Source organism: Ceratotherium simum, chromosome 10, assembly GCF_057802395.1.
Source record: "Ceratotherium simum simum isolate JZ-2026a chromosome 10, ASM5780239v1, whole genome shotgun sequence".
NCBI lineage: Eukaryota > Metazoa > Chordata > Mammalia > Perissodactyla > Rhinocerotidae > Ceratotherium > Ceratotherium simum.
Genome location: NC_141909.1, coordinates 72,344,163 through 72,920,878, shown reverse-complemented (window position 1 = coordinate 72,920,878; position 576,716 = coordinate 72,344,163). Strand labels below are relative to the sequence as shown.

Sequence of the window (576,716 nt, the reverse complement as noted above, 5' to 3'; positions counted from 1 at the left end):
TCCTTGCTACTAGAGGACCGCTATGCGCTATGTGAGGTAGGTCCCAGTAGGTGGATGGGCTGCTGAAAAATCTTTTGGGCAATTGAGTTATGTGGGGGAGGAGACAGTGCATGGGGGTCCCCACATGCATGGGGGACAATGCATTTGGCTTGAGAGATCATTATGGAGGAAGGGTCATTTGAGGGCTGGCAGCTGAGACAGTGGCTTCTTGATGTAGCAGCTTCCTGATGGTGGTAGAGGCCACACAGCTCCCTGACCACCCATTCCTGTGGTATGATCTGGGGTTGTTCTTGGAATCTCAGCCTGGAGTCTCTTTATGCAGACTTTCCAGTAATTCTGTGAGCTATCTATATGTCTTAAGAAATGCACTCTGTGCTTAAACTGGCCGGAGTGGATTGTGTTATCTCCAACTAAAAACCTTGACCCAGTCCTGAGACCGCTGGGCAAGGGTGCCCTGCTCCCAGCCTGTACCAAGCATGCCTAGGAGGATCTGCACATTTTCCCTGCTCCATTCTTGGAAGGGTTGAGGTGGAAGGGGAGGGGAGACGAGAAGAGAGAGTCTTCATTCCCTTCTCACCCTCTGCTGGTTTGCCTGGCTTTGCTCTCTGTAGGAGTGACGAGGATGTGTTCTATCTCAGCAGGCCAGGGTCATGTTTATTCTCAAGTTGATTAAGCTTGGATTTGCTGCAGCCTGAAGACAAGGAGTTCCCAGGACACTCTTTTCCAGCTGTGTCCAGCAGCCTGAGTTTGGGGCCGGCTCAGCTACCTTTGTTTAGCCTGGTCTCTAGAGATGCTGTAAGCGGCATGTCCCAGGCTGAGGCACTGTTCCTTGTCCCTTCAGGATTCTTCCTGCCTCCTGCAGCAGCAGCAGCCTTCCTCTAGTTCATCCTTACTCTCTTTGCTTCATAGCATGGAATTATTTGGGCTGGCTTCTCTGCAGAGGTCCTGGGTGGCTGTGGTTTCCCTGACTTGGGATAAACTCTTCATAAGTCTATTTCTCTACCATTCCTTGGAGAACCAGCTAAGTCCCTTGAGAGACAAGTACAGCTATAACCTGTCCTGTGACGTACGCTGAGTACAGGCAGTGCCTTCTTTCCCCCGGGCTAACGAGGAAACCAACAGACCTACAAAGACCCTATACAGCAAGCCTCGGGATATAACGATTTCTCTGAAGCCAGTGTAACCTTCTTTCTCCATCCCTCCCCTCTGATCCAGGAGGCCTCTCATCCTAGAGGCAGATCCTGGTCATCCAAAGAGTTTCACCTTCCTCCATCCCATCCCAGTTTCCTTGTCCAGCAAGGACCTTCTTGGAGACTTCTTGATGCTGAATGCAATTACCCTTTTATTGAGTTAGGTGTAAGAAGTAACTGTTAATTCTTACTTCTCTTCTGACTTATTTTTTAAACCACGTGGATGGAAGTGATCTGTCTTGAACACGCCTTTGACTCCTAGTATCCTTTTATAGGACAGTTTAGTCCAACTCTTATTGCTTGGTATGCTGGCATTAAAGCATAATCTGTTCTATAAAACCTCCTGGGTCTATGAATTCCACCTTCTGGCCTCACTGCTCATACATTGTAGAGGAACCGAAGTCCTGGCAGGTTCTACTGGCTCTGGCTTATGCTCATCTTATAATTAACTCATTCTCGCCATGTGACTAACTGCCAGGGGCTTGTGAACTGGGGCTGTAGTTGTGCAGATATTAGTCAAGATATTAGCCTTGTTAAGGGGAGACTTTATGTTTTGCGTTACCTGGCATTCTGTAGAAGTAGTCCCACAGACACGTGATTCTCTTCCTTATTGTGTTTATGAGGTCACTGAGAACATCTATTGACAAGTGCCAGCTTACTCCATTTCTGGTCAAGCTTAACAATATTTTCTATTGAGATATGAGAGAGAACTGAGGGCCTCATGTCACTGCAGTAAGGTGTGTAGGGAACTATGGCTAAGGGAATTGGGCCCAAAAGACTAATCTTTTGCATAAGTTCAGAAAATTTCCAGTGCTTCCCCCATAACTCTGACATGAGAGAGGAGTGAGGCATCACTTAACCTTCTGCATTCAGTGTCATCTGCTTTCCCAACATTGAGCCATTACCAACAAACTGTAGAATGTTTGTAGTTAATTAATATCCGTGGTCTTCTCCCAGCCTCCCCTCCTTTTCCCCTGCCAGCAAAAACAAAACAAAATAAAAATGTAGGCTCTACCCTAGCACCAAATTCAAAATTCTAGTTATCTTAGACTGTATTTCCTTTTTCTTGTGATACAGACAAGTAATCAAACAAACAAAATGATATAACCCATCTAGCATAGCAACTGTCTTGTGGCCAGGATACATTTTAAAATGGCTTTCTAATAGGAGATTCTTAATTTATTCTTTAAGAAATCGGTATTATACTTAAAACTTAAGGAGGCATAAAAGTATCAGTTAGCCCCATCAATTGCAAAATTGGATCTTCCCAGTTGGTTTTTCCCGGTTTCAAAGCTAATGTGCTGACTTTATTTCCTTCTGTTATTCGGAACTGTATCAGTTAGCGTGCTGGATTAAGGAAATATTATGACTGTAATTGGAAGGTGAGGTCTGTGGTTGGTTGATGCAGGAGTCAACAGTGTTATTGAGGACGCTGCTTCTGTCTCTCCTGCTTGGTATACAGCATCAGTTCATCCTAAATCTGGTTCCCTTTATGGTTTCAAGGCAATAAGGGCTACATTTTCTTATTTATGTCTGTCAACAGAGAACCTCTCTAATCATGGAATGTAAGTGCTTATCCTCAGTCTCTAGTTGGGTCTTGTCCCATTGAAGTTGATTGAGTCAGCTTCAGGCACGTGCCAACCCCTGGACCATTCACAGTTGCCAGGAAATTTTAGTGCTTTGGTTGGGATCAAACTAATTCTGACTCTGGAGCCTATTTATTGGGCTCAATAATGAATCAAAATCAGAATTCTCGTAGGAAGAATGAAGGGGAAGCTCTGTATTGTGTAGTCAATCAACAGTGCCCACTATAGGAATGTCAATTCCCTTTGTCTCATTGTGTTATTACAGGTATTATTACAGAACGCTGTTACTGGTTTTTTCTGTTGTTTTTCCACCAGCAAACCTTATCTAGATTTCCTTCAATATCTTGCTCTGTTGACTGGCTCCCAAGTGGGACTCGAGAAGTCAGCTAGGAGGTTTTCCTGTTATGGAGTTGAAGGGGCTCTATGTCTGTCGCAAGTTTCCGGTCTAGCTGGTCTTGTCATTAGAACTGTTATTGGGACATGACTTAACACCTTCTAAATATAGGAAAACTGAATATCAAATGTCGTATTTGCCAGGAACTGAATATTTAATGAGGAAATATTCTTTCTAGGTAATTGGAATTTCTGACCTTAATTGTTTTTTTGGCACGGTTGGTTACTGAAATTAGCATTTGAAAAACCCTTGTGCTGTCTTGCTTGGTGTATAGAAAAATGAAATCTAGTTCTCACTACTGGGACTTGCCTTTTCAGTGAGATGAACTCCCTGCACACTTTTAGAACTTGAACACGTTTGCAGGGTGACTGACTTAGGCTTGGGCTGTCACATAAGGCTGACTCATCACAGGAAGTTCGTGATGTTGAGGTGACCCTCACTTGGTTATGGTAGACTCCACAGGCGGCTAGACACAGCCCCTGAAAAATGTCAGTGCACATATTTTTCTGTCCTCAAATCAGTCATTTTCCATCTTAAAGAAGCTCTGTCAGTAGTCTTCACTTTTTCCCCCTTCGAGGTTTCCCCCCAAGAAAAATTTTCAGGAATCGAATGAGAAAGAAACTTAAAAAGTCACAAAAAATTAGAGAGCATATTTAGGGCAACAATTCAGAGGTGTTTATTGTTGATTAAAAAGAGGCCCGTGAAGCATTGCCATCTAACAAGGGGTGTCACATGCCACTGGATTCTGATCACCACTTTGTGTTCCTTGCCTGTGGCAGTCAGCCCAGGTATGACTTTTTCTGTCTTTGGAGTCTGAATGTGGTCTGATCAGATTTTGAAGGCACTTGGTATGAGTCCAAATTCCAAAGTTACCTTGATGTAGTTTATTTATAAAAACTGGCTCCAACTGAGCAGAATTCAAAGTGGACAAGATTCCATGTCAGGGCAGATATTTTCTCTTCATATAAATCGAGAATGTATCTGAGGACACAGGCTCTTTATGTGTCCTCACATACTCCTGCTCTCACATCCGCAGGCAGGTGTTGAGAGGAATGTGACAGAGATTATATGAGGCTTCTTTTGAAGCTATCTGCCACCAGGCTACGTTAATATCAACCGTGAGACCAATGCTTTATATCTAAACATAGATTATAACCTGCGTCCTCCGTCTTTATCTTTCCTCTAGTTAGAAATAAATTTTTAAAGAAACCTTTGTGGCTCAACCAGGCTAAAAAGTCATTAAAGATTTTTGAAATTTATTACTACTTTTCCTTTTTAAATCATTATTATTTCTTTGTAGTTAAAATATGTATTAGGAGGTTTATATTTGAAATTGATGGTCTAGTCTCCAACCGTGTAACAATATAGAACCATGTGGTATTTCAGTGGTCTTGGTAAGTATGTAATTCTACCTCACTCAGCTTGGAATCCAGGACTATATTGCCCTCATCCTGGAAGGCCGCTCACTGAGTGCTCCCTTTGGCCAGGCACGGTGGGCAATGCTGGTGATACAAAGAAGGTGTAGTGCAGAGGGACACAATGGATTATAATGCATGTGATAAAGCTAGTGGGGCTGTGTTTCCTGCTCTAGGAGCAAAGGAGTTTCCATTTGTTCTGGTGGGCAAGTCTGGAACAGTTTGACAGAGAAGCTGCCCGGGAGTTTAGTCTTGAAGAAAAATTTCCAAGTACAGGTTGGGTGCAGGTGTACCAGGCAGATGAGCAGCAGGAGAGAACAGTGGGCGGGAGTGTGGAGGGATGGTGGAGGGAGTGGTGGGACTCTCAAGGCTGGGCCCAGGGGATTGGAGCTTTATTCTGCATTGAAAGGAGCCATCGAAGATTTTTTTTTTTTTTTTTTTTTTGGTGAGGGAGATCAGCCCTGAGTTAACATCCATGCTAATCTTCCTCTTTTTGCTGAGGAAGACCGGCTCTGAGCTAACATCTATTGCCGATCCTCCTCCTTTTTTTCTTCCCCAAAGCCCCAGTAGATAGTTGTATGTCATAGTTGCATATCCTTCTAGTTGCTGTATGTGGGACGCGGCCTCAGCATGGCCGGAGAAGCGGTGCGTCGGTGCGCGCCCGGGATCCGAACCCGGGCCCCCAGTAGCAGAGCACGCGCTCTTAACCGCTAAGCCACGGGGCTGGCCCATCGAAAATTTTTTAAGCAAGAAAATGACTTGAAATCAAACTGTTATTCTTCCCCGAAACAACACACTCCCTCCCCCTAGAAACTCCACAAGCTATAATTCATTTGGGTTATTAAAAGTAGGAAACTGAAAAGTAGCAACTTTTGTTTCTCTGTCATGCAAGCTCCTTTTCTTATCTTTTTCTTTCTCTGTCATTATTTAGTGTAAGGATTACCAGGAGTCAACAAACTTTGTGGCTTTTTTTTTAAGGCATTTAATTTATTGTGTTGTGTCGTATTGTATTTTACGAGACGCTGAAATAATGAATGCTGCATTTGCAACATTTCCTGGTCAACGTATAATTGCCTTTGCACAGTGCTTTGCCTCAAGAAAATTAAACTCTCATTTTTTTATCTTAACATTTGTACTTTCATCTGTTTTCAAACATTAGAATGTCTCAAGAATGTGTTATTCTTGTTTGACACTTCTTCTGGTTTTAAAAACAACCCTCAAATTATCTCTGTTTTCTAGGCTTACCAAGAGATTAAAGAGTGAATCCCTGAAATCTGACTTTACAATAGATTTAAAACATGAGGTATGTCATAGTTTGTTTGGTTAAAAGTCTTAGTAATCAAGAATTCATGTTTTTTGGTATAAAAGGTGTTTTGTGTTCCCTCACAGTGCAACCCCTCCCACCAACATGCATCTTGTCCTCACCAAGGTAATTCCGCTCCGGTGAATTAGGCCCTTCTCTTTTAGGCTCATTTTAGTCATGTAGGTGGAGAAGGAGCAGTGAAAAAGATGGCATCTTGTGATTCTCAATTCTTTTTTTAAAGCTAGGTGGATGGGTCCAGGGGTAGATTGCTAAAAAACATGCAAAAATGTCATTAAAAGTAGCTCTGGTCTTATTTGGTGCTTTGGTTGTACATACACCTTCGTCATGTCTTTGTGCTTCGCCCTCTGGAGCAGAGTTGAGCCAGTTGGTCCCAAGCAGGCGCCGTGGCATGCCATCCTGAACCCCCAGAACCCTTGGCATTTAGTGCACATCTGTGACCAATCATCCTGGAGGCAGGTGGAGGGTGTCCCATCATGAATCATTCCTAAATCATCATGAAGGTCTCTTTGTGCATTTCATTCATGGGCACATCTGACTGCCTAAGAGAGACCTGCCTTTCACTCCGCAGCAATCAGTATCTTAGGACGTTGGGGTCCATCTTGACATGTAACTCAGTCCAGCAGTGCCGGCAGCCTGCCAGAGCAAAAAGGGCACACTTTTAGAGACTTGAACTTCTCGGTTGTTTTTAAATGATGAAATAACTTATTTGAAGAGAAATATACATGTAAAATATCATTCTCCTCCTCCACAAAAAGGAAAGCATGACTAGTTGAAAGCTGGGGTCTGCCTAGATATTTTTAATTGAAAGTCAGCTGGTATGGATACCCAGGTTTGGGAATCTATTAAACATTGGATACATACAGAAGAATATTTCTAACATATGTGAAAGGTATAAAGAACAAAGTATCTATGTAGTCACCACTTGGCTTAAGAGAGAGAACATTACCAGTCACTTTGAGGCCACCTGTATGTGTGTCCCCTTCCTTTCATCAGAGTAAACACTTTCTTGAATTATCTCTCCTTTTTCTTCATATTTTACAACATATGAATGTGTCTCTGAATATTATGTAGTTTTGCATCCTCTGGACTTTATATAAACAGAATTGTACCATGAGTGTTGTTCCAATTTGGAACTCATCCATGTTGATGCATGCAGCTCCGATGAACTGATTTTCACTTTCTGTAGCAGTCTGTCCTATGACTCTACCACAGTTTATTTATCCATTCTCCTGGTAGTGGGCTTCTGGGTTGCTTCTGGTTTTATGCTATTACAATCATTGCTTCTATGAGTATTTTTGATGTGTGTCATGATGATCATCTGCAAGTGTTTCTCTAGGGCAGAGGCTTTTTGACTGTGACCCACTTTAATAAATACATTTTTCGTTGTGACCCACTATATTGGTGTGTACTGTTACTGTGTTTTGTTACTGATGTCTAACTTAGTATTATTGTGGTCTATATAACAGTGTTTTGAAATGTTTTTTTAGGCTCTATGGCCTAGTTCATGTTCACTTGTCATAAATGGAGAAAAGGATGCGTATGCTCTAATTTGGGGGGTATAATATTCTCGTTATATTTATTAGATTAAAGAAGAAATAGATTTAACCCAATAGGTTAATCTATTAAAGCACAATTAATAGTGTGCTTTTTTGATATCTTCCCTCCTTCCTTCCTTCCTCCCTCCCTCCCTCCCTCCCTCTCTCTCTCTCTCTCTGCCTCCCTCCCTCCCTCCTTTCCTTCCTCTTTTGTTTTGTCTGCTTGATCTATCATTTACTGAGGGAGGAATGTGAAAACCTTCTCTAATAATGGTGGATTTGACAATGTCTCCTTGTGGACTACCAACTCTTACTTTTTATACTCTGAGACTATGTTAATTAGATGCATTCAAATTTAGAATCGTTACATCTTCTTAGTGAGTTTATCTCTGGTCATGCTCTTTGCCTTAATGTTTAATTTGGTGATATGAATATTTCTGTACTAGCTTTTTTTGATGTTCGCTTCATAATTGTTTTTCATCTTTTTCTTTCAACCCTTTTCTGTCCTCATATTTTAGATGTATCTCTCTTTAAAGAGGATGTATCTTTTTTTCCTCCCAGTTTGACAGTCCTTATCTTTAAAGTAGATGGCGAATTTACATTTATGTTGATCATGGTTACTAATATATTTGAATTGATTTCTAACACTTTGTTTTATCCTTTCTCCCCCATTTTTTTCTCTTTAAAACTTCCTTGTTTTCCCTTAGTTTTTCTTCTTTTTTATTCCTTTTTTTTTTTTCCTCCTCTGCTATTTTGGAAGTTCAGTCTCTATGTCTGTGCCTTATTGGTTATTTTAAATACTTTAACATGTATTCTTAACCTAACAATGGCTAATTAACCAATATCCTGAAAGTTCAGGGGCCGTAGAATAAGTTAACTCTGCTTATCCAACTACCAATTCATATGCTCTTGTTGTTCAGTATTTTCATTGTTTTGTTGTTGTTGTTGAGGAAGATTAGCTCTGAGCTAACATCTGTTGCCAATTGTCCTCTTTTGCTGAGGAAGATTGGCCCTGGGCTAACATCCATGGCCATCTTCCTCTACTTTACATGTGGGACGCCTGCCACACCACGGCTTGATAAGCGGTGCATAGGTCCGTGCCCAGGATCTGAACCCGCGAACCCTGGGCTGCCAAAGTGGAGTGTGCAAACTTAACCACTATGCCACTGGGCCGGCCCCTATCCTGTCTTATTTTTAACCCTGCAACTTAAATATTATCATTACTTTAAGCAGTTTACATTTGTATTAGCTTAACCGTGTATTTGCCAGTGTCTTTGCTCACTATTACATCTTCCTTCTAAGACTTAACAGCTGGGATCATTTTTATTCTTCCTGAGCTACATCCTTTAGAATTTCTTTTAGCCACGGGGTATGTTCTCCTCTCTCTCTTTAAAAATATTTATTTCAACTTTGTTCTTGAAACATAGTTACATTGTATATACAATTCTGGATTGTTGGTCATTTTCTCATCAGAATGGTGTTAGTCCACTGTGTTCTGGCTTGTGTTGAAGCTGCAGCGTTGGGAAATCAACCATCAGTCTAATGTGGTTCCTTTGTAGGTCATCTGTCATTTCTCTCTGCCTGCTTTTAAGATTATTTCTTTGTCTTTGGTTTCACTAGGAAATGTCTGGATGTAGACTCTTTTTTTCTAATCCTGCTTAGGATTCACTGGCCCTTTCTATAATAGGATTGTTATGCAATTTTTGGAAATTCTCAGCCATTATCCTTTCAATTATTTTCTCATCGGCATTGTCTCTGTTATTTCCTTCTGGAGCTTGAGATGTAGGCCGGGGTCTGAACTTTTGCATTTTCCATCTGTATTTCTTGCTCTGCTGCTCTTCAGATAATTTTGGGGGCGTCATCTTTTAGTTCTCTAACTTTTTATTAGCTGTGTTTAATATGCTGTTTATCCTAAACATTAAATTTTTCACTTTAATTACTTTTTTCATTTCTAGAAGTTGTAGTCATTTCTTTTTCAAATTTGCCTTGTTGTTTTGTATTGTCTTTTTTATGAAAATTTTGCTCATGTTTTAAGGTTTTTCTTTTCTTTATCAAAATATATTAAACATAGTAATTTTATAATCTGTTTGATAATTCCACTCCCTGAAGTCTTGTATGTCTGATTAAGCCGTGTCTGCTGGCTCTTGCTCATCAACTCATTTCTTTGTGATTTTTCTCTGAGTATTCTTGCTCCTTTGAAACTTGATCGGTGGCAGTCCTCGGGGCCCTCTGTTAAGGTTGTGGGTTCCTCCGTAAGGATTTGCATTTCTTTTGCCTGCTGCTATAGGGTTATCCTGACTTGGGGCCACTTTAAATTACTCTGTTAGAGGTGTTTTGGACCATATAGATGACAAATTAGGGAGGCCTGGCTTTTGGCTACAAAATCTCAAAGATTGGAGATGATTTTTCCCCTCCATCTTGCCTCGGGTCCCAGCTTTGTGTGGGGGTTTGCTGTTCGACACTCCACACCTTGGGTGGGTCAGAGGCTTTATTCTCTTAACTCGTATCAGAAACAGCATAACCAGAGTTCATCTGGTACCTACTGGGGAAAACCACCCTCGCAGCCCTTTTCTCCAGGTTCTCACTTTGGTATTTTTGTCCTCATAAGTTCCACACTTTTGTGCCAATTTAGCAATATATTTAAAATGATTTTAAAGATATTTTATCCAATATTTTTGAATGTTTTTAGCAAGTTAGTTAGTTAGGGTATGCACTTATCATACTACAGGAAACCAGAGTCATGATAATATTTTCTTTCATCTTTCTCTGTGATGTTTCAGAATCCCTAAAATAGCTTCCCTAAAATTGCTTATGCCAACTTTGAAATATCTTGGAGGTTAGAATATTGATTCTTAGTTAATTGTTTATTGTTAATAAACGATTAGATTGCTCTACACGGAATTACTATTTTTGTAAGTAAAATAAAACTATTGAATATTGACAAATTGATATGGTTCAGTCTAATACTCTAGAGAAGGTGTGGCCTGCTTTCCCTTGAGATATTTCATGCCTCCGTTTACTTGTGGTGGTGTTGAGTTTTTCACTCATTGCCAGTTTCCTGCCGTGTGACAGATTGCCCTGTACGTCTGGGACAAAGGCGATGGACCTCCCCTTACTCCCGTGCCTGAGTTTTGTACAGATGGTGTGGACTCCTCCTGTGCTACCACTTTCCATTCTTTTCTACCACTTTGTGTAAGTCACAGAAGGAAAACTTCCTTGCATATCAAAGGAAAGTGTACATGCTGTGCATAATGTTGTCCTAGCATTTACATACTGAAAAAAGTCAACATGTGCTATGTGCCAAGGAAGAACCATATACCGTGTTTCTACTGATAACAGCCCTGTAAGGTAAGCACTGTTGTTACCCATTGTACACATGAGAAGAGAGGCACTGAGAGGTGCTTGCTCAGGGTTCCACGGCACGTAGGGCGGGCAGTGAGGATTGTGACAGCACGTCTCACTCCAGAGCCTTTGTGCAGCACTGCCAGCCCCAGCTCTTTAGAGCCAGTGTGCCTGGGGTCATTTCTTCTCTTGATGTTAGAACACGTGTCTGTTGGAATATCTATTCCATTTCCTAGAAAGGCAATTTCAGACATTTCCCATTATACCTAAGCCTTCTCCTCAAGCCCCCACCCCTTTTACCCTCTCAGCCGGTGACCCTGCTTTGATCTCACCTGAAAGTCCAGAACTTGCAGAACAAACTTACTTCATATGGCAGACCCTTGGTCCAGTCCCCCCGATGAGCCTGAAGACCCCTGAAACTCACCGGGTCATTAACAGTTCTTCCTCAGGAGGAAAAATATATTTATTTTTCAAATGCTGTCTGTTATTTTCAAGTCAGTCACACAGAAGTCTGTGTTGCATTTTCAAAGATGAATATATGTACACATACACACACACACACTCACACTCACATTGCAACAATGGGAGAGACTCTATAATGTTTGCACAGTTCCTGAGGGGGAAAACCTGTCTTTCTAGACATTTTGCTTGCTGTTCTTTGATGCTCTTTTAGGGAATCTGGAGGGGTTGACCTCTTAGTGCCTTGAGTGACATGACAAAGCTGTGGTTAGATGTCACTGTAAACTGGCCCTAAATGATGTAGGAGTCATGATTGATCTATTATTACAGGCCTAAGACAGGTGATAAAGGGCTCAGAACACCGCCCTACCCCATGAAACAATCCATGGCCTGGGGTTGTCCACAAATACCTCTATGTGCCCCCTTTAGTAGGGGTGATCAGCTTGGGCTGGAGCCAGCTCAGGGCTCCAGGACCCCGCAGGTGTTTGAAGTCATCCTACCTTTGGCAGAGGACAGACATCGCTGTAGCCTAGACTTAGGTAGACAATAAAGGGGCCGTAAAAATACGTTAAACATCAAAAGGGAGTCTTCTCTTATTTTGCACTAAAACATGCCCCTACTTCTCTCCCTTTGTCAAAATCTTCACCAGCTGGAAAAAGGAACAGGAAGAAAACTAACATTTATTGGGTATCTACGATGTGCTTCCTAAATAGTAGTAATAAATCAGCCTTACTGGTGGTTACTATTCCCATTTTCTAAATGAGCAGCCTGAAGTTCAGAGAGCTGAGGAAACTGGTCCAGATGACACACCGAGTGTAAATGGCAGAGCTGAGATTCACGCACAGGTCTGGCTGATGTGAGTCCTTGTTGTCAGCTGAACTACAGTTCCTTTGTTCCCCTAAAATTTAATCCTGAAAATAGGTGTGATATTCATGACACTGGTAAATTTGAACTCCAGAGCATGCAATGAGATATAATGTGGGTGTGAAGTTAAGATAACATTGACTCATATATGCATATATTTTTTCATGTCTTTTTAGGGAAATCCAGTGAAGAAGGAGGATATTTTTGTTGCAGTAAAAACATGCAGGAAATTTCATGGTGATAGAAGTATGTTTTGGGTTATTCATTTTTATTGAACTTGTAAAATCTAAACTGCCTTTTTAAAAACGTACAAGCCAGATGTACACTCAAGAAAGGGATAATGACACGTTATTGAAGTGAAAGCAATTATTTAATGAGTATTCCTCATCGCACCACTTCAATCACCAACGTCAATTAGAAAAGACAATTTTGTATTGAAACATAAGTGGTCATAGCCCTTCTAAGTACTATTTAGAGCAGTATTTTAAATTGGAAATGGAAAACTCAGCTGTGGCATCTTGGAGACAATATCTGAATAACAATCCATTTTGCAAAACAATGTCCTGTTATATTCATGCACAGTCTCTGAACTGTATGAAGAATACTAGAGGAGATTTCAAGGTAACAGAATGCCAAAAAAGAATGTTTTCTTGAAGGCTGTTCCTTCTTTTTACACTTATTTCAAATGCACACATTAGACTTTTAAATAAAGATAGAATTTTCTCAGAGTAAATATATTGGAGAAAAGGAAAAAGTTACTTTACAAGCAGTGGTCCCTTCTTAAAGAAATCCTGGCATGCAGATGAATGTTGTTTTTATTCAAATTTTTGGTGTCATTACAGAATCTACTAAGTTATGGTGATAATGTTTTAAAAAAAGCCCGTTCTAAATATAAACAGCCATAATTTCTCTCTTTTTTTCACCTTATTTCAAGCAGTACTTTTCTGAAATTGCAAATTAGACTTTTGCATTTTCTAATTTTAGCACATATTTTAATTTTTTTTCATGAAAAGACTGTCGATTTCACCAAGAATGTGATGTTTATATAGGAGAGATTTCTGAACCAGCTGTCATTTTTGTGGGATTGGAGCTATGGGGGTAGTTCATTTATATGATTTATGTGATAATATGATACTTATGTTCCCTTTAAGGGGAACATAGTTTCCAAATAAAAGAATATTATAATTTGTGATAAAAACTTTGTCTAAGACATTGACATCAATTAAAATCTGGTTATAATCAACAGTATCTTACAAGTACATTAACTATAAATCTTCATGGTTACCTAAAATAGTCATGTTAAATTCCAAGTCCTATTAAATCAGCCTAAATAAATATATGCATTCTTTATATAAGGAGTCCTAAAATACTATTAAGAATCAAATCAGTGTAGAATTTAAAGTAAAATTTTCGTTTATCACAGATTTAACCTAAATTTAATTTACTCTTGCTTTTTTCATAACCTGGAAGGGCTTTGTGGGACAATTTTTGACAAATATCTTTTATGAAGAAGCATCACAGGAAATGAACAAGGCTGCTTTTTTTTTTTTTTTTAACTGCAAGCAGAAGTGTTTGCATTGATTTATTTGATCTTGGAGCTGCACTAGGAGTAGAAATTGTTTTTATAATATGGATGTTAATGGTGGTGGTGGTGGTATATTCTCTTTTGAAACACATTTTTCAAGTGACAGTAAAGCAGTAAAATTAGGGACTGTCCCTGTTGTATTTTTTATATTCTACAGAAATGAAAAAAAGTTTGCTGATTTTAGTTGAGTAATTTTGAATGATCTAGTTTATTGTTTTCTTATTTCCATAAGTTTGAGATAATCTCTTCAGATATCCATCAAATGCCTTTATATTTGAATTTTGAGCCAAAGGTCTTTAAAAATTACAGAATCTTTAAAGCCTGTCAAGAGCATTAAAACCAAACCACCCATGGGGCCAGGCCGGTGGCACAAGCGGTTAGGTGCTCGTGCTCTGCTGCGGGGGCCCGGGGTTCGCCGGTTCGGGTCCTGGGTGCGCACTGACACACTGCTTGGCAAGCCATGCTGTGGCGGCGTCCCATATAAAGTGGAGGAAGATGGGCACGGATGTTAGCACAGGGCCAAGTCTTCCTCAGCAAAAAAAAGAGGAGGATTGGCAGATGTTAGCACAGGGCTGATCTTCCTCACAAAAAAAAAAAAAAACCCAAACCACCCAAAGCTAGATGCATCCATTTGCTGCTGTTAATTTGGAGGTGGGGTCACTGAATCCTGAGACCTAAAAGATATTAGGAGGCTTTCACAGTTGGGTTTCTGTGGCAAGGCATTGTAAAACTTGGACGTGTTTGTTTGAAGAGATAGTCTAAGGCAGCAGGATTTTAGGGACTTTGTGTCCATTATGTTTGATGAAAGTGATGCCTGCCAGGCACTGGGTTCTGCCCCTCCTTTTGGAAGTCTAGTTTAGCCACCAGTTGGCTCAAAGAATTATCCAGTAATCATATTAATTACAATGACAACACCACAGTAACTGCTTCTAACTGCTAATTTTTTTTACATTTCCTGGTGTTTTTCACATACGTTCTATCATCTGATTTCATGTTGGCAGTTCCTTTTGATAATTAATGTATTCACTTGATATTGTGGAGAAAGCTGAGTATGGGACGAGACGCAGCGGGCCCAAGTTCTTGTAGACAGTTGAGTAGGGGAGCTGGGACTAGGGTTTTCTGTCTCCGAGTCCCAAATTCTTTCTGCCACAGCACAGCTCTACTGTAGTCTTGGAGGTATTACAAACCTAACACTTGATAAATAGAGTTTGATATTCATGTTGATGCTCTGCTGTGCTCCAGGTCAGTTTTGACTTGGCCAGAAGCTGTGAAAGCAGGCTTTTTATTTTCAGCAGCAATGGAGATAGCCAGGAATTGAAATCTACAGATGATATACATCGAGCTGGAACTTTAGACTGCCACCCCGTCCAAGCATATTACTGCTATAGTCAAGCAGAATACGTGGGCTGGGGTGGTTTTTTTTTTTTTTCCCCTCTTTTTTCTTTCCCTGTGCACTCTGTGGTAGAAACACTTGATGTTACAAAGGCCAAATGACAATGAAGGAAAAAAAAAACATAGATAAGATTGTATTTCTCTTTGAAAAATTGAGAGTCAGCTATACTGTTAGTGACTTATCTGGTAGCAGGGTCTCACTTGTGGGTGCACTGCCCTCCGGGTACTGAGCAGAAATGGACACTAGTGATGGCCCCCCACTCCTCGCTGCTTATAATGTTGACCACCTCCAGGATGAGAGTGAGGGATGGAATATTCTGTTCAGTGCTGTAGTCAAGGCAAAGGAAAATATACATTGAACTCATTTTTTGTACTCTCCTGGAAGAATTGATAATAAAGCCAAGTTCCCAAATTAAAAGAAATTATTTTACATCTTGTACTTTTGCCTAACAGTGAAACAAACGTTTATGTAACAGCTGTGTCTGGATTCTGATTTAAATGAAATAGTGCATTCTTAGGACACAGTTAGCAAAAATATATTCTATATTTTGGTTTAAGAAAGAAATACATACTGACACCATTGAAGCAGGAACACTCTCTGAGAAGCAAGCAGTTAGTACGGTTTTATTTTATTTTATTTATTTATTTTTTTTGTGAGGAAGGTCAGCCCTGAGCTAACATCCGTGCTAATCCTCTTTTTGCTGAGGAAGACCAGCTCTGAGCTAACATCTATTGCCAATCCTCCTCCTTTTGTTTCCCCAAAGCCCCAGTAGATAGTTGTATGTCATAGCTGCCCATCCTTCTAGTTGCTGTATGTGGGACGCGGCCTCAGCATGGCCGGAGAAGCGGTGCGTCGGTGCGCACCCGGGATCCGAACCTGGGCCGCCAGTAGCGGAGCGCGCGCACTTGACTGCTAAGCCACGGGGCCGGCCTAGTTAGTACGGTTTTAAAGAAACTTTAAAAGTGTTATATAAAGTGATGAATTGGGCAAAGCATGTAAAATTATATTTAAGCAAGGAAAAGATCTCTGGAGTTTTAATATTCAGTTTGATCACTTCCTCTCTTGGGTTATGTGTTTTTCATTGTGTGACATGAGCTGTCAGAAAATGTTCAGAATTTTCTCTGCATCGTTCTGCCATGCAGTTCCTGTACATGTCTCAACTATCTCGTGGCAGCCACTGTTTCTGTTCATCAAATGGTAGGTTGTAAGATGCTCTCCTCCTGCAGTCTCCCTCTAATTCAAGAGGTTAAATTGCTATTTGCTCAGCCTTTAGTTCCTTTTCACAGCTTCCTGAGCTCCTAAAAATAAATACTTTATTCCTTTCAGATTAAAAAAAAACCTGTTTGATATTTTTACTGCAGTGATCTTGTCTAGAGGAGGCAAATCTGAACAAATTTATTAAAAGGAGTGTGTGGTAGCTGTGTTCTCTTTGATTAGAGAGGCTTATAGGTACTGGGTACAGTCTGCTGATTTAAAACAAGGGGCTTGAATTAAAATGCTGCCAGATGGAAGGCTACCCACTGTGTTAAGTGAAGTGATTAGATGAATTATTAAAGAGAGGAAGGGCGTCAGGTGTTGCCTAGTTCAGTTCTCCCCCTGGCTTTTGAACAGCTGAAGATGTTCCAGATTGCCCTGAAATGTTTTAGATCAGCCGTGAGGGATGCTTTTCAGGCTTATGTGCGTCTCATCTTCAAAGGCAGGCATGATAGCAGACTCTCGGTGTGTGTGTCTCTAACCTTCTCCTGGGAAGAGAAGAGCAACCAGGGATTTATGTTGTGGACATTGACTTGCATACTGAGACAGATGGTCCATTAGTAGAAAATAGCGGATTCCTTAAAATCAAAAGAGTCGTTCACATTTGATTGTGTGGTAGTTTTTATACAGTGTTCAGGTGTCAAGTTCATTCTCATTTGCAATCAGAGTTTTGCAAGTAAATTCACTGGGGGTAAAAATGCGTGTTCTGTGCCTCATAGCGAGACACATCTGCTTTGAGTCTGTAAAGCCAGAAGATTTGTGCCATCTGTGCAGTGGAGTTTTTTAATTGTACAATTTTTACTTTGCTCCAATTTTAAGTTATCTTGTGGCAAACCTTCTTGAAAGAGGCATTCATTATTGTTTTATTATGTGGTAGAAAGTATGCTTCTCTTGACTGAAAATGAGATAATAGATCATGTAACATATTGAAATATTTTCTCAAAGTTTATATCTTCAGTAATACAGTGCCTGAAAACCATATAAAATATTTTATAAATAATAGAATGCATTCAATTCAGAATTCAAACAATGCTAATGAAATAGACCAATATTTTAAAAGTTTTAAGTAGTTTAGAATCAACCCTGGTTGAAATAAAGCCTTCACCTGCTGTTGTAGAAGACTTAGCCTTAGCTTTGAAATCTTTACAGCCGGTGGATGTGACAGAGGCACAGGAGTTATAGTGATGAGGGGACGGATGATACAAACTGTTGAATGCTTTTGGTGCTGCAGAATCATAACACTTGACTATATTAAACTGCTGGTCTATTTTTAATTGATTGGTAATGGTGGTACCAGTCTTGTACCAAAGGATGAATTGCTGTTATTAATAAAACCTTCCTTTAAACTAGTTCCACAAATAGCCCTGGGTCTTTTGTTGGAATTCCTACAAAATCCAGTCCTCATTCAACCATTTACGCAGCACCTACTGCATCCCAGGCACTGTGCTAGGGGCTGGGGAATGAGTCATACAGTAATTCTTACCTTTATTCAGTGAAATTTCCATTTCATCTGTTCCAAACGAAAACTGACAGCCAGTGATTAGGTAGAGCAAAGAGCTAACTCACACTTGATTTTGATTTTAATGTCATTTAAATCAGCTAACTGAGAAGAAACCCGTATGCTGTTTCATAAAGCTATTAGAGCAAACAGGAACTGAAGGCTAAAGGCTGAGGCAAGTGAAGGCAGACTCTGCACAGCCTGCAGGACCGAGTGCTGGGAACTGAGGGGAATTCTGACCTTTCCTCACAGCTTCTTCCAGCCTTATGCAATGGAGGACACTTTACCCAAGAGAGGCAACAGTTAGTGGCCGCAAGCTGCAGGGAGCCCTTCCTGGGGTAAGTCCTCCTGCTTATTATGTGCAAAGCAAACCGCCACTGCAGTGCCAAGGTGAAGATTTTTGTTGTGCTGGAATTTGGAAGTAGGACGGAGTGAGGATTTTTTTTTTATTTATTTTCTCCCCAGCAACCATATCTATTGCTACATCTTTGTCTGTTTTAACGTAGAGAAATCTTTATATCTGCCTTTTTATGATGGCAGAAAAATTATATCTTAATGTATAAAAATAATATTTAGTGGGTTAAAATAGGTAATTTGGAGATTATTATAGCAAATTTCCAGAATTCATAAATCTTTTTATTTCTTAAAAGCTGATGAATAATAGACCATAAAATGGTACATTTTTGTATTTTGTATACATGGGCTGTCTGAGTTTGACTCTGAATTTGTTGACTAGAATAGCTAAACACTTAAATTTGGCATTGCATTGGCAGTTTTTGCATTTTTTGGGGGGGGGGAGGATGTCGGGAAAAAGGGAAAGATAAATGATCTGATGAAGTCTCAAAATATTGACCTGAAGATTTGGTTCATCAGAGTTGAGATTCTTAAATTAACAGGGTATGAAATCTGGATATGATGTTCTTGTCTATTAAAACAATAATAGAAACCCTTTCTTCTCTTTAAAATTTAGAGATGCACAGACAGTCACTAATTACTTGGATAGTTGGTCAAATGAATTAATATCAACTAGTGATCAGGCAGAATTCTATGTCAAATGGAGACAGAGCTACTTTTGAGCATTCCACCCTAAAATGCAGAAAACGAGGAAAGTTTTCTGTTGTTTGTGTTTATTGTATTAAAGCAATGTATCTGTTAATGATAGAGTTTTAAAATCTACAGTCGTTCTCAATCTTATTTCTTCCACATTTTTCAAAAGTGCAACACAATAATATCAGTCATCATATACAGTGATTCTCAATGGTAAGGTCATACCCTCTGTAGGGTTGGGTGGTCCTGTTAGACTCTTTGGGTGGGGATGTGTGTGTAGTTTGAAAAAGTCCCTCCGCCCACCATTGTCAGGGAGACAAATTTGCATCTCAGCGAGAACAACAAAAATATTCCAATCTTTAGAAGTAATTATATTCCCCACCCCCCTAAAAAGCATTTTAAAAAATCTAGTTGTGAATTTTAAGTGAAATAGCCTATTGGGAAAAGAGAAAAACTAGTTAAAATTAATTTAAACACAGTATAATTAGACTAGAAAATTTATCATCATATGGAAGTGAGTGTATTTATGACCAGGGATGAGAAGTGCTTAGCTCTAGAGTATATTGAAATGTCTCAAGAAGAGGGTTTTATTCATGTGCTGCCATCAACAACCAACCTCTGCATTTCTCAGGGTAGAAAAGCAAGCTCTAAGTCTTGGGTCACCTGAAGAAGAACATGTACTGGGTCTCTTCCTTTATAGGTGATTATGCTGCCCCTTTGAGATTCCAAGCTTCGTTACATAACTGTGCCTCTCTCCTTTTTTCAGTACCCATTGTAAAGCAGACTTGGGCGGGTCAGGCAAGTCTCATTGAATACTACAGTGATTACGCAGAAACTTCCATTCCTACGGTAGATCTGGGAATTCCTAATACAGAAAGAGGTGAGTCCTTAATTCTTACTACTACTCTTATTCACAGTGTCCATTCTGTAAATATAGTAAATTAAGGTAAAAATGAAATATTGTATAAATACTATAATTTTTGCCTTAGTAAGGTTTTTTCCTTCCTCCCCTCCCAACTTCTTTACCCACGGATATGGACCAATTGCTTCAGAGTAAGAGCTGCTTTATAAGTGCTAAGAAAGGTAGTAAGTTTTTAGTAGGTCATATTGATATAACTGAGCATATGACAATCATAATAGAGTTTAACAATCAATTTTTCATACCTTCATAATTCATCGTGGCCGTAATGGAGTGTCTAAAGGTAATTTATCATCTTCCAACACAAAGCCTCTCCTTGTTTAATGCTAGCAGTTTAACCAGCCAGGATTGTTATTTGACGCTGTGTGCCAGCCATTGTTAGACACTGGGGCTACAGAAATGAAGCCGACAGCTTCTATCCTCATGAAGCTTGTGGTCTAGCTCACATTTTGTATGTACCTCTGAGTACCACCACTTAACCACATTCTGCACTGGTTGTATGTAGTATAAGCTCCATGATGTATATGTATATTTAGCCACATATGTTAGTATTTTAATTAGTAAATTGTTGAAAGTACAGCTGCTTTTCTCTTCAGATTGTAGGCTTTCTAATTCAAAACATTTTTTTTTTCAAAAAATGGAAGTAGAAATTTGACCACCTCACCTTCAGCTGCTCTTTGTTCATCTTAATTTTTATCCAGTGTTCCTGCCACATTTTTTCTTTATTTTCTGGTTCCCCAAGCCCTTGCATGAATTTAAAAAAAAGTAGTAAGTTGATTGTCTTGTTCTATAGAGTAATTTATCTTGATTATCTTGTGGAAATGTCACTCATGATGCCTTGATTGGTTAAGTACAAGTAGACTCAGATATGCCATCCTGTAGTGCTGAGTTCTTCTGACGAGGTTAAATTATTACTGAGTCTGGCTGTTGCTGTCTGTTTTGGACAAATGATTTTGGATTGAATTTTCTTTTTTTTTGGTTAATCTTGCTTTTTAGGCTTCAATTTAGGTTGGCTTTAATAATCATTTATTTATTCATGCATTCCTTATTTGATTTCTTAATTTATTTTTAGTCTGACCTTGTTATTGCTTATGTTTATACTCTACTTTATTCCACAAGGAATTTGAGATGGCTTTCAAAAATACAGACCATAATGGCTAAATATACATGAAGAGATCAAGAATAATGGAAATAAAGGTCAAATTGAGTAATTTAATATTAGTTAATATTAGTTTCTTCTCTATTTTGGCACCAAATACTTTGTTGAAATGAGGGGCATTTTCCTATTTATCGAGTTGAGTTCTCTTTCCAAGCATTCTTTATTCTAATCCTGGCCCCAGCATTTTCCATTAAAACATTGACATTTGTCAGTTGGCATCTGAAGGACTGTGACTCTGTCTCAGTCAGCGCTGTATCTTTAGTGCATATCCTAGAACCTGCCACAGCATCTGGCTTATTAGAAACTTAATAGCAAATATTTACAAAATCAGTGAATGAAGGTGTAATATTCCATTTTTGCACTGTTGTTTCCCTATGGTTGTGATGCTTGGGGTTCTAACAGTTCCTAAGGACAGATACTAGGCTGTAATTTCTATGAGACATACAACTTTCTTGTTTGTCTAGAATGAAGATACTAGTCGTATCTCTGCCTCAAAGTGATGTTGTGTAATTCCCCTCATGTCTCTAGGTCTCCATTTCCTCACGTGTGAAACGAATGGCTTAGACTTCATAGTCTCTAAAGTTCCCACTGGTTCACTATGACTATGAAAATTAGAAAAGCCTAATTTTTAAAATTTCAAATTATTAAGGTGCATGTCACCATTTAAGCTTTTACTTTTAAAACTAAAAAAAAAAATTTGCTTTAAAATGAATTATATGTATTTTAAAGAAGATAATGCATTATAGGTTTTCTTCTTGCCTTTCCTAGGTCACTGTGGAAAGACATATGCCATTTTGGAAAGATTTTTGAATCACAGCCATGACAAAATAACATGGTTAGTCATTGTGGATGATGATACATTAATAAGGTAAGGAGTCCTTCTCATGCTAGGGTGGCTTTAAATTCTACATGTAGTCATATTCAGAAACTATGATGTGTACTTCTGCTTCTGGCCAAGATGGAGTAACAGAGACTGGATTTATCCTCACATCTGAAACAACCCCCCAAAAGGACAAAATATATGAAAGGAGGGTTTTTAAGACACTAGAAATTGAGCAATAAAGGGCAATGATTCGTGAGTCACATGAAGCAAATGAGGTGAGTTCTATGACTGCCCCAGCTAACTGCCTTGAGAGAGTGTCCCAGTCACTGCTCAGGAAGAGGAACCCAGGTGGAACCTGGCTAACTCCTTGAGTTAAGGAGATGAAGTTGAGAGTCTGGGGAGACCCAGGCCATTAGAGGTTGCAGGACAGAGCACTGGAGAGGAGAGAGCTGCACAGAAAGAGAACACTGGAGATCTGTGGAAGCTCCCCTTAAGTATTCAGTAGAGTATTGATTGGTGCGTATTTGTGAGGAAATGAGTGGAGGCTGCGGAAAGAACCAATCAAAATGATTTGAAGGAATGGTCCCCAGCACTCACACAGAGCTGAGTATAGTACCTGTTACCACCAGCCAGACTGGAAAACCCTTGATTCACAGGGTATTGGGTAGAATATGTAGAAGGGTCTTGCTTTAATAGTGGGAAATAGCTAACCCTGGACTAAGCACTGTCCAGTCCTGCCTAACAAATCTTAAAAGCAAGACCCCAAAGGATCAAACTGTTTCCAAATAATTAGCCTGCATCTGAGAACAAAGCTCAAGAAGATGGATAGAAATACCAAAATATCCAGCACCCAACAGGGTAAAGTTCACAATGCCTGGCGTCCATTCAAAAGTTACCAGGCATGCAGGAGCAGGAAATTTCACCTATAATGAGGAGAAAAATCAGTTGATTGAAATTGTTCCTGAAATGATACAGTGTTAGAATTAGCACTTATTAAGTTGTTACTAATAAATAGTTATTATAACTCTATTCCATATATTCAAAAAAGAGACATGGAAGGTATAAATAAGACTGATCCAACTTCTAGGGATGAAAACTACATTGAGGTGAAAAATCCACTGAATGGGATTAACAGCAAATTAGACATTGCACAAGAAACTATCAGTGAGCTTGAGGACCTTGTGATAGTAACTATCCAATTGAAACACAAAGGTAAAAATTAATTTTAAAAAAATGAGCAGAGCGTCACTGAGCTGTGGAACTATTTCAGGTGGCCTTGTATATGCAGTTGGAGTTCCCAAAAGAGAAGGGACACATGACAAATATTTAAAGAAATATTTTCCAAATTTGATAAAAACTATAAACCCACAGATCCAAGAAGCTTCATGAACCCCAAGCACAAGTGTGAGCATCAAAGCAGAGCACAGCCACCTCCAAGTATGATGTCCTCTTCAGCAACAGTCATGCAGCATTTACTGCATCTGTAACTGCATCACTTGTGCCATCAATCTTCAGTACACTCTGCCTGAAAGTTTTGCCAGATGTTCGTTCAGTTTTTCCTTTTTTCATATTTACTTTTTTCATAATTACATTTATTTACATATTTTCATATTTAACAATATGTAACTGCTCAATGATGTCTTAAATGTGTTTTTCAATTTGAGCCTTGCCACGTTTTCCTTTCAAGATTCTGACATTATCCTTGATCACAATGAACTCTCTAACTTTTTAGCCATGAGGCTGAATAATTGCAAGATTTAGGGTCAATCTCTCTTCTCCATAAATAGCCACATCTTTACGTTGGTCTTTGTATTATCACCAAATCTTGGAGCTTTGGCTCCAACGCAAACAAGATCAACAGACATTTGGGGACAAGGAAAAATACCTTGAATCTAAAATTCAAAAACTGAAGAAGGAAGTGGACAAAAAAGGGAAGAAATGAAACTAGAATTTATTAGGCTCAAGAAAGAAATAGAAGAAAAAGACAAATTCATGTCTGAAGTTATGACTAAATTATGAAACAACCAAAAATAAACAAATTTAAATGAAAATTTAATAAGGGACATGGGTGAAAATTAGGAAAGCAACCAAGAAAATGAAAATGGGATAAAGAAGTTTAAAAGATTAGAAAAAAAGTAGTTGAAATGGAGGAGGCAACAAAGGCCAACACGTCTATAATTGGAGTCCCTGATTGAAGAAAATCAAAAGAACAGAAATAATATTTAAATTACCAGAAATAAAAAAAGACCTTTATGTATATATTAAAAGGGCCTACCTAATAGGTACCAGTGAAAATTGACCTGGGATCATCAACTTCTTCACATACCCTAGGGAAATGATTAGATTTTGATGATAAAGTCCTCTGAATCTCTAGGCATAATGATGAAATAACTTAAAGAGCAAGAAAATAAGGCTAGCATCAGACTTTTCAAAATAACATAAAAAGTATGGAAATAATAGAGGAACATTTTCAACAAACTTGAAGAAATTGTGAATCATGGATTTTGTATGTAGCTAAGATGTTCTTCAGTATCAAGGCTGTAGGAAAAGTTCTTAATGTACATGAACTCAGGAAATAGTGTACACGTGTCCTTCCTGAAGAATATATTAGAGAAAGAACTTCGTGCAACCCAGAGAGATGAAATTTTGGCAAATGACTGATGGTGAGCATTTCATATACAGTCACGCATTGCTTAACGATGGGGATACGTCTGAGAAATGTGTTGTTAGGCGATTTCGTCTTTATGTGAACCTCATAGTATACTCACACAAACCTAGATGGTATAGCCTACTACACACCTAGGCTATGTGGCACTAACCTTACGAGATCACTGTCGTATATGTGGTCCATCGTTGACTGAAACATCATTATGCAGCGCATGAGTGTATTTAACTATAGAACTAAAAGTAAAATGGGTGGAGACATGGGTAGGAGAATAGTTTGTAAATGTTATGTGTTCTGACAAAGTAGAAAGTATGCAACTTTAAAGAAATGGGAGGAAAAGGGAAAGTAGGATAAGATCATGGCTTGTTGTATTGGTAATAGGTGGGATTCAGAGGACACCAGGTACAACTGAGAAATTGAATAATAAAATGTTCAATAAGAAAAAAGGCATAGTAAAGCACAAAAAGTTAAATACAAGGTAAACATGAAGGAAAAAAACCTTTCTAAATATCAAAAATATTTTTTTAAAAAGCAAAAAGTAAAGAAACACAGTAAATATAATATATATAATAATTCAAACCTAAAATAATTTTAGCATTGATACCAAACATTATCAGTCATATCACTAAATGTCTGTGGGTTTAACTCACCTAATAAAAGAACAAAATTTTCACATTGGCTCAAAAAGCAAACCCCAACTCTCTGCTTTATGTGAGACACACATAAATGTAGTCATTCAAAAAGTCTAAAAATAAAGGGATGGATAAAGATTGCCAAACCAATGGGATCAATAAAAACAAAAAATTCAATTCCCAACTAAGAAAGCTAGAAAAAGAATCACAAAGTCAACCCAAAAAAGCACAAGGAAGGAAATAATAATAAAGATACATGCAGAAATACTGAGGTAGAGAACAAAAAAAGGAGAATCAAATTAATCAAAATTTTGGTTCCTTGGGGGAAAAAAACCCCAACAAATTGTATTGAATGATTTCCAGGATTGTTAAATGAAAAAAGCCAAGTGCACAAGAGTATATTTAGTATGCTACCCTGTGTGTAAGAATGAAGCGAAATAAAACATACCCACGTCTACTTATCTTTACAAAAACAAACGGAGGACAGATAAACCAGAAACCTGTGCAGCTGTTTTCTAGAAGGGCTCGGATGGGCCAAGAGGGTAGATGGAGTAAGGAGGCTCTGATACTTTTCTGAGTGTATCTCTTAATTTAGTTTGACTTTGGGAAGCATGCTAATATTTTACATTTTTAAAAATAGAACAGGAGAAAAATCAACAAGGATGGAGGCAAAACTGAGACAAATGAACCCAACTATATTTTGAATGAAAACATAATCACACTGAAGGAAAAATATAACTAATGCAAGTAACTGTTGAAGACGCTGTTTAGATATATGCTTTCAGTCAGGTGTGGGGAGAGGGGAGGAATGTCAGACAAATCCTGAATTTTTGGTCAGTCTGATTTTTGTAGTGGTGTGGTTGAGGCAATTCTGAAATGATTTTAGGTACATCGTAGGATTGAGTGAATGGTAATATTGTTGGGAGCCAGGGTTCTCACTGTGGATGAAGGGAAATACGGATGTGGAATGAGGCAGGTCAAGGAAATGGCCTATGGGGGTAGATTGGAAGTGGAGAAATCTGTAAGAACTCATAATTTCTGTCAGACTCATGATTTCTAATATATGTGTGTGTACAGTGTACATATACATTTCCTAGTTCTTTCTTTTATTTATTCATTTATTTATTTATTTATTTATTTATTTATTTATTTTTCCCCCAAAGCCCCAGTAGGTAGTTGTCTGTCATAGCTGCACATCCTTCTAGTTGCTGCATGTGGGACGCAGCCTCAGCATGGCTGCAGAAGTGGTGCGTCAGTCCGCGCCCGGGATCCGAACCAGGGCCATCAGCAGTGGAGCGCGCACACTTAACCGCTAAGCCACGGGGCCGGCCCTCCTAGTTCTTTCTAATAAGAAGACTAGAAGCAAAGATATCCTAGTAGCGGTGAGCAACTAGTGACCAGAACTAGTATTGCTGCTTTCCCCACTAAAAGGAACTAGGCTTTCTCAGAGAAATAGCTGATTCTAAGGCTAAGGCAAGGAAGAGACAAGAAGACATTTGGAACATTCTTTTTTTATACTAGAAAGTAAGGAAGTCTTAAAAAGAAGATAGGAAAGAAAAGTGCATGTCAAGAGGACACAGAAGCGAGCTTGAATAGGTTCCCATTAGCCAAATCTGGGACTAATTAAGTGTCAGTATAATTAAGGACAATAATGAATTATGAACCATTAAAATTAGGAATCAGTGAGTTCATGCTTATAATAAATAAATAGATGAGTAAGTAAATAAATGGGGCAGAAGGGTGATGTATTAGTCAGATTGGGCACTGTAACAAAATACCACAGACTGGGGGACTTAAACAGAAATTTGTTGCTCACAGTTGTGGAGGCTGGGAAGTCCAAGATCAAGGTGCTGGCTAAGTAGGTTTCTGAGGCCGCTATATTGGCTTGAAGATGGCCACCATCTCCCTGTGTCCTCACATGACCTCTTCTCTGTGCTCTATGGAGGGAGAGCTCTCTGGTGTCTCTTTTATAAAGACACTAATTCTATCAGATCAGGGTCCTACCCTTATGACCTTTTGACCTAACTTAATTACCTCCTGATAGGCCCCATCTCCAGACACAATCACACTGGGGGTTAGGGCTTCAACATAATGAATTTTGGAGTGGGGGATGCAATTCAGTCCATAGCAGCTGGGCTCTTGCAGGATAATGAGGAGTTCTGAATGATAAATGTGGAGGGAGTGATGGAGTTGGAAAAGTCATCACTTTGTAACTATCATAGTGAAGATTGATTAAGGCAGAAATCATTAATGGCTGCTAAACTGGGGGTAAATTTTGATGAGACCAGGGTATTTGCTGGTGTTAAAGTATCTGCCCAGAGACTCTTAGAAATAGCAAGCGAAAAATAGTAACTGCCCAGTGGAGAACCCAGACAACACTTTGGGCGATCAAAATGAATATTACAAATGAAGGACAGATGGACATCGTGTGCCAGACACAGCATCGCTTATATAATACTGCCACTGGGAATGGGTCACCTGGACTTTATCACGAGGAGACATCAGACAAACTCAACATGAGGAGCATTCACAGGGAGGGCATTTATTATTAAAAAATACCAATGTCATGAAAGACAGAGAGAAACTGGGGAACTATTCCAGGTTAAAGGAGAATAAAGTGATGATAAATAAATGCAATGAGGGATCCTGGGCTGCATCCTGTACTGGAGGGAGAAAAATGCTGCAAAGGACATTATTGGGTCAATTGATAAAATTGGAATATGGTGGTAGCTTAGATATAAGCACTGTGTTTCCAGTTTTGGGTTATTATAATTAAGCTGCTCTGAAACTTCGTGTACATGTCTTTGTATAGACATCTGCTTTCATTTATCTTGGCTAAATACCTAGGAGTGGAATGGCTGGGACATACTGTAGGTATATGTTTAAGTTTTTAAGAAACTTATCAATGTTAAAGTTCCTGAAGTTGCTAACTATTTCTCTGCTTAGGAAACACACATTGATGTATTTAGGGGGAAAGGGGCGTAATGTATGCAACTTATTCTCAAATATTTCAGAAAAGAGAACAAAAGTGTATATAGATCTATAGATATATATATAGATCTATATTATCTACATAAGTACAGACACATACATATATATGTATATGTATGTATACAAACATATGTATGTATCCATATATCTCTATCTGTCTAGAGAGAAGAAGAGAGATTGAGAGAGAATGATAAAACAAATGGGGTCAAAGTTAACAATTGGTGAATCTGGATAAAGGGTATATGAGAGTTCTTCATACTACTCTAGCAACTTCTCTATAATCTTAAAATTATTTCCAAATAAAAAGTTAAAAAATAAAAGCTATAATAGGTTAGATTGGAACTTCATCTGGATTTTAAAAATCAGTATTATGCTGTTAAAATCTGTATGCAACACTAAGATGTATTAATATAATTTTGATAGCACTTAATCTAAAGTGTTGCTATACTGTTTTTCTTCATTTCTGTGCCTCAAAATTGCCTGAAATGGTACCAGATTGTTAAATGAAGTTCTTTTCCTGAGTCAGTAGCCAGTGTACTTGGATAGAATTGTAGATCTGTCTGCTTCAGCTGCATTTCCAGTTTTTAGCAAATATGAAGTGTGTGATAGTTGTCAGACTCAGTTTATGATTCTTCAGCTTCAAAATGATATTTTGAATATGGAAACGGTTAATGTTATAAGGAAAAGAAATCTAGAGAAGGTGTTAAATCCTACTTATTTTAACCTCAGAAATTGAAGGTTGAGGGTTGAATTGATAATTTTACGATATGCAGAAGGAAGAGAAATACTTTTCATTTCTTCTGTGGTCAAGAGGTAGACATAAATTTGCCCCAGAGGGCTTTGAGTTTTTACAGAGCCTTTTACCAAGCAAAGGCTGCGATTGCCTTAGAGATCTTTAAGAGTGTATTCTCCGTAACTGAATGATGTTTTACTAGGTATCTGCACACTCACTGGCCCTCCCCTGCAGGGTTATTTATTAGACGATTTCCTCAAGACTGATTCCGAACTAGATGCCTAGACTGTTTAACTTGTGTGCCTGAAACAGGATAGTTTCCAAAGATAACATTTGCTAGCCACCCGGAAACTGTCAACATTATGAGAGGCCTTGACCTTCAGACAGATACAAACCTGGTCAGCAAACTTGTAGACACTTTTAGCACCCACTTGTAAGCGATTGTTGTCATCCATTGTTTTCTTCACTTTCAGCTTTAGCTTTATTAGCTAGGGTATTTTTGTAAGATGCCTGAACTTGGGTGGAAAATGTGATCTCTTCTTGTATGTTTCTACCTTGTTTTCTTATGACGCCACCCCTCCCCCCAAAAAGAGAGCAAAATGAGACTCCAGAACACTGGTGTTCTAGGTGTTAATGTTGCTTTGTGAGAAAAGAATTTGTGATTAATAATTTAGAAAAATGCTTCATATTATATCTACCTCTTGGAGGTGTGTCATGCTTGTGAATCACAGGCTTGAGAGACGTTGAAGTTGATTTAGCCCATTAAAAATATTCAATCCACAGTTATTGATCTTGGAAAAACTTTTTTCAAGGAACGCTGAGTAATATCAGGAGGGAACCTAGGATTTGGTGCTGTGTGACCTGGAAAGCTCTGATTTACAAGAAACAGTGGAAGGATTTTATAAGGCATTTGTACATGGTATAAGTTTTTAAAATATGGAAAAACTAGGCTTTCTTAACATCAACCTTTGTCTCCACTTTAAAAAGTTATTTCTGGATTTTATTCTCCTATGAAATCTTTTTTTTTCATCCTTACAGCAGCCACAGTTGCAGGCATTTTTCTGACCAACTCGTGGATGTTCTCACTGCCCTTTGTAAGCTGTCATTGTTGACACTTGACAAAGAAGGCTAGGGGCCAGAAGGTGTAAACAAATAGACGTGAGAAGACCACAGTCTAGGGTGGCCTTACTTGAGGAAAGCTGAAGCGTATTTGCGCATCGTAATTGGAAAGTTTCCCTGAGCGCCTCACTGCCCACCTGCCAGCCACATGCCTGACACGGACCTCATTGGTAGCCCCAAACCTCCTTTGTTGGCCACCAGGAATTTAAAAAGATACCAAGTACATCTGAAAAGATGTGAGGATTAGTTCACACTCACTGGGGCGCAGGACTGTAGAAGTGAACTAGTACACCAACCACCTTTACTTCATTAACCTGCTGTCCTACCCACCCAAACTTGGCAGCCACTTCTGGCAGGGGCTTAATTAAAACTGGGGAGTCTCTTTTTTCTCAATTTCTCTCCTGTTTCTAGCAATGTACAGTGTTCATTAATTTTTTTTTTTTTTTGTCTTTTAAAAAAAATCCAGTTCTGGGGGCCAACCTGGTGGCACAGCAGTTAAGTGCTCGAGCTCCACTGTGGTGGTCCGAGGGTTCTCTGGTTAGGATCCCGGGGGCACACTGACGCACCGCTTGTGAAGCCATGCTGTGGTGGCGTCCTGTATAAAGTGGAGGAACATGGGCACGGATCTTAGCTCAGGGCCAGTCTTCGGCAAAAAGAGGAGGATTGGCATCAGACGTTAGCTCAGGGCTGATCTTCCTCTCACACACACACACAAACACAAATCCAGTTCTATAAGTCGCTTGAATTCCCTCTGTAAGTGATTTCAGTATAGTATTGCATAATATAACCAGTGGGACGTAAGAACCATAAAATATTTACTCTGGAAACATATTAGAGTTAAATAACTATTGCTTATGCTTCCTTTGGAATCTCAGCATCTCCAGGCTCCAGCACTTGCTCAGCTGTTACGACTCCAGTGAACCTGTGTTTCTGGGAGAGCGCTATGGCTACGGCTTGGGCACTGGCGGCTACAGCTACGTCACGGGTGGAGGAGGGTAACTATGAGCATGGCTTTCTGCAAATATTCCCAACATTAACTTTCTGTTCCCATGATGCAGAGGTGGGTCTGGGGCAGTGGGATCTATGCTGATACTAAGTGCTCTGTAAATGGTAACTATGACCGTAATAGGAAAGTGAACATTAAGTTTGCTAAATGTGAAGAGAACCCACAGTAGAGAATATTTTACGCCTCGAAGAGACAATATAAAAATGTATGTCAAAGTCCTTGGTAGAAATGTCCATATTGTAATGATTGCTTCTAGGCAGCCAGTTAGTTGTGATTGTCTGTTTGAATGAAAATGAAATTGGATAGAGATTTTAATTTCAGAAAATAAGTCATGAGACTTTTAAATTATCCAGTGCTTATAAATCACATTTGGGAAAAGAGTGGTAAAGAAGGTTAGACTTAAACAATTAAGTGTTATTTGTGTAGGATTTATAGGTTTTAAATAACAGTTAAAAATCAATGTTTTTAAATGAAGCATCTGCCCAATCTCTTATGGACAAAGATTTTAATTTCGTTCATATAGAGCAGTTAGTCTTTTCTGTTATTTCTATAGTCTCTGCTATTGGGGTATTTAGGGAGAATATTAACTTGTTATCAACTATAATAATTTAAATTCATTCAACAAGGGTTTGTTTAATGTCTACTCTTTGCTGGGCAACCTTCTAGGTGCTGGATGATAAATTTCTGAAGGGCTAGGACTTTATATTCTTAGTTTGCAATCCCCTAGGTTAGAGCAGTTCCTACTGCAGGACCTCAAGAATCATATTCCAGGTGTTCTGGTTTGTTCTAGCCGATTCAGTGGTGAATGTAACATGGTTATGAAAGTGGCTCTCTCATAGTGATAACCAGACCTCAGCAGGAGTACTCATCTTTGTTGAGCAGTGGCATGTATCCACCTGAAGTTGTTAGCAACAGGAGATGCGAGTCCAGGTAGGCCTTTGAAAAGACACTAAAGCGCAAGGCCAAGGGGTATTGACCTCTTCATTAAAAAAAGGTTCAAGCTATTTGCAGCCTTATGGTAATACAGTTGGTTTTCTGGGTGAGGTGTTGCCACCAATTAAGGATCAAAGCATGGCAGAACTTTCTACTTTTGAAAGGGGCCCTGTCATTTGTATATGGGTTTGTAGATTTTGTATTACAAGTGTTCATATACTTTTAACACAGAAGTGACTGTTTGTGTGCTTTCTGCAAGAAAACTATTTTGTTCTCTTCCTTGCCTATAGGATTTAGCTGTTATTTCTGAGACTGGCACTTAAGTCCTTCTGAAACCTCAGTTTACCTTACCTAAAGGTAAGCTAGGCCTTGCCTTTCATTGTTTCAGTTGGTCATTCATTCATTCAACAAGCCTAGTGTATGCCTGGCACTGGTCTAGCACTGGAAATGCAAATGAAAGCCACAGTTCCTTCCCTGCAGGAGCTCACGGGCTGGTGCTGGATTGGCAGACACATTGCATAAGTGTCACTGCTCCCCCTTCCCAGGCCTGGCAGGCACAGCTAAACCACCAAGGTGGCTCCTTTAACCTCTTATCTGTTCACCCTCTACCTTGCTACTGGATATTTCCCACCATCTCCAGTTTTCCCATCTTAAAACTTTTTCCTGCCACCGTACCATCTCTTCTCCCCTTAAAGACATCTTAAGAATTCACTGTTCACTACTCTCACTATCTCCGCTTCTCAGCTCCCACTTCCGTCTGACCTCTGTGCTTGGCCTCCTACTGAACTACTTTGCTGAGGTCTCCAGTGATCTCCATGTAGCCACATCAGATGGATCGCTTCCAATCATGGCAGCCTTTGACAACGTTGACTGTTTACTCCTTGAAACACTCTTTTCTCTTGCTTTCCAGAACACCATCCTATCCTTGTTTATGCCTATCTTTCTGATCATACCTTCTCAGTTCCTTTTTCTATCCCTTAAATATCTGTGTCTTCCAGGCATCTTTTCTGGTCTCTCTTCTCTTCTCACTCTGTCTTTTCCATGGGAGACCTTATCCACCCCCCTGGCTTTGTGCTGAGTGCACCTAAATCTCTATCCCCAGCCTAGAACTCTCTCCTGACCTCCTGATTCATGTATCTCCCTACCAAGGGACGTCTCCACTGCGATGATTCACAGGCACATCAAACTCAGCACCTCCCATGCTGACCTCCTCCTTTCTGACTTGAGCCCCTGTTTTGGTCAGTCCTCTCTCAGGGAAACATCAGCATAGGTGCATTCCTACCACAGAAATCTGAGAGTCAGCTCTCACCCTTTTCCTTCCTCATTCCCTGCTCTCCTGCAGTCGACTCAATCACTAAGTCATGTCAGTTTTGTCTCCTAAATATCTCTTCCATCAGTACTTCTCTCCGTGTCCACCTCCACAATTCTAGTCTAGCTCACCATCATCTCTCGTCTGTGTTCCTGCCCCAGCCTTCTGGTCTCCTTGCTTCTCGTCTTGCTCCACTCCATGCTGTATCCATGCTGTATCAGTGGTCAGAGAGGCCTTTCTTTTTTTTTTTTTTTTTTAATTTTTATTTATTTATTTATTTATTTTCCCCCAAAGCCCCAGTAGATAGTTGTATGTCATAGCTGCACATCCTTCTAGTTGCTGTATGTGGGACGCGGCCTCAGCATGGCCGGAGAAGCGGTGCGTCGGTACGCGCCCGGGATCCGAACCCGGGCCGCCAGCAGCGGAGCATGCACACTTAACTGCTAAGCCACGGGGCCAGACCCAGAGAGGCCTTTCTAAAAGTATGTCTGATCCTGTCACTCCTCTGCTTACAGGCCTTCAGTAGCTTCCTGTTGCTTTTATTTTCCCCAGAGACTGTGAACCCTTTCGTACTTTTGGCACCTAAGACTAAGAGATAATCCATTCAGATTTCAACAGGAGTCAGGTTGATCAGGGATTAGACCTCGATTTTAATCACCTCAGTTTGTGTGATCCACAACTGCCCTGGGAGCTCCTGAGGCCACTGCCTTGGAGCCAAAGTCTCTAGCAGATCTTTTCTTCCACCTTCCTGCCTTGAAAGCTGCCACAGCTGCTACTCACCCACAAAGGATTCCTCTCTCTAAAAATTAGTTCATCTAGGCTTCATTACATCCACCTCTCCATAGCAATTCCATAGATTAATATGATTTTTATTTTATTTGAATTTTTCTTTGTATTACCACAGGAGTAGAAGTCTTTTGCATCCTCTTATAACCTCTCATTGCCTTTAGGATAAAATCTCAGTTCCTCATCAAGGCTTACCAGGCCTCCATGATCTTGGCAGATGCTGTTTTATCTTTCTAGCCTCGTTCATCTGCACCCTCATCTTCAAGAATTCATGGCGAACTTATTTCAGTTCCTCAGAGGCACTGTTCTTTTTTTTCTCTTCTCCCAAGGTATTGGCGTCTGCTGGTCTCTGCATAGCATCATTTTTCTACCCCAACTGTCTGCCTCTGTCATTTGGCTAATCCTCCTCATTCTTTTGGACTCGGTATAGCCATCATTTATGTATTCCTGGAAGCCATCAGCCTAGTCTAGCGTCTCCAATCTGGATTTGATGCCTTTCTAATGTACTTTCATAGCATATTATGCAAACCGTTATCATTTAATTGACTATTTACTATTCTGCTTTCCACCTAAATTATGAATTTTTTGAAGGCAGCACCTGAGTCTCATTTTCATTATGTCCTCACTTCCTAGCGTAGGGACTCATTTTTTACAAGATACAATGAGTAAATGGATAAACAAATGCATGAACACTAAGCATTGATCTTTGCATAATTAACATTAACCAGTGTAATATTCTGTTTTTAATAGCACTTTTACAAAGACGCAGAAACATTCTTCATGTGATTATCTCTTATTTCAACCTTTGATAAAAGCTGCAGACCTAATGTTAAAGTTTCTCTAGTATTACAGTAGACTTTTCTGATGATCCAGCTTAAGAATCAGCATGCTTTTTAAAACAGCAAGTCGGATTGAATTAATGGCTTGTAAAACCAATTAATGGATCATAACCATCATTTTAAAATAATAAAATATAGAATAAAATAGAAATATTATAACGCATCATCACATGTAGTAAGGGTACGTACTGTTATGTGATATTTTTGTTTCAATTTTATACACACATACACACACACACAACACGTAATGGTTACAATATGAAGTGTGTTTTTGTTTTCTCACTGTGGTTTACAATCAATAAGTTTTTGAAAACCATTGCCTTAAACCACTCTCTTAAGCCCTACTTATCAGAGCTAAATCAGGGGTGTGGCTTCCGTGATTGTTGGGTCGGTGTTCTGTATTTGGAAAATGAGACCTTGGCACTATTCCAATCCAAGTGTCTGTTTTTCACTTTGTTGCTTACTCCTTGAGAGTTTGGGTATTTGGAGACAATTAGTTCAATAACTGTTTTCTTTTTTGAAAATACTTATTTATATATGCTTGGGTAGGAAGCTGTGATCATGATGTCATTAGTCTCAGTGGCAGCCTCCTTGGAGGAGGCAGCAGGGAATGTTACCCAAAGAGATAGCCATGACCTGTTTGTTTGCTGGAAGACTAGGAGGGGGTGGGCGTGTTTCCGATGCACTTTATCTTCTGAATGTGTTCTCGATTTGCAGGTATGCCCTTCGGCAAGTCCCTGCCTCCCATTTCACTTTTTCTTATTTTTAAAATTTGTATATTGTATATTAAAAGAAATCACAGTTTTATTCTTATAGCCTCTCAACATCTTTTTAATATTTAAAAGTTGGCAGACATACCATGATATGACTGGTAATTTTCCATTTTTGGAAGCAACTTCATTTTGAAAGAAGCCATCAGCATACTAATAAATGAGTGTTATTAAAGGCCCATGTGTACTTAGTTTATGTGAATAATTAATGTAAGACTGTTCTGTTTGAGTAGGCAAAAAAAGAAAAAAATTACTAATAACAATTTCATGCTTAAATTTTATCTTCCTGTAAAGTAAATTTTTAAAGCACAGGCCAAAATAGAGGGCCTTCCTTTTCTTTTTTGTTCTACTAGATGCTAGTAAAAGAGAAAAAGAAAGCATGTTTATTTAAATAAGGTTTAAGAGAACAAGACAGCTCTGATTGGGTACAATTAGTATACTTATGAAATCTTCCTTGATGTGGTATCAGATGGACATCTTTAAGAGAGATGTCTATTTATAATTGACATGTGTCCCCTCACATAGGCCCTTTTCCTGGTGTCAGTCACTTGAGCAGGAGTTTGACTCAGCCATGTAGATGTGAGGCCCAGACTGACTGGTGGACACTAGACTTTCTCAGAGAAGGCAGGTAGTGTGTGTTTTCAAACTGGCAGTTTTCCTTTTTGTATAGTTTGCAAGAAATTTTTTTTTTTGCAATTTTCTTGATTATTAGATATATCCCAAAGGGATGCAGTTTTAAAGGCACTTGAATTAATTCCTTTTTCTATGATTATGCCACTAACTCAATACAAAATTGGGTTTATTTGTTTTCTTTTGTTTTCAGTTTTTTTTTCTAATGCATGTAGGTTTTTTTTGTTGATGTTGTAATAGTATATAACATTGTGCAGTTTCAGTTGTACATTATTATTTGTCAGTCATCATATAAATGTGCCCCTTCACCCCTGTGCCCACGCTGCAACTCTCTTCCCCCTGGTAACCACCAAACTGTTCTCTCTGTCCATGTGTTAGTTTATCTTCCGCATATGAGTGAAATTATACGGCGTTTGTCTTGCTCTGTCTGGCTTGTTTCACTTAACGTAATACCCTCAAAGTCCATCTGTCTTGTTGCAAATGGGATGATTTTGTCTTTTTTTATGGCTAAGTAGTATTCCATTGTATATATATACCACATCTTTATCCAGTCATCTGTCAATGGACACTTGGGTTGCTTCCACTTCTTGGCTATAGTGAATAATGCTGCAATGAACATAGGGATGCATAAGCTTCTTGGATTGTTGATTTCAAGTTCTTTGGATAAATACCCAGAGTGGGATAGCTGCATCGTAAGGTATTTCTGTTTTTAGTTTTTTGAGGAATCTCCATACTGTTTTCAATAGAGGCTGCACCAGTTTGCCTTCCTACCAGCAGAGAATGAGGGTTCCCTTTTCTCCACAACCTCTCCAACATCTGTTATTTTTTGTCTTGGTGATTATTGCCATTCTAACAGGTGTAAGGTGATATCTTAGTGTGGTTTTGATTTGCATTTCCCTGATGATTAGTGATGTTGAACATCTTTTCATGTGCCTATTGGCCATCTGTATATCTCCCTTCAAAAAATGTTCATATCTTCTGCCCATTTTTTGATCAGGTTGTTAGTTTTTTTGTTGTTCAGTTGTGTGAGTTCTTTATATATTATGGAGATTAACCCCTTGTTGGATATATGATTTGCAAATATTTTCTCCCAGCTGGTGGGTTGTCTTTTCATTTTGATCCTGGTTTCTTTTGCCTTGCAGAAGCTCTTTAGTCTGATGAAGTCCCACATGTTTATTTTTTCTTTTGTTTCCCTTGTCCGAGTAGATGTGGAACTCGAAAAGATCCCTCTAAGAACGATGTCAAAGAGTGTACTGCCTATATTTTCTTCTAGGAGTTTTATAGTTTCAGGTCTTACCTTTAGGTCTTTGATCCATTTTGAGTTAATTTTTGTGTACGGCGAAAGATAATGGTCTACTTTTATTCTTTTGCATATGGCTGTCCAGTTTTCCCAGCACCATTTATTGAAGAGACTTTCCTTTCTCCATTGTACGTTCATACCTCCTTTGTCAAAGATTAGCTGTCTGTAGATGTGTGGTTTTATTTCTGGGCTTTCAGTTCTGTTCCATTAATCTGTGTGTCTGTTTTTGTACCAGTACCATGCTGTTTTGATTCTTATAGCTAGGTAATATATTTTGAAGTCAGGGATTGTGATGCCTCTAGCTTTGTTTTTTTTTTCCTCAGGATTGCTTTAGCTATTCAGGGTCTTTTATTTGTCCCATATGAATTTTAGGATTCTTTGTTCTATTTCTTTGAAGAATGTCCTTGGGATTCTGATTGGGATTGCATTGAATCTTTAGATTGCTTTAGGTAGTATGGGCATTTTAACTATGTTTATTCTTCCAATCCGTGTGCATGGGCTGTCTTTCCATTTCTTTATATCATCATCGATTTCTTTCAATAATGTCGTATAGTTTTCATTGTATAGGTCTTTCACCTCTTTGTTTAAATTTATTCCTAGATATTTTGTTCTTTTCGTTGCAATTGTAAATGAGATTATGTAGTCTTAAGTTCTTTTTCTTAGTTTGTTATTAGGGTATAGAAATGCAACTGATTTTTGTAAGTTGATTTTGTACCCTGCAACTTTGCTGTAGTTGCTATTTCTAATAGTTTTCCGATGGATTCTTTAGGGTTTTCTATATATAAAATCATGTTGTCTGCAAACAGCAAGAGTTTCACGTCTTCATTGCTTATTTGGATTCCTTTTATTCCTTTTTCTTGCCTAATTGCTCTGACTACAACCTTCAGTACTATGTTGAATGAAAGTGGTGAGAGTAGGCACCCTTGTCTTGTTCCTGTTCTCAGACAGATGGCTTTCAGTTTTTCCTCATTGAGTATGTTGTTGGCTGTGAGTTTGTCATATATTGTCTTTTATTATGTTGAGGTACTTTCCTTCTATACCCATTTTGTTGAGAGTTTTTATCATAAATGGATGTTGGATCTTGTCAAATGCTTTCTCTGCCTCTATTGAGATGATCATGTGGGTTTTTCCCTCATTTTGTTAACGTGGTGTATTACATTGATTAATTTGCGGATGTTGAACCATCCTCGTGTCCCTGGTATAAATCCCACATGTTCATAGTGTATAGTCCTTTTAAGGTGTTGCTGTATTTGGTTTGCCAATATTTTGTTGAGGATTTTTGCATCTATGTTCATCAGTGATATTGGCCTGTAATTTTCCTTCTTTGTATTGTCCTTGTGTGGCTTTGGTATCAGGGTGATGTTGGCCTTGTAGAATGTGTTAGGAAGTGTTCCATCTTCCTCTATTTTTTGGAATAGTTTGAGAAGGATAGGTATTAAATTTTCTTTGAATATTTGGTAAAATTCTCCAGGGAAGCCATCTGTTCCTGGACTTTTATTTTTTGGGAAGGTTTTGATTACTGTTTCAATCTCTACTTGTGATTGGTCTATTCAGGTTGTCTATTTCTTCTTGATTCGGTTTTGAGAGGTTGTATGAATCTCAGGATTTACTCATTTCTTCTAGATTGTTCAATTTGTTGGCATATAGTTTTTCATAGTATTCTTTTATAATCCTTTGTATTTCTGTGGTATCCGTTGTAATTTCTCCTCTTTCATTTCTAATTTTATTTATTTGAGCTCTCTCTCTTTTTTTCTTTGTGAGTCTAGCTAAGGGTTTGTCAATTTTGTTTATCTTCTCAAAGAACCAGCTGTTTGTTTCATTGATCCTTTCTACTGTTTTTTTGGTTTCAATTTCATTTATTTCTGCTCTAATTTTTATTCTTTCCCTCCTTCTGCTGACTTTGGACTTTGTTTGTTCTTCTTTTTCTAATTCTGTTAGGTGTAGTTTAAGATTGCTTATTTGGGCTTTTTCTTGTTTGTTAAGGTGTGTCTGTACTGCTATGAATTTCCCTGTCAGGACCGCCCTTGCTGCATCCCACGTGAGTTGGTATGGTGTGTTTTCATTTTCATTTGTGGCCAGATATTCTTTGATTTCTCCTTTAATTTCTTCAGTGATCCATTGGTTGTTCAGTAACATGGTGTTTAGTCTCCACATCTTTGTCACTTTCCCAAGTTTTCCCTTGTTGTTGATTTCTAGTTTCATAGCATTATGGTCAGAAAAGATGCTTGTTATGATTTCAGTCTTCTTAAATTTATACAGTCTTGCCTTGTTTCCCAACATATGGTCTATCCTTGAGAATGTTCCATGCGTGCTTGAGAAGATTGTGTATTCTGTGTTTGGATAGAGTGCTCTCTATGTATTTAAGTCCATCTGGTCTAGTTTTTCGTTGAAGTCTACTATTTCCTTATTGACTTTCTCTCTGGATGATCTATCCATTGTTGTTAGTATCTCCTTTTAGGTTTGTTAATAGTTACTTTATGTACTTGGTGCTCCTGTGTTGGGTGCATATATATTTATAAGTGATATGTCTTCTTGGTGGAGTCTCCCTTGTATCATTATATATTGCCCCTCTTTGTCTCTCATTACCTGTTTTATCTTGAGGTCTACTCTGTCAGATATAAGTACAGCAACACCTGCTTTCTTTTATTTGCCGTTAGCTTGGAGTATCATCTTCCATCACTTCACTCTAAGCCTGTTTTTGTCTTTAGAGCTGAGATGTGTTTCCTGGAGGCAGCAAATGTTGGGTCTTGTTTTTTAATCCATCCAGCCACTCTTTTGATTGGGGAATTCAATCCATTTTCATTTAGAGTGATTATTGATATATGAGGGCTTAATGCTGCCATTTTATCACTTATTTTTCACTTATGTATTTCCCTTGTTTCTCATGTGTATTTTGGACTGCCAGTTCAGTTTGGTGACTCTCTATGATGGTTTTCTCAATTTTCTCTTCATTTATTATTAGTGTCCTTGTTCTGATTTTTTGTTTAGTGGTTACTGTGAGGTTTCTATAAAAGATCTCGTAGATGAGATAGTCCATTCCCTGATAGCCTCTTGTTCCCCTAGTCTAAGCAAGTTTCATCCCTTTCCTCTTCTCCTTCTAAGTTGTTGTTGTCACAACTTAGTCTGTTACGTGTTGCAGATTTGTGGTTAAAATGAAGTGATAATATTTATTTTCGATGTTTTCCTTCCCTTTATCTTTAGAGTTATAATTAAGTATTTGCTAATCTGTTCTGATAGAGAGTTGCAATTTTCTGATTTTGTCTGCCTATTTAACTCCTTGCTCAAGGCTTTGTAAACCCTTTCTTATTTTTTTTCAGCTATGAGAGCCTTCTTGATCAAATCCTGTAGGGGGTCTTGTGGCAATGAAGTCCCTCAGCTTTTGTTTATCTGGGAAAGTTTTTATTTCTCTATCATATCTGAAGGATATTTTCACTGGATGTAGTATTCTTGGCTGATAGTTTTTTGTCTTTCTAAATTTAGAATATATCATTCCACTCTCTCCTAGCCTTTAGATTTTCTGCTAAGAAATCCGCTGAAAGCCTGATAGAGATTCCTTTGTAGGTTATTTTATTTTGTCTTGCTGCCCTTAATATGTTTTCTTTGTCATTGACTTTTGTCAGCTTTACTAATATATGCCTTAGAGAAGATCTTTTTACACTGATGTAATTAGGAGTTCTCTTGGCTTCTTTTACATGTAATTCCAGTCCTCCTCCAGTTTTGGGAAGTTCTCAGTTATTATTTCTTTGAACAAGCTCTCGGTTCCTTTTTCCCTCACTTCTCCCTCTGGAATAACTGTAATCCTTATGTTGCATTTCCTAATTGAGTCAGATATTTCTCAGAGAATTTCTTCCTTTCTTTTTAGTCTAAGTTCTCTCTCCTCCTCCATCTGCAGTATTTCTGTTTTCCTATCCTCTAGGTTGCTAATTATTTCCTCCATATTGTCAGCTCTGTTGTTTAAGGACTCCAGATTTTTCTTTATTTCACCCATTGTGTTTTTCATCTCCAGCATTTATGATTGGTTTTTCTTTATAGTTTCTATCTCTTTTGTGAAGAATTCCCTCTGTGCAGTAATTTGATTCCTGATTTCAGAATTCTCTTGTAACTCATTGAGTTTTCTTATGATGGCTATTTTGAATTCTCTGTCATTTAGATTGTAGATTTCCATTCCTTCAGGATTGATTTCTGGGTGTTTGTCTTTTTCCTTCTGGTCTGGAGTATTAATATATTTCTTTATACCATTTGATGGAGTGGACTTGTGCTGGCACATAGTGATAGTTTCTGGATGCAGTTCCACCTCCTGCCACTTGGGCAGGTGGGTGGGGGCTGTGTAATTTGAGCCTGCTGCCGCGATCTTTGTCAGCTGTGCCTATCCAAGCCTGGACCACTCCCTGGGCTCGCAGCGGCCCTGTGGGGTCTCCCACCAAATGCGAAAGTAGTCACATGGGGGGCTCAGGTCTGCTGCCACCTGCTCCCACAGTCCTGTGGAATTATGCTCCCCCCTTTGGGGCCACAGTGGTACTATGGGCATTCACGGCAGTCAGGAGCTCATTCCGTTTGTGCCACACTCTGCTCCTAGGTCACACCAGCCTTTGTGCTTGGTGGGTGGGGCTTCCTCCCTGAGTCCAAGCCTGTGCCGCTCTCTGTGGCCACATGGCCCTGAGGACTCTCACACTAGATGGGGAAGCGATCACATGGGCTGAGGGCTGCCATCACCTGTTTTCAGTGTTGTGCTGAGGCAGGCTCTCCCTCTGGGCCACAGCGGTGCTATGTTCGCTCCAGCCAGGAAAGCAGTTGCACGTGTGCGCTGGGCTGCCTGGGGGCCAGAGGGTGCTCACCTATCTCTACCACCTCCTTGGGGGGTAGTCCATCCCCCTTCAGATGTATAGCTGCTTGGGTCTCTCAGGTGTCCTGGTGTGCTGTGTGGGTATCCTCTGCAGATCAATAAATGTCCTTTTAGTTGTAGTTCGAAGGGGGAGAGACACAGGGAACATCTCACTCTGCCATGTTGCTGATGTCACCTCCAAAAGAACTTTCTTTCTTCATGTCGTACAGTCATATTTCCTTGTATCATCTTACATAGGAGCTTCTTCTTCCTCTTGTTGTATTTCATCATGTCCTCTGACATCTTAGCAGGGTCCAGAAGTCTGTCTTCCACGTTGTTGTGTTGCCAGCGCTTGGTGACTAGTGTTGTTAAGCTACACTGTACTGAGCCCAGCTGAGCTGCAGTCAACATCTTTGAATCAGGTTATGTTCAAGCAATTTGTCCTTTTTCCCTTCCTACGCGAGTGATTCATAGAACTCTTCCTCCCCTGTGAAGAAGATCTTTGCAAAGGCAGCTTCATTTTCACTTGTTTGATGCATCCAGCTTTTACTGAGTGCATACTGTGTGCGAGGTCCTGTGTTTGGCTATGGGAATATACGGGTACATTTTAGATAGTTTTGCCTTCAAAAAGGTCTTTGCTGGTTGAGAATGTGCTTGTAAACCATATTCCTTCCTTCAGCCCAACCAGATATTGAGTTATTCCTTATGTGAGAAGATTCATTACTAACTACCCTAGGACCAGAATGGAAACTACCCTAGGACCAGAAACCAATCTATATTTTAAAAAGAGGAGAATTTATTGCAGGAACTTGGTACAAAAGTGTTGGAAAGGACCAGAGGAATAAAAGGGAGCAAATGGTCTTACCTAGAGCTCAGTAACTATAGAAAGCTGCTCTTACCCCTAAGGCTGGAGGAGCAACGCATGTGCTGTTCACTGGAGTCCATTCATGCAGGTTGTTGTTGGTTCACAACACTGCATCTGAGCCAGACCCAGGACTGGCTCCCCACTGCTGCTGTGGGGCCTCCACTGATGCTCTGCTGCCCCATGCCAGCTCTCCTGGAGCCTATGATTGCCCACTGTCACCTGCCTCTGCCACAGAGACTGCCAGAGCCAGAAGCAGACGGCCTCCCCCAGTATTGCACCCTTCTTTGTCAAAACGAAGCCAAGACTTAGCTGGCAAGAAAGTCTGGAAAATATTGTTTTAAAGTTTCTAGCCTCCTGCAATGCTAAGGAGAGCACAGAAAGGCAGGAATGGACGTGAGTCCCACCAGAAAGTACCCAACATATCAGGCCAAGTAGCGTCACAGCACTATTTGAAGCAAATCAGCCTCTCTTTCTCCCTCTCTTTTTCTGTTCTTTCTCTTTCCCAAAATCACCCTACAGAAGCTTCTGTAGGCTGCAATCCCTTAAACGATGCATGGTTTCTTCAGTTAGATGTGATCTCATGTCAGTCATCACCTGTATGAGTGAGGTGCCTCTTATTTCTGGGCCCATCCACCTGCTGGGAATGCAGCAGATTTTGTTATTGATCTCACTGAGAGTGTTGAAACTAAAGAATTGTTTTAATTTTCCAATGACATGTTATAAAAAGAACATCGCATAGTGTTAGTTTGCAAGAGAAATGTAAAGAAATAAAATTTCCTATGATTTAGGTAATTATCTCTTAAAAATGATTTTCCTTTCGTAGAAAGCACAAAAACATTTTCCCCAGAATAACTTTTAACTATAAAACACTGCTGATGTCAGTGTCTTTTATCTTTATCAGAAAGTTGGCCTCTGAGCTGTATTTCTTTATTCTGATTAATGCTCTCGAGGAGCTGTTCTAACCCCTTTCTCTGTTTTCTCTGGCTTCCCTACTAGGATGGTCTTTAGCAGAGAGGCCATCAGGAGACTTCTTGCCAGTAAGTGTCGCTGCTACAGCAATGATGCTCCCGACGATATGGTCCTGGGAATGTGCTTCAGTGGGTTGGGAGTCCCTGTGACGCACAGCCCTCTCTTCCATCAGGTGAGAAAAATGTGTTTATTCCTGCCTCAGGAAGAGAGGGGGATTCTCCTCTCAGTTAAGGATCTGACTTCTTTCCCTTCACATTTTCTTCTGGAAACAATCTTAAGAACTATGTGGACGGGCTCTGGTGGGCCAATCCTTTATAGACTTCTTTGTCCAGAGGGTCGATGCTGTACCATGTACAGCATGAAGGTGGAAAGCAGAGACATTTAGAAAACAAAATGGTGTTTGACCAGTATCCTTGCATGTAGGGATGCACAGGGAAAAGCTGTTCTTTTTCTTTCTTTCTTTTGAGTTAAAAAAGTGATGGTATTTAAAAATTATTAGATGCTATAGAATTATACAGGACTGACCCAGTGCTGTCCTGCTGGCCACTACGTGTATCTGATTCTGCACTGTCCTCAGTTTCTCTGTCCTTGGCTGCCTTTTTATTGGACTTTCTCCCCTTAGGTTGCTATTAAATTGAATGGCTAAACTTCATTAAATTTCAGTATAGTATCTCAATAAGCATATATTCTGGGGATTATAGAAAAGAAAATATGATGTTCACTGAGGGTGGTTGGTGCTAATAGCTTCACCACACTCTAGTTAGGGATTGGACAAGGGAATCCTGCATTATTTTTAGCAGTTTTTTAAGAATCAGGTCAGTGAATGTTCTGATATTGTAAGAATAATAGCAGATATGCTTGCACTAAAAATAACCTTAGCCCACACCCATTTAATACTCTCCTTCAAGAAATGCAAAACATTTTGAAATTTGAAGTCTATGAATGTATGTGTATTTTAAGTGCTCTCCCTTATACTGAAAATATAGTCTTCATGCTTTATTTAGTAAACAGTAGCAAATACTATCATAGCAATATAAAAAATTGAGCATGACAGAAATAACACTGTAGAAAATAACTTGAACAAGGCAAAGAAATTGTCTGCATTATCAAGAAAGGCAGAACCCATTTCTACATTCTCGAGGACCACAAGGGAGGATAAAAATAGAACTTTAATAATAAGAAATGTATGACAGACCTCCTTCCTGGTACCAGTCAGAAGGTACTTAAAACCATCTTTTAAAACTTTGAGAGGGCTTATCCACGTTGAGCCTATGTGTTGTGTTATGGTGACTTACAAAAGCAAGTTATTCTTTGTCTCTCTCTCTCTTGCTCTATTTCACGTTTCACTCGTAGAAAAGGAAGGGTAGTTAAAACTGTTGGTATATAAGGGAAATAATTTATCATTGTTAATATGATAGTCTTAGATTTTTATAGCAGCCTTTTTTACTTAGGGAAGAATATGTTAGTAAATAAAATGTTAAGGAGAAAAGAAAGAAGGAAAATAATCTTGAAACATAAGTCCTTGAAGATAATTTTAAAAAAAATTTGTTGTTACCCACACTTTAAAACTCTTGGTTTCTCTAATTCACATAATAAATTTTAAACCTTTCCAAAATCATAAAATATGCTTAAAACTTATCCTCCCCAACAGATGCTGCTGTATCTTCCAATTTGTAAGCTTCGTTTAGAGAGTTTTTATGATTTGGACACTATTTTCCATTTGTAATGTTTGAACACCAATCCAAACAGTATATTTGTTCATGTTGAGAAAGAGATATGAGGCAAAGAGATAAAATCTAAGGTTCCTGATGAGTTAGAGATAGAGTGGGCATTTGGAAACTGTCTCAGATACAGAGTTGCCTGGGCCACTTTCCTTCTCTTTCAAGTCAGAGAAGGTTATTGTGAGATCATAAGTTTAGAGGAGGGCTTCAAGGAATGTCTAGTATATCCCTTTGTTAAAAAAAACTGTCTAGGGTATGTGGCTTTCTGTTCTTCCAAACTTATATGCCACTAATGGGTATGGCATTATGCAATGGCTAGTGAATCTTCTGCACAAAATTGTCAGAATAACCATTTCAGGACTCTAGAAATCAACCAAAAGCACTAAGAAACATTTATTCCTGAAAAACTGTTATAATTTCGGGTGACAACCACAGAGTGTGAGGCCCTCTGAGGCCTTTCTGCCTGAAGCTCCAGCTTGGTTGGAGAGAGCAGCAGCAGTTTCACCAGTATGGACCTGGCTGGAAAAAACAACTTTGCTGTGTGAGGGGGTGGACTTGATATAGGGAGGGAGACATAAAAACCCACAGATTTGTCAGCTAAAATTGTCAAACTTGGTAGGAAATAAACAAGAAAAACCTGTACCTTTACTGGCCTGAGATTGCAGTCTCAGATACAGTGAAGGGTAACTTAGGCAGAAATTTAATACCTGATACCTGGACATAAGAGAGCAGTAGTAGGGCTAGGAAAGCTCTCCACTGGGAAACTATGTGCATGCACATAGGACAGTGGATGAGCCTAGCAGAAAGTAAAAGCTAAGGCATATTTGAAAACCCACTGAAACTTTGAATGTATTTTCCAACCTACACAAGAGTGGAAGCCTCATTGGTGTGAGGTGTTTGAGCACGACCTCTGCCTATATCATAAGTTGACCACTAAGCTGTTTAGGCACAGGGGTGATTTCTAGCAAGCCAAGCTAAAAAATAAAAATAAGAACTAAAACTTGAGTGGAGATATCAGCAGCCACACACTGTAGGGAGAAAGATTCCACAATGTAAGTCCAGGTAAGTTACTTTAAAAAAAAAAAGTAATAAAGATAAACAGATTTGTGAATTGCTATAATACATTATCTAAAATAACCAGTTTCCAACAAATTATTGTGAGACAAGCAAAGAGACGTACTCAGGGAAAAGTGTAGTCAATAGAAACTGACTCTGAGTGGGACCAGATGTTGGAGTTGATAAAGACTTCAAAGCAGCTAATAAAACTATAGTCACAGGATTAAAGGAAACTGTGTTCATAGAATTGAAGGAAAATATGATGACAATGACTCAACAAATAGTAAATCTTAATAGAAAAATAGAATCTATAGTTGTAAAACGCAATAACCGAAATGAGAAATTATCTAGATACATTAAACAGTAGATTTGAGATGACAGAAGAAAAAATCAGTGAATTTGAAATCAGATCAATAGAAATTACCCAGTCCAAACAACAGAGAGAAAGAAGACTGAAGAAAAATGAATAGAGTCTCCTCAGAGATATGGAGTAAAACATAAAGTGTACCAACATACATTTAATGGGAGTCCTAGAAAGAGAAGGGAGAGAGAATTAGACAAAAAAAAATGTATTTTGAATAAGGGTTGATACTTCCCAAATGTGATGAAAAACAATCTATAGATCCAAGAAGCTCAACAAAGCTCCAGTAGGATAATCATTAAAAGAATCACATGTAGACATGTTATAATCAAATCACGGAAAGACAATGAAGAAGTGAAAAATCTTAAAAACAACAAAAACCTAATGAAAAGGGAAACAAAAAATGGTTATTGGCTGATTTCCTATTGGAAATAATAGAAGCCTGAAGGCAGAAAGAAAAAACAGAAACTAATCAACCAATGATTCTTTATCCAGCAAAACTACCCTTCCAAAATAGAGGTGGAATAAAGACATTCCCAGATAAACAAAAAGTGAGAGAATTATTTGCTAATAGACGTTTCCTACAAGAAAAGCTAAAGGAAATCCTTCAGATTGAAAGGAAATAACACCACATGGTAACTGGAATATATAGGAAGGAATGAAGAATACTGGAAAGGGTTAATATGAGGGAAAATATAAAAGACTATGTATATGTTTGTGTGTATATATACATATATGTATATATGTGTATATATATATAAATTTAAGAAAAATAAATGGGTGTATGTAAACACACATAAACACATACGTATTTTTTTTCTCTTAATTTCTTTAGCAAATATGAGATTGTGTAAAACAATAATTATAACCCTATATTGTTGGGTTTATGACATAGTTAAATGCAGTATATATGATGACAGTAGCACAAAGGCAGGGGAAAGAAGTGGAACTATATTATAGCAAAGTTGATTTTGTTGGAATTAAGTCAATATTAATCTAAGTTAAAGATGCATATTGTTATTCCTAGAGCAATCTCTAAGAAAATAACTTTAAAAATATAGCTTAAAATATCAATAAAGGGATTTAAATGTACACTAAAAGATTTTGTTTAACAAGAAAAATGTCAATAAAGGAGGAACAGAGGGACAAAAACCATATGAGACATATAGAAAAACAAATGGCAAAATGGCTGATGAAAATACAACTATATCAATTATTACATTAAATATGAGTGGACTAAACACTCTAGTCAAAAGGCAGAGACTGCCAGACTGTCTAAAAAGCAAGATTTGACTATATGGTCTCTATCAGAGTCACGTACACTTTAGATTTATAGATGAAAATAGGTTGAATGTAAAAGGATGGGAAAAGATATACCAGACAAACAGTTAATCATAAGAGAGCTTGAGTGGCTGTATTTATATTAAACACAGTAGACTTTTAAGAACAGAAATATTACTAGAGAAGAAAGAGGAACATTTCATGATGAAAGATCAATATATCAAGAAGATATGAAAATTATAAATGTATGTATATACCTAACAGCAGATCTTCAAAGTACATGAAACATAAATATATAGAATTGAAAAGAGAACTAGACAGACATTAACTACTTGACCTAACTGACATATATAGAACATTTCACCTCACAACAGCAGAATGCACATTTGTTTCAAGTGTACATGGAATATTCTACAGGATAGACCATATGCTAGGTCATAAAACAAGTCTCAATAAATTTAAAAGGATTGAAAATATGCAAAATTTATCTTTCCAGCAACGGAATGAAATTAGAAATCAACAGAAGAAAAATTGAAGGAATCCCCAAATATTCAGAAACTAAACAACGCAGTTTTAAATAACCCATAGGTCAAAAAGGAAATCCTAAGGAAAATTAGAAAACATCTTGAATGGAATGAAAATGAAAATACAACATCAGAATTTTTGAGTGTAGCTATGTAGTGATTAGAGGGAAATTTATAGTTTTAAACACTTACTAGAAAGTAATAAACATGTCATTAATCTAAACATATACATTGAGAAGCAAAAGAATAATATCAAATCAAACCTGAACTTAGTGGAATAAAAGAAATATTAAAGGTTAGAGAACAAATCAACGTAGAAAAGCGACAAACAGTGGAGAAAAATCAGTTAAGCCAAAAATTAGTTCTTTTAGACAGATCAACCAATTTGGTAAACCTCTAGCTAGGTTGACCAAGAGAAAAAGAGAGAAGACACAAATTGCAAAATTAGGAATTAAAAAGGGGACATCATTACAAACCCTACCAAAATCATGCTAACAAGTTAAATGATTTAAATGAAATGAAGAAATTCCTAGAATCACACTCATTAGCAAAACGGTCTCAGAAAGCAATAGAAAATGTATTTAAACCTATATACATTGATGAAATTGGATTGGAGGAGTGAGAATGCTTCCCAATTCGTTTTATGAGGCCAGTATTAACCTAATGTGTCATAGATGCATATTGTTATCCCTAGAGCAAGCACTAAGAAGATCACTCGAAAAATATAGCTAAAAAATTAACAAAGAGATTAAAATGGTACATCACAAAAGTAAACTACAGGCCGGTATTACTCTTGAACATAGATGCAAAAATCCTTAACAAAATATTAGAAACCTGAATCCAGCACTATCTAAAAAGGATTATATGCAATGACCAAGTGGGATTTATCACAGGAATGCAAAGTTAGTTTAATATCCAAAATCAATTATTGTTATATACCATATGAGTAGAATAATGAATAAAAAACCACATGATCCTCTCAATAGACACAGGAAAATTATTTGATAAAATCTGACACTCCTTCATGATAAGAAACAAACAAATAGAAAAACAGGAAACAACTCTCAACGAAATAGAAGAGAACTTCCTCAACCTGGTAAAGTGAATCTACAAAATAGCAAGATTGGGAACAAGGCATGCATGTCCAGTCTCACCACTTTTATTCCACATTGTATTCAGAGATTCTAACCTGTGTAATAAGGCAAAAAAAGAAATATAAGGATATAGCTCGTAAAGGAGGAAATAAAATGGTCTTCATCCACAGACAACATGATCTTGTATGTAGAAAATCCTAAGAATCTACCAAAGGAAAAAAAAACTACCAAAACTAATAGGCAGGATTGCAGGCTACAAGGTCATGTATAAAAGCAATTTGTATTTTTTAGCAACAAGAAATCTGAAAATGAAATGAAGAAAATTTCATTCAAAGTAGCATCAGAATGAATAAAATACTTAGGAATAAATCTCAAAAAGAGATTACACTACACTTAAAGTATAAAATGTTGCTAAGAGAAATTAAGATCTAAATAAATGAAGAGATGTATACCATATTTATGGATTGGAAGACTCAATATTGCTATGATGGCAGTTTTCTCTGTTGATTTTTTTTATATTCGTGTTAAATGAATTTTATTAATTCTTTTTATTCATTTAAAATTAACTTTATTAATTTTATTCTGAATGTCCACATGAAGTGTTCTGGGTCAGAGAGAGATTTTTAAATTAAATACTTCAGTAAATAATAAGCACATCTTGCCCCCACCCCCTACTCCCACTGCCCCTTTGACCTAGTTTTCACCTCCAGGGCACTATGATGAGAGCCAGGTCAATTGGCCTACACACGTGGCCAGATACACTCTAGGCAAGGGACAAGGAAAAATTGTTTTCTCTGCTTATAAAGGTGAAGGAGGCAGCCGTCTCTTTCCCCTTTTTACTCCAGCCCTTTGGTATGCCAATCAAATCTCTCCAGGGACCTCATTTGTCCTTGAAATGTAATTGTAACCTTAGAGTGATAGTGTTCAGGTCTTCTGGCAACTTGGAACTTAACCTAGGGGCCTAGTTCAGGGATGTAACCACTGATCTTCTCCAAGAGATAAGGGAAGTTTTACTCGCATTTTGGATCAGAGCAATTAACTGGACAAATGGCTACAGATCTAATTCTCATGGAATGTGAGATGTTTCTAGTAGGTTAAGGCTCAGGAACACAAAAATTCAGGGAACTTTTATTTCCCCACACTCCCCAAATTGATCTATAGATTTAGTGCAATCTATATGAAAATCATAACAGGCTTCTTTATAAAAATTGACAAGCTGATCCTAAAATTTATATGGAAGTACGAAACAATTTTTTAAACAGAGATCAAAATTGGAGGATTTACGCTTTCATGATTTCAAAACTCACTATAAAGCTATGATAATCAAGACAATGTGAAATTACTATAAAGATAAACATATATATCAATGGAACAGAATAGAGATCCTAGAAATAAACCCTTCTATTTATGGTAAACTGATTTTTGACAGAGTTGCCAAGGCAATTCTGTGGGGAAATAGAACAGATGGTGCTGGAACAATTATATCTATATTCACATGCAAAAAGTGAACTTAGAACCTTACCTCACACCATACACAAAAATTCACATTAAACAGATCATAGTGTAAAAATAAGAGCTAAAGCTATAAACTTCTGGAAGAAAACAGGGATAATTTTTTTTTTGTGAGGAAGATCAGCCCTGAGCTAACATCCATGCTAATCCTCCTCTTTTTGCTGAGAAAGACCAGCTCCGAGCTAACATCTATTGCCAATCCTCCTCCTTTTTTTCCCCAAAGCCCCAGTAGATAGTTGTATGTCATAGTTGCACATCCTTCTAGTTGCTGTATGTGGGACACGGCCTCAGCATGGCCGGAGAAGCGGTGCGTCGGTGCACGCCCGGGATCCGAACCCGGGCCGCCAGTAGCGGAGCGCGCGCACTTAACCACTAAGCCATGGGGCTGGCCCGGGGATAATTTTTTGTGACCTTAATTTAGGCAAAGATTTCTTATGGCATCAAAAGCATGATCCATAAAAGGAAAAATTAATATATTAAACTTCATAACAATTTAAAAACCTTTGCTCCTCAAAAGATATAGGGGCTGGCCCCGTGGCATAGCGGTTAAGTGCGTGCGCTCCACGGCTGGCAGCCCAGGTTCGGATCCCGGGCGTGCACCGACACACCACTTGTCAGGCCATGCTGTGGCAGCGTCTCACATAAAGTGGAGGAAGATGGGCACAGATGTTAGCCCAGGGCCAGTCTTCCTCAGCAAAAAGAGGAGGATTAGCATAGATGTTAGCTCAGGGCTGATCTTCCTCACAAAAAAAAAAAAAAGATATCATTAGTAAAATGAAACAAAACAAGTCATAGACCGGGTGAAATATTTGCAAATCATGTATCTGATAGAGGGCTTGTGTCCAGAATATTTAACAATCTTTTACAGCTTAATAAGAAAATAAACTGCTCAGTTTAAAAAGGGCAAAAGACTTGAGTAGACATTGCATTAAAGAAGATATATGAAAGTATATCTAATAAGTAAGCTAATAAGCACATGAAAAGATGCTCCACGTTATTAGTCATTAAGAGAATGTAAAATAACTATGAGGTGCCACTGTACATCAACTAGAATGGCTGTAAGCCAAAGGGCAGACCATACCAAGTGTTGATGAGGATGTGGAAAAACTGGATCTCTCATACATTGCTAGTGGAAATATAAAATACAGTCACTTTGGAAACATTTTGGCAGTTTTTAAAAAGCTAAACATAACATGTGGTAGGCAGTTTATGACATGGATCTCAGCGGTCCCTCCTGATGGTATTCGTACCTTGTGTAAGCCTCTCCTCTTGAGTGTGGGTCAGCAGAATATGGCAGAGGTGATGGGATGTCTCCTCTGGAATTAGGTTACAAAGGATGTGACTTCCATCTCCCTCACTGCCTCTCCCTGTTGCCTCCTCGGCTTGCTCCTTTTGATGATGCAAGCTGCCACGGCGGTGGGGGGTGGGGGAGGGCAGGGAGTGAGGCCCTCAGTCCAGTAGCCTACAAGGACCTGAATGCTACCAGCAACCACCAAGTGCGCTGAGAAGTGAATCTTTTCCTAGTTGAGCCTTCAGATGAGACCACAGAGCCTGGGCTGACATCTTGATTGCAACTTTGTGAGCGACTGTGAAGCAGAGGTCCCAGTTCAGCTGTGCCCAGACTCCTGACCCGTGCAGGCTGTGCGATAATAAATGTGTGTTGTTTATATGGTATATCCATACAACGCAGTATTGCTCAGCAATAAAAGGAGTGAACTACTGATATATGCAACGGTGCTAAGTGAAGGAAGCCAGGCACGAAATACTCATATGATTCCACTGATAAGAAATTTCTGGAAAAGGCAGTACTATAGAGAAAAAGCAGATCAGTGGTTTCCTGGGTCTGCCAGTGAGGGTGGGGATTGACCTCAAACGCATGCAAGGGAACTTTAGGGAATTATTCTAAATAGTATTCTAATATTATAAACTGGTAGTTTTCTAATACTAGTATTAGTATTAGAAAACTGGGTTTGTGGTTGCCAACTCTGGAAATTTACTAAAAATTTTTAAACTACCATTACGGTGCATGAATTGTAGGTAAATGATACTTCAATCCAGGTGTAAAAAAAGTATGTCTAAGGAAATACAATTTTAATCTCCGTTTGTTGCACTGTTCAATGTGCTCTAATCTTGACAGATAAGGTTTTATTTGGCCCACTTTATGTGTTTCTCACAGTTTAAGCCATCTCTCTTCCTGTGCACAGCTTCCCACCGTGTTCCACATCTGGTCCTACATCCTCCTTCCTCGCCCCTGACCTGCCTGTTTGGGATTTCCTTTTGGCATTTTGGGCACAGAGATGTGATTATTAGAGGCGATGTAGGCTTCCTGGTGGTACAGCTGCCTCTTTGGATGCAGTTCACTTTTCTAGTTTTGTCAGAAATGATTAGCATATCCTAATCCTTAATAAGCCAGCTCTTCACTTGCACACACAGCTCCCGACATGCAGTGAATCACTTCTGGAATCTGCATTAACAGAGGGAAGCCGTTACGGATTTCTTGTTTTCCCATGAGGTGCATTTGTATCTCCAGCAGTTCATTTTCAAATGTGAGCAGCAAGCAAAGATTTATTTCCACTGCTTTCATTTCTTTCTTCTGGGACCATCGTGGAATTATCCGAGAACTGAATTGAGAGTATGTTTCTCCTAGGTTTTCTTCCCTGCCAGTAAACTCTCCGAGGGCCTTGCAAATAAACACCATATAATATATGCATCCCCTCAGCTAATACTCAAAACTTTCCCAACTCAATTATACTTTATTCCAGTATGTATTTTTGGTCTCTGTCTCACTGTCTTTCCCTTAAAAATTCCCTTCTTAGATTTTTAATTCCATCAGCAGTTAGAATTTTTAAAGGGCCATAAAATGTCCGTTATGAAAGCTCTCTCTACATTATTTTGAAGTCTTCCGCACAGATATTGTTGTTTGAGCACTCATCTGAGCAGGATATTTGTGCCACCACTGGATAGAGCCTCCCAGGGCGGCCAGGGTGGTCACAGCACAGTTGACGTGTGAGCCCGTGGGCTGAGGACCAGCTGCAGGTGTGCTGGCAGGACACGGTGCTGGGAACTGGGCACCTGCTCGTGCACTCCTGTTCCGACATTTGCTAGTCATGTTACCCCCGGCGAGTGATAACTTCTGTGAGCTCTGCTCTCCTCATCTATAGATTAGGATGAGTCATGGTACTCTGACCATCTTGCAAGGTTGTTTCTAGGACAGGATGAGATAAAATTTAATATAGGTATTCTGTAAACCATTTAAGAGAGTTTATTTTAGTATTCGTATCAAAAATTTAAGCAGAATGTAATAAAATATTAGCCTAGAGAAGACTTGTTTTTAAAATGTATCATATCTAGTTTTAATAAAGTTAAGACTGTTTTAGTATTGATAACCCAGTGAGTTACTTTGTAACACAGGAGGGCTATGTAAATTTATAAACAAGATAAGCAATGAGAGAAGATGGATGCTTTGTTTAGAGTGAATATAATAGTATCTGGTTTCAGTTTCCTTCCACACCCTAGAGGTTACTTCTTCAATCTTGTCATTCTAGGCTATATCTGATTCTGCTCAAATTTAATTTTTTTTTTTTATTGCAGTAACATTGGTTTATAACATTGTATAAATTTCAGGTGTACATCATTATACTTCTATTTCTGCATAGATTACATCATGTTCACCACCCAAATACTAATTACAACCCATCACCACACACATGTGCCGAATTATCCCTTTCGCCCTCCTCCCTCCCCCCTTCCCCTCTGGTAACCACCAATCCAATCTCTGTCTCTATGTGTTTGTTTATTGTTGTTATTATCTACTACTTAATGAAGGAAATCATATGGTATGCTCAAATTTAATTTTAAGTTCTAGAAAATTTTAAATGATGATGATGCAAAAACTTTTTAGGTCCTCTTGCAGACTGTTTTGGGTTACTCAAAATTTCCATTCACAGTTGTGGAACCAGACTAGATATTTGGGTCACAAGAGAGTGTGAGTGACTTTACCCCTCTCCCTGATGAACTCCATGTTCCCTGCTCTGAAAGACATACACCGAGTTGCACGTTAGAGCAGTGGGCAGGCAAAGGGAACCCCAAGAACACCTTGCCGCAATGCCCCCCTCCCCACACAACCCACGTATGGCCACAGTTTCTTTAGAGGACCTGGGAAATAACAATTTTTCTGCCTTTTTGTAGAAGTCATAGTAGTAACTTAAATGACTTACCAAGCAAAGCTTTTTATATTTATTACCATGATTGAGGCATTTCCCAGAGACATGACTATGGAACATAGAAGCAAAAGGCCATGCATTTGGAATGGTGCATTGGGATATTAAGGTAATTGGAGACGCAAAAGCAAAAAGCCTACAGTTAGAGGGAATATTTTAGTGGAAAAGATTTTCCTTCTTGTTTTTAGATTCCCATAACTAGTATGAAATATTGAAGGAAAGCAGTTGCTTCATGAATTCAAATGCTATTCTGAAGCAAAAGTGTTTTCCATGAATGAGAAAGCGTAATTCTCTTTTCTTCTTCCTGCAGGCTCGGCCCGTGGATTACCCTCAGGACTACCTTTCTCACCAGGTTCCCATATCATTCCACAAACACTGGAACATTGATCCAGTAAAGGTATATTTCACATGGTTGGAACCCCGTGAGGAAGACAAAGCCAGACAGGAGACACAGAAGGGCTTTAAAGACGAGCTGTAAAGCATGGTGGCCTATGAGCACAGTTCAGGTAGGAAACAGAAGCAGAGACTGGCGTCGTCCTGCTGTATTGCCATCGTACTACTTATGTGTGCCACGTAGCATTGAAGCTTCCTGACTTTAGGGGGAAATGATGTATATAGTATTTTTTGAGGGGGGTAGAAATGGAGTCATAGGGGAAACATTTTTTTTGTGGGAAAAATCACTTGCTTTTGCGTTATGCAGTTATTGTAATACACAGTGATTACTGTGTATTTTTCAAGCCGTGATACAGCAGCTTTATTTCCATCACAGAAAAATAAATGGTACCAGAGGTCTCCTTCCTGTCTCTCTCTTCATTATAATGAAAGGTTCAGTTGGGCATGAGACTGGAGAGACGTGACTATCATTCTATGTATATATAAAGAAAAGGGAAAGTCTGTTGACATGGATATTACAGTGGTGTAAACTTTTTAACCATATTATTGATGATGAAAATTATTTCCTGGTAACTTGGTAGGAATAATGCTATATTCAGGATCATTCATAAAACATCATAAAACTCAAGCAATGAAATCCCCTGTAATCTATAACCAGGGTTATGTTTTATCTGTTTTTCTCTTTGTGCCTCATAAAAAGAATAAGAAATCTTCTGCTAGAGCTTTCTCTTTCTTTAGAGGTTCATCTGTGTTCTGTTTCTCCCTGAAGCCCTATCTTTGTGACCTGCTTGTAACACGGAAGTGTACTGGCTGCTGCCAGAAAGTAGTGTCCTCAGTATTTAAAAACAATGTTGTGTTTTATTCAAGTCAGTGAGCTCTGTGTAAGTCTCAGGAAGTGAATTAAATTAATTTGTCCCTGATGTTTTACTCTTATTTTTCTTGAGTGTTACTTAATGACTCTCTCCTGATGCAGAATAGACTCCACAGTGTGTATCATGAAACCCTAATGGAAGGACAGCATGGTGATTTGACAATTTCCCTGGGGTTTTTTTTCTGTGTGTGTGAGGAAGAACAGCCCTGAGCTAACATCTGCCAATCCTCCTCTTTTTGCTGAGGAAGACTGGCCCCGGGCTAACATCTGTGCCCGTCTTCCTCCACTTTATAGGGGACACTGCCACAGCATGGCCTGACAAGTGGGCCTCTGTGCGCACCCGGGATCCGAACCTGGGCCGCCAGCAGCAGAGCTCAAGCACTTAACCACTACGCCACGGGGCCAGCCCCCCCTGGGTTCTTAAAGAATGAAATTTGAACATAGTATTCTGAAAGAGCTCTAATTTTCAAATAGTATCTTTAATATATGGTAATTTAACACAGTATTAATTTGTACAGAGGTCTCTGTATTTTAATGTTTTAATTATATAATTCAGTTTTCTAAAGGTATTAGTGTAAAATTTGACTTTGATATGTCTTAAACTAATTTTGGTATAGTCAAATACTTTCTTCTTTTCTTTTTAAATAAAAATTGTTATTCATTAATTTTACTTGTAATGCTTTTATAGCCAAGCACAGAGTTTTAAAGCCATACCATCAAAAGTACCCACATGTATGTTTTTTAACAATATATTTTTCTTGTAGCTTAGATTTGACTCATTTCTAAAATGATGCAATAGTATTTACCATTTTTCCAAATCAGCAATACCAGGACTTGTGTGTTTCAATGCTAAGTGAATGCGTTGGATTCATTTGTGTCAAAGTGGATTTTGTGGCCCCTCCGAGGAATGGATCAGGGACCATCAGCTGGGTGAGAAGCACCCTAAGGATTTATAGATCCCATCAAGCTGTTGGTGATGACATCAGCATTGTTGTCATAACTGGGATTATTGTCATTGCTACCATCATAGTCACCCTCATGTCGTCTGTAATGATACTCCTGAAGGGCCTGGCTGCCTAACCCACCTGGTGGAGAAGAGTCTTCTGTTCTTCCTACTCCTGCCTACCAATTGTCACACTCAGAAAATAGCATATTCGTGTGACAGGATTGAGCCGGCCTCTGTACATGATGACCCACATCAAGCTTTCTCTGTGTTATGATCAGTGCCTTCTACTGACCCCGGAGCACCTCCTCTGGTACTTTTGGGTGTTTTGTTAATTATGTTTACTTTTTGGAACTATGTAAGCCTAACCATAAATAAAAGATCTTTGCCTATGTTTCTGATTTCCCAAAGTATTTATTAGTCCAACCTACAGTGGGAGGGGGAGGGTCGTGGGGAAAAGGAATTAATCAGAGAAAAAAGCTGGCAGCTCAGTAAATACAATTTTCAGAGAGAAAAATTAATAAAAAGCTATCCTTTTAAGAGAAAACCATCAGATGTTGATGCCTTTGTACAAGGCCTATAAAACCATTATCAATTTTATTAAATAATGAATTGGAGCTGTTATTTTGGAACCGACTCCCATACAGTTCACATCTTAAAAACTAAGTTTTGAATCTGAACTTTCCAGGACAGATACAGTCCTAGTCATATTTCCTTTGCCTTCTTAATAGGAGTTTACTTCCAAATGGGTATTTTTATCGTAGGGATGTCAACATCAAGGAGTTGTGTGTGGAATAACTGGAATGCCATTTTTGCTTTTAAGCCACTTTTGCTGATTTAAAAAAGCCAAAGCAAGTTGTCTGAATGTATAGGTTTTTACATCTTACAGCTAAATCAGAGATGCAGACACAAACACAGCCTTTATCAAATGCTTGGGAACATGAAACATGAAACACCTGCTAGGCTGCAAGTGATGCTGTGCACAGGAGTGTAAATATCATTATTCTCTGAATTTCCTGATTTGCTGAATACCTTTAGTGCTTCCATATCCATATCCGTTGTAGTTGTTTATATATTTTTCCTCAAAAGTTAATAGTCGAGCAGACGTTTGTAAGAATGTTTCTGTTGTCTTCTGTTCATAATCAGAGATGTAATTTCTGTGGACTGAAATGAATCAATCAATAGATTCATTTAGCAATTGTTTATTAAGCCCTGACTGTGTGCCTGAAATTCCAGGATGCCCCTCGTCTGTCCTATTCACCACTCTACCCTTGGCATCTTTGAATGCCTGGCGCATAGTAGGTGCTATTGTTCCATGTTCCCATGCATTCTATAAACATGTCACCTGCAAAATGTGTTTTCCTCCTGTCTATAGAAACTGAAGGCTTTGTTTCTGACACTAAGTCTTTTAGCATGTTTTCCCTTTAAAGGCACTTAAATTCCTGGAGGGAGGAGGGCTCGGTGCAAGAAGAAGGGACATAAAATAAACCTGTAAACAGTAAACAATGAACAAGATGGTTTCTAATAATGGTAAATGCTATAAAGACACTCAGAACAGGGCACTGTGATAGAACTGGGTGGGCGTTGGGGACTATGGAGTGGTCGGAGAGGGCCTCTCTGAGGAGGTAATGACGAGCGAAGACCCAAATGAATAGGAAGAGTCAGGAACGCAAAAATATCTGCGCAGGGTGTTCTAGGCAGAGGGAACAGCAAATGTGAGGGCTCTAAGGTGGGAACACATTTGGCATGTCCGGGAAAAGAAAGCAAGCCTGTGTGACTATTGCTTAGCTATCATCATTGCTATTACTCGACATCCAGGTGCTGTCAACTCAGCAGTCGATATGGAAGTCTGGAGCTCAGTGGAGAAATCAGGGACTCATAGAATTGTGGGACTCATCAGCATTTTAAAGGTTTTTGAAAGCCACAAGCCTGGACAAGATTGTGTAGGGACAGAAGAAAACAGAGTCAGCCTTAGCAAGAGGACAGTCAGTGAGGTGAGAGGACAACGGGGGTAGTGTGTGAGGGAAGCCAAGGAGAGTGTTTCAAGAAGCAAATGATCTTGTGTCGCATGTTGCCAAGCAGTCCATTAAGAGAGGGCGGAGAAGTGACTGTGTGGTTCAGCAGCATGGCAGTCACCTTGACAAGACTGCTCCCAGTAAGTGGAGCAGAAGGGAAGAAGAATGGGAGTTGAGATTGCAGAGAGCAATTATAAACATTTTGTTGTTGTTGTTAATTCTTTTTAATGGTTAGTTTAACGACAAGGGAAGGTAGCTTGAGAGGAAACATGGGGTCGAGGGAGTTTGTATTTTAAGATGGAAGATTCTAGGGAATGTCTCTATGTGGTGAGAATGATCAAGTAGCGAGGGAGGATGATGGATCGTTGCAGTGGCAGTCTTGGTGAAATGGGATGGAATCCAGAGCTCAGTGGAGGAATCTACTTTGATAGGAGGATCCACTGTCAAATGGGGGGAGAGTATACGCACGGAAAGATTTTTAGATTTGCAGACATGAAGATGTGGGTATTTGCTTCTGATCACTTCTGTTAAGTGCCAGACAATGTTATCTGCTGAGAGTGTTTGGCTTTATACATGTGCTTGTTCTTATGGAGAACTGCAACCTTATTAATAATGACGACGACAACCGACAACTGCTTGTATGATGCTTACTGTGCTTGGTCCTGTTATAATTTATTTAATCCTCACAATAACCCTTTGAAGTGAGTACTATTGTTTTCCCCAGTTTACATTGAGGGTAACTGAGGCACAGAGAGATTAAGTAACCAGCTCAAGGTCACACAGCTGGGAAGTCACAGAGCTGGGTTTTGAACCCAGACATTTTGGCTCCAGAGTTTATTCATTTATCCCTGTGCTCTTTCACCTCTCACAAGAAGAACATATAGTCGCTTCCCAGACTGAATGTGTGTCTAGTTCTAAAATGCTAGCATAGGTAAAGATAACCAAGAATCCAAGAGTTAATCATGAAGTAACTCTATATTAGAGAGATTAAAGGCAAATAGGATTATACATCAAATAAATTATAGAGGCAGTATATGCTAGGAGGTTAAAAAAGGGAGAAACTGGCTATTTGAATTTAAGCTTTTGTATTAGCACTTTGGAAAACAATACGTCTAGAAAGGGTGAAGATCCTCATACACTATGACCCAGCCGTTCCACTCGGAGGCATATTCTAGTGAAACTCTTCCATCCAAGCACCAAGAGGCGTATGCAGGAGTGTTCACAGCAGCATACATGCTTCAGGAGAGCCGAAAGCTGGAGGCGACCTTCATGTCCATTGCTTGAAGAACTGATAAATAAGTTGTGGTATATCTTTACAATATCATATTATGCAGCAGTTAGTATGAATGAATGATAGCTGCATGAGACATCTCAATGTTAAGCAAATAAGAAAAGTCACATAACAGGGGCCAGCCCCGTGGCCTAGTGGTTAAGTTCGGCGTGCTTTGCTTCTGTGGCCCAGGTTTGCAGGTTCAGATCCCGGGTGTGGACCTACAACATTTGTCAGCCATGCTGTGGCGGCATCCCACATATAAAATAGAGGAAGATTGGCACAGATGTTAGCTCAAGGCGAATCTTCCTCAAGCAAAAAAAGAGGGAAGACTGGCAACAGATGTTAGCTCAGGGCAAATCTTCCTCAGCAAAAAAAAAAAAAGTCACAGAACAGAACTTACAGTAGGCTTTCCTTTATATAATTTAAAGCCATGCAAAAGAAAAAAATAAACACAAGGAAGTACTTGCATATCTAAAAAAAGAAACATAAGAGAATGATAAATGTAAAATTCAAGATAGTAGTTCCCTCTAGGGGACTGTGCTCTCAGAGAGACACATGGGGACTCAAAGGTAATGATAAATTCTGTTTCTTAGACAGGTTGGTGGGCATGTGGATGATCGTTTTGTAAGTACTCTTTATACCTGATGTGTATCATGTTATGAAGAGTATTCCCTGTTCAACATTTAACTTTGATGTAATTAATGTTAGTTGTGACTTGATTTAATTTAAAAACAAAAATGTCTTGTTCAGCACTGAATGTGTGAGTGGCTGCTGCAACAATCTATCACAAACTGGGTGGCTTTCAAAAAAGAAATTATCATCCTGTGTCCTGCCCATAGAATTTTGGGAGTCTATGAGCCTTCTTGCATTTTGTCCTGTTTCTGTGCCTTTTGGTCCAAACTGGCAGTATTTCAGCTTATATAATAATCTCAAAAACCTCGTGAGTCGTGTGTGTGTGTCAAGGGTCTTCATGCCATTAGACAAAGGGCTCCTCCACAGGCCTTTCCTGATATCTCATCTCCATTCCTGGCCTCTGCTGAGAGGATCGAGGGGCTCCGGTAGTCATCTCTTCAAGGAACCTTTGTGGGAAGGAATACTCCAACCTTGCGATCCTCTCAAGGCACTCGCCAATGAATGTCCGCCTACAGCCTTGGGTTTCTCTTCGGACTGTGCTTTCCTAGTAGTGAATCTCCTAATTTTAGCATCTTTTACAATGTAGATTGGCTGAGAATTTCCCAAATCATCAAGTCCAGGTTCCTTTTTGCTTAACAGTTCTCTCAATTTATCTGTTTCCTCTCAAATTTTTCTGTAACCTACAAGAAGAAACCAGGTTGCACATTCAATACTTGGCTTGGAAATCTCAGCAAAATATCTAGGTTCACTGCTTACGTGTTCTGATTTCCATGGAGCTATAGGACATAATTCAGCTAGACTTTCTGCCACTATATAACAAGGATCCCCTTCCCTCCAGTTTCCAAAAGCCCTCACCAGCAGGGCCGTAAGATTCAAATTCCTGTCAGCGTTCTGTTTATAATATGTATTCTCTAAGATGATGTAGACTTTCTCTCCCATGCTGCTTACTTCCTCCTGAGTCCTCACCAGCAGCACCTTTAACATCCATTTTTACCAACAGTCTGTTTAAAGCAAAGTAGCCTTTTTCTAGTATGCATGTCAAAAATTCCTCCAGCTTCTACCCATTATCCAATTCCAAAGCCACTTCCACACTTCTAGGCATTTGTGACAGCAGCGCCTCACTTCCCAGGACCAAAATTTGTACCTGTGGTTGCTGTAACAAATTGCCACAAAGTTGGTGGCTTGAAACAACCAGAACTCTTACAGTTCTGGAGGTCAGAAATCTGAAATCAGTATCATTGGGCCGAATCAGGTGTTGGAGGGCAGTGCTCCCTCCAGAAGCTCTAGGGGAGAATCCGTGCTTTGCCTCTTCCAGCTTTTAGTGGCAGCTGCATTCCTGGGTTTGTGGCCATATCACTCCGGTGTCTGCCCCTGGAGTCACATTGACTTCTCATCTTCTGGCTGTGTCAAATATCCCCCTACCTCCCTCTCATAAGGATACATAGGATAATCCAGGACAATCTCCCCATCTCTAGAACCTTTACTAATCACATCTGCAAAATCCTTTTTTGCCACATAGGGTAACGTTCACAGGTTCCAGGGATTAGGACATGGATATCTTTTTGGCAGAGGGAAGCATCATTCAGTCTGCCACAGTGTGCTACCCTTGATGAGCTATTTTCAGACATTGGTAAGCAAGTGGGTGAATTGGGGAAGTCCAAGGATGACATGCCCACTCTTTCATTCATTAACTCATTCATTCATTTGACAAATATATTCTGAGCGGCTACATTGTACCAGGCACTGTGCTAGACACTGGGTACTCCAGTGGTGCCATCTAGACCATCCCACATCAGGAAACACACACACACAAATTTCTATTTTTAAAAAGTTGTTCTTTAGGCAGAGATGAAGTTAAGCTAGAGACCTGCCCTGTAGCATTCTGGGCTTCTTTGCACACCAGTCTACTGGATATTTTCAGACATTCCTAAACCTAGAGTTTCTATTCACTATTTTACCTTCCTTTTTTATTCCTTCTCCAAGTCTCTCCTGATTCCACAGCAGGAATTGGGAGTCATTCTGCTCCTTCACGTTAAGGTGAAACGAGCGCTAGATCAAAGGTCCTAGTGCTGGCTTCACCATGCAACCTCGCGCGATTCACTTTGTTTCTCTGGGCTTCAGTTTTGTAATGAAATGAAGCAGTTTGAACTTTGAAATGTTATGATTCTACTATCTAAATCCAGGACCTTCATGACTAACTATTCCCTTACTAAATGTTTCCTAGAGGTACGATTTCCACATCTGTGCTCCATTATGAAAAGACCTTCATTTCAAGACTTCAGGGTTCTCTAATTACAGTGAATTATCTACTCTATCAATCTGGAAAATTTTGTCATATTGAGTTTAATCAATTTGAAATATATTTGACTTTAATTCATGGATTCAGAAGCATAGGAAAACTCTGTAATAAGACAGTTTTAAGATAATATTTTTTTCTTTGGCTCATTAACTTTGGCTCATTCAATAAATATTTAGTTTCTATTATGTTCTAGGTTCTGGAAATGCATGGGTGAGCAAATTCTCTGTCCTTGTAGACTTTGTAAACTAGGGCACAGATAGTAATTAAAAACTACTGCTATTAAAACATAATTAGAAACCTTAGTAAATGCTGAGGGAGTTGGGCTTTGATTTCAGATATAAAAATAAAAAGCAGTTAACCAGGTGAAGGGGTCAGAAGGAGAACATTTGAGGAAGTAGAAACAGCATATGTAAAGGCTCTGTGGTGGAGGGATTGTGCCTTCTTTAAGAACCTGAAACAAGCCAGTGCGGCTGGAATGCTCCAGGATCACATTTTACCCATTTGTGACTTGCTTTCTTCACTTAATTATCACAGACATCTTACATGCTGTTAAATATTCTATAACAAAATCCACACATAGTACTGACTGTATGTTTATACCATAATTTATCTAAAGAATTCTCTATTATCGGTTATTTTGGTTATTTGCTACTTTCACACTTTTGATTAATTTTTATGAGATTAAATTGAAGCAAGAGAAGCAGGATGACTTAGCTAAGATTAGACCTGAAAGCACTGATATTGAGTTAGGTTGGTTATGTTGGCTGTGTCAGGTAGGTGGGTGGTAGAACTTCAACTTTTTTTATTATAAAGGTGTTATTTTGAAGAAGGTGAAAGGAAAATAATAAAAACCGTCTCTAATGCAACTCCCAACTCTCTCTCTCCCTATCTGTCCCTATCAAAGAAGTCTTCTCTCCCTCCCTTCCTTCTGCCTTCATTCTCCTTTCTGTTTCCGTAGCATCTTATAAACAGTGCTGTGGTGCACATCCTAATAGCTGAAACTTTGTACATATTCAAGAGCTCAAGATTCCTTCTTTATGCTAAATTCCTACTTGTGAAACATTAGCTACAACAATAGAAATATTTGAATGCATTTACTTTGTCATATCAAGGAGCACTCCAGCAATGTGCCAAGTCACACTTCCACCAGTCCCATAGAACTTTCATATTTCATAATACTTTAATTCTTTATGGAAGCCTTCTATTTTCTCGTATGTTTCATTTTCAATTTGATTTAAATCTACTCTTTATTACAAGAGGATTCCCAAATGAAAGGACTCTAGTTTACTCATTCTTGTGTCCTTTACAGGGCCCAGCATAGATCTCATGCTCGATAAATACTTGTTGGACAGCATTAACCTGTAAGGCAGTCAAGAATGGTTAATACAGGATTGACCATCCCGGTCCTTCTGCTCAGAAGGTGCTCTCCCAACTCTGTGCTTTAACTTTGTTTTTTAATTGAGGTATAGTTGACATAATATTATAGTAGTTTCAGGTGTACTATGTAATAATTCGATATTTGTATACTTTCCAAAATGATAACCACTGTAAGTCCAGTTAACATCCATCACCATATATACTTACAAATCTTTTTTTCTTGTGATGAAAACTTTCAAGATGCACTCTCCTAGCTACTTGCAAATATGTAATATAGTGTTGTTAACTGTAGTCACCATGCTGTGCCTTACATCCCCAAGACTTATTCATTTTATAAGTGGAAATTTGTACCTTTTGACCCCCACCCAACTCCCCATCCCCAACCTCAGGCAACCACCAATCTGTTCTCTATGTCTATAGCTTGTTTTTTTGTTTTATTTTGTTTTGCTTTTTATATTCCACATATAAGTGAAATCATACAGTATTTATCTTTTTCTGTCTGACTTATTTCACTTAGCATAATGCCCTCAAAGTCCATCTATATTGTTGCAAATGGCAAGATTTCATTCTTTTTTTATGGCCGAATAATATTCATTTTCTTTATCCATTCATCCATCAATGAACACTTAGGTTGTTTCCATGTCTCGGCTGCTGTAAATAATGCTGCAGTGAACGTGGGAGTGCAGATATGTTTTTGAATTAGTCTTTTTGTTTTCTTCTGATAAATACCCATAAGTAGAATTTCTGGATCATGTGGTAGTTCTATTTTTAATTTTTTGAGGAACCTCCATAGTGTTTTACACAGCAGCTGCACCAATTTCCATTCCCACCAACAGTGCACAAGGGTTCCCTTTACCCCACATCCTCACCAACACTTGTTATCTCTTGTCTTTTTGGTGATAGCCATTCTAACAAGTGTGCTTTAACTTTTAAGGTGATGTAAGTCTTATTTCACATATTCTTGCAATATATGATCTAAGGACTTTCTGATTTCCACATCCTAAAGGCATTATGAATATACTGAATTTAAAAGGGCAGTTTATGACCTACTTTCCAAAAGTAAGTGGAGAAAAATTTGCTTTTTTATTGTTCTTTGGAACAAAGGGAGCTTGACCTGGCGTATTGTGGGCGTAATTCACCGGCCATGGCCCAGCAGGGAAGATGGGCACGGGAGGATCCAGCTCTCTAATGTCTGCTGTCATTACCTACCCTGGGCAGACCAGCTGCTCCGTCTTTTGTCAACTATTAGGCTCCTTTCAGGTTTTATTACTTGTGGTGTGCAGAAATAAGCAAATAGGGCAGAGGAGATGGTTTGCTGCCCATTGATCACCTTCAAAGCTGCTGCCCATTGTGACAGCTTTGGTCTCCCTTTGCAGGTGGGCCCTGGCCTCCCTCTCTCTGCAGCTCTTCACAGAGCCTGTGGCACCTGGCACCTGAACACACTGCAGGCTTGCCTGGTACTTTTACATATAGCTTTTTCCCTTTGGTCCTTACTCACTCTGGATGCCTTAGTTTTCAGGAGGTGAATTATCTGTTTTAATCTAGAAAGAGTCCTGCCTTTAATCTCCTGGCAACATTATTTTGCCTTAGATTAGATAAGATTTGTGCATGTTCATTATCACCATTGTTTGTCGTGATATCCCAGCCCACAGAACAGGGCCTGTCCCTAATCCAGGCTCAGTAAATACTTTTGAAGAGGGGATATGAGGACTGAGTCTCTGGGGCTCTTACTTCACATTTCAGCTCAGCAAAAAGGGAGACAAAGAGAGTCTTGAGTCCTCTACTGTCAAAGTCAAACGCCCATTTGACTTTCCCAGACCAAAGCAGTGTGGGTGCAGCAGCAAGTGGAGGGAACGTATCATCGCCATACAAAACAGACACAGAAGGAGCTCCTTGGGAAGCTGGCTCCCTTTCTATCTTCTCAAGCCCATGTTCCTGGTGTCTTTAAGGTACAAATGTCCATAGTGGTCAGGAACCTACCACCAGATTCCTTAACCTAGTTTACAGATCCCTGGACATATTCTTGGGATTTTGAGAGTTCTCTATGATTTTAATTCTGAGCTTTCTTTTAGATTATATGATGAAAATTAATCTGAGCATGTAGATGACCAGTTATAACTATAATCTTTGTGTCTACGATTGCATTACCACCAAGCAGTCACCAATGTCAAAATGACAACCATCATCACATTCTCTTACTGACTCTGAAGTAAAACTCTCCTTTTTCGGAGATAGTTAACTAATGAAAGTCATTTTCACAAAAAGTTATTCAATAGAGTAACAGTTTGATATGATGTGAAAACAACAGTTTGGGGCGAATAATGTGCTACTTTGTCATTGTTTAGTCAGAAAAGGATGGGGACAGACCTGGTTCACAAATGGTGCTGTTGTGTATAACAAATGCCAAATGATGTCATGGCACCCTATGAAAATAGACTTTGCGTGTGTTTATATAATCTGCATTGAAGGCAAAGTGGAAGCAATAACAATCAACCTAGATTTATTATTCAAAATGGGGTGAATAAGCCATTTCCCTTATTACTGTTTTCCTTTCAGAGTCTGAATTTTTTTCATTATCTGCAAGATTGCAAATGAGCTTCAGATATTCTTCAGATCCTAATTCCAGCAATAATTGGATTAGATATCCATTTAAAGTAGGTTTCAATAATGCCACAATACTAATCTTGTTTTCAAAAGACCAACTTGATGCAAGAGTGTTGCTGTATTATACTATTAGCAGTGTTTTGGTTACCTATTTGATTTAATTATCATGAACCAGCAAACAGTTTGTGGAAAGACAAATGGGATTGTCAGCAAAATGACCCCAGTGCTTTCTTCAGGTTGCTGGATACACTGGGTATTCTCTGTCTGCCCCGCTGGTCTATTCTTCACCCTTCTTTGTGTCCTGGGAGGCTCACTGGCCCTCTGGCTTCCAGTTTGGTTTAGCCAATGGGAGATACCTGCAGGAGATTGGGAAATGGTGGAGAGAGAGGTATTTTACCTCTGGCTCCCACCTTGCTGGGCCACCAAGGTTGGCGAAGCCCCTCTAACAAAGCCTTCTGCTCCTATTGGAGAGCCTTTCCCAGGCAGCTCCTCTGTATGTGGTCCCAGGCACAGCTCCCTCCCTTGCCCCCATAGGCATGGGAGTGGTAATAGCTCCTCACAGTTGCTAGTGTTGAGGTACTGCAGGATTTCTGTTGATTTCCCTAACATCTGCCCACTCCTTTGCAGGTAGTCCTTTTCTCAAACTCTTCTCAGTTACCCAACTCGAGTGTGAGATCTGTTTCCTGTCAGGGCTCTGACACCCCTGGCAGAGTTGGCAGTAAGTTAGCTGGGATCAGGTGCTCCCTCCCCTCAGCAGGAGGGGCTGTATATATTTTTGTCCACACAAATAATCCATAATCAATCTATAAATCAAAATTGCGGTGAGTTTATTATGAGCCAACTTTTGAGGACCATATAGCCTAGGGCCTTCCTTCCCCAAGGAAGGAAGGGCACCAAAGACGTGGGGTGTACAGAGTGGTTATATAGGGTCAAAGAGCATGTATCACATGATTGCAATGTCACAATGACAATAGTCACAAGATTGCCCTGTCAGATTGCCCTGCCAGCATAGCTATTGATGGACACAGCAGATAGCAGGTCTGCTGTCTCGATGGGCATGGCAGGTAACAGGTCTGTTGTTTCAAGCTGGGTGGTCACAGGATGAGCACAGCAATCTAATCCTAGCCTAGGGAGAAATGCTTATCCTTAACGAAATGCCAGTGTGGGGGAAGTTGCATCCTTATCTTAAGGGCATTTACTCTTCTCTTTGGGATGTGGTAAAGCAGATACACAATGCATGTTCAAAGGTGACAGGCCCTTTTGGAAAAACAAACTCAGGCCAGGCCGAATTAGTTTTACACCAGATGGCTTCCTCATATGCTCCAATATATCCTATTGCTTGCCATTTATCATTCTCAAGCTTTAACAAGATGCTCTTGGTGTTTTTCCCAGCATGCAACTCCCTTGAGCAGCAGGCACCCAAGTGCAGGCTGCCCCTGCTGACAAGGCAGCTCTCATGAATGCCTAAAAGGGAGAGCAACTGTGGGCAGGGCTGCCTCCCTCTCGTGCAGCACAGCCTCACGGTGCTAAAGCACCCAGCTGTGTCTCGCCTGAGCACATGACCCGTGTGTGCCAAGAGAGCAAGGAAAGACTTATGGATCTGTGACGCTGCCTGTGATTTCCAGCTAGCACCATGGAACAGCCATTGGTGTCTGCCTGAGCCCCTTTGATCAAAGTCTTGAGGTTATTAATAACATTTGTACTATACACTTTAGTGAACCTGAGTCTTAGGCAGTAGGGTTATTGAAGTCAGAATGCAGATAAAGTCAAAATAGAACCAGATCTGAGGGTCCATTTTTCTACTTTTAAACCTAATAACAGCAATTTAGTTTTAGGGGGAAAAAAAAGTCCATCACACTAAATTAATGTAATTAGTTTTATTGGATTGGGCATGTTGTTTGTATTTACTTGGTAATTAGTTTTGCTTTTATAGCTGTATAAGAGCTATAAGATGAGAAATTGTTATGGACTGAATTGTGTCCCCAACAAATTCATATGTTGAAGCCCTAAACCCTATGTGACTGTATTTGGAGATGGGGTCTTTAGGGAGGTAATTAAAGTTAAATGAGGTCCTAAGGGTGGGACCCTGATCCAATAAGACTGATGTATCATAAGAAGAGGAAGGGACTCTAGAGATCTTCACTCTGCACACACACATGAAAGGCCCTGTGGGGACGCGCTGAGAAGACAGCTGTTTACAAGCCAGGAGAGGCCTCACCAGAAACAGAATTTGCTGGCACCTTGATCATGAACTTCTAGCCTCCAGAACTGTGATAAAATAAATTTCTGTTGTTTAAGCCATTCAGTCTGTGGTATTTTGTTATGGCAGTACAAGCAGACTAATGCAGAAATGTACAATCAGCCTTATGTACATGCTTAAGTAATATTGCAATGAAAATGATTTAAGCTGATGGCCAGACTCCATGAGAACCGTTACCTGGAAAAGGGCCTAACATTATTCAAATTTGGCAAACAGGGCTTTGTAGTTAAAATATGAGAGTGCTGGAGTCATAATACCTGGATTTTAATCCTGACTCTACAATTTACTATATGATGCTGGACAAGTTAATTAACCTCTCTCTACCTCAGTGTTCTCCTCTGTAAAGTAGATATAATAATAGTACCTAACTTTTAGGGTTGTTGTGAGGAATGAATGAGTTAGATCACATAATGAATCAAAATACCTAGCATCGTATATACAAATCTACATTAAAGCTATGTCTTGTGTTTAAAAATTATTCATGCCATATATACAATGGAATACTACTCAGCCATAAGAAGAGACAAAACCATCCCATTTGCAACAACATGGATGGACCTGGAGGGTATTATGTTAAGTGAAATAAGCCAGAGAAAGAAAGACAAACACCACGTGATCTCACGCGTGTGGAATATAAACCAACACATGGACAGAGAAAACTGTGTGGTTACCAGGGACAAGGGTTGGGGGGTGGGCACAAGGGGTGAAGGGAGACGTGTATATGGTGATTGGCAAACAATAATGTGCAACCAAAATTTCACAATGTTAAACTATTAAGATATCAAAAAAATTATTCATAACATTTTGCTCCTAATCTTCATAATTCTGATAAATTTCCCCAAACAAAAAATTATTAATAGAGCCACATATCTAAACTTATAATCTTTGTGTGCTATTAGTAAACAGCTCTTATTATTGAAAAAATTTTAGACAGAAATAAAGGATAGAGGACATTCTAAAATTCCCAAAGGGGATTTAGTAAAGTTACCGATAAGAAATCCTGAAAAAAAGGGAGCATGAGATACCCTGGGCAAGATTTAGTTTGGGCTGCTGGTTCTAAAAAAGGTGCAAATTATTTGCTTATAAAGTTTCATGCTCCTTTGGTTTAGAAGAGGTGTACTGGACATTGCTTAACTGATGACTTTTCCAAGGATCCAAAGGATTAATTTAAAAATTAAATTTTTCACATTAAGCAATGGAATCATAAATCTCTGAAAACACAGCATTATAAAAGGTATATACGCAAAGTTGCAACTTCCAATTGGGAAGAACATGAGACAGAACATGGAAACTTTTAAGGCAGCCAGGGATTTCCATATGCCATCTGTATTAATTTCCTATTGCTGCTGTAACAAATTACCACGACTTAGTGCTGTAATACAACATAAATTTATTATCTTATAGTTCCGGAGATCAGAAGTCTGAAATAGGTCACACCAGGCTAATAATCAAAGTGTTGGCAGGGCTGCTTTCCTTCTGGAGTCTTTAGGGGAGAATCTGTTTCCTTTCCTTTAAGCAAGAAATCTGTTTCCTTGCAACTTCTGGAGGCCACTTGCATTTCTTGGCTCCTGTTTCTTTCCATCTTCAAAGACAGTATCCTGTCATCTTCAAACCTTTATCTACCTCTAACTCTCCTGCCTCCCTCTTATAAGGACCCTTGTGATTACATTGGACCAACCTGAATGATCCAGGATAATCTCCCAATCTCAAAATATTTAACTTAATTATATCTGCATACCTTTTGCCATGTAAGGTAACATATTCACAGGTTCTAAGGATTAAGACATGGACATCTCTAGTGGCCATTATTCTGCCTAACACATCCTAGGCTCTGTTTTACATGACTGCAAGTCAAATTTACCTGGTGTGCTTCTGTTAAGTGCTACTTTGGGTTAGATGTGTGATTATGCTAAATGTGTGACTACTATTTTCTCTGCCAGGTCAATTCCTCATGCATTTATGTACAACTTGAACGCATTGTCCTGTCCACTAAAACTCTGTTTTTAGTGACAGCTATGAACATTTCTCCCTGTCATCACACAGAAGATTTAGAACCTACGGACTGGAGGCCCACTGACATTTCTGTAACAGCTTATCAACATGTCTATTTACACATGATTATCACTTCTTGGTGTTCTCACACTTTATCATGGAAGGCAGAGCAACTCAGAGAAATGTGCAACAATTCAAGGTAAGGATCAGTTGATGATGGAGTTGAAAGCCAGCCTCTTTCATCCCGTGAGTGCTTCTTATTACTTTCAAATGATAAGATCTTTGGATTGATACTTAAGGTGCTCTGCATCTGCTAATTTAGAAAATTTCTGCAGTAGCTCTTTAGGAACCAAAGGTAAGGGAAAATAACCTTAGAGATGAAGTCATAGCTAAATTTAAACAAAGTTCCAACAAACAATTTTAGAAGCCTTTACAAAAACTGAGTTTATTGCTGCTTTCAAGGGGGATTCTATTCCAAGAGATGAATCCAACTGCAAATCTCCCAGATAGTGAAAAATGGATTATGATTTAAACAGGAATGTTCTGCAAAGCACAAATTAATATAGTTCTGCTTTTGTATTGTGTGCCATGAATCACACATGCCCTCACTATAAGACTGATGAATGCGTTTCCCTGGGAGGAAAATGTGGAGTTCAGAAGAGGAAGATAATGTAACTGTTTTCAAATGATCCCATGTTAAGTTCTGTTATTTGCACTTTGAGGCAGCAGAGAACCAAATACATCACTGAAGAAACTGACAAGCCTATGTGGGCCATATGGTATCTAACATCAGATAAAATAGGACTACAGAGATGTGGGAAGGTCAGATCCATTGCAATGGACAGATCAGAAAAACACTGTAACAACTCAGAACGATTCCCCGGAGGTACCACTTCTTTATAAAATTGAGGAGCTGGAATCTTACAAGGACTGTGCGGAAAGAAGGGAGTGGATCGAGGTGGCTAGTTGTGGTTGAACACAAAAAAAACCACCCTTGAAAGACAGAATCCCATACCAAGTGGGGAAATACTAAGAACAGTCCTGATGCCTGCTATATCAAAGTGCTGACTACTGAGGAATCAAAAAAATTGTTGGTATTTTTCCTGGGATCATATCAAATGTTTTCCACTTCTACCCTATGCCAAGGTATGAGACAGGCAGTTTTCCTTATAGTCCCTGGGGTGGGATGGACGAGTGTCTACTTCACACTTACGCTGAGGGTATAGCCCTTTGTGGCCCCAGCTTTATTAGAGGGTCTCTTATTAGATCTCCCAAGCTAGGCCCTGGGATTTGTCTTCTGTGCCCTTCACCCAGGATACATGACAACTAACTTCAAGTTTATTCCGTTTGGCCAATACCCTCAACAATGAAAGCAGCCCCAGGCCGGCCCAGTGGCACAAGCGGTTAAATGCGCACGCTCTGCTTTGGCAGCCCGGGGTTCACAGGTTCGGATCCCCAGTGCACACTGACACCCTGCTTGTCAAGCCATGCTGTGGCGGCGTCTCGTGTAAAGTAGAGGAAGATGGGCACGGATGTTAGCTCACGGCTGATCTTCCTCAGCAAAAAGAGGAGGATTGGCAACGGATGTTAGCTCAGGGCTGATCTTCCTCACACACACACACAAAAAGGCGGCCTCTACCTACTTTTTTGGTACTATCTTAATTTAGTTTTTGCCTTGTGTATTCTTTACTCATTTCTAGTTCAGCTTTTTTTTTTTTTCTTTTTCGCTGAGGAAGAGTTGCCCTGAGCTAACAGCTGGTGCCAATCTTCCTCTATTTTGTATGTGAGCCGCTGCCACAGCATGGCCACTGATAGATGAGTGGTGTAGGTCTGCGCCCTGGAACCGAACCTGGGCCGCTGAAGTGGAGCATGCCGCACTTAACCACTAGGCTGCAGGGGCTGGCCCCAGTTCAGCTTTTTTGTTTGTTTTGTTTTTTGATTTTTGGGGGTTTTTTTTGGTGAGGAAGATTTGCCGTGAGCTAACATCTCTGCCAATCTTCCTCTGTTTTGTATGTGGGTCACTGCCTTTGCATGGCTGATGAGTGGTGTAGGTCTGCGCCCAGGATCCGAACCTGTGAACCCCGGCCACTGAAGCAGAATGCACTGAACTTAACCACTATGCCATGGGGCCAGCATCCCCAGTTCAGCTTTCTGTTTAAGGATATTTAAAAAAGATTTTATCCATTCTTTTGTTGTTTTTTGTTGTTTTCAGCAGTAGGGTTGATACCAGTCTACCATACTTCTGGGAGCAGAAGGCCTGATTTTCTTAAATATTTTAAAGACCTTAAATAATAAACACAAATAGATTTACATAATGATTCTAAAATATAAAACCAAAGTATTCACATTATGGCTTTCATTTGCTTTGTATTTTTGTAATTATTAGTATACCTTCTGGGTGTGACAGTACCATTTTACAGAACCAAAGGGAGCAGATTGCCATCATGGGCTGGCTGAACTTACTGTATTAGAGGTTTAGGACTGAGAGCTGATACTTATCTGTCACAAATTCAAGATTGAGACACAAGAATTCTGTGAGCCACAGGTGAATATTCTGAGTACCTGGTCAGTTATGTCTTCTGTGTCAATGGTGAACCGAAAATAGACACATGTCTTTCTGCTTGGTTAAGTTCCGGCCCCAGTGATTAAGCTTTTGTGAGTTTCAGCCTCATTCAGTTTTACCTTAACCTCTTTCAACTTTTTTTTACCTCCTGATTTGGGTAGATAAAATTCTGTAGTCTGCACCTAGATTTTACCTCCTCTCTTTGATATGTAGTTAGAAGAAATTGACTTCTGTATATCCTATTAAGTATTATCCCTCTTCATATTTTATTTCATTATTTTTCCAAGACAAATGGAGAGAAAATATTTGTAATACATGTATCTGACAAATGACTTATATCCAGAATATATTAAAATTCCTACAAATCAATAAGAACACAATTCAATTTATGAATGAACAAAAGATGTGAACAGACCCTTCCCAAAGAATACATCTGAATAGCCAATAAGCACATAAAAAGATGTTCAACATAACTAGGCATCAGTGTTAACCTCTCAAGTCAGGGACTGTGAAAGCTCTGAGATTTTATTCTCTTTGCAAGCTAACAGGTTAGCCAGTCACAGTTGAATGGATACTGGCAGAAAAACATGAGGCATCGGAGTCAGACCAATAAGTAATTTATTACTCTTAGCAATAGTAGCAGCCAGAGTAACATTTTGTCTCCATTCCCTGAGCCTCAACTCTCACAGGAATATGTGCTGAAGGACAGGTGTTTCTGGCACGTAGCGTGGGAGGCATTCCTGGAGAAGAACGAGGGAACAGGAAACCCTGATCTTATGTAGGTGCTCCTGGCAACCTGCTCATCCTCTCCTCCAGAGAGAAACATTAGCATGATCGTGGTACCCTGGATTGTAAGCAGATCTGCTTGGGGAGAAGAGGGAGACATCTCTGTCTTTACTGTACTGTACCAGTAATATAATGTATGTAAGGAATGTAAATAAATCTGCTCTAGAAGGAGTCACTATCTCTGGTTTTCCAAGGCCCTTTGCTCATACAAATATTCTTGCAAAATTTGTTCAAAGCAAATTGGCTGTTAATGCCTAGATGTTTAGAAATGTAAAATTTGAGAATTGTCTCACAAGAATCATTTTGGGTCACTCATTAAAGAGGTTGGAGTAGTACATCCAAATGTGCCTCTTTTTTGTTGGTAGGAGGAGCCAGATGCAATAATTAATCTTCACCTTAGAAGGTATATCTTGACATGCCCCACACTGCTGGACCCCTGGAAACTTCACTGAGGTGGAAGGCTCCTGAAAATGGATTTTCCACCCTCTGACACGAAAATGTCTTACTGATATATCTAGTATAGTCGCTACTTCCTGATCACCAGGCCCGTCTGCATAACATCATCAGTGTAATGGGCCAGCACAATATCTTGTGGAAGGGAAAGGTGATCAAGGCCCCTGGGGTACCACTTTATGACACAGAGATGGAGAGTTAATATATCCCTGAGGTAGGACAGAGAAAGTGTGTTGCTCGCCTTGCCAGCTGAAAGCAAACCGCTTCTGAGAGTCTTTACTAACAGGTATGGAGAGAAAGCATTTGCCAGAGCAGTAGTTGCCTACTAGTTACCAGGGTATGTGTTAATTAGCTCAAGCAATATGATCACATCTGGAACAGCAGTTATAATTGGAGTCATCATTGTCATCCTCCAAGATCCATCTGTCTTCTACATGGGCCAAATAGGCAAGTTGAATGGGGATGTGGTGGGAATCACCACCCCTGCATCTTTCCAGTGTGATGGCATTAATGTTTATAATCCCTCCAGAAATGTAGTATTGTTTTTGGTTTACTCTTTTCATAGGTAGAGGCAGTTCTGGTTACTTCCATTTGGTCTTTCCTACCTTAATATCCCTCACTCTGTGGGTCAGGCAATAAGCGCGTAGATTTTGTCAGTTACTGAGTAGGTCTACCCCAATTATGCCTTCTTGAACGAGATGGGTTTGGGCACACAGTGGGTCCACCATCAGACTCATCTGAACTAAATCTACATTGATCACCTGACCTCCAGAAGCTGCTGTGCTGATTGCTGGGCCACAGTGACATTTTTTTTTTTCGTGAGGAAGATCAGCCCTGAGCTAACATCCATGCTAATCCTCCTCTTTTTGCTGAGGAAGACCGGCTCTGAGCTAACATCTATTGCCAATCCTCCTCCTTTTTTTCCCCAAAGCCCCAGTAGATAGTTGTATGTCATAGTTGCACATCCTTCTGGTTGCTGTATGTGGGACGCGGCCTCAGCATGGCCGGAGAAGTGGTGCGTCGGTGCGGCCCGGGATCCGAACCCAGGCCGCCAGTAGCGGAGCACGTGCACTTAACCGCTAAGCCACGTGGCCGGCCCCCACAGTGACATTTTGAGTCCCCCAGAATTAGCGTCAGTCCAGAGCTAGTGTTGATTAATCTCTGAAAAGTCTAGTTACTTCCATTTCCCCAGTTCACAGTCACAGTAGGTCCCTTTGGAGAAGGCTGAGAAAAAGATAAAGTGTAAATTTTTGGCAGTTTAGTGTGTAGTTTCCTCAAGGAGAGTCATTTGCCTACCCTCGTCCAAGGTTCTGGGTCTGAACACACTGGGAATTAAATGAGGGGCTCTGACTGTTTTGGTGATTCAAGTCAGACTTCTACTTACTAGACCTAGAGCTCTTTCACTTATACAGATCAAGAAAGAATTTAGTAGGCTGCCTGTAGATTTCTTTTCTAGAGACATCGAGATCAACTGGCCAATGCCATAGGTCTTGGCCAGTTGGACTGTTTTGATTACTGCTTTGGTCCCACTGCCCATTACAGTAACCATGCCCACATTGTCTTTGGCAATTAAGTGTCACCTCTTGGCCCCTGCCATCCTGGGATCCCATAATCCACATTGCATTTAAACATCTAGGTTTGGTGGGAGCAGTTTCCACTGTGATTTCTGACCACAGAGAAGAGCAACCACAGAGCTCTTCAAGGACGTTGGGGCTCCCCTCTCAAATCAGTTTCTCACCATCATGGTAACAAGTATGTTCTCTGGTCCCTCCCAAGGTGGATGAGCAGGATTTATATGATAAATCCACTTTAACATTCCAATATCCCTAACCTTTGAATTCTTTCCTCTGCAGTACAGCACGGCAGTTCTGGCATTTGGCCACCTGTGGTCCATACGGAGCTCTTCCTAACCCCTCAAGCTAAAACAGTGAATCCAGAGTTTTGCTCAGTGAGCCCGTCTTAATTTCAGCCTGATCCAACTTTACATTCCTTCCACCTTTATCCCAAACTCTTAGATCCATTTCCACATATATTCCCCAGTTTTCTGTCTATGTAAATCGAAAAGATCACACGGTTCTTTTGGTATGTATCACACCTCCTTACGTATTGGACCCCAGATAGGAGGAAAATAGCTATAAAGGACTTCATTGGAATAATTGATGAATTTTGAATTTGAACCATGGATTAGCAAAGAGAATTCAATCTACGTTCAATTTTCTAAGTTTGACCTTTAGTCCTGCACTTATTTATATTCCTGTTCTTAGAAAATACATACAAATATGGGCAAAAATAGCCTACTAATCCTTTCAGAAATAACTAAAAGTGAATTTCATACTTACACTTCAATCATAGCATTACTGTTCCTGTAGCCCCTAAAAGAATTTTGAAAAACTGTGTTTCTCTTCTTACCTTTTTAAGTTGACATTTAAAATGTTTCATCATAAGTTTTACTGAGAAGAATTATCCAAAACTTGTAAATAAGATAAGAAGATGATTATGTGAAATTATAATGTCTTGCTAAGAGCATTTTCTAACAAGCTGGTTTTAGGATAATCTGACTCTTTCAGGGAATGTAAATTTGTCTTAGTTTTGTAGGGCCCAGTCATTTTACAATTCTGTAAAGTTAGAGGTTAGTTTGTAGAAAAATGGTAGGGTGTGTTGACTTCTCTTCTCTGTCTGCCTTGGCAGATAACCTTGAGGGTTATGATTTTGTTGCCCCATGATGCATTAACCAGTTTTGTATCCAATTCAGCAATCTTGTTTTAACATTCCTTCTTTCACTGACTACATACAGTCCCAGTTTCCCATATCCTTTTTAAAACAGCTTTATTTCATGCTGATTCCTTCTTTAATGGGTTAACTAAAACTTTGACTCATCTATTTGTATAATATTTAACTTCTATTTGTCTGATAATTATGTTTTTTAACATTTTGTGAGTTATGCTTTGAGAGTTCAAATAGTCATAGAACATATAATTATAGTATATTGTAAAAAATTTAAAATAAAACTGCTAAATCACTCTTTTGATCTATCTGGATGAATCCAAATACCATGGTGACTTAATACCTACCATCATTCATTTAAATAATACAGAGATGAGCTTTTCTTTAACAATCAGAAGCTTTAAATCACTGCTTTTTCTCCTTAAACTCATGCCCAGAATTCTCAAAAGTCATTTATTAATAATCCATCATACTTCTTGGCCTAAAGTGTATATATAAGTACATGTGTATATATGTGTGTGTATATATATATATAAATTATTGTTTAAAAAAATTTCCCCTGACACTGAGGCTTTAAATGTTAAAAAATTCTGGGTTAATTTATCATTATAATCATTATGAAGACACAGTTGATCCAAACAACGGTTATATATTAGATATTCTGATAATTGTTAAATATAAGAAAGTATTTTATTAGAAATGTAGCTCTTAATGAGATTAATGAAGTTTTATATAATTTTTATATATTCATGGATGAATAGTATTTATTACTATTTTAATTTTTATTGATGTAAGCACATAGATAAGTAGATGGAAATGGAAACAATACTACTATACTATTGTCATTTAATTCTTTGAAATCCTCTGAGTTATATGCCAAAAATGACATAGTAATTTATTTATCCAAATGATGTTTAGTGCTCTAATAGCTAGTAACTCCATTATGTTATCCTTCAATTTGGTTGACAGTGAAGGATTGGAAACCGCCTGACTTATGTAAGGATTTTTACTTAGTCGTTTCCTGTTGCTGATGGGAAGATTTTAAATGGATCCTGTGTTTTGCACCCAGAGGTTTGTCTACCCAGAGCAATATATCATAGTGAGATGAGGAATGGGAGAGTGACAGGCCTTTCTTTTATGGCGTGAGAAGGGAGACTGTGAAAGGGGAGATGGGGAGGAGAGCCTGTACCTGCAGTAGAAAGCTCAGACTACGTATGCAGGTGCAGGTCTGGAAACTGATCCTGTCAAATATCCATAACTACTCAGCTAGCTGGGAGGCGGCTTCTCTAGAGAATTTGGCTCATGACTTTGTGATGCTGCGAAGTAGGATTCCTTTAGCTGCCAGTGCAACCTTTCAATGGGTTTAAATGACTTCCCAGTACAGGTGCCCTAAACCCACCATATCAGCTGTATAATTAACCCAAACATATCTGCCAAGATAATTCCAAAGAGAAATTCACAAAATGAAGAAAATACAACCTAGAAATTTAAATCAGCATTGACAGACATTTTTTGAGGTTAAAGCACTTTAAGAAAGATGAAAAATATTCCCATATCATCAGAAGCTAAAGATAATATTTTGTTCTCACATATCAATGCAGAAAGTTGCACTGACTCGCTTGGAATTAAGATGCAGAAACATCATATCGTGTCCCTAATGATATGAAGAAAGGCAGTCAACCAAAGGAAGTTAGCAGAACACACCAATGTTTAAATAGTCTAATCAGAGACATCATCAATTACTGGATAATCAGTTCAAATAACACAAAAGGGGAAAAATATGCTTTCTCCTGCCTCTCCTTCTTCTTCTCCCAATAAGCTTTCAAGGAGTTTATACTTAAATTTCAGTAAGTGATCAATTTATAATCCCTTCTTCAAAAATGTAGAAGAAATAGAGTTTTATATGCTCTTGTCACAATTCATTTCCAAATAATTTCATTCTATAACCTCACTTGGAAATCAGGGCTAATTTAATTAATTGGAAAAAAGCAAATACATATAAAGAACATATAAAGCTCCCTAAACTCATCCTAAGGCATACTATGTTAACTTGTAGACTAGTCCTTGCTAATGAGGTAATGTATATATTCCAGTATTTCAGATTATAAGATTTATCTGCCCACTGATTTTATGAAGTTGATTTTTTTTTTTTTTTCTGTCTCAGCTTTTTTTTTTTTTTTTTTAAAGATTTTATTTATTTATTTTTTCCCCCCAAAGCCCAGTAGATAGTTGTATGTCATAGCTGCACATTCTTCTAGTTGCTGTATGTGGGACGCGGCCTCAGCATGACCAGAGAAGCGGTGTGTCGGTGCGCAGCCGGGATCCGAACCCGGGCCGCCAGCAGCAGAGCGCACGCACCCAACCACTAAGCCACGGGGCCGGCCCCTATGAAGGTGATTTTAATGCAAAAAGATTAAGAGGTTTCCCCAGCATGGAATAGGGTTCCCTGCCACTTACATAGAGCAGGCTCCATCTCTGAGGGATTAGTGGTCAATATACTCTCACTCATTTCCTTCTCCTATTGTGACTCCCTGGTCATCACATCAGCCCAGCTGAGAAAGAAAGGAGGCGATAATCCCCCGCTGTCTCTGTGATGGGAACTTGTGAGTGGCGAAGATGCAGGGGGCCTAGGGATGGCTTTGTGTGTCCTGTGGCAGAGTTGAGGAGAGCCATCATCATGGCTGGGAGTCCATAGCAAAATACCTCACTCATCCACACCTCTGACCTAGGGAGCAAGGGAGGGAGGCAAGTGTTTAACTTCTCAAGTGTGTAGAAGTGGTTTCAGAGGGAGAGGAGAACTTGTTCTCATAGTTCTTGTCTTTCACCACTTTCAGCTGGACTGTTAAGGCAAATGATCCTTTATACCCAACCTTTCATTCCCCCAACTAAGCAAATGGCTTGGCCTGGGAAGAGGGTGGAAGATAAAAAAAGGAAAACCATAACCAAACAATTCACCCCAAAATATTTTCCCAAATGCTTTGGAAATTCAAAGTCAATGTTTAAGAGAAGAGTTCAAGTGAGGAAAGGGAAGGTTTCTCTCTTTTTTTTTTTGTTTCATCTAGCACTCTGACTCAGACACCTCAGAAGAGGTGATATGAGAAGAGCAGAAGCAGTTGGCCAAGTATAGTTTCAGCTTGAAGAATACCTTCCCCTATTTAGTTAGATTCTTTTTTCATGCTTCTTCAGTTTACAACTTCATGTCCTCAACTCTCAATGATTGTAAGGGTTTCCTTAGTGGCTTTGAAAAAATATAGATGCCCAGGCTCCATCCTTGGAGAATCTAAGACAGTAGGAGTGGGATGGGTTCTGGGCCACTGTTGCAAGGGGGATTCTCTCTAGCACAGCTAAGACTGAATTCTACAGATATATTAAGTCCTTTTGGTACTTTCCCAGATATGACTTGGATGGCAAGTGGGGGTACCTGCTGTCTGGTCCTGGAAAGTTGGGTCCCTGGCCTGATATCATATCAGGTGTCCAATTTGTTTTGGGGATTTTTGTCAAACTTAGTAGTAAGAACACCTTTCTCCTTCTCTTCTGGAGTAGCTCCCAGTTATGCTGGCAATAGCAATTATTTCTCCTAAGGTCATAACTTAGGAAATACTTTGCTTTCTGTTTTTCATAAATAAGAAATATCTTGTATTTTTTTCTGATTATACAAGTACATGTTCATTATTAAAAATTCAGAGAACACAGAATATATAAAGAAGGAAAAAAATGTATGAAAAAGATAAAAATCATGTCATACTTCTACCTGGAGAAACTATAGTTCATATGTGTTGCGCAAGACATTGTGTCTGATGAAAAATCAGGATCATATGGTACACAGTACAACACTGGTTATTACTTGATTGCTTCACCTAATAAAATATCCGGGGTATGTTTAAGGTCAGCAAATGCATACATACACACGTGTGTGTGTGTGTGTGTGTGTTTGCTTTAGTGATGGCATAATATTCCACTATATGCATAACTATAATTTATTCAACCCACATCCTGTTGGACGTTTTGATTATTTCCAGTGATTAACATCCTTGCACAAATAGTTTTGCACAGCTTTCTGATTATTTTCCCAGGGTAAATTTATAGTTGTTAGGGAGGCTTGTGATATATATGGCTAAATTGACCTCAAGAAAATATACCAATTGGGACCTCTAGTAGCATTTTATAAGTGAACTCATTTCCCCAGAGATCACCTGATTTGAGTATTGATTGGTGAAATTGGTGATTCTGTTTATTCACTGATTATTTATATTTCTTGTTTGGAAATTGCCTATGCATGTCCTTTGCCATTTTTCAATTGGAGTATATATTCTTATTAATTTGTGATTAATAACATCTCTTAGTATGTTCTGGATATGAATTCAGTGTGATATATGTTGTAAGTATTTTTAGCAATTTATTGTTTAACTTTAGTTATGGGATTCCAATTTTATAACAAAATTTTCTATCTTTTCACCTATCTTCTGGATCATCTGTTTTTGTTGCTTGTTTTATCTTTTGGCAATCAGTTATTTTTCTTGTTTCCTACCATGCCTGATATTTTTTGATTAAATGCTAGACATTTGTATGAAATATTATATAGTCTGTGGGTGATTTTGTTTTTCCCAGAGATGATTTAACTTCCTTTAGACAGTAGTTAGACTAGGGGCAAAAAATTTGGTCCAGTCAGGGTTTAAGATGATTCAGGGGGGACTTGAGGCTTTCCGAGGGCTGGTCTTTCCACTCTGTTTGTGCATCTAGGACTTGGCACTTCAGGGTTTTATGCTAAAAACCTGAAATATTTACCAGGGTCCCTCGTCTCATCCTGAACTGTAATTTTACTTCCCCTAGCTCTGTTGGATTGTGTAAACTCTGTTCCATCATATAGCCACATAGTAACTATTTGTGCTTAATTTCTTGGCCTCTTTACCCAGAGTAGTTTATGATGTGGCGAATTCCTTGAGGACAAACGGAATACAGGGTACTGCAGAATGTTGGGTTCGCTTCTCTGTGGTTTCCTTTACTTTAGGATCTTGGTACCTCAAGTCCTGGCTGCCTTATTAGCCCTGTGTTCATTTTTGCCTTCCAACTGGAAAGATCTCTAGGCAGCTATTTTGTGCTCAGCCTCAATCTTTTGCACTGAAAATGAGCAATTTCCTGAGGGAAAGGGGGACAAAGGTGGCCCAGCTCACCCCATTGCATTGTCCTTCACTCTGGGCTCTTGGTGTTTTGTATTAGTTATCCATTGCTGTGTAACAAATTATCATAAACTTAGAGGCTTAAAACAACACACATTTATTATTTCACAGGTTCCTGGGGTCAGGAATCCAGACAAGGCCTAGCTGGGTCCCCTGCTTCCAGCTCTCTCGTGAGACTACATTCAAGGAGTCGGCTAGAGCTGGGGTCTCGTGTCAAGGTTAGACCAGGGAAGGCTCCCCCAAGCTTGCTCAGTGGTTGTTGGCAGGATTAAGTTCCTTTGGGCTGTTGGACTGAGGGCCTCACTTTCTAGCCAGCTTTTGGCCATAGGCTGTCCTCAGTTCCTCGCCACATGGGCTACTCCAACATGGCTGCTTGCTTCATCAAAAGCATACAAACTGAGAAGGCAAGAGAGAGAGTCTGCTAGCAAGATGGAAGTTACAATCTTACATAATGGAATCAAAGAGGGACAGCCCATCACCTTTGTGATATGTTGGTTAGAAGCAAGTCACAGGTCACACCTACACTCAGGATGAGGGGATTACACAAAGGCCTGAATACCACGGGAGAAGGACTGGAGACCATGTGAAAGTCCGATTATCACACCCTTCATGTCCTGCTTCCTTGGCCAATTTTTGATGATCATATTCGAAAGCTTTTCTTTTTTTCTAAATTTTATTCTGTTTTTATAGTTTCTCTTGGTGGAAAATTTGATCTAATACAAGCTACACCAACAGTGCTGCAAGGGGAAAAACAGTATGCATGTACTGTTTTTTTATTATGGTAAAAATATACATAACATAAAATTTACCATTTTAACTATTTTAAAGTGTACAATTCAGTGGCATTTAGTACATTCACAGTATTGTGCAACCATCACCACTATCCGATTCCAGAACATTTTCATCACCCCACACAGAAACCCCATACCCATTAATCAGTCACTACCATTCTCTTCTCCCCTAGGCCCTGGAAACCACAAATCTGCTTTCTGTCTTTATGAATTTCCCTGTTCTGAATATTACACATAAATTGAATCATACAATATGTGGCCCTTTGCATCTGGCTTCTTTCACTGAGCATAACTGAAAACAAGGCTAATCCACGTTGTAGCATGTGTCAGTATTTCTTTCCTATTTATGGCTGAATAATAATCAATTGTATGGATATGCTGCAATTACTTATAATTTACACAAATATATTCTACTATAGATCTCATTATGCTTCTTACTGTTTTGATTCAGCTCTTTTTTAAAGTTATTTTCCTTGAGGTATAATGTACATCCAATAAAATTTTCCAATATTAAGTGTACAATTGGATGAGCTTTGACAAACGTATGCATTTATGAAACTACCACCGTGATAATACAGAATATTTTTGCCTCTCAAAATGTTCCCTCATGTCCCCTTATAGTCAACCCCATCTGCCCACCAGAAGCCCTCCATAGCCACTGATGTGCTTTCTGTCCTGACAGTTTTGCTTTTCCTAGAATTTCATATAAATGAAATCATCGAGTACAACATCCAATGAATGGGGTTTTCCACGGATAGTATAGAAATTGGAGAGGAGAAATGATCAAAGAAATAATTTTTAAAAATTTCCCTGGGCTAAAAAGAGACTCGAATCTTCCAATTAAAATGTCCTATTCTATGCCATCCTTGGTGGCCTAGTGGTTAAGGTTTGGTGCTCTCACCACCGTGGCCTGGGTTTGTTTCTCAGTTAGGGAACCACACTACCCATCTGTTGGTTGTCATACTGTGGCGGCTGCGTGTTGCTGTGATGCGGAAAGCAATGCCACCCGTATTTCATATATCAGCAGGTCACCCAGGGTGGACAGGTTCCAGCAGAGCTTCCAGACTACACAGACTAGGAAGAGGGACCTGACCACTTCTGAAAAAATTGGCCATGAAAACTCTATGAATAGTGTCAGAGCATTTCCTGTATAGCTAGGGAAGATGAAAGGATGGAGCAAAAAAGACTGGGCAGGGTTCTGCTCTGCTGTACACAGGGACTAGAAGTCAGAATTGACTTGACAGCACTAACAACAAATTCTATGTCTAGCACAATAAATAATAAACAAAACATAACAAAGCAAAACATAAAAACGTCCCACACTTAGACACACCAAAGATAAAGGAAAGATCGAAAAGATCCAAGAGGAAAATCACAGGATTCTTATGTTGAAGAGAGTGTCAACTTAGAAAAAAGAGGCAACTGCAAACAAAAGGAGAGTGTTTATTTTGGGTCTTAGAATCACAATTCAGGGAACACAGTTTCTGGCAGCAGCCAGAAAAGTGTCCCCATGAGAAGTAAAAGTCAGGAATTTTTATTAGCAAAAAGGAGATCCCAGAATAATTACCTCAGTTGTTAGGGAAGATAAATTTATGTTATAGTTCATCAGCTTACTCAAGGACATCTTGTTGCTGCTAGAAAAAGTATATTTTTGCACAGTCCTTCGAAAGTCCTTTCTCAGAAAATAACTCTCTTTTGGCAAGTCAGCAAGGTCAGCACAGTTTCATATTTTTTTAACAAGATGGAATTCAGGGCACAAAATGGAGTCACTGTTGTCAACTTGTTTCACATTTTCCCCTTTTGCTCATGATTTTTCTGGAAGAAAACATCAAGAGAGCAACATTAGTTTCTTGAGGTCAGATAGCTTGATTACCTGCTCTGGTTCCACCCAGCCCTTTGGTGGCAGTCTTGTGAAAGAATCAACAGCAATTTCCTCTAAGCCTTCTGATCCATAAAATCCATCTCAATGAAGAGCATCTAATGTGGTCATCTGGGCAAACATAAGCTGATAAACAGTCACCCAAATACTTCAATCCAACAATCCTCCATGTCCAGCTTCCCAAAGGATCTGCGGGATGCTTTCTAGGGTAAGATGCCAAGCATAAACCCACTGTTGGAGTTCTCCACTTTGTGTAAAGGGGTCCACAAGAGGGAGTACAAAGATGCAAATTACAAATGGACACCATGTGCTTTCAGTATGTAGAAGAATAGACAACAGAGCTCTCCCAATAGGATGAGTAAGATTAAAGAATGAAAAGAATAACAAATTGTTGGTGAGAAAGAACACAAAAAATATACAGGCCTGGTCCAGATTCTTGGGAAAGCTGCCTGCTCAGCTTTCGTCTGCTTCGATTCCTAGAAATCTTACTTTCAGGTCATCAGTTGGTGTGCAGGTTCAGTCAGGGTTTGGTGCTTTTTTTAGATGTAACATGTGAATCTGAGTCTATTTTTTGGAGTTTAGCAACGCAAGGGTTGGTTAACAGTACCTGGTAAGGTCTCCTCCAGTGAGGTTGGAGGGAGTCTTTCTAAAGGTGTCTTTTCTAATAGATGAAAGCTCTGGGCTGCAGATTATGATGTCTGGTGTTTTTGTCTCCCGAGTGCACACTGTGGAAGGATTGTTCTGCTAAAGTGTGATTATTCTCTATGGATTTGATTATGCCTCTGCAAAATTGAAGTGTATCCTCTTTTATCAGCTGTGGATCAAAGGAAGCAGGGGCTAGGTGCTTTGGGAATCCCATTATAAGGAGAACAGATTCTCATTGAATTTATGCAAATACATATATTGTCATAAAAATAAGAATATTTAATAAGAGTTGCATAATTCTGGAAGGATCAGATAGGGAAAAAAAGATAAATGCGTCAACATTTGCTGCAAAGGTACAATTTACAACATTGCTGTAAGCTATAGATAGCTTAAAGGAGAGGAGCAAAAGAGGTCCTTTAAATGTGGAAAACAAAATGTTAAAGCAATCAGTTTCCCATAGGGATTTTAGAGATTCCCACCCAGTTCAGTGTTATGATCCTAAACCTGTGTTGTCAAAAACCTGTGTTCTAAAGTACTTGTCAAAGTCTTCTCTGTGAATGTCCTTGGAGGTGAAGCACTTTTATAGGCACAATTTTTGCCAAAGCATCAGAGTAAAACAATAACTGTCTACAAATGACAAAAGACTTAAAAATGCCCCTTATTCAAGATCTGATGAAAGTTTATTATAATACAACTGACAAGGGAATTTGGTTATTTTTGTGATGTACAACATTTTAAGATAATAATTGGAGTTATGATGGGTAACAATATATTAGGACATATCAGATTTACAGGAATTTTTTCATAATTTCTGAAACACATAACATATGCTATACAGATGCAATGTAAAGAAGGCTTGGTGTTACTTCTTGTTTGACAATGCTTCCCATGTAATTTAATGTATCAAATAAGCCTAATTAGTTTAATATCTTTCAGGTCAAAAAAACTTTATTTAGAATTTGATTTTGGGGAAATTTGTCAAAAATATCAAAAAGGTTTTAAAACATTTGATCAAAAAGGATCACAGATTTTTATGAAACAATACTTAGTTATCCATTTAACCAAAGTGACAAAAAGATTTTAAAGGCAAATACAGATGGTTGCATAGTTCTAAGTTAAATCCAGCTATTTTAATATATTTAATATTGAAAAAACTCAGCTTTTCTAAGTAATCAAAGACCTGATAAAGACAAAACACAGAATCTTTGTTTCCTAGGCAGATTACATTAAAGGTAAAAAAACTTTATTTATAATTTCTTAAGAGCAGAACAATAATCTGAGAAGACTTTGTCGTTTTACTAGAGAGAAAAACCAAATTCTAATTTTGCAGCAGTGTACTTTTGATATTAAAATTGGTTTTTAAATAAATTCATTGTAATCTTAGCCAGCTTGACCACTCATTAAAATTTCTTTTTAAAGATCCCTTTTTCACAAACCTTCTACAACTTTCTATGTCTATTTAGGTTTTGTCCTATCTTTTTCTTTCTTATTTTGGAACAATCATTTTGTTGTAGGACAAAATTACTTTCTTGTTTTCCTTTAACAAAAATGCATCTTCATTCTTCATTCCTTCTCTTACTGAAAACACATATCCTACTTTCCTTGTCTATTTTTCATATACAGTCGTTTTCTCAGTTTCAAAAACTTACAAAGTTTATCTAGAAAGGAAATGATGGAAGGCAGTTGTAGCCGAATAATTACACATTTACTCTTAGAGGATAGCATAATTGCCTATGCATTACATTAAATGAATATAACCTCCTTCTATATAACGTAGTTAAAACAAACCATATGCTTTTTGTAAATTGCAGTATGAAATTCATCCTGCCATTGCTCTGCCAAACCAGGGATGATAGAACAGACAGAGGCAAAAAGATCCCCATGTTATTGCTGAAGAGGTGGCTCTAAGTTGAGTAGGCAGAATAAAGATTGGAAAGATGGAACAACAACTTCTGAACTGATGGCAGAGCTATAAATATCTGGGAAGCCATCACAAGAATTCTCAGCCTTGCAGGTAGTTATAAGAAATGGGGGAAGTTTTTTTAAACAAAAACTGCTGCCTGGCTGTAAACCTGAAAAGAAAAGGCAATAAAATACAAGCCTATCAGAGAGTGATTACAGCCTGGCCTTGAGGAGTTATCATTGTGTGTGTACAGTTCTTATAGTGGCCTCTCCATCTGGCTGCATAGACCCTTCTGTTGCTCAGTTTACTGTGGCATAAGAGCAGTGGCTTTCAAAGCATTTTGGACCATTCCACAGCAAGATTTATAGTGTATATTATGGTCTAGCATATTCCTACATATATAAAACTGCATAAGTAACTGAAATAAAAATTTAATAAACTGATACATATTTTTTATTTTTAGTATATGCCAAACATGCATTCCATTTTGCATTTTATAAAATTATTTTCTTTTATTTGTATGTAATAAGTTTATCTATGAAGTATAGATAAAATTGAAGATATATATTATCCATTTATCTATATTGATAAGTATAGATACCACATACATTTTCTATTTAAATAAATGTTAATTATAATTTATCAATAGTCTGTGACCATAGTTTGAAAACTGAGACGTTACAGTAAGTCCTTCCATAGGAGGAGGAGGCTCTCATGAGAGCTCCATTGCTTCTCTTCTTTCAAAGGGGCACCTGCTGTTTGCCTGCATTCTCAGCATCACACACACAGTTTGAATAGAGTTAATTTACGTTTATTACTCTAAGTGTTCTAACATTTTCTCTTGGTTCATTTTGTGTTCTCAGCTCTTCTTTGAACTTTTTGAACTATTTGTAATCTTTGCTTTCCAATGAAAACTAGGAAGCAGGCAATTTTGAATTACCGTATATTAGCATCCTGTAGTAGATTAGCAAACCTATAAACACATTTTATCATTTCTAAAAGCATATTCATCTTTACAGTAAACTTTTCAATGTGGCACAAAACATGTCAAAGATTTTTTTTCATTTATTTGCCTGCTGTAAAAATCCTTTTTAGAGCTGTTTTTGAATCATTTTGTCTTTCAGAAGCTTCTGCATACCAATCAAAGAATGCATTCTGTTGTCCCTGAGAGGTTTGGAATCTCTCTTTTAAGGGTGCCCCTTAAGGTGGACTTATCTGAAACAGTTTTCTCAGAATAGCCATTACAATTCCAAATTATTCAAAAGTTCACCCATTCCACTTGTTTAGTTTTAGATCTATTTTCTAATCATGCTTGCAAATAAATTAATTTAGGTATTTCAAATGAGCCCCCTTGGAGCCAAGCAAGTTTTAAATCATCCTTGGTATACTAGTGCCATTTATCTAAAAATATACATCCAGAGAGCCCATAATTTTTAAGCACAATTCCAGCAGGAGCCCCAAATGGGGGGTTGAATTCCTGTAGCAGTCCTAGACCACGTACTTCCCACTACAAGTATGTACTCACCCAAAAATGAAGTAAATTCTCTTAAACTGGTTCCAAAAGACACCCAGAATAAAAGCCAGAACCTCAGCCAAGGTGGGAGGTTTGGAACCAAGAGGACTCACCACCGGGGCGCCGGGCTATTGGGGAGACGATAGAGCACAAGAGACTCACACAGATACACTGCTTAACACCAACAGTGGCACCGGAAATAGGCAGAAAGTTACTTTGAATCTCATGTCTCTGACACCAAATATGTCAACTTAGAAAAAAGAGGCGACTGCAAACAAAAGGAGAGTGTTTATCTGAGGTCTTAGAATTGCAATTCAGGGAACACGAGTTCCAGCAGCAGCCAGAAAAGTATCCCCCTCAGGAGCAAAAGTCAGGTGTTTTTATTAGCAAAAAAGAGAGCCCAGAACAACCACCTCAGTTGTTTGTTAGGGAGGGTAAACTTATTGTAACCACGGGCCCTTGAGCACCACTTCAAATGACCCCATCTTATCACCAGAAGGTTTTTCAGGGGCAACCGAAAAATTTGCAAGTCATGTAGCTAGAGCATGCACAGAGGATGTTACCGAAACAAGTGGGTTCACCTCCTGGCAAGTTAAATAACACTATACACCAGTGGAAGTTATCTCGCAAAGTAAAGTGTATTTGCAGCAAATAGGAGACCATGAGGAATCATTTCCAAAGTCATGGCATCCCCAAACAAAGGGAAGCAAGGACCTTTATTTTGGTTGGGGAATGAATATTCAAACAGGAGAGGCGGGTATATGGTTGTGCAGGCTCAGTAGGAAAACATGTTTCCATATACACTGCAGCTTATGGTGATAAGGCCTAAGCTCCTCCTGGAGAGATCTTAGCCTTAAAAATAAGGCAAACATCATGGGCGTAGCTCTTGTGGTGAGGCTTGGTCTGGTTCAGGCTGGTTGGTGGTTGCATCTCCTTAACATAACAAAAGGGGAAGAAAACAATTTGGAAAAACAGTTAAATGCTTCAAAGCCCACCCCTGAGTTCCTCGGGGCACCTAGTCGGTGACAGGAGAAAATCTTGACCTGAAGTGATCCCAAAACCAAAGATTCTCCCCACATGGAACCAAAGGACCGGGACACGACTGGAACTTGAAAGTTGGACTCTTACCAGGAGCGAGGGGTTCATTGTCTAAGAAGATCCGGGGTTAAAGCCCCTTCCACATCTCACCGTAAATGTTTAAAGCCCTCCAACTGAAACGTACCCCGGAGCATGTCTGTGTAGCAGCCTATCCACCCTAACCTCTTAAATTTTGCCCCAAACCCTGAATCGGGGAGACAGATCTGAGAACTTATGCCTCCTGTCTCCTTGCAGGTCCATCTTGCAATAAAGCCTTTTTTTTTTTTTCTCAAAAGCTGATGCTGTAATAATTGGCTCTATATGTGCATCGGGCAAGAGAAACCCCAATTTTGTGCAATAACATTATGTTACAATTCGTTAGCTTACTTAAGGATGTCTTGTTGCTACCAGAAAAAGTATATTTTTGCACAGTCCTTCAGAAAGTCCTTTCTTAGGAAACAACTCCCTTTTGACAAGTCAGCAAGGTCAGCACAGATTCATATGTTTTTAACAAGGGAGTTCATGGTACAAAATGGAGGCACTGTTGTCTACTCATTTCATAGGAGAATAAGATGGGCATTAAGCAATACTAGATGTTGGACTCAAATAGATCAATGCCTTTAATGTGCTGAGAGTAAGTGATTTAGAACTTGGAATGCCCTGCAAGCCAAGTTATCAATCAAGTGTGAAGAGCCAATAACTATACTATTAAATATGCCAAGATGCAGAACTTTTATTTCTCATGCACTATTCACTACTTCTTAGGAAGTTACTCATGTTCCAGCCAAAAGAGACAGTAAACAAAGAAAAGGATCCAGAAAACAATGCCTCCTGCTGAGGGGAGCAGTAAGAGTCCCAGAGTGACAGAATGCAGCAGGCCTAGAGAACAATCAGGCCAGCTTGCAGCAGGAAGATGGACAACGCCGGGGGAGCTCTCCTGGAGGAAAAGAGGATTCATAGACCTTATAGTGCCATTGAGATGCTGGATGGACTTAAGTATATGATAAAGGGACAGAATGCTAGAAAGAGGAAGGGCAATTAGACATTTCAGAAAACAAAAGCTGTAAAGGAAAGAAACATCAGCACAACATAAACTAGCTCTGCAGTGAATGATATTTACATAGGCATAATAATGTAAGTATGTTACTGATATTTAAAATTTCAAGAATCCACCTACTCACAAAGAACAGAAAAATTTATTGCTACAGAGTAGCTTATAAAGATTGTAAAAGTACAAGTGCATATGACAAAAGTTAGGAAGGGGAGTGAGTGGAGTGGGGAGGAGAGGTGAAGGAAAGGGTAGGAAGGCTATTATCCTCGTGTTACAATCTGAAGGGTTGAAAGATAATATCTAGAGTTGATGCAACAAGAAATGGAAATTTGACTATATTATTTGAAGTTAAAAATGGTAGCTAGTAGGAAGATAAATAGGTGATATAACTATATTGAGAGGAGGTGGAGAATGCAGGTAAGGGGATCTCTGTAGTTGTTAAGTAAAAAGTGATAATAAAAGCATATTATCTAGAAATACACTGGTAAACACCAGAAGAATTAGAAATGTGTGATGAAAAATGCTTTCCCTGGGGATCTGGACTGGAGGAAGAGGACTAGGAAAAAAAACTTTTGCTTTTAGTTATAGGTCCTCTATATTACTTGATTCTTAAAACTATATATATATATTATTTTGATAAAATATGAAAACACAAATATGTCAAAACTGATGAAATTAAGAAGATGGTACTGATTTGAGAACTAAAATCCAGATTTATAAAGAACTTGGTGGATTGTAAAAAGTAGTTAGATTTTGTCCTGGGTGATGGTAAGATCTTGAAGAATTTTTATCAAAGGAAGGGCTTATGTAATTTACATATTAGAAAAAGATTTTGAGGGATTGACTGATGTGGTTTAAGACCAGAGAGAGGTAACAGTAAGGATGTTATTGCCCTAGATCCAGTAAGAGGTGATGAGGGCCTAAGCCAGAGCAGTGGGAATAGGAGCTAAGGAAGAGGGTTGGCTTGGGCTATGGGAGTGTGGCGGACCATCCCCAGAGGTAACGAATAAAGGAAGGCAAGCTTATTTAGGGAGGAGGAAGATAAAGAGTTTAGTCATGTTGCATTTGAAGTCCTGAAGCACTTCAAGTGGAGACCTCTGGAACACCATTGGGCCACTTGGAAATATGGGTGTAGAGCTCTGGAGAGATGTTTGGGGCAAAAACACAAATCCACCTCATGTCTGTTGAAGCCATGACTGTGAGTTAAATCACCCAGAAAAAGACTACAGAAGGAGGAGCCATGGGCCAGGAGAGCAACCTCCTAAAATCAAAGTTAATGTGGTGGGCAGGGGAGCATCCTGAGAACATGGTGCCCTCAGAAGACACCTCGCCCGCCCTGATTCAGGCATACCTCTCCTCACCACTTTCAAGATTAAGGTTTGCTCTTTATTTCAGAACTGTTGGCTCAGACACTGTTTGAAACTCACTTTATTTTCACGTTCTCTGTCACAATTGTCTTGTTAAGTGGCACGAAATTACAATTATTTAGTGAGAAACAGAATATGCAGGCTGTGGAAAATAACAACCAGAAAAACAAATGAATTTTTCATCCTTCATTTAGTTGTTGTGTCGTGTGGAATTCTAGCTGGATAAGAGTCGTTGGCTCTCAGTCAGTACATTTGCTGGTGCTTGTTCTCCATGCAGTGCTTGCCCGTGTTGTCTTGGTTGTCTATCTCAATACAGGCAAGGTATCTCCTTCCTTCTTACATGATAACTTCAAAAGCAACTAGACATTTGGAAAAAGTAACAGCAGTCTAGTCATAAAATCCACCTGGTAAGTTTATTGATACCTTTATTGAACAATTTATTGATACATTTAAACATGAAAACAAGTAGAATTGAAGTGTTCATCCACACTACAACATGTGAAGAGTGATAGTATCTCCATGGAAAGCAATTGCCGCTTCACTTTCTTGTCCCACCGAGATTGGAAGACCTGGGAACATAAAAACCAAAGCAAACTTTGAGTTGACAGATGGGTCATAAATATCAAGTGTGTTCTTTCAGTGGAGGCATGAAGTCTCCTGAAAGGCAATCTATATCACAAACGCGTGGGCGCATGGCTTCCGTGTGTCAAATATGTTACAAGATGGCTCTACTCCTCTTAACCCAGACTCAGCGTCCAGCCTGATTACTGCAGACTAACAGTTTGATGAATGATGTTTCCTTCATTATTTCATAGCACTTGATTCATGTGTTTTTATATGTTTTCATCTTAAATGGGCCCACAGAGATAGTGGTTTAAATCATTTTATTGAGCTGAGGTTGAACGATATGTCATTCAAATCAAAACACACACACACATACACACGAACATAAACTGATAAACAGTAACATGAACATCAAAATCCATCCATAGCTAGCACAGCCATCAACAAAGAACCCTAGCAGAAGTTCATTTGGCATTAAATAAGCTAAATTTTCCTAGACAGGAACAACCATTTTCCAAATCGATACATATTGAAAAAAAAAACATTCTGACTTTGCGGTTTTGAGTGGCAAAACTAAATGAGAAGGCCCATCTAAGAGACAATGGAGGTACAATCTTGCTATAGAATTTTGGCCTTTTTCAGTGCTGATTCAGGAGTCTCTCTTGGGCTGACTGGGTTGCCAATAAATTTTTAAGACTGTAGAATATGTAGCATGAGGATGCTTTTAAGACTGAATTTTAAACACTGTAATTTCACAATTATAAGGGGACATTGGTCTGTGTCATGGTCTGGGATAATCAGTCACAACTTTGTTTAGACAGCAGAACAACTAGAAACCAAAGAACTCATTTTAGAAGTCCACAAATATCGAGTTTATTTCCTCATGAAACCAGGAACCATTTCAGACATGTGAAACAATGTGTTTGGAAAAAAAGATGCAATCAGATTCAGCAAGATCACTGGATTCTGAATTTTCTGTTAATATCGGTTTGCTATCGATTCATTAGATTTGATCACCTGGCTTTTGTTACCAGGTAAGTAGCGGCAGCTTCCACATGCATGAACACTATTAATGGGAGAACAACCTTAAAGTTAAGAAAATATTTCAGTTCATCTATTTCTTTCCAGGTAATTGGGAAAAGACTATTGTTAAAATATGAGCACTTGTACACATTAGCCCATCTCACTGGGAAACTATTCTGTAGGAGTACCTTTTTGGGAGTCACTGTTTTAGCCAACACAGAAAGCAATGCAAGGCATCAGAAGTGTGTAACTCACATTTGCCCTTCTTTACTGAAGTAAACATTTGCTTAACTCACTTCAAAAAAATTAGTGAGTCCTCAATTTGTCATGTTGACTCAAAAGCCAGCAAATTCTTTTGACCGTGTTAAATGGTTGAATTATTAGAACAGTACGCGACCTTACTCTAAAAACTCAAAACCTTTTGAACTATTGCTGCAACTTAAAGTAAATAAGTAAAAATTGCCATCGTTCTCCCCAAGCCTATTTGCAGTATCTAAAATTCAGGTAAGAAAAGAGATTGCAAATGTCAGCATATACAGAGTAATGCAGTGGATTTCAGGTGAAATCCCAAAGAGAGCTGTCAATGTGAGAGCAGAAGGAGAAGAAGATGAGAACAGGACTAACAGGGCAGGAGAGAGCAAAAATAAACAGGAGACCCCAAGTTTTAGAAAGAGATAATGGGAAATTAGAAAAATACGTATTTTCACATAGAGATGACCCTTTTTGTCTCCTCTCCAAATCTGGCAGGGCAAGGAAAGGTAGGTGCGTGATTTTGGATCTAAAAATTTTAGGAGTCACTGGATTGGAAATCAAATTTACAGAAAGTGCAGACTGAGAGAAGCTTGCAAAATCCATGGTAAGAGAGAGATGCAAATTAAAGATAAACTGTGTGCCCTGTCCTCCCCACCCCTCACCCCTGTGAAGCAGCGATACCCAGGCTTTCTCCTTGGTCTGTCAGGGTTGGCTTTGCAGTGCAAGGTGAGTGGCTCCAGCAAACTCAGCTTGGTCAGCCAAGATCTGTACCCATATCTGTCCATTCAGGGGGAAACCTTTAGCTCTCTTCAGGAGTGCAGTTTGGCATGGGAATAGGTCCAGTGTTCTTGTTCCTGATGGGAGAAAGATCTCTAAGTCTGGGTTGGCTCTCATTGGCTAACCTTTCCTGAAGGCTTAGCCATCCCTTTGGTCAACCCCTCTGAGTGCACTTGAACTCTGGAGCTGGACAGAAGTACTCAGACCAGCTGGGGGTTGGGAACACCCTCGTTTATTTTTTTCTTCCTCTCTTCCTTCAACGTAGCTATTTTGAGTGCCTGATATGTACCAGACCACTGTTCTTGGTACTGAAGATGGTGATGGGAGCTTTCAAGGAACTTACATTCAAGAGGAGGGAAATGGAAAATTAAGATAATTCATTTTTCAGATTTTTATAATTTCTGTGAAGGAAATAAGATGATGTGGTAGAGAATTACTTGTAGGGAAGTGGGTCAAGAAAGACCTTTCTGATGAAGTGACAAGAGTGAAAGTGGCCCCACTGTTATATAAGCCCCATGAGAGTGGGAACCTTCTTTGCCTCGAGACTTAGCCTGCTACAGTTTCATGGATGCTGGCAAAAGACACAAGATGCTAGGTCAGAGACAAAGGACTTTATTTCTCATGGCACAGAAAATATTCATGTCAGTTCCCCTTACCCCCAAATCTGACAGGGGTGATATGTGCATTTTGCATACACAGTGGGTTCGCATCACAGATGAGGAACTCGGAGGTTAGGGAACCCCAATCTTTTTAATGGGCTCCAAGCAAACTGGCCCATCTGTTACCTCAGAAAGACATTATCTCTGTTATATTGGACAGTAAACAAACCTGTCCCATGCTCCAGAATGGACCCTAGTTTCTATCTTCCAAGGCTCTTTGCTATACAGACGTCCTCGAAAAGATGGTCTGGAAATGAAAGCTGTCGGTGTATCTGCTTGTAAGACATGTGGAAATGGGAGAGACCTGTGGAGAGCTTCTCCCAACAACATGATTCTGAGTAGTGGCGTTCATCAGTGGAACTAAACTTCCTGGCTCCCCCAAGGTTGGATGGACTCTGTGACTACTTCCACCAATGAGTTGTGAGCAACCATTGCTGATATGGAACATTCCAGAGCTCTCTTTTCACTCTGGCACAGTTACTGTCATGTTTGAAATGGTGGTTGTTCAATAGGCCTGAGTCTTGTGTCACTACTATGAGTAGAACCCTCACCTAACCCGTGATTAACACACGTTAACAAGTATGTGTTAAACCTCTATTGTTTAAGCCGGGGATTGGCAACCTACAGCCCACAGGTCAAGTCTGGCCTGGAGTCTGTTTTTGTGTGGCCCATGAGCTAAGCATGGTTTTTTACATTTTTCAAGTGTTGTTAAAAAACAAAACATAGAAGAACAAGGGACAGAGTCCTATGTGGCCTGCAAAGCCTAAAAATATTTACTATTTGGCAGTTAACAGAAATGTTCCCCAATTCACAGTTTCCCTAGCCAATCTGCCTGATATAGAGAAAAACCAAGAAACCCAAGGTTATCAGGGAACCAAAGTACAAAAAGTGTCTGAAAAGGAAGTCAATATCAAAGGCCACCAAATTAATCAAATGAGGTAAGTTTCTGAGAAAAAGCCATTGGATTTGAAAACATGGAATTTACTGGGCACTTTCTAAGTCCAGTTTCATTTGGAGAGTCAGGGACAAAGGCCAACTCGTGCAGATGAGGAAGTTGAGTCACAAAATGAATACAACCATTTGAAGAAGAGTTGCTGTGGATGAGATCAGAGAAACGAGGAGATAGCTAGAATAGGCTGTGGGATCAAAGGGAGTCTCTTTTAAGATGGGAGATACTAGAGCCTATGAATATACTCATGGGATCAGTGAAGTGGAGAAAGAGCACTGATACAGAAGGGCAGCAAAGAGAGGAGATAACTGAAGGAGTGAACTCTTGGAAGAGCAGAGTGGAAGTGATCGAACTACAGTGGAAAGACTCGCCACTGTTAGATGGAAGGGCCTTTCTCCCATTGCAGCAGGAAAAAAATATGTCTGCAAATGCAGGAAGACCTGTGCATTCGATTGCAGGAAGATGAAAAAGTTCTTGTCTGATGACTTCTGTTTTCCAGTAAAATATAAGGCAAGTAAGGGAGGGAAAGGGCTGTCGAGAAGAGGTCATGGAAGGTTTGAGGGGAGAAGAGAAAATTGAAATGCCTGAGAGTGAGGCGAGTGAGCTTATGATGAGGGGAACTGTAGAGTCATTGGGGAAGGTTGAGCGTCCCTTTGAGATTAATGATCATGAGTTTAAACTCAGTATGACAGTCTGGCTTTGTGACATCTCTAGCAACTTTCAGTGTTTAGATGCCAAGTGGAGAGAGTGAATCTTTGGGTTCAAGCAGTTTTGGAGTGTAGCCATTTGAGTGTGATGGGAAACAGAGTGGCTGAGCTACTGTGGGAGTTTTTTTTTTTTTTTAAAGATTTTATTTATTCATTTTTTCCCCCCAAAGCCCCAGCAGATAGTTGTATGTCATAGGTTCACATCCTTCTAGTTGCTGTACGTGGGACTCGGCCTCGCGCTGGACGGAGAAGTGGTGCCTCGGGGCGCGCCCGGGATCCAAACCCGGGCCGCCAGCATCAGAGCGCGCGCACTTAACCGCTAAGCCACGGAGCCAGCCCATACTGTGGGAGTTTTTAAGCGCTGCCTTGAGGAATCCCTCCAAAGACACTCTAAGCTTGACCACCATATACTTGACTTTAGCACAGCAGTTAAGAGTGTGTATTCTGGAGCCAGAATACCAGGTTGAAATCCAAGCTCTGCCACTTGTAGAACTCAACCAAGTTATTTAACCTCATTTAGAACAAGGCTAATAGTTGGACTGACCTCTTATGGTGGTGGTGAGAATTAAATGAGCTTTATTCTAGTAAAGTCTTTAGAACAGTGCCTGATACATGGAAAGTGTTCCCAAATGGTCTTGTCATCTAGATGTATGCCAGAAGTTTCAGGTAACCTAAGAGCCAGACTAATATTTAATTTGCCAAGAACTGCCTAGGAGCATGTGCCACGCTGCTTTAATTTCTCCCAGCCTTTCTTCCTCTGGGGAATAAGAATAGTGCAAACGTGTTGAGAAATGTAGGTGTTCCCCTAGGCTCATCTCTGTTTATAAATTCTTAAACCATTTGCAGAATCTGTTGCAGGATGAAAATGTTCACAGTGAGTGCTGTAAGTTAGAAAATGAGTATTTGCTAGCATTTTATTGGAAAGCAGACTCTGAAGGTTTTAAGGGGAGTGAACTGGGGGAAGCCACCAGAGGCATTCTGCTGCACAGCTTCCTGAGGTGAGTGGGGGGGGAAGATGCCCACTGGAAGGTGCCACATGTTGCTGGCCCATCAGGCACAGCGGGAAAGACCATGTGCATGTAGCTGTCTAATGAGATGAACATATTGGAACCAGGAGGAAAAGGCCCTTCCTCCTACAATGTCCCTCCACAGCACTTTACTGCCAAAGCTTAACATCATGCTTGCTGCAAAGGGGAAATGCTTAAATGGTCCAGCTCCAGTATGGCAGAGCAGGTAATGAAGGGTGGATTGGAGCTGAAGGACAATCAGTTGATAACTGGCACTGTTGCCAAAGGTTTTTGGACACCAGAAAACACTGAGAACACCAGTACAGTTAAGGCCTAGAAATGACCCTTTAAGAACTATCTAGCTGCTTTTTCTGTTATATCTGCCCTGTAAGAGGAGAGATAGGAAATCAAACCTAAACAGCCTACTCTACAGTCCAACCATTAAGATCAGGGTGAAGGGCTGTTTGCAAGCAATAAGAAAGCACTGAGACAGCAGACAGGTGATCAGTGCTGAAGGGCTCAACATTCAGTCGTGAATGTTAGGCCTTGATATTCAATTTCATTTATTGTTCTAAGTGTTATCTAAAAGAAAGATATATAAAGGTTCAAAATTGGTCTTCTTTCCTCCTAAGATTGAGCAATATTCTAGCTGCCAGGATTTCCCCTTCTGGCAACCTGCCCACCATTAATTCTTGTCTGCTTTGACTCCTAATCTTTTTGCCAGATGTGGCTTCAGACAAAATGTAAAATAGGTATGCCTCTTTCTAGGGCTACCCCTAGGGTGCTTGGGGCTGTGGGAAAATCTTTTTGCAGGGCCTTCGTCTATACAAACAATTTGATTAAAAAATGTGTTACAAAATTCATGGAACCACATGAGTAACAGTGATTTATTGATGAAGACTTAGAATGATGGGTAGAGAAGAGGTTTATCTTCCAATCAGTGCATGTGAAGACCCTTTGTCCTGTGTCCTATGTGAGAGAGAGTCACCCCAAATCAGTGTCTCAGCACTATTCTGGTGGCCTGATCACATGGGATCCTGTGAAAGAACTACTGTGCTGGCCAGTGGGAGTAACTGCCTCCAGGCTGCTCTCCTGGGACTAGGTCCTCTATGGGGCTGAGGCTGACTCCGTAAGCGTGAGTTCTAGAGCTCCATAGGGCTTTTGGTCTATGCCACATGTGAGGTAGAGGGCTGGAGAGTGCTCCTGAGAGCGAAAATGAGGATTGGGACCCACGTAGGCCATGATCAGGGCTTGGGACACCAAGTGCAGATGGAATGGCTGGTGCCAGCAAGTGCTTCAGAGAGGGATTTCCTTCATGGAAAGCACTCCAGAGCACTGGGTCCTGAGCCATGGGACCAGCTCCCCTGATCTAGGGGCCGTACTGCCTCTTTCTACATCTGTCTCGTTATATTTTTGACTGTAGAGATCACCCATTCACTCTTTTCATTTTAACTGAAGATATGCAAAGCAGTTGAGCCATAGCCCATCATACAGTAAGTTGGTGGTAGGGCCTGCACCAGAACCCTGGTCCCCAAGCCAGTGGCCATTTCTTTATGCCGCATGCGTCTGTATGATTTTCTCTTGCTCCTTCTCCTCAGCATTCCAAACCTCACTGTGTTGCCTGGTGTTATGGGCTGAATGTTTGTGTTTCCCCTATATTCATATGTTGAAGCCCTGACCCCCCAGTGCGGCTGTTTTTGAAGATGGGGCCTCTAAGGAAGTAACTAAGGTTGAAAGCGCTCATTAAGGTGGGGTCCTGATCCTATAGGATTAGTGTCCTTATAAGAAGACACACTAGAGAACTCTCTCCTCCAATGCAGAGGCAGAAAGGAAGGGCCATGTGAGGACATAGTGAGAAGGCAGCCATCTACAAGCCAGGAAGAGAAGTCTCACCAAAAACTGAATTTACTGGCACTTTAATCATGGACTTCCAGACTCCAGAACCGTGTGCAAATAAATTTATGTTGTTTAAGCCACCCAATTTCTGGTATTTTCTTATGGCAGCCTGAATAGATAGATATACTTGGCTTCCCAGGAAATGTTCTTCCTCTTCTGAAACTACCTTCCAAATCTCTCTCTGCAAACCTACTTCCAATTCTACCTCTTTGTCATCTTAATCCTTCAGAGGCTTGCTTTCAGCTAGCACCATTGTACACAAACCTGTAATGATGGTTATTAATGTTACACCTTCTTGCTAAGATGCTTACTTTAATCAGGACCACTTTTGGATAATTTCCTAATTCCAAAGAATGATTTTAAGTGAGCTTTCAAAACACTAGGACAGGCAGGCTGAGGAATTCAACTTCGCTTCCACAGTCTTTAAGTGGTCCTTAAATCCCTCCATGAAAGCAGCAGTCTTCTCACTTGTGAATGGCATCAACCTTAATCTTCAGACTAAATCAGTCCTTTCACTTTCAATATCCGGGTAGGAAATACTTATTTTTCCACAGGGAATGGCAAAAATAGTTATATTTAGAAATATCAGTTGTTCATTATTGTATCATTTATTTGAAATGAGACTGTTATGCATCATGTGTTCATGTTTTAATATTTGCTGATATATTTCTCTACTTAGCTTGAAAGACAATTAGTTCTTCAGAGTAGAAATCACGTTGTAAACTCCTTTTAATACTTTGTTAAAGAAAAAGCTTAACAAAACCATTGTGATTACTACAGGTATTCAACAAATCTGTGTTGGCTTATTGAGTTACTGAAACTGAACTGAAGTATCTGTTAAGGATGCATTGAGTTACAAGTAAAAAAAGGTTAAACCCGCAGAATCATAATGGGGGTTATTCTTCAAGTAGGTAATTATTGGCTTTAGTCTAGCTGCTCAAAAATGCCATCAGAGACTCATTCTCTTTATATATTTTTACCCTGTCATCCTTAGTCTGTTGGCTTTTGTTCTCGTGCTTGTGCTTCATAATCAAAAATGACTGCTGCAAACACAGATATCATGTCTGCATTCAAGGCAAGAAGGGAGGACACATCAGAACTGTGTCCAGTGACCGCTAGTTGCTAAGGAGGCTTGGAAAGTGGGTATTTAGTTTTCTAACCTAATAGTGGTGGTAAAAGTAGATGATGATTAGAAATAGGTGTTTGGTGAGCCACAATTGGAAGGAATTACATTGTGTTTAAAAATAGTGATGTTCTCAAAATTAATCTTTAATGCTAAAACGTGTGGAGTAATTTTTGTACATGATGTGTCTTGGAAGTTTTGCGTAAATTAATAATTTTGATTAAGAATTACTTCCTTTTCTCTGCTCATAAAACTAATGCATGTTTGACTTTTGCTTCTGATTAAGATATAGAAAGTAGCAGCAGACCATTGGTCCTACCACAACAAATAGAAGAAACTGGATGAATTATAAAATATCATATTTTAAAAATGACTATGGATACTGTGGATAAGAAAACACATAGAGGAATTGAATTCCAGAGTAAAAAGATCTCTTTCTATGTGAGTGTAGATCTGTAGCTGTTTTCCTCCTTGAGGCATTTGACAATGTGTACATGCGCTGGGAATTGGACTCATCGTTGCAGAGGAACTCTGTTAGGATAAAGAGAAACAGTAGAACTTTGGAGGGCTGGTGTGAAAGATTCAAAGCTAGGGGATTCCTAAATGCAAAGACAGTCTTCTCCTCATGGCAGTTTTAATGAGTGCATTAGTGATGAGCGGGGTGCAAGCTGGGCTTGAAAGGGAAAAGAAAGTGTCTTGTAGTCTCATGGAGCTTAGTAGCCAAGATCGTGCCAGAGAGAGAAGCCTGTAATAAACCAAGCACACATCTCACCTTTGAGACATTGAAACCAGAGGTGGATTGAGTCTAACAAAATCTACAGCCTTATCCCAGCTCAATTGTTCATTGGATCATGGTAATCAGCATCTTACCCTGTCTGCCTGATGAAGGAAAGGGCAAGTGATCTCTGGGGAAAAAAGCATCTACTGTTGTCTTTACACAACTTTTATACACAATTTCTGGCATACAAGAAAAAAATTACAATATGTTAAATAAAGCAGGAAAATGTGACCATAATTAAGAGAAAAGACCCCTAAAGAGGGATAAACAGATGGCCCGAATGTTGTATTTAACAGACAAGGTTTTACAATGACTATTATAAATATGTTAAAGAAAATAAAGGAAAAAGGTGAACCAATGAAAAGACAGAGAATTTCAGCAGAGAAATGGAATCTTTCTCTCTCCAAAATGGAATCTTTCTCTCTTCAAAATTGACATTCTAAACCTGAAAATTTTAAATAATTTATTGAATGAGTTTAATAGCACACTAAAAAAATGAGGAGGCAGGATTAGTGAACCAAAAATCAGATCAATAGTAATTTTTCAAATCTAATCCACAGAGAGACAAAGGGATTTAAAATAAAAAAACAATGTGTAAGAATTGTGAAGAATATTGTCAAATGATCTAACATATGTAGTTGAGGTCCTAGAGAAGAGAGAAAATGGGACAAAAGCAATATTTGAATTTTCTAAATCTGATGAAAGACATCAACCCACAGATTTAAGAACCTCAGTGCATCCCAAGCAGGAAAAATACAAGAAGTCAAATCTAAATACATCACAGTTCAAATGATGAAAACTAAAGAAAAGGAAAAAAACTTTAAAGTAGCCAGAGGAATAAAAAGAAGCATTAACTTCAATGGAACAACAGTTAGATTGATAGCAGACTTTTCAATAGAAACTCTGGAATCCAGATGACAATGAAGTATCTTTAAGGTTCTAAAGGGAAAGAAAGAAATAAAAAACCCTGCCAACCTAGAATTTTTAATCCAGTGAAAATATTCATTAGAAATAAAGGTAAAATAGACATCTGAAAACAAATAAAGATCTAGATAAATCATTGCTAGCAGACCTACAGTTAAGAAGTACTAAAGAAAATTCTTCTGGCTGAAAGGAACAATCTGTGAAGGAAATAGGACTGCAGAAAGGATGAGGAACACTGGAAAATGTGGCTGAATATATGAGAATTGATTATTTAAACCAACAACAACAAGAGTGTCTTGTAGGATTTAAAACCTATACGGAAATGAAACATGACAACAAAAGTACAAAGAGCAGAAGGGAGTAAATGAAGTTGTACTGTCATAAGTTTTTTGAATTATTCATGAAGAGGAAAAGTACTAATTTATGGTAGATGTAAATAAATTAAGAATGCATATTGTAATTGCTAGAGTAATCACTAAAAATAGAAAGTAAAACTAAAAATCTACTTGAAGAGATAAAATGGAGCGTTAAAATACTTGATTTACCCAAAAGGAACTTGAAAAGGAAGAAAACATGACAAAGAACAGATGTGGCCTAAATCCATCTGTATCAGTAATTATCTTATTATTATTATTTATATATATATATTTTGTGTGTGTGTGAGGAAGATCAGCCCTGAGCTAACATCCATGCCAATCCTCCTCTTTTTGCTGAGGAAGACCGGCCCTGAGCTAACATCTATTGCCAATCCTCCTCCTTTTTTTCCCTTTTTCTCCCCAAAGCCCCCCAGTAGATAGTTGTATATCATAGTTGCACATCCTTCTAGTTGCTGTATGTGGGACGCCGCCTCAGCCTGGCTGAACAAGCGGTGCATCGGTGTGCGTCCAGATCCGATCCCGGGCCACCAGTAGTGGAGCGTGCGCACTTAACTGCTAAGCCATGGGGCCGGCCCCTATCAGTAATTATCTTAAATGTACATTGACTAAAAACTTCCACTAAAAACCAAAGATTGTTTTACTGGGTTAAAAATTAACATCCAACTTTATACTGTTTAAAAGAAACCCACTTTATTAAATATAAGGAACCATAATCAACATAGTATCAACATAATATCAATATAATCAATTTGCTATTTTAATATCAAGAAAGTAAATTTTGAGGCAGAAATATTACTTGAATAATGGGAAACATTTCATAACTACAAAAGGGGAAATTTAACAGGAAGACATATCCATTCTTGATTTGAATGCATCTAATAGTATAGCTTCAAAATATATAAGGCAAAAATTGGCAGAAGTAAAATAGACAAATCCATAGTCATAGCTGACAATTTTAACACAACTCTTTCAATATTTTATAGTACTAGCAGATAAGAAAATCAGTAAAAAATTCTCAGAAAACTAGGAATAGAAGGCAAATTTCTCAATGTAATAAAGAATATCTACAAAATATCTACAGCTATCACAATACTTAATTTTGCCATATTGAATTATTTTCTCTCTAAGTTTGGGGAAAAGACTAGGATTTTAACTATCACTACCTTCTATTCAACATTGTTGAGGAGGTCCTAGCCAGGACAAGAAGACAAGGAATATAAATAGAATTGTATAAAGAATGGAAATAAAGAAGTTAAATTATATTTGCTGATGAAATAATTGTATACAGAGAAAATCCAAAGAAATTTACTAAGTATCTTATCTAATAAATGAATTTACCAAGATCACCAGAAATAAGGTTGATATAAAATTTTTTAATTTTTTCCACATACTAGTAACAAACAATGAAAAATAAAATTAGAAAAACAATGTCATTTACAATAATACCCAAAATATCAAACACCTAGAAATAAAGTTAATGAAATAGTTGCAAGACTTCTACACTGAAAACTATAAAATTTTGCTGAGAGATATTAAAAAGGAACTAAGTAAATGAGAGATTTATTATTTCATTTACTGCAGTATTCAATACTGTTAGGACTACAAGGATCTCAAGTTGATCTACAGATTCAGTTCCAATCAAAATCTCAGTAGATTTTTTTCTTTGTAAAAATTAAAAAGTTGATTCTAACTATATATGGAAATGCAAAGGACCTAGCATAGCCAAGCATATCTTGATGAGAAGCTTTGAAGATTTACATTACCAGATTTCAAGACTTACCCAAAAACTACTATTATGTGTTTTATTAGCATAAGGGTAGAAAATAGATAAATTGAACAGAATAGAGAGTCCAAAAATAGATTCATACATATATGGGCACTTCATTTAAGACAAAGGCAATAAATGCAATTCATGAGTAAAATAATGGTCTTTTCAATAAATGTCATAGGGAAATTAGATATCCACATAGAACAATATGAAACAGTCATACAAACTTTGATGGATAATAGACATAGTATTGAAAGCTTAAGCGATAAAGCATCTAAACAAGTAGTCATCACTTGGGGGCTTTTTGGCCCCAAGAGACATTTGGCAAGGTGTTTGGTTGTTGGGGAGGAGGTGCTGCTGAAATCTACAGGCCAGGATGCTGTTAAACATGTTACTATGCACAGGAGAGTCCTCCACAACAAAGAATTATCCAGCCCCAAATGTCAATACTGCTAAGGATGACAAACTCCTGTCTAGAAGAAAACGTGAGAGAATATCTTCATTATCTTAGGTAGGCAATGAATTGTTAAACAGATCATGAAAGCAACTGGAGGTTTGATTTTGTTTGAAATAAAATCATTTTTTCTATCAAAGAAAAGGAAAAGCAAGTTACAGACTGGGAGAAGATATGTATGATACATATGTCTGAAAAGAATTCTGGAGGGCAGACTCTAAAATAGTCCCCCTAATCCCTGACTCCTGGTATTCACACCATCGTGTAATCCTCTCCCCTTGAGTTTTGTTGGGACCTGTGGCTTGTTTCTAAGCAATGGAATATAGCAAAGGTGATGGGATGTATGTGATTCCGTGTATGTGATCCTGTTCCACAGTACTGTCACATACATCTTGAGGAGACACTCTCTTCACTTTAGGAGACAAGTGGTCATGTTGAGAAAGCCCATATGGCAAGGAAGTATGGGCAACCTCAAGGAAATAGCCAGCAAGAAGAAGCTGAGGCAGGCATGCTGACAACCCAGAAGAATCTGAATGCGACCAACCATGAGCTTGGAAGCAGATCCTTCCCCATTTGAGCCACAGATGAGACTGTAGCCCTGACCAACACTTTAACTGCAGCTTTGTGAGAGACTCTGAAGTGAAGGGTCCAGGGATACCAGCCTTGGACTCTTGATCCACAGAAACTGTGAGATAATGAATGTATGTTGTTTTATGCCACCAGGTTTGTAGTAATATTGCTATGCAGGAATAGATAATACAGATTCATAGCCAGGATATCTCCTACAAATCTGAGACAGGCACAACCCAATCAAAAATGTCCAAAATACTTGAACAAGTACTTGACAGAAATTCAAATGGCTAATATATATATATAAGTGCTCAATATCTTAATATCATGGAATCACAACTTACAACTACAATGGGATATACTACACGCCTACAACAATGGCTAAAACTAAAAAGACTGACAATTCTGAGTGTTGACAAGGATGAGACAACTATTGAATTCTTGTAAAGTATTGCTTAGAGTGTTAAATGACAGCCACTTTGGAAAACTGTTCAGCAGTTTTTACTAAAGCAAACCAAACTTCTGCACCAGGGTTCATCAAACTACAGCCATGGGCCAAATCCAGCCCATCATCTGCTTTTGTAAGTAAAATTTTGTTTCAGAACCATGCCCATTTGTTTATGTATTGTCTATGGCAAAGTTGACTAGTTATGACAGAATGTGTGGCTTGCAAAGCCTAAAGCATTTATTATTGACCCTTTACAGAAAAAGTTTGCTGACCACTGGTCTACACCACATCTCAACAACTCCTCTCCTAAGTGCATAGCTCCACAAAATGAAATATTCAAGAGAGTTCAAAGAACTTTTATTATAATAGCCCCAAACTGGAAAAACCTAAATTCCCACCAGGAAGAGAATGGATAAGTTGTGATATATTCATACAATGGAATACTTCACAGCAATTAAAAGGAGCAAACTATTGGTAGATGTAACATGAATGAGTCTCACACGTATATTGAGCAAAAGATGCCAGACACAAAAGAGAACATATTATGTGGTTCCATTTATATGAAATTCAAGAACTGGTAAAGGCAGTTGATAGAAGTTAGAATAATGGAAACTTCTGGTGGTAGAGTATAAATAGGGAAGCCACCTAAGGGAAGCTTCTATTGTGTTGAAAAGGTTCAATGTCTTGACCAGTGTCTATACACAAGAAATCGAGTTGTACACTTTATGTACTTTATTATGATGTCCCTCAATTAGAAAATGCATATTTATTGCAGAATATCTGGAAAGTATAGCAAAATTTAACAAAACATTTAAAAAATTAGGTATAATCCTGGTACTCAGAGGGCCACTACTCTTTATTTTCTCCCAGTCTTTTGTTTTGTTTTGTTTTTTAATGATTTCAAATCTACCAAAAAGTTGCAAGAACAAAACAATGAACTCCCTCATTCCTTTCCTTTTACCCATATTCCTTCTTACCACTAAATATTTGGGGATGTACTTCTCCCAAACAAGAATACTCTCCTACTTGCTACTGTGCAACCCTCTGAAAATCAGAAAACCCACATTGGTACAACATTACCATCCATTCTATAAACCCCATTCAGACTTCACCAACTGTCCCACCAGTGTCTTATTTTCCTTTCCAGTCCAGTATCCTATCTAGGAACATGTGTTCTATTTGGTGGTCATGTCACATCAATTTCCTTCAATCTGGAACTGTTCCTCAGTCTTTTCCTGTCCTCATATCCTTGCAAAGCTTAAAGAACACAGGCAGTCTGTAGCATGACCACCAATTTGGGTTGGTCTTATATTTCCTTCTGATCAGACTCAAGACACATATTTTTGGCAGAAAAAGCACAGAAATGATGCTGGGCTCTTAGCGCATCACGTCAGGGAGCACACAAGTTTGACTGGTCCCAATAAGATGCTAATCATGATCACCCAGGCAAGTTAGTGTCTGCCAGCCTTCTTCACATAAAGCTGCCATTTCCCACTTTGTATTTATCAGTGTTTTGTGGAGGGATGTTCTGAAATTATCCTATTGCTCAAACCTTCATCCACCAAACCTCACATCCGTTGACAACATCTGCCTGTATCACCTGCTGCTGTGATGGTTGCCAAGTGGTAATTATTTTCATCATTTCTTCTACACATGTTGGTTGGCATTATATTTTAAATAAAAGCTTTCCCTTATCCCTTTTGTATTTATTAAGTTATTTATATTAACATGGAGCCATGGGTTACTATTTTACTCAATGGGTTGTAATCAATAGTGTGCATATTTCAAAACAGCGCGGTAATTATGAACTCAATCCATTTGGATTATTCAAAAGGTGCAATACTTTTCTTCATTCATCAATGAAAGAAGTTATAAAATACCTTCAAAAACAGCAAATGGCAAACAAATTTCCTTGAAAGTCACAGTCACACTTTTGGTGCATTCTAGAGAAGAGGAGGGGCATAAAAGTTTCATCCACTTTCCTAAGTTTCATCAAATATGAACCCACTCAGGAGTGAAGAGAAAAAACAATTTTCAAAAAGAAAATATGTGTTACTAAATGAGACATTTTCTATATTGCTTCTTAATAGCACCGGATGGGGAATATGCTTTCCAAATTAGACTGAGGAAGTGGAATGAGCAATCAATCCAGCCTCCTCTGCCAAGGGCTGTCCACTGGTTAATTAATTAAAAAATAAGTCCAAATGAAAAATACTTCATACATTCCCTCAAAGGAAAAAGAAAAAACAAAAAAAGCCCATTAAGATGTCCCAAATTATTCTCCAGAGTGCAACCAGGAAGTATTTTCAACAATTTGAGCCAAGAATTTATCACAGAGTCATCACAAACACGCTTTTCTTTTAAACAACTAAAACTTTTGAACTAAAAACAAAAATTGGTACTGATCACTTTTCTTACAATGCACAATTACTCGACATTAACTAGTACTTAAATAGAGTTAGGAAGGGAGGGGGGCCATGCCTACGGGCCTTGTCTCACAAGAGTACGCTGGTTCCTTTTAGTGAAGGATGACATGTAGAAACCAAGTTTCATTTGAGCACTCAGTATGCTCATTGCTACTGCACTGTCATTCTAGGCCCCTTCAGCAGATGGAGCTGAAAATATTAGTATACATACATATACAACATCTATAACTATTTATATATCTATCTGTGTGTATATGTGTTAAAAATTCCCAAGTTAACACCAATACACTGAATTCTAGTTCAATACTAGTTATTTCAAGTCTTTCCCTTTTCCATGTTGGTAAATCCCTTCTCAGATCTGATCAGAAAGTTTTTTCAACTGAGATTTAAGTTGGAGGTAGAAAAGTCAAAATTGTAAGCCTGGATATCATAGATGTAGTAAATATCACATGGAAATAAATCATTATTGGCTTTCTGTAACTTGTTTATGTACAGGTCACCTTCTCTAAGTATAAGTACTTGCTGAGACCACAATGGCTCAGAGTTGCCTTGTTGCACAGAATAAAGTGGGGGATTCTAGAACCCGGATGTGGGGCAGAGCTTGGCAACAGCATGTTCAGATTCAGGAGGTAATGAGAGACAAAGATCCCCCTGAGGAAGAGATCCTTCATACTCAATCTCCAGCCTAACCTGGAATGATCTAGACTGCAGGCAGCTAGAAGGGGCATCTTGTTTTGGTACTTTTTGGGCATCATCCAGCATCTGGTAGCTTGTTTCAAGGTCAGGTTTATCAGAGGTGCTTCTTGAGATGCATTTCCCCCTACCCCAGTTTCCTTCCTCCTTACAATGCTGGCTGTTGAGGGAGTGCTGGAGACTGAGCTCCACTGATCTCCATGAACAGCATAGTGGTGAGAAGGTTAGAGTCCCTGGAGTCACATTACAGGATCCAAGCTAGAGATAGAAGATGGTTAGCCTTATTGGGTGAATTTGGCCCATAGATACTTTGTTTGAGTCAATTTAAAAAAAATTATGAGTTTTCAAATAAAAAATCCAGATTTCTGACTTTTCTTGAATAATGTGAAGACCTGGCAACAAGGGGCCCATATTCCTTTGCACTGATACTCAGCTAAAAGTTTAGGAGGGGCAAGTATTCTCCAGGGGTCCCACAGTTCTCTGCCTGCCCTACTCATTGACGTTTACTATGCAGTAGCCTTCCCTGGAATTGGAATTGTCAGTTCAGGGAAGCCTCATCAGAGGGCACGGGATTTTCTTTTTCTCTGTATTTATTTTGATCCCACAATTACTTGTTTTATTTCAGGGCCAGCTTAGGACCACCGGTCTCCTTGGAAGCAGAAGTCCAGCAGTGCAGGTAGAGGCCAACTCTGGGCCAGTCAGGGGAGATGAAGCAGGGGAGGATGGCAGCCAATACCAAGACTGGACTTCAAGTTTATTTTTTGAGACAAAAGTAGAAAAGAATCCGGAGTCTCTGAACCAAGCATCTGAATCTCTTCACTCTACCATATACCTAGTGAGCAAAGGAAGAACAAAGAGTCATGGCAGAGGGGCTCAGAAAGAAAGGCTAAAGATGTGTTGCTTGCTTTTCTTCCTGGGTGCACACATCAACCATATTTCCCAGATAGCCATCTGGTCAGTGTGGGGTCATGTGAATCTGTTACAGCCAGACACATGTGGCTGGAAGTGATGTACACTACTTTTAAACCTAGCCCTTACTCCTTCCTCCTCCCTCCCTCTCTCCATCTTCTACTCACAATCTCTTTCCATGCCTGAAGGGTCACAGATGCAGTAGAAGATTCTGAGGTCTTAGAAGATGTATGAGCCACAAGCTGGGAGGAGCCTTGGTGCCTGAGCGACTGTGTGGAGCAGAGTGCTTCTCCTCCACAAATCCTACTAGACTCTAATGAGAGTAAGAAATAAACTTCTATGGTTTTAAGCCACTGAGATTTTGGGGTTGTTAAAGCAACGAGTGTATCCTGACTAGTACACTGGCCTTGACCAGTAGACAGATTAAGGGTTTACTAAGGGACTTCCGGAAAGTTCAGTTTCCTTTGAGATCAAATTTCTCAAATAAATGCTACATATATAACTACTTCTAAGTTCTTTCCATCCAATCACTACCTCATTACCAATAATCTGGTTTCTGTTTCTACGACTCAACTCAAAGTTCACTTTCCAAAATTTTTAACTGTCAAATCCAAAATATTTCCCAATTCTCATTTTACTTGTGTTCTTCTGCTATTTGACAGTGTTAACTACATTCTTCTTCCTGAAGCTCTTCTCTCACTTTTGGTAGAAGAGCTTCCCCCACCTCTACACATGACTCGAGAGGTAGGCAGTTTCACATTGCAACTCCTCTACTTGCTAGCTGAGCAACCTTGGGCAATTTCCTAACTTCACTGAGCTCACTTAGGGGCACTTGTGAGGATTCAATAAGATAATGTCTCACTGAATGAATGCAATGAATAAATGCAAAAGCTCGCTTAATGTTAGCCACTGTTACTATTATTAATAATGCAGTGTCTTGATATTCTTCTTTCTTCTCTGGCTTCTCCTCTGTAATATTTTTTAAGCTCTTCTTTCTCTCTCTGCTTACTGATTATTGATTTTTCCAAAAGTTATTGTCTTGGAGCTTTTCACATCTTATTTCTCCTCTGTGACTAACAAACTTTTATGTCAGGTTCTGAAGGTTCTATCAAGCTTTATTTCCAATTTTTGTCCTCTCTCTCTTCCCTCACATGTAATCAAAGCAATCGTACATACAGAAGAGTAGATTGCCTGAGATCTTTCCTTTGGGGCTTTGGGGCAGACCCAGTCAGAGACTGGATCAACACGAAGTAATTCTTCACGGACATGAAATGTGTCATTTGTTCTGTTCACTAGAACTGAGTGACTAAGCCACAGCACATCCCAATGACAGTAGAGATTTCTTGAAGGGACTGTGACTGCTTACTAACTTCTGAGACCCTTATATAGTTTAAGATGAAAAACTATGGTTCTTCACTCATGGTTCTTCTTGTCTTCTCTCCTAAAAACAGCCCAATCTAGGGTTATTTCATGGGCTTAATTTTCTTTAGAAAGGGTGTCCCAGAGTGTAATCCAGAGAATATTTGACCTTTAGCATACTTCTCAAAAGGAGACTTTCAAGTTAAGTAACTTTTAAAAACTCTACTGGAAATTCTTAGAGCATGTTAGTATGCTAACGGCCCTGGGAAGCCCTGCCGTAAGGAAACACGGAACTTAGGTCAGCCTCGCATCTTCCAAGCTTATTTGGCCACAGAACCCTATTGACATTGCTCTTTGGGTTGAGCCCAGTTTATGGAGGTCCTTCAGCTGCCACCGGAGGGCTCAGCAGGGACGGAGGGCTCAGCAGGGACAGAGAGAGAAGAGCCTCAATTGCCTAGAAGCTGCCTGAGGGGTCATTGAGAGCAAATAGGCCAGAGAGGGAGGAGCCAGCATTGTGAGAAGCAAGGAGATAAGTGCAGTGTCCTAAAAGTCAAGGCATCTGAGAGATTAAAAGAAGATGGTATGGTCAACTACAGAAAATGACAAAATGTCAAAGAGAATTTGTTCGCTCCTACGTCAAATCGTTGTAATAAGAATTTTTTGGGTTACTGGCTCCTACCTAGGGATTTGTGTTGTTTGCTTGGCCAAGGTTAGTTTAGTAGCAGTGAAAAAGACAGACACGGTTCCAGTCTTGTGACAGAAGGGATTGGAGGGACTGTGGGTACCCACAGCAAACTGAGACCCAGGTAGGACAGCCAAGACTGAAGTGGGCTGACGCTGGGCTGAGTAGCACTTGGAGCTCCAGAGGTAGAGCATCATGGAGTAGAAGCTGGTGGGAAATTAGGTCGTTCTGAGTCTTTTATGATAGTGCTCAAAACAGAAGAAGAATGCCAGAGAAATTCGTGACGAAGGAGACCCAGGCACATTGGATGCCCTTGAACTAATTAGAGAAACCTCAGAGTAACCTTGCCTTTTGATTATTGGTTCAAGGGGGTGATTCTGGGAAACAGTTATGCAGTATACTATTTATTTCCTCTCAATCAGATTCCACAGTTAGAATAAATAAGGCTGGAATCTTTAAAGAAGCGCTTTCAAAATGTTTTGAAAGAAATTCCAGAGAAGAAAAAAAATATCTCTGTGTCCATTGCAGCTCAGCAGGAGCATGACTCACACATGGGTTGGAGCCCTTCATAGGCTTCTCAGTTTCTTATCAAGATTCCCCAGGCCGGCCCAGTGGTGCAAGCGGTTAAGTGCGTGCGCTCTGCTGCGGCGGCCCGGGGTTTGCCGGTTCGGAGCCCCGGCGCGCACCGACGCACCGCTTGTCAAGCCATGCTGTGGCGGCGTCCCATATAAAGTGGAGGAAGATGGGCACGGATGTTAGACCAGGGCTAGTCTTCCTCAGCAAAAAGAGGAGGATTGGCAGATGTTAGCTCAGGGCCGATCTTCCTCACCAAAAAAAAAAAAAGATTCCCCATGTGGCCCTGGTGCAAAGGCCATGGAGCAGAGATTGCCTAGCGGGTGCCCAAGATCCAAGAGAGACTAGCAGACTTGCTTTGTTTAACCTACATACTGTTATAAAATATTGAATTAGTTGCCAACATTTACAAATAGGGAGATTTAGCATAAAATATGGATTCTAGCTTCTCTTGAAAAAATGGCGAGTCTGAGCAAATTGGCTGGATCTGCCCCTTACGTGGGGCAGGCACTATATTTCTACACCAGGGTAGATCATCCCCTGATGTTACCTGCCTGGCCCTTGCAGAGGTCTGAGTTGGTGATCTTTGCTTTGAAGCACTGTTGGAATTGATACTAAAATCTTATTTTTAACCATGTTTTCAGGCAACATTATGAAATTTGGGTTTCTTAATCCCTAGAAACAGTAATATAAATGAATGGGCCAATCTAGCCCCTTAAAATTCTACCCAAATATACATGGGATCCCTTTGGATGTGTGTCTCATAGTTATATGGATTCATTGCATTCACTTTTTCTCTCATTTTTGTTCCGACCTGTAGGACCCAGGGTTATAGAAGCTACTAATGTGCAGTGAAAGGGATATATGGGTTTTGTGAAATGACTGAGAGTCCCTATCCAAAGGGAAGATTAATGTTCACTTCATAGAGTCATTATGAGAATTAAATGAGTAAATATTTGTAAAGTGCTTCAAACGGGGCCTGGTAAATAGTACATACTATATCTGTAGTTATTAAATAAAAAAATTTAAATGCTGTGAATATTTAATGAGGTTGCCAACTCATATTTACTTATTCTTGTTCTCTCTCTAGTCTGGGTTCAAGCTGAAAAATGTCCTATTTCTCAGGTCACTGTGTCTGTTCTTGGTCCTAGTAAGAAAAGGACCTGTCACTCTTGCATATTTTATTCTTTGTATTCGTGAGTTTCATAAGACTACACTCCTGAGTCCTCAATGCCTTATAGAGATTTTTAGTGTAAGAGATCTTTTAGTCTTTATTTGCTCTTGATTGTACCCTCTGCTTCTGCCTTACCTACCTAGACACGAGGACATGGTGCCTAGATAGAAAGAATCTAAATCTCAGAGATTGGGTGACATGCAAATTCGCATATCTTCTCCCCATGTATAAACTTTATGCCCCACCTTTTTCTTCCTATAGCAAGGGTTCCATGGATTTGCAGCTAGAACCTGTAGGCCAGCTCCCAGGGTGCTTCAGAAAGCCCAGCTCCTCAGAATCCAGTGATGAGCACAATTTAGGGACCCAGGCTGGCTCCAGGCCACAGCACTCTTGGTTCTCTTTCAAACTAGGAGTCCTCTTCCAGTGACTTCTGTGCCCTAGCCATCTTCACAGCCAAAGAGGCACATGTTCCTGATTTTCAGGGCAGAATTCTCTCCAGGGTAGTGGCCGGCTCTACCTTTGAGTGCCAGTAATCAAAGCTGGAAGAATCTTCAGTAAGGAAATTTAGTATAATCTCTATTTTCTGTCAAGCCCCTCCTTGCCATCCCCACTCCCAAATCACAGCTAATTAATGACCAAATACAAAAATAGACTTTTGTCAGCACTCATCAATGGTTGTCTGAAGAAGTGCTACTAGTGTTGAAAAGGCCATGCAAAACATGAATCACTCAAGCAGGTACCCCACTTTCAGGCCCTAAATAATTTTTTTTGCCAAGAATAAGAAGATTCTCTTTCTTGTCTCTTTTCTTTCTCTTTTTCACATTCTTGGTAGAATTTATTGAGAGATTATTTATTCATTGCTTTCCTCGAAGTATTGTTTGATTATGGCTTTAGACATCACCACAATGAAAGGATATATATGTACTATATAATAAAACATTATTTATATATAACAGTTTTGTGTAAAACAGAATGTATGTATAATGATTTTTAAAAAATGGTATGTGTAACCTTGTGCCCATGCACAGGTGGTGCTCGTGTCAGCACCAATCATCTTAAACACAGCCATAAGGAAATGGGTGCCCTCTAGGGACTTTATTTGATTGGGATACGTCACCCATGAGATGGATAACAATATTTCCCTTCTACAGATGAAGAAACTGTTCTTCAGCAAACTCAGTAACTTGCTCAATGTCATACTATTGGTCATTGGCAGAGCTCAGATCCAGCCCCTGGTCTGTCAGGTCCTAAGTCCTTGAGCTTCCCCACTAGTGTGTGGCTAGTTCTTTAGCTCTCAACTCTGAAAGGACAAAAGGCTCTGAGACTTAAGACACTGTTCACAAAAAACACTTGGGTTGACTCTTCATAAAACCCAGAGGTTTTATGGGCTGGGTCTCTGCCTTAACTCCAGACAATTATGGGTAAACTACATTGTCAGATTATGAGAAAGGTGTGCTGACAGCCATGCAATACTGCAGTTAATATCACAGGGAGAAAAATAAGCTTACTAGTTCTTTTGGTATTTGAGAAATGGATTTTTGTATAATTTTGTATAATCTAATAATAGATTAAAGCATTTTCCAAAAGGACCTGGAACCTGGGCCAGTGAGGTTCTCCTTTGAAAAATTCAGTTCTACAGATTGAGTTTCAGCACGTTGTTTGAGTGGTTTGTAGGGAAGCTGCCTGGGTGGGGTCAAGAAGACAGTTACAGACTCTCTGGGACAGGGTAGGCCAAGGTTCCCAGCCATGATAGAAAGGCAGTTGGATGGGTCCTGACCAGGGAAGAAACTTAGCCACATTTAGGGCATTATGGAGATCACGGTCTCCAAGATGTCCTAATGATGTTAGAACACACAGTTCCAAGTCAGATGTCAGGAGACTGCTCAGAAACCCTCAGAAATATGTTTCTGAAACAAAATGGCCCATGAACTTCTTGCCTACTTCAGTCTGTGGCATCTTTGGGCCATTTTGACTTTGATTTTCTACATAAGTCTTATATAGGGGACAACAAACTAATGCCCTTGGTATTAGTAAGGTGTACTTTCAATAACAAATATAGCAGTGGTGTTCATATCGTTGTTTCTTCTAATGATTGATAATAAAAAGTCATAACATTAAATGAATTCTTAATGAAGACAGTTTCGGGGGGGAGCTAATCTAAGATGGTATAAATATGTAAATTTCTGGAGGCCTCACTGGATTACATTTCAGCACGTTTATCATATTACTTTATCTCCTTTAAATCAAAGTAATTCTCACTCAGCCCTCTCCTGTAGGGCTGGCAGAAAATTTAAAGTTCATAATTATTGAGATTCCCTGCAGGATTGTGCCGGGGTTCTCCCACTCCCTTACATAGAACAGAATGCTCGGGGTGGGCCTCCATCCTTGTCCACACTGGTTCCTTGAGATATCCAGAGCCTCTGTTGCTTTCTGTGATGGCTTTGCCATGTGCCCACTTGGCCAGTCTGAACTACATTTCCCAGAATTCCCTTTTCTTGTGTGTTTCCTGTTAGTGTGAGCTAAGAGGAAACTCTCTCTCGACAGTTGGAGGATGGAAGGAAGGCGGCAGTCATTTTGTAGCACACATCTGTTAATTCATCTTATTGGTGTGAAGCAGCAACTTGGCCTGCAATTGCTCTCCCTTCCCCCTAGATCTTCTTTCAGTTTCTCTGACTCTTGGGTCAGATGTGTGTGCATTTAGGTGCTTGATAAAGGGACTTGGCCTCTGCAGGATACTCTTTATCAAGGTCAGAGGCAATGAGAACTGACTTGGGTCAGTCTGGCCTTGTGGGGTTCTAGCTCATGCTTGTGGGGTTCCAGCCTGCTCATGACCTTCCTTCCTGACTTCCAGCCTGTGGGTTCTGGGCTCTAGCATTAGATGTGAAGACAGCTTTGCGGACACTGCTTGGTGAACCCCCATGTATGCTGAAACCAATTCTCTTTAATAAATCCATATGTATCTGTCTCCTACTGGTTCTGCTTCTCTGAGTGATCCCTAATACACTTCCACACTGCTCTCTGAAGGTATAAGCCTTTGTCAAGGCTAGAATCCCAGGGTCTAGGATGGGGCCTGCCTACATATATACCTGCAGACTCTCTTCATTGAGGCACTGTCAGTCTTCCAGAGATATACCATACAGTTCAACCGAGTTCTCTGCCATGGTAGGACCTATGACTTCTGTCCCTTTCTTAGTCTAAGAGAAATCCCACTACATGACTCTGCTCCATCGTCTCCTCTCTAGAGTAGCTAATGACGTTCTCTCAGTGGGTTGAGGCTTTCACAAAAGACAGGAAGGGAGTTTGACTTCAGGCCACTTCTGCTTTCAACCCCAGTAGAAACTTACAGTGAGAGAAACCAGTACAACTCCTTACTTTCTTGGAGTTGGAGAGGTTGGGGTGGGAGAAAAAAATAAAGGGAAACAAACATAAACACTTCAGTCATTATCCTGCCATACAGGAACAGCTAAAGACGTGAAGAGCGATATGCTCCTTAGCCAGTGGTTCTAAAAGCAAGCTAAGTTGATCCCAATTTCTCTGCTTACCAAATCAGAAATCTCTAGGGTGGGATGCAGGGAATCTATGTTCTCTTAATTTTCTGAATTAAGAATAGCTATCTTATACCATCTTCTCTATATTGAATGGCAGTTCTCTGAGTGGGGCATTTGAGGGTAGTGGATAGCAAATAGTAATAAGCCTCCTATACAAAGATCTGGTGTGTTGGCTACTCCATATGGTTAAATATGCATTTGTGTGTTCTGGAAGCCAGAAGAGGCAGGAATAGGGTTGACATTCTATTATGAAAGTTAAAAAATTTTCTTCTCCAGTATTCTTATGCAGTTGGGAGACAACCCCATCTGTGGGACAACATGAGCAGTGGGGATTATAATCAAATAAAAACATGCATTTTGGGGTCAGGACTGGACAGTCACTGTGGCTACAGCTCATGGACTGGGGGATGCATGGGCCAGAGATGGGTGCAGCCTATACGTTTGCCTGAGTGTCCTTCTGAGGTAGATGGGCTGAGGCGTCCTCACAGCTATTGATCAGGCTGCCTCGAGCTGCCCTCACAACATTCTAGAGGCTAGAGGAGTTTCGGTTCACTGAGGAAAGAAACACAAGCAAAAGCATGATGATGGTGGAGATTGTGCAGTAAGAAAGCAAATCCTGATTGGAGCAGTGCTCTGTGCTGAGTTCCAATGGCAGCATTCTTGATGGACATCAGAATGTAAGGGCTCCGTGCACTGGTGGCCTTTCTGCGTTTGGCATGAGAGACCTTCTTTGTGAAGCAACGGATCAGGCGATTGGAGAATTGCCATGGGAGGCTGCCCAGAGGAGGCTGCAGGAGATTGAAGACAGAGTAATTGATGAAGGTGAAAAAGTTGAAGCTGACAGAAATATTAATACTCCCAGTCTTGCCCTAAAACAGATTTGAAGAGGGAATTTGGTGAAGTCTTTACAAAGGAAATGATTGAGTCTGTGAGCTGTTCTTCCACGGAGTTGTGTTTTGGGAACTTTTCCCTGAACTTCTTTTTGATAAGCCAGAGCTGTCACCTAGTGCTAAGAACTCCATAGGGGAGAGCCCAACGAACACACGGCTGCTGGAGCCTCAGCAAAGATGGATGCCTTCATGATGGTTCGGAGAGAACTGCTCACACAGAAGAGATGGAACTCAAGAAACTAGTTTCCAAACTAATGGTGTCAGATTTTAGAAGGCTCCTGTGGCCATGAGCCTACTAGCATGTAGAGGGACTTGAGAGCTTTATGAAATGGGTAGAATAATAGCTTGGCCTCTGAGGGCATCTCATTTTGGGTTGCCAATTTATTGAGTTCAACTTCTTGCCACAAAGCTTGTCTCAAAAGAAAAGCCATTTTCTCAGGGGCGTATTAAAGGCGTGTTAGATTACGGCCTCTGTAAAGGCAGGTGTAGAAACTGTATGTAAGGGTAACTTACATCACTGGCCACACTGTCTAAACCATTAAGACTCATGGAGAATGTTCTCTTTAAGATGAAAGAGATGCCTTGAGAAAGAAGGCTGCTTCTGCTCTAATGGTGGCCTGGCAGCTGAGTCACAGCATAGTTCATAGACGGGGGCTCTGTTTACAGTGGTGACCGTTAATATAATTGGTGAGAAGGTGGGAAGAAATCGAGAGTTTAATTCTACTGCTAAGAACTATAATGGAGGCCCTGGACCTTTATGTATTAGTTGTCAACTAATATAGCTCTGTTGACTAAATGGCCAGTAGCACATGGTTCACCTCTCTATCTCTGAAGATGCGGTGAAAATACAAAGAAAAGATTTTTTTCGCAGTGTTTTGCTTTATGCTAGTGTTGTCCCTTGATTTCCCTTGCATAATTGACAAGCCCAGCTCTTCAATGTGTTTACAAGTTAATGTTGAGTGACCCATACAAAGATTGGGAGGTGAATTGGGTGCAGATTGGCTGTGGGACAGCAGCCCAGTTAATCCTGAGGAAGTGCTTAGTCAGCCAAATGCGGCATTAACAACTTCAGTAGATCATGAAAAGCAACACCTCCGTTAGCAAATTGAGTTTTTGTTGAGGGTTAATTTAGAAAATGAGGAAGGAATTCTTAACTGAGAATGTATTGGCAAGTGGCATTGAGATTTACTGAAAAATGTCAACTTGTCTGGTGCTTAAAATATCATGCGGTAATTCTAAAGATTAGTGGAGAGTAGTTTCCTAACCCAGACTCTCAGGTGTCCTTTGTGGATACACAGGATGGAAGTTTTTGATTTCTCAGGAAGAGCTCTTTTGTGGGGAAAAAACTTGTAGTGAGAAGTGAAATGACAATCCTTTAACTGCTACAGAATATCCCTACAACTTTGAAAAGCATACATAGCTGGCCTTTGTATCACACAACAGAAGACCATCTCAGTTTTTTTGTTCTATTTTTTCTCCTTAGTGAGAATTGAGTATTTCTGCAGAAAAAAATGGTTTATGCCAAGTAGAGATGAATTTTTAGAAATCATCTCCCAGGCCTTTTTGAAATTCATGCTGAAATCTCTTCCCTTGTTGCAGACGGTCTAGATGAGGCACAAATATATTAATTCCCCTGGTTTCATGCCGTGCCCGACGTCCCTGCTCTATTTCTGTCTGCATAGTCAGGAAAACCTTTCGTCTTTAATATTTGAATACAATATTTAATGTCTACACAGTAAAACTATTTGAACTTCAAACCACTATTGAGACCAGGTGTAAAGTAGCTAATGGTTTCTTGATCTCAGAAATGGAGATGAATGTAGAGTGTATTTTTCTGAAGTGTTTGTAAAACTCCTGCCTCAAGATTATTATTTAATGAGATTAACTTTCAAAGTTGTTTCTGAGCTAAAACATTTATTCTAGTGCAAGACAAAAAAATGGAGAGCCTGTCCAGAGTTAGGGGAGAAGGTGTGATGCTGGCTTTCCAAAACATGACTAAAATTGTGTTTTATACGAGACTGTGTGATACCATTCCTGTAGCATCCATAGGAATTGCTGGGCAGGCCTCTAGACAAAGGCCTGTACAATGAAGAGGAACAAAGAAGGCCTCAAAACCAGGCTCTCAAATTGTTGGTAAAGATAGGGGAGAATTAAGAGTCTGTTAAGATCCATGGGGCCGGCTCCGTGGCTTAGCGGTTAAGTGTGCGCGCTCTGATGCTGGCGGCCCGGGTTCGGATCCCTGGAGCACCCCGAGGCACCACTTCTCCGTCCAACGTGAGGCCGAGTCCCACGTACAGCAACTAGAAGGATGTGAACCTATGACATACAACTATCTACTGGGGCTTTGGGGGGAAAAAACTGAATAAATAAAATCTTTAAAAAAAAAAAAAAAAAAAAAAAAAAAAGAGTCTGTTAAGATCCAAACAACTTGTTTCAGGAGTCTATCTGACATGATACTTATTTTCTTCAAAAAAATGAATATTTATACAAAAATTGTTTCCTTTATCCTTGTGATTCTTTATTATTTCTGTTTCATTTAGGGTGACTCCTGCAGCGTGGATTACATGTTAGGTCACTGTGCTAATGTGTGAAGAGAAAAACATCTAAAGTAGGTGAAATTTAATCAACAAATGTATATTTTCTTTAAGTTTTGGTGTAGAATTTTGTTTGGTGTCTTTTGGTTGTTGTTAATATGAAGAAAATGAGTTCAGTTCTCATAAATATTAAAGAAAAAACTGCTACCTATTCGTAAAATGGTACGGATGCAAACTTGAGAAAAATAACTAGGATGGGGCCAGAACTGTGAGAAGAAATGTATACTAGAGCGAGGTATATTTGTTAATTGGGATCTGGAATTTAGACTTTTTTTATTTGCTGTTTGTTTAATAGTGACAAGAATTGTGCAGTACTAGGGAAGTTTTGGAAGATGCTGTCAATTTTACCTTAAAATGACAATGTGGTGTTTCTGTATGTTATCTCTTTTTGATGTAACTTAGGTATCTTGGGAGAAAAAAATCTAGTTTCAGTTCCCATCATCTTTAACAACTGTTCTGGGCACACATGAGGGATAGCTGGGGTCATGGTCCAACTTTAAGTCAAGGTCAGAGTATTCTGGATTCAAGACACAGAGTTGTACAACAAATGAGATACCAGTCAGAGACACTGCCTGAACAGTATCTGAGCCACTCCTGCATCTTACAGTGACCTAGGATTTTTTATTTTTTGAGTATTATGATGGAGTATTGAGTATTATAGATTTATATATTCAATGTGTTTTAATCAATCCCAGTCATTCTTTTTGATGTTCACAGTGTCCCTATTTGACCAGTGGGGGCCCCTTAAATTGGCTGTTGTGTTCTTTTGACATGACCCATTAGTATCTGGGTACTTCTGTGCTTTCTAGAACAAAGCTCACCTTCATTCCCAGTCCCAGACCTGGAATCAGTCAAGTTTTGTTTAGCAGCGTGATAGTAGGATGGTATTTTGAAACCAAAATGTTGACGCTGATGGGATGCGATACGAGTGACATGGCATCACCAATGACATACGTGTTAAAATGTTAAACTCAAGGGACCAGCCTGGTGGCATAGTGATTAGGTTTGCACGCTCTGCTTTGGTGGGCTGGGGTTTGCAGTTTCAGATCCCGAGCATGGACCTATGCACCGCTTGTTGAGCCATGCTGTGGCAGGCATCCCACATATGGGGTGGAGGAGGATGGGCACGGATGTTGGCCAGGGCCAGTCTTCCTGGGCAAGAAGAGGAGGATTGGCAACAGATGTTAGCTTAGGGCTAATCTTCCTCACCCCCACCCCCCCAAAAAAGTTAAACTCAAATCTGGTCGAGCCTTTAGAACTTTCTTCCCATTTACTGGAAATGCAAGGACTAGAGGAACAAGTTAAATGTCATGGTGATAAAACTAGCAGGCAAATCCAGACTACGAGGCATTCTACCAGACATGTGGCTTAGTTTATTTAAGAAGTCAATGCCACAAAGAATGTGGGGAGGACTGTTGTGGATTTGAAGAGACTTAAAAGACATCACAAAAGCAATATGGGGTTATTACTTGAATCCTACTTTGGAAAAAACTTATAAAATAATTCTGGAAATTGTCAGAGAAATTTTAATATAGATTCATTAATAGATGATATTAGGTAATTATTAATTTTTGAGGTGTGACAATGGTATTGTGATTGTTGAGCTGAATTGTTTTGGTGATATGGGCTGAAGTGTTGAAGGGTAAATGTAATAATGTCTGTAGTTTACTTAAAATTATCTTACAGCAATAAAAATCAGAATAAAATATTTTATAACTATATAAAAACATACAAATACAATATATGTTATGTATATGTGAACCAGTTGTAGCAAACTCTTAACAATTGTTGAAGAATTGTTGAATCTTGGTGATGGGTATTTATTTTACTATTACTTCTCCTTATCTATATGTTTAAAGTTTTTTTTATTATAAAAGAAAGTTAAAAAAAGGGAATGGGGAACTCTCTGACTTTGGGACACAAGAAGCTGCTTGCTCCTGAGAGCTTTAAGCCAGTGTTTCTTCCTACATTTCCTGCCTGGGAGACGGTACCACTGTCCTCCCAGCTTCCAAGTCAGAATCTGAAAGTCTTCCTTGTTCTTCTTTCTCCTTCAGCTTTTTCATTCAACAAGCGCCACTTTTTCCCAGTTATATCTTCTAAGTATGTCATGAATCTGCCCCTATCTTTGGCCACTACCCTGGGGGACCCTGGCAGCAGCCTTCTGACTTCCTCGCTTTTCCATCATCATCTTCCTCATATCCATTCAGCCCCCAGAGTAATCTTTCTAAAGTGCAGTTCTGATCACACTGCTTCCTTGTGACTCCCCATTGCTCAGAGGATAAAGTCCAAGCCCCTAGCATGGTGTGCGATGCTGCGTGACCTGGGTCACCCATCCTCGCTCCAGCAACATGGAGCTCTACTCCTATTGTCTTCTCTGTGATGCTCTTTGCCTCCTCTTCCCTTAGCTGACTCCTCATGGGCATGTCTAAATTCCCAAACGCACGAGTCCCCCTCTCCAGGACAGTTCCTCCGCCACGCTGCTACCGTAGTGGACTGCAAGTCCCCTGTATTAGCACGTGCATGGCGCTGTTATTGCATTTGCCCATAGTTGTGCCAGGCAGTAGACTGGAGCCAAAGTGCCTGAGTTTGAATCCTCCTGTGACCTTGCATGACTAAGTAACTTTATCCTCCATGCCTGTAGTTCTCATCTATGGAGTCAGGATAACAATCATAGATCCTAACTCACAAAGTGCTGAGGGCGAAGTGAATCCACACCTGGCAAGTTTAGAATAGTGCCTGGCACCTTATAAGCACTCAGTAAGTGTTAACTATTAATATTGTCTGAATTGTATTCCTATTTTCTCTCTAGGTGGTGAGCTCCTTGAAATGAGGGGCAGTATTTATACACGTTACCATGTGCCAGGCACTGTGTTAAGTGCTTGTGTTTCACTTAATCCTCACTAACGAGGTAATTCTTCCTCCCTCCCTCTCTCCCTCTCAATTCCCTCTCTCCCCCTCCTCCCCTGTTGCCTCCTTCCCTTTGCTCTTCCTTCCTTCCACACATAGTTTAGTGCCAAGCCTGTGCTGCCATCCCTAGTTTACAGATGAGGATGCTGAGGCATGGAAAGGATAAGGAGTTTGTCCATATGCACATAGCTAGTTTAATGGAAGCCCCTGGTTCGAGCTCCCAATGCCTAACTCTAAAGTTGGTACATGCAACATTGTACTCTCCATTCTTTGTATCCACAACATGTAGCATCATGACTGCCTTTTAGTGTTCACTAAATGTTTGTGAAATGAATGAGTGAATGTAAGTTAAAATTAGGGAAAGAGGGACATATGGTGGGGTATGGTGAACTCAGGTTTGGACGTAGGCATAATATGCTCTGAACATCCCAGCGAGTAACCTGTCCAGGAGATATTTGGGAAGTGCAGGCTCAATGTCAAGCCATGGGCGTGCTGAGCGGACAGAGGGGAACCTGGAAAGCACGTGCATCAGTCCTTTGAAAGTCAGTCTTGCATTTTGCTGAGAATTCACGTTAAACTGAGCAATCTGGGCCAAAATCTTTATTTTCTTCCCTTGAGGTAAATAATCAACTTTTTTTTTTGGCTGCCCTCTTATCCTCCATAATTCCTCGAAGATCACTCAAGTTTCCAGGATTATGTTTACAAATTCCCTCATGATTTTAGCTCTTCTGAGCAGGGACTTAAAATAATTAGCTGCTAGGAGTTCTCTTATTACTTCCATAGTTGAATATCTTCTTTACTACTTTCTCTGGGGTTTTCCAGATTTTGAAATTCATTCTTCTTGTTCGTACTGCCTGGAGAAAGGCCAATTTCCGTTTTGGCAGTGGGCAGAAGGCCAATGTCACTTCATCAGGGAAGGCTTCCTTGACTGCCCTATCTGAATTAGTCATCCAATCCCCGTGACTGTCATACTATCCAACATTAATAGCATTTATTTTCATTGAAATTATCTTAAGCCATAAACACTGTGTGTCTCTAGTCCCTCCCCATGGGAATGTAGGCTCTGTGATGGCAAAGCCTGGCATATCCCACTCACTACTGGTGTGTGTGCTGCAGGTGCCCAATAAGTACTTGTTGAATGAATGAAATGGGGATGCAAGTGGCATGGAGAAAAGAAGAAGATTCTAGAAAGAAGGGTAAAAGCAGGGAAGAGCCCTGATGTGCCTCCAGCATGCTGCACTTACTGCTACAAAAGCACATTTCCTTCAGTGCTTTATTTTCTATTTCAGTAGAAAATAGAATAATTTCCTATTCTATTATATCATTGTTTTCTGTGCTATTCTGTCTCCACTTCTGGCCTGTGGGCTCTGAGAGCTTGGTAATGCTTGCTAACTTTTCCATTCAATTCAATTCATTCCTTGCATTCACTCATATACGATTTGTTGAGTGTGATTACAGGCTAGGCAGTATTCTGGGAGCTGGAGGTCCCTGGGTGACTCACAAAGGAAGAGAGACTGGATATTGCAAGACTCTTGACATCATAATTTTGCTTGTGGCTTATCCTGCAGCATCAAAGAAATATTTTCCTCCTCTTGTTGCCCAGGAAGTCTTTATTTAGAAACCGTTAGTTACTATAACCTGTAACCCAACCTCAGTTCCCCAGGAGACCTTAATCAACCTGCTTATGGGCTGACAGGATTAGGAGTTTTTACTTATTTAACCACTTTCAAAAAACATTACACTGATCAGGCTGACTTTTTTTTTTTTAAATGAGGCTAGTAGTTATATTCTTTTGCATTATAAGTAATTTATGTGTTTCAAACCTGAATATAAGTAATAGTATAAATTCAATTATGACAACAACACTCTTTCCATTTTTCGTATTTATTGGTAATAGTTTATTTAAAAGTTATTTTTGCTTAAAATAGTTATTATTTTTTGATTTATAAAGACCTGCCATGCTCAGGATATGTGAAATGTAGGAAAAAAAATTTACTTCTCCTAAGAGAGCAACTGTTAGTACAAAACAATACTCTCACTTATTAACCAGATACAAGAATATCAGCTGATTACTTCAAAGATGATATTCACGCACATTATTTAGAATGCTATATTTGAATTGCCTATCAAGAATATTCACATAATTTATGAGGTTCTTTTTAAAAAAAATTATCTTGTATATCCGCCATCACCTCCCTATGAAACTCCAAAATCCCCACTCCCACTGTCGCTCCTCTTCCCTCATAATCTCTCCTTCTGCCACACCCTCCCCTTCCTTGGAAATCCCATCCTTTCTCATCACTCTCCTGCATCTCTCCCCACTTCCCAAGCCACCTCTTTTCTTTCTCATCACCTACTTTCACCACCACTATCAAGTACCCTCCTACCCTCTCATCCCCCACCCCTCTTCCTCCCTCGCCTCTCCACCCCCCTCTTGCATTCCCTGCCTGTGGGCATTTCCTCAGCTGGTGAATCAGAGTCACTCAGCCTTCCTCCCCTGTCAGGCATGCTTCCTACTAACTCTTTGTAAATGGTGCATGGAATCTTCTGGCTAGTGCCACTACATGTACTAGTGATTGTCACGAGGAACACATAGATGGACCAGCAGAATAGTTGTCTTAGTTGGCAAAACTTAGGCTGGTAAATTCTTTCCATGTCATTTGTTTTTCCTTTTGCCCCCGTCCAAAGGACTGTACTGTCACATCTAATTGTTTCATTAATATCTGGAAAATGGGGTTCATTTTCTTAAAAAAAGAGAATCATCGATTTCTTCCGCTTGTTTCACCTATTTTGGATTCAGACAATTTTTTTTGCAATTGTTTTTCCAAATAGCATTCCTGGACTTCTGAGAGATAACTCTTTACCTTTGATTCCATGGGATTTAGCATAAGAGGAATGTCAGAAATGAGTAAAGTTGGTACACCAAAGATATCACGGATAGCTGGAATACTTTGTTGCATTTTATTATTTTTATCAAATTGAGAATTCTTGTTTCTTATTCTGTAACATCTGTAAGGGCTAAAGCTTTGTTCTTAAAAACAACAGAAGTTTGAAACGTCACTCTTTAGGAAAATGATCTTTCGTATCTTCTGATACGAGATCAGAATATGGACACGCCATTTCTTTTCAAAAGCCACTTAGCTTGAGCTTGGAGCTTTCTGTGTCATCTCTTCCAGCTGAAGCCATTCTTTTTTTTTTTTTTTTTTGTGAGGAGATCAGCCCTGAGCTAACATCTGCCAATCCTCCTCTTTTTTTGCTGAGGAAGACGGCCCTGGGCTAACATCTGTGCCCATCTTCCTCCACTTTATATGGGACGCCGCCACAGCATGGGTTGCCAAGCAGTGCGTCGGTGCGCACCCGGGATCCGAACCACCGAACCCCGGGCCGCCGCAGCGGAGCGCGCGCACTTAACCGCTTGCGCCACCGGGCCGGCCCCTGAAGCGATTCTTTTTCCACTTCACATGACAAGTTTGTTTGGGAGACTAACCAAGTGTGGGCTTTAACATGCAGAGGACAGTCCCCCTCTGCTGCTCTGACAAGGGCTTGCTCTTTGACAGTGGCCCCTTACACGCTGACACCTCTAGTATGTCCAGCATACCCCCATTCATCATAGGTTCAGCACCCCGCTCTGCCATCTCGTGGTCCTTTTGAGGGGTTATTTTTCATGAAAAAGAGATATGGTATGGGTGACTCAGGGGAGGGAGCTCCATTACCAAATAAGGGTTTATTCTAACCACGGCAAACATCCTCACATCCCTCCACCAATGCACGCAGCTGGAATTCAAGTTGAATTGAGGTTTCTGAATGTTCTTCTTTTCCTGGGTGCTGCCGCTGCCACAGTGTAAGATGGATTTATTCCAATCTATCTGAGGCCTGAGTCCAAGTCAAAAACTGGAAAATTTCAAAATAAGAAATTAATGACCATTAGAATTCCTTAATGAGGACATGCAGAGGGTTTCTCAAGTGATGCATATAAATGTTTCAAAATGAAGGGCAATGAACATGAAGTGACTAGTAAACATAAATCAGAACTCATTCCTTTTCCGACTAGGAGAATGAAAAGTAATTATTTTAATTTCAAGTCTAGCATCTGAAAGCTAATTCCTTCTAAATGTGCAGGTAAATTTCTTTTTAAAAGATGGAGTCGATGCCATGACATGATAGTGTGATGACACGACATGATGATTTGATAGTCCTCCTCCATGGCAGGCTGTTCCCTGCCCATGCCCCTGGACCAAAGCACATCAGGACCTGCTGAAGGTCTTTTAAGACAAAACTCATCCTCTTATTTCACTGACTAAAATCCTTCCCACAGTTCCTCATTGCCTACTGGACAAAGTCCAAGCTCCTTCTCCAGACAGGCCCAGCCTTGCACACCTCCCCCTGCTCGCTGCTCTGACCCTGTGGTACATTACATGACCCAGAACTCAGGCTCTTCTGATGGATCACACTGACTTCCTTGACCTGGTGCCTATTCCTTTTGGAATCCCCCTCCCTGCTTCCTCTCCCCCTTCCACCTTCCTCATTCTTCACTATTCAACTTAGACATCTTTCAGGAAACCTTTCTTGACTTCCAGTGCTAGGCTATGCACCTCTTCCAATACATGGTAGCATTGATCACAGCATCATTATGTCTAGTCTCTTGTCTGTCTGCATTGTGAGGCTGTGAGTCCCATGGGGGCTAGGACTATGTTTGAACTCATTATGTCCCAGTACCTGGCATGAAAATATTTGTTGAATGGATAAACCGTTAGATGCTATATAGGAGAGCCACTGGGCAATCTCACACATAGCATGACTTCAGCTACCATCTGTATGTTGATAACTCTCAAATATTTGTTCCTTTCTAGATCTCTGAATTCCTGGCTAGCAAAACTATCCAACTGAATGTGCCACAGGTGCCTCAAATCCAGCATCTCTTTTATGTCCTCTCATGTGCTCAAACTGCTGTCCTCTTAGCCTTTCCTGGTAAAACCAGTGAATGACACTCCCTTGCACTCAAATCCAAAGGAGCCGGCTATAAGTTACCCTGAATCCTTCACTCTCCACTGCCCTCTCCTTAGTCAATTATCAAACAGTAAGTTCTCTTGCTTTTACCTTCTAAATCTCTCTGAAATCCATCCTTTCTTCTCGACCTTGCTATCCCTATCTCCTGGTAAAAGTCAGCTTCCTTTCTGGTTTCCTACCTCCATTATTACCCTTTCTGCTCTGTATTGCTGCCTTTATGAATTTTCTAATGTAAAATGTATTTAATAATAAGTAGTTTTTTAGCCTAAGTACAATGTTTCCCTGCTATAAACCCCTCTTGTAGGACCACATCTCCTTGCCTATGGGCTTCTATGACTATAATTGCCTGCTGCTTTCCCACTTTTTGTTTTCTAGAATTCTCTGCAATACTATTTTTCTTGTACTTCCCTTGGCATGTACTGCAAGTCTATATCAGACTATCATGAACTTGAAGGTGAGCAAGCGTGACATTATTTTCAAATACTGAACTCAACTTTGCTTTTGAGAATGATAGCTCAATCTTTCCCATTTTGGCATATTCAATCTAATCCAGGGATTTTTTTTCAGCTACACTCAAATGTTATTTTCTCAATCACTGTCAAGTTCAAAGCTTATCATGGTGGGGCAAATGTTCTGTTTCCCAGGGTTGCTTTTCTCTCCACTTTCACCTGCCTTTCTTTTTGGAGGTGACATTAAGTGACTGAGGGGAAGGGGACTAATGTACTTTCTGGCACTGGGAAAGGGGTGTCTGGTCCCCAGTGGGCATGGCTCTCTGTCCCTGTGGTATCTGCTGAGCATGGCTCCGTGGCCTGGGCATCAGATGTCTGATACTGGGATCCATCAGGTTACGGCGCTGCTGCCTGCTGCTAATGACCAAAGTCCTTACCACTGTCCTCCATAACTTCCTCTTTCAAACCTTGGACCCCTCTAGGTCACTCTTCCTCTCAGAATTCCAAAATCTTTTCGAAGATCTGAGAACATTAGTCAACTTTCTCCACACCCCATGGGAGGCAGGGGGCCTTGTGAGCTGTCTCAGCTTGGCCGCAGCTGTGGCTGCTCCCCCTCTCCCACCGTGGTATGGGCAGTGCCACACCAAGCGTGGAATAAGCCCTCAGAATAATCAACCCTCAACAAATTCTACCTAGTTTCTGTAAGTTTACAAATCTTTCATTTGAAGAGATGTCTTCAGCAGTGATAACCCGGGCTCAAAGGTTTACACAATATTTTGTATCCTTTAGGATGCTTGTGTATCTAAATGGCCACATATCTCAGAAATATATCTTTCAATTTCGATTTGTCTTTGAAGCTGTCAGTCTCATAGGGCGATGGGAAAATAATTGCAGTCAAATTAGGGATTCTCATGCTTTTGACTCAGAGTCATGGCCAAGTCCCAGGGGCTTTGCAAAAGGGTCAGGAGGGCCAACCGGTCCTCTGTGTCACCTGTCTGCACATTGTCCACTGTGATGTCCATTGTTGCATTGGGCCTACAGTTGTCGGAGCACATGGGGTGCTGGAGGGATGTCCCTGGGTCCCATCTTCTGGTACCCTTTCGCTTCCACTGATACACCACATCTCAAGCACAAAGAAACCAGCTTCGGATTTTCAACTAGTCTGAGCTGCATGGAAGTTTTTGGAGGCCATGTAAGGCCTTATCTTTCAAGACATGCCCTTTATCCATTTATTTTTTGGAGTCTGGCCACTTCTCTAGTGATTTCCCTGGGAAATAGGGCACAGGTTCTCTCTTTATATGACCCCACAGACCTCCCAGGGCTTGTCCTGGAGAGTAGGCTCTCTTCCCAAGACCCACAAACATCAGCCCTCATATCCCTTCCTCTCTCTTCCACTCCAGCGAGAGAAGTCTTCTTCTATTGTTGGGGGTATAGTATGGAGGAGAGTGGGGTGTTGTGCTCTTACCCAATGCTTTCCTATTTCCATAAAGGTCTAGGCTTTTGAAACTCAAAAGGCAGGAAGACACTCTTCCCATCAGCTCTCCGTGGTCACTCCTCTTTGCCGATGGCTTTGGGTCACACCGAGTCTCACTACGGAGGTGATGGCCTCACTGCCTGAGGTGAGGGAGGGTCCCATGCTGCCAACAGGAAGCCCGAGTGAGCCAGTGTTGTCTGGCATCCCAGGCCTTTACTGCTTCTGTAGGTTTACACTGACATATGCAATGAGGAGTGTGCTTGAAAAGCACAGGTAAAATCATATTTTGGGAGGGAGGTATTTTCTACTCTTGCCCTTCAGTGTTTAGTTACACTGTTGAACCAGGACTGTGCAGCCTGCCGAGCATCTAGGGAAACCATTTCAAGATCCAATCAAAACGCTGGATCTGTTTCTCTCTCTCTCTTTTTTTTCTATTTACTCTTGAGAAGCCTCTGAGGTATAGATCTGGTTGAAAGAGAACATAGTGAAACTAGATCAAGTGGCCATCCTTTCCCCTTTCAACCTGATGTTTGCTCTCGTCACCCAGGAAAGACGACCATGGACGTCATGTGCTTCTATGAGGAGGAGAGAAGCGAAGCAATTATAACATCACATGGCGCAGGGGAGCCAATAAGCGTTTCTCTCAGGAAGGCCCCACAATTGCTCATGGATTTACAAACATGGATGCTAATGCTACAAACCACTGAAAGCAAACAGAGGGCAGATGAGAGAGGAGAACTTCCGACAAGAGAATGATTGGCCTCCCTGAGGACCAGGCTGCGATCTCTGGAAAGGATGGCTGCTTTTCCTCAACGACACTCCTCCTTCTCCTTCTTCTGCTCCTATCCCTCCTGCTGCTGTGACTAGCTAACATTTAGAGTGCTTACTGTGCGCCAGACACTTTCTAAGAGCCTCACACAAATTAACTTGTTTAATCTTCACAACAGCTCTGTGAGGTAGGTACTATCATCAACATCTTCATTTTCTCAGATGAGGAACATAAAATGCTGAGAAGCAATTTGCCTGAGATGGCACAGTAGGTGGCAGAGCTGGGACATAACCCCAGGCAGGGGGAACCTGTAGTTCCTGGCCTGAACAACATGACAGCACCATCAACGTCTTTTGCCCGTGTACGGCATTCTAGTCTACAAAGAGCTTGCCCCGATCATTTATTTCTGAGAATAAGCTTAGACTGGGGACATCTGCTCTTCAGCCTTTTGCACCAAAATGTTCCTAAGGGCAGAGGAGAATGAATTTATCCCATCCTGCCATTCCTGGTACCAACCACACTCTTCCAAATCTCACTCTAGGCCAGCCCGTAGCTGCCCCAAAGCATTGATTCTGTTTTTGAAATTTGTGTTTTGTCTTAAAATTCAGGCCATTTTGTAACACAGTATATCTGTGTTTATTTTTGTACTCTACCCATCTTGACAAATGACAATAGGTTCAGGTTGATAGACTGGGCATATCAAACAAGCTCTGCTTCTCTGAGGGATAAAGAAGTCTGGGCAAATGGGGGAAGATAGAGAGGACAGCTATATCCTCCAGTGACAGATGGAGGTCTGAGATTCCAGGGCCCCAAGGTAGGCTTGTAGCAGCAGATACACAGCACTTAAGCACTGTTCCCCTCAAGCCTGGCCTTGTAGCCTGGGAGCAAGTGCTGAGGACCCTCCTCTGTGCAAGGTGCAGGCCATGGCTCTCAGTGTTACACCAGATAATGTGAGGGGCCAGCACAGCACACTTGGACGTAAACATTCTCCTGACTTATCACCCTCAGCTTCTCCAGGCCAAACACTGCCTGAAATCTTTCCTGATCTTAGAGCTGTGAACTTGAACAAGGCTCAGACACCTAGAGGTCTCTTAGAATCAGGCTATAAGAACAATCCCTCAATTTAACAATGTTTAATTGAATACTTTAGGAAAATGTACACATAGTGACTTGGGTACCCCTAACCTTCTACTGCTTGTATCCAGACCTAAGCACCTCTCTTTTTGGGGGAGCGTGGGGATGGCATTATAGTACCAGGGTTATGAGCATACGGGTTTTTGGGAACCAAATGGGACACTTTGGAGTAACAAATTCTACAGGACCTGTGGACTTGGCTCAAGCACAGAGTCATTGGCAATCACCCACGTCCCCAAAGTCCTGGACCTCAGCCCCATGCACAGCTGTACTGCCCTTGTGTATGTATGTGGCAGCAGCCAGAGATTAGAGAAATGGTTCGATAGTCCTTGGTCCCCATGTGCGGAGTCATTTTTCCAGGTTGGGAGAAGCTGCAGTCTGCCAGCTGTGGCTCTCCAGGGTAACCAGAACTTAGAGACTGTCCCAGCTACCGCTCTTTAGGGGCAGAGGGACCGTTGTAGTGGGACTTGGGGAGTTGACTGATTACATAGAACCAGGGGCCAAACCAGGAACTGCAGGGGGAGTCAGTAATGTATTTCAGGCATTTTCCTTTGTACGACCCAGCAGAAATACTAATTACGTTGAATCAAAACACACTCTTACAAGCAATTAAAATCATCCATTTAATTATGCATGTCTTTCCAGCACATTCTTTAAAGTACGCTGTCAAGACCACATCTTCAGATTACAATCTTATAAAATGACCTGTTCTCTAAACTCATCTCCAGGGATAGCAAGACAGCATAGTTTTGCCTGAGTGGCCCTGCCAGCAGCTAGCTGGCCTTGGAGGGCATGTGCTCATGTTGCTGTAGGATGGCAGGCTCTGGGTAGACCTGAGAGGACCTATGTCCTAACTTGGCCCTGCCTCTCCATGGTGTGTGATTTTTGGGCCAACTCCTTCACTTTGCTAAGGCAGTTTCTTCGTCTGTAGAATGGGTACAATAATATCTAACCCATGAGACTGTTGTATAACACAAGTTTAGTACAGGGACACAACCGGCATTCAATAGCTTTTCTTATTTTTACTGCCTGAAGTCCTACAGTTACTAAGATGCAAGGAAGGGGCTTGCTTTTATGCTCTCATGCTCTATTCTTTTTAAATTTAATAATGTTTTATGTTGTAAAATAGAACAACACACAGAAAAGTGCAGAAATCCATGTGGTTTAACCAATATTTGTAAAACCAATCCTCCTGTAGCCACTACTGAGGTCAAGGAAGGGATATTAATGATATCCTAGGAGCACCTTATAGGTCCCACCCGTCCCTTTCCTTCCCTTCCGGCCCCTCCCCTGCCTGCTGGGAGCCCTTCCCCCCAGTGGTCAGCCTTGCTTTCACACAGCTCCCAAACGGAGCTGGTGTGATTCTTTAAAAATCAAACCTCCTCTGGCAGTGTGCAGCTCTCCTTGCAGCACGGTATACTGAGCTTTGGAGGATTCCTGAGGACCCAACCCATGAGCCTACCTGCTCTCCCATCCCCACGTCCCATACACTTGGGGGGTGAGGCGGCTCCCATAGGCTGCTGCTCCTTTTCAGGACCAAGGGACAGCTGCCCACACTGAGTGATGAGCATGCCTTGGAAGTCGTAGTCCAATTATCCATTTCTGTATCTTCCGCCCATCTTTCCTAGTCAGAGACCAAGTTCTGTTGATTCTTTTTCTCCTAATGTCTCTAGGCTCTTCCCCGTGGCCCCAGCACAGTACCTACAGAGAGGCACTGGTAACTCATTTCTCGGCAGATTGCCTAAGGTTTAGATATTAGTCAGGTAAGAAGTTTATTTCTATCAAATCTTAATGCTCTTGTTTACTCTTGTCCCCTAGTGTATTAATTCTTGAGTTTGGTTTAATCTTGTTTTCGACTTCCTTGTCAAGCTCTAAAAAGGACTGGTTTGATTAGGATAAATTTGTCTGTTTTGAAAAACTTCTCACTTTATTCTCTAATTCAATATTAATGGAGTGTGCCTCTGTGAACACGGGGCAGGATGGGAGGCGCAAGGCCCAGTCTCTGCCATTTGGATGTAAGATTTCCTAGGTGGGGCAGGGGCAGTGGGTGATCTATAAGGGCCACCCCAGCCCCTGGCCCAGAGCACTGCCCCCAGCAATCACTTATATGAATACTTGTTGAGCTCAACTACAGGAGTTCTTGGGCTACTGGAAACTGGGATCCTGGGTAACCTCTGGCTGGATAATAACCTTGGTTATACAAATCTTGATTTAGGGAATTCTTTAAGAAGTAATCTTGAGAATTCAATATCACAAATTCCTCATTTTCATGACCCGTCCTGGTAGTATTTCTATAAAAGCATTGTAAGGCAGATGATGTCGGCTTTCTGGGCACAACCGTGCAGACTCCGAGTGAAGCACCAGGAAGGAGTGCCAGCATTACACAAAGCATTAGGAGGTGTGGGGAAAGCTTGCCCTTTAGAACCCTGACCACCCAGGGGAGTCCTAGAATCAAGGTCAATGTTTGAGTGTTCCCTCCTCTATATGCTGGGCCACATCTAATAATCACTCAGATAGGTCCATATAAATAAGGACTTTTTTAAGGAGCAAAGCTTTGAAATACAGTAAATGTTTAGTAAAAGCTCACTGGATTAAAGTTGAGTTACATAAGACCATGCTTTCTTGGCATTAAAAAAAACTAAAAATTGAAGAATTCAGACTATTAACCAGATATTTTGGTAATAACCAATAACCAGCAAAAATTTTGAATTCTTTCTATATACGATCCTGAATTTAAATAGTTGAAAGCAAAAGCTTAGAGGTAGAGAGAGATAATGTGTCCAGATGCAAAATTATTTTCCTGTGGAACTACAGAAAGTACTGATACTTTTTCTAAGGATCTGTGGAAACTGTGAAAGCTATTAAAAATTGGGCAGGTGAATTGTATTTCATTATTCCCCTAGATTATCTTCCTGTTGCTTTAGCAAATGAGAAAGTTAAATGACCTCTTTGGTGAATTAAATATCTTGTTAATGTTACTGTGTAATCTTTTACGTAGTCAAGACCAAGCCAAATCAGATACAGACAAATGGAGCTATCACATCTAATTTCATTAGTGTACAATTAAAGACATCGAGAGAGATGGCCAGAACACTCTATGTGTTAGAGTTGCTTTCAATTTGAAACAGAACTTATTTCATGATATGTCAAACATTCAAACTGACTAGGTGGGGTAGGGGTGGTAATCAAGACAAAAAATGACGGTGTTTAGAATTACAAGTTACATGTTGTTCTGTAAAATCACTACAGAATTTGTAGTGTGAAATAGTTAACAGTTAAATCTTATTCTTCACACCACCCAATGCATTCATTCTTACATGTGTTTGTGCAAACATGTGTATATGAAGTCTAAATTAAAGGAGTAGCAGGAGTAGAAGGGAACAAAATGCAGTAGACGTGGAGACAAGAGGCCATAGAAGGTAAAGGGTTTTCAATGTAGTCGGAAAGGAGAGGAGGTGTGTAGTGATGGTAGGCAGTGATAGGTGGTAAAGACAGGAAATTGGAGAGAGATGCCAGGGCTGGATCCAGCAGGGTCTGTAAGCCAAGATAAGGAATTTGGACTTCATCCTAGAAGCAATGGAGGACCTTTGAGGGATTTTAAATAGGGAGGTGACATGATCAGATATGCATTTTAGAGAGATACTTTGGCCTGCATTGTGGAGAGTAGATTAGAGGGCAAGAGATAAGGAGTTAGGGAGAGCAGTTAGGAGAGCTTTACAGGTAAAAATAAGAAAATGTATGCTATCCTTCCATGTCCACATTTCTGGAAATCATATAATAAGGTGAAAAATCAGATGATACTATAAACTGATATCGCTTCATGTTAATTTAAATTTCACCCAGTGGAACTTGACTTTAGGATTAAAAACCCTCCATCAGGGACTATTTCTGCAATGCTGTTCAGTATGTGTCCAGAACAAAAGAGATTTAGGATGTGATTATCATGTGCATGACTACCTCTCAGTGTTTTTGAATCAAACAGGTTTTAATTATGTTTGGGATAACAAAAACTGATGTCCTTTGATATTTCTGGGAAACAAGTAATAGCCCAGGAGCCAGGAATCTTCATAATCCCCAGATCTCGATGAGTGGTTGAATTCATAGCTTATTTTTACTTTGGAAAAATTTGTATTTCTCATCAGGATGAACTTATCCTAACTAGGACAGTTTGGTTTTTTTGTCCAATCTTGAAAGCTTGAAGAATGCCATGAAAGGATATGAGTACAGCTTACCCCAGTACAGTGTTAATAATTTTGTAGAATTTTGTAGCTTGGGATCGAAGGTTTTCTTCAGTCAAGAAAAGTACAGCATTCATTTCAAGTCTGTTTTTTCCAATTTAAGGGCATACACCGCGTGTTTGTGTTTTGATGCACACTAATACCTATGTTACGTAAATATATGTTCTGGGAATAGTTGGTAAGGATGATCTAAATTGCTATCAGTAGCTTCCTTAATACTTTTAAAACCATTCTGCTTTCAATTCTTCAATTACCCTTCAATTACCCATAATAAATCTTTCTCATCTCTTATTCTTGAGGGAAATCACTGAGAGGGACTCAGTTGAATTTCTTCTGAGAAGGTAGATAAACCAAGACTTCCAAGACATAATTTGTCACTTAAAAGACATCCAGAAAAATAAGAGCTGTATTGAGCTATCTACTTTGTCAGTTTTCTCAAAAACTCTATTTTAAACTTTGAATAATACAATTTGTCTATCTAAAATAAGATTAACCAGATAGATTCTAACTCTTGACCTCATTCTCTATTATAGGCAGAGCTTCAGGCCACTCCTTGTGTTTTCCTTTCATGATGTTTTAGTCTAACCTCAGTGTGACACATTCAGGCATCCTAAAAACAATGTTCAGAAGATTTTTGCTCTCCTTAGTGTATGCCTGGAAAACTGGCTTCAGTTCACTCCTGCCTATGAGGTGGACATGCAATTACACCATCAATGTTGATCAACTGACTTCAATACTGAAGGCAGTGAGGACATGCAAGGATGGAAAAGTGCTTGGTCAAGATATAGATGTGGCAGGTTTAGAAAGAAAACTTAATGTTGGCATATCTTCAAAGGGATCGCTCAGTATGCTTTCTTTTCCTGTATTTCAATTCAACGTTTATTGAACAGCTACATGCGTGTTCTGTGTCAGGCAACATGAGGAGTATAAAAGAAATGTACGAACCATCTTTATTGCCCTAAAACTTTTAACAGTTGGAAAGACGAGACACACAGAAAAGTTAAATAAGACTATGGAAAATGAGAGTAAGTGAAGTAGACATCCGGGAGTATGGAGCAGGGAGGACAGGCACCTTTCAAGAAAGATAGAGGTAGGAGGGGTAGCAAGATAGTGTGGAAGAAATTATGGTAGAGGCATGCTTTATAGCAGAGGAGAGGGAAGAAACAGCAACATAAGCAAAAATACAGAGGCGTGAGAATGTTTCACATGTTCAAGGCTCTCTGAAGGAGCCAGAGTAATTAGAGTGGGAAAAAGTGACAGATTACACTAGAAAGGAGGGCTTGGGACAAGGAGTTTGATTTAACTTGTTGACAATGAGGCATCATCTAAGGTTTTAAGTGGGAGAGTGCCATTTACCTCATAAAGTATATATTTTTTAATTAAAAATGATTTTTAAGTTAAAAATAAAAATAATCAAAAGAGAGAAAAATAACAAAATGAGGCTGCTCTGGCATCAGACTTTAATATCATTTTTTTACAGCTGGGAAGCTTTCTACTTGCTAGAGGAGATGATGGTAAAGAAAACAGATATGGAGAAGTGCCCTTTGCTGGATCAAGTAATCTCAGGATTCTTTTAGGAGTCCTGAGAGTCTTGCAAGCAAGCAGCGTAATGAGCTTCAGAAGTCAGGAGACACAGGAAAACTTCGGCATCCAGAGCTGTCACAGGCCACACAGATGCGATAGGTTTAATAAAACAGAGCACAGAGCTCCTGCCCTCAGCCTGAGCCATCTCAGCACCTCCTGCTGGTCCCTCTCCCCCTTGCCTCTGGATCTTCAGACTCACAGGTCCCAGGGATCCCCCTCTCCAGCTTTTCTCTATCCTCCCTGAAATCTGGATAAAGAACCAAGGCTAGAAAGTCAGAGACCTGCCCAAATTCACCCAACCACTCCGGGAGAATAAGAATTGGAAGATGTATGCTTTTCTTAACATCATAGGGCCTTTGCCAAAGGTGTCAACTTCCACCCCAGGGGGCTCTATAGCTCCAGAAACCTGAATTTCCAAACTCTTCGTGTGTCTATGTAGACTTATGTTGTCTACTTTTCCCTCTTTCACCTACTTCTGGAGTTCAACATCTTGACTACACCATCTTCCAGAGCCTTCTTCCTGTGAAGCTAGACTCCTGTTATCTGGGTCCTGCTGGCCCTCTGAAGGGGACAACAAGGAGGAGCAGCAAGAGTCTAGACCAGGTAGGTAACCAGGTTACCTACAGGTTAGGTATCAGGGTACCAGGTGGCAAGGTAAGAGACTAAGAAGCAAAATGACCAGAAGCGGGCAGGGAAGTCTGAGGACCTGCTCTGTGGAAAATTTGCATTAATTACGGGCAAAAAAAGGGCAAAATATATTTGCCTTCAGTTACTATGGCAAGGGGTTGGGGTGGGATGCTAGAAAGAGCTTTCCTGCCGATGGCTGAACAAGGAATGGATTGGTAACCATGTTTTGGACTAGTGGGGAACACTTTTCACCTCATATTTCCAGCAGGAACTGAACTTTTATGTTAAAATTTTAACCCCATCTCCATTTTTTGTCCAATAGGAACTCTTTTAAGCTGATATTCAACTGCTGAGCTGGATTGCAAACTCCTCTCTGATTGCCACAGCAGGTAGGAAGAAGCCGGGCCCAAAGAGAGAATGCGATTGCCAAGAGAACACAGACACAGACACAGCCAACTTGGGCTGGAGAGGGAGGGCCCCCCACAGCCCTAGCAAACCTCACAGAGCACAGCGCAGGGAAGCAGAGCCTGCCATGAAATAAATGGGAAGGGCATTATACTTGAGGCTTTTCTGGGAGCAACTGCCTAAGCAAAGTCCAGGTCTCAGAAATAAGGGCACCAAAACAAGGAGATCCAGGGAGAATCTCATCCACAGAATATGGACACACGGGACATGAGGAGGCGGATCCAGCTTGGACCAGGATGGTTTCATTATCCACCCTGGCTAAGGGTTATCACCCCTGTCTCTGGATCTTCAGCCTCTCAGTTCCCAGGGATTCCCCTCTCCAGCTTTTCTCTATCCTCTCCGACATCTGGATAAAGAACCAAGGCTAGAAAGTCAGAGACCTGCCCAAATTCACCCGACCAATCCAGCAGAATAAGAACCCAAAGCTGTATGCTTTTCTTAACGTCATAAGGTCTTTGCCAAAGGTGTCGGCTTCTACCCCAGGGGGCTTCATAGCTCTAGAAACCTGAATTTCCAAACTCTTCACGTGTCTATGTAGACTTATGATGTCCACATGGGGAAGAGTTCCAGATTCATACTGCCACCCATTATATACCCTTCTTGATTTACAGCCACCCAGTGCACACACTCGCCACTAGTAGTGGCCCTACATTCTCTCTGATCTGGCCTCCCACTTCTTTTCCCAGTAAAAAAATTCTATTTTTCCCCCTTGATGATCCCTCTTCCAAAGTATTCTGCAGGATTTTAAGTGTGTTTTCATTTGTAATCTGAACATTCCTACTTTTAGGAAGGTACATTCACTTTTCTTCCAGAAGGACCTGGAAGGAGGCATAGTGACTTACATCACGAAAGCAGAGCCCACACGCTGTACAACCCCTCTGCCCCCATCTCCATGCTCTGTCTCCTTTCACAGATGCCACTCCCTTCAGTGCTGCCCGTCTCCTCTGGATCACCACTCCACTGGTACTGGAGTGCAAGTGACAAGGTTTGTTCCTGTGAACCACAGCCCTCCCCATCCTGGAGCCCACTCCTTTCCTGAGGAAGGGGAGAAGGTTGGGGGTAGGTGGGTAGAAATGCTGGCTCAGGGATGCAGAGGACATCCCTGCTGTCCGGTGGCTGTGTACTGCTGCTCTGTCAGATCCCATCAGCTAAATATCTTTCTTCACGGGGATTTTCTCTAAGGACTCCTGTACTTATTCCCTGCAGTCTGGTTTGCTTTGGGGACACTCAGTTCGGCAGAAATGCCTGAATGTCCCTACAGGGGTCCTGCTCCATTAGGGGCATCAAGAGATATGACTAGACAGTGCTGTTAGCAGCAGTTAAGAACTTTCCCAGTGTTCTATGACAGTTAAGAAGCACATCTGCCTGGGGCATCAGACCTGACCTCTGGGTCAGAGGTCAAGAGTTCTAAGGTTCCTCAGCTCTGGCCTGGATAAAAATGCCCTTTTACATGTGTATAACGAACTATGTAGTTTTCATTTCAAAGTATGTGTTCAATCATATTCAGTATATCATTTTTCTATTTTCACATAAAATCCTAAATGAAAGAATTCTATGTATTTCTCTATGCCCATACTTGGATTGGGTGGACCTCAAGACTAGGTTCCCAGAGGTTACAAGTCCAAGTGGGCAGCACTCTTGTGCTCATTAGAGGCTCATTTCTGCAGGGGGTGGGATGTTGATACAGGGCCAGGTGGGAGAGGTCATGAGCAAAGAGGGACGCTGACTGGACACAGATCAGGAACCTAGGCAAAGATTAGAGTTATGAAGGGATCAAGATTCATGACCTACTAACAGATATGAGCAAGAAAAGGATGTAATTTTATTTTATTTATTTTTTTCACAAGCGACATTGGTCTGTAGTTTTGTTTTTGTATTATTTTTGTCTGGTTTTGGTATCAGGTTAATATCAGTGTCATAAAATGAGTTGGGAAGTAGTCCCTCATTTTCTATTTTCTGGAAAAGATTGTGTAGAATTGGTGTTAATTCTTCAAGCATTTGTTTTAATTCCGCTGTGAAATCATCAAGGCTTAGAGATTTCTTTTTTTTCAGGAGTTGCTAATATTACAAATTCAATTTCTTTATTAGTTACAAGGCTATTCAAATTATCCATTCCATATTGGGCAAGATTTGGTAGTTTGTGCTTTTATTTATTTATGTTTTTATTAAGGTATAATTGACACATTATATCAGTTTCAAGTGTACAACATAATGATTTGATACTTGTGTATATTGCAAAATGATTATCAGAACAAACTGGTTAACATCCATCACCACACATAGTTACAATTTTTTTTCCTTGTGACGAGAAATTTTAAGATTCACTCTCCTAGCTACTTTCAAGTATGCAATACAATATTATTAACTACAGTCACTATGCTGTTCTCCTAGCTACTTTCAAGTATGCAATATAATATTATTAACTGCAGTCACCATGCTGTACATTACATCCCCAGGACTTACTTATTTTATAACTGGATGTTTGTACCTTTTTGTGTGTGTGTGTGTGTGTGTGTATGTGTGTGTGTGTAAGATCAGCCTGAGCTAACACCTGCCAATCCTCCTCGTTTTTGCTGAGGAAGACTGGCCCTGGGCTAACATCCATGCCCATCTTCCTCCACTTTATGTGGGACACCGTCACAGCATGGCTTGCCAAGCAGTGCGTCGGTGCGTGCCCAGGATTCGAACCGGTAGACTGCGCGGTGTGCGCCCAGGATCCGAACCGGCGGACTCCGGGCCACTGTAGCGGAGCGCGCTCACTTAACCGCTTGCGCCACCGGGCCAGCCCCTGGATGTTTGTACCTTTTGACCCCTTTCACTCATTTCACTCACTCCCCACCCCCCACCTCTGGTAACCACCAATCTGTTCTCTGTATCTACGAGGTTGGGATTTGTTTGTTTAAGGTTACACATATAAGTGAGAGCATACAGTGTTTGTCTTTCCCTATTTGACTCATTTCACTTAATATAATGCCCTCAAGGCCCATCCATGTTGTTGCAAAAGGCAGATTTCATTCTTTTTTATGGCTATATAATATTCCATTGTATGTATGTGTGTGTATATATATATATATATATATATACCACATTTTCTTTATCCATTCATCCATTGATGGACACTTAGGTTCTTTCTATATCTTGGCTATTATAAATAATGCTGCAATAAACACAGAGATGCATATATCTTTTTGAGTTAGTGTTTTTTGTTTTCTTTGGATAAATACCTGGAAGTGGAACTGCTAGATCATATGGTGATTCTATTTTTATTTTTTTTGAGGAACCTGCATACTGTTCTCCATAGCAGCTGCACCAATTTACAGTCCCCCCAACAGTGCACAAGGGTTTTCTTTTTTCCACATCCTCATCAGCACTTGTTATTTCTTGTCTTTTGGATGTCTTTCCAAAAGACATCTTTCTTGTCTTTTTGGATAGCCATTCTAGCAGGTGTGAGGTGATATCTCATTGCGGTTTTCATTGGCATTTCCCTGATGATTAGTGATGTTGAGCACCTTTTCATGTACCTGATGGCCATCTGTATATCTAAAAATGTCTACTCAGGTCCTCTGCCTAGTTTTTAATCAGACTGTTTGCTTTTTGCTATTGAGTTGTATGAATTATTTATAAATTTTGGATATTAACCCCTTATCAGGTATAGAATTTGCAAATATTTTCTCCCATTCAATAGATTGCCTTTTCATTTTGTTGAAGGAGGACCTAACTTTAAAAAATACTAAAAGTTAATTATTTTCCTCATCATCTCTTATTTTTACTTTTTTTAGAGATATAATGCAGAATACATAAAACTATCTGCATGGTTTAAAGAATAATTATTAACAAACACCTATGTAACCTAAATATGTGTTTTCTGTAAAGGGAGAATCTAGTCCTTGAACTTGACTGGTGTGGAGATTGCAGGGCAGCAGTGGAAAGGTTGCTAAAACATGTAAATGAGCAGTGGTGTTGGGTTAGAGTGGGCAGAAAGAAGGTGGTGGGGTGATGGCATGTGATTACTTTGGGGTGCATGTCTTCAAAGGCCTGGAAAGACATTCAGCAGCAAGGCATGCAGCCAAGAGCAGTGAGCCAGGAGCCGCAGACCTGGGCTTTTGTCCTGGCATCTTATCAGAAATGGAACTGAGGGCCAGCCCTGGTGGCCTAGTGGTTACATTTGGTGCACTCCGTTTCGGTGGCCTGGGCCCGGTTCCCGGGAGTGGACCTACACCACTCATATGTCAGTGGCCATGCTGTGGTGGTGGCTCACATTCAAAAAAAGGAAGATTTGCAACACATGTTAGTTCAGGGCAAATCTTCCTCAGTGAAGGAAAAAAAAAAAAAATGAAATGGGACTGAGCAAAGCACTTAATCCCATGGAGCCATGCTTTCTTCACCTGTAAAACAGAGTAACCACAGTACCTCTTCCTATTCTGTAGGAAAATGAGAATCAGTTTGCTTAAGCTCTTTGAAAACTGAAATAGTGTTAAATTTAAATTCTGTTGCTTATTCTTATTTTCTCCTTATGTAATGTTCTGTTGTTTAATACTGTATAAAGTTGACTTTTAGAATGTGATAGATCCTAATTCTCTTGGGGAATTAGGATAGGTTTTGGGAAATTTTGTCACTCTCTCAAAACATCTGGTGAGTATTAGCTGAGGAGTAGTCATGGTGATGATTTGTAAGAATCAGAACAGCTGTCAAGATGGAAGTCTGGCTTTGAACTTTTCAACATACTACAAACACACAGCTTGCTTCCTTTAAAAAGGCCTCCACTTACTCTTTAACGTTGGAGTTTCTTTTTTAAACACAGTCGTGAGACGCTTCTTGGTTGGTTTTGCTATTGAAGAGCTGTTGGTTCTTATTCCACCAGGCATCTTGGATTTGAGTCTCCCTGGTCTGCCTTCAGCGGAAGGGAGGGTGATCCCGGCCATTTTGTTAGAATCAACACTCCTCTTAATTATATACCCAGTTTCACAATTAAATAGGGTGTATCCATGAAGGAAAAAGAAGACATTGCAACTTGAGCTTGTTTTTTTACATTCTAGGAACAAGTTAGTGAAACGTATAGTTTTAGCGTGGCTTTCTGGACCAAGATTAGAGTAACTTCCATGGGCTTCCATCTCAGGCTCGCTGAGAGCAGCCACACCTGACAGTTTAGCAGAGTGGCTAAGACCTTGGGCTTTGGAGTCAGGTAAACTGGAGTAAAATGTTGGTATACATCCTTCTGGTTATTTTTCAGAGTGAAAACCCACATAGACAAAATTAATCATTTTTCTTTTTATAAAAGTAGGACTATATTTCATAATTTGTTTACTAATCTACACTTTTCACTTAATTTATAATGAATATTTCTATACTACTAAATATTAATTTGCAATTTATGATGCCTCCTAGTGTTTTATTGTATGTATTTAACCAGCTGTCTACTGTTTGTTTAGATTGCTTTCAATTGTTTGCTTTGATAAATACTGCTGCAATTAATAACCTCATAGATACCACTTAGTGCTTATTTCTGATTATTTCATTAGTATTAAGGACAGACATAGGAATCTTTCTCAAAATGTATGAATATTTTAAAGAGTTTTTCTTAAAACTGCAAAGTAACTTTCAGTAGGTTGTCAAGAAAGGAGAGAGAATGATATTTTTATAGTGATATAAAAGATCTAGGAGAGAGAAAAACTGATGTCTGGTAGAAAGGGCAGAATAGTGAGAGCAATGTCCTTGAGGAGGTGGGACGGTATGGGATCTTAGTGCCCAGACAGGCAAGGGGGCTGGTTTTAAATAGGAACAAGGAGAATCCATCTCTGGTAGTGAGCAGGAAAGTAGAGTATGTGGGAGAAGATGGTGGAAGGTTGGTAGGGTGGTGGTGGGAGTCGGAAGTTCTCTCCTGATTACTTCAATTTTCTTAGAGAAGTAGGAAACAAGGTCATGAGTTTGAGTGAGGGTAGAGGAGATGTTGAAGGTTTGAGAGGAGAAGATGTAAAATATAACTGATTCTCATTATTTGTGGATTTCATATTTGCAAATTCACCTACTTGCTAAGATTAATTTGTAACCCCCAAATCAATCCTCTCAGTGCTTTCACAGTCATTTGCAGACATGTGGATGCTTGGAGCTGTGAAAAATTTGAGTTGTCCAACCTGCACACTGCCAGCTGAGATGGAACTAGGTGACGCTCTGCTTTTTCGTTTCAGCTGTCATACTGTAGACAAGTACCTTTCTCGTGGTCTATTTAGTGGCACACTTTTAGCATTTTTGTGCTTTTTATTGGTGATTTTGCCATTTAAAATGCCCCCTGAGCATAGTGCTAAAGTGCCGTCTAGTGTTCCTACGTGCGAGAAGACTGACTTATGGGGAAAATATGTATGTTAGATAAGCTTCATTCAGGTATGAGTTATAATGCTATTGTCTGTGTGTTTAATGTTAATGAATCCATAATATATATTAAATAAGATGTCTTTAAACAAACACACATAAAACAAGGCTATATACTAATTAGTTGGTGAAAATACTGTGGCCAGAAGCTCATAGGAGCCTAACTCTGTATTTCCCCCAGGAGCACTGGTTCAGTAGTCATTGATTCACTGTTTGTGCTGACTTTATAAACCGTAACTGCAATGGATAACGAGAATCAGCTGTACGTATTAGAAGACTGGGAGAGTGAATGAACTAGGGAAGTATATTACCATCGTTGGGCAGTCATAAAATAAGGGTCCACTTGACTTTTAAGATCAGAAATTTAAAGTAAGATCCATCAGTGTAATTGTATGTCTTCCTCCAGCTGCATTAGCTGCACAGGTACAGGTATGGAGTATGCAGAGAGTTCTAACTAGGATTGTGGTTTTGCCAAGTGAGTATGGTGAAGCCAGGCAGAGACAGGGGGGTTGAGAGTGTATGCAAAGGAATGGTCATGATATTGTCCTTTATGGTTTATGTCTTAGTGTATTTGTATATCTATAAAATTTTTTTGTTAGTGTAGAGGGAGACAAGCATATCTTTTTTTTAATTTAAGTGAGTTTTTGAAAATACTTATTTCTCTGGCATCCCTCCATAAGCATAAGGACTGTTTCCTAAGACACATAAACTATAACCAATACCTTTGGTTAATAGAGCCTAGAATTTGATGGCATCTACTGATGGACAGCTAGCTTTCATTGCTTACTTTGTACTCACTTAGCACTTCCCAGAAAACCAGGCACTGTACAGATTTATGTCTTTTTCAGTGTGAGATTAAAGATTTTAAGGCTTCTGTTGTCAGTTTGTCAGAATTAGAATCCATGTTCCACCAAACACTAGAGAGATAGCCTCTTTAAACCTCAGTTTTCTTATCTAGAGATAGTGTTAGTATTTGCCTCATTGGGTTGGATAAATTTAAAGGATGATATTTGTAAAGTGCTTTAAAAGTAGTGCCAAACACATAGTATGTACCCACAAAATACTAGTTGTTGTGATTATTATTATAACGTTAGGAGGCTGGTCAATATTTAGGAATGTAGGAATCGGTGGTTTTTACTTCAGACAATAGGGATTATATTATGACAGGAAAAGAATGAGTCTCGGTTCAGATTTTGGAAACATCTCACCAGGTTCACAAATGAGCCCACTCAGCATCTCAGTATCCGCAAAGGAACGAGATGCCAGAAAAAGGGATATCCTCATAGTGCATATACACGTGGCTGTTGGCCTAGGACACTAGGCCAGGTTTCAGGCTATTTGTTGGATCAGTCTGTGGAAGAGATACAGAAAAGGGAGAAAAGAGACTTCCAGCAGCTGGATGGAGAGGCCAGTCTCTGAAACAACTGTCCACAGAAATCTTTTTCTAGAAGGGAGGTGATAAATCACAAATTAAGGTAGGGCGGTTGAAGCTAGAGAACTAGGATGTCGCACATCATTAAACCAAGAAGCTAAACAGAAGTGAGTGGGTTGGGGAAAGAAAGATGATCAGTATGAGGCAGTAGAAATGCAGTAAGACGTGGATAAGGATAAGGACTCATTGCAATCAATCTCATGAGCCCTGAGCTTCGGTGGAGAAGGAATGCCCTTCTTCTCATGTAGGATTGGATAACATTACTACTGGACTGGAGGCAAGTGGTTAAAATGAAGGGGCCTAGTTGGGTACTAGCAACTACCTGTCCAAGACGTTAGGGGATTTAAAATCCACTCTCTCTTCTGCAGACTAACTTAGCAATACTTTATAGACTGTATCTCCCAAGTTTTGTTATTGAAAACAGTAGTGTTCTTAATATACCCTTGGGATGATTAGCAAAATTAAGGTGAAGAAATTTTAAATCTCCTTCTAGCTAGTCAGGAAGGAGAAAGTAAGAGGGGGAAAGAATTTACTAAAGAGAAGGGAGATAGATTGGTTTCTGAAAGAGAACTGTGTTCCAAGCGTGAAAAAAGGTCTGAGAGAGGATTGGGGACAAGAATTGAGGGAAGAGAATGAAGATGGAGCCAGGTGGTGCTCGGTGGCCCAACAGTTGTCAAATTGGGATTAGAAACTGCCGAGGATATAAGGAGGGGCTGGCAGCCCAAAGCTGGTGTTAAGAACTGAAATGCTAGGGTTGGATCTGCAAGGTGGAGGTAGAGAAAACTATCAGAGAGAGACAAATTTGACCCATGCCTTGGGCTAGTGTATGTGAGACTGTTAATCAATAGTATCTTTCTTAACCACATGAACAAATGAAGGCAGAGAGGAGTGGCTGTCCCAGCAGGGCCACCAGGAGTCTAGGTGAGGCCTGAGCCTCAGGGTGCAGCCAGGGAGTGTCTCTGACCTGTCCGGCAGAAACGATCTTCACTGTTAAGACACACATGTTCTACAGAATGTGGATTTGTAGAAGGCCAGAGAGAAAGCCCCTCATTTATTTTTTCATTAACTTTGCATTATACAATATTTGAAATGTACAAAACAATATATGTAAGTTATGAGGAAAAATCACAACTGAATAATGGTACAGTGGTAACTAGAAGATTACCAACACCGATTAAGTTGCCTAGGCTCTTCCTGGAGTCCATTCATCTTGTCACTGATGCATTGGCTCTGCTCCTCTCAACATGAGGCTTCTGTCATTGAGTCCAAAGCAGCTGCTCCAGTTGTTCTGTGTCCCAGCCATGGGGACAGGGCGAAGAGAATCTGAAGTCTTTTAAGAGGTGGCTTGGAAGTTGCATAAATCACTTTATCTCACATTCTGCTGCCAGAACTTAGTCATCTAGCCACACCTATCTGCAAAGACTGGGGAAATCTACTCTGTAGCTGGGTAGCTGTGTGTCCAACTAAAACTTGGGGGTGTTCTGTTAGTAAAAGGAAGAATAGGTGTAGGGACACTGGGGGACCATCCTCAGTCAATTACTGATGTATAGTGTATTCACATGTTCAGCTTTACAAGGCAATGCCAAATTGTTTTTCAGAGTGGTTAAATCAACCTACCAGCAGGGGATAAAATTTCCATTAATAAACAGTCTCAATAATCGTTGTTATTGTCAGATGTCTTATTTTTTAAATCCGTTTATCAGGTGTAAAATGGTATTTCATTGTAGTCTTAAGTTGCATTTCCTTGATTACTAATGAGGTTGAGCATCTAATGTCCATTAGTATTTTCTCTTCAGTGAAATAAACACCTGTTCAGATCTTTTGCCCATTTCCTCCTCTGTTAGATTGTTGATCTTTTTTTTTTTTTTTTTTTTTTAAGATTTTATTTATTCCCCCCAAAGCCCCAGTGGACAGTTGTATGCCGTAGCTGCACATCCTTCTAGTTGCTGTATGTGGGACTCGGCCCCAGGATGAACGGAGAAGCGGTGCCTCGGTGCGCGCCCGGGATCCGAACCCGGGCCGCCAGCATCGGAGCGCGTGCACTTAACCACCAAGCCACGGGGCCGGCCCATGTTGATCTTTTTTATTCATTTGCGGGAGGTTTTTAGATTTTTGAATAAAATTCTGAATACTGACCATTTGTCAATTATATGTGTTGTAAATATCTTTTTGCTTTCCTGGCTTGACTTTTCACTTTATGGTGTCTTTCGTTTAACACGAGTTATTAATTTTAACATCATAATTTTGAATCTTTTATGCTTAGAGCTTTATTGTCTTGTGTAAGATGGATTCTCCTACTATAAGGTTGTAAAAATCCTCTTTTGTTTTCTTCTAAAAGTTTTAAAGTTTTGTTTTATATAGTTACATTTTTAAAACACCTAGAATCAACTTCATGTATGGTGTGAGATAGGGATCCAATTTGGCCTGTCTTTTCCTATGGATGTGTAATGCCACCTCTGTTACTTAAGTTTCTATATAGGTGTGGGTCTTTTATGAGCTCTTCTTGGTTCCACTGAACAATCTATCAATCCTTACATCCAATTATAGAATGGTTTAATTACTATAGGCTTATAATAAGTTTTGAGATCTGATAGTTCAAATCCCCTCATCATCTTCTGCTGCCTATTTTTTTTTGCTTTTTTCTTTTCTACATAGATTTTTAACTAAATTGTCAAATTCCTCTAAGAAAATGTCAGTTTGGATTTTGACAAGCTTTGTAAATAATGTGTAGGTAAATTGGTGGAAATTGGTATCTTTACAATATTTACAAATTTACAAATTATAAATTATCTTTTCAGTAATAACCATATCTTTACAACATTGAGTCTTTCTACCCATTAACTATGGTATATCTTTTCATTTATATAAGTCACATTTAATGTCTTTCAATAACATTATAAAATGTTCTCTGAGAAGATCTTGCACATGGTTTGTAAAATTTATTCCTAGGTAACCTTTTTTTTGGCCATTAAATTGGTTTCTCTTTTAAAACTACAATTACTAACTTGTGTTATAGAAATTCTGTATCAAAATAGAATTGACTTTTTATTTATTTATTTATTTTGCAAGGAGGATCGGCCCCGAGCCAACATCCATGCCCACCTTCCTCCACTTTATGTGGGACGCCGCCACAGCATGGCCCACCAAGCAGTGCGTCTGTGCACACAGGGGATCTGAACTGGCGAACCCCAGGCCGCTGCAGCGGAGCCCACGCACCTAACCGCTTGCACCACCGGGCTGGCCCCAGAATTGACTTTTTAATAATAATCTTATATCTCTAACTTGGTTACCTCTATTATTGATTATTATAATTTGTAGGTTATTTTGGGTTTACTATGTAGAAAATCTGATGTGAATAATGACAATTTTATTTCCTCCTTTCTAATCCTTATATTTTTTATTTCTTTTTCTAGATTTACTGCTCTGTCCAGGACCACCAGAACAATGTGGGATGGATGTGGTGGTAGTGGGCAACATTCTCTTACTCTTGATTTTCAAGGGAATGCTTCTAATATTTCGCCATCATGATGTTTGGTGTAGGTATCAGATAGATAACCTTAATCATGTTAAGAGACTTCCCTTCTGTTTTTTACCATGCCTTTGCCAAGAGTTTTTTTTTTTTTTTAAATCCTGAATGAGTGTGGAATTTTATCAAATGCTCTCTGTGTCCCTATGAGGTGTTTGTACTTTTTTCTCCTACGTATATTAAATGCTATATTCAATTTTTAAAAATTGGGTGGTTTTAAGTAGCATAAACTGTTCCAGTCCTCCAACTTACTACTTTTTGATTGGGGAGGATTTTGTTTTTTAGAGCTCCAAATAAGGAAAGTGGTAGTAGTCCACTGGAGAAAATTCCAGTGAGTATGCTAAATGCAACATGATGAATTTTTTCTGGTTGCAGTGATGGTTTCTGTGCATATTTGTGTGCTTTAACAACATCCAGCTTGGGTCCAAATTGCTTTTGATTCTCGTACAATTTCTATTTTCTTTGTCACAGACTTTGATCCTTTCCAAAATGGGTCTCAGTTTTTGATCACCCATCAATTAGTGTGCTCACTTGTCCGATTTTTTCACCTTTTCTATTGTAGCCGTGTTCATATACTACTAATATACTTACTATCCTTAAGTTTGCTACAAATCTTTGAATTATTTGTGGGTTAGCTTTTAATTAATTGATTTTTATTTAAAACAAATTTGGATCTCTCTTGAGACAATTTTTTTGTTTAAGTTCAGTTTTTAAAAACGTTTTTTATTGTGGCAACATTGGTTTAAAACATTATATAAATTTTGGGCGTACATCATTATATTTCTGTGTAGATTACATCACGTTCACCACCTAAAGACTAATTACAATTCATCACCATACACATGTGCCTAGTCACCCCTTTCATGCTCCTCCCTCCCCTCTTCCCCTCTGGTAACCACCAATCTAATCTCTGTGTCTATGTGGTTGTTTGTTGTTGTTTCTATCTTCTACTTATGAGTGAGATCATATGGTATTTGACTTTCTCTCTCTGACTTATTTTGCTTAGCATACTACCCTCAAGGTCCATCCAAGTTGTCATAAATGGCTGGATTTCATCATTTCTTATGGCAGAATAGTATTCCATTGTGTATATATGTTTTTTGTTTTGCTCATTGTGGTAACATTGGTTTATAACATTGTATGAATTTCAGGTGTACATCATTATACTTCTGTTTCTGCGTGGATTACATCACATTCTCATGTTCACCACCCAAAGACTAATTATAATCCATCACCACACACATGTGTCTAATTATCGCTTTCGCCCTCCTCTCTCCCCACTTCCCCTCTGGTAACCACCAGTGTACATATACACATCTTCTTTATCTATTCATCCCTTGATGGGCACTTAGGTTGCTTCCAAGTCTTGACTATCATGAATAATGCCACAATGAACACAGGGGTGCATGTATCTTTATGCATTCGTGTTTTTATGTTCTTTGGATAAATACCCAACAGTGGAATAGCTGGATTGTATGGTAGTTCTAAATTTTTTGAGGAATCTCCATACTGTTTTCCATAGTGGCTGCACCAGTTTGTACTCCCACCAGCAGTATATGAGAATTCTCTTTTCTCCACATCCTCTCCAATACTTATTATTTCCTGTCTTGTTAAGTATGGCCATTCTGACAGGCGTGAGGTGATATCTCATTGTGGTTGTGATTTGCATTTCCCTGATAATTAGTCTTTTTGAACATCTTTTCATGTGCCTGTTGGCCATCTGTATATCTTCTTTGGAGAAATGTCTGTTCAGATCTTTTGCCCATTTTTCAATTGGGTTGTTAGTTTTTTGTTGTTGATTGAGACTCAATTTTGAAAATCGGATACCCAGAATGAAATTTTTGAACTATCATTCAATAGTCCTTTTACTAAAGATCTTTTCCACAGGCCAGATGATGCCTCTGTCTGCTTCAGATGTATGATGTTCCAATTTAAACTGATATAAAAAAACAATTTGCATTTCTTTCACAGACATCACATTGTTTACGTCTGTGGAAGAATAAAAACAAAAATCCACTCGATAACCAAACAAAATTAAGGAGCATAGTATCGTTGTAAATTCTCAATAGCACAAATGGAATCATATTTACATCAAATTTACAACTCATAGTCAATTTTCAACTGACCTAATATTGACATTTCATGTGGTACACTCTTAATATATGATTGGAATAATGTGTTTCTTAAAAGTTTGGTAGAACTTGCCCATAAAACCATATAGGTTACACACACACATACACACACAATGAGTGAAAATTGAATAAGGTCTGTAACCTAGTTAATAGTATTGTGCTGATGTCAATTTCCTGGTTTTGATATTGGACTACAGTTGTAAAATGTATCACCATTAGGGAAAAATGGATTCTATTCTATTCTATTTTTGCACCTTCTTGTTAAGTCTAAAATTATTTCAAAATAAAAAGTTAAAAAGGAAACATATGAGCCTGTTGTTTACTAGTTTTATTTATTTTGAAACTTTTTGTCAAACAGATAGAAAGCATGTAGCATTTACTTTTCAATCCATCTCATTGCTGCTCACATTAACTAGAAATGGAGTTCCTTATAAGGCCTGTGTCAAAGAAGTTTTCACATTTGTCTTTCTCCAGCTTTGCTCTACAGAATTGATCTCAGAGATAGTAAGAATCATGGGTATTAATGGCTGTTGGCTAAAAAAAACTCCCAGGGAGATTATCTACAGTTTTCTGTCATCCGTCTTAACTCTGTGTTAGTATAAATAATCTAGATTTGATTGTAATTAAGGAGACAGCAATGGATGGTATCATCTACTCAGTGATGTCTGGGGAACTTCATAAAGATGACAGTTTAACCCATCAACAAGAGGTAATAATTGGAGCATTATTGTAGTAAATCCTCTTACAAGCTTTGCATTCTTAGGTTTCTAAAACTAATTTAAAATCACTTTGATTCATCTGGCTTCATAGCTTCACAATTCCATTTCCAGTCCCTGGAGTTTCAAAGATTATTCTGTGCTTTTACTTGAAAGTTTTCCCTCTGTTCCCAGGTGTGGAGGCATCTTTGTAACTTACTGGAGGAAATCTTTGTCATCCCTCCTGTCAGTGTTGCACTAAGTGCACTCAGCCCGCCATGTGGCCCTTTGCTTGTCATTTTAATGGATCACTGGGCAGCTGTTATAAAGGGAGTCTATCCAGAAACACCATGATCAGAGACCACATTCAAGAGAAGCTCAAATAGGAGTGAATAATGTGAGGCTTTTAGCTCTTACTGAATGTCATCCTCTTTATAGTTGATAGTCAAAGGCTTTGAAAAAAAGTCACCTTGTGAAATGACACAGTTCTATCCACTCTATTTTTTTTTTTGGAGGGATGAAAGGTCCAGTTCCATTTATACAGTTTATTAGAAAAACTAAGAGCTAGATATTTAAAGTCATTGGGCTAGGTTCAATTTGAAAAGTCTATTTCTAATGTTCTAAAATGAAAATGGCAGAAATATTCTTACACGCTTTGTAATTTCCTTTTCTGCCATAGGTTTTCATGGATGGCTCAGGCTGGTCAACCACATGTATGTGCCTCAAATCTTTGCTCTGAAGAGATCCGCCACGATGAATGGAGAAGAAATCCAAGCAGCAGTGGAGTATTTCATGTTGCCAGAGGTGTCTGAGGTAGAGACAATGAGCATGATTTCCTGGGCCTTTGTGCAGGGGAACGGAGTAGGAGGAAGAGTAAATCACGATTTGGGGCCAGCACTGTATTCTAAGATAATCATTGCTCCTCTGGCCTCAAGCATTTTCTGTACATAACAGGGGCCGACCCAATCTTTCTTTCTTCAATCTTCCACCAAACTTATGATTTTTCCTTTTCTTCATATAGAGACTGTCTCCTTAGATTCCTAGGAAGCAGGCTACTTGGTGGAAGAAAATTGAGTAACTTCCTCCTGTAGGGAGCATTTCAAATAAATTATTTTTTCAGTGCTGTCATTTACTTAATTAAAAATTGACTTTGTCTAAGTTACTATTAGGAAAAAGAATTCTAATGTTTTCAAATATTCCCTATCTTTATCCCATTAATACATTATCTTATTTCCAGTGACTTATCCTTGAAAAATAGGTGACATTCCATAATAGGTAAACCAATGCTCGCAGAAGACCAGGATCCTTACTTTAACTTGTCAGAGCACGAGGTGCTCAGGTCCCATTGCCACCCTTGATTTGACCTGCATCATCTCCAGCCTCTCAACTCTGAGGTTAACGGGATTTCTAATGACCTCTGTTCCCCAATCTCTTATTTGAGAGGCCAGTCATTTGAAGTTGAGAAAATATAAAGAGTAGAATCCTGGCTGACTTTTAAGAGTAACAAGCAGAAATAAACTTTGCTGGCTCTTTTCTTTACTGGACTTCAGTTTAATAAAGTGAAGATGTCTTTCTCATCATTTGAGGATCCTCTAACAATGATGTTTGGATCCCTAACAATTATTATTGTACTTTGATGGTTGGACACACAGTAGGGAGTAAGGAGCTGGGCCATAGGGATGGAAATCAGTGTGACCCTGCTGCCATGCCTCCCCCAGTCCCCTGTAGGTGATGCTCCATATGATAAAGCCAGGAGCCAGCCTCAGGACTCTACTATCCTTTGCTCCAAGGGAGACACAATGGTCCAGAGTTGACACTCTAGAAGAAACCCACTAGCCACCCCTGAACTGACGAAGTCTATAGAACCTGGAGTGGACCCTGCTTTGGTTTCAAAGATCCTCCTGAATAAAGATGAGCTACAGACTCATAAAGGCTAAAAGAGTACAATGATTTCAGAACTATAGAAAATAACATTTCTAATGAGGGAAAGTTAGAGAAAACATACTGACATCTTGCAGAACGTCTGAGGGACAATTTAGTAAATGCGCTAGGGAAAGTACATTTAGGAAGGGGAATTGCAGACAAAACTTCTCTCCATCCTGCTCTGGCATATTGGATATTCACAGACCAAATATAAATGATTTGCTGTTACTTGCTTGATCTCTGTGTTTTGTCAGTTTGGCTGAGAATACACTGTCTGATGTCAGCTAATCAATATGTGTGTGTGTGGCTAGTGTGTGCTAGAAACTTTGGTAGGTAGTAAAAATAATTAAGCACAAGTATTATTTAATGTTGTATAATGCAAACTGTTGCTTCAACACAAGTGACTGTCATTTTTAGTGAGTTACATGAATTTTTTTTTCCTGTTAAAACTACTTTACATTTAATCCCAAATATAAGGCAGCAGTGCATAGTGGTTGAGAACACAGGCTCTGTAGCCAGACTGTGGTTTTTGGTTCGAATCCCAGTTCTGTCATATTACGGCTTTGTGACATTAGTTAAGTTATTCAACCTTTAAAAATGAGGAAAATAATACCTACGTCATATGATTGTTATTAAAATTAAATGAATTCATATTTGTACATTGCTGAGAACAATGGCTGGCAAATAGTACTATGCCCAAGTTTATCAAATAAACAAAAAAAATATCTTCTTAAAGTGTGTTCACATGGAATAACTGTAGACATTATCAAATCTGGTTGAATTGCAATAGATATGATTGTCTCTATCTTTCAGTTAAAGAAACTAAGACCCAGAAAAATAAAATATCTTGCCTAAGGATCCAATAATTGGCAAAACTGATACTCAAATCCATTTATATAGAACACTGCCTAGGAGGAACATGCAAATCTCTTCTATTCTCTCCCCTCCCCAATGTTAAAAAAAAAAAAAAGGAAATCACCAAAAGAACATAAAAGGGCAGGGAAATGAGTTGGGGGTTCCACCATTTATGTCCGGACAATGTGGATCAGTGCCTAGCTATGCAGTTGGATCAAAGTACTTGATACAGCCTCTCCCGTCTGCTGACTCTCTCTGCCTTATTAATGGCAACTACAGGTAAAAACGGACATGGGAGGATTCCCACTAGATAAAGGGCTGAGAGGGCTTGGAGGCTACTACATTAATATAAAAAGCATAACTGACATGATGGTGAAGCTAGAGTGGAGGACTACTGGTTCCTTTGTCCTGGATAATGGAACCCAACATTGCCAGTAATTGGATTATTTCTCTGTATGGTTTCCTTCCACTGACTTTGAATTTGATTATTTCATCTCTAAATTATTTTGTCTGCATGATGACATCACAATCATCACAATAAAAATAGCAAACATATCCATCACCTCCAAAAGTTTCCACATAACCCCTCACCTCAGGCCATCACTGATCTGCCTTCTAAAAAGAAAGTAAATAGTTTATAGATTAGTTTACGTTTTCTAGAATTTTATATAAATGGAACCATACAGTATGTACTATTTTTTGGGGCGGGTCTGGCTTCTTTCACTCATAAATATTTTCAGATTCATTCATGTTCTTGCTCTTTATTGCAGAACAGTAACCTGTTGTACAGTGTTATGGGTTGAATTGTGTCCCCTCAAAAAAGATATGTTGAAGTCCTAACCCCCAAGTGCTTCAGAATGTGACCTTATTTGGAATTAGGGTCATTACAGAGGTAATCAAGTTAAAATGAGGTCATTAGGAGGGTTCCTAATCCAATATGACTGATGTCTTTATAAAATGCGGAAATTTGGACGCAGAGAAATGCACAGAAGGAAGATGATGTAAAGACACAGGGAGACCATCACATACAAGTCAAGGAATGTCTGAGGCTGCCAGCAGCTAGGAGAGAGGCATGGACTAGATCTCCCTCACAGCCCTCGGAAGGAACCAGTCCGGATAACACCTTGATTTTGGATTTCTAGCCTCCAGACCTGTGAGACAATAAATATCTATTATTTAAGCCACCATTTTGTTATGGCAGCCCTAAGAAACTAGTACATATGTGTATATAAAACGTGTTTGTCCCTTCACCTATTGATGAACATTTGGGTTGTTTCCAGTTTTTGGCTATCACCGAAAGCTTCTATGATCATTTGTAGCAGCTTTGTATGGATATAGGCTTTCATTTCTCTTGGGTGAATATCTAGGAAAGAAAGAATGGATCACATAGTAGGTATACGCTTAGCTTTTGCAAGAAACTACCAAACTGTTTTTCGAAGTAGTGGTACATTTACAAATCTGACCAGCAGCCTATGAGAGTTCTGTTTCCTCCATATCTTTGCCAATATTTGGTTTGACCAGTCTTTTTAATTTTAGCCATTCTAACAGGTGAGTAGTGGTATTTCATTGTGGTTTTAATTTGCATTTTCCTAGTAACTAATAATGTTGAGCATCCTTTCATATGCTTATTTGCCATCTGTATATCTTCTTGGGTGAAGTATGTTTTCATTGTTTTTGCTTATGTCACTGGGTTGTGTGTTTTCTCATTATTGAGTTTAGAATATTCTGAAACTGTGAAACTTCTAGAAGAAAACATAGGCAGTACGCTCTTCGACATCGGTCTTAGCAACATCTTTTCAAACACCACATCTGACCGGGCAAGAGAAACAATAGAAAAAATAAACAAATGGGACTACATCAAACTAAAAAGCTTCTGCACAGCAAAGGAAACCATCAACAAAACGAAAAGACAACCTAACAATTGGGAGAAGATATTTGCAAACCATACTTATGATAAGGGCTTAATCTCCAAAATATATAAAGAACTCATGCATCTCAACAACAAAAAAACTACCAACCCAATTAAAAAATGGGCAAAAGACCTGAACAGACATTTCTCCAAAGAAGATATACAGATGGCCAACAGACACATGAAAAGATGTTCAAAATCACTAACTATCAGGGAAATGCAAATCAAAACTACAATGAGATATCACCTCACGCCCGTCAGAATGGCTATAATTAACAAGACAGGAAACAACATGTGTTGGAGAGGATGTGGAGAGAAGGGAACTCTCATACACTGCTGGTGGGAGTGCAAATTGGTGCAGCCACTATGGAAAACAGTATGGAGATTCCTCAAAAAATCAACGATAGAACTACCATATGATCCAGCTATTCCACTGTTGGGTGTTTATCCAAAGAACTTGAAAACACCAATTTGCAAAGGTACATGCACCCCTGTGTTCATTGCAGCCTTATTCACGATAGCCAAGACTTGGAAGCAACCTAAGTGCCCATCAAGGGACGAATGGATAAAGAAGCTGTGGTATATATACACAATGGAATACTACTCAGCCATAAGAAATCCACTTAAATCCAGCCATTTGTGACAACATGGATGGACATTGAGGGTATAATGCAAAGTGAAATAAGTCAGAGGGAGAAGGTCAAATACCGTATGATTTCCTTCATTAAGTAGTAGATAATAACAACAATAAACAAACATAGGGACAGAGATTGGATTGGTGGTTACCAGAGGGGAAGGGGGGAGGGAGGAGGGTGAAAGGGATAATTCGGCACATGTGTGTGGTGATGGGTTGTAATTAGTATTTTGGTGGTGAACATGATGTAGTCCATGCAGAAATAGAAGTACAATGATGTACACCTGAAATTTTTACAATGTTATAAACCAATGTTACTTCAATAAACAAAAAATTAAAAAAAAAAACAATCTCTAAAAAAAAAAAAAAAAAGAATATTCTTTATATATTCTGGATACAAATCCTTTATTGATTTATAAATATTTTCAAATTAAAAAAAATCTTTTTGACTTTGATTCATACCTTGCACTATATGGTAACTCAAAATGGATTATAATCCTAAATGTAAAACCTAGAACTATAAAACTTCTAGGAGAAAACATTTGTGGCCATGGGTTAGGCAAAGATTTCTTCACTATGATACCAAAAGCCTGATCCATAAATGAAGAAATTGATAAAATGGGCTTTATCAAAATTAAAAATGCATGATCTTTAAAAGACTCTGTTTAAAGAATAAGAAGACAAACAGCAAACTGAATGAAAATATTTCCAAAACATACATCTGATACAGGACTTGTATCTATAATACTCTTGAAACTCAATAATAAGGAAATCATCAGTTCAATATTAAGAATGGGCAAAGTATTTTCTCCCAGTCTGTAGCTTGTCTTTACATTTTCTTGTTTCCTTTCAGAAGTTTAATAGTTCTAGATTTTATATTTAAATCTATAATTCATTTTGAGTTAATTTTTATATATAGTATGAGATATGGATTGAAGTTGTCTTTTTTTTTTGCATGTGGATGTCCAATTTTTCCAGTACCATTTGTTGAAAAGAATATTCTTTTTCCACTGAACTGCCTTTGCACCTTTGTCAAAAATTAGTTGTGCATATGTGTTGGTCTGTCCATATATTTTCGGAATCTTTCTTCTGTTCTCTTGATCTATTTATCTATCTGTATGCCATTTCCACACTGTCTTGATTACTTTTGTTTTATAATAACCTTGAAGTCAGGAAGAGTTAATTCTCCACCTTTGTTTTTCTTTTTAAAGTTGTTTTGGCTAATTTAGATCTTTTGTATTTCAATATAAATTTTAGAATTAGCTTGTCAATTTCTACCAAAAAAGAGAAAAAAGCAAGCTAGGACTTTAATTGGGATTACGTTGGATATATAGGTCAATTTGGAAAGAACTCACGTTTTAACAGTATTGAGTCTTTAGAGCTATGGACATAGCATATCTCTCTATTTAGGTCTTTTTAAATTTCTCTCATTAATGTTTTATAGTTTTCAGTGTGCAGGTCTTGCATATTTTTTGTCAGATTTATCCCTAGATGTATCGTATTTTGGGATGCTATTGTATGGTATTGTTTGCATGGTATTGTCATCTGCAAATAAAGACAGTTTTACTTCTTTTCCAATCCAGATGACTTTTATTCCTTTTTCTTGGCTGATTGCACTGACTAGAACCTCGAGTACAATACTGACTAGAAATGGTGAGAACTGATATCCCTGTCTTGTTCCTGGCCTTAGGGAGAAGTATTTCGTCTTTCACCATTATGTATGATGTTTGCTATAGGTTTTAGTAGATATCCTTTCCAGGTTGGGGAGACTTTCTTCTATTCCTAGTTGTTGCAAGTTTTTATCAGGAATGGATGTTGGATTTTGTTAAATGTTTTTTCTCCATTGATTAAGATGATTATCTGGTTTTTTTATGTTTAGTTTGTTAATATGATGAATCACATTGATTGATTTTCTAATGTTAAACCAACTCTTTATTCCTGGAATAAATCCTTCATGGCTTTGTTGTATTTTCCTTTTAATATATTGTTGGATTCAGTTTGCTAAAAGTTTGTTTAGGATTTTTGTCTATATGTTCTACCAATTTTGTGTGTGTGTGTGTGAGGAGGACTAGCCCTGAGCTAACATCCATTGCCAATCCTCCCCTTTTTTCTTGAGGAAGACTGGCCCTGGGCTAACATCTGTGCCCATCTTCCTCTACTTTATATGGGACACCGCCACAGCATGGCTTAACAAGCGGTGCGTTGGTGCATGCCTGGGATCCGGACCAGTGAACCCTGGGCCGCTGCAGCGGAGTGTGTGCACTTAACTGCTGCACCACCAGTGGCCCTCTACCAATTTTTGATAAAAGAATATAGATATCTCTGAATATAATTTTGGGTTTGTCTATTTCTCCTTTCGGTTCTATTGATTTTTTGCTTCATATATTTTGAAGCTCTATTATTAGGTACATAAATAGGATTTTTATGTCCTCTTTATGAGTTGATCCCTTTATCATTATTAAACTTTTTTATCTCTGGTAATATTCTTTGCTCTGAAATATACTTTTTATGATATTAATATGATCAAAACAGATTTCTCATAACTAATACTAGCATGGTAGAAGTTTTTCTATTTTATATATATATATAGGTATAAATAAAAGTCACGCACACACATATATAGTCTTGAATGGCAATAGCATTTAGTTGGATCCTGCTTTCTTATCCAATACGTATACACAATTATCTTTTAAAGATATTCAAATCATAAAAGAAATCTTATGTATCTGATGCTCTCTATTCCTTTTTTTATGTGTATATTTCATCTGATAATCAGTTAACTTGTGCCTGGAGGACTTCCTTTAACATTCCTGTCATGCTGGTGACAATTATTTCAGCTTTTGTTTGTCTCAAAAATGATTCATTTTGCCATAATTTAAAAAAATATTTTCACTAGGTATATATTTATTGGTATGTATATATTTCTATATAACAATTTTTATTTTAGTACTTTTAGAATATTGTCTGCTGTCTTCTTGTTTGCCTTGTTTCCAAGAAGAAATCTGCTGTCATCCTTAGTTTTTCTATATATAACGAATCTTTTTTTCTGATTGATTGAAAATTTTTTCTCTTTATCATTGTTTTTGAGCAAGTTGATGTTCATTGGGCTTCTTGGTTGTGGGGGTTTACAGCATTCATCTAATATGAAAGATTTTTCTTTTTTACCATTTCAGATGTTTTAATTTTCTTCCTGCCTCCTCTAGTTTAGGGATTCCAATTACACTAATATTAGGCTCCTTGAAGTTGGCCCACAGTTAACTGATGCTGTCTTCTTTTTTGCATTCTTGTTTTCTCTGTGTTTCAGTTTGGATAGTTTCTAATACTCTGTCTTCAGGTTCATTAATCTTTATTTCTGTGATGTCTAATCTGTTATTAATCCCCTCCAATTTTTTTTTTTTTTAATCTCAGACATTGTAGTTTTCATCTCTAGAAGTTTGATTTGGATCTTTTTTATATCTTCTTCTGTCTCTACTTAACTTTTTGAACATATATAATATGATTATATTAACTTTAATGTCCTTATTTGCTAATTATAACATCTATGTCAGTTCTGGGTTGTTTCAACTGAGTGATTGTTATTCTCATTATGGGTCATATTTTCCTGCTTCTTTACATAGCTGGTGATTTTTTAATTGGATTCCAGGTATTGTGAATTTTACCTTGTTAGGTGCTGGACATTTTTTTGTTTTCCTGTAAACATTCTTAATCTTTTTTTCTGGGATGTAATTAAGATACTTGGAAACAGTTTGATCTTTTTGTGTCTTGCTTTTAAGATTTGTTTAAGCAAGATCAGAGCAGCATTAACCTAAGGCTAATTATTTCCCACTACTGAAGTAAGATATTCTGAGTACTCTACTAGATGCTTCATGGATTATGAGGTTTTCCACTCTGGCTGGTGGGAACAGGCCCTATTCTGGTCCTGTGCAAACTCCAAAGAATGTTTCCTCTCATCCTCTAGGGTGGTTACTTTCTAGCATCAGATAGTTTCCTCAAACACATGCACTGATCAGTACTCATCATCATACTCAATGGGGGTCTTCTGCAGATCTCCAGAATCCCCTCTTTGGGAAGTTCTCTCACCTCTGTTATTTGTATTGTAAATTCTAACCACTTTGGCATCTCTGGATGCTCAACTTAATCTCCTCAACTCAGGGAACCCACTGGACTCTGCTTTGGCTCTGGCTCCCACTCCCTGTATTGTGGCCTGATAACTCTCTCAAGGAATTAAAGGCAGCAATTGTAGGGCTCACCTCATTTGTTTCTTATCCCTCATGGATTGCCGTCCTTCACTGCCTAATATCCAGTGTCTTTAAAACCATTGTTGCATATATTTTGTCCATGTTTTAAATTGTTTCAAAGGAATGATGAAACTTGTCTCTGTTACTCCAACTTGGCTGGAACTGGAAGTCCCACTTCCCAGAGGATTTTAACAGGACCTGGAGTCTCATAATATTATATTCAAAACATCTAGGATACAATTTAAACTTACTTGATCTACAAAGAACAGGGAAAATCTCAGCAACTCATAAGGAAAAAGACACCCAACAGCTGCGTACCTTGTGGTGATCTTGGTGATCTAAATCCAACAGAACATCAAAGCAGCTACAATAACTATGTTCCATGAAGTAAGGTTGAATGCTGTTGAATCTTGGTGATCTAAATCCAACAGAACATCAAAGCAGCTACAATAACTATGTTCCATGAAGTAAGGTTGAATGCTGTTGAAACAAATGGAAAGATAGCAGTCTTCAGTTGAGAAAAAGAAGCTGTAAAAAAGAACAAAATGGACATTTTAGAACTAAAAAGTAAAGTAGGTAAAGATGACAGAGGAAAGAATCTATAAACTTGAATAGAGCAATAGAAATTATCTAATGTGAAAAACAGAGAAAAAATATATTGGGAAAAAAAGTTAACAGAGTCTCAGGGACCTGCAGAATAATGTAAAAAGGTACAACATTCATGTCAGTTGAGTCCTAGGAGAAGAGGATGTGATTGGTGCAGAATAAATGTTTGAAGAAATAATTGCTGAAAACTTCCCAAATTTGGTAAAAGACAAATTTAAAGACTCAAGAAGCTTAGAGAACCCCTAACTGGATAAACTCAAAGCAAACCATGCTTACATACATCTTAATCAAACTGCTGAAAACCAGTATTTAAAAAAATTCTTGAAAGCAACCATAGGAAAAACAATGACATGTTACATTTGAATGATTGTGGATTTCTCATGAGAAACAATGCAGGCCAGAAGGAAGTGGCACAGCATTTGAAAAGTATTAATAGAAAATCTGTCAATGCAGTGTTCTCTATCCAGTAAGAATACCTTTCAAGAATGAGGGAATAATAACAATAGTCTCAGATGAAATAAAACTAAGAGAATTAGTCAAAAGCAGGCCTTCTTTAAAAGAAATATTAAAGAAAGTACTGCAGGAAGAAAGAAAATTATACCACCAGGAAACTGGGAACTTTAGGCATGAAGGAAGAGAAATATAAATGGTAAATAACTAGGTAAATATGACAGATTATTTTCTCCTCTAATGTTCTTTGAAATATGTATGATGATGGAAAGCCAAAATTATAACATTGGTAGGGTTTTTAATGTATGTGGATGTAATATATATGAAAACTACAAATACAACAGAAAAGAAAGAGAATGAAGTTTCTACGTTTCACTTGAAGAGGTAAAATATTAATTTTCATAGACTGTAAAAAGTGAAATATGTACAGTAATGCCTAAAACAACCACTAAAAAACTACACAAAGAGATAAAGACAAAGAGCCAATATATAAATTAAAATAGAATACAAGTATATATTAAAATATGTCAAAAGAATGCACAAAAGGAGAAAAGAGGAATGCAAAATAGAGGGGACAAAAAGAAAACAAATAAAATAATGGTAGACCAAAATACCACCTTACCAATAATTACATTAAATATAAATATAAGCACATCAAATAAAAAATGGTGATCATTACACTGGGCAAAAAAAACTAAAAATCAAATATATACTGTTAAGAAACTCCCTTGAAATATCCTGCTATAAATAAGTTAAAAGTAAAAAGATGGAAAAATATATACCATTCAAACACTTATCAAAAGATAGCTGGATTATCTCTGTTAATATTAGACAAAGTAGACTTTAGAACAAGGAAAATTACAAGGAACGAAGAGGCATCATTATGTAATGATAAAAGGGTCAGTACACTAGGAAGACATAGAATCTTTAATACATATGCACACACAGAAAAAAAAAAAACAGAACCAAAAAAGGTGTTAAAATACAACTGGAATAAATGCAAGGAGAAATAAACAAATCCACAATTATAGTTGGAGGCTTTCAGTCTCCTCCTTCAGTAATAGAACAAGTAGACAAAAAATGAACAAGACCATAGAAGACCTGAATGCCACCACTCCACCAAAGAACAGCAGAATACACATTCTTTTCAAGTGCACATGGGACACTTATCAAGATAGACAGTATACTGGGTGATAAAACAACGTTAACACATCTAAAAGTATTGAAATCATGCAAAATGTATCCTCTGACCTTAATGGAATTAATCTAGAAATTGATAACAAAAAATTATCTGGAAAATCCCCCTAATTCTTAGAAATTAGATAATATTCTAAATAATCCATGGGCCAAAGAGCAAATCTCAAAGGAAATAAGAAAACATTTTGAACTGAGGGAAAGTGAAAATACAGCATATCAAAACTTGTGAGGTAGGGGCTGGCCCAGTGGCATAATGGTTAAGTCCACTCCAGTGGCCCAGAGTTCACCGTTTCAGATCCCGGGCACGGACTGAGGCACTGCTTGTCAAGCCATGCTGTGGCGGCGTCCCATATAAAGTAGAGGAAGATGGGCATGGATGTTAGCCCAGGGCCAGTCTTCCTCAGCAAAAAGAGGAGGATTGGCAATGGATGTTAGCTCAGGGCTAATCTTCCTCACAAGAAAAAAAAAAAAACAACTTGTGAGGTAAAGCTAAAGTAGTGCTTAGAGGAAATATGTCATTAAATGTATGTGTTAGGAAAGAAGAGAGGGCTCAATTTACTACTATGATTCCACCTTAGGGAACTAGAAACAGAAGAGCAAAATAGACCAAAGTTATCAGAAAGAAAGAAATAATAAAGTAAGAGCAGAAATCCATAAAATTCAAAACAGAAAAACAATAGAGAAATCAATAAAACCAGAAATTGGCTCTTTGAAGAGATAAACCTCTATACAGATTGACCAAGAAAATAAGAGAAGAGAAACAAATTACGATATCAGGAATAAAAAAGATGATATTATTACATACCCAACATACATTAAAAGTATAATAAAGGAATACTATGAAGAACTCTGTGCACGTACATTCAACAACTTAGATGAAATACAATAATTCCTCTGAAGATACAAACTACCAAAACTCACTGAAGAAGAAGTAGATAAGTTCTATATTTATTAAAGAAATTGAATTCATAGTTAAATGGCACAGGTCAGTATGGACAAAAATAACTAAGATTAACTTGCTGCTGTAGGGCACCTTATTTTGCCTCTGCTGAGGAATAGACTGGTCCTCAAATCTGAAATTTTGGTTGTGAATTTATTTGATGAAGGGTGTTGAGTAGTAGGTTGAGAACTATAGGTTTTGAGCAAATGTTTTGAAATAAGGAAATGATATGATAAGTAGTTGTTAAGGTCTTAATCTCTTTAAATTAAGGAGATTTTGGCAAATGTGTTTTGGAACAGATACCTACTTAGAATAGATAGCCTCTAGAGACAAGGATGCTAACTGGGAGGATGTTACTGAAATGTAATGCTAAAGATTAGATGTAGGCAGGTAGTTTTCAAAAATAACCGTAAGGGATAAATCTAAGGTTTGGTGTAGTTTATACATAACTACATGTTTATTTTATTTTTCTCCAAGTAAGATGTTTTTCTACATCAGATAATATATAGCTATGCTTTTTGGGTAAAAGGCAATACATATTAAGCATTTCTAAAGCATCTGGAAAAAGCTGCCTAGTTCAATATCCCTTTCCCCCATCTGTTCTAGACAGTTAAGCACGCTTTGGACCAGTTGCATTTTCCACAATAGTTTTTTTGGACATCAAAAGGACTGAATTCTCCAAGCGGAAAATGAAAACCCTGAAATAGAGGCAGAATAGCAAGTATTACTTCTGTTCAATCAAATATAGAATTTAAATCCACAATTAAGCTGACTCTGTTTATGTGCTTTAACATTTAAATCTTCTTACTCCACACAATAATTGAAATTACCCGAAGGAAAATAACCAATTTGAGACTGAATAAAACAAGCCTGGTGGTCTCAGGGACGAGCACATTTAGTCAAGCGGTGTTGGCAAAATCCATTTCCATGTGTAATTTTGAGAGTAAGCCTTTAGGTCAGCACTGAGTTTGTGCTTGTACTGAGAGCCAAAACAATGTGGCCCATGAGGACAGCACTAGCGTGATGCCCTCACTTGTTTCTAACTTTAGCCCCATCTGTTTGAAAATTTCTGCAAGGGTGCCCAGAACAGCTTATTGGTAACACTGAGGCATTTTCAAGGGGCAAATTTTTCTAAGGACCAAATAATCTTCAAAATATTTAAAAGAAAAAGAAAATGGTCTTCTAAGCTCATGCTATTTGTTCACAAATCAGCAGTAGTGATGTATCCTGGGTTTGTGCTAGAAATGCAGAATCTCGGGCCTCCCACTCTGACCTACTGAATCAGAATGTCATGTCATTTTATCAAGACCTCCAGGTGATTGATACGAAAATTCAAGACATTGTGTCTTAGGCTCTTTGAACGGAAGCTCTTTGTTGGAGGGTAGGTTGAGGGATGAGAGGGTTACATAGTTCAAGAGATAAGTGTTGATTCCTTAGGCAAAGGTGGTGGGGAGAGGTTGGCATTGCCCCTGTGCAACTGAACAGCACGCAGGGAAAATACAGAAAAGGAAAGGGTCTCTTTGAGAACTTTAGCCTCTGCTGACAACGATGCTCCAAGGACTAGCATCTACTGTAGCACAGCAGAGTTTCTGCAGACCTCTGGGATGCTTATCAAGTTCAAAGGCAAGAGTTTTGATGTCGGGCAGGTAGTATTAATGCTTTCTTCACATATACACAAATCCACCTGGTTTTATAAGTATGCTTTTATGAATTAATAGCCATCTTCAAGGGGCCAACCCTTCAGCACTTTATAGGATCATAAGAAAATGATTAACTCTGTAAACAATCTGACTTTTTTTATCACACAAAAGACATCTCCCTCCTACATGAGGGACACAGAGTGAAAAGATTCACTTCGTAATCCATGACCTGGAGAGATGCTAACTGAGTGACGTACCAGGGTCTAAATTTGATCTTTTTCCAATTTCCAAAGTGCGATCCTGGCCTAAACCTCTGGACACAGGTAGAACTCTGCCAGTACCACTCTGTGCGGGATGAGGAAATCCTTCCCATTTGAGCCTCTGGCAGGCAGGATCCCTCTATTTTGTTTCAAGATTAATTTTCTAGCTAAATCCTTGCACTCTTTGTTCCCAAAGGTCTTTATGGGGAGAACAGACAGATCTGGATGATCTAGATGAACTTAGCCAAGTGTTTCCACACTGCGGATGGAGCACTGCGCTGGGCTTGGGGAGGAGGGGAAGCTTCTCTCCCTCGTTTCTCTTCGTGGTTCTCTGTGCCTCCTCCCAACCCTTCATGCTGTCACTCCTGTAGCAGCTACTTTCATGACCTTTAGTTGGCTCATCAGTGACTCCATTTAGAAATGACTACAGTGATATCTATATGTCAAATAACAATGGTGGTTTAACCATCTGCTTTTATAGATTGCTCATCTTGTCATTTTAGGACTCTCTGATCATACTCTGCTTGGATATTTAAAGTGTTCTTCATTGAATCATCCTTAAAGCTTCTTAAAACTCTACCAATGAAGTACCACATGGAACCTTCATAGAAACTCTGGGCCCCCAACGTCCTGATAGTGGAGACAGCGAGGAGCAGTGGGAGGAATACTGGCTCTGAAGCAGGACACACTGGAGTTAGCATCTTAGCTCTGTCACTTCCAGCTGCACCATCTTTGGTAAGTTACTTAAGCCTCAATGAGCCTCGGTTCCTCACTGTAATAAGGGAAAAATAATACTGATTGAATAGTTCACTGGGAGGATTAAAAGACATAACAAATGTAAATCACTTAGCAAAAACACAGGCACTTAGTAGGGAATCGAGAGGATCGTGCTCCCTTTCCTTTTTATGGTGAATATTTTAGCCTGGTTCCCCTATAAAACTGAGCCTAAGTCAAAACTTATGTGCTAAAGCTTTGTTGAGGGGGTGCAGTCCAGAGAAGCAAAAGTGAAGGAACCAGGTAAGTGAGGTAGAGGAAGGAGAAAGCAAGCAGAAAGGAGTATATTCCAAGCTGTCCAGACTTGACCAGGAAACACTGGTTGCTCTGTCACATAGGACACCTCCAGGGAGGGCATATGGAAACACGGAAGACTCCTAGAGCAGTCTCTCATGGAGGAGGAAGGGCGAAGAACATCTGTTGGCTCCTTTCTGTCTCCTGTTGCTCACTGGCTGAAGCCTCCCCCTGTCTCCACCACTGGGGTGTTAAGTCCTCCACATTTCTGGGTTATTTTGCCACAAGAGCAGTGGCATTGAGCCAGTGAAAGGGCATGAGCTGGAAACATTTTGTGCCTGCCTCTGTACAACCTGCAGCCTCAAACACCCATCCTGGAAAACCAGTGGGGTGGGTGGGGGGCAGCTTATTAAGCCGCTGACACCTGCACTTTAGCAGCGACAGGAAAGCGCAAGGGCAGGAAGGGAGAGCACTGCAGTGTGAGGGTGGAGGCGTGAGATGAGGCACGGTTTGCTCCTGCCAATGGCAACGTGGGAGATTAGGAGCAGCTGCTTACAGCAGCAGGGCCAACTGCAGGGCAGCCCATGAAGGACAAACCAGTCTCCATCACGAGGGCAGGGACCGAGCTCAGTGAGCCTCTCTCTAATAAAGATGGACATCTCCTCTCTGTACCAACAGGAAGCCCTTGGTGCCGAGTGATCTTCCTGAAAGGGTCATCGTAGCACCAGGCAGAAAACCATGGCCAAGCAAATCTGAGAATTGCATCAACTGGAGATGGGCTTTCATCAGTTTATGAAAGTGGAGGGATGCAAAATGGGCTCACCACACAGTTATGACCTGGGTCAAGTTTATTTTTAGTGCCCTTCTGATTAAAGCTCAGAAGAAAGGTTGAGGTTAGAGACTTTGATTCACAGAGTTAGCTTGTCATCTGGTCCATGCTCAACCACATCCGTGCCCCTACTGCCTCAGCACAAAGATGGTGCTGAAGCCATGAGACTAATTACCGTCGCCCAGCATGAGCAGAGACGAACCTGCAATGACAGAACAAGAGGCTGTGAAAGACACTGAAAAAAAAAAGTTAACAACAGGAAGAGAACCAAGACAGAAATCAATAAATTACGAAAGAAGAGATTTGCAGGTTGAGTGGAGTGACCATCAGTGTTAGATGATGCTGAGAAGCCCACCTAGTAGAATAGGAATAAGAAACAAGATACTAATAGAGTTTTGTAATTGCTGCCCTGACCAGAAAAATTTCTATGGCAAGATGGGGACTGGAAATATTGCTTAAGATTGAGTAGTGCAATGGAAGTGAGGAAATAGAGCTAGTATTTTTTCCAAAAATATTTTTACTTAAAATTGGCAGATAGGAAAATAGAAAAGTTTTTTTTAATATTACAATTCATTTATTCAATCTGCCTTGATATCATTGGGTTGGTCCCAATTTTTGACAATTATAAATAGTACTGCTATTAAGAGTCTTGTAAATGTCTCTGGGTATATACGTGTGATAGGCCCATTTATTCATATGTCAGTTAGATCATGTTGATGAAACCATCTGAAATCTTACTATTTTTTGGTGTGCGCGCGCGTGTGTATGCTTGTTCTATAAGTTACTGTTACAGATGGAAGTGTGTTAAAACCCACATTACGTTATTATTATATAGTTCTTTTACTTTTGTCAAGTTTTTGCTATCTTAGAGGAATATACAAATTTAGAATTGTATATTTAAGCATATACAGGTTTAGAATTTTTTATATCTTCCCGGTAAATTGAAATTTTTATCACTATGCAACTTCCTTCATCTCTAGTAATATTATTTGTCTTAAAGTTTTCTTTATCTGATATTCACTATCTTTTGCTTAGAGTTTGGAAGGAATATCTTTTTTCTATCCTTTTACTTTCGATCTCTCCATATCCTTGTATTTAAGATATGTCTTTTGAAATAGAATATAGCTGTCGTTTTTAAATCCCATCTGCTCTGACCAAACTTTCCCATTTGTCAAGCATTTTAGTCCATTTATGTTTTTTATAATTATCTAGAAGTAAGGTATTTTTTAGAATGGTGGAAGCATTTATTCTACTTGTAGGCAGAGGGAAAAGGAAAAACTAAGAAGACTGAAAATATAAACAAGGGAAAGGAAAGTGCCGACTGATGGGGCAAGCTCTAGAGATGATGGTTGCCGGTGATATCCAGAGTCCAGAGCACAAGACAAGGGGTGGTCTTGCAGAGGAATCCGGGGGGCATTGGTACAGATCTATGTTTGGTGGTGGTGTAAAGAGATGTTTAGGAAGGTTATCTCTGCTGGCCTCTATTTTTCTCCTAAAGTGGGAACAAAGTCTTCTGCTAAAATATCTGCAAGCAGAGCTGACAGCTTTAGGGACATGGAAGAGTTTTGCAAGTGTCATCATGGAGTATGGCAAAGGGAAGTTGACAATGGTAGAGACACATTTGTTTGAGAGGTGAGGGAGGGGCCTCTGGCAACTATAAAATCTCACCCCAACTAGCTGTCAACCTACCTTCCCTGGAGTCCCCAAACCCATATCCTTCTATGTCCACATTGTCATGGCTATGTGGGGGCAGCTTTCCCATCTGCTGCTAATGCTGCCATTCTGGTTGAAGTGGAAATTTGGAAGGAGTCTATTTGGAATGGCAGAAAGAAGGACTTTTTCATTCATCCTTCTGATTTCTGTCTTAATGTGTAATCCAATTTGATCTGATTTTATTTTTCATATAAGCTAGTACTTCCCGTATCCACTGTGTTGTAACCTTCCCTCTATTTACAGAGTGGCTCACTTAATAAGTCATCAATTTGTGTTCATTGCATGGTGGGATGGCTGTGGAGCCTACAACAATGGAAAGCTTATGATTCTCCAATGCACAAGAGCTAACGCTGAGCTCCTCTTGGCTTTACCTCTTGCTGGCTTTTCCCTACTCAACTCCCAAATGAGAGCATCCTTATCAGAAAACCCTTGCTGCTTGGTGAGACAGAAGAACTCAGTGGCTAAATTCACAGGCTCTGAAGTCAAACTCCCTGGTTTCAAAGCATGGCTCCATCCTTACAAACTGTGATCTTGAACAAGTTCTTTACCTTCTTGAGCCTCTGTTTCTTTATGTGTAAAATGGGGATAATGGGTACTTTCCTCATAGATTTTTCATGAAGAAAAAGTGGCATATATGATGATTAGTTTTACCTGTCAACTTGGCTAGACTGTAGTACCCAGTTATTCAATCAAACACGAATCTAGGTGTTGCTCTGAAAGTGTTTTGTAGATGGGGTTAACATCTACAGTCAGTTGATGTTAAGTAAAGGATATTATCCTCTATAATCTGCATTAGTATTATCCAATCAGTTGGAAAGCCTCAAGAGCAAAACTGAGGTTTCTTGAAGAGGAAGAAATTCTCTGTCAAGATGGCAGCATCAGCTCCTGCCTGAGAGTTTTGAGCCTGCTGGTCTGTCCTATGGATTTTGAACTTGCCAGCCTCACCACTGTGTAAGGCAATTCCTTGCAGTAACTCTCAACGTTCTGTATGTGTATATCCCACTGGTTCTGCTGCTCTGGGGAATCTTGACTGATACATACATGCAAGGCCGTTAGCATAGTGCCTTGCCTATCATAGTCCTCAGGAAGTATTGACCTATCATTATCATTTAATCATATCCCTTTAATATAGAGATGCTTTCTGGAAACACAGGCTGCCAGAGGATAATCCCTGTGAAGAAGCAATCTTGACAGTCACATGTTCTTGTCATATCTCCTGAACTTGTGACATATCTCCGTGTTTTTGTTTTTTTGTGAGGAAGATTAGCCCTGAGCTAACGTCCATGCCAATCCTCCTCTTTTTGCTGAGGAAGACTGGCCCTGGGCTAACATCCGTGCCCATCTTCCTCCACTTTATGTGGGAGGCTGCCACAGCATGGCCTGACAAGTGGTGCGTCGGTGCGCGCCCGGGATCCGAACCCGGGCCACCAGCAGTGGGGTGCGCGCACTTAACCGCTACGCCGTGGGGCCAGCCCCTCTCCGTTTGTTTTATTCTTCCAGTGCAATGATGAGGCTTATGATGCTATTCATAATGTCTTAGGTCTTGCACCACTCCCTACATGGCAGCTGATTTTCACCCTGTGCTTCTTTGACCTTTTCTTGGGAGGGCCACTAGCCACCAAGCCTGCACTTCAGCATCACTCTCCACCTCTTCCATGATGCTTTGCAGCACCTGAGTCACTGTCACCTGTGCACCCTTTTTATTTGTGAGTCAATATTGAACCCCAAGAATATATGATGAGAGAGAGACCATACAGTGTTGAACTTCATTCTAATTGAGCAAAGCACCCTATGAGAAGTTGGTCCATTGGCTGAGAGCTTATGATAGCACTTTATTTACTGTATCCATTCTATATAAGAAAACATTTTTTTGTAGGTCACAAAGCTTGAATATTGGTAATTTCATATGCTTCACACTTACAATTTTACTCTTCCTCACTATTTTGGATTTATATAGTGTCTAAATATTTTTAGTAAAAAATATTTCTGATGAGAGTATTATAACAAGTCAGTGCCATACAGGGCAGTGCTAAGGAGCACATGTATATTATTTTTTAATTATATTTTTATTGAAATACAATTGACATGCAATATCATATTAATTTCAGGTGTACATCACAGTGTCACAGTGGTTCAATACTTATATACATTACGAAATGATTATCATGATAAGTCTAGTTACCATCTGTCACCTACAAAGTTATTACAGTATTATTGACTATATTCTCTATGCTGTACATTACATCCCCATGACCTATTTATTTTATAACTAGAAGTTTGTGTCTTTTAATCCTCTTTACTTATTTTGCCTGCCCCCCAACCATCCTTCCCTCTGGCAACTACCAGTTTGTTTTCTGTATCTATGAATCTGTTTCTGTTTTGTGTTGTTTGTTTGTTTTGTTTTTTAGATTCTACATATAAGTGAAGTCATACAGTAATTGTCTTTCTCTGTCTGACTTATTTCACTTAGCGTAATACCCTCTAGGGCCATCCATGTTGTCACCAATGGCACAATTTCATTCTTTTTTATGGCTGAATAATGTTCCATTGTGTGTGTGTGTATATATATATATATATACACACCACATCTTCTTTATCCATTCATCTATTGATGGACACTTAGGTTGCTTCTATATCCTAGATTATTATAAGACTTTAGTTATAGCAAAAGAGAATCCAAAGGCAACCCAGATGAGTCTCGGCCTTAACAGGGCACTTTTCTGGTGTTGGTCTCTTGGAGGTGGTGGAGTGCGCTAAGCGTGGCTGCTTGGGGAGCTCTCTCATTGTTGACATCACAGATGTGGTAGGCCTTGTAGCATAGGCCTCCTGTGCAGAGAGCTGCCCCTGAGCCATTTGTTTGCTCCATCTGATCCATACATTACCCTGGGGGTGGATGAGATTTAGGTGTCATATTATTAGCTCTTCTCTGCCAGTGAGCTATTTTCACTGCCTTGGGGATTTTCAGTAGAGATGGCACCAAAGGCTATGTGGCACACTGCTAGGTGTACACATGCATGGGCTTTTGGAAGGTAGAAAAATACTGAATATTATTTACTAAAAATTTAAAAAAATCCTATCTTATACTTCACATAATCTACAGAAACTAGCCAAGTGCCATGTCCATAATAGATCCTCAATAAAAATATAAGGTGCAGTGTGTGGTGTAGTAAGCTAAAGTTCTTGACTTTTTAGCTGGATTAACTGGGTTTGAATTTGAGTTCTGTCATTGAATAGTTGTATAACATTGGGCAAATTAACCTTTCTGTGACTCAGTTTTCTCTTCTGCAAAATGGGGATGAAAACAATCCCCTATCCTAAAGGGTTGTGGTGGGATAGCATCTGTCAATTACAATGCCTGATATATAAAAAGCATGCTATGTGTTGACTATTATTATTATTGTTAAATGAATGACTTTTAGTATTTGGGAGAAGTTTTAGAGTTCAACTCGTTTACAAAGCAGAAATAAAATCCCCAAAACCAACAATCCACAAAATGCCCAAACTCCAAAAGCTACACAATTTTTTCTTTTATTGGAGGAGTCTGGTATGGTTACTGTGTGCAGCTATGTAGATCATAGGCCAGTTTAGATCTCTTGGTCTCATGAGTACTTTTGTTGTAGTTGTTTCTGCTCTATCTCATTTCTGCCTCCTGGTATTTGATATGTCTTTGCCAAATGCCTGACATGGCTGGTGCAATCATTTCCCTCCCTAATTACTGATGGCCATGGTATTGATAACGATCATTAAGATCAGTCAATAAGATAACCTGTCTGGCACATCCAGGTCCACCTCCTTAGCCTGAAATGCATCTATGCATTTTGTCCACAGTGAGTTAAAAATGAATATATTTTGCTCTTATATTGCTACATTGCACTTTAGAATTCAACAGTATATAATCACAGGAAAGTGTTGTTCCAAACCACACCTTCTTTGAATGCCATACCTGACAAGACTTCAGAGGAACCCTAAGCTTCTTTATCAGTTATTTTCAAAAGATTTCTTGGAGGAAGCTTGGCATCTCAACACTGTATGATTTTTCTTGCTGCTCTGAAAACTGCATTCAGATTCACCCCAAAGCTACAGAACTTGCATCAAAGAATTCAGCTTTAAAGCAGAGAAATGGCCTTTTCAATAAAAGCAATAAAAATAACTTAAATTTCTAGGGTGCCTTTCTTCTGAAAAACTCATAAAGCCTTTACATGATTTGGTGAAGGGATTTTTTTTCCAGAAAGATTTCTTTTCATGGGTGGCATTTGATTGATAAAGTTTCTCAAAGTTTCTGTATTTCTGAATATCTTTCTCATCTTTTGTTGTGTTTTCAGATTCAACACAATTCAATTTAACTTATTATGGACACTTACTCCTTTTTTAAAAAAAATCAGCATGAGAGATGAGTCACTTTTCTTAGTTCTCTTACCATTCAGTTTCTCTGGGTGGAATTTTGTTCCCAAATCTTTTCTTCTTGTTCACTTGCTTGTTCACTTGCTCCTCACTTCATCCTTATATTTCATTTGGGATGTTCCCAGCTGGGCTGATGAGCTGACGCAGTGCTGATGCTCCACAGCCCTGGGCCTAATTAGCAGCCTTACTTTTTAGTTATAGTGCCATATTCCATTCCCTAGTGTTCAGACCTTTGGTCTTGGCTCTCCCAGGAAGTTCAATTGCTTGTTTCTTCTCATGATGTGATGGCTAATCCTATTATCTGTATTCCTGTGCCTCTGCCTGCCCTGCCTATATATTTGTTCATGATGTTATAGAATTGACTTATATTCCTATACCCTTGAGTTCTCAACTTCTTAATGTTTTTCAATATTTCTTTAATTTCATCCACATTATCCAAAACTTCCAACTCTGCTTTAATTGCATACTATATAAACAAGTATTTCTATTTTTCAGAATCTTTATTTTTTCCTATTTTAAGAGCAAGACATGTGCATTGTAAGTAAAAGTTAAACATTCCATATGTAATTCCATCTCAAGGAGATTATCAATGTCCTTTTTTACCCCAGTTTTCTTTTTGACTTTATAAAAAAATCAAAATTGGGATCATACCTAATTGGAATGAAGTTTAAGAAAAATCAGAACCAAAAGAACCAGTGCACTGGGCATGATGCATCAAGTATTTTTAGATTTTGTGTTGATTTAAAAAATTTTATATAATTTTGTGAACATTTTCCCAGGTCTTATTACTTTTTTCTTTAATAATCTCCAAACACTGCATGTGTTTATTGTTTGAAAGCACCTGAGGGTTTAGATACTCTTAAGTGCTTATCAAACTTTAGCTATTAAATGATGGGTTGTGTCACCTAGGATTTCAAAGGAAGGAAAATCATAACAGACCATGGTCTCTGGAGAGTAAGGGACCGTCGTAAATGAAGCCAACTTTGGGATATATGTATCAGTCAGGGTTCTCCACAATAGAACCAAGAGGATATATATGTATTTGTATTTTATATATATAAGGAGATTTATTTTAAGAAATTGGCTCATATAATTGTAGGGGCTGGCAAGTTTTAAATTTATAGGGCAGGCCAGCAGGCTGGAAACTCAGGCAAAGTTTGTGTGTTACAGTCTTGAGAAGAGGAAAATGGAGTTCTGTGCCCAAGTAAGTCACTCCGAAATCTCTTAAATAATTGTTTTCATGTATAGTCTGCAACCAGGCAATTCAATACCAAAGGCTCAGAAGATGCTGTCTTGACCAACAGTAAAGAGTTGAAGAACAGTCCAGAAATCAAAGACACACTCAAGATCAAGTGTTCCTTCCTAGTTCTCTTACTGAATCTGTGTCAATTTAAATAACTTCCATTTCTTAATGATTCTCATTTTCAAAGGACAAAACTCTACAGTAAAATCAATCAATATTAATCATTATCAAACTTTTAAGGGATGGGTTAATTCTCATGCTGTTAAAACTCTTCAACAACATGTAAAGAGAAAAATCTTCCCAATTTATTTTACAGACCTACAGCTGTAGTTTTAGTCTTCAAGAAGCCTATGGACATGTCAGTATCTTCACTGCTATCAGAGTTGGAGCAAATCAGACACTCTGTAAATACTTATTGCTTTGAATAATGTATCACTGAACGAAAACTTCAGAATAATCTATCTTATGAAATGCATGAAAAAACTCCTGTATAAACATTAGCAAGTTGAGTCTAGGGCTTACCTGCTCAGAGAAAGCAGAATTAGTACCATCCAGGGATGAGATTTGTCCAGGCAGATCAGAAAAAATGGAAGACGGACAAGAGAGTTTAGGTTTTGGGCAAGAGTGGGATGGAGACACTACACCATGAAATTTAAATTGCAGAGGGTGGGAAGTGAAAAGAAGTGGGGCTGGTGGATGGGGACAAGACAAAGAATCTCTGAGTCAGAGAGCCTTACTGGGTACCAAGCTATGGGCTGAGTATTGTGTATATCATATCTCATTTAACAAGGGAATGGGAAAGTGAGCAGCTTCCTGGGACAGTAGGAGAACTGGTGCCTTCAAGAGAGAGCTAGTGATGGTTAAGGTGGGGACAGGGGGAGGAGGTTCAAAGAGAGGTCTGAAGACAAAGGGAGTTCGTAGATAATGGAGAGAACAAGAGGGTAGAGTGTAGAGGTTTGGGAGGGAGGGGGCTGAGTGGGAGAGGTACAAAGCATTACAAGGATGACAATAGTGGAGAGGATGGATAACTAGAGGGACAACGTATCATGTATCCCATGCAGGGATGGAGGGAAAACAGACTTGTGGCGGGGGGGATTTGATCATTGCCGGAGCTGATGGATTCTAATGTGGAGGAAAACAGAAGACAGTGAAAGATCAAGGGTTAAATTGTTGACCTAGATAGGAAGTCTAGAGTAGGGAGTGGAAAGAGGGCAGAAGGCAGAGCGGGGGCTGCTTAGAGAGTCTCTTAGCCTGGGGCTCTTTTAGGTGTGGTCAGAGGCCAAGGGGAGAAGAAGGGCTGGAGCCTGCAAATGACACTCACGCCATTAGGAGAGCTGGCTTTTTTCTGCTTCTCCAGAGAGTTGGCATCACTGAATACATATATATTTATTTTCAGTCTCTCATGAGGATAAGGCTTCTAAAAGTTCTTGAATTATTTTGTCCTTTTACGTTATCAACAAATATGTATTGAGTCCCTACTGTGAGCTGTGTTAGGGAACACAGGGATACAAAGATGTAGAAAACAGGGCCCGTGCTTTAAGAAACTTATGGTCTAGTTGAGAAGAAAGGTCATGACAAGTCAATAATATGAGAAGGTAATGATAAGACACAGCAAAGTTGTAATGAAGTACATGACATTTGGGAAATAAACAGTATGGATAAATAAGGATCTGAATTCAGAGAAGAGAGGTAAACCTAAGTGGTGTGGGAAGGTTTTAGAGGGGATGAGGAACAGCTTGCATGGGGGTGGAATGGCATTTGGACAAGTCAGGAGGAAGGTACACTCCAGGCACAGAGCAAGACATCGGCAAAGTCACAGAGCAGGCAGCAAAAAGCTCATCTTGGAGTGGTTATGGAAAGGGACTAGGGAGGCAGCAAGGCCTGAGTAGGAGGGCCTTGAATGCCAGGATAAAGAGCCAAAGAGGCAGGATGTGTCCTGTGGGCAGTGAGAAGCCATGATAGTGGGAGTCTTCACTCTCTGTAAATTGATTTCTCCTTAGAGAATGGTTCTTTAAAACAATTTCTTGTGATTAGCTCCAGGATGCTCACAAACATCCAATAAATAAGAGTCTTTGATTCAAGACCAGACCCTAGGCTTTTCAAGGCCAGAGTTTGGTAGTTCCTGGCAACTGCTGTCTTTGTAGGTTGGGATGCAAGGACAAAAAAAGTGTAGCCAAAGGAATGCCTAACTTGGCTGTGTTTGTTTTAGTATGTTAACTGAGTGGTTTTGGAATAGACTTAACAGGACAAAATGCAGTGTGCAAAGCCTGGAGTGTAGGGACCCATGAGAAGAAACTGAACAGGGCACATGCTGACAGCTGAATGGTTTAAACAAACGCAGGTGGCTTGGACATGTTTCACAGGTCTGGTCTTTACGAGTTCTTGTGGCTTGAGGACAGGCAGGCCTAGCATGTCTGGCTTCAAGCTCATCATGAGACCATACAAATACGTTAACCCAACCTGGGAGTGACTAAATCCTTCCTTCTCATGCCTCCAGTTTGCATTTATGGATACATGGCCATACAGATAAGGAATTGTTATGTGCATATGTGTGTGTTAAAACACATTACTTGACAATGGCTAATGCTCGAACTTACGTTGGACTGCACAAATAAAGGCAAATCGCTTGAGGAGCGAAGGAATGTTTGGTGAAAGTAAAATGAAATGCCCGTTTAAGGTGTGGACGGTTTAATTTGTAAGGTTAATTATAGGAAAAAGAATGTACATGGACACTCATGCATGCTTCTTAAATTTCCTGAAGTCTTTATGTTGTCACCATATTTCTATATCCATATTTTGGTCATGAACTTCTTAGTATTGTGATTTCTAAAGAATGGTGCAAATTACACATCCAGAGCAAAAGTCTTAGAATCCCGCCCCACTTCTACACACTGTCACAATGTTTAGAATCTCTCTTTGTTCTTCTATTACTTTTAGCACCAAAGTCAATATATCTTTTAATTAATTCTGAAATGTTTGACTGATAATCAGATCAGTCAATTGTATGGGAAGAAAAATATATGTATGCAAAATGAAGGACAATAATTCATAGAGATGGAAAAGGAGGGAAAATACACTGATCAAAGTTGCTTACTTATAAAGTCTTTTCTCCACCTACAGATGACATAGAAGTACATCTCAGTTCTGTGCCCTTCCAAAAGATTCTGAATTTTAAATCAATGGAGACTTTTTGAAAATTATTTCAGCTTTAATCAATAAGGTTTCCTGGCTATTTCAAACAGCTTCACAATACATTCTATGGAAATGGACACAGATAGAAGGGCCGTGTCTCTTCAGCGTTCTCATCTTTGCCCTGGGAACGCTGGATGATCACCAACCTGGAGAAAGCCATCTGTAATTGTCTCACTGATGTATCTTCAGTCCCTGTAGGAGAGACATCCAAAGAAGTAGCAAATTCTCATCTCGCCTAAAGTCTTGTCACTTGACTAGGGCCAGGGAATTAACAGCAAACCACCAATGAATGAATCCGTCACTGGGTGCCACATCTCAGATCTCTCCTGAGCTATTTCTCAAAAGTTTGTGAATTGAGGTTCAGATTTCTATCAGCATGTTAGGTTTTAACCATAAAAAGCATCTATCATGCACTTAATGGAGTACCAGGCTGGGCCTTGGAGTTGTTCCTGAGCTCTGTTTCCAGCCACACAGTAGCAGTGATCCCTGCTGTATGGAAAACCACAGTGCGCAGACCTCACTATCTGAGACAGGCAGCACTGTGGTGATGGAAACGGGCATAACCAATTCTTAATAATCACAGCTTAACACAAAGAATGAGCAAAATGTCTGATGGGGTGGAGGATGGGCAGTCTGGAGGCTTTGGGGAGAGTGGGAGGTGAGCTCTGAGAGACAGCCAGGGATGATATATTTAGTTATTAAAGGTGAAATTACTACCTCTCTTCTAGGAAGTGAGTCAAGGTTTGGAAGAAAAGGTGGCAGTTTTATGACGTGTTGGAGCAGAGGGAAAGAGCTTAATGGACTGTGGTGGGGGACATTAAGAGTCGTTCCAAGCAAACGTCAATGAAGCGAATCTCGCAGGACCCAGGTGCTCCATCCAGCACAAGTTTGCCCAGTGGAAATGTTACGGTTTAAACATTGCTCAATACTTGATGTGTCAGAACACATTGTACCCTTCGTTTGAGAAGGCTAGTTTCATTTGTCCCCTTTCTGAATCTCAGGAAGCCATGGGCTGACTGCCCCGTCCACCCTTTCCAGAATCCCATTTCTCCATTCTTCAGCCATGCTGGGCCATTCCACAAATCCAGACAGACTTTCAGTGCTTTCTCTGTACATGTTCTTGAGGGTGTTGATTCTTCTCTTGGAACACCCTTCTTTTTGATCATTTTTAATGCTTATTAAATGCCAACTCCTTTACAAAGATTCCCCAGATCCTTCTAATTTGATTGTAAACTCTTCCTCCTCTGGACACCTATAGCATTTTCTACTTATGATGAAATTCAACCTGTTTCATCATACATTAAGGTTATCTTGCCCTAATCTGTTCCCATTTCCAATAGATTATTAAACTTTATGAATATATGCATTTTTATTTTAATGTTCTTTGGATCCTTGCCTGTAACTAGCACAACTCTTGCACATAGAATGTGCATAATAAATACTTGGTGAATGAAATTGAATCAATTTGTAGAATAACGTTGAATCAATGCAGTGAAAATGGATCCCTTTCTGTGGGAACTGTTTTACTGAAAAGTGGGACTGGGGTTCCACACAGCATAGGATTCTGGGGTCTGGATTAGAAGTGGGGGTGGGGTGGATTTGGTGCTGCGGTTGTAGAATATGGTGCTAAGGGCATTCACGAGACAGTATCTCAGGGTAAAGCCAGAGTTTAGAATAAAACAGTTCAAAAGAAGTATCAGCTGAAGAGGCAGCAAACAACAGTTCACTAAGACAGAATAAGCTGGTTGGGCAGAAGAATGGCTAGGAGGTATGGTTGAAGACTCTTCCTACAGTTACTGGAGTAAAAATATTGGAACTTGGTTGAAGAAACGTTAAGTTGAGTAAGCTCTTTACGACACTTTCCTCCTCCTCACTTTTCCTCCAGTGCGATTTCAAACCAGTGTTTGCCACTGTCTTAGTTCAGATATCATCAATGTAGCTTGGTAGATGTTCTTACCAGCTAGTCTGTGGTGGGTCATCTTAACGACCTAGTTAGAATCAGTTTTTCTTAACTTTTCCTTTTTTCTCTTTTCTTTTTTTTTTGTTAGGAAGATCAGCCCTGAGCTAACATCCGTGCCAATCCTCCTCTTTTTGCTGAGGAAGACTGGCCCTGAGCTAACATCCGTGCCGATCTTTCTCCACTTTATGTGGGGTGCCACCACAGCATGGCCTGACAAGTGGTGCATCAGTGCATGTCCGGGATCCGAACCCGTGCCGCCAGCAGTGGAGTGTGTGCACTTAACCGCTTTGCCATGGGGCCGGCCCTTAACTTTTCCTTTTTAATAGTAAGCCTTCAAAGTGTTCTTCCAATATCTTGTTATCTTCAACTTGCTGAGACCCTGTAAACAGGGTGAGGTGAGTGGCTTTCTCTAACCCTGGTCAAGTTGAGTGAGCCAGACACACCATAGGTGACTCTTTCTGTCAGTGACAGGCGGCCTGAACTTACCCAGCTCCCTGGAATCTGACGGTCGGGTTGTATCTCTTTTGACTTCGAGTTTTTTGTGGGTTCTGGGTCTAGTAATTATGGTGAAAAGAGTTCTGAAAGTAAACACCTAGTCTAAGTCCCATTTTTTTCACTGAAAAACTTTGTGGTTTAAGGTTAGTCTCTCGGAGTTTCAGATATGTTGCTTTTAAAATGGGATAATAATGCCAAGGAGCCCTATTTGTAAAATCTTGAAGGTAGTGAACTTGATACAATAGGTTCTTTTCTTTACTTAGTTAATTAATAATTCTTGAGCACTTGTTTGCGAGGGGCCCAGGACCAAACAAAACAGGGCTGTTCCCTCTAAGTGTCTACACTCTGGCTTTGGGCTGCTTAACCCGTCAGACCAATTTGTCTTGAGGGTTCAGTTCTTTCCACCGTTCTAGCAATTCTCTGCAATCTAGAAAAATATGGATAGTGAAATCATTTGGCCTCTGTCTCATTTTATAAGTGCTTCTGTAAAGCAAAGATGATAAAAAGCACTACTTGATGAGGCTGTGCCAAGGATGAAATGAAATGTGATTTAGAAAGGTCTTGTGAACTGTGAAGGGCTGTGGAAATGTACATGGTCATTATTACCACTTATTCTGAAGACCTAGGAGTACCTCTTCCATTCCTGGTCTGAATAAGACCTAGAGAGGAGATGGGCAGGATGGAGTTCCTCATTGCGCTGGTGACTTTTCAGCCACGTCTGCCCTCTAGTGGCCGTGATCCGCAGCGCTTTATGGAAGGGCTGCCCAGAGAACCGTGGAGAAGGCTGGTCTGGGTGGACAAAGAAGTGTTCAGCAGGAAAGTCAGCCTTGTCCTCAGCCTTCTCCTCTGTAAGAGACATTGCCCGCATCCGTTTTACTTGTCGTCAGTACCTGATATAGTGGAAGGCACAATGCTTTGGGTGTGAATAGGCCTGCCGCTGTCATTTACCACCGACCTGAGCCAATTGACCAAATCTCTCTTAGCCTCAGTCCTCACATGTGCGTAATGGGAAGAATAATATCTAATTTGAGAGTTGTTGTGAATGTTAAATGAACTAATTTATGTAAAATCGTCTGCACAGCATCTGGTACATTTTTAGCACTTTAGAAAGGCTTTTATTGCCTTCAAACTTTATTCATATTTCTGGGTTCATATTGGCAGGTTATTTGGGGCTGGGAAGGTATGTTTAATCCTTCTTCAAATCATCTTAGATGCTTCCCCAAAAAGCAAATGTTCCCTCTCTAATCCTTTCAAAGGGAGAACAGTTGTCCTGGAATTGTAAGTTCTACAGTTACAGGGTTAGATAAATCTGCTCCTCTAACCCTGTTCTCATTTTCCTTTGCAGATTTGTGGGTCTACTGGCTGCTTTACCTGGGGACTGCCTTCTGCCAAGCAGGGCTTTTGAATGGAACAGCTTATGTGCATCTGAGGTAAAGGATTGTCTTGTTACCTAGGTATTTGCTCAGAACGGGCAGGTCTTCTTCAAGGTTACCCATTCTCTCCACTTTCCCTCTGTTTCACCCTGCGCATCCCAAACCAAAGGACTGTGTGACAAATCATGTCACCCTCTCTGTGCTTTGCTGGGAAGAAGTCCGTTGGAGGAAGGACACATAATTTGTTATTCCCATGGTGGATTTTTTAGTGCTATCAGAATCTTTTAGGCATTTGAAGGGATGGGTCCTTAAATCTCACAGAGGTAACAAATTGACTTCCGGCAAGCTACTCAGCCTCCCAGAGGTGTGCTGTAGTCTGCTGGTGCTGGTTCACAAGAGCCAATTGTGCCTCTCATCTCCATTTCCCATTTGAGTGGAGATCTGATGGAGGCAAAGGAGTGAGCTATTCAGCTATCTAGGAGAAAACTATTCCAGGAAGAAGGAACAAACAAGTGTCTGGTATGTTTGAGAAACATTAAGGAGGCTGGTATGACTGGAGAAGAGTGAGCAAGGAGAGGATCTGAGGTCTGAGAGGTAATCAGGCCTTGAAAGGTCACTGGCTTTTCTCTGAGTGAGATGGAAAGCAGGGTTTGAGTGGAAGAGTGATCTAACATGTTTAACATGGTCATCAGGTTTCTGTGTTAGGACAAGGCTGTAGGAAGGCAGGCATAGAAGCAGGGAGAATAGTTAGTTGCAATTGTCCAACTAAGAGATGGCCATGGCATGGACAGGTTTGGTAGTGGTGAAGGAGATGAGATCCTGGATATATTGTGACAACAAAGCGTAAAGATGTTCCTATCCATTGGTTGTGGGGTGTGAGAGAAAGGGGAGTCAAAGATCAGTCCAAGTGTTTTGGCCTCAGCAACTAGAAGGATCAAGTTGCCATTACTAAGATAAGACCATGGGAAGAGCTGGTTTTGGAGGGATAGTCAGGAGTTGGATTTTGGACACGTTAAGTTTGGCACGCCTAGTAGACATCCAAGAGGACATGTCAGTTTGCTATTTGGTTACATGACCTGGAGATTAGGAAAAAAGTTCAGGCTTGAGATAAAAATATAAAAGTCTTCAGCATACAGATGATATTTTAAAGCTGAGACAGATGAGATCACTGAGGAGATGAGTATGGATAAAGAAGAGGTCCAAGTACTAAGCTCTGAGGCACTCCCATGTTTAGAGGTTGTGGAGGTGAGGAAGAATCATCCAAAGAGATTACAGAGGAATAAGTGGTAAGGTAGAAGTCAAACCAAGAGCCAAGGGAAGAAAGTATTAGAAGAATAGGGAGTGATCAACTGTTTCAAATGTTATTGATAGGTCAATTAACATGAGGATGTAGAATTGACTATTTAGTTTGGCAACATGGAGGTCATTATTGACCTTGACAAAACAATTTTGATAGAGTGCTCTATATCCAGATTATAAAATCAATGTTGTAGCTTTATTTGTTTACATTTCTTTCTATACCATTGATATGGTAGGTATACCACTCTATCTCAAAAGCAGAGAGAATATGCTGTCTCGCTCATTTCTGTGTCCTGACATACAGTAGGTGTTCAATGAATGTTTGTGGAATGAATGTGTAAATACACAAAAAAGAATAATTTAGGTATTGGCTTAGGATGCCCATTGTAAGGCTGCCATCACCCCAGAACTATTGGACCAAAAAGTGATCCGTCACCAGACAAGACTGTACTTGAATTACCCAGGGATAGAGATGATGATTTATCCTATTCTTAATGGCACTATCATTCCATAAGTCTCATTTTTGCATATCATTGTCATCATCATCCAATAACCACATCCTGTCAATTCTTCCCTCATAGTTCATCTTAGAGCGATTATTCTACTCTGGCCAGCTTCTCATATATTCCATTATTACTAACTCCCTAATACCAGCTTCATATTGCTACAATATTAATTGTCTTCATACTAGACTTTCAAGGACCTTTGGTGGCTTCTGTCTGCTATATATTATACTTATTATCCTTTTTTGGCTGTGAAGGATGCCTATAATTTAATCATTCAACTGGAGATATTTATTGAGTGGAGTTGTATGTCAGATAGATATTACTCTTTGGAGATACAATGATGAGCAAGGTAGACATGCTCACTGCCCTCAGGGAGCTTGCAGTCTGATGGGGTTATTAAACAAGCACTTACAATGAAGAGTGATAAATGCCATGAGAAGGAAAGTGCAGTCTTCTCCATCCATATCTTCCAGAGTTCTGTCCTAGGTCTTCCTTTCCACACTTTATATGTGCTCCTGGGTGATCTCATTCACTCTGTTGGATTCAATTAGTGACTCCCAAATAGACACCTCCAGCTCAAATTTTTCTAAACATAGCCAACCGATATCTATCAGATCTCTCCTCTTGAGAGTCTCACAACCACTTCCAAACTCAATATTTTGAAAATAGAACCAGTCATTGCCCCCCCGCAACACACGCATACCCACAGCTTAGTTCTTTCCCTGTGTTCTGAGCCACCACCATCTGCAGGACTACTGAGTCAACTGCCCACCTAGACACCAGAGCCTTGGCTTCATGGTCTACCTCACCCCACTTTAGCAACCTGTCACTAGTCCTATTCATTCTTTCTCCTAAATATCTCTTAAATCCCGTCAGCTGTCTCCAGCCCTACTGAAATGACCATTAAATAACAACTGTCAACTTTTATTGGACTTTTATTATGTACCAGGCTCTGTACTAAGTGCTTTAAAGGTATCTCTTTATTTATCTTCAGAACAATACTACTGGGTAAGCTCCAGCGAGCTCTACTGTTACTTTCATTTTTACAGATAAGAAAAATGAGGTATAAAGAGGTTAAGCACTTTGCAGAGGTCAAATAGATCGTAGGTGGAGGAGCCTTGTAGTAAGAACCAATAAGGGTCATTAACCACCAAAGCCTCACTTTCGGCAGCTATATCATCTCTTCTCTGGATTTCATCAACAGCCTCTGACCGTGTCCTTTTCCAAGCTTCACACCAGAGTGAAATGATATTTCTACTCAAAGTTCTTTAGTTGCTCCCTGTTCCCCTTAGGATACATTCCAAAGTCCATAACACAGTTTTTGAGATTGTTCTCCGTGATCTGACCTCTGATTACTTTTTGGAGTATTCTCATGCCCTCTCTTTCCCACCACACAGCCCTAAAGCACTTTCTTCAGTTCCAAAAATATGTGCCCTTTACCTCTGGGTCTCCTCACATTTCCTCTGTTTGGGATATCCTCCTCTCTCTCTGACTGATCTGCCTACTTCACTTATCCCACCTTTTTTCCCCAGAAATATATCTTATCAGTTACATTTCAGTTGAGATAGCTCTTCTTCTAGGAAGGCTCCCTGATTCCTCAAGTCTGGGTGAGATGGTGTGGTAACAGGAAAATGGCCCCACAAACATGTCCATGTCTTACTGCCGAAACCTGTGACTATGTTACCTTACATAGCAAAAGGGACTTTGCAGCAGTTAAGAATAATGAGGCGGGGAGATGATATTATCCAGATGGTCCTGATTTAGTCACAAGGGTCCTTGTAAGAAGGTATCTGGAGAGTCAGAATCAGAGAAGGAGATGTGATGACGGAAGCGGAGGTTGGAGTGATGAAGCTATGAGCCAGGGAACACAGGGAGCCCCTAGAAGCTGGAAAAGGCAAGAAAGAAGATTCTTCCTTAGAGCTTCCGAAGGGACACAGCTCTCTGGAGACCATGATTTAGCCCTGTAAGACCCATTTTGGATTTCCAAACTCCAGAACTGTAATATAATAAATTTATGTTGTTTTAAACCACTAAATCTTTGGTAATGTGTTGCAACAGCCATAGGAAGCTAATACAGATGGCTTTCCATGTGCTTCCATATCTTCCTTTCCTTTCTGTCTTAACACTCCTCAGATTCTGTTTTAATAGCATGATTGCTTGTTTATCTTCCCAGTAGCCCATGAGATCTGTAAGAGAATATAGTGAATCAATCTTGTTCAACTTATATCCTCCAGGACCAACATGGATCTTGGGATTATAGCTGGTGCTAAAGTAATATTTGTTGGAGAATGCTTTGTCAAATGTATAGACATGCTGTAATTGATTTTCTGTGTTCCTCAGAAAAGGAATTGTGATGAGAGGGTAAGTGTAGTGCTTCTTTGTAGGCATGTCTCAACCTTACACATGTATGGAAGGAGCTACAGTTACTGATTTTTCTCCGTGGGACCATTCTTCGTTTGGGCTAGGTTTGCTTAACTTTGCACACTTGGAAATTCACTTTTTCATAAAGTACTTTCTTATCTTTGTACTCCTGTAGGCACAAGACCCCTTTTTATGAAAATCTTAAGATAAAGACCCTTCTCACCTACCAGCCTCTCCTCTCGGAACCCTCAGGTTAGTGATCTCTGACTACCTATGGCTGGCAGGTGGTTAACAGTCATTTTGGAGAGCTCTTAAATCGAGACCTGGTCTTGGCCAGGACCTGCAGTATCAGGTTCTTGAGGAGAGGGCTCTGGTTCTCCAGGTGGTTCTGATGCAGATTCAGGTTGGAAATTGCTGATACTAAACCCTGCAGCAAGATGTGGTGCAGCTGTCACTTTCACCACTAGATGTCAGGCTTTTACTCTTCACTTGATGGTTACAGCACAGAAAACTTGTTAGCCCTCCCCCTTCACCCTCCCCCAACCTCAAGAGAAATTCAGTATGTTTTGGGCCAAGCGCCACGATAAGTATTTTCATATGCGTTATCCCATTGAGCTTCACAACTACACTGTAAGTTGGGCATTATCCCCAATTTACAGATGAAAAAACTGAGGTCCAGTAGGATAACGCAGTAACTGGTTGAATTGGGAAAAGTCTGAAGGCCACATCCTTTCCATTTCACCATGCTGCCCGAACCTGGTTGGTTTAGACAATTAACTGTCTTGCATGTAGGAAGAGTTCAGTAAATATTTGTTTAATGCATTAACTTGACAAACAAAAAAACAAAATCTTAAGCCTAAGAGCAGATCCAGATGAAATTTCTAGGTTCTTTTCAAAGCAATTTCATTACAATAATTTACTTTTATTTCTGCTTTCATAAATAAGGAGAAATTTAAAATAATTAAATGTGGTGCTTTTTAAATTTCCTGGATTGTCTTTGGAGATGAATAGGCAAAAGTCTAATGTTGGACATGCCAAAAAGATAATCACATTCAGCGTAACCAATATGGCCACCTACACAGTGTGGTATTGTGAGGCTAGAAAGAATGAGGCCCATCAAGAACTACGGCTCTAAAATTGTGTCCCTCAGAAACTTCCATTCCTGGGAGGCACGTCAGGGGCCTCCTCGGTGCGTGATGTGTCTCTCATGAGTGTGGAGAGAGTATGCGGGGTGTGCATGTGTGAGAGGAGGGGAGCCAGGGAAAGATCAAAGGGAGAGGACATTTAGGCCTTCTAACCCCCTTTCAATGATAACAGCCAAATTTTATTGACTTGATGTGTTATTACTTCACATAAGATTCAGTTTTTAAAAATGACTTCCACCACCACTGAAAAGTAGAAACAGTTGACCTACGGTTATCCTGCAGACTGATAAGCAGTTTTAATTTTGTGCAGAATTTTCATCTGCTTTAGCAACATGTTAAATGAAGTACTTTGCATTTATTCTTAAGATTTTTCAGTTAAGGAAAAAACGTTTAAGTTTCTCAAGAAAAAAAGAAAATACGGCACCAAAACAATTACTTTAAAAATTTAAAAAGAAGAAAGGTCCAGATAGAAGTATTCTCTTACCTATTCTGTTTTTTTTCTTTCTGTTAAAAGCCAATAGAATGTATTAACACAAATGATGGGACTGAAAATGAGAACCTCCTGCTTTTTAGCAACTCTGCCCTGAATCAGGGACGCGATTATGTGACAGAGGACACATGGGGGTCTGTGAAATGCTCTGTACTGAGGGGAGTGGCGTGGCGGGCTTGTATGCTTGTTGTTGAGTATTTCCTAAATCTCCCTCCCTCTACTCTGACCAGATTTTGAAGACTGTTAGGAAGGAGATGTCATATAGACTGGGATCAGCACTTTAAGCTTGTGTGATTAGTACCATATTTCCCTTTCTGAGCTGCTTTACGATCAAAAAGGGAAAAAAAAAAAAGGTTAAAAAACAACCAATGTCAAATATAACATAAGATTGGAAACACAGCAATGGTTGGAACAAATAGGAACCACATTTCCATCATCAGGGTCCAATAACCAAAGGAAACCACCTTTCTCCTCTTGAGGACCTGTGTTTCTCTTTGGAGTTTTAGGAAGGCCAAGGGGAACATTCAGACCGTGTGGCCTCAGGCGAGGCTCTGACTAGATCCCGCCAAGTCTCTGAGAGCCCGTCTGCCACTTCTCTCCCCTTGAACCACACCCCATCTTGTTCCTTCACAGGGCGCCATGACTTTTAGGGGCAGAAGGTGATGGCAGCATTTCCTGGAGATTTTGCAAAGACAACAAACCTCCCCTGGTAAGTTTGCAGGGACCTTCTCGGCTCTTAGGGCAAAAGGGGCAGAACCCAGTCTCTTATGTTTTAAGGAACAGAGGCCATTTACAACACTGGTTTACAAAACTGGATAGTTCTGTTTAGAATAGTCATTCTTATTTTCCAGCTTTGTTATGTTCTCTGGTGTTTATATATTTCAAGTGTACATACTAGCTTATTCTTGCATAGTTGACTATTCTTTAAACAAGTTTTTCATTCCTTCTCATGGGAATGAAGACCTAGTTTCTGAGCTGTAGCTTCACAGAGAAAAGGCAGCTGACATGTAATATTAAATGGTCTTACGGGCCTTTCCTGACTGTCCCTTTGATACCCAACGAAGTCATTCTTTGTCTTTTACAACATATTATTATTATTATTATTTTTATTTTTTTGTGAGGAAGACTGGCCCTGAGCTAACATCTGTTGCCAATCCTCCTCTTTTTGTTTGAGGAAGATTGTCGCTGAGCTAACATCTGTGCCAATCTTCCTCTACTTTATATGTGAGACGCCGCGGCAGCATGGCTTGAGTGGTGCGTAGGTGTGTACCCCGGAACTGGGACTGTGTACTCCAGGCTGCCGAAGCGGAGCACGTGAGCTTAACCACTACACCACTGGGCCAGCCCCTATTATTTTTTTATTTGTAGCACTTAACTCTTGAGGCAACGAGATATTCTTGTTTTCACTCTCTCCCAATTAATTGGAATGTACTTTCCATGAAGGCAGGAAACTAAAAGAGTGCCCAGGACATAATAGGTGCTCAATAAATATTTATTGAAAATATTTTTCAACATTTTGAAAGAGGAAGGGGCTTATTCAGACAGTGAGGAGCTTGGAGTGGGGTGGCAGGCAGGTCAGAGGTAGGCAGGGTCTCATCTAGGATACAGGAGTCCCAACACCACGGCTTTAACATCTGAATGCTCCAGGAGCATTTGATAACTGGGTCACCTGTTCCTCCACTTCCCATCTAGCACCGAATCCAAGAAAATGAGTTGGTAGATTAATCAGCACCCTTCTTTCTCAGACATTGAAGCTGTTCAGAGTAACTGAAAACATTCAGTTTGTTACAGTTGTGGATGCAGAAGCTTAGATTAATGAAAACTGCTATTGGATTTTTACTTCAGACTCTAATTGTTAAATCCGGCTTTTTTCTTCCTCCCCTTCCTTTTTATAAGGCTTTAGGAAAAGAAAAGAAAATTTTAAGTACATTTAGGTAGGACGAAGAGGAGAGGCAAAGATTTAGTCTTTTGAAAGTGAAGTGGAGTTTTTGAGTGTTAACAAAACGGATGATAGATTTCCAGTTTGAAAGCACCAGTGCAAGGACAATTAAGCAAATAAAAGTCTCACTTTTTGAACTCAGAAAGTGATAGTTCATTGACTTAATAGATTTTCAACTCAACCAAATTGCCTTTTAAAAAACAACTGGTGCTGTCTTTCTCGTGACAAGTGGTTTTTTTCACCTCGGTTTTTTCATGGGCCCCAAAGTTTCTTTACATTTAGGCAGGCTTTTGTATGTGGATTTTGGTGTGAATGCAGATTGTTTTTAAATTTCTATCCATGTCCAAACTGCCATTCAGCATTTCTTTCATAAGCATGCTTTAAGCTAGACCACTGATTTTTGTTTGTAATATTTCATTAAGCTAAAGAAACTTCACTGACTCTTCAAGACTTGCCTTGTAATAGTGGGAATACTGAAGGTCGCCAAGTCACCAAAGGGCAAAGGGTGCAGAATGTGCTAGAAACAACTCTTACTGGTTACAATGTTGGCTGCAGCTGGCCCTGACTGGCATTACTTGTAAATTGCAAGGAGGTTGCTACCTGAGTAAGTGTGTTTCTGTTGTGAGGTATGAGGTCGTTCTGTGCAAACTTCAGAAGTTCCCTTGTACCAAAGTTTTACACAGATTGTGCTGGCACCTTCCCAGGAATGTTGAATTCTCACCAGGAGGTGGCGAGCTCCCAGTGACCACCAGGGAACACAGAAGGACACCTGGGAAAGTTGAGGCAGGACCCTTGAGATCTGGTTGACCAGGTAGATGTGCTGGTGTCATGGCTCATGGGACAGAAAAAGAAGAGCGTGTGCCCATCTATACATCTATACATTGTTTTGAACTGGAAGAAAACTCTATGGTAGACATCTTGTATGCACTATCTGAAAAAGAAATCCCACAGTATTTTGTTTACATGTTGACAACACTGTTGGAAATGTTCATAATCATAGCCACAGGGAGACTGAAGATGATGTTTAAATTCTGTCCCTTGCCAGTCTGAAGGTTCAGGAAAGAAAAGAAATTAGTTCTGAATGCATGTATTTCTGCTTTCCATAGTTCATATCTGGATGTTTACCATTTTGTGGTTAAGCAAACCATATCTGATTCTCATTAATGCTTTATGCTTATTTTGGGAGCTTTCCCCTTGAGGAATTAGAATTGTTATATTTGAAATATTCATGCAACCCTCATAATATTCCAGAATATGGACAAGCAGTATCTGTTCAGCTTCCCTCCCACCACCCGCTTCACTCCCCTCTTCCAAAACAAGCCCAAGTAGCTTTCAATGCACGTTACCATCAATAAGAAAAGGAAGTATGTGGGGGGATTTTACGCAGTGAGACAAGCACTGGACGGGAGCTGGGAGAGAGGATATGACATCTTATTGCCCCAGCCAACAGTGTAATGTGGAAAAAGTTAGTTAACGTCTCAGGGTCATGATTTCCTCAACTGTAAAATAAGAAGAGTAGGCCAGATGGTTCGTATGGTCTCTTCCAGTTCAGATTCTAGGGTGAGGGTTCAGAAGGCCCAGAGAGCTGCAGTGAGAGTGTAGCACAGCGCGGTAGCACAAAAGCTATGTTTGTGCATCAAAAGAAACACACGTGGTCTAAGGATAGCAGGTGAAGAGGTGAAGGACGATAAGCGATTTTTAAAAAGGAGACAATATTTACCTATAGCCCAAATCAGTATTTTATTTAAAGTATTCCACCATCCAGAGTGCTTAGGATATGAGAATTTCTGGATGGCCAAGTTTACTCAGATACCTTTAAACTTTTTAAATTTTATAATTCATTTTTAATGGGAAACTGTCTACAATGTACATTTCCATGTTTTATGAGACAGAGTAGACTAAACGGAATATGCAATTTTAATATAACTAATCCTTGGGAATATGAGTATCAGTCATTACTCAATTTGTGTTCAGTTTGTTCCCTGTGCTCATTTTGTAGCTGCAGACTCGGATTAGACGTAGGTTGTAGTAGATTGTGGGCTGAAGGAGTGTAGACACAATTGTGGTCCTGAAATGTGGGGGATTTTTTTTGTGGTTATTATTGCTTTAGAAAGTTCCTGGTATCAATTTGCATCATACTCATTTGTCCCTTTTTCATAAAGGTGGCCCAAGGCTGCGACAACTAAATGAATTCCTGAGGAGTTTAGCATAGGTCCCTGTCAGAGCATTAATGGTCTAATTAAGGCAACATTTCTAATCATTGCTACTAGGCCCTTTAACTTGTAAGCACTGTTCAATACACTGGCACATGCTGGCCCACAGGCTCCTTGTCAGCAGGGCCCACCCCTTCTCTCTCAGTGTCACTCGTAGCGCCTCTTTATAGTCACTTCTGCCAGGGCTGTTTGCTCTGGGGTACAAAACTGCACTAATATAACAGCCAGTCAGGGTCATCTTTTCCTTCTGGCCAGCAAATCAACCGATTGTACTGTGTTTGTATAATCTTCAGATATTTGACTCAAAAGTTTGGTTTATTGACAGCTGGGTGTTCAAGAGCTGGTGCCTTTTTGCTAAAGAGAAAATTAACATGATTAATAAAATACATCAATATATCAGCCATTACTACATTTACCCAAATATACTGAATTTGTTGGCTATGGCACATATGCCCAACCGCCTCCGAATATACAAGTTTTCCCTACATCCAATGAGCTCCTGTTCCAATTGTCCGGCCAGGCCCCTAAGGTTCAAGGGTGATGGACGACAGGACAACAGTGGGATGATTGCTCCTCATGGTGGAACCTGGCATCCAGGGGAGGTGGTTGTTTGTTAAATAAAAACCAACAAGCCTGAAGCCACACAACTGACAAAAAGTAGATTTAGGGTTATTTCACTAACATTTTAGATATATATTTGCCTCAAAATAAGCTATGACTTAAAACCAATAGAATCATTATAATAACAAGTTCAAGGTATTATCTATCAGAATTCGTCGGTTTCCCTTGTTTCCTGTTGTTTACTCACAGTGAGGGTAATATTTGGTTTTGTTGCATGCATAAGCATAATATTGGAATTCTTTCAAATATATTATGTAGTTTAAATCTATCAGTTATTATTAGTTTTTGTTTATGTGCCCTATGGCTCTATATCTATGAATTAATTTCAAATTTATTGTATCATGCCATTTGCTTTTTTCAATTTTGACTAACATATTTACTTTGTCCAGAGTGCTATAAAAAAATCCATTTTATGTTATGACTGACTTTGCAGGTACCAGCATTCCTTGAAAAGCGAAATTGTTATTTGCATTTATAGAATCACATAAAAGGTGTAGGATTTTATTCATCGGTAAATTTGTTGCATTTTATATTTATTGATGTCAATATACTTATTTTTACCCATACAATTTTATACCTTTTGTGTAGGATTGTTGGAATATTGCTGCATCTACAGATTATGATTTTTTGTGTTGGTTCTAATAAATGGTATATAATATTTTTATGAATAAAATAGTATTTCTCCTGCAAAACCACCGTAAAATCACTTTCAATACTTAAGCATGATAAAAAACACTCAATTTTCCCCAAAAGTTCTTCATAAAATCTAGAGGTATCTGGTAGTTAGGCATGTCTTGTGAGTGTCTATTCGGTTTGTATAGAGAGGAACGCTTCTACCTTGATTTTCATTTGTTGAACATTTAGTTAGTATCTTCTGGGTGATCATCTGTGAGAGACACCTCCGCTTCAAAAGCAGTATAGTCCAGATCTGCTTCTGGAACATCTTAAGAACTGACACTTGTAATACACGTTGGGGGGGGGTCTTCCAAGCCCACACGGGGCCACTCTTCATATTTTATCATCAGGGCTTCCATCATTGTTTTCTCTTTTTTTTGTGTGAGGAAGATTGGCCCTGAGCTAACATCTGCCAATCCTTCTCTTTTTGGTGAGGAAGACTGGCCCTGGGCTAACATCTGTGCCCATCTTCCTCCACTTTATATGGGACGCCGCCACAGCATGGCTTGCCAAGCGGTGCATCAGCGCGTGCCCAGGATCCGAACCGGCGAACCCTGGGCCGCCGCAGCAAGGCACGTGCACTTAACCGCTTGCGCCACCGGGCCGGCCCCCATCATTGTTTTCTCTTAACCAGTTATCTCACTACAGGACTGATACTGCTGCAACTTTAACATTTTAAGTAAATGTGTGTGTGTGAAATATTATCCAACAAAGTGGAAGAGGATCATTTATCCAGGAAATTTTTGTCATTGTGTGATTGGAATTCTTAAGTAGCTGCCATGTGTGATGATGACTTTCATTTAGTGATTTTTTTAAAAAAATTCCCAGTTTAAATTCACTTTCATTTAGCACATTTTTGTGTTTCTTTAAAACCATTTTTACTTCTGATTCAAATTCAGGCACACTCAGAGGGGAAAAACAGTGGTTTGTTTTTATTATGTTAGTATAACATAGTGCAGAAACGTCTTATTTATTTATAACTTGAAATTTATACCACTATCTAATTCCAAAAGAGATTTGAGGTGGTTCATGGAGATGTTGACTTTGCTCTTATCTGGGCGCCTTAAAATGTAATTTATGCTCGTTGTTTTGTCCCATATATTTGCCACTTCTTGGCATTTGGTGATTAATGTCTGTAAGTGGAACAAAACTTACGCTGAAGGTATAAAACATCCTGTCATCTGTGAGGTTTTGGCAAGCACTGAGAAAACTGCGAGTGGAAATAATTTGAAATTGTGCGTTAGGCACAAAAGAGCTGAATGGCTATTTTAATTTTAAAGAGGGACTCAGACTGAAAGATAAAATCACTTTTTAAAAGGCATTTCCACTAGAAAAACATTAATGCCTCCCCCTTGCACTCTCTGCATATGTAACATTCAACCATTGGCATCCCTTTGAGAAAAGGAAATGCAACAAACGCTAAGAAGGCCAGGCTGTGATGTCGCATCATTCCTTGTGGACTTTAGGAACCAGGCGACACCTTCACATATTTGCGTTTGCATGATGTCATATCTAAAAACTCTTGAGAAAAATAAGTCAAACGAGTTTGACATTGTGTAAACAATGCAACTTTTGTATTAATCTCTCTTTCCAACTTGGCATTTCATATTACACATAGGGAAGTAAAATCAGGAAGAAGAGGAGGAGGAGGAGGACGAAGAAGGAGGACGACGAGGCTGGAAGGAAGGGCTGCAGCAGACAACTGTGTCTCGTTAGGTGAGTGGCTGAGCACACATTCATTGGGTTGACAGATGGCTCAGGGCTGTTTTCCAACAGTGTGGACTGGACGTTTGGGCACAGTAATCTCCTTTGGCAAAGTGAAGAAGCAATTGCAGCTGTCCTCCTGACCCCTCCAATTCCCTTTCTGTGCACCGTCCCTCATAGCTTTGTGCTTTCCTCTTTCCCCCAGTAGTCTTCCAGGAGCACAGCCCACCTCTCATGGAGCCAGGGGAAGAGTCAGAGACACAAAAGAGAACCAAGGACCAAAGGTGGTGGACTCTGTGGGCCTGGCCCTCAGCTCCCTTATTTGCAGCATTGGGAGGTGTGCATATCAAGGGCTTCCAAACCAGAATGACTTGTGCTTATTAAAAAGTCGCTTTCTTGGGCTCCACCATAGACCACGTAAATCATAATGTCTGTGGGTAGGACCCAGGAATCTGGATTTTTAATAATCCCTCAAGATGATTCAGATGGATCATAAACCTGATACCACTTGGGCTCTCATCTAGATTATCTCTTACTTACATTTAGCACTAACATTCTATGGTTCTAAGGCCACTTGAGTTTGTCTTTCTTACTCCCCCTGCAGAGAAGCTGGGTCACAGATGTCCAGCAAGAACGTTCTGAGAGCCCCATCCTCATCAGCTCTACAATCTGCGGATCTCTCCCTCGGCACATCATGTCTTGGCAGGCAGAGAGTGCAGGTGCGGGTGGCTCATGGATCAATCTGTGGAGCTGGAAGCAGAGCTGGTCCCAAGGCAGCATAGCAACTGCTCCCAGCTCATGGTCACCAGGTGGCATCAAAAGACACTTAGGAGAGGCAAATACGGCAACACACTGCTAGACCAGCACACACATTCCACTGCAAGGAGATCGATACTAGACAGAGGCAATGAAATGGAGAATCAGGTCAGGCTGGAGGGAGAACATTCTGGATAACATCAGGATTGTCAGGAAGCTGGGGAAGGAACATGCAGGGCCAGACTATGCCAAGAGTCCAAAAGGGTCAGAGACAGAGTCAGCCTATTCCCAAGGCAGAGCAGATACTTTCATAATGACCTGTGTAGCTGGACTTCTGGGCTGTTCTGGGGGTTGCAGGAATAGTCTGCCACCCTGAGAAATTCTATTGACGTAAATTCTTGGAAATGTAGCCAGCTCTGTGAGAGGAGCCAGATTCTTCTTTGAGAATCCTTTTTTTCCATGGCTCACTAAGTAAAATATAACTTATATTCTCTGGGACTCAGTTTTCTCATCTGTAAGATATGGGTGTTGAACTAGATAATCCCTACAGTATCTTCAGGCTCTGTTTCTATGGAAACAAAACAAAATAAATAACAGAGACAGGAAAGAATGAAAAGAAATTGTTATTCAAGATAGTTATGAGAGGAGGTAGAACTTCCCGGAGAGGTAAAAGTTGCTAGAGGGCAGAAGGAAAGCTTGGCTGAAGGAAATGAGTGCAGCAGACCAGATGTGGGCAGGGATGGGAGAGATGCCTCCAGAGACCAGCGTGCACACTTCGGATCTGGTATTGCAGGGGAGCCAGCAGGAAGTGGGTGCTCAGCTTAAGACTGTCTAAGGCCAAGGTCTAAGCAAAACTACTCAATGCAAGCACCGCTAAGAGTATCCTCCACATAAAAGGACTCAAACTCCTCAATCTACTTGCAAGATGCCGTTGTTGTTTATGTAGCTCTGTGTGAAAGATGCCCGTGCATTAAAGTCTCCAGGGGATATTCACTTTGCTCAAATCTTCAATAATAGTGAGCATCAATCTTTCAAGTGGCAAGTATACTGTCTATAGTATTTTTTAAAGTCTGAATAAATTGAAAGAAGATTTAACATACATGTTCTATTCTGCAGCCTCAAGTCCCACAGTGCCCCTCAGCTTCCCAGCATGCTTCTAGTGTCCGGGCAGAGAGCTCCTTTCAGTGGGAGCCATTGTCACTGGCATGCACATCACCCTCAGCTACAAAGCCCTTCCAGTCAGGAGGATGGTGGTTTCTCTAGCAGGGGCTGAAGCTCTAGACTGTAGTACTTGATGAGGTGCCCTTTTTGATGCATCTTATCCCCCATGTACCTAGAGACTCAACCAGGAATGGGGCTCCTCACAGTCACATATACAACCTTTCTTTTGGAGCTTACTTTTGCCCTGGACTGCACAAAGTCCATCAGCACTATTTATCTCTTCTGACAAGGTAACCAGTACCTCTTCTAATTGCCAAACTCTCTCCTCTGCAACTCCTGGAAAAGAGATAGATGTTCCTTCCCTGAGGGATTTGTCCCTTTCCGTCTTGGGGTTGAAGGGACTTTCAGGTTGGGCCACTCACACTACGGACTCCTTTAGAGCGCAGGAGTTTGGTCGTTGAATGGAGCCCCCATCCCAGACACTTTGTCCCTGTCTCTGTCACCGAAATGAGCTTGAGGAGAGTGGAAGGGGCAAGTCATTTCTTCTCATTGCTTTAGAATCCTTATTCTAGCAAACTGGGGCTACATACCCTTTTACAGTGACTGGATATTCTTAATGTACAGAAACAAGATATATTGACTCTTAGAAAGCTTTCTTCAGAAATGGCTGCAAAACTAAGATTGAAAGAGCTTAAGTAGACTCAAAGCAACATCTCTCACAGATGTTAGATGGCTTTGGGAAGAAAAGGGCAAGACCAAGTAGATATTTTCTTTCTGATGTGAACTGAAAAGCAGACTTTTTCCTCTCTACCTATTGCCCAAATAACTCATCTTTCTTCAACTCTGTCCTGTCTGGAATTTATCCTATTTAATTTTTATTTTGATATTCAATTTTTCATTGCCAAGTTTACACTTGGTTCTTTTTCATTGCTACTTGTACCTATTTCATTTCTCCTTGTTTTTATTTTATGGAGTCTTTTTCTTGTTAAAAGAAGTTATGCCTCATTTATCTTTTTGAACACATTTAGCGCACTTATTTAAAGGTTTTGCCAAAAATATTCTATAAAATTGAGCTTATATAACATTCTATCAAAAATGTTTTGATTGTTGATTTTGTTGGCTGTCTTTTTTAACATTAGATTTCCTAGTGTGTTCTTCTTTCCCTCTCAGACTAGCAGGTTTTCAATTGCTTCCTCCTGACCTTTGAGCCTCTGAAATCAAGAAGAGTAAGAGCAGTTTCAGATGCCTTTTCTACTGTGATATTGGAGATAGCAGATCCCCTTGCAGAGCCAGAGGCAACTTGGCTTACTGTCTCATATTCAGATGAATTGATGTGCTGCTTTCTTAGATCCTCAGCTCTCTAAAAATTATAGCTCCAGGAAGAATTTGCCACATTATTTTTCCTTTGTTGTTTAGCCTCTTTTCGTGATGAGGGAGAGCCCCCCTCAGCCCCTGCCTTCACGCTGTGATCCTGGCTCCTGCCCCATGTGTGATGGAGAACTTTGAGTCCCCTTCACCCCGCAGGACCTTACCCCCTGGTAGCCGCCACCTACGTCATACCCAGAGCCTAGTGGGCTTTTGGTTTCAGCCAGCTCACCATTTTGCACCTCTATTCCATTTCTTTTTTTTTTTAAGGTTCTTTTTTTTTTTTTTGAGGAAGATTGGCCCTGCACTAACATCTGTTGCCAGTCTTCCTCTTTTTCTTTTTTCTCCCCAAAGTCCCAGGACATAGTTGTGTATCATAGGTGTAGAGATGTAGCTCTTCTGTATGGGACGCCACCTCAGCATGGCTTGATGAGCGATGAGTAGGTCCGAGCTGAGGGTCCAAACTGCTGAACCCTGGGCCACTGAAGCGGAGCACGTGAACTTAACCACTATGCCACTGGGCCGGCCCCTCTATTCCATTTCTGGTCCAGGGTGATCTTTATCTTGTTTTAAATTCTGGCTAAGGTCTTTCATTTTTCTTTTTAAATGTGTCCCCTGTCATTGCAATATTTCACTTCTTATTTCCCTATATGTAAGCTCACAGAGTGAACACTTAACTATAACTCCAAAAATGTAGTTATATTCCTGCATTATCCTATACAAATCCTGCTCTGCCTTCATGGTTTCACAAACATTTGTTAGTCACTAATGTGTGCAGGTCACTGTTCTAAGTTCTATGTGAGTGTGTGTGTGGGGGGGGGGCGGGGTATAAACCTTTCTGACTTCCAAGTCCTTTTAATTAAATCTAGGATTAACTCTTACACTCAAATAACTATAATGTGGACAGTGCACGTCATCTTCTGAACCAAAAATAAGGATGCATGGTCTAATTGTAAGCAAACAACTTAATCTTCCTAATCTGTTTCCTCAGCTACAATATTGTAACCTACTACTTTGAGTCTACTTCAAGATTAAATACTATACTCCAAGGAAAGCACTTAGCTCGGTATGTGGCACAACGAAAGCATTCAGTGATATCATCGACCATCATCTTGAGAGGCAGTGTGCCAACTTCACGCGCCATGACTTAAAAAGTACATATTAGTAGTAGTCTCCTGGGCAAAATATTTTCATTTTTAAAATTTTCTTCTCCCTAACTTCTTGTTATTCCTCTGTGGTAGAATGGACTTTTCTGTCCCCTTCACCACCTCTATTCCTGTACATCCTCATCTCTGCCCAGGAGGATTTTTCTAGCAGAATAACACATCCTTGTCATGCATGAGGGAGGTTTGTTTTGAAAGGCTTCTGCTCTGAAGATAGTGAGAACTCACCATTCCCTCTTTGGATAAAACCAGGGATGGGTTTCCCAGGGCTCAGACACAGGGTCAGTGACACAGGAGATCTTGGGGGTGGAGAGATGGTAGAAAAGGAAGGGAGAAAGGAAACCAGGGAGAAGAGACTTCCGGAGGCCTATCTGAGAAGCCCTCCACGTGGTCTGGAAAGTGACCTATTGGGAACAATGAGGAAATATTTTAGACCCTCTTTTCGACCCTGAGAATGTTTGTGATTGGCTATGAGTGTGACAGGATTCTTTCCGGTAGTAGCCTATCTATCCTTGGTTCCACTGTAGAAGCGGCTGGGTTATGTCACTTTTTACAAAGATAAAAGTGTGGTCCAAAGCTTGATGCCCTGGGATACCAGACCCTGGATCACTATAGGCAGAGCTAATTGTGAAGACTGGTGAGCAAGTAGTGCCTATACCAAACATTTCCATAAGTCATGTGTGGATATTTCAGTCCAAGAAGTGGCCTGGTGGTGGCCCCTTCACATCCAATGACAACAGAAGGACACAATATTTAAAACTGAGACTCTTCTGGAAAACCTAAGATAAGTGGACACCAGAGTAGGGTAGATGCCACACAAACCATTGGACATGAGAAAGGCGTAACGGCTATTCCTTCCTGACCAGAAACAGTCTATAGATGTTGTGCCTAAGGGAGCCTTTTGAGTGAATTCAGCAATATAAAATGGGAACAATCGTGCACTAAGTGCCGAGAGGAATGTTTTATTTTATTTTTCTTTTCTGTTTTATAACCACAAAGTCAGCTGATAAGGGAAGCATAATGTTGGCTGATGGCCTGTTTTGGTGATTAAAACGAGAAGGCTGTAAAGGAGGTAAATGATTTGCACACATGGCTAAGTGCCCCTGGGGTCATGCCTAACAAGTCAAGTTCATTTGGGTGAACACAGAAAAAAAAGTAAAGCTTGAACACAGTCCAAGATTTAGGATGGATTTAAAGAAAAATGTCAACCAGCCACACTCATTTTTCGTAACCTCAGTGTCATAGTCAGAATAGTTTTGATATACTGGAACTTCTATAAGTTAAAACAACCCTTTTGAGCAGAAACCAGCAGTGTCGAGTTTCATTTTCAAACTTGGATTTGGTGTGGGGTAGTTGGAAAGTGACAACAGCTTTGAGTTTTGCTGACTCCCTTTCTGAGAGTGTTGATGCAGCACGCTCAGTCCCCAGGTGCTGGGCCATGTCCCAAGACTTCCACAGGTGTGGAGAGGTTTCCTTGTTCCCCGAATGACAGATGCTGAGGTTGGAACTTCATTAATATTTTTGTATCAGGAGCTGGAAAACATTTTTGTTTCCTCCAAAATCTGTCTTCTCCTCCACACCACAAATTAGAAAATATGGAGAGAGTTTACTGCTTTCTGGGATTTTGAAGTAGTAATGCTTCCATGCCTGGGAAGACCTGGAACATGCCTCAGTTGCCAGGCTCCTCAGGGCTCTGAGTGGCCCTCCATATGTGGCTTCAGTGTTTGGGTTCAGTGTTATGTTTCTCTCCAGGTGTTATATGTTAAGACCCACTCAAAATGAAGCATGGGCATTTTAGTCAGTCTAAAACAAAGGAGGGAAATTGGAATATCATTAACACTAGGGATCAGAGAAGCAGATCTAAGGTCACAAAATACCTGGCTCTGCCAAACCAAAACCCAAAGAACAACAACATCCAGATGCTTTTGGCTCAACTCAGGCCCAGAACATCTGCCCAGGATGTCTGGGATGGCTCAGAATTTATCTCAACTTTGATCTGCTTTTCTGTGTTACCTCAAATACTGATACAATGTCAAAATAGAACCAAGTTCTTTAATTGGATGACCCAGCTTCCTATTGGAAAGAAGGTCATTTTCCAGTTAATAATTTTAGCTGAATGGTCTTTCGTAGCATTTGGTTCAGGGTACAGAATTCATAGAATCAGTATTTAAAAACGGATTTCTTGTTGATTTTACTTTTCCTTATTTAAGTGCCACAATCCACTACAAACTGTAATTTGTTAATTTTCTTCAATTTTCCTCTTTACTGTTCCATTTTATATCCACTGTTCTCACTCTTATTTTTTATCACTGATGCCTCAATTTCTTACTGTTTGCCACTTTTTGAATGTTAGGGCGTTTTGATGATTTTGTTCCCGTTGGTTTGACGTATTTCCTTGCTCCTGTGTCTGGCCCCTCTATTCTTCTTCCATCATACGTCATTTTGGACAATTAGGCTTTCATAGTTTCCAACTCTTTTTTTTTTTCTTTAACGTTACTTGCTACCTTATATTTTTAGAATATTTTTACAAGTTCTCAAGTATTGCCAAAAGGAATCAATTAACATTTTCTTGAGACTTTACTTTGGAAATAAAAAAATAATAAATAAATTTCCCCACGCTAAAAAATGGAACAGTGTCCTTGTGTTCATCATGGTCAATTCAGATTTTGGATTTGAAAATATTGTCTAAACACAAAGGAAATTTATGGACAAAAGACTATTAAGAAAAAAATTTCGAAAATTACTTTTTATAATTAGTTAAATAATGCAGGAAAACAATCATGTGGTAGCCAGATTATTAGAGAAATACTTTTTTACTGGCTTAGACTGTATAAAAACTCTGACACTAAAATAATACTGTCTTGTCTGAATGGGTGAAAGCAGAATATTCCCGAATGTATTAAAACAAACATGCACTTTTTATTTGTTGTTAGTGCCTTCGAGGCAATTCCAACTGCTAGTGACTCTGTGTACAAGAGGCCGGAACCCTGCCCCCTGTCTTTTTGTGCCATCTTCTCACCTTCTAGCGCTACATCACACAATGCTCTGCTGCTATTCATAAGGTTTTCATGGCCAATTTTTCGGGAAGTGGGTGGCCAGGTCCTTTTTCTTAGTCTGTCTTAGTCTGGAAGCTCCACTGAAACTTGTCCACCAGTTGAAATACTGGTGGCGTAGCTTTCAGCATCTGAGCTGCCACAGCATGACAACTGACAGATGAGTCCTGTGGTTCCTTGGTCAGGAAAGCACTTTTTGTGCTTATATTTAAATATCCCATATCTGCTTGAAAATGTCAGCAAAAGTAATTATTAAACTATATATTGAAAAAACGAAATTCCCACGTCTTCCTCTGTGATAACATCTTCTTGGGTTTAGTGTCCTTAGAAAAGCCTTTGCAACTAACTCAGGTCTTGGAATAAATGCTGAGGTAAAACTCGACTACTGCAAAGTAACATTATTAATGAGACATAATCTGCTTATTTTTTCCTCTGAAGTGTCGTTATTTTAATACCAGAAGTTACAAATCAAATTCTTTTTCCATTGTGAATATCCAGAAGCTATAAAATCAGGTATTAGCAATGGGGAAGACTTATTACAAAAGTTATGTATTGAATTATCCATTCCAAGAGACTGGATAGAGTCAGACACTACAGTGAAGTTCTTGGACAATTATGTTGGAGATTTTTTTGTTTGTTTTGTATAAAATCAACACTATTTCATCTATCTAAATATGTTACAGTCTGGCAAAAAATTGACTTAGAAATATTCTCATTAATGAATACTCATATCTACTTGAAAATCCTTAGTATCTATGAGATCTCCCACTCCAGTCTTCTCTTTATATTTAATTAAAAAAATAATATTATCTCCTTTCAAATTGTATTTTTAAAGTAATATAGAATATATTCTCTTTGTGAAAAATTCAAACATTATGAATTAAGCTAGTCTTCCTCAACCTTCCACTTCTGATCCTGATTCCTTTCCTAGAGTAAACCACTGTCATCAGTTCATTTTATATAATTCAAGACTTTTTATTTCTTCTGTGCATTTCCATCTATATCTATATCTATGTCCATATCTATATCTGTATCTATAGCCACATAACCATTTCGTCCATTGGGCACTATAAGCATAATGACAAACGCCTACATACTTTTCAGGGACCTTTAAAATATTTAAGTCCTAAAATTTTTTATTGCCTCTAAAATGTAAAAACTACACAATTGAAAAATAATGTTTAAAATTCTACCAAATTTAATATTGCCAAGTTTAGTATTCATTAACAAGTCATTACATTTGAAAACAATAGGTAGATTAGATTTTGCTCACTTCAATGTTCCCAAGTATGAACGATAATTGTTGAAAAATCAGAGCTAATTGCAAATTAATTACTTGTAACAAAATCTTTTCAAAAGCAAAATCAGAAAAATTCTTTCTAAGTTTTGCAACAAAAACTTATATTTAATTGGAGAAATACATCCCAAATTAGGTGGAGCAGTGCCTTCAAAATTTAAGTTTGTCTACAGCCTACAAATTTCTTAAAACTGCCCTATAGAACTATATAGTGTAATTCAGTGTAAGTATTTTTTTAAACTTGCTTCATTCACTCAAATGGCTTAGAGATTTTCAATATGAGTAGATGTATATCCACCTCCTTGTTTTGTAGCTGAATACTAATATTTCACAGTGCCAGTTGGGAAGCAGAGTATAGTTATCAGTGGAAACCAGTGGAGAAAGTTGGTACTTAAAGACTATTGAGCATAAGCAAAATTAAGAACTATGTGTGATTACAAATAAAAGCTCTGAAAAAAGAGCCAGGTATCATAGCACACACCAGGCACCCTAGTGGGGGGAAAATAATGGCATGGGATATTAACTCGCTTGGTCACTCACCAACTCTATCAGTAAATGTTGAGATTCTAGTGTGTGCTCCTCACTGTGCTAGGCATGGGGGATATAGTGCTATATAAAGTGGACCCCATCTTCATGGAGCTTAGATTCTGGTGGGAGAACAGACATTACACAGTACTTCATAACCACTGTTATTACAGGGAAAGTAGAGGGCACTCTCACCTATTTTAGGGGTTCAGTAATGTCCCTTTGAAGAAGTGAAATTTAAGCTGGACCTGAGGGATGAATAGGATTTTTCCTAGTCATGTGGAGGTGTCAATCTGGGTTGGGGAAAAAATGGCATTACAGGCTGAGAGACTAGCACATGGGAAGGCCTCAAGGCAAGAGGGAATATGGCTGCACGTGTAAGATGATAAACAGCAAAGGAGGCAGGAGAGCTGGGCAGATGTGAGAGTCTGGATGGCTTTGAAAGCCAGGTAGGGAATTGAGTCTTACAACTACAGGCAATGGAAAGTCATTGAAGGGTTTTGAGCAGGGCTGTGGCCTGGTCAAATTTGTCTCTTAGAAAGAGAACTAGAGTGATTTTGTGGTGGATGAATTGGAGAGGAGAAAGCCTAGAGCAGGGAAATCTGTGTGGAGGTTGTTGCAATAATCCAAATGAGACATGAAGATCAGACTAGGGTGGTGGACAGTAGTTCACTGATTCAAGAGATAATAGGAGGCAGAATTGATGGGACTGGTTACTGGGAGTGAGAGATGATGTCTAAGTTTCTAACTTCAGACATGAGGACCAGAGTGGACCAGAAATCATCTTTTAGCCCTACTAGTTAAGGTCATCACCCATTCCTTAGTAGGAGTAAGTTAGAGAGTGACATCAGAACCCAGTTCTTTGTATATAATTACAAATGGTATATAGTATATACTTTCACTCCAGAGCAAATTTGGTCATTTTCAATAATATGTTTTTTGTTATTTTTATCATCTTAAAGAATGCCCTGCACTCTACAGTTAGATTTGGATCCCCCACCTTACAATCAACAATTCAGATCTTGGAGTGAGCAAAACCAGGTAAGTACTGATACGGAATTCTCAGGGAAGGAGGTTTATTTCTATTTGGATAAGTTGTATATGTAGTTTGACTTCACATGTTGGGTAAACTTCTGTGATTCTGATTATAGTCTTCTGAGCTTGGAAGGGCAGATATTATCTGCTTCATTTTACAGTACGGAAATCGAGTCCAAGAAAGGTTAAGTGACTTGCATAAAGTAATGTGGAACCAGTATATCTGACTCAAGTTTGGAGAATTCTTTCTAGTTTAATGCTCTGGTGTCCCCAGCTAACTCAAATATTGGAACTGGGCCTGCTGGGAAACAAATGGCTGCTGTTGGTGGCTAAAGCAGGTAGGCTAGGAGGAATAGCAGAAAACACCCAGCCAGGAGAGAGAAACTGAGAGACGGGGTCCCAGCTCAGCTGTTTTATCAAAAATGGTTGTTCCCTGTGTTTGTGCTGAGACTGCACATGTTTCGTTTGTCAAATGATACCCAAATGGGATCAGAGACAGCATTAATATGTTTGAAATGGTGACATGGTGACGTTTTTCACCCTGAGAAGCAGTGTACCTTAAGTGCCTAATCTTGAAAATGAGTGTCTCTGAGCACTTGGGGGCAGGGCTAGGGTGAGAGATGAGTCTTGGTGTCCACACAGTGCCTTGGCAGCACACAGCAGGAGTTCAAAGGGTTGTTGAGTGGGTGACATCAGCATGCTGCACCACCAGCTGAACATGAGATTGTTTCCAAGTTCCCTTCCATAGGATCCTACTTCTGACAGCCAGCGTTCTCCATTTCACAGTGGGCTGATCAGCCAACTTGCAATAGAATGAAGGTGATTCTAGGCCTATGGGCACACTTGCAAGGCAGTTTGTTGAAATTCTGCTTTTAACAAAAAATTCTATTCACGTAGCTCGGGGGTGTGTGTGTGTGTGTGTGTTAGCTGCTTGGGTTTTTTTTTGGTTGTTTTGATTTTTTAAAAAAAATATGGGTACCCATACAAGTAAGAGATTTGACTAACGTTTTCTAGTTGAAAACCGATGGTTTTGGCTTCTGAGGGCATGGCCTGGTGTATAAGAAATAGGTGATATATTGCATGTTCTAAGCTAAATCATAGTTATGAAAAAGCCCTTTCTCATGCACATGCTCTTCTGTATTATATACGAAAGCTCTCAAACAAATTACGTGCTACTATTTTCAGAATTGTCTCCAATATGTAGGCAAAGTAGAATCTGTAAGTTTAAGAAAAGTAGCTTTCCTCATCCCAGTCCTCCCCCGTCTGATTTCTTTGGGAAGACATTTCAGAGAGGCTTGGCGGTAATTTTGCTCAGAGAACATTTCATGGTCGATTTAGAGTGCATAAGTCTTCTTGCTTTTCCTATTTTAAAAATGTCAAGCCAGTTACTGGCTTCTGAAGCTGCAGAGCCTGCCAGCAGGACACATCTGTGCTATCTCTTCTTGGTCCCAGTAGGTCCTGATCAGAATAAAGGGCTTGGCCCATCTGGCTCTCATGGTGGCACCCTGTCGGGAGGCACAATGATGCTACCTACCAGAGGAGGTCCCATGATCGATAAACTAGGTTCCATTACCTGTACAGACCTGCCTAGACATGTTCTTTAGATTCTAGACCAGAAGTCTGGGAGCTAGTAGCCTCTGAGCTGCCCACAGAAAGATTTGTTTTGTCCACACAGTGTTTTTCTTTTAAAAAGGAACTAACTACCAGTATTTTAAGATTGTGATATTTTATATTAAAATCTGGATTTCAGCCTCTCTAGGAAAATCAGAAGGCCTGGTGACACTGGGTTTCCATTCCTACATGGCAACAACCGGTCTGTTTGGATGAGGCCTGTGTTTTTTTCCTTTGCCGCCTTCCTCACCATCATCAGTATCATCTTCTTGTCACCGTGCTTGCACAGTTGTGTTGTGTTCCTCACACCCAGCCTGGCTTTGCTCCTTTTTGTTCCCTGCTTATATCTAGAGGCATTTAAATTTGTGACTCCTGTTCTAGTATATTTTATTTAAAACGTTAAATTGGCTTTAATTGACTTGCTTTAAACTAAAAGAATAAGTTCTTGTCCTGTAGACTTTACATTTAAGCTGGAAAAAGGCATTACTATTCATTCATTCATTCATTCAACATTTCTTGAGTACCTGCTGTGTTCCAGGCATTGTGCCAGACACTCAGATACAATGATACAAAGCAACCCCCATCCCTGCCTTCATGATTTTACAGTCCAAATATAAGATCACTGTTATAATATGATCACTATATGATTATTATTATCATCATCATTATAATATGATAATGATTACAGTCCAATTCAGTTATAAAAATGGTAAATATTTGCTTTGCGAAAGTAAATGGTTGCTATGGGAAAGTGGAAGAGGAAACCTTAATCTATACAAAACAACCAAAGAAAATCTGCAAAGTATGACACGTGCTCCCTGCTCTTGGAGTGAGTGCATAAGGCGATGCTCTGAGCATACCTATGCTGCAGAACTGGAAGATGTCACATAAGAATTACCTGCAATACTTGTTTTCTGAGATTAGGATTCAGCTCTGAAGCTGTAATGAACGTAAATAAATCATCCTTTGATGATTGTGAAGTCATTTCATGATATCACTGGGCCGCAAGGCTGTCTTCAGGAGTGTCAGTCTTCACTCTACTGTTTTGTGTCAATGGGAAATTTTCTTAATCTCTCTGGGCCTCACCATTCCCTTCTGTAAGATCCCTAGAGTCCCTTCTAGGGACTTCCAGCTCTCCGGTCCTGTGATTTATGAATGAAATGGCAAAAAATGCATGACGAAGTATTTAGAGTATTAACAGCATACCAAAGTATTTTTGAGGAATGGGGTAAGTTTGGTAAGGTGAGCTTTCAAACTCTGAGTCTTGAAGGAATTTGAGCGTTTTGTTTAATAGAGAGAACTTAAGAGAGTATCCTAGGTTGGAGATGAGAAACAAAAGCAAAGATACAAAATATGGGCCAAGAATAATAAAGGAATAGGCAAACCATAGGTCACCAGCTAATGAGAAAGTTGGCACCAGGGTAGAGCAAGATAGAAGCTTGGAGGGATCAAGTGAGGCCTGTAAACTGAAGGGATTGGATCCGAAGGTAGAAAATTTAGTCTTGATCCAATAAGAAGGACTAAAGTGGTGTTTTAAGACAAGTATTTGGACAATTCTGTAGACCAGGCCACTGCCTTCCCACCACCCCCCAACATCACTGACTGACAATTTTCAAAGCCACTCACCCAGCTTCTAGGTAGAACCTCTTGTGTGCCTATGCAACAAAGGCCTAGTAGCCTTTGGGTCTTAAAGGAATTAGTCACAGCCTAAAGTCAATTGAGCTGTGATAAATAAAACTGTGACTGAAATGAAATTATGAATGCAAGCAGCCATACAGATAATATATTTTTTTAAAAGCCAACGGCTGAAAATTTTTCAGTAGTTTACAGTCTGAGTGAATCCTGGGTAATTTGCCATTGCCAGACACTCTTCCCCTCCTCCTTGGCTAAGAACATACAAGAATCTGTCAACAACAGATAAAAGAAGAAAGAAGAAGTAGGGTTAATCGATTTTCAGGCTCTCTGACCTGAAATACGACCTACCTGGTTACTTGTAAATGGCAGGCAGGGCATCATTTTCCTGGATTCTTTTGTTCAAGAAGTTTGAGACTGAGTTTTCTAAAGTCTCTCACCTCTTTTAAAAGCAAAAAAGGAAAAAAAGAATAGTAATCTGCTATGCTGGCAGAGTAGAATTGGGGTCATAAGTGCCAAAAGATGATTTCCGAATTAAGATGATTTAAAACACAAGGAGGAAGCTGCATGCCAGGATCCCTGTCTGTCGCAGCAAGTGTTCCAGAGAGCTAACCTGAGCAGTCACGGCTTTCATCAGTCCTTCACAGTATCTTCAGAAGCAATTTTGTGTGATTATTTTATGTCTTCTATATTTGAAAATCATTAACTCAGCAGGACGCTAGCCATCGGAAGCAAACTCTAAACCCACTTTAGAAATTCCTTGGAAAAATACTCAGGGCCTGTCATATGTATTGTTGCCCTCATTTTGAGAAATTTCCTTATCAGCTTTCCTTTGTTTATCGTAAGGAATGAAGTGAATCCCGCCCCAGCTTTGCAGAGAGCCCAGAGAGTACTGGATTCACGGCAGCATCTCAAAGCAAAGGAAAAGGCAAGTCACCTTAAGGTTTCAAAGAACCTGTAGAGACTTTTGGTGGGGAAATGGAAGATAAATGACAGGGACTTACACACCTGAGTCGTTTGGAGGCATTGTTTTGATACTTTGAAAATATTTATGATGTGGGTGGAGCAAGACCAATCCTAGTTTATCAGGTTTAAAGCTGCTCTAAGCAGAACTGCTTTGCGCCACTGAAAAATGGAGGCACAGGGCATTAAAACACGAAGAACACCTGTGCTTTATTGGACTGCACCTGCCCCAGCAGAGGTGTGCCCTGCTTGCTACAGGCCCTGGGTTAAGGGCTTGCTCTGTGCAAGCAGAACTTTCGTAAAAACAATCATATTGTAAATGTAATAAGGGAGCTTCTATTTAAAGAATTCTACCTTTCAATCCACCCTCTATATCATCTCTAAAATGTTCTTTTTTAAAAAAATTACAAATCAGAGCATGCCACTCCTGCTCTTGCTAAAAATGTCCAGTGATTTCCTATTGCCTATACCTAATCTCTCTGTCTCCAGAAACTTCAATTTCCCTGCTCCAATTATAACAACAAAGTTTTTGCTCCTATGATATAAAGTGAGGATTACTCTTAAACTCACATAAGCCCTTCGGTTATTATATCTAACTGGTCTTCTAGACTGGAACACCATGAATGCAGTGGCACCCGTGGCAACACGTTGATTTTTAAAATAACTTGCTTACTTTTCTATTTTGTCATCCTTTAGAAAAGCTCTCCCTTTTTGTCTAGTGAACACATTCATTTCCACTTGAAGCGTCACCTTCTTTTTGTAAACTTGCCCGATATCTGCAACAGCTAACTGTCCTGATCTCTGTATTCCTGAAGGGTTTGCAGTTCTGTTAAAACAATCGAGTGGGACTGTAATTATGCCGAACACCTTGAGCTCCTCCGGTATACTCTGAGATCGGCGAGGGCGGTAGATCCTGTTTTATTCAGTTTTGTGTCTACAGTGCCTGATATATAGTTGGTACCTAACGAATGTCTGTTGAAAAAATGAATTAATAAAACAATGGTGAATCCTTTTGTAAAATGAAGAGCTTTTTTGTGATGCAAATAACCATACCCTATGCATTAGGATTAAGAGTTTGGGTATTTGCTAGGTTTTTTGTTAACTGTGGTACAACATTATGTCATGGAGCTTTAAAGAGAACGATAGGAAAATTTTCTCAGGTATTCCCACACCTGATACAGTGATTTATCCACTGGAATGTCAAAAGTGACTAAGGAAAGTGGTGGAAAGGAAAATGAAAATCCCACGCTTCAATCTGTTTTGTTATTGATTTTCAACCTCTGTTCTTTACCAGTCTGGAAAAGGTGTAATAAAATTGTCTGGTTTGAATTTCCTCTCCCCATCCCTAGAGGAGGTACCATTATCTAGAGCCATGTCCAGGAGGCTGGAGGTACTCTGGGGAGGGAAGTCCTTGCTTAGCCATCCTGGCACACCGGGGATTGTATCCTCTCCTGTCCTCCGCAGCAGTTCAGGTTTAGCTGACACCTCCTGAAACATGCCTCAAAATTCCCTCTCTCCAGGAGGCCTCCTTTGATCAACCCCTAGCACTTAGGTTCCCAATTTGAACAAAATTGTGTTTTGTTTGTTGTTATTTTGCTTTGTAAACATTCTTAAGCATTTCATATATCTGTTCAGGATTCCTGATTATAATGAAGTCTTCCTCAGGCAAAAATGTACATGTTCCATTTATTTGATGTCCTCTTTCTACACCCAAAGGCAACCAACATAGGGTTCCTCTAATGTTGACAAAAGAAATATTTACATCTGTAGGAAATATTTACCATGTCTCCAACTTTCTTCTCACCACCCCTAACTTCTCAACAAAGTGATATGTGGATTATTTAATTCAAATTATTTCTTTTTTTTGTTTGTTTAGAAAATATTGTAGCATCTCTTAAAATTAATGGGAAGACCCAAATTGCCAAAAATAAAATCCTATGATGCTGTATCTCAAAACTGGGATAGAATAAATGTGGTAAGTCAGGAAACTTGGGTTTTAGCCCTGGTTCCACCCTGATAGGCATTACTTTGGATTATTAATGACTATGCATCATTGTTTCAGTTTGCAAATATGTAAAATAGGAATAATAATAATAATAATGAGTACTCTGCCACTGTCATAACATTGGTGGAAAGATTAATTAGATAAGATGGAAACACACTTTGGAAAGAATAAGCCACTGCCTTTGAAGTGCCCTCATTTCCTTCTGCATGTTGTACAGAACACATGTACTCAGTGTTCTGTACACTGGTACATTGGCTGTACACTGGTAAACTGGCTCTCTGGGGAGAAAAACAAGACCCCAATTTGTAGCATTTACTGATTTCTGTGGTATAAATACTCCCACCATGGTTGATTTCAAGCTATCAATGGTTTAACAACCAGTTTGCAAAATTCTTGACTATTGAACAATTGATACAGGCTGGCTTCACCCCACTACTGCATATACCTTGACTCTGAGGTCACGTATTAGATTAGGTCATTGTAAAATAACACACTAACCCCCAAATCAGCCATTTTCAACATGAGCAGGTGAGAGGTACTCTTGACTCTCACGTAAGTCCTTCTATTCTATCTGTGTGGTCTTCCAGATTTGGATACCATGAATGCAGGAGAAACATGGCAATAAAAATCAACATGTTGGTTTTTTAAAATACTTGCTTATCTTTCTATTTTGCAACAGCTAACAAAATAAGATTTACTGTGCCCACCCAGTTACAACTCAGTGCCTGCAGCAATCTCTTCTCAGTTAATTATTTTGCATCCTAGGTGAAATGCAATAAAGTAATAATTATTATTATAGCTAATGTTTAATAAATGCTTACGAGGTGCCAGGCACTCCATGTTTGTGAATTCATCTATTCCTCACAGCCGCCTGTGCAGAGGTGTAATTATTATGCCCCATATTACACAGCGGGAAATTGAAGCCCAAGTGCACAGAAAGCAGAGGGAGTGGGGATTCAATCCTAGGCAACTTGGTGTCAGCCAGGACTCTTCACCACCAAAGTTTAGTAGCTCCCGTTTCCCTGTGAACTACCTTTAGCATAGCATTGACAGAAATTCATTTTTCAACGTCTTTAACCCTGTTCTACCACGGGAATAGCTAGTTGCGTTTATCACAATGCAGTTACATTCTGCTTCCATCCTTGGCTTTACAGGAGGAAACTTCTTGAAAAATTCTGCTCATTAAGAGAGGAAGCTAATTGATTTCTATTAATGGCTCAGATATTCACATCATCTAACCTTAATTTAGGCTATTTTTTCCATATGGTAATTGCAGATTCCCCTGCACTGGTTATGTAGCAGGGTAGAATGTTTTCTCCAAAACCGTTGAAATAAACAGTATAATACAACCCTATTGCAAAAAGTGAACTCTTCATGCTTTTTACAATCAATACGATGCCTCCGTCTCTGGTCTAAACAAAGCTTTCTTATTTGGACTTTGATTTTCATATCCTTGTGGACTTCCTACAAATAGAACTTCACATTTTTTTCTCTAGCTACATGAAGACCAAGAAAAGAATAAAGTAAACATTAAGTGCTCATTAGATTGGGAAGAAGGGTCATGGTGGGGATTTGGGAGACAATTTGGGTTTTTATTGAATGATGGTTTACAGAGTAGAAGTACAGAGGAGTGTGAGTCGGAGATGATAATTTTTACAGCAGAGTGCAAGTTGTGAAAGGCTAGGCTGAAGTTCAGTTCTTCCAAGGAAACAGCTGAGAAAAACTGCATAAGCAGCCTATATAGAGATACTGTTCATTTTATTAACTGCTACAGGGGGAGAACTCTGTAGTGCGGAACTGTATATTGTCACAGTATCTTATGCCCTGTTTGGAACTTCTCTATGTAAAAATGGAAGGGATTGGGAAGGGTGGGGCATAAGGAAGCCTGTGGGAGGATCTGACCCATCTTCATTATGGGAGGATTCCCCAAACTTCTTTCTCAATGCATACCAGTGAAAATGTTTTCCTGCCAGTGCATGTCCTGGCTGTATACGTAAAGCATGTTGCACAGATCCGTTCTGCAAGTAGCCGTAGTTCACAAAGCTTGATTTGACCTGCGGCCTATCAGAGGCTGCATTGCAACAAGCATCCTTAACAGGGTTCTGTTCTATTGGTATTTTAAAAATTGCTTCTTCTAGATAATGATTTCTGCTCCCTCTCTCTTTCGTTTGACAATCTCATTTTGGAGTTGTAAAATTCCTTAAATTATTTTTAGAAGTAAGTGTTTGTATAGATAATCAATCAATACCCAATTCTGTCTATACAATAAGACTTTTCTCTCTTGATTTAGGCTCTGAGTTTCAGAAATACTTGATTAGTTGCAAGTGCTAAATGAACAATGAAAGTGAGAAGTAGCAAGAAGTATGGGTGAAAATGAATGCTCCAATTTGAGTTTTTCTGGTTGTTAGGGACAAAGGCAATTTAAGTAGTAATTCAGCTAGAATCAAAGTTATACATTATACAACTACATAAACACGAATTTTTTCAAAATTTCCAGTCATAGAAGAGGTTTTCATATGGCAAATGCTAAATTATAGTTGTCATTTATTTCCAGTTTTTATTTTATTTCACTTTTCCAATTTTTAAGGTTTCTTAATGTAATACATGCACAATGTTAAAATAAAATAATAATGAGGTTTGGCACATAGTTGGTACTCAATAAGGTTCCATTGAATGAATGCAGGAATTAAAGAATTTTAAGCCCTTCCTCAGTCCTAGCCCTAGTTCCAGTTCCCAAAGACAAGTACTTTAAAAAAAAACTGTTTTTTTAGGATTTTATTTTTTTAGAGAAGTTTTAGTTTCATAGCAAAATTGAGAAGGTACAGAGATTTCCCGTATATACTCTGCCTTCACCCATGCTTAGCCTCCCCACCGGAATGGTACATTTATTATAATTGATGAACCTACATTGACACATCATAATCACCCAAGATCATAGTTTACATTAGAGTTCATTCTTAGTGTTGTACATTCTGTGAGTTTGGACAAATGTATCATGACATGTGTCCATCATTATGGTATCATATAGAATATTTTCACTGCCCTAAAAATCCTCTATACTCCACCTATTCGTCCGCTCTCCTTCCCACCATCCATCCCCTCACCCCTGGCATCCGCTGATCTTTTTATTTTCTCCATAGTTTGTTTTGCCTTTTTCAGAATGTCGTATAGTTGAAATCATACGACATATAGCCTTTTCAGATTGACTTCTTTCATTTAGTAACATGCATTTCAATTTCCTCCATGTCTTTTCATGGCTTGGTAGCTCATTTCTTTTTAGTACTAATATTTCATTGTCTGGATGTACCACGGGTTATTTATCCATTCACTTACTGAAGGACAACTTGGTTGCTTTCAAGTTTTGGCAAATTATGAATAAAGCTGCTGTAAACATCCATATGCAGGTTTTTGTGTGGACATAAATTTTCAACTCCCTTGGGTAAATTCCAAGGAGTGTGATTGCTGAGTTGTATGGTAAGAGTATTAGTTCTGTAAGAAACTGCCAAACCATCTTCCAAACTGGCTGTACCATTTTGCTTTCCCACCAGCAACGAATCAGAGTTCCTGTTGCTCCACATCCTCACCAGCATTTGGTGGTGTCAATGTTCTGGATTTTGGCCATTCTAATAGGTGTGTAGTGGGGTCTCGTTGTTGTCTTAACTTGCATTTCCCTGATGACATATGATGTGCTGCATCTTTTTCTATGCTTATTTGCCATCTGTAATATCTACTTTGGTGAGGTGTCTGTTAAGGTTTTTGGCCCATTTTGTAATCGGATTTTTTGTTTACTTACTACTGAGTTTTAAGGATTCTTTGTATATTTTGGATAACAGTCCTTTATCTGATGTGTCTTTTGCAAATATTTCTGCCATTCTGTCTTGTATTCTCATTCTCTTGACATTGTCTTCTGCAGAGCCGAAGTTTTAAATTTTCATGAAGTCCAGCATATCAATTATTTCTTTTATGGATTGTGCCTTTGGTGTTGTGTCTAAAAAGTCATTGCCATACTCAAAGTCATCTAGGTTTTCTCCTATGTTATCTTCTAGGAGTCTTATAGTTTTGCCTTTTGCATTTAGGTTTATGATCCAGTTTGAGTTAATTTTTGTGAAGAGTGTAAGGTCTGTGTCTGGATTTATTTTTTTGCATGTGGATGTCCAGTTGTTACAGCACCATTTTTTGAAAAGACTATGTATGTTTGCTCCTTTGTATTGACTTTTCTCCTTTGTCAAAAATCAATTGAATATGTTTATGTGGGTTTATTTCTGGGCTCTCTATTGTGTCCATTGATCTATCGATCTATTCTTTCACCAGTAACGTATTGTCTTCATTACTGTAGCTATATAGTAAGTCTTGAAGTTGGGTAGTATCAGTCCTCCAACTTTGCTCATTTTCAATATTGTGTTGGCTACACTGGGTCTTTTGCTTCTTCCTATAAACTTTAGAATCAGTTTGTCAATATCTGCAAAATAACTTGCTGGGATTTCAATTGGGATCACATTGAATCAAGACAAACACTTTTAACAATTTTTGTTGGGGTAATTACCTCCTTATATTCTAAATAATATTTTTATATCATTATTTCCTGATTTCATGTTTGACATATAACTCGTCACTGTGCAAGATGAGGATTTACTTCCATAACTTTACGAAGTTTCTATCTCCTTGTTCCAATTTTTGATAGATATTATTTTAGTTCTTTTGCTTGTCTTTGTAACTTTAAGCGTCATGTTTAAACTTCTATTTCTTGTTGCACCAACTTTAGATATTATATCTCAGCTTTCAAAGAGGAAATTAGTAAGACTCCCTTCCTCCTTTTCTGTACACTTTTCCTTTTATGTCAAGGTTAATGAGGTTTATATTCTGTTTCGTAACTACATTTAAGGTCTAAAGATTTTTTCAATGAAATATCTCTCAAAGTTGAAAAACAATAAATAATATTTACAAAAGTGTAATTATATGCAAAATAGAGTGCAAGGATTATATTTCATTCTCTATGGTGCAATGTTCTGTCTGCTGTGTCGCTGAAAAAGAGTCAATTCAAAGCACCCAAGCTAGTGGATTTTCTTTCCTTATACCTCTATTGTTCAAAATTATGCTGTAGTTTACTTTGCAATGTATTTGGACATGACTTTCTTATATACAGTTTTATAGCTTTTTTAGCTGTTTTAATTATCTTACCTCCCTCTTGTTGAGAGTAGAAACATATTTTTGTTTTCACCATTTTTTACTTATAGCTCTGCAGTCATTGTATATTGCTTAGAATCCATCCTATTCCCTTTTCTTCTTAGAGTCCCAGGCTTCCTATTTTAATTAGAACAAGTTACTGGCTAGATATTCTGTATAACTATCATGCTGGGAAACATTTTCATTGAGTGCCTCAGTAAACTTCATTATTTCTTATATCCCATGACTTCCCTTCTCTCTACCCTTGTTCTTCTCAGAAAGGATGTATGGGAGGTAATGTTCTGTGCCCTTTAATAGCTAAAAATGCTTTTGTTTGGCTTACCTTCATTGAAAATTTGGATAGGTACAATAATCTATGTTTGAAATAATTTTCTCTCAGAACTTAAATGCCGTTACTCCATTGTCTAATGGAATTTATTGTTTTTGATTAGACAGCCAATGCTTGTCTGACTCTCATTTTCTGTGTTTTACATTGTGGAAATTTTAAGGCCTTTCCCTTAGTATTTTGAAAGTTCATGGCAATATGTCTAGAGAGTTGTTTGTTTTTTTATTCCTTCTTCTTGGGTCTCTGTAGACTCTTAAAATATGAAGGACTTGTGCTTCTTTTCAGCCCTGGTAAAACTTTTGCTCTTATTTATTTTAAAATTTCCCCTGTCTGTTTTTTATTTCCCTCTCCATCTGGAACACCTGTTGGTCAGATGTCATAATTCCTGAATTACGTTCTTTTATCTTTTATGTTTCAGTCTTTCAGTTCCATATTCTAGGAAATTGCCTTGACTTCAATTTCTAACTTCTATTACATTTTTAATAATTATTTTCAAAATCATGTTTACTTTCTAAGAGTTCTTTCTTATTCCTATTGTTTCTACTTCATGGTGTCCTGTTCTTGGTTAATGAATGGAATATGTTCTTTCTTTTTTTTTTTTTTTGTGAGGAAGATCAGCTCTGAGCTAATATCCATGCCAATCCTCCTCTTTTTGCTGAGGTAGACTGGCCCTGGGCTAACATCTGTGCCCATCTTCCTCTACTTTATGTGGGATGCTGCCACAGCATGGCCTGACAAGCAGTGCATTGGCGCGTGCCCGGGATCTGAACCCCGGCCGCCAGCAACGGAGTGTGCGCACTTAACCACTACACCACGGGGCCGGCCCGGAATATGTTCTTTCTTTAAACAACTTTATTGATGTACAATTTACATGCTGTAAAATTCACTCAATTTAAGTATACAATTCAATGATTTTTAGTAAATTTATAGAGTTGTACAACTACCAGCACAATCTAGTTTTAGAGCATTGCCATCACTCGAGAGAGATCTCTTGTGCCTATTTTCAGTCAATCCCTGGTCTCATCCTCCTTTCTAGACAACAACTAATCTACTTTTTGTCTCTAAAGACTTGCATTTTATAGACATTTCATATAATGGAATCATACAATATGTAGTCTTTTGCATGAGGTCTCTTTTACTAGGATGTTTTTGAGGTTAATCCATGTTCTAGCAATTAACTCAATAATTCTCATTCATTCATCTCAACAAACACTTACTGACTGGTATCATACCGTTCCTCCTCAAGGAGAAACTCCTTGACCAAGAGAATAGGTTTTGTACTTTTTAAAATTAGGAGATTTGTACTCTAAGATTCTTTAGTGCGATAGTCAAAAGAGATGTGCCCTTGAATGGACTCTTTGTGTGCTTCAATACAGTAGGCATGGTTAAAGAAAAAAACTGAAGAAAAGAAATCTGGGCAAGACTGTAGATCCAAGAGTCATGACCAAGGTCTTCCTTGGCAGCCAAAGTGAATGTAAGTGAACATAACAGATGGACTTCTGCTTTAGAGGCTATTCTCAGCGTCACTCTGTTTTACCTTAAGTGACTCAGGCATAGATGAAATGTAGAATAAATATTCCAATTCCAAAGGGTACATGCGTTCTAGCTTCACAACCCACTTCAGGGTGAGTGACCTTAATTAGGACACATGCTTCTATGAGCCTCAGTTTACTTGTTTGTTAACAAAACAAAGTATGACTTGGTTATGAACATGAGCTTTGAGGTCAGACATAGTTAAGTCTGGCTTGGCCATATACTAATGATTTAAATATGCATACATTACTTAACCTAAGCCTTTTTAAGTGTTTGCTTTTATTTTTATTCTTAAGCTGTGAAATGAGAATTACAAAAATACATACTTCATAGAGTTGTGAGATTAAAAAAATTTAATCTGTTTAAAGCACTTAGCCTCAATGTGTACACAAAGTAAGTGCTCATAAATGTTATTGTTATTATTATGATCTCAATTAAAATTGGTTGTTGTAATAATAATAATAATTGTTATTACTATTATAATGTTACAAAAAATAAATGCTCATCAGAAGTGATCAATAAAAAGAACCTGGGAAATTACCCTTACTCATTTATAAAATGTTGGAGTCAAATGGTCTTAACCAAGTATCTTCAGTCTATATATGTTCATGCACTTAAAGAGAAGATGCAATTCGAGCACTTAAAGAGAAGAGCCCTTACTAGGGCTCACCAAAACCTAGTTCTTTACTTTTTAGACATATAGAAGACTTTATTTTCCAGCTACCTTGCAGTTAGGTGGGGGCTATGTGACTTGTTCTACTCAATGACAGGTGAGTAGAAATGAGGTGTCATTTATGGTTAGAGGCAGTGAAAAGCCCCTGGAGATTCCCTGAGTCTCTCTTCCTCATGATAAAATGGTGGAACCAGAGGATCAAAGCAGCTTGGATGACTGAATCACTGTTTGGAGAAAAGCTAATATGGAGAGTCAGCCGGACCCATGGTAGACTTTGTGTGAGTGAAAAATTTTTATTGTGTAAGGCACTGAGATAACAGGGTTGTTTGTTGCAGCTGCATGGCCTAGGTGGTCTTCATTAATATTCTGTTAAAACGCTCGAAGTTACTTTGCATTTTGCAGACCTTAAATTCAGAGAGCTAAGTGGTTATATACAACAGAGATCACCCAATTAGTGGCACAGTTTGGACTAAAATCCTGTTTCCAGGTTTCTTTCTACCACATTACTCTGTCTATTAATATTCTAGATTTTTTAGGACTTTACAGGACTACTTAGTAAAGAATGGAGACGAAATAAGTAAAGTGCCCAGCACAAGACCTATCTCGCAGTGGGTAATTAAAAAAGGATAACTAATGTTTTGATTCTCTATTTTTAAAAACCTATTATTATTGCTCCATACTTCTGCCTGTGCCAAACGTGCTGATTAATGACCTTTAATTCTGAACCACTATTAAACTAAGAATTGATAATTTATCTCAATTTGGGAGCAATTACATTTTTATAGCTTGGGTTGCTGGCGCGGATTCTATACTTCACTCTATTTACATCTGCTTAACACAAGGGAAATGCCTATCCATTTTTCAAACAATGACAGGAAATTCACTCACATTTTCTGCATTGAGAAACTTTGAGAATTTATAAAAGCAGAAGCTAAGCTCAGGAGAATTATTGTATCATCGTCCCCTCTCGGTCTTATGTCCTCTATCCGCACGTCTCCTTTAATCTTCCTAATCCTTGCCTGTGTCCTTATGTTGTTCCCTTGTCTTTTGAAAGAAGTATTATCACATCATTGTAAATTCCTATTGGCATACCTAAGATAACATCAGACTCCAGCATAATTCAAGGACATCAGAAGGCATAAACTATTAATAGAAATATAATACCTTCAGTTTAGAAGGGGCGTTAGAAGGCATCCAATTCAGAGTCATAAATTCATAAATTCTCATTCAAACAAATATCTCAATATTGCCTGGGATACTTCTTAAAAATGTTGATTCTTAGCCCCATCCTTAACCTACTGAATCATAATCCCCATGATTATAGCAGGATATAGTAATTTTTAATTTTTAAAACATCATTTTCCTTACATTATTCTACCTCTCCCAGGTTATTTCTCCAGCTAGGTTATTTCAATCCTTACAGTCAGTTTGGGAACTATTGATCAAGTTTCAGTTCCTACCCGATTCTGGAATCACCTCTACAAACCCCTTTGGCAGATTTTTTCCTACTATTATATATATTGTTCCCAATTTGATTCTGTTACCCACCATGTTAGCTATCTGATCCTTTATCCACAGCTTCATATCATTTATAGAGATGATAAATAAGAGTGCTTTGTTTTTATTTCTAAAATGTTGAACTGGGGAGAGACCCCATCCCTGACAGAATCAAGGACAGAGACATATATTATGCCATAGAGATCTCCCTTCAGATTGTTATTGCTTATATGCTTATTGAGTAAATACTACTTTTGTCTAGAAACACATTTTCCACTTTTAATAGTCACTAGGTCTGGGGGCCCCGTGGCTTGGCGGTTAAGTGCGCACGCTCCACTGCTGGCGGCCCAGGTTCAGATCCCAGGGGCGCACCGATGCACCGCTTCTCCGGCCATGCTGAGGCCGAGTCCCACATACAGCAACTAGAAGGATGTGCAGCTATGACATACAATTATCTACTGGGGCTTTGGGGGGAAAAATAAATTAAAAAAAAAATAGTCACTAGGTCCTACTTTTGAAATTGATAGTAGCAATGTTTGAAAATTAAGGTCAATGCTAAGGCATTTTGAACACTTTTATTCCATTTTTTTTTTTTTTTAAAGACTGAAAGAATCCTCCAGAGCTGAATTATAGGCAATTGTTCCTTAGAAATTCAACAGAAGCAAGTAGGCTAACTTGGAAATATTTGTCTCAGCCTCATTCATAACAGCCTGAAACTGGAAACAAATCAAATGTCATCAACAAGAAAATAGGTAAACAAATTGTGGTGTATTCAAACACTGGAATACTACTCAGCCACAAAAAGGAACAAACTAATGATACATGCAATGACATGGATAAATCTCAAAAGCATTATGCTGAGGGATGAAGGGAAGCCTAATTTCATTTGTACGACTTCTAAGAAGAGGTAAAATAATTTCTGGTGATAGAAGTCAAAATGTTTTTGCCTTGGCATGAGAGAAAGATTACATGGAAGGAGGCACAAGGGGATATTCTTGGATAATGGAAAAGTTCTGTGTATTGATTTTGGATAGTACTTACAACAATGTGAACTTTTCTTAGAACTCATTGAACTGAGCACTAAAGATCTGTGCATTATATGTAAATTATATCTCAACAATAAAAATAACTACAGTGAAACATGCAAATTTGGAAAAACCTGCATCAGACAGAAATTAAGGATAATATCATTGACATATCATAACCTTTATGGAATTTTTGTCCTAATAAAGAGTTTGGATGGGACAACATATAGATCATAAAGAACCTACACACCGTCCTCTTTTCCTAGAAAGAACGTATCTTTGCACAGGGTGGGGTGGGGATACTGGTGGGCCTCCACTGTTACTTGTTTACTACTAGAAATATTGAAAAGAACAAACTGTGAAACCTTCTTGGATTTACCATTTTCTTTACTAAGCTAAGCAGCTTCAGGGACATTGGAGTTAACTTCACCTATGGGAACCACATTTTGCAGACAATCAGGAAGGCCAGATCATGGGGAGGTAACATAGGACCAAGATAAAATATCTCTATGTTAACTACCTATACGGCCTTTCCCACTACCCACAGAAACTGGCTAGGCCTCAAGTTTCTTCTGTGAAGACCTTGATGGATATCTCAATTACTCTCTTACACAGTTTAGCTCAATTGCTATATAAATATGAGCCAATATTTAGGATATTCATTACATTGATGGTCTCCAATAGTGATCTCACTGTATATACACCCTTGTCCTATAACTCTATAGTCCTTTTTCTCTCTGACATTGGGCTTAGCTGTGTGATTTGCTTTGACTAATGAGAGAGTAGAAAACTTAAGGCAAATAGAGATTTGAAATGTGGCTATTGTTTTAAGTCAATAAGTTTGCAGTGGTTTGTTATGCAGCAATACCTAGCTGATACACAATAACAAATAAGCATTCACCTCCCTCTTTAAGGAAAAGAAGGGGAAAATCATGGTGTCACTAAAGAGATGCTATGGTTCAAAAGAATCACAAAGTCTACCTCCTTTTGAAATACACTTCACAAAAGGAGGGTAAAAAATCTTAGAAAACATTTGAGTTATATTTCTATTTTTCAACATGATTTGAAAGCCTTTTTTCTCAATGAAGTTGAAACCATCAGTCATAATTAAAGGATAATCCACAATTTGAAAGGACATGGAAAAAACAATTAACAAATTAAAAGCTGATTTAGAACATAAATAGTAGATTTGATGCTGAAAATATTAACCTTTTGAAGGATAGAAAAATCCTCCCAGAAACAGAGTAAGAATACAAATAGGTACAAAAGGAGGCTCAGTTGAAGATGTCTGAACTACAGATTATAAGAATTCCAAAGAGATGAAATACAACACATAGAAACAACAACTAAATAAATAGAAGCATGATTTACAGATCTAAATAAATAAAACTTAAAAAATTGAGACAGTACTTTCTGTTATGAGAAAAACAGTGATAAAAAGACACTCTGGTAGAATTTTGAAAGATTAAGCGAAGATTCTAAAAGCTAGTAGGAGAACATGTTCAGGCTACCCATAAACAGAAACCAACCAAGTTGGCCTCAGAGGGCTCCTCAAAAACAATATATGCTAGAAACAGTGGAGCAACACCCAGAGCTCCTGGCAGAAAAAGATTATGACTGATGTTTACCTATGAGGACTACAAAATGCTGTCCTCACTTGTTCCATGAAAGAAAATACACATTTAAAGAACAATTAAAGAACTTGAGAATGAAAAGCAAAAGTGACTGGAAAGGATTAGCAGAGAAATTTGAACTCAGTTGAAGATACAGAAGAAGGTACAGCAATTGTTTTATTTATTTATTTTCCTCTCAGTTTTATTGAGATGTAATTGACATATATCATTGTGTAAGTTTCCGATGTAAAAAGTGATGATTTGATATACATATATATTGCAAAATGATTACCACAATAAGGTTAGTTAACACATCCATCACCTCACATAGTTACTATTTCTCTGTGTGTTGTGAGAACTCTTAAGATTTACTCTTTTAGCAACTTTCAAGTATGCAATAGAGTGTAGTTAGCTTTACTCATTCAGAACTTACTCATCTTACACTTGGAAGTTTGCAGTCTTTGACCACCTTCACCCATCTCCCCTGTCTCCACCTTCCCCTCCAGCAACCACCAATCTTCTTTCAATTTCTGTGAATTCAGTTTTTTAGGTCCACATTTAAGTGATATCATACAGTATTTGTCTCTTTCTGTCTGGATAATTTTTTTTAGCATAATGCCCTCAAAATTCATCTAAGTTGTAGCAAATGGAAGGATTTCCTTATTTTTTATGACTGAATAATATTCCACTATATTCCATTGTACATACATATATATATATATATATATATATACACATTAATGCATCCCTTAATGATGGGGGTACATTCTGAGAAACGCGTTGCTAGGTGATTTTGTCATCGTGTGAACATCATAGAGTGTACTTACGCAAACCTAAATGGTATAGCATACTATGCCTCTAGGCTACATGGTACTAATCTTATGAGACCACTGCTGTATATGTATATGTAGTCTGTCATTGATCCAAATGTTATTACGCAGTGCATGACTGTATATCACATTTTCTTTATCCATTCATCTGTCTATGGACACAAGTGGTTTCCGTGTCTAGGCTATTGTAAATAATGCTGCAATGAACATGGGCATGCGTAAATCTTTTCAAGTTAGTGTTTTCATTTTCTTCAGATAAATACCCAGAAATGGAACTGTTGGATCACACTTGTAGTTCTATTTTTATTTTTTTGCAGAACCTCCATACTGTTTTCCATAGTGACTGTACCAACTTACATTTCCACCAACAGTGCATAAGGGTTCCCTTTTCCCCACATCCTCGCCAACACTTATCTTTTTTCTCCTAGTAACTTCTTTTGTCTTTTTGATAATAACCATTCTAACAGGTGTGAGGTGATATCTCATTATGGTTTTGATTTGCATTCCCCTGAAAATTAGTGCTGTTGAGCATCTTTCCATGTGCCTATTAGCCATCTGTATGTCTTTGGGAAAATGTCTATTCAGTTCTTCTGTCTATTTTTTAATAATATTTTTTGGTTTTTTGCTATTGAGTTGTATGTGTTTCTTATATATTTTGGATATTAACCCCTTATCAGATATATGATTTGCAAATATTTTCTCTCAGTCAGTAGGTTGCCTTTTCATTTTGCTGATGATCTTCTTTGCTGTGCAGAAGCTTTAGTTTGATGTAGCCCCACGTGTTTATTTTTTCTTTTGTTGACTGTCATATCCAAAAAATAGCATCACATCCAAAAAAACATTGCCAAGAGCAACGTCAAGGAGCTTTCTCTATGTTTTCTTCTAGGAGTTTTATAGTTTCAGGTCTTACCTTTAAGTCTTTAATCCATTTCAAGACAGAGAGAGGGTGCTGCTGGCTGTGCTCTGAGGTTGGGTAGGTCTGCTGGCATGTTCTGCAGTCGGACGGAGCCACTAGCTGGGCCCTGCAATCATCTCTGGTCAGGCAAGGGTCACAGGCTGTGTTCCCTAGCAGTTTGGTGCCACTGGTTGAATTCTACAATTCGACAGGTGTGTGGGCTGTGCTCCACAATTGCTCCTTTGAGGGTGGGGGGTGGGGCGAGGCCTCAGGATGTGCTCTGCAATCAAGTGGGGCTCCAAGCTGTGCCCCAGAGTGGGCAGGGCCACAGGCTTGGCTTTGCCATCCTGTAGGCCATTGGCTGTGCTCTGCTTTTGGGCAGGCTTTCTGGTTGGGAAGGGCTTCCAGCTATACCCCACAGTTGGGTGGAGCTGGAGACTGAGCTCTGCTGTTCCACAGGGTCTCTCTTCAGCCTCTTTGGTCCAATGGGGTCACAGTTCTGCTCTGCGATTGAGTGGGTTCACTGACTGGGCTGCCTGCCTAGGCGAGGCCTCAGGTTGTGTTCAGCAATCTGGAAGGGCCATGTGCTGGGCTCTGCAGCTGGGAAGCATTATAGGCTGGGTTCTGAGGCTGCTCAGGGTCACCGTTCAGGCTCCCTGGGTATGTGGGGCCAGATGCTGTGTTCAACAGTTGGGCTGGGCTACTGGCTTGGCTCCCTGCCCAGGGGGGCCATTGGATGTGCTCCATGACTACTGGATGTGAATAATGCTGCAATGAACATGGATGTGCAGCTATCTCTTCAAGATACTGATTTCAATTCCTTCCAATATATACCCAGGAGTGGGATTGCTGGGTCATGTGGTAGTTCTATTTTAACTTTTTGAGGAACCTCCATATTGTTTTCCACAGTGGCTATACTAATTTACATTCCCACGAACAGTGTATAAGGGTTCCCTTTTCTCTACATCCTTGCCAACATTTGTCATCTCTTATCTTTTTGATAATAGCCATCCTAACAGGTGTGAGGTGACATTTCATTGTGGTGTTGATTTGCATTTCTCTGATAATTAGTGATGCTGAGCATCTTTTCATGTACCTGTTGGCCAGTTCTTTGTCTTTTTGAAAAATGTCTATTCAGGTCCTTTGCCCATTTTTAATTGGATCATTTGGCTTTTTTGCTGTTGAGTTGTATGAGTTATTTATACATTTTGGATATTAACTTCTTACCAGATACATGGTTTGTGAATATTTTCTCCCATTCTATAGGCTGCCTTTTCAGTTTATTGATTATATCCTTTTCTGGGCAGAAGCTCTTTAGTTTGATATAGTTCCACTTGTTTGTTTTACCTTTTGTTGACTAGGTTTTTGGTGTCTTATCCAAGAAATGATTGTCAAGACGAATGTCAAGGATCTTATTCCCTATGTTTTCTCCTGGTTTTATAGTTTCATGTCCTATATTTAAGTCTTTAATCCATTTTGAGTTAATTTTTGTGAATGGTGTAAGATAGCAGTCCAGTTTCATTCTTTTGAATGTGTTTATCCAGTTTACCAACACCATTTATTGAAGAGACTGTTCCCCATTGTGTGTTCTTGGCACCCTTGTCAAAAATTGGTTGACCGTATATGTGTGGGTTTATGTTTGGCCTCTCTATTCTGTTCCACTGGTCTATGTGCCTGTTTTTATGCCAGTGCTATACTGTTTATTACTATAGCTTTGTAATATAGTTTTAAATCAGGAGTGTGATGTCTCAAGCTTTGTTCCTTCTCAGAATTGCTTTAACTATTTGGGGTCTTTTGCAGTTCCATACAAATTTTTGGATAGTTTTTTCTATCTTTGTGAAAAATGCCATTGGAATTTTGATAGGCATTGCATTGAATCTCTAGATCACTTTGGGTAGTATGAACATTTTCACAGTATTAATTCTTCCAATCTAAGAACACAGGATATCTTTCCATTTATTTGTGTCTTCTTCAATATCTTTCATCAATGTCTTATAGTCTTCAGTATACAAGTCTTTCACCACCTTGGTTAAATTTATTCCTAAGTATTTTATTGTTTTTGATGCTATTGTTTCTCTTTCAGATAGTTCATTGTTATTCTACAGAAATGCATTAGGAATTGACTCATATGATTGTGGAGGCTGAGAAGTCCCAAGATCTGCAACTGGCAAGCTGGAGACCCAGGAGAATTGATTATATTGTTCCAGTCTGGGTTTGTAGGCCTGGGAACCAGGAGAGCCCAGAGTGTAAGTTCCAGTCATAGTCTAAAGGCAAGAGAAGACCTACGTTTCAGCATGAAGAAAGTCAGGTAGAGTGAGCAAATTCTCCCTTACTCAGCCTGTTTATTCTATCCAGGCCTTCGATGGATTGGATGAGGTCCACCCACTTTGGGAAGGGCAACCTACTTTACCCAGTCTACAGATTCAAATGTTAATTTCATTTAGAAACACCCACAGAGACATATCCAGAATAACATTTAACCACAAATCTGGGTACCTCGTAGCCCAGTCAAGTTGACACATAAAATTAACCATTATAATATTTTTCTCTTCAAGATTGAAATCTAATTCCATATATGAATAACTTCCTTGATAAAATCTATGCTTAACGATAATAAACTTAAAAGCAAGATGCCCATGTTCCAAATGTATGCCAAAAATAATTTTAAGCAAAACATTCTATACAGCAAATCTGGAAAAAAATAAAGCAATATCAAATCAAGGAAAAAGTGTTGCATCTAATAAGGATACAGTTGTATATATACATACACAATAGGTAACCTCAAATCAATAGCTAATCAATTAGCAGCTAATTAAAAGCTACATGAAAGAAAAGGGTAATTTTCACAAAACAACCCCTAAACACTAAATTTATGAGAATAACTTAACAAGAACTGAATGGACCTTAATGTTACTGAAAGATATTTAAGAAGATATAAATAAATAAAGACATGCCATATTCTTGAGTGATGAATTCTAATCACAAACCTAATAAACTCTGACATCTTAATTCCAAAGTCCATTAGGAAGGATAAACAGAAAAGCTATGATATTTTGAAAGAGTAAGGGAATCTTTTTTTCCTGAAAGATATCAAACATAGTATAAAGCTACAGGTGGCATATGTTATATGTTGGCTCACTAAATGCTGACTTTAATCCCTTTTGTCTTGTCTTCTTATACTTACAGAGGCCGTAAAAGCAAAACTAGCAAGCAAAACCAGAAACCAAAAAAATCCTCTTGTAATTTCCTAGACTCTCTTGCAGCTAAAGATGACCCCGTAGCATAGATATTGCCTCTTTTGTTTTTCCTTCTTCGTGTAATTGAGCATGTAGTGGCTGGGGTTGCGGTAGCCATTGCTAAATAGAGAAGAGAGAAGAATTCTGAGTTCCTGTTGGTAACTTGAGCAGCTGTATCATCCCTGGGCTACCAACCCCTTGACTTCTTATTGAGTGAATAAAATAAATGATGCCTTCCTTGTAGTAGGGATTCTTATTACAGTTGAATACAATCCAAACTGATATACTACAACAGTTAAAATTGTCTACTACTGATATAAGAAAAGACATATAGATCTATTGGGCGGAAGTAAAATCCAGAAAATCCAGAAACATACCAGAGATTTAGCAAAGTATCATAAATCATTCAGAGGGGGATGAATTACATGCATGATTTCCTTTGGGTAAAAATAGAGCTTTATACAATATACATTAAGTTCCAGCTGGATCAAAAAGATGCACATAAAATATAAAACGGTAACAAAAATACATTTTAAAAACAAATACATTTTAAAATGAAATACATTAAAATTTTGTCTTATCTGATGTCAAAATGGAAAAAGAACTTCCCAAGTATAAAATCCTTGAAAAAAATCCTAGTGAAAAAATTGATTTATTTGACTTCTTGAACTTGTGTAAATAGTTTTATGCACACAGGAACATAAGTTTAACAGTCAAACAAGATATTAGGAATACATTTGCCTCAAATGTGATAAGCAAATGCTACTTTCCTTAATACATAAGAATGTTTGCACATTAAAAAATAAAAATGTTAAGGGAAAATCAACAGAGGGCATTTCCAGGACATTTCAAAGAGAAATGCCAATGACCAATAAGCATAAACCATGTTCAATTTCACTAATAATCAAAGACATTCAAGATAAAACAAGATAATGAGGTACTTTGGGTTTAGCTCATCAAAGAATGTGGCATAAAAATATCAGAAATCAGAATCAAAATTTACATACAGGGATGACTCATCTGATTTCCACCTCAGTTGAGTTATTTTTATTGGAGTAGTACAAGCAGTGTATTTTAACAGAACTTTGGATTGCAAATTATTGCTTTTAATGCCTTAAAATTATTCTAGATGCATACTTCAAACAAAAATTATTTTGTATGCGGAAGATTGCCTGCCATGCACTTTGTTGGTCACACATTAGGCAATGACATTAAAGTCTATAGAAATTGACCTTGGCCTTAAAATTTCAAAGCTAGGAGAGGTGGCATGACCAATTCCAGCGTGATGAAAGAATTTTACTGAGGCCAGGATATCTACATGTCGAAAGCTCTGACTGACAATCAAGAGAAACAAAGTATTCTAGTTAAGGAGAACCCTGGACCGACTTGAAAAGGAAATGCAGAAAAATCCTGATGTTTTTCAATATATCTCAAAATTATATTTTCAGTTCCATAAGGGATGAAGAAGCAATGATCACAGGCATGCATTATGAAAAGCAGCATGTCACTCTACTACCAGTGATAGCTGCCGGTGGCTCAAAGCAATTTATAATAATATTTAGGTTAAATAAAATAGAAGGCTTGGAAGAATGCATTATGTCTTTCATAAAAAATAACTTGTTTTCAATTAGTAAAAATAACAATGTGTACATTTTTCTATTCTCAGTAAAAATGTTATTAAATTAATAATGTATCTTAAAAGCAAAGCTTCTAAGATCAAGGAAATATGATACACACACACATACACAGAGATAGATTTCTAGAAGGACATACAATAAAATGTTACATATAGTAATCTCTGCATTATGGGATGATGACTACTTTGTGTTTTCTTTCTTCTACTTCCTCCCTTTCCCAGTTTTTCAAACTGAAAGTTTTTCTATCATAAAACCAGGGTAAAGAAAAAAATATATGTTTTTTTCGGTGAGGAAGATTGTTTCTGAGCTAACGCTTTTTGCCAAACTTCCTCTTTTTTTTTTTTTGCTTGAGGAAGATTGTCCCTGAGCTAACATCTGTACCAATCTTCCTCTATTTTGTATGTGGGACGCCACTACAGCATGGCTTGATGAGTGATGTGTAGATCCACACCCGGGATCCAAACCCGCAAATCCTGGGCTGCCAAAGTGGAGCACACAAACTTAACCACTACGTCACTGGGCCGGCCCCAAGAAAAATATTTTTTAAGTGAATGAAGTCATCTACAAATCCCTAACTCTTAATCTAAATATAGGAAAATTTCCACCTGACCTGTCATGTAGTTATTATATGACCTTATTTATTTTTAAAGGCTGAGTGTTTATCTCTGGTTTCTGTTTGTTGGTTTATAAATTGCAACTTCCCCACTCAGATTGGTTGCTTTACCTCTCTGCCACTCCCTAGATACTCTTTTAATGTAATCTGGCATTGATCTCCAGCCTGCTCCAAAATGTTATTTCTACTTCAACCAAACTACTTTTTACCTTCTTTAAATCACAATGCTAGTTGTCAGTTTCTCCAGTAGGATTTCCTTCATTAGTGTCATCCTTTCTTTAATTTACTTCTCCCTTCTTCATTTATACCAGTAGAAATATAGATACAGACATAGGTATAGTTATAGACAGATAGAGATGTGTATATATATATATATATACACACATTATTATATATGTATATATAATATATATTATATTATATATAATGGCACCGTGGTGTCATACCATTGGTGTGGTAGCATAATCCCCATGCAATGTGGGGGCTCAAGTCTCATTACCTAACTCAGTGGATCTGAGTTTAATTTAATTGGTTTGGGGTGGCGCCTGGGCCCCAGTATTTTTTAAAGGACCTTAAGTGATTCTGTTGTATCCAGAGTTGAGAACCACTGAACTGGTTAATTTCTATCAAAGTAGCCTCCATATTCTATAAGCAATTCTTGTCACATTCTAGTGTTCACAGAAATCACTGGAGATGTTAAAATACAGATTCTGATTCAGTCATGCTGAGGTCAGGCCTGAGATTATGCATTTCTAACAATATTCCAGGTGATGCTGATGATACTGGTCCAAAGACCACACTTTGCAAGGATGTAGACCATACCTCAGAAATGTAAAGAAATTATATGAGACAGAATGAAAATGGCCTGTAAAATTTTTGACAATGTAGAAATTACTCCACAATATGGACATTATTTATTCATGTCAAATATTGTTGGATGAGAGCTTATTTAGTCACTAGTTGAGTTATTCAAAAATTCTGATTGAGAATCTACCTTGAGCTCAACACTGTGCCAACTCATGTCTAATATAATTATTTGGAAGATCTTCTAAGCATTTACCATTTAGAACATATCAATAACATACTCTAAAACTCAAGTTATGAATGATGAGATGCATACATTTGCCTGTTATTATTTGTCTTTACTTATGTTTACCAAAGGCTCTTCACACTGGCTTCCATGGGAGTTTAATGTAAGAAGTGATGAGATATTTCATGTTAATCCGATATAAAAAGTAGTAGGCTTATAGAGCCCAGCACTGTCATTGATGCTCCTCAGCTCCATCCTTAGGCTTTCCAATTATAAACTTCCCTCCTTGTGTCTTAGTTCAGTTCTCTTAGAGAAGAATGTAGTTGATCCTGCTATCTTTTTGAGCCAGACTGTACGTGTCCTATGTGCTTGCCAGTCTATGGACAGGTTCACTTTGGGTCAGATGTCTACCTCTGTCCATAGTCAATCAGCTATGATCATAGAGAGTGGGGTCAAGCTGCCCACTCAATGGGTCCATGGGTGGGAGCAGAGAAGGGTGGTGAGGTCACCAAAATATCTGTAAAATTTAAAAATTGTGTATTTTCACAAGGTTGAGTTGCTTCAGTTTCTTTCAGCTAGACACAAAGAAAAAAAGCAGAATTACCAACGTTTTATTTGCAGCTATGCTTTATACAAAAAAGTGGTGTCTCAAAAGCATTTGATTTCCCAAGAGATTTTTCAAAAACTCTGGAGCCTGAAGACTTTGGGAATTCTAAAGTTCCTATTATTAGTAGTGTTTTAATATAATTAATTTCAAAGTTTTGAATGAAAATTAAATAATAATATAATGGGATAAATGTAGCTAATCAAAAAGTCTCTAACATATGAACCTGCTTAAATATAGAAAAGACTAGGAAAAGTCTTATTCTTAATTGAAAAAGTCTTGTAAACTCAATTTTAACGTATAATACAACTGAGAAAAGACCAACTTAAATATCTTTCAGGAAGACTTTAACAAAGACTCAGCTCTAAGCATTTTAAGAAGAAATCAACATAGGTTTAAATTCAACTCAGAAGTTGGGAAGATCCACTTCTTAGCTAAAAGTGCCATCTAACAAATCTTGGAGTAAAGAACTTCGAAAAAGTCAGGAACAAGGAAAATAAAGGGAGACAGATGGAAATGTGAAAAGATATGTGGTTAGAATCATAGGATAATAGAATCTCAGTTTTGGAAGGGATCTGCTGTCTGGATTTTCTCTGTGACATCTTAGCCAAATGGTCACACAGCTTTTTCTTAAGGACCTCAGAAGTATAGGAAAACCACTTTGGCAGTGGATTATGGATTGCAGTAGGAAGTGGAAAGACTAGAAGCGTGGAGGCAAGTTAGGAGTTGAAGGAATTGACTGTAGTAGTCCAGGTATCAGGCTAGGGCAGGAGGTGGGCAGTGAAAATGAAAGAAAAGGAAGAAGTATATGTGGCAGACATTAAAAAGTGAGAAATATTTGAGTTTGGCAACTGACTGCAGCTAGATTTCCCAGAAAAGGGCTGATTTTGAATTTATAATGTCAATGATTGGGAGACAGAAATAGCATTATCTTGGCTGTTTCTGGTCGGAGAAATAACAAGGTATTTTTGAAAAATACCGAGTTTGAGCTGGTGAGATATCTATGTGATAATGTCTACTGGTTATTTTCTATTTTCAATCCCAAGACCATCAGTTTTCTTCTGCAGTCATAGGTATGACTCACAGAAGCCCTTATTTTTAGAAATGGAGAACATTAAAGAGGTTATAAGATTTAACAATCTGACATCATAAGCTCAGAAATGGTAGAAAAATCACCAGAAATATCATTGACAAGAGGAAAAATATATCAGAGTCAAAAACATTGTTTTAATGTCCTTTATTTTTCTACTTAAGTGTTTAAACAGACTTGATTTGCTGTGTTTCAGTGGTTCAAGTAACTATCCACCCACCGCTAGTAAGCATACAGAAGCACAAATCTTATTGATGGTGAATTAACAGAGTTATCTCTATAGGTAAGAAAGAAAATGGTAATATAAGCAAATAAATGCTTTGTTATGGCCAAAGAGCATGCAAAAATCAATCATTTACATAAAATTAAGGTAAATTTTAAAAGAAAATAATCTTTAGAATTTAAACTGAATATTCTTAATTCTTAGAGGTGTAATTATTAACAAATAATGAATAACATGTTAAAATGAATTATAGTTTACAAAACAAGTTAATATCTATTATCTTATGTGAGCTGCATCTCAAGTCTGTGAAGGAAGCAGGGATTATTTTATTCTCATAAGGGCTTCCAAGTTAGTTGATATGTTTAAAGTTGACCAATGAATAAAAATGGGATCTTTAGTTAGAGTTTCTGATTTCTGAGTTCAACATTCTTTTCATTATAACTTTCTGCATGGCAAAAAAATTTTAAATATATATTTGGGGGAGATGGTATATCTTTCCTAACTTCTTTTAACCACTAAGATGGAAAGTCTGTCTTTTGAATGACTTAAATTTTTTGATTCACAATTTTAATACTGTATCAGTCAAAGTTCACTTAGGAAAACAGAAACTGTACAAGTTATTTTAACAAAGATAATTTAATATAGGGGATTGGAGAACCAAAAAGTAATGCAGAAATAGTAACTGCAGGAATCAATTACCATTCCTGGGCTGGGGGAATAAAGGGAAGTTGGAAATCGGGCTGGCATGCATGGAAATGGTAAGTGGCTGCTATGGACTGAATTGTGTCCTTCTAAAATCTATAGGTTGAAGCCCTAACCCCTAATGTGATGGGATTTGGAGATGAGGTCTTTGGGAGGTAATTAGGGTTGGAAGAGGTCATGAGGGTGGGGCCCTCATAATGAGATTAGTGTCCTTCTAAAAAGAGGCACCCGAGATCTCTTTTTCTTTTACCATGTGAGGACATGGCAAGAAGGTGGCTGTCTGTAAGCCAGAAAGAGAGTTCTCACCAGAACCTGACCAGCACCCTGATCTCAGACTTCCAGCTTCCAGGACTGTGAGAAAATAAATTTCTGTTGTTTAAGCGAGCCAGTCTATGATATTTTATTATGGCGGCCTGAGTAGACTAAGACACTGGCAAAGGGGATGTTGGCATGACACTGGCAATGTCTGCTAAGGGTATTTACAGAGAATAATTTATTTATTAGTTTCTTTTAGTTTATTTTATCAAATGCCTCTAAAAGTTAACCTCATCTTTCCAGGATTTTCAGCTGTGCAGAATACAGATATGTCAGTGACATACAAAGGGCGGGCTACTGGAAGTGGAGCTGCCTGGCGTAGATGTTAAGGAAATAATTAACTGTAGAGAATTTAAAAACAATAATAAAACTGATTAAAAGTCTGTCTGCTTTTATTATAATTTACTGGCAATTCTATACAATGTCAGTGATAAAATACTCTTTCCTCGTGGGCCAACCACTCTTCCCTCCCACCCCTATTTCTTGTGTATGCTGCTGAAACAAGTTGTTATAGTTTCTAGGAGAATAATTTAGGGTCAAATTGTTTTAGAAGCCATTTTTTCTTTGTCACAGCTTTGGATTCTGCAAGTAGTCTGATGAATGAAAAATGGCTGCACTTGAACATTTTAAGTCATTCACACAAGTAGCCCTGATATCAGATAGCCATACCGGAGCAAACTACTATAGTTACATTCAGGTGATCGTTCAGTGCCTGGGTAGACAGTTGTAATTGACCAAACAAGAGAATGCTTTCTACATCTTCTGTGATAGTCACTAGCCCTTGTACAAGGTGAAGCCCCTGCCTACTCTATCCTTGGAGAGAAACGGATATGCAAATATCAAACACTAGCGTCCATCAAAGATCCTTGCTATTTGAGTGACTCTGTTCCACATGGTCATTCATAGACCCAGGTTATTGCTTCCATCTTATTTTTACACCATCCTCAAGGGTATTGATCTCATCAGTCTGGGGGAGTTGGATCAAGGCCTTGTGCCTCAGTCCCTGGAATGTGGAGGGCCAGTGATTTTTCTTTTTTAAAGCAAGGGACACAGAAGAAGCATATATCACTTTCCCTTATATTCCACAATCTAAAATATCTAAGGGAATTGAACATAGTATATAATCTTACAACACTAGCTTAAAAGATATTATACACATGCTCTGGGGTCTGTCAAGTGAAAGGACACAGAAATGTCATTTCCACAGAGTCCTGTCCACTCTTTAAACACTATTGCCAAGGATGAGAAAACTACCTGCTTGAAGAATTCATCAGTGAGAAACCAGCCCTATAGAACTTAGTCACTTGCCACATCTAGCAGTAAGGGAAGATGAGAAATGTAGTCTCTAGGTAGGCAGCAATGGGCCCAGCTTAAGCTGAATTACTATGGGAAAAAGGACGAACAAATTTTGGGGAACAGTTAGCAGTCTGCGATAAACTGTATGTATTCATAGAGTTTTATAAATATGCCTTATCTCTCAGCTAAAAAGATAAGAAAGACTAAGCCCATAGCCAAGATAGCGTGTTTTAGTTCCAGCTTCTAGAGACTGTGAAATTGACAGATTAGTAAATATGTATTCACACAGACATAACGAGGTCAAAATGTTCTGATGAAATCAGAACTTGGTGTTTTCATTTTATTTCAGCATAACTTGTTTTCTTGCCAGATGGGGAAAGGCTCATTTATTCTTCCAGGTGTAAGAACAATGCAAACACCACAAATACAGCAACTTGCTTAACACTTGGAAAACTTACATTTAAACACATTGAACATAATTCCTTTAAACATTTAGGTTTCCTTGGAGACTTTTAACCCAAGGTCTACACGAATCAAGAAAACAACAGGGGCAAGTCTTCCTGTCCTAATGCTATTCAGTCAGATGTCCAGTGGTTGATAGAATTATGTACTGAGGGAAGCCACCCTCTACGGTGATAGCCAGCATTTCCTTCATTGAGGTCAAATCAGTAATTAATAACTCGACCTCATCTTGTCTACTTTATCTTACAACTAGGTACACAGTAGTTCACTAATAGGCATGATACTGAATATACTGCAAGATACAAGTTGTCAAAATTTACCATGGGCTTAATTCCTATTATTTTAGCATCTCTCTCTGTTGTTCACTATATTACACCCCAGAAGTGAAGGTGGTATTACAATCGTCTGCATATGCTAGTTCATAGAAGAATAAGGGACCTATTTCTTCCTAGTAAGAGAGATTATTAAAAAATAAAATTATAATATTTACTTCTATTTGAAAGTATTGATACAATAACATTTGCATAAAATAAAGATCACAGGCCAAACAAAAATATGAACTACGAACTACAAGTCTGATTACTTATTACAAGATCTCTTACTACTCAGCAGGGGTCCAGTTGACCACTTTACAAAGAGGGTTCAGTATTTGAAAGTATGGGTGGGAGATATGCAATCTATATATTACGTAACATTTGGAAATAAAATAATTTATTTTGCAGAAATGTCAGAAATGGATTTTTCTCATTAAAATGTGGCTGCTTCTGGGGGAAAGATTAACATACTAATCTTAGACTTACAGAATCATAACCGTTGGAATAAATCTTAGAGGGCATCTAGTTAAACATTCCTCTCTTTGTCATCCCTGATGGACTATCCTCCATTCACCTCTATTTGAATGCTTCTGGTGAGGCAGATGGAATTCCATTCCATCAATTCCATTGATGAGCAGCTCCGAACTCTCTCTTAAATGTCTTATTCTCAACAGCCTTCTCTGACACAACAGAGCATAAATCTCTTCTCACTCCTATGTGATTATCTATTAAATATTTAGGAATATTATGTTCCTTCTGAGGCTTTTCTAGGCTAAATATTCCCAAATGGTCCAGCCTTCCTTGATTGAAGTGGTTTCCTGTCCCATTACTATCCTGATGACTTTCCTCTGGACACACCTGTTTTTCAATGTCCTTCAATAAACTGTGTTTATTGAACTGTGTCCTTCAATAAATGTGTTGTGAGCAGTCCAGAGAACAGAGTCCAATAAATAACCTTTTATGAACTGAGTATTAAGAATTTGTTTATGAAAAGAACATGACGTCAACTTTTTCACCAGCTGTATCACATTCTATGGTCTTATTTGCTGGTGTGGGGCAGGCTCCTCAACCACAGACATGGCCTTTCAAGAGGTCTATACTTCAGTCACTAAAGATTTTATTTATTCTTTCAATCGACAAAGATTTTTATTTATTTATGTTGAGGTGTAAAATTTTTTTTCTTCAAGACATTTCTAGAGTCCTCTAGTAAAATAGTCTAGTAAAAGTTACTTAGTGTAGGTAATACCTTAAATTTTTTCAATTGACACTATTCAGAATTAGTTTACAACTGGATTAGAGTAGGAGGGGAAGAAAAGCTGGGAGTGAGATAATTCATGAAACGAGAAGTATCAATAATACCATTCCCATGAAGACATTAATAGGGAATTGGGAAGATACCAAAGAATAAACTTTGCCTACTGCAAAACCTTCCTGGCCCTTAATGTATTATATTGTACTTACTGATCCTTATGTGATGTGTGCACTTGTAAGTTACTCTGTATCTCAAACACCAAATAAGACAAAGGGTCTAAAGGTAGGTGTAAAGAGCAGAGTATAGTGAAAACTATATAACCTTTGGTGTCACATCTGCGATATAGACCTGCCTCCATACTTTTTCCCCTCATTTATCCTGTCTTTACATTCAAGATTGGGTTCTTGCATACAGCATATAGTTGGGTTTTGCTTTTTATCCCATCTGACAATCTTTGCCTTTTAATCGGAATGTTTATACCAAAGCAGTCAGAAAGAAATATAATGTGAGCCACGTAGGTACTTTAAAATTTTCTAGTATTCATATTAAAAAAGTAAAAAGAAAGCAGTGAAATTAATTTTAAGTGTATTTTTAACTTAATCAAATATATTCAAAATATTTCAGTAAATAATTGAGATAAAATTTATTAATTAGATATTTAACATTCTTTTTTTGTACTAAGTCCTCAGAATCCAGTAATTCAGACTAGCTGTATCTCAAATGCTCAATAACTACATGTAGCTAGTGGCTACCACCTTGGATAGCACAGGTTTAAACAATTTACATTTAATTATCATTATGTTATATTTAATCAATCATCTTTCTAGTTATTTTTTAAATTTAAATCTATTTTTTCTTTCTTTTTCCCTCTTTTTTTGACTTACTTTTTATTAGTTGAGTGTTATTGGTTTTTTTTTTTTTTTTTATGATTCCATTTGTCTCCACTATTGGCGTATTAGCTATACCTCTTTGTTTTATTTTTTATTATTGCTCTAGGGTTAACAATATACATCTTTAATTTACCACTGTCTATCTTCAAATGATATTACACAACCTTTTGTATAGAACAAGGTATTTTTTCTCCTGCCTTTGAGCTATTGTTTTTGTACATTTTAATCTCTATATACTATGCATTCCACAGTACATTGCTAATATTTTTCTTTTAAACTATCCATTATCTTTAAAAAATATTAGCAAATGAGAAAAATACTTACCCAGATATTTATCATTTCTAATCATCTTTATTCTTTTGTGTAGTCCAAATTTCCATATGGTCATTATTTTCTTTCTTCTTGAAGAAATGTTTTTAACTTTTCTTGTAGTTCATTTCTCTGATGATGAATTCTTTCAATTTTGCCTGTTAAAAAAGTCTTTGTTTCCACCTTCATTCATGAAATGTACTTTTGTTAGCTATAGAGTTATAGCTTGACAGGTTTTTTTCTTTTTTTTTTTTTTTTTAGGTTTTTTTCTTTTTATTTCAACATTTTGAACATGTCATTCCATTGTCTTCTGGCCTGCCTAGTCTCTGAAGAGAGGTCTTTTGTCATTCTTATCTCTGTTCCTCTAAATGCAGTGTTTACTTTGACTGCTTTTAAGGTTTTACCTTTATCATGGATTTTCAGCAATTGGATTATAATGTGCCTTGGTGTGCTTTTCTTTTTCATTTTTCCTTTTTTTTCCCAACGTTTAATTTTAGTTAATTCAGACACTCACAGACATGCAGTAGTAGCTACACTTGATAAATTTCCTGATTTATAGAGCTAAGTTTCTGTAGTTATTTGTTAATGCGTTCCACACTTTTACTGAGGAAACAAAGCATGTAGGAGTTTAATTTCCATATATATATATATTTAAAAATTTTTTTTGAGCAAGATTGGCCCTGAACTAACATCTGTTGCCAATCTTCCTCTTTTTTCTCCCCAAAGCCCCAGTACATAGTTGTATATTCTAATTGTAGGTCCTTCTAGTTCTTCTATGTGGGACGCCACCTCAGCATGGCTTGATGAGTGGTGAGTAGGTCCACGCCTAGGATCCAAACTGGTGAACCCCTGGCTGCCAAAGTGGAACATGCGAACTCACCCGCTATGCCACCAGGCTGGCCCCAAATTTCCATATATTTTACTTTATTTTATTTTATTTCTAATTTTTTGTTTATTGCAGTAACATTGGTTTATGACATTGTATAAATTTCAGGTGTACATCATTATACTTCTATTTCTGCATAGATTACATCATGTTCACCAACCAAATACTAATTACAACCCATCACCACACACATGTGCCAAATTATCCATTTTGCCCTCCTCCCTCCCCCTTTCCCCTTTGGTAACCACCAATCCAATCTCTGTCTCTATGTGTTTGTTTGTTGTTGTTATTATCTACTACTTAATGAGTGAGATCATACGGTATTTGACGTTGTCCCTCTGTCTTATTTCACTTTGCATAATATGCTCAATGTCCATCCATGTTGTCACAAATGGCTGGATTTCATCGTTTCTTATGGCTGAGTAGTATTCCATTGTGTATGTATACCACAGCTTCTTTATCCATTCGTCCCTTGATGGGCACTTAGGTTGCTTCCAAGTCTTGGCTATTGTGAATAACGCTGCAATGAACACAGGGGTGCGTGTATCTTTATGCATTGGTGTTTTCAAGTTCTTTGGATAAATACCCAGCAGTGGAATAGCTGGATCGTATGGTAGTTCTATCCTTAGTTTTTTGAGAAATCTCCATGCTGTTTTCCGTAGTGGCTGCACCAGTTTGCACTCCCACCAGCAGTGTACGAGAGTTCCCTTCTCTTCACATCCTCTCCAACACTTGTTGTTTCCTGTCTTGTTAATTATAGCCATTCTGACGGGCGTGAGGTGATATCTCATTGTAGTTTTGATTTGCATTTCCCTGATAGTTAATGATGTTGAACATCTTTTCATGTGCCTGTTGGCCATCTGTATATCTTCTCTGGAAAAATGTCTGTTCAGGTCTTTTGCCCATTTTTTAATTGGGTTGGTAATTTTTTTGTTGTTGAGATGCATGAGTTCTTTATATATTTTGGAGATTAAGCCCTTATCAGATGTATGGTTTGCAAATATCTTCTCCCAATTGTTAGGTTGTCTTTTCGTTTTGTTGATGGTTTCCTTTGCTGTGCAGAAGCTTTTTAGTTTGATGTAGTCCCATTTGTTTATTTTTTCTATTGTTTCTCTTGCCCGGTCAGACGTGGTGCTTGAAAATATGTTGCTAAGACCAATGTCGAAGAGTGTACTGCCTGTGTTTTCTTCTAGAAGTTTCATAGTTTCAGGTCTTACATTCAAGTCTTTAATCCATTTTGAGTTAATTTTTGTGTATGGTGTAAGGTAAGGGTCAATTTTCATTTTTTTGCATGTGGCTGTCCAGTTTTCCCACCACCATTTGTTGAAGAGACATTCTTTTCTCCATTGTATGTTCTTGGCTCCTTTGTCGAAGATTAGCTGTCCATAGATGTGTGGGTTTATTTCTGGGCTTTTGATTCTATTCCATTGATCTGTGTGTCTGTTTTTGTGCCAGTACCATGCTGTTTTGGTTGCTATAGCTTTGTTATATATTTTGAAATCAAGGAGTGTGATAACTTCAGCTTTGTTCTTTTTTTCTCGGATTCCTTTAGCTATTCGGGGTCTTTTGTTCCATATAAATTTTAGGATTCTTTGTTCAATTTCTGTGAAAAATGTTGTTGGAACTTTGATAGGGATTGCATTGAATCAATAGATTGCTTTAGGAAGTATGGACATCTTAACTATGTTAATTCTTCCAATCCAAGAGCACGGAATATCTTTCCATTTCTTTGTGTCGTCTTCAATTTCTTTCAGCAATGTTTTATAGTTTTCGGTGTACAGATCTTTCACCTCTTTGGTTTAAGTTTATTCCTAGGTATTTTATTCTTTTTGTTGCAATTATAAATGGGATGGTATTCTTAATTTCTCTTTCTGCTACTTCGTTGTTAGTGTATAGAAATGCAACTGATTATTGTATGTTGATTTTGTATCCTGCAACTTTACCATATTCATTTATTACTTCTAAAAGTTTTTGGTGGATTCTTTAGGGTTTTCTATATATAAAATCATGTCATCTGCAAATACTGAGAGTTTCACTTCTTCCTTTCCAGTTTGGATCCCTTTTATTTCTTTTTCTTGCCTGATTGCTCTGGCTAGGACTTCCAGTACTGTGTTAAATAGGAGTGGTGACAGTGGGCATCCTTGTCTGGTTCCTGTTCTTAGAGGGATAGCTTTCAGTTTTTCACCATTGAGGATGATATTAGCTGTGGGTTTGTCATATATGGGCTTTATTATGTTGAGTTACTTTCCTTCTATACCCATTTTATTCAGAGTTTTTATCATAAATGGATGCTGTATCTTGTCAAATGCTTTCACTGCATCTGCTGAGGTGATCATGTGATTTTTATTCTTCATTTTATTAATGTGATGTATTATGTTGATTGATTTGTGAATGTTGAACCATCCCTGCATAACTGGAATAAATTTCACTTGATCATGGTGTATAATCTTTTTAATACATTGTTGTATGCTATTTGCTAGTATCTTGTTGAGGATTTTTGCATCGATGTTCATCAGTGATATTCGCCTGTAATTTTCTTCTTTTGTGTTGTCCTTGTCTGGTTTTGGTATCAGGGTAATGTCGGCTGCATAGAATGAGTTAGGGAGCTTCCCTCCCTCCTCAATTTTTTGGAAGAGTTTGAGAGGGATAGGTATTAAGTCTTCTTTGAATGTTTGATAGAATTCACCAGGGAAGCCGTCTGGTCCTGGACTTTACTGTTTCGATGTCCTTTCTGGTGATTGGTCTATTCAAATTCTCTACTTCTTCTTGATCCAGTTTTGGAAGGTTGTATGATTCTAAGAACTTATCCATTTCTTCCAGATTGTCAAATTTGTTGGCATATAGCTTTTCATAGTATTCTCTTATAATCTTTTGTATTTCTGAGGTGTCTGTTGTAATTTCTCCTCTTTCATTTCTGATCTTACTTATTTGAGCCTTCTCTCTTTTTTTTGTGGTGAGGCCAGCTAAAGGTTTGTCAATTTTACTTATCTTTTCAAAGAACCAGCTCTTGGTTTTATTAATTTTTTCTTTTTTTTTTTAGTCTCTCTTTCATTTATTTCTGCTCTGATTTTTATTATTTCCCTTCTTCTACTGATTTTGGGCTTTGTTTGTTCTTCTTTTTCCAGTTCCTTTAGGTGCATTGTTAGATTGTTTATTTGAGATTTTTCTTGTTTGTTGAGATAGGCCTGTATTGCTATAAACTTCCCTCTTAGAACCGCTTTTGCTGTATTCCATAAATTCTGGCATGTCTTATTTTCATTTTCATTTTTCTCCAGATATTTTTTGATTTCTCCTTTGATTTCTTCATTGACCCAATCGTTGTTCAATAGCATTTTGTTTAATCTCCACCTATTTGTGGCTTTTCTGATTTTCTTGCTATAGTTGATTTCTAGTTTCATACTGTTGTGGTCAGAAAAGATGCTTGGTATTATTTCAATCTTCTTAAATTTATGTAGACTTGTTTTGTAGCCTTATATGTGATCAATCCTGGAGAATGTTCCGTGTGCATTTGAAAACAACGTGTATTCTTTGGTTTTTGGATGGTATGCTCTGTATATATCCACTAGGTCCATCTGTTCAAGTGTGTCATTTAAGGCCAATGTTTCCTTATTGATCTTCTGTTTGGATGATCTATCCGTTGGTGTAAGTGGAGTGTTAATATCCCCTGCTATTATTGTGTTACTGTCTATTTCTCTTTTTATGTCTGTTAATAATTGCTTTATATATTTAGGTGCTCCTATGTTGGGTGTGTAGATATTTACAAGTGTTATGTCCTCTTGTTGGATTGTTCCCTTGATCATTATGTAATGCCCTTCTTTGTCTCTTTTTGCAGTTTTTGTTTTAAAGTCTATTTTGTCTGGTATGAGTACTGCTACCCCAGCTTTCTTTTCATTTCCATTTGCATGGAGTATCATTTTCCATCCCTTCACTTACAGTTTGTGAGTGTCTTTAAGTCTGAAGTGTGTCTATTGTATGCAGCATATATATGGGTCTTGTTTTTTTATCCAATCAGCCACCCTATGCCTTTTAATTGGACTCTCTGTCAGGTAGATTGCTCATTTCTGTTTCACTTAGTTCCTTTTCTCGGGTTTTCTCCTGTTCCCTTACTTGGGATGTATTCCTTTGCCTTCTCATTTTGCCTCTTTCCCTGAGCTTGTGTCTGTGTATTAGGGAGGTCAGCTACGTCTCCTGCTCTTGGATAGGTGACCTTATATAAGTGATGCCTTAGGAGGCCTGCAGTGTGCTTCCCTCAGTTCTCAATGTTCCAGGAGTGACTCCTATGTGGGCTACATGTGTCCTTCTGTTGTGGCCTGTTTGCTTTCCCTGTAGGCACCCAGGGAGGCTGAGTTATGCTCCTGGCCAGCTGTTGTAATGCTCAGCTGTTTGTAGTTGTTGTGGGCCCTTCGGTCTCTTTATCGGGTGTGGGGAGCCCCAGCACAGTTGGCCACAAGTTCTAATACCACATTTGTGTTGCTGTATTTCTTTTAAGTGAGTAGGCCCCCAGTGTGGCAGGTTGTTAGGCTCAGGGGCTTACAATTGCTATAAGCTTACAGCCTTTAGGTCTCTTGTCAGCTCTCTGAGGATTGCAGCTGGGTGGGGCTGGCCTCAGGCACAGGAGCACCCAATTGTTTCAGGCTTTGGAAGGTGGGGCAAACCCCCTATGTGGGTCTTTGAGAACCACAAGTCTTTTGCAGCTGACAAGCCCCACCGCCCACAGGTCCACACACACAATCAACACAGTCCTGCCCCGTGTGCGCGCCCTGACCTCCTGAAGTGGACCCAGTCTCTCCACGGCGGGAGCCCCACACACTCCACCACCACCCCACACTCTCCACCTGCTCCTTGTGCACTCCCTGCCACACTGAACTGGGCTCAGTCACCAGGCTGCAGAGAATCCAGTCACCGATCTGTGCAGGTCCACAAGTTGCCTGAGGGCTTGTTGTTGGGTGGGGCCAGTCCCTAGGTGGGCTTCCTGCCCTGGCTGAGCTGGATTAAATTGGTGCTCTAGTGGGTGGGGCAGACCTGGGCTAGCAGGTCCCAGGGAGAACTCCAATGGCGTCTGTGTCAGTACGCCCACACCAGGCCACAACAATCACCGCCACCACTGTCCCAGTCCCTGGAGAGGTCTCACCTCTCACTGCAATGCACTCAGGGCCTATCAGGTGAGTCTCTTTTCCCCAAAGCACTGTGCACCTTTCTTTCTGATGATTTTAGATAGCTTTCTGAAATGGGTGAGTTTGTGCATGGGCCCTTTAAGAGCCGGTTTTAATATCTTTGTGAAACAGCTTTTCTGGGGTTACTCCCCAATGTTTTAGTAGCAGGCAAAGTCAGATATTATGCCACTTGTCTTGATTGTGCTTGGTCCACAAAATGCCCAAAGTGGGGGCGCTCCCTGGCTCAGGGCCTTGCTCTTCCAGGGAGGGCTGTGGACCTTTGGGCTGCTCCCGAGTGGCCGTGAAGCTGGCGGCTTGTGAAGGTGACATTTTTTCTCTTCAGAAGAGAGTTTCTGCCTCTTCCACCTCAATTAGGATTGTCCTCTGCTGCAGGAGTTCCTCTTATCCAGTTTTCAGTTCTCTCTCAGGGGTAATTTTTCCATGAGTAGTTGTAAATTGGCTGTGTCCATGGGAGGAGGTGAGTTCAGAGTCTGCCTACACTGCCATCTTGACTTCTCTCTTGGTCTGCTTTTCTTTGTGGCTCTCCTTCTTGGGTTTATTCTAAACTCTTCACTGAGTTTATTGGATTTTTAGGTGTAGAGTGTTCATCAAATTTTGAAAATATTCAGACATTATTTCTTTAGTTTTCTCTCTCCCCCAAATAACTTACATTCATATCTGTTAGTAACTACTCATGCTAAAGTAGCTGAATGGACCTCTAAAAGTATCCAGGAGTCTGATTTAAACTGGCTCACCCTGTGTAAAATAAGGCATTGAGGAAGAAAGAAATGTGGTCTTTTAGTTTTTTTATATTGAAGACTTTTGGCTTTTGCCTTTAACTTATATAGAGAAGGGGACACAATTTTTATTTCTCCATGAGAATAAAATAATATAAGGGAATACATATTATGCAATTTTGAGACTTTTTATATTATTGACCTTATATTACTGTAGTATCTTTATTCTGTCATTTGAGCTTATTAAATGACTGAGAAAAATTTGAGTTGGAAAAAAAAGTGAATGTGTTTTCAGTCTAGATTATAGAATGGCCTTGGGGTTGAACCAATTCAGGACAAAAGTTGAACTGTCTGCCAGTGTTCCCAGGAAGATACACAAAACAGCAATGATTGGTATTGGGGGAATCATACTATTAAAGATGTTAGCATAACTGTACTAATAAATGACTGATCTTGCTCTTGAGGGTATAGCCACAACCCCTATTAACTTTAGACTTGATTGGTAAGCCCAAAGGTTTAAAAGACAAAAATGCTGGATCCCTATATGCTCTCAATTCTGAGGCCTGTCCTCAGAAAATACATCTTTCTTTCTCTTCTCTACTTTAAGTGGTCAGTGCCGTCCATGCTGGCCTGCTGATATCCAGCTCTGCTTCTGATAAAATTTACTAATGATGGTTGTAAGAGTGGGGATGGAGAAATATTGCAAAACACTTTGGCTGAAGAGTTAAGTCTTAAAGTTTGTCAGTAACAAAGATAATATTTTACTCTCAACATTTCTAACTATTATGTCTTGTGAAAATAAACTGGTTTAAAATATATGCAGGGATGTTGGAGTATAAATAATTGCCATCCCTAAAAACCTAGCAGCTGTCATTGATATGGCAGACAAACTCTTATTGGGAGCTCCCACTATCCTTGCCTTGTGTGATCCCTTCCCTTTGATCATGGGTGGGACCCATGACTTGTTTCTGACCAATGAACTATGGCAATATTGATAGGATGTATGTGATTTTGTGTATATGATTATGTTACATAAGATTTTAATGCCTATTTGCTGGAGTTTCCTTCACTCTATTCCTGTCTTTAATAGTGTGAACTGCCTATATTGGGTAAGCAAAAAACTGAAGTCCTTAGTTCTACAAAAGCAAGGAACTGAATTCTGCCAACAAAATTAGATCCTTCCCCAGTTAAGCCTCAGACGAGACTGTAGCCTTGGCCTATATCTTGATCACAGTGTTGTGAAACCATAAGCTGAGTACCCAGCTAAGCTGTGTCCAGACCCTGATCCCCAAAGTCTGTGAGATAATAAACACGTGCTGTTTTGTGGCAGAAACTGTCTAATGAAACTCTTTTGAAACTATGGAGTCTACTGAAGATTTGTAACTTTCAGAAGACGACTTGGATGGTCAACTATGATCAGTTTTAGCTCTTAGCACAGTAGCAGCTACCCATTCCTCACCATCAGACACATGGCAGGCAACTGTGCACATGTTCCTAAAGAAGCTTGCAGGAGCCAGGTTGGGCAGAAAGGACCCTGTCCTCCAAATATCAGGGATCTGTGCTCTGATTGCTGGTTGCTGCTGCTGATCACAGAGGTACAAATAAAGAGGTGGGCAGCCATTGTGGTTGCACTTCTCCCCATTTTTGCAAACCCCTCTCCATTTGGCTGAAGTGACTTCCAGAGGACTTAAAGGGCTAGTACCCTTTCCCTCCTTTCCTTTTTCTCATTTTCCCCTTTTGGGAGCCAGGTGTTAAAGATTAAGACATTAAAAAACAAATGCATGTATGGGGAAAATTAGAAAGTGACCACGTGTGTCCAGGGAAAGGCTCAGAAAAGACCTGAGAAAATCTTAGGTTCACATCTCAGGCTAATCCTCTGCATGGAGACAGCCTACAACAATTAAAAAACCCCCAAACCATTATAAAACCCAGAAAACCCTGGGAAGGGGACAAATATGATTTCTGGAGTTACCACATTATTAAATTCAAATGTCCAATTTTCAACAACAACAACAAAATCACAAGGCATACAAAGAAACAGAAAAGTATAGTTCATTTCAAGGAAGAGCATAAATCAACAGAAATGGTCCCTGAAAAAGATTTGATCGCAGACATAATAGAAAAAGACTTTGAACAACTGCCTGAAAGATATACAAAGAACTAAAAGAAAATGTGGGGAAAGTCAGGAAAATAATAAACAAAATGGAAATATCAATAAAGAGATAGAAAACCTAAAATGAAAAAAATAAAGAAATTCTAGAGCTGAAAAGTACAGTAACGGAAATGAAAAATTCACTAGAGGGATTCAAAGCCAGATTTGAGCAGGCAGAAGAATCAGTGAACTTAAAGATAGGACCATGGAAATTGTTGAGTCTGAGGAACAGAGAGAAAAAAGATTGAAGAAAAGCCAATAGAGCCTAAGGGACCTGTGAGACACCATCAAGTAGATTGACATATGCATGTGGGAATCTCAGAAGCAAAATAAAGAAAAAGGTAGAGAGAATATTTAAATACATAATGGCTGAAAAGATCCCCAAATTGAAAGACATGAACATAAACATCCAAGAACCTCAACAAACTCCAAGGAAGATGAACTCAAAGAGACCCATGCAGAGACACATTATAATCAAACTTTCAAAAGCCAAAAACAAAGAGAGAATCTTAAAGGTAGTAAGAGAGAAGCAAATTGTCACATACAAAGGATCCTGAATAATATTGCCAGCAGATTTTTTATCAGAAACTTTGATACATTCAAAATGCTCAAAGAAAAAACTATCAAGAATTCTATATACAGTAAAACTGTCCTTCAAGAATGAAGGAGAAATTACGACAAGCCCAGATAAAGAAGAGCTGAGGGGGTTCACTACCACTAGACCTGCCCTGCAAGAAACACTCAAGGGAGTGCTGCAGGGTGAAATGAAAGGACACTAGAAAGTAACTCAAAGTTGCATGAAGAAATAAAGATCTTAATAAAGCTAAATACACAGGCACTTCTAAAAGCTAGCATGAGGTCTCAATAGGTTTAAAAAGATAGATATCAGGCCGGCCCCGTGCCTTAGTGGTTAAATGCATGCACTCCGCTACTGGTGGCCCGGGTTCGGATCCTGGGCGCACACCGACGCACTGCTTCTCTGGCCATGCTGAGGCCGCGTCCCACATACAGCAACTAGAAGGATGTGCAGCTATGACATACAACTAACTACTGGGGCTTTGGGGAAGAAAAAAAAAAAAAGGAGGAGGATTGGCAATAGATGTTAGCTCAGAGCCGGTCTTCCTCAGCAAAAAGAGGAGGATTAGCATGAATGTTAGCTCAGGGCTGATCTTCCTCATGAAAAAAATAAAAAAAATAAAAAAAATAAAAAGACAGATATCATACAGAGCATCTTGTTCTACCACAGTGGAATGAAGTTAAAACCAATTAAATAAGGAAAACTGAAAAATTCACAAAATTGTGGAAATTAAACAACATACTCTTAAACAACTAATGAATCAAAGAAGAAATCACAAGGGAAATTAGAAAATACTTAGAGACAGGAGGAAGTCCAAGATGGTGGCATAGGAAGATCCTGAACTCACCTTCTCCAATGAACACATCAAATCTACAGCTATATATGGAACAATTTCCTCTGAAAAAGACCTAAAAACTAGCCGAACAGATGATAAAAGGGCCACATTTAGATGAGTAGGAGAAGCAGACATGTGGTCTTGCCAAAACCCCACCCCCAGTGTGGCAACCTACAATCGGGAAGGATCTCACAAATTCACAGCTTCTCCCTGAGGTATAGACGTTTGTGCCCCACATCAGGCATCCCGACCCTTGAGACCTATACCAGAGAGACAACCCTCACAAATGTCTGGCTTTAAAAACCAAGAGGGCTTAAGTCCAGGAGACCCAAAGGGCTGTAGGGAACTGAGATACTGCTCTTAAAGAGCTCACACACACACTCACTCACCCTAGGGCCCAGTGCAAAAGCAGCAGTTTGAAAAGCACCTAGATTATATGTGAAGGAGATTCATTTGCTAATCTTAAGGCATCTGCCAGAGGGGCAGGGGCCTGTTGGGACTCTGTCTGAAAACAGAGGTGCCAGTGGGCACCATTTTTACACTCTCCATCTATCTTGCTAGCTATGGTGGGTGTGCACAATCCCTGCAATCTTATGCTGCCCTGCTAAAGCCAGCAGGCATGCCCCACCCCTATGCTCTCCCAATGCCTTTCTAAAGCGGGTGAGCATGCCCCAGCCCTGCATTCCTCCTCTGCCTCACTAAAGCCAATGGGTGCACACAGTTTACGCAGGGGACACTCCTTGATCATCTGACTCTGGTGAAGACGAGGCTTGTATTCCTGGGTCCCATGAGACTATAACAATCAGAAAGACAGTTCTGGGCAGGCTACCAGCCTCAGGGCACAGCACAGACAGCAGACTGAAAAACACCCCCAGTCTTTCTGTGGAAAAGGCCTATTTACTTGTCCTGGAGCTTCAGCCTGAAGAACAGGCTTCAGGTTTGCCACACATCTAGAGGCTATGGAGGTGCTCTCAGGGAATATAGGCCTGGGGATGCCATCTTTGCACTCTCCTTCAACCTTGCTATAGTTCACTATGCTCCCAGAAAGGAGCTTATACACTCATCTAGAGTTCCAATTTTTGCAACTATTGCCCACGGGACACCTCTAAATTGCCTGGTCTGGAGGCCAGCAGGCTTTGCAATTGTGGTCCCACAGGACTGTATACATTTGCATGCTTTAAAAGCTGCTATCTGAGAGTCTGCCCTCCAATCAGCCTGAAACTAGATGCTGACTGAGATTCCCCACTTTGGGCATCTGACAGATCAAGACTGACAGGTCTTGGCACACCCTCAACAACTGGGACCTATCAATAATTAATCAGGCTGCTTAGACAATCACAAGGGTTCAAGAGACAACCAAGAGCTAGGGCAAGATTGAACAATAAAGTTCATCTCTTACACTAGGCCACTCTTTCAAGACTGGGAGAAGTAGCCGTTTTGCCTAATACATAGCAACAAACACAGAGAGTCAAGAAAAGTGAAGAAACAAAGGCATATGTTCCAAATGAAAGAACAAGATAAAACCTCAGGAAAAAAACTTAAAAAGTGGAGATAAGCAATACCTGATAAAGAGTTCAAACTAAGGGACATAAAGATGCTTCTTGAACTTGGGAGAAGAATAAGTGAACACAGTGAAAATTTCAACAAAGAGATAGAAAATATAAGAAAGTACCAAACAGAAGTCATGGAGCTGAAGAAAACAATAACTGAACTGAAAAGTACACTAGAGAGGTTCAAGAACAGATTTGATAAAGCAGAAGAAAGGATCAGTGATCTAGAAGACAGGGTAGTGGAACTTACCCAAATGGAGCAGCAAAAACGAATTGAAAAAAAAAGGATTTAAAAAATGGAAGATAGCTTAAGGAACCTATGGGACAACATCAAGTGGAATAACATTTGCGTTATAGGGGTCCCAGAAGGAGAAGAGGGAGAGAAAGGGACAGGAAACGTATTTGAAGAAATAATGACTGAAAACTTTCCTGACCTGAGGAAGGAAACAGACATCCAGATCCAGGAAGTCCAGAGAGTTCCAAATAAAAGGAACCCAAAGAGATCCACACCAAGACAGACTATAATTAAAATGTGAAAATTTAAAGATAAAAGAGAGAATCTTAAAAGTAGTAAGAGAAAAACAACTTGTTAGGTCCAAGGGAATCCACTTAAGATTATCAGCAGACATTTTAGCAGAAATTTGCAGGCCAGAAGGGAGTGACACAATATATTCAAAGTGCCAAAAGGAAAACACTTCCAACCTAGAATACTCTATCCGGCAAGGTTATCATTCAGAATTGAAAAAGAGATAAAGAATTTTCCAGACAAGCAAAAGCTAAAAGAGTTATCATGACTAAACCATCCTTACAAAAAATATTAAAGGACTTCTTTAAGCTGAAAAGAATAGGCACTTATTAGTAACAAGAAAACATATGAAGGTATAAATCTCCCTGGTAAAGGTAAACACAGTAATGACAGTGAATTACTTACTTATATAGCTAATATGAAGGTTAAAAGACAAAAGTAGTAAAAATAACTATAACTACAACAATTAGTTAATGGATACACAAAATAGAAAGATGTAAAATGTGACATAAAAAACATAAAATATAGGGTGGGGAAAGTAAAAATGTAGAGTTTTAGAATGTGTTCAAATTTAAGTTGCTATCAACTTAAAATAGGCTGTTATAAATATAGGCTGTTACATGTGAGCCTCATGGTAATCACAAAGCAAAAACCTACAGCAGATGTATAAAAGATAATGCAAAAGAAATCCAAGTGTAACACTAAAGAAAGTCATCAAACCACATGGGAAGAGAGTAAGAGAAGAAGAAAGGAACAGAGAAGAACTACAAAACAGTCAGAAAACAATGAACAAAATGGCAATAAGTACATACCTATCAATAATTACTTTAAATGTGAATTGACTAAATTCTCCAATCAAAAGACTAGACTAGCTGAATGAATAAAAGAAACAAGACCCATCTATATGTTGCCTACAAGAGACTCACTTTGGATGTAAGGACACATACAGACTGAAAGTGAAAGGATGGAAAAAGACATTCTAGGAAAATGTTAACCAAAAGAAAGCTGGGGTAGCTATACTTATATCAGACAAAATAGACTTTAAAACAAAGACTGTAATAAAAGACAGTTACATAACGATAAAGGAGTTAATCCAACAAGAGGATATAACATTTGTAAATATTTATGGACTCTACATAGGAGCACCTGAATATATAAAGCAAATGTTAACAGATCTAAAGAGAGAAATTGACAACAATACAATAACAGTAGGAGACTTTAATTCCACACTTACATCAACAGATAGATCATCCAGACAGAAATAGATACACACAGAACATTCCATTCAAAAGCAACAGATTATACATTATTCTCAAGTGCACATGGAACATTCTCCAGGATAAATCATATGTTAGGTCATAAAACAAGTCTTAATAAATTTAAGAAGATTGATATCATATCAAGCATCTTTTCCAAGTGCAACAGTATGAAACAATCAATTACAAGAAGAAAACTGGAAAATTCACAAATATGTGGAGATTAAACAACATGTTACTGAACAACCAATAGGTCAATGAAGAAATCAAAAGAGAAATCAAAAAATATCTTGAGACAGAAGAAAACGGAAATAGAACATACCAAAATCTATGGGATGCAGCAAAAGCAGTTCTAAGAAGGAAGTTCATAGCGATACAGGCCTACCTTCAGAAAACAAGAAAAATCTCAAATAAACAATCTAACTTTACACCTCTAGGAACTAGAAAAAGAAGAACAAATGAATCCCAAAGTTAGTAGAAGGAAAGAAATAACAAAGATCAAAATGGAAATAAATGAAAAAGACAATAGAACAAGTCAATGAAACTAAGAGCTGGTTCTTTGAAAAGATAAACAAAATTGACAAACCTTTAGCTGGACTCACTATGAAAAAAAAAGAGAGGACTCAAATAAATAAAATCAGAAATGAAAGAGGAGAAGTTACAACTGACATCACAAAACTGCAAAAGATCATAAGAGACTACTATGAACAATTATATGCCAATAAATTGGACAACCTAGAAGAAATGGATAAATTCCTAGAAGCATACAATCTTGCAAGACTGAATGATGAAGAAATAGAAAATCTGAATAGACCGGTTACTAGGAAGGAGATTGCATCAGTAATCAAAAAACCTCCCAACAAACAAAAACCAGGACCAGATGGTTTCACTGGTGAATTTTACCAAACATTCAAAGAAGATTTAATACCTATCCTTCTCAAACTCTTCCAGAAAATTGAAGAAGAGGGAACACTTCCAAACTCATTTTACAAGGCCAGCATTACCCTGATACCAAAACCAGACAAGGACACTACAAAAAAAGAAAATTACAGACCAATATCCTGATGAAGAACATAGATGCAAAAATCTTAGCAAACCAAATTCAGCAATACATTAAAAGTATCATGCACCATGATCAAGTGGGATTTATTCTAGGGAGGCAAAGATGGTTCAATATTTGCAAATCAATCAACATGATACACCGCATTAGCAAAATGACAGATAAAAATCATATGATCAACTCAATAGATACAGAAAAACTATTTGACAAAATTCCACATCCATTTATGATAAAAACTCTCAACAAAGTGGCTATAGAGTGAATTTACCTCAACATAATAAAGACCATATGAGATGAGCCCACACATAATATTATACTCAAAGATAAAATGCTGAAAGTTTTTCCTCTAAGATCAGAAACAAAACAAGGATGCCCATCCTCACCACTTTTGTTCAACATAGTATTGGAGGGTATTATGCTAAGTGAAATAAGTAATACAGATAAAGACAAATTCTGTATAATTTCACTTATATATAGAATCTAAAAAACAAAACAAATGAACAAGCAAAACAACAAAAAAATCATAGATATAGAGAATGGAATGGTGGTTGCCAGATGGAGGCAGTTTGGGGGGAAAAATGGGTGAAAGGGTTCAAGAGATACAAACTTTCAGTTATAAAATAAATAAGTCATGGGGATGTAATGTATAGCATGGTGACTATAGTTGATAATATTGTAGTGCATATTTGAAAGCTACAAAGAGAGTAAATCTTAAAAATTCTCATCACAAGAAAAAAACAATTTTGTAACTTTGTATGGTAATGGATTGTAACTAGACTTATCGTGGTGATCATTTCACAGTGCATACAAATATTGAATCACTATGTTGTACACCTGAAAGTAATATAATGTTACATGTCAATTATACTTCAATAGAAAAAAATTAAAAAATAAAATTAAAAAAATACTTAGAGACAAATGAAAATGAAAACACAACATACTAAAAGTTATGGGACACAATAAAAGCAGTGCTAAGGGGAAAATTTGTAGTTATGAACACTTACACTAAAAAACAAGAAGGATCTCAAATAAACAACCTAACTTTACAACTTAAGGAACTAAAAAAAGAAGAACAAACTAAACCCAAAGCTAGCAGAAGGAAAGAAATAATAAAGATTAGAACAAATTTAAAAGAAATAGAGAATAGAAAAACAACAGAAAAAATCAATGAAACTAAAAGTTGGTTCTTCAAAAAAATCAGTAAAATTGACAAAACTTAACCTAGATGGACTAAGAATAAAGGATAGAAGACTCAAATTACTAAAATCAGAAATGAAAGTGAGGATATTATTAATGATTCTACAGAAATAAAAAGGATTCTAAGAGAGTACTATGAACAATTGTACACCACTAAATAGGATAACCAAGAAAAAACAGACAAATTCCTAGAAATACAAAACCTACCAAGACTAAATCACAAGGAAATAGGAAATCTGAATAGATCTGTAACTAGGAAGGAGATTGAATCAGTAATCAAAAATCTCCCAACAAAGAAAAGCTCTAGACCCAATGGCTTCAAATCTACCAAACATTAAAAGAAGAACTAATACCAACCATTCTCAAACTTTTCCAAGAAGTTGAAGAGGGGGGAGCACTTCTTAACTCATTCTATGAGGTCTCCATTACCCTGATACCAAAACCAAATAAAGACACTACGAGAAAAGAAAACTACAGGCCAATATCCGTTATGAACATTGACGTAGAAATCCTCAACTATATACTAGCAAACTGAACTCAGCAGCATATTAAAAAAGATTATACACCATGAGTAAGTGGGATTTATTCCTGGAATGCAAGTATGGTTCAACGTACAAAAACCAATCAATGTAATATACCAACACAAACAGGACAAAAACACATTATCATCTCAATTAATATAGAAAAAGCATTTGACAAAATCCAACACCCTTTCATGATAAAAACACTCAAAAAACAAGAAATAGAAGAAAACTACCTTAACATAATAAAAGCCATATATGAAAATCCCATAGCAAACATCATAGTCAACAGTGAAAGACTGAAAGCTTTTCCTCTAAGATCAGGAATAAGGCAAGGATGCACACTTTAACTACATTATTCTACATAAACCTGGAAGTTCTAGCCAGAGTAGGAGGCGAGAAAAAGAAATAAAAGGCATCCAAATTGGAAATGAAGAATTAAATTTATCTCCGTTCACAGAAGATATGATCTTATATGTAGAAAACCATAAATATTCCATAAAAAAGTGTTAGAATTAATAAATGAATTTAGCAAAGTAGCAGGATACAAAGCCAACACACAAAAATCAATTGCATTTCTATACACTAACAATGAACAATCTGAAAAGGAAAATACGAAAACAGTCCCAATTATGATAGCATCAAAAAGAATAAAATACCTAGGAATTAACTTACCTGAGGAGGTGAAAGACTTGTACAATGAAAACTGCCAAACATTCCTGGAAGAAATTAAAGACATAAATAAATGGAACATGGAAATTCCATGTTTATGGATTGGAAGATAAGATTGTTAAAATGTCAATACTATCCAAAGCAATCTACATATTCAATGTAATCTCTATCAAAATCCCAATAACCTTTTTTTGCAGAAATAGAAAAACCCATCCTATAATTCATATAGAATCTCAAGGAACTCTGAATAACCAAAACAATCTTGAAAAATAAGAACAAAACTGGAAGACTCACTGATTTCAAAACTGACTACAAAACTATAGGAATCAATACAGTGTGGTACTGGCATAAAGACAGACATGTAGACCAAGAGAATAGAAGAGAGAGCCCAGAAGTAAACCCTTGCAGATATAGTCAAACGATTTTTGACAAATGTGCCAAGACCATTCAATGGAGAAAGGACAGTCTTTTCAACAAATGGTTCTGGGAAAACTGGATATCCATATGCAAAAGAATGAAGTTGGACCCTTACCTAACACCATGTACAAAAATTAACTCCAAATGGATCAAAGACCTAAATGTAAGACCTAAAACAATGAAACTCTTAGAAGAAAACATAGGACAAAGACTTCACCACGTTGGATCTGGCAATGATGTCTTGGATATGACACCATAAGCACAAGTAACAAAAGAAAATAGACAAATTGGACTTCATGAAAATTTAAAAAATTTGTGCATCTGAAAGACACAATCAACATATTAAAAAGGAAACCCAAAGAATGGGAAAAAATGTTTGTAAATCATATATCTGATAAAAAGGATTAATATCCAGAATATATACAGAACTCCTAAAACTCAACAACAAAAAAACAAATGATCTGGTTCAACAATGGATAAAGGACTAGAGTAAACATTTCTCCAAAGAAGATATACAAATGGCCAATAAGCACATGAAAAGATGCTCAGTATCACTAATGGTTAGGCAAATACAAATTAAAACCACAGTGAGATACTGCCTCACACCCATTAGGATGGCTACCATCAAAAAAACAGAACAACAAGTGTAGGCGAGGATATGGAAATATTGGAACCCTTGTGTACTTTTGGTGAGAATGTAAAACGGTATAGTTGCTGTGGAAAACAGTTCCTCAAAAAATTAAAAATAGAATTACCATATGATCCAGCAGTTCCACTTCTGAGTACATACCCAAAAGAATTGAAAACAGGGTCTCAAAGAGGTATTTGTACACCCAAGAGATATTTGTACACCCATGTTCATAGTAGCAATATTCACAATAGCTAAAGTGTGAGAGCAACCAAAGTGTCTGTCAGTGAATAAATGGATAAGCAAACTGTGGTATATATGTACCATGGAATACTATCCAGCCTTAAAGAGGCAGGAAATTCTGTAATATGCTACAACATGGATGGACCTTGAGGATATTATGCTAAGTGAAAGAAGCCACTCACAAAAAGACAAATACTGTATGATTCCACTTATATGAGGTACTTAGAGTAGTCAAAATCATAGAGACAGAAAGTAGAATGGTGGTTGCCAGGGAATCAGGGAATGGGGAGTTATTGTTTAATGAATATAGAGTTTCAGTTTTACAAGATGAAAAGAATTATGGTGATGGATGGTGCTGATGTTTGTACAACATTATGAATGCATTTAACACCACTGAACTGTACACTTAAAAACGGTTAAGAAGGTAAGTCTTATGTTATGTGTATTTTACCACAATAAAAAATTGAAAAAAAGGGCTGTTTTAAGCTATTAATTTTGTGATAATTTTTTATGCAGTAAAAGAAACACAATTACTAACTTCATTTTCTTAGATGAATAAACTGCTGCTTAAAGAATTTAAATAACTTATTCAAGTTTATATGGCTATGAGTAACAGAGATGGGTTTAGACCCACGCAGTAGAGAAAGAGTCCAAGATTTTAACTATGAATGTGTACTGTCTGCCTTTTAAAAATTGTTATAAGTAAGTTGGAGAGATTGGTTGATTTTCAAAGAATTAAAAAGGTTATTACTTCTCTGATAATAGATCACATTTAGGACATGACATTGAACAGATTTTGTTCTGCATTTAAGGTTTTGTATCTACTTATCCGTGAGAATGCACTTTAAAAATTTTGTAACGTTAAGGTTTTTTTTGTTGTTGTTTATTTGGTTTTGATAGGGCATTATTCATAATAGGATCCAACAAGAAGGAAAAACTGTATTTAAAAAAAGTACTAGCAGAGTAATAAAATAAAAGCCAGATAATATAGAGTGAAGTACCTCTAATTACACACAGAATAAAGTACTTAGAGTTTTTACACATTAAAGAAGCATGCACTGAAATCCCACAATAGATCCGTATTGCACACAGAATAAAGTACTATCCCCTGATCAGCTGCAACATGCATTTAGAGCTTCATTTTCAACTACTTGTCTTTACAACCTTTCTATTCCTGACTACTAATGGTTTCAAAATGCCTGGTGCTTTTCTGTGTCTGTACCTCCACTCACACTGCATCCAAATGAAATTATCTTCCTCTTCTTCTTTGCCTCTATAGCTTTAACTCACTTTTTAAAGCAGAGCTCAAATTCTACCTTGTTGTAAAACATTTCACCATAAAAATCCCTACTTGAAATGGTTTCTCTCTCTTTCGTCTCTGTTGATATTTATTGTCTACATGAATTCATCATTACTTTGTAGAATTATGAGTATTCAATTCAATTCCTTAAATATTTATGAAATTTCTAGGTACTGTGCCAGACTCTAGAGAGAAAATAGGGAAATAAAACACAGTCCCTGCCTTCAAAGAGTTATTTCTCAGTTAATTAATAGCTATTTGAATGACAAATACCTGAGATTCCAAAGTAAATTTAAAAAACATAAGTTAGGTTTCAAATAGGAAAAGCTTTCATAATTTAATGGGAAGAATAAACATTTATTTTAAAAGTAAGCTTTGAACTTTAAACAAAAATAAACACACTTTCTTATAGAACAGAGAAATAGGTCCCAGGCTCTAAAGCTCTGCGTGTGAGGTCAATACTTTCCTTAGAGTGAATAAAAATGGAAAAGCAAATATTTGGTACTGGGACACAAAATTTGAACAGATTATGGTTGAGGCAGAAAATGTCAATTGAGGAAATAAATTATGTTAAGAAAACATATTTCTTTATTAAAGGTGATAAAAGAGAAAGAAGAAAGATTCATCATCAAAACATCTTGTCTCCCTAAATTAATATATGCAAAGACAGCAACAAGTGTTTTTCTAGAGCTAGTGATTCTGAAGTTCATATATAAAAGTAATTAAAGGGGCCGGCCAGGTGGCTTGGTGGTTAAGTGCGCGCGCTCCGCTGCTGGCAGCCCGGGTTTGGATCCCGGGCGCGCACCGACGTACCACTTCTCTGGCCATGCTGAGGTCGCGTCCCATGTACAGCAACTAGAAGGATGTGCATCTATGACATACAACTATTTACTGGGGCTTTGTGGGGGAAAAATAAATAAATTTAAAAAAATTAAAAAAAAAAAGAAATTAAGGAGGCTGTTTCTACCAGATAAAACATATTATAAATACTATAATTACCCAATATTTGAAAGCGTATGGTATGGGTACATGAATAGACAGCCCAATGACAACAAATAGAAAGTCCAAAAATACGTGCAAACATAGGAACTCTTAAGTGTTTTTTTTTTGTTTTTTTTTTTTTGTTTTTTTTTTTTTTGTTATAAAATATGCTTTATTTATTTTTTTTTTTTTTTATTGCAGTAACATTGGTTTATAACATTGCAAAAATTTCAGGTGTACATCATTGTACTTCTATTTCTGCATGGACTACATCATGTTCACCACCAAAATACTAATTACAACCCATCACCACACACATGTACCGAATTATCCCTTTCACCCTCCACCCTCCCCCCTTCCCCTCTGGTAACCACCAATCCAATCTCTGTCCCTATGTGTTTCTTTATTGTTGTTATTATCTACTACTTAATGAAGGAAATCATACGGTATTTGGCCTTCTCCCTCTGACTTATTTCACTTTGCATTATACCCTCAATGTCCATCCATGTTGTCACAAATGGCTGGATTTCGTCGTTTCTTATGGCTGAGTAGTATTCCATTGTGTATATATACCACAGCTTCTTTATCCATTCCTCCCTTGATGGGCACTTAGGTTGCTTCCAAGTCTTGGCTATTGTGAATAAGGCTGCAATGAACACAGGGGTGCATGTACCTTTGCAAATTGGTGTTTTCAAGTTCTTTGGATAAATACCCAACAGTGGAATAGCTGGATCATATGGTAGTTCTATCCTTGATTTTTGAGGAATCTCCATACTGTTTTCCATAGTGGCTGCACCAGTTTGCACTCCCACCAGCAGTGTATGAGAGTTCCCTTCTCTCCACATCCTCTCCAACACATGTTGTTTCCTGTCTTGTTAATTATAGCCATTCTGACAGGCGTGAGGTGATATCTCATTGTAGTTTTGATTTGCATTTCCCTGATAGTTAGTGATTTTGAACATCTTTTCATGTGTCTGTTGGCCATCTGTATATCTTCTTTGGAGAAATGTCTGTTCAGGTCTTTTGCCCATTTTTTAATTGGGTTGGTAGTTTTGTTGTTGAGATGCATGAGTTCTTTATATATTTTGGAGATTAAGCCCTTATCAGATGTATGGTTTGCAAATATCTTCTCCCAATTGTTAGGTTGTCTTTTTCGTTTTGTTGATGGTTTCCTTTGCTGTGCAGAAGCTTTTTAGTTTGATGTAGTCCCATTTGTTTATTTTTTCTATTGTTTCTCTTGCCCGGTCAGATGTGGTGTTAGAAAAGATGTTGCTAAGACCGATGTCGAAGAGCGTACTGCCTATGTTTTCTTCTAGAACTTTCACAGTTTCAGGTCTTACATTCAAGTCTTTAATCCATTTGGAGTTAATTTTTGTGTATGGTGTAAGGTAAGGATCTACTTTCATTTTTTTGCATATGGCTATCCAGTTTTCCCAACACCATTTGTTGAAGAGACTTTCTTTTCCCCATTGTATGTTCTTGGCTCCTTTGTCAAAGATTAGCTGTCCATAGATGTGTGGGTTTATTTCTGGGCTTTCGATTCTATTCCATTGATCTGTGTGTCTGTTTTTGTGCCAGTACCATGCTGTTTTGGTTACTATAGCTTTGTAGTATATTTTGATATCAGGGAGTGTGATACCTCCAGCTTTGTTCTTTTTCTCAGGATTCCTTTAGCTATTCGGGGTCTTTTGTTGTTCCATATGAATTTTAGGATTCTTTGTTCTATTTCTGTGAAAAATGTTGTTGGAACTTTGATAGGGATTGCATTGAATCTATAGATGGCTTTAGGAAGTATGGACATCTTAACTATGTTAATTCTTCCAATCCAAGAGCACGGAATATCTTTCCATTTCTTTGTGTCTTCTTCAATTTCTTTCAGAAATGTTTTATAGTTTTCGGTGTACAGATCTTTCACCTCTTTGGTTAAGTTTATTCCCAGGTATTTTATTCTTTTTGTTGCAATTGTAAATGGGATGGTATTCTTAATTTCTCTTTCTGCTACTTCGTTGTTAGTGTACAGAAATGCAACTGATTTTTGTATGTTGATTTTGTATCCTGCAACTTTCCCATATTCGTTTATTACTTCTAAAAGTTTTCTGGTGGATTCTTTAGGGTTTTCTATATATAAAATCATGTCATCTGCAAATAGTGACAGTTTCACTTCTTCCTTTCCAATTTGGATCCCTTTTATTTCTTTCTCTTGCCTGATTGCTCTGGCTAGGACTTCCAATACTATGTTAAATAGGAGTGGTGACAGTGGGCATCCTTGTCTGGTTCCTGTTCTTAGAGGGATAGCTTTCAGTTTTTCACCATTGAGGATGATATTAGCTGTGGGTTTCTCATATATGGTCTTTATTATGTTGAGGTACTTTCCTTCTATACCCATTTTATTCAGAGTTTTTATCATAAATGGATGCTGGATCTTGTCAAATGCTTTCTCTGCATCTATTGAGATGATCATGTGATTTTTGTTCTTCATTTTATTAATGTGGTGTATTACGTTGATTGATTTGCGAATGTTAAACCATCCCTGCATCCCTGGAATAAATCCCACTTGATCATGGTGTATAATCTTTTAACGTATTGTTGTATGCGATTTGCTAGTATTTTGTTGAGGATTTTCGCATCGATGTTCATCAGTGATATTGGCCTGTAATTTTCTTTTTTGTGTTGTCCTTGTCTGGTTTTGGTATCAGGGTAATGTCAGCTTCGTAGAATGAGTTAGGAGCTTCCCCCTCCTCAATTTTTGGAAGAGTTTGAGAAGGATAGGTATTAAGTCTTCTTTGAATGTTTGGTAGAATTCACCAGGGAAGCCGTCTGGTCCTGGACTTTTATTTTTGGGGAGGTTTTTGATTACTGTTTCGATCTCCTTACTGGTGATTGGTCTATTCAAATTCTCCACTTCTTCTTGATCCAGTTTTGGAAGGTTGTATGATTCTAAGAATTTATCCATTTCTTCCAGATTGTCGAATTGGTTGGCATATAGTTTTTCATAGTATTCTCTTATAATCTTTTGTATTTCTGAGGTGTCTGTTGTAACCTCTCCTCTTTCATTTCTGATTTTACTTATTTGTGCCTTCTCTCTTTTTTTCTTGGTGAGTCTAGCTAAAGGTTTGTCTATTTTGTTGATCTTTTCAAAGAACCAGCTCTTGGTTTTATTAATTTTTCTTGTTTTTTTGTTCTTTTTTTCATTTATTTCTGCTCTGATTTTTATTATTTCCCTTCTTCTACTGATTTTGGGCTTGGTTTGTTCTTCTTTTTCCAGTTCCTTTAGGTGCATTTTTAGATTGTTTATTTGAGATTTTTCTTGTTTGTTGAGATAGGCCTGTATCGCTATAAACTTCCCTCTTAGAACCGCTTTTGCTGTATCCCATAAATTCTGGCATGTCGTATTTTCATTTTCATTTGTCTCCAGGTATTTTTGTTTTCTTCTTTGATTTCTTCGTTAACCCAGTCGTTGTTCAGTAGCATTTTGTTTAATCTCCATGTATTTGTGGCTTTTCTGATTTTCTTCCTATAGTTGATTTCTAGTTTCATACCGTTGTGGTCAGAAAAGATGCTTGGTATTATTTCAATCTTCTTAAATTTATGGAGACTTGTTTTGTGGCCTAATATGTGATCAATCCTGGAGAATGTTCCATGTGCATTTGAAAAGAACGTGTATTCTTCGGTTTTGGATGGAATGCTCTGTATATATCTACTAGGTCCATCTGTTCTAAGGTGTCGTTTAAGGCCAATGTTTCCTTATTGATCTTCTGTTTGGATGATCTATCTGTTGGTGTAAGTGGAGTGTTAAAGTCCCCTACTATTATTGTGTTACTGTCTATTTCTGTTTTTATGTCTGTTAATAATTGCTTTATATATTTAGGTGCACCTACATTGGGTGCGTAGATATTTACAAGTGTTATATCCTCTTGTTGGATTGTTCCCTTGATCATTATGTAATGCCCTTCTTTGTCTCTTTTTACAGTTTTTGTTTTAAAGTCTATTTTGTCTGATATGAGTACTGCTACCCCAGCTTTCTTTTCATTGCCATTTGCGTGGAGTATCTTTTTCCATCCCTTCACTTTCAGTTTGTGAGTGTCTTTAGGTCTGAAGTGTGTCTCTTGTATGCAGCATATATATGGGTCTTGTTTTTTTATCCAGTCAGCCACGCTATGCCTTTTAATTGGGGCATTTAGTCCATTGACGTTTAAAGTAGCTATTGATAAGTATGTACTTACTGCCATTTTTTAACTTTTTTATTTTTTTTTCCTCAGTGTTTAAGTAGTCCTTCTCTGTTCCTTACTTCTTCTATACAGAATTGATGGTCACTTTAGTTTGACCTCTGTCTGAAAGCTGTACTCTTTAACTACCCTCCTCCCTCCTTTTATGTTTTTGATATCATATCTAACCTCTTTTTGTGCATTTGTATCCATTACGTTCTAATCGTGGAAATAGATAATTTTTCCTATTTGTGGTCTTCTCTTTTCCCCTTAAATCAGTCCCTTTAACATTTCTTGTAACACTGGTTTCTTGGTGACAAACTCCTTTAATTTTTGCTTATCTGGGAAAATTTTGATCTCTCCTTCCATTTTGAACGATAACCTTGCTGGGTAGAGTATTCTTGGCTGTAAGTTTTTTCCTTTTAGCACTTTAAATATATCGTGCCATTCTCTTCTAGCCTGTAAGGTTTCTGCTGAGAAGTCAGCTGATAGCCTTATGGGGTTTCCTTTGTATGTAACTTGACATTCTCTTGCAGCTTTTAGGATTCTCTCTTTATCTTTAATTCTGGACATTTTGATTATGATGTGTCTTGGTGTGGGCCTCTTTGGGTTTATCTTGTTTGGGGCTCTCTGTGCCTCCTGTACCTGGATGTCTGTTTCCTTCCTTAGGTTAGGGAAGTTTTCATCTATTATTTCTTGAAATAGATTCTCTGCCCCCTTGTCTCGCTCTTCTCCTTCCGGGACACCTATAACACGGATGTTAGTGCGCTTGATGTTGTCCCAGAGGTCCCTTAGACTGTCCTCACTCTTTTTAATTCTTTTCTCTTTTACCTGTTCACCTTGGGTAATTTCTTCTAGTCTTTCTTCCAGCTCACTGATCCGTTCTTCTGTATCCTCTACTCTGCTTTTGAGTCCCTCTAATGAGTTTTTCATTTCCAGTATTGTATTCTTCATTTCTGATTGGTTCTTTTTATATCTTCCATTTCTTTGTTGACATTCTCACTGAGTTCATCTATTCTTCTCCCCAGATCAGTGAGCATCCTTAACACTCTTAGTTTGAACTCTCTGTCAGGTAGGTTGCTCATTTCTGTTTCACTTAGTTCCTTTTCTGGGGTTTTGTCCTGTTCCCTTACTTGGAATGTATTCTTTTGCCTCCTCATTTTGCCTCTTTCCCTGTGCTTGTGTCTACGTATTAGGTAGGTCAGCTACGTCTCCTGCTCTTGGATAGGTGACCTTATGTAAGTGATGGCTTAGGAGGCTTCCAGTGTGCTTCCCTCAGTTCTCAATGTTCCAGGGGTGGCCCCTATGTGGGCTACGTGTGTCCTTCTATTGTGGCCTGTTAGCTCTCCCTATAGGCGCCCAGGGAGGCTGAGTTATGCTCCTGGCCAGCTGTTGTAATGCTCAGCTGCTTGTAGTTGTTGTGGGCCCTTCAGTCCCTTTATCAGGTGAGGGGAGCCCCAGCACAGTTGGCTGTAAGTTCTAATACCACATTTGTGTTGCAGTATTTCTTTTAAGTGAGTAGGCCCCCAGTGTGGCAGGTTGTTAGGCTCAGGGCCTTAGAATTGCTGTAAACCTCTAGCCTATTAGGTCTCTTGTCAGCTCTCTGAGGATTGCAGCTGGGTGGGGCTGGCCTCAGGCACAGGAGCACCCAATTGTTTCAGGCTTTGGAAGGTGGGGCAAACCTCCTATGTGGGTCTTTGAGAAGCACAAGTCATCTGCAGCTGACAAGCCCTGCCGCCCAGAGGTCCACACACACAGTCAACACAGTCCTGCCCCGTGTGAGCGCCCCGACCTCCCCAAGCGGACCCAGTCTCTCCACGGCGGGAGCCCCACACACTCCGCCACCACCCCACACTCTCCACCCGCTCCTTGTGCACACCCTGCCCCGCTCAAGTCAGCTCAGTTGCCAGGCTGCAGAAAATCCAGTCACCAATCTGTGCAGGCCCACACGTTGCCTGAGGGCTTGTTGTTAGGTGGGGCCAGTCTCTAGGGTGGGCTGCCTGCCATGGCTGAGCTGGATTAAATTGGTGCTCTAGCGGGTGGAGCAGACCCTGGGCTAGCAGGTCTCAGGGAAAACTCCAATGGCGTCTGTGTCAGCACGCTCACACCAGGCCACAACAATGGCCGCCGCCAATGTCCCAGTCCCTGGAGAGGTCTCACCCCTCACCGAGATGCACTCAGGGCCTATTAGGTGAGTCTCTTGTCACCAAAGCAGTGTGCACCTTTCTTTCTGGTGATTTTAGGATGCTTTCTGGAACGGGTGAGTTTGTGCGCGGGCCCTTTAAGAGCCAGTTTTAGTTTCTTTGTGAACCGGGTTTTCTGGGGGTGCTCCCCAATGCTTTAGTAGCAGGCAAGGTCAGATATTATGCCACTGGTGTCGATTGTGCTGGGTCCACAAAATGCCCACAGCGGGGGCGCTCCCCGGCTCAGGGCCCCGCGCCTCCAGGGAGGCTGCGTACCTGTGAGCTGCTCCCGGCGGCCGTGACGCTGGCGGCTTGTGAAGGCGGCGTTTTTCCTCTCCGGAAGGGAGTCTCTGCCTCTTCCACCCCAGTTAGGATTGTCCGTTGTTGCAGGAGTTCCTCTCATCCAGTTTTCAGTTCTGTCTCAGGGGTAATTTTTCCACGAGTAGTTGTAAATTGGCTGTGTCCGCGGGAGGAGGTGAGTTCAGAGTCTGCCTACGCCGCCATCTTGACTCCGCCTCCGGAACTCTTAAGTGTTTAAATGTATTATCTTGAATCAATTTGGAAAACATAGACTTCTTAAAAATGGATTTTATATAACTAGTTGGCCACCGGGAAAAAACTAAAGTTGAGTCCATATTGCCTACTTACAAAGATAAACTCCAAAATGTCAGCGATTTATATGTAAAAAAATGAGATTATGACTTCTGCCTTGGGGAAGATGGAATAGATATACTTTTCCCTATTATTCCTGTTAAGTACAACTAAAAACCCTTGGTATTATATATAAAGCCAAATGTAAGAAGACTCTGAGAGGTAGAGTGAAGACGCAGACCAGAGACTGTGGGACCAAAGGAATGAAACAGAGGCACATTTCATGGATTTCCTTTTTGCTTCATATATTTCAGACTTGGAACTAACGAAGCTGGCAATCCAGAAACACCAATTAGTGAAGACAAGAAAACCCTCAACAAAAACTTGTTCTCTCTAGCCAAGGGAACAGGAAAGGGGCAGCCTAGCAAGACTACAAACTATTACATAATAACTACTCTATTCCAGCCAAACACCACAGAAAGTACTTTGGCCCCATTCCCACCCATGCCCACAAAGGCAGAATGAGGAACCCAGACTTCCATCTTTGCTGTGCTGTAATGAGGTGCCCCAAGACACCCCCAATGTAGGATGCTGTTAGAGAAAGCTAAGTAGGGAGCTGGGACTTTTATCCCCACTGGATGGTAATGAAGGCCCCCCGCAGCCCCACGGTATCAGTGATCATTGTGAGGACACTGGATTTCCACCTCCACCCAGAAGTAATGAAGCTCCTTTTCTCCCACACACAGGGGTAGTGTCAGAGGAGGCCTAGCAGAGAGTGAGAATGTTCACCAGTGCCCATCCCCCTGTGATTAAGTGGAGGCCATGTGGGGAGCAGGAATGAGGCACTCCTAACCTCAGCCAGGGTAATATCAGCGGAGACCATTTGGGGAGTGGGAACTCTCACCTCTTAGCAGTAGTAATGAGAGGATTCTCACCCATTTGTTGTCAATAGAAGCCTAGTGGGGACCCTGGACTTCTACTCCATCTGGCACTAATGAAGTGGGACCACCTTTTCCCTCTTCTCTTGCCAGAGTATTGTCACAGGAAGCCGCTGCAACAAATGGGTTAAAAAGATACAAAATCTCATAATATAATACTCAAAATGTCCAGATTTCAATTGAAACATCAGTAGTTCTTCATACAAAAAACCAGGAAATCTAAACTTGAATTAAAAAAAAAAAAATACGTGCAAACAAGATGACAGGAGTGTTAGAGTTATCTTACAAAGATTTCTAAAGCAGTCATCATAAAAATGTTTCAGTGAGCAATTATGAACAGGCTTGAAACAAAAGAAAAAGTAGAAAGTCTCACTAAAGGAATAAAAGATACTAAAAGTAACCAAATGGAAATTTTAGGACTAAAAAATACAGCAAATAAACTAAAAAATTCAATGGATGGGCTCAAAAGCAGAATGAAGGGAACAGAAAGAAAGAATCAATGAATTTGAAGGTAGAAAAATATTAGAAATATCAGAAATTATTTAATATTACTAGAGAAATAAAATACACCAGAAAAAAATGATGAACAGGGTCTCAGACCTGTGGGACTATAGCAAAAGATCAAACATTTTTTTGTCATAGGAGTCCCAGAAGGAGAGGACAAAGACAGTGAAGCTGAAAAAGTATTTGAAGAAATATTGGATGAAAACCTTCCAAATTGGCAAAAGACATAAAACTACAGATTCAAGAAGCTGAGCAAATCCAAAACAGGATATACCCAAAGAATCATAAGCCAAGACACATCACAGTCAGCCTTCTGAAAATTAAAGACAAAAAACAAAACCATTTTGAAAGGTGCAAAAGAGAAATGACTCCTTACCTATAGGGAAAACTATTTGAATGACTGCAGAGTTCTTACTAAAAAATTGTAGAGAACAGAAGGAAGTGGCACAACATTTCTCAAGTGCTGAAAGAAGGGCTGCCAACTCAAAATCCTATATGAAGCAAAAATATCTTTCAGGAAAAATGGGGAAATGAAGACACTCTGAGATGAAGAAAAACTAGGAGAATTTGTTGCCAGAACTACCCTGGAAGATTGGATGAAGGAAGGTTTCTAAACAGAAAGGAAATTATAGTAGAAGGAATCTTGGCATATCAGGAAGGAAGAAAGAATAACAGCAAGAGCAAATATATGAGTGATTCTACCATTGAGTTTTCTAAATGAGGTTTGATGGTTGAAGCAAAAATTATAATAATATCTGGGTGGTTCTAAACGTATGTAGAGGAAATACTTGAGATCCTTATAATATAAATGGGAGCGATTAAAGGAATGTAAAGGGAGATAGGATTTCTAGCTTCGTTCTAACTGGTAAATGTCAACACTAGTAGATTATTGTTTTAATAGTACCCAGGGTTTGTTTTAATCAGGTATGGTAAGACATGTAGACAGAGAAATAACTGTCACAAAGGAGGAAATTTTTATACTCACAGATCCCTAGAAACAGGAGGCTTGGCACATCAGGTAGGGTCACATGGGGAAGCACCGTGGTTGGTCAGGAGGCAGAGAAAGTGAGGGGAAAATGTGGCCAAGAGCCTTTATTGTGCTTTCTGTGGGAAAAGCAAGGTGAGGCAGTGTAATCAGGCTTAGTACTGACTGGTTTGAATAATTTCAGTGAGCTCTGGGGTATAGGGGCTGTCTCTTGAGTTGTCTGGTACCTGGCCCTGGCGTGGTTAGGGCAGGCAGATAGTAGCTTGGAGTGTAGGAGTGTAAGAGTTGGATAAAGGAGGTGATGGGGGGTATGGGCTATGGATTGATTAGTTTGCGTATGAAAGGCATGTTTGCAGGTGAATCATTTGCTGTCTCTATGAATTAGCTAACCCTGGAGGGGGCAGTCCCTCCAGGATCAGCAAGGCCCCAAGATGTCAAACCATCAAACACAGAAACTAGGAAATGTGGTTACTACAACTGTGGTTACTACTATGTATATACGATATATTATGCATTACATATGTTATGTATATATAATGTAATAATTAGAGCAACAACTAAAAAAAACTGATGGACAGAAATATGCACTCAAAAACATTTATGAGATATCACAATGTAATTCTAAAATATTTTCAAGTAACCAAAAGGAAGACAGGAAAAAGAAAACAGGGAGATGAAAAACGGAGAGAACAAAAAGGAAAAAATTAAAATGAAAGAAATATCTGGTTTTAGCTCTAATGTACAAATTGCTTAGAAGTCATCATTTCCATGCTGCCAAAAAAAAAAAAGCTGAGCAAATGAAAATCAATGACTTTTCTTGGACCCTGCAGAGAATTAAGGTCACAGGGAAAACTGCCACCTTGAAATCTGGGGAGACAGGCCAATCTAGAGAGTCATAAATAAGATTTGCTCAATAGGAGGTCGGTCCCTAAGGAATTACAGACATTATAGTTGGTAGACAAAGGTTTTAAGGCAACTGTCTTAAATATGCTCAAAGAACTAAATGACATCATGGACAAAGAGCTAAAGGAATCCAGGGGAACAATGTACGAACAAATAGAAAATATCAATAAAGAGACAGAAATTATAAATAGGTACCAAACAGAAATTCTGGAGCTGAAAATTCCAACAACTGACATGAAAATGCACTAGAAGATTGCAATAGCAGATAGCAGGCAGAAGAAAGAATCAGCAAACTTGAAGATAGGTCATTTTAAATCTCCCAGTCTCAGGAGCAGAAAGAAAAAAGGAATGAAGAAAAATGACCAGAGCCTAAGAGACCTGTGGGACACCATCTAGTATACCAACATATGCATAATGGAAACTCTAGAAGGAGAGGAGAGAGAGAAAGGGGCAGAAAGAATATTTGAAGAAATAATGACTGAAAACTTCACAAATTTGATAAAAGACATTAATCTACACATTCAAGCACCTCAACAGATTCCAGAAGGATAAATGCAAAGAGGTCTACACTGAGACATTATAATCAAATTGTTGCAAGACAAAGACAAAGAGAGAATCTTCCAAATCTCATGACAGAAGATTTGTTGCCTAGAAGGAATCCTCAATACAGCAGATTTCTCATCAGAAGCTGTGGAGGCCAGAAGGGAGTGAGATGAGATGACATTTTTGAGGTGCTGAAAGAAAAAAAAAACCTGTCAACTGAGAATGCTGTATCTGTCAAAACTGTCCTTTAAAATTGAAGGAAAAATTAAGACACTCCTAGATAAACAAAAACTGAGGAAGTTCATCGCTAGTAGACTTGCCCCACAAGAAATGCTAAAAGAAATCCTTCAGTGAAAATGAAAAGCACCGGGCCAGCCCCGTGGCTTAGTGGTTAAGCACGCGCGCTCCGCTACTGGCGGCCTGGGTTCAGATCCTGAGCGTGACCGATGCACCGCTTCTCCAGTCATGCTGAGGCAGCGTCCCACATACAGCAACTAGAAGGATGTGCAGCTATGACATACAACTATCTACTGGGGCTTTGGGGAAAATAAAGGAGGAGGATTGGCAATAGATTAGCTCAGAGCCGGTCTTCCTCAGCAAAAAGAGGAGGATTAGCATGGATGTTAGCTCAGGGCTGATCTTCCTTACAAAAAAAAAAAAAGAAAAGCACTAGACAGTGGCTTGAAGCCTTACAAAGAAGTAAAGTACTCCAGTAAAAGGTCCTACATAGTTAAATGTAAAAGCTAGTATTCTTGTGCTTCCATTTTGTAATTCCTCTTTTATGATTTTAAAAATAAATGTAAAACCAGTCATTATAAAAGTGAGACCTGAGAATCAGCATTTCTGTCAAGTTCCCAGGGGATGCTGATGCTGCTGGACCGGGGACCACACTTGGAGAACAGCTGCTCGATAGGATGCTTCTCTGGCAGAATGGAAGTGAGCTCTAGTTCAGATCAGTGATTCACCCTTCAACTCCGGAACCGGGTATCTGTGTAATCATCACGTAGACACCACCTGGATGCAAACCCGGCCAAAGCAACCACTCTTCACCTTCAGCTTATGATTGGCCACCGTGTACGGCTCTGACTTGCTCTTCTCAAACAGTATTGATAATGAATGGTTAAATAATGACCTCTTAATACTCTTTAACTGCATATGGCAGTGGAGCAATCCTTGTTTTCATCACAAACAGTCCTCTTGCCCCTTTTTAAGTTCTTGCCGCTCTGCTCTCCACCCAGTCTCATGACTGATGTCCCCCTGAAGTGCAAGCACAAGATGAGGACCTGGTACAAGGGAAGCTTTCCTGCTTTTCCACTCTCCCTTTCCCATGGAGCCTGTTGCTTCTCTTCCTCGTCAGTGGCACTGAGGTCTCACAAATATTCCAATAGGGGCCACCGTGTTTCTTTTGTAAAAATTTATTTCAGATGAGTCAGCAAAAGGCTTTTCCGGTCATTACACTTTTGCTAACTCCGCTGCTCACCCTGACACCTCACCACCCACTCTTCTTACTTTTTCCCTCTTTCCTGAGAAATAGAGAAGTAATATCAAAAAGATTTATTGACCTAATCTCTGCATGTTTTAACCCCTGCCTCTGGAAATTCCAGAGTTGCTTCTCACTGAGTGCTTCAAAGGAGACCATTCCTTTTGTTTAGTGAATTCTCTGCTTGCATTATGAACAGATTGACTACAAGTGACTTCAGGGCTATCCATGTACACTTAGACATTGACAAGTTCTGCTCTTAAGACTCATGGCATCTGCTATATATTGCATGACTTAGCAAACAGCTACCATATACTGAATATTTGCTATGTGCCAGCACTGAGTGCTTTACACTGTTTATATATTTAATTCTCATAATTACTCTATCAGGTAAGTACTAATATTATGTCTATTTTGCAGATGAAGAAACCAAGGATAGAAAGATTAAGCAACCAATGTCACACAGCTAACAGTAGAGCAAGGTTTAAAACCCAATGAAGACCTAAATACATTTTACTCCAGAACACTCAACTGCTTCCCATTTATTTGCTGGTCTAGTTATCAGCAAATTCACACAATCACTAACTACACACTCACTCCAGATCCTAGAGTATCTTACAAGTGACTCCCTTTTCCTTTTCCATTTCCATTCCTAGTTTAGAGAAAGGACTTGCACACCTACAGACAAAGATGTGGATGGGGAACACGATTATATTATGGCTTATATAGTAAGGATTATATTATGACATATTATGGTTCTTCTAGGACCATGTAAAATTCTATTCTCTCCTTTTCACTGATATTCTCTGAAGGCTTCATTTGGCCGTAACAACAGAATTGCTGATTTCAGTTTCTTGCCTTCAAAATTTCTTCTAGCCTCCGTGGGCGAGTGGCCTTTGATTTTCCATCTCGGAAGGTTCTGTCTGACAAGCCTGTTTGCTGGTGCATCTCTGTATGGGGAAGAGAGGAAATGCCTCCTGACTTTTCAGAAGAGCCTTTAATCAGTTTCAAATCCAAATGGGGGTTGTTGGTTTTTCCTTACCAAAACGACATGTTCCTGGGAGGCAGGTATAGGAGGAAGCAGCCTGGGCCTCTCGCTTTTGTAGTTTGTTCTGTTTCCCAGAGATCCAATTTCATATTTTGAAAACTTTAATAGTAGGAAAGACAACACCCTGAAAAGAAAAGAACCAGGGGAAAGCAGATAGCTTTCTTTGCAATGGGGTTTAACCAAGTTTTCCTGATTATGTTTGATTTCAACTTTTAAAAGCCACCATAGATTGCTGTGTTTATTTTCCAAGTTTCCATTTCTAACATATGACCCTCATTTGGGTGAAAAAATAGGATTCACTCCTTGCTCCTTTGAGCAACCTCCTTTCTGCTACTACAAAAGAGAAGTGAGGAAAAATGGGCTATGTTCATGATCAAAGCTGAGAACCTACATAAAATAATGCTATTTTGTATGAGCTGGTATTCCCCAATTTTTAACCCTTTATTGAAGTATAATACCCATGGAAAAATGCACAAAATATAAACTTGCATCTTAATGAATTATCACATAGGAAACACCTGCGTACTCACCATGACGTAGGACACAGCCAATCAGGCTTCCGTCCCTCCCACTTGCCATCCCTCCCCTTCTTCCCAAAGGTAATCACTGTCTTGACTTTTGCTGATATAATTCAGTTTTGCTTGTTTTTGAACTTTATGTAAATTGAATCTTACCATATGTATTCTTTTGTGCCTGATTTCTTTCACTCAACAGTATATTTGTGAGATATATCCATGTTGTTGTATATTGCAGTAATTCATTCATTTTCACTACTGTATAGAATTATGTTGATGTTTATGCACGTTTTATTTATCCATTCTAATGCTGAATGATGTCAGGGTTGTTTCTTGTTTGAGGCTCTTACTAGTAATACTACCATGAACATTCTTGTACATGTTCTTGGTGCACATATGTGTGCATTATTGCAGGATATATACCAGGAGTGGAATTGCTGGGTTATAGAGAATCTGTGCATTAAGCTTTATTAAATAATACCAAACTGGTTTCCAAAATGGCCAGACCAATTTGTACATATGTATATGTATGGTATGAGGGTTCCCGTTATTCCACATCTTTGCTGACAATGGTATTGTTGTTCCCAAATGCTTGAAGGGAATCTTCCCTTTAATGCCAAGCAAACATTTATTGAGCCACCACTCTGCATGACTACAGAAAGATTAGCCTTTTTATGCATTCTTCTCCCCAGTAATTTCAGAGACTCTCCAGAGAATCCTTATATGTCTTATAGATCTTTCATGGTTGTCAGCTTGGCATACATCTTCTTCCAGACCATTCCTTCACTCCCTGCAGGTCATCTCTTGCCATTGTATGTCCTCAAGGCTCTCTGAGGAAATTCAGTGAAAGGCACTCTTCCAGTGGGGAACTTGGTGAGGACTTTGCAAGAAAGAGAGGTTTGGGGGATATGGAATGAGTGATGGATTCCAGAAGCTGTGATACTCATCAAGACTAAAAAGTAACTGGAGTATAGGTGAATGTAACCAATTTGAGGTCAACACCAGAGGTGGTCAGCCTTGGGTTAAGTCTCTTCCAGTTGATTTACCTGGGACCTCTGCCTTGCACCTTGATGCTCAGTTTCTTTGACTCAACTAGGCTTTCTTAGTTCTCCTGGCTGGTGGGCACTCCTCTTGTCAATACTGCCATTAATTTTGGTCAACAGGGGCCCCGGTCCTGGGCCTAGAACTCCTGTTCTAGAGTTCTTCAGGCTCCATCCATCCCATAGGGCAAAGTGTGCTCCATCCCATGGGGCAAGGAGTGCTCAGAGTCAAGGAGATATGACCCCCTTCTACACCATACCCCAGGTACATAGCACATCAGAATCCCCTGTCTAAACTGCCCCAAGACCCTGTTCAAAGAATGTGTGTGCTTCGTCCTTGGGTCTATCTTCCTGAGGCAGATGTTACCTATGTATAGACCCATAGGCCCAGATAGCTGAGGGGTGGCTAGCTGCAAGGGGTGTGGATGGTGTTTGGATAGAGCTGGGTTGACCTCAGGCACATGTGCAAGCCCCTTCACCCTTCTGAACTGAGCTGAGGGTGAGAAGAGAGAGGACACCACTGGGGAGCCGGAGCTGGACAAGCTCCCTCTGTGCTGCCACGAGGTCATGTAAAACTCTGAGGAGTTAGAGAATTTTAAATTCAAATCTGGCCTTCCAAGTTGTTAAGATGGTATATTTGTTAAGGTAGGAGGATAAAACGTCTCATTTAATAGTTTGTTAGTTTGATTTATTACAGCTTTTAAGTATGGAGACATATGGTGACATATGCATTTGTCCCCTAGTTCTAGGCCCTGCAAATGTTAGTGATGTCCCGCTTCTTGCGTCAACCGCTATACCTCAGTTGCCTGCTCTAGTAGGATTCTGGCATCCAGCTCTGGAATCTTCCAGCTAAGATAATGGAGAACTTTGAAAGACCAGCCTGGGGTGGGTAACATACAGTAACTGTATGTTATTGAGCTACATGAAGGAAATTTAATGGCATTTTAGAAACATTTGCCTGACAGCAGGATGTAGGATGGCCATGTAAATGAGGAACTGGAGGCGGGAAGGAAACAGTGGCCCCAATCCAGGAATGAGCGATGTGTGACCAGACCAAGACTGTGGAATCACAGTGTAGTCGAAGGAGCTCAAGAGATTTTTCCGCATTTTCAGCCTGGCTCTATTTAGCATTATACTTCTGAAAGCCTTGCCTAGATAAAAATACACCATTTAACAGAGATCTGGCTATCGCTATCATTCTACACTCAAAACTATTTTAAACATTCTTCAGTTTGAGAGAAGTCTTCATCCAACTTTAAAATAGAAGCCCCTTTAAAGAAATTTACTTCCCGTTTTTGGTAACTTTCATGCTCATGCATTCTTACAAGCTTGAGAGAGCTAACCTATTTCCTGCAGGACTCACGCATAATAGACCTTCTGGGAAAGGTGAAGATTAAAATCCGTTATTATGTTGTCTTTGTGGTTTCTGCAGTCTCAGAGTGTATGAGGTGAGGACAGCACATGATGCCACGTGCCCTGATGCAGGCAGGCTCTGGGGTTGCAGGGCTGGTGACAGCTGTTGTAGGTTTGTGGAGATATTTGAAGTTTGATGAATGAATACAAAATGCATAACTGGTACTATCTAAGTGATTGTGATATAATTTATGTTCCAACTGTGAAACTCCAATAAGCCAATAAATCCAGGCCAATGGCAAGGAACTCCCAGATGCTGGGCCATTCTGCAAACTAAGTACACAGGCCTCAGTGAATTTACGGTCTCTCTGTTTCTGACTCCTGTCTCCCATTTTGGAGATTAGTTCCTCTCTTTAATTCTATTCTGCAAAATGTGCAAGCTAAAACTGCCTCAAAAACCTTCTTCGTCATTAATCCTCAGATTAATTTCAGCATTTAAAAATGCTAAGATGCCAGAATTTTAAAAAAATATGACTTTGCTGTCTGTTTTATTAATCACTGTATCTTGGTCTCCAGAGATAAGTGCAACATTAATCAGAAATTCAGGGAAGCATTTTCCATGTTGATTTAAGTGGGTTTCTGGGGTCACTTACAGAAAAGTATAAAACATTCGCTCATTATTCTGCATATACTAAGTTGCTAAAAGGTTATTTTTCATTTTATGATTTCTCGTTTTATGATCTTATAATTCAAGCTATAGTTTTAGTCCTTAATTAAAGAGGGATTAGGAAACAGCAGCTTCTCATTTATAGGAAAAATAGGCTTTACTTATATTTATATGAAATTTTTTTATAAATGCAAATAGTACTACGGCAAAGACAGGAAAAAGGAGTATTTGAAAACATATCTAGTGCACCAAAGTGTCATAGAACAAATATTTAACAAATAAATAAATGAAAGAAAAGCCTCATGGAGATATTAGCTATGGACTTATAAGTTTTAAATTTAGCAAAGCTAAGTACGCTTCCGGATGCTAGTTTTTTCTCTTCAGCTACCAAACCTGCAACTTGAATATCATTGTCTGATGAATTACCTAAAGCAGCAGGGCATCCAATAGGTGTAGTTGCTGGCATAAAGATAATTTAATAAATGTATTTGCACTAAAATAGTTAAGTAGACGCAATTACCACTAATTACCGGTAGGGTTTCTGTCTCATTTCTAATGAAGAGTACAGAGGGAGGATCGCTTATCTCTAGGCAGCAATTTTATTAAAAGTTAATGGGAAAAGTTTTAGGTTCTGCCTAAAAGAAATTGAATGAATTTTTTATGTCATCTGACTTCGATGGCAGCACTATCTTCATCATGAGCCTTACTGAGTCCTTCATCGAGAGGGTGTCCATCCTGTCTTACTGTCCACAGAACAAAGCAGCTCAACGGGCTGCCATCAATCAGTGACAAGCACCTCACCACGTGGTTGTGTGCAGATAGTGAGATTCTGCACACTTTGAATCGTTGCTTCAAATCAATCAGGATTTCAGAGCACCACTGATCAGAGACGTTTCCTACATATTTGTGTTCCTGGAAACACCTAACGTGATACCCAGCATGTGGTTAGTGCTGAATAAATATTTATGGACTGAAGACGTCAATGCAGGTTTTTATTTTTCAGATTTTAAAAATTTGCATTTATTTATTTATTTATTTATTTATTTATTTATTTATTTACGTGAGGAAGATTGGCCCTGGGCTAACATCCATGCCCATCTTCCTCTCCTTTATATAGGACGCCACCATAGCATGGCTTGACAAGCAGTGCATCGGTGTGCGCCAGGGATCTGAACCTGTGAACCCTGGGCTGCTGCAGTGGGGCGCGCACTTAAACGCTATGCCACTGGGCCGGCCCCCTGTATTTATTTATTTTTGATAAATAAAAATTGTATATATTTAAGGCATACAATGTGATGTTTTGTTTTGTTTCCTAGTTTGATTGAGAAATAATGGGCATACATGACTGTATAAGTTTAAGGTGTACAGCATGATGGTTTGATTTACATACATTGCAAAATGATTACCACAATAGGTTAACATCCATCATCTCAGATAGATACAATAAAAATAAAAGAAAAGAATTTCTTCTTGTGGTGAGAACTCTTAGGATCTACTCTCTTAGCAACTTTCCTATACATCATACAGTAGTGTTAACTATAGTCATCATGTTGTACATTACATCCCTAGTGTTTATCTATCTTATAACTGGAAGTTTGTACCTTTGACTACCTTCCTCCAATTTCCCCTCTTCCCACCCCCCACCTCTGGTAACCTGCTCTCTCTTTCTACGAGCTGGGTGCGTTTTTTTTTTAGATTCCACATATAAGTGAAATCATTCAGTATTTTTCTTTTCCTTTATGACTTATTTCACTTGGCATAACCCCTTCAAAGTCCATCCATGTTGTTGCAAGTGGTAGGATTTCCTCCTTTTTTATGGTTGAATAATAGTCCATTGTACACATACATATACATATATACCACTGCTTCTTTATCCACTCATCCATCTGTGGACACTTAGGTTGTTTCCATGTCTTGGCTATTGTAAATAATGCTACTATAAACATGGGAGTGCAGATATCTTTTAGAGTTAGTGTTTTCATCTCCTTTGGATATAATCCCAGAAGTGAAATTGTTGGATCATATGGTAGTTCTATTTTTAGTTTTTTGAGGAACCTCACACTGTTTTCCATAGCAGCTATACCAATTTCCAATCCCACCAATAGCGCACAAGTGTTCCCTTTTCTCCACATCCACGCCAGCATTTATCTCTTGTCTTTTTGATGATGACCATTCTAACAGGCGTGAGGTGATTTCTCATTGTGGTTTTAGTTTGCATTTTCCTAATGACCAGTGATGTTAAGTATCTTTTCAAGTACCTGTTGGTCATTCGTATATCTTCTTTGGAAAAATGTCTATTCAGATCCGTTGCCCATCTTTTAATTGGATTATTTGTGTTTTTGCTATTGAATTGCGTGAGTTCCTTATTTATTTTGGATTTTAACACCTTATCCGACATATAGTTTGCAAATATGTTTTCCCATTCTGTAGGTTGCCTTTTCATTTGGTTGATGGTTTCCTTTGCTGTGCACTAAAAAGTTTGATGTAGTCCCACTTGTTTATTTTTGCTTTTGTTACTTGTGCTTCAGAGTGTGATTCAATGCAAGTTTTTAAGGCTATTTCGTTGCTGATCCTTGTTTCTTTTCTTTCTACACATAGGAGGAAGGGACTGTAAATATGTGATAAGAATAATTTGATACTTAAAAAAGTCAATGGTTGAAACAATGACACACAAAATTGTCTATTGTGTAAACCTTCACCACCAAAGCCATCTCTGGCCACGGTGTCAGACTGTTAGAAGTTGTGAGGAACTTTTAATCTCTGCAAAAAGCCCAAGTGATTCACACTTTAGAGTCTTTCTCTATCTGTGTAATTTTAATCTTAACTGATTTGCCTGCCTATGGGTAAAAGAAAAACTAGCCATGTTACAGTTTGTTCACAAGAAGACTGACACTTTAATTCTATCTTCGTTAGTGAAGCTATTTATTCTGCTGCATTTTGTGCTTTGAAAAAGTTTCAAGAAAGACACAAAATATGAAGCAGAAGAGGCAGAATAACATAGCAGACAAGAGCCAGAAAACTTAGGCTCAAATATGGCTCTGCTGTGTGACCTTGGGTAGATTACTTAACTTCTCTGTGGCTTGAGTTCCCCATTTGAAAATGTGGGGGATAATAATATTAGCTAACTCATAGGATGTTGTGAGGACTGAATAAATATATATACATAAAGTATCTAGACAGTACCTGGTATGTAATAAAAGATATATATGTACCAGTCATTTGGATTTTGAACTTTACAGTAAGCATGGATACTGGGGAAAATAATTCACTTACCAAAAACTGCAACAATTTCATAAGTATGAGCATATTGTACACAAGAAAATAATACAGGAGACATACATTCCTACAACACATGTAAAAGAAAAAATATTTTACAAATCTATAATTATTGAATTTTACTATTCTAAAATCGGAGATATTGGTGGCACACTGAATTGGAGGAAAAAACAGTTCAAGGAGAGTTCCAATAGGCAATGACTAAGAACAGTGATTTTCAACCTTGGTTCATGTTAGAATCTCTTGGGGAAGCCTGTTAGCTTCATACTGGGGGCCCAGTCTTCCGTAACTTTGAGAAAATCCCTAGGTGATTCTGATGTAAAATGAAGGTAGAAAGGAGACTTAAAGAATGAAGGGAAGCCAAAATCTGGGGTCCAGGGTGAGGATAGGATTTGGATAAGCTGCTCAGGCCATTGGAATGAAACACAGTGAATTTCATTCAGCATTATCAAGCTCCAAACTAGAATAATCCATTCAAGTCAGATCAATCCATCAGCTTGTTACTGAGTGTTTCTGTTTTGAGTTCACATGAAAAAGGTGTTTATTTTTACATCTACCATGGTCTCTTGCTCTGACATCAGTGAGTAATTGGTTTCTATAAAGGAAGTGAAAGCCCTAGGCAGTAACTCTTTCATCATAGCGAGTCTTTCACGTCCCACTTTCTTATGGTTAGACAATCTTTATGTATATACACACATTCTGAGTCTTTTGGCAGTAGATATTTCAAAATATTGAGAAAAAAGAGCCTGAAATTTAGTGCCTCCGCAGCTCCCACTCTTCTCTCTTGTTAAACCACTTTGATGGGATAAGGTAGAGACAAAACAAGCATAAGGCTCAATTTGGTGAGTGAGTAAATTCAAACTTTTGAAAACTTGAAATGCTGAACTAGATTTCTGAATCTTTTTTTTAAAACTTTCTTTTTAATCCTTATAGTTACTTTTTTCCTGGGATCAGGCTCCATCCAAAAGGAAAGTGAGTTTTCCTGAAAACTCGATTGAAATTAAAGTTACCTCATAAGAAGAAGCTTTGGAAATAGTGGCGAAAACTTGACATCGGGCATATTTGCTTTCTATTTATTTGAAAGAATGGGTCAGAATCTGAGAAGATTTGAAAGTGGGGATGTTGTATCTTTTGAAATTTGGTCTTAACTCCAAATGGAGTTTGTTATTAACAATTGTTATTAATGGAGTTTGGTCTTAACAAACAGAATGGAGATATTTTATTCCCATACTCGGAGTTCCCTAGTTCAGTTCAATTTTTTCATATCTCTAACCAATTAACCCAGTATCATATTTTTAACAAGCTTTCTTTCCTCTCCAATTTGTGATGTTATTTTGAATTCTTGGATATATTAAGCTGCATTGGAGAATTAAATTATTATTATTTTAGATTCCTATACGTTGGGTTATTCCTGGACTATATATTTTGCGACATTGTTTTATCTCTTTATTTTTATGTCATTATCAAGCTTGGTAATTGTATTTCTAAGATGTATTTTAGTATCTGGCAAGATGACTTCCCTAGCCTTCCTCTTCCTTTTCAAAATATACTTAGCCATTTCACCTATTTGTTAACATTACTTAAAATAGTCAATAAATTTTAAAAGCCTGTTGCAATGCCTACTGACCACAATAAACTTATAAATCATTTCGGAAATAATTAACATTTTCATTATTACATCTGCCATCAGAGAACATAGTGCACCTCCAAAGTTATTAGTTTCTCACACTTCTCAGTAATATGTAGTTTTCTTATTGTTTGGAGATTTCTGTCTGCTTGGTGATTTTTGGTGCTACGGTGAATGGCATTTTCTAACTGCTTATTGTTGGCCTAAACAAGTTTTCTATTTATACAACCATATGGCTTGTGAATAATTGAAAATTTTCTCAGTCAATAAATTTACCTCCTATTTCTCTTTTGTGTCTTGCAATAGCTAAAATTTCTAGAACCCTGTTGAGTAATAAGACTATGGCAGGCATCTTGGTTTTATTGGAACTTCCTCTAGTGTTTCCATTTTAGCTCTGATGTTGTCTATAGCCTCAGATCGATGTTGTTTATATTGTCTTAGGAGAAACTGCCTGGGGTAGCCTGCCTCCACAATGACCCTCATGATTCTTGCCTTCTGGTACTCACGTGTTTGTGTAGTCTCCTCCATGTTGAATAAGGCTGACCCACATAACCAATAGGGATATTATGGAAATGATGTTTGTGACCTCCGGGGCTAGTTCATAAAAGATATTGAGGCTTCTGCCTGGTAACTGTTCCCTGATCACTCACTCAGAGGGAAGCCAGCTGCCATGTTGTGAGGACATTCAAGCAGCCTGATAGTGGTGAGGAGCTGAGGCCTCCTGTCAACAGCCAGCACTACTTGCTAGCCATGTCTTCAGATGACTACAGCCCTGGCCGATGTCTTGACTGCAGCCTCACAAAGGACCCTGAGCCAGAATCATCCAGCTAAGCCACTCCTGAATTCCTGACCACAAGAGCTTTGCGAGATAATAAATGTTTATTGTTTTAAACTGCTAATTTTGGGGTAATTTGTTATGCAGCAATAGCTAACACACTTCCCAAATTAAATTTAAAAGAATTTATTTAAATCAATAATGGTAAAACTTATATTGAATGCCTTTTCAATATCTATTGAGATGATTCATTTTTTTCCTCATTATTTGATCTATCAAATAATGTGATGTTTTATTTCATTAGCTTGCCTAGTATTAATCCATTCTTTTCTTCCTGGATAAAATCTTCTTGATTATGATGGATTATTATTTTAATATACTCTCTAACTTTATTTTCTGGTTGTTTATTTGGAATTTTGTATATACATTTTAATAAATGAGATTGGTCTATACATTTTAAAAATTAATACAAAGACTATCCTACTTTTATTATTAAATTATCTGGGTTTTTTTTTTCCTCTACTGAGTTATAATTTAAAGGGAATCATCTGTCCTTTGAAACCTTGAAGGAACGAGACCATGAAAACCTCTCAGCCCAAGGCCTTCACTTGTACTTTCTTTAATAACTTTCTCAAATGCCTTCAAGTTATTGTTCTATTCAGGCCACTTGAATCAATTTTTAAGGTTTATGCGTTACAGAAAATGTTAACTAAACCACTCAGATTTTTAGCCCATATTTTGCTTTTAGTATTATTTTTCTTATGGTTTTTAAACATCTGCCTGAAATAAGAAATGAATGTGAAGAAACTGAATCCATTAGCAGAATTAAACATCCAATGGGAGGGTGTGTCCTTCATGGTAGAAACTAGCCTTGGGGAACGACTTAGCTATTTTACCCATGGGGAAATGTATTCAACACCCAGATGAAAGTTCAGGAGAGTTGGATCAGTAGACTCCAAGGAAAGATGGGAAGTTCAATTAAGAAGGAAGAGTGCTCATAAATTTTGCTTGCCACTCCCCAGAAGAAACAGGGTTTTGTTATTGACAGTTGAAGTAACTTATATGGACACATTAGGCCACTGAGAGGAATTAATTGTACCGTAGCTAGCACATTTACCACTATAAGATATCAAATTAGGAAGCAAATTGAAAGTATTTCGGTTGCATTTCCTTACGCAATAGTGATGTCTACCCTCACTCTGTCCTGTTAGAATTCTGCTCACACCTCAATCTTGGCTACAGCTTTCATCACATTCATTATTCTCATTAACATCTCAGTTGACATGAAATAAAGGTTTCCCCTTGGCCCATGAAGTTGAGAGCTATTCACTTTCTGAAAGGCTTGAATTAGCTGAACTCAGCGCTTGGAGCTACATCGAGAAAGGTTTTTGACAGAGTCAGTACAATTTTTCTCTTTTATAACATCCTGAAAATTCTACCAAAGGAAAACCTCAATTCAAACATAAGTTCTCCCCCCACACTATGGTAATTAATCGGCACTTGGCAAAACCTTTTGCTCATTTGCTTTGGTTTCATGTCATCATGTGGAATGAATTTACACATGGAATACACACTCCAGAAATCTTCTAATTCTGTAGCGCCTTCTCAGTTGTTTTCTGCAAGAACTCCTTCCCCCACCCAAAAAAGACGTCACCTTCCCCTTTGGCTTCAATGGACTGGCTGGCTGTGGATGCTGATGATTGATGCTTCTCTATCCCCCAGCTCTGCCAGCATTTCCAAATCTGGACTTTTTAAAGTCTGGCCTTGAAGGCTTTCTTGTTTCACTAAACTTGTTAGCAGTGTATCCTCCTATGTTCTGCTCACAGCTGCAGTGGAAATGTAACACTAGTCTTCCCCTTGGCTAAGTGTTTTCCTAAGGACACAGGTGGTAAGGCTCTCCTTTGCTCCTGAGGCCCAAGGCCTTCGAAAAGCTGTTGTTTTACCATTTGAGCTCAGTCAGCAATTTAGGGGTCTTGTGATCACCGCAACAAAGGCTACTTAGTTTCTTCAGCCCTCCACCATCCCATAAGAATTTTAAATGCTGACAATCAGTGCCAAATCTTCCCTACCACTCTTTAAGAATTTCCTTAAAGATTCTTCACTGCCCCTTATCAATCAGTTTGATTAGCCCTTTTTTGAGAAACTACCCATTTTAAAGAGCCTGTGCTGCAAATTGTATTAGATGGTTCCTGTCTGGAAATAACTTAACGCCTCCTTCAAGTCCAAATAATCTGCCTGAATTGTAGACTATTAACATTCTTTACTCTTTGATGAAAAAGTCCTTGTGACTGAGGTTTTTAAAGTGTTCTCCAAGTGACAATGAAGCAAGTCAGGGGGGAATGTGGTAGTGTATCCAAAAGAGCAGAGCATGGACTTGGACTCAAGTCTGGCCTCTACTCTTCACCTCACAAGTGTCCTTGGGGAGGTCATGTCTTCTCTGATCCTGAGCTTCCGTGACTATAAAATGGGATGATGCTAATAATGCTGTTACCGCACCAGGTCCATTTTTGCCCGCCGCCCAGAAAGCCAATCACTGAGACGATGAGATTGCAGCGAGAGAGGGTTTGTTAATCACAAAGCAGCTAAGTGAAGAAAACGAGAACAAGTCTCAAATCTGCCTCCCTGAAAATAGGGACTAGGGGATATTTATGGGGTAAGGGCAAGGTGGTCTGAAATGATTGGAGGTGAGGAGAGATGAGGTGATTGATGATCTGTGCAAGCCTAGTCAGGCTTCACGCCTCTTCGTAAGATGCATGTTCACAGAATGGCGGCAGTAGCATGCCGTGAGGGTGGAGTTCCAACCTCTTGCCGTCAAAAGGTCGCTTATCAGACGCTTGTCTGTATGGGCCCAGTTGATGGGTTGGTGGTCTCAACCTGGCCTGAAGTGGACAAGGGGTTCAGTTCCTGAGAAAAAATAGCTCAAACACCCATTAACATGGTGACCCCAGCTCCAGCGTGATGTTAGCTATAGGAACCTAGTGGGAGTCAGAGAGCATATTACCTAAACAGCACAGTTAACAATGGGTAAGTTTATCATGCAGATTTAAGTCCTCATCTTCCATTCTGATAAGTTTCTAGGTAAGGCCATCCCCCACCCCCTCCTGGTACAGGGAAGAAGATACCTTTATAAATGGAGATTTTCTTTACAAATGTAAATGTCTTTTATAAAGGGCAACCAGAACTAAGAATGGGCTTAGCACAGACCCACCCAGACACAGAGATGTCTATGGTAATGGCCTGTTCTGGGAGCAGGCCTCCCGTCAGTCCCAAACTCCTTTGGTTAGTTAGTGGGGATGGGGGCCAATTCTGATCCCCCATCGTTACTAGCTGCTTAATCATCAATGACTAACTGTTTGCCGGTTTCAATACCTACTTCCCAGTGTTTTTTTTAATATAAAATGACATACTCAAAAGTGTTTCATAAAGTATAAAACATCAGAGGATATTAATAACTATTCTGCGGCTTCTGTTGTTTCAGAGGAATATGGAAACATCAAGTGTCTTTGTTTACTTACCACATTCAGAGATTCTGCTCCTTGGAGAGCATTCCAGACATGCCTCACATTGGGGTCCCAGCACCACTGGTGTAACAGATCAGCTTGGGTTTTTATTCTCTTTCTCTAATTGTTACAGCCCAACGTGGGCCTTCTGCTCACGGCAGGACATGCCAATAGTCAAGAGGCAGGGTGGTAGGAGAAAAAGGACTTTTTTATTACAGCTTGCTGGCAAGAGGGAAGATGGCCGACTAATGTCTGAAAAAAACCATCTTAAGGAGCACAAATCTTATAGCAGTTATATAGGCCAGTGGGTTATAGGGGAGGGGGTTAGGAATGTTGACCTTCTTGTCTTACAGACTGAGAGTCACCACACCAGATCTTTCAGTTTTCATTGATGATGGCTATTAGCATAGATTCTCTGTTCGGGGGTCATCACGTTCCTAAAGAACTCAGAAGAACAAAAAGTTATCATCTTATCGCAGCTGGGAGGTACATGCACAAGCAGGGGTCGTAAAATCTACAGAGCAGTTAGATCTCCTGGAGGGTGCATATCCAGCTGGGTTAGTTTGTCAGAGGTCATTCAAAGTTACAACAGAGTTTTTCTTTTCTACAATATCGCTTCCCTTATGTCAACCTTGTCTTGAGCCGGTATCACGATATGCAGTCTTGCCCTTGGCTTGGATAATTTAGCCACAGAACGTCTGCTTATCAATTCTTTGTCATCTCTTGGTCTGTTATGTTTCCTTCCTCATCTCTAATTTTGTTTGTTTGTTTGTGTTTTCCTATTTTTTAAATTAGATTTGCTGGAAATTTTATTATTTAATAAGATTAAAAAATAATCAGCTTTGGGCTCTATGTATTTTTAATTTTCTAGTTTTTTCAACTTTAAAATTTTAGTTTCTATTTTCCTGTTTTTTTCTTTTGAGTTGAATATTTAATTACTCTTCCTTCTAAAGGCACATGGTTTTTCCTATGCTAACTAATAAATGATCTTAAAATAACAACTATACATAGGATACTTATCTTAGCTAATAATTAGTCTTTCCTGACAGAGACATAAGACACATTACACATATAATAACTTCTCTGTTGTCTTATGGGAAATTTATAGGGTTTTAAAAAGTGAGTTCCATGGTGATCTCTAGCCAGGTCATCATTAATATAAAGATTATCTTATTTTTATTAAACTATCTGGATTTTTTTTCTGTACTGAGTTATAAATGTGTTCCCTGTGCAGTGCTTTTGTAGGGGGAAAAAAAGGAAATGAAAGCATACCTTGATAAACAGCGTCTCTCACCCCTTTCCTTTTTTCTGTCAAGTCCATTCTTCACGTTGAATTCACATTACCGAGCACACCCACGCCACTTACAATGGCAAATGTAATTCAAATACATATTGCCATAAAAAAAGGAAAAATGAGCTAATTCTCGTTGTTTATTAGTAAGAAAATGTGATAGTAGCCTGTTTTTGTTAGTGAATTTGGGTTAACTTAAACGTTGGCTTTGTTACTACCAGATGAGCCAGATGAAAATGTTAATTCATTGAGTGGATTTATGCCAATACCGCTTAGTTAAAAAAGATGTGAGATATGCCTCCTTGTATCATCTGTTTTGTCCTCAGGGGGCAGGGAGCTGAATTTCTGTGCGTGCTGCTTGCCTTCAGTGTGTAATTTATTGCCATCACCATGACATGCCTTTTAGTTGCAGCACAAACAGAACTTGCCACATGTCTTACACTCTTGATTTCTTTTGCTAAGACGGCTTCTGGATGTCTACCTACACACATACACACGCAAGAAATGGCATAGCATTCTGCTCTAGTTTACCCAACAGCCTGCCACATTAGACATGCTAGAATAATTTTGTGTCTAGTGTATTTTATGGAATCAGTGAGTTGCCTCCCTCTATCAGCTACTCTAGATCCTGAAAGTATTGAGATGCAGAGATAAAAGATGTCTGTCTCATAAAGGAGAGAAGCTGCAAAGCAGAGAGTCTCCCTGATGAGTTCTTTCCCTACTGTGGATGCACTACGATGGTCTTTGCGTACTCAAAGCGCTGTTATTTTAGAACCCAGGACTACTGTAAACATCTTTTCCCTCTGGGAAGTATTTTGCATTTGCATCAAGAGTAGCCGAGGAGTCATTGATTCCTCTCTGCCAAGGAGAACTTTCTACTGCTGTTGTTCCCCAGGAGCACTACTTCCTGAATGTCTTTTGAAGGGCACAAACAGGCCCTCCTTATCGAAAATAATTCTCCCACTGACCTGCAAATATGCCTGGGGGTTGGAACTGAATTAAGAGACTGTATGATATCTTGAAAGAAGTAACAAATTAGCCAGCTAGAATATCATCTGGAATTAATTTATCACTCCCTGCTCCCTGGCAGAGGAAATGGGACCCAGAATAGAAATATTTCCAGGGCAGAAGTTGGAGAGGTCTGGAGCTAGGAGCTCCACGAAGTCAGGCCAGAAAGTGGTTTAACTATTCAGTTACTACTCTGGGTTGCCTGTCTATCGTGTGGCAGGCCCTGTGCCAGGTGGTGGGGTTACAATGTTAAGTGCCATCTGGGACCACCACAGTAGATTTGGGTGATGGGAGCAGATGACAGAGTTGGCCAGCCACTCTGAAAAGTGTGTACGTTGAGGAGGGCATCCTGCATTTGTGTCTGTGGGCACATGGCCAGGCTAAGGCAAGGCAGGACCAGAGCAGTCACCTCCTCCAATCAGTATATGGTTTTGGCTGTAGGACCCCTACTACGATTCCCTAGCAACGCCTCTGTGTACTTGGCTCACTCACTTACCCATAACCAACAACATCTATTCTGGCATATCAGGAGTGTAGCTTTCTCCCCTAGCTCTGGGATATTCTCAAGAATGTCAGACTGAAACAAATCTATCAGAAGCAGTTTCTAGATAGCTCACCAGAGCATGGAGCTAATTCTCCCCTAAATTTCAGGAAGCAAAAGTACTTTGATTTCACCTGAATTAAAAATAAATTCTAATGAAACACCTGATGCAAATGCAGAAGTACCTATTGGCAAAATTCACTCCATGCTTTGAAATTAATTCCAAAGCACATCAGCACTTATCTTTGATTTAGAAAGGGAAAAATTGCTTTCTTTTTTGTTCTTTAAAATTTATGTAATTGTTACAGGGGGAATTCAAATACATGAAATATAGAAATTGAATTATGACCCAGTGTAGCACATTTTCTTTTCCAGGAAGTCAAATATCATTTGCCTTTGAGCTGATGAGCCTCCTTTGGGATCTTTATAAAGACTTTTTTCCCCCCTTTCTTCCTCTTATATTTTTCAGATTAAGCTTTTATCATTTAAGGAACTCAAGTTGTTTTCCTTTTATGCAGGCTGTGCTGTAATAGTAATCAGGTTCTCTGAGAAATAAGTAGATCATTTCAAAATAGGATCTGGTGCTCACAAAGAATTGTATGGAAATTACTGGGGAAACAAAATTCAGCCATTTGATAATGGTGGTGAAAACCCAATATTGACTAACGTGGAACATAAGCATTGGGTTTAGAAATTGGGAGGTCATTGCTGACTTGCCTAAGAGTAATGAAAGTATTTATTTCTTTATAGGATCTTCTGAGCCTTAAGTGCACTTTATGCCAATTTTTATTTTTTCTGATTGCAAGTGGTATTTTAAAAACTGTGTACAGAAGAGGCTTGGCTCATTACATGCTAGGGCTATGAGAAATAGATCTCAGTGAAGTTCAGTTTCTGTCCTCACAGTGTTTAAAGTTCACTTTCTAGCCTGGCCTACCATATCAGATGACAGACAACATATGTCTCCTAAGGTAGAGTGTTTATTAACCATTGGCTGAAGTGTGTTAGAGAGAAACCGAGCTGGACACTAGTTAAAGGTAGTAAAGACAGATTTTATTCGGTACTATTGCAATAGGAGAGACAGCCTTCAAGAAAACTGAGCTCAATTCCAAACACAGAAAAACAGCTGGGGATGTATAGCCAACAAGCAGAGGGAGGAGGCAGTGGGTAGAAAATTACTAAGAGAGGACATCAAGAGTCAGGAAATTCTTGCTAAACTGGTCTAATAGGATTCTTGCTAAAGGTAGGCCAGGGACTTAGATAAGGAATTTGATCAGTTATCAAAGTTAGGGGGACTCTCCCTAAACCAACTTAGCAGGATTCTTGCTAAAACTGGGCTTGGTAGACCAAGGATGAAGCCTAGTCAAAAAGAGGGTTCAGAGGAGCTTGTCTAAAGTTTGGTCAAGGAGAAAGTCTTTGTTAGGTGGCTTATTATCCCACTGGCCCACTCTAATCAATAGATAGTGGTTGTCTGGGAACTCTTTGGAAGAATGTTGGCATTTTCTCTGGGTTCTTAGTCAATTAGAGGTGCCCAGCCCTGGTGCAGCAGGGACGGGTGCAGCTCACATACCTCATGTGTGCCAACCTGAGTTAGAAGGTGGACTTTTATTTCAGAGGAACATGAACTCCAGTCATTCTGAAAGTAGCCACTGCTCAAAGACTGGTTCTTCTAGCCCAGTGGTTCTCAAATTTGAGTGAGAATCAGAATCACCTGGAGGCTTGTTACAACACAGATAGCTGGGTGGGCCCCCAGAGTTTCTGGGTCAGGAGGTCTGGGGTGGGGCCTGAGGTTTTGCATTTCTAAGTTCCAGACGATGATGATGCTGTTGCTCTGGAGAACCAAGAGGCTCCTGACAACCTCTGCCCTAGGTACTTTTCCCACCTCACCACCCCTCTTCGAAGGGGCTGCTGGAAGTCAGCCCGAGGGCATCCATATCTCCCAAAATATAACAACCCCAACCCAGTAACTTCTAGATGAGAAAGAGCAAGTGTGTGTAGGCACAGGTGTTGGCGGGTTAGTGATTGGCAAGAGCATATCTTTGCCAGCACACCACTCACCCTCTTTACTGGACAGGAATTGACAGGTGAAGCAGAAGTGGGTGGAAATCTTTATGGAGTTGGGAGGGGAGAGGCTCCAATACCTCTTCAAGTATTTTGCAGAAATGAGGTTGATATTTAAGAATTAAGACAGAAATAAAATATGTGCCAGATTGAAACACATGTTTATGTCACGTGTTCCTCTTGTGGAGTCAGTGGGCCCTACTGCCTGCAGAACTGGAGTGGTTCCCTCCAGAACATTAATTAGTTCTCTGTAAAAGGAGACGGGATTAGAGCCTGAGTCTGTGACTGTTCAAATGGGAATTTTCCTGATCTTCACATGTGCCCCCTGGGTCTTTTGTACGGTGAATTGTCAGTTATTAGTCACAGAAATAACAGTGGGATAGGGTCAAGCTGTCTGTCACTCCCTTCACTGCATTTGTGGATGTTGTAAGCTCATTTTGTTAAAACTTGCTGCCTTTTCTATCTTAGGGTAGTTATTGAACTTAATGGTCTTAGATAAAAATGTTTGTGTTGCTCCCGTTACATTTGATTATTAAATATTAAAATTCTTGTCCTAAGAAAATTTCTACCGCATTTATTTAATAATTAAATTTGAATACTGTATTTCACTTCATAACCTAAAAGTTCATCGATTCACCCAACAGATCTTTACTATGAACCACTATGTTCCAGGTATAGAGGGTTAGTGCTGGGAAAAATGAGTCCCTGTGCTCACAGAGAATAGAATGACAGGATGATAAATGCTGTGAAGAAAAAGTGAGGTGAGGAGTGGAGAAGGACAGAGGAGGTGACAGTTGAGCAGACACCTGAACGATGTGAGAGGAAGGTCCATGTGAAGAGCCCAGGCAGACGCACAAAGCCATTTTCTTTGTTTTCTCTCCTTGCTCCAAGGTAGATTTGTCTAGTTACCATTTGATCCAGTCCCAGGCCTTCAAGGATACCAGCCTAGAGGTCCCAATTCCACATCCCACCTCTCACTGCCTCGGCTTTGCCTCCTGTCTTCTACACAACTGGTAACATGTAAGTGTCTTGGTAATGGGGGACAGGATACCCCAGGATGGCCAGGCTTCACTCTAAGTTGAACATTCACATTTCCATCTTCCCTTTTTATTTATGCTCCTGGTCTTTTTCTCACTTTACATTTTAACAGATGTTTTCCTGTTTTGTTCAGAATTTCAAGATATCTTGTATTGTGAAGTCTTTAAACAGTCCATGATATGGCTAGAAAAGGGATTCTATCTTATGCAATCTTAGCAATAGCCCTGTGGAGTGTATATTTTATCCCCATTTTATAGATGAGAAAGCTGAGGCTTAGAACGTTTAAGTGGCAGCTTGCCCAAGATCACACGGCTCATAGGAGGTTAAGTGAAACTAAATCCACATCCGACAGACATAGAAGACTGCACTTGTCTTTATCAAACTACACTACCTCTTCTGCATATCCACTAAACTGGGTATCTTCACAAAGACATCTCCATGGCATCTTCGGAGGATCTTACTTGCCTTGGGATCCAGGAGTGGAGAAGGATATAGTCTTAGCAAAATGAAGAACAAAGTCCTGGGAGTTGTCCCTCTTCGATTTCCCTCTCTGAATGAAAACACTCTTCATTGGATACTTGGAATAAGAAAATCAACTATCCTAATTGTATATATTAAAACTTCACTCTAGATCTCCATTAAGCTAGACACTTACATTCATTAAATTTATATAAGGATTTTACTTTATAAAAAGTTTATAATTTTCAGTACACCAAGCTAGAAAAAAGTCTAGCTAAACTAGCATTCTCTAAGGGGTATAACTTACCTGCTTTCTCTCCCAGAATCCTGACTGCAATAATTGGGTTGAATCTACCTGGCCCAGATATCTATCCATAAATACTTGTTTGTTATGGGGATCGGCTGGGGAGATACGTGGAAAGAGTAATGTCTTTGTGGGACTTTATGAAGACAACCAAAGGCTTGAAGCTGACCGTGTCACTCTATGGAACGAGAACCATATACAGTTTGCTCTGAGTTAACCTACACCTAGCTGTGCTCAACAAAGTGCACACAATGTGAGGTGGAGCCCCAGAGCAGCGCAGCGTGGTAGAGTGAACACGGGCCTGGAGCCGATGGGCCTGGATTGGCTTTTGGCCCCTCCTTTTACTGTCTCTGTGATCTTGATCAAATCTCTGAAGGGCTCATAGCCTCCAATTCATGTCTAGTATGGGGATAATATAGATTGCTTATGAGAGAATTATGGTAAACCCTGCATTTGTGTACTATCTCCCTCCTCCTAAAAATTGTATGCGTCAGGCTCTCTCTTCCTGACAGACTGTCATGTTCTCTGTAAAAAACGCTGTGTTTCAATGCATAAAATATTTAGATTGTAACATTTAATGAGAAGTTTCAACTTGGGATCAAGCATGAGTTTTTCCCCCAGCAATTACTACCAGCTGTGTTCCGTTGAACACCTTTCCCACTGATAAGCTGCCTCAAGGGCATCTCTTCCAGATTAGATGACTTTTCAGCATCTCTTGGTTGTTAAAACAGTCTCATTCTAGTTTTCATCATGATTCAGTTCTATTCAAGTTTTATTCTCATATACTCTGTCGGGGGAAGAGGGAGAATCTCCCTCTGCCCTTTCCCTTAAGGTTCTTCTGGCTGGCCAAATAATCAACAAGACAGGTTAGCAGGAGAAAATAATACCAAGTTTAATAACATGTATACATGGGAAAAAGCAGGGACACTGCGTTTCTCAACACAATAGCAGAAATTCTCGTCTTAAATATCATTTTCAGCCAATGACAAAGGAGGATTTGGGGGTGGGGGGAGTCGGTTACAGGAGATTACCACTAAAGCACAGTAAACAAGAGTAAGGTTTATTATACAGCCCCAAGGCCTCATCTTCCACATTGATAAGTTACTAGAAATGAGCTCACCCCCCCTTTTTCTCAATACAGAGAGGGAGATACCTTTACAAATGGAGACTTCCCTTGTAAATGATTGTCTGACAACTCCTCGCAGGGCCATCCAAAGAATGTGGCCAGAGAGACAGAACTCCCGATAAGATGGGCTTGTTGGTGCCTTTTCTATTGTAACCTCTATCCTAAATTATCTTTTATAGCAGTCATGATAATAACCCCTTCCTAAAACAGATTTTTTGGTTTTAAATTCTTTAGGCAGTTTGGGAGGGGAAACTCAAATATTTTTCCTGAGCTCTCTGAGTCCTTATTGTCTTCAGCTCGAAATAATCCGCATACCAGAGTGGTGCTTCCTGGGGCAGCTTGCCCTGAGCACCATCAACTCTCAGAGTCAGCTTCACGGGCACGCGACCACTGCAGTTGCGCAGGGCCCTGTGCATGGCCCTTATCCCATCACCATTTTGAAATTCTTAATAATTTTGAACAAGGGGCCCAGTATTTTCATTTTACACTGGGCCCCAGAAATTATATCACCAGTCCTGCATACTCTATTCAAGCTCTTCACCCACCTCTACTGTAGGGTGGGCTAGGGCCTCTGGGGATCTTAGGATGGGGGTGCTCAGTGTGTCCTCTCCCACCCGTCTCTCTCTTCTCTGCCCTGCTCCTCTGGTGTTGCAACAAAGAAGAGAGTGAGAGAGACAACAGTCTCCTTATGTGACTGTTTGCGTCAAGGTTATGCGTCAGTCTTTCTGTTGATAACCAAACTGAACTGCCCTCTTGCCCTCTTGGTATCATTGAGGGAGTGGAGGCGGCCCCTCCAGACCATGCTGATGAGGGTGACACTGTCCCAAGCTGTTCCCAAGGCCCACTCCTTTTCTGGTTCCCTCAGTCCTTGCCTAGCCATCTCCTGCACCTCACGCCAATGCTTGCACTTATGGCTATGTGCAGAGTCTAATTCCTAGTGAACAACTTCTCTGAACTAGACCCTAAAGAGTTCAATGACTTCCTTCTTAGAGTAGCAAGATCTCAGCTAAAATCATTGTACTGGTTAGTAGCCTGCAACCACAGGCAAGCGGCCACTGATCCAGCTAACAGTTACCACAGACCAAGGGGGTGAGCACTCAGAGGCTTTCTTCTGCTGCTCTTTCCTGTCCCCTGACCTGCTGTCAGCCTGCCTTTGGGGGATTAGCTCCACAGGTGGACAAGCAGTCCTGGATCTACTCTAAGGTGGCAGGGCAGCCAGCCCAGTCTCAGCTCAGCTTCACAGTCAAGTGCTAAATTTTATTGTGGGTTAAAGTGGGCCTAATTTCTGATGACTTCTGGTTGCTTTAAGTAAAAGTAAAAGCAACCCAAAATGCAAATTGTTTTAGAGCACTTTGTTCCCTTTTACTCACATCACTTAGACAAAGTAACCCCAACAGTTTGAGTATATAACTGCCTCAGGTTATAGGTATTTATACCAGGTATTGATCAGGTAGCCAGCCCTGGTGGTCTAGTGGTTAAGATTCGCGCACTCATGGCCACAGCCTGGGTTCATTTCCCGGACTGGAAACCACACCACCCATCTGTTGGTTGTCATACTGTGGCAGCTGCATGTTGCTGTGATACTGAAAGCTATGCCACCGGGATTTCAAATACTAGTAGGGTCACCTATGGTGGACAGGTTTTAGCAGAGCTTCCAGAATAAGACAGGCTAGGAAGAAAGACCTGTTCACCCACATCTGAAAAAAAATGCCTATGAAAACTCTATGAATGCTGGAAGGTGAGAAAATGGTTCAAAAAGACGGGGCAGAGTTCAGCTCTGCTGTACACAGGGTCGCTAGGAGTTGGAATCGACTGGACAACGCTAACAAATTTATCAGATATTTGATACCAAATTTCTCTCTGAATTGCTGGTGAAACATTACATCAAGGTTAGCTAAAACAAAAGTTGTGTTCTGATCCACAAGTTTGGTTCAGACTCTTCTGGTTCTTGGTTTTCTAGGCCCTACTGACATTCTTCATGCAATCCACTCTTCCTGTCCCTAGTGGTCAAGGCTTATGCTGAGGCCCGTACTATTATTTGAAGGCAGGCCCATGACTTTTTTATACACTTAGTCAAAGTTCACTTAAAGCCCTGAGTCTTTTTTTTTTTTAATATATGCAGTTTACTATCCATGCTTGCATGAAATAGACCATCAAAGGTACTGTGTGTTCTCATATAAGGAGCAAGTTTCTAGTCTCTAAGAAAAAGCGATAATTGGTCGTCAGTGCACTAAAGGAGTATGGCTGGTTCCACACCCATTCTCTCTTGTGGGCCCTTCTCCAGAAAGCTGACCACCACAGTGAATTTAGTGCATGTTATTCTAGTCATCGCATGTGTGTGTGTGTGTGTGAAGTATGGTATTGTTTTGTGTCCTTTCAAAATGTACAACGATATTATCAGACTTTACATATTAGTCTATAATTCCCTTTATTCATTCACCATTTTGTTTTCAAGGTTTATTTGTGTTGACTAATATATTATTTAAGGACTATATGTTATTTTGTGAATTCTATTTGCCATAATTTTTAGTTGCCCCTACTTTCTTCTGTCTTCTGTTAGATTATTCGATGTTTTTAAAAATTTTTACTTTATTAGATTTTTAAAATTCAATTTATTTAAACTAAAAAAAAAAAACAGTTCATTCATTTCTCCCACCCCTCAACCCCACCTCTGGCAATCACCCATCTGTTCTCTGTATCTGTGAGCTTGGGTTTTTAGAATTCACATATAAGAGAGATCATATAGTATTTGTCTTTCTCTTTCTGACTTACTTAGCATAATGCCCTTGAGGTCCATCCATGTTGTCACAAATAGCATGATTTTATTCTATTATATGGCTGAATAATATTCCATTGTGTATATATATATACATATACGCACCACATCTTTTTTATCCATTCATCCATTGACGGATACTTACGTTGTTTCCATGTCTTGGCTATTGTAAATAATGCTACCATGAACATGGGGATGCATATATCTTTTTGAGTTAGTGTTTTCGTTTTCTTCAAATAAATGCTCAAAAGTGGAATTGCTGGATCATATGGTAGTTTTGCTTTTAATTTTTTGAGGAACCTCCATACTATTTTCCATATGGCTGCACCATTACATTCCCACCAACAATGCACAAAGTTTCCCTTTTCTCCACATGGTTGCCAACACTTATTTCCTGTTTTTTTGAATAGCCATTCTAACAGGTGTGAGGTGATATCTCATGGCTTTGATTTGCATTTCTCTGATGATTAGTGCTGTTGAGCATTTTTTCATGTACCTGTTAGCTATCTGTATGTCTTTTTTGGAAAAACGTCCATTCAGATCTTCTGCCCGTTTTTAATTAAGTTGTTTTTTTGCTTTTGAGTAGTATGAGTTCTTTACATATTTTGAATATTAGCCCCTTATCAAATATATGATTTGCAAATATTTTCTCCCATTCAGTAGGTTGCCTTTTCATTTTGTTGATGATTTCCTTTGATGTGCAGAAGCTTTAATTTGATGTAATCCCACTTGTTTATTTTTGCTTTTGTTCAAAGCTTTTGCTTTTGGCATCAGATTTGAAAAATTATTGTCAGGATCTGTATCAAGGAGCCTACTGTCTGTGTTTTCTTCTAGGAGTTTTATGGTTTCAGGTCTGACATTCAAGCCTTTAATACATTTTGTGTTAATTTTTGTGTAGGGTATAAGATAGTGGTCCAGTTTCATTCTTTTGCATGTGGATATCCAATATTCTCAGCACGATTTGTTGAAGAGACTGTCCATTCCCCATTCTATATTTTTCATTCCTTTGTTGTATGTTAATTGACCACGTATGCATGGGGTTATTTCTGGGCTCTCTATTCTGTTCCATGGATCTATGTGTCTATCGTTATGCTGATATCATACTGTTTTGATTGCTATAGCTTTGCAATACAGTTTGAAATCAGATAGCAGGATGCCTCCAGCTTTGTTCTTCTTTCTCAAGATTGCTTTGGCTATTCAGAGTCTTTTGTGGTTCCATATGAATTTTAGGATTGTTTGTTCTATTTCTGTGAAAAATGCCATTGGAATTTTGATAGGGATTGCATTGAATCTGTATAATGCTTTGGGTAGTATGAACATTTTAACAAGATTAATTCTTCCAATCCATGAGCATGAAATATCTTTCCATTTATTTGAGTCTTCTTCAATTTCTCTCATTAATGCCTTATAGTTTTCAATATATAGGTCTTTCACCTTCTTGGTTAAATTTAATATTATTTGATCTTTATTCTTTTTTTATTCATCACTGATTTGGAAATAATACATTTTATTTATATTTACATTAGTAGTTATCCCTAATATTTAACACACATAGTTTTTGTTTTGTTTTTTTGTTTTTGTGAAGATCAGCCCTGAGCTAACATCCATGCCAATCCTCCTCTTTTTGCCGAGGAAGACCGGCTCTGAGCCAACATCTATTGCCAATCCTCCTCCTTTTTTTTCCCCCAAAGCCCCGGTAGATAGTTGTATGTCATAGTTGCACATCCTTCCAGTTGCTGTATGTGGGACGCAGCCTCAGCATGGCGGGAGAAGCGGTGCGTGAGGGCGTGGCCAGGAGCCAAACCTGTGCCGCCAGTAGCAGAGCGTCCGCACTTCACCGCTAAGCCATGGGCCAGCCCCACATAGTTTTTAAATGTCTGAAGATGACTAGCATCTTAATCTCCCTCTTGAACCTTAGAATATTTTAACTCCAATTTTCCCCTCTCCATTTTCCAAGTTTTTTTTACATGTACCTGGTTTTAACCTTCAAAATTAGTCAATATCTTAGTAATTATTAGTATTAACAGTCAGTACCTTGAATTATCAATAAGTTTATCTCTTTTTGCTAAATATTTTTTCTTTATGTCTTCAATTATTCAATATTCTTCTACATATATGTGTAGCATTTTTATTGAGCATCTGTGAGTAGTAAACTCTCTCAATATTTTTATCTTCCAAAATCTTTGTCTTTATCATTGAAGATAGTTGCTCATAGAATTTTATGTTGACAGTCATTTTTCCTCAGCATTTTGAAATAATATTTTATTTTTCTGATAACCATTTGCTGCTTTTAGGACATCCGCTGTTTGAAATGGCAATTGTCATTTCTTAGAGAGTGATCTGTCTTTTTCTCCATAGTAGCATTGGCGGAGAAAATGTTTTATAGTTTTTGTCGTTCATGTTTTATAGTCTCACTGCTAAGTGTTGATTTTATTTATCCTGCTCAATGTGCTTTTACAAGGCCCTTATCTTTTATTCAATTAAGGAAAAATTTCATCCATTATATCTTCAAATATAGCTTCCCCCCCATTTTCTCCTTTGAAAACTCTTCCAAGACATATGTTAGAACTTTTAATTTTTATCCCCGTGTGTCTGAACTTACTTTCTTTTTATCCTCTGTGCTGCATTTTGGTTGATATTCTTATACTTCCTACAAACTTACTATTTTTGACTTTCTGTAAATCTATTTTTCTACTCTTTGAGCTTTTGAGTTCCAATGGCCATATATTTAATTTCAAGGCTATCATTTTGGTTCCGTCAAAGGTTTGCTCTTTTGTCATGCTATCAATATCTTATCCTATTTCTTTCTTTATTTATTTAAACATTTCAGACATACTTATTTTAAATTCTCTTTGACATGGTTCTATTCAGTTCTTGGGAAGGCACCTCTTCCAGCCATATCTGTTCTCCCAATTCTCTTTGTTTCTTTTCTCATTTCGCTTTTAAAATTTTTATTAGTATTTTTTTTTTTACTGTGAGATCCCCTTCATTGGGTTGTTTTCTGTGGGAATCTCCTGCGTGCTGGCTGCAACTTCATTCTTACCGAGTAGCTTTCTATTTGCCCATGCTGGGAGCACACCGGGTTCCACCTGTCACTCTTATGTTAAGTTCTTGAGTTGGTGTCCCTCCAACATACAAGTGTCATGAATTCAGACTTCACACTTATGCGTGGTGCAGGAGTAGGGTTCAGATTTCTCATGAGTGGTTCCTTTGTTCCCACCCTCCTCAGGGCAAGGCAAACTTCCTTTGACTTTCCCACTGGATTTGCCCTTCTTGACTCCTGTCTTTGGGCATGCATGCTGGGGCCAGAACTCACTCCCCACTCAGCCTCTGGTCCCCGCATGTCAGGTTCCACGTGTGGACCTAGTTCCTGGTAGCTCCTTGGCTTCAGCCTCCACTCACCATTCTGACCTGGAGGTTCCTGCTCATTTCTTGGTTTTGAGCTGAGCTACGTATTAAATACTTTTTTTCGTTGTTGTTGTTATATTCAGCATTTCTGTGTTCTAGAAGTTAAAGTTTTTTCCTCCCCTGCATCCGTTTGGTCAAGTTTATTGACCTCAAAGACCAGAAATCTGGGATTATCAATGTCATCCCTAGTGAGGTTTGCTTCATTCAATATAGGGTGCAAAAATCCCGCCACTGGCTATAGATGAGCCACACACGACTCTTCCTCCTACTTGATTGTTTCTGCTGCTTTCTCTCTTTTGTGTCCTATCCATATCACCCCTTGCCTCGTATATTTCTTTTGGTGGAGAGAATCATTTCCATTTTCAATCTATACTAGAAAGGTTTCCCCATAGGCCAAATACATTATCTTCCCTATTTAATATGCACATCTTTCCTGGGGGCAGCAGTTCAGAGTTTTTAACCTTTAGTCCTTTTGCATCCAGTATTGGGTAGATGACACTTTCACCTACATTATCTCATTTGACCCTCTTAAAATCCAGCATAGCTATTATTATCTTAATTTTGTAGTTGGGAAAACTGGGCTTCAGGGGATAATTAACTTATCCAAGGTTAGTAATGAAGGAAGCTCCCCTTCCTCCATTGAGGAGGAACATTTCCACGAAACATGGTACATATGGAGCTTACCGGCCCTTTTCCTTTCCTGCTATGGTGGTGGTGGAATCTGCAGGGCTCCTCTCAGCCTGAGAACTTATATTTGTAAACCCACTCAGAGAATCCTCTGCATGGTCTTGCCCTCTGTTTTGCATATCTGAAGCAACACCAGAATTCCTTGGAGATGATTATGATAGATACAAAAATGATTCTGAGAAATGCATTCATTTGCTCTCTGAAAAGCTGTGTGTTGCAGTTTTAAACTTCTTGGATTTATTATCTGAAATTTCTAGCATATATCTTTTGGCACTGACTGCTACAAAATTATAGAAAATGGCTTTGTAGACTCAATATAATTACATGAAGATGTGTTTGATAATTCTATATCATAGAATATTACATATTTTAATCCTCAGGAATGCAATTGGTATACTGATGTAAAATTCATAAAATTCAGAAGATTGCTTTGGCTCTGATCTTTGTCATGGAAGTTTTGTGGTGCCTTAAAGAAAGAAACATTAATGTTCTGCCTTGAGGCCCTCAGTTTTTCCCTGTCATCTTTGTTCTTCCTACCCCCGCAATAAGTGATCCCCTGAAATCACCCAACGTTCTGTGCTTTCCCTTTATCTTGTTTGCCTTGTGGGTTAATAGCAAAGGAGCTATTAGCAGCTTTTGGGGGCACTCTCCGTTTCTTTTTGGCATCCTCAAGGTGCCTGATGAGGCCACTCCTCTGTCTTGCCGTTCTTTACTTTCTACACAGAAAAGGGAATTCAAAGGCATTTTCACCCTCCCTGCATTTGTCTTGTGGCTTCAATAATATGAAAGCTGATCAAAAGAGAAATTGCAGCTTTTCATAACGTGTAGCAGCAGGGGTCTTTACTTTAAGGAGACAGAAGAAGACAGGACAGAAACATACACATTGACAGTTAAAACGGGAGAGTCTAGAAACCTTCAAAGTTTCATCCCTAGGGGCTTTTAAAAAGAGAAAGCCTGTGTTCTGACAGTTCTCACCTCTGGGTTTTCATTTACAAAGATGCTTTTTACACTTCAGAGGGGTTTGATGTTTCACAGTTACAGGCAGATTTCCTCAAGTCACATTTTGCCCAATACAATGTTCAATATTGTTCTTCACATCAGTGTTTTCAGGTAGAGCTACACTTTAACTTCTTTCAGATCTTGAAAGCACTCATTGCTATGGACTGAATGTTTGTGTCCCCACTAAATTCATATGTTGAATCCACAATCTGATGGTATTTGGAGGTGGGGCTTTTGAGAAGTGATTAAGCCGTGATGGTGGAGCCCTCATGAATGGGATTAGTGCCCTTATTAAAGAAGCCCCAGAGAGCTCCTTTGCCCTTCTGCCATGTGAGGAGACAGTGAAAAGATGGCGTCTATGAACCAGGAAGCAGGCTCTCACCTTCAACAAACAATCTACTAGTGCCTTGATATTGGATTTCCCAGCCTTCAGAACAGTGAGAAATAAATTTCTGTTGTTTATAAGCCACCCAGTCTATGATATTTTTGTTATAGCAACCTGAACAGACTAAGACACTCATCTTGCTACTCTAGGGAATTCTAATCTTATAACAGCTGAAAATTTCACCTAAACACCACTGACTAGGTAAATAAAGGAAATAGATGATGATCTTTAATCACTGCCTTCAGGCAGATGCTCAGTAACATCTGCCCACCCACTGTCCTGTAAAATGTTCTTAGGGAAGAAGAAGGACTATTTGAGAGCTATGCTTATTTTGGTTAGTAAGGGTAAATTTGTGTGTATGTGTGCGTGTGTGTGTTTTGCTATACTCCCCAACTCGTTCTGTAAGCTTCTATTTCACTTTGTCAGTTCGAGGATATCTGCTCTCAAGAAAGGAAATTTGAGACACCTGATTTTTGCTCTGCATTTATTGTCTTACTATTAATCTTTGGTTCCTCTCCCTCTAAGTGCTTACTGAAAACATCATGTAACACATTTGGAAGAAGAACGTCAAAATCTGTATAGTATTGCTGAAAGAATAAACATCAGAGAAAACATCTGACACACACAAAAATACCTTACGCTTCATTTGCAACAAGCAAAATAATCCCTTGAAAGAAGTGAGGAAACCACAGAAAAAGAAATAAGATATTGGACTCTGCCCAAAACAAACTAAATCAGAGAGATGAATTTTAAAGGCATTCTATCATTTGTACATTAGAATGGAAGAAATGACCAGGTCAAGAATGGTCCTTGTTCTCAGTAAATTAGGCAGGACACTCAAGAAGCAGTACCTTGTTCTGATTTTCTACTTGTCTTTCTAAATTTTTTTTTTATGAATTATCAATACTTTACATGACTGCCCTGCATAGCATACAGGGTAGATTTCAAGCACAAGATGGTTAAGTGCCTGGCATCAGGTCATTGAATCAGAGACAGGGCCAGGTCCTTAGTCTATAACCTTTAAATCATGATCTGATTGATCTACAATTAGGGAGCTCAACTGCACCATTTCCAGATACAGACTATTGATTTGCTAACCAATACCTCAACAATTAATCAAGAAATAATTATTCATGGAGCATCTTTAATTTGTTTTTCACTGTTTGGAACCAAGTGGGAGTATCCTTTATCTATCCTCGTATAGCTGATGCTAATCTGATTGAGGAGATGCATTGTTTAATATACATTAGTCACAAAACAATGAGCAAGCTGTGCAAGTCAATATTATCAATATAGTTAATGCTGTAGAGACGAAACTTTATTTTGGGTTCACAGACAAGGAAGATCTAAGAGAATAGAAACTGTTTAGGAAGGCTTCAATCATAAAGGAGGTTAAATGAGCCAGTGGGAAAGGGAGATGTATTATTGGCCAGAGAACAAGTAAAACTATATCAAGGCAAGATTGGTGGAATGTGGTGGTAAAACATAGAGAATAGCCTACTGAGGGAAAATAAGATTGGGAGAGAAGAATAGGGCCATCCTACACCTCCACCCTTGTGTACTACACAAATCTCCACACATGTTCAGCTTCAGCCACTTTTAACCACTTGCTACTATCTTTATCCATTTATTTATTAATCTTTTCATTCAAGGGAATGAATGAAAAGGGAATATTTTGGAATGCTCACCTTATGCTAATACTATACCAGACACTGGGGGTGCAAATGTGAGTAAGAAGTCATTATAGCATATTGGTTACAAGCATGGATTTTGTGGTTAAATAGATTTGATTAAAGCCTGGCTCTGCCAGTTACTACCTGAACAAATTATTTACTATCTCAAAGCATCAATTTTGTTGTCAGAAAACAAGAGTAACTCATGGGGTTGTCCAAGTTAGTACGTTTTTGCCTATTGTTTCTTGCTCCTTATAAAGTTTCCTTTATAGACCCTGGACCAAGATGGTGACATAGGAGGCTCCTGAATTTCCCTCCTCTCACAGAAACACTGAATGTATAGCTAATATATTTCTCTAAGAGAAATTCAGAAAGAGTTTTATGACTCTTACACATTAGGTAAATAAGAAAATGCCCACATCAAAATGGGTAGGAAAGGCTGAGACATACTCTAACCATAAACCCCATCCCTGGCATAGTGCCATACAATTGGGAGGGAAACCCCAATCCCCAGCTTCTCCCTGAGGAGCAAAGGGCTTGGACTTCACATCTATTGCCCTAACTTATAAGTCTCCCAAGGCTCAGGGATGGGACCCCAAAACACCTAGATATGAAAGTCAATGGGGCTGCACTCGGGAGTCCCACAGGACTATTGGAAACAAGGAAACGATTCTTAAAGAGTTCATAAGCACTCACTGTGGCTACCCCGCCAAGGCCCAGTGCAGAGGAATCAAGCAAAAAAGCCCATCTCCCAGAGTTCCCTGGAGGAGTTTGATTGCATACGTTACAAGCTGCTGCCTGAGGGTCCAGCTTCTAATTGGCGCTCATCTAGCTACTGGCTGAGATCCTCCCTGGATCCCAAAAGAGTTGGTGGGCATTTCCCCTGCCTTCTCCCTCTGGCTTGCTCCAACAATAAAACCAGTATGCCAGCAACTCTCTGGAAGGAACTTGTCCACACATCTGGCACCCCAGCCTGTGCAGCTGCTGCCCAAAGGATAGGATTCCAGCATGCCTGGATCAGATAGCTAATGGGGCTTGCATTCATGAGTCCCACAGGAGCTGTAACAGACAAAGAAACAGTCATTAATGAGAACATGTGTGAGTGCTCACTGTGGCTATTTCTCCAGGACTCAGTGCAGAGGGAGCAGGAAAAAACACCTATCTCTCAGTTTCTCCCTGGAAAGAGTTTAACTGCATACTTTCCCAGATGCTGCCTGAAGGCCCAGCTTCTAATCAGCCTGCATCCTGGTGCAGATGGTGATCCTTTCCTTTGAGATGCTGACAAGTATTGGCACACCCTCAACTACTAGGAGCCACTAAGAACAAAGATGGCAGCTTGGACAATCACAAAGGCTTGAGAAGCAACAAAGCTTGGGCCAGACTGATTGACAAGATTCATCTCTTACACAAGATGAGTCTGTCAAGACTGGGAAAAGTGGCTCTTTTTTCTAATGTACACAAACCAATACAGAGTATCAAGAAAAATGAAGAAAGAAGGGGATTTGTTCCAAACAAAAGAACAAGGTAAAACTCCAGAAACAGATCATAATGAATTGGAGATAGGTGATTTACCTAATAGAGAGTTCAATACAACAGTCATAAAAATGCTCACTGAGGTCAGGAGGACAATGCATGAACAAAGTGAGAATTGCAACAAGGAGATAGAAAATACAAAACAGTATCAAACAGAAAGTATAGAGCTGAAGAATACAATAACTGAACTGAAAATTTCAATAGAGTGGATAAACAACAGATTAGACCAAGTGGAAGAAAGGATTAGCGAACTCAAATACAGGGACATGGAATTCATCCAATCAGAGGAGTGAAAAGAAAAAAGAATGAAAAAGAGTGAAGATAGCTTAAGGAACTTCTGGGACACCGTCAAGTAGATCAATATAAGTATTACTGGGGTCCCAGAAGGAGAAGAGAGAGAGAGGGGCAGAAAGCACATTTGAAGAAATAATGGCTGAAAAAGTCCCTAAACGAGGAAAAGAAACAGACATCCAGATCCATTTTAAAAGGTTAACCTGAAGAGACCCACACTGACACACATTATAATTAAATTGTCAAAAGTTAAAGACGAAGAGAGAATCTTAAAAGCAAGAGAACATCAACTTGATAAGTACAAGGGAACCCCTATGACTATCAGTGGGTTTTTCAGCAGAAACCTTGCAGGCAAGAAGGGAGAAGCATGGTAAATTCAAAGTGCTGAAAGAAAAAAACTGCCAGCCAAGAATACTCTACCTGGAAAAGTTGTCCTTAAGAAATGAAGGAGACATAAAGAGTTTTCCAGACAAACAAAAACTGAAGTCATCACCGTTAGACTGGCCTTGCAAGAAATGTTAAAGAAAGTTCTTCAAGCTAAAAGAAAGGATGTTAATTAGTAACAGGAAAACATATGAAAGTATAAAACTCACTGGTAAAGGTAAAAATATAGTTATATTCAAAATACTCTAATATTGCCATACACAGAACATTGAAAGGAGCCCTCCTATATGATACTAAAAAGCAAAGATTTACAAAACCTTGAGCAAAGAGATAGACAGACAGAATCAGAAAATTGCAGCTCTATCTCAGAATAGGTTAGTAAACACTTAATTATAACATAAAAGATAAAAGGAAAGAAAGCATCAAAAAACAACTATAACCCATACAATTTTGTCACAAACTCACAACACAAAAAAGAATTTGTGACAATAAAAACATAGAAGAGGAAAGGGATGGAATGTTCATAGGCTAATGGAGATAAGAAGCTATCAGAAAAAGGACTACCTCATCTATGAGATCATTTATATAAACCTCAGGGTAACCACAAAACAAAAAATCATAGAGTTACAAAGCATAAATACAGAGAGAATAGAGAAAAATATTACAGAAAACACCAAACTGAAATGGCAGACAGAAATACAAGAAAAAAGAGATAATGGAAATATAGAACAACTGGAAAACAAAAGATAAAATGGCAGTTTTAAGCCCTTATATAGCAATAATCACTCTAAATGTAAATGGGTTGAATTCAACAGTCAAAAGATACAGTGTGCCTGGATAGATTAAAAAATAAGACAGGACAATATGCTGCCTCCAGGAAACACATCTCAGCTCTAAAGACAAACATAGCTCACAGTGAAGGGATGGAAGATGATACTCCAAGCAAATAGCAAGCAAAAGAAAGCAGATGGAGCTGTACTTATATCAGATAAAACAGACTTCAAAATAAAAAAGATAACAAGAGACAAACATGGGCATTATATAATGATAAAAGGGACATTCCAGCAAGAAGATATAACACTATTAATACATATGCACATAACACAGGAGCACCAAAGCATATAAAGCAACTATGAACAGATCTAAAGGGAGAAACTGACAGCAACACAATAATAGTAGGGGACCTTACCGCCCCACTTACGTCAACAGATAGATCATCCAGACAGAAAGTCAACAAGGAAAAAGTGGACTTAAGTGAAACACTAGACCAGATGGACTTAGAAATATATAGAACATCCATCCAGAAACAGCAGAATACACGTTCTTCTCAAGTGCACCTGGAACATTCTCAAAGATAGACCATATGTTGGGAAAGAACAAGCCTCAACAAATTTAAGAAGATTAAAATAACGTCAGGCATCTTTTCTGATCACAGTGGTATGAAACTAGAAATCAACTACCAGAAAAAGTCTTGGAAAGTCATAAATATGTGGAGACTAAATAACATGTTACTGAACACCCACTGGATCAGTGAAGAAATAAAAAAACACCTGGAGACAAATGAAAATGAAAATACAACATACCAAAATCTATGGGATGCAGCAAAAGCAGCACTAAGAGAGAGGTTTATAACAATACAGGCCTACCTCAAGAAAAAAGAAAAATCTCAAATAAGCAATCTTACACTATACCTAAAAGAACTAGAAAAAAGAAGAATAAACAAGGCCCAAAGCCAGTAGAAGGAAGGAAAGAATAAAAATCAGAGCAGAAATAAATGAAATTGAGACTAAAACAACAATAGAAAGGATCAATGAAACTAAGAGCTGGGTTTTTGAAAAGAGCTGTTTTTGAAAAAAACAAAATTGACAAACCCTTAGCCAGACTCACGAAGAAAAAAAAAGAGAGAAGGCTCAAATAAATAAAATCAGACGAAAGAGGAGAAATTACAACGATACCACAGAAATACAAAGGATTATAAAATAACACTGTGAAAAGCTATATGCCAAAAAATTGGATAGTCTACAAGATATGGATAAATTCTTAGACTCATACAACCTCCCAAAACTGAATCAGAAGAAAGAGAGAATCTGAATAGATCAATCACAACTAAAGAGGTTGAAACAGTAATCAAAAAGCTCCTCAAAAATTCCAGGACCAGGTGGCTTCATTGGTGAATTCTATCAAACATTCAAAGATTTAAGACCTACCCTTCTCAAACTATTCCAAAATATTGAAGAGGACGGAATGACTCCTAACTCATTCTACGAGGCCAGCATTACCCTGATATCAAAACCAGACTAGGATAACACAAAAAAGTAAAATTACAGGCCAATGTCACCGATGAACATTCATGCAAAAATCCTCAATAAAATATTAACAAATCAAATACAACAATATATTAAAAGGGTCACACACACAATAAATCAAGTGGGATTTATTCCAGGGATGCGAGGATGGTTCAACATCCACAAATCAATCAATGTGATACACCACATTAACAAAATGAAGAATAAAAGTCACATGATCATCTCAATAGATGCAGAGAAAGCATTTGAAATGATCTGACATCCATTTACGATAAAAACTCTCAATAAAATGAGTATAGAAGGAAAGTACCTCAACATAATAAATGCCATATATGACAACCCCACAGCCAACATCATACTCAACATTGAAAAACTGAAAGCTATTGCTCTGAGAACAGGAACAAGACAAAGATGCCCATTCTGGTCTCTCTTATTCAACATAGCAAGGAAAGTTTTAGCCAGAGCAATTAGGCAAGAAAAAGAAATTAAAAGGATCCAAATAGGAAAGGAAGAAATAAAGCTATCACTATTTGTGGATGACATGATTCTAAAACCCTAAAGAATCCACCAAGCAACTATTAGAAATAATAAATGAATACAGTAAAGTTGTAGGGTACAGACTCAACATACAAAAATCAGTTGCATTTCTATATGCTAACAACGAACTGGCAGAAAGAGAAATCAAGAATACAATCTCATTTATAATTGAAACAAAAAGAATAAAATACCTAGGAACAAATTTAACCAAGGAAGTGAAAGACCTATACACTGAAGACTGTACAACATTATTGAAAGAAATCAAAGAAGACATAAAGAAATGGAAAGATATTCCATGCTCATGGATTGGAAGAATAAACATAGTTAAAATATCCATATTACCTGAAACAATCTACAGATTCAATGCAATCTCAATCAGAATCCCAGTGACAATCTTCATGGAAATAGAACAAAGTATCCTAAAATTTATATCTAACCACAGAAGACCCTGAATAGCCAAGGCAATCCTGAGAAAAAAAGAACAAAGCTAGAGATATCACACACCCTGACTTCAAAATCTACTGCAAATCTATAGTAATTAAAACAGCATGGTACTGGCAGAAAAACAGACACCTAGATCAATGGAACAGAATTGAAAGCCCGAAAATAAAACCACACATCTATGGGCAGCTAATCTTTGACAAAGAAGCCAAGACCATACAATGGAGAAAGGAAAGTCTCTTCACTACATGGTGTTGAGAAAACTGGACAGCCATGTGCAAAAGAATAAAAGTAGACATTATCTTACACCATACACAAAAATTAACTAAAAACAGATTAAAGACTTCAATGTAAGACCTAAAACCATAAAACTCCTAGAAGAAAATATAGGTGGTATGCTCTCTGACTTCTGTCTTAGCTGTATCTTTTTGAATACCATGTCTACTCAGGCAAAGAAAACAAAACAAAAAAATAAACAAGTAGAACTACAACAGACCAAAAACCTTCTGTGAAGCAAAGGAAACCATGAACAAAACAAAGAGACAACCCACCAACTCTGACAAAATATTTGCAAATCATATATCTGAGAAGGGGTTAATTTCCAAAATATATAAAGAACTCATACAACTCAATAACAAAAAAATGAACAACTCCATCAAAACATGGGCAGAGGATATGAACAGACATCTTTCCAAAGAAGACATACAAATGGCCAACAGGCACATGAAAAGATGTTCAACATCAATTGTTAGGGAAATGCAAATCAAAACTACAATGAGATATCACTTCGCACCTATCAAAATGGCTATAATCAACCAAGACAAGAAATATCCAGTGTTGGAGAGGATGTGGAGAAAAGAGAACCCTCATAATAACTGCTGGTGGGAATGCCAACTTGTGCAGCCGCTATGGGAAACAGTACAGAGAGTTCTCAAAAAATTAAAAGTAGAAATACCATATGATCCAGCTATTCCACTACTGGGCATTTATCCTAAGGAAATGAAATCAATAGTTCAAAAAGATATATGCATCCCTATGTTCATCGCAGCATTATTCACAATAGCCAAGATGTGGAAGTACCCAAGTGCCCATCAACTGATGGGTGTGTGTGTGTGTATATATATATACACAATGGAATACTACTCACCCATAAAAAGACAAAATTGTGCCATTTGCGACAACATGGATGGACCTTGAAAGTATTATGCTGAGCCAAATAAGTCACACGGAAAAAGACAAATACTGTATGATTTTACTCATATGTGCAAGATAAACAAACAAACACATAGATAAGGAGAATAGATTTGTGGTTACCAGAGAAGGAGGTGGGTGGAAGGCAAAAGGATAAAGGAGCATATACATATGGTGATGCATAAATACGGTACTGTTGGTGGTGAACACAATATGGTCTATATAGAAACTGAAATATAGTGATGTACACCTGAAATTTACACAATGTTGTAAGCCAATATAACCCCAATAAAATAATTAAAAAAAATACTCTAATAGTGTAATGGTGGTGGGTAAATCACTTATAACTCTAGTATAAAGATGAAAAGACAAAATTATTATAAATAACTATAATGTGTCAGTGGATACACAATATATAAAGATATAAATTATAACATTGAAAACTAAAAAACATAAAATACATGTGGGGGTAAAAATGCAGAACATTTGTATGCATTCAAAGTTAAGTAGTTAGTAGCTTAAAATAGATTGTTATAACTATAAGACTTTTTTGTAAGCATCATAGTAACCACAAAGAAAAAAACCTATCGTAGATTCACAAAAGATGAAAAGAAAGGAATCAAAGCATACCATTACAGAAAATCACGGAATCACAACAGAAGAGAATAAGAGAGGAAGAAAGGAGCAACAAAACAGCTAAAAAACGATTAATAAAGTGGCAATAGAAACTCCATACCTAACAATAATTATTTTAAATGGAAGTGGACTAAATTCTCCAATCAAAAGAAACAGTGGCTGAATGGGGAAAAAAAACAACACCCATCTTGCTTAGAAGAGACTCACTTTAGTTAAGGACACACATAGACTGAAAATGAAGGATGGAAAAAGATATTCCATACAAATGAAAACCAAAAGAAATCAGGAGTAGCTATTCTTAGATCAGACAAAATAGACTGTAATACAAAAACTGTAACAGGAGACACAGAAGATGATTATATAATGAAAAAGCAGTCAATTCATCAAGAGAATATAAAAATTGTAAATATTTATGCACCCAACATTGGAGCACCTAAATATATAAAGCAAATATTAACAGATCCTGAAGGAAGAAATACAGAAATATATTAATAGTAAGAAAATTTAATACCCCACTTTTTTCAATGGATAGAGCATCCAGACAGAAAGTCAATAAGGAGATATCGGACTTACAGTACACATTGGACCAGATGGACTTAACAGACATGTAAAGAACATTCCATCCAAAAGCAGCAGAATACACATTCTTCTCAAATGGGTATGAAACATTTTCCAGGATAGATCATATGTTAGATCACAAAACAAGTTTTAATAAATTTAAGAATGTTAAAATCATTTCAAGCATTTTTTTCTGACCAAAATGGTATGAAAGTATAAATCAATAACAAGAGGAAAACTGGAAAATTCACAAGTATGTGGAGATTAAACAACCTGCTTCTGAACAACCAATTAGTCAAAGAAGAAATCAAAAGGGAAATCAAAAAATATTTTAAGACAAGTGAAAATGAAACACAATATACTAAAACTTATGGTATGCAGCAAAAGCAGTTCTAAGAAGAAAGTTTATAGCAATAAACACCTACATTAGGAAAAAAAGGAAGCTCTCAAATAAAGAACCTAAATTTACACTTCAAGGAACTAGAAGAAGAACAAACTAATCCTAAAGTTAGTAAAAGGAAGGAAATAAAAACAATTATAAATAAATGAAACTGAGATGAAAAGATAATAGAAAATATCAATGAAACTAAGAGCTGATTCTTTGAAAAGATAAACAAAATTGACAAATATTTAGCTAGACTAATTAAGAAAAAGAGAGAAGACTTAAATAAATAAAATCAGAAATGAAAGAGGAGACATTACAACCGATACCACAGAAATACTAAGGGATTGTTAGAAACTACCATGAACAATTATACACAACAAATTAGATAACCTAGAAGAAAAGGATAATTTCCTAGAAACACACAACTTACCAAGACTGAATCATGAAGAGATAGAAAATGTGAACAGACCAATAACGAGTAAGGAGATTGAATCAATAATCAAACACCTCCCAACAAAGAAAAGTCCAGGACCATATGGCTTCACTGGTGAATTAATTAAAGAAGAATTAATACCAATCCTTCTCAAACTCTTCCAAAAAATAGAAAAGGAGAGTACACTTCTAAACTCATTTTGTGAGGCCAGAATTACCCTGATACCAAAGCTAGAAAAGGACATGACAAGAAAAGAAAATTGCAGACCAATATTCCTAATGAAAACAGATGCAAAAATCCTCAACAAAATATTAGCAAACTGAATTCAACAATAAGTTAAAAGTTAAATCAATAACCAAGTTAAATTTATTCCAGGGACGCAAGGATGGTTCAATATTGAGAAATCAATCAACATGATACACCACTTTAACAAAATGGAAGGAATGTACCTCACCATAATGAGGGTCATATATAATAAGCCCACAGTTAACATCATCCCCAACAGTGAATAGCTGAAAGCTAATTTTAGGAATAAGACAAGGATGCTCACTTTTGCCACTTTTATTCAAAATAGTACTGAAAATCCTAGCCAGAGCAATCAAGCAAGAAAAAGAAATTAAAAGGCATCTAAGTTGGAAAGAAAGAAGTAAAATCATCTCTGCAGATGACATGACATTATATATAGAAAACCTTAAAGACTGTAGCAGAGAACTGCTGGAACTAATGAATGAATTTGTAAAGTTGCAGGATACAAAGTCAACATACAAAAATCAGTTGCATTTCTATACGCTAACAATAAACTATCAGAAAGAGAAATTAAGAAAACAATTCCATTTACATTTGAATCCAAAACAAGAAAATACTTAGGAATAAATTTAACCAAGGAGATGAAAGATCTGGACACTGTAAACTATAAGATATTGATGAAAGAAATAGAAGAAGACACAAATAAAAGGAAAGACATTCAATGTTCATGAATTTGAAGAATTAATATTGTTAAAATGTCCATATTACCCAAAGAAATCTATAGATTCAGTGCAATCCCTATCAAAATTCCAATGGCATTTTTCACAGAAATAGAAAAAACAATCCTAAAAATTTCTATAGAACCACAGAAGACCCTGAATAGTCAAAGCAATCTTGAAAAAGAAGAACAAAGCTGGAGGCATCACACTTCCTGATTTCAAACTATATACAAAGCTATAGTAATCAAAACAACATGGTATTGGCATAAAACAGACACATAGATCAACAGAACAGAGGAAAGAGCCCAGAAATGAACAAATGCATATAAGGTCAATTAATTTTGGATAAAGGTGGCAAAATGTATATAGGGAAAGGAAATTGTCTTCAATAAATGGTGGTGGGAAAATTGGATATCCATATGCAGAAGAATGAAACTGGACACCTATATTACACCACTCACAAAAATCACCTCAAAATGGATTAAAGACTTGAACATAAGACCTGAACCTGTAAAATTCCTAGAAGAAAACATAGGGGGTAAGTTCCTTGACATTGGTCTTGGCAATGATTTTTGGATTTGACACAAAAGCAAAGGCAGCAAAAAAAAATAAACAAGTGGGACTACATCAGACAAGTAAGCTTCTGCATAACAAAGGAAACAGCATCAACAAAGTGGAAAAGCAACCTACAGAGTGAGAGAACCTATTTGCAAACTACATATCCAATAAGGAGTTAATATCCAATATATACAAAGAAAAAATAGACAATAGCAAAAGATCCCATAAATAACCCAATTTAAAAATAGACAAAGGACTTGAATAAATATTTTTCCAAAGAAGACATACAGATGGCCAATAGGTACATGAAAAGGTGCTCAACATCACTAATCATTAGGAAAATACCAATTAAAACCACAATGAGGTATTATCTCATACCTGTTAGGATGTCTATTATCAAAAAGACAAGAGATAACAATGCTGAAGAGGATGCAGAGAAAAGGGAATCTGTATACATTGTTGGTGGGAGTGTGAACTGCTATGGCCACTATGGAAAACAGTATCGAGTTTACTCCAGAAATTAAAAATAGAACTACCATATGATCCAGGAATCCCACTTTTGGGTGTATATCCAAAGGAAACAAAATCACTATCTCAAAGAGATATCTTCACTCCTATGTTCATTGCAGCATTATTCACAACAGCCAAGATGTGGAATCAATCAAAGTGTCCATCGATGGAAGAAAAGATAAAGAAAACATGGTATAAATATATGCAATGGGATATTATTCAGCCTTAAAAAAAGAAGGAAATTCTGCACTTTCCAGCAACAGGGATGACACTGGAGGACATTATGCTAAGTGAAATAAGCCAGACAGAAAAAGACAAATACTGCATGGTATCATTTATATGTGAAATCTAAAAAAAAATCCAGTAACAGAGACTAGAAGGGTGGTTGTCGGGGTCTGTGTGGTGGGGGAAGTAGGGAGAGGCTGGTGAAAGGTTACAAACTTTTAGTTATAAGATGAATAAGGTCTGAGGATGTAATGTATAACATGGTGACTATGGTTAATAACACTGTATTGTATAATTGAAATTTAAGTGAGTAGAACTTAAATTTACTCACCAAAAAATAACAAGTGAATCTGTGAGGCGATGGATGTGTTAATTTTCTCAATAATGGGAATCCTTTCACAGTACATATGTATATATATATATAATACATATATATATGTATTAAATCATCATGTTGTATGCTTTAAATATGTTACAATTTTGTTTGTCAATTATTCCTCAATAAAGCTATAAAAAATTTCCTTTATAGCAATATTTCTCCCTCTTCCATGAAGCTTTGGAATGTTTTCACATGGGAACTGTTTGGCGTGCATAGTCTAGAGAGCTGCACCTTGCAGATGCTGTCCTAGATCCCCAGGATGTCCCTGATTGCCATCCATCCTACGACCTGGTTGTTGAGCTTTTCCTTTGATTCTGTGAATTACTCCATACCCTTTCCCCCTCCTCCCAAATTTTCCTTTTAGTGTTTAACTTAGCCAGCATCAGATTCTGTTGCTAATGAATGCAGACATTATGAAGATTAAATGAGATATGCCACATAAGGTATTTGGCATAATTATTAGCATATAAGTGCTTAGTAATGTCAGCTATTATCATCATTTTATTTATTAAGAACTCATGACTTCTGCTTTTACTGTTTCTACCGTCTAGCAGGTGATGTAGGAAAGTAAATGAGGACCTGGTATGATCAAGTGCTAATCAAGTAGGAGACACTCTGGGCACACAGAAAGAAAGAGACTTTACTCAGGGGACCAGGGTGAAGGAGACTTCACCCAAGGGAACCATCGTGGAGAAGGCACAGCTAGGTTGAAATGTGAAGGATGAAGCAAAAAAAGCCGGACTCAGAACTCGGGAGGGAAGAGTACTGGCATAGAGAGGGGCAAGAAGAGTTATTCAAGGCAAGGGAACAATGTATATGAAGATCTGGAGGGAAAGAAAGCGGAACATTCTTATGAAACCTAGATAGGCTGGTTGAGAACGCTGGAGAAGTAACCAGTGACAGAATATGCGGAGCTTCCTAAACTGGGTTAAGAAGTTTTGACTCTATTCTAAGAGCAAGGAAGAATTATTGAAGTGTTTAAAGGATAAGAGTGACATGATCATAGTCATAAGCTTTAGAAATATCTCTCTGATGTGGAAGAAATGATTCTTCATATTTTGCCTGGATTAGAGCTGCCAAAACCAGCCATAATCTCTCTAATACTGATATCCATATACAGAGAGACACAGACTGGATAGTCAAAAATACTTCAGCTCAACAAAGAATTCACTCAGCCTTTATAGACTAAAATTAATTATTGGAGAAATCTGTTCCTGTCTTTTTATAACTTAAATGGAAAAATATAATCTTCTATAACAAATGTTATAGTGTAAATGGTTAGACTAGTCAACCCTTGAACTCAAACGGTTATATGCCTTGGAAATATTAGTATATATAGGGAGATGCTCCATAAATACGATAACCAGGAAGATATGCTGTATCTTTAAAACTTGGCCCCACTTGGCTAGCCTCCAACAGTGCTTCTAACAGAGTGTGCTCTCAGGGTAGCAGGAATGTAAACATGCCATAACTTCTTCCTTATCATTCTTAGAAAAGCAATTTCAACACAGCATTAACAATTCTTCATGTATTTATGCCTGCAAGATTACTTCCTTATTCTTTACGTTTCTAATGCAGTTGTAACTTACTGCTCCATAAGCAAGGTCAGTCAAAGTTTAGAGAGGATCGTTTTTGATTCCACGCTGGCTACTCTATAATCAATTGAAGGCAGGCAAGGTTGGGGGCAGGGACACCAGTTTAGAGATCATGGTAATCTGGAATTTAAATAGTGCGAATAGGAAGGGGTTTGAGAAATACTTAGGAAGTGGACTCGATGGAACTTGGTGATTTATTGGGTAACGGTATTAAGGAAAGGATGTGACCAAGGATAGCATCTATGTTTCTGTCTCAGGTAATTGTGGATGATGGTGCCATTTTATAAATAGAAACACAAGTGGAGGGGCATATTAGGGGGTTAAGATGAGGGAGTTCTGTCCAAACATGCTGCATTTGGGTGCTTGTTACCATGTACCAAATATTCCAGAGTTCTGCTGTGGAGCCCTCCCCTGCCTGATGAATGATAGAGTGGCCATATGGACCTTCCAAGCATAAAGCTTAAGAGCCAGAAGTTTTGCCATCAAGTCTGGATCCCAGAAGGAAAACAATGCAGAGCTACAGCTCATCCGAGATGAATATGTAGTGTGAGCAAGTAATAAACCTTTTGTTAAAAATTGTAAGCCTTTGAGAGCCAGCCCTGATGGCCTAGCAGTTAAAGTTCTGTGCACTCCGCTTCAGCAGCCCAGGTTCGGTTCCTGGGAGAGGAACCACACCACCCGTCTGTCAGTTGCCATGCTGTGGCAGTGGCTTACATAGAAGAACCAGAAGGACCTACAACTAGAATATACAACTATGTACTGGGGCTTTGGGGAGGAAAAAGAAAAAGAGGAAGATTGGCAACAGATGTTAGCTCAGGGTGAATCTTTCCCAGAAAAGAAAAAAAAAAAGTCAGGTGCTTTAAAAAAAAAATTATGAGCCTTGCGCTCATTTGATTCTTTATCATAACCTAGCCTATACTCACTATTACAACTTCAAAGTGACGTTTGTATTTAAGGCTTCAATTCTCAGAAGAGACATAAAAATAGAAGATACAGATCTGGGAATCTTCAGTGTTTAGATAGTAACCACAGTCGTTAGAGAGGCTGATATTTTCTAGAGAGACTACATATAGTTTAATAAGAGAATAGAGTCTGTATAAGTGAAAAGATAAAAACAGGAAAAAGAGACACCACCTTGGGTATCTAAAACAAAGAGAATTTAATACAGGGAATTTGGCGCATAAGTAATGGAAGAGCTAAAAAACCAACCATGGGACAGTGACAGTGTCTAGAGATTAGCAACAGCAAAAAGCCACTACTACCCTTTGGCTGGAGGCTAAAGAGAGGCAGTGATATGAGCAGAGTCCAGCGTTCAGGGTCACTGGCAGAAGCTGGAACCATGACAGGCCTGTCAGGAAGAACTGGAGCCACAGAGTGACACAGCTACCATGAACAATTATACACAACAAATTAGATAACCTAGAAGAAACGGATAAATTCCTAGAAACACACAACTTACCAAGACTGAATCATGAAGAGAGAGAAAATGTGAACAGACCAATAATGAATAAGGAGTACTGGAGATGCCACCACCACCAAAGACAGACAAGGAGGGGCAGAAAGACCCTGACTGCCCCTTTCTCGCACCCTGCCACCGCCCCCCGGTGTTTCCCAGACAGCCTGTAGGAGTCAGCCTCCCTATGATACAGAGAACCACCGAGATTTCAGACTTGGTCTCCTCTGCTGCATTTGTGTAGCAGCACCTGATTCCCCACTGGAAGTTGAGATCATTCACCACAGCCAGTAAATCAACCTCCCCTCTATCTATAAGTTCAAAACCATGAGGAGCCCAAACAGCCCAGTGACAGTCCTAATTCCAATTTACTGGGATTGTTGTTGTTTTCCCTGGTAGAAACATTCTTCCCTTGGTTGCCGGGATAGAAAGCAAAAATTCGGTGTGCCATGAGGTGTAACAGTGAACGTGGCCATGCCCAGCTCCACCACTTGGATCCAGGACCCATGCATTTTGGCTATGGGAGAAACAGCACCATATATCGGTTACTGGTTCAAAGCATACACTGGGGCCACAACTGAGTCTTCACTGGCTCTGGGTTGATGTTAACCCTTGGGGGCATAAAATGCCACTGTGGTGTTTAAGGAACATAAGGATCTAGGTTTAGATACCAATTCTGCCTCTTAGTAACTGAGATCTCAGGCACCTGACTCAACTCTTCTGAGGCTTATTTTACTCATGTGTTAAATGAGAATTTAAAAATGCCAACAGGATATTGCTTGGATCAACACATGGACACTGAAAACATGCAGTAAAGTGATAAACCATAAGGTAGAAAGAAAGACTTCAAGCCAGGTGCTCAGTGAATGGATAATGTGATAGCGATGAGAGGAGGTAGAGGGAAGTATAGGCAAAGAGCATGAGCCTCAGAAGAGCAGGAACATTACCTGTGTGGCTTTGCTAATGTTCTTCCTCAGCTAGAATGCCTTAGCCTACATCTGCCTCTTCATTTATAAATCCTGCTCATCTTTCAAAGATCAGCTCAAATGACGCTTCCTCCATGAAGCTATGCTTAATAGGAGACAACGACAACATTAACTCAAATAATATTTTTAAAGATTTTATTTATTTATTATTTTCCCCCCAAAGCCCCAGTAGATAGTTGTATGTCATAGCTTCACATCCTCCTAGTTGCTGCATGTGGGACGCGGCCTCAGCATGGCCGGAGAAGCGGTGCTTCGGTGCACACCCGGGATCCCAACCCCGGCCGCCAGCAGCAGAGCGCGCGCACTTAACCGCTAAGCCACGGGCCGGCCCTCAAATAATATTTATTGAGAATTTGCCATGAGCAGAGTCCTGTGCTAAAAATATAATGAGGTCAACTTATCAGTTCATGAAAAAATATGGAGGAACCTTAAATGCATATTTCTAAAATGTAAAAGAAGCCAGTCTGAAAAGGCTACATGCTATGTGATTCCAACTATGTGACATTCTGACGTAGGCAAATCTATGGAGACAATAAAGGCCAGTGGTTTCCAGGGAAGGATAGAGGAAAGGGTAAATAGGTGGAAAACAGATTTTTAGGGCAGTGAAACTATTCTGTACGATACGGCAATGGTGGATATATGTGTGCTGTTATACATTTACCAAAATCTATAGAACTGTAAAACACAAAGAGTGAATGTTTATATAAACTATTGGCCTTAGTTAATAATAATGTCTCAATGTTGGTTCATCAATTGTAACAAATGGACCACACTAGTCCAGGATGTTAACAATAATAGGGGAAAGTGGTGATGCGGGGAAGGGTAGATGGCAGTTCTCTGTCCTTTCTGCTAAATTTTCCTGTAAACCTGAAACTGCTCTAAAAAATCAAGTCTATTAATTTAAAAACTATATAATGGGCTCTGCAATCTATTTGATCTAAAATTGAAAATCTTTCTGAGGGGAGATGATGTCCACAAAACAATTTGCATGAGAGTGTGTGCTGTAAGTATACACAAAACAATAATGATAAAAATTTTCAGGTGATAAAGTACTCTTTCTAAGGACTGAAGGAAGGCCTTGATGGGAGAAGAAAGCCTGGATAAGAAGAGAGGAATTGTAGAGGCATTCTGAACCATGCAGGCCATGTGATTAAGAATAGCAGAAATAGCAATATGTGTGAAGCCTCCTGGTAACTGTAGAGGCCTTTTTCATACATAATTATAGTTTTTAATTATCTAGCCTAGGGAGAGGAGGAGAAGAGAATGAATATCAAATTTGTTTTTTAACTGCAGGTAACAACTTTGTACTTGTTATTGCTGACTTATTTGCAAGGATGATTTAGTTCATAGAGGTACCAAACTTGGTCTCCCTGAGAAGCTGAAATAGTCAGGTAAGCCTCCAACTCTGTTGTAACATCCTAAGGGAAATGGCCCTGATTTTGCTTACAGAGTGGTGGATATGTGGAGGGGTGGGTAGGAACACTGTGAAAACATGGAGTTCTGGCCAACAGGGGAACCACAAGGTGTATATTCTTGGTTGTTCAGATAATGTTTGAGACCACACCTGACACTAGTTTTCCCTAGAACAAACTATTTGGTCAGGGCCTAGATTCAGCCCATGCCAGATCTCAGAAGGTTCATTCATATTTCATTCATCAGTGTATTAATTTGCTGGGTTGCCATAACAAAGTACCACAGACTGGATAGCTTAAACAACAGAAATTTATTTTCTTATATTTTGGAGGCTGGAAGTCCAAGATCAAGGTGTTGGTAGGGTTGGTTTCTTCTATGTCTCTCTCCTTGGCTTATAGATGACCATCTTCTTCCCGTGTCTTTACATGGTTTTCCCTCTATGTATGTGTGTCCTAATCTTTTTAGGGACACCAGTCATATTGGATAAGAGCCCACCCCAAAGGCCTTATTTTAACTTAATTATCTCTTCAAAGACCCTATCTCCAAATACAGTCACATTCTGAAGTACTGAGGGTTAGGAGTTTAACATATAATTTGGGGGTATACAATTCAGCCCTCAACAATCACCAATCATGTCTATCCTGAGACAAATGCTGACTGAGAAGACCTCCTGTTCTAAGACCAAGGGTAGCAAATTAGGAGATGTACAGTTATTGTTCTTACTTAACAAGAGCAACCAAATGAGAGGAAGTATATTGAACACTTACTGTTGGCTAGGCACTAGGCTAAAGCGCTTTAAATTGATTGGTGATGTTTGACTCGAGAGCCCATTACAACCTTATTTGTCCACTTCACCAATAAATCAACATTTCTCCTTTTTCAACAATTAGGTATTAAGAAGGCCCATTGTTGGTAGACAATGATCCATGGATCTCTTGTGGTTTTGAACATCTTGAGAGCAGAGGCACCAACTCCCTTTGTTATGGACTATCTTTTCAATAATTTTCATATAGAGAAGTGCCTAGAAAGATAGTGTCTACCTCAAGAGTAACAGCTAACATGATTACTGCCCATTATAAAAGGTTTGGTTTCCCAAACTCAGGGTTCCTCTCTTATAATACAAGTGACCATGTATGCTGATGTAACCTGGCCCTTCCTGTGTTGCCCTGTAGGAATTGGAGCTCAAGAAACTAGCACAGGAAAATGTTTATAGTATGGTTACTTTTATTGCTCTGAGTAACAAAGTCCTTTGTCTCTGATCCAGGAGTCTTGTGTCTTCTACAAGCATCCAGGAAACTGTAGCAAATTAACTTATTAAGTTATAAGTAGGGTAAAATCTCAGACCCTTTAAAGTTCTTGCTTCTCATTTAATCCATCCATGTGAGTAGATTAGGAAGAGCTGGGATAAGTCCTTCCTCTGAATGGTTAAAATGACCAGGCCAGTTTTTATGGAACAGACAGTTCATGTCTGTGTGGGGAGGAAATAAGGCTGGAACAGAGGGAGACAGGGGCCAGACTATAGAGGAAATGGATGCCCTGCAGAGAGGTTGAATATTTCTGATAATTAATAGGATAGATGGAATGATTCAGAGCAGGGAGAGAGTGTATAGAACAACAAATTAGGAAGCTAAACAGCTGTATTATTTAAGATCAATTACAGAGGGAAAAGTTCAAAGCATAGGAAGAATGGTTAGGAGAGATTTGTCCAGGGACAAGGTGTAAAGAAATTGGACTACAAAGATGAAAATAAATGAAGGTAAGAAGAGAAAAAGAATATTATAGAAAACCCTAAAAACTCCACGGAAAAACTGTTGGAACTGATAAACAAATTCAATAATTGCAGGATAATAATCAATATACAAAAATCTGTTGCATTTCTATACAGTAATAACAAACTACTAGAAAGAGAAATGAAGAAAACAATCCCATTTACAATTGCATCCAAAGAATAAAATACCCAGGAATAAATTTAACCAAGGAGGTGAAAGACCTGTACACTGAAAACTATAAGACACTGATGAAAGAAATTGAAAAGACACAAATAAATAGAAAGATATTCCATGCTCATGGATTGGAAGAATTAATCTTGTTAAAATGTCCATACTACCTAAGCGATAAACAGATTCTATGCAACCTCTATCAAAATTCCTATGGCACTTTTCACAGAAATAGAACAAACAATCCTAAAATTCGTGTGGAACCACAAAAAACTCTGAATAGCCAAAGCAACCTTGAGAAAAAAGAACAAAGCTGGAGGCATCTCACTCCCTGCTTTCAAACTATATTGCAAGCTATAGTAATCGAAACAGAGTGGAATTGGCATAAAAACAGACACATAGATCAATGTAACAGAATAGAGAGCCCAGAAATAAATGCATGCATATATGGCCAATTAATTTATGACAAAGGAATGAAGAATATACAATGGAGAAAGGACAGTCTCTTCAACAAATGGTGTTGGGAAAATTGGACAGCCACATGCAAAAGAATGAAACTGGACCACTATCTTACATCATACACAAAAATTAAGTCAAAATTGAACATAAGACTAGAACATAAGACTTGAACATAAGACTAGAAACCATAAAACTCCCAGAAAAAAACATAAGTGATTAGCTCCTTGACATTGGTCTGGTGATGATTTTTTGGATTTGACACTAAAAGCAGTGGCAACAAAATCAAAAATAAACAAATAGAACTACATCAAACTAAAAAGCTTCTGCATAGCAAAGGAAACCATCAACAAAATGAAAAGACAACCTACCATATGGCAGAAAGTATTTGCAAATCATATATCTGACAAGGGTTATATCCAAAATATATAAAGAATTTATATAATTCAAAAGCAAAGAAACAAACAATCCAATTAAAAAATGGGCAGAGGATCTGAATATATATTTTTCCAAATAAGACATACAGATGGCCAACATGTTCATGAAAAGATGCTCAACATCGCTAATCATCACGGAAATGCAAATCAAAACCACAATAAGATATCACTTCACACCTGTTAGAATGGCTATTATCAAAAGACAAGAGATAACAAGAGTTGGTGAAGATGTGGAGAAAAGGAAATCCTTATACATTGTTGGGGGGAATGTAAGTTGGTGCAGCCACTATGGAAAATAATATGGAGGTTCCTCAAAAAATTAAAAATAGAACTACCATATGATCCAGCAATTCCAAAACCAAAACATTAACACAAAAAGGTGTATGCATCACCACGTTCATTGCAGCATTACTTACAATAGCCAAGAAATGGAAGCTACCATCAATGGATGAATGGATAAAGAAAATGTGCTGTATATATATATATATATATATATATATACACATACATACACACACACAACAGAATATTACTCAGCCATAAAAAATAATGAAATCTTGCCGTTTGTGACAACATGGATAAACTTTGAGGGCATTATGCTAATTGAAATGTCAGACAAAGACAAATACCACGTGATCTCACTTATATAGAGAATAAAAAAAATTTTTTTAAATTAAAAAAAACCCCAACTCATAGATATAGAGAACAGGTTAGTAGTTGCCAAAGGCAGTAGAGGCAGGGCTTAGGGGGTGGGCAAAATGGGTGAAGGTGATCACAAGGCACAATCTTTCAGTTATAAAATAAATAAATCCTGGGGATGTAATGTACAGCATAATGACTGTAGTTAATAATACTGTATTGCTTATTTGAAAGTTGCTAAGAGAGTAAATCTCAAAAATTTTCAAAGAAAAAACTATGTGTGGTGATGGATGTTAACGACAACAAAAAAAGACGGAGAGAGAGAAAAGGAATGAAGGCAAAAGAATGAATGTATAATGAATGCTTGAGTTCCTGCTCTAACGAGGAATGTAGGATATGTGACTTGTTGATTGACTAGAAGTAGGAGTTGCCCAGTTATAAGCAAGGTAGCAGGGATTGAGGCAGCAGGTGTTGAGGCAAGAGATGCTGGCAGGAATGGGGCATGGCACCAGCCACACATAAGCTTCTGCCCAATTGATTTAAGTCTCTCAATGTGAAATCACGGAGAGAAGCAAATCCTAAGTGGCCAATATGATAGACTGAGGCACCCCAGAGTGAATAGACAATGAAAAAGTCAATGATAGGGTAGCTACCATGCATGCTATGAGGTAATACCATGATGTAATCCAGTAGGTCTTACTGTTCTCATAGAATCTTATACCATTTATTTATTTATTTATTTTGTGAGGAGATCAGCCCTGTGCCAACATTTGCCAATCCTCCTTTTTTTTTGCTGAGGAAGACTGGCCCTGGGCTAACATCCGTGCCCATCTTCTTCCACTTTATATGGGACGCCGCCACAGCATGGCTTGACAAGCGGTGCATTGGTGCTAGCCCGGGATCCGAACTGGCAAACCCCGGGCTGGGGCAGCGAAGCGCACGCACTTAACTGCTTGAGCCACTGGGCCGGCCCCAATCTTATACCATTTTTTATTCCACCTTTTATTTAGTTTAGTCCAGCTTTTTATTATAAGCAGTTCAGGTCCTTTCCAGATAATTCGGTTCACGGGACAGCTCTTCTTTGGCCTCAGTTGGGTCTGCCTACTGTGATAGGTTCTGATCTTCAAGGATACATGCTATATATCCATTGCCCTTTGTATCTGGGGTCAGATCAAAGTTTGAGTTCCTATAGGCTCAATGGACACTAATTCCAGAGTATCTTTGGGAATGTCTTTTTGTAATCTCCAGAGTATCATAGAGAAGAGGATCCTAAAAGCCAGATAGGAAGAAAAGATTTGAGGATGACACCAAAATTCTGCATGTGTCTGATGAGATTGACTGTGTTAGAGGCAGGAATATGGACTTTGGAATGAGGGCTAGTTTACAGGGAGGGAAATGGTGGCGTTTAGGATCTCAGATCTTCCATTCTACATCATTTTCCCCTTTTAGTACTTTCATACCTCTCTATACAATCATTACTATTGCATTATCCCATTGATTATCATCGCAAAACCTCCTAGTCCCTTCTTGTGCTTTTTAAATGGCTAGTAGTAGTGCCAAAGATTGGACAATGTTCTGAGTTGTGTTTTAGATTTTCAAATCATCAGGACACTTTCAGTTCACTCAATCATATTATAGTCAACAACAGCAGGGAGAAAACAGGTAAGCTGCTACCTCAAAACTCAAAAATTATACTGATTTGTTTTTATGGTGCATGTGGATTGAAAGATCCAAGTTATAGAGAGAAAAAATTTAAAAACTTAGCAAGTTTATTCTAAGATCAGTTCTGTCTGGTGTAATTAGCAATAAATACAATTAATAAGCTATCTTTATCTCCTACCTGTTTTTCACTTTTTTGCAATCATCTAAAACTTTTCTCCAAACAATGCTGTCCACACAAATATAAAGGTTTACACTTTCAGACAAAGTCTTGTCATAAAGCTATTTGACATCACGAGTCTTTCTTTTCACTGAATGGAAAGAAAGCAGGCACTTACGATGGAGAGTACAACACAAATGTGTTGGACACTGTTTCTTCAACTGACTAGTTATCTCACTAGAGCTCTTTGTTAAGTTTACTAGGCTTTAAATTCCATTTTTTAATCAGCACATAGAAGGATTTACAACACAACACCTCAAAAACTCAGGACTCTCAAATTTAAGGAGATTCTTCCCTACTTCTTTCACACCAAAATCTGATCCTCTTCTTAAAGGGATACTCATATTTCTGATTTTATAGCTTCTCTTTTCAAAGAGGAGGCTTAATTTATTTTGTTTTACCACCATTTAGAGAGCTACAGCTTTTAGAATCTGCATCTAAGAGATTCAAAGCTTTAAGCCAATAGTGTTCATATTTATGTTTCCGAAAACCTCATTTGCAAAAAGAGCAAACTTATGACTAAAAGAAACATGACCACCATACAATTATCTGAAGAATAGTGTATATTATGGTAACTATAACTAATAAAAAATTGAAGCCATAAAGGTTATGTAAAAAAGCAACTGAAGAAGGTAAACTGAGTTTCATGGCTTAAAACTAAGGAGGCCTGGGGCGGGCCCTGTGGCCTAGTGGTTAAGTTCAGCATGCTCCACTTCAGTAGCCTGGGTTTGGTTTCCGGGCACGGACCTACACTACTTGTCAGTGGCCATACTGTGGTGGCGACCCACATACAAAATAGAGGAAGATTGGCACAGATGTTAGCTCGAGTTACTCTTCCTCACCAAAACAAAAACAAAAACAAAACAAAACAAAACAAACAAACAAAAAAGACCAAGGAGGCCAGGGGCAAAGGACAGACCTCAAGAAAATCTAGAATTGCATGCTTCTGCAGACAAGTTGGAGAAACATATAGAGGGATGCCTTCAGTTATTATTATTTATCAACAGACTTTATTGTTAGAACAATTTTAAGTTTACAGAAGAATTGAGTAGAAAGCAGAGTTCCCATATATGCTCTCACAATTGATGAGCCAATATTGATATATTATTATAAGGCCCATACATTACTTTGGTGTTCACCCTTTGTGTTGTACCTTTAGTGAGTTTGGACAAATGTGTAATGACATGTATCTGCCATTACAATGTCATTCTGCATAGTTTCACTGCCCTAAAAATCCCTTGTGTTTCACTTATTCTTCCCTCCCTCCTTCCCTGCCTCCCAAATCCCTGGCAACCACTGATCTTTTTACTGTCTCCATAGTTTTGCCTTTTCCAAAAAGTCATATGGTTAGAATCATACAGAATGTAACCTTTACAGACTGGCTTCTTTCACTTAGAAATATGCATTTAAGATTCCTCCACATCTTTTCCTGTCTTGATGACATTTATTTTTATTGCCAAATAATATTCCATTGTATGGATTTACCAGTTTATTTATCCTTTCACATACTGAAGGACATCTTGGTTGCTTCCAAGTTTTGGCAATTATACATAAGGCTACTATAAACATCAGTATGTAGGTTTTTGTGTGGACATAAGTTTTCAACTCCTTTAGGTAAATACCAGGGAATGCAATTGTTGGACTGTATGGTGAGAGTGTATTTAGTTTGGTAAGAAACTGTCAAACAGTCTTCCAAAGTGACTGTAACCATTTTGCATCCCTACTAGCAATGAATGAGAGTTCCTGCTGCTCCACATCCCTTGCCAGCATTTGGTGTTGTCACTGTTTTGGATTTTAGTCATTCTAATAGGTATGTAGTGGTATCTTATTGTTAGTTTAATTTGCCATTCTCTAAGGACACATGATGTTGAACATCTTTTTATACGCTTACTTGTTCTCTTGACATTGTCTTTTGCAGAGCAAAAGTTTTTAACTTTAATGAAGTCCACCTTATTAATTATTTCTTTCACAAATTGTGCCTTTGGTGCTGTATCTAAAAAGTCATTGCCATATACAAGCTCATCTAGGTTTTCTCCTATGTTATCTCCTAGAAGTTGTATAATTTTGAATTTTACATTTAGGTCTACAATCCATTTTGAGTTAAGTTTTGTGAAAGTTTTAAGGTCTAGGTCTAGATTCTTTTTTTGCATGTGGATGTCTAATTGTTCCAGTACCATTTATTGAAAAGACTATATTTGTTCCATTGTATTGCTTTTGCTCCTTTGTCAAAGATCAGTTGACTGTATTTATGTGGATCTATTTCTGGGCTCTCTATTCTGTTCCATTGATCTATTTGTCTGTTCTTTTGCCAATACCATACTGTCTGGGTTATTATAGTTTTATAGTAAGTCTTGATGTCAGGTAGTGTCAGTCCTCTAACTTTGTTCTTCTCTTTCAACATTCTTTTGGCTATTCTAGATCTTTTGCCTCTCTACATAAACTTTAGAATCAGTTTATTGATATCCACAAAGTAACTTGCTGGGATTTTGACTGGGATTGCACTGGATTTATAGATCAAGCTGGGAAGAACTGACATCATGACAATATTGACTTCCTACCCATGAACATGGAATATCTCTCCACTTACTTAGTTTGACTGTTGATGTTTAAAGTGATTATTTACACACAGTCGTGTGTGGCTTAATGATGGGGCTATGTTCTGAGAAACACGTCATTAAGCAATTTCATCATTGTGTGAACATCATAGAGTGTACTTACACAAATCTAGATGGTGTAGCCTACTACATACCTAGGCTATATGGTACTAATATTATTCGATCACCATCATGTATGTGGTCCATTATTGACCAAAATGTTGTTATGCAGTGAGTGACTGTAATTGGACTTATATCTGTACATTTGTTACAATTTTCTATTCATTGTCCTTGGTTGTTATTTGTTTGTTTTTGTATTCCACTCTTTTTCTGCCTTCTCTGGTTTTAATTGGACATTTTATATGATTCCATTTTCTCTCATCTCTTAGGATGACTGAGAATAATAAAAATAAAAGATTTCATTTTACCTTCATTTATAGCTTCTCTAATATTCTTCTGTTCTTTATGTGTATCCAAGTTTCTGACATATGTAATTTCCCTTCTTTCTGAAGAATTTTTTTTTCTGAAGAACTTCTTTTAACATTTCTAACAAGGCAGGTCTACTGGCAACAAATTACCTCAATTTTTGTTTCTCTGAAAAAGTTTTTATTTCTCCTTCACTTTTGAAGGACAGTTTCACAAGATATAGAATTCTAAGTTGGTGGATTTATTCTTTTAACACTTTAAAATTTTCACTCCAGTGTCTTCTTGCTTGCATGGTTTCTGAAGGTTAGTCTGATGTAATTCTTATCCTTGCTCTTCTATAGGTAAGATTTTTTTTTTCCCTTTCTGGCTTCTTTCAGAATTTTCTCTTTGTGTTTTCTGTAGTTTGAATATGATATGCCTATGTATAGGTTATTTGGTTCTGTTTATTGTTCTCTGAGATTCCTGGATCTGTGCTTTCATGCCTGTCATTAATTTTGGAAAATCCTTGCTTCCTTTATCTCTTTCTTCTCCTTTTGGTATTCCTATTATGCATATGTTATTATGCATATGTTGTCCTACAGTTCTTGAATATTCTATTCCATTTCTTTTACTCTTTTTTCCTTTTGCATTTTAGTTTTGGAAGTTTCTATTGACATTTGTTCAAGCTCACTGATTTTTTTTTTGGCCACGTCCATTCTACTGATGAGACCATCAAAGGCATTCTTCACTTTTCTTAGAGTGTTCTTGATTTCTAACAGTTCCTTTTGATTCTTTCTTAGAGTTTCCATTTTTCTGCTTACAGTACCCATCTCTTCTTGCATGTTGTCTACTTTTTCCATTAGAGCCTTTAGCATATTTATCATAGTTGTTTTCTTTTTTTTTTTTTTTTTTTAAAGATTTTATTTATTTTATTTTTTCCCCCCAAAGCCCCAGTAGATAGTTGTATGTCATAGCTGCACATCCTTCTAGTTGCTGTATGTGGGACTCGGCCTCAGGATGGACGGAGAAGTGGTGCCTCAATGCGCACCCGGGATCCGAACCCCGGGCCACCAGCATTGCAGCGTGCGCACTTAACCACCAAGCCACAGGGCCGGCCCCTATCATAGTTGTTTTCAACTTTTGACCTGATAATTCCAGCATATCTGCCATATCTGGATGCAGTTCCTAGGCTTGCTGTGTCTCTGCAAGTTGTGGAGGTTTTTTTCCTTTTAGTATACATTGAAATTTTTTGTTACAAACTTAACATGATGTACCGGGTAAAAAGAATTGCGGTAAATAGGCCTTTAGTGTGAGATTTTATGTTTATTTAGGTAGGATTTGGGCTGTGTTTACTGTTTGCTATAGATGTAGATGTCAGAGGCTGACCTTTCCTCTGATGTCCTTGTTTTTGTCTCCACTGTTGTCTTTTAGTTTCCCTAGAGATTTCTTCTTAAATAAGGTGAGATATGAAGTTCTTTATGTTATAATCCACTGTTATGCTACAGAGCCCTATTTATGTGGTATTCAAGTGTGTGTGTGGCAGAGGAGGGATGTGTTCTATAGTCCTATGATGAGGTTTCAGTCTTTTAGTGACCCTGCGCTCCCGAGCTCTGACCTTCACAGTACTTCTCAGTACCCACATCCCCCTTGGGTGAGATAAGAACTCTAGAGGGGACAAGAGCTGAATATTTCCCTTCCCTCACACAGAAGACTACAGTTGGCGGCAGTTATACATTTCCCTTTCCCCAGGTCAGCAAAGCTCTGATAAAATAGGTTTCCTTGAGGACAGACCTTTTAAAAATAGAATACCCTGTGTGTATCTTAAAGTGGCTGCTTTTCTTCTCCTCCTACCAGAGGGATGAGGAGATTTTTCTCTGATCTTCACAGTGAGAATCTGGTAAGGCTCCTAAAGATAAAACTCACAAACGTGTATGGGTCCTCCTAGTCTGGGCCTCTGGAGGTCTTAACTCTCATTCTGGTCTACTCTGAGCCTCCAGATATTCATTAGTTACATGGTAAATTTTTCTACCCCAGTACTTACTCTAGGGATGGTTTCTGCTCCTGGGTTTCTACTTGAGTAAGTTGTGATTCTCTATATCAGTCTATCTGTCCCTCCAATTTTGAGAGTAATGGTTTGCCCCATCACCTCAATTCTCTGATGGATCTAAGAAGAATTATTGATTTCCAGTTTCTTCAGCTTTTCTTCCTGTAGTGAGGACTGGAATGATGACTCTCAGGCTCCTTACATGCTGGACTGGAAACCGGAAGTCCACTCTTCCACTTGTCTTTGAAAAAGCACTTCTTAAGAGGCCACCTAAAGCTAGCCATTGCATGAAGACAGATTAATTTCCCAAAGTGACTAATAACCTGTCCATCATTTTAACCAATGATTGTTCAACATTTATATTTTTGGAGGTGGCAGCAATGAGGAATGTTTCATTTTTTTCTCTCAAAAATATTTTCTCCTTGAGTGACAGTGAAACCAATTTACATTTGGCTGGTTATGTAAAGAGACCTGAGTTAACTGACATATATTTCTGATTTATTCCACGAACGTTTTAGTGCCCCTTGTACATTGCCAACAAATATGAGATTATGTCACTATCTTGTTTCTCACTGCACTTAAACTTCAAATTCCTTCCGATGCCTATGAAGCCCCACATTACCTAGATCTTCTCTTTTTTTTTTTACCACCCTCCCCCATGTTTAATATCACTCTCCTCTTTGCTTACTCCACTCTGGTCAAATAGACCAAGCTCATTCTCAACTTAAGACTTTTAAGACTTTTGCACTTATCACCTCTGCCTAGAATGCTTGCACCCCAGATCTTGCATGACTGCTGCCTTCTCATAACTCATGTCTCAAGTTAACAGTCACTTCCCCAGGGAAGCCTTCTGTGTCTGTCCTAACTGAAATACTCAGTATTTGCATTGTTTCCCACTTCCCTTCCAGGTAGGCTCCACCCTTTTAGTCTGCTTTAATTTTTTTCATAGCTCATAACACTATTGAGATTATTTATATATTAATATCTCATTAATTTTCAGGCTTGCCAAAATACTGCAAATACCACGAGCAGCCTGAAGAGTCTTCCCCCAATCTAGCTTTGTACCCACCCCTAGCAAGCTTCATTTCCAGATATGGATTCAAGCTTACCCAATCCTCCCTTCCTCCAAAATGCTTCCCATTGTTCAGTGGGGCTAAATCAGGAGAAGAAGCATTAAAAACTGAATTAAAGAATTCCTACCCCCCAAGGAAGATAAAATGACTGAACACTGTAGTAGTCACTTGGTTACCTTCCCAATATTCATCGTCTATTCTTCCTTACCAAGATAACTCTTCTTTGTTCAGGGAGCTAATACGTCCATCAACAGATGATGGATCATGATTGCTCTAAGGCCAGTGTGACAATCCTATTTTCCACTTTTCCAGCCTCTTTTGCAGACAAAGGTGATCAGGTATTGTAGTTATAACCAAGGAAATTTGCGCCGAAGTCTGCTGGTGTTTCCAGAATGGCATTTGCATTCTGTTTAGAGGGAAAATAGCCAGCTGGCATTGTTTTTCTCCTATACCTCCTTTTCTGCATTGCTGGAGCTGCACCAGTTATTTAATATCAAGGAGGTAACAAGCCTGAGGTCAAAAGCTTGCACACGAAGGATGAGGAAGAGATGAGTGGAAGTAGCCTGGGTCTCTGATGACATCACTCAACAGCTGAACAAATATCAGCAACAACATACCCCAGACTTGATATGTTATACATGTGACATATTCCTTTACTTTAACTCCCTGTATTCATAGTTGATAGTGGATGATTCTTGGAAGCAGGGTGCTATAAGTTAGTTAACAAGCATAAGATGTGGGAAATGACTGAATAGAGGAGATAGAGCAATGATGGGTGAGGATCCAGGCATTCCATGATGGAAAGCTGTGACCCCCTCTAGCAGTGACAAAACATTTGGCAAAACTGTCACCTGCTGAATCTTGGTACGTAGACCGTCTTCCCAACCTAGAGTAAAGTTGGGAGAAATGTTAGGAAAATGTAAGGTGGTATACAGCACTCTCTCCAATTCTTAAAACCATTCATCTGATTTATTCTAGTTGAATTAGAGAATGAAGCATATGTAAAATTACATAAATTGTAAATTACAAAATTAACTATTATCGGATCAGAAACACTATTTCCTATGTAAATTCTAAAGTTTAACTTAGAAATCAGCTTATAAAGTAAGACATTGCCTCCAGAGATAACTTAGATTAGTAAATTCATGTTTTTAGTTGTGAAGTAAGGAGGTTATTGCTTATCTGATCATTGATATCCAGTAAGCATATTGATGCTAAGTTGCTACCAAAGGTTGGGCAGGCAAAGATTAATTAACTTTAGTTGTTTATCAGCATTTTAGAAGGTGAACCTTGGGAAAGAGTAATTTATCTTTTTGGTACTCTAAGATCCATGAATGTGGCAAAAATCCAAGTCATCTCACTTGCCTGCTTCTTTGTCACCAGACACCTCTCAAAATATGCCTCTCAAGACAGGGATAGAAAACAATTTCAGTGTAGAACAAGCTCCTCTAGCCCTGGTACGTGGAGTACAGGTTAGGAAACTCAGCCATGTGAGGCAGTGCTGGGCTGATGGGCTACCTCAGTGACCCACAGCATGAGGACCGGAGAATGAGGGCGGAGAACCCAACAGAGGGGCATTGGGAGCTTTTTCCAGAAGGCCTGTTCCCTTTTTCCATGGAACATCATGGATAAATAAAAACCAAATGCCCTGAAGCTCACCAGCCTCAGAGGAAAACGGGCACACAACCTTAAACCGAAAAGTCAACACAAGCAGAAACTGAGTGAATTTGCTCTATTTCTAACTGCTCTTAACCAAGACAATTCAGTCTGTCCACTTCGTCCTTATATTTGAACAAGACTCTTACACATTGGGCACTTATTACAATGGATAGGATTGAAAGGCTACTGTGCTCTTTTGTTCTCATCTGCATGGGAATTCTCTCCCTCTTTTTTTTTATTAGAGCAGTGATTTGATCATGGGATGGAGAAAGGTCAGAGGCAGCCCTTAGGAAAGTCAAGGAAAAAAGTAATTCAAAACCAAAGTTGCTCACAATTGCATATTTTTAAATTTTAGTACATTTTGTAGAATACTGCATCAACTATTGCCAAAGGATATTTTTCCTTGACCCTTTTAACAACTTCATCTGTCCTTTACCCGTCTTAGCCATTAGCTGAGCAGAAACTCTTACCCATTTTCAGAACGAAACAGAAATACCTCGACCAAGGGGTGGGCGTTTTCTGGCCAGGAAGTAACTTGTATGTTCTTCAGATCAGATTGACCACAGAAACAGGTTAGAGACTGATGGCGTAGTGCCAAGCAAATTACCCAAGCTGAGAATCCTGTTTCCAACAGCTGGGGTTCCAGTGGCTAAAGGCCGTAAACATTCAGGAATGTGAATCCTGTGACATCACTGATCCCCTCAGAGTTAAGAAAACACTTAAGACGAGCAGGAAGTGCGGGGAAACCTCATGGGACCATTTTTAAAGGGAAGTGATTATGAGCACATTGCAATACCTATTCAAGAAAAAGGATATCTGAGTGCCCTATAACAGGAATTTTAAATGGAGTCTGAGTTTTCCACCAGGCAGTAAGCTAGAGAATAGAAAAATAATATAAGCAAGATAGTATTTTGATATTATTGTGTAGATTTTTTTCCTTTATTTTCTCTTTGTTCTTTCAGTTCCCAAACATTTGACTCGGAGCTACGCCTCCATTCAAGTGGTGGGGTCGGGTGGAGAACTAGGATTGCCTGACAAACATATTTTCTCTTGGCTTGTACTTCTCAAAGCCTAAGCTCAAAAGGAGAGGATTCATGAATATAGGACAAGAAACACTTTGGAGAAGTAGACGTGAATACAGGGCCCCCCACTTCAAGCCTAATAGATTTTCCTCGAGCTGAGGGGGAGAAAGATAGAGACATCTGAGGGGGTACAGCAGAGGGGCTCTGGACTCTGCTTCTCAGTAACTTCACTGGAAAGATGCCTCTACTCTGGAAGGAGTACTGCACGGTATGTCCAGGAAGATGGCATCCCAGAGCAGAGTGTTGCAGAAGTAGCAGGAGGACTCTGCGATCAGGAGCAATGGAGTCTCTGGGCCAATGACAAAGGACCAGGGTGTCCCCTGCCCCCAGTGCTTTGGAGCTGCATTAGAACTGTGGTGCCATGGCAGAACCCAAGAGGAGGGAATGAAGCATCGGGAATGCCTGGGATTAAGGGATTAGAAATTAGTTTGCATGAAAGAAAGATTTAAAGTTCTATTTCTCTCATTTATACATTTTTCACCAAGTTTTATAACCACCAAACTGTTCCTCCTCAGGTAATCCCTGCAGACACACCCCCCGCCCCAAAGTAACCACTATTCTGATTTCTAACACCATAAATGAGTTTTGACTTTTAGAGACTTTCCTACTAAATGGCATCATACTATCTGTTCTCTTTGATATCTGGCATCTTTTCCACAGCATAATGTTTCTGAGTGTCATCTAGTTGTTACAGGTGTTAGGACTTGCTAAATTCTTTTTGCTAAGTGGTTTTTATTGCTAAGTAGAATGCCAGTGCATTAATTTACAACAATTTGTTTGCCCGTTCTGTTGATGATCATTTAGGTTGTTCCCTGTTTGTGGCTTTAAAGAGTATTAAGTGACTATGAAGATTTGTGTACGTCTATTGTTTAAAAAATACAATTTTAAATGTCATGTATCAAAGAAGAAATCACAATGAATGATGAAGAAAGAAAAACATAGAATTGAATTACATTGAAAGCTTTACATAAAACTTGTGGGAACGCAATAAAAATAGTGCTTTGAAGAAAATGGATAGCCTTATATGCTATAATTTATCATTTATAGCCATAAAAGAAGGCTATAGGCTAAAAAAATTCATGATTAGGGATTTAGAACTGGCCATGAGGGAGTAAAAAGTAACTTATTCTTCTGCTGTAAACAACTATAAACTTGTACAAAATATACGAAGCAGCCATTTTTAGGCAATGAACAATAGGCAGCACAAGGTTGTGATCTTTGAGAAACAGAAACACACAAGATGAACTCAACACATGCTGGCTTTCTGTCTAGGGCACTTTCCAAACTGTAGCATGAAGAAGTGGCACCCAAACAGACAGCAGTCTGTGGAGAAGCAGAAGACACAGAGCTCAGAATGAGTTCTGCTAAGGTAGCTGGAATTTGTGGGGAAGGCTACTGGAAGGTGGGAATTGCCCACATAAAGAGCCTTAGAAAATTGCATTGAAATCCCCTTGAGATTTGGAGCAAATACTAAGCTGAGTATAGGCAGAGTGAGACTCTGAGGGCTGCCAGAGAATGGCTACTGGGGTGCTGAGAGGAGAGTGGAGGTTCCCACTGTGGTACGGTGTGGGGAGATATTGGAATGCTGAGCCAGTTTTTAATGGTTTTTAACTACCCTTCTAATTTAATACGGGCAATACTTGTTAGGATTTACCTAAAAAGTTACCATTTTATTGTCTACCATTTTGTCTTGCATCCCCAACTGTCCCTCTATAATTATCTTCTTTCCTTTCAGAGTTAATAATTTAAAAGTTCTTTTGAAACGGTATCTTGGTAGTAGACTCTCCCATTTTCTTTTCTTTTTTTTTTTTTATAATAGCTTTATTTTATTTTATTTTATTTATTTATTTATTTTTAAATTTTTTGTTTATTGCAGTAACATTGTGCTATTTTCTAAATTTATAAATATTTTACTTTACTTTCATTCCTGAATAACAGTTTTGTGGCATGCTGGATTCTAAGTTGAATTCTTTTCTCTCCACACTTTGTAAGTATTATTCCGTCATATTTTAAGTTCCATTTCTGCTGTTGAGACGTCTGCTCTCATTTTACTGTAGTCTGTTCCTCCTTATGGCTGTGCTTAAGGTTTCCTCTTTTCTTTTGGTATTTTACAGTTCCTCTGCACTGTTTCTAGGCATGGACTTCTTTTCAGTTTCCTGCTTGAGATACACTGTGTTTCCTGGGTCCTCTGGGATTCATATGGTGTTTTTTAAGTTTTGCAAAATTCGCAGTCATTGCCATTTAAAATATTTCCTCAATTCAATTTTCTCCCCTTTATCCTCCTGAGACACTAATCATTCGTATGTTAGATCATTTCATTCAACCCTCCCTATTTCTTAACCTCTCTTTTGTATTTTCTTTCTTGTTATTTCTCTTCAGTAAATGTTGGTTAAATTTTTCAGACGTAACTTCTCTTTGGCTGTGTCTAATCTGCTGTTGAACTCATCCATTGTATTTTTACATCAACACTTATTTTTTATTCCAGAAGTTTTGCTTCATGTTTTTTTCAAGTTTCTTTATTGATTCCTGATATTTCTTTATTATAATTGTCTTTTATACTTTTATACAACTTATAGAAACTATTCTGCATTCTGTAACTGATTGCTCTAATATCTACAGATTTGGGGGCCCTAAATTGGCTGTTTATTGATTCTGTAATTTCCACTCATAGTTTGTCTTCTCAAGTATGTGGTAATTACTATTTCTAAGATCATGCTTGATTTTAGTCTGTTAATCCAAAGAAGAGAAACTTTACTTATATGGGAGACTGCTTCTTCTGAAGGTAGTTCCCTGCTCTGTGGCTCCACATTGTCCCCATGCCCCTGTTGGGAGGAGACACAGTAATTCTCCTTCCAGGTCATCTGTTGACAAATGGATCAACAAATATTTATGAGAACCCATTATGTGCCTGGCACAGTTCTAGGTGCCTGAGATGCAATATAAGAAAAATACAGTAGGCCAAATGTTAAGAAGTACTTTGTGAAAAATTAAAGCAGTATAGGAGGAGAGAATGTGCTTAGGCTGTTTGGGGAGATGTTTTGCAATTTTGAATAGGGTGGCAGGGAAGCCCTCACTGAGAAGGTGGCATTTGAACAAAGGGCTCTGTGAGATGAGGGAGCCAGGCATGTGGATAACTGAGGGATGAGCATTCTGGGTGGGAGCAGCAGCAATGCTAAGGCCCTGAGATGGAAACATGCCTGTTGTGTTGGAAGAACTACAAAGAGATGAACGTTGCTGAAGGGGAGTGGGTAAGGGAGAGAACAGTAGGAGAGGAGCTCAGAGAGGAAGGAATATCAAATACTTAGGGCTTGGTAAGCCATTGTAAGAATTTAGGCTTTCACTTTGCATAAGATAAGAAGGAAGTGGAGGTTTTGAGCAGGGAAGTGACATGATCTGATGTAGGATCTAAGAGGATCACTCTGGCTTCTGGGTTAAGAATAAATTGTAGGAAGAGCAAAGGGATGAGGCAGGCAGATCAATTAGAAGGCTACTGTGATAATCCAGGTGAGAGGATGCTCATGTTGACCAGAGTGACAGCAATGGAACCCACAGGAAGCAATTGATTCTGGATATAGTCTGAAGGCTGAGCCAACAAGATTTGCTAATGGACTGTTTGTGAGAGGGGATGGGAAAAGAGGATCCAAAATTAGCTCTGAGGGTCTGAACAACTGGCAGGATGGAGTTAACATTTCTTGAGCAGATACTGTTGTGGGGGAGAAAAAGGAAAGATAAATTTTGAACATTATAAGTTTGAGATATTTATTAGATATCCAAATGGAGATGTCAAGTAATTAGTCAGATATATGAATTTGAAGTTCAAGGAGAGGTCTGGGCTGGAGATACGAATTGGGAGTGTTCAGCATATAATAGTATTTAAGCCCAAGAGACTAGATGGAATTATCTTGAGATTGAAAATAGCTAGAGGGGAAAAAAAGAGAGGTAAGGACAAAACTCTTGCTCACTCCAACACGAAGAGGTTGAGGAGATGAGCAGGAACAGGTAAAGGAGACTGAGACTCAGCAGCCATAATAGTAAGAGGAAAACCGTCAGAAGCACAGGAAGCAAGTGGTTCAAACAGGAGAATGTAATTGGTTGGGAGTCAAGTACAATGACATCTGAGATTTAACCTGATTGAAGGGGATTCAAAGGGGAATGGGGGAACAGGAACTGAACAGTGAGTGTAGATGATTTTTAAGACTTGCTATGCTTTAAAGGGGAGCAGAGACATGAAGCAGTCTAGTGGGAAATGGGGGTCAAGAGAGTCTGACTTTTTAAGATGGATGAAATAATTGCATTTTCATAGTGATGAGAATGATCCAGTAGAGAAGAAGCAGAGACAAGAGAGAGAAGGGAGAATTTCTGAAGTGATGTCATTGAGTAGGAAAGAGGAAATTGGCTCCTGTGCACAGGGAAGAGCCATAGCTAGGAGCATGCACAGTTAATTCATAGCGACAGGAGGGAGCCTGGGGCATACAGGTGCAGGTATTGGGATATGTGGTGATGGAAACTTGTGGAAGTTTTCCTCTAATTTCTTAGAGTAAAAGCAGCCTCAGGAGGTGGACACACTCTCTTTTCCCCAATTTCAAGGACTAGTAACTGTATAAAAATGTGTAGTCATTGGCCAGATGAAGAAGGAATCTCCCAAGCTGGTTCTGTTAATACCAGGAACTATCAAATGTGATGTAAATACCTCCGCTGACTGGGAGAAGATACCAGCTGTGAGAAAACACAAACAGTGGACAGCAGCTTGATTAGCTGGGGCCAATGGTGGGAGAAGATAGTGAATGGGTGCTGTACCTTTATCAGGAAAGATCAGAGGGAACTGAAATAGTACTTATTGGGCAATACTTATTGTGACTCTTAAGACATTGTGGGAAGCAAGGTTAATGAGCTAATTATAAGTAGTAATGCTTCTCTTCTTTTTAATAAAACTTTAATCTGCTACTTTGTCATCAGCATGTTTGCAAAAATGCGCCATATAACCAGGATGTACTAAAGTGTAATCTTTTCACCTAGTTGGGCTTTCTGGGTTGGGCTTGATCCAAAAGAAACAATATTCTAAAAACGGTACTTGTAGAATGCTATGACATCTCCAATAAAAATGAAACATAGAATTATAATCTGCTATGAAAATAAGCACAGATGGGTTTCGTCATTAATAGCTTAAAAAAATCCTAATTCGGGGCCAGCATGGTGGCGTAGCGGTTAGGTGCGCTACCTCCACTTTGGCTGCCCAGGGTTCGCAGGTTTGGATCCTGGGCACGTCCCGACACACTGCTTGTCAAGCCATGCTGTGGCCGCCTCCCATATAAAGTAGAGGAAGATGGGCATGGATGTTAGCCCAGGGCCAGTGTTCCTCAGCAAAAAAGAGGAGAATTGGCAACAGATGTTAGCTCAGGGCTGATCATCCTCACAAAAAAAAAAAAAAAAAGAAAATCCTAATTCATAATTTTCCTAAAGTAATATTTTATTTCATATTGTATTAGGGCTTCAATTAGAGATTTAATTTTCCCCTTTGGGAGGTAATTCAAACATGATTAAACTATTTCTACCCTTGTTTTCCCTTATCTCATTCATTTTGGTATTCCTGACGCCTACTACAAGGTCTGAAATGGTAGGCATTCAATATATTTTTTTAAATGAATGAGCCCAATTCGAGTTTTCAACATTTAAGCTTCTTCTCTTTATTTCTTTCTGCTTTATTACAATATGGTATTTCTTGGATCCTGTTAAATCAAAGTATTTTAAGATAATTATAAAACACAAGAACACATAGAACCAAAGTCTGATTTTACTAGTAGAGTAAATTAAGAATTGAAAGTCCAAATCAATTTGCATGATTCAATTGATGCACAGATTGGCACTTAGTGCGTTTGTGACAGTGAATCCGGATAATTCAGGACAGAAACGCTGAAGAATTTTAGCCTGAATTATTTAGATTGTTCTAAAGGTATAACTTTGGTTTTTTTCCTTATTGGCTCCTTTATTCAAATAAAAGCCAAAGTCTTCTCATTTTTCGCACTGGAAGAATATCTAGGTAGGGAGGGACACTGACCACTGACAGAGTGCTGTCCACTCCTAGGTTCACCTTTCCCCTGGGATTCACTCATTTTAGTTCCCAGGACTTATATATCCCTGGGGCTTAGGTATACTTGTTTCTTCCTGTTATTCTCTACCCTCTGTTGTCTAGGCTTGAGGAAAATTCCTTTCTCCAATTTGCCAAAGTATAGTTGAGATGACTGCCATTTTCAAAAGGCATTTCCTAAGTAACACAAATAATTTATAAAAATCAATCATGGAATACTTGAAGCATAAATCCAGTCTAGGTTCTCAGTACATGTTTCTGATTCTCCAATACTAGATTACAAGGGCTGACTTCTGGAATGTTGACCTAAGAACCTCCAAAAATGTGATCCTCCATAAAAGCCGTAAGAATACTGAAAAAATTGTCAAAATCAACTTTTTCAGAACTCTAAAAATAACCAAAGAATTACAAAAGTCTCAGGAGCTTGTATTTAAGATAAATGGCTGAATCTTGGTAAGAGCAGTGAGCTGTTTGTTTTTTAACTTGCCCTATTCCCATCAACCTCTCCTCGGCTTTGCAGTAGTCTTGAAACCCAACTATGGTAGCTGTGAAAACAATCAGCTTAGCAGCCACTGGAGAGCCCAGAATGGGTTTGGAGCTCCCCAAAAGCCCCATCTCCAGAGAATTATTACTATTTTACCTGTGTGGCAGCTCCCTAAAAGCTCTGTTATCAGGAATTGTCTTTATTTTACCTTACTTAGAGCTGGCTCTGTGCAAACAGCCTTATTCCTAGATATTTATCAAAAACAATCAGTGGTATTTGCTTAACATCACAGCTGCCTGAGGGAGAAATACCAGTTGGAGGTAACAAGAAGCTGACTAAAAAACTTAAAAGGAAAAACTGGGGAATGACATGTACATAGGTAGCTTTGAAAAACCTTGACATTATTTCCAGGGATCTAGAAAACCGTGTGTATGTGCTGGTCTGTGCACATTCCTGGAATGATCTGAGAAGGCCCTAATCTCTCACCTCTAGCTGACTTGGAGGCTTTGTGCGAGCAATAAGTGAAGGCTAAGACAGAGTTGAAAACTGAATGCTGGAGTGTTGAAGACATACCCAAACACACATAAAAAGCCCCTCAGCAAAGGCTGATAGAGGTATTGGATCAAAGCATTAAATGTGATCTCTATGCAATGCTACCCAAGCAGAGACTAAAGATTTAGTACAGGAAAGTCACTAAACAAACAAATTGCAACAGAAAACCCTCAGAGGGGGGACTCTGATTTCCCAAGTTGTCATATTATATTGCCTAAAATAGCCAGTTGTCAACAAAAATTTGTGAGGCATGCAAAGAAATGCCGGAAAGTAATGCACAGACGAGAAAAAAAAGCTGTCAATAGAAGTTGTCCCTGGGGAAGTTCAGGTGTCAGAATTACTAGAAAAAGATTTTTGGGGCTGGCCCGGTGGCGCAAGTGGTTAAGTGCACACATTCTGCTGCGGTGGCCCGGGGTTCGCCGGTTCGGATCCTGGGCCCACACAGACACACTGCTTGGCAAGCCATACTGTGGCAGCATCCCATATAAAGTGGAGGAAGATGGGCACGGGTGTTAGCCCAGGGCCAGTCTTCCTCAGCAGAAAAAGAGGAGGATTGGCAGATGTTAGCACAGGGCTGATCTCCTCACAAAAAAAAAAAAAAAAAGATTTTAAATCAGCTATTATAAGTTTGTTCAAAGAACTAAAGGAAACCATGCTGAAAGAGTTAAAGGAAAATATGAAAATGATGTGTACCAAATAGAGAATAAGCATAAAGAAATAGAAATTTTAAAACAGACCCACATAGAAGTTTTGGAGTTTGAAATGAAAAATTCACTAGAGGGGCTCAACAGCAGATTGAAGGGACAGAAGAAAATAACTATAAAACTTGAAGATAAGTTGTCTGAAATTATCTAATCTGAGGAACAGAAAGAAGTATAAATAAAGAAAAATGAACATAGCCTCAGCAACCTGTGGGACATCATAAAGCAAACCAACATATGCATAATGGGAGTTCCAGAAAAGGAGCGAGAGAAAGGGGCAGAAAGTATATTTGAAGAAATAGTGGCTGAATGCTAGATGACCCCAGGCCCTATCTTATTATTTCTCATTTCATCTCCTTGGAAATTTATATTCTTGCCCTAAAGGACCGGTACAATTTGCAGACACCTTACCTGAATCCTACCTTTTGGTTCCAGCCTGCTTCACCAGCTAAAACCAAAACAAAACCAAAGGGAAAAGAAAGCAGACTTTAGAGTAAGTGCTAAATTTGAATTTTAACCCTATAATTTATTAACTAGGTGACATAGGGAATTCCTTGTCCTCTTCCAGGCTTCAGTTTCTTCAATTATTGAAATGCAGATAATGGTACCTTCTTCATAGGATTATTGTGAGGTTCAAAATTATATATGTGTGTGTGTGTGTGTGTGTGTGTGTGTGTATGTGTGTGTGGACCCTTAATGGAATTAATACTTTCCTCCCCTGCCCCTTTCTTTTGATTAGCTTATCAACTGAAGAAAATTGTTTCAAAAAATGGCACATTTCTTCAAAGTGGAATTAAACTTTGTCAACTGAACTCAATATCTAAAAACTCATCCCTTACTGGGGTGGAAGTATGGAGAGAAAAACTGAAGCATTAAATCTGAAGATTCCACTAGGACTGGAAGGGAAGAGGAGAGATAGAGCCTGGAGAAGGTGCAGAGCTGAGAGTCAAGTGGAGGGCTGAGACCAATATGCTCAAGAGAGCAGCTGGAATGATCCAATAAAATTGAAGGGTCCCAGAGTAGAAATTCCACCATGATGATAAAAGCAAGATTCATGGTTTGAGATTAAAGGGGAAGTGGTCCAGGGCAAAGACTTGGAAGAGGCGATGTTGAGAGCTCAACAAAAAGCGAGCTCTACATTTTTTCAATTAGAGCGTAACTCTCAGAATTCCTGAATCCTCCAGAGAGAATGTTTTCTAATGCTCAGACCATCACTCCTCTCTCTGGGTCTTTGTTCTACCTCCATAAGGTTAGCGCTGCATACTGGGGTCTGAATCACTGAGATCCACATGATCCTGGCCTAATAATTCATCTACGTAGCCAAGTCTCAAGTAATTGAGTATACCAGAAACTTCAATCTCACGTCCGAGAATAAACCTTGTTCCTGTAGACCTTGTGTTTTATGGTATCAGAGATGGACCTGGGTGCCTGTGAAGCCTACAAATCACAGTACTTCATCAGTCCCCACCAGGCTCATCCAGGCCTTATGGCTTGGCCTGACTCTTGGTCCTATAACTCAAATTAGCTCTTTCCAGGCTGTTCTCCACAGGTCTTTGTTCCTGTTCCTAATATTCTCTCCATTCTCTGGTGACGGTTCTCTTGGGAATAAACATACATCATATTTGCCTGCCTTTCAGCAATGCCCAAAGTGTGAACTGCCCAGCCCCACCAGTCAAATACTTGTCTGGACCAAGCTGGAGTTTGCATTAATGGGCGGTATGGACACTGCAGATTGCCTCCCCAGCATCCTTTTCCATTTTATGCTAGAGTTTCCACCTCTTCCCCATGCAGTTCATTTGCCGTAGGGGAAGCTGACCCCATGGCCCCAGCTTGGGGTCTTGGCCCACTAAGGCAACGTTTCTCAACCCTCATTGCCCATTAGATTCATATTGGGAGACTTTACAATAATGCCTATTGCCTGGGCCCCTTGCCCAGCTATTCTGACTTAATTTGTCTGGAGTGGGGCCCAGGCATTAGTATTTTTTTAAATCTTCTCAGATGATTCTAATGGGCATCTGTTATGGATTAAATTGTGTCCCACCTCCAAGTTTATATGTTGAAATCCTAATCCCCAGTATCTCAGAATGTGACTTTATTTGGAAATAGGGTCACTGCAGATGTAACTAATTATGGTGAGGTCATACTGGAGTAGGGTGGGTCCCTAATACAATATGACTGACATCCTTATAAAAAGGGGAAATTTGGACAATGACACATATGTAGAGAGAACACCATGTGAAGATGAAGGCAGAGATCAGAGTGATACAGCATAAGCCAAGAAATGTCAAAGATGGCCAGAAACCACCAGAAGCTAGGGGAGAGGCCTGGAACAGATTCTTCCTCATAACCCTCAGAAGGAACCTACCCTATTGCTGACATGTTGATCTCAGACATCTAGTCTCCAGAACTGTCAGACAATAAATTTCTGTTGTTTAAGCCACCCAGTTTGTGGTACTTTGTTATGGCAGCCCTAGTAGACTAATACAGCAATCAAGACTGAGACCCACTGGTTGAACTGATGACTCAGGAACCCAAGTCTAAGCCAATTAATGCATATCCCCCAGGACATAGGGGCTGACTCCAAAGTTACACCAATGAGATGTGAAGGCAGATATGCCAAAGACTTCTGTGAATGATGTTACCCTGATCTTAAAAGAGAGAGCCACCAGATGACTCTCTCCTCTCTTTCTGGATGTTGTGGCATATTGGTATAAACTCTGGAACTGCTGCAGCTGTTTTATCACCTGAGAAAAGTCAGCTTAAGAATAAAACCAACACAAAAATGATATAATCACAGAGAAATGTAGCCAGGGCTGGCCATCAAGCCACACTTGAAGCTTTGTCCTACGTCTCCAGTTATGTGAGTGATACATTTACTTATGAAAATACTTTGAATTGTTTTTGTATCCTTTTTTTTGTAACCTGATACTAATGCCTTATTAATTTATTCATTTCAAAAGTAATACATCTCATGATAAAAACTTCAATCAGTACCAAAGGATGTAAAAGCCTGTTGTACCCCAACCCTCAGCTTCCCATTTCCACATCTCAGAGGTAAATTCTGTTTACAGTCTGTTGTGTATTGTTCCAGAAAGTTTTTACCTATCTACCTATACTAACCTATATCTAATTCATTCTTTCTCTCTCCTTTTTCTTAAATGGAATCACTATATATATAATGAAATGAATATTTTACATATATATTAATAATATATATTTTTAATAGTTGCATATAATTCAACTTTCATTTTTTACTTAACAGCATTTTCAACACCTTTACACAAAGATATACTTTGTTTTTAACTGCTACATAATTTTTCAAATTATAAATTAATAATTTGCTTAACCAGTCCTCAATTGACGGTCATTAAGATTACCGCCATTATAGATTTTTGCTGCCATGAGCTTCTTTGCACATACCATTGTGTGCCATTGAGAGTAAATCTGAAGGATACATTCCTAGTGGTGATGTGGAAGCCATAGCTGGATGCCTCTCCAATGCTCATTCTCCCTTTCTTCCTTGCTAACTAAACCCCAACTTTATGCAGGGTGACAAAGTGCCCCGCCTCCAATGCTCAGCTTCCTGGACTCTTGCACTTTGGGTGGCAGGTGACAAAGTGACCAAGGTGACAGAGTCAATGATATATAAGTGCATTGACAGGTTTTCTCTCTGAGAAAGCTTGTTGTAGGGCACAAGCCCAGCGAGACACGTCCCTCTTGTCCTTTGCCCTTTATGCGTTACTCTGAAAGTTGTCTGGTAGAGAGACACATATCCTGTAATCAGGAAGATGAAAGTCATACACTAAAAATGTGTGTGACTAATGAATGCCTTATTCCAGATTCCTCCCTTAGAACAAAAATAAAGCTCTGTCTGTTAAGTCTCTAACTAGAATTTGGTTGCATGCAACCAAATGCAATCCTGACTGATACAAATGGAAATTATGGGTCAAGTGGTGCATACATTTAAAAGTTTTACAGATATGGCCAAAATGTACTTTAAAGGCTCCCTGACATTGCATATAGGACTTCTTGACTCACCTCACAAAGGTCAGCTTTAGCAGCTGGGCCAATTTCATCAACTCCCACTATTACTGGGCTTGGCGTTCTTCCCCAGCACCAACCTCCTGTGTGACTGTTGGCCCAGCAAACCTTATGCTTGTGCTTGCTAGCGTTACGACAAAAAGCAATTGACAGTCACAGCAGAGTCTGTCGATTAACAAATGCTTAAGTGACGTTTCTGTTTACATTCTTGATCTCACCTGTAAAAGTGGTAGCTTTTTCTTTGGTGTAAAATGCAAGATGTTTAAAAATGAAATGTACTCGTGGAAATACAAAAATGTTTCCATTCACTAATGACTATAATCAAGGCATAGGATTTTACATAAATTTGTATGATTAGATTGGATAAATATAATTCCTGATTTTGCTTAATGATTTCTCCAGATTTGTTAATGACAGCATCAGGGGAAAAGTTTGGGCCCAGACTACTGAACTATAATGGCTGGGATAATCAGCATCGGGAGCAAGCCTAGATTTAAAACCATAGCATTAAAGCAGAAGAGCAATCATGTTTTGGTTTATAAGGCTGGGGTTGAAAACTAGGAGATCAAGGTTTGAGGCAGAGTAGCGCTTCTCAAATTTATAGTGCATACAAATCACTTGAGAATATTGTTAAAATGCAGATTCTGATTCAGTAAAACCAGTCTGAAGTCTGCAATTCCGCATTTCTAACAGGCTCTCAAGTGATGCCTGGTCCACAGATAGAATCTTGAAATAACAGGCAAGGAGGCGATGCTCCACCATCAGAGGTGTGCAAGGTGAGCACAATCATCATAAGGAGTGACAAGATCAGAGTGGCAGCCAGGGAGCTTGACCTGCAGAGAGCTATAGTGATAGTTAATAAAACATGGCATCCCTAGGGGAGAAATAGACGGGTAGTCAACAACATATTGCTCATCTATACCACCAAAAGAATTCAAGAATTAATCGTCAGGAAGCTGAGGGCAGCTTCCCCAAATAAAATCCTCATCCCTTGCCCAGTACCACACCTGAGCAATTTTTCTGACCTGAAACCCATTGACCTAGAAGTAAAGTCCCAGAGGAAGAAATGGGCAACACCACAGCACATGATAATTTTCCCAGTCCTTCCCCAAATGGTTTCATCCCTTTAGTTGGGTAATCATGTACTGTGGAAGGGGCTATGCCACTAGATATTTAAGAACTAGATATCTGAGAACTGTTGGACACAAGATCTGAGTTGATATTGATACCCAGGACCCAACACCATCTGGGGCCTCTTCATAGAAGTGAAGCACATGTAGGCCAGGTAGTACATGGAATCTTGGCTCAGGTCCAGGTCACAGCAGGCCCACTTGCCCAGTGGTCATTTCCCTAGTCCTCCAATGTACAATGGGAATGGACATACATATAATCAGCACATTTATTCCTTGGTCTCTAGGTAAGAACTATAGTAGTTGAGAAGGTCGAGTGGAAGCCTCTGGTAATGCCCATGTGCCAGCCAAGAAAGTAAGTCACAGGGGAAATGGCAGAAATTAGTGTGAGCCTTAAAGACCTAAAGGATGCAGAAGTGGTAGTTTCCTTCATATCTCTATTTAATTCACCAGTTTGGCCCCAAAGAAAGCCTGGCAGATCCTGGAGGTTCACCATGGACTACTGCAAATTCAATGAAGTTTTAGCCTTTACTGCAGCTGCTGCACCAGATATACTTAGGGATACTTCTCTGAACCATTTAACAAATGACCCAGATGGCTGCCAGCTCTGAGTGTGGCCCAGAGGAGGAAAGAATTCTGCAGCAGGTCTAGGCTGCTGCACAAGCAGCTTGTCATTCGGGCCATACGTCCAGGCAGACACTAGAGTATCAGAGGAATCTGTGGAGGGAAAAGACATCATGTGGAATTTAGGGCAAGCCTCAATGGGAAAATCACATTGTTGACCCCTAAGATTCTGGAGATATTTGTAGCAGAGCATTATATACCAATGGAAACCTAGACTTTGGCATGCTCTTGGGCCTTGATAAAGACAGAGTACCTGGCATATGTCATCAAGTGAGCATGTAGCCAGATCTGCCCATCATGAGCTGGATTCTGTCAGACTCACCAAATCAGAAGGTTCAGTGGGTCTGGGAACAATCCACTGTAAAATAGAAGTAAGACACCCAGGATCAGGCATGAGCAAAACCAGAAGGCAAAAATAGGCTTCAAGAGCAGGTGACCCAAACCTGCATGTCATCCAACACTGTTATACTGGCACCTCTGCCTCAGCTCACATCTCTGACTACATGGCCTGGGGACAGGATGTCCTCATAACTCACTAACTGAGGAGCAAGAAAGCCAAAGTTGGTTCATGATTGGGTTGGTGCAGTATGTGGGTACAAGCTAGAAATGAACGGCTGTTACACTAGAGTCCTACTCAGGAGTGACCTTGAATGATAGAATGAGAGGAAATTCCTCCAATGGGCTTCCAGGGCTACAGATGGTGCATCTGATCATTTACTCTGTGTAGAAATAAATGCAGCCTAAGGAAAGAATAAGTACAGGCTCATGAACAGTAGCAAGTGGTTTGGTTGGTTGCTCAGCAGCTTAAAAGGAAAGCATTGGAATATCTGCGATAAGAAGATCTTGGGATAAAGCAAGTGGATGAACATAGAGTGTAAAGACCTTTGTATTTTATGTTAATGCCCCTCAAAAGAGGCACAGGACACCCAGATAAACAGAATGACTCAGCTACTTGACATAAGTCAGCCTCTGTCATCTTTTGCTCCAATGCTGCAGGATGGACACGGGATGGAGTGGCCATGGTGGGAAAGATGGATGCTATGCATGAGTCCAACAACATGAGCTCCCACTGAGCTACTGTCACTATTGAATGTCCAACCTACTAGCAACAGAGACCACCAATGAGCCTGCAAGAAGACATAATCCCTCAAGGAGTCCAACCAGCTACTTGGTGGTTAGTTGACTGCACTGGATCTCTGTCACCTTTGAAGGGCAGTGTTATGGGTTGAATTGTGTCTCCCCAAAAGATATGTTGATGTCCTAACCCCTGGGACCTGTGTGATCTTATTTGGAAATAAGGTTTAGAAAATGTAACCAAGTTAAGATGCAGTCATTAGAGTGGGCCTTAATCCGATATGGCTAGTATCCTTATAAGAAGAGAAGAGACAGACATAGACACACGGGAAGAACACTATGTGAAGACAGAGGCAGAGATTGCAGTTATGCAGCTCTAAGACACGGAACATCAAGCATTGATGGAAACCACCAGAAGCTAGAAAGAGACAAGAAACATTCTCCTTAGAGTCTCAGAGGAAGCAGGGCCCTGATGACACCTTGATTTTGGACTTCTAGCCTCCAGAACTGTGAGAGAATAAATTTCTGTTATTTTAAGCCACCCAGTTTGTGGTACTTTGTTACAGGAGCCCTAGGAAACCAATACAGGCGGTACTTTAGAGTGACTAAAACTGACACATGGGTCCAAGTATGAGTTTGCCTTCATTGCCCATGTGGCCTCATCCAACATCATTGTTCAAGGACTTAGAGTGTTTTACCTATTGATACAAAAATCTCACATGACATTTCATGGACCAAGGGATCCACCTCTCAGCAAATGAGTTTCAGTAGTAGGCATGTGACCATAGAATTCACTGGCCTGTTTACATACCAAGCTATCTGGAGGCTGCAAGCCTGTTAGGACAATAGAAGCTTTTTGAAGGTGCAGCTGAAGAGCCAACTTGGAGAGAATACCCTATGTGGATGGTGTGCCATCCTCCAGGATGCAGTATACACCCTAAATCAATGACAATACATAGTACTGTGTCCCCAGTAGATGAATACATGGGTCTGGGGACCAAAACACGGAAGTAGAAACTGCCCTGTTACCATGACTCAGTGGCCCACCTGGGGAATTTGTTCTTCCTATCCCTATATCTTTAGACTGTATGGTTCTAGAGGCTCTGGTTCTTAGAACAAGAACAGTTCCACCATGGGACACAAAAGGAAATATCCTTGGAACTTAGGTGAGCCACTGGAATAACTCTTTGTATTGCCCTGCCGAGTTTTGACGGTAAACGAAGAGGATAATAACTATGACCTTAGAATTACAAAGAGACCCGGAGTTTAGACACCTCAGAATGAGGTTCTGGGCCACCCTACCAGGTAAGTTACTGATAGCAGCAGAGGTACTAGCCAAGAGAAAGAGAAATCTGGAATAGGTAATAGAGGAGGGTGATGACGAGCATTAATTGTGACCTTGACACTGTTGCAGCAGTGGGGGATAGAATTCATCCAATAAGCTTCCTCTTGAAAATTTCCCCAGGAAAAGAGACTACTGGAATCCTGGGTAGCTATTCCTAAATGTATTAAACTTATTATATGAAGAAACTAAATCCAAGTAGTGCAAGGGGTGAACTATGGTCAGTGCTCTGGTGCATCACCCAGATCTGGCTACATTATTCTCTGGGAATTACCATTGGATAAATGTATTTGCCTCGCCCGAGATTATTCCCTGTTCCTAGAGGTAGATGACACCCAATGGTCGAGGAGTGCCCAATGACCAGACCCCCTTGCCTTGATTTTGGATGAGCTGAGGCTGCTGTCGCAACTGTATCACAGTTAAAAGTCTGCTGCTCAATCCTCCTTCCTGTGTTCCTTCACCAATGTTGTTTCCAAGAATACTCTCTAATAAACTCCTGAACTCAAATCTCAGAATCCCAAATATGTTTACCAGAGAAACACTCCCTTCCCTATGACAGCAGAGGTCTTGGGTTATAGATGCACAATCAGCTGTCAGACTAAAGTAAAATCTGAGACTCTAGACTATGGACCACGGCTAGCAATGCAGACAGCGCACCAAGATAGGTAGCCCTCTGAATAGTTTAGATTAAAGCTAAGGGATATCACTTAAATAACAGACTCCTTACCTAAACCTAGCTGTGGACCTCTTTCTCCAATATTCTCCTATGGTAAAGAATAGGAAGAGGGGCAAAAATAATACCGATTCAGGAGTTTCCAGAGATGATATAACAATATATGATGCTTGTGCGGATTTCCTGATAGAACATCTGCCCAGGAGAGTGAGGCTGCACCTAGTCATACAGGAGTTTGAACAGTATATGAAATGTGACTCTTTGAATTGGGATGCTGAGAACAACTGAGCCAAGTACCTCTGTCAAACCTTGAGGTACTAGCTTTTGCATATGAGCCTGGAATCGTCCTCTAGAGTTAGAAGGTTCCTGTAAAACATATGCTTCAACTTCAGAGGCTGTGGAGCATCCAAGGTGAGGTGGGTTGTTCAACTGCACAAGTATGGCTGTCACTGATGTGTGCCACTTTGACCCCAGCTGTGCTGTGGAACATAAAAGGAGAATCTGGAATAGCGTCTAGGGAGCTGTTTCATATGGGTGAATCCACATTTGGGGCTTAGGCATGGATCTTAGGGCAGAGCCAGCTTGACCCTACCTTGGTTTTAAGAATTCTTTTTTAAACTTATAGTGGTAGACTTACAGCATGTGCTCCTCAGATTAAGACAGATTTCTTCAAATGCCTGTGCTAATTGGTTGCTGAACAGGGCTTAGCCTTCCTGAGGCAGACGGAGGGTATATTAAACATGCCAAAGAAATGAGCTTAGAACATAGGCTGAAACAAACTTCCTGAATCAGACTGGAAAAAAAAAACCAACAGAGAAAGCATCTTGTTAAGTCTCTGTATCTGTCAGGGTTCAGTCAGAAAAACAGAAATCATACCATATCATACAAAGAGGATTTAATACAGGGAACTGGTTTTATAAATACTAGTGGGTTGAAAGAGGAAAAAATATGTGCAGAGATTAATAACTGAAGAAGTCAGTTCCAGTGTTGGCTGAGGGAACTCAAAGGAGGAATTAGGGTTCCCAGAGCCTAGGAATTCGAGATGGGGCTCTTCAGGACTGGTGTCTGTGGGGTAAGATTCACACATCTAGTAGTTAGGCTGAGGAGGGCATGCTCTGTGACTGGTGCCCAAAGAAGTTGGAGTTCTCATGGGTATAGAGAACAGGTTGGTGTTTTCCTGAGGTGGGAGAGTAGGAGGTGGGCAAAATGGATGAAGGGATTCAAAGGTACAAATTTCCAGTTATAAAATGAATAAATTATGAGGTTGTAATGTACAGCATGGTGACTACCGTTAATAATACTGTATTGCATATTTGAAAGTAAATAGGAGAATGGATCTTGAAAATTCTCATCACAAGAAAAAAAATTTTGTAACTATGTACGGGGATGGATGTTAACTGGACTTATTGTCATGACCACTTTGCAACGTATACAAGTATTTAATCATTACGTTGTACACCTGAAACTAGTATAATGTTATGTCAATTATACCTCAATTAAAAAAAAAAAAAGAAGCTGGGGTTGGAACCAAGTGTCTGTTTCGACTGGAGTGAAGCTGACAATAACTGGAAAAAGTAGAAAGGAAACTTCCTCTTTCTCATCTTGCCTCTCATTCTTCCTTGAGTGCCTCTCAATGGCAGAATCTAATAGGAAGCCAGCTCATGAGGGAATTTGGGGAAAAGTACTTTTTCAGAGACCCAATCCCAACCATGACAGAAGGGATGTGGAGCTCAGAGTGAGTGGCTATATAATTAGCCCAGTCTCATAGCTTAGAACTCTGGTAAGACTGTAGAGATAGTCCAGGTGAGCCTTCAGATGATTGTAGCGTCAGTCAAGATTGACTGCAACTGCATCTCAGCAAGTGAGAACTGTTTGGTAGTGTCCAGTTAACTGACAGAAATATGAGAAAAAATAATAAATTGCTGTCTTAAGCCGTTACGGTCTGGGATTATTTGTTACTTATCAATAGATATCTGACAGATCCAAGAATGGAGGAAATCATTCCAAGTGAACTGGGCTGGACCTTAATCAAGGAACTGGTAACATAAGTCAGTAACTGCTAAATATCTCCCATCTTCCTGCTTCAGAATGAGAGTGTCTATTGCATGTCTATTGTATATTGGGGCAGATAAGTCGTCTCTTTAATTCGAAAGACTTCAAAGCAAAAGGAAATGTACTCAAGGAACTGCACCAGAAAAGCCTCTTTTACATCTAGACCTGACTTAGAAAATGAGATCCTGGACTCCAAGCCAATGCTGTAACGAGACTTTGAGGGTCTCATGGGAGGAATCCAAAGTATTCATGGCCAGAGGCTGTGGCACATTAAAGATGGCAGCAAATTCTTGCCACTCTTCCTATAGAAAAGTGGGATGTGTTTCCCCACCCTTTGAATTGGGGCTGACCCATGACTACTTTGACCAATGGAGTATGGCAGAAGTAACAACCATTCTGGGCCCAGCCTTTAAGAGGACCAGCGGCTTCTGCCTGGTCTCTCAGAGCCCTGCTCTGCCCTGTAAGAAGTATAATCGCCCATGTGGAGAGGTCCTGAGACTGCATGAGGAGGGAAAGGGCCCAACTAAGTTCAGTTCTCCAGGTCACCACTGAGGCACTGGGAGTGTTAAGTCAAGAGAGAAGTCAACTGGACCCTTTAGACCAGACCAGCCACCAGCTAAGTACCATCAAGTGACCCTTGTTGATATCACATGAAGCAGAAGAATCTCCCAGCCCAGCTTTGCCCAAAAGACTCATCAAGTCATGAGATATAAAATAAAATGGTTATTGTTTTAAGCCACAAGTTTTAAGAGTAGTTTTTGTTGCAACAATAGATACCCCAAATGATATGCATGTGGTCTATTTTTTGCTAGCTTCTACTTTATGGCCCTCCCAGACCCACAGAGGGAGAAACACTACCTACTCTGGACCTCTTAAATCCCTCCTCAGACAATAATTTAATACCTTCACTAGCAACCTCTCTGTTTTACTGCACACACTCAAGCAGTGTTAGGAAGACCCTAGCTGGATCCCTAGCTGGAAGTCAGTGTTCTCTCTTGACTTCTACAATCCTGGCCATACTAATTTTATCCCAAAGGCTAAAGAGTTTAACTTGGCTGCTTGATTGAAGGCACATTATGGTAAAATAATGATCTTCATTTAAAAGACAAGAAGTCACACTAAATAAAGAATAATTTCACTCCAGAGAATGCTCTTTTAATTTAGCCATGTGGTCAAAGGCATTTTTTCTGTGGAATCATTGTGGCTTGGTGTGACATGGAATGATTATATTTAGAAATCATTTAATTGACAAGTGTGCCAAATTTGTGCAGTTGCACACCATATGCTTTTCATTTTGCAGTAATCTCTTCTAAGATTTCTATTTTCCCTGTATTTCCTAGGTAGTCTTTCCTGAATGACAGCATGTTAAAAATTGCAGGAGCTATCTTTTGTGGCTTATGAAGCTCTTTCACTCGTTTTAAATATTGGCTTCCCGGTATTTATTAAAGCTTTTAACTTTAGATATTATTATCAAGTTATGTATAGTGACTTTTCCTTTGGGATTCTGTCATTCTATTTTTAGTTTCCATCTATTATTAAAAGCATTAAATACACATCTGTGGGTGGATTCCTGGGCTTCTCCCATGTATACTGAATAATCAGCTTTTCTAATAGGTTTTGCTGGTGATTCAGATGCAAGCAGCCCAGGACAGTCTTGGAAAAGAAGCAGCAGCCTCATTCTCACCCCCATATTTCTACTAGGAGTTTGACGTAAGAGTTCCGGCTTTGGGAGGGGAGGGTTGGGAGGGAGGACAGGCCTAACAGAGAGCCCTCCCGTCAGCCACACAGGACTGACCTAGTGCTTCCTTCAGAATCACATAGGCAAATGAGGAAACTGAAGTTAGTCTTGCCAGACAGCAAGATATGATTTATAAAATTAGTGCTGTTAAAAAGGATCTGAAAATACCCTTAATGCAGCATTTCTTGGCATGAGCTGCACAGTAGAATCACCTGGGGAACTTTTAAAAGTGTCCATACCCAGGCTTCATCTGAGACCAACCAAATCAGAATCCCTAAGTGGGACTTCAGTATTTTTAAAGGTCCCTGGAGATTTTAATGAGCAGTCAAGGTTGAGAACCACCTGTCAATCTTAAGAAACTATAACATCTGGCCTCAATTTTTGTAATTAGTAGCAAAAATCATACGGCATGCAACAGTCCAGGGTGTGAACTGGCTGTTTGAGGAACATACATTCTAACACGAACAATGACCAAAAGGACAAAGTGGCTAGTGTGCTTGGGGAGTGACAACATGGATGGCCCCGGGGTTCCAGGAATTATCACAGAATTTAAGAACTTGAAGCGATCCTTAGGCTTCAATACGCTAATTGGCTGGGTTTACAAATAAGAAAACAAACGAAGCAAGTCAGTGGCACAGGCAAGATGAGAGCCTGGGTCTCTCTACTCTCAGCTCAGTGACCTTTCCACTGGCCCAATTCACAGCAGCTCAGCCTTCACTTCAGGAGCTCATGAACACGGAGCCCACATGTTCCTTGAACCCAGAATGGCTGGATTCAATTTCCCTAACTCGCCCCCAGAGAAGAACTTTGATACAGAGAGAATATGGGTCAATATTTATTCACATCTCTGGTTTATTTTCCAGTTAGAAAGTATTTACACCTTTGTTAATGATGAATACTCTCTCCATTCTTCGTTTCTATCCATTCCAAGCAGGATATCAGGAACTGGATTATATCCCATTTGGTCCTTGTAATCTTCCATCATAACTCAGAAGTGATTTCCCTTTTTTCTGATCTCTTATAGAATATACATCTCTCATTCTTTTGACTCTCATTATTTACTTCCCCATATTAGTATCTATTTGCCCATATATATATATTTGTTTTTCTTCTAATACATTGCTGGTATCTCAAAATCTCACGCAAAGTTGATACTCAATATAAGCTTCCAGATTTGTTGGATTCTATTTTAATTTCCAATTCCTTTTATATTCTGTTTTCATATTTCGTTACAATGCTAGGGAAGAGAAAGATTTTTCATTTATATAACAAGTGAAACTTAAGCTCAAAATCTGGCTTTTCCAACTGCCTTCTGAACCAACCCACCCTTTTTAAGAGGGTGTTTCAGCTTCTTAAAAAGTGGAGATGCTGGATTGGCTCTCATATTAGCTGTTGTCAGTGATGAGGTATCTCTGTCATCCTAATCATTCATTTGCCACCCAAAATCTTTCTACCTGACGTCTTTCTTCACTGAAAAATATAACCTTCATATCATTATGATGTCAATTATAATGAAATATTGTCTCAGCATTTTGTTTCTACTTGGTGCACCATTCCAGGGGTTATGGAGAAAGTGACTATATTTTCCAAGCGAAAAGTCAGCGTGGGCTAACAGGAGACTAGAATGCTGGGACTTAGGGCTGTCGTAGTTAAGATTTCCCACCCCATTCTCTGGAGAGGACTGAAATAACATGATGCCTCATTAAACACTCTTGGCATCCTAATCTCTGAGATCCACACGCCAGTTTAAAGAACAAATTCTATGTCTCAGTATAACTCTTTTTGAAATTTGTCTTTCTTTTCAAAATTTAGCTTGAAAAGCAATACTTCCTTAATTTCGTTTCGTAAATTATCTTAGTTGTTTTAATTAGAGTTGTTTTAATTAGACTATTTAAATCTTTGATTTCATAACTCTCGATTATTAAACTGAGTGGAAGTAAGTTCTTCTGAAACAAATATTAATAATAATTACATTAATATCATTATATATGTTATATATATTGTTTATGTATATGCTAATTCATGAAAAACAAAAATGAACTACCATGTTCATTTATATGCAGGCAGTACTAAGCAGTTAAAGCTTTAACAACTGGCTTTTTAAATACATGTCCTGATTTCTAGAATCTTCCAGTTTCTGTGGTGCAAACACTGTTATGTTTGATTTCCAACTACCAAATGACATCACGGAACACGGGCTTGGGAAGAGATGTGCAGAAATGGAGTTCTCTTGCCAGCTCCTGTTTATCACTGCATGTATCCCTCTAAATTGTTTTCCTACATCTTCCTGTTGGAGAGATTTTTCATTACGTGATTATCACATCAGCGGTAAACGTTTTAGAGATTGTTTTGGTTATTTGGGGTCCTTTGTGGTTCCATATGAATTTTGGAATAGCTTTTTCTATTTCTGTAAAAAATGCCATGGGGATTTTGGTAGGGATTACAATGAACCTGCAGATTGCTTTGAGTAGTATGGGCATTTTGTCAGTATTAAGTCTTTCAATCCATGAAGACAGGGTGTCATTCCATTTGTTTGTGTCTTCTTTAATATCTTCATCAATGTTTTGTATTTTTCGGTGTACAAGTCTTTCACCTCTTTAGTTAAGCTTATCCCTGAGTATTTTATTCTTTTTGATGCCATTGTAAATGGGATCATTTTCTTAATTTCCTTTTCAGATAGTGTTCATTGTTAATGTACAGAAAATAACTGATTTTTGTATGTTGATTTTGTATTCTGCAACTTTACTGCTTTTATCAGTTCTAACATTTTTTTGTGGAATCTGTAAAGTTTTCATATATAAGATCATGTCATCTGCAAACAATTTTACTTCTCTCTTTCCAATTTGGATGTCTTTTATTTCTTTTTCTTACCTAATTGCTCTGGCTAGGACTTCCAGTACTATGTTGAAGAAAGTGGTGTGAGTGGGCATTCTTGATTTGTTTCTGATCTTAGAGGGAAAGCTTTCATATGAAACCACAAAGGACTCTGAATAGCCAAAAATATCTTGAGAAAAAAGAACAAAGCTGGAGGCACCACACTTCCTGATTTCAAAATATATTATGAAGCTACAGTAATTAAGACAGTATGGTACTGGCATAAAGGCAGATAGATCGATCAATGAAACAGAATGCAGAGCCCATAAATAAATCCACACACATACGGTCAACTGATCTTCAACAAAGGTGCCAAGAATACACAATGGGGAAAGGATAGTCTCCTCAACAACTAGTGTTGGAAAAACTGAATATTCACATGCAGAAGAATGAAATTGGACCCTTATCTTACATCATACACAAAAAAAACAACTCAAAATGGATTAAAGACTTAAACATAAGACTGAAAACATAAAACTCCTGGAAAACAACACAGAGTAAAAGCTTTGGTCTTGGCAATGATTTCGTGGATATGACACAAAAAGCACAGGAAAAAAAAATAAAGATAGACAAGTGGGACTACAGCAAAGGAAGCAATAGAGTGAAAAGCCAATCTATGGAATGAGAGAAGATATTTGCAAACCACGTATCTGATAAAAGGTTAATTTCCAAACTATATAATGAACTCCTACAACTCGATAGCAAAATAACCAATAACCCAATTAAAAAATGGGCTAAGGACTTGAATAGACATTTTTCCAAAGATGTACAAATGGCCAAAAGGTATATGAAATGATGTTCAATGTCACTAATCATCAGGGAAATGCAAATGAAAACCACAATTAATTATAACCTCACACCTCTTAGGATGACTATTTTCAAAAAAACAAAAGACAAGTATTGGCAAGGATGTGGGAACCCCCGTACACTGTTGGTGGGAATGCAAAATGGTGCAGTTGCTATATGCAACAATATGGAAAACAATATGGAGATACCTCAAAAAATTAAAAATAGAACTATCACATGATCCTGCAAACCCACTTCTGTGTGTTTATCCACAAGAATTAAAATGAGAATCTCAAAGGGATATTAGCATTCCCAGATTCATTGCAACACCATCCACAATAGCCAAGATGTGAAAACAACTTAAATGTGGATGGGGGCTGGCCAGGTGGCACAAGCTTGGTTAAGTGCACTTGCTCTGCTGCAGTGGCCCAGGGTTTGCAGGTTCGGATCCCGGGTGCGCACAGATGCATTGCTTGCCAAGCCATGCCGTCCCATATAAAGGCAGCGTCCCATACAAAGTAGAGGAAGATGGGCACAGATGTTAGCCCAGGGCCAATCTTCCTCAGGAGAAAAAAAATAAAAACACAGGAGGATTGGCATTGGGTGTTAGCTCAGGGCTGATCTTCTTCATTAAAAAAAAAAACTTAAATGTCAATGAATGGATAAATAGATTTAAAAAATATGGTACACACACACACACACACACACACACACACACACAATGGAATATAATTTAGCCTTAAACAAGAAGGAAAAATCCTTCAATATGCGACGACCCGGATGAACCTTGAGGTCATTATGCTAAGTGAAATAAGCCAGTCACGGGAGGACAAATATTGCGTGAATCCACTTAGATGGTGTATCTAAAATAGTCAAACTCATAGAAACAGAGAGTAAAATGGTGGTTTCCAGGAGCTGGGGAGAGGGGGAAAGGGGAGTTGCTAATCAGTGGGTATAAAGTTTTAGTTATGCAAAATGAATAAGTTCTAGAGATCCACTGTACAACACTGTGCTTACGGTTAACAATACTGTATTGTAAACTTAAAAATATATTTTGAGGGTAGATCTCATGTTAAGTGTTCTTACCACAATAATAATAATTATTAAAAAGATGAAAGAAAACAGATTTCAGAGTCACATAGCTTTGCTTTGGCTCCATACTTACAAATTGTGGAAACTTGGGCTAATTTCTTAGTTTTGAAAGACTGTCTTTCCCTTTCTGTAGAAGAGGATGTTATGAAGAATAAATAAAATGAGATGACGCTTAAATAGTACTGTAAGCAATCAGTCAAGAGTGAAAAGGATCTCAGGAATATACTGGTAGAAGAGGAATCCAAATCTGGTTAAAACCAAAATCATTCTTTTAAACAAGTAGACCTTTTTTATTTTAAATGAGCTTTTGGAATTGCTCTCTATGTAGAATTTCTTTTTCCATTCTATGGGCTTAGTTATTCTCAATCAGTCTTTTGTATTCATGAAGTTAAAGAACCTCACCAGCAGTGCTATAAGTGGATATTTGGACGGGGTACCCACCTAATTGTTTTTCTGGTGATAAGAGTAGGAATGACTGGTGACAAGTTATGCAAAGCCAAAAGCAAAAGCCAAAGCAGCCCAAACCCAGCAGCCCCAATACCACCTGCTTCAGCAAAATGGGAGCTCTGAGCTGAGCCTGTTTCTCACATGGCTCACTTCCAAAGGGAACACCTGCACAAGGCACTCAATTGTCAGACCCAGACCCAATGTTCACATCCTAGTGACAAGGATGGCTGAGATTCTGAGTTTGGATTTGTGCATTAGGCAGACAGAACAAAGATGATGGGCATCAGGAATGACAAATGTTCACTTGTCTTTCTAAGATCTATAGACAGCCTGCTTATGTGCTTAAACTTTCAAACGTCAGCAGTTACTCCCCCTGAACATAATGCATCTGAATGAATCAAAACTCAACCTATCCCCAAAAGGAAAGAATCTAAGAATCTCTTATTGCATCCAGCTTCAAATTCAGGAATTCTGGGCCAACTCCATTTCTCACCCAGTTTTCTCATATTACATATTAATATTCTGAAACCTCTGAACTAAATTGTAAAGTTCACCGCCACAACACATCCTTTACACTAAAGGAGTGGAAGAGATAAAAATTCATTTGTTTAAAGATATTATCATTATACAGCACAACAAGAAGGAAACATGGTACATGTCATCATTCTCATTTCAGCAACTAGTTGTTAACAACCACTTTCATCACTTTTCTTTACCGAATCTATCATGTTTCCTTGGCCCATGGCAAGGTGTCAATTTGTCTGACTTCTTTGCCTAGTTGATGGCTCCAAACCTTATTCCTGAGGCATCTAGGTCCTTGGTAGTCCTTTCTGTATGAGGTGCTGCAGTTTTCTTTGCAAAAATTGGGGTGTTTCTCTATCTCTGTTACCTAACTAGATAAGCCCATGAACCAAACTCCGTATAAACAGAATAACAAAGTGGAACAGGATTGTAATCATCTTATATCCAGCGTACATCAGACGGAATCAGAAGTTCTGACTGAGAGCAAGTGTTCAAGTCACAGAAGGAAGATATTCTACCAGTAATTATCTGGGCCTGTTTTTGGTTTCTCATTCATCTAGTTTCCGAGAAGTTCTCCAGTCATCTCTCCATCTTATGTAAATTATTAACAAATAAACTATGCATATATTTACAAAGGCATCTCTTTATCTATTTTGAGACAAATGAATCAATTTTTTTTGTATATTGCTTTTCTGAAGCAAATTAGTAAAAAACCATGAATACCACAAAACAAAACTCTTTGCGTCATTTTTTTACCTTTATTATGTGCATAAACTAAGTTTTCTAAAAATTTGCTAAGGGAGAAATTACTGTCCAGAAATTTCTTGAAGGCTGAGTCTACTCTACCTTTACCTATGTCCACAATCTCAATCAGGAACAATTTGGCCATGGAAGTACACTTCTTCTTATCAATAAATTGATAAAACTGTCAATTATATATCATCAGATATATATCAAAAATATAAAATCTGCTGGGAGGGCCCTTAGAATGAAAAAAGAAGGAATGAAAATACATGTGATACTTTAACCAGACTTATTTCTTAATTATTAAAACCCTTTTTCTATTTCAATTGGGCATAATGAATTTCAAAAACCAAGAACCAAAAAAATTGGAATATGGTGCTAGTTAATTCTAATTTAAAATTTGACTCTATTTTACAACTCTATTATCAGGGAGGTCTGTATGTCTCACCAATTATTTTCAGGGAAGGAAATGTTAGAGAACTCTGAAAATGAAAAATAATGGAGGTTCGTAATGCATCTCCTGAAACCCTTGGAGTCATAGGTGCTTTGGTATAGAGAATTTTTCTGCAGTGTTCTAAGGCAACATCAGTTATTAAATACATTAATATTTCTGCATATAAATGTATGAATATTTACATAAAGTGGGATGAATAAAAATTAACTATAGCCTCAGGTCAGTTCAGGTCAAGTTTTGTGGCCAAATGGGTTCAGGTCAGATCAGGATTTGCAGCTAAATGAGTTACAAAAAAGATTTTCAATTTTCAGAGTTTTTTACATTCTGAAAATGCAGATAAGAGATTGAGAACCTACACTGAAAGGAGAAATTTTGTTTTTAAAGAGCCTTACATTGTTGTTGAGTGATTTTCTTTAGAGTTTTTATACAGAACCTCAAATGATTATAAAATGCTGTAATTAACTTTCATTACCCAAAACAAAAAATAAAAAACTCTTAATCTTTAAGACTATCTATCTTGTACAAATAATAATGTATAGAAAATTAGAGAGAACTATAAATTATGTCCTTTTTCAGCATATCAAAATCAGTAAAACACCAATGTGGTTCCTTTAAGATTTTGTCTATTTACAATTCCAAAGGGATTTATGACTATAAAAAAGTATGAAATTATGTGTGATTATGAGCACTTTGAGAGTGGGCAAGGGGGGCATCTGTAAAGTAAATCTTTCCTTCCTTTTAGTCCTATCCCAGAAACTAAGAAAAAAACTGCTTTTCAGTTGCAGAAAACTAAAAGATTCTAGCAGCTCATTGCTAGTATTTATCATTTTTTTTGCTTATTTCCTTTACCCACCTCCCTACTCCAGACAGTTATATCCTTACCACCTATTCATACTCCCTCCTATTTTGAAATAACTAGAAAAAGTCTTCTTTTTCCCACACTTTGAAGCAATAAGCATGACTGTCAGAAAAGTTCCATGTAAAAAGTTAAAAAACATCAGTCAATTTCATAGATAACAACTGAAAGATCTAGCTAAAAATCCCTCACTTAGTGATTCTTTCCTTTCAGTGGAACTCCACTGGGGAACTTTATAAAATATATATGAATCAAAAAGTACACTGCTTGGCAGTGAAACTTTGGCAACTGCTTCTAAGCAATCTTGTTGAAGTGATGTGGGGCCACTTTGGGCATTTTTCTGAACCTTCAACATTTTGCCAATACATCAGCATGACACTGAGCTAGAAGTGGGGTCTAGAGGAGAGGGACATCAGCATTACGGTGGAGTGAGTTGTTCCTTTTGTCTCTCTTCTCTAAGTTACAACCAGTCGGACATCCATTGACCTGTACACTGGATGGTCACAAAGGACTCCCTGCACAGCACACTGGAATGCTGGAGAGATCTAAGCATTCATATATCTGAAGGTGGGTGGACTGGACATCCAGGAGGCAGTGGAAATAGGGAAGCAGCCCCGTACCCATCCCCTGGCAACAGTGATCCAAAGCATAGACCCTCACATGGCACATGAGGTGGCAGACACAGCGCTAGTGGCTTAACCCCTGCTCCTCCCAGCAGTGATGGTTGGTACACACTTTCTGAGGATTCAGGAAACAGAACAGAGTAGGTTATCCAGCCCCCTCCCATTCACCCAGCAGTGGCGCTGCTCTTTCCAGCAGTGGGAACTGCACCCAAAATGTAGATTTTCCTGGCTGGGATGGGGCTCCCTGACTTGAGGTTTCAAAGTGCACTGGCATATGCCAGTGACCAGAGGCTGCATGAGCAGCAATGCCACTCACTCACAACTTAGCCCCTGCCCCTGCTCAGCAGTGGTGAGTGGCACCTGCAACCTGAGGCTTCAGGAACCACAGCAGAAGCAGACTGAGCTTCTGAGCAGAAGCAGACAGAACACAGACTGAGCCCCGGTGGGGACACCCCCAACACTGGCTCTACCAGCAGTGGAGGCTGCATACAAGACCATGGGCTCCCGGCAGAAACAGCAACACCTGTGAACCTAGCACTCCTGGCAGGGGTGCTACCAGCACTTCCAGACAACGTGGAGGCATCAGTGCAGTTGGTGCATAAGGCAGAAGTACCTGAGCCCATGGAGAGCTCACAGAGAGCCAGTGGTAGAACATGAGATCCAGGTGACCCCAGAAGAAGCAGAAGTTCTCACAGCCTGGGGATACCTGAGACTGCAGTGACATCATAAGCAACAAGGCACCAGTAACCTCAGAGGCACAAGCAGCGCAAGGACGGCAGTGACAATGCCTCCAGCAGAGGCAGTGGAGGGTGGAAAGCACAGGCTCTCCAAGGCAGGCAGAAGCAGCTCAGAACCAAAGTAAACAAAGCCTTACTTAAATAAGAAAGTTGTTTACTATGACAAATGCACTGGCAGAGGATCAACTCATCAAGTACCATGAAGAGCTATAGTAACATGGTAGCACAGAAAGAAAATGACAACTCTCCAAAAACCAGACTTGAAGTCACAGATGATTATAATCTAACTCACAGAGAATTCAAAAATAGCTGTAATGAAGAAATTCAACAAATTACAAGAAAACTCAAAAAGACAGTCAATGAACTCAGGAATAAAATTAATGAACAGAAGGACTACTTCACCAAAGAGATTGAAACTCTAAAAAAAACCCACAAATATAAATTCTGACAATGAAGAACAAAATTAATGAGATGAAAAATAAAGTAGAAACCATTGAAAATAGAGCTGACCATATGGAAGAGAGAATTAGTGAGCTCGAAGATAGAAATCTAGAAATGGTTCAAGTGGAAGAGGAGAGAGAACTAAGATTGTTTAAAAATGAATAAATTCCATGAGAAATATCTGATTCAATTAGGAAAAGCAACATAAGGATAATAAGTATCCCAGAAGGTGAAGAGAGGGAGAAAGGAGCAGAGAGCTTATTCAAAGAAATAACAGCTGAGAAATTCCCAAACCTGAGGAAGGAACTGGATATCCAGGTACATGCAGCTAATAGAACTCCTAATTATCTCAATGCTAAAAGACCTTTGCCAAGGCATATTGTATTACAACTATCAAAAGTCAATAACAAAGAAAAAAATATTAAGGGAGGCCAGAGATAAGAAAATAACTTACAAAGGAACCCCCATCAGGCTATCAGAAGATTTCTCAGCAGAAACTCTACAGGCTAGGAGAGAGTGGAATGATATATTCAAAATGTTAAAAGACAAAAACTATCAGCCAATAATACTCTATCCAGTACAGTTATCTTTCAGATATGAAGGAGAAATAAAAGCTTTCCCAGACAAGCAAAAGCTGAGGGAGTTTGTCACTATTAGACCTGCCTTACAAGAAATGTTGAAAGGAACCCTCTTAACTGAAACAAAAAGGCAAAGGTTTACAAAGCTTTGAGCAAGGTGAGAATTAGACAGACAAAATCAGAAAATTGCAACTCTATATCAGAATAGGTTAGCAGACAATTATAACAAAAAGACTAAAGGGAAAGAAAGCATCAAAAAGAACTATAACCACTTCAATTTGGTCATAAATACAAAACACAAAAAAGGATAATTTGTGACAATGAAAGATAGAAGGGGGTGAAGAAGAGGATGAAATCTACATAGGCTAATGGAGATAAGATGCTATCAGCATAAAACAGACTATCTCATCTATGAGATCTGTTATACAAACTTCATTGTAACCACAAGGCAAAAAATCAGAGCAAAGTCACAAAACGTAAAAAAAATGGAAAACTGAGAAAGACTTTACAGAAAAATATCACACTGAAATGGCAGAAAGAAATACAAATGAAACAAAAACCCAATAGAAGTATAGAACAACCATAAAACAAAAGATAAAATGGAAGTATTAAGCCCTCATATATCATTAATCACTTTAAATGTAAATGGAGTGAATTCAGCAATCAAAAGACACAGAGTGGCTGCATGGATTAAAAAACAAGACCCAATAATATGCTGCCTCCAGGAGACACATATCAGCTCTAAAGTCAAACATAGGCTCAGAGTGAAGGGATGGAAGTTGATACTCCAAGCAAATGGCAACCAAAAGAAAGTGGGTATAGCCGTACTTATATCAGACAAAGCAGATTTTAAGCCAAAAAAGATATCAAAAGACAAAAATGGACATTATATAATGCTAAATGGACATTCGCCAAGAAAACATAACACTTATTAATATATACGTACATAACATAGGAGCATCAAAGCATATAAAGCAACTATTAACAAACCTAAAGGGAGAAGTTGACAGCAACACAATAATAGTAGGGAACTTTAACATCTCACTTACATCAATGGATAGATCATCTAGACAGAAAGTCAACAAGTCAACAGTGGCCTTAAATGAAATACTAGACCAGACAGACTTAATAGATATATATAGAATATTCCATCCCAAAACAGCAGAATACACATTCTGCTAAAGTGCATTTGGAAGATTCTCAAAGATAGACCATATGTTAGGGAACAACAATCCTCTATAAATTTAAGATGGAAATCATATCACGCATCTTTTCTGACCACAATCATATGAAACTAGAAATCAACTACAGGAAGAAACCTGGAAAAGTCACAAATATGTGGAGACCAAACAAGATGTTATTGAACAACTCTTGGATCAATGAAGAAATCAAAGGAGAATCAAAAATTACCTGGAGACAAATGAATATGAAAACACAACATACCAAAACTTATTGGATGCAGCAAAAGCAGTACTAAAAGGGAAGTTTATACAGGCCTACCTCAAAAAAACAAGAAAAATCTCAAGTAAACAATCTAACATTATACCTAAAAGAACTAGAAATAAGAAGAACAAACAAAACCCAATGTTAGTAGAAAGAAGGAAATAATAAAAATCAGAGCAGAAAAAAATTAAATAGAGACCAAAAAAACAATAGAAAGGATCAATGAAACTAAGAGCTGGTTCTTTGAAAAGATAAACAAAATTGACAAAAGTTAGCTAGACCCACTAAGAAAAAAAGAGAGAAGGCTCAAATAAATAAAGTTAAAAATGAGAGAGGATAAATTACAAAAGACACCACAGAAACAAAGGATTATGAGAATGCTATGAAAAGCTATATGCCAACAAATTGGATAACCTAGAAGAAATGGATAAATTCTTAGATCATACAACTTCATGGCATGCCCTTGTGAGGGAGTTTTTCTAGAAATCATTCCCAGACGTCCATTGAAAACTCATTTCTCCAGCCCTTCCAAAGACTTTGTAGGCACCAAATTCACTGAATTATATTCTTTTCTCCTTCAATTAGCCAAAGAGGTTTCCTTTCTCTGACATCGACTTATATGCCACCACACCAGAATCAATTCCCAAGTCTCACTCTCACTCATGAGACCTGATGTGTTCTGGTGCCCTGTTACCTCTCTAGTCTAAGACTTTCTGCTTTCCTTCTTGCTCATTCTGCTCCAGAAACACAGGCAAAAAACACGCATCCTGTTAAAAGAAAACAGAAAAAAATGAAGACACAGCTGCTCATTGCATTCTCAGTCAGTGAGTGCGATCACTGACACGTAGATTTGCATTGCCCAAAACAATAAAGTGAAATACTAAACATCACAGCATTCATACGCTTTGCTAATCCTAAAGAAAGGTTTTGAAGGCCTGCCTCTTCCTGATGACTCTCTGGATTTATTCTAGCTTCTTAGAGCCCCTATTTATCTGCTCTAGTCTAATCAGTGTGGAATTCAGGATTATCATCTCCCTCATAGGAACACTCTGCTTCGATGGCATCAGCTTTTTGTTTTTGTTTTTCCCTTTGCGGAATATTCAGGTTATTTTTAATGAAAGGCAAAAACAAAAAAAAGTTTTGTTTTTTTATGTGAATTGCTGTTAAGGATTGCATCTCTCATTTTACATTTATGTGGTTTATATTTAGATAAATTTTACATTTGAATTTGTACAATTTCAACTCACTGGCTGATGCCCTCCAAAGGGCCAGTCTCTGTAGATCTTTTGAAGTCTGAATCTGTCATCCTGCGTATTTAGCTGTGAATTTTACCATAGATCAGCCAATCCAATTATTTCAGCTGCCTACACTCTTAGGGCTAAAGTCCATAGCCAAAAATCTGTAAATATGCTCAAACAACTAAAAATCAATATGCTGAAAGCTGACATGATGGGAAATTTATAAAGCTACATTCATTTATTCCCTTTTAGCCACTAAATTAATAGTAAACTCTAGTATCCTGAATTGCAAACTGTATTTATTTTGTTTTTTTTTTTTAAATCTGTGTTTGATCTCCAAGAAGGAAAACATACTTGCGCTTTAGTGACCTTTTCGATGATATCAGGATATTATTAAACCTACTGAAAAACACTTTCAATTGCTTTCAATTAGTAGATGGTTTTGATTCATCTTTTCCTTATTCGCAAACAGAGGGATGGCTTTGTTTTTGAAGAAGTTCAGATTTAAGAGTTAGATTTTAAGTAAATGCTAGAAATACCTGTATTGCTAGATACTTGTGTTTTAAGGCATAGGATTTCACGCTTAGCAAGAGGACTGAGATGAAAAGCTTGTTAATGGGGCTCAGGGATCTATTACTGCTGAGCTCATTGACTCTTGGAAGAACACTTCCTGGATGATTCTGGTGTGTCTCGTTCTTAAAGTGGGAGTGCCCCAGCCAGGGAAGGGTGGAGGCAGACCACTTCTAGCTTTGGGGATTCTGCCAGAGTGTTGGTGGAGGACCCAGAAGGCAAAACACTTTTTGCAGAAAGCTGTAAAATAAACTCAGTTAATAAATTTTTTCAATAAACTCAGTAAATGAATTTTTTCAAATAACCTAGGAATAATTTTATTGGCAAAAAGGACCATATTTCAGCTTTAAAAAACTGTGAAAATAACTATGATTGACTGTTTTCTATTTCTTCCATTAATATTGATTTGGCAATATCTCTCATGAACATAGATGCAAAAATTCTAAACAAAATGTTGGAAGAACAAATTCAGCAATGTATCAAAAGGATAACATATCATGACCAAGCATTGCTTATCCTAGGAATATATGAGGATAGGTATTTGAGGATAACAATAATAACTCCTTATTGAGTTGTAAGGTTTTGTGAGATGACAGACCTAAAGCATTTAGTATAGTATTTGAGCTTAATAAACCATCAATAAATATCAGCTATGATGACTACTGATAGATCAACTTTTTTTTCTTTTATTTTTGGAAACACTAGAAAATTAGATAATTTTCTGAGCATGAGGAGGCCAATACTTGAGAGAAATGATGAAAGTTTAGATCAGGGAGGGATATGGACAAGAGAGAGAACAGTGATGTAATAAAAGGCAGAGTCAAGGGCCTGCCTGACATGGGAATCCAAGGATGGTCATGGCACCAATCTCCATGCTTTTGTCATAACCTCCAGGAGTGCTGGCTATTCATAGGTGGAAGGGTGAAAGGCAGATTTTAGATCTAGGGTTAGATCTTGACCAGCAAGTGCAGCAAAGGATAGTGGTGAAGGGAACTGAAGATGCTCATGAGAAAGTAAATAGGACAGATCACACACCTGAGAGCCTTAGCTGGTAAGAGAAAGAAGAGATGACATGGGGGCTGATAGGCTAGAGGAAAATGGAGGGATTAAGGAAATGAAACCTCCATAACAGTGGAAGTGTAGTTGTAGAGGGAATAACAAACAAGAGGTGAAAATGTGGAGGCTGTGGTCATACAGAGAGTATGGCAGAAATTTCCTTGCCTTGTAACCCCCTCCCCCTTCAGTAAGGACTCCCTTTTTATCTTGGCACCTTGTCACTCACATAAAGTCTACATTTCCCAGACTCCAACTTAGGCTAAGTTCTGGCCAATGAGGTATAAGCAGAAGGGTTGTGTGGAACTTCTGGAAAGTCCGGATGAAGCAAATCCTTTACCTCTCCCACCTTTCACCTCCTTCCACCTAGAATGAAAACATAATTACTGGAGCATGAGAGGCCATCTCGGCCCCTGAGGCAGCTCACTAAGGATGGGTAAATAGTAAGACAGAAGGCCCTACCTTTTTTCTGCCTCTGGAATTTTTTTTGTTTTATTTTGGTTTTTATGTGAGAGAGATATACAACCCTATATTGTTTAAGTTATTGTTATTTCAGGACTTTTTATTACTCTCGGGTGAACCTAAACCTAACACATACAATGGGTCCTTTCCTCTGAACATAGTCCAGTGGGTCCAGTTCTTTCTTTAAATGTGAGGTCGGGACCTGAACATGGGGCACAGGTGTGGGTCCAAGCACGCTATTATCTCCTTCACTCCAGATGACATGCTTCTATTACTGCATTACCTTTTCCAGGAGAGACATCACATTTTCATTCAGATGAAACTGTTTTGACTAGAATGTATGTCTTTTCCACTCAAGCTGCTGTTAAAGCCACATCTTCCCCAATCTCTACTTGTATAGTTTTGACATTTTTCAAACGCAAGTACACAGTCTTATTTAGCTAGCCCTATTAAATTTCGTCTTGTAAGATTTGACTCACTGCTTCAGCCCATTGAGATTTCTGGAAATCTAATTCTGACACCCATTGAATTCCCCCTCTTTAAGCTTTGTGTTATTTGCAGTTTGATAAGCCTGCTCTCTGGTTCTTCATCTAAATCTCTGATCGAAAGGTTGAACAAGGCACCTTGTTCTTGGACAAGGACCTTCCTCCCAGTTGCCATTCTTTAATCAGAGTTCAATCAATGAAATTCATCAGAGTTTGAGGAATATAATTTGTAGCAAATGATTATTCTCATGATGGTATTCAGGATTTCTTAGCCCCAAAAAAGGAAAGCTTAAGAAATATTCCTAAAGTAAATCATTTAGCTGCTCAAGTCTATTTGGAGCTGATAGGTGTTAATGGACTAAATGAATCTCTCCAAAATTCATATGTTGAAGCTCTAATCTTCAATGTGATGGTATTAGGCGGTAGGGCCTTTAGAAGATAATTAGGTTTAGATGAGGTCTTGAGGGTGGAGCTTCCCTGATGGGATTAGGGCCCTAATAAGAGGAGGAAGAGACACTAGAGCTTCCTTTCTCTACCATGTGAGGATACAGCAGGAAGGCAGCTGTCTGCAAGCCAGAAAGAGAGCCCTCACGGACAATCAAATCTTCTGGCACCTTGATCTTGGACTTCCCAGCCTCCAGAACTCTGAGAAATAAATGTCCGTTGTTTAAGCCACCCAGTCTCTGGTATTTGTTATAGCAACCCAAGCAGACTGACAAAGAATTTCCAGCCAGTGTCCCTCTCAAGGTGCCTATGGTTTAGTGTTGTCAAAACTGTGATGTGTCAAGCTCAAGCGGGGTCACTTTTCCTGATGGCAATGGCGTGTGTTAAGTCAGGGCACTGAATCGCGTGCCCGAACCCTGCAAGAGGCCACTGGAATATGTGCCTGTGCGGAGGAGGTGGTCACAAATGCTTATTCTATTTTAAGGCCTTACTTTGGAACTTACACTTGTGGTGATCACATCAATGTGCCCTGAATTGCTTCTTCTTCATTTATAAGCCACATGGATTTGGATTCTCATTTGTACTTTGTGTTTTTGCCAAGCCAGAGAATCCAATTTAGCCATGTTTTGAAGGGTGTGGAATTTCAGTTTCATTAGACTCTGTGAGGGAAAAGTGTTTGAAATTTATACAAATCACCATAAGCTTTTAGGAGACCTTTTTCCCCTTTCTAGTGAGAGAAACCAGATATCAATTTTCGTTCCCCAAATGGCATATTCATAAAGAAAAACTGTTTCTTTTCAAAGGCACTTATTCTGCTCAAGCAGTCCCATCTTTTAAAATGCTAAAACTGTTAGACTTTCTTATTTTCCACATTGGTACAGTAGGGAACAAATTTCTTTTCATACATTGAGGGCTTGAACCCAAAGAGATTCCAGGTTGGTGTATGTGATAGCAATGGCAGGGTGATGATCCTACCTTCTTCATTGGCTTTTAGGGGAATTCAGGCAAAAGAAGAAGGATAAGTGGACTAAAACCTGAGTCTGATAAGAACCCATATTGATTCTGTGCCCTCATGAAACAGCTGAGGTCCTCAGGCATCCAGAAACTCATCCTCTGATTGTATTGCGATTCTGGGGGCCTCAGGACAGGTGGAAAAGTGGCTCAGGGACAGAAGAGGTGGGAAGGGGAAGAAGATTCGCTGGTCTGTGACTCCCTATGGAGACCCGAGCCAGTATCAACTACGATCCCAGCGCAAGGCTATGCCAGAAGGCTGACCTACTAGCTCAGGGCTTTATTTCATGTAACTCTCTCATCTAACCTCTTGTCAAGGTTTTCTCAGCTTATGTGTATCCTATGGTCTCCCAACAAAGGCTGGGTATGGCTGTACTTTACACCGTGCTTCCCAAACCAGTCAGAGGCACCTTGATATTTTTAATTCTTGTTAAACACTTATTATGTGTCAGGCACATAGATTTACAAACATGATCACATTTAACAAAAACCCTCTAAGGCAGCTATGATACATTATTATTCACATGCTACAGATGTAGAATGTAAAAGTCGTATTGATTAATCAATCCTCTTAAGGTCACACAACTAGAAGCAGATGAGCCAGGATTTGGACTCAGGTCTGCTCGGTCCCAAATCCTGGTTTATTTCACTGTAAATGTTGCTTCCACTTGCTTTCAGCAGCAGTATTGTTCCATTTCCATTTTACTCATGGGATGTGAGGGGTTAGAGCAACCTTGAGAAGGAGACAGACAGACTAAAATATCTGTCTGGGCCTGCCTCGCACTTCTTTCTGACTCATGTATGCTTGCTTCTGAATCTGCTCATATAATTCAGCTACTTCCAGGTCTGAGCTTTGATCCTGACCTGACCTGGGGACTGATCATGCTAATGGGGAGACTATGTGCTCTACTTCAAAGGAAATACTACCACATTCTTTATGGGTTTGTATACCATTTGTAGGTATGTGCGGCCACCAGCTTGGTCAGCAACGTGCTGGTCATAGGTAAGTGGCCCCATAGCCTTAGAGAATGCCAAGACCAAGGTAAATTGGGATCAATGTGTAAGGTGGGTTGAATGTTCAAACAGAGGCATTTTATTAATTCGCATATTTTTCATGGCATATCTGTATCTTGTTCTGAAGAAGAAGGAGTTCTTTCTGACAGAACCATACAGACAGGCATTAATTACTGCAATTGGACTCCAGAAATAAAGACAGCAAAACCATATGATGAAAAAGATAGTGGCTCCAAGAGGTTCAGCTGAGCCAAAGGGTTCTACCCGCCAAAGAGACAGGTTCCCGTCCAGGCTAAAAGCAGTCTTCCTGCCTTACAGTGATTCTGCTGTTCCTGTCAAAATTTTTTAGGCCAGAATTGCATTTTTTTCATTGTCAAAATCCATTTTAAATACTAACCAAAGTAATTATGAATTCTCAGAAACTTCCCTAATAGATGAATATCAGAAGTTTCATGGAAAAAGATATCGTTATTGGTTACATTCAAGTGCTTCCAAAATACAAAGTGGGAAATGTGAAAAGAAAATCTAAGATAAGTTTCGAGTTTAAATCCTGCAAAGCAGATCTAACACAATAAGTCAAGTATTACAAGATAATTAGCCTGACTTTTCCCTCTCCTGATTGAAAATATGAATAAATCCATATTTGGGAGCTATATTAGTTTGCTAGGGTTCCCGTAACAAAAAACTACAAACTTAGTGGCTTAAACAACAGAAATTTATTGCCTCACAGTTTTGGAGCCTAGAAGTCTAAAATCAGGGTGTTGGCAGGGTCAGTTCCTTCAGAGGGCTATAAGGGAAGGATCTGTTCCAGGCCCTCTCCTTGGCTTGTAGTTGGCCATCTTTTCTCTGTGTCTTTACATAGTTTTCCCTCTTTGCATATATTTGTGTTCAGATTTCCCCTTTTCTGAGGCCACTAGTCATATTGGATTAGAGTCCATCCTACCGACTTCACTTTAACTAGATTACCTCTGTAAAGACCCTTTCTCCTGATGACGTCACTCTCTGAGGTTAACTTGGGATTAAAACTTCAACATATGAATTTGGGGGGATACACAATTCAATCCATAACAACCTTATATGATATTTTCTTATAATTTCTGCGACCTCTATATTTGAGTTATAATTCCTTTGCGATTTTGTTCATTTGCTTTATCTTCCTTTTACTTGATTAGATTTATGAGAAATTCACGTTTTTTTTCTCTTTTTCAAAGAAATCTTTGGATTGTTAATCAATTCTGCTGTTTTCACAATTATTTCTACATTTATTTTATTCCTGATTTCTTCATGATTTTCTTATTAAATTTTATTCTTTGTTTTTATAATTAAAATATTCAAGGCCATGAATTTACTTCTGATTACAATTTAGGCAATAAGAAGATGATTAAAATGTGAGCTCAGGTATCAGACTACCTGGGTTCGAATTTTAACCCTGCCACTAACCTTGTAGAGTTATTGTAAACATTAAATAGGATATTGGAGCAGTTTCTGGTATATGATCAGTATTCAGTAATTAACCTACAGGGTGGGAGTAGTGACAGTGAGAACAGCACTAGCTCTAGAACCTTGGACATGTTATTTAGCCTTCCTGCACCCAAGTTTTCTCAAGTGTAAAATTTACATATTAGTAGTACTTAGAGGGTTTTCGTGAAGATGAAATTGAAAATCTACTATTTTCCAAGCACTATCCTAGGTACTTGGCTTACATTAGTGAACAAAATATCCAAGATTACCACTGACATCAAGCTTACATTCTAGCAGGGAAAGAGAGAAATGAACAAAAAATGAATGAAGAAATCAGAGAGCATGTTAAAAAGTGATATAGGACGTGTAAAAAAAAAATAAAGTGGGAAAAGAGGAATCAGGAGTGGCTGACTGGTGGGGAAAGGGCATTGTGATTTGAAACAGCGTGGTCAGGGAAGGCTCACAGAGAAGATGACACAGAACAATGCGGGCGCATCTGTATGTGAATGTTTATGGGTCTTTTCAAAGAGAACTGAGGTGGTGGTGAAGAAGTGTTGGGTGTGTGCAAGAACAAAATGTTTTGTTGACAACTTTCCTCCAGCCTTTATTCTTGGCTACTTCACGCCTCCTTGGCAGCTCTAAGAAGCCAGGAGAACTATTTGGCTAAACGGCAGGGATTGGCGAACTACAGCGTGCAGGCCCTCAGCTGTTTTCGCACGGCGCACAAGCTGAGAGTGGTTTTCACAGATGAACGTTTCCAATCAATCTGATGATAAGGAACACTAACAAAGTTGTGTTCCTAAGCAAAATAATATTCCAAAAAGAATTTTATTCTTGTTAGTAGGCCTGTGTGACATTTGTACTCAATTTTTATTAGTATATTTTGACTTTCATCAATAAAAAATTTTGTGGAAATATGTCTCCCTTCTGTTGTATGAGTATCTACATGATATTCTTGATTTTGCCTCTTGGCTCACAAAATCTAAAATATTTATTATCTGGTCCTTTGAAGAAAAAATTTGTTGTCCCCTAAGTTAAAGCAGTCAGCTGTCCCAACTGCTACAACTCTGGTCTAACTCATAATACTCCTTATCCCTGCAAGAACCATTCCTTGTGATGACAGGAAGAAGAGGTGGAGTGGAAAGAATATGCCAGAACTGGTATATTTATACTCACCAGCAAATAGGCCCCTGGGAGAAGGAAGGAGACGCTATACCTCAGAAATTCCCCAAATCAGATTTAACATTATACTTATACTTTGATTCTTGTTTCGACTTCACCTAGAGTCTTGCAATCATCACCTGGGAAGCCTCTACCAGTCTGTTCATCAGCATGGCTGACTTCCATGTCTTCATAAGGCTTGTTCATCCTCCCACTTGCTTTATCATATCATGAGAGTACAGAGAGTGGCTTGGTGTCCCAAGTTACTTTGGCAGCCAGGCAGCCCTTCCTTGATAAGACTAATACTAGTTAGTTTACACTGATGTTGTATGAAAGTCAAATTAACTTTCTAATATCCAAATTGCGTAGAGTCACATTATTGAGCTCCCTTTATATCTTACCATTAGCATTAAACTGACCCAATGCTTTTTCACTGTCTTACTTTTTTTAACATACTAATATATCTTAAGTTAAATTCCTCCTCAGTGACGTATTCTCCAACACATCTATGCTCATCATGACATCTTGCATTGCAGTCCAGTTAAGCAGAATTAATAGCTGATGATCAGAGCTATGAGAGCACATGCCACATTGCCTGGAGTGCAAGCATATTAATGATTTGTGACTGAAGCATCAGCTACGAGTTGGAGAGTGGTCTATAAGATAAGGCTGAAGATAATGAAATTTAAATATTATCCCAAGAAGTTTCTGTTTTCTTGTGATTGCTATGGGTAAACACGGAAAGATGTAACGGGCGTTTATCCTTAAAAATATCATTTAACAACTGAGTGGAGAATGGATTGCAGAAAGGGACAGATGCGAGAGCAGAGGCAAAGATACCAGTTGGCGTCCAGAGCGTGTTGAAATAATCCTGGCTAGAAATAGTGAGGGTATGTCATAAGGCAACAGTGGGGAAGGGGATGGATTAAAGATAAAACTTTTGCATATCAAAGGACATTGTCAAGAAAGAGAAAAGGCAACCTACAGAATGAAAGAAAATATTTGCAAATTTTATATAATCTGCTAAGGTTATAGTATCCAGAATATATAAGGAACTCCTACAACTCAACCACAAAAAGATAAACAACCCAGTTAAAAAATGGGCAAAGAATTTGAATGGATATTTCTCCAGAGAAGATACACAAATGACCAATAAGCACATGAAAAGATGCTTAACGTTATTAATCACTAGGGAAATTCAAATCAAAACCACTGCACACACACTAAAATATCTGTAGTTAAAAAAAAGAAAAAGAAAAGAAAAGAACAAATGTTGGCGAGGATGTGGAGAATTGGAACCCTTGTACTTTGCTGGTGGGAACATAAAATGGTTCAGCTTCTGTGGAAAACAGTTTGGTGGTTCTTCAAAAAGTTAAACATAGAATTGCCACATACCCAGCAACTGCTAAGTATACACCCCAAAGAAATGAAAACGAACTTAGATACTTATGCACCAATGTTCACTGCAGCATTACTTGTTCAACCTCGGCTGGGAACATCAGCATAGGGTGATTCATATTTTTTGCCACACTGTACATGCCCAATTATGACCACAAAAGAGCTACAAGTATTGATTTTGGGGTTACAAATAAATTTTAACCAGTAGGCAAGTTCACAAATACAGAATCTGTGAATAGTGATGATCAATTGTACATACAATAGAATATTATTCAACCGTAAAAGGAATAAATTTCTGATGCATGCTAAAATAAGGATGAACCTTGAAAACACTATACAAAGTGAAATAAACCAGACACAAAGGACAAGTACTGTATGACTCCACTTCTGTGGAATTTCTGTAATAGGCAAATTTATAAAGACAGAAAGTAGATTACAGGTTACCAGGCTGTGGGGTGGGGAGTTATTGCTTAATGGACACATAGCTTCTATTTGGGCTGATGAAAAAGGTTTGGAAATAGGCACTGTGATGGTGGCGCTACACTGTAAATGTAATTAGTGCCACTGAATTGTGTGCTTAAAATGGTTAAAATGGCAAAATTTTGGTTATATATGTTTTACCAAAATTAAAACAAAACATTAATATATACATTAAGGAAGACATAGTAACCAGTTGCCTTTGAGGGGTCAAAGAGGGGAGGGAGTGCAAGCATGACATATCTTTAGCTCTCAGTGGAAACAAGTAATGGTATTCAAATAACAATATTTTATTACTATCAGTGTAATTATTACCCTCTTATCTGACTTTGGAGCTCATTGCTCTTAACACTGTGATGCTAGACGTACAATGGGCACTTCCTAATGTCATTATGAGAGGCCCCAGCCGCGTCTGAATCATGGAAAGGAAGCGACAAACGGCAGTGAATTCTTCACACAAGGGACCGGGGACATATATTAAGGTGGAAAATCGGAGGTTTTATGGCCTGTCTAGTGAGTTGTTAACAAAGCTGAGTAAGCAACTTACCTCTATTAACTCATCCTACAAGCTCCCTGCTTTTCTGTACCTGATTACCTCTACGAAATTCTCCTCAATTTTGTATTGATTCAGTCCCCTGCATGGTTTCTAATTCCTTTCTGTTACTTTCTCAAGGGGGAAAAGAAAATCAATTCAGAGTGGCTTAAAGACATTCAGCTTTATCTAAAAGTGATCGATGGCAATAAATTCCATCTTTGTTCTTCTTTTGTTCCAAGAGGCTGAACTTCAAAAAGCTTTGCAGAAAGAAAACAGATGGTGAAGAGAAACATAAAGTAATAGTTCCCTCAGGGGGAGGCGCTCAGGATCAATTTGTGGATCATTCAAAGGCACATTCAGAATGCAACTGGGGAAAACAATCGGTGAGTAAGGAGAAAGATAAAGAAGCAGAGGAGAGTAGACTTTTGATTATTGTTCATGTAATATGCATATTTAAAAACTGAGACTCAGTCCTAAGTCTTCAAGGAAAACAACCATATTTGCTAAGTGTTTGTTGGAGGACTTGGTAACTGCCTTGTCATCTTAGGAAATGGTGCTCTGCTTATCGTTTATATATTACCAAAGGTAGATAGCAGGATATCTTGCGGAAGAAGATCGGAAATATGATGTATTTTGCATTTCTCGTAGTTTTTCCTCCCTTCATGTATACCTAGAAATGTACACTTTGCCACTAGCTCATGAATTTTTTAATTTTAATTCCATATCATATGATGAAAAAGTGATACATTTAGATATTGAAGTGAAAATCCTCAGTTTTCAATCCAAAGGGGTAAAATAACAGTCTTAGGCAAGTTAAATAGAGAATTTCTTATTAGGAAATTAGGTGTCAACTCTCATACACCAGTCTCTCATGACAGCTGTTTGATTCAAACCCTTCCCTAGTGGCAAGGCTGGCTCTCTCAACCACTGTTCATAAGTCGGACAACATCAGAGAACGTTTGCTTCTGCAATGTGAGGTCACAGCACCTTGTTGTATGTTCAGAAATGTATGTTTCTTTCCTTGTGCATGTTTCTGAGTCAGGCCCTAGAAACTGGACCAACTGAAATTGTTGGGGTTGAGTGTAATTCACCTTTTGATAGATAGGCTTTGCTACTTCAGAGTCCTGTGAAGAGGCATAGATGCATATGAACAAGGTGTGGCTTGCTCTTGGGTGCCTTTGAGAGGTGAGAAACTTTCTTGAAGGAGGGATTCTACGTTGAGTCTTCTGGGTGCTCTGTGTGTGAGCATTAGCATGTGTGGTGATATCTTGTCCAATTGCTAACCCTCCACAGAAGGTTCATAGGTTGTTTGATTGGGGAGATCAGGGCTAAGTAGGAATTAGTGGTGTTCATCAGTTCCATGTGACACAAAGAACAGGAGTACCTGCTCTTGGAGAAAGAGAAAAGATACTAAGAATGACTCTGTTCAAGCCCGTGAAAGGCAATCCAATCTCCTTAGACAGGAAGGAGTACCCTACAAGGGAAAGAGGCTGGGATAAATTTAGAAAGAATAAAGAGAAATCGAATGAAGGTGGAAGAATACAAGACCTGCAAACAAGAGCAGGCTCTCACTGTTGCATTACATCTCCAGGGCTGTGCATCAGACATAAGGCTCTGTCCTTAAAGATGATTAGGACTTCCAAAGAAAAGCTGTGGCCTAAATAAAATGGAATATTAAGAAGAAGTAGGGAAGACTTCTGTCACAGATGACAGGGAGGAGGAACATATGAGTCAGGGCTGCTGGCAACTCCTGACTGACAGCCTCAAACAGACTGGCTTGGTAGGTCAAGAGATCAAGACAACATGGGGCTCAACTTCCTCCCTTGACACTTGAACAACGGACAGACTCATGGAGGAGTCATGTGAGCAGGGTGGGTTCAAACCCTAATCCCTTAATCAGTGCTAATTCTGCTCAACGAAACTGCTTTTGTTTACCCATTGCACTCATGAGGGGCTATTTTTAAGGTGTATGTACCTCTGGGAGAGAATAACACATTCTATCTGTAAAATATTCCTAGAGCATATAAGAATCACAGCTCATATTTATTGGGTGACAGGCACTGTTTTATGTATATTATCTCATTTCATAGTCACAACAAATCTCTGAGGTTACTATTATTATCTCCTTTTTACAAATGAGGAAACTGCGGCATAGGCTAGGAGCTAGGCATAGAAAAGATTAATTTTGCACATCATCTTTGAGTACAAAGGGAGATTATTTTTAGTGTTCTTTCAACATATGGAAATTAATGTCTTCTCAAAGCATTCCATAACTCCAAGAGAATCACATTTGCAAGGAATCATAGGGATCAATTAGCACAATCATAAAAGTCATTTTCATTTCATAAAGAAGCCACGTTCAAACATATTTGGAAATAGCACAGCTCACTTCATAGCTGTATTCTTTCCTGATTTTCTTGTTCCAGTCTGACTTCATTTTCATATTTTAGATTACATACTAATTATGCCTTGGGAATTTCAAGCCATAAAGTGGAAGAATTTCTACCAATTTTCGACCAACAGCATCCTTTAAAAAATGTTACTAATTTGCTAAATAGTCACATTTATTTCTTATAAAATTACTCAATAATAAATTCAAGTCAAACACTTTGAAGAAAAAAAAGGTGTAGAGAGCTTCCAATTGAATGATGTATTTTAGGAGTGGTATGCCAGTCTTTCAGGCAGGCTAAGCCCACTACCTCTCCCCCATCCACTTCCTGCTGCCATATGAGGAAGGAGACAGGCAGCAGAGCAAATTCGGAGGACCAGAGAGGAGCGGTGGAGCAGTCATGGCTTGGCCACTAGAAGTGGCACTTTCTATCCGTCTTATTCTCTCCACTCCTGTGGTGGAAATTTACTTTGGTGGCCCCCAATGAACCATGCCTCCTGGTCTTCATGCCTATGTAGTCCCCTGTGGGCTTAACTATGTATCTAGTTTTATCTAATAAGATATTAGCAAGTGTGGTGAACGTGGAGATTTGATAAGCACTTGCACTTGGGGCTTGTAATCTTGATACATTCCTTTTTGAAACCCAACCATCATGCTGTGAGGAAGTCCAGGAAGTAACACAGGGACAACTGTGTGGAGGGAAACTGAGACTTCTGACTGAAAGCTCCAGCTGAGCTCCCAGTTTGTGGCCCACATCAACTCCACCCATGTGAGCGAGGTCACTTGGACCTTCCAGCCATTTCCAAGCCACAGAGGACACTGCGTCATGCAGAAGAAACAATCAGTTAATTCATATATTCACAAGAAATAATAAATTATTTACTTATTTTTATTTTTTTATTATTTTTAATTTATTTTATTGAGGTAACATTGGCTTATAACATTATATAAATTTCATGTGTACATCATTATATTTCAATTTCTGTGAAGACTACATCATGTTCACCACCCAAAGTCTAATTGCCATCCATCACCGTACACATGTGCCCTATTATTCTTTTCCCTCCTTCCCCCTTCCTCCTGGTAACTACCAAACTACTCCCTGTGTCTATGTGTTTGTTTGTTGTTGTTGTTTTTTATCTTCCACATATGAGTGAAATCATAAGGTATTTGGCTATTTCCAAGTCTTAGCTATTAGAAATAATGCTGCAGTGAATACAGGATTGCATACATCTTTTCAAATTAGTGTTTTCGTTCTCTGTGGATAAATACCCAGAAGTGCTATAGCTGGATCATGTGGCAGTTCTATACTTAATTTTTTGAGGAATCTCCATACTGTTTTTCATAGTGGCTGCACCAATATACATTCCCACCAGCAATGTACGAGGGTTCCATTTTCTAAATTATTAAATTGTTTGTTTTAATCCAATGAGTTTTGAGTACTTTGTCACACATCAATTGATAACTCAAACAAGCTCTCTGCACTCTGCTAGTCCAGACCATCATTAATTCCTTTCTGGATTACTGTCATAACCTTGGAGAGAAATTCCCTATGTCCAACTCACTCCAATGTATACTCCAAACTCTAACCAGAAAATCATCAATGGCTCCCCAGAGCCTTTGAGATAAAGCCTAGCCTACAACAGGGAACATGAAGATGATTATAATATGACCATTACCTGTCTCTCCAATTTAACCTATCACATTACTCCAGGCCTCTCACTTTATGTTCCACTCATAGTGAACTATGTGCCCTGCTCTACCAAGGCTCAGGCTCTTGAGAACCATCCTCCCTACTTCCACCTTACCATTCCAACTCCTCTTTGCTCCTTAGTACCCGGCCCACATGCACCTCCCCAGGATTCTATAGCATTCTACTTACCTCCATCACAGCACTCACCTACTGCACTGCAATTGTCTCCTTTCTTATTTCTCTCCTTGTTAGACTATATACTATTTGAGGACATGGAATAAATATTTGCTATGGTCTGCATGTTTGTGTCCCCCCAATATTCATATATTGAAATCTTAATGTTCAATGTGATGGTATTAGGAGGTAGGTCTTTTGGGAGGTGCTTACTTCCTGAGGGTGGAGCCCTCATGAATAGGTTAATGCTCTTATAAAAGACACCCCAGAGAGCTCCCTAGCCGCTGTGTGAGGTCACAGCAAGAAGGCACTGGCTATGAACCAGGAAAATGGCCCACGCCAGAATGTGACCATGCTGGCACCTTGATCTTGGACTTTCCAGCCTTCCTAACTGTGAGAAATAAATTTCTGTTGTTTATAAATTTCTGTTTACCACCCAGTCTGTGGTATTCTGTTATAGCTGCTGAACAAACTAAGACAATAATTCACTTCTGTACCCAGGATGGGCCACAGTGCTTGGCACATTGTAAGTGCTCAGAATGTGTTTGCTCAATGAATATTATTTACTCCACTGTGCCATGATTCCAAGGTGACATTGTTTATTTTTCCAAAGCTTATCCTCAATCCCACATCAGGGGTAGATGGGGAAGCTATTGCTTACAGAAGAATGATTTCATCAAGGTCACTTCTTTTATTCTAGAATAATATCAAATGGGTCCCAGAAGTTCAGGCTAAGCCAAATTTCAAAGAGGAACGCCAAGCTCCAAAGGTGAAACTTTGTTAGACACAAGGGTTTTGAGCTTGACTAACTGTTGCGCATTCTCCAGGACTCATTTCATAGTTGACTTCCCATGAGATCCGGTCCCTTAACCACACAGGTTAGATTTGAAGGCTTTTCCCCATCTTTTCATAGGACTCTGTTTATTCTTTGCTTAGCATTTTATAGTAGTTGTCTATCTGTCCTTATCCCTCGTTAGACTTGGGTTTATTGAATAAAAGAGCTATATCTTGTTCATATCACAGGTGTCTAACACAATGTTGGCACATAATGTATGCTCAAGAAATATTTGTTGTATAAATGAATGAGCTAGAGAAGGAGACCCAGTGAAAGCAAGCTGTGATCAAATGGGATTAGGGAGAGAGCAGAATGAGTCTTAAACTCTTGCCTTGAACACAGGCTGATATTTGCAGCTTCCCTTCGTGGTACACTGGACGTCAGCCTAGCTCAATGGCCAGAGGTGAAATGGAACATCCCTGGTTCTCTCAGTGAAATTTCTTGATGTGATCTCATGCGATTTCCAAATTCATTTTTGCTCTAGCATTATTACAATGAAACTCAATATGTGAAATGGATAAAAGCAGGGTTCTTCTGGGTGAAGTTGATGAAGGGATCCAGATTCCCACCCCCTGGCCCCCTTTTCTCTACTAGTTCACTTCTTTCTCCCCCCACCACTTCAGCAGCCACCAAATGTGCTTCACAGATGCCTAGTTTGAAAACCACTATGCTACAGCTTTTGTAAGATGTGAGTCAAGTTTCTAAGACTACATTCTAGTCCACTTTTTTTCTAATGTCATCAAGCATTGGAGATGATGGTGGGCATGCAGCACAGAGCAGGTAGTCTAATGCCTTCTCTGACCAGCTTATACACAATTGCCCCACCTCATCCTCATCCTTGCCTCATTTTATGTCCTCTCATCCCACCTTTCTCTCCAGCCATTACCATGGCCAATAGCTTCACACAAGCATAGCCAGGCAGCCCTTCCCCAGCTCTGCTGCATAGCACTTGCTTTCTGCCTCTGCTTCTCTCCTGTCCCTGCCTGTGGGAGCCCATGCAGCCATCTTGACACAGGCTCAAACCTGGAACCAAATGAGAGACCCCTTGACCTATGGGGCATAGGAGCTATGGATAAATACTGCCATCTTCTGTGATTTGGGTGGACATTTAATCAAGTTCCTCAGAAGACTGCCATGGGGATTGAGTCCCAGTTGCCTGCAGCAGTAACACTGCTTTGCCTCCTTTACTATTTTATTCTCAGTTGCCTCAATCCTGTACCTTGGGATCTACCCAAGACAAACTACCTACAGGTAGCCATTATCTTGGGCTGATTTGGCGGTCAACCAAGTTAAAACACCTCCATAGCTGCTTTATTTTTCTTCTTAGCGCTTAACATCCCTCATGTATTTTACATTTATTTGTTTGTTTATTTATCTCCCTGCTCTGAAATATAAACTGCACAAGAGCTGGGACTTTGTTTCTTTCAATGGTATGTTACCAATACTTTGATTAACGCTTGGTACACAGTAGGCACTCGGTAAATATTTTTTAAATTAATCTGTTGAGTCTTCAGCTATATATCTGATTCTCTGGTTGCCAGGTTGGATGTGAACTGGACGAGTTCACCAGTAGACACATAAACCTTGGAGAGGGACTGGAGTTCAATGAGGATACAAGACAGAGCTGGACGGGTTCCACTTTACCACCAGTATATACAGTCTTCTGTAGACTGGGAGGCTCTCCTTACAGCAGGCAGCAGTAGACAAAGTAACCAGCCATATCATAGTTTGGGCACAGCTGCCCTGCCTCACATTATGTCCATTCAACTGGTGTCACAAGAGACTGGATACTTGGGGTCAGCCTCATTGGACCAAACTTGAGCCAGTGGGAAGGATCCCTGGTAGCAGTAAGAAGGCATGACAAGTCTCAAGTTGGGCCTCCAGCCTCTCTTGTTGAAGGAGGAGAAGGGCAGGGCTCACCATGCCTGGCCATATTGAGGTTGGCTTCCACAGGCGTGAGGTGGAAACAAGGATTTCTCTCCCGACAATAGGTGATGCCAGGGTCCCAGAGGTGATGGGTGATACCAGGAGTCCAGATTAGCCTAAAATAGCAACAGAGACTTTAGTTCTGATTTCTGAGAAGAAGAGGAATGAGCTCCAAATCTCGAAGTCCAAAGAGTTAAGAACTAAGCCCACAAACCCAAGTGAAAATACATCAGAATCAGGTGGGTAGAGATAGTGCATCCGAGTGTGTATACCAAATTCTGGCTGATGTTAAGTCTTTGGCTTTATCTACTATCAGAAGGGAAAGAAGTGGGATAGCTTGGCTTCAAGGACAGGTGTTGGTCAGCTGCTATCAGACAGCTAAGTGTCTATCGACAGATGAACGGATAATGAAAACGTGTACATATACAATAGAATATATTCAGCCATAAAAAGAAGGAAATCCTGTCATTTGCGACAACACGGATGCACCTTGGCAGCATCGTGCTAAGTGAAATAAGTCAGACAGAGAAAGACAAATGCTGTATGTTCTCACTTATATGTGGAATCTAAAAGCAAACAAATGAACAAACAAATTCATAGAAAAAGAGATCAGATTTGTGGTTACCAGAAGCAGGAGGTAGAGGGTAGGGGAATTGAGGAAGGTGGTCAAAAGGTACAAACTTGTAGTTATAAGATTGGTAAGTATTGGTGATGTAATGTAAAACATGACAATTATGGCTGACACTGCTGTATGATATACAGGAAAGTTGCGAAGAGAGTAAACCCTAAAAGTTCTCATCACAAAGAAAAAAATACTGTTTTTTTGTAACTATGTGAGGTGATGGATGTTAACTATCCTTAGGGTGATAATCATTTTGCAATACATGTTAAGTCAAGTCATTATGAACTGAATGAACATATACAGTGCTGTATGTCAATTATATCTCAATAAAACTGAAAGAAAAAAATACACAATGAATAGAATGATCAGGCTTATAGCCTAAGAAGTAATAGTAGATTTGGGGATCAACAGGGCAAATGATTTTGAAACTAGACAATGTGTAGTTACTATAATTGTATTAGGTCACTCTTGGTAAAATATTTCAGTGAATGCTGTGAAGGCTTACCTCTATTAATTGCATCTTAAATGCTCTGTTTAGAGAGACTGCCAGCTAGTAACAATGCGGACTTTTCATGATTAGGGGCGTTTAAAATCATTTAAAGGAGTGTCTCTCAAAATTGCTTGGAAAGCTTATCAGAAATGCAAATTCCAGGACCTTATCCAATGATCTTCAGATTGAGTAGGGAATCTGCACTTTAATCCAATACCTCAGGCAAAGCTGATACAATCCATTCAGGACCATGCTTGAAAAACTGACTTAATACTTAGCAGGATTTTGTGGCACATGAGCTTTTGAAATGCATTGGCAATTATGAAGACATACACGAGGAAATAATTCTATATTCCCGTATCCCCCAAACTCAACCATCTTCATCACCCAGCTGGAGTAGCATGGTTTTACATTCTAGTCTTTTCTTGCTGAAAATCTCACTTGTAGGGGGCTGGCCCGGTGGTGTAGCGGTTAAGTACGCGTGATCCGCTGCGGCCGCCCAGTGTTGGGATCCCGGGCGCGCACCAACGCATCGCCTGTCAAGCCATGCTGTGGCGGCGTCCCGTATAAAGTAGAGGAAGACGGGCATGGATGTTAGCCCAGGGCCAGTCTTCCTCAGCAAAAAGAGGAGGATTGGTGACAGATGTTAGCTCAGGGCTCATCTTCCTCACCAAAAAAAAATCTCACTTTTATTCTGGAACATGTCATGGAAGAGAGAATTCATTTCTTTTCCAGTTTTATCAACTAAGAATGAAATACATGACACTCCAGCTGCCTCAAACCTTTCTAGAAAAGGTCTAGAGAATACACATACACATAAACACACACACACAGATAAAAAATACATTAAAAGATCTTTCCAGTATGTTTTTGCACTTTTAGCCCAGGAAATTCCATAAAGACAAGGATTACTTTTGTGAGTCAACTCATGTCAACATGGGCAACTAGATGCAGAGATGTCAGTAGAGAACGCAAAAATGAGGAAACCGTGCAGAATCCTATACTTTGCGTGTGAGATGAAAAGGAGGCTGGAACTGAAAGAAGGCAGAGAGGGCTACATCACTGTCACACAGAGAAAGACCTCAGGCCCACATGCCACTTGCAGTCAGCTTTTCAAGGCGAGAGACACAGGCTGGTTGCTTGGCAACTGCACGTTCTTGGTTCCACACGCCCCTCAGCGGGCATGTGTTCATTTGTGAGCTTCTTTCCCATCCTTTCTCCTGTCTACCAGACCGACCATCTAGACATCCGAGCTCTGCAACAACTCTAATATAGGAGGGCAAAAATAACAACTTCTATAGCGATCCTTTATTCCAGGAGAATAGAGTAGAAGCCTTTGTTCACTTTTGTGAGGATATCTGTGATAGAATCCATTCTGGAAATGAGTACTGTGCTCAGTTCTGGCCACAACAGTATTTAAGAAGAATAGTGACAAATTGAAGGAGGAAGGTGAGGAGTTCTTAAAAATATTTTAAATATGAGAAATGTCTGAAAAAGAAAAGTATGTGTGTGTGTATATACATGTACATACACATGTTTAATCTTTTAAAAAATTTTTATTATGAAATACAATTTTTGAAGAATTCTAAGATGCACATCTTTTCACGTTTTAACATCTCTGAGATCATTCAAACAACAATGACTCAAATTAAAAGGTAGAACTACCATCATTATCAAAGCTTTTTAAGAGCCTCTTCTGGGTCACATTCCACTCTGACCTCCTCAGGTAGCCACCACCTTTGTTTTTATATTTATCATTCCATTTCTTTTTACTATAATTGTATTTTATATGTATGTATCTTTCTAAATATATTCTTTATGTTTTATGCTTTTGAGATTTTATAGTTGATATCATACTACAAATAGTCTTCTGTAACATTCACTTGAACTTGTTTCTGAGATTTGTCCATGTTGTATGTGGTTTAATAATTTTCACTACTGTTCAGTATTCCATTGTATGAATATGCCAAATTTATCCATTTTCTATTGAGGACATTTGGGTTGCTTCCAGTTTTTTTTGCTACTATAACAATAAATACTGCAGTAAACATTCTTGACCGTGTTAAAACCTACTGATTCATAGGAGATCTTTTATAGGTTTTGGACATAATCGTTTGTTTTATGTGTGTTACAAATATCTTCTAGTTTATGGGTTGTCTTTTTTATTTATTTATTTATTATTTTTTTGTGTGTGAGGAAGATCAGCCCTGAGCTAACATCCGTGCCCATCTTCCTCCACTTTATGTGGGACGCTGCCACAGCATGGCCTGACAAGCAGTGCGTCTATGCTCACCCGGGATCCGAACCCGGGCCGCCAGCAGCGGAGCACACGCACTTAACCGCTACGCCACGGGGCCGGCCCCTGGGGTGTCTTTTTTATTTTCCTCATAATATCACTTTTATTAATGAGAGTTTCCTAATTCTTATGTAGTCAAATATATCAGTCTTTGGTTTATGTTGTATGTTTGTGCATATTTTTTGCCTTAAGAAGTTTCCCTATGCCCAAAGTCAGAAAGACATTCTCTAACATTTTCTTTTAAATTTTTCATTATTTACCTTTCAAATTTAAAATTTTAATTCAACTGAAATTAATTTTTGAGTAGTGTGTGAGATATGGCTCCAATTTCAGCTTTTTCCACATGAATAACCAAAAGTCCCAGCACACTTGGGAACAGCCCAGCACGCTCGGGAACAGCTCACTCAGGAACTCAGGATCTTTCCCCCACTGATCTGCCCTGCTACACTGCTTGTAGCTTCTCCACATCTGCATGGATCTGTTTCTGACCCCTCCAATCTGTTCCATTATTCTCTTCATTAATACTACAATGTCATAATCACTACTGTTTCATAGGAAATGTTGATCGCGATAGGGCAATTTCCTCCGACTCATTATTTGAGACAGTCTTGGCTATTCTTGGCCCTTTGCTTTTTCACACATTTTTTAGAATCAGCTTGTACAATTCCTCAAAAACACTTTGGTGGAATTTTTATTGGAACCATTTTGAATCTATAGATCTATTGGAATGAAGAGTGACATCTTTATGGTATTGAATCTTCCTATACATGAATATAGTATATTTCTTAAGTTATTTAGGTCTTTTTACTATCTCTCAATAAAGTTCTATAAGTATTTGCACAATGGTCCTGTACATTTTCCATGGGATTTATTTTAGCATGACCATTTTTGGCTGTAATAAATAATATTGTTTTAAAAATAGTATTTTCTAACTGTCTCTGCTGTATAGAGATGTAATTTTTTGCATATTAATATGATATTTAGAAACCTTGCTAAAACCTTTTATTAAATATAATAATTTGTTTCAAAATCACCATGGATTTTTGATGTAGACAATCATAATTCTTACAAATAATGACATTTTATTTCTTCCCTTTCAGTTCTTATAGCCTTAATTTCTTGTTCTCATCTTAATGTACTAGCTGGAACCACAAATTCAATATCGAAAAGAAACCAACATCCTTGACTTGTTCCTAATTACAAATGAAAATATTTCTAAAGTCTCAGCAATAACAATAATGCTAGCACTAGTTTTGGGATATGCATCCCAGATTTTAAAAGTTCTTTTCTATTGCTGGTTTGCTAAGACTTTATCATGAACGGTATTGAATTTTACTGAATGTTTTTATGCCTCTATTGAGATGACTGTATGATTCTTCTCTATTAATGTATTAATATGCTGAATTACATGAGAAGATTTTCTACTTACAAACCACTACTGCGATTGCTGGGATGAACTTACAATGATGTATTTTATGATACATCATTGTATCACGATGTAGCAATAAATATATTGCTAGATTGGACTTGATTTACCAATTCATTTCAGATTTGTTTTTTTTTTTTTTAGTCACCATTCATGAGTGAGATCTGTCTTCCATTTTCCTTGTGTGGAATTTATAAAAACTTTTTATTTGCTTCATAATATGTAATATGAGGAAGAACTGTGTGCAATTGGAAGGATCTATTCCTTCCTTGTAAAGCCACGCGACTTTGTGCCGGACAGTGTATTCCATGCTTTAAGCAACTTGTCTCATTTTATGCTCACAACATGTAGAAATAGAGATCCAAAGAAGATAAGCAACTGGCCCAATGTCCCCCAATGATTAAGTGTCTGAGGGGCATATGGTCTTAGACCATCTGACTCCAAGATAATGCCCCTCGCCATTAGATATAAAGGCATTTTAAAATAACCACAGTGGTGGCAATGTGCAGAATGATTCAGAAGTGACCAAGACTGGACACTGATTAGAAGGTTCTCTTATGAGTGACTCACAAGGAATATGAAACAAGAAACTTTTTTTAGTTAAACCTGGACACTGGTTACTGAATTAACAAACTTTTAAATGAAATTTGGCTTTGTCAAAATATCTTCTGATTTATATTAACATCTGTAGAGCAGCACTTTAGATTTCAGAGACAATAGCTTCAAGAATCTTCAAAGGCACAACGGGCATTACTCTCTTGTGGTTTGGGGGTTGCTATGTGAGCCTGAGGGGCACATTTTATGCTGCATAGGCTTCCACCACATGGGATCTCCCTTTAAAAAAACTCTCTCCTTAGAGCTATCTCTGCTTTAGATTTCAAAGTGGGGCTGAGGGGGTTTCACTGAAGACTTCTGTCAGCATAAACGACAAATGGAACATCTCAGAATTCTTGGAATAGTTCAGCTATGATTGCGGTTGTTTTGAGTAGGCATACAAATATTCCAGCAAAGGGAAACCAGATCCAAAACATCCAGCAGATCACTTGAGAGACTATAACAGACAGAGGTCGTGTCTCTGGACAAGGTAGGGGTAGACTCTCCCAGAGTGCAATCAGATGGCTATGCCTAGGGGTTGCTCACGTGGGGTCTGTAAAGGATGGGCGGTAAAGTCTTTTGGCTTAGATTATCTATGGTGGTCAAGTCTCCTGTATTGCTTTTGGAGCAGCATTGCAAACTACAGCACCTTAGGAAGGAGACAACCTTAGGATCATCTAGTCTCTTCTCCCACAGACGCGCAAGAGCAAGGGCAAGGGGTGAAGTCATTTCCATAGTCCTGGATGCTCTTTTTGCCCTTTTATGTATTAAATCTCCCCAGCTCAAATGATGTATAATTTCATACAAAATAATCCGAAATCTATGATTAAAGCTAACATAAAGTATCCATTGACTAACACCACAGCAACAATTTAATTATTTTTAATCCATCAGAACTGGCCATCATCACCCATCATTGCTGAAAAAGAACAAAGGAAGTTTTCTCTCCAGACACTTGAATAAATATATATGACAAAAAGATAAGAAGGCAAAAACAACTCTTGCTCCACTTATTCTTGGAGATATAAAAACAGTAACAAGTTTAGTCCTGTCTGCTCTAGCTGGGGAGAACACTAGTTGAAAACGTGTTCTATTAATGGAACTCATGTGGGAAAAATATAACAAACTGAATGGGAAATACGCATTTAATTTAAATGTCCAGGAGTTTTTCTTGTAGATTAAATTACGTGTGGTCTTTTTTCCTTTTTTCACTGAACACTTAACATTGACAAAGTTCCTTTATTCACTTTCCTACTTAGCTAGAATTTATTAAGTTCAGATTCTTCATTGAATTATGGGTTACGTACTTTAGTTGTCATGTAACAACTAAAGGGCACCTCATTGTTATGGTACTTTGCGCATAGTATTTATGTTTGTCCAATTGATCGATTAAATTAAGGGGGGTTAGCATCAGTTGCCAAGGATCTCAATGGTGCTGAGTTGCATCATTGAAATGTGAAAATCCTAGGAATTGATTCAGTTTTTAAAAGCTAGATAAAGTAATTCAGAGACTGCTGTATAGGGCAATGGTTCCCTGGTTTGGGTTGCTAAACTATATAATTAAAACAAATATAGGGAGAGAGACTTCCAGTATGAGCACAGCTGGGTAAGTCAGTATCTTTTCTCTTCTGCTTCTGGAAGTCATATGAAAGCCAATAAGGAGAAAGGGGGAAAAACACAAACTTTGTTCTCAGTAAAACTAGGATACAGTTATTATCCATACACTTCAAAATAAGTGTGAGGATGCCAAAATGAGCTTAGACTGGGCAAAACCAAGTAGAAGTACAGAGAAAACCATAAAGATGGCTAGATGTCTCAGAGCCAAGAAAAACATACTTCCTGAAGATAAAAAGTCTCACTCTGATGTGCAAACAAATATAGACCATTTTATTAATGGAAGTTAAGAACTGTGGTTAGCAGGAATACTTGAAGAAGTCTCTCTGGACACAGTTTGGCTCAGAGAAGGAAAGGATAAAAGACCAAAGAAAGAATAACCTGGAAGAGTCATTTTAGCATAAAACGATTTGGCTGTGTGCACTAAATAAAAATCATGACCAAATATTTCACTATGAATTTAAAAGAACTTAATAAGTTGGTCGCTTCAATGAAGAAAAGCACAATGAAGAAATATAGGAATTCAAAGAAGAGAGGGTAAGATAACAGAAGATGAAATTAAAGTAGCAGAATTCAGGAAATAAATAGGAAAAAATAAAAACTATCACAGAAACAAAAAATGAAATTTGAATGACTACAAGGAAGAAGTGATACTGAAAAAAGCACAAGTGACAGAGGGTATTTGAGAAGTGAGTGATGTAAAACAGAAATAAAGAGCTAAGAGATCACACACACAAGGATAGCTAAAGAAGACAGACAAAGGTGTCCAATTTATACGTAATTGGAGTCCCTAAGGAAGAACTAAACTAAATGAAAAATTCTTGAAATAAAAGGAAACTTGAAAATATGTGTGTGTATGTGTGTGTATATACATAGTGTGCAAAGGGCACACTATGTGCTGGAAAAATTGCCTTTCAACGCTGAGACATGAAATAAAGCAAACAGACCCCATGGAGGAAAATGTTCTTAAAATAAACTCTAAAAATATCTATAATATAAAATACATTGATAGAATGCAGACAAAATCAAACTCTAATAGAAACAAATAAAAAGGAGTTTAACTATATACAAGCTATGGCTCAGGAAGGTTGAAAATGAAAAGGATGAATAAAGGAGAATTGGGCAAATGCAAGCACATAATCCGTGAAAAAGCAGGGATTACAATCTTAATAGCAAACAAGGTGGAATTCAGGTTAAAAAAAGAATTAAACAAGACAAAGAGGAAAGCTATAATAATGCTAATGAAGATATAAGATTATGAATATTCAGGTATCAAATAATAAAGCAATAAAATTCATAACCAGAAAATCAAGAAGAATAAGACCAACAACCTAATAGAAAAACGGGCAAAGTATATAAAGTGTGTTAACAGAAGGAAATACAAATGACTCTTAAGTGTATGAAAATATGTACATCCTCATTCATAATAATATAAATGCAACTTAAAACTGTACAGATAAACCACTTTTTACCTATTCAGTTGGTAATGATCCAAAAGATTCACTGTTTGTGGGGCTGTGGGAAAACAGGTACTTTCGTACACTGCTGGTGGGAGTGAAAATTGGTATGACCCTCCCACCTCATTGCCCGGTGGAGGACAATTTGGCAACATCACCAAAACCACCTTTGCATTTATCCTCAGACCCAGCAATTCAGCTTCAGGGAATCTGTCCTGTAGATACACTTGCATGAGTGTTAAATGATAAATATGCCTGGTTATTCACTGTAGCATTGTTTATAGTAGCAAAAGATTGGAAACAATTCTATATCCATTAATAGAAGACAGGTTGAATAAATAATAATTTATTCCTACTTTGAATTCCATGCTATTACTAAAAAAGAATGTGCTGATACAGAAAAAAAAACAAAACCCTCCAGGATAGTATGTTTATGTGAAAGAACAAAGGGCAGAGTAGTGAATATTATCTTTTGTCTAAAGAGGTTGGGAGAGGGATAAAAAATATATATCCCTTTATGCATATATATGTATATGCATAAAGAAACTACAACAATAGGAAGAAATCAGTTAAACAGAGGTAGGTGGGGTATATGTGAGACCATTCACTTTTTCCTTTTTTAATTGTTTAATCATGTGAATTTATTACTCATACAAAAATTAACTTACAATATGATAAAAGTGAGAGAGGACATTGTCATATTCCTGCCAAGTTTATAATTTTCCAAGTAATGACATTTAAAAAAAACTTCTACCATCTATTATAACTGTTACATCATAAAAGAAAAGAAAGGGCATCTTGAAACAAACAAACAAAAAGCCATAAAGAATTATCATTTTTAAAGAAAGTCTTTTAAATTGATACGATATTATTGTCTTTTTCGCACTTCACTGTAGACCAGCGAATTCTTCAGCACCACCCGGCCCTGGCCACGAGGAAGCGGAAACCGCTGGCAGAGGTGTCAGGGAAGAGGGAGTGCGTGATGAATGTGTGATCTTGGAATAGATATAAACAAGACTTCCTCTGGCACCTAATTGGAGAAACGCTCTTGTAATAAGATTCCATAATTCTTATGTATTAGTACTTGTACATATAATATTTATACCTTTACCACTTCTTGAAAATTTTTAAATGATTTAAAAAGACTTAAAAACCATCGAAACAAAGGTAAGAAACTAAGTAGCAATTGAAGTCCAAAAGACAACCCCTCAAGCAGAGGCTGAGGTTCTGGGTGAGCAGGAAAGTGGGCATGACCAGAAGACGATGATCTCATCCAGGGTAAGATTCTTGGCTGCTGCCAGGCTGTAGGGACCCCTGCTGGCCGCAGGTTGCAGGGCAGTGCCGGGTTCCAGGTGATGGCCAGTGAAGGACATTTTCTTAGATCCATGTGCTGACTCTGGACTCTCCTGTCCTTTCTCTCTGTCTCCGTAGGTGGTTCTCCGAACGAGGGACCAAAAGGTATGGATTCAGTTTCCCTATCCCCTGCAGTTAGATAGTTATGATTAGGGAGGGTATATTAGCATGTAATTAGAGTACAGAATCCCTCTCTTAGCTTTTGAAAGGAGCACTTACACATACTGCTGTACAGCACCAATGCCTATTTGCCATAATAGAATTAGTAACTGAGGCAGAAAAGCTGGATTGGTATCCAATAAAATAATTATAATAATGCCTAATAATAGCTAACATTTACTAAGCCCTGACTATGTGCCAGTCATATGTTGAGTTCTTTATATGCATTACATTATTGAATCTGCACATCTCAGTGAGATAGGTAATATTACCATCCCCATTGACCTATGAGAAAACTGAGGCATGGAAAGTTGAAGCCATTTGTATTAGGTCACACTGCTCCATTGAGAACCCCTGCAAAACAGAGACCACAGTGCAGTGGAAATAGCTCTGGACTAGAAGTCAAGAGACTCAAGTCCCATTTGTAATTCTAGCTCTTAGGTAAGTAATTTTATTTCTCCAGGTCTGTTTGTTCATCTATAAAATGAGCACAATAGAATCTCTAACAGCTAAGCTTTTTTTCAATTCTAAAATTTGATGGATCTAGGACTATTTTAGGTAATTTGGTGAATTCTAGATGAATGTGAAAAAGTATATCTCAGTCCATAACCCAAATGATTTGATTCAAGGAAATATTTCTCCTGCAGTACATGGCAATGTAACAGGATGTCCAGAGTTATTTTTCCTGTTGATTTAGTATTTTAGCTGGTGAGGTCTCAGTCAAACTGGGGACAAAATTTCCCCTCTCTCACTTCCTTGTTCTAAGGGAGCTGCCAGCAGCTAGAGCCAGCCAACTCCCTGTGGGCCTATTGAATCAGTCCTTCTATATTGGATTGGAAGTGCCTACAAGTTGGTGCTTACTGAGCTGTGCTACCCACAGGCCCACTCTGGTGCCTCTACCAAAGCACAGCGTGATGAGAGTTCCCAGGAGTCTGAGAGTATGTGCCATATGATCTTGCCAACATTCAAGGGAGAGATGAAGACGATGCTTCGCCTATGTCCCGTGAGGTTAGGGCTATACTTAGGCAAGACTGGTATCTACTTCTGGTTCAAATATTTCTAAAGGTGGTGGCCCATTGGAGTATGTCATGACAGCAGCACTTAAACAGTGATGTGGTAAATCTGGTAAGAAGGTGGGCTCTATCTGTCCTGCCGTGTTCTCCATGGTCTTCAGATGACTCAGAGGGGTCTCCAGTGGTTCCTGTGGCTCTGTGGAAGGAGCACAGTTGGAAGAGGGACAGGTACTGTGGGGTTGCCTGGTGGCTACCAGGGAGTGGGGCATGGTTGGAGGTGTCCCACAGCTGGGGCCAAAGGGAAACACGGCTGCCTCCCTGATGGGGGACATCTGTGATTGAAGGAGTCATGGTGAAAGTAAACATCACCCCACAAAAAGCGCACACACACCAGAGATCACCAGATCACCAGAGCCATTAGCATCAGGCCAAACCAGAGACCTGAGACAATTCCTCATAATCACCATGAGGGCAGTTGTACAGGAAGATGTCTAAGCCAACATCCACAACCCTCTTTCTCCTCTTGCTTCCAGAGCCAGAGCACACTCCTCCCCCACTCCACAAAAAATAGGCAAGTTTTGAGTCGTATTTGGTGTAGAATGTTTTAAAATTAAATAGGACACTCAAGTGTTATTACTTGAATGAGCCTGTTCTTATAATAAAAAGGGACAAGAAAGTTAAGTAAACTATTATTTAGGGGGCTCAGTGGGAAAAGGAGACATGACACAGTATAGTGAAAGCAATGAAGAGAAGAAAATAAATCCATTTCACATGTATACCCTAGTCAATGAAAATAATCCATAACAATCTATAAGTCAAAATTTGGGATGAGTTTATTATAAGCCAGGTCTAAGGACTATAGCCCAGGGGGCTTCCTTCCCCAAGGAAGGAAGTACACCAAAGAAGTGGGGTGTACAGAGTGGTTGTATACCATCTTGGAACAAAAGGCATACATAACATATGACAGGAATGTCCTTTTTACTACTGTCACGAGATGCTAAGCTAGCACAGCAGGTCAGTGGTCACAAGGTGAGCACAGCAGGTTGGTAATTAATCCTTAGTTTCCAGGAAGAGATGCTTATTCTTAAGGAAATGCTGATATGGGGGGAAATCACATCCCTATCTTTAAGGGCATTTTTCTTGTCTTTGAGACATTGTAAATGTTTAAAGCAGATGTACAATGCATGCTCAACAGGCTATGTCAGGCCCTTTTGGAAAAACAAGGTCGTGCCAAATTAGTCTTAAACCAAATGGTTTCCTCACATACTCCAATATACCCTCTTGCTTTTCATTTAATCATCATCCTCAAGAAGTTTAAATTTCTCAGCTTCTGATATGATATGGTATTTCATTATATATCATATACAAAACACATATGCTACAATAATTAGGAATGTGGTATAACAGGATGCTGTCAGCAGCTCCTAGAGTTTTTCTACCTCTTTCCCACTCTTTTGTCCTTCTTTCCTAAGAAAAGCTACCATCAAGCCTTTTATTCAAAAATGAGGATAAAACTTTTCTTGTAGGGTCACTTTAAGTGTTAAATAGAATAATATAAATGTTCAGTAATGGAAGGTGTTATTATAAGTGTTATTACCTTTTTCTTACATGCCAACATTTTAGGAAAATGTACAATAAATTTAAACGTGGACAATTAAACTCAGGCTTTTAAGTGCTCTAGGACAGTGGTTTTCAAAATTATTTTAGCTTTGGAATGATTTGCACAAAAGAAGTCTTGTGTGGAAATCCCATAATGAAACAAATGAAAAGCAAATCTGCTCTGGAAAGAGAGAGAGCAGGTATCTTCAATATTCTGATTAGAATTTAAGATAAATGAATCTGTTCTCAGAAAGTGGAGTAGAGGGGGCTGACCCCGTGGCATAGTGGTTAAGTTCACACACTTCACTTCAGCGGCCCGGGGTTCTCAGGTTTGAATCCCCACTGCAGACCAATGCACCACTCATCAAGCCATGCTGGGGCGGTGTCCCATATACAAAATAGAGGAAGATGGGCACAGATGTTATCTCAGAGCTAATCTTCCTCAGCAAAAAGAGGAGGATTGGCAATGGATGTTAGCTGAGAGCCAGTCTTCCTCACCAAAAAAAAAAAAAAAAAAAAAAGAACGGGGAGCAGAGCAGAAGTTGGGGGTAAAGGAAATCTACTAGAGATGATCGATGAATTGTCTAACAAAATTCCCACTTTGTCTCCATTTGTCTGACATTTTTTTCTGTAGGTCCTTTTAAAAATAGTAAAGTAAGTACCTCAAATATACTCAAATAATACTTCAAATACATTTATAAAGTTTTAAAAATTTTCTAGAGTACATGTACTATTTTATCTTGCCATCAAAACTGCTCCATGAACTAACCAGAAAAACTGTTATTATTAATCCCATATTAAAGATTAGACAATATAACCACAATTGAGTTGGGATATTTAGAAACAACTGCAAATAGTTATCTAAATAGTAAATTGTATTCATACTTGTTTTCATAAAACTCTTTTATGGAATTATTCAATTCACAAAAACAAATTATTGAATTTATTCAGGTTTAAACCAACTAAATAAAAGAGGGGAAAGTAGGATATTACTTGGATTATAAAAGATTTTTATAACTATTTCCTTTGCCCATCCCTGAGTTGATTCTGTTTTGCAAAATCACTTGCTTTGCACACAGAACTTTTCCTATGAAACTTGCCTAACATAGTCTCAGAAGCTATTCAGTTCTCCTCTTCTGTGCCAAGTATGGTGTTTTATTTTACCTTAGACTCAGGTAAAACCAAAATCACCCTTTGGTTGGATTTTCTCTTTGTTTGTGCCCCCCAGGAAGCCTAGCTAGAGGGTAGTAACTGTTGATTAAACATAAGGAGCTAATTATTTCTATGCAAACTACTTAAATAAAGTGATTTTGGTTCATGCAAGCGAGATCAAGAGAAGCTGAGCCATCTGGAATCCAGAAAATTGAAGAAATGCTCTGGGGATTCAATCCTGTTCTGCGCATTCCAAAGGAGATGATTTCTGGAGTGGCCACATGATGAGCTCTGCAGACCCACCAGCAAAACAACCATAACTGGTAAAAATTGTATAAAGAAATAACTACTTAGAGTCTCTGAAAATTGTCCTAATGTCATACACCAAATGAGGAAACGTTTATTCAAGAAAATCTATCACGTCGTGATAAGAGTCTGTGACACTGAGTCACTCCTACTGCCTTCCTCCTCCCCAACAGCTCAGTGTGATTGGAATTCCACTCTGGCTGGATGTGGCCAAGAAGACAAGGCTCCCTCTCCCCCAAAGGGGAGAGGGAGCCCCTTGTCATCAAGCAGAGGTGTCATTCCAAGGGATGCAGGATGCTGTCTTTTATCCCAGCTCTGGAGCAGTGGCTCAGAGATTTTGCCCAGAGGAGAGAAGACTATAAGAACAGAGAGCTCCAAAGCTCTGCATAAAGGAACAGTCTTTATTTGGAACAAGTCTGGGGAAGTGCAAGCCTGAGGATGTTTTCAAAAAACAATGAAGATTTTGGTTATATGCACTTAAGAGGAGGCTGGTCATAAGCACTCCTGAGAACTAGGAGCTAAACCCTAGAAACCTGCTTATTTACCAGAGAGAATCACAGAAAGGAATAGCTAAGAAAATCCCTCCTGGAATCAGAACAAACCTCAAAGACTGGACTCAAAAACAACCACTGCCAAGAGGCTCAAATTAAATTGGATAAGACGCTGGAACAGCTTATGTTGTAGGGCACTTTTAGAAACAATAGAGCAATCATCTGGCAATTAGTGAAACCTAACATCTGGTCGTGATATCAACAAGTCAGGCAGCCTCTGGGAAAGCCTCAAAGAAAAGCCATACAAACAGAGATGTGTGATGGATGCACAGGAAAAAAAATAGGCAACAGAAACTATCAGTGAGAGGGCATAGATGTCAAATTTAACAAATACTTCAAAGTAGCCATTACAAATATGTTAGGGGAACTAAAAGAAACTATGCTTAAAGGAAAAAACAAAGATATGACAATGTCTCATCAAATAAAGAATATCATAAAGAGATAAAACATTTAAAAAATGGAAATTCAAGAATTAAAAGGTACAATAATTGAAATGACAAATGTACTAAAGGGATTCAACAGAAGATTGAATTGACAGAAGAAAGAATTAGCAAACTTGAAGATAAATCAATAAAAATTATGCAATTCAAAGAACAGAGAGAATAAAGAACAAAGAAAAATGAACAGAGTTTCAGAGAAATGTGCAACATCTTTAAGGAAACCAACATACGTGTAATGGGAGTACCAAAAAGAGGGGAAATAGAGAAGGACCAGAAAAAATATTCAAAGAACTAATGGCTAAAAACATCCCAAATTGGATTTAAAAAAAATATTAATCTACACATCCAAGAACCTCAATGAAAGACAAAGGCAAAGAGAAAATCTTGAAAACAGCAAGAGAAAAACAACTCATCATGTACCAGTGAGCCCCAAGAGATTAACAGCTGACTTCTCATCAGATACAGTAGAGGCCAGAAGGCAACACAATAACGTATTCAAAGTGTTGAAAGAAAAAACTGTCAACCCAAAATCTTGTTTCCAGAAAGGGAGTCTTTCAAAAGTAAAGGTGAAATAGAGACATTCCCAGATACACAAAAACAGAATTTGTTGCTGTCAGATCCTCATTGCGAGTCATATTAAAGGAAGGTCTTCAGGCTGAAAGTTGCCCCAGACAGTAATATGAATCCACCCAAAAAAGTGAAGAGCATCAGTAGATGCAATTATGTAAGACAGTTTACATGCACATTTCTTCCTCTTTCTTCTTTTAACTGATTTAAAAAAAATGATATAAAATAATACATATATAATTGTGCTGTTAGGCCTATACATATATAAACGTAATATATTTGATAATAGCACAAAAGAGTTGGATGGAAACAAAGGTGTATTGGAATAAGAAAATGACACCATGTGGCAACTTGAATCCACATGAACAAATGAAAAGAACCAGAAATGGTAAAAAAGAAAGTTAATAAAACAAACTTTATAAATATATACTTGCTATCCTTGCTGCTTTAAAGACATAAAAACATATAAAAATGACAATTATAATAACGTATTGTTGGATTTGTAACATATATAGATATAATATGTATAACAATAATAACACAAAAGGAGGAAGAGGAACTCGATAGAACTATACAGTCATGCACCACATAACATTTTGGTCAATGACAGACTGCATATACAACGGTGGTCCCATAAGATTAGTACCATATAGCCTAGGTATGTAGTAGGCTATACCATCCAGGTTTGTGTAAGTATACACTATGATGTTCACACAAGGACAAAATTGCCTGAGTAACATTTCTATATCTCACTGGAATTAAGTTAGTATATATGTGAAATATATTCTAAGTTAAGTTGTATACTGAAAAAAATGGCCACAGGAGACCCCAGCCACCATTGCTCTACAAAGATCAACAATCAGACAGCTATCCACGAATGAATACAGCTCTGTGAGAGCTCTGGAGTGCGCTTAAGAAACTTTAACAACACAGTGGAACAAAAAATCTGAAAATAACTACAAAAGAAGAGCAAGAAGACAGCTGCATTTTGCCTGCATGATCCCATCCCAATCTGGCACTGCTCAGCACCAGGAGGGAATTCCCCAGCTAGAAAGAGTTCCCTTTGCCAGGAAAGGAAAAGTGGAGTGAGTGACCAGCTTTCCTAGCCTTTGGGGCAATGCACAAAGGTCTTGCTTTATCTCACCCCACCCACACCAGCAAAGCTGAGATGTCTAGAGACAGCTAGGAACAAGGAAGAAAAGCAGGACTTGCCAAAAGCAGCCATGCAGTGGGAGCAATTGCAGTTCACAGTGATATGCTCTGCAACAAACCCAGCAGATTCTGCCACCGAAGAAACCAACAGCCAGCACAGCTGCCACAGACGCCCTGCAGATTTTATCAGCTTTGGCCTCAGGTATTTGCATTCCCTGAAGCCAGCCACCTGTGTCCTCTTCCTGCTCCCTCTTCCTCTCAGTCCCCTGGAGCCCCAAAACTACACCAGCAGCCAGCCCAGGCCTCTGTAGCTGTGTGAGCGAAACATGCCAGCCTAGAATCTGTGGCTGACTCCCACCACTGTATGTGCACTTGGGGCTGGCCCCGCTAGCTGTGCAGTTGCGTGCTGCTAGCCTGACATGGATCACCGACCTCCATTACAGTGTGCATGCCTGAGGGGAGACTGTGCAGCTACAGGAGAGCATGCCAGCGGCCAAGGCCCCCACAGTTGCTGTGGGCTGAGATCAGGCTTTGTCTTATGTCACTGGCCTGCACCACAACAAGCACCTGCAGCTAGCCCCTCCAGCTATGCACCTGTATACCCTGGGACTGACCTCTGTCACTGGACTCCACTGCAGTGCACATACCTGGAGGAAGACTGTGCAGCCACGGGAAAGGACACTGACAGCCAGGGCCTTGTAGCTGCCAGTGAGCTCACAGTGGACCCTAACTCTAGCTGTTTCTCCTGGCCCCTACCACTACATGTGTATCTGTATCTGGCCTCTGAACTACACAGGCACCTGCAGCTGGCTCCTGTAGCTGAGTGCCTGCACAATACCAGCTCCAGCCAACCACTACTGACTGCCCTGGTCCCTGGCCACTGGACCTGGAGGTGCTGCTGAGGTCCTCAACAGCCCTTGCAGCCACTGTGCACCCCCTGAAGTCTTTGCCAAGGACCACATAGTTGTTAATATTGTGGGCCCCAGCAGCCTGAGATAAAGAAACATCATCCCCCCTGGACCTGGTGCCACCACAAACCCCTGCACTTGGTGCCTTGAAATACTAGACCTGGAGTCACAGCACTCTTGAGTGTGTTCCCACCTGTAGGTGGAAGTCTTCACTTACTGAATGCAGTCCATAAAGTCTGGGAGAAATGACTGCTTCTTCAAATGTGCAGACACCTATGCAAGGCTATAGGGATCATGAAGAATCAGGGAAACATGACTCCACCAAAGTAAACCGCCAGTAATTGGCCCCAAAGAAATGGAGGTCCAGGAATTGCCCAACAGAGAATTCAAAAATAATTGTACTAAAGATGTTTGGAGAACTATGAAAGAACACAGATAAATCATTTAACGATATCAGGAAAACAATACGATAACAAAATGAAAAGTTCAATAAAGAGATAGAAAACATGAAAAAGAACCAAACAGAAAGTTTAGAGATGAAGAATAAAATGACTGAACTGAAGAATTCAATAGAAAGCATCAATAGCAGAACAGACCAAGCAAAAGAAAGAATCAGTGAGCTAGAAGATAGATCAATTGAAATTATCCAGTCAGGGATCAAAAAGCAAGAGAAAGAAAAAGAATGAAGAAAGCCTATAGGACTTACGGGCCATTGTTAACAGAAACAACATCCATATCATTAGAGTCCTAGAAGGAGAAGATGAGAAAGGGGTAGAAATCATATTTAAAGAAATAATGGCTAATCACTTCTCAAATCTGGGGAGAAATTTGGACATCCAAGTTCATGAAGCTAATAAGTCACCCCAAAATTTCAATTCAAAATGATCTCCTCCAAAACACGTTATAATAAAATTGTCTAAAATAAAAGGAGAGAATTTTAAAAGCAGTAAGAAAAAAAGACCTTCTTTCATAAAAGTGAGCCCCCATAAGGCTATCATCAGATTACTCAGCAGAGACCTAGCAGGTCAGGAAAGAATGGAATGATATATTCAAAGGGCTGAAAGAAGGTGCCAACCAAGAATATTTTACCTAGCAAAGTTGTCCTTCAGTAAAGAAAGTGAGATAATGACTTACCTAATAAATAAAAGCTGAGGGAGGTTATCACCATCAGCCCTGCCTTACAAGAAATGCTGAAAGGAGTTCTTCAAGCTGAAATGAAAGGATGCTAATTAGTAACATGAAAACATAAAAATGTACAACACAGTAGTAAAAGTAAACGTATAATCGGATTCAGAATATTCTGATACTGAAATATAGTTGTGTGTTAATGACTTAATTCTAGTATAAAGGTGAAAGGACAAAAGTATTAAAACTTGTGATAGCTACAATAATTTGTTAATGAATAAACAATATAAAAAGAGGTAAATTGTTAGAACTAACAGAGGATTCAGTAAAGTTGCAGTTTACAAAACCAATAAATAAAAATCTGTTGCATTTATATACACTAATGATGAACAATCAGAAAGAGATATTAAGATTACAATTGCAGGAGAAGTCAAGATGGCAGCGTAGGCAGACTATGAACTCACCTCCTCCCACAGACACAGCCAATTTACAACTACTCGTGGAAAAATTACCCCTGAGACAGAACTGAAAACTGGATAAGAGGAACTCCTGCAACAAAGGACAATCCTAATTCAGGTGGAAGAGGCAGAAACTGCCTTCTGGAGAGAAAAAACGCCCCCTTCACAAGCCGCCAGCTTCACGGCTGCCCGGGAGCAGCCCACAGGTACGCAGCCTCCCTGGAGTCGCAGGGACCTGAGCCGGGGAGCGCCCCCGCTGTGGGCATTTTGTGGACCCAGCACAATTGAGACGAGCGGCATAATATCTGACTTTGCCTGCTACTAAAACATTGGGGAGTACCGCCAGAAAAGCTGGTTCACACAGAAATTAAAACTGGCTCTTAAAGGGCCCACGCGAGAACTCACCAATTTCAGAAACCATACTAAAATCACCAGAAAGAAAGGTGCATAGTGCTTTGGTGCAAAGAGACTCAGCTGATAGGGCCTGAGTGCAACTTGGTGAGAAGTGAGACCTCTCCAGGGAATGGGACATTTGCAGCGGCCATTGTTGTGGCCTGGAGTGGGCATGCTGACACAGATGCCATTGGAGTTCTCCCTGGGGCCTGCTAGCCCAAGTCTGCCACAGCCACTAGAGCACCAATTTAATCCAGCTCAGCCAGGGCGGGCAGCCCACCCTAGAGACTGGCCCCACCCAACAACAAGCCCTCAGGCAACTTGTGGGCCTGCATAGATTGGTAACTGGATTCTCTGCAGCCTGGCAACTGAGCCCACTTCAGTGGGGCAGGGCATGCACAAGGAGCAGGTGGATAGTGCGGGGCGGTGGTGGAGTGTGTGGGGCTCCCGCCATGGAGAGACTGGGTCCACTTCAGGAGGTCGGGGCGTGCACACGGGGCAGGACTGTATTGACTGTGTGTGTGTGTGTGGACCTGTGGGCGGTAGGGCTTGTCAGCTTCAGCTGCAGAAGACTTGTGCTTCTCAAAGACCCACATAGGGGGTTTGCCCCACCTTTCAAAGTCAGAAACAATTGGGTGCTCCTGTGCCTGAGGCCAGCCCCACCCAGCTGCAATCCTCAGAGAGCTGACAAGAGACCTAAAGGCTAGAGGCTTATAGCAATTGTAAGCCCCTGAGCCTAACAACCTGCCACGCTGGGGGCCTACTCAAAAGAAATACTGCAACACAAATGTGGTATTAGAACTTGCAGCCAACTGTGCTGGGGCTCCCCACAACTGATAAAGAGACTGAAGGGCCCACAACAACTACAAACAGCTGAGCATTACAACAGCTGACCAGGAGCATAATTCGGCCTACCTGGGCACTTACAGGGAGAGCAAACAGGCCACAACAGAAGGACACATGTAGCCCACATAGGGGTCACTCCTGGAACATTGAAAACTGAGGGAAGCACACTGCAGGCCTCCTAAGGCATCACTTATATAAGGTCACCTATCCAAGAGCAGGAGATGTAGCTGACCTACCTTATATGTAGACACAAGCACAGGGAAAGAGGCAAAATGAGGAGGCAAAGGAATACATTTCAAGTAAGGGAACCAGACGAAACCCCAGAAAAGGAACTAAGTGAAACAGAAATGAGCAACCTACCTGACAGAGAGTTCAAACTAAGAGTGTTAAGGATGCTCACTGATCTGGGAAGAAGAATAGATGAACTCAGTAAGAATGTCAACAAAGAAATGGAAGATATAAAAAAGAACTAATCAGAAATGAAGAATACGATACTAGAAATGAAAATTTGCTAGAGGGACTCAAAAGCAGAGTAGAGGATAGGGAAGAATGGATCTGCGAGCTGGATGAAAGACTAGAATAAATTAGCCAAGCTGAACAGGTAAAAGAGAAAAGAATTAAAAAGAGTGAGGACAGTCTAAGGGACCTCTGGGACAACATCAAGCGCACTAACATCCATGTTATAGGTGTCCCGGAAAGAGAAGAGTGAGACAAAGGGGCAGAGAATCTATTTCAAGAAATAATAGATGAAAACTTCCCTAACCTAAGGAAGGAAACAGACATCCAGGTACAGGAAGCACAGAGAGCCCCAAACAAGATAAACCCAAAGAGGCCCACACCAAGACTCATCATAATCAAAATGCCTAGAATTAAAGATAAAGAGAGAATCCTAAAAGCCGCAAGAGAAAGTCAAGTTACATACAAAGGAAACCCCATAAGGCTATCAGCTGACTTCTCAGCAGAAACCTTACAGGCTAGAAGAGAGTGGCATGATATATTTAAAGTGCTAAAAGGAAAAAACTTACAGCCAAGAATACTCTACCCAGCAAGATTATCATTCAAAATGGAAGGAGAGATCAAAAATTTCCCAGACAAGCAAAAATTAAAGGAGTTTGTCACCAAGAAACCAGTGTTACAAGAAATGTTAAAGGGACTGATTTATGGGGAAAAGAGGAGACCACAAATAGGAAAAATTATCTATTTCCATGATAAGAGGGTAATGGATACAAATGCACAAAAAAGAGGTTAGATATGATATCAAAAACATAAAATGAAGGAGGAGGAGAGTTAAAGAATAGAGCTTTCAGACAAAGGTCAAACTAAAGAGACCATCAGTTCTCTTTAGTAGTCAGAGAAGGACTACTAAAACACTGAGAAAAAGAAAGTTAAAAAATGGCAGTAAGTACATACTTATCAATAGCTACTTTAAATGTCAATGGACTAAATGCTCCAATTAAAAGGCATAGGGTGGCTGATTGGATAAAACAACAAGACCCATATATATGCTGCATACAACAGACACACTTCAGACCTAAAGACACTCACAAACTGAAAGTGAAGGGATGGAAAAAGATACTCCACGCAAATGGCAATGAAAAGAAAGCTGGGGTAGCAGTACTCATATCAGACAAAATAGACTTTAAAACAAAAACTGTAAAAAGAGACAAAGAAGGGCATTACATAATGATCAAGGGAACAATCCAACAAGAGGATATAACACTTGTAAATATCTACGCACCCAATGTAGGTGCACCTAAATATATTAAGCAATTATTAACAGACATAAAAAGAGAAATAGACAGTAACACAATAATAGTAGGGGACTTTAACACTCCACTTATACAAATGGATAGATCATCCAAACAGAAGATCAATAAGGAAATATTGGCCTTTAATGACACAGTATAACAGAAGGACCTAGTAGATATATACAGAGCATTCCATCCAAAAACCGAAGAATACACATTCTTTTCAAATGCACATGGAACATTCTCCAGGATTGATCACATATTAGGTCACAAAACGAGTCTCTATAAATTTAAGAATATTGAAATAATACCAAGCATCTTTTCTGACCAGAATGGTATGAAACTGGAAATCAACTATAGGAAGAAAATCAGAAAAGCCACAAATATGTGGAGATTAAACAAAATGCTACTGAACAACGATTGGGCCAATGAAGAAATCAAAGAAGAAATCAAAAAATATCTGGAGACAAATGAAAATGAAAATACGACATTCCAGAATTTATGGGATAAGTGGTTCTAAGAGAGAAGTTTATAGCAGTATAGGCCTATCTCAACAAACAAGAAAAATCTCAAGTAAACAATCTAACAATGCACCTAAAGGAACTGGAAAAAGAAGAACAGACAAAACCCAAAATCAGTAGAAGAAAGGAAATAATAAAAACCAGAGCAGAAATAAATGAAATAGAGACTAAAAAAACAATAGAAAAAATTAATAAAACCAAGAGATGGTTCTTTGAAAAGATCAACAAAATTGACAAACCTTTAGCTAGACTCACCAAGAAAAAAAGAGAGAAGGCACAAATAAGTAAAATCAGAAATGAAAGAGGAGAAATTACAACAGACACCTCAGAAATACAAAAGATTATAAGAGAATACTATGACAAGCTATATGCCAACAAATTTGACAATCTGGAAGAAATTGATAAATTCTTAGAATCACACAACTTTCCAAAACTGGATCAAGAACAAGTAGAGAATTTGAATAGACCAATCACCAGTAAGGAGATCGAAACAGTAACCTCCAAAATATATAGAGAACTCATGCATCTCAACAACAAAAAAACTACCAACCCAATTAAAAAATGGGCAAAAGACCTGAACAGACATTTCTCCAAAGGAGATATACAGACGGCCAACAGACACATGAAAAGATGTTCAAAATCATTAACTATCAGGGAAATGCAAATCAAAACTACAATAAGATATCACCTCATGCCCGTCAGAATGGCTATAATTAACAAGACAGGAAACAACATGTGTTGGAGAGGATGTGGAGAGACGGGAACTCTCATACACTGCTGGTGGGTGTGCAAACTGGTGCAGCCACTATCGAAAACAGTATGGAGATTCCTCAAAAAATCAAGGATAGAACTACCATATGATCCAGCTATTCCACCGCTGGGTATTTATCCAAAGAACTTGAAAACACCAATGCGTAAAGACACATGCACCCCTGTGTTCATTGCAGCATTATTCACAATAGCCAAGACTCGGAAGCAACCTAAGTGCCCATCAAGAGACAAATGGATAAAGAAGATGTGGTATATATACACAATGGAATACTACTCAGCCATAAGAAACGATGAAATCCAGCCATTTGTGACAACGTGGATGGACATTGAGGGTATAATACAAAGTGAAATAAGTCAGAGGGAGAAGGTCAAATACCGTATGATTTCCTTCATTAAGTAGTAGATAATAACAACAACAAACAAACACATAGAGACAGAGATTGGATTGGTGGTTACCAGAGGGGAAGGGGGGAGGGAGGAGGGTGAAACAGATAATTTGGCACATGTGTGTGGTGATGAGTTGTAATTAGTATTTGGGTGGTGAACATGATGTAATCTATGCAGAAATAGAAGTATAATGATGTACACCTGAAATTTATACAATGTTATAAACCAATGTTACTGCAATAAACAAAGAATTAAAAATAAATAAATAAATAAATAATAAGGCAAAGGTACAAAAAAATAAATAAATAAAATAAGATTACAATTGCATCCAAAAGAATAAAATACCCAGGAATAAATTTAATCAAGAAGGTAAAAGACCTATACACTGAAAACTCCAAGACATTAATGAAAGAAATTGAAGAAGACACAAGAAAGTTATTCTATACTCGTGGATTGGAAGAATTAATATTGTTAAAATGTTCATACTACCTAAAGTAATCTGTAGATTTAATGCAATCTCTTTCAAAATTCCTGTCGCATCTTTCACAGAAATAAAACAAACAATCCCAAAATGTGTAAGGAACCACAAACAACCCTGCAAGGCCAATGCAATCTTGAGAAAGAGGAACAAAGCTGGAGGCATCACACTCCCTGATTTCAAACTATGTTACAAAGCCATAGTAATCAAAACAGTACAGTATTGGCATAAAAACAGACACATAGATCAATGCAACAGAATAGAGAGCCCAGGAATAAACCCACACATATGTGGTCAATTAATTTATGACAAAGAAGGCAAGAAAATACAATGGGGAAAGGACAGTCCCTTCAATAAGTGGTGCTGGGAAAACTGGACAGCCACATGCAAAAAAATGAAACTAGTTCCCTATCTTACACCATACACAAAAATTAACTCAAAATGGATTAAAGACTAAAATGTAAGACCTAAAACCATAAAATTTCTAGAAGAAAACATAGGTGGTAAGCTCCTTGACGTCAGTCTTGGCAATGTTTTTTTGAATCTGACACCGAAAGCAAAAGAAACAAAAGTAAAAACAAACTAGCGGGACTACATCAAACTAAAGCTTCTGTACAGCAAAAGAAACAAACAAAATGAAAAGGTAACCTACTGCATGGGAGAAAATATTTGCAAATTATATATCTGATAAGGGGTTAATATCTAAAATACATAAAGAGCTCATACAACTCAATAGCAGAAAAACAAACAATCAGATTTAAAAAATGGGCAGAGGATCTGAATAGATGTTTTTCCAAAGAACACATCCAAATGGCCAGCAGGTACATGACAAAGTGCTCAACATCACTAATCATCAGGAAAATGCAAATCAAAACCACAATGAGATATCACCTCACACCTGTTAGAATGATTATTATCAGAAAGACAAGAAATAACAAGTGTTGGCGAAGGTGTGGAGGAAAGGGAACACTTGTGCACTGTTGGTGGAAGTGTTAATTGGTATGGCTACTACAGAAAACAGTATGGAGGTTCCTCAACAAATTAAAAATAGAACTACAATATGATCCAGCAGTTCCAGTTACGGGTATTTATCTGAAGAAAACAAAAACACAAACTCAGAAAGATATATGCATCCCCATGTTCATTGCAGCATTATTTATAATAGCCAACATATGGAAACGACCTAAGTGTCCATCAATGGATTCATGGATAAGGAAAATTTGGTTTATATACACAGTGGAATATTATTCAACCATAAAAAAGAATGAAATAATGCCATTTGCAACAACATCGATGGACCTCAATGGCATTATGCTAAGTGAAATATGTCAGAAAGAGAAAGACAAATACAATATGATCTCACTTATATGCAGAATATAAAACAAACAAACAATTGAAAAACCAAGCTCATAGATACAGACAACTGCTGGGTCATTGCCAGAAAAGTGGCAATGAGGATTGCCAGAAAAGTGGGAGATGAGGGAAATGGGTGAAGGGGGTCAAAAGGTACAAACTTCCAGTTATAAAATGAATAAGACATGGGGATGTAATGTACAGCACGATGACTATAGTTAATAATACTATATTGCATTTTTGAAAGTTGCTAAGAGAGTAGATCTTAAAAGTTTTCATCACAAGAAAAATATAATAATTTTTGTAACTATGTAAAGTGACAGATCTTAACTGGACTTACTGTGGTTATCATTTCACAATGTATACATCTATCAAATCATTATGTTGTATGCTTGAATCTAATATAATATTATATTTCAATTATACCTAATTAAAAAAATAAGTTTTTAAAAACTTGCTATAGCTATGATAATTTCTTAATGAATAAACAATATAAAAAGAGGTAAATTGTGACATCAAAAACATAAAAGGGGAGAGTAAAAGAGTAGGACTTTTGTATGCGATCAAAGTTAAATTGTCATCAGCATAAAATAGACTGTTATATCTATAAGATGTTTTATGTAACCCTCATGGTAACCAAAAAGCAAAAATCAACAGTAGATTCACAAAAGATAAAGAGAAGAGAATCAAAGCATACTACTATGTAAAATCTTCCATTCACAAAGGAAGGCAGCAAGAGAGGGAGAAAGAAACAAGGGAATGACAAAACAGCCAGAAAACAATTAATGAAGTGACATTAGTAAGTCCTCACCCCTACATAGTTACTCTAAATGTAAATGGATTGAATTCTCTAGTCAAAAGACATAAAGTGGCTGAATGGATTAAAAAAAAAAGACCAAACTATATGCTGCCTACAAGAGACTCACTTCAGCTGTAAGAACACATGTAGGCTCAAAGTGAAGGGATGGAAAAAGATAATCCATGCATATGGAAACCTAAAGAGATCATGGGTTGCTATACTTATATTACACAAAACAGGCTTTAAGCAAATGATAACAAGAGACAAAGAAGGTCATTATATAATGATAAAGTGGGACTACATCAAACTTAAAAGTTTCTTCACGGCAAAGGAAATCATCAACAAAATGAAAAGGCAACCTACTGAATGCGAGAAAATGTTTGCAAAGTATATATCTGATAAGGGATTAATATGCAAAATATATAAGGAATTAGTACAACTCAATACCGAAAAACCCAAAACGATCAGGTTAAAAAATGGCCAGAGGACCAGAATGGACATTTTTCCGAAGAAGACGTACAAATGGCCAACAAGTATTGAAAAGGTGCTCAACATCATCAGGAAATGCAAATCGAAACCACAGTGAGATATCACCTCACAGCTGTTAGAGTGGTTATCATCAAAAAGACAAGAGATAACAAGCGTTGGTGAGGATGTGGAGAAAAGGGAACTTTTGTGCACTGTTGGTGGGATTGTAAACTGGTGCAGCCATTATGGAAAACAGTATACAGGTTCCTCAAAAAATTAAAAATAGAACTACCACATGATCCAGCAATCTCACTTCTGGGTATTTATCCAAAGGAAACAAAATCACTATCTTGAGGACATATCTGCAGTCCCCCGTTCACCGCAGCATTATTCACAATTGCTAAGATAGGGAAACAATCTAAGTGCCCACTGACAGATGAATGGATAAAGAAGATGTGGTATATAAACATAATGTTATATTATTCAGCCACAAAAAAGAAGAAAATCCTGCCATTTGCTACAACATGATCCTTGAGGGCATCATGCTAAGTGAAACAAGTCAGACAGAGAAAGGCAAATACTGTATGATCTCATTTATATATGGAATCTAAAAAAAACCAATCTCATAGAAACAGAGAGCAGATGGGTGGTTCCGGGGGTGGGGGATGGGAGGGTTGAGGGAATTGGGTGAATGTCAGAGAGTGCAAACTTCCAATTATAATATGAACAATTTCTGGGGATATAAAGTACAGCATGGTGACTATTGTTAACAATACTGTATTGCGTATTTGAAAATTGCTTAGAGAGTAGATTTTAAAACTTCTCACCACAAAAAACAAATTGTACCACTTGAGCAATGGATGTGTTAACTGACCTTATTGTGGTAATCGTTTTGTAATATATACATATATAAAATCACTAGTTGTATATCTTAAACTTACACAATGTTATATGTCAATTACATCTCAATAAATTTGGGGAAAAAATAGAAGAGTAGGAAACACTTCCCAACTTACTCTGAGTCAGCCTTATCCTTATACCACATTTAGACAAAGACATCACATGAAAACTACAGATCAAATGTATCTGACAAATATAGATGAAAAAATCCTCAACAAAACACTAGCAAGCTGACTTCAGCAGTATACAAAAAGGATTACACACCATGACCAAGTGGGATTTATCCCAAGAATGCAAGGTTTGTTTAACATCTGAAAGTCGATTATTGTAACACTCACATCAATAGAATAAGGGACACAAACCATATGATCACCTCAACGGATGCAGAAAAAGCATTTGACAAAACCAACACTCTTTCGTAATAAAACACTCAACTAAGTAGGAATAGCATGGAACTTCCTTGACCTGATGAAGGTCATCTATGAAAAACCCACAGCTAACATCATACTCAATGGCGAGACTGAATAGTTTCCCTCTAAGATCAGGAACAAGACAAAGATGTCCCCTGTTGCCGGTCTCTTCAATATTGTACTGAAAAGTCTAGCCAAGGCAATTAGGGAAGAAAATGAGATAAAAGTCATCAAGATTTGAAAGGAAGATGTAAATCTATCTTTATTTGTAGATGACAAGTTGTATACCAAAATTCATAAGGAATTCAGTAAAAAAACTTAGAGCTGACAAGAAAGTTCAACAACATTGAAGGATACAATACCAATATATTAAAAAAATCAATTGTATTTCCACACATTGGCAAGGAACAATTCAAAAATAAAATTAAGAAAGCAAATCCAACATCAAATAGCATCAATATACAATTTACAATACAATATACAATTTACAATAGCATCAAAGGAATAAAATACTTAGGAATAAATTTAACAAAAGAAGCGCAAAACATATATTCTGACGGGCTGGAGATTTAACGAGTGTGAGCAGAGTAGCTCTTGCTCAGAATAACAACTCACCTAAGAAGATTCAAGGAGAGTGTCAATGTTGGATTACAGGGAACCTTCTGTTCCTTACTAAGAATAGGGTCTATCTCAACTCTACATGTGGCTCCCTATCCTGCTAGCTGTGTGATTTTAGAAAACTTAGGCAACCTTTGTGCTGCTGTTTCCCCATCTATAAAATTGATATAACAACAGTGTGTATATAAAAGATCATTGTGAAGATTAAATGACAGCAATTTTGTAAAACAAGGTACCTGGCTGGTAGTAAGGGCTTTCTCTGTGTTCATTATTTTTACGCCTCAAATTTAGAGATGTCTTCACCAATGCACTGTTTCACAGAGGTCAGATACTTATTTTATACCACTGATATCCAAATATAATTTCTAGCTTGCTTCTACCTCTGATCCCCGATAGTCTATTCCTAGCACAGGAGCCAGAGTTAACCTTTTAAAAACACAGATCAGATCATTTTAGTCCTCTGCTCAACCATGCAGAGGCTCTCCACTGAACTCAGTAAAAGTCAAAGTCTTCAAAGGCCCACGGGCACCTACACAAACTGGCCCATCGTCTCCTTACTGACCTCATCTTCCATCATTCTGCTCCTCACTCACGCTGCTCTACCCACGTTTACCTCCTGCTGTTCTTTGCATACACCAGCATGCAGACAATTTAGGGGCTTTGCACCGGCTGTCCTCTCTGCCCTAGACATCCTCATGGCTAACTCTCTCACCTCCTTCACCATTTGTTCAAACATTGCCTTCTCATTGAAGCCTCATCCTGACCAATAGCAACCTACCTCCTCCAGCATTCCTGGTCCTCTTTACCCTTCTGCACTTTTTCCTTTCCCATAGCACTTATCACCTTCTAACGAAGCATATATAGTGGACCCTAAGCAGCGCTGCCCAGATCCCCCTTTCAGGACTGAAAGGCTTTTTCCCCAGCTGCTGGGCGTGTGACCCACTGAGGGCCATCTGCTGTCGGTCTCTCCAGGAATTGCATCCACTGAAGAGACCTGCCTGATCAAAGCCATGCTGCTTTCGGGATGCGCCCTGCTGCTTTCCGGGATGTGCCCTGCATTCAATATCCGGTCAAGGCGGCCATACAAAATCTGACCCCTTCACCCAACTTGGGACACTCTGAAGGGTAATTCCAGCTTCAGAGCTCCCTGCAGGGTAGGCTGAGGTCTTGAATGTGCTCCACAGCTCGAATTATCCCCGTGCCCATTCCTGCCCCTTCCTTCCCACAGGGTTGATCCTGAGAGCATCCCTCACAAAGTTACCATGCACTAATCTCTGTTTCAGCCTGCAATACCGTATGTTTCACTGATTTGTTATGCTTATTGCCACATCCCAAGTGCCTTAACAGTGTCTGGAACACACTGGACACTCAACAAATATTTGTCAAATGAATGCTGACATATTAGACAATTAGATATTTTCATCTGTTTGAGGAAATTCTGAAACTTCAAAATATAGGTTAAAATCCTCTGTAATTTTACAGAAATAACATTTTTTTTATTGAAAAAAATTAATTGTCTGATATTAACCTAAACAACAGAGGCAGGAATATATGTAGACTTCCAGACTTTACTTTCAGTTCAATTTATGGGGGGGGGGGGGGGATCATATCTGTTTTTTTAATATGGTGATGATAACAGCCTTTTTAGAGGTCCCACACATTTATTTTCACGTATATATGAGAAAAAAATCCTTTCAAACTTTATTTCATATATCTTCTCCTTGGAGCATAATGTTAACAGTTTTGTTCTTCATAACCTTTGAAATTGCCAGCATAGGGGCCGGCCCAGTTGCCCAAGCTCTTAAATGCGTGCGCTCCACTTCAGTGGCCCGGGGTTCGCAGGTTCAGATCCCGGGCGCGCACCATCACGCCGCTTGTCAAGCCATGCTGTAGTGGCGTCCCATATAAAGTGGAGGAAGATGAGCACGGATGTTAGCCCAGGGCCAATCTTCCCCAGCAAAAAGAGGAGGATTGGCATCAGATGTTAGCTCAGGGCTGATCTTCCACACACACACACAAATTGTCAGCATGATCTATAAATTTCTCCATATACTTCCAAAACATTTCCTATTTGTGCTGATTTCTCCAATACACAATTTCCTTTATTTTCCTTCCCTTTTCTTTTTACTAGCCCTCTTACAATACAGGGCATGAAATTTGACACAGTACTCCAATCAGAAGGGAGCCACATTCAAAAAATGCTCCTGGAATTCCAAAATATATACAAAATATTAATGTAATTCTTAATTTAGGACACATGTTAAGAGTTAAATTTTGATTTCCACTAACACTACGCTCATGGTGGAATATTCTGTGTTAGACCATCCTCTTACTGAGAAGAACTAGAAGAAGATCTTGACCTCTTGAATTTATATGTATATATGCACACACATATATTCACATACGTGAATTATATATTAATATAAAATATATATTATATTATTATGATTAATATATAATATAGTAATCATTATATATATTCTAGTTTTATTTTTTTTCCAAGACACCAAGATCCTGGAGAGATTGGAGATCCTAGAGGAAACAGAAGCACCTTGACAAGAGCCTCACACTCGCACAATTTTTCTTCCAAAACTCTTGCAAATTCACAACCTGCATGAAACCCAGAAACTGAGAAGCTCAGCAGAAAGCAATAGTTTGGCAGTGGGAATAGGACAGAGCTTTCAGCAATTATATGGTGCTGAGACTAAAATTTGTGTTTAGGGCAACCATGGTTGCCAAGTCTTGAGGGGCCAAGATTCCAGAGAGAAGGAAGCATACTAAGGCAAGTTTGATCTCCTACAGCACATTTCTTTAAATTCATGGGGCCCAGAGGTTGAAAAACTAAGGAAAAAGCAGTGGCTAAGAGTCTGAGAATCTGAACAGGACTTTGGCAGTGTGACGGCGCTGAGAAGTCAAAAACTAGAGATTGGAGCCCTGCAAAGAGGAGCATCCCTGTTAAAACACCTCAGACATCTAGGGCGCCAGAGGGGCTAGAATCCAGAGGAAGGGAAAATCTGAAAAAGACAGCCTCTCACAACACTGAACTGTAGCTTCACATCAGCTCAGTAGGATGGCCTGTCACAACTCTAATTGCCAGCCAGAGGCAAAAGTAAACTCTGAAGAATATAACAACATGAAAAGCCTCAAACGACCTTGATGATTCTTTACACTCAATCAAAATTCTTTACATTCAATAAATAATTACCAGGCATGCCAGAAGACAGAAATAAAAGAATAAAAACCAAGGGAAAAAAGCCAGACAACAGAATAGACCCAAAGGTAATCAAGATATTGAAGTTATCCAATACAGACTTCAAAATAACTGCGATAAATATGTTCAAGAAAATAGATGACAAGATGGAAAATTTCTCCAGAGAATTGGAATATTTAACAAAGAATCAATGGCAAATTCTAGAATTGAAAAAGCCAAGAAATTAGTTTAAAAGGAGATTGAACATAGCAGAAGAGAGACATAGTTTACTGGAACATATCTAAACTGAAGCGTGAAGAGACAAAGGATAGAATATAAGAGGTGTGTGGGACATGGTAGAAAAACTTAACAGACATGAATCATAGTCCCAAAAATAGAGGAGAAAGAGAACAGGGAAGAGTCAATATTCAAAGGCATGATGGTTGAGAATTTTACAAGACTGACAAAAGATATCAAGTGACAGATTGAAGAATCTCATTGAAACCTGAGCAGAATAAAAATCAAATAAATGCATATCTACGTGTCAAAGATCTTAAATGTACCTTCCCTTTGATTCAATAATTCTACTTCTCAGAAGAATTCTATAGGTATAATTGCATTTGTGAGACATGGTATGCGAAGAAGGATATTCATTGCTACATTGTTAAATTTAAAACAAACTGAATGACAATCAATTGTAGATAGCATATCTTCTCTCTCCTCCATCTTCTTCAATCACACTAAATTTTTCATAGTTCTCTTACACAATGCCTCTACTGGGAAATCAATCTTTTGTTCCTTTTCTGATTCTCTTTACTCTCTTTATTCTCTCTTTTAGTGGATGACCCCTCCATACTGGATCACCCTTCTACTTTTGGACTTGGATGAAATACTGCACTATGAGACATACATCTGGTTTCCTGAATGGCTGATGAGATACCAAATGACATAATTTAGAAATACAGAGATAAGCTGAAGGTGAAGCTTGACTAATGGAAAACAGGGGATGGCGGGGAGATGGGCAGATAATATTTCCTCCTTTCTTTCTATTGTGGACCACACTGAGATGTGTTTCCTCCTTGAAACCCTTCTGGAGAAGTCCCCCCCCATGTCAAGTGAACTGAGCATCCAGCTGTGTCTCTTCTTTGCTTGTTCTGAAACAGTAGGCAGCATGACACATCACGTTGCCTCACACTTTGCCTGGCCTCAGTTTCTCTTCCCTTACCCTCATTGTCCCAAGTTTGTACCTCTCATATAAAATGTTAGTACTTGATTATTGCATCAGCTCTACTGTCTAGTGGATCTGAGCTAAGGCACTATCATTTTTTTATTCCATACAATAGAACACTATGAAGTCAATTAAAATGAAACAGTTCCAGATGTACCAAAATGGAATGCATCTGTCTATCCTTTCATAAATGGACGACTAGATAGATAGATAAATAGATAGATAGATAGATAGATAGATAGAATAAGGGAAGGCGAACAATAGTATTTCTCATGCTACTATCTGAATGGAAAAAAACAAAAAATTCTTACATGATTGGAATATCTTTTGAAGGATATACAAGTAATAAATCTCAATTATTGTCTCCAAGGTGGGTAACTAGGTGGGAGATAGGGTCATTTTCCCTATGCACCATTACAAAACCTTTGAATTTTGTAGCTATATAAGTATTACTCATTCATTAAAATTACTTAAAGAAAAAAAGAAGTGAACAATGATCATGAAAAGAGATTTCACAAAAGAAAATAAATGAATATAAGCATTTTTATGGATATACCCCAAGAATTTAAGATTCCTCACCCAACAACTGATAGAAATGGGAGTGGTAAGCAGGACCAGATGATGCCAAGTCTTAAAAATTGTGTTAAGGTTGTTGGAATTTATTCCATGAACGATTAGATGCAATACTAGTCCATTGAATGGATTTACATTGAGAAGAGAACTCTCACTTTGACTGCCAGGTGAAGATGAATTAGATGGGGAAAATCTGGAGGGGGATCAGTGAGATGTTGTTGCAATAACCCCAGTTTTCCTTACGTTCTGACTAGAGATGATGGGACAGGTAAACTAGTGATTTTAAATTTCATGTTTTATGTAATTCTGTGAGCGATTGTATGACTGTCAGAAATAGCAAATCTGCAGGATCGTATATCACACTTTTCAGCAAAACAACATCTCTATGTTCCTAGAAATCATTTGGTCTCATGACAGACAAGCCAGTCATATTTAGAAAGCATTTTTTTTTCCTTTCAGTTTATTATAATCTATATCACTGATTCTTAAGACAATTAGTTCCTCAGAAACAATCTACATTTACAACATAACTTGAAAGCTAAATGCTCCCATCTTTGTCCAAGAAATATAAAAGTAATCTGATTCTATGGACTACAGCTTATCTCCTAGGAAACCACCATAGGCAAGGGAAATATTGATTGAGATAAATGCTGTCTTAGAAAGTTAAAATACTCAAGCCAGAGACACTGAAATAAGATAAAACAGTATTTTCATAAATCAATACTCTTCATACTCGGAGCTTCTCAAGGACCTAGCATCTGCTATGCCCTGCTTGTCTTTGAAAGTAAATATTTTTATTTCCATTTTCCCCCTCTTTTGGGCTCTATATTTATAGTCACCTGGTTCCCAAAAGAAGAAAAGCCTTACTGAAGAATTAAAAGTTCTTAAAATAAAACCTTTGAACAGCATGTTTTCCTTCATTAAAAAAAGGGAATGGGCTAAAATACACTGAAGACATATATCCCCTAGCGTTGTGAACAGTGAAAAAGAAGAATGTGTTAACATATCTCCTAACAATATTTTAGGAGGAAATAGAATATTTCCTCTTCAAGATATATTACTAACGCTCAGACTAAGAAATATCTCCACATTTATATGAGGCTGAACAGGCAGTTTTACCTCTATCAAATTTTAAGGAAAGGCCTTAATCAGCAACACAACAAAGAAAAGTGACAGGAAACTAAGAAAAAATATAAAGATGACTTATGTCTACCAGATTAACACATGTTCATAACCTACTATTTCCAATTGGTACAGGTTTTTTTGGGATATATTTTATGTATGGTTTTCTTCTGAAAAATAAGGATGACATGTCCTTTATTTTTTGTTTTTTAAGGAATTCGTGTTAGTTTATGTCAGCTACCACAAATCTCAAGATTTCTTATGGCCCTAAAATGGTAGAAGTTTAACCATGGGAAGTCTCAAACAGCAATGTTGTTCTAGTCCATGCATCAATTTATGGATCCAGGATCATTTTATCTTGTCACGGGGCCATCTGCAACACATGGCTTCAAGGTTGCTGTGCTTGTCTGCTTCAAGGAGTTGAAAGGGAAAGAGCATGGGAGTTGCCAGAAAGATTTTTATGATCCACGCCTAGAAATAGTTCATGCTGCTTCTCTTCACATCCCATTGGCTAGAACTTGGTCACTCCAAAATAGCAAGGAAGAGGAGACATATAGAGTCTGGCTATTTTGTCCAGAAACTTATTTGTTGACCACCTAGTCTGTCACTATCACAGTCTTTTTTTCCAGCTTTATTGAGATATAATTGACATACAACATTGTGTAAGTTTAAGGTGTACAACGCGACGACTGAGACATGTCTATATTGAATTTTTATGTTGTCCTTTTTCTTTTTTAATTTCTAGTTTTACGCCATTGTTGTCAGAAAAGATATTAGATATGATTTCAATCTTCTTAAATTTGTTAAGCCTTACCCTGTGACCCAACATATGATCTATCTTGGAGAATGTTCCGTGTGCACTTGAGAAGATTGTGTATTCTGGTGCTTTTGGATGGCATGTTCTTTATATATGTGTTAGGTCCTTTTGTTTGATAGTGTTATTCAGGTCTTCTTTCTCCTTATTAATTTTCTATCTCAATGATCTATCCAATGTTGAAAGTAGAGCATTGAAATCCCCTACTATTGTTGTATTGCTGTCTATTTCTCCCTTCAGTTCTGTTAATTTTTGCTTTAAATATTTATGTGCTCCAATGTTGGGTGCATGTATATTTACAATTATTACGTCTTCTTGATGAATTATCCCCTTTATAACTATATAGTGACCTTCTTGTGACTGATTTTGTGACTGATGTTTTGTGTCTTATGACCAATTTTGAATAAAGTCTATTTTATCCAATATACGTATAGCCACTGCTGCTACCTCGGTTACCATTTGCATGGAATATCTTTTTCCATCCTCTCACTTTCAACATATGTGTTTCCTTAGAGCTAAAGTGAGTCTTGTAGGAAAGCATATTGTTGAATCTTGTTTTTTTATCCATTCATCCGCTTTGTGTCTTTTGATTGGAGAATTTAGTCCATATGCATTTATAGTAATTATTGATAGGTAAGGACATAATTAACTATTGCCATCTTGCTAATTGTTTTCTGGGTTTTTTTTTTTTTTTTTTAGTTCTTTTTTTCCTTTCTTCTTCTCTTATTGTCTTCCTTTGAGATTAATTTTTGTACTGGTATGTTTTAAATCCTTTCTCTTTGTCTTTTGTTTAACTACTATAGATTTTTTCTTTGTGGTTACGATGAGGCTTACATAAAACATCTTATAGATATAACAGTCTATTCTGAGGTAGTAACAACTTACCTTCAATTACACATAAAAATTTGGTACTTTTACTTCTCCTTCCCCCTCATTTTATGCTGTTGATGTCACACTTTACATCTTTTTATGTGTGCCTCCATTAACAAATTATTTTAGCTGTAGTTACTTTTAATATTATTGTTTTTTAACTTTTATACTAAAGATAAAGTGATTTACACACTGCCATTACAGTATTAGAGTATTCTGAATTGAGTATACATTTACTTTTATCAGTGAGTTTTATGCTTTCATATGTTTTCATGTTGTCACTTAATGTCCTTTCATTTTAACTTGAAGAATTCCCAGTAGCATTTTTCGTAATGCAGGTCTAGTGGTGATGAACTCTCTTAGCTTTTGTTTGTCTGGGAATGTCTTTATCTCTCCTTCATTTCTGAAGGACAGTTTTACTGGGTATAATATTCTTGGTTGGCAGTTTTTCCTTTCAGCAAAAATATATATCTTAGAAAATATTATCCCATTCCTTCCTGGCCTGCAAGTTTTTTGCAGAGAAATCTGCCGATAGCCTTATAGGGGTTCCCTTGTATATGAAGAGCTGTTTCTCTCTTGCTGTTTTCAAAATTCTCTCCTTGTCTTCGTCTTTTAACATTTTCCTTATGATGTATCTCTGAGTAATCTTCTTTGGGTTGATTTTGTTTGGGGTCCTTTGAGCTTCCTGTACCTGGATGTCCATATCTCTCCCAAGATTTGTGAAGTTTTCAGCTATCATATCTTAAAATAATCATTCTGCCCTTTTCTCTCTCTCTCTTCTCCTTCTGGGACTCCCATGATGTGAATGTTCATTAACTTGATGGTATCTCATAATTCACCTAGGCTTTCTTCACTCATTTTCATTCTTTTTTCTTTTTGTTCCTCTAACTGGCTAATTTCAAGTGATCTGTCTTTGAGTTCACTGATTCTTTCTTCTGCATGATCAAGTCTGTTTTTGAAGCTGTCTATTGAATTTTTCAATTGTCATTGTACTCTTTAGCTCCAGGATTTCTGTTTGGTTCTTTTTTATAGTTTCTATTTCTTTATTAGACTTCTTAGTTTGCTCATGCATTGCTTTCCTAATTTTGTTTGTCTGTGTTCTCTTGCATTTCATTCAGTTTCTTTAAGATGAGTATTTTGAATTTCTTTTTCAGGCAAATGGTAGATCTCCATTTCTTTGGGGTCAGTTACTAAAGCTTTATTAGTTTCCTTTGGCAGTGTCAGATTTGCCTGATTCTTAATGATCTATGTAGCCTTGTGTTGGTTTCTCTGCCTTTGAAGGAGAAAACTACTCCTCCAATCTTTACAGACTGGTTTCAACTGGTAAAGATCTTCTCCTGTTTGTTCCATGGGTGATGGGATTACCTCCAGAATTGCAGTCATGCTGGGTTGGAGCCAGTTACAATGTTGTTGCTGGGTCTGCAGTGGAGTCTGAAGTTGGTGGGTCTGTTACCAGGGACTAGGGGATAGGCCATGTATCCTATCTTATCCCTAGGTGGATTGGACTGCCTCCTTCCTCCAGTACCTTGCTCAGCATGGTGGTACTGGGACAAGGGTCTGCTTCAGAGTCCACAGTTAGGTCCTCAGATAGCAAGCCTATTACCAGTTGCATAGCCGGTGTGGCTCCCACAAGATCCTGAAGTGGGCTACTTCCTGGTACTGGATGGGTCCCTGGGTGGGCAGGACTGACCCTGAACCATGGCTGAGAGGTGCTGGAATCTAGTCTCAGTGCTGTTTCAGATTTCACAGCCTTGAAGTCTGTAGACCTCAATCTGGAGGCACAGTTGGGAATGTCTCCTTCCAGGTCCCTGGGAGGCGTGGGTTGGCCCCTGATCATGACTGGAGGGGCTGGAGCTGAGTATAGGACCCTTTCAGGACCTCCTTAGGTGCAGATATGAGTGTCTCCTGACTGGTCTCTGTGCTGACAGAACTGTTGATAGATGGTGTCTGAGAGGGCCTTGAACCAAGCATAGGGCCCTTTTGAGATCTCCAGGACCCCAGACAGGAATGTCTTCTACTGGGTCCCAGAGCTGGCGTGTCTGCTGGCAGATTGTGGCTATGATATTATTGAAGCCCAGTATAAGGCCCTTTCATAATCTCTGGGGTTGCAGATAGGAGCATCTCCTGCTAGGAGCCTGGACCCTCAGGACTACTGGTGGACCGTGGCTGTGAGGGAGCAGAAGCCAAGTACAGGGCCCTTTGAGGATATCTGGGGGCACTGACAGAAGTATCCCCTGCAGAGTCCCTGTGTCAGCAAGACTTTGTGGATTATGGCTGGGATGGGCTGGAGCCCAGTTACAGGGTCCTCTCAGAATCTGCAGTCTGACCAAGTTTGGTAGGCTTACCTCCAGAGGCCCCTGCACCATGATTGAGAGGGGCTGGAGCCAGTTCATGGGCCACTTCAGGCCACAGCTGGGACTGAGGCCTGTATGTCTATTCTTAATGCACAAGTAGGCATGACTCTTCCCAAGCCCCTTGGCATATGGTAGTGGTGACAGACCCAAAACCAAATGGGGCTGTACCAATTTCTCAGGGGTATGGAACTGTTTCTGTTTCTGTGGCCAGGACAACAATTAGCAAGTCAGCTGCCTGGGTGTGAGCCTGACTTCTCAAAATGGCTCTCCTTGGTCTTAGCCTGTACCAGGGTTTCACAGTCTCTTACCTGGATCCCAAGTTCCCAGGTGATGCTGATGCTGCTGGTCAGGGGAACACACACTGAGAATCAACTACTGGCCTAGAGGAAGAAGCCTGGGAGGCACAGAGTCCCATAAATACAAAACAGTTTTCCTTTCCTCCCAGCTCTCCTTTCCTAATTTTTTCACAGTCCTCTTCACAAGGAGAAGGTGCCCATTCATGGCTACTTGACTATTTGAGGAATGATTTTGCCTCTGTAGTAATTGAGCTTTAAAACGAGATTTTCCCACAGGTAAAACAGTTAATTTCACATGCTGAAAAAAAGGGTGAAATAATTCTATGGTGAAAAAAAGCATTTTAAGTCAAAATCTTCTGTAAATGGAGAGAGGAAATTTAAACTTAAATCACTGCATGGGAGAATATGTGGTAAATTGAAAACTGAAACATGACCAGTGAGGCTTTGGCAAGTCAAAATGATTCCTGTTTTTCCTTCCTAACCATGAAGCAGTGAGACAGTAGCCTGAATTGTTCTGTGCCAAGAAACTAGGCTGGGCTCCCTCTATGCCCTCTTTTTCCCTTTTGCCTCCAAATATAAGGCATCTTTTTTGCTCCAGCTCAGGTCCTGTCCTCTTTGCTTTTTACTGAGGGCCAAGAACAGTGAGAATCTGGACCAAGTAAGTCAGCGTTCAAGTACATGTTTTTTTGGAAGAGTATTCTTAGTTATACGTCTTTGTAGTCCACATTACCTGGAGACAATACTCTTTTAGCAAGTAACATCTCCATCTTTTTCATTCTTAGTAAATTCAGAACCTGTGACGTTACCAACTGCTCTTACACAGGCATACTTGTCTGTTTTTCTTATAAACAACCGTATGAGCTTGACTTACATACATGTATGTAGATATTCTTTCTGTTCCAGGAAATTCTTGCCCAGGAAGATAAAGCTGTAAGATAACAATTAACATGACTGTGTTTCAACAGACTCCTGAAAGCCTATTTGTCCTGGACAAACATCTTGCTAGGCAAACAATAGTGAACTCATCAAGATTCACTTCAAGGCCCTACCACTGCTGTGTACACCAATCCCAACTATCATGTCTTTAACTCTGCCCAACCTTAATCAGTTTCCCACTGTGAATGACCCACCCTAAACCAAGTAATCCTGTCAAAATTGATATTAGTGGAGCCATTTTAAAATGGAGTCAGAGCTGTCTTTCCAGAGAAACTGCCTTACTGTTTTGAACCTTGGAGTAGGCCAAATTTTGAGCTGCGCCAAACCTTTGGACTGAGCCAAAATGGCAATTGTTTCACAAGAAATTGAGAAGTCAGCAGGAGAACGGAATCCTGATCACAAGGACCGAAGATTATAGACTTTCTGAACATAGAATCAATAGTCAGTCAACGTTTAGCCAAGACTAGCTCTCTGCCTCCAACTCCAATTAAAATTCATTGTAGTACAACCTCACCTCTTTGCCTTTAAAAGCTCCTGACTGTTACTCCCTAGTGGGACACTATTTGGGTTTCTATCTGAATCTGTGTTCCACAAATTGCAATTCTTTGATCCTAAATAAATGCTTTGCCTCTTAAACTGGTTTCTGTTTTTATAGGTTGACAAGCCAGACGCCCAACTCTATAAATATCCTCCCCTGACTTCCCCCTTCTAAGATGCAATAGGATGTCGGCTGTCTTATTCTTTACTGTAATAGGTCTAATAAACCCACCTTGGCACAAGCAACAGTATATTCTGCATCAAATACTATTTTTTAAAGAGTGGCAGAATGTTGATAATTTTTGAAGCTTTTGTTTGTGGGAATTCATTATACAGGTCTCACTACTTTTGTGTATGCTTCAAAATTTCCATAAAATTATGTTTTAAAAATTAGTTTTATGATCTATCAGTGGATAACTTTATTAGATTCTCCTTAAGTTTTGTTGAAAGTGAAAAATTGGAAACCTACTGGCTTGCAAATGGATTTATTATTTAGTCATTAGAATCATTTATTTTCTGCAGACAAAAATTAATATTTTCAATTGTCATATTGTTTGACATTCTTAAGATTTTTACACATCACGGCAATGCATCATATTAAGATTTGGGCAGGCGAAAGCCATGTGTTTCTTTTGTAAATTTGGAGAAAGGCGATTGTGAAAGTAAAAGAGCTACCTCTCACCATGGGGTTGTTCTGGGCAGATTAATGTTAGGGAACAGCACATATGGAGGAAGTTGAAGATCTTGTCAATTTCCTTAACACTATCTTCCCTTGGAAGGGCTTTAACTAGCCCTGGGGCTTTGCATAATAATTTGAAAGCTATGGTCTAAGACACATTTCTCTCCCCAGCCCCTCCTACCACCTATCGATATTTGTTTGCATCTGCATTACAGCCTTGTTTTTGTAAGTAGAGGAGGACCAGGGTGTTTTATTGAGAAGAAGGCATAGTGTCTGTTCCAAACCAGCCACTTCAACTAGGTTTGAGCCCTTATGATTGAAGAGATGAGGGCTAGAAACTTTTTGTGATGCTTGGCGAAATTCCAGTTAATGGCTGAGCAAAGAAGGGTAGACGTGAACGGGGTACTGTTCACTAGAGGCTTTGTGAGTCCCTGCATACCAACAGAGCTTCTAGACTCTGATGTTAAAACAGATCACAGAGAAAGAGCTGGAACTCATGTCTAGAGTAGGTAGCTTCAGGAGCAACTAGATATGGTATCTTTAGCAGGAATATTGTAAATTTTAACCTGAGTGATAAAAGGGGGCATAGAGACTTAAACCATTGTCATTATGTCATTTGGCTAATTTTACTTCATTTTGTTATCACAAGTTATTGATACCTGGACTTAGAGTTATTCTAGAAAAATACGTTTTATCAAAAGTGGTAATGTGTTGTAGTGTTCCTTGGGGACTGGCCTGGTGGCATAGCGGTTAAGTCCGTGCGCTCTGCTTTGGCAGCCCAGGCTTCTTGAATTTGGATCCCAGGCATGGACCTACACTGCTCATCAAGCCATGCTGTGGCAGCGTCCCACATACAAAACAGAGAAAGATGGGCACAGATGATAGCTCAGGGCCAATCTTCCTCACCAAAAAAACCTAGGATTCCCCAGAAGGTTCAGCATGATCATAGGACAGCATCTACTTCTCCCTCAACAAGGGCAGTTCCAATGTTTTTAGTTTTGTATATTGGGACTTTACATAAGATTTCATTTGGAAGAGGTTAGTTAGCTCTACTTCTCCTTAGTTTATGGGAAGGAACACAAGTTTTGGAGTTAGATTTCCATGTCTAACCTTGGAGAAGTTACTTAAACTCTTTCACCCTTGGCTATCTGTAAAATGGGAACAATTATACATTACATTCAGTTTTATTATCTATAGCTATTTTATAAAGTTTAATAAATCTTGGGAGCAGTTTATTTAAAATATCCCCTGTTAGGTATGGGCTAGCAATTGTGAAACTACTTTATATGCATGTAGAGTTAAACAAATAAGTAAATCTACTGTAGATAATGAGAATCAGGTTTCTCACTGACAGAAAAAAGTTACCAACCCCATGGAGGTATCAATATGAACACATAGTTTAATAGATGATGGATAGATGGATAGATAGATAGATAATCTAATACTAACATGGATTAGTACTCATTCATTTATTCCACAGCTCTGTCTGCTGAGATAGTCAAGAAGCAGTGACAGCTCAGAAACAAGGAGCACATCTAGTGCCCAGATCCTGGCTTCTAAATATAATTCTTCAATAAAAGAACTGGGGTAATTTGGGTAAGTGGTTGATTCCAGGGTTGGGGCAGATGAGCTTGAGGAATCTTGTGGTGCCAGAAAATAAGAAAGCACTAAGAAGAAAATGTGGGTAGGGAGGTGTGGCATGTCAAAAGAATACAGGGGCCAACATTAAAGAGCCCCTACTGGCCAAAGCTGGAAAAACTTGAGGAACAAAATAAATAACCATAGTACTGGATTAAAACTCAAAGAATAAAAATAAATATCCATGAATCCAAATGAATATAAATCAATAATTGAATAAATAAATAAAATGGGGAGAAAAGGCAACTCTTCCTTAAAGAAGCATTCCAATTACTAAATGTAGAAGGAATGATGGAAATAGAAAATCATCATTAGAACACCATAGAAATAATTAGTGCAGGCAAGATCCACTAACGAATGTTAAAATTAGTGGGTGAGGTGCCAGCCCAGTGGTGTAGTGGTTAAGTTTGTGTGCTCCACTTTGGCAGCTCAGGGTTCACAGGTTCAGATCCCAGGCACAGACCTATGCACCGCCTATCAAGCCATGCTGTGGCAGGCATCTCACATATAAAGTAGAGGAATATGGGCACGGATGTTAGCCCAGGGCCAATCTTCCTCAGCAAAAAGAGGAGGATTGACCACAGATGTTATCTCGGGGCTAATCTTCCTCACCCCCCCAAAAAAAATAGTGGGTGAAAGTTTAAGAAAAAAACAGGATATTTGCATAGTCTCAAAGAATCTTCCCTCAAGTATCTATTAATCACAAGGGGAAAAGTAGTAATTTTACGGTGGAGAAACCTGGCAGACACCATCTTAATCAACACATTGTGAAGGCATTTGAAAATGAGTGGGGTGGGATTTTTTGTTTTTTATGAGTAGTAGGGTAGTGGATATTGCCAGCATTTCATGAACGATGCCAAGGATGCTACATGTCCTGCTGTGAGTTGGATAGCCATACATGATCAATTCTACTGCATTCTGCACAACTTGATGTGAAATCATGTAGATAGGACATTCTACACGGAACAGAAGTGAAAAGCGTTTTTAGAGTCTTTAGGAATCTAAGCTACCTCTGTTTTACATAGAAACACAATGTATTTGTTGTTGTTGTTAGTGCCCTTGAGTCAATTTCCAATTCCTAGCAACCCTGTGTACAGCGGAGCAGAACTCTGCCCGGTCTTTTTGAGCCATCCTCTCACCTTCTAGGCACTATATCGGATAATGCTCTGCTGCTATTTATAGGATCTTCATGGCCAATTTTTTCAGAAGTGGGTGGCCAGGTCCTTCTTCCTAGTCTGAAAGCTCCACTGAAACCTGTCCCCATGAGTGATCCTGTTGGTATTTGAAATATCAGTGGCATAGCCTTCAGCATCACAGCAACACACAGCCACCACAGTATGACAGCCGACAGACGGTGGTCTTGTTCCCTGACCAGGAAACAAACCAGGACTGCAGCAGTGAGAGCACGGAAACTTAACCACTAGACCACCATGGCTGGCACAATCTATTTTTAGCATGGTGTTAAAATTTATTGAATTCAACTGCCATATAAATTAGGAAAAGATCGTACTTCATTTTGCTAAGAAAGAGTTGTTTGTTTCAGAAAATCATATCACTGGTGGCAACATATGTGTTGCTTCTAAAACATATGGGTCTATAGTATAGTCATTCTATGCGTAGGTGTGAGCACATGACTACTTGAAGTCTTCTAGTGTAATTTACATTAGCATTTACATAGGGAAATACATAAGATCTGATTAGAAGTTACCTATCTTCATTTTGTATTGTACTACAATTAGGTCATTATATTGACTTAATGAAAGTACATGTGTTTGTAAATTATAATATCTACTGAATTTCAGTTCAGGTTTATAACAAAGGTTCAAAAATATTTTTAAAAAGTAATTTAATCAACAAATGGTCCTGGAACAACTGGATATTCATACGTAAAAGAATGAATTTTGATCTCTACATCACACTATATACAAAAATTAACTCAAAATGGATCAACACCTGAATAAAAGAGCTAAAATCATAAAAATCTTAGAAGAAAGGACAGGGGTAAATCTTTAGGACCTTGGATTTGGTAATGGATTCTTAGATATGAAACCAAAAGCATAAACAATGAAAGAAAGATAAATTGGGCTTATCAAAATTAGAAACTTTTGTGCATCAAAGGACATTATCAAAAAAGTAAAAAAATAAAAAACCTACAGAATGGGAGAAGATATTTGCAGATCATATATCTGATAAGGTTCTAGCATATAGAATATAAAAAAAAAACTCTTCTGACTCAACAACAAAAAGACAACCACATTAAAAAATGGTCAAAGGATTTGGATAGGCATTTCTCCAAAAAAGATATGCAAGTAGCCAATAACTACATGGAAAGATGCTCAAATCATATTCATCAGGGAAATGTAAATCAAAACAACAAAAATATATCATTCACATCTACTAGGATGGCTACAATTTTTCCTGTTTTTTAATTATAAAATACACATAAAATAAAATTTACCATATTAACCATTTTTAAATGTACAGTTCAGTGATATTAAATACATTCATAATACTGTGCTACCATCTCCAGAACTCTTTTCATCTTCCAAAACTGAAACTCGATTACTTATTAAACAATAATACTCTGTTCCCAATTTTCTCAGCCCTGTCAACCACCATTCTACTTTCTCTCTATGAATTTGACCACTCTAGGTATATCAAATTAGTAGAATCATATGGCATTTTTCTTTTTGTGACTGCCTTATTTCCCTTGGAATAATGTCCTCAAGGTTCATTAATGTTGTAGCAAGTGTCAGAATTTCCTCCTTTTTTTAAGACTGAACAATATTCCATTGTAAACATCTATCACATTATGCTTATCCCTTCCTCTGTAGATGGACACTTGAGTTGCTTCTACATTTTAGCTATTGTGAATAATGCTTCTATGAACACAAGTGTACAAATATCTGTTCAAGACCCTGCTTTCAATTTTGGAGGCTATATAGTCAGAAATGAAATTGCTGGATCATATGGTAATTATGTTTTTAATTTTTTGAAAATTAAATCAGACTGTTTTCCCCCAGCTACACCATTTTACATTCCCACTAACAGTGCACAGGGCTCCAATTTCTCCACATCCTCACCACCACTTGTTATTGTCTGTTTTTTCTTTGATAGTAACCATCCTAACAGGTGTGAGATGGTGTCTCATGGTGGGTTTGATTTGCATTTCCCTAGTGATTAGCAATGTTCTGTATCTTTACATGTGCTTACTGCCATTTATATGCCTATTAAAGTCCTTTGCTCATTTTTGAATTATGTTAGGTTTTTTTGAGGTTGAGTTGTAGAAATTCTCTATATATTCTGCATATTAATCCCTTATCAGATGCATGATTTGCAAATATTCTATTCTATTCTGTGGCTTGCCATTTATTCTCTTGATAATGTCTTTTGAGGCAAAAATTTATTATTTTCATGAAGTCCAATTTGTCTATTTTTCCTTTTTTTTCAATTATTTTATTGAGGACATGGCTTATAACATTGTGTAATTTCAAGTGTACTATACTATTTATCAGTTCTGTATAGACTGCGTCATGCTCACCACCAATAGTCTAATTTTTATCCATCACCATAGATAGGTGCCAACCCTTTCACCCACCCACCAACTCCCTCTCCCTCTGGTAACCACTATGGAGCAGTGGAGTAGTATTCCATCGTATATGTATACCACATCTTCTTTATCCGTTCGTCAGTTGATGCACATTTGGGTTGCTTCCACCTCTTGGCTATTGTGAATAATGCTGCAATGACATAGGGGTGCATAAATCTCTTAATTGTTTATATAAAGTTCTTTGGATAAATACTCAGCTGGGGGATAGCTGGGTCATATGGTATTTCTATTTTTAATTTTTTGAGAAATCTCCATACTGTTTTGCATAGTGGCTGCACCAGTTTGCATTCCCACCAGCAGTGTATGAGGGTTCCCTTTTCTCCACATCTTCTCCAACATTTGTTATTTTTTGTCTTGTTAATTATAGTCATTCTGACAGGTATAAGGTGATATCTCATTGTTTTGATTTGCATTTCTCTTATGATTAATGATGTTGAACATCTTTTCACGTGTCTGTTGGCCATCTGTATATCTTCTTTGGAAAAATGTCTGTTCATATCTTCTGCCCATTTTTTAATTTTTTTTGTTTGTTTATTGCAGTAACATTGGTTTATAACATTGTATAAATTTCAGGTGTACATCATTATACTTCTATTTCTGCATGGATTAGATCATGTTCTCATGTTCACCACCCAAATACTAATTACAATCCATCACCACACACATGTGCCTAATTATCCCTTTCACCCTCCTCCCTCCCCCCTTCCCCTCTGGTAACCACCAATCCAATCTCTGTCTCTAGGTGTTTGTTTGTTGTTGTTATTATCTACTACTTAATGAGTAAATCATATGGTATTTGACCCTCTCTCTCCGACTTATTTCACTTTGCATAGTACCCTCAATGTCCATCCATATTGTCACAAATGGCTGGATTTCATCATTTCTTATGGCTGAGTAGTATTCCATTGTATATATATACCACAGCTTCTTTATCCATTTGTCCCTTAATGGGCACTTAGGTTGCTTCCAAGTCTTGGCTATTGTGAATAACGCTGCAATGAACACAGAGGTGTATGTATCTCTATGCATTGGTGTTTTCATGTTCTTGATTATTTTTTTGTTGTTGAGTTCTATGAGTTCTCTATGTATTTTGGATATTAATCCCTTGTTGGATATATGATTTGCAAATATTTTCTCCCAGTTCGTGGGTTGTCTTTTCATTTTGTTCATGATTTCCTTTGCCTTGCAGAAGATTTTGGTCTGATATACTCCTATTTGTTTATTTTTTCCTATGTTTCTCTTCCCTGATTAGACATGGTATTTGAAAAGATGTTGCTAAGACTGATGTCAAAGAGGGCACTATGTATATTTTCTTCTAGGAGTTTTATGTTTCAGGTCTTACATTCAAGTCTTTAATCCATTTGGAGCTAATTTTTGTGTATGGCAAAAGATAATGGTCTACTTTCAATCTTTTGCATGTGGCTGTCCAGTTTTCCCAGCACCACTTATTGAAGAGACTTTCTTTTCTCCATTGTGTGTTCTTAGCTCCTTTGTCAAAGTTTAGCAGTCCATAGATGTGTGATTTTATTTCTGGGCTTTCAGTTCTGTTCTGTTGATCTGTGTATCTGTTTTTGTGCAAGTACCATGCTATTTTGATTACTAGAGCTTTGTAGTGTATTTTGAAGGCACGACTGCAATGCCTCCAGCTTTGTTCTTTTTTCTCAGGATTGCTTTGGCTATTTGGGGTCTTTTGTTGTTCCATATAAATTTTAGGATTTTTTGTTCTGTTTCTGTGAAGAATGTCATTGGGATTCTGATTGGGATTGCATTGATTCCATAGCTTTAGGTAATATGGACATTTTAGCTATGTTTGTTCTTCCAATCCATGAGCACGGATTATCTTTCCATTTCTTTATGTCTTCTTCAATTTCTTTCAATAATGTCTCATAGTTTTCAGTGTATAGGTCTTTCACCACCTTGGTTAAATTTATTCCTAGATATTTTACTCCTTTTGTTGCAATTGTAAATGGGATTGTATTCTTGACTTCTCTTTCTGCTAGTTTGTTATTAGTGTATAGAAATGTAACTGATTTTTGTAAGTGGATTTTGTACCCTACCACTTTGCTGTAGTTGTTGATTATTTCTAACTGTTTTCTGGTGAATTCTTTAGGGTTTTCTATATATAGAGTCATGTCAGCTGCAAACAGTGAGAGTTTCACTTCTTCCTTTCCAATTTGGATACCTTTTATTTCTTTTTCTTATGTAATTGCTCTGGCCAAAACCTCCAGTACTATGTTGAATAGCAATGGTGGGAGTGGGCACCCTTGTCTTGTTCCTGTTCTCAGGGGGATGCCTTTCAGTTTTTCACCATTAAATATGATGTTAATATGATGTTGGCTGTGCGTTTATCACATATTACCTTTATTATGTTGAGGTACTTTCCTTATATACCCATTTCATTGAGAGTTTTTTCATAAATGAATGTTGGATCTTGTCAAATGCTTTCTCTGCATCTATTGAGATGATCATGTGATTTTTTTCCAGTTTATCAATGTGGTGTATCACATTGATTGATTTGTGAATGTTGAACCATCGCTGTGTCCCTGGTAGAAATTGTGCTTGATCATGGTATATGATCCTTTTAATGCATTGCTGTATTCGATTCACCAATATTTTGTTGAGGATTTTTGCATCTATTGTCATCAGGGATACTGGCCTGTAATTTTCCTTCTTTGTGTTGTCCTTGTCTGGTTTTGGTATCAGGGTATTGTTGACCTCATTGAATGAGTTAGGAAGCATTCCATCTTCTTCAATTTTTCAGAATAGTTTGAGAATGATAGGTATTAAATCTTTTTTGAATGTTTGGTAGAATTCTCCAGAGAAGCCATCTGACCCTGGGCTTTTGTTTTTTGGGAGGTTTTTGATTACTGTTTCAGTCTCTTTACTTGTGATTGATCTATTCAGATTCTCTATTTCTTCTTGTTTCAGTTTTGGGAGGTTGTATGAGTCTAAGAATTTATCCATTTCTTCTAGGTCATACAATTTGTTGGCATATAATTTTTCATAGTATTCTCTTATAATCCTTTGTATTTCTGTGGTATCTGTTGTAGTTTCTCCTCTTTCATTTATTAGAGCCTTCTCTCTTTTTCTCTTAGCTAGTCTGGCTAAAGGTGTCTCAATTTTGTCTATCTTTTCAAAGAATCAGCTCTTAGACTCAGTGATCATTTCTACTGAATTTTTAGTCTCTATTTCATTTATTTCTGCTCTAATTTTTATTTCCCTCCTTCTGCTGACTTTGGGCTTTGGTTGTTCTTCTTTTTCTAGTTCTGTTAGGTACAGCTTAAGATTATTTATTTGAGGTTTTTCCTATTTGTTGAGGTAGGCCTGTATTGCTATGAATTTCCCTCTTAGAATATATATATTTTTATATATACATAATTTAATATATATTAAATTTAATATATATTTTTATATAAAACTTTATATTTATATATAAAACTTTAATACATATATATTAAATCCATCTGGCCTAGTGTTTCCTTTAAATCCACTATTTCCTTGTTGACTTTCTGTCTGGATGATCTATCCATTGATGTGTAAATGGTGTGCTGAAGTCCCCTACTATTATTGTGTTGCTGTTAATTTCTCCCTTTAGGTCTGTTAATAGTTGATTTATATACTTTGGTGCTACTGTGTGTGCATATATATTCATAAGTGTTATGTGCTCTTGGTGGAATTTCCCTTTTATCATTATATACTGTCTCTCTTTGTCTCTCATTGTTTTTTTTAATCTTGAAGTCTGCTATGTCTGATATAAGTATGGCAACACCTGCTTTCTTTTGTTTGCTATTTGCTTGGAGTGTCATCTTCTATCCCTTTACTCTGAGCCTATGTTTGTCTTTAGAGCTGAGATGTGTTTCCTGGAGGCAGTATATTGTTGGGTCTTGTTTTTTAATCCATACAGCTACTTTGTGTCTTGTGATTGGAGAATTCAATCCATTTACATTTAGAGTGATTATTGATATATGAGGGCTAAATATTACCATTTTATCTCTTGCTTTCTGGTTGTTCTATATTTCCATTGTTTCTTTTCCCTTGTATTTCTGAGGGTCATTTCAGTTTGGTGATTTTCTGTGATGGTATTCTCAGTTTTCTCTTTATTTATGAATTGTGACTCTGCTCTTATTTTTTGTTTAGTGCTTACCATGAGGTTTGTATAAAAGATCTCATAGATGAGATAGTCCATTTTCTGACAGCCTCTTCTCTCCACTAGCCTAAGTAGGTTCCATCACTTTCCTCTTCCCCTTATAAGTTATTGTGGTCACAAATTATTGTTTTGTATTGTGCTTTTGTGACTAAATTGCAGTGTTTATAGTTATTTTTTTATCTTTTCCTTCTCTTTATTTTTTATGTTATAATAAAGTATTTGCTAACCTGTTCTGATAGAGAGCTGCAGCTTTCTGATTCTGTCTGTCTGTTTATCTCCTTGCTCAAAGCTTTGTAGACCTTTGTCTTATTGTTTCAGGTATAAGTGCTTCTTTCATCATTTCTTGTAAGGAAGCTCTAGTGGTGATGAACTCCCTCAGCTTTTGTTTATCTGGGAAAGCTTTTATTTCTCCATCATATCTGAAGGATAGTTTCACTGGGTAGAGTATTCTTGGCTGAAAGTTTTTGTCTTTCCGTATTTTGAATATATCATTCCATTCTCTCCTCACCGCTAAGGTTTCTGCTGAGAAATCTGCTGAAAAGTTGATAGGGGTTCCTTTGTAGATTATTTTCTTCTGCCTTGCTGCCCTTAATATTTTTTCTTTGTCATTGACTTTTGCCAGTTTCACTATCATATGCCTTGGAGAAGATCTTTTTACATTGATGTAATTAGGAATTCTATTGGCTTCATGTACTTGTAAGTCCAGTTCCTTCCCCAGGTTTGGGAAGTTCTCAAAGTTATTATTTCTTTGAACAAGCTCTCTGCTTCTTTCTCGCTCTCTTCTCCCTCCGGAATACCAATAATCCTTATGTTGCTTTTCTTAATTGAGTTGGATATTTCCTGAAGAATTCTTTCATTTTTTAAAAAATCTTAGTTCTGGGGCCAGCCCCATGGCTTGGCGGTTAAGTGCACGTGCTCTGCTACTAGTGGCCTGGGTTCAGATCCCGGACACACACCGATGCACCACTTGTCCAGCCGTGCTGAGGTGGCGTCCCACATACAGCAACTAGAAGGTTGTGCAACTATGACATACAACTATCTACTGGGGCTTTGGGGAGTAAAAGGGGAAAAGAGGAGGAGGATTGGCAATAGATGTTAGCTCAGGGCCGGTCTTCCTCAGCAAAAAGAGGAGGATTGGCATGGATGTTAGCTCAGGGCTGATCTTCCTCACACACACACAAAAATCTTAGTTCTCTTTCCTCCTCCACCTGAACCATTTCTATATTTATATCCTCTAAATCACTAATTCTGTCCTCCATAACGTCAGCACTATTTTTTAAAGATTCTGGATTATTTTTTATCTCATTGTGTTTTTTGTATCCAAAATTTCTGTTTTTTTTTTATAGTTTCACTCTTTTTGATGAAGAATTCCTTCTGCTCATTAATTTCATTCCTGAGCTCATTGAAGTGTCTTTCTGAGTTTTCTTGTAACAAATTGAGTTTCTTTATAACAGCTATTTTGAATTCTTAGTCATTTAGATTGTAAATTTCTGTGACTTCAGGATTGGTTACTGGAGAATTGTCATTTTCCTTCTGCTCTAAAGCTGCTCTGAAGTGTTACTGTTGTTTTTCATGGTGTTCAATGAACTGATCCTTTGCTGGCACTTTTGTGGTAGTATCAGGTCACAGATTTCACCTGCCACTGCTGGGGGGATGTAGGAGCTGTGTTTCTCATCCCACCCCATCTGCTGGAAGTTGTGTGGGTACAGTGGGCGCTCCCACAGGCTGGGATAGCATTGGCTCATGTGCTGGGCTGCCATTGCCTCCACTTACAGTCGTGTCATCTGCTGTACTTGATTGGTGGGGCTCCTCCATTGGGGCCAATCTGGGGTCACTCCATGGGGCCACAGCAGCATTATGGGTGCTCCCGCAGGCTGGGATAGCATTCCTGTGTGTGCACAGGGCTGCTGCTGCCTTGTCTTAGAGTCACACCAGGGTGCGTTCCCACTGATGGGGCTGCTGTGGCACAGTGGGAGCTTCCGCAGGCTGGGATAGAATTTGCGTGCAGGCAGGGCTGTCCCTGCCTCCTCTTAAAGTAGTGCCAGCCACTATGTGAGGACCCATGACCTGGCTTTCTGCTGCCAGTGAGGGAGAAGGGTGCACTCACCTATCTCCACTGCTTCTGGGGGATCCAATCCACCCACCTTCAGATGTAGAGCTGTATGGGTGTCTCAGGTGTCCTGTTGTGCTGTGTGAGTATCCTCTGTTGGCCAGTGAATGTCCATTTACTTGTAATTCAGGGGGGAGAGACAAAGAGAACAGCTCACTCTGCCATGTTGCTGACATCACTCCCCTCAATTTGTCTATTTTTTTCTTTTGCTGCCTGTGCCTTTAACATCATACTCAAGAAATAATTGCCAAGTCCAATATCATGAAGCTTTTCCATGTTTTCTTCCAAGAATTTTTAGTTATAGCTCTTACCTTTAGGTCTTTGATCACATTCAGTTAACTTTTTCATGTGATATGAAGTAGCGGTCCAACTTCATTCTTTTGCATATGGATATCCAGTTTTCCCAGCACCATTTGTTGAAAATACTGTCTTTTCCCCCATTGAATGCTCTTAGCAACCTTGTCAAAAATCATTTGACCATATATTCAAGGATTTATTTCTGGGATCTCTATTCTACCCCATTGGTCAATCTGCCTGTCTTTATGCCAGTACCACACTGTTTTTATTACTGTAACTTTGTAATAAGTTTTGAAATGAGGAAGTGTGAGTCCTCCAACTTTCTTCTGCTTTTCCAAGATTGTTTTGGCTTATCAGGAACCTTTGAGAGTCCACATAAATTTTAGGATAAATTTTTCTATTTCTGAAAAAATGTCATTGGGATTTTTACAGGGATTGAATTGAATCTATAGATCACTTTGTGTAGTATGGACATCTTAACAATATTAAGTCTTTCAATCCACAAACAGGGATGTGTTTTCATTTATTAATGTCTTTAATTTCTACAGCAATGTTTTTTAGTTTTCATTATACAAGTCTTTCTCATCCTTGGTTAAGCTAATTACAAAGAATTTTATTCTTTCAATGCTATTGTAAATGGAAGTGTTATTTTAATTTCCTTTTGGGATTGTTAATTGTTAGTGTATAGAAATGCAACTGATTTTTCTATGCTGGATTTGTATCCTACTATTTTTCTGAATTTGTTTATAGTTCTAACAAGGTTTTTTTGTGCACATGGAATCTTTAGGGTTTTCTGCATGTGATGTCATATCATCTGCAAACAGAGATAATTTTACCTCTTCCTTTTCAATTTAGGTGACTTTTATTTCTTTTTCTTGCCTAATTGTTCTCATTAGAACTTCCAGTACTATGTTGAATAAACGTGATCAGAGTAGGCATCTTTGCTTCTTCCTGATCTTAGAAGAAAAGCTTTCAATATTTTACTATTGAGTATGATGTTTGCAGTGGGTTTTTCATATACTGCTTTTATTATGTTGAGGTTGTTTCCTTCTATTGCTAATTGTTTTTATCATGGATGGAAGTTGAATTTTGTCAAGTGCTTTTTCTGCATAAGTTGAGATGATCATTTGTATTTTTCCCTTCATTCTGTTAATGTGGTTTGTTACGTTGATTGATTTTAGTGTTTTGAACATCCTTGCATTTTAGGAAAGAAATCTTACTTGTCCATTGTGTAAAATTCCTTTAATCTGCTGCTTTATTCAGTTTGCTAGTATTTGGTTGAGAATTTTTGCATCATTTATAGCAGATATTGGTGTGTAGTTTTCTTTTTTTTGTAGTGCCTTATTTGGCTTTAGTAGCAGGGCAATTCTAGACTCATACAATGAGTTAGGAAGTGTTCCTTCCTCTTAAATTTTTTGGAAAAAAATTGAGAAGTATTTGTGTTAGTCCTTCTTTAAATGTTTGGTGGAATTTACCAGTGAAACCATGAAGTCTAGGACCTTTCTTTGTCAGGAGATTTTTGATTACTGATTCAATCCTCTTACTAGTTATAGGTCTATTGAGATTTTCTATTTCTTTGTGATTCAGTCTTGGCAGGTTTTGGGTTCCTAGGAATTTGTCCATTTCATCTAGGTTATCCAATTTGTTTGTGCACAATTGTTCATAGTTCTTTCTTATAATCCTTTTTATTTCCTTAGGATTGGTAGTAATGCCCTCACTTTAATTTCTTTGTGTGTGTGTGTGAGGAAGATCAATGCTGAGCTAACATCTGATGCCAATCCTCCTCTTTTTGCTGAGGAAGACTAGCCCTGTGCTAACATCCATGCCCATCTTCCTCTACTTTATATGGGATGCCACCACAGCATGGCTTAACAAGCAGTGCATTGGTGCGTGCCTGAGATCCAAACCCCAGGCTGCCACAGTGGAGCGTGTGCACTTAAACCGCTATGCCACTGGACCAGCCCCACCTTCACTTTAATTTCTGATATTAGTAGTATGAGTATTCTCTCTTTTTTTTTTTTTTGGTCAATCTAGATAAATTTTTTTCAATTTTGTTGATCTTTTCAAAGATCTACCAACTTTTGGATTCATTGATTTTCTCTATTTTTTTAATTCTCTATTTCATTTATCTCTGTTCTAATCTTTATTATTTCCTTCCTTCTGCTAGCACTGGGTTTAGTTTATTTCTTTTTTTCTAGTTCTTTAAGTTGTATAGTTAGGTTGTTGATTTGAGACCTTTCTTCTTTTTTAATGTAAGAATTTATAGCTATAAATTTCCCTCTTAGTACTGCCTTCACTGCATCCCATAAGTTTTGATATGTTGTGTTTTCATTTCGTGTATCACTATGTATTTTCTAATTTCCCTTGTGATATATTTTTTGACCTATTGGTTGTTTAAGAATGTGATGTTTAATTTCCACAAATCTGTGAATTTTCCAGTTTTCCCTCTGTTACTGATTTCTAACTTTATCCTGTTGTAGTCAGAGAAGACATTTTGTATGATATCTGTCTTTTAAAATCTATTGAGATTTAATTTGTGGCCTAACATATGGCCTATTCTGGAGAATGTCCCATGAGCACTTGAGAGGAATGTGTATTGTGTTGTTAGGTAGAGTTTTCTGTATACGTCTGTTACATTTCATTGGTTTATTATGTTGTTTAGATTCTCTATTTCTTTCTTTATCTTCCATCTGGTTTTACTCATTATTGAGAATGGAGTAATTAAATCTCTAACTATTATTGTATAACTGTCTACTTATTCCTTCAATTCTGTCGATTTTTTGCTTCATATATTTTAATGATCTGTTTTTAGGTTTGTAAATGTTCATAATTATTAAGTCGTTTTACTGAATTGAACCATTAATTAACATATAATGTCCTTCTTTGTCTCTTGTAAACTTCTTTGACTTAAAGTCTATTTTGTCTGATGTTAGTATAGCCACTTCTGCTCTTTTTTGGTTACTATTTACATAGAATACATTTTTTTCATCCTTTCACTTTCAACTTATTTGTGTCTTTGGATCTAAAATGAGTCTCTTGTAGAAAGTATATAGCTGGATCATGTTTTTTAATCCATTCTACCAATCTCTGTCTTTCAATTGGAGAGTTTAATCCATTTACATTTAAAATAATTACTGATAAGTAGGGACTTAATTGTCATTTTTCTGTTTGTTTTCCCTATGTCTTTTAGCTTTTCTGTCCCTCATTTCCAGCGTTCCTGTCTTCTTTTGTTTAGTTGATTTTCCCTTCTTGTTTCCTTTTTGTATATCCTATAGCTATTTTCTCTGTGGTTACTATGGCAATTATATTTAAAATCCTAAATTTTTATACTCTAATTTGAATTTATACCAGCTTAACTTCAATAACATACAAAAACTCTGTCCTATACAGCTCCATCCTCACATTCTTTCAATTATTGGTGTCACAAAATTACATCTTTATACATTGTGTGTCTAAAAACATAGACTAATAATTGATCTTTTTTACACATTAGTCTCTTAGATTATGTAGAAAACAAAACATAGAGTTATAAACCAAAGTTACAAGAGTATTAGCTTTTAGACTAATAATTTTTTTAATGTATTAGTCTCTTAAATCATGTGGAAAACAAAAAGTGGAGTTACAAACTGTTGTTACAATAATTCTAGCTTTTACAAATGTCTATTTATTTACCTTTACTGACATCTTTATTTCTTCATACAACTTGAGCTACTATCTAGTGTCCCTTAATTTCAATTTGGAGGACTTCTTTCAGAATTTCTTGCAGGGCAGGTTTAGTGTTAACAAACTCCCTTAGCTTTTATTTTTCTGAGAATACCTTAACTTTTTTCCTCACTTTTGAAGGACAGTTTTGCTGGATAGGTGATTCTTGACTGATTGGTTATTTTTTTCTTTCAGTACTTTAAATATATCAGCCTTTTGCCTTCAAAGTTTCTGATGAAAAATATGCTGATATTCTTATTGAGAATCTTTTGTATGTGATGATTTGCTTCTCTTGCTGCTTTTAAGATTCCTTCTTTGTCTTTTGGCAGTTTGATTATAACGTGTCTTGGTCTTCGATTTTTTTTCTTTCTGTTCCTCAGATGCCATAATTTCTTTGTTGTTGTTGTTTTTTTTTTTTGTGAGGAAGATCAGCCTTGAGCTAACATCCATGCCAATCCTCCACATTTTTGTTGAGGAAGAATGGCCCTGGGCTAACATCCATGCCCATCTTTCTCCACTTTATATGGGATGCTGCCACAGCATGGCCTGACAAGTGGTGCATCGGTGCACACCCAGGATCCAAACCCAGGCTGCCAGCAGCGGAGCGTGTGCACTTAACCACTATGCCATGGGGCTGGCCCCCAGATGCTATAATTTCAATTGTCTTATCTTTAAGTTTTCGAATCCTTCTGCACCCAAATCTACCTTTTTATCCCTCTAGTGAATTTATTTCAGTTATTGTGCTTTTCAGTTCTAGAGTTTCTTTTAGATTTCCTATCTCTTTATTGATATTTTCATTTTGTTCATACATTATTTTCTTGATTTTCTCCACATCTTCCTTTAGTTCTTTGAGCATCTTCAAGACAGCCATTTTAAGCTTTGTAGTAATAGTAAATCTACCTTCTGGTCTTTCTGCAGGATACTTTCTGTTGGCTTATTTTTTTTTCTCTGAATCAGCGGTACATTCCTGCTTCTTTGTATGTCTTTTGATTTTTTTTGTTGAAAACTGGACACCTGAATCTAATAATATAGTAACTGGAATTTGAATTCTCCCCCTTTCCCGGGTTTTGCTGTTTGTTTGTTTGTTTGTTTTTGTTTGTTGAATGTTGTAGGCTGTCTCTGTGTTGGGTTTCAGCCTGAGGTAAAAACTGAAGGTCTTCTTTAAGCTTTTCTGAGACTATGCCTTTCCCTGGACTTGTGTGGTGGCTTTCTAAATTCCCCCATATATTCAGTTGCCTTTGAATATTTTAGTTCTTAAATGTCTGGTTCCCAAAAGGGGAAAAAGAGAAAACTGAATGGGGGAAATGTGCCAGTTTTTTAGGTCCACTGGAAGTTATTTCAACCAGAGGGGTAGAGGCTTGCAATAATAGAGGGTGTGCAGTAATGGCTGCTTGCCTCTTCCTCTGTACCTCTGTGATTAGAAGCAGCAATCAGTTATCAGAACATAGACCCTAATATTTGGAGGACAGGGTGCTTATTGCCCACCCTGGTTCCTGAAAGTTACTCCTGGAACTTGTGCACAGCTGCCTGCCACAGGTCTGAATAGTGGAGATGGGTAGCCACCACCAAGTTAAGAGCTGAAAATGACTGAAATTAACCTCAATCTAGTGTCCAAGCTTTCCCCTAGAATTTGTAAGCCTTCAACAGACTCTAGCATTCCAAAATACATTAGACAGAATGTATTTGTATCTGTATAATATATTAGACAGATTCCACCAGTGCAATTGTTGTCTAGGTGGGGAGATGGTTTCCTGGTGCTTTCTACTCCACTGTCATCCCAGAATCCATATTCAAGGGACTATACTTCTTAAAAAACAGAAAATAATAAGTGCTAGGGAGGATGTGGAGAAATTGGAACCCTCATACATTGCTGGTAAGAATGTAAAATGGTGCCGCCACAGTGGAAAACAGTTTGATGGTTCCTCAAAAAGTTGAACACAGAGTTATCATATGACATAGCAATTCCACCCCTAGGTACATACCCAAAAGAATTGAAAACAGGTACTCAAACAAATACTTGTATACAAATTTTCATATTAGCTTTATTCACAAAAGTCAAAGGTAGAAACAACTCAAATGTCTACCAATAGATGAATGGATAAGCAAATCGTAGTACAGTAATGCCACGCTTAACAACACGGATATGCTCTAAGAAATGCATGGTTAGGCAATTTCGTCATTATATGAATGTCATAGAGTGTACTTACACAAACCTAGATGGTATAGCCTACTAAACACCTAGGCTGTATGGTACTAATCTTATGAGACCATCATCATCTATATGGTCTGTCGCTGACTGAAACGTTGTTATGTGGCATATGACTGTATATACATATGATGGAATATTATTCAGCCATAAAAAAAATTAAGCAATGATAGATGCTATAATATGGATGAACATTGAAAAAAATATGCCAAAGAAGACAGAAAGAAAAGGTCATATCTTGTATAATTTCATTTTTATGAAATACTCAGAATATGAAAATCCATAGAGACAGGAAGCAGATATGTGGTTCCTAGGGTTGGGGGAGGGGGCAATGAGAAATTTCTGCCTAATGGGTATAAGGTTTTAGTATATGGTGATAAAAATATTTTGAAACTAGATAGAGGTGGTAGTTGCAAATGTTGCAAATGTACTAAATGTCCCTGAATTATTCACTTTAAAATGGTTAATTTTATGTTATGTAAATTTCACCTCAATTTTTAAAAGTGGGGGATTTGATGGGTTTTAGAACCATTGTTCTAGTGGTCAAAAACCCATATCAATAACTAAATATATTATTGATATTCTTAATTTGAAAGAAAGACTGTTTTGTAGATTATCTGAAGGAAGTCAGTTAAACATTTTATCTGTCATGGCTAACAACATATCTCAGAATACTTTAAATTAAAACGGCTTAAGTGAAAGTCCTCCAGAGCAGGGGAAACTCTTTTCCCTTTTCTTCTTGTTTCCATTAGCTGTCTACTCAGCCTTAGAGTTGCTGCCCACAGTGCCTTGACGTGATGGGTGTTCACAGCCCAGCAAACAGATAAACCAAGACTCAGCTCCACTTGTTACTGTCCCTGGTTCAATTTACTGTCTCTATGGAAAACTTAATCACCAAACAGGTGACAGAAAGAATAACGAGTATTTGGCCAACCACAAGTGTAATCTGGAAGTAAAGTGAGAACTCGTGGCTAAATTGTTAAACTAATTAGTGGTCAAGGAAAACGTCCTCACATGAGAAATAAATAAACTCAGTTAACTGATCATTTATATCACAGCGGGCACAGATCACAGCCCTTACAGATGGCTGTGTCTCAGTCTGCATTGTAAAGATCACCAAAATACGCAGGCTGCAGCACTTGGCTCCCCTACATTGATTAGATAAGACCTTTAACTTACCTCTCCATGCTCTGATGCCAGACAGGGTATTAAACAGATGCTGCAAACTACATACAGTGACATCAATCCAGCAAACATCACTTTCCATAGCTCACCATGTGTCTCACTATAAACCTGATTTACAATCCTTCCAAGCGCAGAATAGAGTAAGTGATCAGAAGAATGGGTCTCTGGAACACGTGGTACTGAGGATTATGAAACAACAGGTGGGCTGACTGTTGTGGACATGCCCACATGTTCAGAGGAGCAAAGCCAATTAGTCGTAATCTTCCATGGTCACATACACCAAATCTCTGATGTGGCATGTATTGCTTCCAGCCAGCACATGGTGAATAGTTAAAATTATTAAAACTAATGGTAAAACTACTCCCATTATTTTCTCAATATATCATAAGGCTGGAAACATTGTTCTTTTATTTCTCTTCTCTCTATCATCAGCTTTCTTTGCCACCTAAAAGAAGTGGAGGTACCCCAGCACAACTTTCAGCTGCTTATTTCAGATTAGAATAGAAGGGAAATATGTCTTCTCATCATCCCCACTCTCAAACCACAAGTTCCAAAAAGAGGGCTGCTGTGTTCCCTCTCCTCTTCACGTACACGCTGTGACAGAGTGGCTTCACATGAGTGGCTTCAATGAGAAAATTAGTACACAAACCAAGTGGTATACAGATGAGGTAGCATAGAGTGGCCTGGAGGTGAACAGTGAAACTGCCCAAAGTTTTAGAGAACCTGGTCCTCCTCCAAGCTCTCTGCATCAATATAGAAGACTTGCCCTTTTGTACTCGGCAAAGATAGGGAAGGACACCATCCTTCTACGTAGATCAACACTACCACTCTCAGCTGCCAGCAGACCTGAGCCTTACTGAGCTGCAAAACTAGATGAGGGCTGGGAGGGCAGCTTGGATTGAGGATCACTGAATTGACAGCAGCTGTGAATACCTCAGGATTATACTGAAATCATCAACAGTGAGGCATCACTGTTATGTTTAAATTTGATACAGAAGTAAAATTCTGATGAGACAGCTCAGAGAAATCCCCAGTCTCTGGTTTTCCCTCACTGGAGCCTTTAATCTGAGTCTTGCTCAGTCTCTGAACTAGAGACTGGGAGCATCTCCCCACAGTAAGCTTTTCCGCCAGCCCCAGAAAAGGTAAAAACTTTCCCTCCTCCCAGAGTCCTTGCTTCATTATGAATTTCCAGGAGTCTGTTAGTCACTCATTTTTGTCAATACATCAAATAAAATAATTTCTGAGCCAATGGTGGGGACTATACAGCCATATTTGCAGTAAGAGATATTTTGATTGGAAAGAATCAAATTAAACACCATTAAAATATCACATATTTTTTTAAATGTTAAAAATGCACCTAAAAGGGAAAAACTATGATTCAAAGCACATCAGGCAAGTGTTACAAATAAAATCCTTAATACTATTGAAAGCAGCCAGTTTGGATTATAAAATGAACAAAGGATGAGGAGGGCTTCCCAAGAAAGCTAAAGGTCATTCAAAGACCTGCAATGGGAATTCTAAGATTGCCGAATCTTTTTACAAATGAAGAAACTGAGATTTAGAAAGACGAAGTGATTGCTCACTATCAGCTATATCCCATAGATACATAATCTCATCCTAGATAATAATCTAGACAGCTGATGCATTTTCACATTTGCCTTCTTGTATATTTCTCTTCTCAAGAGAACCTGCTGTATGACAGGCATTTTACATGTTTTATATTATTCCCCAGTGCAAATCTATTAAGGAGCTACTGATATTCCCCTTACATAGATGATCTTGAGCAAAGTTAAGTAATCTGCTTAAAGTGATCAGCTATTAGTGGGGGAGCTGAGAGTCAGACCCAGGTCTGTCTAAACTAGAGTTTGTGACCTAAACCATATTTCCTTTCTAACTAGCAAGTTTGCAATTAATTGCTTCATGTCCAGATATTGATGTCCAAATAAGGAACCCTGGATTTGAAATCAAATGTTACTGACCCATCTCACCTTCAGACGAGGGGAATGAAACTTCTGACCAAATGCACTCTAACTTTCTCTATGGTTCAATCAACAGGGCAGCCCAGAAGCAGAATTTGCTAAGAACCATAGACATAGAGCTATAAATCCAGACTCACTGAATTTGGAAGAGTATATGGTCTAGTCAATCATTCTACAACTATTTATGGTAGGGAGCTGGTGCCACAAAGAGTTCCCTAAGAGAGCCAGAGATGGATTTAGCAAACACTATTAATGATTCAGTCATTAGAGTTGTTCTCTGAGATGGCCATGAGGGAGTCTGGCCCCTTCATTCCACCACTCCCCCACTCCCACTGTCAGAGATGTTTTTAATATTTACTCCTCAAGCTAACACATAGTCCCAAAAGCCATAGTCTTTTGTAAAATGAGCACTCTTTAGAGAGCATTCATTTCCTGGTATCTAAGAGTAATATTTATGTTCCCAAGGAGGCACAAACAAATATAACCTCAGGAAGCATTTTCAGAAGAATTTAAACACTGGAAACAATGCAAATATCTACATAAGTTATTAAATAGCCATACGATAGAATATTATTCATTAGCCTAAAAGTATGAGGTAGATCTGTAGAATTACTTGAAAAGATTTCCAAAATATATCATTAAATGAAAATGCAAGTCACAAAAAATATACATACCATATGATCCCCTCTACACAAACCAACACAATAATGAAACCTGTATATTGGTATAGGCACATTTAGTATGACAATACTTGAAAGTGATCGGAAATGATGCACACCAGACTGTTACAAGTAATTTTTTCTAAGGAAGGTAAAGGGAATGATGGGGAGAAGAAAGAGATAATTTCACTTTTTATTCTCTATGCTTTTATATTATTTGACTTTTTTTATAATGTGAATGTATTAATATATTTACTGTATGAATTTGTTCAGAATAGTCTTTTTTTTACCCAAGTGTTGCCTTTTTTTAAATGCAAGGAATTACTGAACAAAAAAGACATAGTAGATCCAGATGCCAGATGAGTATTCCAGTGACCACTATGTAACTCTAAGTGAGTGATCCTTTTCTCATATAAGTGAAAGTGAGGTTCTCAAAAATTATTAAATGTGGTAATGAGCAACAAAACCAGATAATAGAATTAAATGCAGCCTTCATTTTAAGTAATATATGAAAATTTCAGAGGAAAAGAAAGGGAAGGTAAAATGAGTTAAAAATCAAGTGGTTTTGTGGATTTTCCTTCATATTATTTTCCCCTTGTTGCATGAAATGGAATGAACACTTAGAAGCAGCTGCATTCCCAACATGGGTCTGGTTCTGGTCCAAACCCAGATTGCCCTGGCAGCAATGACTCTTGCCATTGGCCTTTTCTCTTAAGAATATCATGCATGTAAATGAAAGAATCCATTGAAAGTACCAAATGCCTCAGATTAAATTAATTGTGGAAACTACACAATAATAATAATAGCAAGAGCTCTCTTGTTGAGATCCATCCATGTGCTGGGTTTTGAACCCACGTGTTTGACATGTTAACTCATTTAGTCCTCATGACATCATGTGAAGGGAGGGTAACTGCACTTATTTTATTGAATCAGCAACCAAGACTCCAAGAGGTTAGAACTTGAAGAGATCTCAGAGATATGGAAGCTAAATTGCTTTTTCAAAAATTCTAGTACAGATAAGGAAAACAAGCCCTAAAGATAGTAAGTGATTTGTCCTAAGCTAGACGGAAACAGAACCTGGGCCTTTTGGCTCTTAACTCCTTCCTTCTATGATACCACTTCATGGATTGGCAGACGCTCTGTCCTCTATCACCTCTCTCACAAAGTTGAGTCAGGCACCACGGGAAATTCTATTTTTTCTTGAATAGTTTAGATAGAACTGGAGTCACAGATGTAACCAAGCCAAGCCTTACTCAATAAACACAACTCCCAATCATCACTTAATTAGTCACAAATCTGTAGCTGCCTCATTGCACATAGCTCATCCACCTCCACCTCCAAAGTAGTTCTTTCAAGAAATAATAAAATTATTTCTGCTCACCCTGAAAACGACTTCCTTTGATATTCCTGACCGATGCTGATTATTTATCATTATAAAGAGAGGTAATAGCTTACCAAAGTATTAACTTGCTTCAAAGAAATATGGATTTGTTGCATCAGATTTGTATATCTATTGATCAGAAGGTTTCCATCTCAGCAATCAGCAATAAGGTTTTGCCATTGCTGTTACCACCACTGCATGTGCTGGCCCAGCATGAATCCTGAAGCCACCACCCAGCACTGCGTCAGCATTGGTGTTTGCGTTAGTCAGAGTTGTTAGGGCAGTGTGGTAAATACAAGTTTGGGTCATTACTGTTGGGGGTTAATTTATGATGAGATGGTAAAAGATGTGAAAGGGTAAATGAGAAATAGAGCCTGTGCTAGCGAGAGGGCTTTGTCAGGCAAGGGTCTTAGGTAAGCGCTGCATTTTGGCAGAATAGAAAGGAGAGTCACTGGAAAGGCTGAAGAGCAAAACCTGGAGAATGGGTAGGGCAAAGGGATGCTAAGCTGCAGCCAGACTACAGCTAAAACCCTGCTACAAAGTGAGTCTGGCAAGGACACTCCTGTCATCATCACCAAACACTGGCTGCCAAAGTTTGTCCCCTCCCACTGCCACTGCTACCTTCCACCTTGCACTCTGGATGGTGCCACCACACTTCTCCCGCTGCTCTGCTGCCCACACCTGCCCCAGAATGGCCTCCATACAGCTCCTCTTTATTGGATCACAAGCTCCCAATTTGTGGTCCAGGGAGATATTTCTGATTAGTGGTACCTCGGTCATATATCCTCTCCCTAGCAGCAAGAGAGTCAGGGACATAAAGTACATGGCACTTCAGCTTCTATAGTGGGAAGCAGCCTCTTCCTCCAGGTAGTGGGGAATTCTGGGCATTCCCTAAATGTGGGAAGGAAATGCAGATGCTGAACATTCAAAAAATGTGGATGCTAACTATCCATGTAGTACTCTTTTTGGATGCCCAACATATTATAGAGATTTATATTGAGAGGAAAAAAAGGAAGCAAGAAATGCCTCTGTTTCAATCATCTAACTATCTTTCCTACTACTAAAAATGAGCTTATCCTCACCTCCAAAATAGGACAACCTAGAGTATAATTTGCTAATAAATTTAACTCCAAATCCTGGAACTCTGGATGATGTCCATTTTCCCAACAATTCTGTCATGTTACCATCTCAATATTTTATAACCTATGGACTAAACTATAAAGTTAAAATCATCGACATACCCTCTATAAAATAGTAGGAGAAGGGGAATGGGAATAAGATAAGTATTTCAAAAATGTGAATATGTGTGTGCTTCAGCAGCAAAAAATTTATGTAGATGCTACAATCCTCATTTCTGCATTAGTCACAAGGCCATATTTGTTTAATGACTTCTCTATTTTACCAACTCCATTTTCCCCATTGTGTTTGGCCAAAATCCTAGCTAGTTGGGATTCTTTATTACGTATGGTGACTTCCTTATGGAAGGAATCTGAGCCATGGGTATTCTACCTACAATAATCCATTAATTATTACTACTTAACTTGCTAGAATAGGAAGTAACATGATCTCCTGGGGTTCCATTCAAACTTCTCTCCGTGCCATTAAGAGTATCAATCTTATTTCTTCTTGACAGTCAGAATCAGTCACTTCAACCAACACCAAAACTCCCATCTCTTTTTTGTTGCCCATTTGTTAATTACCAAGAGGAACCAGAAATGATCAGGGAGCAGCCTCAACTTCCACTTCAGTGGAGCTAATATTGTGTTCCCTGGTGGAAATATCCTTAAAATCAAAGAGAATAATATTGATGAGCCCATGTAAAGCCTCCGTTCTTTTCATCATAGCCTCTTTGTTCAGGAACCCATTGAGAAAGTACTAGAAAGATTAGGGAATGTACTTGAATGACATTCACAAGGCTACACATTTTGCCTCCCTGATTAAGAGAATCCTCCAGAATTGAGGGCTGCTGGGAGAACATTCTTAGGGAAAACAAATTCTTACACTTTGGCCCTTTTCAAAAACTCCATCTTCTTAACTCATCCCCAAGTATCCTTGTCACTAGACCTCCAATCTTGTTCCATGTTCCTGCCTCCCAAAAGAACCATTAGCAATAATCAGTGATTGATTGTAGATCTTTAACTTAAGTAATCTCCTCCCAGGCAAAATACTTTAACGTTTCGTACACTGGAAGGATTTTCACTTTTTACCGTGTTTCAGTATCGCCCCAAGTGAGTCTGTAATTCTACAGAAGCCAGCTTCTGGAATTCATATATCATGCAGCGTCTTCTACAATTAAGGCTAAATATTTCTTTCTCTTCAGTCAACTGGTTATAGAGAATTTCCAATGAGGCTAGAAGAGTGAATTGACGAAGTGCAGGTCCCTGTTAGGGATTCCAGGATGAGAGTCATTGTACCTATTTGTGAAGTTATTATAGAATTTTTTCTCAGTGGTACCAGTTCTTCCCTTTACTCAAGGTATTCTGGTCCTTTGAAATGACTTAAGTCAGGGAATCAGGTGAACTCTATGATTATCATGGTGGTTCAAATCAGGTCTCTGTGCACCAGATAAGGTGGCTTTTGAAGTGTACAAATCCCTTTTTTGGTTTTTGAGCTGCCTCACCTCATTGGTTTCAGGGACCTCCAGATCACTGAGGTGACACAAAGACCAACTAACATGCTTGAGCTAGCACATTGAATCAAATCTAAAAGTACATTTTGTTCTCCTAAGTCTGACACCTCCAATACATTTAACATGTATTGGAGTATTGGTGTATATGTGTATAAGTCTTCTCCTGGGTTAGATTTTGTAATAGACCCTTGCTGCTATGCTGATGTATACCTCTAGTTATTGGTATGGAGGTAAGAGAACATGATATACATTGACTTTGCCTTCCAGGGTATAATCACTCTACAAAAAAGGTAGATACATCTTTAATAGATGAGGGAAAATGGATTCTTGGCTGATAAGGGAGGATCAGCAGAGGCTGAGGTAATCCAAGTCTCATGACTCCTCCCTTGTTTCCTGTTCCAGTTCCTGGGTCCACACTCTTCCTCAATCAGTACTTTAACTCTTACATAACTGACTTGGTAAGGCCGAGAATTCAACAGCTTTGTAATTTTGCAGACTGGATCAAACTTTGCAGGTTTTATTTATTTCAGCCCAATGGCTGTAAGAGTTGAGAGAGTTTTTTGTTTTGCTTTTGGTTTTGTTTTTTTGGTTTTAGCACAGTCATAGAAAGCCCCTGGCTTTAAATCAAAGATAGATGAACATTTAGAAATAAGTCTACCATTCTCTTTCTTAAGCCATTGAGAGACTGAGTAAAACTCTGACCCACAATCTGCAGCAACCAGTCCAGGAATTCAAACCACAGTTTCTGTAGCAATTGGCCCAAAGTAGCCAGGAGTTAATCAATAAGTGATAGCTTCTCTAATATTTGCCTCCTGCCTTCAATTGTACTTCATTCCATATAAATACTGGTGATATTTTAATTATTTTTTTGGTCAATGAGTGCCATAGTAGTCAGATTCCCATTCCTTTGGGATTTTTCACTGCCTTCAGCCCCAACCAGGTCAGATAAAAATCTCAGATTGCCCGACTGTCTTTAAAGTCTATTGCCTGCAACCATTTCTGCGTCTGTCGAGTTTCTGTCTCTAGTTGATAAGAGAAAAGGAGAGGAGAGGAGAGGAGAAACAAGATGAGATGAGAAGAGAAGAGAAAAATGAAATAAAATTATGAAGAGGATATTGAATAGCTTTCAACCAGCTAGAGAACCAGGCTTGGAAAATGGGCAGAAATGAGGAAGGTCTGGAGCAATCAACATCACACTTGCTACTCCTCCCATCTTCCCCCAAGGAAAGACTGTTCAGTGAGGACACCATTCCTGCCCACCATTATCACCATTTGCAATGGACGCATGATGCCATAGCTGTACCGCTGCCTCCGGTGACTGTGGAAACCCAATGTTAGTGTGTTTGCTGCTGTTTCCTGTCCCCAGACAGGATTCTCTACAGCCTCTGCCTCTTCATTTGTCTAGCTCTTGATGCAAGATCTAGGGCTGATGCTTCTGATTGGGGAATCAGACTGCTTCATGTGACCATGCTCAAGCTACAAGGGAAAAGAAAATCTATAGTTGGAATTTTCAACTTCCGTAAGAGTAGGCTAGATTTTCTTCCCATACAGACTTATAAGGTAGGAAATTTTCAAACATAAGAGTTCAAATGCAACATAAACGAAAATAATGACAAATGAGGGGAGGAGGACAGTCACTTGATTTCTTGTGTTGGGGAAGACAAGGATCACATGAACCAGAACTAGAATGAAATCCCATCAATACTCAGTAGCATGAGGCTGCACACCAGTTAATGTTACCCTCAGGGACAGAAAGAAATAGATGTCCAATTATCGTTTTTTAAACAGTAAGTATTTTCACTGCACTGTGGTCATGGTTTAAGTTATATCATTCAGAGCTTTCCCACAGTGTTCATCATTTGATGACAAAAATGGGACATTCTGGCACTTTTGCTTAGTTTTTATTTCTCAGTCTGGCAGAGAGATGTACATTTGATTTCAAATGTGTGATCTGGGATTTCCCTTCTTGTGTCTTTTTGCTCTTGTTTCTTCTATACTGTATTACTTCTGCAAGTAGGGCCTATTTTTAAAATTTATTGTTTCCACATTTTTTTAAAACTTCATACTATTTCTTTTTCAGTCATGAGACAAGCTGATTTTCTCCTAAGGAATGTACAATGCTTGTTGCAGCTGGGTCAGAGGACCTGCCTTTCATCTGTCTCACTGACAGGCAATGCTCTTTTTGAAGAAATCTTCTTCAGATCTTTTCTATATCAGAACAAAGAACATTTGGGGAGCAGCTTACTGAAAGTATATTCTTCAGAAAAAAAAACACCAACTTCCTAGTTTCATATCACTGATATTACTAATTTTTCCTTTAATGCCATAAGGCCTTGTCTTGCAACTATCTGTGCAAACATCCAATGTTCTCATTATAATACCTTGCATTTATATAATGCTCCACATTGTCACAATTTCACAGATAAAGAAGCAGACATCCTACACGACTAAATAACTTGCCCCAGATCTTGCAGACAGCACGTGGTGGAATCAAGATTCAAGTGCAGGTTTTCCTCTTCCACATCCCTGCGCCTCCCGGTGGACACAAGCCTGATGTACATACGAGCTGGGTAGATGTATGTTGGATACGAGAAGAACTTGACAACTTAATCAAAGTGCATCAAAATATATTTTATGTCCTCTGGGTAATCTCTGGGTATATGAGCCTGGGATATTTAAATCCATTGATTAAAATTTGCTATTGATACTCACTGAGTGCTAGTTAAACATTCAGATTCCCTGGAAATTCTAATTCACTGGCAGCCCAGGTAATTTTTATCATTCAGAAAAGTTTCAAAAACACTCTTTTCAGCCAACTAGCTACCAGGAAAACATGAACCTTTGGTCCAAGGAGAAAAGAGTTGGATGTCGTGAGAGAGTCAGTGCACATCCTGAACCATTTCATCTGGGTCTCGATGAAAAGTGAAAACATCACTCAACTGGCAAAATGATCTTTTCTTGTTATAGTAATGGTCTCTATCTTTGCTGGTTTTTAAACACTCAGAAAACCAGATGATTTTATTTTCCCTTTCATCTGGATATGTTGGTATTCTAGAGACACGGCCTACATCATACAAAACTATTATGCTTCTAGCACTGGACTATGCATATATTAGGGGTTGTATTAATTTCCTAGGGCTGCCATAACAAAGTGCCACCAATTGGGTGGTTTATAGAAACAGAAATTTATTCTCTCACAGTTCTGGAGGCTAGAAGTCCAAAATCAAGGTGTCAATAGGGCTGTCGTCTTTCTGAAGGTTCTAGAGAAGGTTCTTGTCTCTTATAGCTTCTGGTGGTTGCCAACAATCCTTAGTTGGCTTGTGGATGCAGCGCTCCAATCTCTGCCTCTGTCTTCACATGGCCTTCTCCCCTGTGTGTCTAAATTTCTCTCTTCTTATAAGGACACCTCATCTTAACTTGATTACATCTGCAAAGACTCTATTTCCAAATAATGTCACATTCACAGGTTCTGGGTGGACATGAATTAGGGAGGGGGAGGACATTATTGAAACTAGCACAGGGGTTAAGAAATACTTGTTCAGGAAAGGACTAAAATGTCAAGGTCTTGTGTTGTTGTCTGTGTTGAGAAGGAAATATAGGAAATTAGTTTGTGGAACAACCACTCCCTTGATCTTTGAATTACAAACTGATATCATTTCATTCTAAATAGAGAATGTAAGCATCTCTTCCAATGTAATTCTTTTGTGTTTTCCTTCATAGTGTTATCACATTTTCTGATCAAGCATTTTTATGGCCTAGTTAACTAGATGTACACTCACAGTTTTAACAATTTTCCCTACCTCACTCTTTATATTTCTTTATCCTCTTGGAAGTGGTGCATTTTCCAGATAGACTAGCCTTCCAGAAATCCAGTAAGACTTCTCATTTGCTAAGGATTAGTAGTAAATACAATTCCTGGGTAGCCCCTAATGAGAGCTATTGCTAGAAGAATTCAACTTAGGATGAACCCCCCACCATAACCTTCCCCCCCTCCCAGAGACATTATTTATATGAAATCTGGTTCAAATGAGCTCACAGGCATTGTCAGAGGGAGGAAAAGACATAAAATCTGAAGAGGGGCAGGTTGTTGTTTAGCTGATGACCAGAAAATGTGTGTGTGTGTTTGTGTGTGTGTGTGTGTGTGTGTGTGTGTTTGAGTGGGGAAAACCAATGTGAGGCCCGGTCACGTCCACTCTCGAGAGTCTGGCACATCTGGGCTTATCTGGCAGGACAGGTGAGGAGGGCCTCTGAAAATGTTTTTGTCAAAGTGACTGAGGATCCTCCTGAGAAAGGGGCCAGCGCAGTCAGACTGGCCTTTAGTTTTGCAGACAAAGGTGATCAGAGTGTAAGATCTACTACCTGCTGCCACTGGGCCATGGTCTTCTCTGAATCATGTGATAGAGGCAGAGGGTGGTAAGAGGATTAGGTATAAAAACATAAAGAACTATTTCCCTAGAGCCCTTGTGTCTGAGCCAGTTTGGGCTACTATAACAGAATACTATAGACTGGTATTATAAACAACAGAAATTTATTTCTCACAGTTCTAGGGGCTGGAAGTGAGACATCAAGGTGCCAGCATGGTCTGGTTCTGCTGAGTGCCCTCTTCTGGGTTGCAGACTGCCATCTTATAGCTTGTATCTTCACATGGTGGAAAGAGAGTGAGAGAGCTCTTCAGGGGTCTCTTTTATATAAAGGCACCAATCCCAAGCATGAGAGCTCCACCATCATGACCTAATCTTCTCCCAAAGGTCTCACCTCCAGATACCATCATAGTGGGATTAGGCTTCAACACATGAATTTGGGGGGACACAAATATTTAGTCATAGCACCCTGTAAGCTATAAGAGCACTGATTGGGAACCACTGTAACAAAGCAGAAAACAGTAAAGAAAGAGAGGCATTTGTCCCCACTTCTCAGGCTCCGGTATATCAGCAGCTACGGGGGACCACAGTGCCTGGTGGGCTCCAGTGGTATTGGGCAGACATAGCAGGGTCCAGTAGACCCAGAAGTAGCAGTAATACCCAGAAGAGGTAGCAACAGGGCACAACAGACATAGCAGTGCCTGGCAGAAAGGAGACAGAGTGGGACAGAATAAAGAACTAGCAAGCATCTTGTGGTACCTTATCAGACAGCCCACCACACTTGGGCTGCCAGGTTATGTAAGATATTTCTAGAGACCCCCAAAATATGTGTGTATGTGTCTCACTTATTCATGTATTTACATATTTGTCTCCTGTATACCTGTTAGAAAAGCATTTGGTTGCAAGTTAAGAAAATCTAATTGCCTGAATGCCTGGTACGTGGCTGATATAACTACCCGTCCTTAAATGAGTGTTAACTAATGAGTGCTACTCAAAATATGGTCTGCAGACCAGTGCCACTGTGTTGTCTGTCACAAGTCTATAATAAAATAAATACACAAATCAAGAGTGTTTAGGTGCTTTGATTACAAATTGACAGTGATGCGACATCAAAGCACAAGATCAGTGGATTTGTCTCATACATCAGGGTGAAGACCAAAAGTATTAGTCCTCAAAGAATTAGGCAAAAACTGGTCAGTCAACACTCATATTATCAGAAGCACTGGTATAAACCACAGGACATTAATTGGAGGTAGGTGGATCCAGAGTTCATTTTGTGATTCAGAGTTCTTTCCAGCCTTCTCCTCTGCTACCCACAGATTCTGCTTTGTGTCTTCCTGCTTATTCCCACAGAGTCTGTTAAATAAAAGAAACAAGAGGTCCAAAGTGGCGTCACTCATGCTAAAAGCCCAAGATACCAAACCTAGACTTAATACCTGATCTAATAAATTTCCCCTTCCAGGTGTGGGAAATCTCATATCAAACTGTCCCATCAGATCATTTCACTGAAAGGCTCATCAATAGATAGGCATTTGTCGATTCTGAAGCTCATTTTTTTTTCCATTTTAACAACCTTGAAATTTAGATGCATCTTGGAATAGTAAACATTGTACAACGACCATTGGCCACAGGCAAGTCATGAGGTAGACATCACTGCGTGTGCGTGTGCAAAGCTGGTTGTTTTATTTCTGATAATAGGACTAACTCGATATTGACGTAACTAAAAATTATGACCTAACTACATACATATGTGAGACCTGAATCCACATGGTCTATTAAAGTTGGAAGTCAATATATAATATCCAATACCAAAAAAAATCAAAAAGTAGTGGAAGCTATTTTCATTATAAACCATGTAGAATCATATATCCTTCTATAGTTTTGCTCTAAATAAAAAACAAATTATAAAAATAAGATATGATACAATGCTGCAACATGCTTGTGCTTTGAGTCTTTCCAGAGACATGTCCTTCTGAAAGCCATCTTCCACGCACCACTGCTAGAAGAATTTTCTAAAACTTGCTTACATTTTGACCATTTCCAGAGACTTGTTTTGAAAATTTTGTCACAAAGTTTTCATATCTTTTATGCAATGCAGAAAAGCCAGTGTTCAAAGCATGGGGCTATTACGGGGGCTGGAACCTTGAAGGAAAAGAGACACTCCAGGAATCCAGGAGACCCAACCGGAAGTAAATCAATCTGCAGCTAGATTCCCTCAGGAAGGCGAGTCAGACAGATACTGCTGTAATTGTTACTGACATGAAGAAACATACTCTTGGGTCTAGCAGCTGAGGATTCCTTCCCAACTCCTCAGATCACTGACAGCCGCTGGTTGACCTGCCTGAGGCGCATGTTGAATCCTTTGGGTCTAGTGGAGTCGAGCATCAATCTTCAAGAGACTAGAACTAAGTGTTCATTGTTCACAGCTCAGATGGAGCTGGGTCCTGGGCAGGGATTCACACTTTTTTTTAATAGCCAGAATAAGACAAGCTAGAGAAGATAGCTTTCTAGTTCTATTGTTCTATAAATCAGAAACCTGTAATTGTCCAATATGGCAAGGCAAGGAACACAATCTTTTCTAAAGGAAGAATTGGAGGGAAAAATAGCCTAAGAATGCCAAGTTGATCTGATGCTAAATCAAGGGAAGGATGTACATTCATAGTAAAAGTAAAATCTGAGTTTCAATGATGAAAATAAGTGCAAGCTGCTGAAGTCATTAAAGAGGAAAATGTGCATACCGGTACATAAAGAGGCAAATTAAAGACAAAGAGAGAGAAATGTGTGTTTGTTTCATCAGACATCCAGAAAGACAAGATAATCTGAAAAACAAACCTTGGAAAGATGTCATCATTTGTGTGTCCCTTAAGGGAGAATGCACAGAAACGTCTGTTTCCAGCTACACAATGTCTTTTCCATAAGAATAACAATGGGACCATAAATCTTTAGAGTGTGCATAAATGAATAAATAAAGAAATGGGTAAATACAGGACTATTCAATAGAGCAGAAATAGAAGTTAGAAAAATGAGGAAAAGTGAGGAAAAATGTAAGTGCATAGGGCACTGACCTGGTACCGGGAGAAAAACTAATCCCCCTGCTGTATCAGAAAACTGTCTCATAGGATCAGGAAAAAACAAACCCAAGTGCAGCAAACTCAAAACACAGAAAGCCAGAAGACTGTGTTAATGGCAAAAATGTTTATATTTTTGGGTTTTGCTTTTAATTTGTTTGTTTGCTTGTTTTGATGGGAATGGGATGGGTATTATTAATGCTGGGCCCATCCAGTTAAGGAAACTTTCTAAACAAACATCTATTCTTACAGAACCAATTAATTTGCAAGTAACTGTATTCTAAGAGTATTACAAAGAAATTTACCCTTTAAATAGCAAATTTTTCTAGTGCCTTTTTTTTTTTTAACCCAGCTATTCTACCAGGTGGGAAATAAGTGAATTGGGGAAAACAGCTGAGAAGCAAGTGGCTTTTCTCCAATTTTGAGGGGTGAGAAACATAAAGCCGAGTTCATTTTCCCGCCTGTGAAAATAGCTGAATGCAAAGACCATGTTCCACAGTGTCATCTAGCGGTCTTGAGGGACAGGCTCCAGAAGTGAGGAAAAGACTGGACAGATGTACAGTCGGCCTAGGAAGCCTGCCATGTAAGAGAGCAGCCTTCTCTTCTGACCCGGGGAGGGCTGAACAGGATTAATGGCTGCCCTCAGAGCTCTGTGGTGAGGCTAAAACTCTCAAGCTCCACCTCCGCTACGTGTTTCGTAGCTCTGCCCTCAGTGATTGCCATAAGCCTAAAACCAGAGCTTTGAAATCAGGTTTCCACGTATCTGATGTGAAACTCCTCAGTGGGGCGTTTTTGAGATTTCTGTCTGAGAATCGGATAGAGAAAATAGATAAACAAATGCATGGTTTTACACAAGCATCCTTTCCAAGTTGTGTGGAAATGACTTGTACACAAATAGCCTCACTGCCGTGGAAATGCCATTTAGTTCAGGACACTGTCCTTTGTTTCCAGGATCATTGCAACTGACTTACCCGCCTGCAGCCTGGACTCCTCAGAATTTATCCCCCGCATCGCTGCCAGTCCACTTTCTAAATCGTAAATGTGACTGTGTTGTTCCCTGCCTTAAATCCTTTGTGGATTTCTCTTTGCCCTCTGCATAAAGTTCAGATTCCTTAAGGGATGAGCAAGGGCCCTCAGGACCCAACTCTGCTCACCTCCCAGGTAGAATCAGCCACTCCTACTCTCACTCCAAGCCCAGCCAGACTGAGCCCTAGTGATGCACACCTGGGCCCTGGCTCACGATGCTCCCACTGCTACAACACTCTCCCTACCCTCTCTTTACCTGCATTATTCCTGCTTATCCTTTGTCCTGCTCCAACTTCAAGCTCAGGTTAGGTGACTCTCCCGCACTCCCCCAGAGTATTCCACATGATCTATAGTGTGATACTTAATACTCTGTTTGATAATTACTTCTCCATTAAACTATTAACTGCTGGAGTGTCTTATATCTCTGTATCCCCAGTGGCTGGAAGAGTGCCAGGCACATAGTTAATCTTGATAAATATTTGAACGAAAGAAGGCATGAATGACTGAATCAACGGCCTGCTTCTCTGTTCTCTAGCACATCCAGTGAATCAAATTAGTTCCAAATATAAATGCGACCTGATGCTTAGTGGGACTTATCTGTGGCTATTAAACCACAAAACCAAAGACAAAGATGCGTCACATTCTAAAGAGATCCCACAACAATAAAAGCCAGACAGCGCCCACCCAGGCCCTACTACAACTAACCACCACCACTTCCAGCCCCCCAAGTCTCCTCTAAGAAGAGGTGTTGGGAGAGGGAGGAAAGTGGCCATCATGGGCCTTAATGGAGACTGTGGTGTTATGTGGGGTTTGTTCTCCCCTCTCCAATATCAAGTGAAGGAGGAGAGTCCAAGAGACCCACGTGGAGTGCCAGCAGGAAGCGAAGATTGACTCTAGTTCTCCAGCTGGGTGCTGGCTGAGTGTGGTGAAGGTGTTCTTGGGAAAGCCTGGAGTGTCCTCTGGAATAGGAATATAAAAACTTGGAAACTGCTGTTTGCGTCTCAGCTGTATATTCCTAAAGACAGGAGGCTGGATGGTGGAGCCCACATTAGTTAGCAAAAAAGGGCTGTAGTATAGTGTGCCTGGAAAAAAAGGACAGGAGGGGACACTGTCACTCTAATTCCTCACGTCTTTTGGCCCCATGAAGGGGCTTGGAGTAGAGGCCAAGCTGCCGGAGGTATGGAGTGGCCAGGAAGGCCACCAGGCCGGGAGACGGATGCCCTGCTGGACAGAGTAATTGAATGTCTCTGTCTGAAGGGATCCTCAGCAACAGAGAGAGACAGAGTGACATTCATCACCATGTGTTCCATCTACAGAGACCACTGTATCGGCAGAGGACAACCAGGAGCAGCTATAACCTGAGTAAGGCCAGAGACACTCCCCAGCCACATGCAGCCAATGATATAAGACATTCTTCGTCTTCTCTTTGTTTCCCTTCTGCCTCCTTCCAATCTAGAAGGAGCTAGACCTGAGTGAGAGAAGCTATATTGCAGAGACGGACCATGCACCTCCACCACCTCCTTCAATTCCAAGCAGATGGGTTCACGGCTCAAGTCTGTGCTGGGACGTAGGAGGCAAAATCGGCTAGATTTTGCTGCAGTATTCCAGCAAAACCCCATGTCTCAAAGGCTTAACATAAGAGGTTCTCTCTCACTCATGCTATATCTCCAAAGCAAGTCGGCAGGGGCTCTGCTCACAGTGGTTACTTACGGACCCTGGATGCAGGAAGCTTCACCTGGATATGTGCTTGTTCCACCACCATAGGAAGGAAGGGAATGTGGCAAATCATGCACTAGCTCTTAAAACTTCTGCCCAGATGTGATACATGTCATTTCTGCTCACATTTCATTGGCAAATCCCAAGGCATATGGCCACCCTAACTTCAAAGGCTGTGGGGAGTTCTTTCCTGCCATGTTATCACAAGGGGAACTAGAAGATTCTTAATCAACTCTAATGATTACCACATTGGGGGTGGGAGAGAAGAGCATCAAGGTGAAATTCAAATCCAGTTTAAACTTGAAATTTTTAACCAGAGTAGATTATAATAACTGAAAGAGATTAGATCTGCTCAAGGTAGATTAAGGGGCCATAATGGATGACTTGAAAGAGTATAGTTGGTGGAAGTTATGTTTAGAGAAGAGAAACTGTCTCATGTTTACACCCACTTGGTAGAGACTCTTCATTAAATTGGTCACACATACAGTCACATCCTTATCTAGCTACTAGAATGAAACTCTGCAGAGGCACTGAATAAATTCCACTTCTAAACGCATCATTTCACAGTCTCTTCTTCTGTCCAGTGTTTATCCTGCTCATATCTGACCATGCTTGTTTGAGTTAAGGAATATTTGATAGTGGTATAGAAAAAAGTAGGGGGGGGCATTTAATTCTGAAATTTCTTGAGAAGAAAAGTATTTTCCAGTAAAAATGTTACATTGACATGCAGAAGAATTACTTAATAATTAACCCTGAAGTCCTAGATCAGAGCACAGAAGTTTTCAAGTATCTAAGAAAATTATTTCACTTTAGAAAATTCCTATTTGAAGTTATTTTCACTATATTGTAAATACAAAATTTATTATGATTCCTTTGAGTGTACCTAAGTTGAAGAAAGCCCTTTATTTTGATAAATTAATTCAAATATGGACTCCTTCCAAATTGTCTTTATGAGGAAGTTGGCAGATATTATTTCACTTTTTTTCAGTGAAAAACACCACCTGATATTAGGACAGGCCCCAATGCCACTCTATCAAGATAGATAGATATTGGTGATTTCCATTTGTGGAAACTGGTTCCTTATGCTTTACTTTCTATCAAACACTGGTATGGAAAGAATTTTTAGAGTTATGAATGATCTAAGGAAATAATTTATTTGGTGTTGAATAAATTTTTGTGCTCTTTTCACTTGTATCAAAGGAAAGGAAAGAAGTAAAAAAGCTGTGTAATAAAATATGATATAGTTTTATCTCAGATGCTATGGAAAATGTTTGGAGGCAACAAATTTTGACCTTGTGTGTCTAGTGTTTTTGTTGAACTACTAACAACTCTATTAGCACATGCAAATTTTCTCTCAACCAATGTGTCAAAGCTGTGAATATCACCCCCTAAGAAATTTTATACAGAATATTTTTCATATTTATATGAAACAGAGACTTAGTGGGCTTTGTAAATGTCTTGAGTGGCTTCTATAAATATCTTCATGGAAGATAAACTCTGGTTCATACAGGAATGGTACTTCTGCTACTAATGCCTGAATTTCCTTGCTTATAGCATCTAACAATACTTATGATATCTGGGAAAAAACCTCTCATATTTTGTGCAACTTCCAAGATAACTAACTTCAAAAGGATCCAGAGGATGGAGTGGAAATATGTTTTCCATTATACCTGCTGAAATGTTGATCATGCATTACATATCTATATATTTGATTTATAAAAGTATGTCCTTCATGCTCAAATTTCAGCTGGAACCAAAGTATTCTTTAAGTGAGAACGGACATATGGAACTGGGAGTCTTGTATCGTTGCTCTTTCTTGCTAACTAGCTGTGGGGTCTGGACAGAATCTCTTTTTCTGGGCCTCAGGTTTCTCATTGTGAGATGAATTAAACTGGATGATTTCTAAGATCTCCTCATTTTCATAGAGCCTGAAAAGTGATTAAATGTACTATCCCATAAAAATTATATTTCACATCAATAGAATATTTTCCTTTCTTGAACCACCAGATGATTTTAAATTTTAATAATTCAGAATTTGGGGCCAGCCCCGTGGCTTAGTGGTTAAGTGCTCGCGCTCCGCTACTGGCGGCCCAGGTTCGGATCCCGGGCGCGCACCAACGCACTGCTTCTCCAGCCACGCTGAGGCCGCGTCCCACATACAGCAACTAGAAGGATGTGCAACTATGACATACAACTATCTACTGGGGCTTTGGGGAAAAAAGGAGGAGGATTGGCAATAGATGTTAGCTCAGAGCCGGTCTTCCTCAGCAAAAAGAGGAGGATTAGCATGGATGTTAGCTCAGGGCTGATCTTCCTCACAAAAAAAAAAAATTCAGAATTTGCATGGAGTGCTCTCTGGAATGTTTTTGACCCTGTGCAAACTCAAAAAAATGTATTAATTGAATCTATTGGCAAGAAGTGTTAGTCATATTTTCCTTTGAGATTAGAACCTGAAGAAGAGTGTCTCTTAGATGAGCACTTGATGATAATTTCAGTTATACACCCTCCTGCCAATCCTCTTTCCCCAAATGTATTCCATTGAACTCTAGCTCTGCAGTGAGTTAACAGATATTCTGCTTTTTTTAAAAAAAACAGTCCTGTTGTCAAATAATTTGAGGAAATGTTGGGTTAACAACGTTAAATCAGTCTTATTACCATATTCAGAGCATTAAACTTGCTAATATGAATTTCATTCTCCTATACAGGAGTGCAATGTGCAGTAAAGGAGGGGCCTGCTGCCGTGTCAGTAGGTAACCCCACCCCACTCCCCACAAACACACAGCTCTCAGAATGAGTAACAAGACAATGAGAGCTTTGGCCAGAGCACTTCTTTCTGCACCAGGTATGCAGATACTAAGCCAAACTCAGATTTGTTATGCGAAGTAGAGAGAGCAGATCTTGAACCAGTCCAAAAAAGCTCAATTTTAGCCATTTACAGTTCAATTTAAAAACGAACTTTCTACAAATCAGAGATAAGTAAAAATGGAAAGGACATTTTCTGGAGGCAGTGGGTTTCGCTCATACAAAATGTTCACACAGAAGCAATCAGGAATTACCGGAATGAAGTACTCTAAGCGTTTCTCTAAGCATGGGACAGGTGGGATGTGATTTTAGTTAAGAGGACTCTACCTCTCACTGCAGATACCTTGTGAAGGGCAAGAGTTTACTCAGTGAGGGGCTTCACGGCAGGGCTCTGCCATCAGTCATTTTTCTGGGAGTGTGGGTTGGTACCCGCCTGATGGAGGACAGGGCTCACCTGTACATCCTCAGGGCCAAGGCTAGATATAGCACTCTCCCTGAGGCCTCATCCTGACCTCAGCAGTGCCCACCTCTACCACCATGGATACCCAGCCCCCCCTGGCCCCTGCACTGTCCACAGGACAAAGTTCAGAAATGAGGCAGCAGAGTTTAGAGATTAAGAGCATGGCCCTTGGCCATACTTATTAGTATGTCAGACTACCTGGGTTGGACTCTTGAACAGGTGTGAACTTTCTGTATCTTGGTTTCCCCATGTGGGCATAATCTTAAGAGCTGTCACAGAGGGTCATTTTGAGAGTAAAATGAGTTAGTCCATGTAAAACAACTCACAGATGTTATTATCAGAATACATAATATTTTGTGTTACCACAGCAGATTTAATTTTGAAGTATTTCCAAACTTATTCTGTTATTTGACTCTCATAACAAACCTATAAATCCCTATAAAGGTAGGGCAAATGTAGAGTATTATGCTTTTCTTTCCTTGAGATGAGGAAATTGAGGTACCAAGCAACTGGTAATTCAGGTGCTTAAGAGCTTTAAAATCAGGGAGAACTTCTTTTGAATCTGATTCTACCACCAACTAGCCCTGTGACCTTTAGCAAGTAACTTAACCTGTCTGTTCCTCTATTTCCTCATCTCTAAAATGGGAATAATAATGGTATTTATCTCATAATGTTGTAAGAAATCAAAGAGTTAGTACATGTAAAGCATTTATAACAATGCGTGGCAAACAAGAACTAGTCATTTTTATGATTGCTTTTACCAATTCTCCTCCTAATTAGGCTTATTCTTTCCCTCCTTCCCCATGCTTGGTATAGTACTTGATACATAGAAGGTGATCAATAATATTTTGTTGAACGAAAATGCTATAGGATTACAGAAGAGAAGGAGATTATGAGACATGGGGAAGGTCTAGAAGGTTTTATGAAGGAAGCGGGGCTTGGATTGGCTTCACAGATGGCTGGAATTTAAATATGTGATGGAAAACACATTAGTATTCTTACTGGAAGCAGAAGGGAGATTATATATTATACATATACTCCTAGATTATATATTATACATTTACTTCTGGATTTAACAAATTCTACATTATGTTAGTTAATTTCCTCCACTTCCAGTTAATTAATGGCAAAACCTGTTCAAAATACATTATAAAATGCAGCTTTATCTTACACTTATATCTTTATATGTTTGATGTAAATTTCAGTTTACAGGATCCAAAATCAAACTGAATTCATCATCATTATAAGACATGCAAAGAAATCAAACCAACAGCCTAAGGGATATTGTTTAGCTGCATTATAAGAAATGACCCACAATAATTTCACAGAGAACTTTCATTTTATCTAAATTTTATTTTTGCTAAGTGAGTCCAATTACAACTCTGTTTCCCTTAGTAGCTTGGGATTTTTTTTATGGTCTCCAGGAAAAACCTCTATGTTTAATCTGCCTGGGGTGAAACTTCTTCAATCACCAAAGAAACAGTTGGGTTATTAGTATGTTTTTCACTTATCATTTGCTACCAGCCCTAGTGTATCTTGATTTCTTTGTTCTCCATATGTTTGCCATTGCCAGTGGGGGAGCATTCAGCATATTGTAACATAATTCACACTGAATGGTCTTCAGAAAGTAAGGAGGTGGGTGGGTTTCTTTTTCTTCTTTTTAACTCTGTATTTGTAGGCCTTCCCACACAATGTAACAATATCCAAACAGAAATGAAACACGATAGGCAGCCAGTTGAAAATTTGATCTCTATGATGCTGGGTCCAGATCATGTACTTGCATAGCTGCTTTTGAGGGCAAGTCTTATTAAGAACAGAATACCTTGGGCATATTTTTAAATGTCTACTTTCCCTCTCCCCTTTCCAGAAGCATGAAGAGATTTTTCTCTGGTCTTCAGAAAAGCTGGTAGGGCTCCTGGTAAAACTTATGGAAGTATGCCCCCCGCCCCTCAAGACTGGGCCGTCCTGGAGCTTTTAATCCTTAAATTTGTCCACACTGAGTCTCTAGCAATTCATCAACTACAGAGTATGTTTTCCTATACTACTAATTCCTGCAACGTTTTCTGCTCCGGGCTTCTGCTTGGAGAAGTCGTCATTCTCTGTATCTGCTTGTCTGTCTCTTCAATTTTGGAGACAGCGGTTTGCCCAAGACCTCAGTTCTCTGACGCATCTAAGAGGAGTTGTTGATTTCCTGTTAGTTCAGCTTTTTGTTGTTGTTGTGTGAACAGGGAGAGATGACTTCCAAGCTCCTCACATGCCAAATCAGAAGCCAGAAGTCCCAAGTTTCCTTCTAAGCTATTTCTTCACCTCAACTCAGCAGCCACTTGTTCAGGCCCCTATCATCTCTTTTGCAGATTGCTGCAACAGCCTTTGTACTGCCTCCCTGCCTCCAGCATCAGCCCTCTTATATCTATTTATTTATTCAAATAAAGCACTTACTGAACACTTGCTGTGTGTAAAGCACAAACTAAGACCATCAAAAATGTAGCTGGAGTGCCAATTTCTAGAATAAAATTAATTATCTCACTTCCTGCTTAAAATCCCTCATTGTCTCCTCATAAACAGCAGATTTAAGCCCAAACTCCATAGAACACGCCCCAGGGACCCTCACTCTATGAACCTGGCATCTTAGACCCATCTCTCATCTCCCACTCTGCATTCCCTACAGACACATCATCATGATATCCTATCTTCTGTGCCAAGGCCATTTATTCCTTTGCCTGGAATGCCCTTTCCCTTTCTTGCCTAACGAATCCTCCTGATTCTTCAAAGTTAAGCTTAAAAATTAGTGAGCCCTTGCCTGAGGGGCACTCTCAAAGGGAAGATGGCTAAAGGATCCATTTATGGGAGAAACCACTTGAAAAGCTCAGTTTTTTTTTTATTTTAAATGAATACTTTAAATTTTTATAAAATATAAATATAAAATACAAAAAAAACCTGAAAATAGGAAAAATACAGCAAAGAAGACAATAAAAGATGCCCCGTGAAAAGTGCTGTTGACATTATGAACTGCTTCCTACCATCATCTTTGTGCTGAAGTTGATGATGCACTTTTAATCCTCAACATTTCTTAACAGTATTAAAGACTCTTGGTACTCATACTTTTCAGTGGCTACATAATATTTCCTGCATGGATGTACTATAATTTGTTTACCTCTTCCCACGTTGTTGAATGTTTGATTGTTTCCAATTTTTGTCATTATGAGTTATGCTGTGCTGAGTACCTACGCGCACAAAGCTTTGTCTGCATTTCTGTTTATTTCCTTGTAAGAGATTCTTAAAAGTAGACTACTCAGAAAAGATAAGAAGACTTTTAAGTCTCCTGATGCATGTTACCAAACTGCTTTACAGAAATATTAGACCAATACTCCCACCTGCAGTATATTAGAGTTGATGTTTCACAGCAGCGTAACCGGAATTGTATATCTTTTAAAATTATTTTGCTCATTCCATTGTTTTTTTAGTATCTTGTTTTTATATTTTAACTTTTTTGTTTATTAGTTCAGTTGAACTTTTTTGTGTATGTTTACTGGCTATTTTTGTTTCTTCTTCTTTTATGACCTAAGGTAAAATCAACCAGTCTCAAGGTACGGAACTGAACATTAGTTGATATAGTCAGAAGAGTCATTTACTTCACTCATTGATCAATTTGAGCTATTATAAAAACTCTTATATAAGGCTATTTGTCAAATTAAATTCAGTCTTCTCAAAAACATGTAAAAAAAAACACATAAGGAAGAATTTAATGCACTCAACGTTAATTGATAGGCTATTATGTACCATTACTAGAAATGGTATACAAAGATAAATTAAACATATATTTTGCCCTCAACACGCTCACAAGTTACATCATAAACGGTACAAAACAGAGTGATGTCTGCTAGAGAAACGGAAACTCAGAGCTCATTGTGCCCTCAGAAGAGCGGATCTAACTCCTTCCTATGAAGCAGAGAAGTCAGAGAAGGGCAGGAAATTTGGGGGAAGAATACTAGGGGTGAGAAGGAGCCTAGCAGGCAGAAGGTGACACAGGCATGTCAGATAAAGAGTCACTTTGTCCAGCAGATCTCAGTTATTAAAGGACCTGTCTTCATATGAAAAGGTGAGACGTTTGGTGGGATTGGAGAATAAGGTGCGTTAGGAAGTTATAAGAGCCAGGAGTGGTTAGTTTGAGGTCAAACTACAAAGAAGCTTGTATGTATTAACAAGGAATTTGAACTCATCCTATTTTTGGCTGGAGTCAACATTTTTTAAAGCAAGATACTATTATTCTTATTTTGAGATGAAGAATTGGAGGTGTAGAGAGGTTAAGTGATTTGCCAGGTCAAGCTGTTAGGAAGTGAAACTCATTTGAACTCATTTGAACTCATCTCATCTGACTCCTGAAACAGGGCTTTTCCACACAATGCTGTAATGTTTCCAATTATTCCACTCATCCTACCATACCCACATGAAGTATGCACTGGGAACTGTACTAGGTGCTAAAGACTGCAGGAGAGGAACCAGTTCTGTTCTCTCCGTCCATATCACACACCCACGCCCGACATACACACACACACACACACATACACACATCACATACTCACCAAGAGAAGAAAAGTTGCTCATCTACCTGGCAAAGAAAAATCTGTAGGGGACGGGGCAGTGGGTGTTGGGATCTCAACACACTTTATTTTAGGCTCAGAACCAAAGCTTATATTCATCACCAATAAGAATGCTAAGCACACCTCTACTTATCTTCGTACAGGCTAGTATGGCCTCAGAAAGCAAGCATTACAAAAGCATTTTTCTTCTTTACACCCACATTGATAAAAGAGAATTCTTATCAGATAATTAGCCTTTGTAAATTTGAATGAGAGAAAGAAAAATGCTTTTCCTCCTGGTCTTCAGGGGAAGTGTTCTGGCCCTTATTAAAGACCCATTGTTTGGGAAGTTTTGGCCATAATCTAGAAAACCAAATCCTGTTTCCTGACACCATCTATGTAACCAAGTTTTCATTTCTATCGTTTCGATCTCCTCTTCACTTTCAATGTCCTGGTCTCCAAAGTTAAGGAAAACCTGAAAATATCATCTGTGTTCTTAAGACCTATTGTTTCCTTCCCATATGTCAACGTTACTGGAGATATTTTGCAAGTCTGTTAAGTTCCTATGAATTATTCCCATATGAATCAGCAGAAGCAAGGAGCTGAAAGGTTTGATAAGAAGTTGCCTGTATTATCACAGGCTCTCTGCTGGATAGCAGTTCATAAAGCACAAAGCCAGTCGGTGAACTCTGCCTAGACACATCACAAGGGCACAAGATGACCTCACCAGAACATGCTGGAATTCATTAACCACCATTTGGAGATGGTGTTAAGGTTCCTCCCTTGATCTGGGGCATGTGAAGCCTTTTTATTTTTCTGCAGCCTGTTTATCCCTCAGTAGATGCTCATTAACCCTATGACAGAAACCCAGTGCCAGTCATAGAGATTTAGTGGCATAGAGTTTCTTTACTTTCACCTTTAAGTTCTTGAAATGACAACTCTTTTATTTTGATTTGATTTAATTTATTTTATATTTATAAAATACATTTAAATATTTATATTTATTTTATTTATTTTGATTCCCCATTTATTCTATACAATATGCCTCTGTGTGACATTCTTGAATCATTTTTTTCTATAAAGAGCATTTCCCCTTTCCTCAAATGGTCACTACTGCATGCATATTGGGGAGGACTTGAGAAATGCTGGCAAAAGGTCTGGACATTTATTATTTATTTGTACTAGCTATGTGGCTGCTCAGATTTTTAAAGAAAATATAAAGTACATAATCTTGAATTATATATTCTAAAAATCTGCTTCTTTTCATCTGAGATATAATAACCAGCATGATAAAGTAACTTCATCAAAGATACAGGTAAGGATTTGAGTGTGACAGAATAAGTTTCTAGAACTAGAGGACTCTCAGATTATTCAGAATAAGATTCAAAATCAAAGAACACATGTCTAATATTTAAAGCAAAGATATTTGTTTTGTCTAGTAGAGTTCAGATGTTGACTATCTATGCTATTTTATATGGGTGAAGATATGATATTGATTACCAAGATAAGCCAGAGATAAATACACACAATTATGGGAAATTTCTTCTGATATATATACATAAAAGGAGATTTGATTTTCTGCTTTGTAGCTTGAAGCTATATATGTAATAATCTTTTGAAAGATTTATTGATCCTTCTAGGAGAGAGTAATTTTCCCCAGAAACTAAGAAATAGTATCTTCTGTTTATTGTGGAGCGAACATCTGTTAATTATAATTTTTTTCTTAATTCTAGAATCTTTAAATGAACAAAAGATGGCATTAACCAATAAAAGGAACATTAAGACATCAATAGATAAATGAGCAAAGAACCTGACTAGAAAACACACAAAAGAGGAAATGAAGCAGGAGAAATGGGGAGGAAAAAAAATAATGGTTAAAAGTTATTGGCATAATTACTCAGGGAGAAAACTGCATTTTGTTCAGCAAAACACTGATGGGCCATTTCAGGCTGTGAAAAGATAGCGGTAGGACATGGCCTGGTGGAAGGGAGAGGGGGACTACGGGCCTCTTGAGACGCCCAGGGCAAGGGCCCCGGGACTCGAGGAGAGAGGGGGGTGTGACGAGGTGTCGTCTGGAAGACATGGGGCCAGCAAGATGCATGAAGCTGGGATCCAAGAAAAAAAGAATCAATGAGGAGTTCCCAGGAGCAGGAATGGCTGTGCCCTTTTACAAATAGAGATGTCTAATATTTAATTTTTAAGTTGTTTGCCGTGCTGAGAAGTTTTGTTTGCTTTGGAGTTCTACCCTCCTTTTGCCGTCCCTGGTATGAAGAGTGTTTGAGGAAAATGAAGAGAAGAGGACAGAGTAACTGAGGATCAAGTGAGGTGAGAAACAGGAGACACAGAATTCTGTTGATTCAGAAAATTGGAACAAGAAGGGACAAGAAGAAAAATAAGCCCCTCAAATCTCCACGCATGTCTCAGTAGACACTGGGTTTCTACCACCCAAGGGAATGGAAGCTATTTTAATTTAAATATAATGGGACAAGGTGAAACCAGTAAGCAGGAGAACTTGCTAATACCCCTGCAGCTAACGTGAAGGTAACCCATTCTTCCTCAAAAGAATAAAAGATGTACAAATTAAGATGAGCAGCAGGTACAATTTTAGCTACGAAATCAGGGAGGAAAAATGTTAATGATGAGCTAGAGTCTTGCCATTTCCTTCCTTCATAGATCATTAAGGCAGTGTAGATTGGATGGATCCCTTAGAAAAGCAACTTAGCAGTTATATATCAAGAGACACAAATATGTCAATATGCATAAACCAGTAATCCCACGGTGGGGCTAGATCTTAATGACCCAAATATGAAATGGCATGATTGTTATTTACACAAGTTAATAATTGGAAATGACGTATTTTAAGATAACTATTTGATCCCACTGATTTGCCTTGCTTTTCTCGCAAATCCCACTGGAATTGCCAAAGGGGCATTTGTCTAAAAAAAGAGGAAATCCTGTATCAGCTCTGAAAAATTAGGGACATGACTATAAACAAGGAAAAACTACTGAATAATTTCCAGACTGTAGAGTGCTAACCAGAGCAGATTGCTCACACAGCAGCATGAGCAAAGGAGGAACCCCTCCCAGGAAATGAGCGGACAGGATCCCCCACAGGGATCCCTGAATGAGCCCTGGAAAACCTCCAAGCCCAGAAGAGAAGGCTGGGCCATCAGTCAGCCGGTGGCGTGCAGGGGTGACAGAAGGAGGAGACTGTGAAGACCTGCCTAACTGCACCGGTTTCTCTCCCTAGAGACCTGGCACCACTTTTGTCCCATCTTCACAGACACAGGTCGGCAGTGGGCTCGTGATGATGGTGGTCATGCTAATAGAGAAAACGTGGATAGTGCCCAACTCACCAGCGGCTGCACTACCCACAGGGGAACGGCAGCAACAAACCACGCGTGCCCAGCAGGGACGTTACCGCCCTACGGCAGCCTCTCCAGCAATTGCCCGACGCTCTTCTCTTCTCGCCATCCTCCTCATACCCCACACACACCTCTGCAGGCGATTGGGTCAAGTCAGACCCACTCCTGGAGCTGAAGGCTCTGCAGACCAGGAACGCCCCGCCCCACAGGGCCCCACAGCGCCCCACAGCGGTGCCCGCGCGCGCAGACCTGACTTCTGAGAACACTGCAGCCCATAGGTTATGCTTTAACATGCGCCTTCTGGATCATTCCACCCTCACACCTCACAGCCGACAGGAACAACACTGTGGTAAAATGAAACTTTAGAAAGCATAAATTTTTCTCTTTCAATATTTGGCGATAGCTGAAAGGTTTAACACAATCTTAAAAACAAACAAAACAAAAAAAAAACCCTCTTCAAATCCTGATACTGGACAAACATACATCTCTACAGTTGAATAAAAAATCGCTAGATAAATAACAATATTCTCTCAAAGAATAAGTAGCAATGATCTGTTAAAGGATAAAGAACAATATTCTGTTAAACGTTAACTTTTTTCCAAAAAGGTACATCATGATGGCCATACAAATGTAAAATGAACATGTGTCAAAGGTTTCACTTAGCCCATTTTACAGTCAGATGTAAAAAGGCAGAGAGGGCAGGAAAAATCCAGAGAGCAGACACAGACATAAACAATCAAGAATGCTGAGGTGAGCTGCTGTTAGAGGCAAACCGGCCGCCTGCACTGGGCGGCAAGCAGTGGCATCTTCACCTGTGAAAGGGTATGGTTAGTATGACTATTGGCCTTCTAAGAGTTAACTCGCACCTCTGTAGAGCTGCAAAACTGTGGAGCCAATGAAAAGCACAGATCTCCATAAAATCCTACCCCACAGGATTTACTATTAAATCCTATAGGGATTTAATAATAAAATTTATTAACTATTGTATAGTTAACTATTAGAATCCTCTAGACAAGGGGTCTGGAAAGGTTTTTTTTGTTAAATATTCTATAGATATTTTAGGGATCATAAGGTCTCTGTTTCAACTCCTCAACTGTTCCCAGGGCCAGCCTCACAGGCCTGTGACAAGTGTCACTCAAACAGGGCCCCGTGCTCAGAACAGCCCTGCACTTGGGGTTTATTGCTCTATGATGCGGTCACCGACTAATTGCCCCCAGGAACTCAAGGGTGGGTTTGGAAGCATTTAACTGTTGAAGAGATGAGATCACCAACCACCCTGCACCAGATCAAACTCCACCACAAGAGCGAAGCCTCTGACCTTTGCCTCATTTTTTTTTTTTTATGGTAAACTATTTTGCATAATAGTTTTTAATAGCTTAATAATCATCCTACTATATACATCCATAGTTCCATGCAAAATTATAGTTTAATTAATTCTCCAATAGGCATAAGATAAGCTTGTTCCTTTAACTCTTCTTTTTTTTTTTCTTAATGATTTGTTTTTATTTCTTTTCATATTTTTATTTATTTTTTTTTTTAATTTTTTGTTTATTGCAGTAACATTGGTTTATAACATAGTAAAAATTTCAGGTGTACATCATTGTACTTCTATTTCTGCATGGACTACATCATGTTCACCACCAAAATACTAATTACAACCCATCACCACACACATGTACCGAATTACCCCTTTCACCCTCCTCCCTCCCCCCTTCCCCTCTGGTAACCACCAATCCAATCTCTGTCCCTATGTGTTTGTTTATTGTTGTTATTATCTACTACTTAATGAAGGAAATCATGCGGTATTTGACCTTCTCCCTCTGACTTATTTCACTTTGCATTATACCCTCAATGTCCATCCATGTTGTCACAAATGGCTGGATCGGGCAAGAGAAACAATAGAAAAAATAAACAAATGGGACTACATCAAACTAAAAAGCTTCTGCACAGCAAAGGAAACCATCAACAAAACAAAAAGACAACCTAACAATTGGGAGAAGATATTTGCAAACCATACATCTGATAAGGGCTTAATCTCCAAAATATATAAAGAACTCATGCATCTCAACAACAAAAAAAGTACCAACCCAATTAAAAAATGGGCAAAAGACCTGAACAGACATTTCTCCAAAGAAGATATACAGATGGCCAACAGACACTTTGCCTCATTTTTGATGCTAAGATCTCCTCTCAGGAAGGAGCTGAGGCCTTATCACCATAACCTGCAGTGTATGTGGAAGCATGTTTTCTAGCTGAGCCTGCGCAAGTGAATGCCCATCTCTCGCTTTTGAATATTCATTCCCCATCTGAAATAAAAGGCCCCTGCTTTCCCAGTGTTTGGGGACAGCCATGACTTTGGAAATGATTCCACATGGCCTCCTATTTGCTGTAAATAAGTTCCACTTTGTGTGACAAAACTTCTGATTGAGAGTCTGATTTTAACTCACCAGGAGGCAAACCCACTTTTGGTTCAGTAACAATCCTAGTCTCAAAATTCTTAATAATTTTGTCTTTGAATTTGTTTTATAAGTGACGTCAACGTACTGATGCTTAGAGCTTGGCTCACACCAGGTATTGCCTTCTGCCATCTCCCCACCTCCCAGGATGGGTTCTCTGCCATATACTCACCACCCTATGCAGCCCCGGGCCCTCTCTGTTCCTGCAACTACTGCCACCCTTCACCTGGGCATCAACCTGGCAGGGGCAGGCCTGCTTTCCATCACCACCATGCACTTGAGTTTAAGGGAGGTTAGAGTTGGGAATGTGTCCCTCAGCTGTCCCACTCAAGGCTGGCAGCACCACAGCATGTTCAGTAGGCAACTCGGGGGGCCTCTCCCCCATCCCTGATCCAGTTACAAATGTGTCCTAGTGTTACTTGCTGATTGTCTTGTTGTCCCCCAGGATAGAAATCAAGAGAGACAACAAACAGGAGTAGAAAAGTAAAAGTTTATTAGCTTGTGCACAAGGGAGGCACAAGGGAGCCAGTGCGGAAAGGAAAGGGGCGGGTGACAGGCTCATTAGCGAGCGGGATTGTGGGGTTTTTTATTAGGCAAAGGCCAAGGAGTACCTAATGGAGGGATGCATTGTCATGGCACATGGAGGTGAGGTTTTCCTTGCGCTTGCGTTGTTGTTCAACATGCCACGACATATGTTGCATGTATCGTTAGCATGCTAGCTCTCCACCCCTGGCTGTGATTTTTACTATGGTAATTGGCAAAGGTCATCTTCAGTCAACTCCTGGGTGCCAGGGCATGTGCATAAGCTCCGGAGAGTCCCGAGGCTGCAGAATGTGGATCTTGGTGGCTATCTGATTCTCCTAGCTTGCTAATTGTCTAGGGGTCTTTATCTTGTTAGGCCTAGGGCCTTGCAGATCACCCTATCTCATTAGGCTGGTTCCTGTCTCACTAGCATGGGGATGGCAATCCCTTGGGGGCTGCCCATCTGCCCTGGTTTGGGGCTGTGGATCCCTAGAAGGGGAGATAATTTGATGGATAAAAATTAGTGGCTGGTTATTGTTTTAATATGCCTTCTCACACATTATCTGCTTTACCTCTTACCTTTCAGCCAAATAGATCAAAATGGCAGCTGACACCTAGCCAGAAATCTACTCCAAGTCTTTCTAGCTCTTTTCTGTTTCGACTCTATTCTGCTTGCACTTGTTTTCCTTTCCCAGCTGCAGACTGTAATTCCAATCTTAACCCCCATTCTAACTCCTTGTTAGAATTGCTGCAATTTTTTCAAGTTTGGTTTTTTAGCCTTAATTTGTACGTGTGCTGAGTGTGTGTGTGTGTGTGTGTGTGTTTCTAACAACATAGACTTAAATTTTTAAAGGGTTTTATAGATGTTTTCCTTATGTCCTTCCTTTCATCACTTTTAGCTAAGGAAATTACCCTGAGCTTTCTATTCCATTCCATTGGTCTATCTGCCTATGCTTTCATCATCAGCATGTGGGTTTCAGTCTGCGGTAGAGGGGTGAAGACAGAAGCCAAGGAATCAGGCAAACCCTGGCCTCACAGCTAATTAGTTGTTTGATCTTGAACTAGTTATTTAACTACTTTAATTCTGTCACTTCTCCTATAAAATATGGATAATAATAGTGTCTATTTCATAGCCCTACTGTGAAGATTAGATAAAATAATATGCAGAACATGGTTAGCATAATGCCCAATACATCATAAGTGCTCAACAAGTGTTAGCTGTTATCATCATCATCATTAGCTTTCTTTAAAATCAATTTTGAAACCTGGTTGTTACTTCATAATTTGTCTTTTTCAAGTAATTTTTGTCTATTTATTTTTTCAATAATTCACAATCAGTTTGTAAAGTTTCAAAAAACTATTGGGATTTTTTTACTGTCATTATGTTAACTCTCTAAGATAATAGGGTAGTTATTTTTAGAAAATGCAGTATTCCCTCCTGAGAACACAGTGGATCTCTCCATTTATTCAACTCTTACATCTATCGGGAAAGTTGTGTCATTTTCTTCATATTGGCAACTAGATGCTATGCATGAGGGACACATGTCAAGGAGATGCCCATGGCTCTTGTGAGGCACAAGATTTAGCATCATGCCAGGTCAGAGGAAGAATGTAACCATGAGGACCCGTTTGGAGGGTCTGGGGCATGCAGACTCAGAGAAAAAGTTCAAAGCTATGGACTGAATTTTTGTGTGTGCCTTTGCCATGTGAGGATACAGGGTGAACATGGCATCTGCAAACCAGGTAGTGGACTCTCACCAGACACCCTGATCTTAGACTTCCCAGCCCCCAGAACTGTGAGAAATAAATTCTGTTGTTTAAGCCACCCAGTCTATGGTATTCTGTTATAGCAGCCCGAGCAGGCTAAGACATTCATCTGTTTCCATGTGAAGTTGCGTTATTCTCCAAGTCTTCAGTGAATCCCCATCAAGTGTTAGTTGAGCCTTGAACTGTGCCTGTGCCATGCTTAGGAGAGCAACACCACACAGCCTGGGGAGAGGGTGAGAGTGACCTGGTGAAAAGAGTTGAGAGGAGCAGGCCCTGGTGACAGGCCATTGGTTGAGTGACCATCAGGATGGATTTCTGGAAACATGTAAACATTCTCTAGATTCCTTTATCCTCCTACCCTGCCTGTCAATTGAGTTTCAGATCCTACAAGACAGGAGGAAAGAGACCTCTGACAGGAAAGCTAGAGAGAGACCTAGCCTGGCCTTTTAAGTTAAAGGAGGCATTTTTACCCAGGTGTTCTGTCCTTCCACTTGCTTCGTTCCCTCTCTGCGTGACCTGGGGCATGAAAGATCCCCCACTGATTTCATTCTGGAGATATGAGGGGTTGGAGAACGCCCCACAGGAAAGAAATTGAAAAGTGGCTCAAGGGGGGGAACAGGAGGAAAGGGAGAGACCATCTTCTGCTTCTATTCTGTATTGTGTGGGTCATCTGGAAAGTAAAGTGAGGGTCCGCAGTGCAGCCACTGAAACGACTTTTCAATAAATTAAGACAAAACAATCTTGTCATGATGTGGAAATGGCTGACTCCAGTCTGCTTTTGGGGTGAAAAGAACCCTGGTGTGGCCGGGGCCTCCTCTCAGGCCAAGACCACATGTTTGTATTTCTGAAGCCTTTTCCCATTTTCTAACTGACTTCCTGACTACCCCTCTTGAGATCTGGAGGGCTCAGAGTTTATCTAATTCTCAAAAAGCCTCATGAAGACACTTCTAAGTCCAAGCCATTCTGTACCACCCACTGACCTCAGGCCTATGGCCAAACGGAGGTTGGAGCTCACATAGCTGAGTAAAAAGCTCTCCTGCTGGGAATGTTGCCAGACACGTCCCACTGTCATTTTGTATACATCCACTCACTGCATCCACCCTCCTGCCTTCACAGAGGGAACCGCTACCTCCTCAAGGAGAATTCCCAGCCAGGCTCCAGCCAGTCCCCTTCCCAAGCCTAGCTTGCCTTTCCCCACTGTTGTGCCTCTTCATGGACAAGCAATGTGCTGAAGAGCAGAATCTACAGACCATCCTCTGCACTGGGTGCAAGCAAGGTCAGTGACCAAGGCTACACAGCGCCCTGACCCACCGTCCACAACTCAGCAAGGGGCATTCCCAACTGACGCCTACTGGTTCTTTCCCCCAGATCCTCCCAAGCTTGGGCCTGTGCGTAAACTCAGGATCCATAGCTGACCTTAGGAGGCTCAAGGAAACTGAAGCATCAAAAAGCAGGAGATGTTGTCCAAGGGAGGGAGAAGGAGCCCCTCTGCCCAGCAAATTGAAGCCCGATTGCTAGGGGCTGACATTCTTATTCGTGAACTGACTGCTTGAATATATCCTTTCAAACCAAAACCCACATAAGTACTGAATCTGAGGAGAGGACCTTCTTCCATGTCCTTTAGGGCTTCCTGGTACTACTGCAGGCCTCCTAGGCCCATGCTAAGGGGTTCCCTTGCCCTTTGCACTGCTAATTAGTGTAGTCAAGCAGGGCCTGCCACAATTCTTGGGGAATGGGAACTACAAGGTCTGACATAGACTGCTGGCCAGGCCAATGCCCCAGAGGCTGGCTGACATCCTGGGGAGGTAGGAGGGGCATGTCCACTTGACCCACCATCCTGTTCAAGGGAAGCCCCTTCCTGGTGCTTCCCAAGACTACAGAGCTCCCCTTGGTGAAAGAGAAATCATGCGTGTGAGGGAGGACAGAACAGAGTAAGTGTTCACTGTACCGGGCCCCACACACATACACTGCAAGGCATTGGCAGAAGGATGACCATTTCAAAAAACAGTACCAAGTCATATGGAAAAATAAATAAATCTTACCCTCTGCCTCACACCAAAATCAATTCCAAATTGATTGCATATCTAAATGTAAAAGATTTTAAGAAAACACAAGAATATGTCTTCATGACCTTGGAGTAGGCATAAATTTCTTAAACAGTATGCAAAAATTGCTAACCCTAAAAGAAAAAAGTGATAAATTAGATTACGTTAAATTAAGCTAAGAACTCCTATCCATCTAAGAACATCATTGTGTGGGGCAGGGGAGTTGGCCACAGACTGCTAGAGGATGTTTGTAGTGCTTATACCCAGAAAGGAGAATATTCTGAGAATAATAAGAATTCCTGCAGATAGTGAGAAGTGTATTAGTTTCTTATTGCCACTGTAACAAATTACCACACTTAGGGGGCTTAAAACAAACAAATATATGATCTTATAGTTCTGGAGGGCAAAAGCCCTAAATCAGTTTCACTGGGCCAAAATCAAGATGTTGGCAGATCTATGTTCCTTCTGGAGGATCTAGAGGCTGTCTTCCTAACTTTCAATCAATCAAAGACCCCCAAGCCCTCAGGACTCCAAATTATTTTATCTAGTTTTTACTTAATCAACAAATTAGTGAGGACAGAAACCAAACTTGGTACATTAGACCCAAGATAATGACTGATCCAATCCGAGAAAGTCTGCAGCTGCTTCTGTGTTTAGACTCCCCCATTTGTAAACAGATTCAATTCTGTCCCTAAGGAGTGATAATATGACCAATCATATACCTCAGGCAATCCAAATTACAGTGCCTGGCTTCCATCATTAGGCCAGACTTCTATATTGCCAAGTAATCCAGATGTTTTTCCATATTTAGGATTAAAAATTGTAATATTTTCTGCATACATGGATTCCACTTCAAGCAAAAAACTATGGACCAGCCCCTGCAAGGTGGTTGGAACATTTCTTACCCAGAAAGGAAATATATTAAAGTCATAAAATCCTTCTAGGGCAACAAAGTCATCTTGGTCTTGTTTTCTGGACTTACTTCTACTCTCCAGAATCCTTTCTTCAAATCTACACATAAGATCACCTTAGTGGACCCTGACGGCTCTTCCAGATGATAAGTTCTCAACACAGAGGAGCAATGTGGTTTATTAAGAGCATAGGTGCTCTGTTGTCATCACTAGATTTGTTGGCTGCTCTGAGCTAGGCACCAAAGCCACTGGCAAGTGGCAAAACTCTCAAGCTAGAGACATCACTCCCCAATATCAGCATGCTAACTCTTCTCTCTCAATACTCTACAGAGTTCTTCTTTTGCTCATGAATTCACTCACTCAGTCCTCAAGAAATAATTTGTTGAGTGTCTACTATAGCCCAGCATGTTGTAGGTCCTGCAGGTAGATAAAAAAGGAAACAGTCACAGACTTTGGCCTTGTGGAGCTTACTCTAGGGAGGGGAGACTGGTAGCAAACAGATAAATAGATAATATGACTGCAGGTGGTGATAGGGCTAGGGAGAGAGAACGCAGAGTGAGGGCAGGCAGCAAGGCGGAGTTTGATGTTTGGGGTAACCTAGTCAGAGGGGCCTCCTTGAGCATAAACCTGAGTGAAATGAGCTTTAACTCCACCAAGATCTGGGGCAGCAGCATTCCACGTAAGGGAACAGCCTGTGGAACAGGAGCAGCCACTTTGGCATATTCACATTTGCATGTCAGTGTCCCACCAATTGGCTATCTCAATGGTTCCAAATTTTACTCTCTGAAACAACATGTAGTCACATGCCCTTTATCCTCTTCTTGGCAATTTGCTCCCCAAAATGAATTTTCTTCTGACCTGACAGTACCATTTCCAGAACCAGGTCATCTGAGGAGTAGAGTTGGGAAAGTCAGTGAAGATGCCTTCGTCGGTGCCTATCAAGCCTTCCTTTGATGGCGGGCTTTAATACTCAGCACTTGGAACTGTAAAAATCCACCCTTTGAAGAGCCACTAATAATAACAAGCTCTTTCTGGATTGTAGTGTTAGGCACCTAATGGCTGTGCCTCAAGAGACAGGAACATGTAACAGGGTCGAACACTGACCCAAGCCTGAGATTGGATGCTGGCTCTGCCTACCTCAAGCAAATTAACCTCTCTGTGTCTCAGTTTCCTCATCTATAAAATGGGGATAATAATAATAACCACCTCAGAGGGTTGTTGTGGACATCACCTTAATTAATACAAATGCTTAAAACCATAGCTGGCACATAAGAAGAGCTTCATAAATTTTAGTTTTTGTCATAACTATCATTTCCCTGTCCTAACCACCTTCCACCCTGCTGCCAGGAACGTCTTCTTTAATAACAGTTTTATGATTATAAAAGTAATACATGCTCACTGTAAAGAAAAAAAATTTGGAAAATATAGAAAGTATAATAGAAGAAAATTAAAATAACATAATTGTATCATCCATTGGGATTATAATTTCAGTTATTTCTTTCCAGTTCTTCCCCCATACATATATACATGCTCCTACTTCATTTAAAAAAATTGGGATCACACCATCTAAACATATTTAACTTTCTCTTCCACTTTATATGCACTGTGAGCATTTTCCATATTCTTTTTTAATGTGATTTTTAATAGTTGTATAATATTCCTTCCTGCATATTCATAATAGTGTTTACTTCATGGGCTTGTGAGGATTAATGATATATATATAAAAAGTAGTAGTAAAAAGTAGTTAGAACAGCATCATTTTTATAAAGAAAGAGCTCAAAAATATTAGCTAAAAATAATGATGATGATGCTGAAACCACATTTGGGGCAATTTAATATATTTCCAGTTATAACCAGACACAGTTTTGGTTGTGTAACTGGGAAGAAGGGAAGTTTAGCTTGAGTAGGGGCTTGAGGGGAGGAAGGAGATGGGGCTTCCTCCTCTGATCCCCTCACCCATGTTCTTCCTCACCCCATGAATAGGAGTGGCAAGGTGTCTATTGCTACACAGGCCTATGAACTGAGATTGAATCTCTGTAATTATAAGAAAGAGAGTCAGAGCCTTACATAGCCATTTCCATGAAAGATGCATGAGGTTCTTGGTGGCGTGAAACCACAAGCTAATTTTATTGTTTCCACTATAAGAGTCTCTGAGCACAGACATGGTTACTCTGGAAACAGGTGTTCACAAGGGGCACATTGTTTGGGGGTATTTTCTTCTAATGGCCTCTCTGTGGAGCCCAGCTCTTCTCGGGTTCCCTGACGCTCGCTGACATTCAAGGCCTTTGAAGGCAGCTTCCCTAGCAAACCATTGGTGTCTTCACAACGGCTTCTTTGAATGAGGATACGGTGAGAATCCCAAGCGACTTCTCAGGTAATTGAAGTTAAAAACCACGAGAGCTAGAGAAAAAGAGAGCAAGGATGTATTTATTCCAGAACCATTGTGGGCCACTCAGGAGGGAAAGCCAACCTGGAGCTATTTTAAATATTCTCCAAGAGGACAGCCAGGAGGAGTGGATCACCCAAGTCTCAGCAGCCAGTGGAGGAACCCGAAGTGGCCAGTCAGAAGAAACTGCACAGAATCTATGGCCAATTGTTGCCAATGGGACCTCTGAAAGCCATAGCGATGCACCCTAAGAGAAAGAGTCGGTTTTGCTCATTCACCACCACACCCAGAGAATCAGCTTTAAATATCTGCCAAAGAGCGAGCCAAAGCCTGATTAAATTGGTACAAATCAAGTAAGCCCTTTTCTGCTTCTCACCTTTCTTCCGTGGCCTCCACTTATACCTTGGAGGAGTCAGAGAGCACACCAAGGACCAGGTAGCTGTGCAAGAGAAGGAGACATTCTAAATAACAAAATAGAGAAGAGATTGATGATGCTCTCTCTTTGCTGTTGTTATGGGCTGAATTGTGTCCCCCCTGCCAAATTCATATGTTGAGTCTTAGACATCTCAATACCTCAGAATATGACTGTATTTGGAGATAGAGTCTTTAAAGAGATACTTAAGATTAAATGAGGTCATTAGGTGCCCTAATCCAATATGACTGGTGTTCTTACAATAAGAGGAAATTTGGACATAGATATGTACAGAGGGGAGACCATGTGGGGACACAGGGAGAAGATGACCATCTACAAGCCAAGGAAAGAAGCCTCAGAAGAAACCAACTCTGTTGACACCTTAATCCCAGACTTTCACCCTCCAGAATTATGAGAAAATAAATTTCTGGTTTTTAAGCCACCCAGTCCATGGTGTTTTTTTTATGGCAGCCTTAGCAAACCAATACAGGTACCCATTATCATTTAGATTTGGGTAAATGGTTTATGCCTTTGAAGAACTACTTTGTAAACCAATCTTAATATCCTACGATGTTCTGGCACTTTGTTTGTAAATAAGTCTTCTAAATCTTGGCTGCATTCTTTTCCCAAAATCAGTTGAAAAATCTTTAATCAAAAGATGAAACAAGTGGAGTGCCAAAAATTTTAGCTTTTGAAGATTTTAGTGGACTGCATTTATTGAAAACAATAAATTTTCTGGCTTTTCTCCTATTAAAGCCAACGAGGAAATCAACACATTACAGAAGAGAGCTCGATCATGCACAAGATTTAGTTTTGAAAATTTGTAACCAAGCTTTGGAGATCTTGACTTGTGGGAAGAGTCTTTTGATGGTGCTTCTTTATGTTTAATTGGATACATTTATATACTATATCAGGATTAAATGAAATTGAGGAGGCCTACAATTTTTCAGCCTCTAAATTTGGCAAAAGAATAAGAATTATAGAGACAATTTATATAATGAGTTTTGTCTTATAAAAATGTATGATAACAAACCATCAAAAAAATGAAAAGGCAACCTACTGAATGGGAGAAAATATTTGCAATTCATATATCTGATAAGGGGTTAAGGTCCAAAATATATAAAGAACTCATACAACTCAATAGCAAAAAAAACAAACAAGCCAATTTAAAAATGGGCAGAGGATCTGAATAGACATTTTTCCAAAGAAGACATACAGATGGCCAACAGGTACATGAAAAGATACTCAACATCACTAATCACCAGGGAAATGCAAATCAAATCCACAATGAGATATCACCTCACATTTGTTAGAATGGCTATTATCAAAAAGACAAGAAATAACAAGTGTTGGCAAGGATGTTGAGAAAAGGGAACCCTTGTGCACTGTTGGTGAGACTATAAATTGGTGCAACCATTATGGAAAACAGTATGGAGGTTCCTCAAAAAATTAAAAATAGAACTACCATACAAGCCAGCAATTCCACTTTTGAGCATTTATCCAAAGAAAATGAAAACACTAATTTGAAAAGATATCTGCATCCCTATGTGTATTGCAGCATTATTTACAATAGCCAAAATAAAGAAACAACCTAAGTGTTTAACAACAGATGAATGAATAAATAATATGTGTATATATATATAATGGAATATTATTTGGCCATAAAAAAGAATGAAATCTTGCCATTTGGGACAACATGGATAGACCTTGAGGACACTACACTAAGTGAAATGAGTCAGACAAAGACAAATACCGTATAATTTCACTTATATGTGGAATCTAAAACAAAAACAAAGAAACCAAGCTCATAGATACAGAGAACTGACTGGTGGTTATCAGAGGCAGGGGGATGGGGTTGGGAGTGAAATGAGTGAATGGAGTCAAAAGATACAAATTTCCAGTTACAATGTAAATAAGTCATGGGGTTGTAATGTACAGCATGGTGACTGTGATTAATAATACTGTATTGCATATTTGAAAGTTGCTAAGAGAATAAATCTTAAAAGTTCTCATCACGAGAAAAAAACTTTATAACTATGTACATGAGGGATGTTAACTAGACTTATCGTGGTGATCATTTTGCAATATATACCAAAACCAAATCATCATGTTGTACACCTGAAACTAATGTAATGTTATACATCAATTATACCTCAATAAAATATATAATATGATAAAGAAAGATGCTCTCAATGGAAACTAATTACCAATGAGAATATTTGGGCTAAAATAGTTTTCCATTTTAATATTTAAAATAAGTTTGAATCAAATCTTCCCTTCATTTAGCAAAATTTTCTCTGAGCTTGCCACTTAGCACGTTTTCTTAGTTCTTCCCTCCCCTACTCCTACCCCCAGGTGGTTATAAACAAGTCGGCCAATTTTAAAGCCTGAAATCAAGTTGCAGATCTTGCTTCTAAATGAGCTGTTTGATTTCCAAGAAATGTGTACAAAGGTGTCTATGGAACACACTGAGTTTTCCTTTACACTTAAACTCCTAATATTCCTGACACCAGATGTGTCGGTTTTTTCCCACACCCACCAATTCTCCCACACCAGCTGGGTGTCCTACAATTCAATTCAGTTCTGACACTAACCAGAGTTAACACAGACCCCACAAGTTAAGGGCTGAGTCCCACAAGACTGCCACCTACCTCAGACACCAATCACCAATCGTGAGTCCTCACCTTACCCGCGACTTCTGTCCAACTTGCCTAAAATTGGAGCTTCCCAGGACCCTCTCCTCAGGCTCAAAAATTTGCTAAAGCAGCTCACAGAACTCAGGAAAACATTATACTTACTACTGCCAATTTATTACAAAGGGTATTTTAACGGATACAAATGAAAGGCCTGATGGAAGAGATACATTGAGCGAGGTCTGGAAGGGTCCCAAGCACAGGACCTTCTGTCCCCTGTAGAGTTGGGGTGCACCACTCTCCCAGCATGTGTATATATTCACCAACTAGGAAGTTTCTCTGAACGCTGCACTTTTAGGGACTTTTATTAAGGTTTCGTTATATAGGCATGATCAATTCTTAACTCAATTTCTAGCCCTTCTCCCTTCTCCAGAGAGTGGGAGGGGAGGCTGAAAGTTCCAAGCTTCTAATCGTGGCTTGGTCTTTCTGGTGATCAGCCCCTACCCATGGAGCCATCATTAGAATGAAAGACACTCCTATCACCCAGGAAATTACAAAAGATTTAGGAGCTCTGTGTCAGGAACCAGAGTCAAAGACCAAATATGATCAAAAACCAGGGGCAGAGGCCAATATATATTTACTTCTTATTATTTCCCAAAAGGTTTGTCCTGATCTCATTTTCAGCAGTGCCTGCTGTTATTGTGTCCCCCAAAGTTCATGTGGTGAAGTCTTAACCCTCGGTACCTCAGACTGTGACTGTTTTTGGAGACAGGTGTTCAAAGAGATAATTAAGTTAAAATGAGGACGAAAAAAAACTTTTCTTGCTCCTGTATAAGTTTCCTGGGGAAAAAAAAATCCTATTTTTTTATGGTGAGCTATGACTTAAAGAAGGATCCTTCACCTCTGCTTCCCCTGTCTGGATGGAACTTCCCGAGGGTTTTCTCCTGGCTGCTCCCTTGACTAGATGTCAGAGTGAGCCACCTTCCTCCTCCCAGGGCCAGCACACACCCCTCTGTCCTCACACTGCTCTGGGCTTGCCTCTGCCCCTCAGTCCTGGGCTCTGGATCCTGCCTTGTGTCCCACAGCGCTCCTTCTCTTCCCCATGCTGGAGGTGCTGCTCCTGCAAAGTTTTCTGGGAAACCCTTTTCTCTGTGCCCCAACGGTGAATCTCAGACAAGGGCATCACGGTCACCTGCAGGGGAGGAGAGCCCTCTCTTGGCTTCACTTCTATAATTACTTGGAGGACCACCAGCTCCTCTGGCTTGCTAATGCTTCTTTGTTCATCATTTGAGCATTGCCAATCTCCACACACTCACTGAGTATATGAGCAAGTGATTTTCTGTCACACTGCTCATCAAGGGTGGAGAACAGGAAGGCTCCCTGTTCTCCACACCCCTTGTCCTCCTGAGCCAGTCTCCAGGCTATTTTTTTCCTCATCACAATCCCTAGGGATTTGTTCCAATTGCTTCCCTCTTTCCAACCACCCTAATCTCCACTGTTTATTTCTCCTCAGGACTAACCTACAAAATGGGATTAGAATTCCTAACTCTTCCTTTTTTTGTTGTCCCTTTATATACTCCTTACCCATTCACTCTCTTTTTCAAAGAACTTCTTTTGGTTTCACAACTATTTTACAACTAGTCACACAAGAAAATGAAGACTTTGAGGAAGAACAATAATTAATAATAAGAAATTTCACTATACACTTAAGGTTCCCCACCCTCATGTGTCCCTCCCTCACACCAGCATTCTCCCTTCTTAGAACCCCACTTTGGGTGGTCTTAGGGAAGGTGTATGACCTCTCCCCTGAGGGAGCCTGCCAGCAACCTCCCTTTCTGCTGTGGAATGAAGATGGGGACAATCATATCTGTTCTGCTTGACACTGAAGGATGATGGGTAGATCAAATGAGAACATGTATTTGAAAGTGGTTTGTAAACCATAACTATAAAAAGCTCTATTAACATATAATGAATTGGTATTTGGTTTCCTAAACCAGCTTCACTTCTAGGAGGAAAATGTGTTGACATTCCTTGTCAACATGATCCTGGCAGGCAATTTCCTCATTAAAAATAATTTGCTGGCTTTCTGCTTCAACTCGAACTGCTATCGGTTTGCGCAGCATTGCCCTATTTCCAAGGGCATTATTTAGGTTAATTCAACCACGAAAGAAGCTTTAGTTTTCACTTCTGCCAAGCTGAACAGAAGTCGTGAGTCCTTTCCTATCACCACTGGGAAATAATCATAAATGCGAATCTTTAAAACGGGACAGTGCATTGGGGAAGAAGTCCAGATACAGGGGCAGTGCTAAAGTGACCTTGAGCAAGACATTTGAACTCTGTCAGCCCTAATTTCTCACCTATAAAAAAAATGAGGGGGCCGGACCCGTGGCTTAGCGGTTAAGTGCGTGCGCTCCGATGCAGGCTGCCCGGGTTCGGATCCCGGGCGCGCACAGACGCACTGCTTCTCTGGCCATGCTGAGGCCGCGTCCCACATACAGCAACTAGAAGAATGTGCAACTATGACTTACAACTGTCGCTTGGGGCTTTAGGGGAAAAAAAAAAAAAAAAAATGAGGTGAATAATACCAACCCTGCATATTTCAGAGTTGTTATGAAGATTAAACGAGGTCTGTAAAAACACTTTGCAACCTATAAGGTGGCCTATGAAAGTGAAATATTATTGGCTATTAAATTTATCATGATATAACTGAATTACTAATTGGAAAAGAAATCAAACTCCTGCCTAATCAAAAAGGCAGGAGTTTCTCTTATGCTAAAAGCCAATATTTGGGGAGGTTATAAAATAACAACAACACTAATACTATGGTTTAAATGTATTGTCTCATTTACTACTCATAAGAACAAAGTTCCTAAGATTACGGAAAGGTCTCTAACTTTTATTCTTCAAACTTGAGATCAGATATGCTCTTTAATATTACAATCAGCAAATATTACAGAGGAATTACTACAGTTGAGTCACTCTAATGCACTGTGAACATATCAAGGTCTCTGCAATCAAACAGCTTAGAACTTAGAAAAGAAATGAGAACATATACTTAAATGAACAAATAACATCACAAAGTTATATAGATAGCAATGGATTATATATTATGGACAAAAATTACCTCTGAAATTAAGAGAAGGGAGAAATCTCTGTGAGCTGGGAAATCAAGAAAAGTTTTAACAAGAAGGCAGTAGGACTTTTACCAGATCTTGAAGGACACATCACATGTATTTGGACATACATAGATTCCTGGGCAACCACTGCAGGCAGAGAGAACAGTATGTGAGTGAAGGTTATAGGTGAAAAATCATGGATGTATTTAAAACACATTAAGGTAGGCTGATTGGCTGGAACCAAGGAACCATAAAGTGGCCAATGGGAAATAGGGTTAGAGAGGAAGATTTTGAAAGCCAGAATAAGGGCACTAGATTTAACTACGAAGGTAGTGGGGAATGATGGAAAGTTTTGACCAGATGTGTCAAGTGCTCTTTCAGGAGGTATAATCTGGGAGTGAGATATAGAATGTATCAGAGAAACACGATGCAGCCTAATTAGGAACTTTCTATGATAGTGTGGATATGAGCATATATGGGCCTGAATGGAGAAATGGTATTGGGAAAGGAAATGAGCAAATGATAGTGGGATGTCAAATTGGGAAGGTCCCACCACCAAAGACGTGAAGCTGGCACTCAGATTGAGTCAGGGCTGGAAATGCAGATCTGGAAGCAGATGATGGTGAAGACATTAAAATAAGAAAGATTTACTGGGCAAAAGTGTAGAGACAGGAAAACTGAGGGTAAAGGACTGAAGCCCAAGGCCCTCCCTCATTTAAGGAGGGAGAGAGGAGATGAATAAATGAAGAAAACAGAGCTGTCCAGAGAAGTAGCCAGAGAAATGCACAGGAGAGTGTGATATCCTAGAAGTCAAGAGAAGAGCCAAGGATGGTGAAGAGTCTTAACCCCATCTGACTTTGACCTTTACTAGCTCTTCAGTCAAGAGGTATTTACTAATTACCTATTATTAGGTGTTCAGCAGTGTACAAGGCAGCATGGGGGTATAAGATAATCAAATATAAACTGTCCTTCAGGGGTTTACTGTCTAGATGCTGAAGCAAACTAACTCCTCCAAAAAAAACCAAGATCATAACCACACAAAACAATTTCTGTGTGAGTGCAAGGTTGCATGGTGAGGATCTTAATTGCTGTCAGAATTCATGGGTTAAGTATGTCCACTTCTTCCAACTCTTCATTCTTCGGCTCCTATTCCCCTCTTCTCTGCCAATGAGACACATCCCTTTAGGACAAAACCACATTCAGACTATTAGTACTTGGAGCCTTTCCAGGTCTTCCTGTTATCCTCCCACAGTCTTCACTGCAGTTGTCAATTGGTTCACCCAGATCTTGATCTCTAACACCTCCTCCACCAAAAAGAACCAGAACTCCTTGGAGAAGTGGTTCATTCCTGGGCTGGGGCAGAGCAGGAAGGTCTGGTTAAGTCACAGAGTAAATAAATGATCAAAAACATAGGATGGGAGTATGTCCAAGGACACAGGAACCAACCTGAAGGGGTACCGACTGGCCAAATCTAGGACTGTTTGTGCTTATAGCAATGAATTATATGAGGAAAACAGGTGGGCTCCTGTTTACTGTAGAATGCCTATTGCAGACTGGTGAATCTAGAGGGAGTGCTGGAATTAGAAAATCAGCATTTTGCAACCATCATAATAAAGACTGAATCAAGTAGCAGTCATCAGTGGATGCTAAATATAGGAAGACAATTGTTGTGAGGAACAGGATATCTGAATAGCTTTAAAGTGGTTCCCTACAGATTGCTTATTGGTTGCCCAGGGAAAAAGGTACTTACACGGTAGCAAAATCAAAAACACCTTGACCAGGTGATCAAATTAACATCATTAATGAAGGCAGATGGAATTTGTGAGCCTCTACATGTGACACCCTGGGAAGAACAAATGACCTCTCCAGTATTCTGGCCGATAAAGCATAACTCGAATCTAATCACAAAATCATCAGACAAATGCCAAATGAAGATATTGTATTTTTCAAAAGTGAGAGGTAGAGAATGCATTCTTCAAAAATATCATTGTCATAAAAGACAACAAAGTGTTGTAGAAATATTCCAGATTAAAAGAGGATAAAGAAACATGACATCCAAATGCAATACCTAACCCTAACCCAGATCTGGTACTGGAGGGAAAAAAATATTAAAAAGAACGTTATTTGGTCAATTAACATAATTGGAATAGGGATGGGAGATTAAAGTGTTGCATCCATGTTAAATTTACTGATGTTGAAAGTATGCTGTGGTTATGTAAGAGAGTATTCTTATTCTTAGGAAATACACCTTGAAGTGTTTAAAGGGCCATCATGTATGTAACTAGCTTTATAATGATTCAGAATAAAATGTATATGAGATGATAGATGGATAGAAAAATGATAGGTAGGTAGGTAGATAGATGGATAGGTAGGTAGATGATAGATATATAGAACAAGTGACAAAGCAAATAGGATAAAACATTAACAGAAGTTGAATCTGGTTAGAGAGGACATGGATATTCTTTGTACTAATAGTATGTTTGCAACTTTTATATAGGTTTGAAACTACTTCCAAATGTCTTAAAATTTTTAACCTGCAAGTGTTCTTTAAATATAGTATTAGGAATACAACAAAAGAACTCACTGAAATGTCTCAGCTACACCATAGAATTCATTCTGAAGCAGCTGACTGAGTTATGGATAAGCAAACCACCAACGAATTGCCCATGCTGATGTAAAACCTAATCCTCCCTCACCCAGGAACTGGCTGAGAAAAACGCCTCCATCCTGTTTCCGTTCATATTCTTTTCTTCTTTTATGTACTGGCTCTCACAGCATTGTTCCGTATCCACTGATCTGGGGTAGAACCACTATTTCTCCCTTTCCGTGCCTGTAAAGCCTCAATGATCTGATTTTAAGCACCTCTATATTATTTGTCTGCTGTCTTTCTCCAGCTCAAGTTACCTCTTTTCCAAATTTGCTCCTGCACAGACCCACGTGAATGTCGAAATAGAACATTCTCCTCCAAGGTATATTCTGCCCACTGCAGGCTCCCATTTCTTCAGAAACATCTTTCCTGTGCCCTTAACCAATCTCTCCCCTGGGAGGAAGTCAAGTCGTGGTTGTTTCAGCTACTCTGGCATTTGGTGAAAGAGAGCAGCTTCCAAAGACCTGAGAAGCTCTTCCTGGTTCTTCAGCTCCTGGGTTCTCTGATCGCCTTGCGCGATCTGATGCAGACCTTGCCCCCCCTGATCTTGATGTTTTGCTCCCAGGTTTTGATGTTGAACCATCTTATGCTCCCTTCTTTGTGGGCCACGCAGGGATCTGATAACTCAAAAACTGACTGTCTGCGCCTTCCCTGCTCTGCTTTGTCTCCATTAACAACCGGCTTCAGGGACCCCTCCACTCCCAGCGTCAGCCCCGGCCAGTCATCACTCTTACCCTGCTTGCAGTGACATCCCAAAGGAGGCCTGGTCCTCCGTGCAGCTTACACACACCCTCTCCAGTTAGGAAATGCCCTCCAGGGACGGCACCTCAGAGGAGGAGAATTCTAAGATAACACTCTGTCAGAGCACTGTTTCTAAGTATAATTAAATATCCTTTAGTTAGGACATAACTGTTCTTGATTTATATAATATGATTATGCTTAGAATCAGGATGCCATATTCTTACAATGCCCCTCTCTCTTCACAAGTTAAAAACAAAAATGACTAACAACTCTTCGTATTTAAAATAAGCCTTTCAGAGCCAAATAATATTGAGGAAAGAAGCAAAGTAAGAGTTTTGCTTACTTCAATGCTGCTGTCTTAAAATCCTTTTTAGTACTTTTGTACTAACGATATTTCATTCATCAAGTAATTATAAGCAATAAAATGAAATTTTTTCTATCAAGAACTTGCAAGACTAAAGAGAGAAATGAATCAATGTTTAAAAATATTCTCTTTTTCTTTTCTGAGAATGATAAAACAGTAAATTTAACAATATACTGAGAGATTACATGAATCCTAAAATTCTTTTTAGCAAAGAAATTTTAATTCTTTTATTGAACTAAAATCATTTGAATCTAAATCTGAGTTCCATGTTGTATTAATTTAAATGAGGGAAACGTAAGAGAGAATGAAAATGAAAAAGAGAGAGATGATGGGAGGTGGAGAGAAATACATGGAGTAAAGAGAAAGATAAATGAAGGAAAAATCACCCATTTACTCCATCAGCAAGTGTTTACTGAGGGTCTCCTATGAGCCTGGACCAGTGCTGAAAAGGAAGAAGTGGAGGAAGGAGGAAGGAGTGAAAACAAGAGAAGCCCTGTGGCGTCCAAACCAGAGGGAGTCCCCTGCTGTTCTCCAAGGCTGTGCCCTCTGGGGTGCTGTCACTGGAAGCTGAACCTTCAACACTTTGTTGAGTTAAAATCTGCAGTTCAAAGTTCTCCACAGCATATCATTAAGCCTTCATGGACTCTTCCCAAAATGGAATAATCTCAGCAATAAAATTACACTGGGGCCTTCAGAAGCTCTTGTCAGGCCCACACTCACGAAGGGGATATTTGCCAAGATTCACAAGAGCTAGAGCTGAGGCCCAAATTTGGTCCATGGGCTGGAGGTTTGCCAAATCCAAAGTAATACAATATGTTTTTCCAACAAACATTCTGCAGTACGTGATCATGTCCTGAGTTCAGAGTTTCATGTGATGAAAAAATGATCATAATCACACGTTACTTTTTTGTGGAATGCCAACCTATTTATATTCGTAAAAAATATATTAAATGAAAACTGCTCAAATATAGATGAGATATATAATTGGAGCCTATTATAAATTGCAACAAACATTCAGTTTACCAAAATTAGTAATTAAACAGTTTTTAAACTACAGAAATATTTCAACATATGCTAGCTAAAGACATACTCAGCAGACTTAACAGATTCTCAGTGTTTGTTTCAGCAAAGGAAGTTCTAGTTTATTCAATGACCAGGACTATCTGGATTGTTGACACTCTTTTGCTCTCTCTTCCTCTTCAGACCCAGATCAGGTTCTCTCTCTGTCTCTGTCTGTGTCTGTCTCTCTCTCTCTCTTCTCTTTAGTTTTCTGTTAGCGATGGCTTCCAAAAAGGGCCAGAAAACATGTCTGAGAATGAAAAACAAAGAAAGATGAAATATATTCTACTTTAAAATATTGCATAAAGAGTTTTATAAAGCTGCAACTTTCTAATTTAGCAATAGTGTCCAGTAAACTTCTCATTACTTATCATTTAGACCTTTAAGCTCAAATGAGAAAAAATTCGCGTGTGCGGTTTTTTTATATTTTCTTAGATCTTATTTGCATTTTGTGAAATTATTTTACTGGAATTGCAGGATCTTTCTTTATATACATTATTTTAAAGGATATGCTGTATCACAAAACATGGTTTTCCTGGTATCTTAGGGCCAAATATTTTCTAGAGAAAGATATTTTTGGTTGTATGATGAAAATCAATGTCTTATTAACTCAATGGAAAGACATTTATTTTATAAATACTGCTGTCGGGAATGCAACTATTTCAAGATTCTGTTGTACATTAAGAATTTGGAGTTTTGGCAAGATTCTTTGACAAGGCAATTCCCACTGAAATTCTATAATGTAGGATCTGTAACAAAACAGAACCCAGCAGTCGCCCCTGATTTGTTTCCTGCCAATCTGTCTTTAAAATGCTCATGAAAATAAGAACAAGGTACAAAGTTGCTACAGCACTGGAATCTAGAAATATGGGTCAACATCTATGGGAAGAATTTCACCTATCCCAAGTGTAGGTGGGGCCCACAGGTAGAAGACTGGGAGTCAAGTAGAACAACGTAGCATCACATATGTCTCTCTGTGTTCTCCACTTCATAGTTATGGGAACTTTGCTGGGCAAGGGATGGACTGTCATCCTCCTAGATCACAGAGTCTCTTTTTGAGGTAAACAAGTACTTTCACAAACATAGTAAACCCTTTCCTTCTTAGGAACACTTTCTACTTAATTTAGGAAATACAGTCTCCAGTGATACAATAGACCCAGGGGTGGAAGTGGCAGGAGTTGTTCAAGTAATATGATTCAACATATCATACATATGTATGTGACAAGGACTATGTTAAGAACTGGATAAAATGATGAAGAAGTCACAGTCTTTGCTATTGAATATAGTACTAAAATGAACACACATAAATTACAATATAAAAAGCATCCTAAAAGAGATTTCCTAAGGCCTGAAAGCTAAGGAAGGGCGCTTCAGAGATTGCAAGTTGACTGTGGCAATATCCCTTCTCTCCTTCCTTCTTAGTAACTTAAGTCTGCTTTTTAGTTTGTATATTGCCACTAGGCGTGAAAGACGATATTTCTCATTCTCTCTTGTGGTATGAGTTCTTGTTGACATAACGGAGATACCAGACCAGCCCTAGACAACACAACTTTCCAGAATTATGTGAGAAAGAGAGAAATTTTTCTTTTACCCTATTATTTGGGGCCCAGCAGGTAAACCTAAATCTGATATAAGGGACTATTCAGATGAGAGGAAAAGGAAGAAAGTGCTGGCTTGAAAGATAAAAGCAAGCACGCTCAATCATAGAGAGGGCCAGAGAGGAGAAGACCTCTGAGAGCAGGGCACTCTGCCATTGTAGTTTTTCATAGCCTATTTCTAATCAAGGAAGAACTAAAATCACAGTACAGTCACTCCTCATTCTAATGGAGCCACAATAGATAAATGAAACCCTGACTTGATAAATTTGACTAGAAGACCAACACATCAACCAGTGTTCCAATGGGAAATGAGCTAACAGCAACAGTGAGGGTTCCCAAGAGAACGCACCAGTAGTAGGTATATGTATTAACAGTCACAACAATCAGGGGAAGAAAAATGTCACACTTATTTTCCTTATGATAAACTTCACTTCGTTCTCGAGTTCCCACTTCAGCTGATGGCAGAAAACTCAGTAAGAGACTGAGGTCCTCAGTCCTACAACTGCAAGGAAATGAATTCTACCAACAACCTGAGTGATCTTGGAAATAGATTCTTCCCCAGTCGAGCCTCCTAATAAGAAAACAGCACAACCAAAACCTCAATTACAGCCTTGTGAGAACCTGAGAAGAGGACCCAGCCTGCTGTGTCCAGACCCGTCATCCACAGAAACTGTGAGATAACAAATGTGTGTTAGTCTAAGCTGCTAAAATTGTGGTAATTTGTGATGCAGGAACAGATAACTAACACATCTAGTCAAGGTAACTTAGTCACTTCCAGTTTAAAACATCAATGTTTTCTTTTATTACCTTTGCATTTTAACTCATAGTTAGAAAGTCTTTCCCTACACCATGGTTAAAGAGGAATTTATCCCTGTTTTCTTCTAGTGCTTGTATGGTTTCATCTTTTATCTTTAGCTCTCTAATCCATTTGGAGTTTATTCTTACCTTTGATGTGAGATATAGATCTAATTTTATCTTTTTTCCAAATTGCTTTCCTATCCTCTGGTCTTACTCTGTTCCATCTTCCATACCACTGCTTGACTAGCCTTCCCAAAACATAGCTTCCCTCATATTCTTCTCCTACTCAATGGTCACAAATGGCGTCTTGTCACCGTTGCATCAAGTCCAAAGGCTTCATGGAAAAAATCAAAGCCCTCCATAATATGCACCATCTAGCATATTCAATTCTATCTCCATAATCCTAAAATGCACCTGTTTTCCAGTCTTTCAGACTTAAATGTAAAAGCTAAAATTTATTTAAATATACACACAAAATTGGTATATAAGCTATGTATTTTTGATTTTTATTGTATCTAAGCTATAACTCAATAAAGTAATTTAAATATACAACCATTATTGTATATAACACATTTTTGTTTAAGTATGATAAAAGAATGAGTTAAAAGTTCTTTTATCCTAGAAAGATGGTGTTTTACAAAGTACTCGGTTCAAACCATTACCTCATCTAGGATCTTGAAGGTCTGTCCTGGGAAAGTCTTATAAATCAAACATCTCCATTTTATGAGAAACACAGAGTTGCATATGATGTTTTAATTTTCCCAGAATATTTATTCCTTTATGTATCCACTAGAGGCTTCATGTATAACTACATTGGCAATAGTGGTAATAATCATAATTTTGAACAAAACTTAATATAGTTACCTCAAGAGCTTCATATTTGTTTATGAAAAATTTCAACAGCAAAGAACTTAAGGTAAAAATTGAACAACATAAAAATAAGGAAATGACAGCAGGACTCTGCTCTAGGAAAGTCAAACTGGTACCTCACTAAATATTTTTTGAACACCCAGCTCACGTAAATGTCATAGTAGCCTATGATGATATAAGCTTTGGCCTTCCTCAAGAACCAGCAGCCAAGCCACTCCTGGGAAAACTGCTATTTTTGCTGAGCCATGGATTGTTGTTCTGTTAACAATATCTGAATATGATCCTGCCTGATATGGTTGTGTGACTTCCTGAGTAACTGGTTGTTAATTGTCTCAAATAGAAAATAACACAGCCAGGTGCAAGGTGAACAAAAACTGTAATTATTATTAGCATATTCTTGGAAGAAAAGCTTTTCTCTCTCTGAGCCTTTTCCGAACAGAAAAGAAAAAATATACATAATTCTGGAATTTCCCATTTTCTTCCATGGGCTTACCCTAAGTCTGACTATGACGTTCGGAAACATCTCATTGTTTCAGCCTATTTTTCTTCATTGTTCTCCGTTATACACGTTCACTTCATAAATATTTGTCACTAATTGTTCCACTACTTAGTTCCTTTCTCTTGGCATATTCACTTTTCAAATACTGAACTGTGATGATGTATCCCCTCCTTCTCCCATCCTCCTGAGCCATTATATATATTATGGCTAAAATGATCATCATGTGTAGATTTAGAGAGGCAAAGAAAGGGAAATATCTGCAGCCTACAGAGGTATGTGGAAAAGGAAGAAAGTAAAGATTCTAGGCAGACAGCTGTGCTTCATGATATATATAAGAATTTCAGGCCACTGTTGGTACCAGCCTGTGAAACCATTTCTCTCTACAGTACCTCAGCCCCTTTCCCAGCTGCCTACTTGAGGCTCTTTGAGTTCCCTTGGTCCTCAGGGGACTCCTAAAATAAAGACCTAGAGAAGTCATCCTTGTGTGCATCTGCCTCAGGCACAGCTCTGTGAATTAATATAGCATTTTTGTCTTTCCTTGGCCCTAAGCTTGGAAAAGTCTAGCTATTTGGGCTCATCAACTTGATTCTGAATTTAGCTGCTATATCATATCCCACAAAAATAAAACTTTTCAGTTTTTTCACAGAATTTAGTGTTTACTCCCACCCATTTGTTAACTTTATGTGCCTTAAGTATCCATTCTGAAATTCAATAGCATTGTATTGACAAGATCTAGCTAATTTTCTGCACATGTGCTTAGAATATGCATATGTGCATATAATTACTTACAAAACCTCACCTACTACCCATGGCATTGTATTTTTTCTTTTCTTAGTTCTTTTATTTTGGTTTACTGAAATGGAGGGCATGTGTGCTACTCATATAATGAATGGTCATTAGATAGTAATCTGAAATTAGCTGTATGTAGCCCTAGTACCTTGAGTGCCTTAGAATTTTAATGACTTTTAAATAAAGCTTTCTAATGAATATCTTCTTATATATAGCAACTGAATGATTTTAAATTTTTTATTGTAACTCTTCAATCCTTTTATTTTAAAGTATTTTAGGTAATTATTTTTACAAATGAAATTCTTTGTTTTCCATACCACACCTCTCTCCTGAATTCTAAGTTTATGTCCACCTACTGGCTAGACACTGCTATCTGGATGCCCCTCAGGCCCCTCAGATTCAGCACTTTGAAATATTTACTCAACATTGTCTCTGATAAAATGCTCCTTCTCCTAGGTCCATTACCTGATGGCTCAATCCGGAGATCTGAGAATCACCTGAGACATCTCTTTCTCCTTCCTCTCCTTGCTCATCATATCCCTTCAATTCTCCCTCCTAAATATATCGCACATTCTTCCCTCTCCTCCATTCCCTCTGCCGCGGCCTTGGCTTTCCTGGACAACTGCGATAGATCTAATGGATCCTCTTGCCTTCAAGCTCTGTCCTCTCCAACACACCCTCCACACAGTGGCCCTGCCAACCTACTCTCCCCTTCTGGTTGATTAAAACTTCTCAACAACTCTCCCTTTCCTGTCCCATAAAGTCTACTTTTCTTTCCATAGTTTAAAAAGCACTTCACGCGCTCGTCCCTACTCCACATAAGCACTTGGCATCCTCCCACAGCCCCCTCCACTCCAGCCCTCTGTACATGCCACACTCCCTCACTCTTCAAATTTAACATTGTTGAATTCAATAAGTGTTTGTTGAACAAATATGTCAACAAATGAAATAAAAATACCCATCATGAGTCGTCACAGGGTTGCCCTAAGATGAGCAGAGTTAGCTCTGCTATCCAGAGATTATCCAATTTATTATTTGAGGCCTTGCTTCTGCTCATTCTCCCATCTAAAACCAACAGTTTGGGCATTTTTCTGGATATTTCATCCAGCTATCAGAATGTGAAGTAATAGAATGAAGAAACGATGTTCATATTGATGCAAAAGGCGAAGTAAGAGAAGAAGATGAGAATAACGGCCATTACGAGAATTCAGGCCAGTTTGAGGGCTTCTGTGGGCTCTGCCAGGTTTGTGTTTTTATGTCCCTATAAAATGACGGGCTGGCACACTGAATTCAGAAAGAGTTTAGACAAAAATGATTTGTGGCTTTTCCCTTTAAATCAAAGATCATCACCCAGCAATATACATGATCATACTTTGTAAATAAAAGTACATTCACTCAGGGTAAACTCAATACACAGACTTGAAAATTAAATCAGTGACCAAATAGTGTTCTAATTCATTTTATGTTACCTGAAGCTTTCAAACGTAGGCACTTAGAGACCATGATACATATGCACTAGAAAAATAGTATCCATTTACTAAGTGCATACTGAAATGCAGTCATGTTACACAGACTTTCAGAAAAACAAAAGAACTTAGTAAATGTTTAGGAATCATTTTGTGAATAATGAAGGGAATGCCATCTCTGGAAGTAATCGCTGCATAATTGACTTAAGAAACTAGGGAATTGTGTGTATCGTGGAAGATATTCCAAAAGAAGAACATTTCTGCAAAGAAAAATGGAATTTGTCTATTAATTTATTCAATACACATAGTACATGCCTCTAGGCCAATATCCTCAGTTTTTGTCCTGAAAAACTAAGGACTGAACTGATGACTTCCAGATCTATTTTTCTCTTTGAGTCAGGTTTTGCTGTGGCAACCAAAATGGCTACAACAAAGTCAAATTTTCAGTGGATTACAATAATCATGTGTGCCGTGCTGATAGGTCTGTGGGTCATCTGTGGCTCTTCTGGGCTTGGCTGGACTCAGGTTCAAGCATGCCGCATGTGACTCTCATTCTGGCTAAGGAGTGGGAGAGCACAAAAGGCCAAGCCCACCACAGAAGCACATTTAAAGCCTCTGCTGGAACGTGGCACAAACATTCAATTGGTCAAAACCAGTCTCACCGCCAAGGCAAAATTCAACAGAGCAGAGAAATATGCACTACCTATAAGAGGCACTGCCAAGTCACATGGCAAAAAGTGGACTGCATCATCCTTTTATAGGGAGTAGGATAGTTAGGAACACTGATCTAATGTATCACAATATCTCTACTATGCTTTTTGAGTATCTATCTTGTCTTTGGTCTGGCCATGTATGTGTGGGCAGGATTCTCTCAGTTTCACACAAGTACAAGAACCTGCTTTACCTTTTTCTACGTTCAGCCTTACGTGAGTGTGTCTTAATACCACGGTGAGAATAGTTGACGCAGCTTCTTAATCTCTCAATCACTATTCAGTACGGGCAGTGCTCAGTCTTCGTGTAATGGTCTTCACAGCCCAAACAGATTGTTCCCTTCCCGGAAATACTGTTGAATTCTAATCTGCAACTTTCATTTTGGTTCTTACTTAAATTTTTAATATATCTTATGCTTGACCTTATTTTATACTGTCTTTAAAAGATAGTTTTCCAGGGTACTCAATTTTTAGTTGCCAGTTATTTGTTCTCAGAATTTTGAGTGCTATTGCATTTCTTCTGGCTTCCGTCATCGTTGAGAAGTCCGCTAGCATTTTAATTTTCCCTTCGTACGTGACTTGTATTTTCTCTCTAGTTTTATTTAAAGCTTTCTCTGTGTGTTTGATGTTATGCAATTTCAATACCAAATGTCCAGATGTGGATTTATTTTTATTTGTACTGCCTACTAGAAATTGTTCTTCCTGCATCTGTAAATTTTATATTTTGTCATTTGTAGAAAATTCTCAGTCATTATTATCTCTCAGCTATTGTCTCTTCTTCATTTTCACTAGTCTCTCATTCTGGGACTCGAATTAGCTGTATGCTGAAACTTTTCATGCTTTCCTCCAGATCTCTTCACTTATTTAACTTTTTTCATTCCCTGTTTATCTGTACTACCACCTGGATAATTTCTTCACCTCTTTATTCCAATTTACAACCTTTTTCTCAATTATGACAATGGCTATTTTACCCATCCATTGAGTTTTTAAGTTCCACAAATTACTGTTCACTTCTAAATATTCTCTTCGGTCTTTTGAATGGTTTCTTATTTCTTACTCATTTTTGTGATCCCATGTGTTTCTTTCTTTAAACATTTCATATTTCATAACTAATAATTTTAATATTTGAAGTTCTTGGGATCCTAATCTATTGCTTTTATTTCTACTGACTCTCACCCCAGTGTGCTTGGTTCATCTTTGATAATGAGCCAATATTTGGTTGATGTTAATCTGGGTTAAACCCCAGGATCTAAACTGAGGCAGTTTCCTACAGAGTTGGTGTTTCTTTTGCAGGGTGCTAGAAGGCACCTCCTTTGAGAGTGCTCAGCTTAATCCTCTGAGGGGGCTGGGGTTGGGCCCTCAGACCTTGCTGCTGACCCAAGGCTTGATCTGAAAGTGGCAGTGCTGGGATCCATGTTTGTTTCGGGGCCACCTCGCCTTTTACATTGGTTTACTGTTCTCTGTTGCCTTTTCAGCACTTTGTTTTTGTTTTGTCTTGTGTTTTCCCTTTAGGCTTAATTCCCTTCATCTCAAAGACTCCAGAAATGCCATAAAAATTGTTTTATGCTGGGGCTATTATTTTTCAAGCAAGAAGGCCTTCCAGAGTATCTAATCTCCTGTACTGCCAGTAGTGGATGTCTTGGTGATATTTTTTACTCTGAATTTATAGCTATGCTCCTAATAGCTGAGCTTGCCAAGAGTTGAAATTCCCAGATAAATGGAGCATGACTTAAATTATTTTAAACGTAGAACTTGAGAGTTAGAACCCTCGACTTAGACTTTCTTGCTCAAAATGGACCCTATGTCAGGACTGGTTTGCTTGACTGACGCACTGTGATGATGAGATCATGTGATTCAGTTAGCTTTGCTCTGTCTACAGGGTGCAAATAGATCTGTTACCACTGCTGAAAACGTTACTGAAACCATCAATCTTATTGAGTGATGAATTAATGATATAATCTCATGTAGAAAGGCTAACATAATTATAATCACAAATACTTAGCTAGTATGGCTGAATTACTAAGATTTTACTCTAACTTCATTTATGGTAAGGAGACTACTCAAGTGAACATTGCCATTGTTGGCCTGCTATCATGAGCATGGGATTCTGATATTTATTATTCTATAATTTATCTTTTTGAGGAAAAATCTTATCTATTAATACAGTTCATTTATTGAAGATCACTATATCCTTTTCCCTCAAAACTAAAAGTGATACTAAACAGCTGATGGATCAGGTTTTGTGAACAAAAGACTAGATAGAAGTGAGAGGTGTCTACGAGCCTATATCAGCATTAAGTAGAGCGGGTGTTGAGGAAATATCTTGATTGAATATATTAATTTGCAGGGCCAGCCCCATGGCATAGCGGTTAAGTGTGCGTGCTCTGCTGCTGGTGGCCCAGGTTCGGATCCTGGGCGCACACCAATGCACTGCTTATTAGGCCATGCTGTGGCAGCGTCCCATATAAAGTAGAGGAAGAAGGGCGTGGATGTCAGCCCAGGGCCAGTCTTCCTCAGCAACAAGAGGAGGATTGGCATGGATGTTAGCTCAGGGCTGATCTTCCTCACAAAAAAAGAAAAAAAAAGAAAGAAAATATTAATTTGGCAAGATAGTGAATTATAGCCTATTTGGAAAACAATCACACAATCCTGAAAATGTGTTAAAATCAGGGATCTGACCATATTTTAAAAAATTATGTTCTGGATTTTAGAACTTTACATGTAACAATGACTTCTAAGACATGAATAAAAGCTAGAGTAGAAGCTAAGAAAACCCCCCACCATCACCCCCATACACAGGGAACTAAGTAATTAGTACTTTCAGTAAATAAACTCCCTTGAATTAGCCAGAATTATATTGAATTGTGCTGCACAGTAAATATTATATCTACAGGAGCTTTTATACTGTTATTGCCAAAAGTATGAGTGCTACCCACAGCAGACTGGAATGAAGGAATGAGTTGATTCAGGCAAGGATCAATAAAATACACTTGTGCAAATTTGAAGTTAATATTCAGGGGTGAATCAGTTTGTACAGGTCTCCCTCTCAGCTCTGCATGAGGCCTCTCTGGAGTTTCCCTACCATCTGTGTCTCTAAGGAAAAAGTGAATTCATTCACCCTTATTTAAACGCGTACATTATATCCTTGTGCACATTTCAACCATTTCAGTTTCAGTTCAAAAGCCTGGATATTCACACGAGATAAATCAAAGCTAAACATATGAAATGAAACACGTTTCAATACTTGTACTTCCTGCCTTTAGAAACCAATAATGAACGAAAGATATCCTTAACTATTATTTATAATTATTGAGTTCTGAAGTTAATATTTCAAAGATTAACTTTAAAAAGTCTAACACAAAAGGATGATGATTCAACTTTTTTAGTAATTTAAATCTATTTCTAAGGCTTAATATTCATGAAGAAGTGTAAACTCAGTTCTTTGAAATCTTGACATTTCTTCTTTCTCCAAAAATTGTATTTTCTTTGGAAGATATATTTAAAACTTCAAATAGACTTGTGACGGGTATTTAATTGCACTTAAAAATTCATGCTCTGTGTTTCAGTACTAGAAACTAGCATCCATCATCTTGGCAGCAGAACACAAAATGTAACAAAAACTAATCACCTTGATTCTTTTTTGAGTGAAATAAGGCAATTTTTATCTAAAAAGACCTCAAGGTTAATGAAGAAAAAAAGGTGTTTGAAATATAAGAAAAGATCTTGAAATATTTCTTCTCATCTTTTACTTTATTCTCTTTGTTGCTCTCTCTTTTGGTTTGAAAAATAAGATGAAAACACATCTAAATGTATCTGGAAAGAGTCTTGGGGAATTTAGCTCACTTCTTGAAAGAGAAAAAAATTACATTATGTGATAAATAAAATATTTTATATTTCAAATTCCTCTTGAATTCTTATTCTATCAAAGCCTGGAATGAAAGAAAGAACAATGAAAATCCCACTTCTTAATGATTTGTGATGACAATATCCAGTCATCACAGGATAGTTTTTCAAACAGTGTTGTTATGACACAATTAATAGCAACAAATAAGAGAATCTGTATCATTCACTTACAAAATCCTTTGTCCAATCAGGACAAGAAACTGATTTTTTTATGTGTCTACATAGACATTTCCTAGCAAGTAAAATATATACTCTGATAATGAAATTCTACAATGAACTTTTGTAGAAATCTTTATGATTACACTAGGATCAACCGAATCCCACAACCAAAGTCCCTTTCTATACTTTAACTTGCACTAACTATACTGTTTTAGAAGCTGCTTTCAGGATGTAAGAGCTAAATTATAATTAATGTTTTCTAATAGGTGTGCAACACGGTATTGAAAGCAAGAATAAAATTATCCACTTTAAAAAAGGAATATGATTATAGAGAAAGTAAAGGAAGTTCAAAATATTGTGTAAATGTTTTACAGTAAGTAACTATTGAACACAAAGCCATATATTTTAATTATTACTATCTTTCTGTATGTCATTTGAAAACATTTCAGTGCATTTGACTAGAAGTAGGTGTTCTTCGTATATTTGCCAGCAAGTAGCTTTTTGTCGCTTGCTTAATGCATAAAAATATGCTTGTATAGAGTTTCATTACCTATTTGGTGTAAATCTATATCCCTTCATTTTTAAGAACTTCTGCATATGTTTGGACTTAAGAGCAAATTGCACTACACGCTTTGAGGGGAAAAAATTTCAAGTGATTAAAAAAGAGTTTCTTATCTAATAATACCAGTCTTGTTTATGTCTCTCTGTACATACGGCAATGAATTAATGACCAAGAATACAACTGTAGGTTTAAAATAACGTGAAAAAAATATGAAAGAACAAAAAAGACGGGCTGTGTGGTGACAAAAGACCATTTCCCCTCATGTCAGTGAAGTTCCAGCTGTGAGCATGCTCAGACACATGGGAGGCACCGAAGTTACTGTATCAGAACTCCTCCTGAGGTGTAAGGAGAGTATGACTAATAACTCAATTGCTGTAAACCTATTGTTATTTTTCTGGTATTAAACATCTCTTCAGCCGCAGATTGATTGCAATGTTTCTTCTACTTCATTTCGCTTTGCTGATAGATGTCAAAGGTAAGGCTGCTGTTTTCTTGCTTAGATGAGTGCAATTCCAAATGAATATAATATCTCTATTTAGTTCTATCCTATTTATAATAGACTCATTGCAGTGTTTGATAGACATCCAGTTTGCATTGTCATTGTCATTATCACTACTTGCTTGTAGTCCCATCCTAGCAATTTCTAGAAGCAACACATTCTTCATGGAAACCTGCCTTGATATGTTATTAAAATTGTAGATAAAACATTTTTAAAAAAACATATTGAATATATCAATTATAATGGAGGAAATATTTTTTAGTATTTGTAAAAAAAATATGACAAATTAATAAATTAAAAATTTGCCTTATAAAATTTCAACCTGTTGAAATATGTTCATAAAATTTATGTAATTGTGAGTTGCTATGTTTCGTTATTAACATGGTTAAACTGGGAACTACAAAGCCACAGACAAATCTAAAAATCAGTATCTCGCCCGAAGAGTAAACCTTTCTAAAGCTTTAAAATATACAAAAGTATACCTATTTAGACAATTCTTTTCTGTTTTTAATTTTTCAACATTTTTATTTCAGCCAAACTGCTGATTTTCAAGTTAGTGGCATTTTTATTGTAAAGCTGAGAAAAAAATAAAATTTAATCTTCACCTGGTTTTAAAGAAAAATAGAGACTCGTTTTGTTATGAGATTGTACCCTTGTTAATAAGTAGTCTATTCATCATACCCAGGGCATGTTGGGTTTGTTACTATTATTCAAAAATGAATCTAATTAAGTTCATAGTCTTTCTTAAAGACTTTTGATAAACCTCTGAGAATAAAAGTTAGAATTTGAAATTATTTTTATTTTCTGTGAAATTTGTTTTAGGTTTTTAAAATATTCAATTCTATTAAATGAATTCAACTGAATATTTTTAATCTTGAAATAAAATGCAATATTTATGAGCAATTATTTAAGAAATTCTAACAAATAAAAGATTTTAAAGTATTTAAAATTTAGTTTGAATTTGAAATACTAAAACTTTGTGTTTCAAATTATTTTAAAATATTATTTTAATACACTTAGCACGATTTTTGTTTTGTATTTTAATTGCTCTTACACGAAACTGTAAGCGTTATCTAAGGAGGAAAATAATACATGAACTCATTTTACATGAAATATAGTTGTAGAAAGCAGTCTATTTCTATGATTTAAGGTTCAGAAACCTCAGAAGTTCATTCCTAGCACATTTGTAATATTCAATTTTTTATGATTTTTAAGAATAGGCAGTTAAAAAGTAGGTTCTTGAATTTTCAACATACTTCATAGAGGTTATCTGTGCCCTTAAAAAATTCTTTAACATACAGGAATGTAACTATAGTTAACCAATTTTACTATAGTACCACTTTTACTTGTGGTAATGTACCTAATTGGTTTTGCTTAGAAAAACAAAATCTCTATGAGATGAAAAATATCTCTCACCAAAATAATGTTTTAAGATTTACCACAATGTAATGGTGTTCTTTAAACTAAAAAAAGGAGGAAAGAAGTTTTAAACAGATGATTTTCATTCTTTTATTATTTCTAAGTAAATGCCATATTTCAGATCCATAGTACCAACCTGATAAACATTTATCAATTAATTGCAATTCCCTGGAAATTTTTATTTTCTAATTTTACATTACTTTCGATTGCTAATTTAAGACTTTAAATTTAAAATTACTTATTTTCGAAGTTAGACGTTAATGCTTTGATATCTTATTTCTACTTATAAAAATAATAGTAATTTGCTATATAATTAGCAAAACTTTTTTTTCCGTAATAAAATTATAGACAGTTAAAGTAGTAAGACTCTTTATAATAAACGAAGAAAAGTCATTTAGAATTATGTAAGAGTTAAGATTGCTTTTTAAATTTAAATATTTGTGGTAGATTCTTAGGCCAGACCTAAACAAAAGGAAATGTTAGAAGCTATATGATTGTCTTTTATCTTCTGGTCATGATCACCCTTGAGTACCTGAAGAATGAGTGATATTAACTATCTTAAGCTACAGACATTAATTCATCAGTAAAGATAACATATCTTATTATCACTTTCTACATGTATTTTATGATCATTTTATTCACTGGTATCCTTGTTAACCAGCCTCAAACTCCTTCCAAAAAAAGAAACAAGTTTTTTTATGGACTAATTAGGGACAATATTACAAACCAAAAACATGGGCTTATATGGGAAATTAAAAGCATGAAGTATCAAGAATGCTACTTGGTAACCAGCAATTGCTACTTATTCAAATAATTTGCTAACCTTGGAAAAATGCGGTCATCAAAAGCAGGGCCTGAGCCGCACTTTGACGTGAGCAGTATTTGACTGCCCCCTAATGGACAAGTTCAAAGCTCGCTCGGAGGATCCTTTTTCTAAGCAATGTCGGTTTGACTTGGTCGCTGTGATCGGAGAAAAGGTTTTTCAACTAAATTTTAATTTCGCACAATTGCATCCATGCTGCTGATAGCTGTGAAAATTAATTATATCGCAGGCCATTCACACCGAGAGGCTAAGGCAGCGCCACTAATGAAAAAGAAACTCGCCTGCTTGAGGGCGGCATGGAGCCCGCTGTGAGGGAGGAGGGAAAATGGCAGAAACAAGACCGTTCGAGACGTGTTATCTTAATGGCACCAACTAAATACATCACTCAATAGATATTTACTTATGTGTTCATCTTATTGTGCATAAATATGGCCAGATGTTTTAAGAGAGTCTTAAGGACTCTCACTTGAAGTGACAAAATTGGCTGTCACACGAATTTTAGAGACAAAATTGGAATGCTGCTTTCAAAATAAACTGATATTGAAAAATGGCACATTTTTAACCTAGAAAATTGTGGCCTGAATAAAATTCAATTAACGAAGAAGAGTTTTTGTGTACATAATTATGTAATGATAAAAGCACAGCGTTTTTAGGAGTATATGCATATTTGAGAACCCAAAACGGTTTGGTTTACTTGTTTGGTAAAAATATAACTTAATGTTCATCAGGCAAAATGAATGTGCTTGTTTTACACAAGAAATATTGGTGGCATTATCTGAAAATGAAAAATATACCTCTCTTCTATGCTTTATTCACATGCATCAATGTCTCACCCCTGTAATTCCTGTTGTTGAGTACGTACAGAAAAAAATTGTTTGCAATAATTTGAACATTGTTAAATACCTCAGAAAAGTGCCCCAAAATCAAAATAAAATGATTGATTTAATGCTTATGTGATAAATAGACTTTTGAACATTTTAAGATTAGAAAGGAATTGCCATTGAAGAGGTAACTTTATTACCAAGTAAAAAGCCTTTGAAATATGTCCCACATGACTGATAACAATGTAGACGTCCGTTCCCCTGTTCTGCTGACTTCCGCCCTTACCTGTTTCTATTTATGCCTCTCCCCCACTCCCCCAGCCCTGCAACCTGATCTGTTGCTCTCTTCTTAGTTTAGCTTCCTGCCACATTTATCCCCTTCTCCTCACCTTTGCACACTTCTGTCTTAGATGCCCTCCTGGCCTCTCTTCCCGCTATTTCTCCATCTCATCCTCTCACTGTCATCTCTATCTTCCCAGTTTCCTCGCCTCTGAAATCCTTCCTCTCTTGTCCTCTTGTCTCTATTTGTCAACTCTCCTGTTCCACGAGCTCTTATCTTCTCCAGCTCAGGCATCATCCTCTCCACATCCCGTGCTCTCTCATTCTCATATCTGCTCCATCCTGATTACCAGCTTCTGCCTTTTCGTTTCCACTTTGGAACACGTCTATCCCTCAATTTCCTCCTCCCTCAAGTATTCCTCGCCCCTAATCATCTTCTACCTTTGCTGAGCTTCCTCTCCAGGGTCTTCATGTATCTTTCTTGTCTTCCCTTTGGGCCCTTACTTCCTTTCTGTCATTTGTGTCTAGTCTCAAGGTCTCCTGGCCTGGTCAGCAGTCACCATTTCTGCTGCTCAGATTTCTAGAACATGTGCCCAAACAGAATCAAACGAGTATTATAACTAGTTATACCTTCAACACTGGCTTGCTCTCATTTTTTAGGTCCATGGTGATTTATCTGCAGTTCTAAAGTCCAGAAGCCACTGAAAACTGAAAGTTTGAATTCTTTTCCCTATAAAATCTGGTCAGAATTGACCAGAGGCTATTTAGAGGCTTTATTTATAAACTTATTGCAAAATTTCATACATTGTACTGTAGATAAATATTAATATGTTTGATTATGAGATTTTGCCCCAGACCTAGAAGCGAATATTATGTAATTTATAGCAAATGCGTTGTATTAGCTTTCTAAAATAAAACAAATTATAAATTCTGAAACACATCTCTCCAAAGGGTTTCTGTGAAGATGTTATAGACCTGTATTAGCTGTCACCTATTCAGATTACCAACTGTCCCATGCCACGTTTATTCTCCCCAGTGGTATATAATTATTTTCTTTGCCCAGAGAAGTTCTGTGTTAATAGAATAAGTGTTTGATGAGGGAGAGATAACTTTAACTAATTCTCCCTTTCTCTGATCCCAGTTTATTTTTTATTCAATCCATTAAGATTTTTTTTAAAAAATTAGTGACTATATTTTTCATCTCAGTAATTCCAACTATATTTAAATCTATCTGTTCTGGTTTTATAAATTTCCATTCTTACTTCATGATATTATTCTTTCCATTATTTCTCTGAGAGTTTTAATCACACAGATTTTAAACTGCTTTTTAGAGCTCTATCATCTAGTTCCCCAGGTATGAATTCTCCCTTTTTTGGAGCCCTGGACACTTTTATGGAGTTGGAGGGATTTTTCTCCTGCACACGTCTCCTTATGAGTGATCTCATAATTGCCTCAAAATAGCCCATTGGAGTGTTCAGATCTGAGCCCTAGTTTATGTCAGTATCTCAGGGATTTTACCTGGTGGGTGATCCAGTATCAACTCTCGTGACCGAGGTACCACTGCTGCTCTCCCTGCTGGCCATGGGCAAGGGGCAATATATAAATCACAGCCTTGGGTGGTCAGGCAGGGCTATGTCACCCCCATTCATTGTCAGGGGCTCAGTCCCAGCCCGTGGCTTCACATAGGTCCTAGCCTCTGCTGGTCAGGCTGTATTCAGTCCCTTTCTCAAACAGATGGAACTCGGCTCTAATTGCTTATCCAGTCTCAGCTCTCTGTCGGCCAAGGGGGTTTAACTCCTCTCACAATAGCGGTGTTTTCTCTATTCGTGCTCTATGGAGAATTTTCTCTTGTATGAGCTAAAGTTTTAATGAAGAAACATAATATCAATCTTTTCTGTGTCTATGGAAAAGAGTATGTTGTGGGGAGCATTTGCAGGCCTTGCTCACAGTGGATTCTTGACCCAGAAGCTCAGAAAAGATGGTGGTTTATATTCTTCAGTTTTTGTTTTATCAGAGATTGGACACAGAAGGGCATACGCACCAGAGATTTGGAGTTATGAAGTAAAGTGCTCTACAAATTGAGGGCGTAGAATAGGAGAGGCAGCAGAGTGGCAAGGATGCTAGATATTGGATGAGCAGACCTGTGTTCAAGTCACAGCCCTGATCCTTACCAACCTTTGCCCTTTAGCATACCAAATAACCTCTCAGCCTCAGCCACAAGATTTGTATAATTATTGAGTTTCTAAAGACCACTTGTGATGATGTTAAAGAAATAGATTCCAGGACTCCAGCCCCCGTGGATTCAATAGGTCTAGGCTGGGGCGTGGAATTCTGCACATTACGGAAGCAGCCCAGGTGATCTGAGAAAACTTCCCATGGATCACACCTCTGGAAACACTGGTATTACAGTTAGCACGTCAAAATATAAGTAGGCTTTTTTCTGTAAGAGATGCTAAATCCCTGTATACTCTTTATGTGTACACTCTGTGTAGCACACACTCTTTATGTGTGCTAACCGGGTTCATCTGGATTATTTAACATATTGATTCAACTTGAAAAGGTTTTTTTCTTTTAAATTTTGGGGGTCATGAGCACAGATTAAGTATTCAGCAAGGGAGTAGCTGAACCTACATTGTTTAATGGTCGATATACAACCTCTTAATATAGTATAATTCAAAAAAGTTAAATATATGCAAGTTTAGTTATAGTCTTGATGTTAATTACCGCTCTGTCCTTCAGACGTAAGAGGAAATTAGTAAACTCATGACACAAGTGGCTAGGGAAGACTCTTCTGAGCAAGAAGAAAGAGCAAGATGCTCTTTCTCATTTGTCACTTTGTTTTCATTATCCACTTTTTTGTTCGATTATGGTCCAGCCAATGGACACTGGACTAGTCATTTGCCATAGCAGGACGGGAGGGCTAATTCAGGGACCTTCCTTCCCCACCCCTCCCCTCTTGTCTTCCTGTCATGTCCTCTCTTCTCCTCCCCCCCCCCACCCCGTTTCTTCTTATTCGCACTTTGCCTGAGACTTTCTGTCTCAACCACATAGGCTGAAAATAGTATATCTATTTTTGTAGATATTTCTACCCTTAATTTCCTTTTACGTAAATTCATGAAATACAAGAAATTCAAAAGATGTTGATTCCCTTCCATTCTGCCTTTGAGGGCCACTGCAAAAGTATTCCCTCAAAAGCCTCAAATTCTGTCTAAGGGTGATATAAGAGAGTCTTTATGTAAACTAACTCATAGGCAGGAAAAGGATAATAATCCATGCTGAGTGTTACTGATAAATTCTGTTCCCTTATTCAGAAGCCATCATTTATAGTCGTTTCTTGTTTCCCACTTTAACATGCCACTCTTATTGTAATGACTAAAGCTAAAATCGTCTACTTGGAAAAATAAGTTGCCTTCCCTAAGAGCACAGGGTTTTGCAAATGCTATGTTATTTTCGTCCATTGTATGTGAAAATTGCAAGAGTTTTGCAAAGAGTAAAGCATGAGGAAAGAACCTGCACTGTACCCTGATTCCAAGGCATAGAACATATAGTATAGAACTACATATACATACATGTATCTTATGTAGAACATATAGAATAGAGCTACGTATAGTATACTCTATGTAGAACATAAGATAAGCCAGTGGGCGCCACCTTACCCCAACCTACATAGAGTCCACCTGGCAATTAAGAGAGGCCTAACCACCTCTCTGCTTCCATGGTAGACAAGTTTGAGCAAAATGCCAACATAAAAGAGCTGAAGCATTGATACAAGATAAATGAGAAAAGAGGAATGACCATAGAGCTTCTATATGTACCTAGCCCACACTGTCATATCTAACTTGTGTACGCCCAAGTTGGGCCTGTGCTTCTGACATGGATTATCATTGAAGTACCTATGTGCTCGCCACTTCCGCATTCAGGGATTTAGATATACGTAACCCAATTACAGAAACAACATTGCTATCTCTGAAAATGTTAATTAAGTCTAGATAACAATTTTGAGGCATGTGACGTGCTAAAAACTAAGAACTTTTCTAGTCCTGGAGAATTGAAATTAATAAAATAAGTTCCCTTCCATAGGTGGGGCACAGTGAACTAGGGCAAAAAGAAAAACATCTATAATTATAATAAATGCCATAAACACTACGATAGAGGTATGTGCAAGATGCTTTGGGAAGAAAAAAGAGAAAGTTCATACTCTGGAGTGGTCTTGGGGAGGGAAGGGATCAGTAAAGTTTTCACAGAAATGACTTCTGAGATGAATATCAAAGAATGATGAAGGGGAAAAGGAGAAAAATTGCATTTCAGATACAGAGAACAGCACAAGCTAAAGTCTCAATATCTTGTCCCCATGAGAGTCAGAGCTGGCAGGAATGTTTTCCTGACTGAATACACATTATAAAAAGTAAAAGAGAACTGTCCGCTGGGTCTGCTTGATTTGAAACCACTTTGAATGATTTAGTTTGTTCATTTTCAGTACTATATCGGGTGCCATTGATGAATATACCACAGTCTTTATCCATTTATCTTTCAAGGACGTTTGGATTGTTTCAAGTTTGGGCTGTTATGGATAATGCTTCTGTGAATATCCTAATCTGAGTCTCTGGGTGCACATGTGCCTGCATTTCTACAGGCGTACACCTAGAAGCAAAACTGCTGACTGATAAGGCTTGCAGAGCTTCAAGTTTAGTGGATCATGACAAACTATTTTCCAAAGCAGTTACTCCAGTGACCACTTCTGCCAGTGTATGAGGGTTTGCGTAGCTTCACCTCCTCAGCAAATAGTGCGTGATTGGTTTTTTTTTTAATTATGGTCATACTGGTAATCTCTAGGGATAGCTCATTGTAGTTTTAATTTGCATTTTCCTGATTACTAATTATATTTAATATCTTTTCAGATGTTTTTTGGCCATTTGGATACCCTCTTTTGTTTAGTGTCTATTCAAGTCTCTTGTCAATTTTTCTATTTACTGTTCATCTTTTCCTTTTTAATTTGTAAGGTATATATATAGCCTTATGGATTTGTAGGATATATTCTGTAGGAATTTGTATATATAAAAAGACATTTTGCAAACATCTACTTTGCAGTTTGCCTTTCTACTTTCTTAATGGTGACTTTTTCTCTTTTTTGCCAGAAGTTCTTGATTTTAATACAGTCTAATTTAGCTACCTTTTCCTTTATGATTAATGCTTTGGGGTTTTTTTGTTTTTGTTTTTTATATTCTCCATAAAATCTCTACCTCAAAGTTATAAAGATTTTATCCTCTATTATCTTCCAGAAACTCTACTGTTTTACCTTTCATATTTAGATCTATAATTCACCTAGAATTGGCTACTCTCCACCACTGATCTATGGTGCCACTTGGTCACAAATCAAATGTTTGTATGTGTGTCTGTCTTTTTCTGAACTTTCTATTCTGTTCTGTTCTATTTTTCAATCTTTGCACCAATATCATACTGCCTGAGTTATTGTACCATTATAGTAAGTCTTGATAGACAGATAGCAAGTTCTCTCACCTTGTTCTCCTTCTTCAAGACTGACCTGGCTCTCAGGTCCTCTTGCATTATCACCACATGCCTTGTAGAAACAACTTGTCCGTTTCTACACACACATACACGCACACTTCTGAATTTTTATTGTAATTGCTTTGAATCTATAGATCAATTTGGGGGAAGAATTAACATCTTTAAAATATTGTCTCCATTTATTTAGGTCTTTAATGTCTCTCAATTTTATATACTTTGCATAAATGTGTTGCAGATTTTTTTTAGATTTATTCCTAAATATATGACACTATTGATGCTATAGTAAAAGGTACGTTTTTTTAAATATTTCATTTTCTAATTGTTTGTTGCTGATATATAGAAATTAAATTGACTTTACAGAAACCTTCTCAACTCACTAATACTAATAATTTATCATTTTGAATTTTTTATGTTCATAAACATATCATTCATGAATAATGACAGTTTTATTTCTTCTCTCCCAACATTTATACCATTGATTTACTTGCCTTCCCTGAGTACATTTGCTAAGTCCTCCAGTACAATGTTGAATAGATGTAGTAATAATGGACATCGCTGCCCTGTTCCCAATCTCAAAGGCAAAGCCTTCAAAAATTCACCATTAAGTAAATAATATGCTATGGATTTATTATACATATTCTTAATTAAATCAAATAAGTTATCTTCTATTTTTACTTTGAATAGTTATTTTAAAGTCAGGATCTGATAGTTCCACCTCCAGAACCCTTGTCATAAGCAAAGTTAAAGACCAGTGACAAACAGGGAGAAAATACTTGTGAATTACAGAACACAGGGCTAACCTCCCTAAAGAATTCTGGTAACACTGCCAGATTCAATTTTCTCACACATAGTTCCAAACACTGTGTTCCAGGCCACTGCTGTCAGGACTGAAACTTCACCATTCCATGAGCATAAATAAGTTAGTTAGTTTTCCATAATGCTAAATGTATCCTTTTCAAAGGATTGTCTTTTCTTCTGCAAATATATTCTCTCTAATTTTTAACAATAAGATACTTTTTTGTGTGTATGTGTGAGGAAGATCAGCCCTGAGCTAACATCCATGCCAATCCTCCTCTTTTTGCTGAGGAAGACTGCCCCTGGGCTAAGATCTGTGCTTATCTTCCTCCACTTTATATGGGACGCAGCCACAGCATGGCCTGACAAACGGTGCGTTGGTGCGCGCCCGGGATCCAAACCCAGGCCGCCAACAGCGGAGTGCGCGCACTTAACCACTATGCCACGGGGCCGGCCCCAATAAGATACTATTTTTCTAATAAATTATTATTATAATACATGGTAATTTAGGATTTTTTAATGTTCTTGTCTGACAAACTAAAACATTAGTAAATCTTTGCAGGTCCCTCTAAATTCTTTAATTGATTTAAGTGGTCTAAGAAATCTCTGACCTAATGCATATCAGTGACATTCAGAGTACTGACAAAATAAAAAAGCACCAATGCATTAAGGAGATAAGGGAGTGGGGGACTCTTTAGAGACTATGGAGAAGGAGGAAGTAAACCAGGACAGTAAGACATCACAAAGCTAAGGGAAAAAAAGATTTCAACCTGGTAACTGCGGTTGGCCGTGTCAAATGCTGCAGAGAACTAAGTAAAACGCAGACTATAAAATATCTATGATGTTTAGTAACAAAGAGGATAATGGTGATTCCAGTGGGAAGAATTTCAGAGGAGCAGCAAGGCCAAGTCTGAATGCTGTAGATGGCAGAAAGAATGGGTGGTGAGGAAGTGGAGACATTGACAAGTATGATTTTTCTGAAAAATTTAATTTTGAAGGGAGAAGTGTGTCTTAGCTCCAGTGTGGATATAAAAGGATTTGGGTTGGTTGGTTGCTTGCTTGCTTGATTGGTTGGTTGGTTGGTTGGTTGGTTTTGAAGATGGGAGCTGATTGAATAAGATTAATGTTAGTAGAAAAACCAATGGAGAGATGGGGATTTTGAAAACATAGGAGAGAAAATAGATAATTAGTAGAGAGGGAGTCTAAGAAGATGAGATTAAATGGAATATAAAACCCAGATGGAAGGCTTTCCTATGGGCAGGAAGGAAAATCTTCATCTTCGTGCATCAAAAAAGAAGCATCTAGGGCCTCAGCCTAGGACTGTGTGGCTTCTACACAGCTCAGCACTAGCAGCCTGCGTCAAAGGTGCCCCATGCTCATGCAAGGTAATCCTGCCCAGTCATAGACAGCAGTCTCAAATGCAGGTAAATATGTAAGTTGATGGAACTAGAATTTGGGAGAATTACCACCAAGAAGAAGAATAGCCAGTGAAAGTCCCTTGAGGCAGAGCAGTCAATAAATCAGAGAGTAATTAGAAGAGAGAGAGGCGAAAGGAAAAAGGTACCACTTTCTCCCCTCTCCATATTTCCCATGCCAAGCTTCCATCAGGTTTCTTCCTGCCTCCTTCACAACCACCCTTTCCATGTTCTTCTTCCCTTCATCCACCACAGTGTTCATCCTCTGAGTTCATTGTGCTCAGGCAGGTTTTAGGAAGGTAATCTCTCAAACTCATGCCGAATATGATAGGTATTGAAATACTAAAAGAAAAGATTTTAACCTAAAAGAATGCATTCCTAAAGGTGAAGTTTAAGCAGTTTACTGGTCAGTAGAAGAGATCTTTTTGGAAAAGAAACCTTCCTTGTCCCTTTATGTACGTTAGAACCCAGGAAAGACCATGGCGTTCAGTTTGTGACCCACATAAAAGCACCCAGCCAAAGAGGACAGGGGGCTGAAATCCTTTGCTGGTGAGGATGATGTTGATGGATGGAGGATGATTCTCTCTTTTTCTACTTTAACTCAATATGTATTGAGCCTATACTCTGTTCCACATAGTTAGGCATCATTTCCCCAAATCTATCTGTTCAAAACGTTGAGCAATAATCTGAAGAGGGAGATGGGGTGAGAGTTTCTGCAAAAAATCTGTGATTAGGATCCCGAGGAACATTCACCAGCCTGATGTGGTTGGTTTGTCCCAGAAGAACATAACAGAAAATAGGGTCTTAGAGAAATCCAGTTAAGGCAGGAATCTTTGAAAGGGGAAAGATGTGGGGGTAAGTGGGGGAAATGTGTGCATGAAACCGGATCTGAATCCTATACATACTGATTGATATGGCCACACAATACTGTCAGGGTAGGGAGGACCAAACAGTAGCATAAAAGGATAGGATATCTAAGTTTAAAAAACAACAACTAAGAGGTCAATTTCTTTCTACTCACCTTAACACAAAAGCTTTTTTAGGAAGAATTTACTAGTTTCCTTCAAACAAACCGTAAGTCGTCTCCCTACAAAGGTGAGCTTTTAGTGAAGCTCAGACTCTTCCTAGAAGTAGGGGGGCTTCTGGCAGGTGGACTCAGGGAATGAACTGGATTCACCTTTGCTTCATGTTGTTGCTATCCTGAGTGGTGTTGCTGTTTCTCTTAGGGATCCTAGCACCTGAGCTCCAGGTGGGGATGGACATCGTCTGCCTGTTGACATAGCACATAGTAGGCACTCAGTTAACATTTTCTGGATGTTAAATGAACGTTTCTTCTGGTGCTGCAGTAGTTGGCTCTTTAGGGTAAATAGCAGAGGCTTCATCTGCACCTGAATTGGATTGAACTCCACTAGGAGTGGTGCACTCTGGGAAATGGACTCATTGACCAGGATCCTCTGTGCTCCCCTTGGGACAGTGCAGTACTCCATCTCTGGTTTAGCGTGGAGAGAGTCTCAAGCGGAACACCAGGCTGAAGGATAAAGGCTTTCTTCAGCTTCATGCAGGACTAAAATTGGCAGAAAATCAGGAAAACAAAGAGGGACTTGCACATCTCCATCGATTCTTATACTGAGGTCCTAAAAGATTGTTCTTACCTGCTGTTTCCCAATAACAGAAGGAAGGTGTTGGTGGGCAGTAAACAATGTCCTTGGGCAGCAGTCCAGTTGGCTTCAAAAGGCTATCAAGAAGCTATTTTAAAATACCTTGCACAGACATGTCCAGAATATTGACCAGAAGAGAGAAGAAGAAGGACTATTACTGAACAATTTTCTTTCGCATGTTCAAACCTCCCTTCAGCTGTGTGTCTGGCAGGAGTCCCATAGAAATTGCTGCAGAAGCTATCAACATAGCTTTTATGTAGACATCCTCCATTTCTATAATCCTCGCTCTTTCCACTTCCACAGATGGCAGGAAGAATAGACGCAGAATATACTTTCTACAGACGGCTATTGATTCTTTTTCGCTACATGCCAAATACAACAGTAATTCTTAATTATTTTTTAAATTGCATAATGACAGAAGAGAATGATAAATGGAGTACATAGAAGACTAAACAGGGCCGGCCCCGTGGCTTGGTGGTTAAGTGAGCGCGCTCCACTGCTGGCGACCCGGGTTCGGATCCCGGGCTCGCACCGACGCGCTGCTTCTCTGGCCATGCTGAGGCCGCGTCCCACATACAGCAACTAGAAGGATGTGCAGCTATGACACACAACTATCTACTGGGGCTTTGGGGGAAAAAAATAAATAAATAAAATCTTTAAAAAAAAAAAAAAAAAAAAAGAAGACTAAACAATATTTTGTCATCAGAATAAAAAGCCTGCAACTTCGGGAAGTTTAAATTTTGAAAGAGGCTCTTCCTTAAACTCCTCTTTTGTTCTTAAATAATCCATTAATTCATTTGTTCATTGAAAAAATTATTGAGCACCAAGTAAGTACCAGGCACTAAGTTAGACAATAGGGACTTAGGATACAGAGGACAATGGGTAGGGAATAGATTTCCCTTATTTATTTTCCTTCCAGGTAAAATTTATACCTCAAGATGTTTTTAGGAAGATGCCATTCTCGGGTGAAAAATAGGAAATTATGAGGAATGCAATTGGTAGGTTCTGTGTGTACATGGTTAGTCTCTCCCCTCCCTTTCCTTCACCTATACTTGCTGGATGAAAGCTAATTCTTTCCAGGGAAAAGAAAATAATCTGGATCCCTCTTGTCTCTGACAGTTGATTGCTTGTCTCTCTCTAAGTAAGTCTGCGTCTGCGAGCTGGGCACTTAGGGGACAGCCTTCAAAGAACTCAAGGTTGTGTTCATGACAAACCCCATAAGGGAACACAATACATCGCCTTCAAAATGTCTTACACAGCCTCAGCTTTCTAGTTCAAAATTTTCTTTAATCAAATGTTTAATCACCTCTTCTAGATCATTAATAAAACATTATTATTAAGAGGTTGGAAGGACATTTTTATTCCCTATTTGTAATTTACAACACCCCTATTAGATTTCAAAAGAGATTTGAGACTGCTTAAAATAGAAACCATGTGTGTCATATGGCTTTTAAAATAGAATAACACGAAGAAGTAGGGGAAGTTTTATTATAGTCCCTATTATTTCTTTCATAGAAATCACATTAAAAAATCATGCAATGCTAAGGCACAGCAAACTTCCGTTCTACACAGAGCTTCCTTCTTAAAGCCCTATTTTCTTACCTTGTGTTAAAATTGCCCATATGCCAACACTGACCAAGAGATTACTATGGGCCAGGCACTCTCCAGTACCTCACAAGCATCAGGTGGTCTAGTTCCTGAAACACATCCATAAGGGGGATATTATCATTAACTCTATTTTAAATATGAGGAAACTAAAGTTTAAAGACATTAAGTAGCTTGCTCAAAGTCACACAGCTAGTGAGTGGCAGAGAGAATTCTCATCCAGGTCTGATGGTCTCCAGAGGACTTCATCACTGATGAATATTTTAAAATAGTGGGTCACATCCCATTAATGGATCATGAGATCAACCTAGCGGCTTGCGATCATTTTTCAAGTGAATAAGGCAGACTAGCAATGATCAAAGTTCATCTCACATAGTAAAAGGCAAGTAATATTTCAAAAAATTTTGTTTTCAGTGTGTATGTGTGTTTGTATCCTGAATTGTGATACAAAATTTATTTCTAACTGTGAGTTACTATCTTAAAAAATTTCAAAGCTGCTACACTAAGACATATTGACTTTCACTCATTCATATTCCAAACACAAGAGGACTACTAACTTTTATAAATCTGCCCTCTATAAAAATCTTTACAAGAAAGAGGTTAAGAGATTTAAAAATCTATGACTCAGTATGCCTTTCCCTGTGTGAATAGACTTAACAAGCCGACCCTCAGAGCCATGCAGCAGAGAGTTTTCCTAAAATAGTCAGACCTGACTGGTCTTATCCTTCGTTGCTAACAGTAAATCATTCATCTCCCACTGCAGCGATAGCAGAGAAAATATATTCTGCTTTTGTAAGAACAAAGATCCGGTGGGTAGCAGAGCATCTGAGGGCCACACTCCTACTCAGAAGGCCCAGCGGATGCAGCAGCAGTAGCTTCCGGGGAGAGCGTGCACTGTTACATCTGGCTGTCCCCAAGAAAGGGCCTGACACTGCCATATCACATGTTTCCTGGATCTTAAGGGTCATCATGACTAAAGGACTAAAGTTGAAATCATCGAATAATCTACTCATCCTCTCTAAGGATCTCACTAAAAGCCTAACATGTACTTGTAACTCAGACATAGCTTTAGTACCTAACTCAAATTCCTGCCCTAAAACAAATGGAATTCTTTATTAAACAATGAGGGCCAGCAGGCTTCACCTACTTTAGGAGATCCTGGACCAGTCTGGTGGGAGAAGATCTCATTACAAGGCAGCATTTGCTTGGAAGGCCCAGACCTCACAAGGGCATTTTCCCAAGAACCAGAGTAGAAGTACTTTCACATTCTTAGTCTTCATTTCCTCATCTCTGCATAGAGATGATACCAACAACACCAAGTTGCTATTGAGATTAAATAAAATAATTAGGAGACACCTAGCACAAAGTAGATGATGAAAGTTTGCTCTCTAACCTTCTGCTATATTAAAAAGCATCATACCACCAACCCAAGGAAATTCTTAGCCATGATGCCAACCTTCAGTGGCATGGTTAGGAACACTCTGCCAACATGCCTTGCTCTCTTCCATTAGTCACACTGAACTGTAGCCATGTCTGTGTCTATACTCTCCCAAATCAATTTCTGTGAAGTTTTATCTCGCACTCCCTTTTAAAAAATATATGACTTCCACAGTTTTACTAGACTATTTACAAAGAACACATTTCTTTGTTTTCCAGAAAGTACTCTTTCAAAATTGAAAGGACATCTCTCATATCTAAATTTCTGGAATTTTTTTAGTCATCTCACCCACAGATATAGTAAATGTTAATTATATTTTCTGTCTGCACTTTCTCATTCAACCCAGCAGTTATTCAACTCTCACTCATCTTCTTTTATGTTCCCTGCACAAGAAGACTATTCTAATTTGTCTTCTTATAGGACTTAGCCTCCTTGAAATGCAGGTTCCTGATTCAATTAATATCCTCACAGCATGTTGGTTAAGAGTGGGCCTCTGGAGTCAGGGGGATGAATCAAATCTACCTGTGTGACTTTCCAGATGGATGACTACATTTAACTTCCCTAAGCCTGAAACATGGTGGATAATGTCACTCATACCATAGGTTGCTTGAGGACTAACTGAGATAAACCACTGAGCAAACCGCCTGACAGCCAGTAAGCTCAGTGAGTGTTAGATATTATTATTTAGTATTCTCTCTCCTAATTCGAGTGTGGTTCTGGATTTCCTCACACTTAAACTGTCCTTTTTGTATACATGTATTTTTGTTATAAGTCACCTCAAATCCTTCTTGTAAAGGATTAAGCTCATACTTTTACCTTTCTGTTTCCAGAAGTGGACAAGTCTTTGATTTCATACAAAAGTAGAACAATTGCTTTGGTTTTGTTTACTGTTGCCTTCCTGAAGTGAATTCAAAATGAGCCTTGATTCCAGTCTTGGGATAGCTGGTGTTGGGTATGACTGTGGTTGATTAAAATGTTATAGTTAAGAATATTGTTCATAAAAATCATGCACTAAAAATAACACCAGACAAACTCAACTCATAGGGTTCTTGTGAAAATTAAACGAGATAACATAAAAAGAGTTTGGCCATATGAGCCTTTTCCTTCTATTACATAAGATTTTTATTGCCTCTTTCACATAGATTATGCACTGACTGAAGGCAGTACAATCACTCCTTTGTGCCAAAAAGGATATTTTCCCTGTGGGAATCTTACCAAGTGTTTACCGAGAGCTTTTCACTGTGACGGCGTGAATGACTGTGGGAACGGAGCTGACGAGGAGAACTGTGGTGAGTCCTCCCGCTCAGCTCCATATGCATGTGGACTCCCCAAAACTGTGGGTGGATGGAATAATAATTGTAATGAACTGTAATGATCGAATAATAATTCTATTGGAAGAGATGATTTGGTATTCTGTAGGGAATCTTTTTGTAACACAAATAATTGCTCCCCAATTCGTTTGTGATAATTACCTAAATTTTTGTATATAGAGGTTGCTTAAATCAGAAATATAGTATTATAAGATGTGATATTTGATAAAAATTGAAATTAGATTTTAAAATCTACTTAGATGCCCATATTTTAATTTTAAATGGCTTCCTATGACTACATTTTATGGCTTGGTAATTTGGTTCAGCTGCAAGAATATCCACGAAGTGTGAATGGGCCTCCCTAGAGAGTTAATTCATTGAAAAGACCTATATTGAGTGCCCACTACATGCCAGGTGCTCTCCAAATTACCCAGACACAGCAATCTCAAGGGAGACAAGGCTTTTGCCCTCGTCGAGTTCACATAGACAATGTGAACAAGGAGGACAATAAACCTGTATGTAAATAAACTAAATAATTTTAGAGAGTGTTAAGTGCTGTGAAGTATATAAAACAGGACAATGGGATAGAAAATGATGGCAGGAGAGCTACGTTAAAGACATAACCAGAGAAAACCTCTCTGAGATGATGACATTTGAATTGAGAACTAAGTGAAAAGAAGAAAGAAACCACAAAATATTCTGGAGGGACAGCGTTCCAGGCAAAGGAAACAGCATGTGCAAAGGCTTTGAGGCTGAATGGAACAAGACAATGTGTTTGTGGGACAGAAAGGCCAGGATGGCTTGAGCAGAGTGAACAAGGATATAGAGGATGAAGAGGTAAGCAGAGGCCAGATCCTGAGGGGTCTTACAGGCCAATTTAGGTCTGTATATCCAGACTGTACTGTTGTCTAATCTAACCTGTGTATTTTTTTCTCTAAGAAACTGATGCCAAGAGAGGGTGTCATATCTAGTTAGTCACTAGAACCCAGATCTCCTGAATCTGAAGGAACCCCATGTGTTTTCTACCACAGAACTGCTGCTCCTTGGCACTGCCCAACTAACAATCAAAGTGGGACAGCAAAGTCCAGGAATGCTGGGCGTCTTTCGCTAGAATCTGCTCTCCTGCCCCTGGGTACCCATGCATGCTTCCCTCTGATGGAACTTCTGCCTTCACCTCCCATGGATCACTCCTACTCGTCCTTTAGGATGCAGTTCAGGTGTTCCCTGGTCACCTGAGAGGCCTGGCTTCTTCGGCCACTCTTGTCCAGCCTGAAGCTGTACCACCGATCTAGGACAAGCACCCTTTCTCTCGGTTGCCATAGCACCCTGGGTGTACCCATATGATTGTACTTAGAACTGCCTTGTCTTCTCACTGTACTTCTCTCTCTAGCCATGAACTCCTCAAGAAGAGTTTTTGTTTGTGTCTTATTTGTTTGGAGTCACCAGAGCCTAGAACAGTAGAGTACACAGGAGGTGTTCAGTCAGCGCTCAGTGAGGGGAGCAACTCTCTGGATGCCAATGACGGTCACTCAGATTCTCAACATTGCCTCTTCACTGCATGAGCATCAGAGACCATGCGTGTTTATCTAACTCATGAGGATGTTCTGAATGCAAATTAAATAATTCATGTAAAGGCATCAAATAGAAGCATTTTAAAACTATTGAGGGTATTAATAAGAAATAGAAATAAAGTGACGAATGCAGGGCTCAAAGAAACCTGTGGGCAACTATTTAAATTTATGAACTTGTATGAACTTCACAATCATACATTGTAATATGTATCTTATTGTTCTAATAGCATATGATAAAATAATAATACTTCAAAATCAGGCCTCCTTTTTGAAAAGAATATAATTTTATCACAAAAAAAGAGAAGGAAACTTGGCAAATAAGCAGATCATATCCTCTGACAAACTGAGAAATATTATTTCTCTCAGCAGGACTAGACAGCCTTTATTAAAAGGAACTTTGTTTTTGCTTTATTAAAAAAGCCAGGTGACAGAAAATTTATTACATCTATCAAGTATGTTATCTACATATACATATGTAGTAGTATGCATATGACAATAAAATTCAGATTATATCTTCTGAGGATCTCAAAATTAAGATCGAACATTTAAAATGTCAGCATTAGAAGTAGGTGATATTTTTCAAGATGGATATATGTGTGTAAAATAATTATTTATTTCCATTATATATTTTATGAAACATACATTTGAAATACTTGTAATTGCAAAAAGGGAAAAACTCCAGATGTTTGCCTAGCTTTTTCTTCCTTACCATCAATGTTATTATTCTATTACCTAAAAATTTTTTAATTGATTTCATTATCAAATTTTTATACTTTTGTTTTGCAATTTGATATTTGATTTATAGAATAACTGACATATATTCATCACCATTTCACAGGAGACACTAGTGGATGGGCGACTATATTTGGCACAGTCCATGGAAATGCTAATATTGTGGCATTAACACAGGAGTGCTGTAAGTGGTATTGGTTCAAAGACTCAGTATCAGCTTTGCGAGCAACATGATCTGCGGTGCATGGATTTATATGGGTAGTGTGATAAATTCCCTTTAGAATTTCAATTTCAGTTCAATGTATTTCAGTAGTCAACTGCTCTATTGTCTGCCCAGGGGACTAAAAAGATAGAAAAGAGACAGCAGCATGCTCTATTCGTGCTCATTTTTTGTGTTAGCCTATGATTGCGTGAATATATAGTTATTGAATAATTGTGACAAATCATAAAGACCTTATTCCCTTTAATTACTTTCTTCAGTAAAGATAATGAGTGCCAACTACTTTCCAGCCCCTACGTTAGGCACTGAGAATACAATGATAACTGAGATGTGGCCCCAACCCACAAATACGTCACATTGTCACAGGAAAGACAGATCCTTATAGAAGCAGGAATGATGTTTGCACAAAAGAACGTGGAAGCCTATTGGAAGAAATGATTGCTCTGCTAGGGATGGGGAAAGATCCACAGAGAAGATGACATTGAGATGTACTTGGAAGTCTTTGGATGGAGGGAAGGGTAAGAGGTAACAGGATCAGAAAAACACTGGGCTAAGAAGGCGCAGGGCATGCTTCACGACACCTGTCACAATGGTCTGAGTGCATGAGGCAGAGGAGCAGGAGCTGAACCTAGAAGGGTGGGGCCAGCCCATAAAGGGTTTGGGGTGCACACTTTGGAGTATGGCTTCTATCCTGTAGATTGAATTGTGTCTAGACATAATTATGTAGGTGTATGTACAATTACATACATACTTTAGTATGTATATATAATGTATGTATATAATATGTATTAAGTACTATACTAATAGTATGTTATGTACTTTACAATACCAGTTTATAATTACCACTTATTATATACTTTATTATACAGAAGTATATCATCTATAAAAAATTAGAAATTAAAAAGATTAAAAATAAATATAACAAAGTTCTAATTTTCTTCCTAAACCATAATGGATTGCGTTGTACACATCCCCCTGTTGAGATCACTGCTGTACACAATGGCAATCACCGAAGTTGTGGGCTTATTTTCTTTTAATTGAGAGGAATAAGCAGACGATAAGACGTGTGAGAATGATCCTTCCATCAGAATTGTAGAGAATGGATTAGAACAGTGGTTCTCAACCTGGGACAACTTTGCCCCCAGAGAACATTTGGCAATACCTGGAGACACTTTTGGTTGTCACAAGTGGAGGGGGGTGGGTTGCTACTGGCATCTAGTGTGTAGAAGCCAAGGATGCTGCTGAACATCCTACAATGCACAGGACAGCTCCCCACAACAGAGAATGATCCACAGGTCAAACTTGCAAAGGTTGAGAAGAAAGAATGGTGAAAGAGATACTGATTATTATGTTTCTTGCAATGCTCCAGACTGATTAATACTGAGAATCTGAGCCCAGAAAATACCACTGGGTACAGTGAGGTAGAGAGAGATGCAAGAGGCATTTCAGAAGAATCCACAGAGCTTGGGGGTGTGACTGCCAAGAGGAAGAGTCATGAGTCATCAGTCATGATCACATTTCTGGTTTAGGCAACAGGCCCAGCTTAGACTGGATGGAAATCTTTTATTGGTAAATAAGAGTTCCCAACCACAGGTTTTCAATCCAATACCATAACCACTATTCTCAATGTCAGTAAACATTGAAGTAAACATTCTGAAGTTATCTTTAGGAAGTAGAGATAATTAGCATAAACCTATAAACAATACAGAATATTTTCCAAGACTTTATGCACTAGAATGCATCTTTCGAATTAAGCAGGTATTCAATAAAAGTTTGTTAAATTTACTAAAATTCAGTGAAATTGATTTTAAAAATAAAGTTTGGATAAAGGTGATTTAAAAGAAGCAGAGCAATTCAAACAAACTTATAATCAGATTTAAATATATTTAAATCTGATTATATATTATATATATATATAATAAATATAAAATTTGAAAATAATTCTCATTTTCTTAGCTCCATCAAAACAAACACTCACAGTATCAGAGGCAAAATCAAATACTCCATAGATATCCTCCCCTCCTTTCTCTCTCTGTCTCTCTCTCTCTCTCTCTATCTCTCTCTCTCTGTCTTTCTCTCCCTCTGTGTCTGTCTCTCTCCTCTCTCTTTCTGTCTCACATACAGACACAGGGTGATGGTTCCATGGACCAACTTGGCCTGGTTTCTCCATAGATTTCTCACTTCTTTATATGCCATTATCTTAATAATTACATACGTTCCTGCAGAGTAAATTCTGAAGACTTTTTCTTTCTTCTGAATGCTGATAGATGAAGATGAATGCTGAATGAAGATAGGTGGATCTTTGGTTTTCTCAGCTTTATAGCTTCTCTACAACTTTCGCCTTCCACTTTAACTTCATGGTAATGAAAAACAAAGGACCAAAATGGGAGATTGTCTCACTTGGTTGATTTTAATAAGGCACACAGGTGGCTATGGCAGAACCTACCTCTAACTCTTCTCAGCTCTCAGATAAATTTGAAAGGGGAAAATAATTGAATTTCATTTTAATCATCAAGCATTTATTGAGCAACCTTTTTGTGCCATTCAATTAAATTGAATTGACTCAATTATAGCCATTAAAGATTTACTCAATCATGCTAATGTTTTTCATTGAGGAGAACTGAATCTTGTTTCACTACGTGCTTTTATGCCATTTAAGCATTTCTATGGTTTCACTCTAATCACTTGTTAAATGCCTCTGAAATGGCCACTGAAAGCTGGAACTGAGATGAACACCACATTAGTCTATATTTGACTAGGAGAGAACTCTTATTTGCTTTTATTATGGGCCTGAATTAGTCCATTTAACAAGATGTAAATGTTATACATCAATGAAAAGAGAACAATATCAGTTATTAGAGATAAACTCATAATTGAAGAAAAGTATTTTTTTCCTAGTCAAATCTTTTTCTTTTTGCCCCCTAGTTCTAAACCAGTATCCACAACACTGTAACTGCAAAGAAACTGAATTGGAATGTATAAATGCTGGCTTGAACTCCGTGCCAACGATTTCCAGCAATGTGACATTACTGTGAGTAGAATTCAAATCTTGATGATATTTGCCGCTAAAGTCACTTGAAAATCATGTAATCTATTCTAATCTCTCTTTGTTCTGTTTTATGTTATTTGTATATTAGAAAATAATAGAAATTCCCTTTAAAACCACCAACCATCAGAGAATTCTGCATGCTTCTTCTCCAGGGAAAGAATGTTTTCAAAACTATATATTAGATTAGCCAGGTTATCCTTTAGCTCACAAACATCTGTGGTCTGGAGTTTCTTATTTTCAATTACTTTCTGATTAATGTATTATTACTAATATGCCAATACTACGCAATTAAAAATAAAAGTTAAAAATGGAGGGGCCAGCCCAGTGGCGTAGTGGTTAGGTTCATGTGCTCTGCTTCGGTGGCCCGGGGTTTGCTGGTTCAGATCCCAGGTGCGGACCCACACACCACTCATCAGGCCATGCTATGGCAGTGTTCCATAGACAAAATAGAGGAAGACTGGCACGAATGTTAGCTCAGGTTCGATCTTCCTCACCAAAAACAAAAAAGGAAGAGCACTCACTTACTCTACCTCGTTTTTAGTAGTGGTAATTCGTCCAAGATTGCAAAGGTATAAAAGATCCACGAAGCTAGCTGTGTCATAATCATGCAAGTTTTTCTGTACTTTGCATAAACGTTTTGACGGCCTCAGGAATTTGCAGTCATATCATAATTTGGGCATGCATGAGGTGGTTAGGATTTTTGTTGCTTTTTGGTTTTGTTTGTTGTGTTTTGTTAAATTACCCAGAGAGTAAAAGAAAAATTTAAATCACCAGAGACATTCCAGTCTATTATACTAACTGGTTAAACTTGTTAAATATTTGCAAATTGCTTTAATTTTGCTTTATGGACTTTTTATCCTCACATGAGAAAGTTTTAAGTTACTACAGTCATTTTCGAATGTTTGTTAAGTAGCATGGAGCATCATCAAATATTCTCTTCTCAAGCATGCCGCTCCTAGGGAAGAGTCTGGTTGGTCTTAAAATCCATAATAAAGTCTGCTTTATATGTTATTTTAGGTCTCTTAAGAAAAACAAAATTCACAGTCTTCCAGATAAAGTTTTCATCAAATACACAGAACTTAAAAAGATGTAAGTAGCTATCAATAGTATTTTTATGGGAAAATCTTTGTGATGTTTTGTTTAAGATGTTTTTGATCTAAAAATAAAATGAAACATAAAGTTGATTACCTTTATCATTATATTTATTTTTCTAAATGTAATTAAGATTAGAAAATAAAGCATTGAAAAGTATATTATCTTTCCATTTCATAATTTAAATTAACTGAACTTATTTTTATTTAAACCTTTTTAGAGAGTTAAATTAGAGTTGAGATCAAGCATCTCAATCAGAAAATACACAGTTCCATGCTTTTACTCGAGATCATTGGAAAATGACGTTGCGGATTCAGAGGCACTAGATACACTTTTTAACTCAGAAGAAGAATGTTAGCATAGACAGGAACTGTCAGATTATTTAAAACACAGGATGATAGGATATGGACTGTCTCCCAGGATAATAGGAGAAAAACATGGCCATAGTGAAATCAATGATATTAACATACTTGAGGAAAGAGATTGTTAATAAATAGGGCACAGTAAGCAGTAAGAAATGGTAGTCAGTGAGAAACAGTGTCAGGATGCTTGCAGCATTGTCCAAGAAAGAAAACCAGGGTCCAGGAGATATAATCACTAGAGATAGTCTCTAGCAGAGGGCTGAGATGGACTGTCAATCTCTTCTACAACTTGTGTGAGCTATTTTTTGACACTATCCATATCAAGATGGAGATTCCCTTTGCTCTGATTCCCTGTTCACCAAGCAACCTTATGAGGACTATATTGACTTCCCAAATTATGAGTACTAAACTATTGGGGAAGTTACCTTGGATAGGGGATAAGAACATTTCTGTTAGTGGAGTGGGATACTTCCTATTTAAATAAAGAAATTGAGAATAGTCAACCTCTTGTGAGTTTGGTTACTGTGTGTCAGTCTCTCTGAGCCCAGTCACTGGGATAACGGAGAGATCAAGTTTCCACACTTACCAACATGATCATTAGACTAGATTAAAACATTAGTAAGGTAGTGCTGTGAGGCTCCTTGGCAGTACCATCATCTTGTTTTATCCTTCAGCGTTCAGCATAAAGAAGGAAGTTTCTAGAAATCTGAAATATGTTAAAATCCAAGAATAAAAATAATCTGATTTTTTGCTGATACTGGACAAACACACGTGGTTTGAAACACCATCAACAATTCTTTACTGTTCATGAATTTAGGTACAGACTCTTTTATTCCAGAAGTCACTGAAGGAAGTCCATTAGTGAGGTGGAATCTTATGTGAACCAGGGTTTGATTATAGCCTCTGTACATCCCATCTGCAGTCAGGACCTTCCGCTCCATCCTGAAGCGTGTGGTCATGTTGGCATTGTCACATTGGAGTAGCTAGGCATTGGCTCTGGGTTTCCAGACCCCTCTAGAGAAGAAATCCTAACTATACTGCTTCTAGTCTTACTGGAAATTCTTAGAATCACAGCTTGTTCATTCTATGAATCAATATTGTCCTTGCGCTTCCTGAAAAATGCTCAAAGGAGTAACAATAAAATCGCACTATCAGACAGGAAGGAAAAAGATCCATGTTTTAGAGTAGCAGTTTAAATTCTATTATCTAGAGTCATAGAAGTTTCATGATTTTCTAATTAAATCATCTCATTATTCATGAGGTAACTAAAGTTTGCAACAGTTAAATGATTTACCTTCGATCTACAACTAGTTAGTGGAAGAGCCAGAATTAGACCCCATATCTTCTGATGTTCAATGCAGTGTTTATTTTACCATAACCAGAAACCTAGACATGGAAATAAGTTGTTCTAGCATCGATTTGAATCTTCTACCAACACATACTGTCCTCCCCCATGTGAAACTCCTTTCTGTACCTTTTGCCCCCAAAGCGAAGCAGACTTCTGAGGAGGCAGAGGGGTCACTAGAGGATCAAGCAAAGAGAATTAAAATTAGACTCTCAGGCCAAGTCCTTTCCTGGATCACTAATCCATAGCTTTGTTCTATGTCAATACTTATCTCTCATGGTCTCCACTAGCCCATGAAGGAAAGAATATGAAAGCACCAACTTCTATAATTTAGTCCCCAATTTTTCCTAGTAGAGATCAACCTTAATTGCCCAGATCAGCTGGAAACTTCTCCAAGTAAATATTTAATTCTACTTTGTCTGAGAAAACTTAGTTACCACATCATAACCTGAATATCATTCAGCAGGGGTCCTCCTGAGGCAAGCTGCTATTTGGTGTTTTCTAGACAATCTGATTCTCCTGGAGATTTAGAGAAAAGAGATTATAAGACTCTCATCAGCAAACATTCACTAAGTGTCTATAATATGCGAGGTACAGCACAGGTAAAACAGAACTCCTTACATTTACTTAGCACTTTTTAAAGTTTAAAAAGAATTTCAACATTTGGAATTCTCGTTTGAACTTTGATCCTCAAAGTCTGCGAAGTAGAGCAGACATCATTAGATCCCTTTCAGGAATGAGGAAACTCACCCGTGGAGAAAAGAGATTGTTTGCACAAATTTAGCTAACTAACGAGTGTTAGAGCTTGGCCTCAAAGCCGAACCTCTGACTATGATCCTTTGGAAGCATACCCACATGGTCCAGTCTCAAATATTTTTACTGTCAATGAAAACATCCAGTAACCAAACCTCTATTTGAAAATAGTAACTCAAGTTCTTTACAAGTGTTACTCAAATATCCTAAAGCATATCCTCAGCAATCCTTCCTTAAATATCCTTCCTCCCATCCCCTCTCCTCACATTCTTCAGCTCCTCCTGCCACTCTCTCCCAAACTCCCAGAAAAGTCTCCCCCAGCCTCAGCCAAGCTTTCGTCCCACCTATTCTTCTACTCTTACCTTTTTCTTCCCAATTCTGCATTACAACAGCCCAAACAACCAACGTAGCAAATTCCAAACCATTCCTAGGAAAAGGTGTCAGAGGAAGGAAGAAGCTAGAGGGACAACCTCAGAACTCTTGGTAGCAGACAGCAGGAGGGTAAAAGCTAACAAAACCCACATGTTCATTCATTCTTTCAACAAATATTTATTGATGCCGACGAGGTTTCAGGCACTGAGGATCCAGAGTAAGCAACACATATGAAAAGCCCTCTCCTCATGGAGCTTAACTTCCAATGGAGAAAGATAGACAATAAATAAAAAATACATAATTTGTTAGATTGTGATTAGGGCTATGGAGAAAAATAACCCAGGAAGGGAATTAGGGGGTGCTGAGGGTATGGAATTTCAAACAACATGCTAGTAAATTTTGTCCTGTCACATAACTCTATTACTGCCCCAAGGATCTCTGAAGCTCCCCATCATTCTTAGATTTGCCCCCATGAGACTGATCAGAACACACCCAATCAGTCTTCTACATTACTCTTCAGGTGTTGAAAGCCGGCTATCACCCTGCACCCCACCACAAGTCTCTTTTCCAAGCAGCCTCGAATCCTTAAATTTTTTCTCAAAGGGCCTGGTTTTAAAGCTGTTCATCATTCTGGTCACACTATTCTGTTTATGTTATGTACATTTTTTTACATGTTGTATCTAGAATAAATGTAACATTATCACTGTGACATGGTCAGGGCAGAACTGGCGGAAGCTAGCAACACTTCCTTTCTAAGCTCATGTGCCCTAAGGTTACATCGACTCTTTTGGTGGCTACTTCATACCCTTAACTCCTAGTGATCATGCCTCTAAAATTCCTAATTCTGTGCCATATGTGCTACTGCTAAGTCATGGCTTCTCCATCCTGTATTTGTGCACTTAGCATTTGAGAGCTGGTTGTGGGTCCTTAAATTCATCCCTATTCAGTTTCATCCTGCTAGATTCATTTTTTCTTACCAGACTGTGAGGATCTTTTTGGATCATCCAACATATCCACTATTCCTCCCAGCATTCTGTCATCAGAAAGAAAGATGAACCATCTTTATTCAACTCATGGAGTAAAATATTGAAGAAGGCAGTACCAAACCATCTTTCCAGATCCCTTCATCACCATCATTCAGATACCGTGTATCATTCCTTATTTTGTCCATAAAAACATGATAAAACCACTCAATCAATGCCTGGTAGACATATAAGCAATGTCGACCACACGTTTTTGTCTGATCAGTCTTTCAAAACAGAAAATCAAGTTGGTCTGACATACCCACTTTCTTGTGAACTGCCCTGTTTACTTTCTTTGAGGTGCTCACAAAGCAGCATCCTAATAGCCTGTTATATGATCTCGCCCAGAACCAGCACTGAGCTCTCCAACTACAGCTTGTGAAATACACTTCTTCCCTTTTTGAAAAATCAAAACTGCATTTGCCATCATTAATTTTCCAGCTGCTCTTCCCCTCTCCAGATTCCTCAGTAATTGATCACGACTCAGAGTTCTCATTTTCGGTGTTTCTCAATTTTTAGGAGAATTATGCAAGCCAGATGGCTTTAACTCATCCTAATTAACATATTCTACCATCTTGGGCTTTAACTGCCACTACCTTATATCCTTTCTATTCACTTCAGTCCTGAGATCACCTTCTTTGACTGAGAAGACAAGAATAATGTAGGAGTTGAGAATTTATATTTTTATATTATTTCATAATGTTATTAAACAAGTCCCTTACAGCAGGCTTGGCTTTTCCTTAACATTTTCTTGGTTCTAAAATATAACTAGAAATACTTTTCTATTGCCCATAATATTCCTCACTGTCTGAGTTTTGAACATGACTTAGGTCATTCTTTCCACTATGATTCCATTGTGATCCCCCCTCACATTCATCCTTGACTTTTGAAGAAACCCCTCACTGACCACTGCACTATTGATCAGTTTGTTCCTCCTTCTGAGCTGGATGGTCCTTCTGGTTCTTCTGTGGTCCCATATTCCACCACCACCACCCCTCACAATCACACACGTTGAAACATATATGCGGATCATTGAGTATTTGTTGAAGGAATGATGTGCAGGACTAACACACTGGACTAAAGAGAAGGTGGGGAGCTTCTTCAGCAGGAAGAACAAAGAAACAAGCAGAAACACTCAAAGGATACAGAGAAGAGAGTGACCAGAGCCGTTTGACTAAAGAAAAAGAGTTTCCACAGGAAGTGGTGGAGCATATGCTGCAGAAGTCATTGAGTCGTGATTGAATGCCAGGCTAAAGAATCTGGGTTTTATTCTGTTTGACCAGGGAAAAGACAAGCACGAATATGTGTTTTAGATTATATTGAGGTAATAAAGTCAATATGCATTTTTAAGTTGTATTGGGATATATTCTAAGAGATCACTTAACGTTAAGTGAGTCTCTGGCCTGGAATGCTCTAAATATTCACAGTGGAGTTGAGGTCATTTAGACAACCAGAAAAATAAATTTTTAAATCAAAATGAAATTTTAATTGTCAGATGAATAAATGTTGCTCAACTTATCTGAATGCCTTTACTATTGATCAGTTTATTCATCTTAATAATCTTTTAAAATATCAAACCTTTCTACCATTGGAGGGAAAGCAATTTAAGATGACCTTCCAGAGAAGTAAAATATAATTTATGAGATTGACTGTAATACTTTATCACTGCTACCATGGAAACCAACAGCAGTTCTCCTCCTCATTGTAACATAAACCTTATATAAATTAGGAATTCCTCCTTAAACTGGGTTCTTGTTCAGTACAATCATTGGCAACAAAATGTAATTCAAGAAGTCTGCCTGGCTTGTGAATACAAAATGTTGCATCAAAAAACAGCCTATAAACATGCATGTCATTAAAGCATTTATTTGCTTTAGTTTCAGGTACATAAATTCCTGGCGTTTCTGCTTGAAAAGTCCTGACAGCTGAAACAGCAGGAATTCATGAACCAGTAAGTTATTCTTAGAAAAGCCATTCAATGGGAAGTATACTAAATGGGCTCATATCTCAGATCTGAATAAAAAGAGGACACCACTTGCCAAATTGTCATTTTTCTGAGTTTTCTCTCACATGCGCCAAGCTACTATTCTGCAAAGAAGAAAGCAGATACTCGAGGATCAAGTTAAAATTCAGCAGCCTAAATCTGAGATGAGCAACTTGGGACTCTAGTTCTCTATGGGGTGCCAGCAAGCTGACTAAATTTTGAAGACTAAAGGCTGTTTATTAGTTAAGGAGTTGGAGTCTTAACTCATGTCAGTGAAGGCGGATAGACTGTACACATCAAGTGAGTCATGGAGATCAAAAGCACAAGGTCAAATTCATAATTTATGACTGCACTCATCTCCTCTAGATTGACAACATCTAGATAAAATGTGCATTGAACATTTTGAATTAATTATCTTGAACAAAATGTAAATAGCACTAGTTAGGTAGTAAATTTTATATTTAAGAGGAACTTCGATATACTTAGAGTATTCTTTTTCTGTTTTCACTTGCTATTGTAACATAATTCATCATATTAACTTTCATTACACCACTCCGTGGGCTCTGAAAATGCTAAAACAGATATTGATCTATATGGGTTCATTCTATTCACAGCAGAACTTTAAACCAAAAGCAGATTTTATGCTGCGACGTGAAGCATCTCCTCACAGACGTGGTGCAGGGGGAGGGGAGTTGGAATGTCAAAAGGTCACACTGGGCTTCAAGTTTACTTTGTAGGATTGAAATTAATGCTTTATGTATCACTGTGGAGGTAATACATGTGCTCTGTAGTATCAACTTCTTCCATATGGTGATACACAGAGAAAATGACAATATTTGTTCAAAACTTGGGGTAAAAAATGGGTTTGCTGATAACCACTGGAAGCTGATCTTGGCTTTACCTGGCTACCTTGAGGGCTGAGGGCATCAATACCCTGGCACAACATTGGGAACGCAATGACCCAAATGGGAAGCTCTGCTAGGGAATAATTGTGGTGTAACAAAATTCAGAGTACAGCCAGATGCTGAATGAGCACATGTTCTACCAATAGTTTTGTGGTAAAGTATCATAGCACTTAAGAAAGTGTTGTGTAATATCTTAGGAACCAAATCCAATCAAAATAAGAGATACGGAAGCCATTCAAAATACTATTTAGTCGTTAGTTACTGTTATTGGTGTGGGTAGTTCCTGCCCCTAAAAAGGCCTTTGGAAAATATGAATTCAAAAGGGCTAACCTCCGGGCCGGCCCTGCGGCTTAGCAGTTAAGTGCACGAGCTCTGCTGCTGGTGGCCCGGGTTCCGATCCGGGCGTGCACTGACACACCGCTTCTCCGGCCATGCTGAGGCCGCGTCCCACGTACAGCAACTAGAAGGATGTGCAGCTATGACATACAACTATCTACTGGGGCTTTGGAGGAAAAATAAATAAATAAAATTATAAAAAAAAAAAAAAGGGCTAACTTCCCATTGTATATGAGCACAGGAAACGGAAATTATTTACTCAGATACTCCCGACAGTGCTATTATTGAGTCAGTACTGTATTCCATATTGCTAAATCGTGTCAGAGGTTAGGTAGACCATGATCCTGTGAGCTGGAGTTGGTGTACCAGCTCCCGTTCAACTATCGATGCCATTTGTGACCCTGACCACCTCGCTGACTCTTAACTTGCTTTGTGCTTCTCACTCTGCATCTCAAAATAGGAAAGAATAAGACTTGCCCTTTCCCTTTTTCATGGGAATAGAATGAAGAGAAATGAGGAGGTAAAGGTGGAACTCTGGGCTGAAAGAGTAAGAACGCTCAGCAGTGAGACACTGACTGGTCTCACCTGGCGAGCAACCCCTGCAAGTCAGAACAAGACGGCCACCATAGTTCCAGTTTGCAGAAACAAGACTAGTTCTCTCCTCAAACACAGCACATTGGAGATCACTGATACAAGCAGAAGATACCCAAATTTCAGTGCATGGATGCTGTGGGGACAGCCTGCGTTGGCTGAGTTAATAGCCATCCTTTGTTGGCAATGCCTCTGCCTCCCAACGTGAGAATGAGACCTGGTACTTTATAAGCCAGTTTCACAAATTGACTTTAGGTGAAGAAAGTGGAGTGGACATTCAACAGCCTAATAAAATACATAAACCATAATCACATGATTCCTCTGTCTTATTCCTACCAGATATCTTCAGCACAATTGTATGAGACGCATATCCAGGAAAGCATTTTTTGGATTACATAACCTGCAAATATTGTGAGTAACTTCTTTATAACTAGATTATAAGTACAATTTTAAGTAAAGATCAAGAGGGTAGAATGGTGCTTTCTTAAGGCTTGACTTGGTAGTAGAGAAATGAAAGGAATAGGTTATCACCAACTACTTACATTAGTTATTACACCGAAAGAAGTAGTAAAAGGTGCCTAGTTTTACCAGAAAACAGATATAAAGACTATCCCTAACCTGTCTTTTCCAGCTTGGGTCATTTCCACAATATTTTATTTTTTCTAACCCTTGCTAACTTACCTATATACTTTCATAAAATGCTAGTCTATTATGGATGTGACCAAAAAGGCCAAAAGCAAAAGTTCCTCCACAGATTTATTCTACTCTTATACTCAAACATAACATAATATCCCAAATCATCATTTGTGGCCACTTTCCCGGCCCTGGCCCTGCTGTGGCACACACTAGGCTGTGATTATCTGGATCTCCCGGTTGTTCCTAGGTTTTCCCCCTCTGCTCACCAGTAGAGTGCTTTCAGAAACAGATGTCCATACTTCATAATCAGCAGCAGCAGCTCCTATTCTAATTATATGTAAGTAAAATGGAGTACTGAATTTGCCTAATTAACTCACCCGTGCTATTTTTAGATATCTCAGCCACAACTGCATTACAACTCTCAGACCTGGAGTATTCAAAGACTTACATCAGCTAACGTGGCTGTAAGTATTCTGGCTTTTCCTTCCCCATAAAGGATCATAGTCTTAATGACATACATCAATGCTCACAGTTTCCATCTATTTATGTATCTTGTTTATTAGACTTATTTTTCTGATTGTCACATAATCTGGAGGACTTTACCAAGCAATTCAGATAACGGCATGCCAAATCGCAGTTGTATGAAAAGAAATCTATGCCACGCTTTTTCAGGTGGCCTTCTGAGCCCGGCGGTAGGCTTGCTAAGCCATCCATCCAACCAGTGTTCACCTACAGCAGGGTTTCTCAACCTCAGCTCTCTTGGCATTTTGGCCTAAATTCTTTGGGGTGGGTGGAGTACGTCCTATACATTTTAGGATGTTTAGCAGCATGTGTGGCCTCTACCCCACTAGAGGCCAGTGGCACTCGCTCCCAGAGTTGTGACACAAAAATGTCTCCAAATTCCCAAATGTCCTTTGGGGAGAAAAATTGCCCTCTGTTGAAAACCACTGACCTAGAAAGTAAGCAAATTAAGGACTTTTTTGATTCCTAGAGCATTCATAGAAAAGTCTGAAAACATGGTAGCTTGTGGTGTTTCACCACCTTCTAGGCTGAGCCACCAGCTCCATCCCAAGGAGTCTCACATCAGATGTCTGTGTTTTCATCAGGAAAATGAACAAGGAGCAGTTAGAAGGCTCTCTGTGTCAGTTTGCCTGTTTTTTGTAAGTCAGCCTGGTCTAGTGGAGAAAGCCAGGACTTCAGCTCCATCCAGACCCTCGTGTATGCCATGGCCCTATGCTTAATGTTGCAGGCAACTTTCTCAATCTTCCTAGGCCTCCTTTTCCTCATCTGTAAACTATAATCATAATTCCTTTCTAAGAGTAATGTTGTGAGGATTATATCACATAGCATACATAAAGTGCCACATGCAGAGCGCCTGCCATGTAGGAGGTGCTCAATGTAGCTCCCCTCTCCAATCCTACCCTCAGGGACCTCTAAGAGTAAGAGCAAATGGTACCTGGCTTCAAAGGCAACAAGAGAAAAGAAGGCCTATTTCCCTTTGGTCTATGTTTTTCTAGGAAAATCCCATATATATTTAAAAACAGTGATTTGAATATACAAATATTTTGACTCTTTCACCCTCAAAGCTCCAAATGAGTTTGTTTGTACAGACATTATTAAATACATCATTTAAACACCATGAGAGCAAAGAACTATTTGTGATTTCCTAAGAATGTTTTTTTCATTTATTCTTCATTCAGTCAATCAGTATGTCAAAGCATGTATGGAGCCCATATTCTACCAAGAAATAAGAGTAGCTTGTGCTAGACCCAGGTATCCAGAGATGAAGGATGTAACTTGAGTCTTTAAGTCCAGTGGGAGGTGGATGCAGGGAGAGAAAACAATTGCGATGGACTTAAGTGCTGGGGTGGGGTTGTGGGAATTTGGAGGAAAGAGATTCTCCAAGCACAGGGTGAAGGAAAGGCTCCAGGGAAGAGAGACCTGAGCCACGTGGAAAGGAAATCAAGGAGGAGAGTGGTCGGGGGGGGTGGACAGGACCGTCATGGGCCTTTTATTTTTCCCTTGTTTTGTTTCACAAATGTCTCTAACGTCAGAAATGTTTGTGATATTTTCTGTCAGAATTCTAGATGACAATCCAATAACCAGAATTTCACAGCGGTTATTTACTGGATTAAATTCCTTGTTTTTCCTGTAAGTATTCATCTATCTTTCAATACATCTGTCTATAAATTGCAATGACATCTACACTAGCTTACAAAAAGGGCTTTAAAAAATCAAGCCCACTAAAATTTGTATTAGTCAAAACCTCTCCTGTATTTCCAGCCACAATTACCGGTGCTACTTCCTAGCCATGGCTCATGGTATATTTTAAGCCTACCAGTTGATTTCTTTTTGATCTCCTTTAATTTCCTTTAGTCCCAAAGCATGTTTCTATTTGCTGTGGTTGACCAAAGGTAGTATTCATTTTTTATCTCCTAACTACATTTAAATCTGTTAGACTGTCCCAGGAGTTCAGCTGCAACTACATTTTTAACAGAGGAAAACGTGCCTTCACTCAGCAAAAGTCTCTGAAAATTCCCAAATCTTTGTCCTACCAACAGAACTGTTCTCATAATTACATTTTCACTGTTTATCAATCATAGGAATGATTTATGAGCAGGAGATTATTATGTTCTTTTACAGTTGATCACATAGCATCATTATTTTTCCATTTGTCAAGAGGGACCACAGTATGATAAATTAATCATGTAGCTTAACACGCTCATGAGTTGTTTTCTTTCCCCAAATGCCCCCTACTATCACTTCTTAGATTTAATGCAGTTCCCGATGTGGCCCTTGAATATTGTAAATGATTAATGTTTCCCTTAAGAAGAAACTTTGGATGCATGATTCTGGAAATGATTGCAAATTTGAAGTTTAGGAGGAAAATTCCCACGAACTTCAAAATATATGCCCAATATATACTTTTGTTTCATCTCATTAAATTAAGCTGTTTAATATTTATTTCTAGGTTATATATCATACTTATGCATTCATAGTTTCTTTGACATCTGCTCCCTTATCCGTGCCATACACGTATCTAGAGACCATTTTGAAGAGGTAGTTATATTTATATTTTTCATCCTAATGTATTGATTTTAGCATGCAAGTTTCCAATTGTGGAAATAGTTCTTAAAGTGGCAAATTATATTGTTTCTAATTAATGTCTTCTTTGTGTAAAGGTCTATGGTTAATAACTACTTGGAAGCCCTTCCAGAGCAGATGTGCGCCCAAATGTCTCAACTCAACTGGATGTGAGTATGCATTTACGAACCAGTTTGTTATTTGCCCAGATTAAGGAAGGTAGCCCTGAAGTTAATTCACAATTACATGAAAAGCCCATCTATCTTCTTTCCAAAACCAAAATCTGATCATTTTACTTCCTGGTTTAAAAATCTTTTGAGAATTCCTACAGGTGTGAGGGTAAAGTTCAAGCTTCCCCCTAGAGCACCCAAAACTCCTCATTTTCTATCATTTATTCCATCTAGTCTCTTTCCCTGCCCCTCCTCCTCACATGCCTTCCTTCCAGATGCACCACACTACTGGCTTCTGCAATCAATTCCCTGAGAACATGTTGTTCCTTCAACTTGAAAAGTCTTGCTCCTTTATTATTTTAGCCAACTCCAATATTTCCTTCAAAAGTCAGCTTAAACACCACCTCCATGAGGCCATCCCTGACACACCACCCAGTTCCAGTGGCTGCCTCTGTGCTCCCATTACACCATGAACAGACTTCCACCACGCCACTCATTTTCTACACCGCACATCTGTCTCATGGTATAATCAGCACAGAACCCTTGGTTTACTTGTTTGTCCCCTACCTCTGTAAATACAGTGAGGACAGAAACCTACCTTATGATTTCATGCCCCAGCATTAGCACAATGATCAGCATATAGTAGGTGCTCAACAAACATTTGTTAAATGAATACGTAAATCATTTCCACTCTTCAACCAACATGTTTAAAACATTCATTTAAGTTACTTCATGGCTTCCCCACCACTACCCACCATTCTCTGTCACGTTCATCTTCACAGTCCCCTGAGACAGGCAGGATGGTCACAGGCAGCGATCTCCTGCCCTGTGAAAATGTTGGTTGAGTCACCATCCTCCAGAACTCTTCTCCTCATACCCATAAGGTGATAAAAGTTTAGTACCTTAGCTTTTGATCCTCTATGAACTCCCCTCAGAATTACTTGTTACAACACTACTAGGTGGCCTTGTGTTTACTTACTTTCATTTTTTTGTATTTATTTATATACCTGTTATCAAAAGACTTTTAAGATAATAGATGTTTTGTATAAGGGTGCCATTGTTAAAAATGGAAATAACGATCTGAAAAACATGAGCGTAAAACTCATTGAGAATAGATGACAAAAGTACTTAGAAACTAAACAGGCGCATACACACAGTGGGAAAGAAACAGGAAAGAATAAAGGCAGCAGAAAGAGAGCAGGGCCCAGGCCCGCCCTCCCGCTGCCCAAAATGGGCGTCAGCAACAGGGAGTTTGGGAACCACATGCACACACTGGGGTCCAGGATAGTCATCTTCGCTCCAGGCTCCCACAAACACTGGGGGAAAAGACAGACACCCAGCAAAAATGTGAAGTCAGCAAGATTGCCTGATCACAAATGAGAAAGGGCCTTTACACTAAGAGGGCAGAGAGCTGAGAGGTCAGACTGGAATGACCCAACCTCAGAGGCAGAGAAAAACCCGCCCTGGCCAGGCTCCTCCTCCTCGCTTGCTATCAAGTAGGACTATTGCTCACAACTCCCAAGTGTTATACTCATGAGATGTAAAAATACTTTTCCCATTCTATGTAACAATATTTGGACTTTCAAAAGAGTATTTATTATTTTTAATCACTGTATTTTAAGAGTGAAAAAAGTAGGGACTTCCTACAAGACCTCCAAGATGGCTTTAAAACAAGATTTAATAGGCAATGACAAAGAGATTTGTGATTTTGGTGTGAATGTGAGAAAGGTTCAGAGGCAGCAAAATAGCTATTGTCATATAAGGGAAAGATTGTAGGAAGCTGACTATAAAAAGAAGTTAGGAGACTTGGCAGAAAAGTCAACTCTGTCTCATCCCTTGGCACTGCCGGAATTGGTAATGTCACAGTGTTCCCGAAGGCATTCCGTGAGTCTGTGAGATGCCACTGTCCTGAGGTATTACCTGGCAGATTACCTAATCTCCCCACTAGTGCTTCTCCAGTGTCAACCTGCATCGTAAACAAAGAGAGGGCTTAAGACAGATGGCTGGACCTCAGTCCTAGAGTTTATGATTCAACAGATCTGGGTGGAGCCCGAGAATCTGCATTTCTAATAAGTTCCCAGGTGACACTGAGGCCATCCCAGCCACTCCCAGCAGCGCTGCACTCAGCATCAGCATCACTGAGACGTGGTAGAAAGAGCAGTCACTTTCCATCACGCAGAGCGGGATAGATACCCTGACTCCGCATTCAGTATTTGGAAGACAACTTTGGCCCGAGTTTCTCCTTCAGTGACATAGTGACAAAAATATCTACCTGATTTGTGGGAATGTGAGAACTTAACAATCTATGACACCATGGCTTAGTGTCTAGGCTGTAGATTCAGACAGAGCTGTGTTAGAAGGTTAATTCCACCACTTACTAGCTGTGTGACCAGAAGAAAAGTGAATTTCCAAGAGTCTCAGATCTCTCATATGTTAAATGGCAGGTAGTTATGCCAGCTTGGCAGGAGTCCTGTGTTGTGCACCTGATACTGTAAAAGCCCATAAATGGTAGTTACCACTATCGTGGTGGCAGTATCATGATAATTAATAGCATGGTATCCAGAACAGAGAGACACTCACTAAATGTTGGGCTGCCCTTTCCCTCAATTTTGTTAAGTTCTAACATGAATTGGAAGGGGAAAAGAAGTATAATGCTAATTATACTAATTCTTCAATAATTACAAGGGAAGCATTAAAGATTGGAATGAACTAAAGATAAATTGGAATGAAGCAAAAATAAAGTTCAGAACTGTTGTAGCAATAAGAAGTGCCTCTAGACATATGATTTGTGCAAAAACATTAAAAATATTTTTCCTCCATGCCTTTTTAGGGATTTGGAAGGCAATAGAATAAAATATCTTATGAATTCCACCTTTCTGTCGTGCAACTCACTCACAGTGCTGTAAGTATTCAGGGACTTCAGTAAATAAGGGGAAACTCAATAGATTTGGAAATTAAAAGAAAACGTCGACAAGGAATTTTAAAGTAGTGTTTTGTTCACAGCCTTGGTCTGAAACTGCAATACTAGAAAATGCACACATGGATTTATTGATTTTGATGGTGGGGCCGAGCCTTACGTGTAGCTGCCATTTAAGTCTCCAGCTGGTCTCCTTCTTTGAAAGCAATCATCATTTCTGTGCATTCTCTCAGCTGAACTGGTACCTAACCCCGTGATCACCAAGGAAATGAGATAATGCATGTGAAAGCGGTTAGCTACACAACAATTAGTTGTCACTGCCAATGACATTTACCACTTGATGTCTCTCAAAAAAAAATAATTTTATTCTAAAGGGAAGAACATCTAATGTATTCTGATTGGCCAAAGTTCTGATTGCTGATTACGTTTTTTATGGAGGTGGGAAGGCAGATGAATTTGTTAATTGGCACATTTGCACCGATGAGCTTAAAAACACAAGAATTTTACTTTTGTTTTAATCATAGTTTTCCATACACAGTGAGCACTTAGTAATGTTTGTTTGTTGGATGGGTGGTTGGAAAAGAAAAATCAGAGTATATCCATTTGTAGTGGTCTCACCACTTTTCTCCAACAAACTAGAAGGTAAGGCTATTGCCAGGTTGCACATTTACCAATGAGATTGCAGGTTAGCACAGTTAATGAGAAAAGAGGCTCCCTCACTTAGGAGATGCAAAAGTATATTCTTTTTCTCATGGATAATGAGAAAGGACACTGGAAAACTAAACAAGTTGCATCAACACCTTCTATTTTACAGCTCCGTGTAGCTTTTGAATCACTTTTATACCCATTATCTCATTTGTTAACGCCTGTGCAAGGCAGTTGGCTGCCGACCCCCTCTTTTTGCCATTTGTCTTGGAGGATTCCATTTCTAGACAAAGGAAATGTAAAACCACTGTCCCTTCACCAAATTTAAAATTTGTTTGTGGCCCCAGAAACTGCTCTGGTGTTGGTTCGAGCTTTGCTCTTGCTGGCCTTTCTCTTCTAAGGAACGTGCATTAAACAAGGTTCCTCTCCAAACCTTCTCTGACAATGAACAGGGTCCAAATTTGACATTATGTATGTGTGTATTGGGAAAGAACCACTTTCTAAAACAATCAGAATCCAAACCAAGTGCAGTTTCCTAGACCACATTATACACTCAACACCTCAAATTACTTATGGCAGCACTTCCTGAAGAGAACGTGTGGCTGTCCTTGGTGAGAAACTCCTGCCTTTTGTTCCACACCAGAACACGCCTCGCTTTGAGACTTCAAAGGAGGCTTATTAAATTACACCCGGATCAATGGCCTCTCCCAATGAGAACTGATTATTACAGCAGACACAAACCAACAGTGCTGACTCTCACCATGTCTTACAGGTTTCTGCCTAGAAATCAAATTGATTTTGTTCCAGAGAAGACATTTTCTTCATTAAAAAATTTAGGAGAACTGTAAGTAGCATTGTCTACTAGGAAAATATGATTGCTTCTTCAAAGATTGTAAATTTAAATGGCTAGTGAGACTGCTTTTCCACTAGTAGCAATCAAAATCCTGTAGACTACTGGATATTCAAAATCAATTAAGAAAACCAACATTATCCTAAAGTCAAAAACAAATTAAAATCGGACAGTGGGCTTAATATGGATTTGGCCCGCTCTAATTTCCCTGTCGATTTTCTTTGGGTGATTTCATATATATGTGTGTTTAGGAGCAAATGAATTTTCCATAGCTCCTTAAACAGAGATCATTATCTCTAATGGCTGCAGTATTGTTAATTCTCCACAAATGCTTGCTGAGTGAATAACTGACTGACTGCAATAATATTAATTAATTATAACTGAACGAAGGAACAAAGACACTTATTATCCCTTGAGGAATTATGACTTCTAGAGAAGAAGAAGCAAATATTAATGTCTAGAATAAGGATTAGGCTCATTGAAAAATATTCAGAGAGCTCATGTAACTTTTTCTGTTCAAATATGTTTTGTAGATCTAAGCCTTTTAAAAAGCATCTGTCTTGCTATTAATTCATCACTACCCACATAATTGTGTATGATTGGAAATTAAAATTAAGTATGTTATCTTACAAAAAGTGACGATTATGATAGAGAACTCCTCCTCCTGATCTGAGGCCTAAAAATGGAAATTAATTTCTTAATTAACCTCTTACCCATTCTTTATACCTTGTTTTGAAATCCAGAAAGGACTGGGAAAAATAACTCAATAAGAATAATTTGAAAAATAATTCACAAATAATTAAGATAATTCCATCTAACTAATGAGTACCATAAACCAAATCCACAAGTATTTATTAAGTGCCTGGTGTGCACAAGGCACTGTGTTAGAACTAAAAATATTATCATTTTATAGAAGAAAATTAAATGCAGCTCACTCAGAAGAGCTCGCTCACTTCTCACGGGGGCATTCCTGAGAAGACGGATATGAATTTGGGTTCCAGGGATGGAGAGGAGAAGCAGCACAGGACAAACAGGGGCGTGTTTAACATACAAACTTCGGGAAACGCTGGGATGGAGTTCACGTTCTGAAAAATATCCTGATCTTCCTTTTATCCTACACTTAAGCAGCTTCTCTGTTTCTTTCTCTCCCTCTCTCTCTCTCTCTGTCTCTCTCTGTCTCTCTCTCTCTCTCACACACACACACACACACTCCAAAAACAGAACCCAATTAAGAGACACTAGCTTGCTTTTTTTAAGACCACCAGTAATCCATTCCAATCCACTTAAACTAAGACAAATTCAGAAGTTAATATAATAACTTGAACAAGGCATTTATACGTCCTGAGTTCACAAACATATTAGATAATTTTCCGTTGCCTTCATGACAACAAACCCCTCCTGGGGTGGAAGAAGCACACTTAGGTAAGCACGCTAAAGTCTTTTCCCCTCAAAAGATCGTACCTTATTTTTCAATGTAACACTTTCCAGGACATTTTCTAGATGTGTGAAATCGTCATCTTGCTCTGTTGTCACTCTCTCTCTGATCCGTGCACACCTGTGGCTTTCTTTCTGCGCCATGACCCAGGTGTGCTCCTCCCATCTGGAGCACCAGATCAGAATTCCCAACTGACAGGACGTCTACACTTGGATGTCACGACAGCACCTCAAAAGCAACCTGTTAAAATTAGTTTATAGATGACCCTTGTCTCACTGCAGCTTCTTTCCCTGCACTTGCCAGCTTAGTATATCAACATCTTTCCTGGCAGCCAGGCTCAAAGACTGCTCCCTCTCCCTCTAACGCTCTTTACATTTCAGGTCCTATCAGACTGTAAGCCCTGCCAGTGCCCCCTTTAAACCTTCATCTGCTCTCTCCGGTCTAGAAGAGACCTCCTGCCAAGTCTCTGTCCCCTGACTCTCTGACTTTTCAGCCTATTTTTTATGCTTCTGATAGAATTATCATCCCATAACCAGAGCATATTAAACCATTGTCCTGCTTAATGTTCTCCCTCCTTGTTGCCTGCTGTTTAGCAAAGTCCTTGACACAGTTCTCCAATGTTAAAGTTCGGAAGAACCACAGAGCATACTGCCTTTAAATGCTTGTTACCAGGCTCCCTCCCCGAGGTTCTGGTGTGACAATTCTGGAGTGGACACCGAATGTGCTCTTTTTGTAAGCATCCTCCTTGATTCTGTTGCCTGGACCATACTCTGGGAAACACCGCCTTGGAAAGTATTTATGGCCCTCCCATTTTGTCTCCATGCTCCTTTCCAGGCTCCCTTCCTCTACATCTCCCCATACTTTCCATCCTCCACTCACACTGGACCGCTTGCTGACTTCTAAACGCGTCATTGTCTTCCAAGCATCTGTTTCTCTGATCCTGCTTACCCCGTACCTGAAAATCTACTCTTCTTTTATTCCATCTATGAAAATCATCAAGCTTTGTTCAAACACTTCCTAATTTCCCAGGCCATGTTCGACACCTCCTTCCTCTGTTTTTTATCTGAACTTCTGTAAAAGCACTTATTTCAATCTTTCATTGTTTATAATCTAGTTGTTTACTCTAATTGTAAGTTCTTTAAAGAAAGAGCTAAGTCTTAATTATTTGTAACTCCCACATATCAATCAGCAGCTCCAAAGCATCAAAAATAGATTAGATCTTTTTTTTGACTCAGGCAATTTCACATCTGTTTCACTTTTAACATCTTCTCTGGCTCAGAAGGATATTTTGAACTCTTAAAGATTCCTGATTCCTTCTGATCCTAACAAATCTCTTTTCCATATTCTGTAGAAACACTTCCCTATGATTCTTTCTGGATTGGATAGACTTATTATATTTAATTAAATTTAATTAAGTTCTCAATTTCTTTTAAAAAATAAAAATATATTAAAAATGTGTGAAATTATCCATTCAAGATTATCTGGGCATATATTATGTGGCCAATATTATCTTAGTTGGAATGCAAAATAAGTACAAGACATAGGTCTTGACCTCAGAAAGCTTATAATATAGTTAAATAAACAAGATATCACGTACATGAACCACATAGGAATCACAGAAGCAATGAATTGTCTAAGTGTACAAACAGTACCTAAAACAGAGGAAATTAATCAAAGTAGATATTGAAGCCAGGTTGGGAATGTGTTGGAGAGTGGCTGAAAGGAAATTCCAGATAGGAACTAGATGAGCAAAATGTCACATGTCTGAAAAGTGATAGAAAACATATCCCTTTGGCTGACTCACATTGCCTTGTTGTGTAACAAGTTATCAGGTTGGTTAACTTGAATCATATTTTCTGTTACGTCAAATGGGATGATATTAAGTGAGGAGTAATAACTATATCATTTATTTCCAATGTAATTGCTTTGGGTTTTCACTGTCACCAACAGGGACCTGTCTAACAATATGATAATGGAGCTACCACCCCACATTTTTAAAGACTTGAAGCCTCTACAAAAACTGTAAGTTCTTGCTCCTCCATCATCAGATTTAAATGGCCACATCTTGAGCTTCCAAAATAATAACATCCTGTTGCTTCTTTCCTCCTTCCTTCTACTTGTACAAAAGGAATCTGTCGTCCAATCCTCTTTTGTATCTCCACGAGAAGCAGTTTGAAAGTCTTAAACAACTTCAGTCTTTGTAAGTGAAATATAATAGTATGTTGATTATCATTTCAGTGGATGTACTTTACTTCGAATCACATTCATTTTTAAATGGGTATTTTACACATAAGAAGGATTTTAATTTGCGCATGCATTCTCAGACAGTTGTGAATATCATTGTTACCACCAAGCATATACTGAATGACAACAAAGCCTCATTTTTTACCATTCAATATGTATAAAGACCATTTCTGTGTTTGAAGCTACATATAGGTTCTTTTTGAAAACTAGGTTCATACGGAAAAATCTCATTCTACAGTTTTCACAAAGAATTAAATTTGCAATAGTTTTGTTACTAAACAGTCAGTAAAAAAAAAAAAAAAAAAAATTATGTAAGACTTACCTCCTTTCCCCTTTCTTACAACAATCTACTTGGTATCAGTGTACAGAACATGCTCTTTACTTTTCAATCAGTAAAAAAAAAAAATTATCTCACAAATATGAACATTCAGACAATTAATGTTGTTTAGTATTTTAAAATTTCAAACATATTAGGTTTCAAATGATGTCAAGAACTCTTCCAGTTAGCCTTTGAACGTCAACATACCTTTCCCATGAATAGCCATTGTTGATTAAAGTTTATTTGTTTTTACACAGAGAGCATACTATATTACCTGATCTCAGCCTACACCTTTCTTCATTTAATTCCAAAGACCAATCCTTAACATCACTTTTTATTTTTTGCTAAATAGTTTTCTATTTTAAATTAATGCAAGGTTTAGGTTCTCTCTCAGTAGATATTAGTGAGCATCCACTGATGAAAAAGACTTTGTTCCTGCTCTCAAGAAGCTGGAATATTAAAAAAAAATCAAAAAATACAAATAATACATTGTTTTTAAATATAAGAATAGACCTCAGGTTGTGGAAAAATCAATTCTTCCCTTCACTCACCACATACTGACTTCTGAAAGCCAAAGAGTTGAGTTACCACAACATGCCTCTCAAAAAAGTCAAAGTAGTAACTATATACTCCATGCTTTTCTTTCTTCATTTCATTTCTTTCTTTATTGTCTCATTTATTTTTTCTAAAGATTCATTTACACCTTTCTTTCACATTTATTGGCCACCAACTTACTCATAGCACTGTCTTAGGCATTCAGGATATAGTGGCTTCTGCTCTTTCGGAAGCTATAGGCTATTAATCAAGTAATCACTTGCTCCATGTAAAGCTAAAACTGTGATAAGTCCAAGAGAAAGCTAGAGAGCAAAAGAAAGCAGAAGGGGAAAAAACCTTTCAGAAAGGACTCAAGGGTTTCCTGCAGGAGGGGCCCTGTCATGATTTAGTAGTACAATTACTCCCCTAAGTTTCATTCCTGATTGCCAAAGAGCAAGGTGGTTGCTCTATGAAGGACTCAAGGGGCAAAAGAAAACCTAGAACTGTGTCAAGATTCTTATTCAGATTAGTCAAAAAGAAACTGAGAGGGAATCAAACATCTGTCAAAATAAACCTTAAAAGTAAAAGACTGGTTTTTTTAGATTGTCCACTCTCCATCTATGTTTCCTGAGAACAGGGCAGACTCCCTTAATTCACGCCATCCTAAAGAGCTCTTCAAAGAATCCATATTTGAAGAAGTTTCTGGATAAATGAGGAATATAGGGGTTATCACTGGAGCCCTCTAAGAACATCTAATGGGGCCTGGAGGAATTAATGGAATTATGCTTCCTACTGTTGTCTCAGAAAACGATTGTCCTGAATTGGAGCTCCTCTTACAGCTTCCATGGTTTTCTACCCTAAAAACACATAGGCCAGGAAGAAACGACTATATTTAAACCCATAAAACTCACTTCAGTGATATTCTCAGGTTGGAAATATCAGCTCCTTTCTGAAACTCTCCACTCACATGACATGGTTTATAAAATCAAACTACAGAGCCAATTTCATAATCACACAAGTCACCACTGCCATTTTTAAATCAAAGAAATGAATGAGAGTTCTATTAGAATGTAATTCTGCATATGAAGTGACAAAATCATCGCCAACTGATAGGAGGCATAAATGGAAATGGCAATTTTCTAAGATAGTTTACTGTAAAATTTTCATCCTAATTTGAGTTGGTAACGTAAGCTTTTGAAGCATGGTATTTAGGATATGACAAAGAATGGAATTATTAAAAAATTAAACCCTAAAAACATGAAACTTGTGTATATTTTCCAGAGACTTGGAAAGGATAGAGATTCCAAATATAAACACAGGAATGTTTCAACCCATGAAGAATCTTTCTTACATGTATGTATTTCTGAAAGAATGGAGAAGAAAGCATGGTGAAATGTTGCAGATGTTCTAGTGTAAACTATCTAATGTATCACTGCAATGTGTTTTTATGCAAGAAAAGTCTTTTATTGAGAACTTTTTAATTTTGTCACCTTTGGTCCCTGTTCAAATAGAGTTCAATATTATGATGTGCCGACATGAATGACACTTCTCTCTGGAAACACGCTGTTTATCCAATTGAGGCCCAATAAGAGATCAGGGTACCAGAATGCCACATATTACACAAGATGAAGTCACTGGCTAAATGGTACTCAGGAGACCTGGAAACATTAATTCACCTCACATGAATGAGCAGTCGGCTGCTCTAAGATTTGAGCCCTTAGGAAGAAAGGTGCTATATAAATTCCAGGTGTTGTTACTGTTACTAAGTGCACTACAAAATGGAGGTAATTAATCTTTATAGTAGTTTTTGATAAGTCACTTTAATATATTTGGCTAAAGTGCACTGTGTAAATTGTGTTAATATATGTGTTTATGACATGGTCATTTCTTTATCAACTGTGTAATCTATGTGTTCATAATTTCAAAAATTAACCATTGTTATCCACAACAATAGGGAGAATTCGATGTAAGATTACAAGTTGGGTGCAGCAAGTGGATGAAATGGTTGGTGTGAAGGTGCTCTTTTGGGAGAACATTTTGTTTATGTCTGTGCAGTAGGTGTGACTATTAAAAGACAAGTATTTGATGCATATCCACATGGTTTTCATAATTTCTCTTTCTGTGGCACCAATAGGTAAATATTTAATGAGGCTGTCATTTCCTTGTTGCAGGCAGAAAGTGAGATCTTCTTAGAATAGAGAAATTCAACCTTTTTAGAACTTGATGGAGAAGCTGCTACTTTAAATATGAACCTCAGGTTGAGGTCAAGAAGGACCCAACAATTAACAGAAAATGTGTTAACTTAGTTATTTTCCTACTAAGTGACCTGGTTATTCTTCTCTCATCTTCCTTGTCCACCACTGATTGAAACACCTTAACCTCATAACCCCATCCATTCCACCTGCCAACCATTGCCATGGCCATGGTGGGAAGAGAGGTTGAACCATTGAGAGACGCTCGCTGGCTCTATCTGAAGACAGTGGACATAATGAAATCCTGAAAGAATGAAGAGGTCAAGTCAAGTGTGTGCCAGGGACTCCAGGGAAGGAGAAGAAAACAAAAGAATTATGTGTCAAGTTCCTTTAATTGGATAGATGATACCAGGAAGCTAGATTGTAAGCTACTCAAGGGCAGGGATTGCCTCCAATTTCTCTCCCTACATACCCAGCACTAAATTATCCATCATTCATTTGCTCATCTAAGAAGTGGAGTACTTTGTTGAGTACTTCCCATGTGCCAGGCACTGTTTTAGATCTGAAAACACAGGAATGAATAGGAGAGAAAAGTGTATGCTCCATGGAGTTTCCATTTAGCTTTGAAAGCCAAAAAAGCAACAAAAAAACATATAAATAGTTAATAAAAGCTATGAAGAAAAGTATAGCAAGATAAAGGGGTAAAGAGTGGATGTCGATGGTTCACACAGAAGTCAGAGAGATGTGACATTTGAGCAGAACTGAATGGAGGGACGGTGCAGCCCTGGCAATATCTGGGGAAAGAATCTTCCAGGCAGAAGGAAAAGCAAAAGCACCACACTAAGAAGGGGTTGTCCCTCGCTTGTTTGAGGATTAGAAGAAGGCCAATGTATCTGGGTAGAGTGAGCGATGAAGGGAAGAAAGTGAGGTGGATCTGGGTGGTCAGGGGTCCAATCACGGGAGGACTTGAAGTCATGGCAAAGCTAAGCTTAGTATAACTTGCTAGTCTTGCAACTGAATGGGGAGATGACAAAAAAAGGATTAGAGGAAGAGAAATTAACTAAAAGAGATGGTAAAAGAAGATAAAAATGAAATGAGTTTTATGGGAGAAAATCCTAAACACACAGTTTTGGGGAATGGCAATAAGCCAAATGACCGCCCGAATTCAAATGCTTCCAGATTCCACACCCCTAGATCATAAATACATTGATCGCAAACAAACTTATATTTTCCTCTAGAAATTGTTTGAGTCCTTCCAGGCCCTGGTAAAAAATCTGTGTTTAAGGCAGCTGCTTCTCCTCCTAGCTCCAGTGAGACTGAATTTTCCGAGTCTCAGAGACCCTCCCTTCCTGCCAGTGTCAGGGAGAAGGAGGCTAGTTTAAGTGAGTTTACTTAAAACTAAGCACAAGACAGGAATGATTTTAGTGAGCTACTATAGGTCCTTTGCATCCCAACCCAAGCCCCTGAATGTTTGCTAGAGATCTATTTAACACTGTGTGACAATTTACTTTTTATAATACCCTAGAGAATAATCCAATGTGACGGGGAAAAATAGAGTCCTGGAGACTTCCCATTCTCATGTCCTTCCCTGACTCACCTCAGGCAAGCTATGGAATTTCTATGTCCTTTGGGTTCTTCATCTTTAAAAAGAAGAACACTGCCTAGAGTTATGTAATATTTAATGAAGAACTCTATAATTATATAACCACTACTAAGCAAAAGTAAACAGTCCTGGTGAAGTTGCATACCTAACAGAGCTGAAGCCCTGACGGGATTGCAACGGTAGTTTCTGTGTCATTGCTGTAAAGTGACTCTTTTTTCCCTTTGACTTTAGTTATTTCAAAAACTTTCGATACTGCTCCTATGTTCCCCATGTCCGAATATGTATGCCCTTGACTGACGGCATTTCTTCATTTGAGGACCTCTTGGCTAACAAAATCCTCAGAATCTTTGTCTGGGTATTCGCTTTCATAACCTGCTTTGGAAATCTTTTTGTCATTGGCATGAGATCTTTCATTAAAGCTGAAAATACGACTCATGCTACATCCATCAAAATCCTTTGTTGTAAGTATGTTTTCTGTCTAAATAGATTTAGGAAATCTATGAGCTGTGAATTAGATATATATTGGCCTTCAACAAATGACATTTAGTATGAATTATTTATACTGGGCAATTTTTTTCTAAGTATGAAAGTACTGTTCTCTTTGGTTGCTCTGTTCTAGATTGCATGAGTTTGCAGTGAGCTAGTACCCGCCCCTGGGAGTTATGTCTGGGAAATGGGGTAACAGGCAGCCAATGATCAAGGGATGGATTCTGGGGGACAGGTTCTGGATTATAAATCTAAGCTTTGCTTAACCTTCAATTACAATAATACCTATACTCCTCAAGCCCAGAAAATTATTCCCTTTATTAACTATGCAAGTAATACTTGTTTACTGCTTAAAAAACTAGCGCCCCCCCCCCAACAAAATTACCTCCCCACCACCATTTTTTTCTAATTATAAAACAAAGGTGTAGTGTGGTGCTTTAGAAATAGTAGTACACCGTTAGAAGTCCATTGGCTTCTAGGTACTATTGTAGGTGTTTACGTTAGTTCATTTAACACAGCGTGAAAGAAGTAGACCTGATCAGAAAACTAAAATAGAAATGCTGGAAACTACCCACATACGCTGTATTGATTCTTCAACAGGTGCAGACTGCCTCATGGGTGTTTATTTGCTCTTCGTTGGCTTTTCTGATATAAAATACCGAGGGCAGTACCAGAAGTACGCACTGCTGTGGATGGAGAGTTTACAGTGCCGCCTCATGGGCTTCCTGGCCATGCTGTCCATCGAAGTCTCCGTCCTGTTGCTGACATACCTGACTTTGGAGAAGTTCCTGGTCATTGTCTTTCCCTTCAGTAACATTCGCCCTGGAAAACGGCAGACCTCAGTCATCCTCGTTTGCATCTGGATTGTGGGATTTTTAATAGCTGTGATTCCATTTTGGAACGAAGATTATTTTGGAAACTTTTATGGAAAAAATGGAGTATGTTTCCCACTTTATTATGACCAAACAGAAGACATTGGAAGCAAAGGGTATTCTCTTGGAATTTTCCTAGGTAAATTATATTTTTCATTTCCTGGATAAGTGTAATTTTGATAGAAATACCATAAATTTCAGCAAAGGCATATTTGTCCATTTCAGAAACTAAACAAATATAGTCAAGACTGTGTCCTTTCTTAAAGAAAAGTTCTTGTTGTGTATTTATAGAAGTTTTTTTAAACTTTTTATTATAGAGGTTTAGTATGGAAAACAAAAACATACTGTCTGGATCTCTGGATGATCTTTTTATTATCTGTAAGACCCTTTGATTTCATGTTCCGACATTCAACTATGAGCTGGAAGAATTCTAGTTTAGTGCCTTGTCCTGTGACCCTACCAAGTTATTTGAACTCATTTTTTTTTACAATCTAGGTACGAGTTAAATAATAATAATAATAAAATTCTGGAAACTCTCTAGCATGAGAGTATCTGAATGGAACTACCAGGAAGGTTTTTTGCCTTTTATAAACGCAGCTCCAAAGTCAGCAATGTAAGGGTGCTTAATAAGACTTTGCTTTTCACTTTTCTTAATTCCCCCTAATTTTTAGAAAAGAAAAGCTTTCCTTCTCTGTTACAAATGAATGAGCAGTTTATCCCTTTATGGTTAGAAAACTTTTTTTTATTGTCTAACATGCATCTCTCTTGCTTAAAATGAAGGCCAGTCCCATGTCCTCTCTTTAACTAGAGCAGTATTATCATTTCAATTCCCCCTCTTGTCTTTGCCTCTCATCTAAGTAGTCAACAGTCTATCATCCTTTCTCTTTCATCAAAATCTGCCTCTGTCTTCTGTTTCTTCCAGTGTCTACCTACTGCTATCATCCTCATTTACAACCTTACTACCTCAACTCTGAATTATCACATTAGCCCTTACTGGTCTTTTGGCCTCTGTGGCCTTCTCTCTCCTATTTACCTGTTCAGTACCCGAGTACCAAAAGGACTGTGCGTGCCTCTGCTCAGAGACCTTCAATGACTCCCCGCTACTACCAAGATCAAGTTAAGCCCATCACAAAGTGGCCATAACCACCATTCCCAGCTGGTCTCCATCTATTCCTTCTCTTCTTCATCTGAAAAATAAAACACTTTATTTGCATCATTTTAATAACACTACCCTGTATTATAGCTATTTTTTCATGGATACGTCACTCCCAGGATATTGTAAGCCATTCCTAGCATAAGTGCACTTCATGGAGACCTTCCCTCTCTCTCTCTCTCTCTCCCTCTCACACACACACACATACACACACACACACACACCACATTCATTGATTCAACAGGATTTATTAAGCGCCTACTATAGGCCAAGCACTATTTTGGGTACTGGAAATACAACAGATCAGCCCTCACAGACCTGCAGCCAGAAAGGAGGATGAAGACAAGTAAACAAGTCTTTACGTCACAGGCTGACGCATCCCATGAAGGAGTACAGGATGTTCTAGGAGCCCCAGATCTGAGGACCAGGGAAGGCTTCCCAGTAGAAATGAATCCAAACTGGGGCCCAAAGGACGAGGAGGCATTAGCCAAGAGAAGGCAGAGATTGAGTTCCAGAAAAAGACATAGTGGATTTAGAGGCCCAAAGCCAGGGACTAGGCCCAGGTGAAGGGCAAAAGAAGCTCAGTGTGGCTGGATCTTTCAGTTAAAGCATGGGGTCAGCTAAAGGGGTTTTAGCATCTGTGATATATTCCAGGTAGATAAAGAGATAGCAATAGATAGAGTGCACACACATCACCTATATATACAGAGATAGCAGTACACACACGCACACACACATCACCTATATATGTGTGGCTTACCTATGAGAGAAGAAGTCCCAGAGCCCTTTGTTCTGTTTAAAGAATATAAGAAAATGCAGTTTTTTTAATTAATTTTTTATTTTAGAATAGATTTAGATTTAGAGAAAAATTGCAAGGATACTATAATTTCCTTCTACCCCTCACCCAGTTTCTCCTATTGTTAACATCTCACATTCCTATGGTGCTTTCAGAACGTACACTTTTGATCCTTTCTATAAATCTGTTTTCAGAATTTGCACCAATGGATAATCTTTAACAGTCATTTTATCTTATTCTTAACTAAACTTTCTGACAAGAAGCCTAAGATAAATGAATTTTATAAAATCCCATTGTATGGCTTTGCAATGAGAGTCCATGGAATATGAAATGTTTTGGATAAGAACAACAGAACACCTTAAATTTATAGTATTTTTCCTTAGATTTCACCAGTCTTACATACAGTCTAATTCAGATGAACATCTTTTCAACAATTTTGAAATTATATGCAAATTTTTTGTTCACTATAAGGAATAAGATGATCACTCAGGATTTTTATTATAGCAAAAATATAACCAAGTGTCTAAGGAGTCAGCATTATAGGATAGCAACATTCAGTGAGAATCTTCTGAACATATTTGACCCTAAAAGAGTAGTTCATGTAGTTGAATTTTTTATTTTTTCTTATTCCTTTTTTTCTAAAACAAGTCTAAACGGTTCTGAATTTTAGTTTAAATTACTGCAAGCAATCTGAAGAAAAATAAACAAACTTGTATTTTTGTTCTATGTATTATTTTTATTTGACCAAAAACAAGAGAAATAATGTTTCTAAAGCGATTATCTCCTTGACATTCTAAGGTTATCCTATTCATCTTTATAAGATAAAGGAGTACAGTCATATTTATTTTTTGAGATATACATATGATTACAGTTTTCCCTTAAAGTTCGAATTTGCAGAGAGCTAAAAATGAAAATAGCTTTTTTCCTGCTTTAAAGAAGCTAAAATTTATCTCATGATATACCTAGATCTGAATTTCAGAAGTCTATAATTCTTCATACAGGGTTTATGTATCTGAAATAGCTTTTTGATCTGGCAAACCCAATTCCTTTAGCTTATTCGAGCTTATAGCCTTGGATTCAAGGTTTTAGCTGATTACCACTGGGCTTATACAAAAGAATGCTTTTTGAAAGTACAGTGTAAGTGGCACCATACTGAACACCTAAGTAACACGATATTTTTACTGTTGATTTATACACTTGAGATGTTAAGAGGTGTGCTTTTCCCAACAGGTGTGAACTTGCTGGCTTTTCTCATCATTGTGTTTTCCTATATTATTATGTTCTATTCCATTCAAAAAACTGCCTTGCAGACTTCAGAAGTGAGGAATCACATTGGAAGAGAGGTGGCTGTTGCAAATCGTTTCTTTTTTATAGTGTTCTCTGATGCCATCTGCTGGATTCCTGTATTTGTAGTTAAAATTTTGTCCCTCTTCCCGGTGGAAATACCAGGTCAGTCCCTTCTACTATTCCCAAGTACATTGTGCCTTCTTATGCCCCTTGTTTGACGAAGCCAGAATACAGTGCCTTCCATATGGTAAATTCTTCATAAATACCTATAACTTCAATACAAAGAGCTATTATTTCCCTCAGTGTTTTATAATCAATATTCTAAGATAGAAACAGGGTCATGGTGCAAACCAGAAAAGAGTAATGAAAAAACAGGAACTAGAGAAAAACTAAGTCTTAGTTTGTTTTTCTACCTGAGGTAGACAGTGGTTCTTAGCCAAGAGTACACATAAAAAATCAAAATATACATGCCCAGATTCCACCCCAGGCTTCTGGATATAGTTTATAGGGGCTAAAGCCTATATATGGATGTTTTGGAAAAGATCCCCCTGTGATTCTGAGGCACACATCCCTGGTTAACAGCCATCAGTCTATTTCACAGTCCTAACCAAGTGGTTGTCACACTGGGCTCTGTAAGTGCTTCATCCAGAAGGCCAGGTTCCCCACCCACGCCCGTACTTCCTTAGTTAGGAATTTACTTGAAGCCCTTTCTGGGATCTAGAAATTATAGCCATCCTAGGGGCCAAGGCTTTAGCCCAACTCTCAGTGAAACAGAGTTTGGGGCCTTCTTCAATTCATTGATTCAGCCTATTGCAAACGTATTTAGGGAGTTCATCCAGGGCAGGAATCGTGTCTTATTCACATTGGTACCCCAGTGTCAAGCATGGAGTTGACGCCATCGGAAGCCCTTATAAAAGAAGGAATGTACAGCTAACAAACAGCTGCAACAATATATGTCCCTCTGGCTTGTACACAAAGTCATAGGAGACCTTGTCAAATGTTTCACGGCAAAATGGCACACAACATCCACAGCATCCCCTTAATCTATCAGCTTAGTCTCACAACAAGGCATAGATGTCCCTCGAGCCATGTGAGAGATGGAAGCGAAGATCAGGATGGAGATCAGGGCAGACTACTTGGGAGCCTTTGCTAAGTAGCGAGAGCAGAAGCCGTAAGAATATGTGTGAGATCAATCGGGGAGATCCAGTCGTGTGTGAGGAGCAGAGTTAACTAAATATTAATGGTTACAGGTGGGGAACTTGATGAACTGTCTCCAGTCTACTATAGCTTCCTAGATATCTCAGTTTTTACATCCTGACATTTCAGATTCAGCAGGACTAAAATGTCCTTTGGCCTCCATTGCTTGTGGAATAAAACTCAAATGCAGGAATTAGCATTAAAACACTTCTTACCTCCCACCCCACCCTCATATATTCTGTGATCCAGGCCCATTAGAATTACTGAGCTTTCTTTCGTGCACTTTTTTGATGTCTTGCCATTGCTGAAGCTGTTCTCTCCACCTGGAATATACTTTCAACCTCTAAGACTCTAGCCTACTAAACACCCCTTCTCATTCTCCAAGGTTAAGCCCAAATACTCCCTCTTTCATGGTCCAGACCTCTCTCCAACCACTCCCATCCAACTGAGCTACTTAAATGTCTATTACATTTTGTTTGCGCTTTGCTTATTAGCCTCATATCAGTGTTATTTTTTTAGTATACTCGTTGCTTCCTTCAGATTATAAGCTTCAGGAGGGTAGGGACAATGTCTTATTTATCTTTCCACAGTGCTTTTCACATAACATTATTTAATAAATGCTTTTTCAATTAAAGATGCTGAGCTGGTCCAAGACTGGTGGAACAGGTAGGGTTTGTCTCATCAACCTCCCCAGCTCCTCTTTCCATACCTTCTGATGTCCTTCCCCACACCAGAGACTTGCTACTCCTGGATGTGGGAGGAGGAGCATTGCATGGTGGAAGAAGGACTGAGTGAGGCAGGAGTCCTCGGTTCCTGTCCTAACCTTGTCCCTGACTTAGGCAGGTGGGAACTTAGGCAGGTGTCTTAAAAAATAGAAATTTATTTCTCACAGTTCTGGATGCTGGAAATCCAGGATAAAATGTCAGCAAATTTCTGCTGCGGTCTCTCTCTTTGGCTTGCAGATTGCCGCCTTCTCACTGGTCTTCACGTGGTCTTTCCCCTTTGTACGTAACCATAGTGTCTCTACGTATGTCCAAGGTTCATCTTCTTATAAGGACACCCATCAGATTGGAATAAGGCCCACCCTAATGGCCTCTTTTTAAGTTAATCACATCTTTAAAGGCTCTATTTCTAAACAAAGTCACACTCTGAGGTACTGGGGGATAGGACGTCAACATATGAATTTGAGGGGATATAATTCAGCCCATAACGCTCTCTAATTTATAATCAGGAGATGTCTGGTGATCAAAGGTATCTGATAGCAGCAGGAGTAATCATCAGCCTTGGAGAGTCTAAGACATTTCAGATCATGATAGGGAATTAGAACAGGAAAAAAAATGTCTTGTGAAAACACTATTGAGCCACACCTCAGTCCTTCTCTACATTTATAGTTCAATACTTTGAGGCTTGTCTTGAATGCCTCAGTGGACCTAGGAGAGAAGTCTTTATCACACTTGACTAAGACCCTTCATGCTTTCCTGACTTCCCATGGTGTTGTAGGAAATGCTGCACTCACTGACCTAAACCCATCCTGTCCCCACCCTCCAAGAACTCTGGGGTCTGCTCTACCATGGCATGTCACTGATAGTACAGCCCAAATGATAAGCCAGCTTTAGCCCTCCTGTCTCAGAACTCACCTGCTAACCTGACATTAGTGAGTCACCCTGAGACTGAATGGGAAAGTCTCATGCCTGCTCACAATTCCCTCTGGGGACACAACAGACAAAAACCAATTTACTTTGTTTTTATTCAATTATCAACTGTTCATATCATCTAATTTCTTTTAATTAAAGACAAGTAGTATAGTAATATAAAACTTTATTTAATAAATCTAAGATATGCTAAATATAGATATTTTTCTTCTGTATTCTTTCTAGTTAAAAAAAAAATAAAGACAAGAATGAGAAGAGGGGATGAGAAAAGAGGAAGACAAACATAGAAAAAGGAGACAGGAGAGATAAGAGGAAAGGAGGAGAGAGACAGGGGAGGAAAGGTCAGATAAGCAATGGAAGAAATGGAAAGAGAAAGAGAAGAACAGAAAGGATGGAAGGAACAAAGCAGGCAAAGAAGAACAAGTAACAGCAGCTACAGGATCAGGAAGTTACGGGGCGGGAGGGAGGAGAGGGCGACAAAGGAGAGTGAGAGAGAAAGTATCACTTGTCTTGCCATCCAGCTCTTCACCTGAGCTGGGAGTTCTCGGAAATTTTGAAGGTGTGGGAGGAGGCAGCTTGTGTGGTGGGGCTGGAGAACGTCAGTTATGAGTGGTGAAAAGCCGACTTCAGCCCAGCCCCCTGACTTCGATCAAGTAAGTCATCATCAGTCCCCTTTCACAGATAAGGCAGTTGAGGTCCAGGGAGCTTAGGTGACTGGCCCGCGGTCACATAGCTAAGAAGTGTCTGAACCTAGGAACAGGCTACATTGAAGGGGGAAAATACATTTCATTCTAACCAGACAGATGATGTCCTCAGAAAAGACACTAGCATCCCAAATTTCTCCTCACAAAGAACTTTCTGTGGCATCTTTCCCTTAATATTCTATTAGCATTTGTAAGGCTTCCCACAAAAGAAGTTCATTAAGTTTGGAGATGTATTCTTTTTTGCTCTTCAAATCTTCAGAATCTACTGTGAGTAGGATGTTGGAATCTGAGGGTGGGGCAATGAGGCTCTCAGGACTGAAGTTCAGACCAAGGTCAGATCTGACCCTGGACTAGAGGTTTCCTGAATAGTGATCTATTGAATAAGAATTTTTTCCTCATTTTCTTATTTTTCTATAAAGAAAGGCAATAAAAACAAGAAAAATACATTATATATCAATTTATATATTAAATATAAATATATATCAATATATAATAGTTATGAAGTGTTTTCCCATATTTCCTCTCATTTGGTTGCACAACCACCTACGAAGTAGTTACTCAAGTTCAGAAAAGTTAAATGGTAGGATTTTGAATTCATAGCTCCTATGCTTTTCCAATAAAAAGACTTTCAACAAGGTGAGAGGAAACTTAAATGAACTAGGTAGCCCTTTCAAAAAGAGCACTGAATATAAAGTGTTATGTGTACTTTGTGTCTATTTAAAATTTCAACTTCTATTTTTCACACTTTGTTTCCTTCTCCAGGCACAATCACTTCCTGGATAGTCATTTTTTTCCTTCCGGTAAACAGTGCCTTGAACCCAATCCTCTACACTCTCACAACCAGCTTTTTCAAGGACAAGTTGAAACAACTATTGCACAAACATTGGAGGAAATCTATTTTCAAAACTAAAAAAAAAAGTTTATCTACATCCATTGTGTGGACAGATGACTCGTCTTTACTTAAACTTGGGATTTTGAACAAAATAACCCTTGGGGACAGTATAGTGAAACCAATTTCCTAGCAATGGTTTTGGATCACTGGCCTTTCAATGGACTACCTAAAACAAGATACAGCATTTGGAAGATGATGTCTGCAACGCTTTTCACCTTTACCAACGGCAAACCTTTCTGCACGGAGGGCACAGCGGAATGACTTCTGGCACTGCATTCCAATGGCTGCTGTACTATTTATCAACTGTGCTAAGAACTGTACCTAAGGGTTCTTCTCTCCCTTACATGCCTGAAATGCACAAGTGAATCCATATGTAGTGGGCTGATAAGCAGTTGATCTCCAGCTCGTCAACACTACCAACCTACCACTGAATACCCACATGTTGGCACTGCATGGTCTGCTTTTAAATCCAGTTGCACTATCCATAAAATAAAAACCTTCATGACATCTAATTCCAGTGTGGCCATAGTAACATGAGCCTAACATCTCTTTCTTCGTTTTTTCAATGTCAAATGAAACCATCAGCATCCTGCTGAACTGATAGCAAAGGATGTCTGAGATGTTCACCCACCCCAAGTCCTGCCCTAGGGAGGCCGGTGGAGCAGCAACTTTGAAAGCAGAACTTCATAAGAGATTCAATGTCTAACATATGACCAGGGAAACATACTGGCAAAGCCTAGTACCATTCACCTTCTTGGCTTTTATTTAATGTCAAAAGAGCTGACATCTTAAACAAGATATTTTTCTTAAGGTTGCCCAGGTGCAAAGGAAATGTGGACAACTTAGCTGCCAAAAACTACATTTTAATATGTTTTTAAGTATAATTTCTTTAGAGCAGTATCCCTATTGTTGGCACGTTCTGCCTTCATGGAACTTACAGAGAAAAGGTGTTCAAGGGGATTTAAGAACAGGGGTTTGATTTGGGACCATTTGCTTACTCAGATAAATTCCTATTGTTTTTAACAAAAGGGCCAATAAGTTTGGATTTGTTTTGGTACAAGTGAAGGCCTCGACGTGCTTTTATACTGAAAGTTTATATGTGAAAGTATCAGGTAAATAAAATTATATTTTGCATTTGTCCATATATTATTTTAACAAAAGACCACAGATAGGGTTTATTGACTGTTACCCATGTTTTCCCTGATAGAGAATATAGTTAGGAAACACAGCACCTCAGTTAACAAGACACATCTTACATTTTTCTTTCTCTTCCCCACTTTTCCAAAGCATGAGGCAGTAACTTAATTTCTTTACTGTTCACTTCATTCTGAGTTCCTTTAAGAGATGAAATGTAAGCAGTCGACTGAGAACACCAGATCACCTCCTATCATATTAGATGGATTCCTTTTTATTCAGAAACATCCAGGAAAGAAAGAATCTCAGAGTTTGTGTGTCACAGCTAGTCCGGTAATTTACCTATTATTACTTAATATTGACTAAAACCATCATGTGATTTCCTTCATTTTGGTCAAGTGAGATATTTCTTACATCAGTGAAATCTTTCCATTAGGGTTCTACAAATAATGTACTAAAATAAAGTAGGCTGCCCTTTTTCCTTATGGTTTCAAACTTTTCTCCATCTTGTCTCTGCACTATGATTAATTGCTTCCCAACCTGTTTTCTATATTCACTGACATTTTATTAAATGTCTTTTACCAGTCCTTGATCATCATATGATTTATTTCCTAATATATCTTCCAACATTAGGAGCATAAATAAGGAATAGACCCTGAGCCTAGGGTATTTCAATCTTAGGACAAATGTGTGTCTCCCATTCTTGAAAAGCATCAAGCATGGCCCATGAACCAAGCCTCTGGGAACTGTGTTTGTGAATGTCTGTGCTCTTCCTATTGAGCCACGGACATGAGAATGCACAAGGTCAGATACATCAGGGAAGTTGGCAGCATATTTCATAGAAAAATGGAAGCTATATATTGGTCAGCAGCATGCCAAAAAATAGTATAACACTGAATTCTCATAGCTTATTGATTTACAATCTTATTCTGCACTGCTTATAAATAGAAAACCAGCAGAAATATGTTTGATTTTAGCAAATAGTAGTCTTTTATCTGGATTAAGTGAGGTCTTTTGTGTTAGATCAGACTTGTTTTCTAAAGCCAATATTTCTGTCTGGTTATGAAAATACCACCTTTGTACATGAACCATCCTCCATGACAATATAAACATCAATTAAACATCACTCCAGAGTTTAAGAGGCCATAGACTGTGCCATCTCTGAGTAGGAGAGGGTGAGGGCAAATTGCCTAGTCCACAACCCCACCATGCGTCTGTGTATGAGTGACACCTCATCTTGAAAAAAAAAAGAAAAGATATTCTAAAAAATCAACATGGGGCCTCAGATGAGTGTACAAAAAGAGGATACATGGTTTATTTGTGTTAGATAGCTGAGCTTGTTTAATCACTTTGTTTTATTCTTAAGGTTTATTTCTAATTAGAATTAAAATAGTTTATGCCCAATGCAGTTGCTGAAATAGCTTTTTGATGGCCAGGGGCTTTGAATGAAATTATACATATCTGAGCTTTTGTACACAGGTAGCGGTATCACCTTCCCCCACCCCGATCTTGCAGCCCTACTCTGCAGCTTCATTCACCTGGTCTCTGTAGCATCATGGAGCCGCAAAAGCAGACCCATCATCCCAATGTTTGTCTCTTAAGGATGCCTCTGGTGCCAGAACAAGTCAGTATTTGGTGATTTGCTGCATATATATTCATTCTACATTTTCAAGAATTTATCTCACTCTGAAGAAGGTGATTCTTCACTCTGCTTTACCATCCTCAAGTTCACAAGCAATGTAGAGATCCAGAGAGTGCATGTGATAGAAACAAGAAACGGTAAAGTGTCACCAATCATATCCACCCTATTGTTTTATAAATGCTCCCGGGGGTCTGAAGGAAATGTATCTTCCAAAATTAACAGGGAATACATGTAAGACATTCTTCTTTTTAGTCTTTGCAGTGTAGCATAAATGGGCGTATGGTTCTATTTAATAAGTAACCTTAGCAACTTTACTTGAAAAACAAAATATTGAAGATTAGTATTTGTGTTTTCTTATTCCTTCACCCTGGTGAATAAGAAAAAGTAAAAAAAAAGATCTCTCTTTATGTTTGTCTGTTTATATATTCATGTCTGATATCCTGTTTATGAAAGATAGAAGATGCATATTTAATAATGATAATGTTTATATATAACATATATGTGTATATATATATATATATGTATTTTTTTTGGTGAGGAAGATTGGCCTCTTTTTGCTTGAGGAAGAGTGGCCCTGAGCTAACATCTCTGTCCACCTTCCTCTATTTTGTATGTGGGTCACTGCCTCAGCATGGCTTGATGAGTGGTGTAGGTCCGCGCCCAAGATCCAAACCTGGGCCACCAAAGCAGAGTGCCCCGAACTTCACCACTGTGCCATTGGGCTGGCCTCAACGATAATGTTTATTTCTGAACCAGGAAAATGAAATGAAATTAGACTATTCTCCTTTTAAATGGCTTTTCAGTAGGAGGTCTCAAATTTCTTGAGAAATACTTCCTAAAGCCCCCTAAGCTGATTGAAGCTGATTGAAACCTATTACTCCATGTATTTCGTTAGAATAGTCTTCAGGGTATTTCTCCACATGACATATAAATTACAAATGAAAAAATAGAAAACAAGACCAAGTAACAAAACAGCATGGCCCCAGCACATGGTGACACCTCCTATCTCTAGGACTTGAGCAAACTCATAACCTATTTTGAGTTATAAACTCAGAACTTGTTTAAATACAAGAAGAAATTATTTCTGGACCCTCTGGGAACCAATAAAACTTTCACCTTTTTTACTGGTTCTCTGAATGCGTGGTGCTAGGGTGTTTGATTCAGCAATGGTTTTGTAATGGAAACCATATACTCTCCTGCTATAGACAACACATATTTAGGGCAAGGAGATACAGGGGCAAAAGGCAAGGGGCTGATGCCATAGTTCCAGTTCTGCCATCAACTACTCACAAGACCTCAGACAAATATTTTTAAATCTCTTCTATTCTCTGTAACTGAGTTTCCTTAAGATAATATCACATAAACTAATGTGTTGTCCCATTTCTGGGAAGATCTATAATTTGGATTAAACTGCTTGCTGAAAGCCCACGTGGATTAAAAATTGAAAAGTTTACATAAAGTTCAAGGATCATCCAATTCTCAGTTCCCCTGGGATATTACACACTTTTCAGGAAGAATCAGTGCACAGGTCACCAATGTTCAGAAATCCACTTCTTCCAGTGGAGGCTTACAGGGCCCCATTCTATTCCGGAAAGAATACTGAGGCAAAGCCTCAGACAATGAAGCTTTTCTAAGACATGGCAGATTACAGCAGTCCAGCAGTAAGTGCAACTTAAAAATTAGGTGACCTATTGCTAGCAAAATCTAGGAATGCAGAGATCAGAGTAATTAATAAGCAATCATTTTAACTACAAATCATAGACTGGACTCTTCACATAAGTGTATAAATAGGTCTACTATCACCTACATTTTCCTCTAAAACACACATAAACACACAGCCTTATACAGCACTTAGACTGGGTCTACTCCTGTGAAAAGCGGGGAGAGAGATAACAACATTTCTAATTTCCCCATAGAACCAGGATAGAACATGTAGTTATTGACCCAGGATGGATCTCTGTCTCAAACCTTGCACCATCAACCATGACCTCCCTCCCCTGTATCATCAACCTTTCCCACTCTCTGCCAGCTCTTTCTCCTGAGCTCACAAAGCTCAGATTTCTCACATCTAAACAGTCCTACCATCCTACACCTTCCTTTACCATGTGTCTTATTCTCACCTTCTTTTTATAGCTAAACATTTTGAAAGAATGGTCAACTCTTTGTCATCAGGGCTTTGGTTGTGGTCTCAATAACTGAATGCTCCACCCTTGCCGCTCCACTGAGGCTCTCATTAAGATCCCCACGATAACGCAGCAGACTTTTTCCTTTCTTTAACTACTTCACCTCTCTCAAGAATTTGTCACTGATGATCACTTCCTCCTTTTAACTCCTCTCTTGGAATGAAGGACACCACTCTTTCCTGTTCTACACTGCTTCACTGGCTCTTCCTTCTGAGACCTTTTTGAATTTCCTCTCCCTCCTTTTGTCCCATACACTTATAAATAAGTGTCTGGGGTTTTAGTCCTGGATCCCTGTTCTTTGCTCTCTAGAAACCCTTCCCTGGCTTCATCCTCTCTACGGCTGTCATAGCTAAGTAAATTAATATTTTTTAAACTCACTCTTTTTTTTCTGCCAAGGAAGATTCACGTTGAGCTAATACCTGTGCCAATCTTCCTCTATTTTTTAGTATGTGGGATGCCAGCGCAGGATGGCCACTAACAGAACCGTGTGGGTCTGTGCCTGGGAACTGAACCAGGGCTGCTGAAGCAGAGTGTGCTGAACTTAACCACTAGGCCACCGGGGCTGGCCCTAAACACACTTTTAAAAAATAAATACAAATAGAAGGAGCTTATTTTGATGGTTCTTACTAAATCTTGACACAATTTTAATCTCCTCCACCAATTATACAATAATTCTTGTTGAAATGTCTAACCTTGCTGATGAGAATCAGCTATTCTCTCAAACTCATCCAAAAATGATGCATTTTTACGTGTTTAACAAAATGGGTTCAAAACCCACCAAAATTATTTGTTTGAAGGATTTTTCAACAAGATAGAAAATTCCATGGTCTTAAACCACATAAGTGGCCCAGGCTGGAGAGGGGAGAAGAAGATTCTGGTAGCTCCATATATAAATTTCCTCTCAAGTCCCTTATTTTCAGTCCAGGATCTAAGCTTACATAAACTTCTTACTTTTCTTTATTTTTATTGGACCAGATCAGAATGTGCAGACACTTCCACTGAAAGTATGAGATCCTGAAGGTGATCTTAAGGATAAGTTTCACTGAAGAGTCACTGGATGGGGTGGGGTAGAAACCTCAGATCACACAATAGTCATTTTAGAGACTGAGACAGTGATATTAATTGATTTATCTTTCCTGTTTTTATGTAGCAGGCAATAGAAATCAAGTGTAGAGATCAAGTGCTGTATTGTTCTATTGGTTTTGACAGCAAAACTTTTTTGTCTTAGTCTTCCAATCTTCTGTGGCTAATGTTCTTCCTTTAAAATGCTTGGTTCTTCACTTGCTTTGAATTTTTCATTTCTACCTCTTTTGTATTATTGTTCAAACATCAAAAGAAAAGCCTCAAAGTTTTGTCCTGAATAGGGGATAACTCTAAACCCACACTGCACCGAGTTTGATTTAGATTCACAATCCTGTGTCTCCAGCCATAAGCCCCGCCCTTTGGTCTACAACCATGGATCACGGCCATCCTTACAGCCCTGCCCTGCTCTTTGTCAGCCGATAAGAAAACAATTGGACATAATGTATGACTCTAAAGTAATAAGATTTTCAAGAAAGTGATTCACTCTAGAAAGTATACATCTAAATTTCTGTTGCCATTCATTCATACATTTATTCAGTCCTTGTGCAGCTATCTGGAGCCAGACACAGTGCTTTCTGACAAGGTCATCTCTAAGAGCGGGTAATTCACATTCCAACAGAATGGCCTTGGCAAGACAACTGGGGAACTTCTTTAGAGTTACCTTCAGAGATTAAGTCCACGTGTGTACCAGTCTTATCACTTTTATTCACAGGACACTCCTCTTTATTACAATATCTTTTTTTCTCTACTCTTCTTCCTTATTCCTTATTTAAACGTTTTGCTGACATTTCTTGTTTTTTCTCTTTTGCTTTCTCACTACACACACACATATACACACATCCCTTTTTATCTCTCTCTAAATCTACTTCTTTGCCTCTTCATTTCTGTCCTACCTCTATCTTCCTATTGCACATACTCTCTCTCTCTCTCTCTCGCTCTCTCTCTCTCTCTCTCTCTCTCTCTCTTCATATGTAGGCAGTGTCTGGAGAGCGGATATAAGGCCAGAGTGAGACCAAAAGTGAGATGGACCCTTCCGTTGAGCACATCAGGAAGCGGACTGATTGATTAAGTTCATTTTTATGCTTTCAACTGGCTGTAAATGCCCTAAGTTGATGATATGAGTCTGTCTGACTACCATCGTACAGCAACAGAATAATAATAGAAACATCTTACGTCTGAACAGTGCTCTATAGATTGCCAAATGCTTTCACATAGACTTTAATTTGCTGGAGGTCAAGCATTATTCAAAGTGCATGCTTTTGCAGACACGTACATACACGTAAACACCTCACTATGTTGGAATTAACTTATTTGGCAACCCAACCTACTGGGAACATAACTAAGTTAAAAGAACAAACCCATAAATTTTTAAAGGCCTTTCAGGAACTAAAGACAAAACAGTTGACACAGATTCATAACTTAAAGCTCAGAAGTAGAATGGTGCATAGGAAAAAGCACAGAGCATCTCATTTAAGTCATTAATTCATTCACCAATATTTATTTAGTGCCCATTATGCCAGGCAATATTCTATGTGATAGAAATCAGTGGCAGGGAGACGAAGTCAAGATGGCGGTGTAGGCAGACTCTGAACTCACCTCCTCCCACGGACACAGCCAATTTACAACTACTGGTGGAAAAATTACCCCTGAGACAGAACTGAAAACTAGATGAGAGGAACTCCTGCAACAAAGTACATTCCTAATTGAGGTAGAAGAGGCAGAAGCTCCCTTCTGGAGAGGAAAAATGCCGCCTTCACTAGCTGCAGCGCCTCATGGCCGCCGGGAGCAGCCCACAGGTACGCAGCCTCCCTGGAGGAGCGG

At 38.9% G+C, this 576,716-nt stretch overlaps 2 protein-coding genes, 1 long non-coding RNA gene and 1 pseudogene across 12 annotated transcripts in view; all 4 read left to right on the top strand.

The window, feature by feature from the left end:
* B3GLCT (beta 3-glucosyltransferase) overlaps nucleotides 1-157,409 on the top strand; it is a 215,293-nt gene extending 57,884 nt beyond the window's left edge. For 2 of the 10 annotated variants that reach the window (XM_087436230.1, XM_087436234.1), the window contains exons 8-15: nucleotides 5,825-5,888; nucleotides 10,517-10,636; nucleotides 12,286-12,355; nucleotides 19,653-19,766; nucleotides 21,733-21,832; nucleotides 30,803-30,922; nucleotides 44,184-44,328; nucleotides 56,236-58,528. In XM_087436230.1, coding sequence (XP_087292356.1) covers nucleotides 5,825-5,888; nucleotides 10,517-10,636; nucleotides 12,286-12,355; nucleotides 19,653-19,766; nucleotides 21,733-21,832; nucleotides 30,803-30,922; nucleotides 44,184-44,328; nucleotides 56,236-56,403 — 901 coding nt within the window. In that variant the 3' untranslated portion in view covers nucleotides 56,404-58,528. Of the gene's footprint in view, nucleotides 1-5,824; nucleotides 5,889-10,516; nucleotides 10,637-12,285; nucleotides 12,356-19,652; nucleotides 19,767-21,732; nucleotides 21,833-30,802; nucleotides 30,923-32,156; nucleotides 32,224-44,183; nucleotides 44,330-56,235; nucleotides 58,529-72,533; nucleotides 74,282-112,534; nucleotides 112,559-123,584; nucleotides 123,653-134,022; nucleotides 134,432-137,051; nucleotides 137,142-141,681; nucleotides 141,804-142,149; nucleotides 142,217-143,205; nucleotides 143,278-153,503; nucleotides 153,627-157,122 lie in introns of those variants that run through there. The other 8 variants (XR_015553476.1, XR_015553478.1, XR_015553477.1 and 5 more) reach the window with 8 other exon arrangements.
* Nucleotides 100,667-121,237, top strand: LOC147916176 (coiled-coil domain-containing protein 117 pseudogene; annotated as a pseudogene).
* A 14,195-nt stretch (nucleotides 157,410-171,604) lies between the features above and the next one.
* Nucleotides 171,605-215,019, top strand: LOC147916175 (uncharacterized). The gene is made up of 8 exons (XR_015553363.1): nucleotides 171,605-171,830; nucleotides 187,282-187,366; nucleotides 191,651-191,727; nucleotides 193,744-193,819; nucleotides 200,177-200,274; nucleotides 200,867-200,981; nucleotides 210,545-210,623; nucleotides 214,707-215,019. It is a non-coding gene; the product is annotated as an uncharacterized LOC147916175 (long non-coding RNA).
* A 56,334-nt stretch (nucleotides 215,020-271,353) lies between these two features.
* RXFP2 (relaxin family peptide receptor 2) lies at nucleotides 271,354-569,430 on the top strand. The gene is made up of 18 exons (XM_087435769.1): nucleotides 271,354-271,463; nucleotides 528,684-528,830; nucleotides 531,261-531,338; nucleotides 534,300-534,405; nucleotides 535,441-535,512; nucleotides 543,525-543,596; nucleotides 544,214-544,285; nucleotides 545,901-545,972; nucleotides 547,004-547,075; nucleotides 549,906-549,977; nucleotides 551,410-551,481; nucleotides 554,873-554,944; nucleotides 555,051-555,122; nucleotides 557,301-557,372; nucleotides 560,046-560,275; nucleotides 560,901-561,311; nucleotides 564,352-564,570; nucleotides 568,724-569,430. The coding sequence occupies exons 1-18, from the start codon at nucleotides 271,406-271,408 to the stop codon at nucleotides 568,981-568,983; spliced, it is 2,229 nt and encodes a 742-aa protein (XP_087291895.1). The 5' UTR covers nucleotides 271,354-271,405; the 3' UTR covers nucleotides 568,984-569,430.
* The last annotated feature ends 7,286 nt before the right edge of the window (nucleotides 569,431-576,716 follow it).

Excerpts from the sequence above, each read along its gene's own strand:
- RXFP2 (XM_087435769.1), top strand. The coding sequence starts at position 271,406 with ATGTCCCAGTCCCTGGAGAGGTCTCACCCCTCACCGAGATGCACTCAG. Across the intron at positions 555,123-557,300 it reads CTTAAACAACTTCAGTCTTT|AGACTTGGAAAGGATAGAGA; the intron begins GTAAGTGAAATA and ends TATATTTTCCAG. Across the intron at positions 560,276-560,900 it reads ATCCATCAAAATCCTTTGTT|GTGCAGACTGCCTCATGGGT; the intron begins GTAAGTATGTTT and ends ATTCTTCAACAG.